Below are 542,512 nucleotides of genomic sequence, written 5' to 3'. Positions count from 1 at the left end.
AAGCAACACTTCAAACTGTGCGTAATTTAAAGGAAAGAAACTAGTTAGAACTGTCTGTTTAAGGCGTCTAGTGGCTTTATGGAAAGACAAGGAAGGAAGCCACGACACTGATTTTGTGGCTGAATGTGTCCGAGTTTGAAATCATGTGCAGATATGAATGAATATGTCTTGACTTCACAGCCCAGGACTGATAGCTTTCCCTTTGATGCCCTCCAGGAAAGTGAGAGATCTTGCTTTTTGCTTGATAGAATTAAAAAGCTATCTTTTCTGATTTCGGATGAGAATAGATGTTGTTGCATCTGCATACATATAAGGAGAGCCTGTCTTTTATCTCTCTGTCTTACATGTTTTCTTTGTATCATAGCAGAAGACAACATTTTTCCTTGTCAGTGGGTGCAGGACCAAACTGCTTCTTCCATGCTAAAATAATGAGATTGCACAGAAATTGCTTTCACAAAGTTGGCAGGGAAGTGAATTTGGCCCCGGGGCTGATGAAGCTTCTGCATGCCATTCACATCCACATCCCTTTCAATATGAGGATTGTGGTGTGTGCCTTTATTCAATTTAAATTACATTTTGTAAATCAGCATCCTAGTTCAATTCATTTTTATCATCTCTCCCCTACAATGTCCCCAAATATAGGCCCTCATTTGCATAATATTGGAAACCTTATTTTGCTTTTATGTTTCTTTAGATGGAAGACACTAACAAAGGCTTGCCTTACCTCACTCATCATACTGTATGTATCCCTTAAATAATGACATCAAAGTCTTTTTTTCTCTCAGCCACAAATATGCTTCTACTTGATGACAAGGATTTGTATCGGGGAAAACAACTTACTTGTTACTGAGATTCTCTTTTGCTTCATTGAGTAAAGATTATCCTCCTTACTTATGATACGCAGGAACGTCTAATCTCCCACTCTCAAATGTCCTTTTCTCAACTCATTGTAAACATGGCAGTTATCTGATACTCGTTATCTCCACTTTTGGCGTGGATTGCTTATCCCCACAGACCACATGCTGATGGCTCGTCTGAATGCTCCTTTTACAAACACAGCATGCTTTATATTGTTGCCCCATCGCACATTCAGGGTAACAAAAAGAGTAAAAGAAGCAAGGTTCCATGCACTGATCCTTGGGGGACACCTCAAGTACGCCTCTGTCTAGGATAACAAATGTGTTCAATGTGTTCTCTTGATTTTGCTATAATATTTCTTGAAGTCCTACAACCTGGATGGACCAGTAAGAGGTCCAGTATGCTTCAACGGAAGAATGTTAATGGTTGAACACCTTTTGCTTAAAACATGAACGATTTTTCAACATGCCCCTTTAAGGTGCAAGAAAAGGCGTGTGTTCATGTTTTTAAGTTAGATACGAAGGAGACCTTGTATCATATAGCAGACTTCTCTCCTGCTCAGTGCAATAGTGAGCTCTGCCTACAATAGAAAGCTGGCATTACTGCTTTGAGCTGGATTTGGTCAGCTGTAAATATATAATGTCACTATATTACATCAAGTTGATGCATTATGAAAGAATATTGTAAATGTTGTGCTTTACAGGGCAGATATGTTTGTTAGTTTGCAACTTACTTTCAGTTGGACTCGACTAGAATGTGCTATCCATGAACCGTGTCAACAGCAGTGCCGTTTCTTTTTGACATTGACTGTGTAACAGTGACAACAAGGACAGAGAGAAACAAAGAAGACAACTTCCTTCCCTTTTGAGGTCATCTGAACTTCTTTTAGCAAAAGACGTGAAAGTGAGGAAGGATATCGCCGAGGCAAATTGCACCACAAAGTGGGTCAACTCTCCTCTGCATGCTCAGAACGGATGATGCTGACACAACTGCCATTTGACAGCTACTGGGTTTGTAACTGCACAATTTGACACCCTGCAATATCCTGAAAGACACAAAGTCCAATTACCAGAATGAGTTTTTGTTACACAGGATACATACAAAACCAATGGCTGAATGAACACAGAAAGAAAATCCTCCTCTGTAAAGTAGGTTAATGCATATTGCTCACAGATGTGGAAATGCGTTGAGGTCAATCAAATTGGTTTGGGATCGAAAAGCATCACTGCAATTACTTTCCACAACACATGAAGTCAATGGCCTGGTTACTGTTTTTGTCAGACAGGCTTTTAGTGTGTTGTAATGTTTACACAAGTGGCTTTAACTCTATTTCTCAAACTTAGGAAGAAGATTGCTTAAAGAGGATGTTTTTTTAATGACAGGAAGCTGCGAAGTACTCAGATTTGCACGAATGCACAATATTCATGGTTATTAAAGTATATCACACACACACACACACACACACACACACACCACACACACACACACACACACACACACACACACACACACACACACACACACACACACACACACACACACACCTTCTTTGTCTGTGTTGCCACTCATCATGCAGACTGCAGTCATTAATAATACAAGGCGGGAGTCAGTGCGGACAAAAGAAAGGGTGGAGCTTTCACACAGTTTGGCAGATATGAGGGACTGGAACAAAGCCTCTTGAAAGCATGTGTCAAATCCAAGCCATTTATCATTGTCTGCAGTTCATCCACCATTTTGTATGCTCTTGAAAAGAAGGAAACATCTTATTATTATGGTTGGCGAAAGTAGCTTAGATTAACATCAGCATACCCTACTTTTACAGGAATGTGAAATGTTTGAATAAAATAAACAAATGTGTACCAAAAAAATCAGGATGTGCTTTTCTTAAGAGGGTTTGATTTTGTTGAAGCTGAAGCGCTGAGTGTGAAACTGATCGCACAGGAAGCGAGACTACCAGCAAAAACATCCCAGATTGTGTCAGATGTGTCTAATGAGAAAAGCCAGGCAGCAGAGACAAAAGGATCAAATGAAACTCAGAAGAGATACAGTATTTTTTCATGCTGACTGAACGATGTAGGTCTCCGGTAATACCACCCCTGGCTGCAGCAACGACATTGAGACTCTTACTGAATAGCAATTACATCCCACGGCTAATTTCACAGCCTTGGTCTTCCGATTGTTTTTAGTGTCTAAAATCGACAGTCAAATATGATCTGTCCTTGATCGTCGGAGTGCTACTGCCAGTAGTTTAAATTGAGTCCTAAGGATAATCTCATAATTAATTCATATTTCTAATTAAGTCAGTGTGCACTTTAAATAATGCAGGATCTATTTTTTTTAAGTTTCAGAGACTGCTGAATTATTAATGCAAGCAGCCATCATCAGGTTTCATAGAGTTCTGCTACCTCCGTAGATCCTGCTACAGCTGCTCCCTCCTCTCAGTCTTCATCTCTGCCCATCTGTCTTAACTCCATTTAATCACCATTTCTTACATTGCAACCCAATATGTCATGATCGTGCCTTTAGCTGTCCAAGAGGGTGTTCAGTGTTATTGTTATATGAGTGCTAGTGCTGAAACCTCACAGAAAGGACACAGTTTGAGAGAGAAGTCAGCTCTGCTCTCTGTTTTCTGCTACTTTACCCACTCAGTCATAGCAAAACTGTTTCTCAGACTGTCACTTCCATCACACAGAATAGGGACTGACATTGGGCAGATGGATAAAGTCATGTTGAACAATTACATACTTCACTACATGACAAATATTGACAGACTTGTTTTCTAGGTTTCTGTGGATGCAGGTTCACCAGAGTGCTCAATATTTACAGGAGGTAGTGTGAAAGTCGTATTTTCAGCTCTAAACAGAGTGGAAACTATCACTGTTAACATAAAGCAGCAGCATGGATAACACTCTTTCATCATTCATCATGTGGATAATGAGAACAATTGCTTTGCAAGGATAATGTTATGGTTGTCAAGGAAAACAACCTGGTAGTTAGTGCAGTGTTTTGTGGGCATGTGCTTTGTGCCTTAATCTCTGAGGACAATGAGAGCTGCAGTTACTGTATACATCTTCCCTGTTGTGGGAAGCTCACCATGTCTGATTTCAAGTTGTTTGGGCTTTTTGCCTGAGCAAATGTTGTTAAAAAGGAAATCAGCATGCCGTATTCTGAGCATTGACAGCTTCCAGTGATATAGACAAATGTGCATAAACGTCCTCGCAAAGCAAACTGAATTGTATGTTAAAAACACTCAAACAGACGATAACTCACAACTAAAGCTGTAATCTTGCTTATGTAATTGTAACTGTTGCCAAAAAAACTGCAGGAGGAGTGGGAAGAAAGTGGTTATTGGTTTAAATGTCAACAACCGAGTGCAGCAACTACACTTATCGACCCTGTTATTCCTGTTTGAAATCAATAGGAACTATTTCAGGAAGGAACTGTAAGGTTTCTCATCAGCTAGAAATTATTACCACTGTGCATAAAAGGACAAAACACACAGTGGTAGTGATGTCTTTTTTTAACGAGACAGACTCAGGAGCTTTTACTGTTGATGAGATTGGAAATCATGGATCGGCCCCATGAGCGTATGGCCAACAGCCAATAAATCACTGCACCGATCAATAAGCATGACAGGGGATGATCAGCTCATTGACCTGAGCAGTGCAAGTAATATCCCAGTGGAAAATGAGAAGAGGAAAACTAAATCAATTGTCTTTGTTGTATGTGACTCCAGTCGTGATATAGGCCTTCAAAGTGTTAGCTGGATGTTTATTTTACTCTCCCACATTTTACTGAGCAAACAACATCAGATCATAATGTATAATTCATCATTTCTAGTTCCAGCTATTAAAAAGTTATCATTATCTGTTGTGGCTAACCTGAAGGGAATATCTTTGCATCCGGTAAGAGTTTGAACATCTTTTCACTTGTCTTTGCAAGACAAGTGACAAATACATTTCTCATACAAAACTCACAATAATGAAGCATGAGGTTCTGTTCACAGAGAAAAAGCCACATTGTTCTCTTGGGTGAAAGCTCCCTCCATACAAACAGGCGATGTGTGGGATTTATGCATAAAGTTATCTTTGATAGACTTTGTACTAAAGATATTTACTGCATTGTATGTGCAAATCTAAAACCATGAATTCCCCTTTAGTTATGTTGTTGTTGTTGTTGTGTGTGCTATCTGTGCTGACAACACCCATATGTCAGATGTTGTCATTAAACAGAACCCCCAGAAGCACCATTTAACCGGGCAGGATCAGCAAATGAAAGAACATTTTGTCCCTTTTTCACTCCGCCGCCTACGTAACCCCACGAGAGAGCAGGGTTTAGACACAATGAGCCCATTATCATCTATTTACTTCAGTCTTCTGCATCTGACGGGCAGATACACCAGTGGTGGTCACACACAGGCCAACGCACAATGTGCACAATGGATTAAAGGCTGGCTGGTGATGCAGATGTATGAGGGTGGGCTGGCCTGGAGTTTTATCTCTTGCACCACATGACTGACTCCCCACACCCGACCGCTAACAATGCATGCGTGTGTGTATCCTTAAAAATACAAGAGTTGTTTTGCATCAATCTGCAGTACTCCTCAGCGCAGTTTAACTTCCATAAACCTGACAGTTTTAGGATTCTGTTGTTTGGCTGCTGTCCCATCCTGTCTGCCTGATTCAGCTTGAGTAATATCACTGATGCACACTGGTGATTTCAAGAGTCCCTCTAAGTTGGAGTGCTTTGCTGATGCAGACCAGAGTAATTGTAGGTGACAGTGCTACAGACCACAGACATCACAGACAGCAACCAACCCATGATGCTGATGCTGCTGAAATATGCAGAGTCATCTTCTGTTGTATCAGCAAACCATCACTTAAGGACAGATCAGCTTTAAGCTTGTAATGACCAAGTGGCTTATTCAGACTGCAAGGTTTGCTAGAATAGATTTAGTAGGCTTTGAATAACCACATAGATGAGATAAACCCATACAACTCTTTAATTTAAACGTATTATTGTTAGACCCATTCTCCAGAGAAAAAACTAGTGCCACCAGGGTGGGTGGAGGGGGTCTGGAGGACGGGCCGAGGGTGAGGACCGCGGCCACGAAAGTCAGGGGGCCGGGCTCGAGGGCGAAGAGCGCGGCTGGGGAACTCAGGGGGCCGGGCACAAGGACGGGCAGGAGCTGGTGGAACCCCTGGCGGGTCAGACGTAGACGAGACCCTGGACGGAACCTGAGCTGGTGTCCTGTCCCCGAAACAGGACAGGACACGGTGTTGGCAGGAAACCCGGCGGAGCAGGTGTCGGCGGGACCCCCAACGGGACAGGACATAGGGTTGGAGGACCCCCGTCAGAAGAGCAGTCGGCGGGACCCCCAACAGGACAGGACACAGGGTTGGCAGGACCCCCGGCAGGAGAGTAGTCAACGGCACAGGACATAGGGTTGGCAGGACCCCCGGCAGAAGAGTAGTTGGCGGGGCCTCCAACGGCACAGGACACAGGGTTGGCAGGACCCCCGGCAGAAGAGTAGTTGGCGGAACCTCCAACGGCACAGGACATAGGGTTGGCAGGACCCCCGGCAGAAGAGCAGTCGGCGGGACCCCCAACGGGACAGGACACAGGGTTGGCAGGACCCCCAGCGGAACCTCCAACGGCCCAGGACATAGGGTTGGCAGGACCCCCGGCAGGAGAGTAGTCGGCGGGACCCCCAACGGGACAGGACATAGGGTTGGCAGGACCCCCGGCGGAACCTCCGACTGCACAGGACATAGGGTTGGCAGGACCCCCGGCAGGAGAGTAGTCGGCGGGACCTCCAACGGCACAAGACACAGGGTTGGCAGGACTCCCGGCAGAAGAGCAGTCGGTGGGACCCCCAACGGTACAGGACACAGGGTTGGCAGGACCCCCGGCAGGAGAGTAGTCGGCGGGACCCCCAACGGTACAGGACACAGGGTTGGCAGGACCCCCGGCAGGAGAGTAGTCATCGGGACCCCCAACGGGACAGGACATGGAGTTGGCAGGACCCCCAGCGGAACCTCCAACAGCAGTTGAGTAGGGACTTGAGAAGGGACTGGAAAGGGGACTTGAGATGGAATTCGTGAGGGAACTCGAGAGGGAATGTCGACACGGGGAGCTGGCGTCGGCCGGTCCGCCGACAGGACACGGGGAGCTGGCGTTGGCCGGAGAGCCAGTACTGGAGCCGAAACCATGGCTGCTGGGGCCGGTTCTGGAGCCGAAACCATGGCTGTTGGGCACGGAACAGAAGCCTGGACCCTGGCTGTGTAAGCCAGGTAATGGAGCACGGAAACATGGCTGCTGGGGCCGGAACTGGGGGTGGAACCATGAATGTGCGGGCCAGTACTGGAGCAGGAACCATGGCTGCTGGGGCCTGTACTGGAGCCCAAAGCATGGCTTCTGGGGCTCGGGCTGCTAGCCTGGACTTGCGACTCCTTCTCTTAGAAGCCTTTTGGAGGCTCAGTGGACCTCCAAAAGCCAGACGAGAGAACGGCTCCTGGACAGGAGCAGGAAATGGGGAAGAAGCAGGGGTTGACTCCAGACGGAACACACCGAGACGTATGGTGTCAGGTTGGGAATTGGGAGGCAGGGAGCTAGCATGCCGGCTAGCAGGCCGGGAATCACATGTCTGGAGGAAATCCATAATCCAGCCAGGTAAAAACGTTACTAAACATGGTTTCTCTGTTGCCAACCGGTGCGCCTCTACCAGAGCGGCCCTCTTCTGCCGAACACTGGGCGCTCCCTTCCACCAATCAAAGCAGCAAGCCAAAAAAAGGTAAAATTAATTAATTCCACCTCAAATGGATCATCTGCTGGGTCCATTTCTAGTTGGTTCATTCTGTTAGGGTGACTGAAGCAGGCAGAACCCAAATGCAGAATAAACAGAGAAAATACCTTTATTTCAAGGATGTAAGGAACAAAACAGAACACTACCTCGTGAACACAGTCAACGACAAACAATGAACCAACAATGACAGACAGAAAAACCAGAACTTAAATACAGACAAGACTAATCACACAAACAAGACACAGGTGAGGACGGAGGAGAAAACACAGGGGCACCAGGTGAACACAATCGGGTAATCAGGTAGGAGGGACAACAGACAGAAAGCGACAGGCGGGTGAAGGGGGTGAAGACTTTTCAAAATAAAACATGAAACCGAAGACAGAAAAAGACAAGACAAAACACAACACAGACAGATCGTGACAACATGCCCTTTAAGGATATGTGTAATGCAGTTGCTTTAAGCCATTGATTCAACAGCCGGGACTGTCAGGGACACAACGATAAAACTGATTGAAGTGCAGTTTACACACAAGGAGATTTGCAGGAAACAGAATGGATGATCACCCCGATCTGACGCCGGAAATCCTGTGAGCAGCAGGGAAACACACAGCAGCTGAACATCTGGAGCTGGGTCTGAGAGGGGTGAAGCAGAAATCAGGATTAAAATCAGACTGCAGAACGAGCAACAAAAACCTCTCACTGTTAATACAATGTGAAAGTGGTGTGGTATAACAATGTTGCTCACAGTGAGTCAGGAACGGGTTGAGTTTCGGTGTTTATGTATTTACATTAAGTGACGTTCTCTCATCGCCGCTGGAATCATAGTCAGTGAATGCTTTGGATGCTATTACACACAAATACACAGATAATATAGACAGATAGCTACACTCAGCGCCATATGGCTACACTCATGATTTTGAGAATGTAAGGACTTCCAGAAGCAGACATACATGAATTGAATTTAACTGTAAGGGACAATAAAGAAAGAATAATGTACACATTGTTGGTTCAAGTCTTCTTCTGTATATTTTCCTGTATGAAAAGATCATCACATAAAATGATGATGTGACAGCACGTAATTTCACCATACAGACAAAACATTTTCCTCATAGGCTAATGGGATTAAACGGGGTCCAGCTGCACTCTAAACTAATCCTAAACCTACTGCTATCAATACAATTTCTGCCGCACATCAATTTACCTTACCACTCTCCATTGCTGAAATCCAGTCAGCTGAGAAAGCACACTGCAGTAACAATGGATTTGTATTGGTTCAACTGCATATAAACAGTAGTTGAGTTCTTTAGAAATGTAGTGGTGTAAAGAAACTAAGTACATTTACGCAAGTACAAGTATAATTTTTAGGTATTTGTTCTTTACTTGAGTATTTCAATGTTTTGCTACTTTGTACTTCTACCCAACTTCAATTCAAAGGTAAATCATGTGCTACATTTATTTAGTAGGCCTACCTTTAGTTGCTTTGCAGATTTGGATTAATGATGATGAAGAGGGCCGATCTGCATAATGAGGAGGCCTACTTTTACTTTTGGTACTTTAAGGATTTGTTGGATGCCAATACTAATATACCAATGCCAATACTTCTACTTGTACCTAAGTACAAGATCTGAGTAGTCCCACCTCTTGTTTAAAGTGGTGCATGGAAGCTGCTCCACGTGGTGGGAAAGTACTGACAAGGGGAAATGCTTGCATGCGCAAAACTGACCTGGCAACATCTGATTTGGACGAAAGCACCAAAACTCGTCCATTAACAGGGCCAAATATTTCATGTTTGCCCAGAGAAGCCGAGCGGCAGCCACACCGTGTCGCTGATGTGTCTCTGTGAGTACAGCAGGCAGTGCTGTTGCTCCGCGCGGTGCGGTGGAAGCGCGGTGCGCACGGTGCGGCGCTGCCTCCGCGTCACACAGCCTTCATATCGGCCAGGCAACAGAAAAGACAGGTCGACCCAGCGCCTGCATCACATCCACGCTTTGAACAGCTGACCGGAGCGAGTGAAGCCAAGAAGGGACTGTCTGGTTTGACCAGAGTCTGCCTTCAGGCCATTACTTCTGCCTTCTCCGAGTGAAAGCTAGAAGCGATTTATCTGCGGTAGCGTACAGTAGATTATTAACAGGACTGAGTGGCTATGCGAGCTAATGAGGGAAACTAACGTCGCTTTTCTGCGGATGGAATCACAGTAAAAACAGCTGATCAGAAAGCATATTTGGCGGATTGATCGTGGAGATGAAACATCATGTCAGAGCCTGAGATATCCTCAGCTGAGTTGCGTCAAGTGAACTGCATCAAACCATCAGCTGGAGCTTCCTCTTGACTCGTGTGTAAGGTAAGGTAAAGAAACTGCACATCCTGAATTAGATTTGATACAACACAGAAGAAAAGCATTCATTTAAGTTGACATAACATTAACATAATCCTGTAAAAGGTTCCCATATGTTGTTTTTATGTGTGGTGTTTCAGAACCAGAAGTATGCACTCAGTCTAGCTGCACCAGTATGAACACTGCTGGTTAACATCCTTGAGGCAGACCATAACCCACAACCCAGCATTTGTTATTGTGTTTTTACAGTTTATAATGATCACCGGATTCTGAAAGCAAAGCTGCAGTATACTAAGCTTTGTTTATTCTAAGGCCATATGCTTTGAGATTGAGCCTCAGGTGATACAAATACCTGAGGGAAGCAGAGGTAGCAGCCTGATCAGCCCTTTCTGTTTCTGTAGCAGTCGGCCTACAATTCTAATATATTATAAATTGTATGATTTGACTTGTTATGTTTGGGTATTACTAGCGACTGTAGGGTGTGTATGCTGCTGTGTGACCGACGTGAACATGTCCCTGCTCTCTATCATTGCACATTCATGTTCAGTGAGCAGTGAAATGCATTTGTCTCTAACCAGGTGCATGGTTTGTGGCACCACAGGTTGAACACTCATTATCCCCAAAGTGTGAAGTCGCTGACTTTCATTAGAGCACTGTTGCTAATTTTTAACCAGAGATGCAAACACAAACAGACAGAACCCACCGTGCATGTCCAACCTTCATTTGTTGGTTTAAGAAAGTCATTTGTAGATTATTTTGGATCTAATAACATTCTTGTTTTCGCAAGCAATTTATTTATCATGTTGCAACAGTTGTGTAACTCTGTCTGACAGACTGTTTATGTTTAGTTCTTTGTGAAGTAGGCTCTGTTGCAAGCCTTTCCGATGCAACCATCTACTCAATATTTTTTTGTATCATTTTAAATTTAATACCTCTGAGTTACTACTTTTTGTGGATTTGAACATGTCACTGTGTTCTCTGAGAAATTACCCTTTTGCTTTTTTATGACATATTTTAGACAGCAGATTATTGAATGAAAAATAACCATTAAACTGGGTAACTGCTAATGATTTTAAGAAACATATTCAGCCGCTCCCTTTCCCCGCCCATTGTTTTTGATGCTCTGTCATTTTATGGAAGCAACCACTGGATTGTGTCCAAAAGAAGAAGAACATAATGGTTGTTAGGATTGATCACATTGCTGCTGAAATCAGTTTACAAATGTCACTAATTGCACATGCTCCTGATATTTCAGCACCCGGCATGACACGACAGACCTCTTGTTATGGCGGCACTTAGTTAATAGCCTCTGGATCTAGAACAAGCAGAACAGATCAATATCATGAACGTCACTGTGAAATAGAAATCAAAGCTCCCCGTTCTCCTTATTTAATTTAAACTCTCTGGTAATGGGAGCGCCTATCACATCATATAGTAATGCGGTTTCAGCTGCACATGGCAGAAATCTGTGGGCGCTCATTAAAAAATAAAGTCACATAGATTATATTGTTGCTAACAGCCGTTGTGCTGCCCTGAGAGCCCAGTCCTTTCGGAGGCAGTAGTAAACAGTTGCAGGGGAATATGCCAACATCTGAGAGACATATTTGTACACTGGAGAATGAGAGTGCTTTCACCACTGCTGCTGCTGCCTCAGTGAACAACAAAGTCTCCACATCACCAAGAGAAGCCGCGTTGCAGTGGAGCACCATCAGATTGCACTCAAAATGTTGAATCCTAAAAGAAAGAAAGACATGTTTATTTTCACACACAAGCTGAGCTGTGGCTGCAGAGGAGAACTTGAAAGTGGCTCACAAATGAGGTCCCTTGTGTCGTGATGAGGTCGCCGGCAGCAGAGTGAGAAGGCCTTGAATTCCTCCAGAGCTTATCTCTCTGTCCCCTTGGCGAGCTCTCAGGGACGTGCCGCTGATAATGTCCAATGGCCTGCAGGCCTTCAAGATCGCCAGAGGAACTGACAGGAATTACGCTTTGCATGCTTGTGCTACCCATCGCACTGGAATAACAGTGGTGCAGTGTGAGCTGTGTCAGCTGTGTGTAGGCTGGGTGCTGTGCTCGCTCCTGATACATCACCATCAAATAAGGATGTCAAGATCCTCATTAGAGCTCCTTCAAAAATAGCTTGGCGTTAAATACTCCGACGTCTTTGCCAATGACCTGCTGAAAGTTTCAGCCTGTTTCGAGTGTCTAACGTTAAAGAGCAGAGTAGCAGCTTCACACTCAGTGGCTTCAAATTATATTTTGTGTGAATTGAAAACACAAAAGCTATGCCTTGATGTGTTTAGTTTAATGTGTGGTTTAAAACTGCTTATTTAGCTTTTCCTCAAAAGTAAATACATTTCTTGAAAGAGGATCATCTTGAAAACTGTGTTACAGTTACACAGATCAGAGTGGGTCAGCCTCGCTGCGCCTGCATGTGCATCTCAGCCAGATTGTCAGATTATAGGAGGATTATTGACAGCACCAGCCCGTCTCCGTACAACGTATCCAGATAATCATTGCCTAAACAGGTGGCAGGAAACACTGGGTGGTAGACATCAGAACAAAGCCTACACTTTAACAAAAGGGTTTTGTTGATTGTATGAACTACAGCTATTAAATTGTATGGCTTCAATTTACACTCAAACCTTGATATAAGAAAACACTGCTGCAACTACAGTTTATTGAAATACGTGAAATGTTATGTAAGGTTTTGTTATCCATCCAGACTTTTCTCTCAGACTGAGACAGGCCCCCTGCTGAGGACGTGATGGTTGTTTAATCCAAACAAAGATAATATGTGGCAAACAAAGCTGTTTTCAGGGAGCAAGTGTTCTGCTTCTATCTTGTGTACCTCCCAACATGTTTGGATGCAAGGCCAACCCAATGGTGTTTACATGGAGACATGTATCATTTCACATTTTAACTTTCTGTGATCCAATCACCACTCTCTATCCTCCTACTATACCTGATGCCCTCTAACCACACCGTCTCCAAACATAGCCATCTGTCCACATGCTGACACACAGAAATATAAACACTTGGTTTATTTTTCTAAACCTGCTCTGCGGTAGTTCCCGCTACGGTAGGAACATAATTATAGTGATCAAACAGCAGCATGTTTGTTTTTGAAGTTACATCATTTACAGTATAAGAATTTGCAGTAGAAAAACCTCTCTTCTACACTTCTACACTTTCCCCCAAAACGTGGATAATGAATTAATCATGAGGTTAGAGTAAACTCTGGCTCCTGTCAGTCTGAGCCACACTTTCTGTTTGCCTCTCTGCACCATCACACCTGAATCACAACCTTGTGAACATCCAACACTAACCACTCAGGAGAGGCAGAAGGCTTGAAGAGCAAAGAGAGTGTGAAAGCAATGGAGAAAATAAAAAAAGACAAGGAGAAAACACTGAATGTGAAAGCCACGTTCTCTGTGTTCCATGCGTGACCTTGAGATGCTGCCAGCCCCAGAGATCGGCACATCACCACTGTAATTGCTCACCTTGTGTAACAGACCCTTGTCCTTTCTTTAACCTGATCCCTGCCTCACAAAAAGGCCTTTGTTGGCGTTCAAGTGCTTGGCACAGTTGTCTGAACCTGCTGCTCCAACAGAGCTCCAACCTGGCAACAGCCGAGCTTTTAAAGAAGAAATGTTGTTTAATAACTTCACTTTTAGGTAACTGGAGGACGAAAGGGAGCGAGTGCTGCCTGTGTGTTCGTCTGAGAGGCTTCTTGTCTGGGTCATGCTGAACCTCAAACCAAAGCGCCATTTATAGTCCGAAATGAGACCCACATTAAAGGTATTTATTTCGTAATAAAAAACGGACTTTCATTTCAAGGAAATTGCTTCATAAATCCAATTTTTAATTACATGAATCATATAAAGAATTTTTAAAAGTTCTTTTAAGAAGGCATTATGAGCAGCGAGTAGCCTCTCTCTGCTTTGAGAACATCACCTTGAGCAGTCTTAGTTCAAATCTATCCACATCCATACTGCACTGTGAAGAATTAGACGGGCTTCTTGCTTAAAAGAGGATGTCAGGAGATTATGATAAACCCCGTCCTAACAATGCTGCAAAACAACAGCGTGAGCCCGTTATGATAACGAGTCAGAAGGGGTGGAGCCCCCTCTGGGTCTGGATCAGATATCTCTCCAGAGTGCAGGGCCCTAATTGAGCTCTCACACTTGCCAGATGAATTTGTCAGGTTTCTGTGAAATGAACTTGCCCAAATCAAGATGTGTGTGCCTCCACTGCTGTCATGGTTTAACAGAAAACTCTACCTTTTAAACAGATAAACTACTTTAGCCAGTTTCCTGTTGGGAATATGTCCTTGCAGTTTACTTTGTCATGATAGTTTTGTGCAGAGTAATTGCATCTTCTGGGATTTAATGTGTAAGATGTGCAAGCGTAACCAAACCCAGTCTATTTATACACTCTTTAAGTAAGGGCTTATTATTCTTACACTCAGCCTTACATGTTGTTCCATTAATTTCCAACAGCAAGCAGGATGAGCGCCTAAGTCTATCCCCTTATCAGCTACTTTTCTGAGTCTGGCAGTAAGCAGTGCACACACATGAGCTCCTCTGCTAATATTCTCCATCTGTCAGTGGCCGTGATGTTAGGAGCTATCACATGCAGTAAATGAAGCACGCCTGGTCAGCCGCGAGCACATTGCCACGCCTCGTCACCTCCCACCCCCGCTCTCTGTGACCGTGCAGATTTCTTTCCCAGGTTGCTTGAGGGTGCGATGACTCAGCTCGAGCTCCCACTCAGCGCCTCACTGACTCCCGCTTCAGATCAACCCTTAGACCGAGGACAAAACACAGGCTGCATTTGTTGTGTTACATCCTCGAATGTAGTGATTAACTTTTTTCTCTATGATAAGCATCTCTTTATTGTCCCTCTCCAGCAGGGAGGATGGCTTGATGGAGTCTTTAGGTAATCATTCACCACATAGAAAAACACAGACAGGCTGCTGTGGATCTTTAAAATATACATTATACAGGACCTGTTGATGATTAAGCTGTCATTCTTTATCATTTGTGTAAGTCTCTCTCATACACCGATCTGGTTTTGAGAAGCAGAAACTGGATCCAAACTATTTTTTTATTATCATGTTGGCAAGTATTAGCAGTGTGTGATGCTCAGGTGTTACAACAGACTGGTTGGATTGCCACTGTTAGCAGAGTAAGCTTTACGTTCATTGCTGTTTAGCATCCTAATAAGCGGAGGAAAAACGAAGTGGCATTTCATTCAACGGACACTCCCATTGGAGGCGTGGCTTTATTTATACCCATCATTGAACTTTAACCTGGTTCGCAAATCCCAAACACAAGTTGGTAACACATGTAGCTGAATGTTAACTGCCACGTTGGCCTTTTGATGTTGGAAATTCCTTGCAAATTGTAACAATAACTCGATTCAAATGTGTCATTGAAGCAAAACTGTGTATTTTCTCTGAATTATTTGCTAACTGAAGCTTACATTCTCAGTTTGGCCCCTTCCCGTTCCTGTGATCTATCCATGCAGAAAGTTCCAGTTTGTTTAAACTTCTGCCTCCTTTACACTTTGATTGGGGTGTAGGGAATTTTGGTTTGTGGTGATCACAGCATTAAAACATCTCTTTCCATAAATGTCTCAGTTGTGTAAAATCCACAAAACTCACTGAGGAATGTTTTCTTTGGATCTACTGAAGAAAGAGTCCCTTTTAAGTTTCTTTAGCAACATGTCAAAGCTTGGCCGCCGCTACAGGGAAGTGAGAACATATTTTTTGGGGATATGAGACCATAAGTAAATGCAACCACCTCAGTATTGGATTGAAGCGCAGATATATATATATATATATATATATATATATATATACAAAATAATTTAGTTATCTCTCTCTGTTCTTTTTTAGATTTTTTTTCTGTGTCTCCCACACAACAGCGTTCTTCCGTTGCTTCAGAGATGTTGTCCATGCTCCCTCAGAGCAACAGTGAAATACTGCTGCTTGCTCGTCATATTTTATTCATCTTATGAGACGCTGCAGCACCGAGGCTCGCTTCTTTCATGCGAGCCCAAAGCAGGCAGCTGCCAGAAAGCCTGAATACACACACACACACACACACACACACACACACACACACACACACACACACACACACACACACACACACACACACACACACACACACACACACACACACACACACACACACACACACACACACACACACACACACACACACACACACACACACACACAGATGTAATGGCATAGTATATGGCTCCCCTGTGACCTGTAAACACACAGACATGTAACCTTTCCATAATTGCAGAAGTCACCCTATCACAACTTCCTTTAGATTTTCTCTCTGATTCTGTCAAACAATACTATTACAGTCAAAATAACAAAATAGTTTCTCAGGAACCCTGCAGTGAGTACATTCTCAGGAACAGTATTCACAATATACTTTATTTTGTCCTTTACTGACACATTGTTTAATATTCGACTTTCTAACATGGCTTGAAAATAAACAAAACAATAAAAAACACATCAGTTAAAGTAGGAAACAAAAGTGAAATTTCAGATACTAGTGACTCAATTAACCATTTCTTAAATACACACTTACACTTTCATAAATCTTATTCGTATACTTCCATATTCCTCTGCTGCAAAAGTTGTACTCTTATTACAGATTTGGCTTGAACATACATGACTGAACTATTCTTAGTTCAAATACAAGTGAGTTTAACATGCTAATTTGCTCAGTCATTGAATTGTCATTCCATGTAGAGCTGATGGGATCAACCATGATGACATATTGACAGCTTGTCGTCAACAACAACAACAACAACAACAACAACAACAACAACAACAACAGTTGTACAAAACAGGCTGTTTGAGCAACAAGGACTATAATGATGTTCCCATGTAATTGGAAAGGATATGTTGACAGCCGGCCTCTGGTGCTGCTCGACCTTTACACGCTGATTTGCCTGATGCTGATGAGGCCCATGGTTCAGTACACATTTAGCAGGGCATTGCTGACAGAGCACCCTTCTACATGCACACGTCACGTAGCTCAGATGATTGCACCCAGACCACTGCACCCAGACCACTGCCCTGCGTGACTGTGCAAACTGGAGAGCTCATCAAAAACCGCTAAATGGCTTTGGTACATCAAGCTGACTGCTCTCATGCCCCCTTTATTCTCCTTTTATTGAAGAAGACAAAGTCAGTGCTGATGTTCAATGCCATTCAGTAACTCTTTTGCTATAAAGTTATCTCTGATGCTACGTCTTTCTCATCCTTCAGTTCACTTAGTGTTCATTTCCCAGAAAGACTTTGAACAGCATCAAATGCTTCCCATTCTGCTGTGGGTTTTTACGTGTAGGTGGTGAAAGCAATATACAGTAGACAGCATAGCAACAGCAGGAGTATGTTTGCTTTCAGTGGAAAAGATAAATTGTGTCAAAAATCAAAACGTGCTTCGACCGGATACACTCTGTTCCGTCGATGCTCCAGTCTTTGTGGGAACAAATTAACCCCATGCTGTTTGTTTTTTCCTCATATAACTGTCATTACAAAAACAGGCTTAAATGTTTGGTATTAAATATTGTTTGTTTTATAATTATTTCCAAACATAACCGAAAAAGAAGTAGATGCAATTCAGATGTGATGAGAGTTCCTAAAACATTTCCCTTTAAGAACTGCAGGTATGTACTATTTTGAGGTGCTTGTACTTTGAACGGTGGTAAATTACCTGAACATGAGCAGAATATGAGCCCTTTAACTGAGCGTTATGATGACAGAGCAAGGAGCAGTTTCTGCATCTTGAATTGTTTGAAGTTATCCCAGCATTAGTAGCCTCTCTGATCCTCTCTTTGCTGAGTTTTTAGCTCTTAAGGACATATGTTAAGCAACATCTTAAAAATATGACAAATGTTCTTGACAGTGAGCTAAATGAATCTTAGAAAGCAGGGGCAATGGTTTTTGTGTTTGAAAATGAATTCAGCTTTGTAACAATAGTCTGTGAAACCACACCGTTGTTTTCTAAAAGAAAAGAGAGGACTCTAGCAAAGTGGAAGTGAGATTTTGTCAATACTGATAACTTCAAACACAACCATCCTCCCCCCGGCGCAATCAAATTTCCCCCCACACACATTTACTTTACTTATTTAACAGTCGGTGCCATTGGCAGAGTAATTTCAGACTGAATCGTCATTCATCCTCATTCTTTCAAAGGCAAGGCAAGGCAAGGCAAGTTTATTTATATAGCACTTTTCAACGCAAGGCAATTCAAAGTGCTTTACAAAAAATGAAAGACATTAAGCATTAAAAAATAAAAGTTAATAAAATAAACATTAAAAGAAAAAATACATGGATAAAAGTTACAGTGCAGTCTAAGATATGAATAGTTCAATTAAAAGCAGCGACAAAAAGAAAAGTGTTCAGCCTGGATTTAAAAGTAGTCAGAGTTGCAGCGGACCTGCAGGTTTCTGGGAGTTTGTTCCAGATATCTGGAGCATAATAACTGAACGCTGCTTCTCCATGTTTAGTTCTGACTCTGGGGACAGAAAGCTGACCAGTCCCTGAAGACCTGAGAGATCTGGATGGTTCATAATTTAGCAGGAGGTCAGAAATGTATTTTGGGCCTAAATCATTCAGTGCTTTATAAACCAGCAGCAGTATTTTGAAATCTATTCTTTGACACACAGGAAGCCAGTGTAAAGACTTCAGAACAGGAGTGATGTGATCCACTTTCTTAGTGTTAGTGAGGACTCGAGCAGCGGCGTTCTGAATCAGCTGCAGCTTTCTAATAGATGTTTTAGTGAGACCTGTGAAGACACCTTTGCAGTAGTCGAGTCTACTGAAGATAAAGCATGGACAAGTTTTTCCAAATCCTGCTGTGACATTAGTCTTTTAATCCTAGATATATTCTTTAGGTGATAGTAGGCTGACTTAGTAACTGTTTTAATGTGACTGTTGAAACTCAGGTCAGAGTCCATGACTACACCTAGATTTCTGGCTTTCTGTTGTTTTGAACATTGCAGACTGAAGCTCAGCGCTAACTTTTAAACGTTCTGCCTTGGCTCCAAAAACCATTACCTCAGTTTTAAATCCAAAAGCTTTTCATTTCTCTCTCGGGGTAGAGGGTTAGGGGTTGTTGGAACAATAGTGCTGTGATTCAGCTCCTTGCTTAAAGGTGGGGTCGGTCATTTTGGAGAAACCAGCTCGAGTGCGCTAGAATTTGAAAGTACCCAACGGAACAAATCTGCCTCTTACTTCAGACTTCCTTACAGAGCCCCTCCTCCAACACACACGAACGCGCACATGACCAATCAGGGCACGAGATAAATGTGTGCCCTAATCTATGGCACAGATGGAAGGCTGATAGGCAGGTAGGCCATCCAGCCGGGCCAGCTGAAATGATTGCATGGTCGTGCTTTTTACAGTGCTACGGCTTCCACAGGTGACATTTTTGTATTTATTGTCAAAGAATTTAATATATTCATTGCTATCGGGATGTTAAGAGCATTCCATGGAATATAACAAAAAGTTTTTCTGAAATAAATGACATACCCCACCTTTAAGGACACTTCAGCAGAGTGGGTGCTCGTTCATGCAGGAGCTTGAATGTGAGGAGGGTCTGTCTCCCCTCTCACTGCCCCCCCTCCGAGCACTCGCCTGGTTTATTTTCTCACTCCGTCCAGCAGAGCAGAAGAAGACTAGTGATACCGAAAGATAGTTGTGTCAACTTCTTTCTCTGAAAAAAAGGAAACAAAAGATACTGCTGTGTTCATTTTGCTATCGTCCAAAAACTAGAGTCAAATCAGCAGGATTGAAATCTCTTTAATCAGTCTTTTATATCAACAATGGATCAAATGATAATGTGAAATGGGTTGCTGGTAGTTATGACGATAATGAATTGGAGACTAAAGGTGGTGAACATACAGTAATGGAGCATTTATCAACTATGATAGATATTTATTGTAGGAGTCGAGAACAAAACAAAGCTTCAACACATGGAATATTGGACTGTTCTTTAATTGCTGGATAGTTGAATAAGAAACTGTTTGCCATCATGTTGGCCGATTTGATTTGAAGGACCGTATGTGAAGAGTCAGTTTAGCTTAGCTTAGCTTAGCATAAAGACTAGAAGTATGGAGAAGCAGCTTGCTCGTCTCTCTCCAAAGTTCATAATATCACGTGCAAAAAACTCAAACATTTACTTACCATCAATATAACAGATTGCAGTTAGGTTTTTCTGGCCTCTTGTTTAACAGGACAGTGGTCCAAGCTCAAAAATAATAAATACTGAGTCACATTTATATTAAAATATTAGATAGCAAGTGGTTCCAAAAATAACTGAGCCAAACACCCACTCTTGGTGATGCTGAAGGCACATCTCCTTCGTAAGTGAAGGCTTTCTGGCTGTTCGGCATGGACAAAGAAAAGGCCTTGTTCTCACTTAATAAGTAACTGTATTTCTGAGCATGCATTGCCTGTGTGCTGCGTTTCATACTTTAACTTAATGATATGCTACTGAAGATTGCCTCAAGTAACGTTTAAAGGCATTTTTGTATTTCCCTCCCCCCCATCACTTTCTCCTTCTCACTGAACATTGGCTGAAACCCACTGCAATCCCCTCTTAAGTCTTTCCAAAGCAGAGAGTTCTGAGATTCGTAGCCGAACTGAGCCAGGAGAATTCACTTTTAATTAAAAAAGCAGAGAGATCTTCTGTGCTGGGTGGAGGTGGGAGAGGAAAGGGGGGGGGGGGGGGGGGGGGAACGCTCTTATCCTGAAGTAAACTGCAGATATGTAAGGCTCTGAATGAAGAGCTTTGTTAGAGGAAGACATCATTTGATCTCCCATTGACAGCGCCTTCCTGATGTAGAATAATTACTTCTTTTATGAAGCCGTTACAGAGGGCCGATTCAAGTGATTGTTTCTCAAAGGTCCATCCATGTGGCCAACTGGCAGATATTGAGGGTGGGTCTGAAACTCACACTGCAGGCGTCTGGGATTCTCTGTTTGGAGCTGTGACACATCATAAGTGGCAGGACTGTCTTTCCTGTTGCCATCAAACTATTTATTTTAACACGTCTCCCCCACAAATGGAAGGTTTTCTCTCCTTTTATTTATTTCTTTCACAAACAGGCTTTGCACGACCAAACAAGTCTACAAATAGAATAATTACTGCTAATCCAGATTTGTGGAGATGACTTTGTTTTGTTTTTGTCTTTCTGCTCATGCCTAATTGAACTCGGCTGCTTTGTGCCTTCAATCACAATAGAGCTTTTATTCCTTCAACCCCATGTCTTTGTGTCAGTTGCTTATCACGGGTAGAAATTCTGATCATCAGTCACTTGATTACAATGCTGCAACTTAACGCTTCTGTGCATCAGTCAGAGAAGAGGATTACATTATTTTTCAGACCCTTTAATTTACCTTTTCTCTTTCAGAATAAAAGGTCACTGCTGAGCTTAATGGACCATTGCGTATTATCAGGATTACAACGAGCCTTTTTCCTGCCGTTCTGGGCTTAATATTTAAGCTTCACAGGGTATACTTAAAAGCCTCAACTGTGATTGGTCTGTTCAACCTCTTTATTTCCAAATGTACTCGTATTTCTAATTATCTGAAAGCTTTAGGAGGCTGTAACCAACAGGGAAATATGAGCTCATGGCAGCAAATGATCTCTTTAGAGGGGCCCTGTTTCACATTTTCCAAAAAACTAATCAAGAGAACCAGACTCAGTCTACCACACAACCAAAGGGTTGAATCTCGATGTATATCCGTGTGTGTTGACCCCGTCTAAAACCAATATATTAAAAAACGACAAAAATATGTATAAAGTGCTGAAAACATTTGCTGCTTTGGGAATTTAAAACCCCTGATTTTACATTTCACGCTTCTACTGTCAGAGCATTGTGGGGGAAAAAGAGTTGTTGTTTTAGTTTTTACAGTAAGCTGTTCAGCCATTTTTCCACTTTGTTTTTTTCCAACCAGAGCTGCAGGATTTATACTCGTGTGTGGTGCAGTGGGTTGTGCGTTGGTGTTGGGATCAGGGGGTCACAGGTTCAAACCCCACTGCAGTCAGCATGTCGTTGTGTCCCTGAGACACTTCACCCCAAATTGCTCCTGTCAGGATTGCCCACAGTATTGAGTATGTAAGTCGCTTTAGATAAAAGCGTCGAACAAGTGTCATGTAATGTAATAATACTCAGGCAGGAGAAATAGAGCTTCACAGTACAGCTGCCACTTGCTAATGTTGTAAGTCAAGGTATCAAACATAATATTATAAGACCACCAAGGTCATACAACTCATGAAAAGTTAAATGTTTTCATTAACATTAACTTGTGTATTTAGCCTCTCATCAACCCCTCATTAATGAATTGGAGGACACGGGATGTCTCACTGATCTGCTGACTTTCGACACTCAATAAAGTACAGGTGTGTCCTCTTTAATCCCCTGGTTGTCCCACATGTTCAAGACAGAGGTTTTATAAACAGATAACCTTCTGATAAATAACAGCACTATTTTTGGACAGAGAAAGTCAACACTGAAGCAGTTGTCCTTTTTGTAGAAAATCTGTAGCAAAAAACATAGAGAAGCCTCAAACTGCTTTTCTAGCTTCATAAAATGTGTCCCAATGCAGCGACTCTCCCAAACATCTTCCTTTTGAGTGGCCAACAGTCATTACGTGTGTTGGGCATTAAGCCAATCACTAATGCAGTCACACACTGAGATCAGACACAAGTTTAATTATAATGGCTGACTTGAAAATGGGAAGCTAAAACTGTAGCTCATATCGTGGAAGAATTAGCACACAAAGCCAACAAGAAACTGCTTTGGCTGTGTGATCCTGTTGTTATGGAAAGCAGTCATGTTTTCAGGGGTCATGCTCTCCTCAAGAGTCGCCATCTGCGCTGAGCGAGTGCCTGAATCTCTTCTGCAAAGTTTGGAATCTACATCTCAGATGTGAACCGCAGCAGTCTTTCCTAGACTGCGAAGATCTTCCAACACGTCTTATTGTTTCACGTGCACCACTGTGTACGAAAACACAATACTTTTGCATTTAAGACCTTTTAATCTAATAAATCATCGTTAGGAAATCACCATCATTAGGGTGGTCTTGCGTTTTCTCTTATGTCCGTAATGAGGCAACAGGCTGCCTAAGTAGCATGGCTTTAAACTATGTGTCGAAACATGAACACAAGCATGGCCAGTGCTATCTCCCGGGGAGGAATGTGATCTTTAGTTTGATTTGACAAACACAGTTAATGCGCACTGGCAGGCCAAACACACCAGGAGAGCGGAAAGACCGGCCCCAGGGGGGGGGGTGGGGGTGTCAGGGCTGCTGCAGCCAACACTGTTAACCCTTCGGCTGCTGAACAACTAAGCACATCCGACATGTAACAAGTACAGTAGTCTTACAGGATGGGACTTAGCGTTGAGTGTGGTTGCTAATATAGAAACGGGGACAATGAGAGGAGCCTCAAGTGGTTTCCTTTTCCCACTAATGCTGATAACCTCTTCTTCCTGCCACGGTTTCTGTCATAATGTGGGTTTCCTCCCTCTCAAAGCCCACTGTTACACATGTGTTTGGTGCAATATATGTTTTGTTTATTAGTTAATTAGCTTTAACGTGGTAATAACATGGGTATGTGCTTTCTTAATAACACGTTGATATCTGTTTCTGAGTTGTTCTGTCTTCAGGGGCTGTTCACATGCATTTCCCCAGCCTCACCACATGTGTATATATAGCACAAATGCTCACAAGGGAACATTTATTTATGTGTCCGCCCTTTTATTCGGACCTGCTCCAAAATGTAACATGTTGTTCCTTGGCCCATGCTACACCTCACCCCAAGTTTCATGGAAATCAGTCAGTATTTCCATGACCCTGCAGACACACAAACAGAAAGACAATCCGAGATGAAAGTATAACCACAGGAGAATATCACAAGTAATACAAATCAGATGGTGTTATTTGCATTGGGGATATTAAAGTCTAACATTTGAACCCCCTCGCCCACGTTGGAGTGAGAGGAATGCTTTCCTGGCAATTGTGGGACATGGGGAATGGAAAGTGATCACATCTGCTGAATCAATTAAAAACAAAAGATTCTTTCGTCTGCTTCTATCATGAATAAATGTCAAACCTGTTATTATTCAACTTGTGTTACTAAGTCAGCACCCTTTGAGGATATAACAATGAGACAGAAACCTGCATCCAGTGTCTTTTTACTTCTTTTACTTTGTGTCTTTCCTTTGAAATACAAAACACTAATGAAAAATCACCCAGTTAGAGGCTTTTCATCGTCTCTGTTGTTCTCCCCCCTCCATGCTGGGCGGGCGGACACTTATGTGTTGTCTCTGAACTGGAGAGGTGTCGCAGAGCTAGCCCCAGCTCTGTGTTGCTCCACCCGGCCCCTGGTCAAGGAGTCCCAGGACAGATACAAAGAATATTTAGGGACTGACTTGTGGAGCCATTTGCCTGCAGCACGAACTAAGCTTGATGTCAGCCCGCTCACCACAGATTAACTTTGACGTTTCCCCCCCCTAAATCCGCTCTGATTAAATATTTGCTGGCTCATTTAATATGAATGTGAATTAATGGTCAGTCAGTGAGTTCATGTCTGCTCCACTTGAGTAATTGCCATGATTTAACAGAAAGACCTTTGCTGCACCTCTTATGTCTTGTCTGTTGCATTTCCTCCTTGTCTGCCTGTCTGTTCAAGAGTTCTGTCCAACACTTTGGAACATATATCAACAAACATATCAATAACTGTGGGGGAAACTTCTGTGCAGCAGCAATGCAGGAGGAGTCACCGACTCAAAGGAGACTCGGGGAGAGCTGGAGCTTTGATGTCAAACACTGATGGTTTATTTGGAGCTTCGGCTGGAGAATTCACAAAACAAGTCAAAGAGCCAGAGGTTCTGACTTCACGGTAGAGTTGCCACGTCAATTCTGAAGAACTCTACCCCAGACTAGGGCTGCACGATTTTGGGAAAAAAATCTAATTGCGATTTTTCTGACAAATATTGCGTTTGCGATTCGATTAGCGATATTTCTTTGTAAGCGACCCAACGGAAGTTTATTTTAAAATGTGGCCATATCTCCGGCTAGGAAGGTCGCATCAACATGCTCCTGTCTCTAGCACCCCCGCAGCCCGAGCTACGAGTGAAAGAACTAAACTTCCGTTGGGTTGCTTTAAAGTCAAGCTTCAGTTTAAGATGCACCCTGTCATAGATGTAAAACATGTGATGCAGCATCACTAACCTGACTCAGACGGTTTGTTTCACCAAACCATCTAGGAAAGCTCCATTGGAAGCCATTTGGAAAGGGCAGGCACTTTCAAAAATACTTGGCAGGTGATTGGATCAATCTGTCTATCACCTTCTATCATCGGCCACTTCTGATTGGTTAACAATGGCTGGTACATGTGGAGCACAGCACTTCTGATTGGTGTGGATGACTGACACACAAGAACAAAAAACTACCCCAGACCCATGTATTTAGCTAGTTCAGAGAGAATACTCAACATTGTGCATAACAAGATAAAATCATAACACCTCTATCAGCTGACGCCAGCAGGCAGGAACAGGGAGACAAAACACTGAGAGCACAGCAGCCAAGGTTACGAGTGCGTGTGCTCAGTCAGGGCGGTTTGAACTGATACACTGGGTCAAAGTTATGGGCCTTGGAAAATATTTCCCCAACAATAACTATACACCTCCCCCTACACACACACACACACACACACACACACACACACACACACACACACACACACACACACACACACACACACACACACACACACACACACACACACACACACACACACACACACACACACACACACACACACACACACACACACACACACACACTTTAGATTTTCCACCTGCACTCTGGAGAGAAACCAGAACCCCACATGACCACACTGAGGTTATGGTGAAATGAATGGTTCCTCAGTGTCTATTATGAGATGCTGTGGATATGAATACATAGCATTACACAGTAACTTAGTAGATTTATGTTTTGGTAATGCTGCCTTTACTTGGTCGCAAGTGAGGAGCTTTATTTATTTCAGTTGGCGGACTAGAAGGTATCTATGACAGCGTCTACAAAGTAGGTGTACTTAAACTACAATGTTGAAATCTGACTAAATCCTTTTATGCTTTTTCATACCTTTTGCAGCCCCTAATTTCAAACTACGACTTTACAATTGTTTTTACTCCTCTACATTTACGTGACAGATAGACTTTCTACCCGAGTTACTGAGAAGATTGAAGTTGAAAGTGCCAAAACTCATGATTAATATATAAAACGGCCCATTAGTATATCAAGTAGCTCAAAAATGTGTTCCAACTCAGTTTCAATATTAGAATCAGTGATGACAATCCAACTAAATATTATATATAGTATTCAGTGTGAGTGCTTCAAAGTATGTTTATCGTATACTTCACTACAAACAAATGAAGGACATTTAATTGTAACAGAGTTTTTTAACAAAAGTGAAAGGGTCTATTTTTTTAAACTGTTAACACTATTTTGTATTTCCTCATGGTGAGAGAAGTAGGTCTTGCGCTACATGATCTCCTAAATGTCCTCTTGCACCACCTTCCCATGACCTTCACATGTAGGTTCTCATGAAGTGTCAGTTTGCACATATATTATGTTCAGATATCCTCAGGATGAATTGTAATAATGTTTTTTTTTTTATCTTAACAAATCCAATACTTGGTTTTATGACCAAAAAATGCCAACCCCATCATCATCAGCTTTAGTGTATTAATGTTAGCATGTTTGCTTGAAGCACCACAGTGCCTGAAGAGTAACAGATCTGACATGACTCTGACATTTCACACTCTAGTTAGTGTCATCTCAACCTGCATATTACAGCCACAGGAGCCATTTCAATTTCGGATGAATATTTAACACCAAGCCTGAGTGCAGCCATGTTGAACGGGGAGGTGTCACATGTATCCTTATGTCATTTTCTCCATTTGCTCATGCTTATACACCTTTTTACTGCGTTTTAACAGAAGGACCTTGCTATATTTGACCTGTGCACACACAGCACATGCTCTCCTGTGTATCTTTGCCTTCAGGACACTCCAGAGTAAGAGACATATTGAAATCTGCCTTTTTGTTTTTCTATTTAGACCTTGCAACGCTGTAGGGAACCAAATCTAGACCAATCTCTCCAAGGCCAACTAAATATGGAGTTTAAAACAAAGCCTAACTTGTGTCAGAGTTACTGTGTTGTTGAAATATGAGTAATTTCTCCATCGACAAAATACAGGACTGAAACATTTTCATGGTTGCTGGGAGAGAGTGTAGAAGCCACTTTTCATCATGATTTTACACCTGTCAAAATAAATCAAATAATATATTATATTGTGTACATGCGTATGTGAACCCATGTGACGGCGAAGCTGTTCATTAACGCAAGTTCATTGATGTTTTAAACACAAATGTGTGAAAAACGAGTTTGGGAAATCTGCTTTCTTCTTCCTTCAGTTAAATATATAGCTTTAGCTGATTAGTTGAGCAGAGTATAGTCAGGGATATAACACTCCACAACCTGTCGTTTTTACATTCATGTTTTTGTATGTATTACACAAGATATCACATGTCACAGGTATTAGTTAAATCTAAAGGTAGCCGAAGTGTTCCCTTTAAGGTGTTTTGCTTTGTTTTACAGCCTTTGTGCTGAGCTAGCTAACCGGCTGCTGTCTCTGACTTCATATGTAGCACATAGACATGGAAGTGGTGTCAAACTTCTCATTTCAATCTCAGCAAAAAAGGGAACGATTACTTTTAAACAGGTGCAGATTTATTTAGGCATGTTTTGAAATGTATTATCTAACTCTATAACAGCATTCAGACACCTTAGCAGTTTATTTCTGTGTGGGGTTTTTTAAGCTGTGAAGCCGGTAAAATGTAATGTCTTTTATATCCTGATTGTGAACCTCGCTTAAATTACTTACTTTGTTGTTTGTTAGTATTGACCCATTGTGGGGGAAACTTCTGTGCAGCAATGCAATGTGAGTCACCGACTCAAAGGAGACACGGGGAGAGCTGGAGCTTTGATGTCAAACACTGATGGTTTATTTGGAGCTTCGGCTGGAGAATTCACAAAACAAGTCAAAGAGCCAGAGGTTCTGACTTCACGCTAGAGTTGCCACGTCAATTCTGAAGAACTCTACCCCAGACCCGTGTATTCAGCTAGTTCAGAGAGAATCATCAGCATGCTGCATAACAAGATAGAATCATAACACCTCTATCAGCTGACGCCAGCAGGCAGGAACAGGGAGACAAAACACTGAGAGCACAGCGGCCAAGGTTACAGGTGAGTGTGCTCAGTCAGGAGGACAGTATGAACTGATAAACTGGGTCAAAGTTATGGGCCTTGGAAAATATGTCACAGTGGCAAAGCTTAGAGAAGGAGGACAGGATGTGGATTGTCCTTGTGTCCGGATGCTGAGGCTTTGAGCACGCAGAATGTGATCCGTTTATCCTTGAGGGTCCCAAACTCTTCCCAGACTAATGGAGGGGTGGAAAGCCATGGGAGGTCTGCAGAGCCATTCAAGTCTCAGGTGACAAGTATTCTGCAGATTTGTCCCATGGTAGACAGAGAGCCACAAGGGCGAGCGTCCCCTTGAATGTTCTCGAAATGTCCCTCACCCTGAGGAGTGTAGCGTTACACCTTCCAATTGTAGCCTCCCGGGCTCGTCCCAGAACAGAGACTCCTTTGAGAGGCGCTGCTGAGAATTTGGGAAGTCGGCCAATTAAAAAAGAAAAGGTTATCGGGGTAAATCTGAAACAGAATTATGATGAGCAGCTCTTTAAACTTTGCATTCTTTGAAAATCATGTGAGCCTGGTTTCCTTTCACACATTTAGCATTGCGTAGTTCGTACAGACATCAGTGAACAATGCCACAGGGAAGAGCTTTGCTTTGTTTTCCCCCTTTAGGCTTAACCTCGTTTATTTAAGACAATGTTACACGAGTTCTTTGTAGTGAAGATGTACCGTCTGTTTTGTGCAACTAATATCAGAAATGTTTCCCAAATAATTGATTGCTTTGAACCTTATTTTCTTTGCAATTCCATATTGACTCCCTGTAACAGCAGTGGTATGAGGATGATGTATCTCCTTGCAAGGAATCCTCCTTTACACGCCTGCTGATTTTATCCCCCCTTTTCCATGATGAAGCTTTCTCAGGTGTGTACTCATTCTTCCTTTTTGTTGTGTGTGTCTTTATTGCAGATGGTGAGTCACGCCCTCTCTCTCAGTGAATAGCCGCCCGCACAAAGGCGATAGGATCTCAGCTCAGCCTTTAAATAAAACCCTCTTCCTTCTGCACAGCGTGGGAGAAAGGGCCACGGTGGTATCTCTGCAGGCTGATAGCTGGAGTGAGGCAGCGTTGAAGGATCATCTTTCACTCTGAGCCACTCACCTTTCATGCAGCGGACCCTGAGCCGGCTGTCGAGGCTGGACTGTCAGCACAGGGAGACTCACATCATCTCCTCTTCCTCATGAGAATGCAGAAGCACACATGAGGGAATAATCATGCTATTGTTGACATAATCTTCATACAGGATTAAGACACCTTACCTGATTCATTTTCACTTTTTTTGGGGCCCAGTGGGGCCGTGTGTTGGGAACAGAGACAGCTGGTGTTGACTCTTCTGCTTTATGAGTTTTCATCACTGGCAGGGGGAGCCAGCATGGCCAAGCCTCTGCTGAAAATACAGCGCTATTTCCGCAGGAAACCTGTCCGGTTCTTTTCCCTCATCCTCCTGTACCTGACTGCCGGGAGCCTCGTCTTCTTGCACTCTGGCTTCGTCGGGGAAAGCCGCTCCGGGGCCAGAGGAGGCCGAGACTCCTTGGTAGCTTCAGAGAAGGGAGGCCGGACTTCACTGTCGGACGCTCGGGGGCTTGGCATCATGAGTCGAGTGTTTAAGGAGACTCGCAGGTCCGGGCGGAGGTACGGCCCTCCGTGGATGAAGAAGCCGGGGCAGGAGGGCCAGGAGACGGTGCGCAGGGGGGGAGACTACACCAACAACTGGAACCGGGCCCTTAAAGCACGCAGCGCCAAAGATGTGGACGATGGAAGAGGTGGGTTACACAAACACTCCTTCTCTACACTGTTTCAGTGGGATTGTTTTCAGCCTGACAGATTTTCATGTTTGAAACTAGTTGCATTAGAAAATATGGTCCACATGTATCCCTGTTTTCTCCACTGTAAAATGACCTATCAAAACAAGTACGATAGTTCCATGTGTGCTCACTTAATCGGATCAGCAAAGCGTAACTAGAATGTACAGTTAAGTATAATAAAATACATTTTAAATTAGGGAATAATCACAACATGCACCAGCAATCTCAAATATAATAGCAGTGTTGCAAGATTAATGACTGCTCAGTGTTTACACCTGAAGTTTTATGTAAAATAATTGGAACAATAATAATTACCCATTGTCACTCATGAGAATATTGAAAAAATATAAGTAGGCTTATTTAAAAACATTTGAATACAGGATAATGTACAATGCATGTTCCCTGGCAACAGGCCGCACTTGTCCCTCCAACACTTCACGTTAATATGAAATTGATCCAAAGTAATCTGTAATTACAAACCGCACTTCTTAATGGCTGAGGATTTCTGGTTGTAATTGGTGGTGCAGAAGGTCTCTTGAGAGTGGAGTGAGATGATTATTATGATTAAGTCCTCCGTCTCGCCTCAGAGCGAATCCTTCGAGGGCCGAACCCGCAGAGCTTCATCTGCAACACAATCCCAACATCTAAATTGCGTCATGATCACGGGATTTACAGTTTTATCTCTCCTTTCGTTTCTGTGCTACAACAAAATCCTGACAGAAATGGTTTACATGTAAACTCCGACTGGCATGTGACATCTTACCGAGTAGCAAAACGTTCTCCGTCCTGAGTCGACCGCTCTGACCTTGGATGGCACGACTATCTGTCTTTTTCCTTAGCCAATGAAACGTGATCAAATGAGCTCTCGATCGGGCTCTCTTCCCCCTCTCGGCTTTTCTTACGCTGTCAAACACTCTGTTGGAGGAACTATAAAATATTAACAACTAGTCAAACAGTGTCTCCGACATCTACTCGAGAAGTAGCGCAAGACCTACTTCTCTCACCATGAGGAAATAAATAAAAAAATAGACCCTTTCACTTTTGTTAAAAAACTCTGTTACAATTAAATGTCCTTCATTTGTTTGTAGTGAAGTATACGATAAACATACTTTCAAGCACTCACACTGAATACTATATATAGTATTTAGTTGGATTATCATCACTGATTCTAATATTGCAACTGAGTTGGAACACATTTTTGAGCTACTTGATATACTAATGGGCCGTTTTATATATTAATCATGAGTTTTGGCACTTTCAACTTCAATCTTCTAAGTAACTCGGGTAGAAAGTCTATCTGTCACGTAAATGTAGTGGAGTAAAAAGAATTGTAAATTCGTAGTTTGAAATTAGGGGCTGCAAAAGGTATGAAAAAGCATAAAAAGGATTTAGTCAGATTTCAACATTGTAGTTCAAGTACATTACAGTACATATACCTACTTTGTAGACGCTGTCATAGATACCTTCTAGTCCGCCAACTGAAATAAATAAAGCTCCTCACTTGCGACCAAGTAAAGGCAGCATTACCAAAACATACATCTACTAAGTTACTGTGTAATGCTATGTATTCATATCCACAGCATCTCATAATAGACACTGAGGAACCATTCATTTCACCATAACCTCAGTGTGGTCATGTGGGGTTCTGGTTTCTCTCCAGAGTGCAGGTGGAAAATCTAAAGTGTGTGTGTGTGTGTGTGTGTGTGTGTGTGTGTGTGTGTGTGTGTGTGTGTGTGTGTGTGTGTGTGTGTGTGTGTGTGTGTGTGTGTGTGTGTGTGTGTGTGTGTGTGTGTGTGTGTGTGTGTGTGTGTGTGTGTGTGTGTGTGTGTGTGTGTGTGTGTGTGTGTGTGTGTGTGTGTGTGTGTGTGTGTGTGTGTGTGTGTGTGTGTGTGTGTGTGTGTGTGTGTGTGTGTGTGTGTGTGTGTGTGTGTGTGTGTGTGTGTGTGTGTGTGTGTGTGTGTGTGTGTGTGTGTGTGTGTGTGTGTGTGTGTGTGTGTGTGTGTGTGTGTGTGTGTGTGTGTGTGTGTGTGTGTGTGTCCTCTCTGAGCTTAAAGAGTAAGCAAAAAAACAAATCAGTGATTCAATTGTATGTCACTCCCCTGAGTCCCAGCACAGAGCCGTACCCCGCTGCACATCAGAGTGTCGAGTATTAAAGAACAATGTTTTTCTCGTGTACTGCTGCTGAGCTATTTTTTTTCCCCAATTCAGGGCAGGGAAAATAAACACGTTTACAATGTCTATTCAAGCTTTGGGTGGATGAAATGCAGGCCTCTCAGCCCCCCCCCCCCCCCCCTGAAGCCTCACAGGACTGCCGCTGAAAGTGATGATGGAGTAATTAGCAGCTTCAAAGCATTCGTTTGCTCTCATACATCCAGCACCTCATTACTTTTCTCTTATGTCCTCTTCTCTCACTGCAAATGCACTCTTTCCCACTGGCTAGGAATTTAAATTGAAGGGAATATTGCAGCATAACATGCCGACTGCGGCACATAAACACATTTCCACTGTGTGGTGCAGAGGCTCAGCAGCATATACTGAGGGGGAACAGGAGAGGACTGGGAATACAGCTGCACCACTGCTGACTCTTCATATGATCAACCAGATGCAGGGTGGTTATTATATTAAAGATATAAAACCGGGTGCATCTGTCGTCTATCCTTTTCCCTCATAGTATAAAGACCATATCAAATATTGTGTTTGTAAATCAGCGTTTCCCTCCATCATAAAGCAGATTATTTCCCAGACCACATGCTGCACAAATGTAAGCCTTTAGTCCACAACTATTAAGGTAATGCTATGTCCGGGGCTCAGGGGGTAATGGCACTACACAGATGGCGAGAGGTTTGTTTGTTATAGGTAGAGTAGAGCCAGCTAAAGTGACTGGTGTGTTTTAATGAGAGGGAGGAAGCTGTCTCGCTCTGCAGAGGTTCACTGGAGCCCAGCCCCCACACAGAGCGCAGTTACACTGACAGGCCACTAGAAGGGGATGTGTGTCTGCCCCAGTTTGGACTCCACATGTGCTCTACAAGTACATTTACTCAGGTACTAGTACAACTCTGAGGTTTTTCCTTTTTATGCTGCTTTAATTTCTACTCCACTACAATTTTTATATAATATATATAGCACCAAATTGCAACTAATCTATATCTACTGTCACTTTTCACATTGAACATGTGCTCTTTTATTAAATAAACTAAACGCCTTCATTTTAAGTTGTGAGTTTAAATTAAGAAACACTGATGCACTAATCAATAACAATAATCCACAGCTCCTCTCTCTGCTCCAGAGGATTTAAAAAATATATATCCCAATGAAGCCCCCCCCCCCCCCCTCCACGCTCAGGCAGCACCACCCCAAAGCAGTAATCCTAGCGGAAACACTGCTTAATATACATCAACTAATAAATGATGGTAATCTTTGATGAAGACACCCAGGAGGAGCGTACTAAGGAATATAAATAAGTTATGCCTTTACCAGCTGCAACATTATGATTATTAATAACACATAATGCATACAGAACTATTATTTAGTAATATAATAATATGCATAATGAGTACTTCCATCTTTTGTACTTTGATTTACTTGTTTGTTTTGAATGAAGGACTTTTACTTGCTGCAGTATTACTAGTTTCTCAACACTTGATGTTTCTGCACTGTGTCAACATGTGAGGAAGACACCGAATGTTTCGTCTGTTTGACACGTTATTTTGACCGTGTTGTACGGCAGCTGAAGGAAGTGTAATGTGTATATCTTTGTATTTTATTTCGAAAATATGTCTGTTTTTTTAAATACATGACTTTGTTCTCTTTTTCAGCAAAGTACATCGGCTGCCACATCGATGACACACAGAAGAGAGCGCTGAGAGGAGTTTCTTTTTTTGACTACAAAAAAATGACTGTATTCCGTTGCCAGGACAACTGTGCAGAAAGGTATGGCAGCAGCAAACAACAAGAAAACAAGCGTCCATTAAATATCCTCTCTTTTTTTATTTCTACTGTTACACTGATATAATAACGTAGAGCCATAGGCTGTATAGAGCAAAGTGTCATCAGTTTGTATCCTTGTTGAAACACTACGCTGAAGAATAACAGCACTGTGCTTTAATAACATGGACTATAGGACAACATGTGAATAGACTTGTATGGGGTTGTTATTCTTGGTTTGGGCTGTGCCCCTTTGTGAAATGAAGGAAAATCTTCATTATATTTTACACAAAGCTATCTGATATTATCTTAATAAGAAAAGCATTTTGAACTGAGGTTTACAATCAATCAATCAATCAATCAATCAATCAATCAATCAATCAATCAATGTTTATTTATATAGCCCAATATCACAAATGTCACATTTGTCTCAGTGGACTTCACAGTTTGTACAGAATATCAGTATGACAATATGACACCCTCTGTCCTTAGACCCTCACATCGTATAAGGAAAAACTTCCAAAAAAGGAAAAACCCCACAGGTTAAAGGGGAAAATGGGAGAAACCTCAGGGGGAGCAACAGAGGAGGGATCCCTCTCCCAGGACGGACAGACGTGCAATAGATGCCGTGTGTAAATCGAAGAGATAATACATTTTACAGCGTAGGTAGACCAAATGTTTGGAAATGCATGTGTCTGTAATAAGAAGATGAATCCACGAGGATGTCAACAATCCTGTGGGAGCATCAGGGAAGTAGTACGATGAGAGTCAGGCAGGACCACAGTGACCGGTTCAGCCACGACTCGAAGTCCAGGACTCAGATCAGGACTCAGGACTCAAGATCAGCCTCGACTCCGGATCCCGGCGTAGATAGACACCAAAAAGAAATTTGGGGTAGCTGGGTTATTCGGAACATGAGAGTACACAGGTACAGACAGACAGAAGGAAGAAGTAAGGCGTCCCCCGACAGTCTAAGCCTATAGCAGCAAAACTAGGGGCTGAATTATAATAATACAGAATTGAAGTAAGACACAGCAGAAGACATGCCATCATAAATCACAATATCTAAGAACAAAGGCAGATAATTAGAAAATATTGATAATATGACAAAAGTGAAGTGATTTAAATAAAAACAAAACCCTAAAATATGTAATAATTGTAGTAATGTAGTATGGATGGACTTTTTGATTGGTCATTAACCTAGCATTTAGACACTAACTGTGAATCACTGCAACCATGAGAGTTCATCTAGCATGCAGAGATAAATGGGCACAATACATCTTGGTTTTTTTTGGGCGGTGGTGGTGAAGTCGATCGGGACTTGGCTTGGCAACTGGAAGGTCACCAGTTCAAGTCCCGGCAAGACCGAGTGCTACCCAGGTGTCCCTGAGCAAGGCACCGTTCAAAATGGCAGCCCACTGCTCCTAACACTAGGATGGGTCAAATGCAGAGACACAATTTCCCCACGAGGGATTAATAAAAGTCCATCTTTTCCTGATGCAGGATGTGGAAAGACAGGCCCGAACACATGCTCCCTCTAGGGCCTGTTGTACTGTAGCTAAACATGGGAATATTGCCTGCCCACTGACCAATGCAATACGAATCTATGTATTCAGGTGACATGATAGTGACACTTCATCTGGTTTATTGCCCATTGAATCAATCAAGAATGTCCTTTTCTCTTTTTGTCCGTATGCATGTCATTTTTCTATCAAATGAATATGCTGATTTGAGCCCAACACTGGGACATTTTCTTTTGAAAGCCTGTATTCAGGAGTGCCAACCCTTTCACAAGTATTTCTGCCCTGTGGTAGCTGCCTGCTTTATTTAGTTAATAGTCCAGCGGTGCAGATTGAATAGAAAAGTCACCTGAGGGTCAGACCTCATGGACCAACATCAGCGCTCAGACTTAATCATGCTCTTAGGGCTGATTGGGAGCAAATACTTGCAGCCAGGCTCCAGAAATCGTGCAGACCTGTGAATAGTATTGGCCTCACCGGGTCTGTAGAAGAATCCCAGCTCCTATATCAGCTTATTATTACCCATGGTTTTAAAAAGACTTGTTTCACAGTCATATATTAGTGTAGTTTAAAGGTGGCCGCATGTATTTGACTATACAGAACAATTCATGCAATATTTGTAACTGCCTGCTGCAATTGTATTCAATCATTTTCATTGATGTATATGTTTATTTATTTTTATTATTTATTCTACTGTTTCACAATTAGACAAGAAAAGAAAAAGAGAGGGCATAGCTTATACAGGAGTAGCCCTCCCGTTAGTCATCCTGTTGCAGGATGAAGTAAAAAAAGATAATTCCGTTATTAAATACTCACACAGATAAACAAAATTCTATATATATACATACATACATACATACATACATTACATACATACATACATACATACATACATTACATACATACATACATTACATACATTACATACATACATACATACATTACATTACATACATACATACATTACATACATACATTACATACATACATACATACATTACATACATACATTACATAAACCCATTTATAGAATAAAACATCAGCATCAAATCAACGTTTTTTGTACGGGATACAAGTTTACGTTTGCTCCAGTTTTGAAAGCCTTCATGTCTCTGCACATCTCCTCATATTTCCCCACATCCTGTCTCCCCCTCTCTGCTACCTCACCCATCTTTCCTCCACCTTTAACCAGGGCTTTATCACATGCATTGAATTACACAGACTGCGTTTCAAAGAGCAGAAAATAGGAACGGAGGGAGACGCTTGTTTTCAGCTCCTTCCTCATATAGCTGCTTGCAACCTGCTCGCCTTCTCTCCTGCAGCGGGTTCATATAAACAGACAAATAAATGGCGGGCAATAGCAGGGCTCAGAGGATTGGGTTTGATTGACAGCCCAGGGGATTTGTGTGAGGGGTGTGTCAGGCGTTTAATTGCACCCCAAAGGCCTCTTGGGAGTAAAATCCTTCATGCAGCAGCAACGGAAAGGAGAGAAGACACCGTTGTCAAGTATATTTATAATTGCCTTACATCATCTTCACCACAGTTAGATGTTATTCCAGAGAAGATGTATTTTCATCTGCACGGCATCCTCCATGTGCACCGTTTGGTTGTATTGATCACTGCGTATCCAGTTGCTCTGAAGGATACTCTGTATTGTCAAGAGGAGGATTAAGACGCATCATCACGAGGCTCAGAACAATCACTTAAAGCTCTCTCTCCTTTGTTTACTAACCATGCCCATGCCTTTCCCCCTTTCTCTTTCCCTCCAGAGGGTACATGTACGCAGGCCTGGAGTTCGGAGCCGAGTGCTACTGCGGTCACAAGATCCAGGCTCCCAATGTGTCGGACAGTGAATGCAATATGGAGTGTAAAGGAGAGAAGGGCAACCTGTGCGGAGGAGCCAACCGACTGTCCATCTACCGGCTGGAGCTGAGCCAGGAGTCTGCGCGCCGCTGTGAGTGTGACTCTGCGACAACTGCACGCCCCTGAGTCTGTCAAATACGCAAAAGAGAGCAATGTCAAATGTGAAAATTAATACATTTGTTGACGACATTCTTAAATGTGATCATGAATAACATTTAAATCGATGCCCATGGGGTTAGAATGAGCCTTCCTGAGGTGACGACAGCGAGGCACAGAGAAGCTATTTTGAATTGGAAATACAAAAGCCCCGCTGTGTGTCTGGGACATATTTGTTTTATTTTGGGTTAAAGCCAGAGACGGGAGCCTGCTGCTCCGTTGTGTTTCCCCGGAGCACCGTGCTACCTACGTAACACAGCCAGTCCCGGTCCCATCCCAAACCCTGACTGCTGCTAGAGAACTGAAGGAAGCAGTGATACATTTAAAATCTGAGTTGAGGTAGATTGTTTTAAATTAAAAAAGAACGAATTCCCGTCCACAGTGTGAAGTCACTTTGGACACCCGTCCTCCATCTCTTTGCTCTTCCTTACCTTCTGCTTCTTAGAAATAATCCGGTAATGCAGCATACTGTACACATTTATGACTAATATTTAAACATCTAAATGCTCTGGCTCGTCCAGTTCAGTGCTGTTTGTTTGTTATTCTTTTCATTTCTGCTTTTTTTCCCTCTGGGTTTGCCTTCAGACTGCTGAGTAGGCTATTCGTGTTTTTGTTTCACCTCTGACCCGGAGTTCTGTCATGTGAACATCAGAGAGGAAATGCTGGCAATGTGTTGAGGTGGCTGTTTTGTGGTTTGTCCCCCTTAGGGGCCATAATGGTCACTTGGTTTATTGCTTTCAGCCAAATGTAATCCTACAAAGATAATATTATGCATTTGCTTCACTGTCACACAGCCCATCTGCAATTCATCATGGTTATGTCCTTCTACATTTCACTCAGCCACGTGTTTCCATCAAAGATCTAATTATGTTGCCCAAGACATGTTTGGAGGCTGCTTGTGTGTGAGGCTAGTCAGCAGAGCACAAAAAGCATCTCAAGAGGATTTAATAAGCTCCGCCATATGGCATACGAACAGAAAGAGGTTGCAGGGAAGGCATACTGCAGGGAAACAAAGGACATTAAAAATGCAACTTTCAGCCAGGGAAAAAGGTCACAAATAAATAAAACATTAGATAAGAACACATGGCTGGAGCTAATGTGTGAGGGGTGTTACCTTGTGTTAAAGCCTCTTAGCACAGATGGCTAATACTAGCAGTCTTGGGAAGGTGCAGGTTTTTGGTATACATTTAAGTAGCGAGAATTTCCGCCGACGCAAAGCTCCTTGTGCATATTTTTATTTAGCAAGCAGGCTGTCTTCGTCATGGTATGGCACGGCAAAAAGCTTTTAGTGTGTGGTTTCCCTCCTCTGTTATAAATGCACAAGTCTCTTGACAGCAGAGAAGCTTTATATGTACATCAGCACATAAGCCGCGTCGACAGGCTGAAATAAATGTGAAATGGATGTTGGATTTACTTCCGCATTGACAGCATTTTTCAACCTGTAATGAAAAGTTTTGCAGCTTTCTGTCACAGGCTGCAGATGATAAACGCTTCAAAGCTGATTCTACCGCTTGTTTTGTTGAGAATTTGTATTGAAAAATAGCAGAAAAACAACATTTTACTTCCAAACTACTTACTTCCTGCTAAAGAAGGCATGTCTTCTCTGCTGTTGTCTATCCATCATAGGAGAGTGAGTATCTGAGATTAAAGGTCATCAACACTGCTGGGATGTGAGCGCTGCTATTGGCGATGTGCTGGCAGGTCAGGGTCCCAGCAGAGTGGAGGGAGTCCCAGTGGATCCAAAAGAATTGTAAATTCGTAGTTTGAAATTAGGGGCTGCAAAAGGTATGAAAAAGCATAAAAGGATTTAGTCAGATTTCAACATTGTAGTTTAAGTACATTACAGTACATATACCTACTTTGTAGACGCTGTCATAGATACCTTCTAGTCCGCCAACTGAAATAAATAAAGCTCCTCACTTGCGACCAAGTAAAGGCAGCATTACCAAAACATAAATCTACTAAGTTACTGTGTAATGCTATGTATTCATATCCACAGCATCTCATAATAGACACTGAGGAACCATTCATTTCACCATAACCTCATTGTGGTCATGTGGGGTTCTGGTTTCTCTCCAGAGTGCAGGTGGAAAATCTAAAGTGTGTGTGTGTGTGTGTGTGTGTGTGTGTGTGGTGTGTGTGTGTGTGTGGGTGTGGTGTGTGTGTGTGGTGTGTGTGTGTTGTGTGTGTCGTGTGCTGTGTGTGTGGTGTGTGTGTGTGTGTGTGTGTGTGTGTGTGTGTGTAGTGTGGTGTGTGTGTGTGTGTGTGTGTGTGTGTGTGTGTGTGAGTGTTGTCTGTGTGTGTGTGTGTGGTGTGTGTGTGTGTGTGTGTGTGTGTGGGTGTGTGTGTGTGTGATGTGTGTGTGTGTGTGTGTGTGTTGTGTGTGTGTGTGTGTGTGTTGTGTGTGTTGTGTGTGTGTGTTGTGTGTGTTGTGTGTGTGTGTCCTCTCTGAGCTTAAAGAGTAAGCAAAAAAACAAATCAGTGATTCAATTGTATGTCACTCCCCTGAGTCCCAGCACAGAGCCGTACCCCGCTGCACATCAGAGTGTCGAGTATTAAGAACAATGTTTTTCTCGTGTACTGCTGCTGAGCTATTTTTTTTTCCCCAATTCAGGGCAGGGAAAATAAACACGTTTACAATGTCTATTCAAGCTTTGGGTGGATGAAATGCAGGCCTCTCAGCCCCCCCCCCCCCCCCCCTGAAGCCTCACAGGACTGCCGCTGAAAGTGATGATGGAGTAATTAGCAGCTTCAAAGCATTCGTTTGCTCTCATACATCCAGCACCTCATTACTTTTCTCTTATGTCCTCTTCTCTCACTGCAAATGCACTCTTTCCCACTGGCTAGGAATTAAATTGAAGGGAATATTGCAGCATAACATGCCGACTGCGGCACATAAACACATTTCCACTGTGTGGTGCAGAGGCCCTCAGCAGCATATACTGAGGGGGAACAGGAGAGGACTGGGAATACAGCTGCACCACTGCTGACTCTTCATATGATCAACCAGATGCAGGGTGGTTATTATATTAAAAGATATAAAACCGGGTGCATCTGTCGTCTATCCTTTTCCCTCATAGTATAAAGACCATATCAAATATTGTGTTTGTAAATCAGCGTTTCCCTCCATCATAAAGCAGATTATTTCCCAGACCACATGCTGCACAAATGTAAGCCTTTAGTCCACAACTATTAAGGTAATGCTATGTCCGGGGCTCAGGGGGGTAATGGCACTACACAGATGGCGAGAGGTTTGTTTGTTATAGGTAGAGTAGAGCCAGCTAAAGTGACTGGTGTGTTTTAATGAGAGGGAGGAAGCTGTCTCGCTCTGCAGAGGTTCACTGGAGCCCAGCCCCCACACAGAGCGCAGTTACACTGACAGGCCACTAGAAGGGGATGTGTGTCTGCCCCAGTTTGGACTCCACATGTGCTCTACAAGTACATTTACTCAGGTACTAGTACAACTCTGAGGTTTTTCCTTTTTATGCTGCTTTAATTTCTACTCCACTACAATTTTTATATAATATATATATAGCACCAAATTGCAACTAATCTATATCTACTGTCACTTTTCACATTGAACATGTGCTCTTTTATTAAATAAACTAAACGCCTTCATTTTAAGTTGTGAGTTTAAATTAAGAAACACTGATGCACTAATCAATAACAATAATCCACAGCTCCTCTCTCTGCTCCAGAGGATTTAAAAAATATATAATCCCAATGAAGCCCCCCCCCCCCCCCCCTCCACGCTCAGGCAGCACCACCCCAAAGCAGTAATCCTAGCGGAAACACTGCTTAATATACATCAACTAATAAATGATGGTAATCTTTGATGAAGACACCCAGGAGGAGCGTACTAAGGAATATAAATAAGTTATGCCTTTACCAGCTGCAACATTATGATTATTAATAACACATAATGCATACAGAACTATTATTTAGTAATATAATAATATGCATAATGAGTACTTCCATCTTTTGTACTTTGATTTACTTGTTTGTTTTGAATGAAGGACTTTTACTTGCTGCAGTATTACTAGTTTCTCAACACTTGATGTTTCTGCACTGTGTCAACATGTGAGGAAGACACCAAATGTTTCGTCTGTTTGACACGTTATTTTGACCGTGTTGTACGGCAGCTGAAGGAAGTGTAATGTGTATATCTTTGTATTTTATTTCGAAAATATGTCTGTTTTTTTAAATACATGACTTTGTTCTCTTTTTCAGCAAAGTACATCGGCTGCCACATCGATGACACACAGAAGAGAGCGCTGAGAGGAGTTTCTTTTTTTGACTACAAAAAAATGACTGTATTCCGTTGCCAGGACAACTGTGCAGAAAGGTATGGCAGCAGCAAACAACAAGAAAACAAGCGTCCATTAAATATCCTCTCTTTTTTTATTTCTACTGTTACACTGATATAATAACGTAGAGCCATAGGCTGTATAGAGCAAAGTGTCATCAGTTTGTATCCTTGTTGAAACACTACGCTGAAGAATAACAGCACTGTGCTTTAATAACATGGACTATAGGACAACATGTGAATAGACTTGTATGGGGTTGTTATTCTTGGTTTGGGCTGTGCCCCTTTGTGAAATGAAGGAAAATCTTCATTATATTTTACACAAAGCTATCTGATATTATCTTAATAAGAAAAGCATTTTGAACTGAGGTTTACAATCAATCAATCAATCAATCAATCAATCAATCAATGTTTATTTATATAGCCCAATATCACAAATGTCACATTTGTCTCAGTGGACTTCACAGTTTGTACAGAATATCAGTATGACAATACGACACCCTCTGTCCTTAGACCCTCACATCGTACAAGGAAAAACTTCCAAAAAAGGAAAAACCCCACAGGTTAAAGGGGAAAATGGGAGAAACCTCAGGGGGAGCAACAGAGGAGGGATCCCTCTCCCAGGACGGACAGACGTGCAATAGATGCCGTGTGTAAATCGAAGAGATAATACATTTTACAGCGTAGGTAGACCAAATGTTTGGAAATGCATGTGTCTGTAATAAGAAGATGAATCCACGAGGATGTCAACAATCCTGTGGGAGCATCAGGGAAGTAGTACGATGAGAGTCAGGCAGGACCACAGTGACAGGTTCAGCCACGACTCGAAGTCCAGGACTCAGATCAGGACTCAGGACTCAAGATCAGCCTCGACTCCGGATCCCGGCGTAGATAGACACCAAAAAGAAATTTGGGGTAGCTGGGTTATTCGGAACATGAGAGTACACAGGTACAGACAGACAGAAGGAAGAAGTAAGGCGTCCCCCGACAGTCTAAGCCTATAGCAGCAAAACTAGGGGCTGAATTATAATAATACAGAATTGAAGTAAGACACAGCAGAAGACATGCCATCATAAATCACAATATCTAAGAACAAAGGCAGATAATTAGAAAATATTGATAATATGACAAAAGTGAAGTGATTTAAATAAAAACAAAACCCTAAAATATGTAATAATTGTAGTAATGTAGTATGGATGGACTTTTTGATTGGTCATTAACCTAGCATTTAGACACTAACTGTGAATCACTGCAACCATGAGAGTTCATCTAGCATGCAGAGATAACTGGAAGGTCACCAGTTCAAGTCCCGGCAAGACCGAGTGCTACCCAGGTGTCCCTGAGCAAGGCACCGTTCAAAATGGCAGCCCACTGCTCCTAACACTAGGATGGGTCAAATGCAGAGACACAATTTCCCCACGAGGGATTAATAAAAGTCCATCTTTTCCTGATGCAGGATGTGGAAAGACAGGCCCGAACACATGCTCCCTCTAGGGCCTGTTGTACTGTAGCTAAACATGGGAATATTGCCTGCCCACTGACCAATGCAATACGAATCTATGTATTCAGGTGACATGATAGTGACACTTCATCTGGTTTATTGCCCATTGAATCAATCAAGAATGTCCTTTTCTCTTTTTGTCCGTATGCATGTCATTTTTCTATCAAATGAATATGCTGATTTGAGCCCAACACTGGGACATTTTCTTTTGAAAGCCTGTATTCAGGAGTGCCAACCCTTTCACAAGTATTTCTGCCCTGTGGTAGCTGCCTGCTTTATTTAGTTAATAGTCCAGCGGTGCAGATTGAATAGAAAAGTCACCTGAGGGTCAGACCTCATGGACCAACATCAGCGCTCAGACTTAATCATGCTCTTAGGGCTGATTGGGAGCAAATACTTGCAGCCAGGCTCCAGAAATCGTGCAGACCTGTGAATAGTATTGGCCTCACCGGGTCTGTAGAAGAATCCCAGCTCCTATATCAGCTTATTATTACCCATGGTTTTAAAAAGACTTGTTTCACAGTCATATATTAGTGTAGTTTAAAGGTGGCCGCATGTATTTGACTATACAGAACAATTCATGCAATATTTGTAACTGCCTGCTGCAATTGTATTCAATCATTTTCATTGATGTATATGTTTATTTATTTTTATTATTTATTCTACTGTTTCACAATTAGACAAGAAAAGAAAAAGAGAGGGCATAGCTTATACAGGAGTAGCCCTCCCGTTAGTCATCCTGTTGCAGGATGAAGTAAAAAAAGATAATTCCGTTATTAAATACTCACACAGATAAACAAAATTCTATATACATACATACATACATACATACATTACATACATACATACATACATACATACATTACATACATACATACATTACATTACATTACATTACATACATACATACATTACATTACATACATACATACATACATTACATTACATACATACATACATACATACATTACATACATACATTACATAAACCCATTTATAGAATAAAACATCAGCATCAAATCAACGTTTTTTGTACGGGATACAAGTTTACGTTTGCTCCAGTTTTGAAAGCCTTCATGTCTCTGCACATCTCCTCATATTTCCCCACATCCTGTCTCCCCCTCTCTGCTACCTCACCCATCTTTCCTCCACCTTTAACCAGGGCTTTATCACATGCATTGAATTACACAGACTGCGTTTCAAAGAGCAGAAAATAGGAACGGAGGGAGACGCTTGTTTTCAGCTCCTTCCTCATATAGCTGCTTGCAACCTGCTCGCCTTCTCTCCTGCAGCGGGTTCATATAAACAGACAAATAAATGGCGGGCAATAGCAGGGCTCAGAGGATTGGGTTTGATTGACAGCCCAGGGGATTTGTGTGAGGGGTGTGTCAGGCGTTTAATTGCACCCCAAAGGCCTCTTGGGAGTAAAATCCTTCATGCAGCAGCAACGGAAAGGAGAGAAGACACCGTTGTCAAGTATATTTATAATTGCCTTACATCATCTTCACCACAGTTAGATGTTATTCCAGAGAAGATGTATTTTCATCTGCACGGCATCCTCCATGTGCACCGTTTGGTTGTATTGATCACTGCGTATCCAGTTGCTCTGAAGGATACTCTGTATTGTCAAGAGGAGGATTAAGACGCATCATCACGAGGCTCAGAACAATCACTTAAAGCTCTCTCTCCTTTGTTTACTAACCATGCCCATGCCTTTCCCCCTTTCTCTTTCCCTCCAGAGGGTACATGTACGCAGGCCTGGAGTTCGGAGCCGAGTGCTACTGCGGTCACAAGATCCAGGCTCCCAATGTGTCGGACAGTGAATGCAATATGGAGTGTAAAGGAGAGAAGGGCAACCTGTGCGGAGGAGCCAACCGACTGTCCATCTACCGGCTGGAGCTGAGCCAGGAGTCTGCGCGCCGCTGTGAGTGTGACTCTGCGACAACTGCACGCCCCTGAGTCTGTCAAATACGCAAAAGAGAGCAATGTCAAATGTGAAAATTAATACATTTGTTGACGACATTCTTAAATGTGATCATGAATAACATTTAAATCGATGCCCATGGGGTTAGAATGAGCCTTCCTGAGGTGACGACAGCGAGGCACAGAGAAGCTATTTTGAATTGGAAATACAAAAGCCCCGCTGTGTGTCTGGGACATATTTGTTTTATTTTGGGTTAAAGCCAGAGACGGGAGCCTGCTGCTCCGTTGTGTTTCCCCGGAGCACCGTGCTACCTACGTAACACAGCCAGTCCCGGTCCCATCCCAAACCCTGACTGCTGCTAGAGAACTGAAGGAAGCAGTGATACATTTAAAATCTGAGTTGAGGTAGATTGTTTTAAATTAAAAACAAACGAATTCCCGTCCACAGTGTGAAGTCACTTTGGACACCCGTCCTCCATCTCTTTGCTCTTCCTTACCTTCTGCTTCTTAGAAATAATCCGGTAATGCAGCATACTGTACACATTTATGACTAATATTTAAACATCTAAATGCTCTGGCTCGTCCAGTTCAGTGCTGTTTGTTTGTTATTCTTTTCATTTCTGCTTTTTTCCCTCTGGGTTTGCCTTCAGACTGCTGAGTAGGCTATTCGTGTTTTTGTTTCACCTCTGACCCGGAGTTCTGTCATGTGAACATCAGAGAGGAAATGCTGGCAATGTGTTGAGGTGGCTGTTTTGTGGTTTGTCCCCCTTAGGGGCCATAATGGTCACTTGGTTTATTGCTTTCAGCCAAATGTAATCCTACAAAGATAATATTATGCATTTGCTTCACTGTCACACAGCCCATCTGCAATTCATCATGGTTATGTCCTTCTACATTTCACTCAGCCACGTGTTTCCATCAAAGATCTAATTATGTTGCCCAAGACATGTTTGGAGGCTGCTTGTGTGTGAGGCTAGTCAGCAGAGCACAAAAAAGCATCTCAAGAGGATTTAATAAGCTCCGCCATATGGCATACGAACAGAAAGAGGTTGCAGGGAAGGCATACTGCAGGGAAACAAAGGACATTAAAAATGCAACTTTCAGCCAGGGAAAAAGGTCACAAATAAATAAAACATTAGATAAGAACACATGGCTGGAGCTAATGTGTGAGGGGTGTTACCTTGTGTTAAAGCCTCTTAGCACAGATGGCTAATACTAGCAGTCTTGGGAAGGTGCAGGTTTTTGGTATACATTTAAGTAGCGAGAATTTCCGCCGACGCAAAGCTCCTTGTGCATATTTTTATTTAGCAAGCAGGCTGTCTTCGTCATGGTATGGCACGGCAAAAAGCTTTTAGTGTGTGGTTTCCCTCCTCTGTTATAAATGCACAAGTCTCTTGACAGCAGAGAAAGCTTTATATGTACATCAGCACATAAGCCGCGTCGACAGGCTGAAATAAATGTGAAATGGATGTTTGGATTTACTTCCGCATTGACAGCATTTTTCAACCTGTAATGAAAAAGTTTTGCAGCTTTCTGTCACAGGCTGCAGATGATAAACGCTTCAAAGCTGATTCTACCGCTTGTTTTGTTGAGAATTTGTATTGAAAAATAGCAGAAAAACAACATTTTACTTCCAAACTACTTACTTCCTGCTAAAGAAGGAAGCATGTCTTCTCTGCTGTTGTCTATCCATCATAGGAGAGTGAGTATCTGAGATTAAAGGTCATCAACACACTGCTGGGATGTGAGCGCTGCTATTGGCTGATGTGCTGGCAGGTCAGGGTCCCAGCAGAGTGGAGGGAGTCCCAGTGGGATCCCTCCATGTGGGGTCAGTGAATAGAGGCCAAGCTGCAGAAGCTGTGCTCAGTGACCATAGCACTGGAGTACTTTGAGTGTGTGCCCCTCCTATTGGTGTATGACATTTGTTTGTTCTGTGTGTTTCAGATGGCAGCTCCATTTTTAAGGGGTGTTTTCACAGGCCGGACAATGTCACTCTGGCACTTCCCATCAGCGCGGTCATCCAAAACATGTCTGTGGAAAAGTGTGTGGACATGTGCACGGAGAGGGTGAGGGAGTTTACGTGATGTGTGCATCCGTGCGTTGTCATTTACACATGAGTGTGTTTTCGGGGTTTTAATGGCAGCTGTATTTCAGGAGAAAACGCTGGCCGTCCTGGGGGGAGATCGATGTCACTGCGGCTTTCCGACCCCTCTCTTCTCGCTTCACGAGCCGGAGGACGAGAGTCTGTGTCTCCACCACTGCCTCGGGCAAGAATTTGAGACCTGCGGGAACGAAGAGTACTTTGTGGTGTACCAGACGCAGGTTCAAGGTAACACATGGTGGCTCAAAGGCCTATATAAAGGGCCCATAGGACAAAGAGACAAGTCAGGATGCATCATCAATTAATTATTTATCTGATATATCATATTCCAATTACTTGTACAGCATAGACTCTTATTCCTCTATTTCTATTCTATTTTATTCTATTTTATTTGTATTTACTTGCACTATTTTAGCTGTTTTTATTGTGTTGCACTGTTGGAAGATTTTCATCGATATAGCTACACTGTAGCTGTGTACGAATTACAATAAAAGCCTTGAATCTTGAATCAGCCACACCCTGGGTGCAGGAGATACAAACAACGACCCTAAAGTAATGTTAGACGTGTGAAAGTGCTGAGTTCTTAAAATCCAGCAAAACTCTGACCCTACCCATGTTTGCCCTTTTTTTTATTTGACCCCTGTGTACTATAGTCGGTATGCATCTATTATCAACTATATTATATTTGTAAGAAATGGACATACACATTTATGTCTTTTGGATATAGATTTGTAGTTTTTACTTTTGTTTTACTCATGTTTGAAATTATTTTGTTTCCAACAAAGTTTTTATTTTCCACAAGGCTTTTATTATAACAATACAAATATAAAATAAAACACAACTAACATGCTCCATCTGTATAATACAAGGTAATATTCTGAAAACATGCAGAAAAGAAAGGACACGCATGCATCTAGTAATCCTCTTGAACATTAGATACATTTAGATCTAATGATCGAGTGTTCTTTTCTCGAGGTACAGGGATGGGGAAGGTGTTTGACTGTGTATGTGTGAGTATGTAGGTGTGTATAAGTGCATATATGTGTGTATGTACATATGTGTATATGTGTATATGTCAATCAACAGGTAAAGCAGATTAATAATAATAATAACAATAATAATTAATAATAATTATTGCAGATTATAGATTATAAATAAATCATTTAGGGACAAGGGGGTGAGATGAAATAAATGATACTTCTTCTCGCTCCTTTTCGAACACTAGATGTGGGATTGCTTATGCTGCTAATGTTGTTGTAAATGTCATTTTTTGTTTTGATTTCTCTTACATGTTTTGTTTTGTAATTATTTATTTTACTGGTTCGAAATAAAATGTATCAATCAATCCTTAACATAATCAATGAAGGGCCTCTTTTCCAACAAACTTTAGTTTAAATTGATTGTTTTATAAAGGCTTTTCACCGTGTAAAGGTTTATCTAGTCCAGCTGTAAAATGTCCTGTCCCTAACGTACCTTAATCACATTGGTGTTCTTTGTATATCTAAGTAATCATATCATCATTGCATAACCATATCTTTGAAAAATGGATAACCATTTGTCTTCCTTTCCTAAATATTGTTATCAGCCCCAGGGGTTTAGTATCAGTCCTTCTCTGGCAGAAGCACTTGGGAAGATCGTGTTTCCTCATCGCAGCTGGAGCTCAGATCAGCAGAAAAACAGCACCCAGTAAACGAAAAAGGAGCTTTTATGCTGTGAACCAAAAAAACAAGAACATGCTGCAGCGGGAAGTGAACTTTATGTAAATAGTCTGGACAAGCTGCACTACCACATCTGCACATGTTGTGAATTTAACTAGAGTATCATCATCACACAATAATCAGTGACTGGGTTGTAGGCAATTTTTTATAAAGAGCAAACAGCCGAGCTATCCCACGCAAAACAAAACACCAGAATGAGGTCACGTGACTCTTTTTATTACCTTGTTCTCATGTGGTGTTCAATGTCCTCGCCACAAAACTCCAATGTTTCAACATGACTTATTTTGTCTTTACAACATATGTCAATAAACAGGAAGTGACTAACCTTCAGTATCCATATGAAGCTCGATTCTGTTCTCGTCAAATATTTAGCAGAATCATAGTTCACTGTCTTTCACCCCACGTCTAGACTCTGTCAAAGAGCATATCAAGTCGATCACTGAAGCGTCTTTCATTCTTTACATACATACATTAGACTACTCACTGTACCATCATCTGTTTCCCCTGAATGTCCTGTCCCCATCATTTGTGTCTCCTTTCATTTTTCCTCCATGTTTGCTTGATTGTGTTTTGATCACGTTTTGTTGCTTTTAACCTCTTATATATTTATTAAACTGTACAGTGTCCTACGGTGTCTTGAAAGGTGCCCTTAAAGGTCACCTATCATACAAAATCCACTTCTTCACGTCTCCTCTACATCAACATGTGTCCCCTCTTCTTCATGTCTCTTCTACATCAACATGTGTCCCCTCTGTGGAAAGAGACTCTGAACGTTTCAGGAACAAAGATTCTCTCACTTTTTGATCCATTTCTATAAAAACCTGTCTGAAAATGAGCTGATCAGATTTTGGCCACTTTATGATGTCATAACGATGTGTTGTCTTGTGTAGCCATTAGCCAATCACCAACCAGGTAACCCCCCCCCCCCCCCCACCTTAACACCTGAATCTCCTCCTAGAGCACCATTGTGTTCTTTGTAACCAAATCTCTCTCAGAGGGGCGTGGGGAGGGGCTCCTTATTTTCATCTAAAGTAACAGACAGAGAATCAGCACTTTGGAAACAGGGCTGAAACAGAGGGGATTATGGGTAATGCTGCAATGATCTGTTTGGTGTTTGGAGCCAAACACTTCAGAGACATGTTTTGTATATATCTGAGAGCTGTAATATATTGATGAAAAACAGTATAATAGGGGACCTTTAAATAAAATGTATTATTATTATCATTATCAAATCAATAACATAGCTTGTCTGTCTTTGTGTTTCATCAGATAACCGCTGCATGGACAGGCACTTCCTCCCCACTCGGGCCAAGCAGCTCGTGGCCCTCGCTAGTTTCCCCGGAGCCGGCAACACGTGGGCGCGTCACCTCATCGAGCTCGCCACCGGCTTCTACACCGGCAGCTACTACTTTGATGGCTCCCTTTACAACAAAGGTAGACATTTATCCAACGCAAACAATTCAATCAAAAAATAAACCTTTGTTGGTTCAATATATTTACTTTGGGGTTGCCATTCTTTCCCAGGATTCAAAGGGGAGCGGGACCACTGGCGGAGTGGGAGGACGATCTGCATTAAGACTCATGAGAGCGGCAAGAAGGAGATCGAGTCCTTTGACTCCAGCGTCGTCATGATCCGAAACCCCTACAAAGCCCTCATGGCTGAGTTCAACAGAAAGTATGGGGGCCACATTGGATTCGCTTCCCAGGCCCATTGGAAAGGGAAAGGTGAGCTGCTCGACCACAACTTTGTACAGTAGTTGTTCCAATACATCCTGAACACCTATGACACTAAAGAAGTTTCATTAACGACAGTACTTTGATGTTCAGGCTGACTTTAACATAAGACAAATCTTGTTGATGTTGATGCTGTTTTTAAGCATTTTCAATCTCAGTCACTCAGAAAATAAGAAAAGCTTCCTCAGACAGACTAGATCAAATAACATTTATAATAATGTGCTACCAATGTCTTCACTGGTAGTTTATTAAAAGAAAGAAGTGGGTGCATGGTCCATGCTGACGTAGATTGGTAAGGAAATAGAGGACGTGTTTTAGTGGTTTTGACCTTTTAAACCAACATGGTTGAGACATGAAGTCAAAACCATTTACAACATTATATCAAACACAATCTGTCGCTTTATAAAAAACAAGAAATGAAACCAACCAACCATAATATTAGTCACACTTATTAAATCATGAGCTACTTTATGTCACCAAGTCAACCAGCTTCTTCCTCAGACTCTCGTGCTACTTTAATTATGAAGTGTGATGAGACGTGGTGGGTAGAAAACACAGAAAACTGCCAGCCTGGTTTTGTCCAAAGGTACAAAATCATGATTTGAAAAACTCACAAATGAACACACAAACACAGCAAAATGGCAAATTGCTGTTGTTTTGCTCGTTTGTTGATCCTGTACAATCAAACAACAACAACAACCTTATTAATCCCGCATGGGGCAATTGGTTATGAGCAGCAGCTTATGTCATGGACACAGATTAATTGCATTAAATATATATGTTAAGTGGTGCTATGCTGTTTCAAGTATTTGAGAGGCTCTGCTGCCTGATTCATATTTAATAGACTGATGTGTAACTGGTAACTTCTTATTTATATAAAATATCTATATGTTTCCATTATTAAACAGAAGATGTTTTTAAGGCTTGTGCATTTATCTTTAATGTTACTGCATGTAAGGGTATCTTGATCTAATACTCCAGAAGTGTTGTTGTGTTTTTTTTATAGTTATTGATTTAAAATCATGTTGACATTAATATATTATATTAAGAAGATGCACTGTTACAGAATGAATTCACGTCCAGCATGTAACCCATCATTGTGCAACCACTTAATTACGTGTCAGCACAATCTAGTGAAGTTAAATTCCTCTTACTTGTTTTTTAATGGTATCATTAAGGAAATGAACCTCTTGGTTGAGTACATCTTATCCACAAAACATTATGTCCTTTTGCTAGAAGATGTATTTATATTTCATGCATAATGTGCGTTCCTCGCTCCTTTGCCAGCTTGAGTGGTGTCTCAGTAACCATGACAACGAGTTTTGTTTAGTCCGCTAACCGTCTCTCTGACGTTCTGCGAGGTTTTAATCGATTTTCTCGAGGCAGGAGATTTGCCGACCCGGCAGTTGTCTCTCTTTGTTGAAACATCAGCACATTTGGCCTGCCATTTCCAATGAGTGTTTATTCCTGCTGTTGGTGGGGAAACGATGCAGTGACATCATTAAAGAGAAAAGCTTCTTGACAGCTGCCACTTCCAATACAGAGCGAAGATCCCGTCTGAGAGTCAGCGTGACTTTGAGTCTGGGGCGTCACATCTGATGCGCTCACCTCTGCAAGGGGAGGCCGTGATGTTACCCCCTTACACACTGATGCCTCCTTCTCTTGCTCAATAAGTCCCCCTCAGGGGCGAGTGCAACTTGTTTTGGAGGGCATGTCATTTTACAAAGCACACTCTGTTATTTTCCAGTATGATCTGATGGCTTTACTTAAAGGCTCTTACATAAATCCCTTTATTTGGGGTTTAAAAGTCAAACCCCTGCTAATAAGAACATAAGTATCTTAACTTAATCTGATATTTTCAGTCAATCATTAGCAGAACAGGCTGTTCAGGGGGAAGTAAGGATGTTGGTTCCTTCTTATTTTAAGCCCCTGATGCTTTTACAAGACTGATAGAGAGGAGAACAAACTCATTGTGGTCAGAGACGCGGTTCCTCAGATTTTCTGCACAGCTACTTGTGTTTTTAGATGCATTTATAATATTCTGTCCACTCTCGTTGGTTCCTGACACACCACTGCCAACTCAGCAGGCTTTAAACTTTAACGCCAACCTCTCCCACGGTAAGATGTGTGCTAATGCAGCACAGCTCCTGCCAGCAGCCGGCTTTTTTTTATGGGCCAGTAGATTATCAATGACTAAAAGTTGCCAGCCAAGGGTTTCTGCTAAAGTACTGCTGCGGTTTGATTGACAATCAAGAATGTCCACTTCACTGTCCAAAGATTATAGAAATCACTTAATGTCGTCCGGCGAATTGGGCCAGACTTCCCAAGAAAAATTACTTCAGCTTTACGACTCTCACTTCCCCTTCATCCAGTACCCAATCTTTTTTCAACATGTTATCTTTGCATTTATTTGATTGCTCTGCTTTGAGATTGGAGCCTGTATTTATCAAACTGTTTCTGCTCTGAGCATGCATTTGATTGATTGTGTGTCCACTAAAGAGCTATTCTTTAACATTACTCATTGACTTCAATGTAATCAGGAGGAAGTTGATTCATGTGCTTCATTGTTACCAAAGACAGTTTGACTTGCTCTGTGTTTTTTCCTTCTTCAATACTTCTGTTCGCACTTTTGTCGTACATTGACAATCACGTTTTCTCTCGTTGATTAATTTCTGTCCTCTCATTTGTCCCGCAGAGTGGCCCGAGTTTGTGAAGAACTATTCCCCTTGGTGGGCGTCCCACACGTTGGACTGGCTCAACTACGGGAAGGTGGTCCACGTGGTCCACTTTGAGAACGTGAAGAGGGACCTGTTCTCCCATCTCAAAGGGATGGTCCAGTTTCTGGGTCTGAAGGTTTCCGAGGAGCGCCTTCTCTGCGTCGAGGGCCAGAAGGACGGGAACTTCAAGCGGTCCGGCCTGCGAAAGCTTGAGTATGACCCGTATACTCCTGAAATGCGAGCGAGCATCAATGAACTGGTCCGGAAAGTCGACGCTGCCTTGAGGAAGAGGAACATGCCCGGAGTTCCAGACGAATATATGCCAAGATGATATACGTGAACCCCTCATTTAATTTCCCGCTTCCTTTAATCGGACTGTTAATTGGACGATCTGCACCACATTTTTAGGATAACATGACTGAAATAGTTTGTTTCAATAATTTGTAAGGTAAACATAGGTCAAAGCTGTAGTCAGAAACAAGTCTCTTTACTCTTACTATTTTAATATTAAGGTTCTTTCATTTTCTGTTGAACCTCAGCAGCTTTATGCATTAATAGAAGAGGCAGTTTTCCCGGGGAAGCTTTGTTTTTCTCTTTGTCTGAATGAAAAGCACTTCCTATCCTGCTCTATGCACACGTGATGTGTAGGCATGTGCAAATGCCTTAACTCAAAGGAGGTACAATAGCTGTGACCACAGAGGCTCATCTGACGGCTGGCTGATTCGTTGCCAGTCAGAAAAAACATGTGACCTAATAATTATTATACAATACTGCAAAGTTTGATGCAGCTTATTTTGTGCTAAAGACAAATATGAGAATGGAAAACTTTAAATGTATGATTCTTGTGCTGCTATCAGTTACAGAAAAATACTATTTTATACATAAACTTTAAAATGTTCAGCCCTTTTGTCAGAGGGAGAAATGCAATATGCAGGTTATAACTACTTGATCATGATACTGTGTTTCCAAGTTTTTATTAAAAGAAATCAGGAGTAAGAGGAATCTGTATTTTCAATGAAGAGGTTAAGAACTCCTCCTATTCCAGAAGATGACTCATCCCTCTTGAAGGCACTGACTCGAGGAGAGGATTTACCTTGACAGCATTTATTTATCTGTGGTGTGCAGTGTCCACTCGGTTGTGAAATGTTTCCTTAACACTGGACTTGATGCAGAAATCCAAAAAGCACTTTTCTGTGCAACACTCGGCCCAAAGATCACTGAGGAACTAAGCATTACACGTATATTAGATCGGAGGTTTCCTTTAGCAGTAGTGATCTTTATTGATTTATTTTATGACAGTTAATCATACTGAATGTGAAAACAGTTTTTACTTTTTGTTTTATGTCTTTGTTGTATAGAAAGCTATAACATAGTCAAAGCTGATAATACATTTACTCCTCATAATTTAAAAAGAATATCCACAAATGTGTTAAAAATTCAGCTCACATTTTATAAGTGGCACGTCTGATACTGGTACTCAATGTGCTATGCGGTATGCTTTAAAATAAACAAATATATAAATAATTAGATACACAAATATATAAATAAATAAAACTGGTGATTGAGAACCAGGAAATATTAACTGACTTCCATTTTCAGAATGATATAGATATATTTTTATAGTGTTTGCTGACACTTTGACAAGATTTGTATTGCAACTAGCAAAACGGGAGAAGTTGTTTCTATTTTTAAAACATGCTTTAAACTTTATTGGCTCTCGCTTTCATTGACAAGCAGGCACACAGTGTCACATTTGAATGTATTTTTTATGGAATGAATGTTATGTGATAAGGCCCAATAAATGAGTAAATAAAATAGTGTGCTATAGTCCGCTGTCATTTCTGAACAACTGTTGGGAAAGGTCATTAAAATGTGTATTTGAAGATCAAAGGAATGTTTTTGTTATTGGATCTCACTAGTTTCTCCAGGCCCTTCCATAGATAAGCCAAACAATAAGAAAAGTACATTAGTACCAAAAATAAGCAAATAGTATTGCCCTCCACGTCCCCATAGATGTGTCAAGCTGAAAAATACGAATTTGTTGACACAAATGAGTTATAAATAAAAAAGCGAACAACAGGACAAACTGTAACACAACATCTATTGCAAACATGTTGGCATGCAGGTGCACACATACAGCAGATGTGATGCAAAATGATCATTTACTTGGAGTTTATCACAATGAACATAAGTCCAATATTTAATCTACTTTTAGATAGATACTAGATAGATAGATGATAGATAGATAGATAGATCAGTGTGAGAAAAAGTTTTTAGAGAGTACTTGTCCATGGACAAGTGAGTTTGGCAATGTACTTGTCCGAATACATTTTTCACTTGTCCAGAATGGACAAAAATTGGGGCCACTGGAATCTTCTTCTTCGTCATTGTATTTTACATTTTCGCGGCGAGATGCATTTCCTTAGGAATCGACAAGCAGAACCGAAACTACATTTCTAAACGAACAATGGTGGACACGTACAATTTGCGAATGAGTTCTGCCTTTTGTCAACTGAATTTATCAATAATTTGTCGATAAATCAGGGCGAAAAACGTCACTTGTCCGCCGGACAAGTCAATTGAAATATCTACTTGTCTGATATTGTAAATAACACGTCCCGGACGGTGGGACGTGTACTTTTTCGCACACTGTAGATGGATACTAGATAGATAGGTAGATAGATAGACAGATAGATACTAGATAGATAGATAGATAGACATATAGACAGATAGACATATAGATAGATAGATAGATAGATAGATAGATAGATAGACATATAGACAGATAGATAGATAGATAGATAGATAGATAGACATATAGACAGATAGATGGATAGATACTAGATAGATAGATAGACATATAGACATATAGATAGATAGATAGATAGATAGATAGATAGGTACTTTATTGATCCCAATTTGGGATTGTTATGCGTTGCAGCAGCATAAAAAACACAAGGCAATGTACATAAGAGAAACTAAGACAGAAGAAATAAACAGTCCAATATATTTCAGAAATAGAAATAAAATAGCATTTTAGCTCCATTTTGGTCTCCACCATAACACTATAATGGGTGCACTTGTTAAAGGTGGGGTAGGTAAGTTTTAGAAACCGGCTCGAGATACACTTTTTGTTCACTTTTTGTTAAGATCATTCCATGGAATGATCTTAACATCCCGATAGCAATGTGCTTTGACAAAAAATCCATAAAAAATGTCATCTGTAGAAGCCGTAATACTGTAAAAAGTACAACCAATCTGTTTAGCCGGACCGGCTAAACGGATTGGTTGGCCTACCTGCCTGTCAGCCTTCCATCGGGGAACAAACTTATCTCGTGCCCTCATTGGTCATGTGCTCGTTCGTGTGTGTTGGAGGAGGGGCTCTGCAAGGAAGTGGCAGATTTTCTCCGGTTGTGTATTTTCAAATTCTAGCGATCTCGAGCCGGTTTCTCAAACTTACCTACCCCACCTTTAATGAAAGCTTTAGCGCAAGTTCAATAAGGAAGACCTAACAATGATTCACTTACACGTCACTCTATGGCTCCCTTCCCCCTCATTAAACACGAGGGCGTCACCCTTCAGCAGCCAATTGCTGCACATGCTAAATTCCTTAAATGCCTGCTCTTCCTCCCTGTCAGTTGTCATTTCAGGTGACCACACGCAACCCGCCTCCCGTCTCCTTCAGGACAAAGCTAAACCTTCCTTCTTCAGACCGGTCCCACCTACTCATCACCACCACCAGTGTCTAGACCCCGGGGATTTCATCGGAGCGGTTCTTTCCCTCCTGAATGATTATCCTGCAAACCGGGGCCTAATCGCCAAACACCATTCCATTCTCCTTTTGTATTATCATGGCAATCATTTCATTCATATGACGTGTAAACAATAAATATGTATTCCTTACATCACGTCTCTCCGGTTTGAAATATAGAAGCTCAAAAGGTAAAACTCTGCCCAGGTTATATTGTGATTCACTGCCTGTCTCATGCACCTCTGCAGTCTGGGGCTTCCCCAATAGGTTCAAGGTTTTTTTTCTTTGTCATACGAACATAGCTAGAGTGTAGTTATGACGATGAAAATCTTAGGTCACAGGCTCACTCCAACAGTGCAACACAATAAAACAGATAAACAGAAAAATAAACAGAAAAATATTGTGCACGTAAATAGAAAATACAAAAAAAGTGTAATAAGAGTCTATATGCAATATATTAGATACATAATTTCTAAGTAGCAGCCAGATGAATGTTGTGGATGTTGTTTCAAAGTTCAGTTTCAACATTAAAATACACTCCAGGCACTCACTGTTGTTATTCATTTAATTGTGTTACTGAGAATAAAATGACATTACTTATATGCAAAGGTAAAAAAAAGCTCACAACACAAACACATTCATCGTGTCTTTTTGTGCTTCAGGTGAAAACACATGTTGACTCTGGAGGTGTTGCAATAGTTACATGTTTTGTCTTGAGCCTGATATAATCTTCCAGTCTTATTATTTCACAAGTGAACTTGATATCGACAATTGAGTAAATCAGAGAGCTGCATTTTGTTTTAGTAGCTTTATTTCAGAAAACAGAAACATTATCTACAAAGTGACTTTCGCTGTACAGCTCTGAAACATAAAAACACAGAAGTAGAGGTCCATTAAACATATTCTTTATGTCAACTGGTAATAGCAGCTGGGTGTGTGCTTTCTCTATGATTCATTGCACGTATCTCCGCAGCAGACCACTCCTCAGCACACACTGTTTGGGTCAGTCTGACACAACAACGTACTTAATGCTTCAATGCTAAATAGGTTTTGGTCGGTTGAGGTTGAATGTGCATTATAAAGAAATGTAAGTATTCAATGATTTGCTCTTCTCCTTCAGCAACAGTTCCTTTCTATCTTCAGTTTGTTTCCCGATGTGTGACCTGGTGCTTATTGGTTTAGTTCAAAGGTCAAATGATAACAACAATGTATTGCACAAACAGATGAGCAAAATACTCACATCCTGCAGGACCTCATGCCATTTACCCGTATCCTTCTCATTTTGATGTGTTTTCACTAATGAAAATAATGCCATACTTGCAATTCAGGCATGAGCATGGAAGAGAACATTGTTCATAAAAGGAGCCCCTCGAGTGTGAATTATACCACATTAAAACCATTTATTATCAGAAAGAAGAATCCCTCATATTTTACAATCCTTGTATTTTAGAAGAAAAAAATCTCTTTGCTGCAGGAATGACTGCTGGAGAACTTTCCACTACTGCTCCCACAACATTCTTTCTACTGCAAGAGATGTATGTCTACCTTTCAATTCCCAATGTTTAAGTATTGGCTCAAGCTTACATTCTTCAACTACATTATGTGTTTGTGAGCCTGAAGAACAACAGCTTTCTCCATGCTACCAACAGTAAAAAAGTACAACAAATAAGATCATTCGCGCCATGAAGCTACACATAATTAATTTCATGTGTCAATCAATTGCATATCTGAGGGAAACCAGAGAAATATCTTTAGATGTGAGTAGAAGCCCTCGCGTCCATGGAGCTGGACCTGGACAGGTATCGGCTGGTGGTGCGGCCCTCCTCTCCCATCGCGTTCTCCATCTTTGAGAGCACGGAACTCTTAAACGTCCTCTTGAAGTCGTTGCCCATAAACGCATACAACACCGGGTTGAGGAAGCTGTTTGCTGCCGCCATGGATGTGCCTACTTTGAGTCCGGAAATCAAAATGCTCTGTTCCAAGTGTTCATGGTTGATCTCAAGTAGGACGAACACGTGGTACGGCAGCCAGCAGACGAAGAAAGCAGCGACAAGCGCATGCATGATCTTTAAGGGTTTGTTGGATTTAGTCATCCTGTTGTTTCGAAGTTTGAGGATAATGATAGAGTAGCAGATGATGATGACAATAAACGGGACAACAAACCCTGCAAAGAAGCGGCTCACTGCAACTATCTTGTGAGTGTGTTGGTATGAGGTGTAATTATTGTAGCAAAGGGTCCTTCCCAAGTGAGTGTTAACATCCCGAAAGATGACAGAGGGAAGGCTCAGTGCGACAGCCAGAAGCCAGGAGATGCAAACAACACCGGTGGCTTTATTAGCAGTGCGATGGTTCTGGGCCCAGACTGGAAACACGACTGAGACGCAGCGGTCCACGCTGATGACCACCAGGAGGAAGATGCTGCTGAACATGTTGAGGAACATAATCGAGGAGGTGAATTTGCACATGTAGCGGCCGAAGACCCACTCCTCCATTGCCATGTTGGCGATGCTGAACGGGAGGAAGGCGCAGAAGACAAAGTCGGAGATGGCGAGGCTCAGGTACCAGGTGGTGTTGACCGTCTTCGTCATCTTGAAGCCAGAGATCCAGATCACCAGGGCGTTTCCGAAGAAGCCCAGCAGAACGATTACCACGGTGACCACGAGTAAAAACACACACAAAACTTCCTTTACACACGTTGATTTGTGCTGAAAAACCTGTTCGTCTTGTGAAGTGTAATTGTCGAGATCACTGTAGTTATAATCTTGATAATTATAATCTTCATAATTATCCATTTTGCCGTCTGGGGAGATTTCTGTAAAATAAAATAGGAACACATTTGAAATAAATAACATCTTATCAAATGGAACAACATTTTCCAACAAAGTGTTCAAATATAAAATACTATATTATCTCCTTTATGAAAACAACAGTGTTTACCTGCAGCAGCACTGACCTTCTGATGTGTCCAGTTGGGTGTCAACAGAGATGTGCTGTTTCCTTAAAACTTGTTGAAACATATACCCCTATCTGCCTCGCAATCAGCTGACCGGGTGTTTCTCAACACTTCCATCCCCTGAATACTTTCAGTACTGCATTTTGAGGTTTTAAAGGAATCTCACAAATTATATAACATTTAGAATGTGGCAGATAAAAAACTAAAGCTCTTAATATGAAATAAATGATATTTAACTCCTGATTAACAGAATAAAGATTGTGTTATTAAAGGAATTAAGTTCTAAGCTGTTTTTGGTTAAAATTGTTCTGTGAGTGCGAAAGATATATGCTATGCTATAAATAAACTTGCCTTGCCTAAAGAACATTATTTTATTGAACACACACACTTATACTCCCATTTTGTCTGAGTCTTGTGATATGGCATATCTCCTCTCTGCCAGATGCATGTTATTTGGCCATCTGTAACTGTTCAAAAAGCAATGTAAGGCCACAGTATTTATTAAACCATAAAACATTCTGAGGCAATAAACATGTTGATTTTAATGTAATGTTTCAGCCTCAGCTTTTGATGCAGATGTTTCTAGTAACACAGCTGTTTGACGGAGAACATGGCTGTGGTTTTCCTGCTTCACGGAGTCATGATCATCGAGGCAGATGCATCCAGCAGCGAGAAGAAGAACCGCAGATGGCAAAGTTACTCATTTTGAAATATGTTATAATAAGGGAGGAAGACAGCAACATTTTGTCAATAAAAACTTTACACTTGAGTCTTCAATTCATATATGCCACATTTTCCGGAAATGAAGAACTGATTTCAAACGTGTTGGTGAAACTGAAAAAAGCAACCTTAGGTGTTTTTGTTGTATTCACTTTCAATGTTTCTTCACTTTCTATTTCTTGGTATGATTTGAGGTGTTTGTTTTGATTTCAGTTATTCACTGGAGACTATACGGCATCACCATGAAAAAATACCTAAGACATTGAAAGAGATTGAAAACCCGGTTAATAAAGGAAAAGATAATACATTGGAGGACTATTCAGGGTATATTAAAGCTTAACAATGTCATTTATTTTTACAATTTACTTTAGTCGATTAATTGTCCCATCATCCCCCCCATTTCAGCTTGAGAGATGATAATATGAATGGGAAATCTTCAAAGCAACAGTCTTACACTGAACAAAAATATAAACGCAACACTTTTGTTTTTGCTCCCATTTTTCATGAGATGAACTCAAAGATCTAAAACATTTTCTATTTACACAAAATAACCATTTCTCTCAAATATTGTTCACAAATCTGAAAAGATCTGTGATAGTGAGCACTTCTCCTTTGCCGAGATAATCCATCCCACCTCACAGGTGTGGCATATCAAGATGCTGATTAGACAGCATGATTATTGCACAGGTGTGCCTTAGGCTGGCCACAATAAAAGGCCACTCTGAAACGTGCAGTTTTGCTTTATTGGGGGGGTCTGGGGGGGTCCGAAAACCAGTCAGTATCTGGTAGGGGTAGGGTTAGGGTTAGGGTAATGTTGTGAATCGAGTGGCCTGTGTTCGTCGTCCATAACATACGCCTGCCCATACCATAACCCCACCACCCCCCTGGTCTACTCGATAAGTGAATCACATTTTTTTCTGAAAATAAAAGCAATTCATTTTCCACACTTGAAAACAAGTCACGACATCAGTTTCATGCTTAGAGGGAAAAACGGAAAACATTTCTTTATGTTCTGTCAATTATTATAATAGTAACACAAATGTTGCTTATGAGTGTAAATCCTGAGCCGCACGCAGCTCTCTGGTAAATTAGGAAAGATACCATTTTCACATCATGTCCACCTGACCTATTTTAATGTGTTTCAGCTAAATCCCCTTCACTGCAGAGGGCAGGGACCTGCTGGTGCCCTGCAGATTAGACTTCCTAATGAATGCTTGGGTTATGAAGAAGAAAACCCCCACTAAAGAACCCCACACCTCTCTCTGGTATGCACTGCATGGCACACACCTTCATATTTCAAACGATGCTCCAAGCAAATTCAGGGTATTTTATTCCATACTTTCGATACAGTTGATTTAAGCATTTAAGGTATTAAAGGGGAATTTACAGCACTAAGTATAATGGTGCCTGTAAAATGTTTAAACGTCAGGTTCAGTGGAGGGAATAGCAATCCTTACTAACATTACTTAAATGTATCATTGGCCAATTCTGAATTATTACGTTCACACAGTTTTCTTTCCAGTGAATCTGAGCTAATCGCAGTGACATCTGAGGTTCAGACAGGTGGCAAAATAAAAAATAAAAGGAGGCCATCCTTCGACAGACAACTTCACTTTAGGCATCCTACACTTCTCTTCAGAGCACACAAGAGAGAATAGATAAATCTGCAGAGTGTAAAGTGGGGGAAAGCAAGATACAGGAATAAGGGTTTTAACAGTTTTTGGGTCAAACATGGGCCATTGCACTGTAATGTTCCGATACAGAAAAAATACTGTACGTACATTTGACATATTTTAGTAGAAGAATACTCAACCTTCTAAGCTGCTGATCTGTAGCCCTATCTGCTAAGGGTGTGAGCCGTTTTTGAACCGAATATAGGCAGCTGCGGCTCAGTGGGTAGTGTGCTGGACTTCGAATCAGGGGGATAGCAAGTTCGAGTCCCACTGCAGTCAGCATGTCGTTGTGTCCCTGAGACACTTCACCCCAAATTGCTCCTGTGGGGATTGTCCACAGTATTGAGTATGTAAGTCGCTATGTAAAGGTCAAATTATAAATCTTGACTAATACATTTTTAAGGTAATGAAAGCAACTATGTCTTTAACGTCTGACATCATGACCTGCCGTTTCCATGGTCCCTGTGGTAACACAATGACCACCACTTATCCATTTCCCCGGTCACATCGATGACTGTACACAGTTCACACCGAATTACTCATATACTGTATTTTCTGATTTTTAAATAATTTGTACTCAGACTCGGCTATGACCACTACAGTATAAAGACAGCACAGATGTGTCTCATTTATTTATAAATCGTTCCTGTGTGAAATACCTCTGGATAACAATCAGCCACTGTGCAAATCAAGCTTTAAAACCTTGCAGCCAGGAAACCCTTTTATTTATTTCCTGCAATCAGGACTGGTCTCCTCTGCTGCAGATGCTCGAGGGTCCTTTGCTGAACGGTAGGCCTATCAGCTTCCTGTCCTGCCAGTTGAATTGTATTTTGAAGTAACCTGAGTATTATCGCTACATTAGTCTTTTCTGCTTGAAAGCCATTATATAGATTAGAGTGTAGCAGAGATGCAGAGATTAATCTTTTTATGGAAAATCCAACTCCACAATGCAGATTAAAGTGGAGTCCTTGAGTCACAATATCAACAAAAAAAGTTTAATTGTGTTGAAATCATCCGTGGAGCAAATCACAGAAGCCTCAGGATGTAATGTAATGTTGTAACTTCATACATCTGACTCCAGTTATTATTAGAATCACTATGTTTTACAGTATATTCTTTTGTACGGTGAAGCTACAAAGTCCACGTTGAAATGTGTAAAGATCATCATGGCAGAGATTAAGACTCACAAGAAAGATTGTGCAAGTCTTTTGGGATGTTTGATGATGTCTGAATTTATGCAATGTAGAAAGTCTTTGACGAACTGCCTCAGTGAGTTATTAGGGCCTGTCATCAACTCAGCTGCAGGGAAAGGCTGTACAATTATTGATTGTCTTTTAATGTAAAGGGAGGCTGTCTGTGGCTCAGTGCGTTAGTGAGCTGATCTTCGAATCAGAGAATAGCAAGTTCGAGTCCCACTGCAGTCAGCATGCCGTTGTGTCCCTGGCAGGGGCGGATCTACCGGGGTGGCATGGGGTGGCAAACAATAGCCTTGTCACCCCAGCTGCCATCTTTGTTTTGAAAGTTGTGGCTCATCGGACATTTATGAGAGAAAATCTCTAATGTCCGAGTGCAAGTGAATGCAGCACAAGACGCGAGTCTTATGACTGGTGGTAGAGGTACGTTTTCGGTACAGCAGAGTACAGTACAGTACAGCAGTTCCCAAACCGGAGACTTCAATGATGCTGGAGGATTTTCGAGCTCAACTTTATCTGCGTTCGCCATTTCGACAGTTCCTCAAATTACTGACTAGATTTGAACGCATCCCTGTGACCAGCTCTCATAGTATGCCTCTCGTCCAATGAAATGACTTGGTCGCTCTATGTTATATACCTGAGATTACTTCCAGAAAGTTGTTCATGTTCTCAATTTTTTACATTTAACGCTATATTCGTTCGGTACACTTCGGTACACACGTGTACCGAACCGAAGGGCCCGTACCGAATAATTTCAGTACGGGTACGTGTACCGTTACACCCCTAATTGATTGATATGACTCCGATTTAAATCAGCATATACTTCTGCCAGGGGATGCCACCCGTCAAAATCTCCTGCCACCCTCTTGCCACCCCATGAATATTTGTCTAGATCCGCCCCTGGTCCCTGGGCAAGACACTTCACCCCAAATTGCTCCTGTGGGGATTGCCCACAGTACTGAATGTATGTCAGTCGCTTTGGATAAAAGCGTCTAACAAGTGAAATGTAATGTAATGAATGTGACATCTTTAAAAGAGCGCTAGTTTCACTTTACAACTTCACTTTGGTAACTTAAAAGGTTGTTGGAAATATGACTTGTTTTAGCCATGCTATGCTATGCTGCTTTTAAGCCATTCAGCCTTAGGGATGTCATTTATCTTAGCGCAATTAGCAATTGTTAGTAGCTTAAATGCTAAACTAAGATGGCGATAGTGCTAAAAGGTTCAGCCCGTGCAGGGTACATGAAGAAAATCGTGAGTGCGTTTTATTTTGGTCACTTAGCAGCTCACAGGTGGTGCAGTGATAAATAAGGTTACATGCATTAATTGAGGTACAACTATTTTTTAACCGATGCAAAGCCAATGTAATTAATCCAGAGGGATATTGTTCCCTAACTGCCCCCAGACACTGAAGGTAGACATTTAAAACATGTATCATTTACACATTAAAATGGTCCCCCCTCTGCAGCTCGGCCACCTTCAGGCCTCTTCTCTGCTGCAGCTGCTCATAATTATCTCCTTTCTTTTGTTACATTCAAAAGACTAAATGTGAAGTACTTGCATTATATGCATGAATTGAGCTATAAAAAAACACAAATCTTATTCTTCTTCTTGCGCAGTAGACTGTGTGAAAGAGTTTTAGAAAGAATAGGTTTAGTAATATTTGACTTCCTGTGTCACTTGAAGGTTTGTACAGTACATTGTTGTGTTATCTTTCACATAAGTGATGCGATGAATCCTGGTAAGTCCCGTGATTATTTGTTGATCTATTCTACACCAACCATAAAGGAGGACATTATATTCTTTCAGAAAATGTAACTGAGATTAAAAGAGGCTCCAGTCATGAAGGTTTATTTGTTTTGGGATTGCGTGTAGAGAGGGAGTAGAGGGGAAAAGAGGGACACAACAGGACACATACATGCATTGACATATGTGTTGATACACACACACACACACACACACACACACACACACACACACACACACACACACACACACACACACACACACACACACACACACACACACACACACACACACACACACACACACACACACACACACACACACACACACACACACACACACACACACACACACACACACACTCTGGAGGATTAGAGCAGGCTGTTTGCACAGATGGACAAACATGCCTCAATGTGAACTCTTTACATTAACAGGATTTAATCCCTCCAGACCACAGTGTGAGGAAAAGAGTTCATCTAAGATACATCGGACTCTCACTGCCCTGACGTTGTTTTCCCACAATGTGACAATAACACAATGTTCACCGCACATAAGCCAGCATTGCAGGTCATCTTAAATGAACCTCTGATCGCATGGTTCACTGACAGTGACCACTTTGCTTTAAAAGGAGAATACAACTCCGAAGCAGAGCTGATGCAAAACGACAGGTTAGTCGGACCACTGATGGACCTCAACGCAACTTGAGGAGAAGTAAAGTGCAAAATACAGATGTTTAATCTCCTTTATTCCTTTCTTTATCCGTCGTTTTACCTCTTTCTAGTTTCATATGTTCTCATTCATATCATCAGCAATACCAATACACAATATATCAGTGTTTGGAGATATTGGAGGTGGCATCTGGAAAACCTGCAGACACATGTGTTTGTAACTTCCTACCCCTGTAATATCTTATTGAGAACCCACATTCTACATTGAAGCATTGTTTAAGAACTTTTATTTTAGGGAAATTGAACTAATAGGACAAAGCTGACCTGTCATAAATCACGCTGCTATGATAATCCAATATGGCTCTGGATCTGTGGCGTTATGTGATCATCTGCTCTGCTTTAACCTTCTAAGTCCTGTTAGAATCTAAGATCCTGTGGCACTGAAAAAGTCAATTAACAACTCTAATCCTCAAAGTGACCCAGACTCATGATCATGGGATTTCTGCTTGTAATCACAGGGTCACAACAGTTGGTTGTACCCATGTTTATATATAGTGCCTCCAAACTGTTTATGGTTTACAACAATCTCTAAAGGCCCTGACACACCAAGCAGTCACCAGAGGACTAGCCGACGCTGAAGTCGGCTGTTGCCTGGCCGTGTTCTCCTGCGTTTTGGCCATGTGTCGCACGGGAACACACCGCACCGACTTCAGTGCGTGAGTGGCAATAACTCTCCTTACCAGCAGGCGGCGGTAGTGTGTATTCGTCATTCAAAAGAGGCAACAACCGGAAGACAGAGAAGAAGAAGAGTATATTTTCTCCGTAATATCATACAGAGCTGGCCTCTCCTGGATCAAGGTGATGAGCAGGTCTTCGTTTGCATCATTCCAGATCGCCATGATGAGATGAAAATGAATAGTGTGTGCCTTCTTAAATCGTTTGTTTACGTCCCTCACTTCCGCTTCGCTTCTCATGCACTGATTTGCTAGCTGAACAGCCAATCAGAGTGATTATTTGGTCCGACTGCCAGACCGAATCGGCCATGCATCGGGTCTGGCAGTCCAAATAAGGCGTGTCACGGTCGACGGTGCGGAACACACCAGGGCCTTAAAAAGCACAACTTAATGATTGATGTGTGACATTTAAGGCAGCAGGCATTTGATGCAGACATTGTGACAAATTATAATATGTTATCTCTGTCAGTTGGCTTCAGACAGCCACATCTACAAAGCCTTTCAAACAGGGGGTGTGTGATTCGTTTCCCCTGCAGCAAAATCATCAGCCTGCATTTGCAAAGGCTCCTAAACAAGTTACCAAACAGCCGAAGGCAACAATTTCAATGGAGCACACATTAGCAAACATTGCCATCCTGTTGTAGTGTGCTGTATTTAATCGTGTTATGAGGAGCTTTCTTTTTATTTTGTGCTGCCCCCCTGTAACTTAACCAACAAAAATAAAACAAAGTCACCAGCCGTCATCTCTGGGTGGGTGAAGGAAATAATGAGCCACCCACAGCTGCTGAGTCATCGCTGTGTGTTGTAAGAGATGCCTGTTAGTGCTGGATTTGGTGCATCTGACGAAGCTGGCGGCTTGCACACACTTCTCTGAACGGCACAGTGTGGAAGTTGGATAATAAGGGAAGCAGCAGGACTCGTCTGAGGGGGGTCCCTGGTAATCACTGCCCCTCAGAGGACACCTAATTATTTCTGTCTCCTGTCTTTCCGATGGATCGCTCTCTTATCTCTTGGCCTGCTGTGGCTCTCCAGAAACGGGCCAGCCTGACCGAGCATGTGAACCGGAGGGAGAGCGTCTTATCTGAAGATATGCTACAACTGACAAACAAGAACATGTCATCAAGACCAACGATGTGACAAAATGTGAAAACCTTGCCTGTCTACTAGCCCCAAACAAACACAATCCATTGTCAAAGGGTGTTGCCATGGGAAATGGCTCCTCTCAGGGCCGTGTGAAAATGAGAAAGAGGACAGACAGCTAGAAGCATGGATTCAATAAATCATGCGTAGTGTCTCCCGGCTTCAGGCAAGTCATGAGGAAAAAGCATCTACACTACCTTCTGCAAAGTCATTCAGTAAAAGTAATTATCCATGATCCTTCTGTCTTAGATCATGTATTGCGGAAATTCCAGGAAGCTTGTGGACATGACAGACTGTAGGACAGCTTCTTTAGGAAATCCCAGAAGAGACAAGGAGTGAAGCAGCAGGTGTTTTTATTGCAGCAGAGTTCACAAAGGAGCAGAAAAGTGAGCTGGAGGACTAACAGCTTATTGTGAAGGCTGTGTTGTATATAATGTCTGTTGTAGCCAGTAAAGGACTCTCGAGACCCACATGAGTAGTCCTCTTGCACTGCAATGTATCCGAGGATGTGTTACGAATCAAAGTTTAGGGACGGATGCAAATCAGAAACTCACAGATTTCAGAGTAGCCTCAAGCATTGTCCCGAGTGTTTGGGGTTGCGAAGGGTTTCAGTGGACAAAGACAAAGAACCCAACACACATATTTCAAAGGATTCTCAATAAATGAACAACAAAGGTTTAAATTTATAGTCAGTTAATTATTGTAATATTATTCAACTTGTTTGCACAGTAACAGTTTCATTTGCCATGTGAAGGCAATCATTGTATTTTATAATCTTGAGAACAGTAAAGCGGGGGGATACACATTCACAATGCACAATGAAACCTATCAACTGCTACGTTTTGAAAAGCTGCATCAGTTGTTCATGCACTTCACACAAAATGTTAGTGCCGTTGACAGTGGCCTTTCTCCCAGTGCAGGAAATCACCTGTTTGACACCTGGAGGCAGCTCTGATCTACTCTGAGGACAGCAGTCTGAGCATGCACTGTGGGAAAGAAGGCGATGGAGGAAAGATCAGAGTTTTGTGAAACAGGCTGCACACTTGTTATTGGTAAAGCGTGGGGTTTAATCTCTCTGATTTACAGGTTGAGCTCCGTGCGGTCCTCTGCTCCTGTCAGCAGTGAAAAAAGACGTCCCGACCTCCCAAAATGTCTTGAAGCAGCTCTTGTCAGTCTGCCATTGTGTGTGGATCTGTCACCTTAGAGCAAACCCTCCTTTTAGAGGCTGGCAGTGGAGGACAGTTGTTGCTCCCAGTGCAGCTTTCCTTCACTGTGTCATGCATTTTTACGGCCCCATCACTCCTTCTCCCTGAGCCATCCATACTCAGAAAGTGGAAAGAGAGCCACCATCCTTCTCCCTCTGACTGTCTAACGAGATGCTCTATCTCTGACACCCAGCTCTGTCGCCCGGAACAAAGCCTCTTCTCAGACAGGGAGGCGAGCAGGCTGATGGCTCCGAGAGGTTGGAGGGAAGAGCACTCGCTGGTAGGGGAGGAGGTGAGGAGCGAGTGCCAGAGGGATTTATTCCCTGCCCTGACAGGTCGCATTTTTCCAGGTGGGCAGATGGATTTTTTACGTCTTGAAGCACAGTTCTAGCAAGTAGTGAAAAGACAGCACGGTATTTTACAGTCTGCGGCAGGTCATCTCTGGAGTGTGCTTCAAGTGAATGTTGTTGTGATGCTCAAGTTGATGCATGAAGCAAATTATTCCTACTCATTTTGAAAAAGTCAGTTCCCCCACGCAGTAAAAGAAAGCATGTCATTTGTGTTGCATGCCTCACAGTCATTTAACTACACCGATATGTGGTAGATTAAAGCACGCTGTATGACTGCATTCATCACCTCGCTTTTCATGAGACCGTGCCATTCTGATAATAATCCAAAAGTGACATGAGGCGTTTCATGGCATAAACAAAGCAAGACCAAAGCATCAAAGATTTTAACTGCAGACTCGGATTTATCTGTTTCCACAGCTGAGGGGGTTTTAGCTCATGTGAGCATATGCCAGATGGGCATAGAATTAGTCCACAAAAGGACCTGAGGGCCGTTCATCAAGCCTTCATTTCATGCCTTCATGTCATGCCTTCATTTCTTCTTTATCAGCTGCCCATTCGACATTGCTTTTCAACTAAAGCCGAGTCTAGCATCCATTTATTCTGTTGACCCTTAATTTAAGGAAGAAATATCTTAATTAATTTCCTCCTCACTTATGTTGCGGGAAAGCCATACCAGGGGGGCTTTCACTTTGAAGAAGCTAGATCACGATTTCAAAGTCAGCTTCACAGAAATGATTATAAAGCTCATTGCCAATTAACTTTTCAAAACAACATGAGGCATTAAAACAATTCAAAGCAGCTAAAAGTCTGATTTGAAGATACATGAGTCACAAAAACTCTTTAAGAGCTAGATTAAAAATAAATGGTAAACACTGGATTCTTCTTCCCCATAATGCAACATCAGTTCCTCTTTGCCTGGTAAACTCATGTCTGTCAATCTCTCCAGTGCCAGATTGTGAGTCAATTTGAAGTGTTCAAACTGTAGATGAGATAACGCAGATTACATCATTACTCAGATTTGACTAAGATCCTCAAAGCCTCAGAAAGCATTAAGCGGCTGCATTCACAGGCTTTGAAGTGTGCCTCGCGGTGGGCAAACTGACAACTTGCAGGAATGATTGACCTCCTCAGAAGAGGATAGATAAATGATGTTGCTTGTCTCCAAATGAGAACACACAACATTGTGAAGAGGCACCTTCACAATGTGAAGCCCTGTGCTTTGTCGAGAGTGGGTCAGATGCTGGAGACATCTTTGACCTGATTTCTTGCTTCTTTGCAGATTCTGTTTTTGTGAAATACTTAAACAGAAGTCGACTGCTGCCAACATTTAAATTGTGTAGTGGAATTAAAATGATTCTGGCAGATCTGTTGATTGCTTCAGTATTTATATTCAGGGAATTCAGGGCGATTTAGTATACACATTTTCTGTCAGATTATACTGCACACACATAAACTGAACACCACATTGAAGCCAGAATCCTTGGAAAGACCCTTTTTCAGGTTCTCAGATCAAAGTTTAAAGTGGATAAGTCATATTCATGAGAAATGTAATCGTTGCTTCATGAATAATGTTCTCACTGGAGATACATCTGCAGGAGGACTGGATTAGTCTTTTTATATATTAATAACTAATACTATTATTCTGTGCAATGGTTCACTGCACACGTCCACCTCTTAGTCCACGTCTTAGTTTCTGTTCTGGTTTTATTTTTCATTAACAGTTTTAGATATATGAAACAATTGTTGTTACATTAACTCATATTGATGCCTGATCACCTTTTTATATGCATTTAAAGATTAATAATGTAAGGTTTTGATTTTCTTTTTTAGAGTTTAGAATAGATATATGAATCACCTATCGTCACATATATTCATATTGATGCTCTCTCACCTTGTTATATGCATTACAGATTTATAATATTTTACAAAGATGTATGGTTTTTAGAGACACATGGTTTCATTGTTCATTTATAAGGGAATCTTAAAAAGTGTAAGATATTTAAGACTTTCTGGTTTTCTGTTCATTTTTGTTCCAATATGAAAAAGAAAAGTGGAAAATGGTGATGTCATGCAGTTGGCCTGGTTTCATGCATTATTGAGTGAAAGCTGCTTTCGCGCCTAACACTAAAAGTGTCTTGGTGCAGTGGCAAAATTATACAGCACTGAGTGTGATGTGAGCCTCACACTAAATTCAGAGTCCGTATCCTACAGGCAACAGTAACTCCTTTCCCTCTACAGTTAATCATTGCAAGCATGTTGATGACATATTGCCCAGAGCTCTCTTTTTCCTTTCTGTAACTTACTCATGGCAACTAACTATTGATATGAGAGGTGTGCGATAGGGCACATGAATAAAAGTAAAGAAATAGCACATCTCAAGCATGGCTGCTCCATATATCCTCCAATGTGAGCGTGCTGTGGGTCAAAGCAGCACAGAGGGACTAGTGTGCGGCTCCACAGCTCACTGTGACTACAGTGTGCAACATGACTTGACACATTCAAACCCCTCGATTTCAGACGGACCCACCAAATCTCTAACTCAACATAAAATCATCTATATGGTTGTTCATTCATAACTCTCTGTGTGGCAGCATCCTGTTGCTACAGAGAGCAAGCTGTGAGAATATCAGCTATTTAGAGGCGATAGTTTGCCATCTGCTGAAGATACATCACAAGTGTTGGCGTTGGCACATCAATCCTCATCAGCACGGATGAAGCTTAAAAGTATAAAAGCTTCTAATATATAAGTATTAAAAGCTTCTAATAAAAAACATTTAACATAACAAACTGAATACTGATGGCATGAAGGACAAATATAAATAGAGTTGAAAGGTTATAGTATGCTAATAGACAAGTTGAGGCTGAGATATTAATCATCCAAAATATAGATTCAGTTTCATTGCATTAACAAATTGGAAAGCATAAGAAGACATCTTAGAGTGCTACTGCAGTCTCAATAGGATATGCTCAGACTGTGATGTTTGTATTACAGAGCAATGCTGCCCTCTTCTGTTTGTTAGTACATTTACATTAAAAGGAAATGCAGAGCATGAGTGATACATTGGGGGGTTTTGTGGTTGGAAAGGCAACATCATAAAAAAAGAAATTGGGGGGTTAAAGTACACACGTCAGAAGAGCTACACAGATGTGCCAAATTAAGTGTGCCTACTATTCGACCAACCAACATGGGGCCACCTATTCTGTAGTCATCAAACTCTATCTGTATTTATATGTATACTATTTGTACATATACATTTACATTTTTGTTTTTGCATGTACTTGTTTTGTAAAATATTCATCTAAAATAGACTTGGGGAATATTTTCCAAAGCCCATAACTTTGACCCAGTTTATGCACAGGCACCTGCGACCTTGGCTGCTGTGCTCTCAGTGTTTTGTCTCCCTGTTCCTGCCTGTTGGCGTCAGCTGATGGAAGTGTTATGGTTTTATCTTGTTATGCACAATGTTGATTCTTCTCTCCGAACCAGCTAAATACATGGTCTGACTCTGGGGTAGAGATCTCCAGAATGTGTTTGGCAACTCGAGTCGTGGCACGGCGGATGTTTTGTGAATTCTCCGGCCGAAGCTCCAAATAAACCATCAGTGTTCCTGCTCAACTCGTGTCTCTCTGAGTCCTGTCTCCGTTGCTTCAGAAGTTTCCATCACAATAAGCTTACTCAAAAAAAGATATATTGATAGAAAATAGAAAACAGAATATGTTTTAGTGAGTGACTTGGTCAAACACACACTTCAAAAAATAAATCTGAATGTTCAATAAGTCAACTCGTTAGGTGTATATATTACTAATTAATAATTGCATACAAACAGAAATAAATACGGTAAGCGAATTAACATAACAACGTTTAAATAGAAGTTTCACAATTGAATTGCAAACGTGAAACACAATAAATATCTATCTTGACTATTCCTGTTTTACCTTTTCAAAAGGAGGAATGTTTTGCATGCTTTTAATTTGCTGCTCTTGCACACTGCGTGGCAGAAAAAAAATGTAACCAATCAGAATCTGTTACGAACCGTTTGGTGTATTGCTGCGTTTCAGCCAATCAGCACCGTCCTTCAATAAACTTCTGGCCAATGATATTGCGGGATGTTAACAAGTTCGGAGCGAACCAGGAAGTCGATGATGTGTATTATTGGTATTTTGTGAACACAACTGTACAAACTGTACTGACGATAGGTTAATGGCCGTTTATTCGTGAATAAAGTCGTTGTTTTTAGTTTCAGCTTCGAGTTAAATAGTAGCGACAGAGAGCTAAGTTAACTTAACTAACGTTACCTTACTTTCAAGCTTTAAAAGTTTGGTAACAGTTTGGTATATCCTCTGTGTCGGTAGTTTCCAGCTGTCATGGGGACCGCTTTTACCTCCTGTCAGTCGGCTTTCTGCTATCCTAGCCGGGGTTGATCTTCATGGGGAACCGTATCACTGGAGGATGGAAGGTTTAACCGAGGACCATCATGGCTGCTGTGACGGTGTGTCGTTACACCGGCGGCCGGCTCCTTGGAGGATGGTGCCCGCTGCTGTGTGTGCTCCTCGGGTCTCTGGTGGTGGTCCTGATGCCCCTGGTGCGGGAGGAGGATCAGTGCTGCGCCGCGCTGAGGGGCCTCTCTCTGCTCCGCTGCCGGCTTGGGGGTGGCTCTCAGCGGCCTGCAGCGGTGCAGACCACCAGCCTCACGGTCCCCTTCACGGCCATGGACGTGCTGCCACTCAGGTCCAAGCCGAGCAATGGTACGAACAAGAACAGGTGTATTTATTAACTAAATGTATAGCTGTGGTGTAAAGTAACTACGTACATTTAGTACTGTACTTTTGTAAGTAAAACGTTGAGGTACTTGTACTTTACTTGAGTATTTCCATTTTATTATACTTTGTACTTCTACTCCTCTACAATTCAGAGGTAAATATTTTACTTTTACTCCAATACATTTATGTAGTACCTTTTAGTTACTTTGCAGATATAGATTAATGATAAACAATAGGATCAACGCTTTAAAAAAACTATACACTTGGATTCAATTCCCAATTATTTGAAATTAGCTCCACCTTTACCAGCTTGATACATATATCAATAATTATAACCTACACATATAATATATATATATATATATATGATTCTGAAATGGGCCAATGTGCATAATGATTACTTTTACTGTTGGTACTTGGTGAGTTTACTTTGGTGCTAATACTTTTGTACTTTTACTTTAGTAACATTTCTAAAACGGGAGTATTCCTACTTTCTGTTGCTTGTACTTTTATTAAGTACAGGATCTGAGTACTTCTTCCACCTCTGATGGACAGAGTATTATTATCTCCAACTGTTTCACATTTGCTGGAGTTGACCGTCTGTAATGTTGTGTTTGCAGAAATGAAGCTTGAGGCCAAGGCGGCACTGCAGCTGGCTCTGGAGATGAGAAAACTTGGGAAGCGTGAGAAGGCTCATAAACTGCTGGTGCATGCACTCAGCATGAATCCAGACTTTGTGGATGCCCTGACGGAGCTGGGGACCATCCTGGAAGAGAAGGATGTGGTCCAGGCAGACCATCTCTACACCAAGGCCTTGGCCATCTCCCCGTGTAATGAGAGAGCTTTAGTGAGCCGGGACCGGACTTCTCCCCTGGTGGAAGAGATTGACCAGCGTTACTTTGGCATCATTGACAGTAAAGTGCGCCGGCTTATGTCCATTCCTAAAGGCAACTCTGCCCTCCGCAGGGTGATGGAGGAGACCTACTACCACCACATTTACCACACGGTGGCCATTGAAGGCAGCACGCTCACTCTGTCTGAGATCCGTCACATCCTCGAGACGCGTTACGCCGTCGCTGGGAAGAGCTTACAGGAGCAGAACGAGGCCATCGGGGTGGACGCAGCCATGAAGTACATCAACACCTCGCTGCTGTCCAGAGCAGGAACCATGGACGTCAGTGACATCCTGGGGATCCACCGCCGGGTGCTGGGCTACGTGGACCCTGTGGAGGGAGGGAGGCTGCGCACCAACCAGGTGTTTGTGGGCCATCACATCCCCCCCCACCCTCGGGACCTGCAGAGACACATGCAGGAGCTGGTTCAGTGGCTCAACTCCGAGGACGCCCTGCAGATGCACCCTGTGGAGTACGCAGCTCTCGCCCACTACAAACTGGTCTATGTGCACCCATTTGTCGACGGCAACGGACGCACATCACGACTGCTCATGAACCTCGTGCTCATGCAAGCGCGATACCCACCAGTCACTATCCGCAAAGAACAAAGGGCAGAGTATTATGCAGCTCTCGACACAGCGAATGAGGGAGATGTACGACCCTTCATCCGCTTTATAGCCAAATGTACAGAGATGACATTGGACACATTGTTGATTTCTACCACGGAGCATGCTGTGGGGCTGCCGGGGGCCAGCGAGGACCAGGCCTGTCCCGACTGCCAACAGACCATTCCCATTCACAACTAGGTGCACAGGGAAGGGGAATCTAAAAGCTCTTTAATTACAACCCTACCATGTGTTCAATTGCCCTATGGCCATATTCTACTTTATCCTCTGTAATCAAGTTTAGGATTTAAGATAATGAATTAAATCACAGGGTGTTGAATTGAAAATGTGCCGTTATGGTTTGTGTTGTCATTGAAAATAAACCGTTTCCTCACTTTTTGTTAGTAACCATATTCCCTTAGTGTTAATGAATTTCAGAGATCTTTAAAATACAATCTACATTTGACCAGAGGTGATGCGACGACGAAAGAAACGTTTTCTTATCATGACATTTGACTTGGGATGCTTTAAGAGCAAACGTGTAGAGTGGGTGTGAACATTTGTTAATGATCTATCTCTCGGATAGAACATATGAAGTTTCATAACACTCTAAGCACTTGTGTTTCTGATTATTTATTTTAAAATAAACGTGTTCTATTCACTTGTATTGTGTCTCTAGGTTATGAATTGTTTTAGACTGAACAAAGCTGTGGCTGTCACACTGGGATCAAAGAGGATTGACATGACTTTATTAAAACCAGTTTTAAAACATGACTATTTTTCTTTTCTAACAGGACCCAAAAACACAAAGGGTAAAATGGTAAATAAATACTTTGAACACAAAAACCCCATCTATTCTTGACCTTTATAGCAAATTCAAAACATTTAGTATATAAATTATACAAAACAACACCGATGAATCTTTTAGTATTAGACAGAAAATAGGTGACGAGACGTATTTCTATTGTTTAGATTAGGCCACTGTGGTGAGAGCAATACATATAGCTTGTATTCCATTTGTTTTGAAAATGTATATTTATACTTTATAAACAAACTGGTTAACCTTTTTTAAATGATCATACAGAACATTATGAAATCAAACTTGAGTAATGGTCGGCTCGTAACCTCAGAACACAGAAGAGGAAGAACTGCATAGATTCTCCTTTCATTTTGAAGGAGCCGCGGACCTGGAGTGGTTAAAGACTTCAGTGATTACAAAGTAAACCAGGTCACATTAATACAACTGAACTTAGGTTTGACTTCCACATGTACTTTCTAGCATGTATGGTCATCTCCTAACACCCAAAATGAATTAATGTTTCTTAAATTATAAACCATTTCAGGTAACATATTTTGCATTAAATAGTCGATTAATTATTTTGTCTGCTTGAAAAAAAACTATGAAAAATGGCCATCAGTTAACGAGAGCCTAAAATGAAGTCATATTCCTGTCAATAGTCTAACGTCAAGATACAGTTTATTTATCTAAATGTAAGAAATAACTATTTGAACAGCTGAGATACTGAAAATAAACTACAAATCTACTTGACTTGAACAATCAATTTTTAAAATACAATATATGTAAATCCACTCATCTTTGCAAATAAAGACTGCAGCCATCGAAAGAGCCACGTAGAAATGTTTCTTATCTATCGCTCACATGCGAGTGTCACAAGGTGAGGGTATTATGGGTAGTTTCTAAAACATAGGTGATTTGATGATGGATGTTTTCACCCTGAACAGACAGGCGATATCAACAGTGATGTATAAAAGCAGAGAACGTGTACTTAGAGCAGTCCAGTCAATGGTTTGACGTGATGACAGGGACGTTTATTCTAATATGCCCCCAGGCTGATGTGAATCCAGATAACTAGTATTTTAATGACCCTGTAAACGCTATGGCATCATAATACTGATGGTAACTCACAGATGGTATTATGAAAATAAGCTGTACTATATAGTCATAAAAAGTCATTGCTAGCCTTGTTAACTTTGTCTTCAGAGAAAAATGAGTTCCCTGAAAACATCTGGAGGATATCTTTTCATTATTGTAGTGCATCCATCTTCTGTACACACACCCACACCCACACACACACACCACAGCTGAACTTTTGCATCTCACTTTTCTTTAAAACAACATCAACTAGTTTATCCGTTATGACTATTTAAAAAAAGAGACTCCGCTGTTTGCTTCTCTTAGTTCTGTTTCACAATTCACAACAAAAGAACACGAGGCGTACCATTTTAGATACAATATATTTACACACAAATATTATACACTTTCTTTTTATAAAATACCCAGCCATCCACCTTCAAACAAGCTAAATGAAAACAATCTGTCACACTGGTGAAGTCTTTCCGATGGAGGGCAGGAGGTTGGCCACCTGACAGGACTGAGGTTAAAGGGAAGCTGCTAACCAAATACAGAAAACTCTCCAAGACGCATTTGTAAGGACACAAGATGGCTTTCGGTCCGAAGGCAGTCATATTTCTCTCCTCCTCCTCCTCCTCCTCCTCCTCCTCCTCCTCTCACTTGCTGAGAAGCATCCTGGCAAAGTCTGAGTTTGACAAAGGTTTCGTCTCCCCGGCTGCGCTGCTTTCTCCCGCCGCGTCCACGGTTCCGTTCTTTACTTTGCTCACAGGCTCACTCTGCCGGTGCAGGGATCGAGGGATCAGCGACAGCTGCGTGCGCCCTCTGCCTCTCCTTTGGAAACATAAAAAACCGTGTGTTAGTACAGGTACGGATAATATAGGGGCAAGACTTTCAGAAAATATCCGTGAACTTACCCTCCAAAGACCTGCCGAGGCATTACGTCCGTTCTGTCGAAGCCAGGTTTATCCATCATATTTCTCCGCGGGGGGTTACTTATCGCAACACAGATTTTGTTTTCCCCGATGTCCATGCCGTCCATTTTCAGAACTGCCTGAGACGCCTGGGTGACGTCGGCAAACTCAACATACGCCAGACCCTGCAGCGACACACAGCAAGAGACAGTCAATACACCGACAGCAGCTGCCTCTGCTCCAAGACTCTGTTCAGCATGGTGTGGTCAGAGGCGCTAATCATTAGCTAAACCAGGAGGACTATTATTAAACGTCAGGACACGGTTCTCCCCTTTATGTCTCACCTTGGGTTTTCCAGAGCGATACGTGACCAGGCGAAGGTCTTTGACGGTGCCGTGACTTTTGCAGATTTCCTCCAGTTGCTCTTTAGTGCACGAGAACGGCAGCCCGGAGATGAAGAGTTTTTGCCTCTCCATGGTCGTGTTGTATTTAAAGATCTACGGGGACATTATTGTTGTCACTTGCACGCCGGCTCATTATAAGGGTTTCTACAGGGTTTACTGACAAAATACTTAAAAAAAACCATTTATTTCGATACCACAGAAATACATTTAAGATATGTATTTTTCTTCAAAAGTTTAGACTTTCAAGACCTGCAGAAAAAAACATGTTCATATTTACCTTAAAGTCGGGATTCTCTTTTTTGTCCACACAGGGAGACACAAACATGGGCCTGCCCTCCACTTCCCGTCGGTCCAGCTTCAGGGCTTCAGCGACAGACACTGCGGATTCAAACTGCACATAGCCGTAGCCTTTGAAGGTGCCTTTGGTCGCGAAGACGGGGCGAACCTGTGCGACTGGACCGCAGCTCTCAAACTGCGCCCGGAGCTTGGCTTCTGGCTCCTCCAGGGTGTACGCCAGGTTGCTGATGAAGACACTGCAGTCATCGTTACGCAGCTCTGGCTTCTCATCGTTCTGACTCTGGGCGGCGGACCCCTGCTGGGCTCTTTTGTTGCCGGGCTTATAGCCGGGTGGGGGGTTCCTCCCCGCCTCAGTCTCCATGTTCTCCTCTGTGGCGCCGTCCCTAGCTCCTCTACGTCTTTTAGGAGCTAGTTCCAAAGAGAAAGAACAATTAATAATAAACCTAGAGTTCCTTTATATTCCTAAACTTCAAATTGAAAGATGACCCATCCCAATTCCCTCAGAACAGCTCGAAAAAGATCAGGGTAATTACACTGAATTTCTTTTAAATGCGAACTAGCAGGATTTCTCTCTCGCTTGCACAAAATACATAAATATTTCACACATTTCAAGTCACTATGAATATTTTTAAGCATAGTTTACTATAAAATACAACGTTTTCAAGATCATTTGATTGACTTTATAAGATTATTTACCCGAGTCATTGTTCCAATCGTTATGGTGATCATCCTGCGTTGCTTTCCTCTTCAACACGGCTCCTGGTCCCTTCTGACCCTTCTTCTGACCCTTCTTGTCTGCTTTGTTCTTCTGCCGCTGGTCCCCTCGGTCCTCCTCTTGGCGGGCGTGGTTAGCTTCTTTCACAGCAGCCTAACAAGTGTGCAGAACGAGGTTACATTAGCTAAAGGCAGCTCAACATGTCACCTGATATGTGCAGTGCTGATGGGTGCTCTTACCTTCGCTCGTTGCTCATTGACTCGGTTCAGCCGGGTCTCGGTCTTCAGCACCGCCACGTCCCAGTCCTCCAGAGAACCTGTAGACGAGGTCGCAAAATACAGACATGCTGTAATCTATGAGAAACGTCTTTATTTTAATGTCGTGTTGGATTTTTACATCTGGACTCACCTTCCACCCTCTCGAATGTGAGCAGGACTTCGCAGACGTGCTCCGGGTAATCTGAGGTGCATTGAACTGCTCTGTGGAGAGCCTTCCGACAGTGAGCGTTGTCTCCATAAGACCTAAGGATAAAGAAGTGAAGAAATTAATACAAATTATATCAGGGACACCAAATACAAGTTGTGGCTCAAAACGCATCAGCACTTCATTTCCTTTTTGTCTTGTTTTACATACCTTTCAAGGTTATAGTACTCCAGCCACATGTTGGCATATTTTGCATTCCCTTTAGTCAAGATGCTGTCCCACAGCTCTCTGGCCTTTTGGATGTTTTTGCAGTGGAGGGCCTGGGAGGAGAAGAAAACAGGTGTTCATTTGTGCAGATAGTTTCCATATAACTCAAAATACATATAAATATGAGTGTGACTAATACTGTGGCGTTTTTAAAAAGTAAGTTGCTGTTTAAAATCAGATTTGATGGTAAATTAAGCACATCATCAGCTTTAGACACTTGAGCTATTACCGGGTTTAAAAATTAGACAGGCTCATTGTAACTATAGTAAATGGTTGTCATAGTAACACTTCTTACCTCTATCCTTGCCCAGATCTGCATTATGATACAAGAAGCATCTCCACTTTCACCAAATCCTACAGGGAAACAAGACAATGAATGATTTGAAAGCCAAAACTATAATACCAGAAGTAAACCTCAGTCCGGCGGAATTCCACCTACTTTCTTCAACATCTTGTTTCATGTATTCCAGAGACCGGGCGAAAGATCCTCGCAGCTCCTCCAACTCTTTACTTGATTCTGCAAAATCACAAGTAACACCGTTAGCAAGGAAACAAGAAGGAAACTCAATAGTTTCCGAGCACAAAGACACATTCAGTACCGCTCTCACCTTTGCTGAAATCAACACGTCTCCTCAGGTAGTCGAGGAATGCCTGCCAAATTTCCACATAATCCGTCGCTTGAATAAAACCTGCAATCAGCGCCTTTTCAAAAACATCTGTGGGGAAGATAAAGACATGGGCAGCAGGTTCAGCGTTACAGGAACAAAGGTCTGGGATTTTGGCCACGTATGAAACACAGCGGCATGAAAACAGCGATGCAGAAAGTGTTTACCTGAGACGGTGGCGTGGTCAGCGTCATACCGCTCCAGAGCCAGGAGGTAGCTCTTCCACAGACCCATCGTCCACGGGCAGTTCCTCACCGCTCGCTCGTGTGAGGAGAGAACCAGCTCTTTAAACTTCAGCTGACGGTCCTGAGGGAACAAATAACAAAATGGTTAAAATAATCGAAAACAAGCTAAAGATTTTATTTTAAAGAGTTGACTTTATTCGTAACCACATTTCTTCACAGAATGAATGAGTATATGTTCACAACTAAAAGGGGTGTATGAATAATCTTGTTATCAAAGCAATAGCCGCGTTCACACCGCAGTACTTTTCCCACTTTAGTTCCAAAATGTAGCGTTCAAACCAAAAGATCCAGAACAAAACTGAGTTCATGAGAACCTTTCCACCCCTTTTTCCGTCCCTGCTAGAGAGCAGGGACTTTCGTGGAGAAAAAGGTACCTATTTCTGATTGGCTGGGCGGATTGCAAACCACGCCCCGTAAAACTCCCAAAAAGATTTTTGAAGCCGCCATTTTATTATCCTCACATTAGCATTAGCCCAGCGCAAACTAACTTATGGCAACACAAAAGAAAACATGGGAGCGGTGGAGATGAGGAGGTTTCTGGCGATTTACTCAGAAGGCTTCAGTAGAAGCTGCTGGGAGTCCCTGCATGGGATATAACTGTTTTTAAATTCTCTGGAGCAGAGAAAGGAGCTGTGGATTATTGTTATTGATTGATGCATCAGTGTTTCTTAGGGTCAAAAACACTAAACTCACAACTTAAATTGAAAGCGTTTAGTTTATTTAATAAAAGAGCACATGTTCAATGTGACAGTAGATAGATTATTTGCAATTTGGTGCTATATATATATATAAATATTTAAAATAAAAATTATAATCTTTTTTTTTTTTTAAACACCTTGAATTTCAGGGGGACCGCGCCCCTCCAAGACAATGGTAGGGGAAACACTGAAGAGGAGTAAATTCAGACTGAAGCTAGTAAACAAATTAAATAATCCCCGCCTAAGAAAACCACATTATTTATAGGGAAAACCACCCTGGGAAGAGTAGCCCAGATACTTTAGGGATCCAAACCATAGCATATCGGTACCCTGCGTCAGACTCAGGATAGATGCTAATTAAGCGAAACTTTACATTTTTTTAGAGAGGTTTATCACAGGTCCATACGGACTCACCAAACGGTGCCATTTGACCTTTCTCAGGTAACAGACTGTAAAACTAAATTGTATTAATATATCACTATAGGTATTCATTCTATCCAAATACAACTGTTTTTGAAAATGCACCCAGACCTCTATACCTTTTCCCCATTCAACAAAAAAAACATACACAGGAAATGAAGTTTGACTCCAACTGGAGCAGATGTATTTATACACAATATACACAATATACAAAAAAAAAAACACATTCTAAAAAAATAATGATCTCTTTTTGTAAAAAAAAAAAAACACACTGCAAAAACTTTATGCATCCTGAATGTTAGAATAGTTGGTCGTGCCACTCCTGGTAACAGTTTCTTTTTGAAGTCAAGCACAGAGGGACCTGGCACTTAATGCAGAACACAGGTGTCTTCACCCTCAAGATGCCAGAATCATAGCACTTCCTGCAGTACTTCCTCGATTGGGTCCCATCCTCCCCATAATACATGGGCATGCACGCGAGTGGTGGGGGGGATGGTGTTGCTGCAGAGCCTTCAGCAAACTCCAACATTTCTGCAGCAAGCTGCTCCCTGAAAGACTTCTGGGTGTGTGGCTTCATGCTGCTGGGGTAATTCCTCATCTTGTACAGCTCCTTGTGGAGAACGAAGCTGTTCATCAATGAAATGTCCATAAAACGGTAAAAAAAAGCCTTGTACCATTTCATTTTTTTGTTGTGAACGTTGTAGTGCGCAATCAAAGCGTCGGACACATCCCTGACGCCCATGTTTTGATTGTGGTCCACTACAGCGTCAGGAATGGGAACAGTCTTAGCCTGCGACACACCAGCCTCTTTCACTTTCCGCTTGACAGTCTGTCCACTGAAGGCTTCATGCACTGTGGAGCACATGGACACTTCAAATCTGTCCATCCACTTCACGAACAGGAGTTTGCCTTTCCTTATCCACCGCAAATCTCCCCTTTCAGCCTTTTTCGGTAGGTCATTCAACTCATTCTGTGGAAAACCAATTTGATTTGTTCCAATGGTCCCACAACAGCCAATGTTTTGTGTGGACAAATCCTCAAAGAGGGCAGGGCTGGTGTAAAAGTTTTCCACAAAGAGTGCGTAGCCCCCACCGAGCAGAGGCAATGGCATGAGGTCCATCACGGAGGAGTAGCCGAGTCCCTGGCCTGTGGTGAGCATACTCTTCCGCATTTGCACAATGAAATTCCAGGTGTATGCCGTTGAGGAATCCAACAGCACACACAGTTTGTACCCCCACTTTCTGGGCTTGTAGTGTTTCGTGCTGAGGAGGGCCTTGGATGCCACCATCCTTTCGTCTATAGAAATGTTTTGAAAGGGCTGGAAATGTGTTTTGCATGCAGTGACTATATCAGTGTACAGGGGCTTGATCTTGAAAAGTCTGTCGTACTCGTCTGTGTTCTTTTTGCGCTCGTTTTCCTCGTCTTCTTCAGGGTTGCTCATGTGCAGCGACCACAAGATGGCTTCAAAGCGTTCCCGTGACATTTTGTCAGCTGGGAATGGGAAGTCATATGGACTTTTCTTCGACCAGTAGTCTGATCTGTGGGGAACGTGGACGAGGCCTGTGAAAATGACAACGGTCAGGAAAATATAAAAATCCCTCACAGTCAGCACTTTCCAAACATATTTATTTCCATCCTGGAATCTCTTCAGGGCGTTTGCATTCGTGTTTTCAATGAGCGTATGAACCACGGAAGCACTAAAAAAAAGTCTGAAAAGGGAAAGGGGAGACCACGCTGAGGTGGTGTCAAATGTTGGGCCTGGGACCCTGGCTGGCATGAACCTCAGCGGCTCTGGTCTTTGGTCTTTCTCCTCTCCGTTGTGCCACCCGGGTTCTTCCCCAGTCATTCCAGGAGAGGAAGACTCACCTCGGCCACGCTTCTGGGGTTTTGCCGATTTACATGATGCTTTGGTTTTTCTTTTGTTCTGCGTCTCTTTGGGTGATTTGGAAACAGATGAGGAAGATGATGGCTGAGGAGGGGGAACCGAAGCCCGTCGAGTGGAGTTGCGTAGACGGGGCTGAGGGGTACGTGTTGATGGCCGTATCTTACTGGAAGCAGCCTTTTTAGGCACATAATCTTCATCACTGTGGAAAAAAAAAAAGATTAATTCACTGGCTTATACTTTTGAAAATGTAACTCCAAACAGACAGTTAACACTATATGGATGTTGAGGTAAATAAACCCTGTTAGGGGAAACCAACACACCATCCAGGTTGAGTGTGTGAAGTTACTAAATTCATTGCAGAATAATGAGAATAGATGAATAATATTACACCAAATAAATAAGTAATCGATAAAAAAAGAGAGATTACATACCTTTCCGATGATGACATTTCATAATCTGAGTCACTACTGTCCGGGTCCATCCCTGGCTGCAGGTCCTCATCATCCGACGCAGAGTCAACAGGTAAAACACCTTCCCCGCTATCAGCAGCCAGAATGGTCAGTACCTTCTCCGCGGTATAACCCTTTTTCCTTAATTCCTAAATGCAAAGAAATCACTGTTCTTGTAATCTGCTGTGCGTTCCGCTGCGTCATGAGGAGCGAGCTGTAGTCAGACCTTATACTTTAAGCGGGACCTATCTCTGGAACCCATTGGTCAAATTCGGTGATTGACACCTCTTTGTAACCGTTAGAGCCAATAGAATCGAGGGGCTGTTCATAAATCCATGTAAACATTACCATTTGTCAGTTAAAATGCACAAACCTGCTCAACATTATACCCCGCTTATTACCATGTAAACAATGATGGATTATCAGTATTCATTTCAAAGTGACGCAGAGACATTGGATTAACCTTCAGCAGCGTTGTTATGCCCTTGAACACAATATTTGATCACAAAACAGCAAAGGTAAGACAGTTATGGCTCTGTAAAGTGAAGTTGTTTGTTGCTCTTTCCTGGCTGCTAGTTCAGTGCGTTTTACAGTGATGAGACTTATACCCATGGACTCTGTGGAATCTCAGCTTTCATATGACATGTCGTTTGTGCCATGACATGTCGTTTGTGCAGATAGCACGCTTGGTGTTGGAATTTAATTTTCGTTTAGGTAATAATGGTTATTATCGACTGTTAGCTGAGTTTCTTCCTGTTGAGTGGGTATGCCACATTAATAGGTTGTTAAATGTTAACAAGCCCTGGGATAGTGTATCTTACAAGATGCTGCGTCTGCCCCCGGTACCGGGTGCAATCGGGCTCAAGAGCTTAAGAAAGATGATTCAAATTATTATCAACCTGATGTTTCACTGGGTTTTTAACAAAAACGTTAACATGAATCTAGTCCAAGAGGAGCTGTTAGAGAAATCACTGTGTAGTTCATCAAGAGTAGGCCTGGGAGGTAATGCTATATGAACAAGTGCAAACTCTACACAGTAAGCAATACAGTCGGACTGGGAACCAATACTCACCAGATAGGTTGTGTATTTGGTCCACATGTCCGGTACCAGGCAGTTCTCAGCCAGGGCCCGCTCATAGATGATCTGGATCCGTGCCGGGTCGCCCTCCTTTAGTTCAAAGTCGATGAAGGCCTGATACTCTGCCATCTTAGGAGGTTCTGCTAATATCTGGGAAAAGACAACAGACGTTAGGCATTGCATCACAATATTCAAACACTTAATAAGGAGGATAACTGTAAGGGTCAAAATGTTCAATTCAAGTCAGTTACCAGTGCTTCTTCCAAAGGTTTGCACTTGGCCAACTGCTGCAAAGCCTTTCTGTACTGAATCATGACCGTCTCAGCCACCTCCTGTTCAGACCACTCCTCGTACTCGGCAAAGGTGGCTTCCATGTCTGCAAAGCAACACAATTGTTGCCAACATTTATAGACACTTTTTAACATTAACAACAATGATACATACACTACATACAGAATTAGCTAATCGTAAAAGGGTGACTGAGACGAATAACCTTTAGTGTGCAGCGGGAACGTGTCAATTTACAATTGCTTATATAAGACTACATAACAGCAGGGAGACATATGAGATGTTCAGACAAGAACGTTTAACATATTACAGGAAATGCATCTGATGTCTATTCGGCTGATACAGTAAATAAAAAACAATACTACTATCTTTGCCCACTCCTGAAACTAACTGACTCAACTAAGCATGTTTTTTCATAATGCGTACAGCATTTCAAAAAGACACATCACGACCGTGCCAGCCATAAATCATCATGCAACGGAATTTTGTCATTTCCACTCACTCAGCTTTTTGGACAAAACAGGCTTCATGCTTACCCATTAAAGGGACGGCCAGCTGGCGGCGAAACAGTGTGTGGATTCGCTCGAGCTGAACATTCAGACAACCTTGCTCCTCGCAGCTGGGAACCCTGCCAGGGGGAGGCTGGAGGAAAAAAGGAAGTCATTTCATCTAACCTGTATCAATTAAATTATTCGTATTTATTCTGAGTTAAGTGAAGGATTATAATTCAACAGTATGCTTCAACACAATAATAAACTGACCGATACGGATTGATAATGAAATACAGTGCGTTAAATCAAATCTGACGGACACTACACTAAAATGAGAGCGCTGTTGTTAAAAGACAGAGCGTTTCTGCGTGAATTCACAGACATGGGCGAAAAACCTTTCCCATCAATCTGCATAATACAAATGTTGAGCATCTTGAGCCAGGCTTAACGAGTATGATGCTTGATACAGACTGTAACAATATGCCCATGAATATAAGCTATTAAAGTATATTTCAACAGCAACCCATATTTACCAACAGTCCAGTTTGTGGATAATAAATAAATAAAACTCTCTAGCATGTGTATGTGTTCAAAAAGCAACAAAATCAAGGACATAGAATAAGACCATCTTAGTGGTGGAAACACAAACCTGTACTGTGGACAGGATGACGTTCTCAAACTCTCTGTACGCCTCCCACACCGCCTGTCCCTTCGTCATGTGAAGCCCCACCGCCATCACAGCTCTCTCAAAGATGGATCTCACCTTCTCCATCCCACCTGGCAAGCCCATGCCACCAATTGAATACTGAGCAAACTCGAGCCAGATATCTGGACCTGGGTATAATAAATACATGGGATTAAACATAAGATCATGAAATAACCGACTGTCAAATCAAAGGCTGTTACCAATGGTGGGGGTCACTCACAGATATAGTCTGTCACGGCTTTCTCAAAGAGTTCATATACTTTCTCCCGGTTTGGCTCTTCCTCAGTCAGGCGGATCTCATCCTTGAGCCACTCCAGCCAAATCTCTGCAGGTTTTAAGGAAATTTAGTTTCAGTTGCAAATAATGATTAGAGCGGCTGACAATTAATACTCCATGAGACAACATGCACCGACCTTCAGTGAGTGGGAAGAGCTCACTCATCTTCTGCCTTGCTTTTCGCAGACGGAGAAGTTCCCCCTCCTGCTTCAGTAGCTTGATGAGATCCACGTGGCAGTTGTAGTCGAAAGCGTTGATAGACAACTGAAGAATCAAACAAAGAAGAAATAAGTTAAAACCTTGAATAATGAAACGTATCATAGTCAACTTGTGCTTCTTTGTGATATAGCCCCAGCCAGAGAACATTCATATATTAATTACGGAGTAAATAATAATAAATAAATTCTAACTGATTTTAGAATTAAAATGTCATCATCATTAAGGCTGTATTTGCCAGTATGCTGGACACTGTCAGGTGCAGTATAGCACTATTCAATTCAGCCCCAAAATGAACATGAAGTTGACTCCTAAATACAATTATTACAAAAATAATATATATTATTGTTAGGAAAATATCACTCGTCACCAGCTTGAGCTTCAATATCGGGATACATACATGTATGTATTATCCTTGCAAGAATGGAAGTAGTCATCACATGGGACAACTAGTTCCTGAACAGTGTCCTTCACATGCTTATATACAAGAGAGGGAGTTACACAGTCACAAGATGGAGGAATACCGGTTCAGTTTAGTTTGGATTAGCTAAAACTCACGTCATATGCTTGTCATATGTCTATCTTCATAGAGGCTGAATTAGCATGTTAATCGTTGTAACATAGCTATCATATACCTAAAACAGTCCTGATGCTCTTCTAGGTAACCATACATCCGGTTACGTACACAGCTACGTAGGGCCTTTGTTATCATGTGCTACTCTGATATTAGAAGAGAACATTCAGTATTTTCCCAACAATTATAAAAACCTAATGGATGGGGATCTGTAGAATTACATTAACGTAGTAAAACAAATGTAAGCTGCATGTAAATCATTAACATGCATAATGCTGCAGTAACTTTATAAACCTGCTCTCTGCTGAAAAAAGTGCAAGAACAGGACCTACAAAGTTTACTGTGTCCTTGCACAATACACAATTATGAATTCTGTAAAAAGTTGCTATCGGTACATCAGATTATTTCTCTACGCGTCCCTCCCAGTAAAGTTAAAGTTTATATGTACTTTGTTTGTGTCGCTACTTTAGGATGTGCACCTGTACTTCCCCACTGAAATAAGACGTTAAAAAAGGCGCGTATAACACGTGACTATCAGCCATTAGCATCACAGATTAGCAGGTAAGCTAACTAATCACGACAGCTATTTGAATGACGACGTATCATAAATAACATTGAATTGTTTTGGATAACAGACACAGTTTACATTCTATTAAGCCAAAGCAGGTCATAGTTTTAAATCGGCTTGAGAGTTGACTGTGTTTACCATTCATTGTCATTAGCTCCTCTGTCCCTGAACGCATCTTATTGTTAATTACCTGCTCCTCCAAACGTTGGATCTCGGCTTCATTTTCTTTCTCGTCATCCGAAGAATCGTCCTCTTCCTCGTCTGAATTTTCTCCTCGCATGCGGTTTTCCTCGTCTGATTCCATCTCTCTCTCCTCCATCCCTTCTTCTTCTTCCTCCTCCATATCGTGCAACTGCGTTTGCTCTGCGCTGCTCGACGCTGCCATGTTGGAAAGTACTCTCTGCCTGGAAACAGAGAAGTATCGCGAGAGTTGGAGCTTGAACCAAAACCCCAGGAAGTGAGCCCGAGTGAGAGGCGAAGTCCCTCCCCTTCCGGTGGACCTCCATGGGACCTTATTTCCGAAAATGGTGAAAGAAAGATTATCTGTCGATCCCGTTTGAATTGTGCCACGAATTACACATATGATGTTTGTACATTTAAAAGATAATTTTGCAAGTCAAAAAAATGTAAATGTGTCGTAAAACTGTGAAGTAACACATTTTTTGTGTGAAACCGCTCAATGAACTACATCTCTGGTCCATAGTCTGTATATTACATTGCATTTAGCAGACGCTTTTATCCAAAGCGACTTACACCAGGAAGATACAACCTTGAAGAAAACAGAATCATATAAGTACAAACATTTCAAGTGCTACTCAACTGGTTACTCAACCACAATGAAACACGTCCAGAAGAATGTTGAATGTCAACCATTTGTGCAGATAGCATGAAGTAGAAAAGATCGCCGATGCTAATGTAGCGTTAGCATTTCTTTCTTCTTTTTTTACGACAAACTGTGACTTTTTTGACATGGAAATGATTTTTTGTGTAATTCATGGCACAATTCAAACGGGATCGAGAGATCATCTTTCTCTCTCCATTGACTTCAATACATAATTTTTCCGAAATAAGGTCCCATGGGTCGTAAATAGATGGGCGGGACTTCGCCTCTCTATTATACATCCATGGATGAAACCCATTTTCGTAAAGTGGTTGTGATCAAAAGGTGTTTTTATTCAAGAACATAAATAAACATCATATATTTTAAATACAAAAAAGTTCACATCAGGGGCAGAGCCATAGAGATACTAGGGCTCTCTAGGGCTCTGATCAGGGGTAGTCATATACAGTTATCAAAATAAAAAGAAAGTACAGTTTCATATTTCAGATTAAATATTTCTTAAATTAACAATTAGTTTCTATTAATAATGCTGTACTATATTATTTTTATTCTAGGTAAAACATGTATTAATGTCCTCTCTTTATATGAATAAAACATGTTCCTAAATATAGAACTAACTGTTAACTTGTAATATATACTCTACTCTATAGATATATATCCTTCATAATTGATATATATTCACTGTTTTGCGTATTTTGCTTCTACTGCTGTTATATATATCGTTATTGTTTTTATTTAATTGTATTTACCTCTAATTCATGTCCAATGTCTTATCCAAGCTGCTTTGACAAAAATAATTCCCAAATTGGGATCAATAAAATATATCTTATCTTATCTTGCCATTCTAGCACATTAAATGTAAATAGTATCCCACATTTAAATTGTGTTAGCTGTAATGCAGACTTTCAATAGGAGTTGTATTAATCAGATAGTTTAGATATGTTTTCTTCACAGTCAACTCTTATATATTTTCACTCTTTTAGTTTGTTTTGTTTGCTATTTTTTAGATGTTTATATTGTATAATTGTTTATTTTTCTACTCTTTTTCATTTCTAAGGATGTGCAATATTTGTTCAACATGCTGCTGCAACAAAAACATTTCCCAAATTGGGACTAATAAACTATATTTTATCTTATGTTACATGTGTCCCCTGTAGTGGCTGCTGTTCGCCTCTAGAGGACGCTCCTTTCTCGATGAGCCCTTCCAAACTTGTTTGTCAACAAAGGGTGCTCGTCTTCTTTCGTTCTCACTCGTTGGTTTCTGTTCATCGCCATCGTTATCTCAACATGGCGATTGTGTCTCTGCGAAACTCCGCGTCCTCGCTGTTGTTATTTAGCAGACGTGTATTCAGCCCGGAGCTCAAGGCACAGTGTTTATATCACATAAAGGTAACTCAAATGTGTTTTAAACTCGTAATGTCACATGTGTTATTGATGTCACACGTTTTACTGAAGGTAAACTACGTTATGTGTCGTGTGAATCTCACAGGGGGTCAAACCTGTGTCCACACGTCCACACGAGTTAAGACCCTGGGGTCTTTGTATAACTTAACTCATATTGTAAGAGATTGGCAATAGCTGTTTTCAACTTTTTCATCAATTTCAATGGGTATAACCAGTTATTACTGCCGATGTTTGATCCATATTTTATTCCTTCTTATTCCATTCCATTGCAATGTAAATACTGTTATATTTGACTATATTCTTTATTATTTCTTATATTTTTCTAGTTCTCTACCTGTGTTTTTAATTATAGTTTTACTTTTATGTATGCACCACGACACCAAGTCAAATTCCTCGTACGTGTAAACCTGTTTCTGATTATAACATGGTACATACTACATTTACTAAAGTACTTATGTACCATTTTGAAGTACATCCCTGAGTAGGCTCAGTTTATGCTACTTAATACTTGTACTTCACTACATGTTGTACAATATTGTACTTTTTACTCCACTACATTTATTTGACAGCTTTTAGTTACTATTTACTTTAAATATTTAGATTTTTACCGAATACAAATAATACATCAATAATTGAATACACTTTGACATATATTTATAGGTTAAGATATCCAACTGCAGTATATCAAGTTATTCAAATTATCTCTACATGGACCACCTGTGATTAAAACACATCAACAATCACCCAGTAACTCAATATAAGACTGGAAGGTCTTCTTAGTATGTCAAATATGTTAAGCTATGAAACATAAATACATACAGTAGGGTAGCTAACTTAAACCTATAGGTCCTATCTCTACTACACTCTAAAACAATTACATCTAATTTTCCGTGTGTCTCGCTCCTCAAGGTGGTGGACCATTATGAAAACCCAAGAAATGTAGGAACTCTAGACAAAAACTCCAAGAATGTGGGGACTGGTTTGGTGGGTGCACCGGCCTGTGGTGATGTAATGAAGCTTCAGGTAAGTTAGAGGTCAAATGCTACTGCTGTCATGACTGTCATTACTTTTGTACAACTAGGTGTATTCTATGTTGTCTTTAGATCGAGGTGGATGACCATGGCATGATTGTTGATGCAAAGTTTAAGACATTTGGCTGCGGATCAGCCATTGCCTCCAGTTCTCTAGCGACAGAGTGGGTGAAGGGGAAGTCGGTGAGTTTGTAAAACATGGATTGAAAGAAGAATAGTGGCATTATAAGGCCTGCTTTTTTTTTATCTAAGTCTGCTTTCATTCTGTAGGTGGAAGAAGCTCTGCAGATCAGGAACACAGACATCGCCAAAGAACTCTGCCTTCCACCAGTCAAGCTGCACTGCTCCAGTAAGTTCAAAGCAACACAATGACATACTGAAAGTAGCACTGTCATGTTCACAGTAAGGGTTATAAGAACACAACTGAACTCTCGTTACTGAAACCAAAAGTATATTCCATTATTTGGTTCTTCTCAGTTTTTGGGCTATATTTCTATAGTATTCTGAAACTACATATCATCTTTTGGATACTTTAATATGGCATACATGGTTTTTTTTCAGGGTTTCAGTGAAGTGATGTAATTGTCTGACTTTACAAGACTGTTAAAGCTGTTTGATTAATTGCATGAACAATAAGTCATTATATCCACTTTACTGATGGCTACTTAAACAAAATCTCAATGAGTTTTCTGAGTACGAATGGTCAACCGTTGACATTTCTCAACTCACTTCTTCAGGGTTTTCCTTTCAGTTGTTACTAGGCTGTGTAAACAATGGACGCTTATTTCATGCTCAAAGTGTTTGTTTAAACTCTTCCCTCCTTTCTTTCAGTGCTTGCAGAGGATGCCATTAAAGCAGCGCTGTCAGACTACAGAATAAAACAACAGGACAAGAAGGAGAAGCGTGTGCAAGCCACCGGTTAATGTGTGTTATTCACAATCCGTTGTGTCTCCAGCCCTGTAATGTTTCACTGCAGTGCTGTTTGAAAGGATGGATCACCATAATACTACACCAGGTCTTCAGGGAGTTATACACCATGACTCTCTTAAGAGAATGGCAGGGGTTATTGTTTATCTGCTTCTCATCTCATAAGCAGTCATTGGCTCTTTATTGAGGCTGATTTTGGAGTTGTAAGTTCATGGTAAACATTTTAATTCAAACTCAACATTGCTCCTCCTTTGCAGTGTTTACTACACAGAAACCAAATAAAGAAATCAGAAACTATAGGTCAAGATTTTTTTCAGCATTTGTTGGCCTTTCCTCTCCATCGTGAAGGATTCAGTATAAAAATGCAGTTAACAGCTGAAGAACGCATACAATATCATTATTCAGGGTATTCTGTGTGTGCCTATTGTGAATAAAGTTATTTAAAAAAATGTCCGTGCTTGTGTATCATTGTCATCCACCAGACCCTACATTAAGTGGCGCCACCTGCTGGTGCCGCAGGAGAACTTTTTTCAGTACAAGCAGCACCACCAGCATCAGGAGAGCTACTAACACACATAACACTGCCAGCAGAGAGACGACCAGCACAGAGTCGCGTTGTGTGAGCGGTCGAGGGTCCAGAGTGGGCCGGGGTGCATCTCTGTGAGTAGAGAGCAGAGATCGAGTCCCTTCAGCAGGGGTCGTGTTAACGTGAGGGGACCCACTTGTGATGTTGTCTCTGCTTTTCTGTTCCTCAGCAGGGACTGAAGTGGTTTTTAAATCAGGTGAGCTAGATGCTTGTGTTTTATTTAGGGACAAACACTCCTCGTAGGTGAGGGTCTCTAAAGAGTAGTGGTCCAGTGTCACACGAGTCTTATGAGCATCTTTGGAAAGAAGCCCATCAGTGGTTTCTTCTGATATCAGCTCTGACACTATTCCCAAATACTGCTTGGGTTCAGATGGGCTTGGTCCCATGGGCTTCACTGTCTCCAGGGCAGAACTCAGGTCCAGTTGTTGTGTCCTCTCGTTGGGCTTCACTGTCTGCAGGGCAGAACTCAGGTCCAGTTGTTGTGTCCTCTCGTTGGGCTTCACTGTCTCCAGGGCAGAACTCAGGTCCAGTTGGTGTGTCCTCTCGTTGGGCTTCACTGTCTCCAGGGCAGAACTCAGGTCCAGTTGGTGTGTCCTCTCGTTGGGCTTCACTGTCTCCAGGGCAGAACTCAGGTCCAGTTGCTGTGTCCTCTCGTTGGGCTTCACTGTCTCCAGGGCAGAACTCAGGTCCAGTTGCTGTGTCCTCTCGTTGGGCTTCACTGTCTCCAGGGCAGAACTCAGGTCCAGTTGCTGTGTCCTCTCGTTGGGCTTCACTGTCTGCAGGGCAGAACTCAGGTCCAGTTGCTGTGTCCTCTCGTTGGGCTTCACTGTCTGCAGGGCAGAACTCAGGTCCAGTTGCTGTGTCCTCTCGTTGGGCTTCACTGTCTCCAGGGCAGAACTCAGGTCCAGTTGTTGTGTCCTCTCGTTGGGCTTCACTGTCTCCAGGGCAGAACTCAGGTCCAGTTGCTGTGTCCTCTCGTTGGGCTTCACTGTCTCCAGGGCAGAACTCAGGTCCAGTTGCTGTGTCCTCTCGTTGGGCTTCACTGTCTCCAGGGCAGAACCCAGGTCCAGTTGTTGTGTCCTCTCGTTGGGCTTCACTGTCTGCAGGGCAGAACTCAGGTCCAGTTGCTGTGTCCTCTCGTTGGGCTTCACTGTCTCCAGGGCAGAACTCAGGTCCAGTTGTTGTGTCCTCTCGTTGGGCTTCACTGTCTCCAGGGCAGAACTCAGGTCCAGTTGCTGTGTCCTCTCGTTGGGCTTCACTGTCTCCAGGGAAGAACTCAGGTCCAGTTGTTGTGTCCTCTCGTTGGGCTTCACTGTCTGCAGGGCAGAACTCAGGTCCAGTTGTTGTGTCCTCTCGTTGGGCTTCACTGTCTGCAGGGCAGAACTCAGGTCCAGTTGTTGTGTCCTCTCGTTGGGCTTCACTGTCTGCAGGGCAGAACTCAGGTCCAGTTGTTGTGTCCTCTCGTTGGGCTTCACTGTCTCCAGGGCAGAACTCAGGTCCAGTTGGTGTGTCCTCTCGTTGGGCTTCACTGTCTCCAGGGCAGAACTCAGGTCCAGTTGGTGTGTCCTCTCGTTGGGCTTCACTGTCTCCAGGGCAGAACTCAGGTCCAGTTGCTGTGTCCTCTCGTTTGGCTTCAGGACACGAGGACAGATGGCCATGACGGACAGATCCAGAAGCAGGCGGTCAGCGAGATGGACGGGCTCGCTGCAAACCAGGTCCGTGGCCATCCTCACCCTGCCTCTCAGAAGCCAGCGGTACAGATACAAGATGTCACACTCACACACCCAGAGGTTGTTGGTCAGGTCCACAGATCTGAGGCGCGGCAGCCCGTCGAACGCGCTCTCTGGGACCGAGCGCAAGCAGTTACTGTTGATCTTCAGGACCTGCAGGTTGACCAGAGCAGACAGAGAGGGCAGGTCCAGGACCGAGATGCAGTTTGCTGAGATGTCCAAATGTGTCAGTGATGGAGGGAGATTTAGAGGGAGGCTTGTAAGCTTGTTCCCCTTCAGAATCAGGACCTGCAGCCTGGGGAGACCCAGAAAGGCCCCCGGTTGGATGGCACTGATGCGGTTGTCCTCCAGATCCAAACGAGTGAGGTTCCCCAGTTGTCGCAGGGCGCCTGAGGTTATAAACGTGATGCGGTTTTCTTGTAGCAGCAAGGACTCCAAGCTGGGGGGGAGGCCGCGGGGGAAGCGGGGCAGCAGGTTGTGACTGAGGCTCAGCTCCTGCAGGCCGGAGAAGGGCTGCAGCAGGTGGTCCACGTTACACAGCTGGTTCCTGGCCACAGAGAGAGCCGCGGTGCTGAGAGGGACAGAGCGAGGCAACGACCTGAGGCCCAGAGACTCGCACAGGACCAGGAACCCTGGGCAGCAGCAGCCGGGGGGACAGGGGGAGGGGAGGAGGCAGGCCAGGGGGCCGATGCAGAGAACCAGGAGGACATAAACCTTTCCACCACATCTGAAGCCAAGCATGACTCACTGCCAGGAATAATGAAAACGACCGCATTAAACACATTTCTTACTTGCTACAACTTAAAAACGGGTATTTCAAATTGCTAATAATGGTTTTATTAATGATAATTAGATATGTTAACAATGCTTTACGCATCAGACATTACTGAAGGCCTCATAAATATCCCAGATATCACTTGTTTTCTTTTTTCACCCCTTAAACCTCTTATCCCTGACCTTTGACCCTCTAAACAGGAACTACATGAGATGTGAAACAACATCCATGTAGTTATAAAGCCATTATTAGCAACATATAATCATTTAAACTCATAAACGATGACTTATAAGACTGAACATTCCCAACAATGAATTATGAAAGGCCCACACACACTTACCATTTCCTCTTCCTGTTGTATGTGCTCCTCAGCGGAGATGAGCAGGATTGTCCGCACGTGGCCCGTGTCTCTCTTCAGATCTAACCACCGATGAGAATTCCTGGCAGATGCTCATCAAAGTTTAACGTCAGCCTCAAGGTGCTGTGTTACCTATTCTGGATCCTCTTCACCTCTCAGAGTGATTGACAGGTCCGTGAGATGTCCTGTAAAGAGTTCACGGGTATCCCAGATATATCCTGATCTGACGTTACCAAGCTTCCTGTAAACAGTATGTAGACCTCGGACAGACAGGGTTGCTGGGTGGCCCTGCAGCTGTGTGTCTTCCCGTCACCGGGTGGGAAGAGTGAAAGTGAAGGGGTTGTACTTTCTCTAATTATTTAGCACCTCGTTGACAAAAGAGCGGGGAATCTGACCCCGGTGCCAGGCTCTGTCAGGGCTCACGTTTCAGCCCACACAGGATTACGCCTTAGAGCTGCTGTCGTCATGTTGGATGTTTGATCTGTGAAGAGTCGACACACTTTTGATCCAGAGCAAACTTTTTTTATTGATGGATATTGTGCTTTAGGAATAGGCTATGTGTGTGAATGCCCTTCTTTCTACACCATCTGCCACTTTTACATTGATACAGGTTCACACATATGCAAATCTATTGTTAAAATGTATCACGACATTATTAAAGTGTGATGATTACATTACATTACATTACATTACATTTAGCTGACGCTTTTATCCAAAGCGACTTACAATAAGTACATTCGACCAGGAAGACACAACCTTGAAGAAAACAGAATCATAAAGGACATCAGGTTTCATTGAGCCAAGCATTTCAAGTGCTACTCAACTGGCTTTAGATAAGCCAGCCCTTTATTAGTATATAAGTGCTCTGTTAGCAGTTCTTTGTTAGTAATTCTATCGCTCGAAGTGGAGTCGAAAGAGATGAGTTTTCAGTCTGCGCCGGAAGGTGTGTAAGCTTTCTGCGGTCCTGATGTCAATGGGGAGCTCATTCCACCATCTTGGAGCCAGGATAGCAAACCCACGTGTTTTTGCTGATGGGAACTTGGGTCCCCCTCGCAGCGAGGGTGCAGCGAGTCGTTTGGCTGATGCAGAGCGGAGTGCACGAGCTGGGGTGTACGGTTTAACCATGTCCTGGATGTAGGAAGGGCCAGATCCATTCGCAGCATGGTACGCAAGTACCAGTGTCTTGAAGTGGATTCTAGCAGTTACTGGAAGCCAGTGGAGGGAGCGGAGGAGCGGCGTGGTGTGGGAGAATGTAGGAAGGTTGAAGACCAGACGAGCCGCTGCATTCTGGATGAGCTCATTACATATTGCTAATAGGCCTACCTGATATCAATAATTGTACTCTTCACACAAGGGTACTTTTTCTTTGCCCTTTAAAAGTAAGAAACCCAAAAGTATTGTCTTTGAATACTGAAAGAAATCAGAGTCTTAAGATTCATACAGAGAATACGTGAGGATGAGGGCTTGTTTGGGATCAAAGGGCTCTGTATGGATCTGGTTCACTGCTGCTGAAATATTTAAGCAATCTTGTAGAGTTGCCAGTGAAGGACAACGGGGCCCTCGTCATCTCCAGGCTCCGATACCTTCTGCAGGCCGGGGTCTGGGTGTGATGGTGCCTCGCCACGGCCAAGCATAACAATATGTGTGTGTGTGAGTGTGAGAGAGAGAGTGTCTATGTGTGTGCACAGCTTGGCCTTGTTACATTGGAAGACAGCTCCTCCCACCAGAGAGCACATATACAAATCTGACATTTGGGCAATTACCTTAAAAAGAGTTACCCATGATTCTTCAGTGTATGCAGCTCTGAATTACAGTCCCGAGTGGAACATAATGTTCAAGTAGTCATCCTTTGTTTTTAACCCTGCCGCGCCTTTTCTAATCTTAGGTTTCTACGGAGCTGCATATGTCTTTCATCGTGAAACCCTTTCCACCATTTTCAATAATGACAGAAACGTTGTCAAGAACAATTTTATTCAACACAAGCAAAACAAAACTGTCACTTACAAAGGAAGCATCTGTTTGGAAACATCTGAGGAAAGCAATCTGAGGTTAAAAAGTAGGCATACAAACTCACACATTTAGAGTCGTTGACTTCAGTAAAGGGACAGTAAGATGGAGAGTTTACAAAAATCTTACATTTTAGTCAAACAAATCCATAGGAATATCAAAACAAATACAGCTAAATATAACAGCAACACAGGCCAACTATCTATCCCTGTACTCGAGCTTTTGACCCATTACTAATTATTACATTAAAGATAAACCCCATTATTTAAATTAAACATAAGTATTGCTTATTAAAATAAAATAAAAACCTGATTCACAAAGTTGTTGTACCCCCCCCAAAAAGCTGCTTCTTTTTTTTAAGGCAGATCAGAATTATCAACCAAAATAAATATGTATACAGATAGATAATATATATATATATGTACTTAATGTAACCGGTAACACAGTTGAAAATTGTGCTTTTGGTGTAAAGCTTTGTGAATTTGTGGTTTGTGAAGTAAAAAGCAATAGGATATGAAAATGAAATAACAAACGAAGATAAGTAAATATGAAGGTAAATAAAAAGAGATTGTTTTGTTAGAACAATCCGGCTTCTGGCTTCTCGCTTTGCTTTATTTACAGCAGCAGAGGTGAGCTCTAAAGAGGTCAGAGCTCCGAGCCGCAGGAGAGACGCCGAGGCGAACAGCAGGACGTACGAGGAGATCCCTCGTCAAGGCAGGCATGAGTCACACATCTCTGTGTCAACAACACACGGATACTGATCTGTCATTGCTTTTGGGGCGCCATGGAAACCAATGGCTGCCCATTTATCATCATTTTTATTTTTCTCTTTTAAAAACGATTGTATCCATAAAGAAAATGGTATTTCACGGTTTCAAGTGATGCTACCTTAATGGCACAGTAACATTAGATTAGTCACTTAAATACAAAAGATAAGACACAAAGATGCCTTGTGATGGATAAAAGATCCATGCATTATATCTGTCTCAAAATATTGACTTAGTATTGCTCTAATGATAATCTTTCTGAACACAATGACTTACTTATCTTCTAATAATTTAAAAAAACCTACTGGCCAACCACTGCAAGACTAAGGACCACTGAGCCTCTTTAAACCGAAAGGTTGTCAGCAGGTAAAAAGAAAAAGCCATTATCAATTATTGGCTTTTTAACCCTTTATATAAATCAAAAACTTTGAGATGCAACTTTTGTAGACAGGATGTATGCAGCTAAATTCAATAGTTTAACTTTTAATTTCATTTTTACATCAGATGAGTTATATTTTGGGCATGACCTTTACAAATACATTTCCTGCTGGCTGTTGTTATCCAAAGGTATTTCAGATTTCAATCCCAATGATTTCTTTCCAAATGTGTACAGTATAACCTGTCAGATCGTGTTGTTCTGTCGTGGTTGCCACCATCAGCCCCGACCCCTAGTGGTGACCCTTCTTCAGGTGGCAGGTGCAGGCGGTGCAGGCGGCGCTGGTGCTGGCGCTCTGCTGCACCTCCTCCCTGGGCTTCGGCTGCTCTTTCTGCTTGGGCTCCTCTTTGCGCCTTTCCACCTCCTCGACCTCCTGGACCTTCCTCACCTCCTGGCGAGGCGACAACCGGACGTCCCGCCCCCTCTCTCCCACCAGAGCCTTGGAGGGCTGGCGCATGGTCTTGGGGGAGGCCATGCTCTGAGTCTGGACCCTCTTGACGTGGTCCACAGCGTAGGGCCTCTCCACGGGCTCACTGGAGTTCTTGGGTGCGTTTGTTTTGCTTGCCGCAAGCTTCTTGTTTGAGTTAGGGAGGGGTTTGTAGGCTTCCAGCTTACGCTTCTGACTCATGGCAGAGGCACAGCAGATGATGAAGACCATGACGATGAGTAGAGAGGTCACAACGATGATGATGAGCAGATGCTCCTGCAGGAAGTCCACCACTCGGGTGAAGACAAAGTCCTTCAGGCGGATCATGGTGGTGGTGATGGTGTTGGTGATGGTGGCGGTGAGGCTGGGGGGTCCAGTCGCAGCGGAGATGAGAACGGGGGCTCGAGTGGTGAAGGAGATGGGAAGGAGCTCCAGCTCGGCTTCATCCCCACTGCCGTCCATGGAGATGTTGTAGAACAGCGGAGTAGCATGACACAGCGAGAGCAGGGTCACACAGGTGGCAAGGAAAAACGTGTGGGACTTCATCTTCTCCTCAGCGTCCTGCAACAACACCAACATCATGGATTTAGCATACAAATAGATGCATTTGTAATTCTTATCTTGAGGAGAAGCACTGACTTAGTGACTTGTGACCCTGGAGGTTGGTGAGCTTTGCAAAAGACAGAAAAATGTAGCCTGGCTCTGTCTTGAGGTTACAGAAGTCCTCTAGCAGCATGGTAAAGCTCAGGGATAAACATTGCATCCACTTTCTTTAATCCAAACACAATGTTCTTTTTAAGGGAGTTATAAAAGGTACAATAACTGTTTCTTGGCGAGCAAACGCCCGGTGCAGTGACTTCCTGGAGCCGGCTGGTGTTTATTTGAACTTTGGTTAACCACGCTCCCTGTGATTTGTCTTTATGCAAAGCTAAGCCTCCTGCCTTAGCTAAATATTTATTGTAAACATGAGAGTCAATCATCTTAATCTAACTCTTGGCAATAAACGTGAAACAATTTCTTTAAAGAAACGGACCAAGATAACAGACTAAGAAGACAGAAAATATAATGTAAAATATGAAGTTGTAATCTTGTGATCCCTATGGTTTGTCTTGGGACCCGTTTAGAAACTAAGCTCATCAGTGTCAAGCTGTCTTTAATGCAAAATATGCTAATGAGAGAATCATAATATTGTTTTAAGAGCTTTTTCCATCTGAAATGTACCTCCAGTACTCTTTGACTCAGGTTTTTCTGCCTTTCCTATCTTTCACCAGATCTATTTTAGTAGCCATTACTTATTTGGGGTGGAGACAGTGAGTTTTGGTGCTGAAGGCCTTATAATTTGTAAAGTAGAGGGAGGCCCATCTGCCACACCAAAGCCAAGAGGAAGCTATATTCCAGGGGAGCACAGAGGCGTGGGAGACCTGCGGCTGCGGCCTCTATATTTACACCGGGCAGCAGCTGCCGAGCACCAGCCGAGCCGCAGCAGCACAGACGGATGGAGAGATTCCTGCTTCCAGGAAAATGTACTGACAGAACATCCGACTGTATACACGTACTAACCCAATATTACCTTTCTTCCATTTCCATCTCAACGTCATGTTGAACTCTAACATAAGGTAGCTAGTGTTGCACAGAGACGGAAAAGCACACACAGCCTTAATCAAGTAGAAGTACAGATACTCGTGTTTAAAAATACTCTGGTAAAAGTAGAAGTACTGACTAAACTTCTTTACTCAAGTAAAAGTAAAGAAGTATGGGCTTTGAAATGTACTTAAGTATAAAGTGCCCATAACTAGCAGCTGTTTTAAAGAGTACCTGACCTCCCTTTATATTAATAGAACAATAATGTCATTGTTTGCTAATGAATGTTTCCATGGGAACAACGGCAACATGACAACGTTTTCATTGGTCCGTCTTCTTTAGAGAAGACCAGGAAATGATGGATACACGGATCGTGTTCAAATCAATAGGCACGCAATGACTCTAAATAATAATGATCACGCCACCAAACACACATTCAGACTAAAGTAACAAACCTGTTTTGTAAGAAGTAGAAAGTACAGGTATTTGTGTTTAAAATGTAAGAAGTAAAAGTAAAAAGTCGTTGTGGAGTAAAGTACTGATACCAGAAAAATGTACAGTAACAAAGTATTTGTACTCCACTACTTCCCACCTCTGGTGTCGCAGGGCTCAGCCTGTCACTATTTACAGGATATAATTACACGGTGCTCGGATGTAAAGACAAGCTTCTAATCAGCATCATGCTATAGAAACCTGATTTACACCACAGTGAGATCCCCCTCCCTGTGTGGTCGCTCCGCTCTGCTGGACCACAGAGGGCTGGGTCTTCACCCTCGGATGTACAGCTATAGTACAGCACTGCCCTCTGAATCTTATAATTACAGACATAATTACATTCCCACTATTTTTCTGGAGGGGCGACATTACCTTCAACTAAATACCTTCAGACATCACGGGCGATTCATCCCTTTCCTGACATTTGAGTGCTTAATCTCTCCAACTCTTAATTTTCTTTTAATTTACAGAAAGCATTTCAAACCGTATGTGTCCATATGTCTACGATGACATCTTAAGGGCTACATCTAAAAGGAATGAGCTCTATGTCTTATTTTGGACACATTAACACAAAATATAGTCTGGTATACGTGGACGTTTGGGAAAAATGCAGTTTAGACCAAAATAAAGTAAAGCATGCCCAGGAAATACACATTTGCAAAGATAGAGCCTCTGGAATAGTTTAAATAATCTCAAAGCAGTTTCTTACATACAACATGTTTGTTTATCTCAAGGTGTAGGCATTAAGTGTAAAGAAATACAGATTGCAAATTAGTCCCTCTGTATAAACATTAATTACATTTCTGATAATTTAAGTAAAGGTCAGTATTGTTTTTAGATGTTAGCAGCGTCAGAATAAGTCCATTTTATAAGAGGAAACTGCCAATACAACAAGGAAAACATATTATTACAAGTAAAAGCTCTGCTTTATGAAGGAAGGAATGAAGGAATACGACAAAAGTATTTTTAGCAATGCATACTTTTGGTGTCAAAAGCACAGTTATGCATGAAAAAAGATTGCTGTATAATTGTATTAATATAACAATAGAGTTAAAGATAATTAGACTTCTTTATAGGGTAAATTAGTTTATTCTGTACAAATGCACAATATTTTATAAACTGAAAATCTGTCTTGTTACCATATAAGCAAATGTAATTCTGCTTAACATAATGAAGTATACAATAGCATAAAAAAGCATACTAACATTGTAATACATGTATCTCCAACACATGTTGTATTAATATATTAACATAAAATATTACTCATCATATTGATCTCTAATGTAAATGATACACTCGTTATAACATCCACTTTAAATTGCAAATATAAACATATACTTACAGAATGTGTAATCCCGAGTTTATCTTGTTTTAGGAAAACAGAGAGGAAGAACAGGGGAGACAAAGTCCGGAGAGGAAAGTAAGAGTGAAGAGTTTCAGAGCATCCGCCCTCCCTGCTCAGTAATACTGACCGTTTTTTTACTCAGCCCTGAAAAGTCTGCTCACTGCGAAATGATGTCCATCCCTCTTTTTCTCCGACCTCCCTTAAGCACTCTTCGCACTCATGGGGCGTCCATTTGGGATTCAACCTTTTTACTGTACATTATGAATTATGACAGGGAGGGAGCAGCCATGCAGAGTGATTATGTACATACTTGTACACCATTATTCAAAAGAAATGCTGTTTTAGGAAGGGAATTCATTTTGTATTAAAGTGTATTTTACCACAATGTGTGCTGACTTAAGTTAATTTAACTTCAGCCTGAGCGTTGTGCTTGACTCTCCCTGCAGAGATGTTGCAGAGAGAACACGAGTCCCATATTTTAAGGAAATGTGTATTTCTGTCCTTGGCGGGGCGAGTCCCAAAACTCCTCTGCCGCCCACTGAGTCCTCTCTAATTAAGTGCCCGTAGATTACAGCCTGTGTACAAGAGCAGCGCAGAGAGAAAGCAACCCCTTTCATCCCAAACACATGTACAGGGCGAACATATAAACGGCACAGTCTTTTAGCAGCACTTATCTCTGGATACATCCCTAAATATGCAGGTCGACTATTTAAAGCTGCCGATGCGTTCTTTCTTATTTCATTCAGGTTATTTTGACAGATGGTGTGAGACGTTGATGTTACAGCTGGTCAGAGTGGGCTTTCGTTGAGAAGGTAGCAATTGTGCAGGTTCAGAGTGAAATTATCTTGTATACTATTACTGTGTCACACAATGTTGTAGTTTTGAGTTTGTAATGCATGATGTAACAGAGACTGCTTATGTGTGATAAGATATTATTAGTGGCTTAAACACAAGAGCTGTTCCATCACTAACCGTCTTTATTTAAAGCTACTGCACTTTCAGTTCACTATCCATTTGGGGCCATCTACTTCATAGTTTGTGTCCCAGTCAGTACAAGAGAATACGATTTAAAATAAAGGCATATTAAAACACCTGAACCAAATAATAATTGATCCCAAAACAAAGTTTGATACAGCTGGTATAACAGTCTAAAAAAACCAAACATTAAGATACAAAATGTTGCACTAGCCGACATGTTCCTGTGTTGCAATTAGCACTTTTATTTTATTTCGTCCGTCGCACATAGTATACCCTGCTGCAGTAAACACTCAATGTGAGACACACTCAACAGAGCACTAAATAAATATGTATAAATCTGGAGCAAAAAAGGTTCCCAATAAATGCAGTATTTTGTCGGTTTCCAAGTTTCTAAAAACGACAGTGCACAGCCGTTTACGAGAACAAAAACGACATTAAACAAGCCATACCATTTTTTTAAAGAATCAGGTATACCTATTGGACCGGCTGAGGAACACACATTGTTGGTCTTTCATTGTCATTACGTAGTACAGGTACTATGTAACAAACCGGTTTCTCTGCATTTGACCCTTCCTAGTGTTAGGAGCAGTGGGATGCCATTATGTACGGCGCCCGGGGAGCATTGGGGGGGGGGGGCTTCTCTTAAGAGTCTTCCTGTTGGTTTCAGATGTGTTGTACTAAAACTGTGGACTTATAACTGACAAAAAACAGTAATGATTGAATGCAAAAGATCAGGCCATTTTAAAAATTCTTTATTAATTTTTCTTATAATCAACGGAGGCTCTGCTTTTCTCATGGTGCATTATGGCAAGGTGCAGGGAACACAGACAAAGGGGAAACATTTAAAACCCACCTCCCACACAAATACCCTCTTCAGCACAACCACAAAAGAAATTAAAAAATACAGAGAATATGGTCATGTTATTTACAAAGCTTTCACTCAGTTTTTCTAGACCTAAATTACAAACATACATCTATCTTTCAACTGCACACTTCTCCAACCTACAGAGTCCCTTTGGATCGCTATTCACTACTACTTCTCATCTCCTCTCTGTGCCGACAGTGCTATAAAGAGTGGCGGTCTGATATACAAGATATGGCAGTATATCAGTTAGCACTCTCAGATGTCCTTATATTCTACGACGCGCTGCTCCTAGAAGCCACGATGACTCCAAAAGCTTCTCGGTTTGACATTACTAAGGTGTTTTGAATACCCGTATCCAGATGGAAAGTGTCAAAATGTCACCGTGCCTTCTGCCAAACCCCAAGCCTGGTGTATTGTGGGATGGATTGGCAAGAGTTCATGACAGTACTTTAGGAGCAGGGTCCTCTGAACATAGGTATAGCACCTCGAAGTGGTTTTAAAGCCGGCCACCTCTCAACTCTTCCATTTACTACACATATCTACTCTCACAACAGTCCCCTACAAACACTTCCATGGTTACCTCTATGGCACTTTCAGGTCTTTACAGTGGTAACAAATATTGAAGGCAAACAACAGACTGAACCATTACCCGTCTCAGCTTCCCACTGGGAAACTAAACTAAAACATCGAGAGGAGCTTTATCGTAGCCGTCTGATCAAACCAGCTCAGACTGGACAATACAATGGTTCTTTGATATTCGGATAACTATACTGAACAGGGGCATCTGAGAAATAAACCATTAAAAAAAGTGGAAGTACTAAGAGGGATATTAGCACAGCTGGAACAAGAAACAGGCTAAAATTAACAGTGAAGCAATATCCCAACGATTCAATTCATCCAAGATGGAGGCTAGTCTTGGAGTCCTTTTCATAACCCTCCCCCAAATAAGAAACAAAGCAGGAACATCCTAAGTGACAGGTACCCAAAAGACCAAAGACATGAGGCACATACTCACACACAACCTAGGCCTTTAAGGTCTATCATGAACAGTTTCTGTAGCGATCTCCAGTTTTACCACCAGAAGGTTTGAAATAGTCAACGTGCGATTACTTGTCGTCATGTCAATTCCTGTTTTGTTTGTTCAGAATGTACAGATCTGAGATGGCAATTCAAGCAAATGAACAGAGACAACAAATAATCCCACTACACTTGACTGCAGCTTCTAAACACTGAGGTGGATGTCTGTACCGGTCGCAGAGACAAAGCAGCGCTGAGGTTGAAAATCCACAAAGTTGGTGTTTTCAGTGGCCGCACATCGATGTCACAATAACAACCAACCAGTGCAACCGAGTCCACAGTACAGTGTTCACAGGCGGAGGAACGTCGCAGAAGTATTTTTCCAGACACAACAAAAACTGCCAATAAGATTTGTGGAATGTGTTTGTCATTTTTTTTTTTTTTTTTTTCAATAAGCACACGGTGCATGTTAATGAAGCTAAACAGAGAGGAATGCATGTTTACGTGGACTATTGTCACAGCCTGAATGACGGGAAGCGACGGGAATGAGGAGAAATGGCAGAAAGCAGGAGTCACTTTGTGCAGGTTCAACACCGACAGCGGGAATCATATGTAAAGTCTGGGTGCTTGGTGAAGACTGTGGCATCCTTCAACCTGAATTTATGTCCCCCTAATTACAGTTTGAGATCTTCCGAGCATAACCAAATTATTCAAATTATTTAATCTCGTAGTATCGATGACCCCCTTACATAACCTGGTCTTCTGCGCCGTTTGCATTTTGACTCCTCCCACACAGAGAGAAAGAAATACTTTTGGGGGTGTAAACAAAAATGTCAAATTTGGCAACATTATAATTTTGGGCGATGGTGATATATATACGGATACTTAAAAAATATCTGGGTATGCATTTTGGCAAATGGGGACTATTTCCTTGGTCATATTTCTAAAATGCAAAGGACTATGTTAGACCTTTTCTAGACAAAATAAAAAACAACTGCCACATGATTAAAGGAAAAGGGTCATGTGACACGTCCTTATTCCATCTGTGTTAAACTGAGGGTCGGGGGCTGGCTAAGAAAAAGTTCATCTGGAATGTTGCTAGGGATCGTTGCTAGGCAGGCCTCCAACGAAACACGGTCCCCCTGCCAATGGAACGTCCTGAATTGTAGCGGGTCGGGTAAAGGGTTCCTAAATGGCAATTTTGGACATTTGATCTTCAAGTTTGATGATTCTCTTCTCCTGACTGCTGACCAGGTCCTTGAGGGATTTGATTTCTTTCAAGATCTCCTCCAGCTTGGCTTCAGACTTCTGTGGGAGACACAAGAGATGAGAAGTTTGTACACAAGTCTTTATACACACACACAGAAAGCAGTGAGAATGTTGCATAATGCACATCCCCGACAACACACAAATACACCGTTTGTTTAGTCAAGACTGTTAAAACTTAAAAATGTAATTTACTTACAGACTTCATTAGTTGTGCATAAAGCAAACAACCGAATACTTCCAGAAAATATAAACAAATTCTACGTTTTCAATTCAGAGGATGAGCAGAAGGAAATGTTTTTTTAAGCAACAGTTTGCACGGACTACTTTAAAGCAGATGTGTATTTCTGTGGAATTCTTTACCAAATGATTTAAAGGGCTGTATGAACATCTTTAGGTTTAAGAAAATGTATACAGTAAGAATAATCGGACAGTATGAACATGTCGGGTAACATGTTTTGTGGATTTTGATTTCTTGTTACTGTAAGTATTGGTTGTAAGCAGCTTGGATCGAGAGGCCATCTATTTTTGAATAAGGGGCAGGTCAAAAAAGACTTTCTTCTCCGTGCTCCTTTCCATCATGGGCTACAAAAAACAAAACTGCTTACAGTGTACATGTCTTGTTTGATAGTAATTGCCATGAGTGGAATACAACTATAATAATAATAATAATAGTATTGAACCAATGTCACAATAGTGCAGGAGAGCCTTCCCAGTCTCAGAGTGTCGGAGGTTCAGGCCTCTGGCAGGGTCTGGCCCTCTGAGGGTTAACATGTTTGCTGGAGCTCAGTGGGCTGTGATTACAGAGCAGGCCTGCCTACAGACTCCTGGGCTGGGTCCCAGGCGGGCGGCTGTGTTGTGGGTGAGGTGCGGCAGGACGCCCAGCAACAGGCGCCCAGAGCAGAGCCAGACCCCTCAGTTTGTGGGTCAGAGAGTGGGCTGAACAACATCTACAAACCACCTCCTGAGGACAGCCAGCAATCTGCCCTCTGCCGACAGTCTTCTTAACACTGAGCGCCCTAGAGAGGCTACTAGAGAGGGAAGGGCATTCATACGCGAGTGATAAGGGTGGGGACTATATTATCACTGTAACTGTTCATCACCCTGATGGGAGTGAGTATTTGGTGGGGGTGACAAAGCTTGTACTTGTTCTTTGTCAGTTATCTTTTGATAAACATCTGAAATCACAGAGTGGTTAGTTTATAAAAAGGGATTTACTGCTTTTCTGTGTCTTATGGGACAGAAAACTGAACATCTTTCGACTGTTTGTACGTCAAAAGACACCGTATTAAAACGTCACCTTGAGCTTTGGGGAAATTGTAATAGTTCTCATTATTTTCATATTTACAAACGTGTCTTCTTTCCACTGTGCGCCCAGAGAGGTAAAGAGAGCAATTATAATTTAAAGAAAACTCTTTAAGATTATTATTATTACCAGGCATTTGATTGGTATCGCTTTCATGTTGTGTCATCATTGCATGTGTATATGTCTCTCTGTGTACATATGTTGTCACAGTGGTATCTTTACATCCAAGCAACCATGTAATCCTGAGACACGTTCATCAACCAGATGTTATCAAATGCAAAGACTCACAATCGATGGAGTTGGGGAGACAGACTTGTTGGCAGGGCTCGAGTTCTCTGTGTTCTTGGTCGCCTTGCCATCCAAAATGTTCTTTTTGACCACCTTGAATTCGCGATTCTTGCCCTGGACGTAGCCGTTCTTGAGGGAGATGAGGATGGGGTCTCCATTCTTGCCATCAAACCAATCCTCGGCCTCCAGGGCAGGATCAGGGCCACATGTGTCTGGGTACAAGTCGTCCTGGAACAGGTCCGACTGACGGAGAAAGATAACGTGACAAGCTGTGAGAAAAGCTACACATTTCAAGAGAAAGCCTCCCAGTGATTCAACAGCAGATAAAAGGTCTGTCCGTTTGCAAAGCGGCCAATCAGGATGAGGTCTCACCTTTCTCGGTACAGTCATCACGATGGGCTCACACTTCCTCTCGTGCAGTTTGAAGAACCTGCCAACAGACACATTTAAGAATTACCTCACAATCCAATGATTTATTGAACAACAACAAACAGTGTTTGAGGACAGATTACTGGAGACTTCCCGAGAGGGTTTAAATATTTTGTCATGATCACATTCTGCCACCTAGTGGAGCATCTCGGGGCTCTGAACAAATGCCTGTGTTCGAGATGATGTTTAAATAGGGATGGGTACCGAGCCCCGGCATTAAACGGCCCCGGGGCTGAATTATTAAAGACCGTGGTACCGTGAAGCTCCATTATCGGTACTGGAGACACCTACAATATATGTCATATGTATTATGCTACACAAACATTATATCGCAGTTTTAGTGTCGCCAACTAATACGCAAAAATAATGCAAAATGCGTCAGTATTATGTCAGTGTGCGTCAGTATTTTCGATCTTTCCAGTCCAGACGAGCGATCTCTCTCCCCCGTCTGTGTGCGAGGGGGCGGGGCCGTTTACACACACGCAGCTGCTACATGCAGCCACACACACACACACACACACACACACACACACACACACACACACACACACACACACACACAGCGAGGAGAACTAAGTGCTCCAAGGTGTGGTTAAACTTTACCCGTCTCGATGCTCGTTGCCAAAAGTGCAATAAGAGTTTAGCATGTAAGGGCGGTAACACGAGCAATTTGTCTAAACATGTAGCAAAAGTGCTCCACATCCAGACGGAGGAATGCACCGGGTTCCACTGTCTTTCTAGCAGCTCTGCAGCCCCGTCCACGAGGAACGTTTCCACGTCAGATGTTATGTATGCTAGCAGCGACACACCGAGTTAACTCAATGATACAAACATGGGTTAATGATTAGAGGAAACTGAGTTATTTATTTTGTTAAAGTTTCAGCTATTCTGTTCACAGTTCTGTCATCAGATTATTCAATACAATTTGTTAAAACATTGTTGTTTCTTTTGATGTGACATATTATGTATTTAATTTAAATAAAAAGCAATGTTAGTTTTGTTCACAATTTGTTTAGTTAACCTTATTTTCTTCTCCAAAAGAACCGATGAGAGTACCGTTAAAAGACCGGATCGATAAGCAGTATCGATAAAATAGTAGTACCGTTAAAACCTTAACGATAGCCCTATGTTTAAATATCCATCTTAGCTTACCTCGCAATTTCGCACTTATTGACATCAAGGCCCCTCTTGGGCATGTAGCCCATGCCTCTCTGGGGCTCCTTGGTGGTAAAGGTGCTGAGGAAGTGAACGTACGGAGCCTGTTCTGTGATCTCAAAGTAACGGATGCTGCTGTCACCCTGCAAAGAATGAAAGAAGTGTTTTATTTATGTATTTATCACAGTGAAAATGTGACTTTTGAGAACTTGAAGAAGGAGCTGACCTTCCCACAGAGGTAAACAACACCGGTGTCTGGGTCGTAGAAGGGCAGCAGCACTCCGTTGCTGGTGTCCATTTCAGTAACAGTCATGGGCTCCTCCATGTTATTCTGAGAAAACAGAAGCATGACAAATAATGATAAATGAGTTCTGTTGAGAGACTGAGAAACAGAACGGTCAGGAAACGTAATGGTTTTGAAACAGTAAGAGCAGGCGAAGGCATTCATGTCGCCCTTTCACAGCTGTGAATAATGTGGCCGTTGTCAAAGTAATAACGTTGGTGATATTGTGTTTATTTTTCACTTGTGTTTACCACTTCATTTAAACGGTTATTTGAAAGACCGTGATGGAATCCAGTACTGCAAGTTCTTGAGACAACTATAAGACCTATATAAATATGTATATTGGTTATATAATATAATTATACAACCTGAACAGTAGTAGTAGAATAGCAGCTTACCGCGTTCCAGAGGGAGAGCTGCCTCTCACTCATCCGGCTGAAACCTGTGGTGAGGATGTTGCCATCAGCCAGGAAGATGGCCCTCATGGGTCGAGCCCCATCATGGGCCTTCTCCCTCTCCTGTGAAGACAAGTTGACAGGTCAACACTTGCTCTGTGCTCAAGTCACTATTTCCTGAGCAGCTTGTCGTTATGTCCACTACAACTTGAGTCTCTTTTGTTTAACACAACACGACACAAAGCACAGCGCATTTCGATCTACAGAGGTTTCTCCTAAAGGTCACACTCAATAAGCAGTAATCCAGTGTCAGTGTCATACTTAAGAACAAGTTTAAGTAAATATGTTAGCTGAAAGCAGCCCATCTAGCTTAACAATTGTTGCTATTTTTAACCCTCTCACTGCAAGTGTAAATATTTAACCATCATATACAATGATATAAAAGAAGATGTGTCACAGCAACAAAGAAATGTCCGAACGATTCTTACGGCGATAACCGTCTCCTTGCGGGGATCGATGACACGGATGGCCTTGTCCTTGCAGGAGGTGCAGATCAGGCTCCCGTTGCGGTTCCAGGTCGCGCTGTAGATGACATCCGGGTGCATGTCGTCCAGGTTGATCATCGCCTCTCCTGTGCCCACGTTCCAGATGATGATCTGGTTGTCGCAGCCTGAAGAGTGAAGTAAAGGAGAACCGGATAGCAGCGCGTTTAGTAATAATAATATATTACTTTTGTTATTTAAGTACATTTTGATGCCATTAGTTTTGCACTTTTAGTTAAGTAAGATTTTGTGTGCAGGACTTCAAGATCCAAGGCTTTTATTGTCATTCGAACATAGCTACAGTGTAGTTGAGTTGATGAAAATCTTAGGTCACAGCCTCCTCCAACAGTGCAACGCAATAACACAGATAACAGATACAAAAGTGCAAGTAAGTTCAATAAAATAGAAGTAGTAGACTTTTACTTGTAACAGAGTATTTTTACACTATAGTACTTCTACTTACATAAAATATCCGAGTACTTCTTACACCTCTGGTTCAAATGCATTTCATACATTTAAGAGAGAACTTTACCGGCACTAAGAAGGACATTGCGCGCCGTCGGGTGCCACGTGATGATACCGACACGCTTGGAGTGGCCCTCCAGTATCACCACTGGTTCAGCCATGGAAGTGACGAGGCCATTCTCAGGAATCTGCCACACCTGGGGGGGACATGAAGGGGAACCAATCAGAATCCCTTTATTCTTACCACAGGGGGGGAAATGAACATTGTTACAGCTAGAGTAAAGCATGTAGAATGCAGTGTGGTAGACATAGAAGTGAAATGATATATTTCACAGATTTACCTACAGATTCTTGTTACCAGCCAGTAATAATAATAATTTCAACTAGGTAAATATTGCACACAAGTGTTAATGCTCAGGAGTGGTGTCGCAATCTTGGTGTTGGTTTTCTTTACATTATGTTTTTTATTATTTTACATAAGAGGTCAGCCACAACAAATACATGTAAGCCTGCTGGAGGGACACTCATTGTTAGCCCTAAATCTGACAACAGTATACATTCTAAAGTATTTCATTATGAAGCCATCAACCCCACCCTGCCCAATGTTACTGCGGTGAATGGTAGTTATCAAAAGGAACAGAAGGGGGCAGCAGCGGCTAAGAGTTCAGTCTGAGTTAGTGACAGATGGGATACAGAGTTAAGGTTTAATATTATCACTAAAAATAGTACAATGTTAGCCCGAAAAAACAAGATAAACGAAGATATTGTGTAGTTGTCATCTCAGTTGTTATCGGCATTATGTGTGTTTTTGTTCAACACGGACGCTGATGTTGATTGTGTCGGCTGGCCTTCAAAGAAAAACCTTTCTATTTTGTTTTCCGAGGCGTTTAAAAGGATGCCTGCATTACCGTCCCTGGCAACACTTTCGTTTCCAACCAAACCATGTCCAACATTTGACAAATTTATATGCTTATATTTTAGCACCGTTTTAAATGCAGTGAGTTGTGCTGATCTCATTTTGAGTTACATTCAACTTTATTTGAACTTCTGACAGTTTAAGCGCATTCCAAATTTAAAAAATAAAAAGAGTGAAGCCACGTCTAAATGTGAGAGCATATCTCTACCAGTCGACAAATATACTGCCCTCTGGCACTAATCTAAACCAAACATCACCAAGAGCCTGTTTGGGCTGTGAATGTTCCCTTTACACATCAAATACTACGAAGAGAGGAACCATTGATGGTCCATTACTTCTGCACACGTCAACTAAATATGGCATTGATTCAGAGTGGGTTTAACAGGAAGTCAGGACTTTCAGGTGAGGAAGTGGCAGCAGCAAACACAAACAGGCAGCACACTTATCTCAGCCCCTTCAAGGTCCAAATAAGGACATATGGAGGAACGTATAACTACAGTCTCAAAGAAGTCGGTGACCTCAGCTCAATAAACAGCTAAATCATTCCCCAGCTCTGATTCCTACAGCACATAGTTGAGTCTAATCTAATCCAGAGGGTGAGGTCTGAACCCATCTCGTAGTTACCACAGCCGGGCCTTTTGCAATAAAAGCATGTAGTCTCTTGTCACTTATCACCTCAAGAATGTGTGTTGCATTTTTTTCACAATTAAGAGGTCTGAGTTCAGGTGCGAAGGGCGCGGCAAAGCTCACCATCACTGTGCAGTCCTCCGAGCCGCTGGCGATGACATGATCATTGTGGGGGCACCAGTCGATGTCTAACACCGGGCCTGTGTGTCCACACACTGTGGGGTAGGATTTGTCAATGCGTCCTGTCTGTAGAGACAAAGATAAACAACAGAAGTTAATGAGATTAGTCTGAGTGTGCTGTTGCACAAAGAACATGGTCTATGTTGAAGGAGTGAGCATGTTTTGAAACGGGTCAATAACAGTATTGCTAATCTTAGCAACATAAATAAGCTCAAACAGGCTATAGCAAAGAAAGGTTGAATGAAACTGATCCAATTGTCAGGAGCAGCCTTCAGAGAATAAGAATTTACAAAATTGCAGACTTCACAGCATTTACATTGAAATATTTGAAGGCAGAACAAAAGTAGATTGGAAACGAGTTTTGGATTACACAACATGACATCATACATTTGTTCCACCATTTCCCCCCAGTCGGGTGGAAGCACTTGAGAAGTGGCTTCAGAAAGATAATCAGATGTGAGGGGAAGCCCCAGTCCCACAAAAACTACGTCCAAGATTTCAGATTTAGTCTTCCAACACGGCAAAACAAACGGCCTAAAACCAGCAATTCATCGCTCGGCAAAAGAGAAGCTAGGGTTTTATCAGTGGCAGAAGCAAAGCGAGATTAGATCTAGCCCGCGCATAGTAATTAAGAAAAGGTATTACTGGTGACGTCATTATACGGTAGACTAGACACATGCCAACAGATGCTTAGTTTTTCACAGCATGGCTTTACTTTAAAATGGTAACGCTGTATCCAACTCTAAACGGTTCCCTTTACATAACCTGCTTATATAACTAATGGACTGGACAGGCTACGAATGCATTTCTGATGCACACAAACAGAATCAGAATACTTAGTCCCACGGAGGGGAAATGTGCGTAGTTACAGCAGGAAAAAGAGCCACAGACAGCTTAATGATATATATGTTACATATGTGACAACCCCCAGTTATACTGCACATCGTCCTCCACCCTCCTATAGGCAGCATGACGCTGGATGTAAACTCTGGACCCTGTGAGCCAGGACACCAGGTGCTCTCTTCAGGCTGAGGTGACCCAACAAACCCGGGCTGTGGTGGACGGTGTCTGGGACACACCCTGCTCTGTGTTGACTTCAAGTACCACCGCAGGGCCGGAGGGATGAGGTCACCTAATGTGGAAAGAGTCCTGCTGCTGGAGCCCTATTTAAAGCACGATGGCTTCCTTAATACAAAAAACCCCACCACCCACCGCCCACAGCTATTCTGCCATTATACGGGGGATTGCAAACATCATGGCTTGAGAAGAACAGAAATCCCAAATGTGTAAACACAGAAATGAGAAAAGAGCTTCAACTAAAAGTGACTTTAACCTCAAGAAAACATAACTCAAAGTAAAGACTAACGTTTATCCAAACAGATGCAAGCATGATTTACAATGACTGTAAAACACACATTCAGTTGATGCAAGCAAAATGCATTAGACTTTTGCAATTTCACCAATCCAAATAAAAAAGTTATGTAATTGTTTGTGTTTCTTTTGGACACTTTTTTTTAGTCCATTTCCTGTTTTAAAAAAGAAAGCTTCTTCAGAGCCTTGTCTTCTCCCTTTACAACTTATAGCTTCTCCACCTGTTGTTGACATAAAACAAACCAGCACCAGTGAGCTTAACAATACCGTGCAGCACTTTATTCAACAGACGCTTAACAAGCAACATTTATTTCATGTAGTCAAACTAGCAACAACTGCTCACCTCTATAGTCGGGGAGCTCTGCCACAAGAGGCAGAGCTACTGGTGTGAGTAAAGAGACGGTCTCTCCCACTCCGAGACCACGCTGACCCCAAATTGTACATTTCACTTTAGCAGCCAAGTGATTACATGCATCTTTACGCTTTAAGAGTGTGAGATAAATACAGAAAGGAAGTGTAATTCACCGTCTGCAGCACATTGTGACATTTCAAAAGAGCAAGAAATAAAGAAAGGCATTTCTGAAGCAAATAAAACCATCAACTGTTTACTTGGATAACGGAGAATCCAAGATAATGCAGCTTTTATATCCAGAGGTTATTGTTAACGACAATGCTGTAAACTCGGAGGGCGATAAAGGTTACATTCATTCGTGCTAAACTTAATGCCAAAATATATACAAAACACTGTAAACTAGGTATTTGTGACGAGGCTTGACAACACTTTGACTGGATAGCTGTATAATACGGTCCATCAGTTGTGATACATCTCGGTCCTGCGGTGTAAAAATGGACTTTTGTTAGTTTCTAAGAAGAAACGCATCTTGAATCTCACATGAAACAATACCCCCCTGCCCGAGAACAAAACAGAGTAAGAAACAAAAGCCAGAGGCGAGCAGAGGCTGGTGATCTGGGCTCAGAGGGACAGTCGGGTCCCGGATACGAGTGTCATGTTGCTCAGGCGTTCCTGCCTCTGCTCCAGCAGATAAAGAGCACTTCAAGTCCGCTGCGGTCACGGTGCACATCCACAGTGGTGCGACTGCAACACCAGTAACATGATTCATCGCTCGGTGGTCCGTTCATATTCGTTGAGAACACATGTTCACAGTGCAGCCCGACAACGGCTGGACATCAGTACAAATCACAGGAAGCAACCGTCTGTCTGCGCTGTATGAAAATATTAGGCCCGTAACCATGCAGTCACCTGACTTGACAGAGTTGGGCTGTGACACATTCTCCAACTCTAGTGATCAAAGTCCAGTGTATGTGAGAAGGAACTCTGCGTGCGCGTACGTGTAGTATGTGAACATCACAAGATCTCGTCTAAACCTCACCCTCACGGCGGAACACACCCTGAAATATACCCCGTGTAAAAACAGTAGACTTTGACACTGCTGTCAATCGGGATTTATGAGCCACCATCCAGGATCAGATAACATTCCCATTAAATATGAGACCTCGCCTCGGCAGATGAATCAGTTTCTAAATGTTCCTTTAGTTGATCACAAATCACGACATATTTGCATTATGAGGCGGACATGGTATTGTCTGCCTCATAATGCAAATATAGTCAGCAGAGAGACGTGTATTACTACAGAGTTCAGCAGACTTTTTTTCTGTACGTGATTTCCTGAAGACAGTATAGGAACAGGATGTCATTAAAGCAGGAAGGACACACACTGATGACCAGGTGTGGCAACAGGAACCAGTCCGACAAAGAGAAAACTGATTGCTAAGATAACGCTAGCAAACTATTCAAAGTAAACGCTTTAGTTTCTTCATTAACAGTGCATTTATTACTTCCCATTGGAAAGATCCAAAGTGCTACAGGTCATGCTCAGTCGAGTTAAAACATGTGCACACCCACAAAAATGCATGTCACCCAGAGTGGTTTCAAACCAGTTCTGTCATGTCCATTCCATTTCAACATCAATTGGGGCTGTACCTTTTTGGTAGCTTCTACTCTATGATACATTACAATGGATGGGTGGTACACTATGAAACACTTCCAGATGTTTACTTGACTACTAACATGCAAACATAGCTTCTGGCTCATGTGTAAGAGAAGGAGGGAGGACACTGCGACCAGGCATCTCATATATTTTCACGGTTAACTACCAACGTCTTTATCTGAATCTTAGAAGTGACCTGTGTGAGAAGGCGTAGACTATTACAGACGAAGACTTCACTATTCTTGCCTATACAAGCAATTAGAAATATGTGAATAGAACATTTATGAGAAGCATATATTCATGTTTTGTACGCGTCCACGCAGAGGCTTGTGGGACAGAGCTCGCAAAGATTAAGATAATCTACGAGAGCCAAGCAATCGGCCTTTAAAACCCAACCCTTCAGAGATCTCACAGCACACCCCGCATCATACCTCTGGTTCAGGCACGCTGCAACTATTCCAACAAGCTCTTGCATTACTCAGTTTTCCATCAACACCATTTGAGCACCTGCACAAACGAAACAAATAATCTTGTGCTTAAAATCTAAATGGTAGCTTCTACAGTTGAATTGCAGCAACACACCATGAAGCCCCAGTACCTCTTTGGCTAAGCTCTTTGAGGCCGACCTCCTGGTCAACCCGGGCTCGGCAGAGGAGACGACCGTTTGACCAGAGAGCAAGGCGTTCTTCACATTCCTCACCTCGGCCCCAGGCAGCTCTGTTGGGGTATGACCAATGTGAGCGAGAGGGGCGCGAGGGTGTCAAATGTAGCACCCTTTGAGGTGTTAATGCCGCCCATGTCTGATGTACACAATTAGGAATTCAGAGTGTGTAAATTGCCTCGAGCCGGCATAAACATCTGATAACACACGACTGGAATGGAGTGTGCATAGAGGTCGATCCTTGTAGCTGCCAACACTGACAATAAAACAGGTTAACTGGAAACAACAACCACGAGGCGAAGGCAGTGGGATCACCAGGGTGGAGCCGTGCAGGACAGTTAACCTGTGGCAACTCGTTGCATTCTCCCGTCCGTCCCTCTCAAAAGAAGAGCTCGAGGCTCGTTCGCAAGTCTGCATTTGTCTGTAGATGAGGCAGAACGTCTTCCAGGATGTCGTGCACATACCTCCAACACAAAGAGATCAGCAGGGCCAGAGACACGGAGATACATGACGTGAATTCATCCTAACTTCACGAGGGCTCTAATTGTACTATGGACTCGAGACGTGGCAGGCAGGTGAACAGCTGTGTCCGTCAGTAACATTACACTTTCTCAAACAAATGGGCCCAAACAGACTAAACCAGCTAAGCAAGAAAATCATCTCCAAGGTAAAGGTATAGAAAGTGTGCCTAGCAACTGACAACGTGAAAATGATTGTCGAAAAAAATTAATTCTGCTGCACTAATGCAAGAAAAGAAAAGAAACCCCCCACAGCAACAGCAAGGGGCTAAACTCAGCCGTTGAATACCTAGCGTGTCCATAACTACACACTACAGACATTTGTATCCTTCGAGAGGAATGTCTGACGCCTAGAAAACAACCAGTTGCATAGCAACAAGCAAGACTGCACAAAATAAGTGAATCACACCGCAATAGATACAAAGCCGAAGACTGGAACAGAACAAAAATGGATGAGCGACATCCCTCAAGGCAGTAGAGGACATTCTTTTCATTCACACAAGAGGCCTGCACACTTCCTTTCCTTGCAGCTCAACATGTGATTCACACATGCACACCACTAAAAGGGTCTGCATGCTGTCCACTGCCGCTCAGAGCTCCATGGAAATGTCCATCTTTATACGTCTCCGTCTGTATGATAGAGGCAGGGACAATACAGCAAACCCTCAGCTATATATAGATAGAGTAGAGAAAACTATACGGAGATGTACTACAGAGGCACTCTAGCATTGCTGGTACATGGCTAGTGAAAATATGTGATAAGATTAATCCCAGAGAGCATCTAAAAACAAGTTGCTATTTACTACTACTTAACTGGTAGCTGGTCTGCTGCCAGTTTGGATCTGTGTTAAGTGTCCAAAGGCTCCTGCAGCACGAGCTATCTGCTCACAGAGACTGAACAGCCCTGGCTGGTTGTTGCTGATGACACGGGACCAGCAATGATTCGGTCCATGCGACAGAAGACAAGCAATCCTATGAATATCGGCAGGGCCTTTAACTTCCGTCATCTCTTAGTCAACACTGCACTGAGGAGATTGATACACAAACATTTATTTCCAGAGAGCACTTTGAACATATGAAAGGCAGCCTACTGAAAATGATTCAGTGTGTGGAACGTGTGCAACGGTGGTTCGTTTGTGGTTTAATTGCTCGTATCAAGCAGACTCTAAATGCATCAAAAGATTGAAAAGGCATTGCAGACACCACCTGCTGTTTTGGAGCAAAAAGAAAGTCGGATTTATTTAAAAAGGAACCATCAGTGCTCTCAGATCTGTATTCATGGATTATACATATTATTCAGTATACCAGCAGTCATGCAGACTATCACAGTAAAGTAATTATTCTGATATGGCACCTCATGCAGTGAGTGATTCTGTGACACAGACAACATCTGACTTCAACCCAGTTTTCTCATCGTGGCCACTCTTCAGATTTCAGCCTATCCCAGAATTCACATGTGTGCCGACACTGCATGAAGCAGCCAATAGCAAGGCAGGGAGGAAATGGTCTTGGAAGCCTGTCAGGCAGGGAGCAGTGAATGACCATATATGGTAAAATCTGCAGTCAGCAGGACTGAGCGGCAGAGGCGGCAAAGGCAGAGGCAGCCGAGCAGTATAGGTCTTGGAACACAAGCTGACCAAAGCATGGGGAAAGACCCTGGATACCATGCACAACCAGGGTCTTCTTGTGATTATAGACAGTTGGCAGCGTAACCGGGAGCCAGAACAGAATGATTGTGTCGACGTGCACACCCAGGGATTACTTACAGCAAAGGTTGAGCACTGGATGAATGGTGCTTTGAAGGATTGAATCCAAATCAAATACACACTCCACATCTGATCAACCTTTCAGTACAGAGGCAGCTTTTGAAAGTGGAACATGCCATCTACATGAAGTAATACGCTTTGCACTGTGTTATGGCTGTAGTCAAGGTCAACCTTAAAAAAAAGAATAGAGACTAAGAGGAAATGAAAGATGCTTACAATTGACAAAGTGAACCGTCTGCATGGAAAATAAAATGCTGATGGTTAAAAAGAGGAAAGAGAGCGTTGAGAAATAAACAACTGCATGCTTGGATACGTTCGAGTTAAGGGATTCAACATCACTAATGATTTACTGAGACGTCCATTCTCATGTGCCGAGCAGACAGAGAGGAATTATCAGGAATGTTTCACTGAACACTTGCTAGCTGCATTCACTCCCACCGCTTCCTTCATATGGAAATCAGGGAATAAATTAGCAGGCATCCTGCTAAGAAAGAGAAAGGAGGAGATTGAAAGCATGAGGCAAGGGGGTGACATGTGTTGAGCTGGACATCTGATGCCCTCTCTATAAATGCCTGTGTTCTGACAGGAGGAAGCAACAATAGCCATGGCTGTGCTGAGTCACAGCGGCCTGCCGCACGAACCTCACCCTCCTGAGTCACACAAAGCATCGGCTCTATTGCTTGACAACCTAAAATGAGGCTCAGACCTCAAGTCAAGTAACAGACCCATGACACCAACCTGTGAACTCCGAGAGGCTTTTCCAACCATTTACCATTTTTTGAAGTGTAATCATTTCAGCAATTCTTCCTCCTCCTGTTGTTGCATCACTTCAACAAAGCGATGCCCAGTTGCATATGGGTTCATTGTAAAAGGGGGAAGGAGCATCATCACACTTCTGCCTCCCCCAGCTGAAGTGTGGTTGTGACAAAGGGCTGCGCTGGGAGTAAGCACGGGACAAAGGGCCTGAGCAGCTGGCTGCCCACAGAGACTGGGAGCAGCACAGCCCGGGCAGATGGGTGAGCCGGACAGATGCACCCTCACATTAGGGATGGGAGGGTGGGGGGGGTTTAGGGGATGTGTGCCCTTGAAACAAAAAATGAAATGAGGACCAAGTGATTTTAACAAAGTGTTCTTCGATAAGGTTTAGAGCAGTATCTACAAAGCAAAGCTACTGTATGTCAGACAAAAGATAAAGTACAACACACCATGTGTACAGTCAGCCCAATAACAAATGCAAACGCATTATGATGCATATACAAATAATTGTATTATTTTTAATTTAAGAGGATACAATCCTTTTCATTCAGTGTATTAAAAATGCCCCTAAAGCATTTGGGTGTCGCTGATCCACTGCAGCGCGCTCTAGTCAGACCGGCTGCATGGGACAGGATCGCACCACTTTTAAGACTTGCATTGCAAGCTGAGGCTACACTGAGATCTCCAGATGGACCAACGGAATTCAATTGAGAATAGTGATTTTTTTTAATTCCCCTTGATTTAAGATCCAAATTGAATGTTGTTCCAATGTCCCAACAGCTAAACTTTTCTTCGTATGCTCGGCTGCTGAACTGGTTTGTTGGGAGTCCACACTGGCCACAGCATCGGGCTGCAACAGACGACTAATTTGATAATCGATTAATCTATTGATTAATTAAACGACTATTATGCCTTGCACAATTTCTCAAACGCTCTTATTTAGCCATCAACTTTTAGATGTAGCTTGAGGTTGTTTTAGGCATGTGGAAACTAACAATGAGGACAATAAAGATGAATACTTGATTCAAAAATACATATTATAAATTAAACAAATTGTGAACAAAATTAACATTGCTTTTTATTTAAATTAAATAAATAATATTTCACATCAAAAGAAACAACAATGTTTTAACAAATGGTATTAAATAATCTGATGACAGAACTGCAAACAGAATAGCTCAAACTTTTACTAAATAAATAACTCCGTCTAATCATTAACCCATGTTTGTATAATTGTGTTAACTCCGTGTGTTGCTGACGTGGAAACGTTCCTCGTGGACGGGCTACAGAGCTGCTAGAAAGACAGTCGAACCCGGTGCATTTCCCCGTCTGGATGTGGAGCACTTTTGCTAAATGTTTAGACAAATAGCTCGTGTTACCGCCCTTACATGCTAAACTCTTATTGCACTTGTTTGTCTTTTTGCATATTAGAAACGAGTTGGCGACACTAAGACTGCGATATAATGTTTATGTAGCAATAATACATGACATATCTTTTTTAAATGTCTCCAGTACCGATAAAAAGACCGATAACGTTGGAGCTTAACGGCGCGTAAAACACACGTGATGACATCACCAACGAATCGACGACTGAATTATTTGGCAACTAATTTGGTCATCGATTTTAATCGATTAAGTCGATTAGTTGTTGCACCCCTTGCATACATACACAATTAAAATACTATTAGTCTTAAACAACATGCATTCCCCTTTCAGCTCCAGTGTCTGAATGCATGGCCTGTTGAATGAGGGAAACACTCCATCTGAAGGATTCTTCTGTCTCGCCTGCAGTCTGGATATGATGAAGATCTAAAAAAGCTTTTTCAATCTCTCACTTGAGGAAATTGCCCGAGGTTTGCTCTGCACAGAAAGACCTCCGCCTCTTACTACTGTATATTTCAGTGGTGAAAAACAGACGTTCGGTAGACACACCAATGCTGTCCTGGGATAGGACGGCATGCAGAGCTCATCGAACAAACAGAGACAGGGGTGTGAAACTGGTGGAGCCTGCAGCCCACCACCACAAGCTCTGTGTGGAACGAGGTGCTGAGAGGTGTAAGCTGTGCGATGACAGGCCCAAGGATCCGGTCCCCTATGCCAGAGCCTTCTCAGATGACACGGGACCGGCTGCTGTGCATTAATTACAGGCCCAGGTTACAACTGTCAACAGTATTGCAGTACTTATGTCACTCCGTGTCAGGACCTGCCACTTGGCTATTGCAAAGAGCTGCCAAACAGAAACAGCTAGCAATTCACCACCATCAAGCATAATGGCACCCAAGGGCTCTCTTGGGGACCATAGCGCCCTGTGGGATACAGGGAGATCTCAAGTGCACCTTAATTAGCCCAATTATGACAGCAGGGGTAAAACAAAAGCGAGGAGCTAACTTGTTTCCAGTTGAACAGTTTTCAAATGCTGTCTTGCCAAACCAAAAGTCATTCTAGAGTGGAGTGATTTCTTATATGGAGGCAGGGATCAGGTTCGCTCCAGGGCTTTGGAGTAGTTTCTGTTGTACACATGAGGGTGTATAAAACAACTTAGGCAAACATTAAGCCTGAGGGACGCCGGCACCAAGCCAGCAGTTCGAGAGGCTACGTTTTCAATGCAAATTATTATTTAATGTGAACAAAACATGGAAAAAGGAAACTCTTGGTTGTTCACGTGATTGTTGTGCTTCAAAACATAGATGTTCATTACACACACACACACACACACACACACACACACACACACACACACACACACACACACACACACACACACACACACACACACACACACACACACACACACACACACACACACACACACACACACACACACACACACACACACACACACACACACACACACACACCACACACACACACACACACACACACACACACACACACACACACACACACACACACACACACACACACACACACACACACACACACACACACACACACACACACACACACACACACACACACACACACACACACACACACACACACACACACACAATATTGTCCTTCTTGTGATTATGAACCATCCAGATCTCTCAGGTCTTCAGGGACTGGTCAGCTTTCTGTCCCCAGAGTCAGAACTAAACATGGAGAACAAACTCTGGAACAAACTCCCAGAAACCTGCAGGTCCGCTGCAACTCTGACTACTTTTAAATCCAGGCTGAAGACTTTTCTTTTTGTCGCTGCTTTAAATTGAACTATTCATATCTTAAACTGCACTTTAACTTTTATCCATGTACTTTGTCTTTTAATGTTTATTTTATTATCTTTTATTTTTAATGACTGATTTTAAAATGTTTTAAATGTTCTTAATGTCTTTCATTTTTTGTAAAGCACTTTGAATTGCCTTGTGTTGAAAGGTGCTATATAAATAAACTTGCCTTGCCTTCTTATGAAGATCTCATTCATGTACAAAATGAACAACAAATCAAGACATAGTAGTGTAAACAGTAACGGAACGTCCACACTACAGCTTCGACAGCTTCAAAAACGGTTTCCAACGCGTCTGCCCATTCACTTTGAATGGGGTGACGTCACTTTTCGCCGTACTGCGTTGTGGGAAGCAGAGCGGAGCTTTCCTGGCGTTTCAGGCTGCAAAAGTTGAGCAATGTTCAACTTTTGAAGCTTCTGAAGCTTTCGGTGGAAGCGTCAGCCAATCAAATCATTTGCCAGTACAAGCTCTAGCCAATCAAACCGCTGCTTGTGTGTCAGGGGCGGGAGATTCATGTGATTGGTTGTTGGTCGAGCTTCAGACAAGCCCAGCTCCAAGCTTTTTTTGAAGCTGTAGTGTGGACGGGCTGTAAGAGTAATTAATACAAACTATACGGGTTAATCAAAGCATTGTTAGGCAGCATGTGCTACTGAAAAAACAAATGCAAACAAGCCTACACCTTTTGTTAATCTCACTGTCTTAGTGGCATTAACTACTAGGACATGATGCACTTTACACTTACCTTGTGAAGAGGGAGGACGAGGAAAGCTCCTCCACCGCTGGCTTCAATAATTAAGGCAACAAACTTGGGGTTGACTGCACAGAAGGAGCTGTCCCATGTGACCCTTGACACCCGGATATCATCGTAGCATTGGTCATTTTTCGCCGCCTGGCCAAACACATGACGGAATTTGCTCGTTCGTACAACTTGTCGACTCATATCTGTGCAAAGAGCAGAGGGGAAGATTTTGTGTTAGCAGTTTAAAAGCCGTACAATGGACCAACATATGGACAACTAGAGCTACTTGAAAGATTTGTGAACACAATACGGCAGCAAAGCTTTTAGAACACACGTAAGCATTTTTCCCACAACATATAATCAATGTCTTCACCCTCAGTGTGGCCATTACTGCTCCAGCCACACTAAGGGTGTCCCTGGAATTTCTGGGCAACAATTTCAGCGTCACTTTTGCCACACTGCCCTTCATTCCTCTGAGTGTAAGAATATAAAGCCATGTGGGGTTTTCCTCACCCCTGTGATCGCATATAGACTTCAAAACTGATCCCATAGAAAAAGTGGGTATGAGGCACCTGTTACTAAACCAAATATGTATGGGGTTTAAAATGTTCCTAATTCACAAAGATGCAGCATAACAATAATAAACAGCAAAACAAAGAGGGTGGATAATCTTCCCCTGCATTGTGCCGAATTATCAAACATCTGAAACACGCTTCTCATGGGTCACAGGTGGAAGGGGCCAGTTGCAAAGAAAATAGGATATACCCACTACAAACAGACTTTGTAGCTGGTTCAGCTAACACTTTCAACAGGACAAGAATATGCTGAAAACAAGCCCATTCAAAAGCTACCAGTCCAAATGCTTCACCTAAAATAACAGACCACTTTCAAAGTTGACCAAGGTCCAATCTGACCTACAACCCTCTCAAGGAGTCTTGGTTTTGTGAAACTCCTTCAATCTCTTGGTTTTCGACACAGCACATGGTAACAGTTTCCTAGTCTGAATCACCAACATGATAAAGGAGCAGCGCAGGATGTGGGATATGTTTTGGAGGTGGTTTCCATTGTGAATGTATGTGTGTGTATGCATGTCCGTGTGTGTGTGTAAAGAGAGAGAGTGTGATACGGAGCAAGAGAGAAAGGATTAGTGTAAGAGAGAAACTCTTGTATGGCATGTTTCCGACAGAACAAGGATCACAACACAAGCAGGAAGTTCTTCCTGCAGGGATATGGGCGTGTCCTAACAGCTCAAAGCTTTTGAAAAAACATGTCAGTCATACCAACTGTTTATTTGTGATGTCTCCAATAGCAGGAAGTGTGCTAAAGCAGTGGTTCTCAACTGGTGGGTCGCGGACCCGTTTCGAGTGTGGGGGGAAAAAGTCAAACTTTTATTTTGAAGGCCGGATTTTCTAACGCTGCGCATGCAGTAGGCGTTGGACTGAAAGTTCCGGAGACCATAAACGGTTTTGAAAACTTCTGTCACATAGTGATCATCTTCTCAATAAAATATCTTTGCTGATGTTTTTTCGAGTCTTCTGGCCAATCAGAATCAAGATTGTTGCCGGAAGTCCCCACGGAGAATAACTTTGCGGTAGAACTCTTTTTTCTACATCCATGGGTACAACTTCAGATAGAAATCAACACATAATGAAATATGACCCCCGGTCTGATGACTGACAGGTCACAGAACAATGGGAGCCATCTACCCCTACCCACAATTTAAAGTAAGTCACACAGACTATCTCCTCTTTACTCTTCTCGCAGCAAGATGTCAGAACAAAGTGATAAACAAACAATGGCATAAAATATTATTAATATGTCGGGTAGCTAGTAACAGATTTATTTATTTTCTTCTCAGAGTGTACCAGAATGCATAGTTTATGTTAGTATTTCTAAAAATCTCCTGGGGGAGAATCCCCCCAGACCCCCCTGCTGGGGTTGGGTTTTCAGCATGTGTGCCTTTTTATATAGTTCAGCTTTGATATCATCTCATTAAACCTTTTTTAAAAGCATACTTTAGTTCTGTGAAGGGATATAAGGGATATATGCACTGTACTTCACTTGTATTAATATTATATGCGGAAAAGCGTATATATATATTACAGCACGATCTTTTGTTGAATAGATTTGAGTGCTTAAAAATGTTGGGTCACGATGTATTGACCAAGTAAAAAGTGGGTCCCGAGGCCTGACCAGTTGAGAACCACTGTGCTAAAGGACACATTTGTTCACATTAGGAGTAAACAGTTAATGACACTTGAGTTGTAATCTTCCCTAAATTGAGGATTTGGCCGTTTTTACTGAGTTACATAGGATTTATTCAATCCTACTCTAAATTGTCCTGGATCAGAAGTGCATTTCATCTATGAAACTGACTTATTTATTTCGGAAAGGCTGACGCACACTAAGTGCAATGAACTGAAATCCAAGGCAGAACTCCCGTTGGATGAATGATTGTTAAAAAGTTCAGTAAAGACATTTTGAAGGCAACAAAAGGAATCACTCTTCCTTATAGTAATGTCATGACGATTTGAGCTGCGGTATATTTTTTATATTAAAAACAAAACACTAAAAAAGGTTACAAAATGACACTTTGAAGGTCTCCTTGGTTTCCATAAGATTGATGCCAAGTTCAAAGTAAAAGATGTGTTCAAACCAGAGGTCGCGTTAACCGAATATTTTCCGTCTGACGGATTTTTTTTAACAATGACGGACAAAATCTGAAAGCAGTTTCCCCGCAGCGAGGCTCCGGTGTTATGCATGCCCTCCAAAAAGGAAATTATACCGTTTCCAAACCTAACTGTGCCGTACAAATCATTGAAATGTCTGAACTGTCCCCCCCCCAGTTGACAGTTGACGAGCATGCTTCCCCCCCCCCCCGTCAGAGTTGTGTAAAGGCCGACGGGTAATTCTGGATTTTGACAGAAGTTTTACGATCCTGTCCGTCAAAAGGACGGGCAGGGAAAAAGTCTAGCGCAACCTCTGGTTCAAACTATTTAATAATGTTAAGTAACAGTTCTAGAATGTTGATTTAAATTCTAGAATGTTGAATTACAAGTTCTAGAATGTTGAATTTAAATTCTAGAATGGCAAGTTACAGTTCTAGAATGTTGAATTACAAGTTCTAGAATGTTAATTTAAATTCTAGAATGGCAAGTTACAGTTCTAGAATGTTGAATTACAAGTTCTAGAATGTTGAATTACAAGTTCTAGAATGTTGAATTACAAGTTCTAGAATGTTAATTTAAATTCTAGAATGTTGAATTTAAATTCTAGAATGTTGAATTTAAATTCTAGAATGGCAAGTTACAGTTCTAGAATGGCGAATTACAAGTTCTAGAATGTTGAATTTAAATTCTAGAATGGCAAATTACAAGTTCTAGAATGTTGAATTACAAGTTCTAGAATGTTGAATTACAAGTTCTAGAATGTTGAATTACAAGTTCTAGAATGTTGAATTACAAGTTCTAGAATGTTGAATTACAAGTTCTAGAATGTTGAATTTAAATTCTAGAATGTTGAATTACAAGTTCTAGAATGTTGAATTTAAATTCTAGAATGGCAAGTTACAGTTCTAGAATGTTGAATTACAAGTTCTAGAATGTTGAATTTAAATTCTAGAATGGCAAGTTACAGTTCTAGAATGTTGAATTACAAGTTCTAGAATGTTAATTTAAATTCTAGAATGTTGAATTACAAGTTCTAGAATGTTGAATTTAAATTCTAGATCAGGGCGATACTCAACAATGACCACTTTGTCATGAGGGAGGAGTGAGGCTTGTTTGCTTTCCTTCGGAGCAGCAGATTTGTTTCATAATGCTGCTGGAGTAGAAGCTACATGTGAAAGCACAACTAAATCAGAGACCTGTCTGGTGAGAGACGGAGTTACAGAGTTGTGTCAAAATCCAGCTCAAACTGATTCTTGGGCTGCGTTCTGATATTGTTATGACTATAAATGTTTATTTAAAAGATTAAAAAAAGGAATATTTACAATACAAACTACAAGTGAATCTTTCTATGATACGGTCCAGTTAACATACATGAGGCAGCGCTCCTCAGTGCTGATGTTGAATTATGTATCTGTAGAAAACACCAGCAATCCTAAATGAGGAGCCACATGGATTAGATGAGTTAGAGTTGATGAAGCCTCGGCCCTTCGGTAGAAACTCCCCTCTACACTAAATGCTGATGTGCATTAACTAACGCAGTGAAGAGCCCCTTCCACTGATTCTCCTGGTACATATAACTCCACTACACCTACTGAGACAGAGCCAATCAGGACATCAGTCAGCATCCTTGTTGTCAAATCAGGGATATAAATCAAGCACAGTTGGAAATATAACTTTAAAAGTGATTAAGCCACAAAGCCAATCATTATGTGCATTACGTTCTGTCTACATAAATTGGTCAAAGACTAACTGTACAATGAGGGATACTGTTCAGCTCAAATCCTTCATCCAACATGTCATGATTCAATCAAGCAAATATTAAATAAAAACCCTTTGAAATAAATTGGGTGAAAATAGGACATGGGCTAACATTTACAAAATGTGACAGTGACAAATACCATAGAATCAATCTGTTTTTCTTCCTGAAAATGACAGGGAATAACATATCCATGGTCAACTCAGTGGGAGGAGTGCTAGTGAACTTAAGCTCTGACCTGACCTGACGCGTTTAGTTTCCTAACAGAAAACTATGCAGATAGTAATGAAAGTGTATGACGTATTGCATTAGATTAATTTTGTTTTTTTCCCTGGTATTGAATTTGCTATTGAGAATCCTGAAAATGCAATGGTATTGGCATCGCATACTAGATTTTTTTTATTGTGATAGGAGGAGGCGTGTGGCGCAGTGGACTAGTGCAGTCCGAACAGTGGGAGACAAAATGACACTTTGAAGGTCTCCTTGGTTTCCATAAGATTGATGCCAAGTTCAAAGTAAAAGATGTGTTCAAACCAGAGGTCGCGTTAACCGAATATTTTCCGTCTGACGGATTTTTTTTAACAATGACGGACAAAATCTGAAAGCAGTTTCCCCGCAGCGAGGCTCCGGTGTTATGCATGCCCTCCAAAAAGGAAATTATACCGTTTCCAAACCTAACTGTGCCGTACAAATCATTGAAATGTCTGAACTGTCCCCCCCCCAGTTGACAGTTGACGAGCATGCTTCCCCCCCCCCCCGTCAGAGTTGTGTAAAGGCCGACGGGTAATTCTGGATTTTGACAGAAGTTTTACGATCCTGTCCGTCAAAAGGACGGGCAGGGAAAAAGTCTAGCGCAACCTCTGGTTCAAACTATTTAATAATGTTAAGTAACAGTTCTAGAATGTTGATTTAAATTCTAGAATGTTGAATTACAAGTTCTAGAATGTTGAATTTAAATTCTAGAATGGCAAGTTACAGTTCTAGAATGTTGAATTACAAGTTCTAGAATGTTAATTTAAATTCTAGAATGGCAAGTTACAGTTCTAGAATGTTGAATTACAAGTTCTAGAATGTTAATTTTAATTCTAGAATGGCAAGTTACAGTTCTAGAATATTGAATTACAAGTTCTAGAATGTTGAATTACAAGTTCTAGAATGTTGAATTACAAGTTCTAGAATGTTGAATTACAAGTTCTAGAATGTTAATTTAAATTCTAGAATGTTGAATTTAAGTTCTAGAATGTTGAATTTAAATTCTAGAATGTTGAATTTAAATTCTAGAATGTTGAATTTAAATTCTAGAATGTTGAATTTAAATTCTAGAATGTTGAATTTAAATTCTAGAATGTTGAATTTAAATTCTAGAATGTTGAATTTAAATTCTAGAATGTTGAATTTAAATTCTAGAATATTGAATTACAAGTTCTAGAATGTTGAATTTAAATTCTAGAATGGCAAGTTACAGTTCTAGAATGGCGAATTACAAGTTCTAGAATGTTGAATTTAAATTCTAGAATGGCAAATTACAAGTTCTAGAATGTTGAATTACAAGTTCTAGAATGTTGAATTACAAGTTCTAGAATGTTGAATTACAAGTTCTAGAATGTTGAATTACAAGTTCTAGAATGTTGAATTACAAGTTCTAGAATGTTGAATTACAAGTTCTAGAATGTTGAATTTAAGTTCTAGAATGTTGAATTTAAATTCTAGAATGGCAAGTTACAGTTCTAGAATGTTGAATTACAAGTTCTAGAATGTTGAATTTAAATTCTAGAATGGCAAGTTACAGTTCTAGAATGTTGAATTACAAGTTCTAGAATGTTAATTTAAATTCTAGAATGGCAAGTTACAGTTCTAGAATGTTGAATTACAAGTTCTAGAATGTTGAATTTAAATTCTAGATCAGGGCGATACTCAACAATGACCACTTTGTCATGAGGGAGGAGTGAGGCTTGTTTGCTTTCCTTCGGAGCAGCAGATTTGTTTCATAATGCTGCTGGAGTAGAAGCTACATGTGAAAGCACAACTAAATCAGAGACCTGTCTGGTGAGAGACGGAGTTACAGAGTTGTGTCAAAATCCAGCTCAAACTGATTCTTGGGCTGCGTTCTGATATTGTTATGACTATAAATGTTTATTTAAAAGATTAAAAAAAGGAATATTTACAATACAAACTACAAGTGAATCTTTCTATGATACGGTCCAGTTAACATACATGAGGCAGCGCTCCTCAGTGCTGATGTTGAATTATGTATCTGTAGAAAACACCAGCAATCCTAAATGAGGAGCCACATGGATTAGATGAGTTAGAGTTGATGAAGCCTCGGCCCTTCGGTAGAAACTCCCCTCTACACTAAATGCTGATGTGCATTAACTAACGCAGTGAAGAGCCCCTTCCACTGATTCTCCTGGTACATATAACTCCACTACACCTACTGAGACAGAGCCAATCAGGACATCAGTCAGCATCCTTGTTGTCAAATCAGGGATATAAATCAAGCACAGTTGGAAATATAACTTTAAAAGTGATTAAGCCACAAAGCCAATCATTATGTGCATTACGTTCTGTCTACATAAATTGGTCAAAGACTAACTGTACAATGAGGGATACTGTTCAGCTCAAATCCTTCATCCAACATGTCATGATTCAATCAAGCAAATATTAAATAAAAACCCTTTGAAATAAATTGGGTGAAAATAGGACATGGGCTAACATTTACAAAATGTGACAGTGACAAATACCATAGAATCAATCTGTTTTTCTTCCTGAAAATGACAGGGAATAACATATCCATGGTCAACTCAGTGGGAGGAGTGCTAGTGAACTTAAGCTCTGACCTGACCTGACGTGTTTAGTTTCCTAACAGAAAACTATGCAGATAGTAATGAAAGTGTATGACGTATTGCATTAGATTAATTTTGTTTTTTTCCCTGGTATTGAATTTGCTATTGAGAATCCTGAAAATGCAATGGTATTGGCATCGCATACTAGATTTTTTTTATTGTGATAGGAGGAGGCGTGTGGCGCAGTGGACTAGTGCAGTCCGAACAGTGGGAGACCGAGCCTTCTGCTCATTCGCCCCGCGCCTCTGGAACTCCCTCCCACATCAGCTGAGATCTGCCCCTTCCACTGAGGTCTTCAAAACCGGCCTTAAGACCCTCTTCTTTCAGCAGGCCTTCCAATACACTTTGAGCATGGTACACCTGGAGTACTGCCATTTTTATCGCTATCTCCGTCTTTTATTTAATTTATATTATTATTACTATTATTTGTTTAATCTCTCAAATTGTATCAGTGTTCTTTGTGGTGAAGCGCTTCGAGATTTGGCTTGGCAGATAAGCACGATATAAATTAAATGTATTATTATTATTATTATTATTAGTGCGTTGGTGTTCGGATTAGGGGAGCACAGGTCCAAACCCCACTGCATGTCGTTGTGTCCCTGGGAAAGACACTTCACCCCAAATTGCTCCTGTGGGGATTGCCCACAGTATTGAGTGTGTAAGTCGCTTTGGATAAAAGCGTCTAACAAGTAACATGTAATATCCATACTCAATTATTTTGTCGATACATTTAATTTGAGCTTACAAATCTGCCTTTGACTTCGAATAGAATGTACATACCTACTCAATGAGATGCTTTTTTTTTTAAATATATAAAAAGCAGTTCAAAAATTCCCTTTATCCCACGGGCATAGCATGGGTGTATGGTTAGCTGCGCTGTCTCAAAGACATGTTTAGCAACACAGACATGCTGCCTAGCAACATCAGGGAAATACCAACACAGGAGAGAAAAACATTACAACAGTAAGAAATACAAACTTATGTCTTAAAAAAGGTACTTAAGATGTCAAATGTGAACAACCGTTAAACTTACATTTGAAATGACACCTGGCCTTGCGAAACATGACCACATTAAAAAAGGTTTCTCTACATGATTTTAGTCGCTGAAACATCCATTGGCAATGCATAGTGCAGAGCAGCTGGAAGCCAGACCAATCCGCACACGAGATGAAGAGGTTGAGATGATGAGAGAACAAGCAGAGCTTTATTTTTAGTTGTAACAGAGCACATGGTGCCTCTCAACTATTGAACCTTGTGAAGAATGACTTAAGTGTTTCAGATATAAAAATCAAGCCTGACTGTATGGCCTATTTCTCACCTGAAATGTAACTCTTTTGCCACACTATAGGAATGGGGAAAGTGTCCTTTGCAAACAGCCACCTTGTCTTTGGTAAAAGCCAAGGGTAACCTATCAAGTCCAGTGTAGTACAGTTTTATGATGGCGTTACTAAGGAGAGCCCTTTTAAATCATCAGTTTGTTTTATAAGGCCTTATCACCTCCATAAATGTTTAATGACATTGATGACACACCTAAACCACGCAAATGCTTTGGAGCTTTTACCATTCTTAAAACAGAAAGATGAGTGAAACTGTCCTGCTGCTCTTGGCTCCGTTCATTTGCAGCAGAAAAGTACATGGTTTATGTAGAATGTAAAATGTGCGGTTTTATCACTACAATAGTGTTTCTGGCCTTGACGAAACAATCACTGCATTCTTGAGGTTAGTCTGGGCCTGCACAAAGATCCCTAGTCACTCAACCCTTTAGCTCTTACAGCAGGAAATGTTCAATATCATTACGAACTACTTTTAAGGCAACAAATCAGGACTAGTTCTGGACAAATATGCTTCGGATGATATCTTAATGTGACCTCTGTTACAGTCACAGATAAGAGGATGTCAATTACTCCTATGCGTTGTTGCTCAAAGCGAAAGATTGGATTAAAACCTCTATGACGAGAGGGTTGGGCTATATCGGTGTGCAGATGTAGGTCAGAGCAGCCTGGGTGGGGTTCAGCTGACTATGCAACACAGGGTCTTGGTGAGTGTGCCTTGTTGTGTGGTAGTGTTGTTTGCTGACGATCCTTTTCAGGAAGAAATCACCATTTCTTAGTCACTGGATGCTCACCGTTGTTAGCAGCCATTCCAACTGATACATGGGGTGAGACCATAGACTGGATATATAAATGGACGTAAGGTCCGTGACGTCCCCCATAGGATTCTGCAGAGTTGCCCACGAAGCCCTTAGTAGGCGGAGTCGGCCACTAACGGCTCAACAGTGACGTCAGAGTCTAACTCCCGCCTTCTCCCGCCTGATCCAAATAAGGGAGCCGAGGCGGGACTTGCTGCTGAAGCACGAGGCGGGGCTCCAAGCTCCCGATCTAGCTGAAGCTGCCAAGCTAGGCTAACATGCTCACTTAATAAGCCTTGTTCAACATAATTTCTTTAGCCAATACTACAGCGGGCTGCAGGCGAACCAAGTCCGCGTTTCGCTGCATTCCTTGATCTCCAGTTATAACGCCGGACTCCGCTGCCCACCACTGGGATAATTGGGTCCCCTTTTAACATTTGCTCCCGTTTAGCATTATGGGCGTCATAGCCTATTATATAAAAGTCTTACCCAAGGCTGAAACACACACACACACACACGGCTAACAAGCTAAGCTAACAAGCAGGGTCTAAGGACAGAGGGTGTCGTATTGTCATACTGATATATATTCTGTACACACTGAAGACCACTGAGACAAATTTAACATTTGTGATATTGGGCTATATAAATAAACATTGATTGATTGACAAGCACTGCCAACATGTATAATATTATCATTTTACTCAACGAAAAAAGCTGAGAGTAGACTTCTTGGAAGTTCTGTTAGTACATTGAACCGCACAGCACGACATTTTAATTGTCTGGTATTTGTAACAACATTCCCTAAAAGGCACAATCACCACAAACACAGCTAAAGGGTCAAGTACAGTAACTACAACGAGCTAACGTTGTAGCCTAGCAGAGTGGACACGTTGCTATTAGCCGACAGTGAGGTCACTTTGACTTGTCCATCAAAGTGACCACGCCCTAATTTATGCAAAAACGGCAAGACCTAATATAAATAAAAGGGTTGCGTTATAAAACAATTCACTCAACAATTAATAATCATTAAGGTGGAATCTAACTATATCCTGAATAATTTTTATTGCATCCATGGGTAGAAACATGTTTATTTCTGCTGTAAAGTTGGGCATTTTGACATGGGGGTCTATGGAAATTCATCCTTTCTGCAGTCAGCGCCTATCGGCCACTAGATGAACTGCAGTTTGTGGCACTTCCTTATTGGCGTCCCGGCTCTGCCACAGAGTTTGCCGCTTGCGTGAGATAGAAGGGAAAAAAAGTAACATCAGGACTAATTTCCGGAAGGCAATCATTTATGTTTTTTACAATTTGGGAGTTTCCTCTATGTCGATCACGCCTCCTGCGTCAGGAGTGTTGCACAGGCACATATACTTTTGACTCAACAGCTTAATTCCTGGACTCAAAATCAGAATAGCTGATAACGTCAGGCTCACCACAGACCTGGAATCAATGTTAACTCACAATCACCTCACACCTTAGAGCTACACAGGACAAGACTTTTCAGAAGCATCTCAGCTCCTCCAAAGAGAAAGACAGGTCTTAACCCCGCCATGAGCAAATGCTCAACCAAAAAAATTAAGTGTCCAGGGTAACTCTTATGTAAGAACATCATTATCCCACACCTGATGAACTGAGCTTGAAGCAAGTGAGCCTACAAAGAGACCTGGGACAGCAGAACATTGATGGATACTTGTATGGCCTGCGTACGGTGGTTTGGCACCAAATCCGAGTTGTTAATGTTGTCATTTCAGGGGCCAGTTAAGTGTAAACATGTGAATCAATATGTACACACTGACGAGCATAGCTGTCCTGAGTGACACCAATATTGACTTGATTTGAGTGAAGCAGCTGGACTAACCTGAAGTGTTGGACCTCTTTGTTGTGGGGTGAATTACCTCGGTGGAAGTGATGCGATTGTGCACCAATTATCGAAGCATCAAATATGTCATTTCATGTCTGCTTCATTGCATCTACAGGGGTTAGTGCAATTCTGTAAGGCAAGACAGATAAGCAAACGCAGTGCTGTACTTTTCTTATTTTGTGGCACTGTAATATTATGGTACCATTACGCTTCTTTTAATAGTGACCCAGGTATGGTTTATGTGGTACCAGGCAGGATTTAAAAGAGCAGCATACAGGAAGCAGGGGGGGGCAGGGTAATTCTGCTTGTCTAGCAAAGGCCTTATCCAGACAGCCAGCTTCCTGTTAGACTTCTGCTGCTAACAGAGAAAGACAGGAACTAATAGTGAACAGTCATTCTCAACACAAAGGAAATATATATCTATATTTAACAACCACTGGACGGCTGGTCTCGTCATCCACTGGAGCTTTTAAATACAAATAAAAAACCACTGAATGATGAAGTCACATCTGATGCTTCAATTGTACAAAATCAAAAAGCAACAGAGTCAACAGTGAATCCTCAAAAAATCAATTATTAACTATTCAGTGACCCATCCCCTTTCCCAAACAAGAACGCATAATGATCATGGGTTGACATTTGCATGAACAATGTCACCAGGGGCTTTCTTGAGGCAGTAAAAGGCTGGCACCAGTAGGACAGCGTCCGATGCAGCCAGAGAGAGAGAGACACACCTTGGGGGAGTGTTTGCAACTCAGTGACACTCTCCTGACTTACAGCTCACTGAGCCAGCCCTCTTTCAAGCAAAAAGACTCCAGAAATCTGTTTGGCAAATCAGACGAAAGGAGAGCCGAGTACCCTTTTGCCTTCTGAGCCCGCAGAGCTGACTCTGATGTGCAGAGACAAAAAGAGGACCCCACAGCCTGAGGAAATGACCAACAGGAAATGGGACATGTGTGACACACTTTTAAGCATCCCACTCTGCATTCCTCCACTCCAGTTACATCTGAGTATTCTGTTAAGGAAATGCTGGTCTTGTGAGAGCTATAGTGTACTTTCATTAGTTATTGTGACCATACTTTAAGACTAAAAACACAGATCATGTCACTTTTCCTAATTACCAATAAATGTCTTGATTTGTTTGTGACAAGAGCTTGGCAAAATGGCCAAAATCTTTTGTCCGTAGCAACTGTGTATAGATTTTGGAAGCGGTGCAACAACATGTAAGACTATGACACGTCTTTGGTGACAGGAGACCATTAACGCGGTCCATCGCTGCCATATTCAGTTATGTTCACACATTCCAATTAAAACACAGGCCACCCCATTCTGCCAACAGCTATTTGTACTCAAACTGGTTTCTCCGTGACAGGGCTCAAATACAATACAATTGATTACACACCATTGCCACACCCTGAAAACAAAGACAGAGCAGACTACCGAGAGGTCAACACGTGGGGCTCGGTTCCAAGAGAAATGCCTTACTAAACTGCTTAACTACAACAGCAGACAATAAAGACACTTGCTACAGCAGGGAACCTAACCAGGATTAAAACTCAAGGCTCTGTGAAACCCAAAGGGGATGGCACTTGGTGAGTCACATGTGACGTAACATGAAAATCCTAGCCACAAATCAGGCTGAGCCGATGTGGAAGAGGCCGGGCCTGCATAGCTCGAGCAGAATTATGACATCCCCTTACAGTCTGCACAACAACAGAGTTATTTATTTGAGGGAACTATGGTGTATTTCTGTATACTATACGTTGAATAAGGTATCCCTGTTGCCATGGCATTAGCTTCTAACCGCAAACATGCCAAGTTCAATATTTCTGAGAAGGAGTTATTGACTCATGTTGACATCAATTGGCCTTTTAAACAACATGTTGAGCTTGAATAGACAATAAAACATGCAATTAGCAAGTAAGACAAGGCTCCATCATATTTCTTAACAGGTCTAATCTGCTCTACGTTTAGCTTTACAATTTTGTTCGTGCTTTTCATCATTGTTGTTGTTCTGACTTCCCTGCTATGAGTCAACTTGATATCCAACATCCAGGTCACTGTAGGCCATGTATAGTAAAAAGGTACGTCCCTCGTAACAACTGTGGCTAGAGTGCCTACAATATAGAGCTGATGCAGCAAGGCAAAATGGAAAGACATTCTCCAGTGTTGTTTTTTTATTGTCAGAAAGTATTGTAACTTTACAGAGTCAGTAACGCTCCCAGACGTTTCTTTCCCACACTCTGCTACCCATGCCACCGCTACACACACACCAGTGATGTCGCCTCAGTGCTCCCCATACACTGCTGCCTTTTGCCTTTTGTCACCAAGACCGCATGAGACGCCACCTAAATCCCCTTCCTGTAACCAAGGCCACGGACCACCATTGTAATCAGATTCCAGCTGCATTCCAGTGCTTTTTGCAACAATGAGATAAGGTGCTGTTTTTTCACCTCTCTCCCGCCCCAAGTGACGACGCAGTCTGTGCGCTGGGCAATTTCAACTATTGGAACACAATACATTTCACACCAGTGTTTCAAGGAAAGCTATTGTATTCTTTTATACTTGGAAATGAGGTTTGCAACAGCAACGTGGCTGAAAGTCCAAATCAAAGCGAGGCAACGTATAGACAGAACCAATTATGGGATCCATTGAAATAGCTCTAACTAGGTAAAGTATGTACATGATAACATTGGCTGTAGAGTTTTCAGACATTAACAGATGAAAGGATTTCAACACCAGAAGTCAAATGCTGAGGTTTTGCCAATTTAAAAAAAAAAAAAAACTCCTGAGATTTCAAACATGGAAAACATGACTTTCAGAACATGTCTGTTTATTTAGTTTGATGCTGACCTTGCATAAAAAAAGAAATTCCACGACAGCCCAAATCCAATTCCCAACTGTCTATGAATTTGTGTGGCAAGGCGTAAAAGACTAAATCCTAAACTTCTAATCCTGCTTAAAAGTCGAGGTTTTAAAAAATGACCATATTAAAATCCTATAAAGCTTTAGCTAATACAAGGGTTTAGATGTAGGGTTACTTGACATTGAGTAACAAAACTTGAACCTCTGACTAAGTCTTTATTAGGCATTGACCATCAGGTGCTCAACACAACAGACACAACAAGAGGACAATTGGAAAAACCCTGCTTCGTGTTCATAAAAATAAAAATACACTAAAAAGTGTCCCTTCCTGTTCCTGATCGACTTCTTTCCCCTCCCCCAATGTACTCCATTTCAACAGATGTTGTCTGCTGTGGTGGGAAAGACCAATGGAAGAAATTGTATTCGTCTACGTGCATCTGTTGGAATTGCCAACTACCCAGAATTAAAAAATAGAACGAGGAGAGAAACTGAAAGAGCACATCTGAACTTCACTTTGATCGAGATTCCAAGCAAACATATTTCTAAAAAAGCCTGTAACATATATAAAGGTGGGAATCATAATAATACATTTATTTTGGGGGGCGCCTTTCATAACAAGGACACCTTACAGGGCATAGGGGCAATATTGGGAACAATTAAAAGAGTGGATTTAGTGAAGTATCGGCCGGGGTAAGACATAGTAGATAGATAGTACAACCTATATGTAACAGATCTAACACGCCGAATAAGGCCAATATTAAAATGTATATATTTTAAGCTCGGAATGTAACAATTAAAAGCCAGCAAAAATAAGCTCGTAAAATTGCCAATTGAGAAACCCTGCCTAATGTTGCCGTCTTTTCCAGTGAATGTAGAGAACACCACTAGCTCCAAAACTCACTAAATCCACTGAGAAACGTTCCAACTTGGCGACACCAATAGCCCATCCCCTTCAGGATTCCCCCCAAAGCCACTCCCCAATTATCATCATTATGAATCTAAGCATCAGAATGAATGTCAACAACTATTGTTCACAGCTCATTAACCGACTGCTGACGTGCAACGATAGCACGGGCAAAGTTCACACAAGTAGGAAGGGAGAATGACTGGTTGGCCGTTCAAGTTGCAAGGCTTTTATTGTCATTTGTACATAGCTACAGTGTAGAGATATGGCAATGGAAATCTTAATTATTTCATTCAGGTCAAAAATGGTATTGCACAAACTGGTTACAATCCTGCAAGAGCCACAGATGTTTATTTGTTTCCTTTTTATTGGTTAGAGCATTTGATTTATCGATTGCCATCGGGATGTTACACACACATTTCTAAAACACATTACCCACCCAAGCTTAAATTAACATACTTTGTTTTGGCTTGTTAAAAAAAAAAAAAGGGTATCGTAACGCCGTATATATTTGTAAACAATTCTAGTTAATATGAACATTTCCGTCGTCCTTTACTGTGCAAGTTATTAGAGGCACAGATTTAGACATGTGATCCTCTTCAGTCTCAGGCTGTCCAAACAAACAAACACACTAATATGCTAAGCAGGTAGTTAGATAATGAGATGTTTCTCTGCACCTGTCCTCAGAAATAACTGCTGGACATCTTGTCTTGGACAAAAACTATTTTCAAAACAGCGAACCTTAAAGGTGGGGTAGGTAAGTTTGAGAAACCGGCTCGAGATACACTTTGTTATATTCCATGGAATGCTCTTAACATCCCGATAGCAACGAATATCTGAAGTGCTTTGACAAAAAATCCATAAAAAAACCTCATCTGTGGAAGCCGTAGCGCTGTAAGAAGCACGACCAATCATCTGAGCCGGCCCGGCTAAAATAACTGGATGGCCTACCTGCCTGTCAGCCTTCCATCGGGGCACAAACTTATCTCGTGCCTTCATTGGTCATGTGCGCGTTTGAGTGTGTTGGAGGAGGGGCTCTGTGAGGAAGTGGCAGATTTTCAAATTCTAGCGCACTCAAGCTGGTTTCTCCAAAATGACCTACCACACCTTTAAGTGTAAAATCTAACACCTTTGAAGTATTTGAGTTTTGGAACGTCTTTCTGATAGCTTCTGGCAGATAGTTCTCTTGAAAATGTGGACTGAGATAACATCTTGCACAGACAGGACTGGACACAAACTGATGTATGTCAGACATGTTAAAGAATGCACTCTTTGAGTCCAACTGAGATGTAAATGCCAAACTGTTGAGCAACCATATAGCTTCTTACGACATGACTATTGATTTCCCCAACACACTGATATAACAAACTGTGATGTGAGAAATGTTGATATGCTGCTGTGCTACGAATGTACAATTCTATTAGTCCACAAAACAAACAGAAGACTGAACCACTTATTCTAAACTGTTTCAGTATAGTAATGAAGGATAACTTCAGATGGACTAAATCCGATCCCATGTCGGATATGGTTACACAACTTAATGATCTCCAAACAATTCAAAATGTTGCACTTGCGAGTTAACCACAGTCCACAGCAGCAGTCCATGCTGCAGTTGATAGGAACCAACCCTCCCTCACATCTTATGCTCATTTCCCTCTGCTTCCTGACCCACTTGGTTGGGCTGACCTTGTACAACCAGCAGAGTGTGATGCGTCCGGAATGGTTAACAAGCCCTAACACAGCTAGTACTGTCGACTGTTGACCCTGGGGTCGCTCCGACAGCCCTTCACCTGCTCTGCATCCCACAGCGTGTCTAGGCGAGAACACTCCTGCAACCCCAGAGCTGATTACACAATCAATATGGGGGCCTAATATGCAAATCATGTTGCCCTTTCGGCACACTAAACACAGCCATTACAAATCAAACTGCCCTTTAGTCATGATGAGCAAGTACATGAGCCGGTGGTGGTGCACAGACTGGGGTCACACAGAGGACTATTTGGGTCATCACACAGCCACTAGGGCACGACTGCAGCAGGGACTATTTATGACTGCCAAGTGAGAAGTATTGTGTATTGTGTTCCAGGATGGCACTGGTATTTGAAAATCACATAACTCCCAGCTTCAAGGCAGAGCCAAGTCAAATGTTAAGAGTGAAGCCAATGCATGATACTTGTGACCACCAGGGCTGAAACAGAACATTATCTGAAGAGCTCGGGGCAGAAGATTAGGTAGTTGATTATTTCAGTCAATGCCAAATACCAGTTACTCAAATACAACATATGTGGTCTAGGAAACTTTAAATACAACACCAATATCAGTCTCATCAGGAAAATACAAGCAAGACTAAATAATGTGCACTTTTTGTAGGTTCAAGTACTCGAAAAAAAGGCAGCTGTCAATATAATACAGTAGGGACTCAGCACTGCTCAGGTGAAGCAACACGATATTCCTGTCTGCCCTCATTGACTAGAACTAAATAAAGGTCGTTTTTGCACAGACTTGCATACCAACAATTCTGCACGTGTTATGGCCAAACAAGCATAGCTGGTGCAGGACACATTGTCAATGCATTCGGTTAACATTTGTAGTTGCTAGCATGGAGCCAGCCACATTTTCTATGCTGTGACACTTTCCCATTTGTCTCCCAAACCAGTGTGTTTTAGTGGGTCAAATCTGCACCTGGCATCTCGGTAAATATTGCGGATATTGGAATTAAATCAAAATAGATTGTTCAAAAATAGATATCCTCTGTAATAATGAAAGAGTATATTATTGGTATGTTTGGATCCCATTGTTTAGTATGAACATTAACAGGGTGCCAGGGGCCAGGGCGCGGTTGTGCTGCCTGCTGCACCTCCATGGCTGTGGATCTATCGTTCAGAGATAAGTTTTCCTGCCGCACTGTGGTTAGCTACCCCACCCCGCTCAATAACGTGCAACAGCACATTTCATGTCGTAAAATTATCCACCAAACCCACCCACAACACCAAGAGGAACAAAAACCCCACCATGAAACCAGCTACTGCTTTGATGATCGCTAAGAAACTTTTAGGTAATGCCAGATAATAGCCGTTGAAGGCTAGTGCTAGCTTTTTTTTAAAACAGACTATCCCCATACATTTTAGCTAGCGTGTGCACTTTCCTGTCTGTCTGGAAGGTGGACGAACGCTGAGTGTTTTTAAAAGAAAGGGGGGAGGTAAAACCAGTTCTAAACATTCAAAAATGAATCTGTAACCTACCTTCTGAGAGGAAAATTAAAGTATTCCCGAAATGCTATATCACAGCCCAACGCGTTCACCACTTGATTCCTCCCTCTGCCGGAGCCGCTGCTGCTGCTGACACCGCTCTGTGCTCTGTGCTCTTTCTCAACTCTGACGCTAGTCCCGCCCCCTGCCTTGGCTTGGCGAGCTCTGAGTGGATCAGCTGGTTTTGACGGACAGCTTCAACAGCCAATCGAAATGTCGTTTTGGATAACAAGGATCGGATCTCACGCCTCCTTTCTTCAGGTTCCCATTTACCGAAAATCACCATCAATTGTTTGTTCATGGTGGCATTTATGGCGTTTTAATCTCCTGTGTGGTGTCACCCCTATTATCTGTTTTTATATATTTACTATCCATCAATCACTATCTCTCTATTAACCTTATTATTAGAGAAGCATCATTGTGCGTGCACATATTATACAATGTATTTATGGTTCATTGTAAGGCGAGGCAATAATCATTTGGTAGACTGAGTGTTATCATGTGTTGACTTTACGTGCAACAGTGAATGAATGGGGATGTATATGGAAACCAAATATGATGATATAAAAAAAGTGTACGATTGAATAATTCTACGAGAGAAAGTAATGCCTTGATCCTCTTTTGTAACGGAGGTTTTAAATATCCATGAATGTAAACAAGACTCCAATATGTGATACGCATTGAACAGTGGAACATGCTTATACAATGTTATTATTCTACATATCATTTAATAAGGAAAAACAATCCCGATTCTCCTGAAGAACACAGTGTACCACATGTGTATCCCCGCACCACAAGATGGCGTTATTTGACACATCCATCCACCATTGACAGAAGACAACAGCTGTATTCCATCATGCAAACTGTATTTATTCACCCTTTCTCATTCTAGTGGATAATAATAATAAACTCCCTTTATATAGCAATGTTTCTTAACAAGGTTGCAAAGTGCTAGATGAGGGTTTGTGGTGAAACTGGTTGCCCAAATTATCACGGTTAATGGAACAACATTGGTTTATTGTTTTTATATATCAATTGACTCATTCATTAACAATGTACTTGACACCCTGTTAACCTGGTATATATATATAATAGGGTTAGGGTTATATAATTTGATACTATTCTTGCAATAGGACATATTTTAACCTTACCTTTTCTCATGGATGGCTTCCTCTGAATTGCCTTGTCAGGGGATTTCTGAGCAGAGTCGAAAGCCGCCTTCATCTGTGCCACCTTCACAGAATGGCCCTGCTCCTCACACTTGACTTCATCTGACTTTGGCCGGTCGTGGTGCTGCAGCTTTTCATGCAGTTGAATGGTCTCCATTATGAGTGCTGACACAGGCTTGGATTTAGGGCTGTCTTGGGATTTATCTCTCACTGAGACACCATCATTCCCCTCTTTGCCAGGTTGTTCATCAGGCTGTTGTGGCAATGTATTTGCTTTAAGTTTCATATTAAGATCCTCCTTCATGATCTGCTGGCTTTCCTCAGAGATAACTGTGCCAGCTGCAACCAAAACAGTGTCCTCGGTGGAGTTTTTCACCTTCCTTCCCGTCACAGGTTGGGCATCTGAGCATGCAGAGCCAGATAACTGCAGATCAGCTGGGCGCTCACGGTCACCCTTTACTTGTAGAGGTGGTCTTCTGGTGTCTGTCTTCTCAGAAATAAGTACAGTGCATGAATCTGCACTTTGTCCATCCCTTTTAGTGGAGGGAGACTTTGAATCAGACCTTGATAAAGGTGCAAATGCCTCAGAAATCACAATACTCACTTCGCATGACGTTCTCTCATGTGAGACGGTTGATTGTAAGTTGTCTGAAGACAGGTTTTCTTTTATCTCCATATCCTCATTGATTGAAGCCTCTGCTGAGTTGATATTATCCCCCGCAATCTGACAATCATCTTTGGGACAGAGGGATTTTATGAGTGAGTTCTCACACAATGTGTTACCAATCACTCCAGGCTGAGATTGAAGACAATCTGAGGTTGAAGTGTCATACATCTCCGTCTGCTTCATATCCACATGAGGGTCTTTGGTTGCATGTTTGTCTTCAGCCAGTTTTTCTTTCAACCCCTTCCTGTCACATGACGAAGATGTATTTACATCAGATTGCTGGATTTTATCGGTGGATAGCTCTGTTGTTTCCTTTCTATTTCTCCTTAGTAGCTTTATCAAAATAGAACTGGGTTCAACGGCTGGCAAATCTATGTTTTGGTTCGTGGTTGTTTCAGTTGTGTCCATTTGTCGATTGGGCCCTGCAGACTCCCTTTGATCATCAGTCTCAGTGACCTTTGGTTTTGTTGAAGAGTTGAGGTTCAAAACTGGCTTCACCTCACATGCTTCCTCTTTTGTATTATTCTCTGTTCTCTTCTTTGGAGGTCTACAGTGAATGGTATCTGTCTGGTCTAATAGAGACTCTTTCTGCAGCGTGTTTTTCAAAGGATGTTGGGGATGAGCTGTAGGCGGCTCCTTCCTCGCACTCAAGCGCTCCACTGTTCCTGTGCAGAGTGTAACATCTTCCACTTCAGCCATGATGGTGCCATGCTGATTTGGTTGAACAGACAGTAACGACTCACTTCCTGCAAGATCTCCACATCTGCTCATCTTCATCCTCACAGGGTCTTCTTCAGTGTTTTCAATTGCATCACCTGAGGTAGCAGCAGGCCCAGACTCTTCATCCAACTCTTCAGCTGAGAAGTCTTCTTCTTGGATCTCCTCAAGTGGGACACTCCCCTCGTTCTGGTGCTCCATCTTGATCTTTGATGATGTTTGAAGCTGCACCTCAGTCCTCTTCTCTCTCTTGGGTTGATTGAAAAGCCTCTGTGCTCCGGCTCTTTCCTCAATCCTCACACTACTCTTTAGGTCTGTCTCCAGTGGAGCCGTCCTGCCTCCTCCTCCTCCTGCAGCCCCTCCCTGTCTCACCTCCCTTGCAGCAGAAGGACTAACCCACACATTTATGTGCTTCTCACTAGAAGGTGTTGCTGGCTCCTGGCCGCGGCTCCCATCCAGGTCCTGAGCGTCTGGCTCCTCTAGATTTGTCCTGGAGTTACCAGCCTCCTCCTCCTCCTCTTCCTCCTCCTCCTCACAGGAGCTTCCTCCCTCCATGACATCCCCTGAATGACTACCTGCCGCTCCTGAGTCAGGGCCCGGTTTAGCGTCCTCCGATCCCTCACCCAGGGTTTGTTCTCCCCCTTCAAGTTTATCCTGGTTCTGCCCCATACTGGTCTGTGGAAGAAGACATGGTGTTAACCTCACAACAAAACACTGATCTTCCCAAATCATGCCACGTATTGGCAATGTTAGCCCAGAAGAATATATTTATTTTACCTGTAGATCCTCACATGGTTATCATGTTTGAATATTGTGCTGAAAAGTATAGGGTTGCGGAACAACAAGATTATTTTAAGTTTTTGAATCCATTCCCAACTTCCAAAAATGGATTTCAAACACATTTTGGCTACAACTCCTACAAGCAAAAAAGCAACATAAATTATTGTGGAGATAAAGATTTGATTTGTATTTGTTTACAGTCTTGAAATGTAAAAACTGTGATCAATGTTTTGGGAGCATCAACACTGCAGCAGATAACAGGACTCCAACCTATTGATTACTCTTTCAAAGCATTTCAAAGTCCTATGATGGAGGTCAGAAAATCGTTTCCATGCACTTTTCTTTCATACATGTAAGTTAGATTATTGTGTTAGAATGTTTTGCAGGTTAATTCAACCAGAAGTCCAGTTATGATTATCCTTTTTGTAACCCTGCCTCTTAGAGGAACCACACCCTTGTATTAGTAACAGCAGGAGGATGGGGGATTGAACATAGGGCAAACACCTGGCTAATCTTCTTGCAGAGTTCAACTTTTCCTTGAGATAGTCTTGTTTAAGAAGTAAAGACCCACTAGACTGCAGCAGTAAGCAGAGAAAATGGGGAGACACAATGAACAATGATGTGGACCATGAGTCTGTTGCCTGTCTATGGACTCATGCCTTTCTGTGTGATAACATATGACTGCTGTTGTCTTATCATCTGACAGCCCCCACTTCTCCCAGACACACAGCTGATGTTCTCACAATGAAGGCAGCGCTGTCTTAGTAAATACACACATATTGTTTTCATGCTGTGGTATTATGAGTGAGGGACAGAGCGAGTGTGTGTAAAAAAGACGACACGACAAAAAGATAGTGTGTGAGGGCATCAATAAAGCTACAGAACACTCTGTGTGGACTCATCAAGTTGGATCACCTGGTAGATATCATCATGAAAATATCACTATTATTTGTGTAATACTTGCTTATTTTAATACTTTACCAGAACAGAACATTGGATAAAGCCTGGTTCAAAATGATTGTTTCATATTGTAAACATTTTAGAGCCAATGATTTTCAAGGTTGATTTTTAGTATCTACTTCTATCCCTACATGCATCGGAAAATACTGTCAACAGACATAAAGATATATACAAATAATCAAATTTCATCGGCTTTTAGGGTATTGTTTTACATACATTTGGTTCCTGAACACACCTAAAAAACAAAGTAAGGAAGTTGATGTATTTAGAGAAGAGGAGATATGTGGCTCAGTGAATAATAAGAAAAACACATTTGAACAAAACAGCCTTTCGAGATATGTTTTGTAGACTGCAATACATTTTGCAAGGCATTACAGGGAAATAAGGTAGAAATGTGTTACTACTACACCCAGTACAACTTGATTAGTTATATTATCTGATTGTAAAATGTGGTGTATTTGGGAGAAATCTCCAAACACAAATATAGACAAAGTGGATTAAAACACCAAAATGGGTACTTTGGATGTTCTCTTTTCACTAGTCTGAAAGGAGACATGTTATGGAATCAAAATAGGCCTAACTCCTTCTCCATTGCACGAGAAAACAAATGTTTTTGCCCTCCCTTCAGGCCGTAAAACCCTGGTAACAACTGCTCTGTTATACCGTCTCTTCCCCCCCATGAACTCCCGAGGCGGATCACTTGATCAGCATGTGCTCTGCTCCACAGCCTCAACAAACTCGGACACACAGGAATTCAAAACCAATGAACCAGGAATCTATCACCAGTTGTCGCATTTGGAAAATAAACACTTTATAATTTTTTTCTGAACTGATTAATACAACACCAGCTGGGCACAGGCCTGGCAGATCACGGCTCGCTTCTTTTACAGGGAAGACTCAGATAATATTGATCTCCTATGTTTCGGCTGTCACTTACCAGTTAGACGTGTAGCCGAGTTGTCCGCTCTCCCTCAGGACCGACAGAGTGTTCTTTGTTGGTTTTTTGCTGATGTTTAGTCCTCCCTCAAATGCACAAGCAATGGGAGCCTTATATTACATCCATGTGATGTCACAGCTCATTTGACTAATACAATCAGGGGAAACTCACTGTTGCTATTTGCTGTTTTGAGAAATGATCGTAAATAACTTGTTGATTTGCTTGTGCTACCCCCGCGACCCGACCACGGATAAGCGGGAGAGGATGGATGGATGGGTGGATTTGCTTGATTCAGGTAGCCTACGTGGAAAATTTGTTTTTGTAAATGTTTGGAGCTGACATTTTAGAAACACAAGTGGTGACCTTTTAACCTTATATCAAAATAGGGAAATACAAGTGGATGATAGTGTTAAAGCAGACTCTAAAACAAGATTGAGTACAAGGAATGTCCCATTTCTATGTTTCCCCTTACCCAACATGTTTGCATGCTGATGTCACTGTCCTTACTGCTACAGTCCAGGAAGCTACATGGTAAAAGCACGCCTGTGTCTGGGATAAATGGTGAGTAATTCTAGCCAATCTGGGTACGTCCAGGAATGAAGGAAATTATCTGAAAAATAGCTCAGACCTTATCCTTTTGTTTTTCTTGGTCTCCATAGTGACGTCCAAAACAGGATACGATACGTCCTCAGATAATAAAACACAAGTGGAGGTACGTCAGCCAATAATTCTCCAGCAGAAGAAGGGGAAGAGGGGGTTAAGAAGGCTGCTGCGCTGACAGGCAGGCAGTCCTCACATTGAAAAGTGTTACATGTCCCTAGTCTTCAGGTTGTCTAGACAAAAAGGCAATCTGTTTCTAATTAAAGACAGACTCCACAAGCTCATTGGCAAACTAATGAAGCCTCTATTTTAGCCCTGCTGTCATTTAAATGTTTTACAAGTTTACAGTAAGTCAAAACTTAGCACATGATTTTTCATTTCACATTTCAGGTCTCAGGTTTCATGCAAAAAAAATGAAAAGCAGTTTCAACTCACACACAAAACATGAAAAACTGCCTCAATGCAACGCCAACACATGCTCTATTGTACACAGGGCTAGCATTCATGGTGCCGACACGCAGTCATATAAAACAGGAGGAACAAGAGTGTGTTGCTCAAGTAATTAACTGATGTCATGCAAACAGTGACGGGAAGCAAAACGTTATAACCTCGCTGGTAGAAAACCTCCACTGCCAAAACATACATGGGGGCACGATGATGTAATTTCAGAACACACACCATCAATGTTGACTTACTACTCAGATATGCTTTCCCTCTTCAGGAAGGCCTTAAACACAGCATCCATAACATTAAGGGTCATTAACTATCCCATTTTATTGTTTGTGTTTATCCAATACCAATAGTTTTGTTAAATTGTGTTCACAAGAAAAAAAAAACGGTATATTGGGACATAGTGTCGCTGTGCGTTGATCATCAGATCAAGGGTGGCGTTGGGGAACTCCAGTTCGAAACCCGCCACTGCGTCAGGCCGTTGTGTCCTTGGGCAAGACACTTCACCCGAATTTGCTCCTGTGGGTACTGTCCACAGTACATGACCGTTACATGTATGATATGTATGATATGTATGTAATGTGTACTTGAAAAGCGCCTTGATGACTTTGAGGTGTGAAGATGGGCGGAGTGTCGCAGTGGGCTGTGCGTTGATCATCAGATCAAGGGGGCGTTGGGGAACACCAGTTCGAAACCCGCCGCCGCTGCGTCTAGCCGTTGTGTCCTTGGGCAAGACACTTCACCTGAATTTGTGGGTATTGTCCACAGTACATGTATGGGATTAGTTTTGTATCATAAAGATAAAGCAACACTTTTTCAGAATAAAGCAAAACTATGAGTTTAAAAGAAGAAAAAACTGAGTCAAGCAAAATAAAATAAATTTCAAAAATAAAACTATAAGTTGCAAACAAATCATTTGTGTAATCATGTAAACTATAAGTCTTTTTTCTTTGTTTTAACATAGGTTTTTGTTTGCAGTTCTTGCTTTTGCTCTCGCTGCAGCTTTCTCTTTTGCGCTCCCTCATTTTTTGTTTGAGATTCTGACACAAACCTCCCATGTGGGCGGGACTTTCAGGGGTGCGTCCCCATTGGCTACTCAGTTTTTGAGTGACAGCCCAGTCCTCCAGCGATTGTACAGTGCAGGCAGCTGCGGTGCGGTAGCTAGCTGAGCGTGGACAGAAGACCCCCAGAAGAACCAGCATTTCAATTATTATAATACAAGTGAAAATATATGTAAGTATTGATCATTTGTGTTGTTTGTGCTATACGTTCTGTTTCTTTATTGTGTTAAGTGAGAAGTAAAGCTGTGCTATGAAAGTTAACTTTTGCTACCTTTAGATCCATAACAATGCAAGCTAAGTAGCCTAACAGTTAGCTACATAGCTAGCAGTGAGTGAGCGTTCAGACACCCGCGCACACACTCAAACCGACTCGTGTACCTGACTCTACCAACAGGTTTTCATGATTCTGTTTAGATATGCAAGTATAAGCCATGATAGCTTATTTTATTAACACGCTAATTTGATATGAAAATCAATGGAGGCTGAGTTAACTTTGTAGGAAAACCTACCGTTAATACTTAGTAAGGAGGTCATAATATTTTTGACTCATGGCTGAAGTTAAGTTTCTCCAGCTCTCCCCAGGTTGGTAAAAAAATGCATCTCAAAATGCATCAGATTGATGCTTTAAAATATGGAATATTCAAAATGTTCTTCCGGGGGAGCATGCCCCCGGACCCCCCTAGACCTAGAGGGATAATAATCTTCTCACCTTTTTCACCCCTGACCCGTTTTCATGCCTGGTCCATGAGCTGTGTTTTATTTGTTAACTTCGTATTTTTTCATTTCCTAAAACATTTATTTCCCTCTCATATTAACAGTGTGGATCATTGAGACAGCGTGGCGTCCAGAGTCTTATCCCGTTTTCCCACTTCCTCTGAGGGGACAGCACGGAGGGGGGGCATGAAGAAAGAACTGCACCAGCTTCATCCACGCTGGCGTTACTGTTATCACTGGCTCAGTGTCATTTCATTTGACCAAATGTCTTTACATATACATTTAATAGATTTTATTATTATCCACCTTTTTGTTTTATGTCCTTTTATTTAAAACATTCTTTGAGACTTCATCTTCTGGTTCAAATTTCAACCAGTGAGGGAGCGTAAACGAGAGAGCTGCAGCAAGAGCAAAAGTCTGATCATTGAGAAAGAAGAAACAAGAACTGCAAACAAAAACCTATGTTAAAACAAAGAAAAAATACTTATTGTTTACATGATTACACAAATGATTTGTTTGCAACTTATAGTTTTATTTTTGAAATTTATTTTATTTTGCTTGACTTAGTTTTTTTTCTTTTAAACTCATAGTTTTGCTTTATTCTGAGAAAGTGTTGCTTTATCTTTATGATACAAAACTAATCCCATATACATGACCGTTACATGTATGATATGTGTGTAATGTGTATTTGTAAAGCGCTTTGATCATCTGGAAAAGTGCTATAATGAATGTAAGGAATTATTAATATGTAAAGAAATGTTTATTTTCCATAATTAACACATACAGTACATTATTTTGACAAACATAAAAAGTGCAATATGCATTCGAACTACAGCAATGTACAGTACAAAAGTTACTGCATACTTAAATATAAAAAGAAAAAGGTTACAAAACTGTGAAGTAACCTATTGTGATCGAAGCTTTCAAACTCACTGACGATTTGAGCGTATGCTTAACAGCTATGAGCCTCGCGACTTCACTGAGCCTCTTTCATTTTTCCAAAAGGTGCAAAAAAGACGTGACAGCACTTAAATACGCACATGGTTGATTGACATTATGGTTCACCTATTTTTAACAGCTTAAATGGCGTTTTCAATTTGTGGAGTCGGTTAAAGAACTTTGGTCTTTCACATTTAAAAAAAAAAAAGCACAAATGAGTTTAAAATGTTGGCAACCCTCAAGGATGAGCTGATTTAAGGTAAAGAAGGTTTGGATGCTAATGTTTGTAATCATATCTTGTCAAAAGATAACTTTAGCTTCACATACATTTTATGATTTGACTGCCATCGATCCATATTTCCTGTGACATCAGAGATGTGTTTCTTGATTTGAAGCCATGCAACGTGACTCCTGACTGTGCTCTCTTAAGAACTGTAGGGAATGATGAGGTCAATAACATTACTCATGTTATTTTGGAAGAAAAGCTTGCTTGTGTACCGGTATTCACTCGATAAAAAAAGCAGTGCAAAGGAACAACAAACTCAGAAATGTTTCTGTTCCGTTTGTCGAAAACAGTGAGCATGCCTCTGGCAAAACAAAGTCACAACCTTCTCGCTCCGATCCCATTCATTCACGCAGACTCACACAGTCACACATTAAAATACACCTCAAAACTGATTTCCTCACTTTGAATCGACATCAGCAAAATAACTGAATTAAACTCTAGCCCGTTCATGAACGCAACATGAGGTAACCATTACATTTTACAACCCTCTACGACTAAAACATAAACTGTGCGGTAAACATTTATGAAACACGTTGCTTTTGTCAAGCTCCATTGAGGGGAGTTCAGCAATGCAGGCTACCACTTTGTACCAGACAGGTTAAAAAATAATCTAAGTGCCAATGGATACCACAATTTGGTACATATCAGGTGCTCACAGCTGTGAAGTTAAAGGTTATAGAGCGTCTCGTAGCGCCTCATCCTGCAGTCCAACACAGCTCTGTGCCTCTGGTCTCATACTGTAGGTAAGGCACTTGTTTGTCCATGAATCAAACTAAGAGGTGAACTGATGGCTTTACACACTTAGATACAGCAATATGACTTTCATCACTGAACAGCAGTTTGAGAAACAACGTGGCAAAGAGAGTGTCCACTCCTCACGACAACAGTTGGCATGTTTGTTTAGTTTCCATTCATTTCTTTTGACTCTCCAGCCCTTACAGATGAGGGGATGAGTGGAGTTGATATTCTCTGCATGATGTGTCAGCTTCGGGGCTCCACTGGTAGTGATCTCTCTGGAGTGTGCATGTCCTTGCGGGGCCGGGGCAGAGCGGGGGTGGAGGGGGGGTCCCACTGCAGGCCGGGGTCTGGCTCTGGGGACAGCGAGAGGAGCAGCAGTGTCCCTGCATCGGAGGAGCAGGCGGAACACAAGTCCTCCGAGGAGAAGTTGATGCTGCCCAACTTGGCCAGCGAGTTGGAGCGCTTCAGCCTGGAGGGCACGGTGAGGCCGGACAGACGCATGCGGGTCTCGATCTCCTGTGCCCGCTGCCGCACCAGCCCGGGCTTCCCCCTCACGCTGCGCAGGCTGTCGCTGCTGGAGCTGCGAGTCAGGGTGGAGCCGTGAGGCGAGGAGGTGGGTGTGAGCAGCCCGGACCCCACCACTCCCAACAAGGCTTCGTTGCTCAGCGGCACCACCAGTGGCTCTAACCGCATATGGCATGGCGTAGAAGATTTAGGAAAGCCAGAGAACTCTTCTTCCCCCTCAGTGTGAAAAGGGCTGCTTCCTGACATTTGGCATGTGTGCTTCAGAGAAAGCGAGCTCTCGTTGGACAGACCTGAAAGTCTCTCGAGTCTCTCAGCGTGGCGGCGGACCAGCCCGGACCTCTGCAGCTGCAGCAGGGTCTCCTGTTGGTGACCCACACAGAGAGCCACAGCAAGCTTCTCTTCCTCCAAATCCAGTGTCATCAGCTCAGGGACAGCCTCCGATGCAGCTGCATATATACCTTTCTGAGTCTCGTTCTTTACTTTTATTATATCACTATTGCCTTTCGGCTCCGCTAAGTGCCGCTCATCTCTGTGGAGGAGAGCTGCAGGCGGGGGGGCAGCACAGTTGGCACAGTCACACCGAGGGCCACAAGGGCGCAGCAGTCCAACTGAAGACTTCAGGGAAGGCTTCAGGTGGCCTTCAGAAGAGGTATGGGAAAGTGGGAATGAAGCACTTGGTACTTCAGGAGGACTGGGGTTAAGGCAAAGCTTAGAAACCAAGGGTGGAGAGTCTTCTTTCAGCTTGGACCTGGAGTCACTGCAGGAGAGAGTATGGTGGGAGGAAGCTTTTCCCTAAATGAAGAAAAGAAAGAAAAAAAATGTTGGAGGTAATTGGTCTTTTAAAAAAAACTTGATTTATGTAATTGGTAACCGCATTTTCATTCTAAAATGAAGCTGTATTAGTTACCACAAACTTACATTTACGGGACGTGAGGAGCTCAAATGGTTGTTATTGTTGGAGTTTTCATTTAGGGTTGCCAGATCCATCCCGTTCCCCTCTGTGTCCACATCTTGTGTTTCCTGTGTTTCTCCTCCTCCTCCTCCTCCTCCTCCTCCTCCTCCTCCTCCTCCTCCTCCTCCTCCTCCTCCTCCTCCTCCTCCTCCTCCTCCTCCTCCTCCTCCTCCTCCATCATCTGGTTGCATGAGCACCTCCATCTCTGCCTCCTCCTTTTGCACCTCCTCCTCATCCTCCTCCTCCACTGTGCTGAACTCCAGCCTCAGCCGCAGCTCTTCCAGGGCCTCGGGGCCCCGAGAGCTGGTCTGTGCAGCGGTCCCATCGGCTGTGGGCCCTACAGGAGGGAGCGGCAGGCCTTCACGACTGTCAAAGGCCTCATCATCGAGCAGAGCGTCCCTCTCCACATCGTCGATTTCTATAAAGACTTTCTCCATGCCGATAAGGGGGGGGGCCGCGCACAGGCGTGGACGGCTCGCTATCCAGCGCTGAGTCAGAGAGCCGGCGGAAATAGTAGTTGTTGTAGGCGGGGTCGACCTCCAGGGCAACAGCCCTGCGCGGAGACGGGCACGCAGCTCCCTTATCAGACAGCGCCTCCTCGCAGCACGGAGACATCCCCGGCTCTGGGGTCAGGTGGCCCCCCTCCCCCCGACAACACTGAGACAAGCCCTGCTGCCCCTCGGACATCTCACAGTCAGCGTTTGGATGCCACAGCTTGTTGTGACGCTGTTTACTGGAAATATACAAGGAGAGCATAAGTACAAAACAGGTCCACTGAGAGAACAAACTATATACACACACACACACACACACACACACACACACACACACACACACACACACACACACACACACACACACACACACACACACACACACACACACACACACACACACACACACACACACACACACACACACACACACACACACACACACACACACACACACACACACACACACACACACACACACACACACACACACACACACACACACACACACACACACACACACACACACACACACACACACACACACACACACACACACACACACACACACACGAGCTGTACCTAGCATCCAGGATGCCCTCGTACTCGGCCAGCTGCCTCATGAAGCCTGCGTTCGGTCGTGTGATGCTCCTCTTTTGCTTGACGAAGTTGTAGGCCTTCTCTAGCGACCAGCCGAACTCCTTCATGGCGTAGGCGATGACACTGGAGGCGGAGCGACTGACGCCCATCTTGCAGTGAACGAGACACTTCGAGTGGTTCTTTCTATGGGGGAGGATTTAGTTTGCCTAAATAAATATTCACCTTTAGGTCCACAACATATCTATTTCTAATACATTTAACCACATCTTATGATTTCTCAGTCGATTTAGCTTGTTCAGTTAAATTAGTGCTACTAGTGGCTGAAAACTCAAGACAAAACTCCTAAGTAAAAGTTTTCATGCTAAAGAAAACATATTACATTTGGTTTACCTTCACAATGAGCCACTTATTCAGATAAATGATCATAATACTTTGCAACAACAGGTTGAAAAGTAATCGGAAACTTTCTAAATCGTAAACTGAGATTTTAATAACTTGACAAATGAGGATAGCTGAGAGAAACATGAGATGCATGAGCAACACGTTTTCGTTCCCTCTAAGGACTCACTTTGCTTTCACAATGAAGTTGTACGTCTCGTTCCAGTGAGCCAGCAGGTCCGTGGCGTCCTCATCGTAGACGCGGATGTTGTGATAACTGAAAGTGCCTGGAAAGAAGTTGTCTATTTCTCTGGTAATGTTGAGGATGTAGCCGACCCTGGGGAGGAAAGATAATGTTAGCTCATCAACAACATTCTTTCTTGCTCGGATCATAACGACAATATGTTTTTAGCACGTTATCTTAGCCCCTTCATAATATTAAATAAATTACCCGGACTCTTGGAGCTCCTCCAAATTAGATGCGTTCCATTCAGATCCCTAGAATCAAATGAAGAAACATATTTCTTGGATTGAGTGTATTTTCATTTCTGTTGAAGATTGTTGTTTCTCCAAAGACGGGTCAGTTCACATGGAAGCATTCTTCCCTTTGAATCTCAGTTACTCATAGGGAACTACATGTAACAGATATGTTGGTGAATGTAAGAGACAGTATGTTTTGTTTTACCAGGTAGACATGGTCAAAGATGAGTGTGGGTTTGTCCATCTGGCCCAGGATCAGCAGCATCTCATTGTCGATGAACTCTTTGTACTCCTTCAGGTTACAGTTCATGTGTTGCTCCAACTCTGTACGGATCTGACGAGACAATTACACAGTATTTGTTTATTCTTGTGTAGCGTTTACTATTGTGTTGTTGTAGATGTGAATGTCTATTCATTCTGTTTAAATCCTGTAATTGTGCACAGTTGAAGAAAAAGCTTTATCAGTGTTTCCCAAAAATGTAAATAAAGAGATTTCAATTGTAATAGAAAATAATTTGAAGTCAAAAGCAATTGCAAAGGGTATTATCAGATTTGGTGTTTTAGTCTTTTTTGCTGAGCTAGAACAGAAAATATTTGGTGATGATGTTTGACCTCATCGTTTCCCCGAAGTAGCGCTGTTGTGATTTATAATAATAATAGAGCGCTGCACCAGACTGTTTGAAAAATAGCATCGATTTCATTCTGTTATTGTTACCAAATATTTTTTGGATGATAATGTCTATCAGTTAAACCTCAATAGATCTTCAAAAGTAAAAAAAGGCAGCCCTGTAAGAGAGCAAAAATGTAAGCACACCAGAAAATAAACGCAAAGCAGTGTTATTTGAATGTGTGTGTGTGTCTCTGTGTATGTGTACTAGTACTACTGTATATTTACCTCTTTGCAGGTGATGTTCTCAAGGTCTCTGCACATCATGATGCTTCTGAGTTTGGCTTTAATAAGGCACCCTGTCCTCTCTCTTTCCGAAGGCCTACCAAAGATGAAGTCTCGTTAAAATTCCACACAATTTCAGTTGCTCCTGAAATGCAAAGCTATCTAAACAGCCGTCGAAGTGTGATTACTTTAAGTGATCACATAAAGAATCATATTGAAGTTTGTGTTGACTGACTTTTCCACAAGCGTGGTGGGTGAGTCCGGCCTCGTGATCTCCAGGTCCTTCATGGCGTTCCACTCGTTGATGCAGCTCTGCTCTGAAGCAATGCAGCTCTCGTAGTAGCCCATCCAGGTGAGAGCCATGCCGCCAGGGAAGTAGTTATACCTGCGGGACACCTCGCAGGCCTTGTGCAGCACCTGCAGGGCGGACCTACAGTGCATTTGGAAAAGATAAAGGTCATGGTTGTAGTTGATAAAAGTCAGAGTCAAACTTTGTGAGGAATTTTTAAAAATGTATATCTGTGCTAGGGGCTCAATGCACTTCAGAATCAGAATACCTTTATTAGTCCCACAGAGGGGACATTTACATTGGTACAGCAGAAAAGAGCCAAAGACAGCTTATTGTTACTAAGAAACATGCATAAAAAAGTACTAAAGATACAAAAATTACAATAAAAAAAGTTACACAATTTACAAAATACACATCCTGTAACAGTTCTGAGGATTTAGCAGCCATGTATATATTGCACATATTGCACTTCTCTGCAGATGCATTTTCAAGTCAGCAGGTGGCAGGATGACTCAGCGTTGCCTCACACAGTTGCAAATGTGTTTATCAGAAGATTTATTGTGGTGTGTCATGAAGCTACATTTCTTCTGACAGCCACTGTGGCTCCAGAGGTTGCTTGTTACTCACCACATAGCCTGCACTGACACGGGTTTGAAGACATGAGTCCGAGTTGCCGTGTTCACAGTGAAACCCCTGAGGAGCAAAGAAAACAGATGGTCATTCCCCTGAGCACAGTGCAGCTCTGTGCGTCTCGTTTCATCTCGACAGGCAGGTGTAACTGCAGTGCTTGGTAAAAAAAAAAAGGCAATATCACTGCTGGGTTAAATGCTGCAGCGGGGCTCAGACTGACAGAGAGAACTCACCCATCTCCGTCCAGATGGATCTTTGTGTCACTCCACAGAGGCAGCGCCATGCCGATCGAACAGCTCTTACTGTCAGAGGAGAGAAAAATAAATAACAGGCGAACACAAGGACAAAATGCCATGTCATTTTCCACAGTGTTGAGGTAATTGCTATATTCTTAGATTACTTAATGAATATCAGTGACTCTAAAGTGATCCTCAGGGACACATGTAATGGCAAGATAACATTTTAATTGCTGCTATTTAACATACAGCATCCTGTCCTGAGCAGCCCTGCAGGGAACACATCAGGTGACATTTACTTTGGTTTTCTGTTGTGTGTCTACTGTCTAGGTAGCCGGTGCGTTCGTCTGGGTGGGCGGGGTTTCTTTACTTACATACCTATTTTTTTTCATTCTTTTCTGTCTTGTTTTTCGTCTACTTTGTTACATTTCAAATGGGGAAGGATGGTGTCTGTATACGCTTTGTGTATTCACTAATTACCTTCAAAATGTATTTGTATATTCACCAATAATTCTTATACTAGTATACCAGCCAATAAAATGTTCAAACAAAACCAAATACTTTCTTACATTCGTTGCCCCCTGTTAGCGATCAAACTAGGAATATTGATTTTTTTTGAACATGCTTAAGCAAGACCATTTCTAATTGTGTCTAGTTTATATTCTATGATGTTGATATTCTAATAATATATATTGTTATTAGCAAATGTCTTAACTACAGTAACGTTGTTTAGCGTATTTCCATGTAGGAGTGACATTAACTGCAATTTATCCAGAATCAAATTGTTGAACTGCATATATTTTCAGCAGATGTCATAATCATCCACCTGACTTAAAAACCGTTGTACTGTTGATTTCTACAATAAACACCATCATGTGGTGCGGATGGAGGAGATTCAATGTCATTTGCAGACTGGGGAAGACAAAAAATCAAACACTACTGTTACTTTTTCTGATTGTACAGTGCATGTTTAGGAGCTCCAGTCAACTAGAAACACAAAGCAAATTAAAATACTAATTAATTAATGAATAGACCATTAGTTTAATTTAACAGAATGGCAAACAGCGATCATAGAGCCCCCATACATATAGAGTTAACTTAAAGTCAACTTTATTGTCAATCTTTCAGTTTGTGTGTACGGACAGAGATCAAAATTCCGTTTTCCACAATCCCGAATACAAAAACAAATAAATATAAAAATATGTGTGCAAATATGTACAGTATATAGCTATATATACACAATCAAAGACACATGTATACATACAGTGGGGCAAAAAAGTATTTAGTCAGCCACCAATTGTGCAAGTTCTCCCACTTAAAAAGATGAGAAAGGCCTGTAATTTTCATCCTAGGTACACATCAACTATGAGACAAAATGAGAAAAAAAAAAATCCAGAAAATCACATTGTCTGATTTTTAAAGAATTTATTTTCAAATTATGGTGGAAAATAAGTATTTGGTCAATAACAAAAGTTCATCTCAATACTTTGTTATATACCCTTTGTTGGCAATGACAGAGGTCAAACGTTTTCTGTAAGTCTTCACAAGGTTTTCACACACTGTTGCTGGTATTTTGGCCCATTCCTCCATGCAGATCTCCTCTGGAGCAGTGATGTTTTGGGGCTGTCGCTGGGCAACACGGACTTTCAACTCCCTCCAAAGATTTTCTATGGAGTTGAGATCTGGAGACTGGCTAGGCCACTCCAGGACCTTGAAATGCTTCTTACGAAGCCATTCCTTCGTTGCCCGGGCGGTGTGTTTGGGATCATTGTCATGCTGAAAGACCCAGCCACGTTTCATCTTCAATGCCCTTGCTGATGGAAGGAGGTTGTCACTCAAAATTTCACGATACATGGCCCCATTCATTCTTTCCTTTACACGGATCAGTCGTCCTGGTCCCTTTGCAGAAAAACAGCCCCAAAGCACGATGTTTCCACCCCCATGTTTCACAGTAGGTATGGTGTTCTTTGGATGCAACTCAGCATTCTTTCTCCTCCAAACACGTCTAGTTGAGTTTTTACCAAAAAGTTCTATTTTGGTTTCATCTGACCATATGACATTCTCCCAATCCTCTTCTGGATCATCTAAATGCTCTCTAGCAAACTTCAGACGGGCCTGGACATGTACTGGCTTATGCAGGGGGACACGTCTGGCACTGCAGGATTTGAGTCCCTGGCGGCGTAGTGTGTTACTGATGGTAGCCTTTGTTACTTTGGTCCCAGCTCTCTGCAGGTCATTGACTAGGTCCCCCCAGTGTGGTTCTGGGATTTTTGCTCACCGTTCTTGTGATCATTTTGACCCCACGGGGTGAGATCTTGCGTGGAGCCCCAGATCGAGGGAGATTATCAGTGGTCTTGTATGTCTTCCATTTTCTAATAATTGCACCCACAGTTGATTTCTTCACACCAAGCTGCTTACCTATTGCAGATGCAGTCTTCCCAGCCTGGTGCAGGTCTACCATTTTGTTTCTGGTGTCCTTTGACAGCTCTTTGGTCTTGGCCATAGTGGAGTTTGGAGTGTGACTGTTTGAGGTTGTGGACAGGTGTCTTTTATACTGATAACGAGTTCAAACAGGTGCCATTAATACAGTTAACAAGTGGAGGACAGAGGAGGCTCTTAAAGAAGAAGTTACAGGTCTGTGAGAGCCAGACATCTTGTTTGTTTGTAGGTGACCAAATACTTATTTTACCGAGGAATTTACCAATTAATTCATTAAAAATCCTACAATGTGATTTCCTGGATTCTTTCCCCCCATTCTGTCTCTCATAGTTGAAGTGTACCTAGGATGAAAATTACAGGCCTCTCATCTTTTTAAGTGGGAGAACTTGCACAATTGGTGGCTGACTAAATACTTTTTTGCCCCACTGTATGCACACATTAAGACCTAAAGGCACAACAATCAATATATACAAAATAACAGTCACTTCACTCTGACCTGTCTTTGCTGGTGAAGTCGATCCCCAGCATGATGTTCTCCTCTGTGTCTTGTCGCCCACTGGTGTAGACCACCACCATGTAGCGCACCCGGTCAGACCACGATGTCTCCAGACGCACCGCCTGCATGAGAACACACTATTTAACTACAAATACAAAGCCAGACCTTTTCGGCTAAGAGTAAGAAATCCTGTTTCCTGTTGTTGCCTGAGAACAGCCACCAAAGAAAACGACATTCAATTACCGCAGTATTTATGGAAGAGGCCATAGGACTGTTAAACACCTGAACTTTTGAAAGAACATCCATAACATGGATTGGGGACTAAGGATTGCACCACTGCTTTTTGCAGATGATGTGGTTCTGATGGCTTCATCGGTCTGCGACCTTCAGCACTCACTGGATCGATTCGCAACCGAGTGTGAAGCGGCTGGGATGAGGATCAGCACCTCCAAATCTGAGGCCATGGTTCTCAGCAGGAAACCGATGGACTGTCCACTCCAAGTAGGGAATGAGTCCTTACCCCAAGTGAAGGAGTTCAAGTATCTCGGGGTCTTGTTCTCGAGTGAGGGATCAATGGAGCGTGAGATGGGCCGGAGAATCGGAGCAGCGGGAGCGGTACTGCAGTCGCTTTACCGCACCGTTGTGACGAAAAGGGAGCTGAGTCAGAAGGCAAAGCTCTCTGTCTACCGGGCCATTTTCGTTCCTACCCTCACCTATGGTCATGAAGGATGGGTCATGACCGAAAGAACGAGATCGCGGATACAAGCGGCCGAGATGGGTTTCCTCCGCCGGCTGGCTGGTGTCTCCCTTAGAGATAAGGTGAGAAGTTCGGTCATCAGGGAGGGACTCGGAGTTGAGCCGCTCCTCCTTCGCGTCGAAAGAAGCCAGTTGAGGTGGTTCGGCACCTAGTTAGGATGCCACCTGGGCGCCTCCCTAGGGAGGTGTTCCAGGCACGTCCAGCTGGGAAGAGACCAAGGGGTAGACCTAGGACCAGGTGGAGGGATTATATCTCTTCGCTGGCCTGGGAGCGCCTTGGGATCCCCCAGTCAGAGCTGGTTGATGTCGCCAGGGAAAAGAAAGTTTGGGGCTCTCTGCTGGAACTGCTACCCCCGCGACCCGACCACGGATAAGCGGGAGAAGATGGATGGATGGATGGATCCATAACATTCATCTGTTTGCAACTTATATCAATATTCCAATTACTTGTATATAGACTATTCTGCACTATTTTATCCGGTTGATTGTGTTGCACTGTGGGAGGAGCCTGTGACCTAAGATTTTCATTTTCATAACTAAACTGTAGCTATGTGCAAATGACAATAAAAGCATTGAATCTTGAAAAGAGTGTTTCTGAAAGGTAATTACTTTAGGTATAAACATGCATTCATTGTGTTGAATAAAACACCAGTCATTCAGTATCACACTTCACTTGGTGGGTTGAACAATACTTAATTTAAATAATGCAAGGTGAGGCAAGTGTGTGCTTTTCATTCCCAGTCAACATAAGAGTTTGAAAATCTGATTGTAAAAAACTGCAAATACCGTAGAGAAGCGAAAACCTTTAAAGCACCGACTCTGCTAAATCTGTGCCTAACAAAGTGTCAACAATTTTTTTGAAGTTATAAGGGAACCGAGTCCCCAGGATGTAAGAAAGAACAGAGCTGGTGAACATACCATGTAATAACTGAGCTTTACACACACACACACACACACACACACCATGGAAACATTTGGTAATGCTCTCCTGAGTGCGTTCAAACCTGCTCTCATGAGCTAATAATTACAGTGAACAAATGAGCACACAATAAAATGCATACTGGAGGGTTTGTAGTGCCAGGTTATTAGTCATAGGCCTGTGTGTGTGTGTGTGTGTGTGTGTGTGTGTGTGTGTGTGTGTGTGTGTGTGTGTGTGTGTGTGTGTGTGTGTGTGTGTGTGTGTGTGTGTGTGTGTGTGTGTGTGTGTGTGTGTGTGTGTGTGTGTGTGTGTGTGTGTTTTGATGTATGCATATACTTATGTTGTCTCTCACCAGTTTGATTCGGTCCTCCGAGCGAAGGATGTTTATCATCACCTGTAAGTGTTGAGGTAAGTCGCCTGTTGAGGAAGATAATAAAGAAATACATGTTCCATGACGATCACAAACGTACAAACTGACACTTTTTCACTTGAAAGACACATTTACTATATTTCCTCTTTACAACACTGATATTAATGAAAACATAATACATGCTGGGGCGACAATAAACTTGTATAATTAAAAGCATTGCTGTAGTGAAGTGCAGATAAGTGTTACAATGCACTCTTGTGTTTAACAATAAAACCATTTTCCTGGAGACATTACTTAAAACATGTTTTTATATCAGCGGGCATTTGTTGAGGCATTTTAGAAGTGACGATTGATAATAAAACAGGGCGTGGATGTGGACCCAGAACAATGCAGAATATCAGCTGATGGAGATCCAACTATGTTGAAATATGTCAACAGGTAGACGGATCACGTCACCCTGACTGTTTTTATAACAGCTGCTGACATGAAACAGAAAGTGCCCGCAGCAGCAGGTCATGACTCACAATACCGCTGCATGTATTCTCAGTAAAATCAAAGTTTAAACGTGTTTAATATTTCTCCAGAATGTCTTTCGTCATTTTCTCTTCTTTCTGGGTCCATGTCTTAACATAATGCATCTGTTTTTGCATTAAGGATTGAAAGTGTTTCAAAGTTCTTTATGTTTATGATAAAATCAGCCTAAGGACGATTGCTTTGATATAACTTAACAATGCCTGACTTTAGGTTACACACACAAAAACAGATGTTTGGCAAACTGATTAAAATGCATCTTTAAAGGAATGGTCCACTCATTAGATAATTAATCAAAACTTCAGTATTTAGTGAAACATTATGTTTAAACCATACCCTGAAGAAATCGGCGATATTCCCCGGTAAATAATGATTTTATAGCTCTTTTTTATCAAAACCTTTATATTCCGTCTGGCCGCCGCCATTTTTGCCATTTTCAGTAGTCACGTGATGGTCGTGACGTCATCCATGCGTTCACTTTGTCAACACACGGAAACATGGCTGAATATTTGAGTTCGGACTCGTCAGCAGAGGAAGAAGTTTTGATGTTTTATCAGTATGACAATACGACACCCTCTGTCCGTAGACCCTCACATCGTACAAGGAAAAACTTCCGAAGAAAACCCACAGTTTAAAGGGAACATAGGAGAAACCTCAGGGAGAGCAACAGAGGAGGGATCCCTCTCCCAGGACGGACAGATGTGCAATAGATGTCGTGTGTAAATTGAAGAGATAATACATTTGCAACATAGGTAGTCCAGATGTTTGGAAATGCATGTGTGTATAATAGGAAGATGATATAAGATACTATATGTATGCATGTAGTACCACCCTTGCTAGCGATTCCCTCTCTAGTTTAGCATACTCAGCTTCGTTGTCCCTGGCCATAGAATCACGATTTTAAGGGGCCGGAAAAAACTGGGGGAAAATACACACTAGTCGGTACTACGCTATATGGAAAGGCCACCAAAAACTGTCCTGGCCTGGACGCTAAAGGACGTTAAAACGGGACTAGCCGCTGCAATGGAAATGCGCTATAACATACCTTATTCTTACTCCGAGCACTACTTCTGCTCCTCCGTCGCTTCACACTTGCAGAGGGCGATTTCTCAACTGGCCGAACTGGTGTCCTGGTCGGTGATGACACCAGAAAGACCGATGGTACTGCATCTCCATTAAGTAATGGTTGTTCCATAAATCCCATGTTATGTTTTATCATACTCTCAGAGTAGTCGTCCGGAAATTTGAAATGTTCGCTGCATACATGAGCCTGTGAATCTTTCGGTTCAGGGCTGGAGTGACTTTCGCTGTTGGGACTCGGGTTTGAGTCCAGCATGAACTTTTTTGTTATTTTCATGTCGATGGACACTGAATATTATGTAGTTTGAATAGAAGATTCCTAATATTGTTTGCCGAGACCAAGATTAATGACCCATCAGCATTTTAAAGTCTAAATATCCCTGCACATGCAGCAATGACATTTCTGCTGCTATCTTTGCAAAACGAGTTAACAGTCACATTTGGTCTTCCTGCTTATCTTTCTTACAGTGCAGACGCTTTTCTGCTTGCTCCTGCCTCTGCTTACTTTTTATGCTGATTTTCCTATTCTTATTCTCTGAAAACTTCGAGCAGCGGCTCCTGGACATTAACCTATCACTGGGACAGTTCATCTTCGTAAATAGACGGAGGTTTTCAGCCATATTTCAACATTTTTACAGCGACCCCAGTCTTACAGTAGCGTGGCCTAGCAACAGCTAAAGCCTGGTAGGCTACTGCATGCTATTTAGCTTAAGCTAGTTGGTAGAAAAATGCCTCCGTTCTCTACAGATGACTTCCACAAACTTCTACAGAAGATGGCCGTGCTGGAAATGAAAATGCAACGGCTGGAAGTTAACGTGGAAGTGAATGGACTATGTCGTGGGAATGACACCACTTTACCAGTGTTGCAAAATAATGGAAAAGGGTATGCTAACTCACAGCTAGTTAGCAGCTACAAGGATTCCAAGGAACAGGAGGGCTGTGTACCGGGTCATAAACCTACAAGTGGTGGTCCTCCCTGGAACTCTCTGGGTGCAAAGCCTAAGAGTAAATCATTTTCATGGGATTTGGGAGGAAGGATAACGGGCAGAGCCCAACACTCTGAAATATGTGATGCGACCGGCTGGCCTGCATTGTTATCACCCAAGAGGAGCGCCTCTTCAACCCCTAAACAGCAATGGACAGCTGCTAAAGGGAGAATTACAAAAAATCCTCCTAAACCACCAAGTGTGCCAATCCAGAACAGATACGCTCCGCTGACCGAAAGCCGGAGATCTCTTTCTGATGACCTGGATAACCCGTCCTCTTCACACAGCAGGGTAAGGACCAATAGCTACTCCAAAAGTAAAAGGCTAGAGGGAAAGCTAACGACTGGGCCTGAAACTCTGATTGTGGGTGACTCTGCTGTAAGAGATGTAAAAGGTCTGTGTAGTAAGAACAACACCAAAGTACTCTGTTTTCCCAAGGATACAGTCTCTGACTTGGCTGAGAAGATCCTGCATATTGGGACTGAACATCCGACTGTGAAGAATGTGGTACTACATATTGGAACAAATGATGTTGTGAAACAAGAGTCAGAAGTGCTGAAAAAAGACTTTAAATGTCTGTTGGAAACTGCCAGCTCTCTAAATGCAGAGGTGTTCATCAATGGCCCTCTACCGCCAGTCAGAAGAGGAGTGGAGAGATTCAGCAGATTGTTTGCACTGAACACCTGGCTTTCAACTGTCTGTACTGACCATTCTGTGCATTTTATTGACAACTTTAACTTTTTCTGGAACCGCAGACATCTTTTTAAGGCAGATGGAATTTGCCTGAACAAGTCAGGAGTGAAATTGTTTATCTCTAACATATTCAACTGCCTGCGTCATCAATCTGTTCCCTCTGCCAAGGACAAGCGGCAAGAGGAATCAAAACAGGAGATAGACACAACACATCGCGCAGAAAACCCTGAAGAAGTATCACTGCACCCGCCTGAGGAATGTTCTGATTATGGGAGACCTATGAAACACACGGAGGAGTCCCCACCGCCCGTCACCCCCCCCCCTGTCAACGCCTTTGAGGATACTCCGTTCACCCTTTCGAAGGAGATACAGAGGGCTGGCACCGATTCCTTCCTGGATTTCAAAGACCAGACTAAGGCGATACGCAGGGCTGGCAGCATGTCCTTTACCCCCGCTCCTCAACGACGCCCACCAAAATCACCAAAGCAGAGACGCGCACCATCTCCCCCGTCTTCATCACCATGCCTACCACAATCATCCAAACCAAAACAATCTGCAAACTGATATCTGCTGGGTCCAGGCTCAAGGGCGTATGGCACTCTCAACTCTTTCCAGGACATGCCCGGGCCCTGCCTGCCAGTAGCTTTGCCGATATCTGTGTTGATAGGTAATAGATTAAGAGCGGTGAATGATCTTACATACAGGAAGCGCTCAAACGTTTGTGTGAGTTTATCTAATTTAGCAGTGATTCCATGTCAGCCACAGCTTGTTACAAAAAACATGACTGATAGTGTGTTTAACATTACATTACATTGCATTTAGCTGACGCTTTTATCCAAAGCGACTTACAATAAGTACATTCGACCAGGAAGACACAACCTTGAGGAAAACAGAATCATATAAGAACATCAGGTTTCAAAGAGCCAATCGTTTCAAGTGCTGCTCAACTGGCTAACGAACTTAAACTAGCTTTATTAAATGTCAGGTCTTTGGCAAAACATTTTTAATCAATGATTTTATCACTGAGCACAATCTTGATTTTATGTTTTTTTTGGATTGAACAAAATAACAGTGCAGCTGTTCTTATCGAATCAACCCCTCCCAACTTTAGTTTTATGAGTCAGGAAAGAATGCATAAGAAAGGGGGTGGAGTTGCTATTCTGTTCAATGATTCCCTTCAATGCAGGAAGACATCTTATGGGAACTTTGCTTCTTTTGAATATGTGGCCCTTCAGCTGAAATGCTCCTCTCGAGCTCTGTTCCTAAATATCTATAGGCCACCCAAATACTGTGCAAGCTTTTTTGATGACCTTACTGAACTGCTGTCTATAGTGTGTATTGACTTTGACCGTCTAGTCATTGTTGGTGATTTTAACATCCATGTTGACAACCCCCAGGACAGAGGGGCTAAAGAACTGTTTTGTGTTCTTGATAGCTATGGACTGACTCAGCATCTGACGGAGCCCACGCACAATAAGGGGCACACTCTGGACTTAATTATCTCAAAGGGTCTGAATATCTCTAAGGTTGTGGTGACTGATGTTGCACTGTCTGACCATTCCTGTGTTTTCTTTGAGAGCTCTATTTCTGTTCACACAAGTGTTCAAAAAGAGGTAACCACAAAGCGATGTTTAACTGAAAATACTAGGGAAATGTTTACTCAGAATTTTTCTTCCACACTTGCCCCTGCTAACACCTCAGTAAATGAGCTAGTAGATCATTTTAATTCAAAAATTAAAAATGTTATAGATGCCATTGCTCCAATTAAGGTAAAGGAAGTGACTGGGAAGAAAATATCTCCATGGAGAAAGGCCATGACCGTTAAAACAGAAAAAAGAGAATGTCGAAAAGCTGAACGCAGGTGGCGAAAAACTAATCTCCAGGTTCACTTTGAAATTTATAAAGAGAGACTTGGCCTTTATAATTTGGAATTGAAAAACGCACGACAATCATTCTTCTCTGACATCATTACCAAAAACAAAAACAACGCACGTGCCTTGTTTGCTACCGTCGACAGACTAACTAACCCCCCAGTGTCAGTAGCCTCTGAATTTCTATCCACCAGGGCGTGCAATGATTTTGCCTCCTTTTTCACTGACAAAATTCAGAAAATCAGACAAGCAGTCAGTGCCTCTGCATCAGGAACAGCAAATGTGTTGTCTCTGTGTCCACTTAACATCAATTCAGACATCATGACACAATTCCATCAGATTAATGATAAAAACCTGGAGGACATTATACAACTTCTGAAATCCTCCTCCTGCTGCCTTGATATTATTCCAACAGGATTTTTCAAAGATGTTTTGCCTTGCATGGCCTCAGAACTACTTCATATAGTAAACAAATCTCTTCACTCAGGTATTTTTCCACAGGCCCTGAAAACTGCAGTCATTAAACCGCTCTTAAAAAAGAATAATCTAGATGCTTCAGTAATGAACAATTACAGGCCCATATCAAACCTGCCATTTCTAGGTAAGATCATTGAAAAAGTTGTTTTTCAACAGTTGAGTAATTTCTTGCATTTAAATAACTGTTTCGATGTGTTCCAGTCAGGCTTTCGTCCAAACCACAGCACTGAGACTGCTCTTGTAAAGGTCTTTAACGACATCCACTTAAACACAGACAGTGGCAGAACTTCAGTGTTAGTATTATTAGATCTCAGTGCTGCGTTTGACACTGTTGACCACAACATATTACTGGACCGACTGGAAAACTGGGTGGGACTTTCGGAAACAGTTCTAAATTGGTTTAAATCCTACTTAAAGGACAGAAACAACTTTGTTTCTATCGGTAAATACACATCTGAGTTGACAAATATGACATGTGGGGTTCCTCAAGGCTCCATCTTGGGGCCTCTTCTCTTTAACATCTACATGCTACCACTGGCTCAGATAATGAAGAACAACAAAATAAGTTGCCATAGCTATGCAGATGACACACACATTTACGTAACAATTTCACCAGGAGACTATGCTCCAATTCAAACACTGAGTAAGTGCATTGAGCAAATCAATGACTGGATGTGTCAGAACTTTCTCCAATTAAACAAAGATAAAACTGAGGTAATGGTTTTTGGAGCCAAGGCAGAACGTTTAAAAGTTAGCGCTGAGCTTCAGTGTGCAATGTTCAAACCAACAGATAAAGCCAGAAATCTAGGTGTAGTCATGGACTCTGACCTGAGTTTCAACAGTCACATTAAAACAGTTACTAAATCAGCCTACTATCACCTAAAGAACATATCTAGGATTAAAGAACTAATGTCACAGCAGGATTTGGAAAAACTTGTCCATGCCTTTATCTTCAGTAGACTGGACTACTGCAATGGTGTCTTCACAGGTCTCACTAAAAAATCTATTAGAAAGCTGCAGCTGATTCAGAACGCCGCTGCTCGAGTCCTCACTGACACTAAGAAAGTGGATCACATCACTCCTGTTCTGAAGTCTTTACACTGGCTTCCTGTGTGTCAAAGAATATATTTCAAAATACTGCTGCTGGTTTATAAAGCACTGAATGGTTTAGGCCCAAAATACATTACTGACCTCCTGCTAAACTATGAACCATCCAGATCTCTCAGGTCTTCAGGGACTGGTCAGCTTTCTGTCCCCAGAGTCAGAACTAAACGGAGAAGCAGCGTTCAGTTATTATGCTCCAAACATCTGGAACGAACTCCCAGAAACCTGCAGGTCCGCTGCAACTCTGACTACTTTTAAATCCAGGCTGAAGACTTTTCTTTTTGTCGCTGCTTTTAATTGAACTATTCATATCTTAAACTGCACTGTAACTTTTATCCATGTACTTTTTCTTGTAATGTTTAATTGAACTATTTATATTTTAGACTGCACTGTAACTTTTATCCATGTATTTTTTTTATTTTTTGTAAAGCACTTTGAATTGCCTTGCGTTGAAAAGTGCTCTATAAATAAACTTAACTTGCCTTGCCTTGCCTTGCCTTGCCTTGGATGAGTGCTTCAGAATTCCGTTTTTATAAGGGATGTATGTGTGTGTCTTTCATATTAAACATGATCGCTGGTAGATAGCCACAGAAGATGTAACACAGTTTAATCTGGGCGGATCCCATTTTCCCTGGGCGAATCACAGTTTACCTGAGAGGATCACAGCTTAACACAGCTGAAAACTTCTCCACGCTGCTTTCAAACTCTGAGTAAACAACGTCCGCTTCACTGGGAGGCTGTCTGAAGGTGTACACATGTCTCAGATGGACTTGGTATCACATTAGGAACGATATTCAGTGATAATTCGGGCAACAATAGCTGGTTTTAAGGATTTATTCGAGCGGATCACAGTTTAACACAGCTGAAGACTTCTCCACGCTGCTTTCAAACTGTGAGTAAACAACGTGTGCTTCACTTGGAGGCTGTCTGAAGGTGTACACAGGTCTCAGATGGACTTGGTATCACATTAAGAACGATATTCAGTAATAAGTCTGCCAACAATAGCTGGTTTAAATGATTTATTGGAGCTTGCAATGTTTTGAACAGACATGCCCATGTCAACTCGTTTTTCTTTTTGTAGTCCTCGCTGTTCGCGTCCGGATATCGCCATCGTAACCACAACCTCACACACTGGTACTGAATGTGCATCAAAGTGTTCCTATCCAGCCAAATATACCAAAAGATTTATGTAAACAACAGAAGAAGCGATCGAAATGTGTATTTCAGTCGAAGGCCACGCCTCCACATCTGTCAACCAGTTGATCGGGGAACCAGTTAAACCGGAACACCGGCCACATTTCGCTAGCCACTGCCTCTGAATGTACTTCTTACGCTTACCTTTTGGCAACAGATGGAACTAAGCATTCCGTGGATTGTTCCTATCAGAATTGTGGCAATATTTCGCGATACAGTGAGGCATATTTGAATAGAGAAACTACAGTAAATAACATGGAGATCAACGTGTCCTCGAAAACCAAACGCATGGATTACGTCACGTCCGGAAAATGGCGGCGCCCACAGTGTTGATGTTATTTCTGTATATAATCAGTTTAAAATCACTGATAATGTCATCGGATAAAAAAAAAAAAAAGAAAGACTGGCAGAGACTGGTCTGTTTTATCGGATGATAATTATTTAAAAATGAGTGTCATGAGCATACCATTCCTTTAACTGGAGCACATGCATGTTGAAACTGTCACAAGTTGTTCTTTATATATTACATAAAAAATGCAATGCTAGGCAAAACACCTATTGTCAGGATAAGAAAAGCTTTTTGGAATATGTTAAAAACTATTTTGCCAATATTTGATGAATGCTGTTAAAGCTATAGCTTCATTTTCAATATCTGCTACCAAAAACACCTGGTTAAAAACATGTCATTGTGTTATGATCGTTTTGATGGATTCGAGCGGATTCAATTTCAAAAAGTCAAGTGATATTGTGGTCTTAGTTTTTCATCCTGGCTCTGTGGCAGCCAAGAGGGCATCTGCTCTGAATGATAATAGCTGCAACATTCAACAGCACGACACAGAAACATAAATATATCTGCAGACAATTCGCTATCAAGTGTCCATGTTGAGGCGAGAGGTTCAAACCAGTTCAACTCACTTCCCGCTACATCATAAACTACATCCATTTCCTAAAACATATTATCCTGTATGAGTGGATTACACTGATTCTCCCAAAGGGGAATAGCTCAATTATATGTCAAAGAAAACATCAATTAGGACACACCTAAATAGTCAATTTCCTCTTCATAACAAGTGATGAACACATTAGTGTGGCTTCAGAGAACCTCAGGTAAGTGTATCATATCTAAACGTATATAAGCTCTGGCGTGTCATGTTTATTTCCTCAAAACTGGCGGGTGAAGATACCGGATTCCTGTTTAAATGACTGATGTTAGGATACCAGTTTACAGAGCAGGAACACCTTTATCAAGCACTTGGCAAAAGTTAACCAACTGCCTACTTTTTTCCTCAGGCCCACAGTTGCTGGGCGATGATAAATCCATTTCCCCGGGCAAATGTTTTTGAAAACCGGCTAAAATAAGGGTTTGGTAGAGTGGATAAAGAAGGCCAGCACTGCCATAACAGACTTTGACCCAGTGTGTTGGATTGAGGGGGGCTTATTGAAAGAAACTGAATATAATATACATAGCTATGTTTTCATTTTCATATAATCATCTGAAACCAAAAATCGTGTTTTGTCAGTTTGTAATTACATAAGAAGCTGGAGACAGGATTTGAGGCGGGGTCAGCTCAAACTCAATGTGCTTTAAACAAAATGAAAGGCATAAAGGGTGCAGAGCAAAGTGTTGCACATTCACCCGATTTACCCTTTACTCAGGAAGGTTTGGTCAGTGAGTGAGGACACACAAGGTAATGCAAACAATCAGGGCCTCTTCTAATCGTCAACAGAGGTTTTGCTCACGGTGCTAGCATGAGCTGGATTTAAACTTTAATCTTCTCAAGCTATACGTCTAGAACAGTGGTTCCCAACCCGGGGGGCGCGCCCGCTTTGGGGGGGCGCCAAAGATCGCAGGGGGGGCGCCAGGCCTCAGATGATTTGAGGCCAAATATCATATTTAGACTTTAAAATATATGCATATAATTGTAAAGCAATACATGATTGTCACTAAAAGCCTTGTCTCTACATTACAATAAAATATACAAAATAATTGATTAATTAATTTGAATACAAATTGAAGTTAGCTATTAAAGGCATAAAAAGACAGAAATGTATAATTCTTTCTTTAATAGAAATGTTTCTTCTGCCCGTAAAGTGTCCAAACCGGGCTTTTCTGGATAAGCGCATTTTTTAAAACATAGTTCTTTGTTAGTAATTCTATCGCTCGAGGTGGAGTCGAAAGAGATGACTGAAAACTCATCTCTTTCGACTCCACCTCGAGCGATAGAATTACTAACAAAGAACTGCTAACAGAGCACTTATATACTAATAAAGGACTGGCTTATCTATAGCCAGTTGAGTAGCACTTGAAATGTTTGGCTCTATGAAACCTGATGTACTTTATGATTCTGTTTTCTTCAAGGTTGTGTCTTCCTGGTCGAATGCACTTATTGTAAGTCGCTTTGGATAAAAGCGTCAGCTAAATGCAATGTAATGTAATGTCATTGTCCATGCCGGTTTCAGTTGGATTATTTGTCATCGTTGCTCCGATCAGATCGGTCTCCTGCATTTTGTAGATTATTTACGACTTTTGAATCCACATCGGCAAAATACAGCTTACTTTGAGCATGTGTTTTAAACAGTTTAATCCCTTTGAGAATTGTTTCCACTTCCGCGCCGTCCTTTAATTTCTTCATACAATGAATTAATCCTGAGTCCAATAACCATCAAAGTCACTCCAATAGTGCTCCTTAATTACGCTTTCATCCTCCTTTAACACAATACTTCACATTCATCCAGTTTGTGACAGTAGTTGCCCCCCTTGTGTGTGTGTGTGGGGGGGCGCAACATCCAACAGGAGTCATTTGGGGGGGCTCTTGGGAAAAAGATGTGGATAACAGGTTGTGCTTTTGGGTTTCTTACCTGCATGTTTGTGGTGAGGATGTGCTTTCTGTCCCTCATTACTGCTCCCCTGCTGCAGAAAGAGAGCAGCGCCCTTCACCATAAAGTAGCTCTCACTCAGGCTGCAAAGCAAATGGGAAAGAGCAGTTACAAGCACTGATACACAGACGCTGTACATCAGACACCACGCCGCAGAGCAACTCAGCAAAACACCTGAGCCGGTTGGTTGGACTGTGAGGCTGAGAAATGGGACACAAGGCACATTCAACATTCAGATTCAACAGTTCAGTCGTCTTAGCCAGAGAGATGAGTCGGTGAATTACCTCAGCAGCTGAGTGGAAAAGCCCAGCTGCAACGTTACAGAGGCGGACCTCAGGTCTGCAGCGGCCGTGAATCAAGCTTTGATCCTGAATGCTTATCTGTCTTTTTTCTGCTGCGCTCAGATTTGACTTGTCAGTTCTCTGCTGGCTTGCTGTAATGCAACGCAGACTAAAATAATTGCCTTAACTGCAGTTGTTTGTGATAATTAGTCTCACAATTGCCGAAAAGCAGCAATTACCAGTTCACACCTGCCTGTAAAATCCCTTAGTTTTACAGGTTAGCCTTTGGAGCGGTCAACAGGTGGCATAAGTTGAGAAAAGCAATAAAAAACAAGCGAGGATTTTCCTTTGGGCTGAATTCAATCATTCCATTTGACTGAATAACAATGTGCACACATTCATAATAAAAGGGTGGAGCACCTGCACCTATTACACATATTCTGTGTGTGCAGTCTGGCAAACCAGGGCATCTTTAAGTAGGTACTAGCTAATGTCAGCTTTAAAGAGCAATACTAATAACGGCTTCATATTGCTTTGAACTGATGATACCTTAAGTCAGGAAAAAAGTCATAACCTGCATCCACAGTTGTCACTACTAGAAATATTTGTGACTTTCCTACGATCAACCCATGTTACTCAAACGTTGGCCGTTTAAACAGGTATCCATGAAAGTCTTTCATCACATTTTGTATTCAGCTTTGAAACTGTTCCCTCCTTCTGCTCTCTCTGATCCGACTTTCAAAACCTACGTACAGAGGAACAGGCCAGGGACAAACGGATGATTTTGTGGGAACAATGGATTTCGTTTTGTGCACCTCAGAATAAATTCCCTCGCCCCCGGAGCACAGGGAAAAGTTCCACATTGACAAAGCACGGGGGCGGACACTTCTCAACGAGCTTTTGTCTCACTTTGGTGGATTTCTGTGTCAGTCTCTGTTCTCTGTTTGAGATTCATGAGGCTGTCAGGAGGGTCCACTGTCAGGCAATGATGGATAATATGAGGGGAAAGTGGCAAGAGCACACTGCTCAGCACTGTGTACAACTCTCAGCTGCTTATTTTCCTATTTTAACTAAACTAACCTTTAGTCCTCAGATAAGCCTTGGGTAGATAATAACTTCCCAGGGGAAAAAACACATCAAACTTGCACTCTTCGTGAGTACATTTAGAGCTGTCCTATCGATTTACAGTCTTTGTTCAGACGTCATAATTAAACGGCCGCAGATCTTGACCTGCAGCACTATGCTGTCAACTTCTCCACAAACACAAGGGCTAAAAATACATCTGGTATCAAAGCAAACAACGACTATGACAGAAAAGATTTGCCAGATAGCTCAATGATTCCAAAATAGAACAATATAGCACATATACCTCTTTTCCAGACTACGATGCAAATCAACAGTCCTGAAATATCACTAATAGTCATGTGTGCACCACTGCATTTCAGCTATCATGGGAGGCACACTTATTTTGATTGAAGTCCACTATCTCATATCAGGTGGGCATGTTTGGAGATAATCTGCTAGCCTGAAATGACACCATAGCATCTGTTGCAAAATGACCCATCAACCATTCAAACATTTACAGTAGATCAATAATTACCAATAATAAAAATAATAATAATAATAATAATAATAATAATAATACATGGGACTTTTATAGCACTTTTCATGAAACTCAAAGACGCTTTGACAGAGAATTAAGAAGAGAAAAAAAGACAAGAGAAAAAAAACAAAAAAACAACAACAACAACAAAATATATAAACAGCAAGTTATTCAAACCTAATTCTAATCTGAAAAGCACAACCACCGAGCAGTAGGTCCAAACCTAGTGTTGGATCTCAAATCTCATCATAGACAGACCTTATTTCCTCAAGTTCAAACCCATTTCAGAAGAGAGAAAGTTTGACTCACATGCGGTTTATCTCACTCTGGGTCAGCACAGCGTTCTCCACAAAATACGGTAGCATCTTCATCACGGCCTCATGCACGTGTTCTACCTTCAGATGCATCCTGTTGACCGACACCAAGCGAAGGCCTCCCCGTCAGGAGCTACCTCCTTTTCATCTGCCTCCAGAAACAGTGAAGGGCCATAAGAAGACAAAAGGCGGCTTCGGGTCTTTCCCCGCCGCTTTTCAGTGACAGAGCGACTGACAGGCTGCACTCATTTGCGCTCCTCAGTGAAGAAGTGCCGTCTGTTCAAATGCCACTCCCTCTCTTTCCTACTCCTCCCTCATCTGAGCGTCTGTGTGTTTGAGTGCGAGTCACTGCTGCCTGGAGGGATGCACTGCAGCCTCCACCCGCTGCCTCGGGCACTCACAACCGTGCCTTCAGTCTGTTCTGTCTGTCTTACTCTTTTACGCTAGGTTAAACATTCACATCCGTAAAAAAAAAAAAAAGCAAGCGGGAATTCCACTGTCTTGTTTATGACAAACACTTTCCTCAAGAGACACAAAGTCAATCGTATCATTGCTTTGGCCCTTCAACAAGATTATGAGCAAAAAGCTTACAGGGAATAATGAATCTAGTAGATTTCAAGAGGTGGATTTCTCCTCCTTTTCAGCATGGACTCTGAGACTTACCTCATCTATCAGGTCTCACTCAGTACAAAGAGAACAACAGGTTTCCTCTTTAGCCAAACAGGTCCACAACGAGCATCTTGTGTTGCTGTCCAACCAGAAATGTGTCTGTCCAATGCCCACTGAGAGTGTAGTTTTCTTTCTCTGTCTTACGGGGAAAGAAGGGCTACTTTCTAATTTAAAAAAACAAAAACGGATGTTTTGGCTGAAACCTTTACAATGGTCATGGTGGTATGGCACCTCAGGGGTCAGAATCCAAGGTAGTGCCTCCACTGAGCTTAGCACATGGAAAGGGCAGTGAGAACTGGCATCTTTCATTGCTCTGAAATCTCATTATACCCAGGGTTAGAACAGAGGGATTAGCCTGTCTCTCTCCGTTAAGTGGAGCGCCGGCTGTCACTCACTCAGATGTAGCGCATAAGAAATACAAAGTTTTAGATAATTAAAGATTAGCAGGAAACATATTTTATGTCTAATGTACCAGCAACCACAGTGAACATTTCTCTGATACATAAGGAAAGAACTGAAAACAAATATAATCATGTTGTATTTGCTGTAAAGTGTCTCTACTGTAGGCTATTTTTATTATATGTACAGCACTTTGGCTCGACCAAACATCGTTTATAAATGTGCTATATAAATAAAATTTGATTTGATGCAATGTCAGCTAGAGAGTTGTTGACATTGAGCTGCAGATACATCCGTTTGTGGTTTTAAAGCTGATACCGTATGCACACACACACACACACACACACACACACACACACACACACACACACACACACACACACACACACACACACACACACACACACACACACACACACACACACACACACACACACACACACACACACACACACACACACACACACACACACACACACACACACACACACACACACACACACACACACACACACACACACACACACACACACACACACACACACACACACACACACACACACACACACACACACACACACGGGGTAGGTAATTTTGGAGAAACCAGCTCGAGTGCGCTAGAATTTGAAAATACACAGCCAGAAAAAAATCTGCCACTTCCTTACAGAGCCCCTCCTCCAACACACACGAACGCGCACATGACCAATGAGGGCACGAGATAAGTTTGTGCACAGAATGGAAGGCTGACAGGCAGGTAGGCCATCCAGTTACTTTAGCCGGGCCGGCTCAGATGATTGGTCGTGCTTTTTACAGTATTACGGCTTCTACAGATGACTTTTTTTTATGGATTTATTGTCAAAGCACTTCAGATATTCATTGCTATCGGGATGTTAAGAGCATTCCATGCAATATAACAAAAAGTGTTTCTGAAGTGAATTACCTACCCCACCTTTAACTATACTATGGCTTGAGCATATTTTTAATAAATTGCGCTATGTGCTTATGAACATCCCATCTCAAACACTAGATTTAGTAAAAATGTATCTACGTTTTTGGCATTGCAACTAACAATTTACCGTTTCAGCCTGCATCTGTTTGTTACATTTTAATATTAGACTCACACTTAAAACTAATTTGCATCCTGATCTTTTAAGACTGTGCTGATTCAGTATTTATTGATTTTAATGTTATTAACTTTGTTTTGTGTGATATATTTTATTATAATGTTGTCATGTTTTTTTTTTCATCTAACTTTTTTTGTGATTTTCCATCTTATTTTCCAAAAATGTGACATTGTAACCGCTTTTTATATATATTTGAATATATATGTTCACTCAATTTAAAGCACATTATCTAACCTTAACAGGAAGTCTCTACCGGAAGTCTCGCGAGAGTTCCTTCTCTGAGTAGTAACGTTCATCTCGCAGCACCTGCTCTATCAACGTTCAGATTGACAGATGGTGAGAAATCGCAGACACTTTAGAGGTTTCTCAATACTCTAATTTCCCCTCCTCGAGTCCTATCCTCGAGACTTAGTGCCGCCCACAGGAGATGCAAGCGGAGGATTGAGGATTAGTCGTGCTTTTTACAGCACTACGGCTTCCACAGATGACATTTTTGTATGGATTTTTTGTCAAAGCACTTAAGATATTCATTGCTATCGGGATGTTAAGAGCATTCCATGGAATATAACAAAAAGTGTATCTCGAGCCGGTTTCTCAAATTTACCTACCCCACCTTTAAGTGGTATGACTCTAATCTAATCTGGTAGGATTTGCTGACAGACGTTAACAAGATAGATCTACTTTTATTCTTGATTAGAGCTCTGTAAGGATGACATGTTTGTAATCCAACCAGAAAAACTAACATTGCCCTGGTTTCCTCGACAAACAGCAAATGCTTTTCCATTGGGTTTAAGACTATCTCCGAGAATAAGATCTGTGGCAAATTAAAGTTAAAAAACGTACAGGTTTTGTTGGTAGTAAGATAACTTCTACAAAGCAACACCAATGATGATTATTGAAATGTAAATGCAGATTTAAAAAGCTACCAATCAAAATTCACGAGTCGAGAAATTACTGATGTTTTATGTTGTACAACGTTAACATCATTTCAGCTTGTGTTAAACAAAAACCCTGTTTCAGGAATCTAACCAAACTTAACTTCAAGAAGCGGGAACAGAAAGTGGAAAAGGCTTACTAATTCATTATAGGACCAATCCTAAAACACTGATTACTATCAGACACTGTATTTCTCTACAAGCTTGCATTGGTTTAGCTATGCGTCAGATGGAGACTTGGACAGCTCAGTGTGTCAGGTGCAAGGAGAAGGCAACTTCCACCGTATGAGAGGTCAAGCTTTATACGAGCAGCAGGTAGGAATACTGGCATGTTAATGATGAGGTATAGCATGTTTCTGCTGCAGTAGCAAGATGAACGTGATGAAGTCCAAACAGGGCCAGATACCCTCAGGGTCACTGCTCTCAGCAGGTCATCATGGGTATCGGTATGTGAGAGTAGTACGCTGGATTACAAAGATTCACGGACTGTAAAAAGGCTCCACAGAGGCAGTAAGCAGGCTGGTTTGGGTCTCAGAGTGTTTTGCACACAGTGAGGATAAAAGGCCTCCCCTTGAGGCTGCCCGTTGCATAATGCTGCCATTCTCTCACTAACACTACTGACGGAGAGGGAGGAAGAAACCTCCTCAGATGTCAGTAGAGTCACGTAGGGCTTCAGCTGGAAACACATGACGTCATCATGTCACTAAGGAAACCTACGACAAAGACCCAGAGATTCAGCTGCAGTTTGCCAGTCTATGTTTCTAAGATCCACACATAGTTTACATATCTGAGGGAGTCAACCGCTGCACTTTTTCCATCTATATTATCACTGCAAGTCTTGACAAGTGTGCTATTTGAGTGGGAAAGTGTTGTGGTGAGTTTAAATTAATTATATATTTCTGTGGAGCTGCAGATTTTCCGTGTTAGCCTCCGTGCTGAACCCCATATCTCAACACAAACACACATAAACCCATATTCAGTTTCTTGCTCAACTGTGCTGTGCAAGGTGTTAGGATTAAATCATACCTTGGCGCAATGCCACCAACACAATGTTTATGTTGGCCTCCATCAACCCCTTTGGGCTTGTCATCATCAAGGTCAGTTGGGGAACAGCAAGCATCAATACTCCCACTTGGCAATCGTATGGCTGTCCTTCAACAGATGAAGCTATCTATTTAGTTTACTAGATCACTGCACCCTGATATTAAGATAAATATGTCTGTCAAATAAAGGACAACTCATATGCCATAATATTAGAAAACAGGAATTTACAAGTAATTTATTGCATTACATGGCCTACCAAGCAATCTTGTGGCAAGACAGGGCTTGCATCATGCACAGGACATTCTCACATACGGGACATTGCACAGGCTGTTGCATAACTGAAAAGACACGGAACTCTTAGAATGTTGCTTATTTTAGGATCACACGTCTTCTGCTTTTTCAAGAAAACATTTCAGTCCAGTTTTTAGGACAAAGGATATGAAAAATCACACTAAAGCAAATTAAAACATTATGATAAGACTTTTGAGTAATCGGTCATTATTTTCTTTCAACAGAGGTATCTTCAGTCCATTTCATATTTTGTATGACTTTCTTATGCCGAGAGATTTATTAACACATCTCTGATAAACACAAGATTTAAAGTGTATTTGCACGATTCTTGGCAGAGAAACTCTGTTTTACAATGTTCTTGATTATTGATAAAAAATACACAAGCAGCACTTGGATTCCTGTGGATGCTTTTCAGTTCAAGAGTTGTTGCATTTCAGTGGTAGTATTTTCATTATGGACGATAATTGCAAAATAACACCCAGAAGGAAACCTTTTAGTCAGCATAAAGCTACACAGTGAACATCACAGTACTGCCCAAAACAACATGTATATTGCTGGTGTTACATGAAGTCAGCTAGTAAAAGAACAAAGTCAAATTGTAAGTTCTTTCTACATGAAAACATCTTAAAAACATTGAAACTTCAGTGAAAACTGTGCAAAAGCTTTTTTCAGACCCTAGTCCATCGTAGGCCTGTAACTATTTCATTGACAGCCAGATTAAAGACTGCCGTGCCCTGACTGCATATTGATGGTACAACTTTAACACAATGATTTCTTTCTATTCACAAAATGTCTTCACCAGTGAAAGGAGAGCCGTCATAACTTGCAGGGTGAAAACCAAACATTTTGGTAAAAACATCAGTTTTACCAAAATTCCTAAAGTCTTAATCCACAAGACAGAGTGCAACTTTTCATCTTTTGTTGAGACAAATAATTATTTTTTCTTATTTTGACTGAAAGGGTAGAAAGTTTAGAAACAGTAACTGTTCACAAAACCATTTAGTGTTTACATGTATACCCAGTAAATGATTATAACACATAAGTTCCAAAATCATGATCGGCTTTCTATCAATTCAATGCAGTACATTCGCTCCACACAAAGAGCTACTGAAATGCCAAGTGACTCAACTCATAATGCAACGTTCAAATAAAAAAATGCAGACTTGTCTGACAACACACTACTGCGAATAACAGGGTTTGACAGTTGGAAGACAATTGGCAAGATGAGGAGATGCCAACAAGACAGACAGAAAGGTGTTTCATTACACTGACACGTAGTCACCCTGATTTGTTGATGCCAGTCTGTCGCCACTCCAGATTTCACCAAATGACTCAAAGTAGATTTCGTCAATCAGTCAACAGCACCTGTATATAAAGGTTGCGTTGCCAAGTACCATGCAGCAGAAAGGCAAAACTCAACTTGGAGTAAACTTACCTCTGATTTATTCGCCGTTCATCTTCACTCCCAAAATCCTGCAATACAGATAAGGGGAAGGATTAATAACACACCAATGCTGTTGCAACATTTTGGCAGCAATCATATGCATTGATAATTAAAGTTTACAAGATAACCCACAACTGAATCACTACACAACAAGTTCAAGTATGTTATACTTCTTGTGGCAGATACTACCTCGAGTGAAGTCACTACAAATACAAGTGTGTTACATGCGTTTAATAACATCCACACCATCAGGTGGAGCTTGAAAGAGGCAGAGGATGCAGACATGATTTAAAGCTCCTCAACGTAAGGTTTTACTAAAATAGCATAGAGGAAAGCACGATGTACAACAGATTACATAAAAAGCAGTTGCATGACAAGGGTATAATGGGGGCTGATAAGCATGGCAGTGTAAAGATCGTGACAAGTTCAGCTGACCAGCCTGCACACAATGCAGCACTTAAACCCAAAGGCATTTCTTTAGGTCGTCACAAACCCACCTTTTTTACAAAGGAAAACACCACACCTTTAGTATGATTTAGGGCAACACTTAGGGAGGATGAGGGAGTGACTATGGAGGATGCTGAGCATGTTAAGAGGTTTGCTTTGTCTGGTGGTTTGGCACTCGAATACAGCAGATACAGGTTTGAGAGACGCATACCCATAGATTAGGTATAACAATATATAACACAATACATAATGGTTAGTTCAAATCCCTAAGTGACTTTGACTAAAACAAGAATCAGCCATTTTAGGAATAGTAAACAGAAACCAGCCCCTGTCTGGGAAAAGCCTACAGCCGAGTCAAATATACTTTGCAGGAAAAGAAGAGAAATGTTACGGCATGCAGAAGATGAGTACAATTTGCTTGAAGAGATTCATTCTGCAAGACGAGCATGTTACACTGCATGACTAACTTTCCATTATTAGGTGATACGTCATGCCTTAACTGCTTCACACAGTAGTACTCCAGCAGCCCCCCCCACCCCCACCCCGCCGATGACATCATAGCTGCAGCAGCAGCCTTATCTGTCACACCTCACACACTGCTGGACTACACCAAACGCTCCAGAAAAAACACAGAGGCGCAGAGGCGAAACCAAGTCATATCAATAAAGCTAATGAAACTATTTTATTAGGAGCCATCCAATTAAAAATTAATAATAACTATGTATGGCATTTAATATGTTGCACAGTTTTGAACATGCTTTGAAAATGTAAGTGTTCATCTATTGATGGTTGTAAATAAACCCAGTAATATCATATCCGTTTCCTCTGATTTGGTCATGGAGAGCAGAACAAGGCGAGCTTTCCTGTGTAAAGCTGGTGGTTAGCGCCCTCATCTGGCAGTGAGGACCAGGAACATACTTGTACATGAAAGTAGCAGAGGAAGTTATCTTTAAATGGTTATGTTGAGGCAAGGACAATCACTTTTTCTAGCTGTGACTGCCCAGTAAACTAATAGATCAAACTGGGACTATTTACTGCTATAAAGAGGTATATGAAAAGCTTAAAGTTAGATATCTTTTCCCTTTTTGCTTTTTACATACTGGAAATCTCATACTTCCCCATACTTATTGGAGGCAGCCAATTAGAAATTGACAAAAACTGTGTGTAGTTGACTGACTGGCTCTGATGTGTTGTCTGCTAAAGAGAATACAGTTGAATCAAGCCACCATACTTTTACAGACAAATCTGAGATTTAATATTAGTAAATGGACATACATTTAGCAGTATTGAGACTGCAGTGACCACGTATAGTTCTGCTAATGGTGTGCCATACAGACGGTTGGATATAGCTATATTAATGTTGAGGAAAATAGGTTATTTCAATGTCAACCAGACATCAAATCCAGCTAACGTTAGCTTAAATCATTCATAAGGCACTTGACAAACTCGCCTAGTTTAAAAAAAAAATAACGCTACATTTAACAGGTGTAGGGATATTTTTTTAAGTAATGTTATTGCATTTAACAATGAGAACATCTACCCGCCGTATTGGCATAAATGGTGGCCAGCAGCTTCTGAGTATCATTAACGAAGACGTTTGCTTGCTAGCCACAGACCTAGCATCATGATACCTAACGGTGCTAATTTAGCCCCAATCAGCGGGCCCCTTCTCCGGCATCATCCCGCTCATCCTCCGCCAGTCCGCCTCCCCACGGTTCTGTTCACCCGGGATCAGACTCACCTCCCCCGCGGTGGTGGTCGCTGTGCTGGCGGTGGATGCGGCGCTGGGGGTCGGGGACCGCTGCAGAGTAACCAACGCCATGGCTGGAAGATGAGGAAGCACCGGCCGGCCGCTGGGCCTGGAGAGCTGCTAGCTGCGGAGCTAACGATACATCCAGCTGATGGAGGAGAGGAACTATCCTGCAGGCAGGGCTGTCTGTGCAGGAAGTGCTGCCTTCAAGGCCCCGGCCATCCTTATGGCACTGTGCACTGTATAGTATCAACACAACAAAAGTTATATGAAGTTCATTTGTATACCCAAGGTTATTCAAAGTGCTCCATATAAGGCTTACAATGCTATAAGACAAGGTATTAGAGACACACATGTAAGTAGTATTTCAAAAAATAAAGCAATATTATTAATACAACAATCATTATTATTATTATAGACTTTATTTTCTATCCCACATTGATCCCACCCATACAAAAGATGCAGCAAAAAGTGATTTACAATAAGGGTAAACAGTTATAACAGACATTTAAAAAAAGGATGGAATGCAAAATGTATGGAAAGATGCAAATGTAACACTCTTGTTTCACTCTAGGCTTGTAAACACATACATAATAAGATGAGGGGTATGTTTTTTACTTGTCTGACTAAGCAATATAATATGCATGAAAAACCATGGGAAATGCATGCCCTCCACTTGTTACTCAATAGTTACAATTTACAACTAAGGCATTCAAATAGTTTGAAACTTAATAATTAATATAATCCCTAACTCCGAGAACTCCCACATAGAAACGGAGAGGAAACAATGTCTTAATATGTGCATGTCCAAGGATTTATATTGTAAGGAAGAACTTAAACATCATGGTTCGATAGTTGAACTTTAAAGCAAACAGATATTGTTCTAAACTGTATTAAAGTAAACAGGTATTATCTTGAACTGTATTGAAGTGAACATGTATTATTTGGGACTGTTTTAAAGTAATCCTATATATATAAACCTTCTTACATACACTTTCTCAGACACCCTGACACACACACACACACACACACACACACACACACACACACACACACACACACACACACACACACACACACACACACACACACACACACACACACACACACACACACACACACACAATACACTCCCTGACCAAGATATCAACACACACACACATACACTTTCCCAGACACCCTGACACACACACACACACACACACACACACACACACACACACACACACACACACACACACACACACACACACACACACACACACACACACACACACACACACACACACACACACAATACACTCCCTGGCCAAGATATCAACACACACACACACACACACACACACACACACACACACATACACTTCCTCTTACCAAACACACACACATGTCCACATGTCCACAAGGTTCTTTTTGGGGCCAATATAATCTCAAATACTAATATATCTGTGTACAATGTTTGATTGTTTGAGAAAGAATAGTTTGTGTGAAACCTTCCCTGGGAAATTAAAGGAGTGAAGTCCGGTGGAAGATAAGCAGTGACTCTTTGCCCCAAAAATTTCCATATATACTGTTGTTTATTCATGCACGGCGCCCCCTGTTGCTGACTGGCCGGTCCCGATACCTGTATCGCACGGCAGTGGAGCGGGGAGCCCGGAGTGCTCTGTTACAGGGCACTCTGTATTTTCGTATTGTGTATTTTTACCATTAAAATCAGATTATTGTTATAACTTTTATGCCGGTGTTTTGAACTCCTTTTCTTATTAATCTGACCAGGCTCATCTAACGGACAGCGCGGAGCAGAGCTGGGCTTTAAGCCACCACAACTGTGTTTGCTCCTACAACTTCGAACCACAGACACATGTCTCCGCCCCTTTGCCATATGTGACAGCTGCAGGCTTGACTAGAGGGTGAGAGTTGAGGTTGTGAGAGTTGGGAAATACTTCAACAACTCCTGCAGTGAGAAAACAAATCTGAAGGTAAATCAACACTTTTCGGAAATCATATAAATGCAGTTGTTGTTGAATCGTGTATAATGTCTGTTCTGTTATGCAGCCAGTCTTCCGTTTTCCACCTCAGCGATGCTGCGTCGCTAAACTAAGATGTATTTATCCGACATGCTGCCTGCTATGTTGTTACATAATATACTACTCTCCTATTATTATCTGTTAAAGTTTAACTCAGAGTTAGCGCAGGATTCAACCAACCCTGTTGTAGTCTGATAGTTGTCTAATGGGTTTGCAAAGTGGGTAATGTGTATTATGTTGATTTGATCAAGTCTAACTTCTAATTTGGTAAACTCAATAGATCTATAATCCTACTAGCCTCCTACCAGATATCTATACATATTTTAAATAATGCATTGTTTAATGATATAGAAATACAACAATTGTATATCCATTGAAAACCAGTCTAGTGTGTTAAAGATATATGATTGTCTTCCAAGAAGATTACATTGCATTTAGCTGACGCTTTTATCCAAAGCGACGTACAATAAGTGCGTTCGACCAACAAAATACAAACTTGAAGAAAACAGAATCATATAAGTACATCAGGTTTCATAGAGCAAAAACATTTCAAGTGCTACTCAACTGGCTTTAGATAAGCCAGTCCTTTATTAGTATATAAGTGCTTTGTTAATAGTTCTATCGCTCGAAGTGGAGTCGAAAGAGATGAGTTTTCAGTCTGCGCCGGAAGGTGTGTAAGCTATCTGCTGTCCTGATGTCAATGGGGAGCTCATTCCACCATTTTGGAGCCAGGATAGCAAACCCACGTGTTTTTGCTGATGGGAACTTGGGTCCCTTTCGCAGCGAGGGTGCAGCGAGCCGTTTGGTTGATGCAGAGCGGAGTGCACGTGCTGGGGTGTACGGTTTAACCATGTCCTGGATGTAGGAAGGGCCAGATCCATTCGCAGCATGGTACGCAAGTACCATTGTCTTGAAGTGGATTCTAGCAGTTACCGGAAGCCAATGAAGGGAGCGGAGGAGCGGCGTGGTGTGGGAGAATTTAGGAAGGTTGAAGACCAGACGAGCCGCTGCATTCTGGATGAGCTGCAGAGGTCGGATGGCACATGCAGGTAGACCAGCCAGGAGGGAGTTCAATCAATGTTTATTTATATAGCCCAATATCACAAATGTTACATTTGTCTCAGTGGTCTTCACAGTGTGTACAGAATATCAGTATGACAATACGACACCCTCTGTCCTTAGACCCTCACATCGTACAAGGAAAAACTTCCAAAGAAAACCCAGTTTAAAGGGAAAAATGGGAGAAACCTCAGGGAGAGCAACAGAGGAGGGATCCCTCTCCCAGGACGGACAGACGTGCAATAGATGCCGTGTGTAAATTGAAAAGATAATACATTTGCAACATAGGTAGTCCAAATGTTTGGAAATGCATGTGTGTATAATAGGAAGATGAATCCACGAGGATATCCATCCAGGACCTATGATCCAGGACCACAGCCACGACTCAAGATCCAGCGCTCGCGATCCAGGACACAGGACCGCAGGATCATCCATGACTCCGGATCCCAGCGTATATAGACACCAAAAAGAAAGACATTTGGGGAAGCTGGGTTAATCGGAACATGAGTGTACACGGGTATAGACAGAGAGAAGGAAGAAGTAAGATGTCCCCCGACAAACTAAGCCTATATCAGCAAAACTAGGGGCTGAATCTAATCAGCCCTAACTATAAGCTTTATCAAAAAGGAAGGTCTTAAGCGCACTCTTAAAAACGGATAGGGTGTCTGCCGCCCGAACACAAACTGGAAGCTGATTCCACAAATGTGGAGCTTGATAAGAAAAGGCTCTGGCTCCCATTGTACTTTTAAAGATTCTAGGAACAACCAACAACCCTGCATTCTTGGAACGCAATGCCCTAGTAGGACAGTAGGGTATAATGAGTTCTTTAAGGTAAGATGGCGCCTGCCCATTAAGGGCTTTGTAGGCGAGAAGAAGAATTTTAAATTCTATCCTGTGTTCTATAGGGAGCCAGTGTAAGGCAGCCAGAACAGGAGTAATGTGGTCCCTTTTCCTAACTCTGGTTAGTACACGAGCCGCAGCATTTTGAATCAGCTGAAGCGACTTGATTGACTTCTTGGTACTCCCTGATAATAAAGAGTTACAATAATCCAGCCTAGAAGTAACAAATGCATGGACTAGTTTCTCTGCATCGTTTTGAGGCAAGATATGCCTGATTTTTGCAATGTTACGTAGATGGAAGTAGGCGGTCCTTGAAATTGATTTTATGTGGGCGTTAAAGGATAAATCCTGATCAAATATAACACCAAGATTCCTTACAGTCTCACTGGAGGCCAAATTAATGCCATCCATAGTTAGTATGTCTTTAGATAATTTGTTTCGTAGATTCTTCGGGCCAAGTACAATAACTTCAGTTTTGGTCGTGTTTAACATCAAAAAGTTTAAGGTCATCCACGTTTTTAAGTCCTTAAGGCAGTCTTGAATTTTATTTAGATGATTAATTTCATCAGGCTTGATTGATAAATATAGTTGAGTATCATCCGCATAACAATGAAAGTTTACAGAATGATTCCTTATAATATTGCCTAACGGAAGCATATATAATGTGAACAAAATAGGTCCGAGCACTGAGCCCTGTGGCACTCCATGGCTAACTTTGGTTTGCGTGGAAGATTCATCGTTAACACGTACAAACTGAGAGCGTTCAGATAGATAGGACCTAAACCAGCCTAAAGCAGTTCCCTGTATGCCAACTAAGTGCTCTAGTCTTTGCAATAGGATATCATGGTCGATAGTATCAAATGCAGCACTAAGATCGAGCAAAACAAGAATAGAGACAAGTCCCTTGTCTGAGGCTATTAGAATATCATTTGTGACTTTAACCAGAGCTGTCTCTGTGCTATGATGTGTTCTAAAGCCAGACTGAAAATCTTCAAATAAATCATTGTTTTTTAAGTAATCACACAACTGTTTTGCGACCGCTTTCTCAAGAATTTTTGAGAGGAACGGAAGATTAGAAATAGGTCTATAGTTGGCTAAAACCTCTGGATCGAGGTTGTGCTTTTTAAGAAGCGGTTTTATCACTGCTACTTTGAATGATTGTGGAACATAGAGTTGCAGTAGTCTAGGCGTGAGATGACGAGAGCCTGGACCAGAACCTGCGTCACTTTCTGGGTCAGCTGGGGACGTATCCTCCTGATGTTGTAAAGCGTGTATCTGCAGCAGCGGGTTGTAGCAGCGATGTTTGCAGTGAAGGACAGGTTGTTATCTAGGATCACACCCAGATTCCTTGCAGTCTGAGTCGGGGAAACAACAGAGGTGCCGATGTTGATTGTTAGGTCAAGAGTGGGACAATCTTTTCCCGGAAGGAAAAGCAGTTCAGTCTTGTCAAGGTTGAGCTTGAGGTGATGAGCAGACATCCACTGAGAGATGTCAGCTAGACAAGCAGAGATGCGTGCGACGACCTGGGTCTCTGAGCGGGGAAAGGACAGAATTAATTGGGTGTCGTCAGCGTAGCAGTGGTATGAAAAACCATGCGGGCTAATGACCGATCTGAGCGAGTTTGTGTACAGAGAGAAGAGGAGGGGACCGAGAACAGAGCCCTGCGGGACCCCTGTAGTTAATTGACAAGGGTCGGACTCCGACCCTCTCCAAGTAACCCTGTAGGTGCGGTCTTTGAGGTATAAGGTGATGAGGGAAAGTGCAGAGCCTGAAACTCCAAGTTCTTGGAGAGTGCGAAGGAGGATCTGATGATTCACCGTGTCAAATGCAGCAGACAGGTCCAAAAGGATGATGACAGAGGAGAGGGAGGCTGCTTTAGCAGTGTGCAGTTCTTCAGTGACAGCAATGAGGGCAGTTTCTGTGGAGTGACCTGTCTTGAAACCAGACTGGTGCGGATCCAGAAGGTTGTTCTGATGGAGATAACAGGAGAGTTGTTTAAAGACAGCGCGTTCAAGTGTTTTAGACATGAACGGGAGGAGAGAGACAGGCCTATAGTTTATAACATCAGACGGGTTGAGAGTGGGTTTCTTTAGGAGAGGGTTTACTCTTGCCTCCTTGAGACTGGAAAGTGACCAGAAGTTAGAGAAGTGTTGATGAAATGGGTGAGAAACGGTAGAATATCAAGAGCGATAGTCTGAAGGAGGTTTGAAGGGATAGGGTCCAGAGGACAGGTGGTAGATGTTGATGAAGATGTTGTCTTGTTTACATAAAGGAGGCCTTAGTGTGTGAGTAAGCTTCAGAGGTAACATTTTGTGTCTGATGTTCATCCAGACATGCGGGTGGCAGTGATTGGAGCTGGAGTCATCGGCCTGTCAGCGGCACAGAGCATCTATGAGCAGTTTCACTCCATCGTCAGTCCACTGAGCATCGAGGTGTATGCAGACTATTTCACTCCTCTGACCACGAGCGATGGAGCTGCTGGCTTGTGGCAGCCCTACCTGTACGATAAAGGCAATGTCCAGGAAACGTAAGTGTATTAACTCTCGTTTGATTCTCCATTGTATCTGCAGAAAATGGCCAATATTGTATACATACACTTTTTCCTCACATTTAGAAAATGGAATAAGGAAACATTTGACTACTTGCTGAGCTGTCTCAGATCGCCAGACTCCATTCAAATGGGTGTATTCCTTCAATCTGGCTACAACCTCTGCACTGAACCAGCCCCAGTGAGTAGTGCTTTGTTCTTTTAAAAAGCCTGTCAATCTGTCCTCAAAGATAAGATTTTACAACCAAGAGCAAAGGCAGTTGGATATATAGTTCAAATGTAACCTCATATAACTAGTTCATAAATGAATCACATGCCAGTGCTATAGCTACCATAAACACAGTAATTAGTATTCAGCCTCACTAACAGTAGAGCTTTGTTCAGCTGCTCTGCTTTTGTTTTCCACAAATAACAGAGAGGCCTCACCATGGGTCAAACTTAAACTCAGAGACAGGGCTAGATTGGGAGTTTGTATTGTGACAAAATGTAACACAGCCAGAACACAAGTGATGTGATCTGTACTGCTTTCTGATTGCAGGATCCCTCATTTAAAGATATCGTCCTAGGCTTCAGACAGCTCACAGAGCGAGAACTGCAGATGTTCCCCGGATACAAGTAGGTTTTGTTGCTGAAACAGACATAACAAGCAAAACACTGAAAGAACATAAAGCAGAGACGCAAAGAGATAGTTAGTTTGTTCCTTGCTATTACATGCAACTTAAATAGTTCATATTCCCAGGCGCATCATTGATGATCTATTTGCTTCGATCTTATATAACAATATATTGCATGGTTCCCTATGAAAGAAAAGCATATTTTTTACTATGTCTCTTCTAACATGTGCAGTCATGGGTGGTTCAACACTGCTGTCATGCTGGAAGGTAAAACATACTTACCTTGGCTGATGGATTGGTGAGTGATTTGTTTTTAATCTCTAGAAATAAGTTATTTTCCTTGTTGTATCAGTATTGTATTTGAACAGAACTTTACTTAAAGTCTTGAGTTGAAGTCAGTAAAGCACTTGCTTACAACTACATTTCTTACGTAATCAAAAAGAAGAAGAGAAGCGTCTTATAGCTTGTTACATATGTTATATTATGTTTAGTTTGTAACATCCCCCCATGGCTGAATCTAATCTTATCTACTCTTAAATGTTCAACACATGGTCTCAGTTTAGCTGTTCTGTCCTTTTCTTGGATTATTGTTTTCTAAATTCTGTGTTAATCATTTGTAGTGGTTAATTGTATATACTAAACAACAAATAATTACACAATGCAAAATAAAAAGTAGTGATCTGTCAGTGATCACTAACTAAAGGCAGATTCTATTATGCAGTGTGCTGGCTGGGAAATAAGGAAAGTGTACACAGCTGCTGAGTTTCAATGACATGGTCATTAAAAAAATATTTAAGACCTGACACTGAATTGTGCTCAACACACATTTACTTTTATACTGTGTAATGAATTGTAAATGAGTAATATCATTATCCAGGATAGCTGGTTCTAATCTTGATTATTTTCAGTTGATCAGGAGTCCAAAAGTATTTTCTTTCAGCTGTTCTTAATTAACATCTAGTTTCTGTTATTCTTAGGTTGCAAAAAAGGGGAGTGACATTTTACCAAAGAAAAATAGAGTCCTTTAAGGAGGTTAGTGGAAGCTTTCAATATTAATGATACATACATTTTCTGTTTGATTTTCTGTTTCATGTATAGTACTTTGTTATACTGAGTCTGTAATATTGTAACAGCCCGAATATTGTTTCACTTCTTACAGAAATACTGTGAGTATGTTAACACTTCTCTTTTTCATGCTTTATGCTCTGTTCTTTTCATTAAGCTGGCAGAGTCTGGGGCAGACGTGATAATAAACTGCAGTGGGATGAGATCAGGAGATCTCCAGCCGGACCCTGAGCTCAAACCCGGGCGGGGGCAGATCGTGAAGGTGAGGCCCGACGGGTTCAAATGTCTGTCTCTATAACCAGCTATAAAAGCAACATTGAAGTTGTGGTTGAACCTTGATATAATATCTTTGTTTTTCAGGTCGAAGCGCCGTGGCTGAAGCATTGGATTCTCACCCACAATTTAAAAAAAGGAATCTACAATTCACCATACATCATTCCAGGGTGACACAAAACACTCATTAGCACTGAACTGTATAGGAACAAGCCTCTCCACACTGAAAAAAAGGGGAAAGGGGTTGTTCAATTTGCAAATATGCATTTAATATATGAAACATAATTTATTCATGTTTCTCGTCGAAACATGAATCAATCATGTAGAACTATGTTAATCTTGAGGGGTGTACGTTCTATAAGTCTCAATCATGTTAAGAGATAAGAAAAAAGTTATGTTTGTCTCTAACTCCGCCCACTGAGCACATACGTCAAGCTTGCTCTGCAGCCGATTACTCAGCTTCTAATTATTATTTACAAATATTTTATTCACAAATTAATATGGTCGGACTCAAACCCGTACTTTAATAGTTTCGTAATTGAACCTGAACAATATGGCACTTTAATTGACAAGATGTAAAGCAGAAACAAATTACAAAATATATTTATTTTTAAAAATGTGAAGCTTTTTCTTTTTTAAACAAAGGAGGGGGGGGGGGGGGGTTCTACAATTTTTTTTCTTCCCGCATCGGAGGAGTAAGCTGGTTCTGTCCCGAGAACATCTCTACCAGGTAAAAGTTCATTAAAGTTATTTAATGTCATCAAATGTTCGTCATAGTTACAGGTTATCACAAGACGCATTGTTTGCAAAAAGCAGAGTTCACATTTGCCGTTACAACGAGCAACGTAAATACAGCTGTCAATTTGTAAACATTGTCATTCACTGGTGTTAGCTAAAGCCATGAAAATCATAAGGTGAGTTTATATTGATTGACTTGTGTTTAGCGTGTTTTTTTATACTGTGAGTATTTGTAGAGCGTAAGTCCGCCAGTTGCTTGATTTACAATAATTAAAACTATGAACCTTGCCCAAAGTTATGCACATTAAACCGAGCTCAGTGGGGAGGGGGGAGTCATAGATGATGGATGAGTTTGCGGCATGTTTACATCTATACGTCTTGTTTTAAATGATTGTTTCATGTCTGCTGTCAGGCGGTGTAGAACTTTATCAATCAATCAATCAATGTTTATTTATATAGCCCAATATCACAAATGTTACATTTGTCTCAGTGGTCTTCACAGTGTGTACAGAATATCAGTATGACAATACGACCCTTTACTGCGTCGGTCCGGCTCTGCATGTCTACTCTTGTGCCGACTTTTAAGTGCGCTGATGCAGGTTGTAGGCCTACCTTACGTTAAGCGACCAGCTTTACCCATTTAAGGTGTTGATTGTTAAAGATACAATATTGTCTGTGGGACCGCAGTGTTTCCCCTAAAAAATGTGTTTATGTCTCTGCTGTGATCTGCTCTGTGTTCATGTAAATACCGTAAATACACACAGATCAAAACAGAGACACAATATTGTGTGTGGGTGTGTCCCGGAAAGCGACACTTGATACTGGAAAGTGGAGGATATTAATGATTGTGTTACATTTTAGCAGCGGTGCACATACCATGAATATGGGGACATGCCGGACAGATCTATTAGAACATGAAATAAATAATCTTATGTACCCCTTGAGCACTAGGTAGATTAAACAGAAAACTATAGCATGTAGTTTAAACAAAACATTCATGTGGCTCTGTACAGAAATATACTAAATATAGTATATTAAAAGCCTAAAATGAACACAAAAAGTCATGTTGGTTAAACATAGGGTAAATGAATATAACTAATATTAAAGGAAATGTTCACATTAACATAACAATTTCATGTTTCTTTGACATAACATAGTTGTGTGTCTTTAACATAATGGAATAGTTTTGAGTACACATGTTTTTAATGTGTGCAACCGGTTTCCATATTAAAATCATGTTAATCCAACAGCCTTTTTTTTCCAGTGCATTAGTGTTTGAGTGATAGTAATGTGGAACTACAGTTTCATACAGAAAATGCATGCAGCAGGCAAACGTTTGCAGGGCTTATCCTGTGTTGTGTACTTGCTGTTTTAATCAGATCATAAAAGATTACAGTGTTTTTGTATATTAAAGACAGTTGCATCTCTGTGTCCGCAGGAGTCGACTCGTGACAGTCGGTGGGATTCTCCAGTTAGGGAACTGGAGTGAAAAGAACAATTCTACGGACCATAAGTACATCTGGGAAAGCGCTTGTCAGCTCGAGCCAAGTCTCAAGGTAAGGTGATGTCAAAATGTTGTTTGTCTAAAGCCCATAAAAAGGCTTTCTGTGTCAACTGTAATAAATGATTAACAGTAAGTCTTCAGTAGTGGTAAAGTATTTAACATTTGATATATTTAGAACACTTGATAGTGACAATGGACAATTCGTTTTTTGAGATTATGTGTTGTTGTTGTTACTTACCTCAGCATGCCAGGATAGTGCAGGACTGGGCCGGCCTCAGGCCTGTTCGCAGCAAAGTCCGATTGGAGAGGGAGACCATACAGTCCGGTGCAGCTGCAATAGAGGTAAACAGCTCAGTTGTATTTTGAAAAGTTTTACATTACTTTTAATATTAATTTTTGTTCATCCAACTTCTAAAATATCGTGCCTCTCTTTCAGGTGATACACAACTACGGACATGGTGGTTTTGGACTCACCATTCACCGGGGCTGCGCCCAAGAGGCAGCGCGGCTCTTCGGTCAGATTGTGGAACAAAAAGGGAAAGGTCCAAAAGCTCGCTTGTAAATGTCTGTGCAGGTGCACCGTGCTTGATTCATTGATTCATTGATTGATTGAGGTGCACTTCCAATTTTAATGTCAGTTCCTTGTGCCTCATAATCCAAAAACTGTTATTTTCTATAACCAGCATTTTAGCAAACAGATTTTCAATTTCCATACCTTTGGGGTACTTACATGACATAAATACAACTCATTTGTGTAACTTGTATGTAACTCTAAAGAGTAGACACCAATTAAATGATTCACATCTAATCATAGATAAATCCATAGGATATGTTCATTTAAAGAAGTATATTGTGTAAAAATAAATTCTATGTTCTCATTAAATGTAATGTAGAAAAATGTCTAACTGATAAAATCACTTTTTATTAATAAATAACAACATGAATACACTGCTCTTTTTGAAAGATTATTTACTATAGTATCATACACATTTACATCCAGTGCATCGACAAGAATCTGTGCACACAGACATTTAATACAGCACTATATCTCCAACAGGTAAAGAGTCAGCTGGCCGGGCCTGTACTAGTTCCTGCAACCTTTTTTTACACAAATCTTTGCACAGTGTGTCACTCTGACAAGTCAGTCTCCACATCACCTTTGTTACAAACAAAAGCAAAGACAACAACTAAAACAGGTATTGATACATTATTTACAGAAAGACAGAATGTAACATCCTGTTAATACATACATACATACATACATACATACACACATACATACATGCATGCATACATACATACATACATACATACATACATACATACATACATGTGTAGGTCTATGTGTGCAAAGCCTCGAGTAGAGCAAGAGACGCTGCATGTATAGATCAGGACACCATATATTCATGTTCATGGCATTTTTTTGATTGAGCGATGAAAATACTTTTTAGATTTACTTCAACATTAACTTACAATTGTCTTCAGATGCAGGCCAGGATCTGTGGACTTGTTCCAGTTGTGTTATATTTATGAAATATCGTTCACTGTATGATGTAAATATGCTATGGTGAAGGCTTTGGCAGATTTATTAGGTTGTTGATTCTAATATGGCCTCATAATGACACTTGTTTCTTCAGCTAACAACAAACATCATCCATGTTAAAATGTGAAATAATACTGACGCAAAATAAAGAACATATTTAGCACAAGGTTTAACACAGTGACTTACTGTGTGTCCTTTCACTGCCTTTACACAATTTATTTTTGAATTAAGGTTCCCCAGACCTTATCGTATTGTCTGTTGACTTAATGATGTAGGAGTGTACCACACTTCAGTAATGTACATTTTATAAAGCTTGTGTTTTTTAACAGACAATTTTGTTCACAATATGTTGGTCTCTTTTATCTATGCACCTGTGCCTGGTATGCTAAAATAAGGTTAAGAGAAGGTCTCTCAAACTCAAATAGATATTCTTCAAGGCTCTTTCAAAAGAAGATGGTTGATGGAAGCTATCACTTTTTTTTCCTTTATTCACCTGAATTAGAAAACCAATACTTTATGTAAAGTATTTGAATTCTCTCTTGAATTGTTCACATGTTGTCCACCTTTTATTTTTCTCAATCTTGCCCTGGTGTAGGTCATTTGTTCCATCCAGTAGCCCCTTGTGCGGTTATTCAGTGGCAACATTGAGACAGCAATGGTAAGTGAAGACTATATAATAAAACATATTTCCTTGTGCTGCCTGGCCCTTTGAAGCCACCGTAGTGCCTAAACTGAAGAGTCATAACATGGGACTGGAGATGGACACCGAAAGCTGCTTGAGCTTTTTGGCCTCTCCTCGCCTCTTTTCCTGACTGTGCTTGCCTCTCCCAGTTGTGCTCCAGCAAACAAGTCCTCATCCTTGGGAGCCTGAGCTTGAAGGAGGGTGTTCCCCTGAGCTTTGGGAGGGGGCCCGGCCGACCATATCCCGGCCCACCATCTCCTGGTCCACCATCTCCTGGCCCACCATCTCCTGGCCCCACTCGCGGTGAGTGGACTCCTGTAAGCCGCGGCCTGTGGTCTCTATTGGCAGTGCACAGGAGGCGATGGCGGCGAGCAGGCAGCAGCAGCAGTACACGGACAGAGCCAGGTGCACTGAAGACTCCAACATTACCTGAAGGATGAAGCCCAGGGACATGAGCAACTTTCATGTGTTGTGATGTGTTTAAATAAGTTCAGAAAATACTGGTACCTGTGCAACAAAAGGTGTAATGAGGGCACCGACTCTGGCCATCCCACTGCTCATTCCCAGACCTAAAGCCCTGGTCGCTGTTGGGTACACCTGCAGAGTTTCAGAAAAGACTAATTAGGCTGCCCTGATGCTCCATCGACCCCGTTATTGATTTGATCTGAGCTCCATTAGTAAATGTTTTCATTTTGCACAATGCAAGCTAAAGAAACTGCACTCTGGTGAGATATCTTACCTCTGGAGTGTACACATACGCAGCTTGAAATCCTCCTGCGATGAAAGCTCTGGCGATGAATATCAAAACTGTCATGGATGTTCTGCAACACAGGAACCAGTAATGCTGAATACATGGTGGATCCACAATGTTTTCGTTTAACATTCTCCTCAGTATCTCGCTTACCTTCCAACACAGCCATAGAGTGGAATGATGCACATAGAGAAGACGAAGAAACACAACGCCATGGTCTTCCTCCTTCCTAATCGATCGATAGCCCACAGTGTCACTAGAAGTCCTGTGGGACATTGCAAGATGTCAGGTGTGAAAAATATAATATGCTGTGCAGTAATTACAGCGATTATGCTGTTACCCATTACTATGACATGTTGAAATGTCATTGCAGGAGTAACAGAGGAGAAACTTAAAATGTTATTGAGTGCTCCTTTTGATCTAGATAAGTCAGTAGTTTTGTCAGGGAGCTTCCAGGGCCTCTGGCAAACCTACATTATTAACACCTTGCAAAAGTGTCCTCTTTAAAATAAGCTCTATTAACATTATTTTGATATGATCATTTACTAAGTCCCTGAAATCCCCTGAAGTCATTTAGTTACAGGTGTAATAACTACATTAAAATGATGATCTTTATAATAGCAAGATGTCATGTAACTATAGGTGCAGCAACTACATCATTTACTAGATAATCATCCAGTATACATACAATACACTGTATAGTTATTTGTGTAGATGATATTTATGATTATTTAATAGATTTAAATCCAAAACATGCCACCATGATTAACAACAAATATTTTGACAATATAGAAATGATAATGAACTTTGTGAAGACACGAATAATAAACTGATGTTTACCTGGGAATTCAGATAAGGTCGTCCACAGCAGGTCTTTGTAGTCGTCAGAGTTCAGATATTTACACTCCAAGTTGCATCCGAGCTCCCTCTTGTTACGTTTGGTCACTAGGTGGAGGTAAACAACAGAAAATAATATAGTACACCCCCAGCACTGTCTCAATCTGTGACTTTTCAAAAAGAACATACTGTATGTGTAGACTTTCACTATGGCAGACATTTTGGAATATTAGTAAAGCACCATTGTAACTACTAAAATCAACAATGGTTCTGTTCCATTTCGTGTCAGCCATCTTTAATGTTATCCGTTACACCTGAGCCAACAATAAAAAAACATAATATTAGAGAAACATAGTTAATGAAACGCACTAAAGTCAAATGAATAATAAAGAATGAATTAATAATGATAATAATAATAATAATAATTTACAATTCATATATAATTAAAGAGTTTAAATTATTTTTGTATCATATTGTTGTAAATATTACATTCTTTCTCATTACATTGTTTATTACATTTTCACAAATTATTTTAGAAATATTTATATAATTATCTACTTGTTTATGCCAGACATGAAGTATTGTTTAATTTATGTTAATACAAACGTATACATTTATCTCCTGGGGGAAGATGTTCAACACAAGTCACTGAATTGCTAAGTCTCTATGATCAAGGTAGCAAATTAAAATATATGTGTGTGTTCTTGTGTGTGTGTGTGTGTGTGTGTGTGTGTGTGTGTGTGTGTGTGTGTGTGTGTGTGTGTGTGTGTGTGTGTGTGTGTGTGTGTGTGTGTGTGTGTGTGTGTGTGTGTGTGTGTGTGTGTGTGTGTGTGTGTGTGTGTGTGTGTGAGAGCGTGTGTTGAAGCAATGACTCACTTCCGCATACACCTCCCTCCTGAAACAGCTCTGTAGTGAGCAGCACCAGCCCGTAGTAAGAAAAGGCATTCGCAAACCTAAGGAGACAGAGCCACAGGATGAAGGTGGTTTATATGTCACACTAATATATCTGTGCAATTGGAGAACATTAAGGTTTCGCAGAGGAAGAAAGGAAAGAAAATCTTTGAGTAATGACTTATGAGTGGGTGGCATCTTCATTCACTCTATTTACCAAATGAACCACAGCAGAATTGTGGTCCAGCGAAAGTGTGGTGAAAAAAGGTCTTGAATCTTTCCACGTTCCTCCTAATTAAAAGAACAGAATATAATAGTAAGCATACATGAATATTGTCCAGATAAATGTTCTGCAGAAACCAGCTTTCACCTGTCTTGCAGCGATGAGTTTCCCCAGGGGCATCGGTACTCCGTTCTCGGCAGCGATGCGCTTCAATGTGGACAGAGCTTTTTCATGATTCCCCGTCAACATGTCGTATCGAGCACTCTCAGGTAGCCACTGATCACACAACACCGATAAGCAGACATGTCAGTTAATAAGGCTCTAGCTTGTTCATTGCAGAATGTCTCAGGACAAGATAACAGCATACTCACACAACACAAGATGGAAAAGAGGAAGAGAGGAAGGGTCGAAAGTCCGAGCAGCCAACGCCAGCCCAGAGTGGGCATCACCAGGATGGCTAAGAGCACCTCAAACACAGTGCCCAGGGCCCAAAATATCTGCAAGGCACAGTCAGAATGATATAAAACCCCTCCAGTGCTGTGAAGTAATGGTTGAACATTTTGTCCTTTATGTACCATTAACATATGGCTAGTCGGATGATGGATAGATAGATACATAGATACAGATAGATACATAGATAGATAGATCCATATAGCTACATAGACTGGATTCCTTAACAGACAGTTGCTTAATTGGGAGCCAGAGCCTTTTCTTATCAAGCTCCACATTTGTGGAATCGGCTTCCAGTTTGTGTTCGGGCGGCAGACACCCTATCCGTTTTTAAGAGTGCGCTTAAGACCTTCCTTTTTGATAAAGCTTATAGTTAGGGCTGATTAGATTCAGCCCCTAGTTTTGCTGATATAGGCTTAGTTTGTCGGGGACATCTTACTTCTTCCTTCTCTCTGTCTGTACCTGTGTACTCTCATGTTCCGATTAACCCAGCTTCCCCAAATGTCTTTCTTTTGGTGTCTATATACGCTGGGATCCGGAGTCATGGATGATCCTGCGGTCCTGTGTCCTGGATCTTGAGTCGTGGCTGTGGTCCTGGATCATAAGTCCTGGATGGATATCCATCATCTTTCTATTATACACATGCATTTCCAAACATTTGGACTACCTATGTTGCAAATGTATTATCTTTTCGATTTACACACGGCATCTATTGCACGTCTGTCCGTCCTGGGAGAGGGATCCCTCCTCTGTTTCTCTCCCTGAGGTTTCTCCCATTTTTCCCTTTAAACTGTGGGTTTTCTCTGGAAGTTTTTCCTTGTACGATGTGAGGGTCTAAGGACAGAGGGTGTCGTATTGTCATACTGATATTCTGTACACACTGTGAAGACCACTGAGACAAATGTAACATTTGTGATATTGGGCTATATAAATAAACATTGATTGATTGATTAATTAAGTTTAGTCCTCAATAGTCCTCTTACCTCAATCAGCAAGATGCATGTGGCTCTGGACCTCATTGGCAGAAACTCAGCATACAGTGTCACCCTTATAAGGAGGGAGATTTCCCAGTCAACCTAAACTCACATCATTTATAATTCAGCGATATGTTTAGGGAGATGTATGAGGGTTACTAACGACTGTGGGGCTCCTCCGATGCCAAAGCCCACGAGTGCACGGAGGACGAGGATCCAGCCATAGACCGGTGCAAATGCACTCAGTACGCCATAGAACATGGTCCACAGCACACTCAGCGTCAGACCCTGTGAGTGCATACAATCAAAACATAACAAGCTGCTGAATAGATTCGGCAGTCAGTGTGTATGATCACTCTCTTTGATTCAGAGAACCCAAATGATAAACTTCCTATGAACTAAATGAAGTTTGTCTCACAGGAATCTCCGTCAAAGATGCAATGAGAACTTACCGTTTTTCTGCCGTATTTGTCAGATATGTTTCCCCAAAGAGAGGAGCTGAGCATCATCCCAATAAACACTGCCTGCATCAGGGTGAAAGAGGATAAGGTTAATGGGACTGCGGTTTCATAAACGTGCATTGACTATAATTCCACTACACATAGTTGATATAATGCACATCCTGTCGGGCAGTACTGTAGCTTTTGATGTTCTGGTGTGAGCAACAACAAGTCATTTCATGTGTTTCTTGCTCGATTATCTTATGAAAGTTGTATAATACATCTCAATTGATGAGGTGATTTCAAAATGTGCACCATTAAAGGATTATTTATGCAATACCCTTAGTAAAAATCTACTGTAACTTCCCTGTTCGCTCAATGTAATACTTAGAAAAGTGAATATGCTTTTGATGGTCATTCAAATCATAATTGTGCATGTCATCTAATGACATCACACTTCCTACTTTTTCACAAGGTTGTCACTGTTCAATACAAGCACTTAAGCAATCCCTAAGCACTTAGCCAATAACTATCAGGACACTCATAGCATCGCAAGCAAGAGCACTTTACAAACATTAGAGCCATTACCGATGTAAGAAGTGCCACCTGGAGGCTGGACAGCTTCCATTCACAGTGGAGCTGAGGGGCTAAGATGCAGAGGATCATCATCTCCATGGCATCGGCCATCTGAGCAAACAGCAGACAACACATGACACATAAGATGTATTAACATACACACACAGCAAGTGACCGTGTATGTTCAAAGAGCGGCTCTTACCCAGGCCAGACCAGTGAGGATGGAGAGCTTCCATTGAAAGGTCCCAAAGCCGATGGCCTCTACGGCATCCTCCACCATGAATGTGTCTGGAGGAATGGAGAAGTATTTAAAGCGGTATTCAAGAAATCAGCATAAACGTTTTCCTGTGTAAGAACCTGAAGCTGTACACCTGAGTGTGAGCGCATTGGACGATGATATGTAATAATGTGGTATCTTGGAAACATCGTTAGGTCTGTGACATCACACGATGGTGTTCATGTAACATTGGAAACAGATCTGAAAAGTAATTTCTTGTCTTAAATCACGTTCCTTTGGGAAGGTGAGTGTGAGTTTGTACAGGCAAGAAAAAGGACATCTGATCCGACCGACATCCTCCATCCAGACTTCCAGCTCTTACCTTATGGTAGGAAATGTATGGTTCCTACAAGAAGGCTAAACCTATACAAACAGTCATTCCTACCCATTTCCATTCAGCTTTTCAACAAACAATTGTAATGTATAGTTTAAATGTCGGCCATGGGGTTTGTGCAAAAGGGCGTCAGTGTCAGTATGTTGCTGTGTATGTATGTGCAAACTTGTATCGTATATTGAAGTCATACTGTACCATCAGTCGGATTGGCAAACTCCCGAGGAACCGGAGCTCCGTCTGTAAGAGCCACAGACTCCAGATCAATCTGCTCGGCGATCCTGATAACCTGTTCTCTGTTCTCTCCATCATCCTCTGAGCGTATGCTCTCACCTGTACGACGGAAGCGGACAACACTACAAAAAGAAAGTAAAAGCGTAGGATATTTAACATCTCTACAATACAGTATGCCTGATCAGGGGAGTTTCAGAAGTCGAGTGCCAGGGCAAAGCTGAGTGCAGATGAGGCTGTTGCCTAGGTGATATGAGGTTTTTCTGGCTGTGATTTTGTGAATGGGTGGTAATACCATCCTATTGGGGAACCATGGCAGGCCAACTGAGAGCTCTGTGCACTTTTCTGCTCAGCACTGAGATGTGCATGCTGTTTACAGCTATAATCTTCTTCAGCATGCAGATAATGATGGTACATTAAGGATGAAACACTATACTAGAACTGTGATAGTGGCAGTGAGGTCCTAATCACTGTAATTACATGACATAGACTACTGGAAATGCGGAGTCACTGATGCAGATGAGTTTGTGAGATGTCCAGAAATGTGTGTCTTGTACTGTAAAACACTATACTTTTCATTTTCAAGTTCTTTATGATGAAATACAAGTGATATCCAACTCCCTGGAAATATATATTTTCTTTCTTTTGTTGTGCGTATTCCAAATCCATAATTGTAACTGTTTGATTAACAAACAAGTACATTAAACAATTCGTATTTTAATTATGTTGTGTTATTTTTGTGGAAAGACATCGTTATTTGCACCTGACGTTAAGACTGCACGTCTAGTGAAATGTCCCTCATGACGGCCAGCCTTTAGCTAAATGTAAAAGGCTCCAGCAGAGAAATAAATGGCATAAGGCACTGAGTCATGACAGTAAACACAATTACTTAATTAATTAAGTTCACAGCAAAAACTCAGCTTAGAAATCACAGAAAAACTGCTTAGTATTAATAAACAAAAACAAAATAGTCTTCTTAAGCGAAATGCGAAACAAACTGCTAGCTGCATGTGAACATGTTAAGTTGTTTTAATTTATTTGTTATGAATTTGTATTACAACTGCACAAATACTGTAAATGAATGACTGCTGCTTTTAAGGAATGTGAGGCTATTTGTGGTCCAGAGAGCTAATCAGACGACGGGAGGCTGTCAGAGGGCGACGCGTCCGCTAAACATGCTGTCACGGTGGGAAATGGAGTGAATAAAAAACAAACAAAGGCACCAATGTTTTTCAGATGGAAGTATTACTCACGGCAGCTGTCTCAGTTGGAACAGATCATCGTCCATTTTGATGTTTACTGGCTGACGGGCTCATCGCCGTTTACATTATCACGACGAGCTGCGAATGATTTCAGCACCGAGGAGAGCTACCTGCTCCGCGAGCCCGCCTCAGCCAATGGGAGGCCGCCTTGCGCGACTCACCGCGAGACACAGGAAGGGGGGAGTGGATAGGATGATGAGCCCAGGGGGATCTGACACTTTCTTATGTATTTATTCAAGAACATATATTAACATCATATATTTTTTATATAAAGAAGTACACATCAGGGGTAGACGTATAAAGTAGCGTCATACAAAAAATACATAAAGTAAATAAATAAAAAGCCATAATAAAATGTGCCTAAAATGTCAGAATCAGAATCACATTTTTTGCCAGTTCACAAATACAAGGACTTTGCTTTGGTTTTTGGTGGTGCAAATATAAACGACATAAGAAAATACGGTTTAAAAGGTCAAAAATATAACGATTATAACAAGTAAATATATTTAAAAAAAACACCGTAACATTACAAATGAATAAAGACAAATATTTACACCAAATTTAAATCTAAAAAATAATCTAAAAACACAAATAAAATTCCTTGTATATGTAAACGTACCTGGCAAACTTGATTCTGACTCCTACTTTTTGTCATAGCCTTATTTTATTATGGCTATAAATACATGTATTGTTTACTTTTCCACATCTACCATTCATATATTGCTCCTCCTGTTCTGGACCTTGTACTTTCCCATTATTTATTGTTTAGTATGTCTATTGTATGTTTCTTGTAATGTAAAACCTACTCGGTACTATAGACAATAACTGAAGTGTATAGGCCTTGTACATGTTTTGTTTTTCGGAAAGTGCATTAAAACAAAGATAATTCATAGTGCTTGATACACGCATTTTAATTGCATTAAAACAATTGGAACACAAATTGCAATAAAATAAAATAAAAAATGAAGTAGATGAAAGTAAAGATCCCAGAGATAGAGCAAATGATACAGAGGAGAAAACAATAAAATACCAACAAGCTAGACAAAAAAGCAAAGAAACATTAATGTGAAGTCAGAATGTGGATTTATGGTGGTATCTAAGCAACCGTGATTTAAAAAAAAAAAATTATTACAGCAGTCATTTAAAAATAAGTATATTCCCCGGATGTTGTTATGAACTTCTGTTGTTGTTTATTTTCAAACATTTCGAACAATATTAAGACCATATACAGTCTATGATTAAGACTCATAACAACTTCATACATATATTGCCAGCACTTCCTTGAGAGAGAGAGTACATCTAAAGAATATAACGTGTCATGAAACAATCCACCTCAGCATCTCGGTACGCTTCTTCAGGGGTGAGTTACTCTAATGATTCCGTTAATGTGCGCACCACGCATTTTGCTGGTCGGACTGTTAACTGTGAACACATCGGTGCTCTCTCCCATTATTTCCGTCCTGAAACCAGACATGGCCCCACAAACTGGAGTTCCGCCATGAAAGCAGCAGGATGTTGTGGTGCAGACCTGAAAGCTCTGATAAGCTTGTGAAGGAGTTTCTTGGCTCTGGACAAATCGTCAGGTAAAAGCTCTCCTCTGGCAGAAACATCACATACAGATTATTTATAGTGCAAGGGGTCAGGAGTTGAGCAGGTCATGACGCGTTCGACCTAAAGTGAAACATGCGCACCCACTGAGTCCGGGTTAAGTTGCTAAACCTGCTAACGATAAACACAACAATGAGAAGTGTCACTTATATTTCTATATAGTAGCTTTGGGTCTGTATCAAAGGAGGCAACAGAGCAGCCGAGGGCACACTATTAACCTCGATGTTGTCGGTAAGTTAGCCTAAAGCTAGCTCTGCTGCTGTTGCATGCTAATGGTGGTGTTAGCTGCTTCGTAGTGGTAGTTATACACGCAGAGGTGTAAAGTAAACAATACATTTACTCAAGTACTCTACTTAGAGGTGTGAAGAAACTGAAGTGGAAGACGTACTCGGATATTGTACTTGAGTAAAAGTAGAAGTACCAGAGTGTAGGCAATTAATACTCTGTTGAAAGTAAAAGTCCTGTATTCAACATTTGACTCAAATAAAAGTACACAACTATTGTCATCAACATGTTGTAGTACTTATGACTTATTATGCTAATTGGTCCATTTCAGAATGATATATATGATATTTTTTTATTATTACATTACATTGCTGACGCTGACGCTTTTATCCAAAGCGACTTACAATAAGTGCGTTCGACCAACACGTATTATAAATATTGATGCATTAAATTGTTATCAAAGCTGGTAAAGGTGCAGCTAGTTTTAATTCAGGTGAAACTAAAGTCTTATTTAAGTGTTGATTATATTTCAAATTATTTATCCAAACCTGCAAAGTAACTAAAGGTATTAGTTAGGTATCTGTTTGCTCTCCCTGAGGTTTCTCCCATTTTTTCCCCCTTAAACTGTGGGGTTTTCTCCGGAAGTTTTTCCTTGTACGATGTGAGGGTCTAAGGACAGAGGGTGTCGTTTTTCTCATACTGATATTCTGAACAATCTGTGCTGTTGTATTTGCTGTAAAGTGTCTCTACTGTAGGCTATTTGTATTATATGTACAGCATTTTGGCTCGACCAAAAATCGTTTATAAATGTGCTATATAAATAAAACTTGATTTGATTTGATTAAATAAATGTAGTGGAGTACAAGTACACTTTACTTTGCTACTTTTATTTAACAGTTTTTAGCTACCTTTAACAAAATGCACCTCAAATTAAACTAGGGGGCGGGGCTACCTCTTATATCACAAAAGAGTAAAATATATTACAAAAAGTCAGAACTTTGTTTGTCTACAACAGTAAAATGCTACTTGATGCAACAATATTATCTAGCAATGTCATATATATGAATCTAATTGTATACACACGTTAAGGCAATTTCTCTGCACAACGAGGACGTTTACTCTTTATACTTTAAGTACATTTAGCTGACAATACCTTTGTGCTTTTACTTAAATAAGATTTATTTGACTTTGTTTTAATCTTTATTCGCTCCATGTTTGTTTTTGTTTTATTGGTTTTTTTTACCCAGAAACAGTCAAAGGTTAACGTTTATGGATAAGATTACATCACACATATAATTTGTTTGTTTGTTTATTTGTTTATTTTATTTAAAGGACAGTGCACATTAATTCACATTGCTGTAAATGAGCCAGTATTAGCCAGCAGGCTAATTTTCAACTGTTGTCCTTGGCAAGATGTTAACTGACCACAACAAGACTAGAAAATAAAAACATAATTAAATAGAGTACAGCAGACAACATCAGTACACCAATAAATAAATAGCAGTACAACAATAAATAAATAGCAGTACAACAATAAATAGGAACAGTAGTACAACAATAGAGAGGAATAAACAAACATGCAAACAGATGAAATATCATCATACCTTGATTCAGTTAAAAGTGTTCACATTTTTGATTGTTTAAAAGCCAGTTCTTATGATTGTGGTTAAATATATGATAAGAGGTGTTATTCCTGATCTGTATTGGTATTGTGTTCCAGAGTGTAGGTGCCCTCACAGAGAAACAGTGTTTGCCAAAGGAACTGGACCTAAGAGGGACTACACAGTCCCCTCTTAGGGCAGACCTTGTGGTTCTGCTGTTTGAATTTTTCTGTTGTATAAAAGTGCAGAGTGGTGGGGGTGCCTTGCCGTTTAGAATTTTAAAAATGAGACATGCATCAGTGTGTTTTAATATATTTTCCCAGCTGAGCAGGTTATGTTTGTCCAGGATTTTGCAATGGTGGTATAGCTTTGGTTTTTTGTCAAAAACTTTGAGAGCTTGCTTGTAAAGTGACAGGATAGGCCTTAATGTTGTGCTATTCGCCTGGGTCCAGCTGGTCATACAGTATGTTAGGTGGGGAAGGATCATGGCAGTCATATAGAGTTTTGCAACAGGTGTTGTCAAACAGTTCCTTATATATCTAAAATTTGCTAGATTGTATTTAGTTATTTGCGTTACCTTTCTCACTTGTTTTTTGAAGGATAAAGTAGTGTCAAGGATAATGCCTAGATATTTGAAATGTGTAACTGTTTGAATGACCTCCCCAGACACATAGATTCCTCAGGGGTGGTGATGTCTCGCCACTTACCCTTACACACTGAACTCTGTCTGACAGATAGGAGCTCATCCAGTCTATTGCACTGGGGGAGAAATTAAAATAGGACATTTTGTGAATGAGTACTTGATGATTGACTGTATCAAAAGCTTTCTTAAGATCTAAGAAGATTGCTCCAACAATGCCTCCTTTGTCCATTTTTGATTTAATATTTTCCACAAGGAAACAATTTGTGGTCTCAGTTGAATGATTGGCTCGGAAGCCGAATTGCATGGGGTGTAGTGTGAAAGGACTACTGTTAAGATGTCCAGTCAATTGCTCAGCTACACATTTCTCAGAGATCTTAGACATGACAGGTAAAATACTAATGGGCCTATAGTTGTTTGCATCAGTTGTGTCCCCGGATTTGTGGACTGGCACAACAATGGCTAACTTCCAGTCTTTTGGTAATGTTCCCTCCCTAAAAGAGGTGTTAATTATTTTGGTAATTGTCCCTGTGAGGGTAGTAGCATGTTTCTTTAGAAACAGAGAATCCAGTCCTTGCTTTGTGCTCTCTATTCGGCAGTGCCAGACAGCTTATCAGGGTGTTTTATTATCTTAACTTTTTAGTGAACTGAACTATTTAATCAACACACATGTTCTGATTTGTTAGGTATACCCGGCTGTATCTAAAACAGTTTAATGAATAAGTCCTGAAACAAATTCTGATCAAATGTGAATTTTTTTGTGGATACAGTTTTAGACAGTTGACATAAATGTATGATCTTTTTGGAGATGCAGGTGTTGGGCACTGGAAAAACACATCAGTGTCATTATTGCATTGTAATCGACAACAGTGAAGTATGAAAGTGTATATTTACCTGCCACCATCACGCCTTACTTATTGTTATCACCTGTTGTGTATATCCCCTTCATTAAAATCATCCATTGTGTGTCATTAACATAATGTTTTCTTTTCAGAAACAAAATGATAAAGAACTGGGGTATCATCGGGGGGGTAGCTGCTGCGGTTGCAGCTGGAGTCTATGTGTTGTGGGGCCCAATTACAGATAGAAGGAAGAGAAAGAGAGGTAAGAGTCAGAGGGAACGTGTCATACACAGATTATATCCAGAGAACCGGTTGAAGATCAGGAACTTACAACAACCTGTGTTTTCCCTCAGGTATGGTTCCTGGTTTGTTGAACTTAGGCAACACCTGCTTCCTGAACTCTTTGCTTCAGGGTTTGGCAGCATGTCCGTCTTTCATCCGGTGGCTGGAGACGGTAATAGGATTGCCTCCAACCCAGTCCTGCAAAGACAATCAGCTGTCCACGACACTGCTCCAGCTACTCAATGGTATGTAAAACCATCCTATGGTTTAACAAGTGTGGTATTATCCAATGTGGACAAAGAATCCAACCATTCAGCTGTCTTTGTCATATTTTATATGACAGTTCAGTCAGAAAGCAAACTGTCTGCCGAGTGAAAGACGCAGAATAGAGTTTGCGTTTAAACACAGAGAAAGAAGAAAGGGGGGGTCAAGTGGCTCATTGAAAACCAACAGTGTCAGCACTGATGTGTGGGTGTAGATGTGTGTATGAGTGCGTATTGTAAATGTTTTATTTATTATCATGACTTGCTCTTATCTGTATTCAGTGATGTCATCTATTGTAAATATGTACAATGGTATAACAATGTTGTGGTATTTGTATTATTGCTTTTAGGATGTCTATCACCATCTGGCAAAGGGACTATCGATGAAAACTAGCCTTTTGGCTAATTCGAGTACTTTTACATGTTTTTAATATATTGATTAATGTACACTGTCCCTTGTTTTAAATCAATCAATTCAATTCAAAGCTTGGTGATAATGAAAGGAGAATGCTAGCAGTAAGGGAGGCAGTATCAAGAAGCTATAGGTCAAACTATTACATAGAGTGTAACAAATAACATTGTAAGAATCTTCTTTAAAAAGGACAATTCTCTAGCTAAGCAAAGACATTCAAGCCAGTAAAGAGATAAACATTAGCAAGTAAGAATCATAATATTAAAGTCATTGTATAGTTTGTTCTGTTAGACAAGTCACCAGAGTAGTGAACATGCGGTATTCATTCATATTTCTAATGAGGATGGTGATGGTGACTGCTCCGACAGGTCTGTCCAGAGACGAGCCGGGGGAGGAAGATATTCTCGATGCCGGGTGCCTCCTGGATGTTCTCCGACTGTACCGCTGGCACATCAGTTCCTTTGAAGAGCAGGTTAGTCAATAATGTTTTTAGGTGGTGTTTCCTTTGATATTTTCATACATGATGTTTGGGGCATTGTTTCATGTATTAACCGTTTTCTGTCTTTTTGTTTGTCCCCTCTCAGGATGCACATGAGCTCTTTCATGTTCTTACGTCTTCTCTGGATGAGGAGCGGGATCGGCAGCCGAAAATCGTTCCCTTGTTTGACATGCAGTCCCTCGAGGCAGGTTTTCATGTCCACACTCTCATTATATTAAAACAGCACTCGCATGCTCTGCAGAAGCTGTTCTGAACCAATTATACTGTATAACCATAGACTGATATAAACAGTCTATGCTCTCAGCCAGTGGGCCTCAGAGCGCCATCTAGTGGCCGTGGAGGTTATGATAAATTGGAACGTCGTTGAATTAAAAAATCTATTTTTAATGTCCCGAAGAGAACACAAATAAATAAAAAAACATGAAATAAAGTCACCATGCCAAAGCTAACACATTATCAGTTCAAGGCAATCGATCAGTTTTATGAAACAAAAAATGGATTTTGTAGACCAGACAGCGCCAGTAAAACTCCAAAGGAAATGTGGGTCACATTTCCTTTGGAGTTTTAAGACAGTTTTAATACATTACATTTGGATTCCTAATGGCTGCCAGTAATGGGTGAGAGTTAGCAGAATATTGATTTTGGTCATTAACGCTGATGGTGGCAAAAGGCCTATTTACAGCCCAGTTTATTTGATCTCCTTTTTTGTTTAATTACTTATTTTCTCAATTGTTTAGGAAGGTATATGTTTTGGAACATCGGTTGTATGGAGGGAAGCACCATTTCAAACCAAATTCTGCCTCCTACACCCTTATAAAAGTGAAATGTTAGTATGTGAACTGCAGCAGTGTTTAAGAGTGTCACAAATAACAATCTGGTTAATCAGTGTATGTGTTTGTTTAATACCAGAGCATTCCTGATCAAGATGAGAAAACTATGACCTGCAGAAGTCGAGGTAAAGAAACATGAAATGATGTAAATGTGAATATCAAACTGGAACTTATTTCATCTGTATTCCTTTTTCAGGCCCTCTGCATCCGATACCAAGTCCTTGGAAGTCTCAGAATCCTTTTCATGGTTGTTTAACAAGCAATATGTCATGCAAGCGCTGCGAACAACAAGTAGGTGTTCAGTTTTTTCGGACAGGAAAGGGTTGTTGTAGTTTTTTGTTGTTGATGTATTCCTCTCCTTTGCTTTTGGTTAGAGTCCGGTGCGGTACGACTCATTTGAGAGCCTTTCCCTGTCCATCCCTTTACCTCAGTGGGTAAGAAGATTTTTAGGAACACGTTAATACTAAAAGTTATAATGGTATCACAACTCAATACAGATTTTTGGTGTTCTGTTTGTCATCATTTGATCCGTCTGTGTCCTCAGGGTCGACCTGTCTCTCTAGATCAGTGTCTTCAACATTTTATTTCTTCGGAAACCATCAAAGAAGTGGATTGTGAAAACTGCACCAAGGTATACGGAAGTATCTGTCTTGCCTACTTCTGGTAGTCAACTTAAGAAAGAAGAATAGAATCAAAGCGAGGCAACTCTTGTGAAAAACCTACAAATGTTTTTATTGGTTTTATTGTGTCTCATTTCCCCTCAGCTTCAACAAGGGACCTCAGTAAATGGCGAAGTTCTTGGAAGCCAGAGGACAACATTTGTTAAACAGCTTAAACTGGGAAAGGTGACATTTTTATTAATATCACTATGCAATTACCTGATTAATAATACACTGCGAAAGCTTGTTTGTGCCCAATTTAGTAGATCAAAACTTCCCTTTATTTCTTAGTGAAAGATGTTTGAAGATGTATTGTTTTTTCCCTTCTTCCTCCCTCTGCTAGCTCCCCCAATGCCTCTGCATCCATTTACAAAGGCTGACGTGGTCCAACGAAGGCTCCCCCATCAAGAGACCGGAGCATGTGCAGTTTACAGAGTATCTCTCGATGGGCCGCTACAAACACAACGCTCACACACACAGAAGTCAGCGGATCAAATGTGCTCTGAATCCCAAAAAGGCAGAAGGTTCAGATGATTCCACGGAAAAGCTCTCCGCTAACGGCACTGGTGTGTTTTCTGAACTCTTTGATATCATTTGCTTCAGAATCCCTTTTTTTGTCTTCATGCATTTTGTTTCTCTTTTGTCTTCCAGGAGCAGAGCATCCGGACAACAATAACAAACCTTTTTCCAACGGAACATTTTCCTCTGTGTTTCTTCAGTCTCCTGGCTTGAACCCACAGCACGGCTTCACAAATGACTTCAGGTAACCTCAATGTCAAGATGCAACCTTACAATGAATACAATGCATATCAAGCTATTCTGAGCTGTGGTGCTAATCAAAGCCCATCAGCCCAACATAATGTTTTTTATTTAAAACTAAACACAGGGAAGAAGTGTCACTTTTTATGCTTTATATATCTGAAACAAACTCTAAGAAAACTGCAGGCCTGCTGCAACCCTTACTAACTTTAAGTCAAAAGTGAATACTTTTCTGTATCTGTACCTATTCTATTCTCTTGCTATTTTAACAACTGTGTTTAAATGTAACCTTATATTGTGCTTACTCTACACTAGGTCTTAATGCTTTAAATTGCCTTGTTGTTGAAATAGGCTTTCGAAATAAGGCGTTCAAGGCTTTTATTAGTCATACGTCCGTGCATAGCTACAGTTTAGTTATGACGATGAAAATCTTAGGTCACAGGCTCCTCCAACAGTGCAACACAATAAAACAGAAAAAAATAGTGCAAGTAAATACAAAAAAGCAAATAGTAAAATAGTGCAATAAGAGTCTTTATAAAACGGACAAGTCAAATCAAGCAATCTGATTGGTTCTTAGCCGTGATATACTGAGCGTATACCACGGGTAGAATTGTAAGTTACTTTTCACAACAAGTCAGTATCCCTCCGCGTCTGAGAAAAACAGTATACCGTTGGGTTGAAAAGCAAACTGCCTGCAGTTTGCTTTTCATACTGGAACAAGAAAGCAGGAGAGAAGTAACGGGGCAGAAACCCTCCTTTTTACGCAGCGGTCCAGACATACACATCAAACGGCAAAACATATTCAGTGTGCAGTTCCTTTGGCATTAGGGCAGGGATATCTAGATACTTTCCAAGGTTTGACATCATGAATTGAGCTACTTTTAAAGCAATCAACGATGTTTTCAAATCTGTAATCAAAGAGGTCCGCAAAAATACTATCGGCCAATCAGATTGCTTGATTTGACTTGTCAGTTTTATAAATATATTTACATTTCTTCTGTTACGAAACAAACTTACAAAGCATAAGATGGAAACATTTAAGATTAACTTCGACCTCCGGGGGGTCTTACTATGGAGGAGTGGATTGAGGAGTGCCTATCTCCAGAAAAAGAAGCACCTAAACGACGACATGCAGAGCTACGTGAAGAGCAGGTAGACCAACTGGAGAAGTACCACCATTCAAAAGCTTTCTGATGCGGGTCTTGAAACAAAGCAGAGAAAGTATGACCGTTAGTGGCCATAGGTGCGAAAGCTCTCTCTAGAGCTGCTGGAAGCCAAATCTCGGGGACCGGAGAAAGTGGAGCAATATTCTCACCACGCCGAGCAACAGCCTAGAACAACCTCAACAAGTAACCACGTAAGCCATGCTACTGATGCTGGACAGGTTTTCAGTGGGTGCAACATACAAATGAATGTAAATAAATAGCCAAATAATGAATCAACGCTCTCTGTCTAATATGTTCGCTAGCTGTTAGTGTTGTTGCATAGCAACCACCTCGCACTATGTTTCGCGCAGAAGGCAACGGAGGGACTATTTTATTTGGAACATCATTATTTACTAATAAAAACTATTTAAATTAGAGTGTGTATTTTTTTTTCATATTGTCACACTTGGTAACCGTTTTATAAAAGCAATAGCTCACTTCAGGCCGTGATATATGCTCATTATATCACAGCAAAGGGGGTTGTCGACCCTCCGCTTCGCGTCGGGCCGAACCACGCCCCTTAGCTGTGATATAATGAGCATATACCACGGCCTGTCGTGAGCTATTGCTTAAATATACAAGCTTTGCCTGTATAATGCATCGTTCTATATATCTCAAAGGTTCAAAGGGCTTTATTGTCATTTGCACAGTAACTACAGTGTAGATATGCAATGAAAAACTACACAGGCTCCTAAAACAATGCAACATAAATATGAATAAAACAAATAAAAACACGATAAAAATAGTGCATGTGCAGCATTGGAGAGGAGCTCGAGACACGGCAGCCCTCCACAGCGCAGCATCATAATATCTCTTCTGATTGTAGCGTCTCTCTTCCCAGTTCTACAGAGTACCTTTTCCAGCTCACGGCCGTGCTGGTGCACCACGGCGACATGCACTCGGGACACTTCGTGACGTACCGCCGCAGCCCCTGCTCGGCCCGCCCCTCCTCACCCTTCAGCTCCCAGTGGCTCTGGGTGTCCGACGACTCGGTTCGAAAAGCCAGCCTACAGGAGGTGCTGTCGTCCAACGCCTACATGCTCTTCTACGAGAGAGTCCGGAGGCTGAACCTCGCTCCGCGCTCGGAGGAGTAACACCGACTGCTGCCCGTCCATCAAACTGTCCCGGCTGTGTGTGGCCGTCAGGAGGGTTATGACTTTGTGACAATGAGACCAGGGAGGAACGCCATCCTGGGGTCACCGCGGTGTTTCTCTTACATCATGGATCACAGCATGTTGGACATCGTTGAATGGTGTCTTCTGAATCAGCGTTAGAAGGGCTGGGGAATATTAAAATCTGCAGATTGAAAAAAAAAAAAAAAAAAATCTTTCTTCATCCAACATCATGACAGTTTGAAACTTCATGTGAAAAATAATAAAGCAAATGCTACAATAATGATTTTATTTCACAAGGTAAATATTTAAACTCACCAAAGGAAAAAACTGACATTAACTTTTTTTTTTCTCATAAGGGTGAATGTTCAAACTCTACCAGCCATTCAATAGATTACCATTTCTACCAGATCTAGCAGCCACTGACTAACCATCAACCCCGGTTTGATATTAAATCCACGAGTGGACACTTTGCCTCCTCCAAAGCGGGATGCTCTCAATCCCAAAGATTATGGACCTGCATGATTTTTTTGTCAAGTATCTTTGATCGTGCCTCACTGCAATACTTTGACATGTGTAACGGTTTCTGTCATGCAGCATTTTGGCTTCAGTGGGACAAAAAACGGGAACATTTGACAATATAGTGCACTCTAAAGTGACAGCCCTGCTAATCATTGTTCATGTGTAAAGCTTACTGAACTCTGGCATTTCTATGATGCTGTGTAATGTTCCTGTTATGGTGTAACCACTGCCTGTCAACACTGAAGTAGCTAAAGCTATTTAGAATTTGTTGCACATTATGATGTCAATTAGGTATAACTTTTCCCAACTGTGGTTCTCATAAAAACGAATCAGCCTAATCATTGCTAACGGTGTATGTCAAACTATTGGAATTAATGTTTCTATGGACTTTTTTCACAAGAGGTTGAATTTGGTATTTTTCTATTTATCCAAGAGTCCTCACATTGTCATGTTTTGCAGAGTTGAGGTCAAAGTGCCATGTTGTCTTTAATGGTCAATATGTTTATTGTTTAACGCATTAAGCCATGTGTGCTAAATATGATGTTAACACAATATAATGCATCACAGCCATCTTGCTTGGTGTTGATGCTAACAAAGTGTATTAATCAGGTCTTTGGGTTAGTTATCCTGAATATAAATAATGATGTGAAGCTGCCGATTTGCTCCTACCAAACCAGTCAAATGGAGAAATGGCCTGGTTCAGAACCTCTTGTTAATGTTTGCAATTTGCACTGATGTATATTAACGTGAGTGTGTGTTTGCGTCCAATCTGTAAAGGTGATTGTTTTCAGGTATTAAAAAAAAAGACATATTCAGAGAATTATTAATATCATTGTCAGAGATTGTGTGTCAGCAGAGATGCTGAAGATCAGCCCACACTTACTGACCTGTCCTTGACCCAAACACTACAAGACTTTCAAGTGTTACCAAATGTTTCAAACTAATTATTTTCTCTGTAGAGATGTACATTTCTCAAAAAGAAATACAATGCATCATTTCAAGTGTTTTTTAGTGCCAAATGCTGACTGACAAAATAATCTTCTGATTCATCATTTACAGATAACTGCCAACATCTGCCAGGGATGGATCAGAAGCCACTTTAAAAACATTTTAAACCCATCCAAATCTGAGTCCGAACAAAGTCATTCTCAGACAACACATTGACCATAATAAAAAAAAACAAATGTGGGCATCTTCTTTGGAACAGCACACAACAAACCTTTCATTTTTTTTTTTTTTGTAATAAGGAAAGTGTTCCATCGCTCCTTTCTTTGGAGACATAGCCAGCTGCTTCACCATACAACTGGAGAACAAGATACTGAAATGATAGTTTGAAATCAAGTCAGTCAGACGTTTGGGTCATTTTTAACACATAAATTCACTGTAAAAAATATTCTGATTCTTAAGAGTCCAAGTAAACAGTCCTGACTTGTGCGGTCATCATAGTCTCTCAGATTCAGCTAAAAACCTATATTAGCTTAGTGTTATTTGTCCATGTGACCAAGAACAGCATGTGACTTGTCCGTTCAGCCTTAATTGTCCCTTAGTCAGAGGGTTCTTGGACCAATGGCCAGGTTGTTAATCCCCCTGCTGGTCATTTCTTTCTGTCAACTACGATGCGTCTAAATGTCAGGTTGATGCGAGGCAGGGAACTCTTCTTGCGGACAGGCAGGCTGTGGTACCAGAAAGTGTTGGTCGGGGAGTTCATGAGGAGTAGGCTCCCGTGAGCGAGCTCCAGCTTCACGGGTTCAATCTGCCTGAGGCTTCGTTTCCCCCGAGCATCTCTGTGCCGGAAGATAAAGTCTCGTGGCGCTCCCAGAGAGACGGAGGCGATGGGACAGAGGGGGTCCAGCTCCTTCTCATCATCACGATGCTCGCCCATGTGATCCTGGCCATCTTTGTACCTGGAGGCGAGAAGAAAATGTTTCAAGATTCAAAGGCTTTATTGTCATATGCACAGTAGCTACAGTGTAAATATGGTAATGAAAATATTATGTCCCAGGCTCCTCCAACAATGCAACATATAAGACATAAACAATAAAACTGATTTTAAAAACCATATAATAGTGCAAGATTATAATTTTAAATTGATTGAGATTTTAGCAGGGAGACAAATGTAAAACTTGTCTCTTTCCAGCTTTTATTCAGAAATGTCTCACCTGTTGACCAAGACGAAATTGAACGCTTGTCCAGTTGTTTTAGTGACAGCATCCCGTATATATTTCAAGGTTGGAGTCCAAGAGTTGGCTAAACGTGTAACTCTTGAATAAGTGTAGGTGAGACCTGCATCTCCATAGGTGGCTTGCTTTCTTGGTATATCGTACACCTTTCCAAACACCTGGACCTTAGCTTCTTCCCCTGGAACAAAAACAGCCACAATCGTTCAACTGTACACTACAACTTGTCCTAATGTTACAGAAAAAGGTTTGATATTGTACCTGTTGAGTACACCACCTCCTCCTCCAGCTGTTTAAAGAGGTTGTCTGCTTCTTCTTTGGAGAACAGCAGAGCATAATCACAGTCTAGTCCTTCCGCCTCTATGTTCTGCCAGGGAACAGGATGAGAAAACTCCTCATCTTCCTCATCCTGCTCCACCCCCTCATCACTCTCCAGTTTGATCTTCTTCTGTGGACTTCTGGCTTCACTAATGAAGGAGCGTTTTTTCACAAACGTTTCCATTGCAGTCACCTGTTGTCTGGGCGGGGTTCTCTGTTTAAGGATTGTTAAGGACCTGGATGACGAAAGAAAATAAAAACATTGTCAATTGTGAGATTTATATAAAGAACTGTGAAACAAATCTTCAGAGTGGGTCTGCATCAAGTTTACTTCTCACCAATATTATGTTTGTTATTTTTTTGTTGTATTCAGTGCTTTATTATTTATTATTATTATAAGTATAATAACGCAACTCACAATTATTTTTTAAATTAAATAACCTGTTAGCTACTAATTCATATTAATGACTAGTTATGTCTAAAATGATGTGCGATAATAGTGAAAACTGTCCCTGAGCCCAAGGTTAAAACTGTTCAAATAATAAACACATGTAATTTACTATGATAAAAGACACTGAAGAAGCAGTAAATCCTCACATTTCTGAACATGGAACCACATTCATTTTGGCATTTTTCTTGAAAATGACTCTTTTTCAAAATAGACGATTCATTTATTTGTAATGTGGCCCATTAATGATCCCAACATGCCTTTATGCACAACGTAAAACAAAACCAACAGCCATAATAACCAATACAACTTGACGCAGAATAGATTTCACGGTAAACTTTACACAGAATTGATGAAAACCATAGATTGTTCTCGAAGCAATGCTCGACCCTTTACTTTGGTTATGGCTAGAAAGGATCCATCTGGTGTACAACTCTCGCAAGAGTTTGCAAGTCACGTGGCTGAATGTTTACGTGTGTCACTGTCAGGCAGCCTTTCAGTTACGATCGTTAACATCAGTGCGCCACAGCAAATGATGGTGAGAAGCTAAACTATCTATTAATGATGTCAATGACAGGGACTGTGATTGTTGAAATAGGGTGTTAGCGGTCTTGCTGTTCAAAGAAGAATGACAACACTGTAGATCACCAACACTATGGTTTATTTTTTATTCACAGGCAAGTCAACGTTGTCGCAGTAAAAGTCCCAAGATAGCTCCTGGTGCAATCAAAGGTTCCCTTTCAGTGTTTTACTATAATGTCTGATGTTTCTCTATTAATATTGCTGCTGCTGTGTATGTTGCATGTGTTTCCGAGCCGCTCCGATTACAACGAGAGTTATATTTCGTATATGGCTTCGCCCTCTGGCTATCGCTATTGGGCAGGGCCGGACTGGGACAATAAATCAGGCCGGGAATTATACACCCAGCCAGGCCACTACCAGTTTACTTTTGTGCTATTTTCCTGGATTTATTTGTCAATATTTACAGCGTTGCTACCCATAGTGATAGCCCTAGACTTTAAATCTACTACGCACTACCCCAGAATAGACATATGGACACGACGCTGAAGTTGGCTTCCGATTCGGCAGTTAAGGGGAAAGTTAAGGGACATTTAATTTACAGCGCTGAGCGAACAATCCTCCGTGTTTGAACCTCTTAAATCGCTGCATAGCCGATTTATTTGGACTGGATTATCCCAGAGAGTCTAAAGATTCTTTATAACCCAGTTTGAGATTTGTGAAACCTTTATTCTATTTGTGAAAATACAAAAAAGGAGATTGCACTGCTTTTTTCGCATCCTGACCACATTAGACCAGGTCCTGATCTGAAACCACTAGACCTACACTCATCAAATCTGGACTGGATTATCCCACGGAGGCTAAAGATTCTTTATAACACAGTTTCAGATTTGTGAAACCTTAATTCTATTTGTGAAAATACAAACAAGGGAGATTTCAGTGCTTTTTTTTTTAAATCTAGACCACATTAGACCAGGTGTTTTATCGTTAATGTCAGATATGTACTAAGTAAATACATTTGTTCCTGCTCAAGATTAGATTCAACTTGATTGTTATTGCACATATTACAGGTACTGAGACAACAACATGCAGTTTAGCTTCCAACCAGGAGTGCAACAAGCAGTAAAGTGAAAAGTAATGTACACAATCTACAGAATAAAATATAGAATGAATTGAATGATGAATAAACAGTGAGGGGTATGAATACGCTAGATATACACAGCAGCCTGTGAGCAGTGAACAGTAGGCGTGTTTGAGACGCGTTGCGGCTCGCCTCGAAAGTAGACGAGAATAGCCGATCGCAGCCGGGGGAGGTCTCAAAAAGCTCGCCTGAAGTCGGACAGCTCGGAGTCGGCTTCTTCTTCTTCGTCTTCTTCTTCTTCTTCTTCTTCTTCTTCTTCTTCTTCTTCTTCTTCTTCTTCTTCTTCTTCTTCTTCTTCTTCTTCTTTTTGGCGGATTGCAAACAACTTTAAGGTGCATACCGCCACCTCCGGAGTCGGCTTGACTCGGTTTGCATTTATAAAGAATGCACACATGTGTTTAATCGTTAATGTCAGGTACTAAGTAAATACATTTGTTCCTGCTCAAGATTAGATTCAACTTTATTGTTATTGCACATATTACAGGTACTGAGACAACGAAATGCAGTTTAGCTTCTTACCAGGTGCAACAAGCAGTGAAGTGAAAAGTAATGTACACAATAGACAGAATAAAATATAGAATGAATTGAATGATGAATAAACAGTGAGAGATATGAATACACTAGATATCAGCCTGTGAGCAGTATGAACAGTGTGTATGAATGTGCTAAGATATATAAAGCATGAAAACGGTAAGCAGTATAGTATAAAATATATAGATATTAATTTCATGATGATAAACATTGTGGAACAATGATGAAAAATGGGAATGGATGTGGCGACGTAAAACTGACACAAAACAACAACAAACTTTTGCCGAGCCAATTGGAGAGTTTCATCAGCAGCACGTGGTAAAAACCACCAATGAGCGCTCAGCTCGATACCAGCGAGCCGTTTCCCATCAAGCATTTCGCTTCCGCAGCCCGTGGAGAGGAACTGCGCCGCCTCGCCGCGCCTCGCTCAAGGCTGCGAGCGTCTTTGTCCCGCGAGATTTCAACGTCTCATGTAGGCGAGCCTACATGAGTTCTTATTATACATCCATGGAGCCTCCAGAGCAAGTCGGACACAATTTCATTTAATTTCAAACCTTTATTTAACCAGATTGGTCCCATTGAGATCATAGATATCTTTTTCAAGGGAGACCTGCAGCATATAGTTTCCACATGAAACATAAAACAATAAAGGACATTATACATTATATTTACAGGATACATAGTTATAGACATTTACAAGTGCCCATTGTATCAGCAAGCATTTCATTTAGCCCAGCTTTAAAAACATGCAGAGGAATGAGATTGCTCAGTTTCAATTCTTGCTGAAGATTGTTGCAAGTAAGTGGAGCTGCGCACATAAAAGCTGTCTTACCTAAGACAGTCCTTGCTCTTGGCACATCTAACAAGACTACATCATGTGACCACAGACAATAGCTGCTTGCAACTCTCTGTGTTATCAGAGAGCAGATATAATACGGGAGTTTACCCAACAAAGCTTTATAAATAAACGTGTACCAATGACTGAGCCTCCGTACAGAGAGTGATGGTAAACCTGCCTTGGTATACAGGGTACAGTGATGTGTAAGTGCTTTACAATTTGTGACAAATCTCAGAGCACTGTGATATGCAGCATCCAATTCGCTCAGTTAATTGGCAGGTGCATTCATATACAACACATCACCATAGTCCAGCACAGGTAAAAAGGTCACAGTGACTAGCCTTTTCCTGGCCTCAAGCGAGAAACAGGACTTGTTTCTGAAAAAGAACCCTAGCCTAACCCTCAGTTTTTTAAGCAGGTTATTGACATGAAGTTTAAAAGAGAGACAATCATCAAGCCAGATACCAAGGTATTTGTAACAGGCAACAACTTCAAGTTTTGTTCCTTGCGTAGTTACAATATCTAAAACAGGCTCTGGTGTCTTTTTTGCTTTTGAAAAGAGCATTACCTTGGTTTTATCAACATTCAAAAGAAGCTTTAGTTCAGAGAGCTGAGTCTGAATAATGTTAAAAACAGCCTGTAATTTAACAACAGCCTCTTTAATGGAGGGACCTGCACAATACATTACAGTATCATCCACATAAAAATGTAAAGTAGCTTCATCCACATTATCACCTACGCTGTTAATATATATGGAGAATAAAAGTGGTCCTAAAACAGAACCTTGTGGTACACCATTAGAAATGTTTAACCACTCAGAAGACAGTCCATCAAAATGAACACCTTTCAGAGAGGTAGTTCACAAACCACCCCACTGCATGGCTGGACATGCCAATACTGAGTAGCCTCTGCTTTAAAATGCGATGATCAACGGTGTCAAACGCTTTGGAAAGGTCAATAAACAGAGCTGCACAACTCTGCTTATTATCTAAAATACTAGTAATGTCATTTACCACTTTCATTGTCGCAGTGATGGTGCTGTGTTTCTTTCTGAATCCTGACTGATGTTTAGACAGGATATCATTTATACATAAAAACTCCTTTCTCCAAGACGGATCCTTTCTAGCCATAACCCTTTACTTTACCTGCTACAAACTGTGGAAAACCCCAAACAGCAGTGTGTGTCTTGAACAGATCTCAGCTCATTGACGTAACCCCGGTTCGTCACTTCGTGATGGCGCGAACACTTCAGTCCCAGAGAGAGGGTGCTGGTTTTAGTTATCCGTTTAGCCCACATCCGTTTCGCTCTTACCTTAGCTTACCGTCCAGGTGTTTCAGCAAAAATGATTGGACAAAAAACGATTAACTCATTTTTCTCTCCAGTCTCAAAAAAGAGGATTTCTAAGGACGTAAATGAATCCGAGAAGGATGCAAAACACCCGGTGAGCACAATTTATATTATTTGTCATTTACCATTAGCCTCATGTAACGTGTGTAATGCTAAAAGATGCATATTAAAACATCACTTACATTGATTGTACTTGCATTAGTATTTAAAACAGGGAAGGGATTCGTAGTTTCCCGCGACACGTGCAGTGTAACCCAAGCTGCGTTCACAAGCACTGCTGTGTTATTGATTGTTGATAAACGTGGTGCAATAGTCCGCCCCCTACGATATGTTTGTACTACATTGTCGAAGGTTTTTAAAGCCTCAAGGTGCACCTTTCTCTCAAGTTTTGTATTTTGCTCAATACACCAAAATTGTGCAGAAGAAGCCAAAGTCCTCGGCGGCGGAGTCGGAGGTTTCCAGCCCGTCTCCTGCTCCTCTGTCCCCGGATCAGCTGGAGAGGATCGCCCGCAACAAGAGAGCCGCAATAGAGGAAAGGACTTCCGCAGAAACACCTCCAGGGTTTGGGGAAAGCTGGAGAGAGGGACTGTCAGTAGAGTTTGAAAAGCCTTATTTTAAAAACGTAAGAGAAAAACTAATAAAACTGCTCGTATAGTAAGCCTCGTGTTTCGAACAGTTTGAATAACTTTATATCTGTGCCACAGTTGATGGATTTTGTTTCTCAAGAGAGGAAGAGCTGCACTGTGTACCCTCCTGCTGAAGAAGTCTTCACCTGGACCCAGATGTGTGACATCCGAGATGTGAGTTTATCTGTCTGTACCCTTTAAACCCCCTTCATTTTTTATTGATATATGATAAGAAAAAAAAACAATGGCTTATTTACATAAAAAGCTTGAAATACACCCTTCCTATTTCTCCTTATTATAATCAATCTGAGGCTTCTGTTTTGAGGGATGAGCCGCCAACACTCACAAGCATAATTTACCTACATTTGATTGATTTTGCTAACTTATAAGTAGGGATGCACGATATTGGTTTTTTGAAACCGATAACGATAACTTCCTGCTTCTCAAGACCGATACCGATAACCGATAATAATATAATATATATATATTAAATGTACCTGTAGTTTTTGCACACCTGGTGGTAAAAAAAAGACTAGTAGTGAGCAAATGACATGAGCATTACTACTATGAACAAAACCAAGAACAGTTTTGACTCTTCAAAGTGACCATATTTATTTTTCAAAAGAAAGTTCTTGCCTTTTTCAAAAGCCTCGTCGATAGGGAAAAGCCCCGGTGCCTTTGCAGCTGGCTTTGGATTCGCCGCTAGTTTAGCAGCGCAGGCGTCTTCGTACACTTGTAACACACTATCGTAGCCATGGCGATGTTTCAGGTGACTAATCAGGTTGGAAGTATATAGCTCGTTGCCTTTTTCCCTCCTCGTGGTTCGTACGGTCATTGAAAACCTGGAAAAGTCATGGAAATTCAAAATGCAAATTCCAGGCCCTGGAAAAGTTATGGAAAACAATTTTTCCCAAAGTTTTGGAAATGTAACTAAAGTTGCGTAAAATATAATTTACATTTTATCTAATCGCCGAAATAATCTGCGGTCGCGAGCTGTTATGTGCACATCATGACGCGCATGGTGTTATTTTTTAATATATGAAGCGTGAGCTGTGTGCTCGAGTCTTCCTGCCTGTCGGCTGAACTCTGCTGCTCCGGTATGAGGGTCAGCTACATTAGCTGTGTCAGCTACGTTAACTGTGCGGAGTCACTGTGGCACAGACTGAGCCGCTGGTGAACAGCTGTTGGAACGGGCCGTTCAGGTGTTCAGAGCAGAGCTCCCTGTCGGAGCGGCAGAGCGTGATGTGCACTGAAACGTTTTCTGTCACAATATCATTTAAGGAATCGTTGAGCTAGCTAGATAGCATACATTGTCACTATCTGCTAATGTTAGCTTTAGCCTTCGTTTTCTAATAGTTTTTTTCATAGGCTATAAACGGAGGTGGTATAAGTATAGATATTGTGCTAGAGTAAAAGTAGAAGTACTCAGATATTGTACTTGATTAAAAGTAGAAGTACTCAGATCTTGTACTTGAGTAAAAGTAGAAGTACTCAGGTCTTTTACTTGAGTAAAAGTAGAAGTACTCAGGTCTTGTACTTGAGTAAAAGTAGAAGTACTCAGATCTTGTACTTGAGTTAAAGTAGAAGTACTCGGATAAGTAAAAGTAGAAGTACTCAGATCTTGTACTCGAGTAGAAGTACTCAGATATTGTACTTTAGTAGAAGTACTCAGATCTTGTACTTTAGTAGAAGTGGAAGTACTCAGATCTTGTACTTAATAAAAGTATAGTACTCAGATGTTGTACTTGAGTAAAAGTAGAAGTACTCAGATGTTGTACTTGAGTAAAAGTAGAAGTACTCAGATCTTGTACTTGAGTAAAAGTAGAAGTACCAGAGTGTAGGAATACTCTGTTACAGTAAAAGTCCTGCATTCAAAAGGTTACTCAAGTAAAAGTACAAAAGTATTATCATCAAAATATAGTGAAAGTAGCGACAGTAAAAGTAGTCTTTGTGCAGATTGGTCCATTTCAGAATAATATATATGATATGTTTTATAATGATTGATTATGAAAGTGTTCTCAAAGCAGGTGAAGGTGCAGCTAGTTTGAATGACTTTGTATTCTGCAGGGTAGCTTGTGGATTTACTCCAGGTGGAACTAAAGTCTGATTTAACACTTAGTACAAGTATCTCAAAATTGTACCCACGTATAGTACTTGTTGAGTTTATGAACTTAGTTACTTTACACCAGTGGCTATAAAGATAGAAAGACTAAGCCTTGCACAGAGGCATGACAATACATTTTCAAAATGCTTAACAGTGCTGCCAAAATTATAAACTGACTGCTACACAATTAAAATAAATGCTTTTATATATTTCTATTAGATGTGACTCTTTGGCGTTTCTGTTATTATTGACACTGCTGCTTTCAGGGGGTCAGGGGTCGGGTCCTTGTCACCTTTTTCATACCTGATGACTTTGCCTCCCTGACTACAGTTGCTTTAGCGTGTAGAAGCTAGTAAGCCTACTATTTGATTTGTTTTAGATAGGCACTACATGTTTCATATGCAGACCTTATTTTCCTGTTCCATGTTAAAATAAACTATTTTCAGGTCATGGAAAATTAGGTAAAGGTCATTGAGAAGTCATGGAAAAGTCATTGAAAATCATTGGTGAGAAAGTGTATGAACCCTGAATCAGGTTTGAAGTATTATAGCTCGTTGCCTTTTTCCCTCCTCGTGGAACTTCTGCATTGCATTTGTTAATACAAATATCAAGCGAACTATCTAACTCTGAAACTTTGAAATAGTCCCATACTACCGACGACATGTTTGTTTACTGTCCTGGTTTCACGGCCGCAGTGCACACCATTTACGTCACAGCCAGGCATGAGTTAGGGAGCGCTGGATTTGTGAAAAACTCCCCTCTTCCTAAACCACTAATACCACAGTACTGGCAAAACGGGAGGAGCCGAGTGAAAAACAAGCGCCCCTCATCCCAATCCACCCACATCGCAGTATTTTTTCTTTTTTTTTTACCCAAAAAATATATTGTATATTATCGGGGCTATTAATACTTTTATCGGGTTTATCGGGATGACGTCATAATTCCTAATATCGGACCGATAATTATCGTGCACCACTACTTATAAGTTATAACTGAACTTATGAGGCAGTATACCTCTAAGTAAGTGGCCCTGCCCTTCATATATTTTTCTGTATGTGGCCCTCGGTGAAAAAAGTTTGGACACCCCTGCTCTAGATAAACATCTTTTACTGTTGATATGTACACATGTAGGCTACTGTTCTGTTTGGTTTATTTTCAATTTTTTTGTACTGCTTATGTATACATTGGCTGTTTATATCTATTTTCCTTAACTTTTCATTCATGTAATGCGTCTACATGCTGCTGTGACAAAATAATTTCCCTAACTGGGATCAATAAAAGTATATCTTATCTTAACAAACATACCCCCAAACAATAAACTTAAACCGTTTTATTTATTTATTGTGAGACATCCTCCCTCTCACTACGCTCATGCAGTATTACATTGCATTCATAGCTTTTGGGACATAAATTGACAAGCATATCTTAGCACCTCCCATGCTCTAATCCATAAAAAGCCGCCTACACAATGCAGCAGGCACTGAGGACAACACATGGATAATTAAAGTGCAACGAAAAATGGAAAATCCGAGTTAGTGGCAACTTATTTTGTGTTGCTGAAGACCTGTCTCTATTTCTAGGTCAAAGTGGTGATTCTTGGCCAGGATCCATACCATGGTCCTAACCAAGCCCATGGATTGTGCTTCAGTGTAAAAAAGCCAGAGCGTCCTCCACCCAGGTTAAAACATGTTCATTATCTCATTATCTTCTTCTTCTCTAAAATCACACAATGCAGTCATGTGCAATGCTTTGACATATTTAACACACATTTTGATGTTTTTTATTTGTAGTTTGGAGAACATGTACAAAGAACTGGTGACGGACATTGAAGGCTTTCAGCACCCTCGACACGGAGATCTGACTGGATGGTCCGAACAAGGTTATTTAAAAAAAAAAAAAAAAAAGCAGTTTGTTGAATGTTTACGCAAAGATGATGGCAATTATCTGACTGCCGTCTTCTCCATCTGTGTCCTGGCTCAATCAGGTGTGTTGTTGCTCAATGCTGTGTTGACCGTCCGAGCGAGCAACGCCAACTCCCACAAAGGCAGAGGCTGGGAGACGTTCACTGACGCCGTCGTGAAGTGGCTCAGCAACAACCAGCAAGGCCTGGTGTTCATGCTTTGGGGAGCGTATGCTCAGAAGAAAGGAGCTGCCATTGATGGGGTTAGTCTGCAGCACTGTGGTTTTAAAAGAAAGCGTATTTCTAATGTTCATGCATCTAAGTTTATGTTTTCTGTGTCTGCAGAAACGCCACCTCGTCCTGCAGGAGGTGCATCCTTCCCCCCTGTCCGCTCGTAGAGGATTCTTCGGGTGCAAACATTTCTCCAAGGCCAACGAGTACCTGGTGCAATCGGGAAAGTCTCCCATAAACTGGAAGTCTCTTTGAACTGTTTTTCATGGTTCTCAACATGAATGTTAGTTAACTACAGATCAAAACCCACCCATAAGCTTCCTGTTTTATCAATATAATGTGCAGATATTTCTTTATGAGAGTCAAGAGTTCATGTCAGTAGTTGAAAATATTAAGTGTTTAACACTGAATATTCTTAAATATATCTTTCTCAATATGTTTTTCCAACATTGTAAATATGTCTGTGTTTTCTGTTCACTTTTTGTTATTGCAATGTTGGTTCTATTAAAGAGGTTCTAAATAGTGGATATTGTTTCTTAATGTGATCACTCAGCCAGCTACCTCAGATACACATACCAAGTGGAGCAGTTCACGTCCCACTGCATTTCAGAATCACTTCACATTAGTGGTTTCTTTTTGTTTTAGTAAAATAACGTGTGGATCATGCACAAGGCTAAATAATAAGGCCACTGCTTTTCCTGCAAGTAAACATGTCTGCCATGATGATGGTCAGTCATTTCACCAGCTGTCACTTTACTTAAACTAACACAAGTTGCTTGAGTTTAATTAACATGCAGTCAAGTTAAGTCAAATTAACCAGTGGTGTAAAGTAACTAAGTACATTTACTCAAACTCAAGTACAACTTTGGAGAGACTTGTACTTGAGAATTTCCTTTTTTTCCCCCTTATACCCCAATACAGGTAAAGGTAAAAGGTGCACTTTTACTCCACTACATTTATGTAATACCTTTACTGCAGTTACTTAGCATTTTTTAAATGTAAAATATAATCAACATTTAAATAAGACTTGCGTTACACATGGAGTAAAATTAATATGCTACCCTTCAGTGTACAAAGTCATTAAAACTATTCCACTTTTACCAGCTTTGATAACACTTTAATGCATCAATAATTATAATACAAACATATGTTATTCTTAAATGGGCGAATCTGAACTTTTACTTTTGGTACTTTTAGTATATTTTGATGCTAATACTTTTGTACTTTTACTTGAGTAACAGTTGTAATGCAGGACTTGTAACAGAGTAGGCCTATCCTAAACTCTGGTACTTCTACTTCTGGTACAAGATCTCAGTTCTTCCATAACTTCTCCCACTTCTGAAATCAATTTATATAAAACATAATGCAGGGAAGTTGCCTTGTTTAAAACTAGAAAAATAAACACTGTCCTTTTAATAAATTGACCTTTACAACAGCACCCTCATGTGCAGAATCATAGACATATAAAGAGTAGACGCCGCATCGACCGCTGCTGCCTATTGGCGCTGACGAGCCGTGGGGCCGCCATCTTGGACCGGTCACCCGCTCCACTCAGTGTAATCTGTCTGGCAGGCGCAATGAAGTGTCAGCGCATTTTATCAATCATAACTCGCTGAATACAAAACTGATTTTCACGGGGGGGGGGGGGTTATATGCAAACGTCATATATGTAGGCATGATACCGGACACATGATTCGGCGTATTTTAATATTCATAGTAGGCTTAACAGCAATAGAATATTCTGGTATTTGATAGCCTATGTTATGTATGATAGGTATTTTGCAAAAGACACACGATATATAATATATACACACACACACATAAAAAAACACTAATGGTCTATATATGATAGAGAAGCATATTGTGTAGGCCTATACTCAGCTATTTTAATAAGTTGAAAAATGAAGAAACAATAATACATTATACATAGACAGAAGTTATATATCAGTAAAAATGAATATCTATGTCATAAAAAATGAAAATGTACTTCTACATCTATATAAAAAATGTAAATGTTCAAGTTAAACACACGAACATGACACCACCCCGCCCAAACCATATTTACACAAAGTTGCTCATGACAACCGAATGCCCCGTGCATGCGGCTCCTCCAAAGCATGACTGAGAACCTCTTTCTCATATCTTTGTCTTTGGGAAACCATCAAAATAAAAACGGGAGATTTGAGAGTCAACACAAAAACATTTTAAGAAGGAGGTCAAGCTTATTTTCTTCCTTCTTCTTCCTAGATAGATTAGATTTTAGATTTAGATTAGGACCCCTTGTGTTTCAGGTGACAAAGACTTCGTCAGGTAATATGCAATGGGAGCCTTCCAATGTCCGTGTAGGCCAACCACCATGAACACAAGAGCCTCAGTAGCAGTATCGGTCTCATTGTTTCCATCACCCATGTCTACAAAAGCAGACATTGACTGGTTATGTGGATTATATTGCACATGTTTTCTGATGGCCATGTCATCCAACATGAGTGAAACACATCCATATTTAGCCTGGTCGTCCTGGCATCTTCTCTCCAGCATATCCAGCATCATCTTGTTCAGGCCAGGCTTGCCATCCACCGAACACAGCCACCTGTAAAAAAATTGAGAAGTAGCTATTTAACGTACTTGCAACCGTAATTTCCAAAAATGAAATTGAACAACATTAAGACTACCTTTTTGTTGTAGTCTCTCTGAGGTATTTGTATGCCTTTGGACCATGTAGATGGAGTGTGAGGGCACATTCTCTGTGGTCCTTGGAGTACTCATGGCCCTGCTTTGCCTTCAAGTCTATTTGAAGATCTGAAATTGTATGAGAAAAAATTAATAAGTCCCCTTCATATAATAACAAAGGAGTTTAATAAAGAGTGTAAGAGTAAGATGTACATGAATCTCAAAGTGCTACTTTCATCTTCCCTGAGTAGAAATCAAGCCTCTCTTTGAGTTCTTCATTAATGAGGTTCTTTTCCCTCAAATCCCCCAAAAGAGTCCTCACTGTGGTCTCTGCCCTCTTTTCTCTAGCCATGGCATTCTTCCTCTCTCGCTCGAGACTCTCCACTCTTGCTAAAGCTTCATTGAGTCTGGCCTTAAGAGCAGTAGGAGAAGCAGGCGAGACATCGCTATGATCCCAGTAGAAAGAGGGATGAACATGGTTTGAGTGATGTTTCACTTCACACACAACACTTTGACACAACTAGAGTATGGCCCACATTCTTTCTTATAGTCATCACCTGTCAAAGCCACTGCCAGCATCATGCGTGTGTGTGTGTGTGTGTGTGTGTGTGTGTGTGTGTGTGTGTGTGTGTGTGTGTGTGTGTGTGTGTGTGTGTGTGTGTGTGTGTGTGTGTGTGTGTGTGCCAGGAATGCATGTTCAACATGTCTTCAATTGTGTGTGTATGTGTTTATTTGTGAGTGTGTTTAATATGAGTGGCAGCAAACAAGAGAGATGAGATTTGACTTTGTCTAGGACCATTATGATATGATGTTGAAAATAGAAATACTCACATCATTAGGCTGAGGTTGTGAGTGTGAGGTTGAAGCTTCTGGGTCATCCTGAGGGGCCACAGACAGGCTCTCTTCAGCTTTTCTGGAAGTAGACGTAGTCCTGCCCTTTTCTGGCTAAAATGAAAAAGCAGAATATCTCACACACACACACACACACACACACACACACACACACACACACACACACACACACACACACACACACACACACACACACACACACACACACACACACACACACACACACACACACACACACACACACACACACACACACACACACACACACACACACACACACACACACACCACACACACACACACACACACACACACACACACACACACACACACACAGCCCTGTTATTGATAATAGAATATTTACATTTATGAATGCTAATAACCGTATGATGATACACCTACTCTTTGGAGGTGAACCGGGAAGCTGAAGATGGAGGGAATAACACCATCTCTGAGTCGGACAATCTGTCCTGTCCTGTCAAACTCGTCCTGCTTACAATGCTCACTGCAAATCACGGATAACTCGCTTGCAGTGAACCCTTCCCTCCTCAAAGCAACTTCCCACTTCTTTCTCATATCTTTGTCTTTGGGAAACCTTCAAAATAAAAACGGGAGATTTGAGAGTCAACACAAAAACATTTTAAGAAGGAGGTCAAGCTTATTTTCTTCCTTCTTCTTCCTAGATAGATTAGATTAGATTTTACTGTATTCATCCCACAACGGGGACATTCACTTGTTACAGCAGCGATTTATAAAGTCTCAGTTGGCCATGAACATAATGTTTGCTGGCTACGATTTCGCTGGCGGACATCAATACAGTACAATAATATTCTATTTACAAAATACAACCAATTATAATGTTGAATCTTACTTGTGAAAAGTAATCCCCCGACCCCTGTTCGCAATCGTCCGCCGATTTGCACAGCAATATGCTGCACAGTGCTCTGGCATCTTGAAACCTCTGCTGTCTATGGGTAGAATGTCTGTAGGATGACCGGTCCAAGATGGCGGCCGTATTTCTTGCGCCCCAGCAGCCAATGCGGCGTCTACTCTTTATATGTCTATGTGCAGAATCCTTTGGGGGTAAACAAACAGGAAGTAATTCGCCTTCTTGTCGATTTAAAGGCGCGGCTCTGCCAGTGACGTAATGACGTAAACAGGAAGATATTGGAAAGCTCCTTTTAAACTTCGCCCCTATCAGTCTGTTAATGTTTGTGCAGTTAAACTACTGACAATGCCTGTGCAGAGCCTGCCAGTCAGGGATGCGTCCATACATTTCCGTTTACTGCAGCAGTATCTGGTTCTTCTGAAGAATTACCCCATCCTTACTAAATCTGTGACGAGGTCTGTAGCTCTGATTATTCCCTGACTGTCACTGTTCGTGCTTGTTTCAAGTTGTTTGCACAGTTTGACATTCAGAACAAATCAACGTTTTTTTGTATAGTTTACTGTTTGCTACATTGTAATATGTCGCAATCTGCAGAGGTACGGAGAAGTACTCAGATTAAATAAAAGTAGAAGTATCTGAGTGTAGGAATACTCTGTTACCAGTAATGGTACTCCATTTACAATATTACTCGAGTTAAAGTACAAAAGCATTAGCATGAAAATATACTTAAAGTAGAAAAGTACTCATTATGCGGGTTGGTCCATTTCAGAATAAAATAAAGGTGCAGCCTATTTATTTAATATATTTGAATACTTAACTTTGAACTTTATTAGGGTAGAAGTACAAAGTACCAAATACCTTTACTGTAGATTATTATATTTTATTGATGCATTAAAGTGTTATCAAAGCTGATGAAGGTGCAGCTAGTTGAATTGACTTTGTATTCTGAAGGGTAGTGTGTGAATATACTCCAGGTGTAACTAAAGTCTTTTTTAAGTGTTGATTTATATTTCACATTATTATTCCAAATCTGTAAAGTAACTATCAGAATCAGAAATCCTTTATTAGTCCCACAAAAGTAAAATATAAATGTAGTGGAGTAAAAGTACACTATTTACCTTTGAATTGTAGTGGAATTGAAGTATAAAGTAGCATACATTGTACTTAAGTGCGGTACTTGAGTAAATGTACTTCGTTACATCCCACCTCTGCAAATTTGTTAGCAGTTTTCAATGTGGTTGTTGACTTCAAAGTGTATCTCCTTTGTTTGCACTGACCACCGACTGCCCTCTGGTGTCATCACTCTGTAGCCAATCAGCTTCTGTCCTGAAAACCTCCCCTAGTTTTTGACACTGGTTTTATTGGATAATAATACTATGATAACTGTATCTGCTGCATATTAAAAGAGTTCTCTTGTGTGTTTTGATATTTTTAGTGGCATCCTCTCAGCTTTAGGAAATGTTCTGTCTCAGATTTTGGAGGCAAGAAAAAAGATCAAGAGTGGAGCCCCGGTCGGTGAGATCGACCCGGCTGCAGCTGCACGATATGCAACCTTTGGGTGAGACCTTATATGGAAACAAAATTGAGGGTTGATGTGCTAAATAACAGGAAAATACATGTAAGGGTTTGTGATTGTGAGCTAAAATGCATCACCAATTGTGGGGAAATTACCTGTCCTCTATGTTCTCGTGTATTTCAGGTTTTGTATCACAGGTCCGGTGAGCCATATCTTCTACCAGCTGATGGAGGTGTGGATGCCCGCAACAGACCCACTCTGCATAGTCAAACGTCTGCTACTGGATCGGCTTATTTTTGCCCCTGGCTTTCTGCTGATTTTCTACTTTGTTATGAACATCCTGGAGGTAGGTCATCTCAGAAACTGTCCCCCTTAACATCAGATTAAAGGAGCTCTGTAGTGATTTGAGATGCTCAGGCATTAAGTTGTGGGAACTACACAATTGCAGCAGAATAGGGAGCAATTTGTTTAGCCCTGAGTCTGGTTGAAGGAGAAAAAGGAAACACCTCCTGTCATGCTAAGCACATTTTCAATAACCCAGTTGGTCAAAACAGTTTTTTTGTTCAGATTTGTTTGCATTTTACAGATTCAATGGAACTTCCTATTAAAGGTCTTTACAGTTTTAAAAATCAGAGATTTAAAAAGCCCCTGAAATGACCTTCCTAGATCCGGATCAAACCCGTCTTTTATTGAAAACCTGCAGAACTGATGTTGAACCCAACTGTTCTTCTCCTGCTAAATTTGATAAAACATGGCCAAACAGATCATTATTTCAAATCAAATAGTATTTATATTTGAACAGATTTGTGAATACTTGGTTCTGATTGTGAACTGCATTCTTCGGTCTGTTATTTCTATACAGCAGACCTCTGCTGCAAAAAAGATAATTGCTATGCTCGCAGTTCTTTTTCTCATTACTAATCTGATGTGTTCAAATGGAAAACTGCTCCTTTTAATATATGATTAAAACACTCATGCAATGCTTAAACCTACATTTTGACCACAGTATTTGGTCCAGTGTCTTCATGTTAATTATAGTTAACACATGCTATATAGTTTTCATATAGACAAATGCAAAATAAATTAAATGACCATCCCATCTTTTCTACCAGGCAAAAGGATGGAGAGACTTTGAAAGCAAGATGAGAGGAAGTTACTGGACTGCCTTGAAAATGAACTGGAAAGTGTGGACTCCCTTTCAGTTCGTCAATATCAACTTTGTGCCTGTCGAGGTATGCCCTTCATTCATTGGCATCCTGTCATCAAACAAAAGATGAATCTCTTGTAATGGTTTCCCCTTCCCTTCCTGTCTCTGTCTCTGCTTTCAGTTCCGAGTGCTGTTTGCCAACATGGTCGCCTTATTTTGGTACGCCTACCTTGCATCTGTGAGGAAATAAAGCTTCCCGACCTAACCTCATTGAACCGGAAGCTGTGGCTTTAACATCGGGCTGTTTCCTCTCCTACCTTTTGACCTGTTTCTAAGATGGACACTAATTCTCACATACAGTTATTTGGATACACCTAAGAAACCTGTATAATGAGTTTAACCCTTTATAACATACGGCTTTGGTATTTTAGTACATTTGTAATGACAACATACTACATGTAAGTGTTTTTTTTACAGAGCACTGCTTACAGAAATGTGATACTGTAGTGAACATTGATTATGATTTTGATCATAATGTCAATTTTAATCCAATGCTAAAGTGTGTCTTTCTGGTTACTTCTGGTTGTGGTCTGTACAGAGTGCAGCTCAACCCTGAGCTGAAGATTCAGTAAAGAACAGGAAATGAGAACAGACATGCAAGATTAATATCTTTATTATTTTAAACAGTGTACAGATTTGAAGTGTCATAATAAAATTATAACATAAAGATGTCTTTATAACATATTTGTAAAGCCAAAACAAAGAAAGTTTTATTTTTGGAATGATTTCTAATCGAGGAATGTATTAATGAGTGCAATTTAAATTTAAATAAATAAAATACAAGCTAAATGATCTTCATTTTTAGATAAAATAAAGGAATGTCCAGAAATGTCTTTTAACTGAAGTGTCCTCAGCCTCCTCTCAGCCGCAGGTTCAGGAAGATGGTGCTATTTGCTCGGACGTTGTAGTCAGAGAGTTTCCCCTCGTTCATCTCTCTGCTCTCGTGGAGGAGCCTCTGCTGGCTCACCGGGACCCGCTCTCTCTCCTCCACCCTGCTCCTGAAGTGGCTCACCGTCTCATCCGGTTTGATGTCATTTCTCATACTGATGTTCTGAACAATCTGTGCTGTTGTATTTGCTGTAAAGTGTCTCTACTGTAGGCTAATTTTATTATATGTACAGCACTTTGGCTCGACCAAAAATCGTTTATAAATGTGCAATATAAATAAAACTTGATTTGATTTGATAACACAGTCGTATTCAAGTGTTAATAAGACCACTTTTCAAATAAATTCAGTCAATTAAAGTTGGAAACATTTTCTAGCATATCTTATTTGATAAGAAAAAAGCCCTATGACTTATTTGATTGATTTAGCTAACTTTTAACTGAATTTATGAGGCAATATACCTCTAGTGAGGGGCCCAGGTCTTTGTATATTTTTCTGTATGTGGCCCTCGGTGAAAACAGTTTGGAGAACCCTGGTTTAAACCATAACAATAACAGTACTGAACTAAGACTAGACTGTGTTGAGATATAACACACAGACATGTATAGTGTATGACTCCATGTATTACTGTGTACCATATATTGTTTATGTAAGTAGCTGCGACTACTAACTATGTTCATTGGTTAGTGCTGTATCACATGATTGATGATGTCACTACCTGGGGGTATAAGACTGTTGGAAGTCACGCCTCTTCTCTCTGTCCTCAAGCCTCTTGAGATGTGTGCCAATAATAAATAACGCCTGGCCGTGATGAATGGCTAAACTTGAACTGCTGAGATTATTCACCTTTCTGCTGCAGGAGACAAAAGGTATAAGTCTAAATCTGCTCACAGACTGTACAGTTAAACCAAAAAGTGAACGCGATAACTGTAGGAAGTTTGTCTAAGATAAATTTCATGAAATTTAACGCAGATTATTTTGTGTAGTTATTGCATCAGAGATGTATTTTTGGAAACTGTTGATAACATTTTTCTTTCTGTATGGTGTATTCGTTTTAACAATTGGAAATAATAAATAGTCTCTTCTCTTTTGCTACACATTCAGGGTTTCCTTCTCCCTTACGCTTTAACATTGCTCTGTTATCTCTTTGGTTTTTCTAACTTTATACTTTACTAATGCAGGACGACTGTTCAGCATAGAGGGAAAGCTCTGTTCATTAGGTCTTTACTTGGCCCTCCTCCTGTGATAATTAGTTTGTATCTTAAATAATAATACAGACTAAAACGTTTTTTTACAACACTTAAAATGAAGGCCTCACAACCTCCCTGTAAAGCTCAGGTGATCAGAGCCTTAAGGCACATGATTCACAGATTAGATCATGTGTTGACAGGTCTGTCTAGTTTTTAAAAAGAAAGGGAAAATCCTTTCATCAGATAAAATCTAAATAACACGTCAGAGTCTAATTTTAGCCACACACAGTAAACCTAAAACAAACAAAACGAAAAGATAGAACATATTTTTTATTACCAAAGTTAAACAACACTTGAATAAAAACAGGACATCTGACAATGACTGTCACAATGTAAGTCACAAGCCCTGTACAACATTCCTTATCAATGTCCTCATAACACAGGTTGTCCAAACACAGAAAAGACCTGTCTGTGCTGCCCCAGAACGCCTCGTTGGAGATTTCTCTTTTTCTTCCTGGGTACAGTGACGTGACCATACCCAAATGGACCAATCCGTGGAGGTCCTCACACACACACTCTCTCAGCGGCGAAACTGTGAGGGGGGGGGGGTTGCAGATGGGGTGCTGCAGCCCCCTCAGCACCCCCACCTCCCGCGTCCATTTGCGATGTCTCGCTGTCTCGCAGATCCGCATGCAGCAAGCAGGAAACGAACCCAGCTCACACTGTCCGCTCCTCGCAGCAGCGAGCCGCGCAACGTCCCGCCAACACGGCACCCAGACCCCACGCAGCATTCTCATCTGTTTGTCATTACTGGTGTCATTTCCTGGTTGCTAATAGTAACACATAATAGTAACACATAATCACCGATGTTCCGCTGTAATGGTGGTAGACTCATCAGAACAGAGTGGGCAACAGAGGCGGATTTAGTATTGTAGGAGATCCGGGGCTTAGCCCAGGAGTTGTTGGGGGGGGGGGGGGGGGGTGCAGGGGTAAAGTGCTATTTTTTGTACAAGTGGGGGGTGGACCAAACATCCTTTAGGGGGGTCGTCGCCTCCTCTAGGGGGGTCCGGGGGGAGCATGCTCCCCCGGGAAGATTCTTTTTTAAATATTGAAGTTAAAAGCATCAATCTGGTGCACTTTGAGAGCAACATTAACCCTACCTTAATAATACCTTAAAGGGGACATATCATGCTATATTTGAACAATATATTGTAGGGCCATACCTATATAAAGTATATAAATAGTTTTTCTTTCAAAATACCAAACAGATCCTGCATTTTGCCTTCTGATGTGATTTAGCATGTTTGGCGTGTGTTCCCATTAGCATACCGCACCGCAGGGTTTCCGCTAGGATTTTTTCTCGCCGGTCAAATGTCCGGGCAGAATTTATTTTACCGGACTAATTTGAAACTTACCGGTCATATTTCAATAATAATAATAGTTGTGTAGCAGAGTTTCCGTTAGCAGGTAATTACCGGACTATGAGCAGATATGCTTCAGTTTAAAACTCAGTTCACGGGCTCATTTTTATATTGCTTCAGTTTATAATCGTAACAGATCGAACAATTCAGATTCATTTTTCAATAAATGATTCCACAAACAACAAACAACATAATTATTACATTCAAACAAACTACTTGTAGTAGATAACGTACATTATTCAGAAGTTTACATCAACTTTGAATAATAACACGGGAGAAACGGATCCTCTCCCTCCCTCTCTCTCTCCTGACAGCACGTCAGTTTCTCATGCAGCTCGCTAAACAGAGGGCGGGGCTTCAGGTGATCCTGCAGAGCTGCGTGTCTCGGTCAGACTCAGCAGCTGATCTGATCTCTCTCTCTCCGGTTACACTTCACTCGCGTTCATGTCCATATCGCTCAGATCCAGCTCTCCTGATCGGCCTTTATAGAGAGCACCGATCAAACTATTAAGAGTGAATATCGGCCGATAATGACCGGCGGCCGATCGATCGGAGCCTCCCTAATTATTACCAGACATTTTGACCGTCAGGTTTTGAATTTACCGGTTTTTTATAAATGTTACCAGCTAAAAACCGGTAATTACCGGCTAACGGAAACCCTGCCGCACCGCTATCGAACAAAGCCGACACACCGTCCTCTTCCGATCCACTGCGCATTGCTTATCGTTTTATAGATCTATTCTCATCCACCATCTTTGTTTGTGACGTAAAGAGTGTAAGAGTCACGTTTCTGAATCGGGCACTCTGAGTGGATGCAGTCACAGCCAATCGGATTCAGAGTGTTGCCTGTCAGTTCCGTTGCCTGTCAGTTCCGTTGCTATGGTTCCGTTGTTATGTGTACTGAAACGAGAGCCGGTATAATTCCACGCGGGAAAACAAAATAAAAATTGGAATACGTTATTTTAGTGTCTTAAAAGTAGACTGAGGTATGAAGGGTTAACGTTACATCTTAGAATAATTTGTAGTCATGTTCTGTATACATACTAACATATAAGGGTATTGACTTAGTGTGGTTTATCTTTTTGTCGCTGCTTTTAATTTAAACTGAGCTGTTGTGTTCATCAGTAAAGTGGAACTTCTGTGTGAACTATTCATATCTTAAACTGCACTGTAACTTTTTATTCATGTATTTTCTCTTTTAATGTTTCTTTTATTATCTTTTACTGTTTTTAAATGCCTTTGTCTGAATGTCTTTCATTTTTGTAAAGCACCTTGAATTGCCTTGTGTTGAAAGGTGCTATATAAATAAACTTGCCTTGCCTTGGTTACTCCATGTTTACTAGCTATAAGATTAACGTTACAGTACATCACTCTTTTTCACTTCTTACTCAGTCAGCCAGAGTGCAGATATCACCATTAGATTCACACACCTGAAACATCATCCATTTCTTCACTGCTGGTGATGACATTGTTGTCAGTTGCTGATACTGCTGCTGCTGCTGCTGCAGCTTGTGGCGCCTGCTTCGATGAAAATAACTTTCTAATATCCATAACTTAGGCTATTAGCTTAAAACTCGTCAGGCACTAGGAAGGATCACTTCTTCCTCATGGCAGGGAAGGCTACGCAGTACGCAGGCTAATGTCCCGTAGCGGCTGCCTCTCTGGTGGACTCCGGTACTGCACATTACTCCCGAGACATTTAAAAAAAAAAAAAAAAAAAATCAAATTCTTTTTAATTTTTTTTTTTCTTTTTAAGTGAAACATCCGGGGCTTTTCAGAAAACATCCGGGGCTTGAGCCCAAGTAGCCACCCCCTAGCGCCGCCTCTGGTGGGCAAGCTGACCAATCAGAGCACAGTGGGCTCACAGGGAGGGAGGGGGGGGCAGGAGCTCCAACAAGCCGTTTAGGACAGAGAGTGAATACACATACTATACAGAGAGAGATGCTGTATGAGAAACCAATGTGAGTTTGGAAAATTGCACAACATAAATCTATTCTAATATACGTCAACAATGGAATTATGATAAATGGCCATGACATGGGACCTTTAAGTCTTTAGAATCTGGTTTGTGAATCACAACACTGCCTGATAGAAAATGGTATCTTTACACACCTTTAACCTTATAAAATATTGTGTCTTTTGAGATTTGGATATTGCACCAGTCCATATTAATATATTCTTTAAACTCTGATTAGTTATTCAACCATAGAGAAGCCAGTAGTACAAATGTATGGGAAGAGCATATAGTGCAGGCAAGTGTAGAGAGCCAGAAGTACATCAGCAACCAATGAGGCCTTGTTCAATTTCATTCCCATATACTCTTAATTATTTAAAACCAATGATACAATCCGCTCTACTGTTTAAAAATACATGTATTCAGGTTTATTCTCACCTGGTGGTGCCACAAAATATTCTTCAACAGTGTGTTTGGAGAGCTGAAGCAGTTCTTCAGCACAGTCCCCTTCTGTCACTGCATCCTCCCTAAGGTTTAATGACCTGAATGGATGAAACAATATTTATGCAATAGGCTCAGTTTAAAACTGTGCTGCAGTTGGGGCTCATTTGATATAGCTGGGATGAGGAGGCCAACATACAAATACACTGTTTTCATAACTGGTTGAACCTTACCTGTCCTCCAGAACTGAATCCATTGGTTCCACCCCTGAAGTGTCAACAGCATGAAGCTGATCTGCAAATCTGATGGCTTCCTCCAAACAGGCCAGTCTCTGTTTGGAGCGGAAATCCACCAGCGCCAGTCGCTCCAGTTGGCCCACCAGGTCGGCAGGGATATGCACAGGCTGTCAATTAAAAGTGTGTTGCGTAAGAAATGTATGCATGACACATTCTTTCCCCAACATTTTAAGAATGTCTTTAACTGTTAGTAACCATTGAATAAAGTAATTGCCTCCATGAATCATTTCTAATCAGCACACACTGCCATGACTCATGCCCAATAACTCCACCTCTGGTAATCTCTGAAGTTTTGTAATGCTGACAATATTGTGAGATTTTGTCCCTCAGAACTAAAGCCACACCTAAATATTATTTTCATAATCAATAAATCCACTGATTATCTTGTAGATTTATTATGTTCTCTGTAAAATGTCAGAGCTCATCTTCAGGACATCTTCTGTCTCAGATTTTGGAGGCAAGAAAAAAGATCAAGAGAGGAGCCCCGGTCGGTGAGATCGACCCGGCTGCACGATATGCAACCTTTGGGTGAGACCTTATATGGAAACAAAATGTAGGGTTGATGTGCTAAATAACAGGAAAATACATGTAAGGGTTTGTGATTGTGAGCTAAAATGCATCACCAATTGTGGGGAAATTACCTGTCCTCTATGTTCTCGTGTATTTCAGGTTTTTTATCACAGGTCCAGTGAGCCATATCTTCTACCAGCTGATGGAGGTGTGGATGCCCGCAACAGACCCACTCTGCATAGTGTAGTGGCAATTTCTTATGTTACCTTATATATGGTAAAACCAAATGCTTCTACACACTACTGTACCATTTCTTGATATGTGCTGTTTTCTCTGCATGCCCTTATGAGGGTTATTATTCTCAAGCGCTTCAATGCCACAGAGCTGATTTGGCAGACTATGTTGAAACTACTCCCCTTCACACAAAGTTTGAACTTCCATTGAATGTTTTCTGTTACACTCAAACAGCTCAAAGACACATGTGTCTCATAGCGATACGAGACATCTGTGTGAGAGCAGATTTCTGAGGCATTCCGCCTAGCTACACAAAACTCTGTCTGCCCGCCCTATCCTCTATAAGCTTTGCCATTCTGTGACTATTGTGCACACTCCTGCAGACTACTCTGTATTCTGTGAGACATGTACCTTTGAAGCGCTTCAAATAAAGAACCAACGAAAGACAACTCTGATTTGCTGAAAGACCATTTATCGATCATTACTAGTACATCTCCAGATTATTGATAGATAAAGAAGTTTTCCACAACAATAGTCAAACGTCTGCTACTGGATCGGCTTATTTTTGCCCCTGGCTTTCTGCTGATGTTCTACTTTGTTATGAACATCATGGAGGTAGGTCATCTCAGAAACTGTCCCCCTTACCATCAGATTAAAGGAGCTCGGTAGTGATTTGAGATGCTCCGGCATTAAATTGTGGGAATACACAATTGCAGCAGCAGAGGGAGCAATTGGTTTTAGTATAAGGAGAAACATTTCAGGATACACTTCCTGTCATGCAACATGAAAGCATATTTTCAATAACCCAGTTAGTCACAACAGTTTTTCTTTTCAAATTTGTTTGCATTATACAGGTTTAATAGAACTTCCTGTTAAAGGTCTTTACAGTTTTAAAAATCAGAGATTTAAAAAGCCCCTGAAATGACCTTCCTAGATCCGGATCAAACCCGTCTTTTATTGAAACCCTGTGCTCCAGACTCATGCAGAACTGACATTGAACCCACCTGTTCTTCTCTTGCTAAATTTCATAAAACATGGCCAAAACGATCATTATCTCAGACAAAATTATATTTATTAGTGAACAGATTTGTGAATACTTGGTTCTGATTGTCAACTGCATTCTTCGGTCTGTCTATAGAGCAGACCTCTGCTATGCAAAAAATATCATTGCTATGCTCGCAGTTCTTTTTCTCATTACTAATCTGATGTGTTCAAATGGCAAACTGCCCCTTTTAATATATGATTAAAACACTCATGCAATGCTTCAACCTTCATTTTGACCACAGTATTTGGTCCAGTGTCTTCATGTTAATTGTATAGTTAACACATGCTATATAGTTTTCATATAGACAAATGAAAAATAAATTAAATGACCATCCCATCTTTTCTACCAGGCAAAAGGATGGAGAGACTTTGAAAGCAAGATGAGAGGAAGTTACTGGACTGCCTTGAAAATGAACTGGAAAGTGTGGACTCCCTTTCAGTTTGTCAATATCAACTTTGTGCCTGTCGAGGTATGCCCTTCATTCATTGGCATCCTGTCATCAAACAAAAGATGAATCTCTTGTAATGGTTTCCCCCTTCCCTTCCTGTGTCTGTTTTTGCTTTCAGTTCCGAGTGCTGTTTGCCAACATGGTCGCCTTATTTTGGTACGCCTACCTTGCATCTGTGAGGAAATAAAGCTTCCCGACCTAACCTCACTGAACCGGAAGCTGTGGCTTTAACATCGGGCTGTTTCCTCTACTACCTTTTGACCTGTTTCTAAGATGGACACTAATTCTCACATACAGTTATTTGGATACACCTAAGAAACCTGTATAATGAGTTTAACCCTTTATAACATACTGCTTTGGTATTTTAGTATATTTGTAATGACAACATAATACATGTAAGTGTTTTTTTACAGAGCACTGCTTACAGAAATGTGATACTGTAGTGAACATTGATTATGATTTTGATTATAATGTCAATTTTAATCCAATGCTAAAGTGTGTCTTTCTGGTTACTTCTGGTTGTGGTCTGTACAGAGTGCAGCTCAACCCTGAGCTGAAGATTCAGTAAAGAACAGGAAATGAGAACAGACATGCAAGATTAATATCTTTATTACAGTGTAACACTAACAGTGTACATTTGATGTAGTCAGATTTTGAAGTGTCATTCATTCATTTAAACCTTTATTTAACCAGGTGGTCCCATTGAGATCATCGATCTCTTTTTCAAGGGAGACCTGCCCAACATGGCAGCAAGTATGTTACAACATGAAACATAAAACAACAGAAAACAATAAAGGACACCATATTTACAGGTCTACATTTACACACCTAGCGACATTGACAAGTACCAACAGTATCAAGTATGATTGCACATATCCTTGCTTTAAAAACATGCAGTGGAACCAATTTGCTCATAATTAAAGTTATAACATGAAGATGTGTTCATAACATATTTGTAAAGCCAAAACAAAGAAAGTTTTCTTTTTGGAATGATTTCTAATCGAGGAATGTATTAATGAGTGCAATTTAAATTTAAATAAATAAAATACAAGCTAAATGATCTTCATTTTTAGATAAAATAAAGGAATGTCCAGAAATGTCTTTTAACTGAAGTGTCCTCAGCCTCCTCTCAGCCGCAGGTTCAGGAAGATGGTGCTATTTGCTCGGACGTTGTAGTCGGAGAGTTTCCCCTCGTTCATCTCTCTGCTCTCGTGGAGGAGCCTCTGCTGGCTCACCGGGACCCGCTCTCTCTCCTCCACCCTGCTCCTGAAGTGGCTCACCGTCTCATCCGGTTTGATGTCATACGTGCTGCTCACCCCCTTCTCGTTTTTGAGGAACACCTGGATTATAGCCAGTGTGGTCACCAGCAGGTTCACCCTGGCCCCGGAGTGCAGGCCGTAGGACTCGAGGGTCGCAGAGTCGTTGTTGAGAGTTGTGCTAGAGCCGTTCACAAAGACCAGCTTCTGGGACTCACATGCAATCCCTAGTTTCTGCTGGATGAGTATTTTCAGAGAGCCCACTGTGTCATGCGGGCACACCCTCAGGGTATGGGAGCTCCCATTCATCAGACTGATGGTTAGATCCATGATGAACGTGGCCTGAAAGATAGGTAAATACATTCAGAGGTGTACTCAATTTAAATTAGAAGTACTAGAGTGTAGGAATTCTCTTTTACAGGTAAAAGTCCTGCTATTAAAATGCATAGAAGTAAGTACCAAAGGTAAAAGTACATATTATGCAGATTGGCCTATTTCAGAATAATACAAGTTACATGTTTTGATTATATTTTATTGATACAGTAAAGTGTTATCAAGCTGGTAAAGGTGCAGCCTATTAAATAAAAGTGAATGCTTTAGAGTAGCTTGTGAATTTAATCCAGGTGTAACTAAAGTCTTATAAAGTCTTATATTTCACACCATTAATGCAAATCTGCGAGGTAACTAAATGTAATAAATAAATGCAGTGGAGTAAAAGTATTAACTATTAACCTTTGAACTTTATTAGGGTAGAAGTACAAAGTAGCACAAGTCCCTCATTACAAAAAAAAAAGTCTGAATAGCTGAATACATAACTGAATACATTGATACAAATAATTCCACTAGAAAAACATGTTTTCGTACCTTGAGATAAGTTTAGAAAAATTCTCCAGAAATCGTCGCTCTTCTTTAGACTGTGACAGGAATCGATGCTCGGAGCAGCTGATGCAGGCTTCTTCTCTCCTCTGTTTATATACAGTCTGCCCAGCTGATCGAGCCCGCCCCCTGGTTTAAGATTCGTTTTCCCTTCCATGCCTTCATCATTTTCGGTTTCTATTCTCCAAAAAAGACCTGCAGTGTTTTGGACATTGTAAAGTGCACGAGGGCGTAGTCCCGGACTTTTTCCTTGACGTGAAGTTTTTTCTGTAATTGAATAAACTCAAAAAACTCAAAGTGACTCTTTCATATTGTTATTTCGTAGGTTTAAACCAGGGGTGTCCAAACTACGGCCCGCGGACCATTTTGAATCGGCCTTCAGAAAATTAAAAAAGTATAATGGAACATGGACGCGTGGTCTTATTAACACAGTAGCCTAGTATTCGTGTGTTAATAAGACCACTTTTCAAATAAATTCAGTCAATTAAAGTTGGAAACAATTTTCTAACATATCTTATTTGATAAGAAAAAAGCCCAATGACTTATTTTACATAACAAGCTTGAAATACACCCTTCATATTTCTCCTTATTATAATCAATCTGAGGCTTCTGTTTGAAGGGATGAGCTGCTAACACTCACAAGCATAATTTACCTACATTTGATTGATTTTGCTGACTTATAACTGAACTAATGAGACAATATACTAAATATACGAAGGTTTGGGCCACTCACTAGACTCTAGTGAGTGGCCCAGACCTTCGTATATTTTTCTGTATGTGGCCCTCGGTGAAAAAAGTTTGGAGACCCCTGGTTTAAACCATAACAATAACAGTACTGAACTAAGACTAGACTGTACAGTGAACCCAAAAAGTGAACGCCATAACTGTAGGAAGTTTGTCTAAGATAAATTGCATGAAATTAAAGCAGATTATTTTGTGTAATTATTGCATCAGAGATGTATTTTTGGAAACTGTTAACATTTCTTTCTGTATGGTGTATTTGTTTTAACAATTGGAAATAATAGTCTCTTCTCTTTTACTACACATTCAGGGTTTCCTTCTCCCTTACGCTTTAACATTGTTCTGTTATCTCTTTGGTTTTTCTAACTTTATACTTTACTAATGCAGGAGGACTGTTCAGCATAGAGGGAGAGCTCTGTTCATTAGGTCTTTACTTGGCCCTCCTCCTGTGATAATTAGTTTGTATCTTAAATAATAATACAGACCAAAAAGTTGTTTAACACCACTTAAAATGAAGGCCGCACAACCTCCCAAAGCTCAGGTGATCAGAGCCTTAAGGCACATGATTCACAGATTAGATCATGTGTTGACAGGTCTGCATAGTTTTTAAAAGGAAAGGGAAAATCCTTTCATCAGATAAAATGTAAATAACACGTCAGAGTCTATTTTTAGCCACACACAGTAAACCTAAAACAAACAAAACAAAAAGATAGAACATATTTTTTTATTACCAAAGTTAAACAACACTTGAATAAAAGCAGGATATCTGACAATCACCAGCCCTGTACAACATTCCTTATCAATGTCCTCATAACACAGGTTGTCCAAACACTGCTGACTCACCATGTTGCTGACATGAAACCGAAACTAAGAAGAGAAGTAACCTGCAGGTGTAAATGAAACCGAACAATAACAATAACACAATCTTAATGCAGGACCTTAAGGTTTTTATTTAACTTCCAAAATATACTATTTGTAATGAATATCACAAATGAGTGTTACGGTGAGTGAAGCAAGCAGGACCCAAATGCAGATAACACTGATATCACCTTTATTTCAACGATAATAATATAACTCGGACTAACAGAACACTCCCCGGTGAACTCAGTCACCAACAAAAGGCGAACCAACACTGAACACAGGAAGAGACAAGACTAAATACAGGGAGGGGTAATCACGAGACGAGAAACAGCCGGGCAGGGGAGGAGAAACAGAAGGGCAACAGGTGAACACAATCAGACAATTAGACACACCAGGGAAACTAACGACAGGGGGGGAAAACACAGAGAGAGGGACCAGACAATACACAAGGAGGAAAACATGACAGGGAGAACCGAACAGCAAAATAAACCCAAACATACAAAACTAAAAACGTGACATAACACAAGAATCGTGACAGAACCCCCCCCTCAAGGGACGTATTCCAGACGTCCCTAAAAAACAAACACAAAAGTCCAAAACCTCTAGCAGGGTGGGTGGAGGGGGTCTGGAGGACGGGTTTTGGGCTGACAGCCCAGGAGCACAGCGGAGGGCCCGGAAGGGATCTCGGGCGGACGGCCCGGGGGCAAGGCAGAGTCCATGGAGGGGCGAAGGCCACAGCGGGCGAACTCAGGGGGCCGAGCAAGAGGGCGAAGGCCGCGGCTCTCAGGGGGCCGGGCTCGAGAGCGAAGCAGGCGGCGACGGAACAACTCTGGAGGACGGGCAGGAAGGCGCTGACGGGACAGCTCCGGAGGCCGGGCAGGAACCAGAGCCGGTGGGACAGGCTTCGGCAGGATCCCCCACGGAAGAGGACCAGGAGTTGGCAGGACTCCCGGCGAGACAGGTGGCGGCGGGACCTCCAACGGAACAAGACATGGGATTGGCAGGACTCTCAGCGGGACCTCCAACGGAACAAGACATAGGGTTGGCAGGACCCCTGGCAGAAGAGTAGTTGGCGGGACCCCCAACGGGACAGGACATAGGGTTGGCAGGACCCCCGGCAGAAGAGTAGTCGGCGGGACCCCCAACGGGACAGGACATGGAGTTGGCGGGACCCCCAGCGGAACCTCCAACGGCACTTGAGAGGGGACTCGAGAGGGGACTCGAGAGGAAACTGGAGGAGGGACTAGAGGAGGGACTAGAGGAGGGACTGGAGAAGGGACTAGAGAAGGGACTATAAGGGACCATGGCCGCTTGGGCCAGAACTGGGCTGGAACCATGGCTGCTGGAGCCAGAACTGGGGCTAAACTAAAAACGTGACATAACACAAGAATCATAACTCTGAGTGTTTCAGTATGGTGGCCCTTTCCTCCCTCGTCGGTAGAGGAATATTTCCTGTGGTGAAATAAATAAATGTCAGTTAAGGATATTTACAGTTACAATGAAACAGGAGGAAAACGATACATCATCCTTTAGTTTAAATTATTATACAGAGCATAGAGAGAATAACTAAACGGATTGATTACAAAACGCTCAGGGTATGATGCCTAGTATTAACAGTATGAACAGTGTGAAATGAATAAGATACAGGATAACAAAAGAGAGACAGTTGGCAACATACAAACTGTAGATAAAATCACAGATATAGACGTTAAGATGTGAATACACAGGGAGATTTATACACTGAGGGCGAGAGCAGAACAATATAGAAAAAAGTTGAAATGCGTTTGATTTGACTTTCATTGCAATTGTGATATATCTCATATGTTGGAGGGAATGGTGATTATTTCATCATTAATCTTATTGTCATTGAATAATATATGAAATTTATCATGCTGATTGTTTTTGCGAGGATCTGTACCTAACTAAGATTTCTTAAAGGTCCCCTATTATATGGTTTTTCATCAATATATTATAGTTCTCAGATACAAAACATGTCTCTGAAGTGTTTGGCTGGAAATACAAAACAGATAATTGCAGCATCCCATAATCCCCTCTGTTTCAGCCCTGTTTCAAACGTGCTGATTCTGTGTCTGTTACTTTAGATATTTGGTTAAAAAGAACACAATGGTGCTCTAGGAGGAGATTCAGGTGATAAGGTGGTGGGGGGGGGATGTATGCATGACACATTCTTCCCACAATCTTTTTACGATGTCTTTAACTGTTAGTAACCATTGAATAAAGTAATTGCCTCCATGAATCATTTCTAATCAGCACACACTGCCATGACTCATGCCCAATAACTCCACCTCTGGTAATCTCTGAAGTTTTGTAATGCTGAAAATATTGTGAGATTTTGTCCCTCAGAACTAAAGCCATACCTAAATATTATTTTCATAATCAATAAATCCACTGATTATCTTGTAGATTTATTATGTTCTCTGTAAAATGTCAGAGCTCATCTTCAGGACATCTTCTGTCTCAGATTTTGGAGGCAAGAAAAAAGATCAAGAGTGGAGCCCCGGTCGGTGAGATCGACCCGGCTGCAGCTGCTCGATATGCAACCTTTGGGTGAGACCTTATATGGAAACAAAATTTAGGGTTGATGTGCTAAATAACAGGAAGATACATGTAAGGGTTTGTGATTGTGTGCTAAAATGCATCACCAATTGTGGGGAAATTACCTGTCCTCTATGTTCTCGTGTATTTCAGGTTTTGTATCACAGGTCCGGTGAGCCATATCTTCTACCAGCTGATGGAGGTGTGGATGCCCGCAACAGACCCGCTCTGCATAGTCAAACGTCTGCTACTGGATCGGCTTATTTTTGCCCCTGGCTTTCTGCTGATGTTCTACTTTGTTATGAACATCCTGGAGGTAGGTCATCTCAGAAACTGTCCCCCTTACCATCAGATTAAAGGAGCTCGGTAGTGATTTGATGCTCAGGCATTAAGTTGTGGGAATACACAATTGCAGCAGCAGAGGGAGCAATTGGTTTTAGTATAAGGAGAAACATTTCAGGATACACTTCCTGTCATGCAACAGTTTGTCTTTTAAAATTTGTTTGCATTTTACAGATTCAATGGAACTTCCTGTTAAAGGTCTTTACAGTTTTAAAAATCAGAGATTTAAAAAGCCCCTGAAATGACCTTCCTAGATCCGGATCAAACCCGTCTTTTATTGAAAACCTGCAGAACTGACATTGAACCCAACTGTTCTTCTCCTGCTAAATTTGATAAAACATGGCCAAACAGATCATTATTTCAGATCAAATAGTATTTATTAGTGAACAGATTTGTCAATACTTGGTTCTGATTGTCAACTGCATTCTTCGGTCTGTTATTTCTATATAGCAGACCTCTGCTTTGCAAAAAATATCATTGCTATGCTCGCAGTTCTTTTTCTCATTACTAATCTGATGTGTTCAAATGGCAAACTGCTCCTTTTAATATATGATTAAAACACTCATGCAATGCTTCAACCTACATTTTGACCACAGTATTTGGTCCAGTGTCTTCATGTTAATTGTATAGTTAACACATGCTATATAGTTTTCATAAAGACAAATGAAAAATAAATTAAATGACCATCCCATCTTTTCTACCAGGCAAAAGGATGGAGAGACTTTGAAAGCAAGATGAGAGGAAGTTACTGGACTGCCTTGAAAATGAACTGGAAAGTGTGGACTCCCTTTCAGTTTGTCAATATCAACTTTGTGCCTGTCGAGGTATGCCCTTCATTCATTGGCATCCTGTCATCAAACAAAAGATGAATCTCTTGTAATGGTTTCCCCCTTCCCTTCCTGTGTCTGTTTTTGCTTTCAGTTCCGAGTGCTGTTTGCCAACATGGTCGCCTTATTTTGGTACGCCTACCTTGCATCTGTGAGGAAATAAAGCTTCCCGACCTAACCTCACTGAACCGGAAGCTGTGGCTTTAACATCGGGCTGTTTCCTCTACTACCTTTTGACCTGTTTCTAAGATGGACACTAATTCTCACATACAGTTATTTGGATACACCTAAGAAACCTGTATAATGAGTTTAACCCTTTATAACATACTGCTTTGGTATTTTAGTACATTTGTAATGACAACATAATACATGTAAGTGTTTTTTTACAGAGCACTGCTTACAGAAATGTGATACTGTAGTGAACATTGATTATGATTTTGATTATAATGTCAATTTTAATCCAATGCTAAAGTGTGTCTTTCTGGTTACTTCTGGTTGTGGTCTGTACAGAGTGCAGCTCAACCCTGAGCTGAAGATTCAGTAAAGAACAGGAAATGAGAACAGACATGCAAGATTACAATCTTTATTATTTTTTAACAGTCTACATTTGATGTAGTCAGAATGTGAAGTGTCATAATAAAGTTGTAACATGAAGATGTGTTCATAACATATTTGTTAAGCCAAAACAAAGAAAGTTTTATTTTTGGAATGATTTCTAATCGAGGAATGTATTAATGAGTGCAATTTAAATTTAAATAAATAAAATACAAGCTAAATGATCTTCATTTTTAGATATAATAAAGGAATGTCCAGAAATGTCTTTTAACTGAAAGTGTCCTCAGCCTCCTCTCAGCCGCAGGTTCAGGAAGATGGTGCTATTTGCTCGGACGTTGTAGTCGGAGAGTTTCCCCTCGTTCATCTCTCTGCTCTCGTGGAGGAGCCTCTGCTGGCTCACCGGGACCCGCTCTCTCTCCTCCACCCTGCTCCTGAAGTGGCTCACTTTCTCATCCGGTTTGATGTCATACGTGCTGCTCACCCCCTTCTCGTTTTTGAGGAACACCTGGATTATGGCCGGTGTGGTCACCAGCAGGTTCACCCTGGCCCCGGAGTGCAGGCCGTAGGACTCGAGGGTCGCAGAGTCGTTGTTGAGAGTTGTGCTGCAGCCGTTCTCAAAGACCAGCTTCTGGGACTCACATGCAATCCCTAGTTTCTGCTGGATGAGTATTTTCAGAGAGTCCACTGTGTCATGCGGGCACACCCTCAGGGTATGGGAGCTCCCATTCATCAGACTGATGGTTAGATCCATGATGAACGTGGCCTGAAAGATAGGTAAATACATTTAGAGGTGGAAGAAAAACTAAGAGTCTGTACTTAATTAAAAGAGTGTAGGAATACTATTTTACAAGTAAAAGTTGTGCATTAAAAATGTTACTCAAGTAAAAGTACAACAGTATTAGCATATAAATATACTTAAAGTACCAAAGGTAAAAGTACTCATTATGCAGATTGGCCTATTTCAGAATAATACAAGTTACATGTTTTGATTATATGTTATTGATACATTAAAGTGTTATCAAAGCTGGTAAAGGTACAGCCTATACAAAAAAGTGAAATGGGTAACCATTTCACAACATTAATGCAAATCTTCAAGGTAACTAAATGTAATAAATAAATGCAGTCGAGTAAAAGTACACTATTTACCTTTGAACTTTATTAGTAGGCCTACAAAGTACCAAAACATCCCCAACAAGTCCCTCATTTAAAAAAAAAGTACAGTGAATATATTCTATACTTTACATCACTGAATACATTAATACAAATAAGTCCACTAGAAAAACCCTTTTTTCCCCAGAGAATAAAGTATCACGGTACATTTCATGACAGTGCTGATAAAGAAAACTTCGTACCTTGAGATAAGTTTAGAAAAATCCTCCAGAAATCGTCGCTCTTCTTTAAACTGACAGGAATCGTTTCTCCGGAGCAGCTGATGCAGGCTTCTTCTCTCCTCTGTTTATATACAGTCTGCCCAGCTGATCGAGCCCGCCCCCTGGTTTAAGATTCGTTTTCCCTTCCATGCCTTCATCATTTTCGGTTTCTATTCTCCAAAAATGACCTGCAGTTTTTGGACATTGTAAAGTGCACGAGGGCGTAGTCCCGGTCTTTTTCCTTGACGTGTAGTTTTTCATGTAATTGAATAAACTGATTAACTCAAAGTGACTCTTTAGTATTGTTATTTCATAGGTTTAAACCAGGGGTGTCCAAACTACGGGCCGCGGACCATTTTGAATCGGCCCTCAGCAAATAAAAAAAGTATAATTTAACATTGACAAGAGATTTCTCTTTTTCTTCCTGGGTACAGTGCCGTGACCATACCCTAATGGACCAATCCGTGGAGCTCCTCACACACACACATTCTCTCAGAGGCGAAACTGTGAGGGGGGGTTGCTGCAGATGGGGGTGCTGCAGCACCCTCCCACGCCCATTTGCGATGTCTCGCTGTCGCGCAGATCCGCATGCAGCAAGCAGGAAACAAACCCAGCTCACACTGTCCGCTCCTCGCCGCAGCGAGTCGCGCATTGTCCCGTGCAACGTCGCGCCAACACGGCACCCAGACCCCACGCAGCATTCTCATCTGTTTGTCCTTACTGGTGTCATTTTCTGGTTGCTAACGCCATAGTAACACATAATCACTGATGTTCCGCTGTAATGGTGGTAGACTCGTCAGAACAGAGTGGGCTCACAGGGTGGGAGGGTGGTGGGGGGCTCCAACAAGCCGTTTAGGACAGAGAGTGAATACACCTACTATACAGAGATGCATGAGAAACCAATGTGAGTTTGGAAAATTGCACAACTATTCTAATATACCTCAACAATGGAATTATGATCAGTATAAATGGCCATGATGGGACCTTTAAAGAGCATCTTGCAGGTTTTTTTTTTCTACATTTATGCTTAAACTTGCTTGAAAATTCCAATTAAAGAAGTGAATGTAGGATTTGATATGTTTTACGAGACATAAGGGCAGGAATTCAGAGAGAAATGAGCAATTTTGAGCTCTGCTCTTAAAAACGGCTTTTTTTTAAGGTCATACGTCAAACGCGTCATATTACATCACATGGGCGCTCTCTGGCCGCGGGTGTAGTTAGTAGTTGCGTTGAGTTGAGCGGTTGTGTTTTAGTGAGCTGGTATTTTCCGGTAGTTTTACATTGTATTTCACCATTTGTAATCATGGTGCAGTATTGTGTTTGTGCAGGTTGCACAAATACCAGCCTGTCAGGACATCGAGTCCACAGTTTCCCTAACAGGAAAAGAAAGCTAGCTAACTTTCGGTCCTGGGTTCGTTTTGTGCAGACAAAGAGAGTGAACTTCAATGCTGCGTCTGTGACGAAAAACGCGGTCGTTTGTGGCGCTCATTTTCGACCGGAGGATTATGAGTCAAGTGATGTGAGGGAGTGCAGTATGGGATATCGAAGCCAGGGCCGTGTGAGGTTGATAGCTAGTGCGGTTCCGTCAATACACACAGCTCCGGCAGCAGCAGCAGCAGCAGCCGCCGGTAGCGGCGGGAGTGAGAGCGCGGGAGCGTCGGTCAGAGATTCAGCAAAACGAAAACGTGAACTGTGCACCGTAAGTATTGTTTTTCTAACGTTTGCTAACTTCCAAATTAGTCAGTATAATGATTTAAATAATGACAAGCAACGTGTGTTTAGTATGTATTGCTGTAAGTTAATGTTGCTAGCTTGTTAAACCCACTTGCTAAGTCATAACGGATAATGTTAGCTAGAATTGGCGTGGGGACTTTATTTGCATAGCTAATGACGCAGTTGCTATTTATTTTGATGTGTAATCATGTGTTTCATGTGTGTGTTTTCAAGACTTTGGGAGACAACAGTACTGCAGATTCACCTACAGCCAGTGATGCTGGGCTTATAGACCCAGAGCAAGAGGTCATCTCTCCACTGGTTCCTCAGCCAACATCTGTGCTTCAATGCAGCTCACAGTGTAACCTCAGACCTTTCCATCGTTCATCAGGTAAATGTAACACAGAAGTAGCGCGCCCATTTTACATCAAAACGCGGTAAAGACTCGGCACATGTTAAAAACATATTAGAAAAACATCTCAGTATGATGCAGGCTGTTACAACTCCAAGACTTGCTATGACCTCAATAATTAACATATAAATGAATTAAAACATCTCAGCACGAATGTCAACAAAACCTGAACATAAGGGTCATTCCAGAATTGGAGGACATTTCATGTCCCCCATATAAAAATCTAATAATCCATGCTAGGGGTGTAACGGTATCCGTATTCGTCCCGTAGGCCTACCGTCACGGTTCGGCACATGCAGTCACATGGCGAATGCGCCTTTTTTTACGAGTGGGAAAAAAGTCTGTCACTCAGGGCAGTATTACACTATATATAATCCAGGGGGCGGTATTGCGCCTAAAAGCCAGCCGTCCGTAAATAACAAATGAAGAATAGGGCTGAGGTCGAATAGTCCATTTAGCTTATAGGAACCTTCCTAAAGGAGTGAAATGACCCGGAAGTCCCTCAGTGGCAGCCATGATAAGTGCCGTTCGAATTCTCTAGAATGATGAGAATGATAGGAAAGGAGGTTTCAAACTTCCTTTATAACCTCCTTTAGCTTAGGAACCACTGGACCTCCCTAACCGACAGGAGAAGCGAAAATGCTGCCCCACAATGCCTTGCAGCCGCAGCATTTGCCGTCACTCAACAGTCGGCCGTTCACGGAAACAACCGATTACGACCGAGAAATGATATCATGAAAGTTACGGTGCGTATTAAGCATTTTAAAACGTAGGTGGTAAGTTGCCAAAGTGCTTTGTTTTGAACGTTCATCAGTATTATAATCAAAAAGAGAAATATGAACGTTAGTTTTCACTGAAGTTATCAAATAAAGTCAACATTTCAGTCTTTACTGAGCTGTGTGGGGTTTGTTCAACTTTTAAAAGATGTTTGAATGGTGATATACACAGTGATAGATGTTAAGGACTAACGTTTATAATAAATACATCTGTATTGATTTTAAGATCTTTAGTTCATACAATCATATGTATTGGGATCATTCGTATTAATGTGGACCGGAGGGAGAGGGGGACGAGCAGAAGTTTCACTTTCCTTTTGTATTTCAATTCCAACTTTGGTCATGAAGAATATGTTTCTCTGTTGTCCCCGTTCATAAAGCAAAGCAGCAGCTTCAGAGCACGGTGCAGAGTCTCTAGATGAGTTTACAGTAGTCCCTCGTTCTTATTAAACATCCATGTTGTAGTCCGCTGTATAGAAAACTGTGCATTCGGATTTTCTAAAGTACCGCAGTCTCTTCTCCTAAGTCCTTTTGAATTCTCCTATCCACTATCCCTTAACTCCGTGACGTTTCACTCAGAGGTCAAGGAATAGACGATAGGGTTAGAATTTAGGAGCTGATTTTTAAACTATCCGACTGCAGCCCAAGAACAAAACGAACACAATACATGAAGAAGAAAAGTTAGCAGCTATGGCGAGTTCACACAACACACAGGAGCTACAGGAGGATCTGTTTTTCCTGAATACATAAAAATTTTTATAAAATAAAAGGTTTATTTTTTACAAAAATGTTGGTGTCTAGATTGTCCTCCAATTCTGGAATGACCCATAAGCTTTGTAAAGGTAGATTGTATGGCAGGGCTGTTGTTTATGGCAGGCAGAATTATATAATATATATCTTTTTATCCTAGCTGTCCAGGTACAGCCCAGGATGGTCAGTGTGGGGTGTCAGACAGAATCTCCACTGCCCAGTCCTGCACACAGTGATGATGAGTCATCTTCTGTAACCATGGACCACCCTGGGGATATGCCATGGAGCCCAGAGGAGGAAATGATGAGCGAGTCGTCTGACGAGGAACCATCAAAAGAGCCACTGCAGCAAACTAATGTTGATCTCAAGTATCATGGCTTCTTTTAATTTGAGATGATGTGTATTACCAAATTGTGTCAGTCAGAAATAACAAGTGTTTTTTTTTTTCAGTGCTGCTGACAAGTTCATTGTGTGCTAAACCCAGCTGATGTCCTTGTTCACCATTTGCCCTTCCTGTTGTGGGGAAACCCGGGGTAATGTGGAGCAGCAAGAGGGAACATATATAAAGATAAAACAAGTAAGAGGATATGTGTGAATTCCACTGATGTAAAAATAAAGGTTGTATCATAACCTGTATGTAAATGTTTGTTTTATTTAATTTTTATGTTTTATCAATTCACTGTGTCTATACTTCATTAGTTTTATGGTATAATTGATTTTTGACTGACTAAGAGTTGTACTGGCAATGTTCTGCTTGTCACATCTCTTAGGTATGTGCAGCATGTGGGTATGAGCGTTTTTGGCAGAACCAGCCAATGCTGTACAGAAACATGCCAGCCTGCAACCTGTTACTGAGTGGGGCCATCCACTTCTCAGGTTGCATGGCTACCGTTGCATGGCTACCCAGACAATACGGATGTTGAAACTGTTAGGGCTTCAGTGCATCAGTGTCGGCACCTTCTTCCGCCATCAACGCCTGTACACAATCCCTACTATCGTGCAGGCCTGGCAAAATGAGCAGGCTGGGATAATCCGAGAACTGAAGGAGATGGGGGGTGGGCTAATCCTCTCTGGTGACTGCAGGTAGAACACTTCAGCTTGTATTATTGATATCAAAAAGAGGTCAAAACAATATTTAAATTACATTCATTTAGCTTTATCCAAAGCAACTTACAATAACTGCATGGCATTGTTTTTTTGGGCTTTAACATCTGAATTAAACTGTTTTTGACACTCATAGGTCAGACTCTCCTGGCCATTGTGCCAAATATGGCACCTACTCCTTGATCGAGGACAGAATAAACAAGGTTTTGGATCCTCAACTTGTCCAGGTAAGTTAACGTTATCAGTCACACAAATCAGATGTGCTTTCGTCTGATGTGACACGGTTAGTGATATGACTGCATAATGTTGTTTTACAGAGCTCAGAGGTTCCAAGCAGCACCTGGTGTGAACTAGAGGGTCTGAAACGCAGCATTGACTTCCTTAAGGAGCAACACATGCAAGTTTCAGCCCTTATTACGGACCGAAATCGCCAGGTAAAGACACACAAGAACGAACAGACATATGTACACACAAAGATTCTTGGCGCACCATATTAACAGCAAAAACTACATTTTCTTACTAGTTAATAAGTAATGAGTTGTGTTTCACTCTTTAGGCTGCCAAGTGGGTGCGGGAGGAGTTGTATCCAGGAGGAACGAGTCATTTCTTTGATATCTGGCATATTGGTAAAAGTATGTATCTTGATGTTGGTAGGTTTGATTAGGCTGAAATGTGTTTATAATTACATTTTCTTTTTTAACATTTTGTTTCTGTTGTGAAGCAGGTCTAGGGAAAGCTTTGGATGCTGCTGCAAAGGAGAGGGAGTGTGAGGACCTGAAGCTGTGGAGGCCAGCCATCATCAATCACCTGTACTGGACTGCAGCTTCCACTCCTGATGGAGATCCAGATGTGATGGAAGCCAAGTGGCAAAGTATGGTGAATCATGTTCAGGACATCCATGAACACGGCATTCCTGCATTTCCCTGCTGTGCACATCCACCTCTGGAGGGAGAAGCAAGGGACAAGAAGTGGCTGGAACCAGGTAACGTACTCTGTACACGGTGTTGCTGAAACATCTTAGTTGTCCAAGTGCTTGTTGGTGCTTCGTTTATTTTGGTTCCAGAGCCCTCCATCAATATATAACCCGTGCTAACACATTAACAAGACGTTATATAAATAGCACCTGATAGTATCACACAATCGTGCTTTATCGGTGTAGGTAATACATGCATATGTAGACAATTCTAGTAACATCAGAACAAAATATGTGTTTGTACAGGAACAACTGCAGCCATTAAACTGGAGAGGGTGACTTTGAGAACAGCATTGGTGAAGGATGTCCGGAAGTTGTCTCCACAGCATCAGACCTATTCCCTGGAGGCATTTCACTCCCTCATCCTCCACTTTGCAACAAAGCACACTGGGTTCTCCTTCCTTGGGATGTACAGCAGGTAAATATGATGTGATGGTGAAAGAATGTGTACGGCTTAGGGATGTTAATAATTGACCATTTAACCGTTAACGGACAATACGAAGTTTAACCGACTAATGCTATCAGTTAAACAGTTTATTCACATATGTACAAACAACTTGTGAACTGCATAATCTGCTGTCTCTACAGGCTTCTCATGGAAGCTCTTCGCAGCAGAGAGGTTGCTCGAACCAGTGATGGTGAGGTGCGTTATGCAGTTCGCTACCCAAGGTTCTGCAAAGGTGGCTGGGTAGTTCGCCCTATCAAGGAGAAGCCATCATACGGTTAGCTGTTTTACTCGGTCCCTAAATATTATTCATTGTGTGATGCATCTATAATATCACTGAATGTGATCACTTGTTTCCTTCCTTCAGCATACGCTGCAGCCCTGAGTGAGGGCTACTCCAGGTCACCAGAGACTCTACGAGAGAGCAGTGCAGTCTTGTCCTCCACTGCCCCTGCTCCCCTTTCCACTTCCTGCCAGGAGATCGCCAAGGATGAGGCAGTTGGCCTTTATCTGTCACGGCATTCCCGGTTTAACACAGGAAATTAGTGTGAAACCAGCAGATTCTAAAGGAAAACATTGTCTGGCTTCTGATTGTCCACACTTCCTTGTGGCTGGATGCCGGTCTTAGTGCCACACACACACACACACACACACACACACACACACACACACACACACACACACACACACACACACACACACACACACACACACACACACACACACACACACACACACACACACACACACACACACACACACACACTCCCTTGTGGTTGGACGCTGGTCTTAGTGCCCCACACACACACACACAAATAGTGAGAACAAATCATATTGAAGGTAAGGCTTCAGATTATCAACAAATATTTTTTAACCAACCTTTGAGAAGAAATCCATGCCTACACACAGCAATTTCAACACCTTCTTCATCCAACTTGTTGGCTCGCTTAGAGGTCTCCCTTGCTGCTGTCCAGTGAGATTCCCCACACATGAACATATTAATATATAAACATATTCTATTTATATTTAAAATGTGTGCATTTTATTATAAAGTTGTGTATATTTACAGACTGTTGCAAAAACTAAGAAGTAGTAAAATGTTCTTGGCTGTGGACTTGTACTCTACATAAATATGTTGAGGTCATGGTAATCTAATTCAATAAACAATAACTGCAATGAACAGATAGCATTTTCTGACTCGTAAAATGATTGGATATGGTGTAATTTGGTAAATTATTCTGTGTTGAAAAATGTATATCTTTAAAAACTGCATTGGTGTATTAGGGCGTGCCATACTATTTTTTTTTGTAAATCGATCGAGAGGAGTGTTCAAATAACGTACTTTAGTTATAGCCTGATATATGATAGCTAACTTTACAATGTTGTGATGTGACGTTAGCTAACATTCTGTAGCTAACGCCGGACACTAGGGGTGTAACGGTATCCGTATTCGTACCGTCACGGTTCGGACGTCACGGTTCGGCACATGCAGTCACACGGCGAATACGCCTTTTTTTTACGAGTGGGAAAAAAGTCTGTCCTTCAGGGCAGCATCCACTACACTATTTATAATCCAGGGGGCGGTATTGCGCCTAAAAGCTGTTTGCCAGCCGCCCTTAAACAACAAATGAAGAACAAGAAGAAACACAACAACAAAACGAACAAAATACAAGAAGAAGAAAAGTTAGTATGGCGAGTTCAGATAACACACAGGAGCTAGAACCCACCTGCTTCTTTTAAATCAGCTGTGTGGGAACATTTCGGGTTCCCTGTGGACTACAATAACGATGAGGTGTGCGAGTGGTGGATCGGACGAGGACGGTGTGTCGGCGTTGTTTGATAGCGGTGTGGTATGCTAATGGAAACACACGCCAAAAATGCTAAATCATATCAGAAGGCATCACCCAGATTTGCCAATCACCGGAGCCCGGCAAAAGACAACAGCAGTTCAACAGCTGATCCCCGCTGTTTTTAAGAAGCCAATAGACATGAAAGCCGAGAGACCAAAATAAATAACGGAAGCTTTTGGCATATGTTTTTCAACGACTTTGCGCTCTGGAAACACTTTCTTATTATTTATGATGTTAGACATTCTTTTTAGTTTTACAGCTTGATGAAACCTTTTTGTTTGACATCAGCCATTATAGATACTATGGCCATCTGAGTGTGTGTGGTTTGTTTTTAACAGTTAATTATTCAAAATGTCAGAGTTCCTTATTTTTAAACTGAAACTTGCACTACTGTTCAAAAATAAATAACAAACCTGGAATTATGCATTTGGGACTTTTTTTTACGATTTCTTGTTGTACCGAACCGTGACCCCCAAACCGAGGTACGAACCGAACCGTGACTTCTGTGAACCGTTACAATCTTACCGGACACTCACCAAGATAGCTGCCCCTTCCCTGCTCTCCCCTCCGGTACAGCTCCGAAGGTAGTGTGGAGTTGCATTAGGTAACGCGAGATACGGCTGATACTTGAGCATTAGTTTCTGTTATGGATCAGTATCAACAGTCCTGCCAGCAACGTTACTATAGTATCAATGCTACTTTAGTTATAGCCTGATATATGATAGCTAACTTCACAATGTTGTGATGTGACGTTAGCTAACATTCTGTAGCTAACGCCGGTCACTCACCAAGGTAGCTGCCCAGTTCTCCACTGGTTCTCCTCACACCACAGCTCAATTTCTCTCCGATGGCCATTATTTCTTCTAATCCTTGGATGCTCCTGGTCTCTTGGATGTCTAGCAGGCTCATAATTATAAGGTTGTGGTCCGTCATATTGTTGGAGTCTACCGGACCAGGTCCGTCCTCCGCGCAGATCGTTTGGATATGGCCAGAGCGGGGTCGCCGTCCGGATCTGCCGATGACCTTTCTTAGTTCTGAGGGAAAAGGAATTGTGTCCTAGACACTATTCTCTGTTAGCTGTACAAAACTAGACTTTGCACCCCAATGGATTGTTTCTTCAAATAAGCACTTTATTACACAGTTCAACAAAGATATATCAATCCGTACTATACCACAAAACGCCAGCGCCTTGGACTCCTTCTTGAGTTCCCACCGTGACAAGCTCGTCAGTGTGAGATCCCAGTTGAAGTGAGTCTCGAATTCTGAATATATCTTGTTCTTTATAGTATTTGCTGTGAAGCCCCCACCTTTGGTGCTCTCTGTGCTGCAATCTGCCTTTTCTGCCCAGCCACACACAGTTTTAGCTAAGGTCACGGCCAGGGCCCTACTCCCTTTTTCCTAATTTCGGTGTGTCTTTGTTACCTGTTTTAACTGGTTTTCTCACAAGACGGTTGCGCCTTTTGAAGGTCAGGGCCCCACATACCGTACCATGGTGTTCTCGTCCTTGAAGATAACAGGATGTAGCCGGCCAGCAGTAAACTTTAACACGTTATTTTTCCACTCAGACAGCTCAATGTTTTTAGCGTTTCCTATAACAGGATTTACTATATCTTATATTCACAGTTACTTTTTGCCTTATCTTTATCCTTCAATATGCATTCGAATATTCATGTTCAACTTCTTCTGTGTCGAAACTAGCATTGGAATCCATGTTTATTAATATGTTACACTGGCCGCTCTCCCCCTTGTTTACCCTGTGTTACGTCACACGCGGGAGGTCACGTGCCGAGGCTTTTTTATGCGGAAGTGAACATTTCTTACAAAAACGACGCCAGATGTAGTGTATATTTCTGTATTTTTTTTTGAAAATCTAGTGTATTCATCATTTTCCTACACATTTATTCACAGGTGTCTTTAACCTGGAAGTTGCTCTTTAAGTCTTTAGAATCTGGTTTGTGAATCACAACACTGCCTGATAGAAAATGGTATCTTTACACACCTTTAACCTTATAAAATATTGTGTCTTGAGATTTGGATATTGCACCAGTCCATATTAATATATTCTTTAAACTCTGATTAGTTATTCAACCATAGAGAAGCCAGTAGTACAAATGTATGGGAAGAGCATATAGTGCAGGCAAGTGTAGAGAGGCAGAAGTACATCAGCAACCAATGAGGCCTTGTTCAATTTCATTCCTATATACTCTTAATTATTTAAAACCAATGATACAATCCGCTCTAATGTTTAAAAATACATGTATTCAGGGTTTTTTCTCACCTGGTGGTGCCACAAAAATATTATTCAATGGTGTGTTTGGAGAGCAACCTCTTAAGCCCGAAGGTCCCCCCAGTGGACCCCTCCCACCGTTTTTTTTACGAGACTATGTCTCAGGGCTTCTTAACATTTATGAAACTATTAATGTTTCATACCCTTTTAAAGGTAAGAAACTCCGCTAACTGACAATAAGAACAATTGTTAGCTAAAAAAAACACAAGAGTAATACCAAGCCTTTGAATTAGCATTGAGCGAAAAAATGCTAACTAATGCTAACGCTTTTTTACACAGAACTCACGGTAGAAATGCCCTTATTACTATCTTAACTGCACAAACAAGATATACGATTTAAAGCTGAGACTCCACAGATTCCACACATGTAATGTCATCACTGTACGACCTCGAATTCCTGGAGCTATCAGCCAGAAAAGAGAAAGTAAACAACATCCGGTTTCAAAAATATTACAATAATTACGTCTTACCTTTTTTGATTTGTGATCAAAAGTTGTGTTCAACGGAATAAAAACGACGCTCAAGGTTAATCCAATGTCTTTGTGTCACGTAGAAATTTGTACTGATAATCCATCATCATATTTATGGCAATATACTGGGTATAAAGTTTTGCCGTCCAGGCTTGTACTTTCAGATATGTTTCGTTTGCTTCTCTATTACTTCCGCAATGGTAATGTTTATGTGGATTTGGGAACTACTCATCGATTCTATTGGATGCAATGGTTAAGAAGAAGGTGTAAATCACCCAAATCGACCAATGGGTTCCAGAGATATGGTCCTGCGTAAAGTATAAAGAATGCCAGCCAGTTTAAGTACATTACGCAGCCGACTTTACTTATTGTTTACTACGTAAGGCAGCAGGAATTGCAGGACCCAGAGCGCATGGAGCACAGAGCGGACAGCAGATAACGGAATTGCAGTTTTATTGCTTATAGATTATCAGAACATTTCAAAGGGGACACAGCCACATTGGATATTAACCTATGGATTAACATCATCGTTTTTATCGTTTTAATGCCATTGAAGACCAGTTTAGACCAGACAAAGAGGAAAGTGAGCCATGTTAGCCTAGCGCATTAGCGCTAGCGCCACTTGTTTTGATGTACGTTTTTGTTGATAACGTCGCAAGTTTGTATCTTTCGGTGTTGAGGTGGGCACCGTTAGATTCTGTGTCTTTACGATCATAAACAATGTGTTGGATGTGCAGCTAGGATAAGTAATAAGGGAGCTAGGAGTGATTTTCGGTGCAGTAATAGGTTAGCATTTTTCGCTCGGGGCTAATTCAGAGGCTCACTGTAAGAGGATAACAGAGTAGGCCTATGCAGGGTGGGAATTTCACGACGGCCACGACGGTCATGGCCGTTTACCCTTACTGTCTCCTGACTGACTTATGTGGTTTATGGCTGAACTTAACGTATACGTTTAAGAAACACTATTGCTATTCAGCCGTTTGTAAAACGACTGGTGTTGACGTTAGTGCTACACTTTTCAGTCATGTTGATTGACCAGCGTAATTTAACCAAATAGCCTTTGTGCCCTGTCATGTGGCCTTTGTGCCCTGTCATGTGGCCTTTGTGCCCTTAAAAAAAATTTGAACGGGAAGGCCAAATGGCCTTGCCCCTAAAATGACGAAATTTCAAGCCTGGGCCTATGTTTTATTTATTTTTACATTTTTTTTCACAACAGTTGTATTTGGATGGAATGAATACCTATAGTGATAATTCAAAGTAATAAAATGATTTTTACAGTGAAAAAGTTCAAATGGAACTGATGGTTCCCAAATGACCCAGAGGTGAGTCCGCTTGGACTTTATATTTCTAAACCTCTCTCAAAAGGTCAAATTTCACTTGTTTTGCATCAATCTTGATACAGGTACTTATTGTATGTTATAGTTTGGATTCCTAAAGCTTTTAGTCTACTAGCCCATCATTCAAGGGTGGTTTTCACTATAAGTAATGGGTTTTCTTTAGGCGGACATTAGAATTTACATGTTTTTACCAACACATCCTCACTCCCAGGTCGGCCTATGTTGACGTTATGTCAAGTCCCCTGCCGGCTTTTTCCAACGCAAGGGGGGGGGGCCTTAGAGTCAATTTTCAGCTTTCCGGGATGTCCACATGCTTCTATGGACGCTCATGGAAGCACGGCATTCGTTTGTGTCGACTGCCCTTAAAGGCAATGAGAGCGTCCATTCTCATTGGATAACGGAGAATTGTACACCCGGAAGTAAGTATTCCCCTTACTGACGATTGATTTTACAGTGATATCTGCACTACTCATCGACTAAAAAACACCAGATTATCCTTGTTAATTACACAACATTGATTGGTTTAAATTGTGTGCAATGCTTTTGTATTTTTCCCCTTCGATTCGGAGAAACAAATCTTTTTTCGGAGTAAAGGATGGCAGAAGACACTACACTACACAGAATCCCCAGCTATCGTTTGGACTACACCATGTGCTCTCAGTCGACACAAACGAATGCCGTGCTTCCATGAGCGTCCATAGAAGCATATGAACATCCCGGAAAGCTGAAAATGGACGCGAAGGCCCCCCCCCCTTGCGTTGAAAATGGACTCTAAGGCCCCCCCCCTTGCGTTGGAAAAAGCCGGCAGGGGACTTGACATAACGTCAACATAGGCCGACCTGGGAGTGAGGATGTGTTGGTTTTTACTGTGTTCCATCTGAATTTACTTTAAAATAAAAACATCTATATTGATTCTGACACTTCTACATCCAATCAAAGATGTAACCTTGCTTTGAGAGAAAAGATTATTAATTTACCCCTTGTGAAGTGAAGTGAAGATATAGTCTTTGTTGTGTTAGTGGCATTTTCGAGCCTGAAACCTGAAAAACAGGCTCAGGGCTTAAGAGGTTAAGCAGTTCTTCAGCACAGTCCCCTTCCATCACTGCATCCTCCCTAAGGTTTAATGACCTGAATGGATGAAACAATATTTATGCAATAGGCTCAGTTTAAAACTGTGCTGCAGTTGGGGCTCATTTGATATAGCTGGGATGAGGAGGCCAACATACAAATACACTGTTTTCATAACTGGTTGAACCTTACCTGTCCTCCAGAACTGAATCCATTGGTTCCACCCCTGAAGTGTCAACAGTATGAAGCTGATCTGCAAATCTGATGGCTTCCTCCAAACAGGTCCCTGTTTGGTGTGGAAATCCACCAGCGCCAGTCGCTCCAGTTGGTTTACCAGGTCGGCAGGGATATGCATAGTGTGAAGAAGAAGCCTTCATCACAGTTGGCATAGGGGCATGGTAAAAGGCACACTGAGGGAAACACATTAATAACTTACCTGGACATTGATAAAATAAAACCCAAGTCATTGTTTGTTCAAAACCGATTTATTGGAAGTCTTTTTACAAGTAACCTGCTTACCCTCTCCTTCAAGGTTGTGAAGGCCAAACAGAGCAACAGAAAGAAGAAGCCTTAAGTAGAGGCTCAATCAGTGGGAACACCTGTGCTCAATTGGAGCATACCAGAGTGCACGGCCCGGGTGGCACTTTTCTAGTGAGTGTAAAAATGTTATTGTTTGGGGCTTCTGTGGTCAGAAAGATATAATATGTTGACCTATTTTGATTTGCTATGTTTGGGTAATTTGTCTTGCATTGTGAATGTGTTTGTAGATTAGAATGACATTGGTTAGGGGTATAAATAGTGGATTGTCCTATAGGGGCTTAACATGTATAAAACCCTGGCCACAAGTGTTTTGGTTTTGGAGTGTCTGACTGTGGCTGTAGAGCAGAGAGGTACCAGTTATATGTCCTCGACCTGTATGTATATATGAGGTTTTTGTTTTCTTCCTGTAAAATCCTTGTTACTTTGTGTTTTTTCAGCATGTTGGCTGTCAATAAAAGCACATAAGGATACATTGTTGGTGACTCTAGCCATCTTATTTAATTCCTAGTTTTTTCATCAAACCTTTTTGTAACACATAGGCTGTCAATTGTGCAAGTGTGTTGCGTAAGAAATGTATGCATGACACATTCTTTCCACAATCTTTTAAGAATGTCTTTAACTGTTAGTAACCATTGAATAAAGTAATTGCCTCCATGAATCTTTTCTAATCAGCACACACTGCCATGACTCAAGCCCAATAACTCCACCTCTGGTAATCTCTGAAGTTTTGTAATGCTGACAATATTGTGAGATTTTGTCCCTCAGAACTAAAGCCACACCTAAATATTATTTTCATAATCAATAAATCCACTGATTATCTTGTAGATTTATTATGTTCTCTGTAAAATGTCAGAGCTCATCTTCAGGACATCTTCTGTCTCAGATTTTGGAGGCAAGAAAAGAGATCAAGAGTGGAGCCCCGGTCGGTGAGATCGACCCGGCTGCTCGATATGCAACCTTTGGGTGAGACCTTATATGGAAACAAAATTGAGGGTTGATGTGCTAAATAACAGGAAAATACATGTAAGGGTTTGTGATTGTGAGCTAAAATGCATCACCAATTGTGGGGAAATTACCTGTCCTCTATGTTCTCGTGTATTTCAGGTTTCTTATCACAGGTCCGGTGAGCCATATCTTCTACCAGCTGATGGAGGTGTGGATGCCCGCAACAGACCCGCTCTGCATAGTCAAACGTCTGCTACTGGATCGGCTTATTTTTTGCCCCTGGCTTTCTGCTGATGTTCTACTTTGTTATGAACATCCTGGAGGTAGGTCATCTCAGAAACTGTCCCCCTTACCATCAGATTAAAGGAGCTCTGTAGTGATTTGAGATGCTCCGGCATTAAGTTGTGGGAACTACACAATTGCAGCAGCAGAGGGAGCAATTGGTTTTAGTATAAGGAGAAACATTTCAGGATACACTTCCTGCCATGCAACATGAAAGCATATTTTCAAGAACAGTTTTTCTTTTCAAATTTGTTTTACAGATTCAATGGAACTTCCTGTTAAAGGTCTTTACAGTTTTAAAAATCAGAGATTTAAAAAGACCCTGAAATGACCTTCCTAGATCCGGATCAAACCCGTCTTTTATTGAAAACCTGTGCTCCAGACTCATGCAGAACTGACATTGAACCCACCTGTTCTTCTCTTGCTAAATTTGATAAAACATGGCCAAAACGATCATTATCTCAGACAAAATTATATTTATTAGTGAACAGATTTGTGAATACTTGGTTCTGATTGTCAACTGCATTCTTCGGTCTGTTATTTCTATATAGCAGACCTCTGCTTTGCAAAAAATATCATTGCTATGCTCGCAGTTCTTTTTCTCATTACTAATCTGATGTGTTCAAATGGAAAACGGCTCCTTTTAACATATGATTAAAACACTCATGCAATGCTTCAATCTACATTTTGACCACAGTATTTGGTCCAGTGTCTTCATGTTAATTGTATAGTTAACACATGCTATATAGTTTTCATATAGACAAATGAAAAATAAATTAAATTACCGTCCCATATTTTTCGCAGGCAAAAGGATGGAGAGACTTTGAAAGCAAGATGAGAGGAAGTTACTGGACTGCCTTGAAAATGAACTGGAAAGTGTGGACTCCCTTTCAGTTCGTCAATATCAACTTTGTGCCTGTCGAGGTATGCCCTTCATTCATTGGCATCCTGTCATCAAACAAAAGATGAATCTCTTGTAATGGTTTCCCCTTCCCTTCCTGTGTCTGTTTTTGCTTTCAGTTCCGAGTGCTGTTTGCCAACATGGTCGCCTTATTTTGGTACGCCTACCTTGCACCTGTGAGGAAATAAAGCTTCCCGACCTAACCTCACTGAACCGGAAGCTGTGGCTTTAACATCGGGCTGTTTCTTCTACTACCTTTTGACCTGTTTCTAAGATGGACACTAATTCTCACATACAGTTATTTGGATACACCTAAGAAACCTGTATAATGAGTTTAACCCTTTATAACATACGGCTTTGGTATTTTAGTATATTTGTAATGACAACATAATACATGTAAGTGTTTTTTTACAGAGCACTGCTTACAGAAATGTGATACTGTAGTGAACATTGATTATGATTTTGATTATAATGTCAATTTTAATCCAATGCTAAAGTGTGTCTTTCTGGTTACTTCTGGTTGTGGTCTGTACAGAGTGCAGCTCAACCCTGAGCTGAAGATTCAGTAAAGAACAGGAAATGAGAACAGACATGCAAGATTACAATCTTTATTATTTTTTAACAGTCTACATTTGATGTAGTCAGAATGTGAAGTGTCATAATAAAGTTATAACATGAAGATGTGTTCATAACATATTTGTTAAGCCAAAACAAAGAAAGTTTTATTTTTGGAATGATTTCTAATCGAGGAATGTATTAATGAGTGCAATTTAAATTTAAATAAAATACAAGCTAAATGATCTTCATTTTTAGATAAAATAAAGGAATGTCCAGAAATGTCTTTTAACTGAAGTGTCCTCAGCCTCCTCTCAGCCGCAGGTTCAGGAAGATGGTGCTATTTGCTCGGACGTTGTAGTCGGAGAGTTTCCCCCCGTTCATCTCTCTGCTCTCGTGGAGGAGCCTCTGCTGGCTCACCGGGACCCGCTCTCTCTCCTCCACCCTGCTCCTGAAGTGGCTCACCGTCTCATCCGGTTTGATGTCATACGTGCTGCTCACCCCCTTCTCGTTTTTGAGGAACACCTGGATTATGGCCGGTGTGGTCACCAGCAGGTTCACCCTGGCCCCGGAGTGCAGGCCGTAGGACTCGAGGGTCGCAGAGTCGTTGTTGAGAGTTGTGCTGCAGCCGTTCTCAAAGACCAGCTTCTGGGACTCACATGCAATCCCTAGTTTCTGCTGGATGAGTATTTTCAGAGAGTCCACTGTGTCATGCGGGCACACCCTCAGGGTATGGGAGCTCCCATTCATCAGACTGATGGTTAGATCCATGATGAACGTGGCCTGAAAGAGAGGTAAATACATTTAGAGGTGGAAGAAAAACTAAGACTCTGTACTTAATTAAAAGTAGTACCAGTGTAGGAATACTCTTTTACAAGTAAAAGTTGTGCATTCAAAATGTTACTCAAGTAAAAGTACAAAAGTATTAGCATACAAATATACTTAAAGTACTAAAGGTAAAAGTATGCAGATTGGCCTATTTCAGAATAATATAAGTTACATGTTTTCATTATTATTTTATTGATACATTAAAGTGTTATCAAAGCTGGTAAAGGTGCAGCCTATTACTGTAAATAAATGTGAATACTGTAGGGTAACCATTTCACACCATTTAAATCTGCAAGGTAACTAAATGTAATAAATAAATGCAGTGGAGTAAAAGTACACTATTTACCTTGGAACTTCATAAATACAAAGTAGCAAAACGTTTAAATAAATAACTACAAGTCCCTCATTAAAAAAAAATACAGTGAATATATTCTATACTTTACATCACTGAATACATTAATACAAATAAGTCCACTGGGAAAAAAACACGTTTTCCCCCAGAGAATAAAGTGTCGCGGTACATTTCATGACAGATCTGATAAAGAAAACTTCGTACCTTGAGATGAGTTTTTAAAAATTCTCCAGAAATCGTCGCTCTTCTTTAGACTGTGACAGTAATCGTTTCTCCAGAGCAGCTGACGCAGGCTTCTTCTCTCCTCTGTTTATATACAGTCTGCCCAGCTGATCGAGCCCGCCCCCTGGTTTAAGATTCGTTTTCCCTTCCATGCCTTCATCATTTTCGGTTTCTAATCTCCAAAAATGACCTGCAGTGTTTTGGACATTGTAAAGTGCACGAGGGCGTAGTCCCGGACTTTCCCCATGACGTAACGTTTTTTCTTTAATTGAATAAACTGACGACTCATGATAAACTCAAAGTGACTCTTTAGTATTGTTATTTCATAGGTTTAAACCAGGGGTGTCCAAACTACGGCCCGCGGACCATTTTGAATCGGCCCTCAGCAAATTAAAAAAGTATAATGGAACATGGACAAGTGGACTTATTAACACAGTAGCCTAGTATTCGTGTGTTAATAAGACCACTTTTCAAATAAATTCAGTCAATTAAAGTTGGAAACATTTTCTAACATATCTTATTTGATAAGAAAAAAGCCCAATGACTTATTTTACATAACAAGCTTGAAAAAGACCATTATCTCTCCTTATTATAATCAATTTGAGCTTCTGTTTTATATATATAATATACCTCTAGTGAGTGGCCCAGCCCTTCGTATATTTTTCTGTATTTGGTCCTCGGTGAAAAAAGTTTGGACACCCCTGGTTTAAAGTTAACCATAACAATAACAGTACTGAACTAAGACTAGACTGTACAGTTAACCCAAAACGTGAACGTGATAACTGTAGGAAGTTTGTCTAAGATAAATTGCATGAAATTATTTTTGTGTAATTATTGCATCAGATGAGTTTTGCTGGTATTTTTGGAAACTGTTGATAACATTTTTCTTTCTGTATGGTGCATTTGTTTTAACATTAGAAATAATAGTCTCTTCTCTTTTACTACACATTCAGGGTTTCCTTCTCCCTTACGCTTTGACATTGCACTGTTATCTCTTTGGTTTTTCTAACTATACTTTACTAATGCAGGACGACTGTTCAACATAGAGGGAAAGCTCTGTTCATTAGGTCTTTACTTGGCCCTCCTCCTGTGATAATTAGTTTATATCTTAAATAATAATACAGACTAAAACGTTTTTTTACACCATAAATGAAGGCCTCACAACCCCCCTGTAAAGCTCAGGTGACCCCCACCTGGGGATCGAGGTTCAAGGCATACATTTGTCATACGTACATAGCTACAGTGTAGTTATATTGATGGAAATCTTAGGTCACAGGCTCCTCCAACAGTGCAACACAATACAACTGAAAACACAGAAAAAGTAGTGCAAGTAATACAAAAAAGAATATAGGGAAATAGTGCAATAAGAATCTATATACAACAAGTGATTGGATCAGAGCCTTAAGGCACATGATGATTCACAGATTATATCATGCACTGACAGGTCTAGTTTTTAAAAGGAAAGGGAAAATCATTTCATCAGATAAAATCGAAATAACACATCAGAGTCTATTATTAGCCACACACAGTAAACCTAAAACAAACAAAACAAAAAGATAGAAAATGTTTTATTACAAAAGTTAAACAACACTTGAATAAAAGCAGGACATCTGACAATAACTGTCACAATGTAAATCACAAGCCCTGTGCAACATTCCTTATCAATGTCCTCATAACACAGGTTGTCCAAACACTGCTGACTCACCATGTTGCTGACATGAAACCGAAACTAAGAAGAGAAGTAACCAAACTGCAGCAGGTGTAAATGAAACTGAACAATAACAATAACACAATCTTTCAGGTTTTTATTTAACTTCCAAAATGTACTATTTGTAATACATATCATAACTCTGAGTGTTTCAGTATGGTGGCCCTTTCCTCCCTCGTTGGTAGAGGAATATTTCCTGTGGTGAAAAAATTAAATGTCAGTGAAGGATATTTACAGTTATAATGAAACAGGAGGAAAACGATACATCATCCTTTAGTTTAAATTAATGTACAGAGCATAGAGAGAATAACTAAACGGATTGATTACAAAATGCTCAGGGTATGATGCCTACAGTATTAACAGTATGAACAGTGTGAAATGAATAAGATATATACAGGATAACAAAAGAGAGACAGTTGCCAACATACAAACTGTAGATAAAATCACAGATATAGACGTTAAGATGTGAATACACAGGGAGATTTATACACTGAGGGCGAGAGCAGAACAATATAGAAAAAAATGTCATCACGTTTAATTTGACTTTCATTGCAATTGTGACATATCTCACTATGTTAGAGGGAATGGGGATTATTGCATCATTAATCTTATTTTTATTGAATAATATATGAAATTGATCATGCGGATTTCTTCTGCGAGGATCTGTACCTAACTAAGATTTCTTAAGTCTTTAGAATCTGGTTTGTGAATCACAACACTGCTTAATAGAAAATGGTATCTTTACACTTATTTAACCTCATCAAATATTGTGCCTTGTGCGATTTGGATATTGCACCAGTCCATATTAATATTTGGAAAAAACTCTGAATTGCTATTCAACCATAGAGAAGCCAGTAGTACAAATGTATGGGAAGAGCATATAGTGCAGGCAAGTGTAGAGAGGCAGAAGTACATCAGCAACCAATGAGGCCTTGTTCAATTTCATTCCCATATACTCTTAATTATTTAAAACCAATGATACAATCCGCTCTACTGTTTAAAAATACATGTATTCAGGTTTATTCTCACCTGGTGGGGCCACAAAATATTCTTCAATGGTGTGTTTGGAGAGCTGAAGCAGTTCTTCAGCACAGTCCCCTTCCGACACTGCATCCTCCCTAAGGTTTAATGACCTGAATGGATGAAACAATATGCATGCATCGGCTCAGTTTAAAACTGTGCTGCAGTTGGGGCTCATTTGATATAGCTGGGATGAGGAGGCCAACATACAAATACACTGTTTTCATAACTGGTTGAACCTTACCTGTCCTCCAGAACTGAATCCATTGGTTCCACCCCTGAAGTGTCAACAGCATGAAGCTGATCTGCAAATCTGATGGCTTCCTCCAAACAGGCCAGTCCCTGTTTGGTGCGGAAATCCACCAGCGCCAGTCGCTCCAGTTGGTCCACCAGGTCGGCAGGGATATGCACAGGCTGTCAATTAAAAGTGTGTTGCGTAAGAAATATATACATGACACATTCTTTCCCCAACATTTTAAGAATGTCTTTAACTGTTAGTAACCATTGAATAAAGTAATTGCCTCCATTAATAATTTCTAATCAGCACACACTGCCATGACTCATGCCCAATAACTCCACCTCTGGTAATCTCTGAAGTTTTGTAATTTTGACAATATTGTGAGATGTTGTCCCTCAAAACTAAAGCCACACCTACATTTTATTTCATAATCAATTAATCTACTTATTATCTTATCTCTGTAAAATGTCAGATAATAAGAAAATATGTCTATCCCAGTTTTTTAAAGCCTAAATTGGTGTCTTTAAATGTCTGGTTTTGTCAGTCCCAAAACAAAAGATGTGCAGTTTAATATTAACATATTTTATTATTTAATATCAAACAGATAAAAGTAGGCAATCTACATAATTCAGAGGCTTAAAAAACAGCATTTTATATCCGTTTGTCTGCTACAGAAAATACTTTAAAGTAGTAGATTATTATTTGTTGTCAATTTACCCATTATTGAAGCTCTACTCAAAATAACCCACCTCCCTAAAAAAAAGGAAATTACATTCTTTATCAAAAGATAATAACAGATACACTCATGATAATAACAGATACACCTTTTTACCCTGTTGTCTGAAACAAGAACTGGGGATTTAGTCCCTCATCGAATATATTTGAGAATAACAATTGTTTAAGACAAGGCTTTTAACTAAATACCTACAATCTAACATGAATTTCAGAGCATTAGTTCACACAGCATGTCTTTATGCTAGTAATGTATCTTTTTCAACTAGACATGAGGACCCTACCGGGGGAAGTTGGTCCAATGGTACTGGTTCCCATGTTGCAGCCTCTGGTACCTAGAAGAGACACCCAGGTTACAGTTTCAAGTCTTTTATTGTCATGTGTGCATTGCTACAGTGTAGTCATGAGTAGGTCACAGGCTCCTCCAACAGTGCAACACAATAAAACAGATACAATATTACAATAAAAAGATAAAATAGTACTTTTAAAGCTGCAAAGTCTTTGTTTTGCATTGGGTGCTGATTGCATAGACTTCACGTTGAATCAAAAATCATTGACATTTTATTTTACCTTGGAGTTAAGTGGTCGAGAGCTCAACAGTCGCGTTAAATGTGTGTTGTGGCTCTGAAGGAAGATGTTCCTTCTTCTGTGGAAGATCTCCTCGTTTGTTATTGAGTATCCATCGTTAGCTAACAGGTTACATGATTTAAGTGACACGCCACGACAGGAGCGTTTCACAGCGAGACTTACCACCGACATGTTCCGAATAATAAGGTAGTGAGATATGCCCGAGAAGTATGTAAAAGTTGTCACATTGTTTGAGTAATAAATAACTAAACAGGAAGGTCAGTACTGAGGTCTAAACTAGCACATGTAGCTAACGACCTGCTGTGGCTAACGTTAGCTCATGGGATGTTGTGGGACTAGAGGAAGCGAGAGGGTACTTCCACTTCCACAGACTGCAATAAAGTGCCGGCGTCCTAATTGTTAAATAATGTTGTTATATTCATTTCACCTTTAACAGTGACTCGTGTAAAGTAAAACACATCAGAAATATACTGATAGATTTATAAACCGACGCTTCATAGCCAGATATGAGTCGTCGTTGTTGATACATCAGTACTATTGTAAAAACGTCATATTAATAATTGACATTACAGTTTATCATTTGAAATGTTAAGTAATAATTAAATGGAGATATAACTGATGACAGACAACACTTAGCGACAATATTTGTATATTAACACATTTATATAGGAGTTTGTCATCTCTAAGCTTCTGAGAGCCCGGATAGCTCAGTCGGTAGAGCATCAGACTTTTAATCTGAGGGTCTAGGGTTCAAGTCCCTATTCGGGCGGAAGATTTTTAATTTCTGATCCACAGCACACAGGCATACTTCGAATCATTTCCAGCCCGGTCATTATTTAAGCAGCAGGGTTCCCCTCAGCAACTCCACCTCCCCGGTCATTATTTAAGCAGCAGGGTTCCCCTCAGCAAGTATTATAATAACTGATAATAGATGATGCGCCTATTGATGCAACTCCACCTCCCCGGTTTATGATGTTTAATCGTTTCAACTGAGCCAAAGTGTATATTATATTTAATGTATTTAAGAAAAAATATATAACAGCAATAACAAACTTTACATACTGTATTAACATGTATGTATATTCTTTTGCTTTGTTTTTCTGTGGTATACATTTGTTTAGGAGAATTTAGGTGAGATAAAGTGGGGAATAGGTTGTATATTTTGTAATGAATTAGTTATATATGAGTACTGCAGGGGACTACTTTTGACTTGTTGCTATCATATAAATTAACAAAGAAACACATTAAACTAGACCCGGTGAGAGTGCATAGCCGCGTTCACACTGCGGTACTTTTCCCACAAAGGTTCATGCGAACTTAGTTCATGATCGCGTTCACACCAAAAAGAGCAGGTACTAAAAGTAGTTAATGCGAACCTTTTTACCCCCTCGAAAGTCCCTGCGAGAGAGCAGGGACTTTCGAACGGCTCTTTTGTGAGAAAAGAGCTATATTTCTGATTGGCTGGGCGGATTGCAAACCACGTCCCGTAAAACTCCCAAAAAGTGTTGTGAAGCCGCCATTTTATTATCCTCGCATTAGCATTATTAGCATTAGCATTATTAGCATTAGCCCAGCGCAGAAACGCAGAGAGACTAACTTATGGCAACACAAAATAAAACATGGGAGCGGTGGAGATGAGGAGGTGTCGGCGTTCTGGAGATTTACTCGGAAGGCTTCAGTAGAAGCTGCTGGGAGTCCCAGCAGTCCCCAACTCCGGGGGCTTCCGCCCGGGGACTTTGGGTGGCAGTATACGCCGTGAAGTGGTTTGCGGCCTGCCAGTAAACCCAATGCAGAAGAAGAAGAAGTGACGTCAGCGGCTTCATTTGCCTAATCCACCCCCAGGGACTTTTTCCGGTGTGAACGCGATCTGTACTTAGTTCATGCGAACTCTTTAGTTCGCATGAACTAAGTTCGCATGAACCTTTGTGGGAAAAGTACCGCAGTGTGAACGCGGCTTATGTTTCTTATACTGTATATTTTTGATCTGAGGGTCCAGCCAATGTCTGTTTTGATTTTTTTTAGCCATGACAGCTGCCTTAAAGAGCCTGTGACAGCATCCAAACAACTGTTGTGCAATGAAATATTGGGCTACTAGTAATCTCGAACCGTCAGTTTGAAAAAGAAAAAGCAATACCGTTCCGTTAAATATCAATAATTTCGAACATCGCGGGGAAATTTCTTCGACTCATTTTGAAGTTTTGGGGGAAGCCGGAAGTGACGTCAATGCGGGAACGCTTCGAGAGCCAAACACGGACAAAGTGTGTTGTCATGCGTAGAAATGGTGAATTACTGAGATTAGGCACGTTAATAACGTTTTAATGAAGTTGACTACAGTATATTCATATTTGTCAGTACTTTCATGTCAATTCGGCGACATAAACATAAATGATCGTGGTGAAGATGATGATTACATTAGGATTAAAAATCGGGAGTGAGAGCTGCTGAATTTCCTCCCGTCGGATGTGATATAAAAACAAATCGATTATTTTTGTAGTTGTAAACTCAAGTGGATGAAACTACATTTATTAGTGCTTTCATGTCAATTCGGCGAACATATGATACATTAAATGATCGTGAAGATCATCATTTCCTGATGAGAAAACAAACCGATGCTTTTTGTAGTTGTAGTACACCAACAACATGGATTAAACGTGTGTTTTTTTTACCACAATGTTGGGGAAATTAATGGATAAAATGCACGGATTATTATTATTATTCCCACTCCGATCGGGACACTAGGTCCACCGTTTCCCCGCAGCGAGGCTCCCCCCGTTGACAGTTTACGTGGGCTGGGTGCAGTGGCGGACTGGCCATCGGGACGAATCCCGATGAGCCGGTACCGAAGTGGGCCGGTCGGATAAGTCACTAGCACATCCCCCATAGGCGGCGCGTGAGGCTCAGGTTTGAGAAGGCTAAATAACTTATTTTACCTGACGCTGCCCGCCTCCGGCGTCTATAGAAAAGAGATCAACTCAGTGTGCGGAGTTTAAATGTCTCAAGTCATATTACAGGATAAAGAAAATACAGTTTAAACTGCCGTATGCAGAGAAGACGCCGACGTGTCGCACTTAACATTCATATTACATCATCAATCAGATCATCGATCATATAATATCATAATATATCATATATTTCCTTATCTGAGTCAGCTTCTCCAGCCTCATCTGGCCGTGCAACACTCACAGTGTTACATACTGGATGCAGAAGTATTATTTTAAGCAACACATTATGTTGACGAAACACTCGAGTCAAATGTAATTAAAGTCAGATCCACTCGTGTCTTAGACGTGAACGCGCTCTCAGCTGGAGAGAGAACCCCTGGCTTGATTTACCGAGTTGTTAACCAGCGTCGTAGGACCGCTTAGCGAGATCTCGTTTGTTAGTTTGTTGTTGATAGTTTGTTTGTTACTCAAACATATCCAGGGGCTGTTGAACTGGCTTCGTAGTACAGGGCACAGGTGGCTAGCAGCGCTAATGTCAAAGACACAGACATTATACATTATATTTGTATTTTACCAGGATGCACTGACACAAATATTTACATATTTACATTTACTATCTACAGCAGGGGTGGGGAACCTTTTTCCTCTCAAGGGCCATTTCAATGTTTACAATATCCTCAGAGGGCCGTACAAATTTGACCTCTGCTTAAAAATACTAAAATCACAGCCCATTCATTTCATGCTGTGCAAAGAAAAAGCAACCTCTTAACCCAGATATCTCACCATGACCCGCGTATGGATGCACGTGCACGGTGTGGCGTGACCACCAAAACAGAAAGATATGGACACAAGATGTGTGCAAATGTATTTAGTTTCCTATCCATGTGAACATGATTTAAGTGGGGGGGGACCTAACCTCCTCTAGGGGGGTCCGGGGGCATGCTCTCCTGGGAAGATTGTTTTTTAAATGTTGAAGGCAAGGCAAGGCAAGTTTATTTATATAGCACTTTTCAACGCAAGGCAATTCAAAGTGCTTTACAAAAAAAAAATGAAAGACATTAAGCATTAAAAAAGAAAAGCTAATAAAATAAACATTAAGGAAAAATACATGGATAAAAGTTACAGTGCAGTCTAAAATATGAATAGTTCAATTAAACATTACAATAAAAAGTACATGGATAAAAGTTACAGTGCAGTTTAAGATATGAATAGTTCAATTAAAAGCAGCGACAAAAAGATAAGTCTTCAGCCTGGATTTAAAAGTAGTAAGAGTTGCAGCGGACTTGCAGGTTTCTGGGAGTTTGTTCCAGATATTTGGAGCATAATAACTGAACGCTCCTTTACCATGTTTAGTTCTGACTCTGGGGACAGAAAGCTGACCAGTCCCTGAAGACCTGAGAGATCTGGATGGTTCATAGTTTAGCAGGAGGTCAGTAATGTATTTTGGGCCTAAACCATTCAGTGCTTTATAAACCAGCAGCAATATTTTGAAATCTATTCTTTGACACACAGGAAGCCAGTGTAAAGACTTCAGAACAGGAGTGATGTGATCCACTTTCTTAGTGTTAGTGAGGACTCGAGCAGCGGCGTTCTGAATCAGCTGCAGCTTTCTAATAGATTTTTTAGTGAGACCTGTGAAGACACCATTGCAGTAGTCGAGTCTACTGAAGATAAAAGCATGGACAAGTTTTTCCAAATCCTGCTGTGACATTAGTTCTTTAATCCTAGATATATTCTTTAGGTGATAGTAGGCTGATTTAGTAACTGTTGTAATGTGACTGTTGAAACTCAGGTCAGAGTCCATGACTACACCTAGATTTCTGGCTTTATCTGTTGGTTTGAACATTGCAGACTGAAGCTCAGCGCTAACTTTTAAACGTTCTGCCTTGGCTCCAAAAACCATTACCTCAGTTTTATCTTTGTTTACTTGGAGAAAGTTCTGACACATCCAGTCATTAATTTGTTCAATGCACTTACTCAGTGTTTGAATTGGAGCATAGTCTCCTGGTGAAATTGTTACGTAAATTTGTGTGTCATCATAGCTATGGTAACTTATTTTGTTGTTCTTCATTATCTGAGCCAGTGGTAGCATGTAGATGTTAAAGAGAAGAGGCCCCAAGATGGAGCCTTGAGGAACCCCACATGTCATATGTGTCAACTCAGATGTGTATTTACCTATAGAAACAAAGTTGTTTCTATCCTTTAAGTAGGATTTAAACCAATTTAGAACTGTTTCCGAAAGTCCCACCCAGTTAAAAGCATCAATCTGGTGCACTTTGAGAGCAACATTAAGAGATCTATGGATACATCTCTCAACACCCATATGAAACAGAACTGGAAGCAGATTGCTTTGTCTTTATGGATATTCTACAAATCACTCTCCTTTCAAAATGTATTCTTGTTTATTAATAACAACTGTTATTTACTGTCATATAGTATTTTATACCCGTTTACTTTATTCTCTTGTTTTTTTCTAACTATAATGATCATATAAAGATGTGCCTTTACCTCACTGGTTGGAGAAAAAGCTTCTTATATTCGTTAGCATAGCTAGCTAACCAGATGCTAATAACAACAAAGTTATTAACTGTATGATCAGTATGACAGATGAACAGATCGCCACTGGGCTTTCAACTAAGACACAGACACGCAGAAACTGCGGCATGTGTACGGCTCCTTATGGGTACTGTAATTTCTGAAGTGGCGGAGCGGCATTCTGGTGCTCTCCGTCAGAACTGCCCCTCTCAGTCGAGACATATACCACGTGATGACACGTTAGGCTCGTGTTGTGTTCAAGGACCCTGACCTTGGCCAGGAAAAACAGGCATGATTTTTAGTCCCATTCCACCACTGGCTACATGACCTATGATCGCCCATATTGACGCACCTCATTCCTAAACTTCTAACAGATACAACATAAACCGATCTTTCAGCCTCATATGAGCTCTCAGACACGTTCAAAATTAAACTGTCATCGCTGTCTGAGCTTGCTGCTGTGTGCGCCATCGTGCGTTTACATGCAGATGCTGGGATCCTGGACAGTGCAGCTGGAGCGCTGTGCCCGCAATGACGTCACCCATCATTTGGCGGGACTTGGAGAATCCGCTAGAAGATCCAGAAAATGGTCAACATTGAAGGCAGATTAATGGTTATCAAAGTACAAATATCCAAAATCAGTTCAGTAACGGTTTTCAAGGGGACAATATTTACTCAAATTGATGGGTTTGGATGATGGGGGGAAAACCGTGTCACAGGCTCTTTAAGCACTTCAGCAAATGTTCCCCTATAGGTCGAATAAAACACACTGCAAGATGTTTTGGAAAAATAGTTATGATTCCATTTTTATTGTTTTATTATAAGAACATATACCATTTAATATATATATATATAGGAACCCTTAGTATAGAATTTGATTGTTTTTCAATACACATTTAGAACTGGCCACAAAATAAAAAAATAAGCTTTAACAACAAAGCAGCATCTGAATGAGAAAACAAATAAATAAATGATTTACTTAATCAATGTTACAATAAAGGTTTTCTGACAGCAGTTAGCGTTCACAAACACCTATTTTAAAAGCAGTTCATCTCACCATATTCATGAAACAACACCCGAAGAGCAACAGAGTGATGTTCTAGGCAATGAATGTTGGTATTTGAGACCAATATTAGTATTAATTTCTGAGGTAAAAGCATATATATGTTGTCTTCACAAGACTCAAATCTGCCAAAACATCAACACCGTTTCACGCAACTTAATCTGTACTTTAAAAGTTAATCTCTGTCTAATCTGTCTCACACTAAATCATCTGATTAACGTTGCACAGCAAAACTTTTCATTTGGTAACTGTGACTAAATATTTAATCATCTCATCATATCGTCCCAATTCTTGATCATATTAAAGCTGAGGCTAACATTCAAAGAACAGGTGACAACACAAGACAAAAATCAAGGTGAGTAAACGGCACAATTTACAAAATAAAAACTGGTTCACTGGATAATAAAAAATAAGTAAGAGGCTAACAAATCAGGCTTGTTGCTTTATATAAATCTCTGCCCAGACATCCATAGGTCACTTAAATATTAGGTTATGCTTTGACATAATATAATCCTCATAATTAAAAACACACTTTTCTCTCATTACAGTACAATTCACACTTAACAAATAAAGACAATATTTGGCAGACGAGGCAGTTCAACGAAAACATTAAAAATACTGTTGGAAGCTAACTCACTGACATGGTGCTAAAAGATAAATTAAATTATACATAATAAGTAACATGCTGGACTAAAAGCCAGTCATTTACTTTTGGGTTGTTGATTTAAATAAAATTAAAAGTCTGCTGACATTCTTCATTCATTAAGGGACAGGTATATGGAGGTTACTTACCGATAGGCTTGATTTAGTAGACTATTAAAATATCTATCATAATCTGTTATAAGAATGCTTTAATCTCACAAATATACTCTCTGGTGGAATTCAGCTGTGTTTTTGGTTTGAAAGGTGGAACTTAAACCATAATTATCTCAAAATATTAAGTGCACTCTGATTAAGATTTACACTTCCGGTATTTCTCACAAAAATATTTTTAAATGAAAAAAATGCTTTTTCAAATACATCTGTTTTCACTTGAACATACTGACAAATATGTAGCATCATTTACAGATACAGCTGTTAACAACACAAACAACATTGTGGATACAGTCAAAAAGGCTCATAGCAGCAGACCGTGATTGTAAAGGCTTAGTGTGTGTGTGTGTGTGTGTGTGTGTGTGTGTGTGTGTGTGTGTGTGTGTGTGTGTCTGTGTGTGTCTGTGTGTGTCTGTGTGTGTCTGTGTGTGTCTGTGTGTGTCTGTGTGTGTTCTCAGATGTGTTTTCTTCTTGTGCTGCTACAGCCGTTCACACTTTACTTGGAAGGAAAAAGAAGACAGAGAACCCAATCACTTGTTCTCTATCAGAATCTGCACCTTGCACACCAGGTCTCTGGCCATGGTCAAAATCTGCTTCGTGTTGTGGTGCTCAGCCATTTCTGAAAGACAAAGAAACACGATTCATGTATTGTTTGAAAACCAGAAGAAGGATACTTATGGAAATGCATTTTCTTAAATATCTGGGGAACAACAGATGTGTCACGGCATCCTAGTTTAATTTACATTTTTTATTTAGCAACCAGTGACATAGGCTCAACAGTGAAGCATCAGTTTCCAGTGGATTACAATTAAATGATTATTCTAGTTATTTAGTATTGCTATTTTATTAAGTTTAAGCCTGGTTCCAGACCTATACATTGCTGTTGAATTCACCCGTTTCCCTGGTGGTAAAAACAACCAACCTATCAGAGCTCTTTATTTGACAAATCTTAATCAGGACTCAGGTCCAGTGTCAGGTTTATAATACTGGGGACTTGCAGAGAAGATATTTTAAAAGAATGGACAACATTCGTGCAGCAGATGGCAACATTGAGTATTCAGACTTTAGGTCCCTATTGTGAGTCAAGCTCTCACAATGATGGTTCCTACAATTCCCATAATGCAACTAAAATATATTAGTTGCACAAGTGCCAAAATGGTAAATAATCATTTTCAAATTCCCTGCTACAAGGTTCCATTGGAGGATTTACTATACCCATTTTGCATTTACAACCTCAATGACATCTCTTAGGTTATTAACTAAGCCTTCACAGAGCTGCTTCAAAGCAAAGGACCAAATTATAAAACTGTTTTGGAAGTGATTGTTTGTCAACCATGTCAGCTGTAAAGAGCCATATTTTACCATTGAAGAACTTAATGATTTCAGTGAAGTCCATGTTGTTCTCCAGGATGATGTCCCTGTAGATCTCCACCAGCGCCAGGGCAATGAAAAGCACAAAGTGGCTAGAAGAGGCATACTTGGCGGCCCAGATAGTTTCCCACACTGCAAACACGTCATCGTACACCAGCTCTGGAAGACAAATCACAAAAAGAGACAGGAGTCGGACCACATTTTGTATTTGAAGGCTCCGATGGGAGTTTGCAGGAAGTGGCGTTATCAGTGGAGAAAGATAGGAGTGGAAGCAGGTGTGAGAGGAAAGGTTTACTCGGATACCCAGATGACAAAAAGGCCTTTGTTTTATAAAGCCTGCAGCTGCAACACACAGCAATTATTTCATAAGCAACTCCCAGGAACAGCTTCCCAAACATATACTGTAGCTGAAAATACTTTCCAAGGCTAGATAACTAAATGTCTTGTTAGCAAGCTGCAGAGGTGTTTGGCCTTTTATCCAGCAACAGGGCTTAAAGAGGAGGGCATTTCTCTCTCCTCTAATTGGCTCAAACCCTTCACACCACTTTACCTCGCTTGAAGTCTAGGAGAAACCAGCGGTAGCAGAAGTAGAAGTGGGTATAGTCTCCGTTCTGGTGCATTAGCTCAAACATCTCAGAATCCAGGATCTACGCAGAGAGGGGATCAGAAAATGCAAAGGAAAGGTGTGAAAAAGTGTGACGTTTGTTGGTATTTATTTATCAATACCTGTTTGCTACAATGTGTGAAGATTTGAAAGGTCACCTGAATAAGAGAGCGCATGTTGGCAAAGTGGGTATCCATAGCTCCTCCGTGGGGGAAGTTTTGATTCATTCTCTTCATGAGCTCAGTGAAACAGCTGAAGGCCATGGCCTCTGATAGCAGGACACAGAGAGAGGAAGCAGGAGTGAGAACGTGTGTGGGCAAACTCTCCTCTGTTGTTCCATCAATAATTGTAAAAATACACCAAATGTCAGAGAAGAGGTGATTCAGTGTTGACTCACCGTCATCCAGGATGACAAGAAGTGGAGCCAGCAGATCACACATGCCCTGCACGTAGCCGATGTCCAGGTGCCTCCAGATATAGCTGTTAATATACAATCGAGAGAAGTGAACGCTTTTTATCTGCCACTGATCCGCTGAGTCACCTTCTAATCAGGATTGAGAGGTATTCACACATTTTCCAACTCAATGGACGTTTTTAAAACGACAGCTGAAGACTTTTTAGGTATGCTTTTTGTTAGCGACAACCCCCTTTCAATCTTTATAATTAGTATTATTTATTTGTATATTGTTTTATTGATGTATTTATTTTATAGGTCTTAATTTATGTTTATTTATTTTATAGTTTTATTAGCAGTCTTTTCATCTTTATTATTCGTTTTTATTTATTTTTTATTATTATTTATTTCAATAAGTTTACATATTGTATTGTATTCAATCATGTTGCGTTCATTCTGCCTTTATTTAACAGAGGGATCATCATCTATTTGATTGTATTTCCTTTGACTTATCACACCTTTTACCTCCTTGTGTTCCTAGCACTGTTATATCATCTTGTTATGCTGCATGTGTGCGTGCGTAAAGGTTTAGACGTTTGACCTGAAGTTTTAATTTGTGATGTGTTGGGAAAAGTGCTGTGTCTGCCTCTCTCTGTTTACCTGTGTCTGTGTCTCTCTCCCTCTCTCTCTCCGTGTCAATTCTATATGCCAACTTTTCTTGTTTCTGCCGCTGCGTAGCATGTTGTAACAACGTGGAATTAGCAGAATAGGTTATTGTATTGTTTATCTCACACCTGTTGCTCTCGATGTAATTTAGCTGATAAAAGGAGACTAATAAAAGCTAATAAAAGCCTCACGCTTGGCGTTTCACTGTCAAGGAGGCGATATAGCGTGTATGTAATTATATTACAAATACTGACTTGAGCCCCACCACTGTATGGGTTAGCCCTACCATAGATTACCCAACAAAAATACTCTGGCGCCGCCTCTGCCGCCAGCCTTAAAATGTAGATAAGCCATTTTCAGTAGATATTAAGAAGGATGAAATCAGCATGTTTGTATTCTTTAACATCCTGATGCTGTGAGTGTTTTACCTGCACATGATGTTGCGCAGTTTCTCCAGGTTGGCGGGAGTGAAGTACCAATAGTTTCGGTCACAGCGCTGGACATCCTTTTCAATCCGGTGCAGATTTAATGTATACAAGTCCAAAAGCTCTTGCTGAAACAAACAACACAATAAATAGATTAAATAAGCTCAACAACAACAACAATAGAAAGGGTTTTTTTTACATTTTAAAATCTGATTCATACAGTGAAGGGACTCGCTGACTCTTGGGAGGGCGCTTCATTCTTAGGGTCTCCAGGTCCAGGCGGAGAGACAAAGTTAGGGTACAGGTTCACCCCCTCTGGCTCCTCTGCAGTGGGCTTTCCCTGCTCGTCCTCCTGGCCGGGCTCCAGGTGGGGGGCTGCTTCACAACGCCCCTTCCTGCTCCAAGGCACCATGGAAACGTTGGCTTTAGGGATCTCCTCCATCTCTATGGCGGAGGGCGACTCGTCAGAATCAGTCATGACCCGAGCCTCGTCTTTCTGAGAGGAAAAGTAGGATTCTCTGGCTGTCGAGTCTGCTGGGAAAATCAGGTTCTTCTCAACCACGGGATCCACTGGATGAACAGATACATTTTCTTTCTTTTCTTCCAACAAAAACTCTTGTGGTTTACTCGTCTTTGATTCATCCATTTCCACATCTGTTTCTGCTATATTCTTAATCTCTGTCTCTCCCTCAGCATTTAATTCTGCTTCTTCAGTCAGACTTTGCTCAACAAGTTCTCCTTTAGATTCGATGGCAGCAGCTGGTGATACCATCGTATCGGGCCCTTCTTTCTCCGTTTCCCCTTCAATTCCTTTAAGCGCATCTTTATCTTCACTTTCTGGCATCTCTGTTTTAACTTCTCCAGACTCATCAACGGTCTCTTGGGTTTTGGCTTGCAGACTTGTCTCTTCCTTGGCATTCGACAGCTCCTCAGTCTTGATGTTTTCTTCAGTTCTGGTCACATGTCCTCTCTCCTTCTCCTCTTCCTCCTGGTTGCTCTTCACACGACCTTTCTCCTCTGTGAGACCTTCACTGTCTGCAGGTTTGACTGGGCTCTGTGGCGCCTGAGGGACAGCGGCAGGTTTTGGGGTAGTATCAGGTGCAGCGCTGTCCTCTGTAAGGGAGCCATCCGACAGGCCGGAGGTGACGGAGAAGTTGCGGGAAGAAGGATGTCCGGAGTCAGGAGAGTTCGTCCCGTTCTGCAGAGCCCCGTTGGGTATCTTTGGCACCTGTTTGGCCTCTTCGCTCTTGGGCTCCATCTCGATCGGGTCAACCTCCTCCACGGACTCAAACACCTGAAAGAACAAGCCAAAGGGAAGCAGGCTACTCCAGGGGAAGGGGTGGGAGGGTGTGAAGAACTAGCAAGGGGAAAATGCAGGGATGTTGAAAAGGGTTGAGATCACATGCATTACTTTAGGATCCGGATACAAGAAGTCTAAACACCATTTCAGTCTTTGAAAGACCCTTTTTAGAAGACCATCTACACAGGCTGCCATCTGGTGAGTGTGTCATACCTGTGTGCTGCTGCTGGAGTCACTCTGCAGGCGAGCCAGACTCTGCCTGTCTGAGCTCTGGGAGGACTGGGACTGGGTAGAAAGATACCGGCCAAGATATTATTATATAAACTTTTTTAACTGAAACGCATCTCTGTTATTACATTGGCTCATGTGCTGAGCTTACATTAAAGGTCCCATATTATAATGTTTTCCATCAATATATTACAGCTCTCAGATATATACGAAACATGTCTCTGAAGTGTTTGGCTCGAAACACCAAACAGATCATTGCAGCATTACCCATAATCCCCTCTGTTTCAGCCCTGTTTCCAAAGTGCTGATTCTCTGTCTGTTACTTTAGATGAAAATATGGAGCCCCTCCCCACGCCCCTCTGAGAGACATTTGGTTAAAAAGAACTCAATGGTGCTCTAGAGGAGATTCAGGTGATAAGGTGGGGGGGGGGTTACCTGGTTGGTGATTGGCTAATGGCTACACAAGACAACACATCGTTATGACATCATAAAGTGGCCAAAATCTGATCAGCTCATTTTCAGACAGGTTTTTATAGAAATGGATCAGGACAAAAAGAGAGAGAATCTTTGTTCCTGAAACTTTCAGAGTCTCTTTACACAGAGGGGACACATGTTGATGAAGAAGAGACATGAAGAAGAGGATGTTGTATGATAGGTGACCTTTAAAGGGATACTCACTTACAATTGTGTGACGTTGCAGGATAAAGAACATTTGAAACAGACAGCTACAGAAGAGTTATACAACTGATTCAACAAGCTGAGAAGTACCGCCTGTAACGAGTAAACAGACTTGTACTCGTCACATTTAGTTTATAACTCTGAAAATAAGTGTGCTCCACCTCATTGCTGACGGAGGAGTTGTGGTGGCTCATCATCTTCTGACTGGGACTGTCCATGCTCGCTGCGGAGGAACACTTTGCTATGGCCACCGCATGCTGCTCCTTCTCCCGCTGCCGGACGATCTCCTCACAGCCGAGCCACTCACTCATGGTCTGCTGGTAGCACACTCGCACCTGCTCGTCCACCTGGGGGGAGGAGGAGGGTACCATCCAGGGTCAGTGGTTCAGGGGGAAAAAAGAGATATAGTTGTGGAAACTACAAACCTCCTTCCTCTCAGCTTCTGACATTCCAAACTGGTAATGACCCAGCAGGAAAGGCCACACCTCCTTACGCAGCGAGGCCTCCACCCCGCCGTAGTACACCAGGCGGAGCAGGTCCTTCTCCTCGTATGCCTGGAGACACAAGGCACAAGTACTTTCTTTTATCTTTTTGATTTCCCCTAAAATATGTGTAATGTGTGTATCTGTAAAGCGCTTTGAGCACTGGAAAAGCGCTATAATAAATGCAAGGAATTATTATTATTATTAATTATTAAAAGACCATTTCAAATCATTGCACAGCATTAACAACACAGAGAGCTGTATACTTTGTGGTTAATAATTAATAATAGAGTAATTTATTTCATTTCAGTATTGCCAGTTCTGCATATCTGAAATCTCTGAATATGTTGCACATTTGTAGATAAGCTACCTCTCATAATATCTGCTCAGCTTTGCACTTTTCATAACAATACTGCACATATTTAATTGTATTGTTCTGAGTATTTTATCAGAGTTAATGTTTTTTTCAAATGTTGTACTGGTTTTTCCTACAATTGATCTTCTTTCACTTTGTTTATGTATGCACGATATACACCAAGGCAAATTCCTCGTATGTGTAAACCTACTTGGCAACACAAGTATTATTCACAAAAAATAAACCAGTTTTCATTCAAATATTAGCTCGTAAAGCATGTACATTTATGTTGAGGTCAAACTTATAACGGCTTCAGATAAACGTTGCTAATGTCTAAATTAACGCTAGATGTGGACTTTAAGACTTACAGGGTCATTAGTCATGCTTCATGCACTCTGTTGTGAGACTAATGGTGCGAGTCACATGATTAACAGAGGAGGAATATGGATGAGACACAAGATGGAGGGAGGGAGAAAGCCTGAGAGTGGACATGCGTGCGTGTGTGTGTGTGTGTGTGTGCGTGCGTGCGTGTGTGTGTGTGCGTGTGTGTGTGTGCAGCATAATGTCAGCAGCAGTGTGATGTTTGTGTTGCAGTGCTGTGACACCAGCGATGCTTACTGTGCAGTCCTGGAGGAACGTCTGCCAAACGTCCGTGGTGAGCCCTTTGTAGGCGTCGCACGGCACGTCGGGCGCCACGATGGTGTGATTGACGAGCGCAGAGAGGTGTGTGCGCACGGTGGACAGGTGACGGCAGTACGCCAACCCTGCAGGACAATACAGTTCATTACTTAGTGGCTCTGCAGATGTTAGTGATCATTCAAAAAGGAGAATGTCACGCACTTCTTCCAACAAATGTTTCACACTGACTGTAAATACTTGTGTCAAATGCTTTTCAGTGTAAACAATAAGCGATCACATACAGCCATAAAACGCCCGAGAGATGATCTGATTCTTCATGTTGTCGCACAGCATCTTCAGAGGAGCCCTGCAGGAAGCACATTCACATGTACAGTGTGTCACCTATGTAAGGGGAAAACATTTCTCTTCTCTCTCCTTAAACTAATTACCCAATTACAAACTGCATCTCATGTCGAGTTTATTACAGGGTTAGGTCTAACCTTTTATCGTGCTAATTACTGTCGTGCTGCCATATAGAACAAAGTGGCTCTGAGGACGGCCTTTTTTTCATAAACTTTAACCTTTTTATCTGCCTCGCTCATCACCTCATTTTACAAACACGTGTCAGTGAGGTAAATGTCACATAATTGTCTCCTAGGTAATTGCCTGGTTGTTGTTTTTTTGCTGCTTTCTCTGTTTCCTCTGTATTGTGTGTGCGCTCTAAAGGACTTATATACCTATGCGTTTGTGCACGATCATAGAAAGGGTGTGTATGTTAAAAAACATATTATAGGTAGACATACTGAATTAATATTCTTTATGATTTATATTCTGACTACCTAAATTATCCTTTATTTTAAATAATAATTTTTTTAATGCAGTAGGTGGACACCTGATATATATATAAATATAATGTAAAAAATACAGTCTATGCTTTTGATGAAGGTATTAGGTTAAACAGCATTTGTAAACTATTACTGTTACTACTCTTTGGTATGGACATCTTGTTTTTCTCTTTGCTAAGGTTACATTGTTACATACACTTAAATAAAAACATCTTATTGATATATATTTCTCTTGTTTTTATTTGCATTGCATTTTATTTTGAGGTAATCCAAAAGAAACAAAGTAATCAGAATACATTACTTTTATATTGTGATACTGATTTTATTTTTTTCAGGTAACTATTAATTGTAACGGATTACATTTTTAGAGTAACCCCTCCGAACCCTGAACACAACACAGTCCAGTGTAAAGCGTGCTTATTCCTCACCTCTCATGATTGCACCCCTTAGGCGTGGCTCCGTCAGAGAAGCTGCCATGAGAACAAGAGGAACACGAGGACTTCCTGAGGGTGGGATGCCACATTGTAGCTCCCTGGTCCAAGTCTGGAGGAGTCACTGCCACACACACACACACACACACACACACACACACACACACACACACACACACACACACACACACACACACACACACACACACACACACACACACACACACACACACACACACACACACACACACACACACACACACACACACACACACCACACACACACACACACACACACACACACACACACACACACACACACACACACACACACACACACACACACACACACACACACACACACACACACACACACACACACACACACACACACACACACACACACACACACACACACACACACACACACACACACACACACACACACACACACACACACACACACACACACACACACACACACACACACACACACACACAGTCATTTTAAAAGCATTACGCGATACAGGCTTTCAACATTAAATTACATTGATTCAAACACAGCTGGAAAGACTTGCAGAATTATGCTCATCGACTGTGATCCGCTAAAAGCACCTGAGAGTACAATTTTGTGTTTGATTCCTGTTAAAGCATATACAAAAAGAGTACATTTGCATTCTTGAACTGGTGCAGAATGTGAAAGCATGAAGCCGGCCAATTCAATTCAATTATTATAAAGGCAAATAGATCAATCAGTTATCCACACAGCGGCTGTTGAAAGGTTACTGCGCAGTAATGCAGTAAGAAGGGCGGCAGGGAGTGGGAGGGGCTTTAATCGCAGCACACATCGATAAACATCGCCAGAAGCTCAGGACAGGTCAGGAGGAGATTAGATCAGGAAGTTAAAGCAAGCTGACAGACAGAGCAGAGGTGTGACTGTGTTACAGCTGCTTCCTGTGAGAGTGGGGGGGTCTTCAGGGCAGCTGCAGGACCTCTTTGGGACAACCAGGATGCCTGTTTTGAAGGGGGACGGCCCACTCAGTGGAAGCGAGAGGGAGGGAGTCAGATGGGGAGCATGGGTTACAGTCACTGTAACAAACAACGTGTGACAACAAATGAAAATGCAACATTCTGGAAAGGCCCGCGGGCGCCGCTCACATTCATCTGCCTGGTGTAAAGTTACTAAATACATTTACTCAAGTATTTATTGATGATAAACAATACGATCAACACTTAAAAAAGAACAAGATCTGAGTACTTCTTCCCCCTCTGTCTGCTTCTCAGGAGGGAATCTCACCAAACTCTGAGTGGCTGTTTGGAAAGAGGATGCGGAAGACATAGTCGGTGGCCTCGTCCTCCTCCTTATCTGAGACCGAGTCTGAGGATCCAGATCCCTGAGGAACCCTGTTCCGCAGCTTCGGAAACACCTTCCCCTGTGTCGAGAATATAAACAATATTTAACTAATGCCAACAACTAAATCATTCTAACCCATGAGAGCCCAGTTTAGTCATCCATGTGAATTAAAGAGGATGAGTGTCATGCTTAATAATAGTGCCTGAACCTGCATGGGCGGTTTTCATTACACTGTTTAGCTGCAGATAAAATGCTACTCACAGTCCATCAAAGAAATCCATTCATTAAAGAAGCCACTTTCTGTGTTGTGGTGCAGAGAGAACATTACGCCACACATTCATCACTATCACTCCGACTAATATTACAACCATGCAATGCGTTTCAAAACGTCGTTTTTATTGATTTATTGATCAGGCTGATTCTGCATTTGAGTGCCCTTTTATGTGTAATTTGTTTACTGTATGTGAGGCTAGGGACCCTAAAGAAAGACTTCCTGTGCTGACCTTTCCCCTCTGGGACCACAGCGGGGGGTCCAGCTGTCCGTGGGGAAGCAGGCCGTTCTCCAGGCAGGAGAGGAACTGGAGTAAGTGGCCTCCTCTTGGGAAGCGAAGTGGAGGTCTCTGGATCCCATCCTGACTGACCAGCACCACCGTCCCCCCACTGTCGACTGCAGGAGATATACCAGAGGACTTTATGTTAAAGTATTCATGATGCCATTTCATGCCACAGCAGTGTTTATTTAGACCAGGGGTGGGGAACCTCCCGCCTCCGGGCCATATACGGCCCGCGAGACCATTTGGTACGGCCCTCGAGGTAAATTATAAACACACGCAAAAAAGAAAAAAATTAAAGAAATCTAGATCGCAAACGAATTAAACAAGCGAGTGCCTGTTTTCCTGGCCACGGTCAGGGTCCTTTACACAACACGAGCCTAACGTGTCATCACGTGGTTTTGACTGGGAGCACCAGAACGCCGCTCAGGTACTTGCAGTAGGCTACCCATAAGGAGCCGTACACATGGCACAGTTTTTGCGTGGCTGTGTCTTTAGTTGAAAGCCCAGTGGCGATCTGTTCATCTGTCATGCTGATCATACAGTCCATACCTTTGTTGTTATTAGCATCTGGTTAGCTAGCTATGCTAACGAATATAAGAAGCTTTTTCTACAACCAGTGAGTTAAAGGCACATCTTTATATGATCATAGTTATACAAAAATAAGAGAATAAAGTAAACGGGTATAAAATACTATATGACAGTAAAAAAAAAGTGTTAACCTAACAGTTTGAAAGGGGAGTGCTTTGTAAAATATCCATAAAGAAAAATAAAATCTGCTTAGGCCTACAGTTCTGTTTCATGGATGTTGAGAGATGTATCCATAGATCTCCTTAAATCATGTTCACATGGATAGGAAACTAAATATATTTGCACACATCTTGTGTCCATATTATTCTGTTGTGGTGGTCATGCCGCAACCGTGCGTGCATGCATGCGCGAGTCATGGTAAGATATCTGGATCAAGAGGTTGCTTTTTCTTTGCACAGCATGAAAGAAAGGCAGTGATTTTAGTATTTTTAAGCAGAGGTCAATAATTTGTATGGCCCTCGGAGGATGTTGAAAAAATTGAAATGGCCTTTGAGAGGAAAAAGGTTCCCCACCCCCGATTTAGACAATGATAACAAATAAAAAAGGCAAATTGTGCTATAAAGGTCTGCGAGCGCTTACCTTGTTGATGACAGTGCAAGTAAACTATCTCCCCGAGAGGGATGGTCATTGCATAGTCCCAGTATACACTAGAAAACATTAATAGAAAAAACAATGAAGAAAATAACCTGGTTACTAGCTTTAGCACACCAGGTAAATCATCATTTCACAGTGAAAAGTAAATCCATAAGGGGTATCCCTGCGATTCGAAATCTCAAGCGTCATTTATTTTTATGGCTAATAAAGAGAGTAGTTGCGCACAGACAAGCATGAGCTGAGTTGGCAAATGCAATAATCAATTGTTTTGGTGAGAGGAACAATGCACAGGCACAGGGACATAACACGGTTTGTCGGTTTGAAAGATGTCTGACAGTGTCAATAAACCATCTGCTGAAAATAAGCCTCATCAGATCAGCAGCATTGACTCTCCATACTGAGCCAGTGAGCCACACACAAACACACGCTGCATTGTTCAGAAACACCTGAGTGTTACACAAACAGCAGACAAAAAGAAATAAATATATGGCAGAATCGGTCTTTTTATGTGAGATGGATTACACACATTACACATTACACAACAGGCCGAGTACAACCACTGATGATACATTTACAGCTGGATCATTTTGCACCTGCATTCGTAGTCCAGGTCTCCAACAGAGCCGTTCATCAGCTGGTTGGGGGTCCACTTCAGGGTCATGTGGTCAGCATTCTGGTGCATAGAGAGGTAACCTGGGATAGCCTCCATGTCATCCCTCTGAAACAACCATGGATGTTAGGGTTAGGGTTAGCATACATTACAGTTAAGGAAGTGTACTGAATTATCCGGTTTAGAAATATTGTAAAAGACACCAGAGCCTGTTTTAGATATTGTAACTGCGCAAGGAATAAAACTTGAAGTGGTTACCTGTTACAAATACCTTGGTATCTGGCTTGATGATTGTCTCTCTTTTAAACTTCATGTCAATAACCCGCTTAAAAAGCTGAGGGCTAGGCTAGGTTTCTTCTACAGGAACAAGTCCTGTTTCTCGCTTGAGGCCAGGAAAAGGCTAGTGACCTTTTTACCTGTGCTGGACTATGGTGATCTGATGTATATGAATGCACCTGCCCATTGCCTGGTCAAGTTAGATGCTGCGTATCACAGCGCACTGAGATTTGTGACAAACTGTAAAGCATTAACCCATCACTGTACCCTGTATGCAAGGGCTGGTTTGCTTTCACTAACTGTACGGAGGCTCAGTCACTGGTACATTTTTATATACAAAGCCATGTTAGGGAAACTTCCATCTTATATCTGCTCCCTGATCTCACGGAGAATTGTAAGTGGCTACTGCCTGAGATCGAATGCTGTGGTTTTATTAAATGTGCCAACTGCTAGAACTGTCTTAGGGAAGACAGCTTTTAGATGCGCAGCTCCTCTGTCTTGGAATAGTCTGCAAATTAAATGGAAACTGAACAATCTGGTGCCACTAAATGTTTTTAAAGCTCGGTTGGATGCTACTCAATCGGAAGCTATTGGTACCTGTTTATGTGGATAGTTATTTAAATTGTAATCCCTGTAATGATGATGTAAAATGTCCTTTTTGTTGTTCTATTTATGTTTTTATGTTTCATGTGGAACTACTTGAGCAGGTCTCCCTTGGAAAAGAGATCAATGATCTCAATGGGATACACCTGGGTAAATAAAGGTTTGAAAGCGTGTTATAGTGTTCTGACAATACAATTTAATGTGTAGCTTCCTTAAGCCTGTCAGTTGTCAATTGAGATATTATTTCTAGGGAGAGTCATAGTTATATATCCACTGAGTCATTCAGAGGGATCGGACAGTTACCGGTTGTACGAGCACATTGTTTTTGCCAAACAGTAGGGTCACCCTGCTGTTTTGATGCAGCGACTCCACATATTCACGAGCTGACGGCGAGGGGGAAGGGCGTTCGTCCATGCTGCTGCTGGAGTGCCGCTTCTGGATCTGCACCACACAGAGACACAATCACATCAGATAACAATCATCGTAAACCAGAGGTAAAACTATGAATGTCTCAGAGCAGAATAAATTACAGATGGCCAGTCACAGTGCAGTCAGCTTTCATGAACAAGACCCTCTGGTGCACATGAATCAAGAGAGAAGGAGAAGATTGATTCATGTGCACCAATGCATCCGCCCATGTTTCTGATAACAGTCTGTTTCTGCTTGGAAAACACACACAAGTACACAGCACCACGCAACTGCTTGGAGCACTGAGGCGCCGTAAAAAAGGCCAAGTTGCCCTGGGTGGTGAATGAAGACTGAACAGGTGTGAAGTTCTCCGACACACTCTGTTCTTTCTCCGGGGACACGCTGTGCAGTAATCTTAGCGAGTCTGCTTTGATCAGACAGGCAGCATCGCAGAAGGGATCAGACACACCTCGAGAACTCATAAATAAACAAGAAAGGAGCCTGGCACTGATTATGCATGTTCATCTACTGCATTGCTAGTTTGATACTCACACACAGTGCGGGCCTCTTAGTGGGAGAATCCTGTCGGCAGTGGCCCCCGTGGATACGATGCCTTTGCACCAGCTCGTCAGCAGAGGGGTCGGTCCAGAAGTGGTCGGCTGTCTTCATCTTGCTGTACTCCAAAGCACAAGGTCCGACTGTCACAGTAAAAGGTGAACAGTTAATGGTGCAGGCACTCACTTATCCAATCCAACTTTATTTATATAGCACTTTAAAAACCTTCAGACCAAAGTGCTGTACAGAGAGATAAGCTCACACAACATAATATAAATACAAGATACAAACACAAAACAAACCAAAATAAACGTAATAATTAAAAAATAAATAACAGCCATATAATAAAAACAATAGACCACTGAAAGCAAATAAAAGCAACAATCTACTTGTTTCTGAATGCCAAGGAGAAGAGGTGGGTTTTAAGACGGGATTTAAAAGCAGTCAGTGTGGGAGCCTGTCTGATGAGCAAGGGCAGGTCGTTCACTGTTTTTAACAACTGTTGTTAATAACACTTAACACTTTATAAAACCAGTGAACATTGCAGGATCATCTTAAACATTATTTGGCACACTCAAAAATAGAGAAATAGAAGGATACAAATTGTAGAACTAAAAGAGTCGATGTTCAGAGATGTACCAGAACAGACTTCTTCTTTGACTACAAAAGCTACAAACCGTTTCTATAACAGTTGAGAATGGTAGATGCAAATATCTTAGGCTTGTATCCTCTAAAATAAGTGTCGTCTACTTTTGCTCTGTTGGTACATGCTGTATACATTCAGGTGGTTCAAATAAAAACATGTTGATATTAAAATGTTTTTTTCATGGACTTTTTTCATGGACTGGAGGTTGCAAGAATATCCAATGATTCACAAGCCAAAGGCAAAGCTTAGAAAAAACAAACAAAATACAACTGAATTGTGTGCGGCTGGAATATGTTTTTGATCTGCCTTTGTGTCTTCGTAATCAACTTACCTTCCCATCTGATTCATCTTGTGTCTATCTTGTTTTGATATCTCTGCTTGAAGGTAAAACATATACCAAGACAGTCTAAAGAAATACAAGTACTGGCACACTTATTAAATCCTCTGCTGAGAACCAAATGTGGCTCCCAGCAGCAGTGCCGCCTTCGTCTCGGATGAAACCTCAGTGTTCACAGATGGGAAGCTGGCGAGGAATCATGTCTCAGCAGGACGAGCTCCTACTGGTTAGCCTGTCAGGACCATTTGCTTTAGTCTAAACCTCCAGTGGTCAAGAGTAGAAATTAGCCAATCAAAGGCTGCAATGAAGGATTGGCTATTAGTATAAATAGGGAGAAAACATGGCTACCATAACGTCCTTGTGAAGCATACTGGTTCACTAACAAGCTTATACAATTCTGCTGAATGTGTTCCGAATACTCCCATGATTACACACGTCTATTCGAACATGAGCAGAACCCATAGTGTAAGACATGATGCTAGATGATCACAATAAAAGACACATATAATTACCTAACAAAGAGGCAAGGATAGGTCCGTCCACATTGTCCATTAGAACAGCCTCTTTCTCATAATATTTACTGGAAGACAAATATGGAAGGGGGATTTTTAAAAGGGCAGAGGGAGTTCGTGGACCAGTAAAAAAGTGGTATTATTGACTATTCTCAATGTACCTGCTGTTCTCCACCAGGTAGAGGACAATTTTGTCCAGCACTTTCTCAAATAAGGCCGTCCGGATCCACAGGTTCTTGACTCCCTGCGGGCTGAGGCTGGGCAGTCGAGGCATCTTGCGTAAACCGTCTTGACTTTGCATGCTTTGACTTCGTCTGCAGGAGGAGAGAGTCACAAAATCAACAAGTATAATATGGTTTAAAATTGCATTCAGTGAAAACCGCATTTGCATGACTCAATGGCATCAGCTATTCATGATTCATAAAAGCTGGAAACATGAATTATTTAGAAGCTTTTCAATCCAAAAAAAGAATACTTCAAGTGAGCAGACAGCCATTTATTTTTCAGGGCTTTCGCTTGCGCAGGGCTTTGATGTAAGCTTCCAAGTCTGCTGGGATGTGTGAGATGTTGGTCTCTCACTTTGTCTCCATGACCTGCTCCAGCTCCTGGGCCTTTCTGCACAGATCCTCCGCCGGGACGAAGCTCTTCCCCACCTTCATGAAGAGTGCCGCTATTTTGTTGCTACGCAGGAAGCCTGCTGCTCTCCGTTTCAGCCCGTGGAGGACGCATGCCTCCACTGCAGCTGTGGGACACACACAGGGTTAGACAAGTGTTAGGGGGCACGTTAGTATGCACATAAAACAGAAGAGTATATCATTAAAAGACACCAGACCTTAGTCCAATATTCCCTCTCCTTTTAGCTTTGTATTGGTCTCTACCAACTGCTGGGAAGATATCTGAATCCTAACACAATAAATAAAACCATAACACCAAAACAATGAGCTGAAAGATGCCAAAGCATTACATAAGAAATTACAAATAGGGATTTAGTTTTGACTAACTTGAAATTGTCACAAATTAATCGTACTCATCTATACTTATATAGGTTTTTTGTTTTTGTTTTGAAGCACAAAACCGTTTCTTTAGATGTTAGCATGTCGAACCTCCACGTCATAATACACTTGATGTTGATAATGATTTCCAGATATTCATGCGCACTATAATAAATAAACAAAGCAGCAATGCATTTATGCACATGTCAGACGTCAAGTGAGTTTCATCACCCCCGCAATTCTGCACAGTGCGTTTCTATTGTATGTTTTTATTGAAGTGTTGATGCATAGTAGTAATGCGTTTACACATTAAATGAACACAGTATAAAGTGGTGCCCTATTCAATTCTTAACTTAACCTTCTGACACACCTTCTGTCTGTATGTATTTTCTGTTAAGTTCAAGACTGCATAAAAAAAACAATTTTTTTCTTTTTTAAATGAAGATTTACGTGATCATCTTTACGTTCAAAAAGTGACCCATCGAGCTGTAGCGGACACACAAGTCGATGACACACACAACTGCTCAATTGTGCAGAAGTCAGACACCCTCTCCTCTCTCAGGCCTACGTGGCAGCGCCTGGAGCTGTGTTGACATTTGAGTTTTCTTTCAGGACTAATCCTGTGGCTCTGTTCACATGGGGTCAGGGGGAAGGCTGGTGTCACCATGGTTACCCCTGTTGATGGAGCTCTGGGAGACGAGCAGCGGAGGGAGGGAGGGGTGGCAGCATCTCATCAGCATCACATCCCTCCATCTCTCTCTCCATCACCCTCACCCCTTCAAACACAGCTTCTATCCTGCCTCCATGCTATCAGTACATCCGTCACTTTCTCTGTTGCTAACGGCGTTTATCTCCTACCTAGGAAATAAAAGTGTCAGCGATGACATCAGCTTGAGTTCAAACACAGCTTCTATCCTGCCTCCATGCTATCAGTACATCCGTCACTTTCTCTGTCGCTGCTGCTAACGGCGTTTATCTCCTACCTAGGAAACAAAAGTGTCAGCGATGACATCAGCTTGAGTTTTATTTCTAATACAACCATGTCATCTTTGCTGATCTTTTCCTCTCCATCTCTTCCTCCATTTTGCTCCCCTTCCTCCCTCCGCTGCTTACCTCCACATCATTATGAGAGCACGAAGCCAAATGTCAGAGCAAAGCGTAACATGACAAGGTCTCCTCGTATAGTTCATCCTGCTTCCTCTCATCGTGTCTGCTAACTAGGCTCAGGTGGTAAAGATGCAAAAGAAAGCAACTCCCAAACATGACCCTGCTCTAGAGGGACTGTGTATTCCAAGCCAGCGAGAACATTCCCAGTGTGTCTTAGTCTCCGCAGTTCCAAACTCTAAAATGAACAACGGCATCAGGGGCAATGTTACAAACAATACCTTGGGAAATGTGTTCACTGTATGGCACGCATGCATACAGGTTTCCGTTTGAGACAGAAAGAAGGGGGAATGGAAGGAAAATGTAGTCTTGATCTGTACAACTAAAATCTTATTTTACCATTTTACCAGATGAATAATTAAAAACAGAAGTGACAAGAAAATGAGCATCATGTCAGTGGGATCACTTATTGGTGCAGTGTCTCCTGGTAAAAACAGCTAACACAGTAAATTGCCTCTAATCACCCTGTATCTGTGGCAACTGAGTGCATTAAGAGACTCGTGGACAGTGACCAACACTTTCCCCACCGCAGACAAAGAGCCTACCGTGGACAGCGCTGAAATGATTAGACACTAAGTCATAGAGTGCATCCACAGAATATTATCTAATGATGTTTCTAATCAATGTATCGTGTGTGTGTGTGTGTGTGTGTGTGTGTGTGTGTGTGTGTGTGTTATATATGCTATGATACAAATACACACTTGATGATTTCAGCCTGTTGTTCGCTTCACTTTTGTGGATTTGGTATTTAATGGACAGAATGATTAAGTATTGGTGATTAATCTCAACATTCATCTCAACATTCATCGCCATAATGACCACACATTACATAACAACCACCATTGGTCTAAATCAAGTTATGCTCTGGTTCATTTTAAGCAATTTGGCTGCTTTTGCTACCTTTGTCTAGATTTGATCTCATCTTCAGCCTATTTAAATATTCACATCTTTGGGAAAAATGATGTACTTTTTCTTTTAATGTTTATTTTATTATCTTTTACTGTTTTTAAATACCTTTGTCTGAATGTCTTTCATTTTTGTAAAGCACCTTGAATTGCCTTGTGTTGAAAGGTGCTATATGCCTTGCCTTGCCTTGCCTTGCCTTGCCTTGCCTTGCCTTGCCTTGCCTTGCCTTGCCTTGCCTTGCCTTGCCTTGCCTTGCCTTGCCTTGCCTTGCCTTGCCTTGCCTTGCCTTGCCTTGCCTTGCCTTGCCTTGCCTTGCCTTGCCTTGCCTTGCCTTGCCTTGCCTTGCCTTGCCTTGCCTTGCCTTGCCTTGCCTTGCCTTGCCTTGCCTTGCCTTGCCTTGCCTTGCCTTGCCTTGCCTTGCCTTGCCTTGCCTTGCCTTGCCTTGCCTTGCCTTGCCTTGCCAGCACAATAGTGAGTTGATTGTTCAAGCCAATTAGCTGTGACATGCAAACTATTTTGGTAGCTACGACAGAAAAAGCCATCAGTCAGAAGTGCCGGTCACATTTTGATTCAACGGTTACTGCATTTATAAAAGGTGAAACCAAATGAAGTGGCTTTAATATCTTCACTGTTCAACAGAAATCAACCAGGGTGCCATTAAAATAATTGTTTTGATCCGTCATGACAGATGTAAGAAGCGAGGACTTCAACACAAAGCATCAAGAATGAATTAAATAAAAAGCAATGTGTCAGAAATTACAAACTGATTTGATAAAACTACAATTGATTGAACCTTTTCTTTGTATCTCTTACTACTCAATGCTTCATAACTCGAGTCAAGGACGGCTTTCTATCTCTTCAGAGCGTCTATACTTCAGACTCTACCGGGGTATCTCATCAAAGTAGCCGTGATGGTGGAGGCTAATTGCTCCCCGGGGAGCTGGCCGAGCTTCCCGCCCATCCTCCACTCGCTCTTATTATTACAGACCAGCTGAAAGAGTACTTGGAGTAATAAGAGCCACTTTGAGGATCACAGGAGGAGGACGCTGGCTGACAACAACACAAAGATGAGAGGGTCATCCTGAGCTACTACATGACCACTGAGATAACGTGATAGTAGTAGAGGAAAGATCCCCTCAGACTGACGAGCATCTATGTTGATCCAATACTGTCTACAGCGAAGGCCAACAATACTGCTGACAGGCATGAATGAAAACACAAACAATGCACAGGACACTGGTACAAAAACATCACATTGCATTCAATTCTGTGGAAGGTAATACATCATTTAAAGAAAAAACATTAAAAGATATTTGGGGCAAGCTGACTGGTTGGGGGGGATGTCTATTATTATTTGGTTTAATACATTTTCAAGCTCTGCAGTAAATTCCTTTCACAGCTATACAGTCAGATACTCTTGGATATCATATGGTAGGGATGTTATCTCCATGGACACTCAAGCACACGTTATTGATTGTATATTTTTATAACCTGAGAGGCGTTATGTCTGGTAGTGTAGGCACAGTAGCTTCGGTCTGACGCACATGACAGGAGATTGAATTCAGTTTTTAAAAAGTTAGTGAAACTGTCTTACAGTAAAGCAGATTTTCTCTTTTTGAAGAGTCTGTGTAAAGGGAAGGTCTCATAACTGTTCATTTGATTATCCCATAAACACATGTTCCTACATTTCAATAGCTTGCCAAGACTGTCATGTTATGAGTGAAGAGCAGTCTTTGTCTGCGAGGATTGGCTCCTGGCTAGTATAAATATCACATTTCCTGCACGCTGAGAGTCGATGTATTCCCACTGAAATCCCCAAATACACGTTGTTACTGATTACGGCTCTGAACTGAGGCAGACATCTGACCGGTGTGAGCGCCTGCATGTGGGCAGTGTGTTTCTCACAGTGATCGTGCTGCGCTCTGTTGGCTATTTGGAGACAAGAACAATAACATTTGGTGAAATATTGAACTTTAAAATGTCCTTTATTTTGCTTGTGTAGAAGCTAAGCTGATGATGGGGATCTTCACGTCACTGAACTGGCTGTCTGTTTTTAATGTGGCAACTATAATCCCAACTTCCTTTTAAAGACTTGTATTCATTTGGCAAAAACACTTGTTGTTGGAGAAATATCTCTATTATAGGAATATAAAAGTAATAATAAGGAACATCAGCTATCCTCTCTGATGGACTAATAATAATAATTCCTTACATTTATTATTGCGCTTTTCCAGATGCTCAAAGCGCTTTACAAATACACATTACTAGGGTTGGGTATCGTTTGAATTTCCACGATTCCGATTCTACTTTTCGATTCCGGTTCTTAACGGTTCTCGATTCCGATTCTTTGAGGGGCAGGGTAAAAAAATGATGCATGCTTCTTCCACCGAAAAAATTACATTTATTCGAGAAACTTTTACACAGGTTAGTTTAAAGTAATATTCACATTAATCAGTCTGTTTATATTCACTGCTATGTAACTTTAACCTGAGAACCCCTGAAGCTACAACAGTCCAACTTTTAAAAACAGTTCTTGTTGAGAAAAACAAGCATATCTGCCTCTCAGGCATACCGGGAAGAAATGTTTGAACATTTTGAAGTAAAATGCTTCAATCTGGTGCACACGCAGAATTACTAGAGACTAGATCTAGGGGGTACAACTCCAAACACCCATATGAAAAAGATCGGTTTACATTTGAATAATTAAATAACAAATAGCCTACATGTAATGCATTTTATTTTTGTTGTTCATTCATATCTTATTTTACTATTTTATTTATGCATATTTTTTTATCTCTCCAGTTTAAAACGATATGTCTGGTTTACTGTCCTATAGTTTACATTGGAATGATTTCAAACCTGTTTTATCCCAATAATTATAAAGGAGTGCCTTGGAAATATGTGTTTACATAAATTGTGATCAAAACGTTTGAGACCCACTGAGATAACTTAGACTAAAGTGAACTATCTAAACACTGAGAGTCCTTTACCTCACTGAGCTGAAGTTATCAGCCTCTCAGTCTGACTGGAGAGGACTCTCCCTCCACATCATTGTAAACATCTTCTTCTTCTTCCGTTAGAGCAGCTAGCACCAGATGCTAATAACAACAGCGCCGGTTCCAGTGCACCCTCGTGAGCTGCGGTTGCCAGATAAGCCAACATCCCCCATTTTCATCACTTGCAGCGCCCATCGTACAGGGCAAATGAAAAGTGTAACCGGGATGAAAAGGGTGTTACATTTACTTAATTATGAATGTTGTTACATCAAGGTCGAAAATTAGGATGAGCACCAACGGTCAAAACATTTATTTTTTCTCCCAGAGCTGTCAGCGCAGCGCCTCCACAGATCTGGCGCCCTAGGCGAACATTTATAATGCCAGTGCGACGGGCCGGCCCTGGTCTCAGGTTACACTGTAGGAAGTGTAGGTACAACGCTACATTTCCCGCCCCGCTGCAGTCATGCAGTAGGCTACGGAGAGCGGCGAGAAACATTTCCTCAGGAATCGAAAAGCGGAACCGAAATTCACATTTCTAAATGATACCGTTGGAATCGAAATGTTGGAACCGGTTCCGAACCGGAACCGGTTCTCGGTACCCAACCCTACACATTACACACATGTAACGGTCATGTACTGTCTTGCCCAAGGACACAACGGCTTTACAGACGCAGCGGGTTTCGAACTGGTGTTCCCCAACGCCCCCTTGATCAACGCACAGCCCACTGCGCCACTCAGCCCATCTTCACACCTCAAAGTCATCAAGGTGCTTTACAAGTACACATTACACACATATCATACACTGTAGACAGTACCCACAGGAGCAAATTCGGGTGAAGTGTCTTGCCCAAGGGCACAACGGCCTGACGCAGTGGCAGCGGGTTTCGAACTGGAGTTTCCCAACGCACGGTCAACGCACAGCTCACTGCGCCACTCCTTCCCACTAAGATTAAGATTGGTGTTGCCAGAACATGTGTGTATGCATTTATTGTTGGTAGTGGTGAATAACTCTAAACATTGACCATGTTGCTTATATTCATTTGGATCTATGACACTAAGTCTTTTGCTTTCACCATGGAAACGTAAAGGATCATTGCTATGTTCTTGGAGAACGGTAAAGTTAAGTTAAACCTCTTACTTTCCTTTAACATTGTATTTGTGAGTTAGTTTTCATTATCAAAATGGCTACACAGTGGAATTATCAGACAGGGAATTTTGTCGAAATGCTAGTATATATAATGCCCATACTTTGTTTCATCATGTTCTAAAATGTGCCCTGTGTACAATTAAGTGTTGTGTAGAGTTGTTTTGTGACATTGTCATTGTCACCACAGCTAAAAATATAAATGATAGAAGATAAACATGAAAAAAGATCAGTAGAATCTCTCTTGTAACGGTAAAGGAAGCAATACATACAGATAATGGAAATCCCCAGCTTAAAATTAATCCAAAGACAGTCAATGAAATTTACAAACAGTGGGATATTGTAAGGCAACAGATTCTAGACTGCATTATAAATGAGACACAAGTAACTTCGATCAGGAATGATTTAAATACAATTGCGTTCTCAGTATTTCAGAATGGTTCCAGCTGAAGAGGTTACAAAGAAGCCAAAGCGGTGTGACTCATTTTTATGTTTGGTTACTCACCACAGAAGGACACAATATGGCTGCTGTCTTCGTGAACAAATTTCCTTGTTACAGCTTCCTCCATAATCTGCTTCACCTGTCAACGACATGAAGATGCCGGATGAGTCATTCATTAACAACTGGCACACACACAGGCTGCTTATTGGAGTGCTTACTGCACATATAACAGAATATAATCACGAGGGCATGAAACACACATGTATGATAGCAAGGATTAAACGATTACAAATCAATCAATCAATGTTTATTTATATAGCCCAATATCACAAATGTTACATTTGTCTCAGTGGACTTCACAGTTTGTACAGAATATCAGTATGACAATACGACACCCTCTGTCCTTAGACCCTCACATCGTACAAGGAAAAACTTCCGGAGAAAACGGAAAAAAAAGAAAGCGCGGGGTGAAAGGGGGTTACAAAGTGAAGAGGAAGCGAACCACGCTTGGTTGGAAGAGTGCATGTTAAGTTGGTGGATGAGTCACCAGCTCTCATCCCGAAGACCTCTCATGGGATTTGGAGGTGGTACATTTGGGGGTGGGGGAATAATAAAGGAAGGGAGGGTTTATCCACCACATCACAGACCCCTTTTATCAAGAAGTTTGTAATCCTCAGTGGGAGCAATTGATGCTGTTGCGTCAAACTCTGACGTTATCGTAGTCATGCAAATCCAACTTCTTTTTAAAAAAGAGGGAGAAGATCACACATGCTCACAAGGTAACGCTCATTAGTTAGCTTTTGTTGTCACGGCGATGTCCCCCTCTCCCCGCTGGCCTGACAACAGCGACAGACCAATAGTTTAGATGTCTGATGAATCAATCCCTCCCTCCCGTGGCTATGGAGACGTCCCCCTCGTTGGGCACCGCTATGCAATCTGCACGGGGCATATCATGAGTCCGTCTACAACGACCGTATGACACTGCCAAGTACACACACACACACACACACACACACACACACACACACACACACACACACACACACACACACACACACACACACACACACACACACACACACACACACACACACACACACACACACACACACACACACACACACACACACACACACACACACACACACACACACACACACACACACACACACACACACACACACACACACACACACACACACACACACACACACACACACACACACACACACACACACACACACACACACACACACACACACACCTCTGTGGAGAAACCAGCCGTCCTATAATATCAGTTTTCATGGTTTCATATTTACAGCTGGATCATAAAAGTTTCTCGGAGATGAATTTCGGTCTTTTTATGGACCAATAATAAAGTAATATCCCTTCAATCTTACTTGCTGTTCACAAATGATTAAAATACCTTTAACTTTCAGTGGTGGAAAATTAACTGTGTGTCTATATATTGCTCAAATCTATTTGTAAGTCTTACACTGAGATACTACCCACATATGTAAATGTATTCACATCCACATCTCTATCTAGAGAGAACAACAAAGCCAGAGACTTCAGATTTAACTGTGAAAAACCGAACAACTTGTTTTTCAATGATGGTGCTGGGAATATCTGCCCACTTAGCACTGATTGCCACCTCGCTGTTCCTTAAACCGAACAATCTCTTACTTGTGAAAAAGTATTGCGTCTTGAACCCTTCCCCATGAAAACAATTAGAATAAAAATACCATTCACTAATTAGACAGCAGTCATCACACAAACTTGGCCTGTTTGCATCAGTGTCAGTCATCTCCAGCATCAACAGAAATGATTCATACTGCCAAAACAACAGAGACAGTGCCAGTCTGATGTGATGCACACCCGCTCCAGACACACACACACACACACACACACACACACACACACACACACACACACACACACACACACACACACACACACACACACACACACACACACACACACACACACACACACACACACACACACACACACACACACACACACACACACACACACACACACACACACACACACACACACACACACACACACACACACACACACACACACACACACACACACACACACACACACACACACACACACACACACACACACACACACACACACACACACACACACACACACCAATTTTCTCGGTGAGTGAAGATCCGGCCTCAGAGGAATTCAACTGGTGAAGTGTCTAAGCTCAGACAACCTGCAGGTTTCTATGGAGACGGCACGTGTCTTACATTGGATCACTTCCGCCTAGGAAGATGCGTCAACCACAGCCATTCATCACTGAAATAAACAAAACTACTGTAACAACAACATCTAGATGCACTGTGCCATCATGACTTCACATCCACCCTCCTAGAGTCCTAGTGTGCATCGATAAAGCACACATCTAAACAAAGTGGACCACCCGGATGAGCCCATTCCACTAAAACGCCACAACAAAATATACCTTCACTATAATGAACAGATAAAACAATGTGCACGACGTGACAGCCAACATGAAACGTCTCTTTTACAGCAGCAACGTCTGTTGAATCTGAACTAAGCACTGTAGCCTGAAGGTATGAGACAGAGTGATAAAAGATCTTCAGAGTATTCCAATTAACTCCTGCAACAGCAGAGCCAAAAGATATGAGCCGGAGAGAAAGCCCCATCCATTAAACATCCAGCCTTCATAACTCATTATCTCTGTGGCCAACAAAGGAATGTAAGGCGGAGGAGGGAAATCATCATTGATTATGCATCTTCGCATTCAGTTAACTTCTTATTATGCGACCTGCACCTGAATTAGGTGTCTACTATTTGTATAATAACTTAACAACGAATAAGCAGACTGATCAACTATTCTGATTCCACTACAAAGTTAATGATCCAATCAGTAGCTTTCCTGGAGCATCACATGCTCTTCTTCAACGGATCAGGAGTCATGGAACTGTAGATGCTCAATTTACAAAACATTTCGTTAACATTTTAAGACTTCTTGCCTGAACCTCGTGGTGAGATTGTTCTGCAAACTTCCCCGTTCAGAGTGAGAGCTTCGACTTCAACCCCTTTCAAAGTGACATCACCATGTATCAAGGTCGGGGTGGACTTTAAAGCTGCTGCATACGGTCGTGCCAACAGTACCTTGTAGTTCTGTTTGATTTTAAATGGTGAACAAACTTGCCATCTCATACCAAAACCAGATTATGAATAGAATAATCTAGATCTAGAAAGGTCAACAACTGTATTATAGTCTCAGTGTAATAATATCTATCAGTATCTATGACAACAATAATATGTGATGATTTCCCCGCTGCTTGTTCCTGCAATATAAATCAAGCCTGTATTGTTTCACATCAACGTGATACCAGGAACTGCTGGATTCATTTACACTCAAATGCTTGAAACTTTATCCCAAGCATACAGCAGAGGTTCAGATGCATGTTCTTCTAGTCAGTCTCTCTCCCCCTGTCTCTCCATCTCTATCCTTTAGCAAACACAGGTGTGTGTTTCCACGCACGTGTGATATACAAAGACAGAGGGAGGAGCACAATTCGAGGCACGCCGGAGCCAGCCAGACAGACGGAGGCAGACTGAGAGTGGTTCTGTATCAAAGCTAAAGCAAATAAGAGATGTTTTCAAACCAATTTGAACCAGAAGGTAATTCTGTTGCACTCTCTGGATAATGGCCCACATCCAGGTATATCTGAGCAGACTGGTGGCAAATAACCAGCTGGGCGAGCGGAGCTTGAGAACACACAGCATAGAGACACCATATGGTGAAGCCCACACAGAGTAATACTAGCTATAAACTGAAACGGGAAACAGAACAACAACAACACATACCTTTCCTTCAAGAGGAGTTGTCTGTACGGCTTTAAAGGTGGGGTATGTCATTTATTTCAGAAACACTTTTAGTTATATCCCATGGAATGCTCTTAACATCCAGATAGCAATGAACATATTAAATGCTTTGACAATAAAGACATACAAAAATGTCTTCTGTGGAAGCCGTGGTGCTTTAAAAAGCACGACCAATCATCATCTGAGCCAGCCCGGCTGAAATAACAGGATGACCTACCTGCCTGTCAACCTTATCTCCTGCCCTCATTGGTCATGTGCACGTTCGTTGGAGGAGGGGCTCTGTAAGGAAGTCTGAAGGAAGACGCAGATTTTTTTCGGCTGCGTAATTTCACATTCTAGCGCACTCGAGCTGGTTTCTCCAAAATGACATACCCCACCTTTAAGAGTAACATTAAAGCCCTTTCAATGTACCAGAGCAACATTATTCAGACTCAAAGAGCCTTTATCTTTACATTTAGTTGTAATACTACTAAATGAAATTGCTCTGCATGTGTTATGAGATGCCAGGAGACCTATAGCCTACACAACAAGCATAAGGAATGATAAAAGATTTTCGGGGGAAAATCAAAACATTTGCAAGCGATATATTTCAATTCAAGTATATTTTTAAACCTAAAACATATTTTCCGACTGTTCAAGACTTCGAAATCGAACACGATATATGAGTCTTATTAACTAACTCATCCTGATTAATGCCGAGTGCCATCTGTTAATAAAGTGAGCTATCGTGTTTTTCTATCCACAGACTCCATCAGGCTGCACTTAAGGTATAGTAAAATCCCACTGAGGCCGTATCAGCGCACAGGAGGCAGGTTCAATCATGGGGAAGGGCCTGGTTTCCACTGATAAGACTGCAAACAGGACTCGGAGGAAAACAAATCAGACCAAAGTCTAGCTGTTCATCTTTTCACAAGATCCAGGATGGGATTTGTATCTTCGTTTGTTTGGTAGAAATACAGTCTTGTAATTTACGAGGCAATCTAATATGAAACTAATTAAATAAATCCATCAATAATGAACAGAAGTGCTCTGAACTGGGATACATGAGAAACAGTCATTATTCCCTTAAAACGTATTTTAATCTTCCCCTGTTTCAGTATTTTAGACCAAAATAAACGATATATAAAAGTTGTAGGTTGGTGATGTTGTAAAGCTTCAGGTGTTTGACTATAATGTGTAAATATCAGGTGTTCGTGATTTTAAGGAAACCGTCCCTGAACAGAGGCATACACACACACACACACACACACACACACACACACACACACACACACACACACACACACACACACACACACACACACACACACACACACACACACACACACACACACACACACACACACACACACACACACACACACACACACACACACACACACACACACACACACACACACACACACACACACACACACACACACACACACACACACACACACACACACACACACACACACACACACACACACACACACACACACACACACACACACACACACCAAATGGCTGGGCAGAAGGCTGATGGTTTGCTCTGCCATAAACACCACAGACACTGAACACATACAATCTGTTTCTCCATGTGAATAATTACTGAGCTGCAGCACGAACAACACTTCAAACCCGTAATGGTATTAATATACATAATATTTTTGGCTTGTTTAGTCTTTTTAAAAAAAAAAAGACATTTCTTTTTTAGAGCATCAAAACCAATGTATCTCAGGTGTCATCAGGAAAAGATGGGGCGTTCAGTGCAAGTGTCAACACATGTTTGCTATGTTTCACCTATCTAAGCACAGGGGGAAATTGGGCTGAACAGATTCATAAAAACCAACGTGTTTGTTTTTCCGAGGCGATAAGTGCAGAGCTGAAAACACCCACCTCCTTCTTGACGGTGCGCAGCAGCCTCTGGCGAGTCTCTGCCTCTGAAACACAGCACACACACAAAGGACATTATCACAATCTGTCTAAAAATACAATTTGAATTTAGAAATATAGTTATCCTCTTGTTTTGTGTTGCTCCCACCTGCCATGATTGTTGCCATGGATCCTGTCTCCTGTCTACGAGCGGCACTACTCCCATCCGCTGAGAGCTGCCTCACACCGAGGATCAAGCTCCGCCCCTTAAAGACACACACAGGGCAGCCATTGGGTGGCCCGAGTGTCAAAGAACACACTGATATTTACAGATTTCTGGCATTACAATCTGAATATAATCTCCATTAGATATATAGTTGCCTACAGAATAGATATCCGTTTATTTGAAATAAAAAGGTTAATATCACTGAATGAGATGCAATGTAAATAGATAAATATAATTGGGAGGAGTACTCAGATCTTGTACTTGAGTAAAAGTACAACAACCAGAGTGTAGATACAGTATACTCTGTTACAAGTATCATTCAAAATGTTACTCAAGTGAAAATACAAAAGTATTAGCATCAAAATATACTTAAAGTACCAAAAGAAAAGATACTCATTACAAATTGGCCCATTTTAGAATAATATATTATGTGTTTCGATTATAATTATTGATGCATTAAAGTGTTATTAAAGCTGGTACTGTGCAGCTAGTTTGAATAACTTTGTACACAGCAGGGTAGCTTGTGAATGTTACTCCAGGTGTAACTAAAGTCTGATTGAAGAGTTGATTATAATTCACATCATTAATCAAAATCTGCAAAGTAACTACAGGGATATATACAATTGTATTTATACTATTTTAATATAAGTATAATATTGTATTTAATATGTCAAGTTACTTTACAGATTTGGATTAATAATGTGAAATGTAATCAAACACTTAAATAAGAATGTAGTTACTCCTGGAATAAATTCACAAGCTACCCTGCAGTATACAAAGTCATTCAAACTAGCTGCACCTTTAACACATTAATGATCAAAACATACAATATTCTGAAATGGACCATTTTGCATAATGACTACTTTTACTTTTGGTACTTTAAGTATATTTAGATGCTAATACTTTTGCACTTTTACTAGAGTAACATTTTGAATGCAGGTATTTTACTTGTAACAGAGTACTACACTCTGGTACTTCTACTTTTACTTCAGTACAATAACTGTACCTCTCCCACCTACAGAGTAGTTGCCCGCTTATTTCAAATACAAATGTCAACATCACTGAATGAGACTTAAAGCAGTGATCTCATTGCGGTAATGTTTTCTGTCAAATAGATGCCATGCAAATGGATATAGATATATGCATATCCCCAAACTGAAACAAAGCATAATACATGATGGATGGGAGTTGTGTGCTTGTAATGTTCCCAACATGGAAACATTTCGTCTTCACGCCATCTGGTGGCAACATAAGGAACAGCTGGGAAACTAAATCCTGTGATTTACCAGTGATTTATCTCAAATCACATCTGATCGTTACAGATTTGCCATTCAGCAATGTTCGGGCTTGGTATGCATCACTGACATTGTAATTCAGAATGTTTGATCAGAAATGTGGATATACAGCATTTTAAGACTATTCTCCACCTGTTGCTCGATACACTCAGGATACATGCCTGGAGTTCAAAAGCTGGAGCATATCAGGACAAATCTCTGGGTAAACAACAATAGTGAGGATAAACAAAACTATGTAAATATAAGTTTGAATTCAGACACAATTCTACATACAAATTGAAAAATATTGATGTTGATAGACTTTTGGTTATGTTTACTCAAACACTTTTGTGAGAGAAAAAGGTATAATTGTGCAAAAATAATTCTACAAATAAATGTATTCCCTTCAATGAGATATCTAATTGTATTTATTCATAAATAATTGTCCAGAAGATAGCGACTGTGTCTCTTTCGAAGCGTACGACCCCCAAGAAAGAACAAATAATGAAATAAAACATACAATTCCCAGCTTGAATCTTATTGAAAATGCTATCTTCAATTATAGCAACACATTTCCCACTTCAGTGTTTTTGGTGTGAGTGAGAACTTGTTCAGCAAAACCACCGTCTGTGTCACAGTGAGGAGTGGGTGTAGCATTTAGTGCAGCGAAGTGTGGAGTTTCAGTTCTGCCTGCAGGACTGAGCTGTCATGCAGATCAGGTGGTGAACACATTGAGGCATAACACAGGATGACAGATCCACGTGTTCCTTCTGTGGATAAACATGTCCAAATGTGATTCCTTGTATAATCTTAAATCCTGACATCACCTGTTCGGACCTGCAGTTTTACAGTTTTTTTTCAATGTGAATACCAGCCCGAATAATAAAACAACTTGAATATTCGAACCATCATGTGTTATTTGGGGATACTAACCATTTAAAAATACATAGCAGCAGTTTATGTGTCCTTGGCTGAGAGACAGGGGCTTTATTCCTGCTTCATGTGAGGACTCTATTTCTCTCACAAGCCCCCTCTCTAAACCAGGATTCCCCTCGTTGACATGACTCACTGGCAGCAGCTTTAGATAATGTGAGGTAATAGCATGTCTTGTCAAAAGCCACACCAGGACTTCTGCTCGAGTAAGCAGCACACCAGAGCTGTCTACACAGTTAGCCTTTACATTCTCACATTGGTAAATATACAGAGTAATTGAAAACAGGCACATTTATTTAAGCCAAACAGGTCATCTGCAGAATCATAGACATGACTCTGAGCACTTATGTTGTTTCAGACGATCAGAATGTCCAGCGAAGAGGAAAGTTCACTGTATGTGCTCAGGGAACACTGGAGATGAGGATGGTTTACTATCTGGACAGCAGAAAACAGAGAAACACAGATTAAAATCCTGCATTTTCTGAAACAACAGTGCTGTGTCTTGTCCATGTCTGTTTGTCCGTCAGCAGAGAGGGCCAACATGCACATGTGTGATTAGACTCGACGTGCGATAGAGACTCCTGTCAGTCTGATGTTCTTCTGCCCATGTGTGCCAGTGCACATTGACAGGATGTGTATGTTGGCGAAGGCCAGTGCTATATGGTTTGTTGTTATGTTGTTATGCTTTGACCCTCAGGGGCCACCACACCTCGGCTGAGCAACCACAGCATTTCCCCCTCAGCTGATTGTTTATTCCTCCCGTCTTAGCTTTGGCAGCGAAAAGACATTTTGAATGTGGAGGAATCTGAGCTGTGGAAAATAAGTATATCTATCTATCTCTCTATCTATCTATGCTTTTTGACGCATATTTTAGCAAGAAATGACTGAATTCATTGTTTTTAAACAAGAATATGCATCTGACCATATCCAAGCTTCAGGTTACACATCCAGATAATGATTCATGTAACACCATTGTATGATGCCTTGTTATGAACCGAGATACAGGATGCAGGACCCAAAAGCAGGATTCGGAGACAGATGTCCAAAAATAGAATGTTCTTTAATCACAAACTAAATCGTACTTTCACAAAAAATAGAAAGTAGATAAAAAGCCAAAACAAAGTTGTACAGCAACACAAAAACTCACTTGACAAAAGGTCTAAATCTCAAGGTAGGTATCAGGAGTCAAAAGGCCTGGGCGCTCACGACATGAAACATAACGAACTGACAAAGGAACAAAGAAACACCAGGGCTATATATAGGTGAGGGGGATGGGCACAGGTGAAAACAATCAGGGCAGGGCCAAGCAATCTCACGGGCGGGAAACACACAAAGGCAGGAACTGTGGGATCTGAAATGACAGGAAAGATTACTTTCAAAATAAAAACATAACTAAACCTAACTAACTAAACATATCTGTCGAGTCACAACATGCCTTTGGATGTCTCTTGTCCCGTGTCTGTGTCATATCTATTTGCCAAAAGGGACTTCATTTAATGCACTCTCTGTTGTGTGACTGCTGCTCTCTGAATGTCCTGTTAGCAGCCTTTTCAAAGTGCTCGGTGCTAAAAGTGGTAGATTTGATTAGAAGTACTTTTATTAGGTTATTATATTTTTAAGGAGTGAAGTTAAGCTGCAATGATTTTCTTCAGCTGTCTTCAACAAACTATATTACTGAATTGACGATCCAGCTAAGATGGCTTAAGGTGCTTTTTGTAGCTCTCTGTGTTAAACTTTAAAACTAGGACTACTTTGATTGTGTGAATATAGAGATCTATATATTACAACATACATCAATCTTAATAACTACTGTAACATCAGTACTTTGCTGGGCAACCTGTTGCTTAAATAGAACATAAAGGAGTTTTATCATACAACTAACAATTCTTCTGTGAAATTCAAGCTGAACATTTAGAGCGTTGATAAATGTTCTTCATATATTGTTGTAATTTCAGAACCATTTATTCAAAATATCAGATTTAACATGGAAAAGGACCTTAAACCACATGGAAATGGTGCATGCTGGGATTGTGCAAATGTGATTTGTAACAATAAAGTTGACTTGAGCAAAAGGCGACCATGTTGAGCTCTGCAGGTCACATCATTATCATTAAAGGATGATAACCCTGTTAGCCATCGACATGAGCATTACCTTGATTGACAACATGTTGCTGTTAAATTGGAATTAATTGGGAATTTGGGAGGCTGTGGCTAATTGGGATCAAGTTTGAGTCCCACTGCAGTCTGCATGTTATTGTGTCCCTGGAAGACACTTCCCCCGAATTGCTCCTGTGGGGACTGCCCACGGTATTGAATGTATGTAAGTCACTTTGGATAAAAGTGTCTAACAAGTGACATCTGACATGTAATGTAATGTAATGCCCAAAGCACAAGCAATATATTAATGAATTAAGTGGAGAGAAAAAACTAAAAGTTGCATATCAATATGCATTTGATATTGAGATAATCCAAAAGTTACGAAACGTTATCAGATTACATTGTGCAGATTTCGGAAATATATATCATGTGTTTTGATTGTATATTGATGCATTAAACTTTAAGTGTTATCATAGATGGTAAATATGCTAAGTTATTGATAATATTTTACATTATTAAAAGTACAAAATTGACCTCTGAATTGTAGAATTGTAGCGAAGTAGCAGGAAAGTAAAGTAAAAGTAACTCAGCATTTTACTTAAGTACCATAGTAGATGTACTTCGTTACTTTCCACCATGCACGCTCTCTGTGATCTTTCTCCACCAACAGGTATCCCCAAGTTTCTGCTCAGCTCCTCCCACTGCTGCCTGCCACCACCACAGAGAAACATCCTCTGCGGAGCTGCTCCTCTGACTGACTTTTTCACAGTCCGATGCCTCAGCAGGACCCAGCAGCCATGGCCGGCACTCTGACCCACCCAGGCTCCCCTAACCCCGGCTACACCTCCAACAACGCCGCGGCCCCCGTCCCGCTGCCGGCCATCACACAGACGGACTCCAGGGACAAATGGAGCAAAAAAATGGATTTTCTCCTGTCTGTCATTGGCTTTGCGGTGGACCTGGGAAATGTTTGGAGATTTCCGTATGTATGTTATCAAAACGGTGGCGGTAAGTGGTTTAGTTATTTTTAAACCAGACCTTTCATTTCACAAGTTAATAGCAACTTCACAAACACTTCTCTATGTTCTTCAAACCGATTCAAACTCAGAATTGGTGCTCAAAATGGCTTTGAATTATTCAGAATTCCGGCTGAAGCTGCGCATTTGTCAGGAGAAACTGTCCGTGGTGCTGAAGGGCACAGCCTTCACATCACTAAAAAGTTTTAACGCGTTTACCACGAAAAGCATGTTAAACTTTCTTTAGTGACCTTATATCAATCGTATTTACTCCGCAAAAGCCTCTCAAAGTTCAGCTTTTTTGACAAAAAAACGAAAGAAAAATGTGATTCTTTTAAAACTAACCTCTACACAGATTTATTTTCAATCCTGAAATGTGTTTGGAAAGTTGTGTGCTTAACTCTAACATCACCAACAAAGGGTCGATAATATTGGCAACACATGTTCATTAAATAATACCTTTAACAAAGTGATGCAATGAGACATAAAAAGGCATTGCGAATATAAATAAAAGACAATTAAAACACATACAAACAGGATTGAAAAAGCATAAATAAATGATAAATGCCATTTTGAAACTGAATAATCAAGATTATGTAGACATTATTTGTTATAATTTTGCAGTTCGGTGTTTTAAAATAGCGTTGATGATAGTTCTTAACCCAAAGCTTTGTTTAAAAATGATTTGTCTTTGTTAATCCCCATAAACTGAAGGTTGCTGTATACCACCATTATACAGTCTATGTTTCATTAACATTACATGTTTAAGTTCAGCCTTGTTTAGTCCTCACTCTGAAGTTTTTCTTTAATGTCCCCACTTTATTCCACATGAGACTTACATTGATTATTACCTTCATGTGTTTCTGTGCAGGTGCTTTCCTTATTCCCTACGTATTGATGGCCATCTTTGGCGGTGTGCCGCTCTTCTACATGGAGCTGGCACTGGGCCAGTTCCACAGAACCGGAGCCATATCCATATGGAAACACATCTGTCCCATTTTCAAAGGTAAGGCCTCACACTGCGCTGCTCAACATCAGATAATCAGATAGTTACCTTTCTGAGACTTCGTGATAGACAGAGGTGGAAGAAGTACTCACATCTTGTACTTCAGTAAAAATAGAAGTATAGGAATACTCTGTTACAAGTAAAATTCATGTATTCAAAATAAAAGTACTAAAGTATTGATTGACATCTAAATATACCTAAAGTTCCAAAAGTAAAAGTACTGGCTATGCAGATTGGTCCATTGTAATCATTGATGTATTAATTTATCAAGCTTGTAAATGTAACTAAAGGTACTATGTAAATGTAGTGGAGTAAAAGTACAATATTTACCTCTGAATTGAATATTCTATCTTGATGTTATGTAACATCAAAGGGACTCAGTGAGTGATTCTGTTTCAGGTATAGGATATGCCATTTGTGTCATCGCCCTTTACGTGTCCTTCTACTACAACACCATCATCGCCTGGGCCCTCTTCTACTTCTACCACTCTTTTTCCACCGTCTTGCCTTGGACAAACTGCGACAACGTGTGGAACACCCCCGACTGCACCAACTACTTTGGCACGGACAACGTCACCTGGACGAATTCCTCCAGGTCTCCCGCAGAGGAATTTTACACGTAAGTTCATGTAAGTGTGAGTTACAGAAACCACATATAAAAATAGCTTTACAGTAATACTCTAAAAATAATACAAATAGAGCCGGCTTGTGATGTGGTACGGGAAATGTTGTCTGGCATGCTGAAGCTGTGATGATTCATGTGTTTCATCGTGACAGGAGGAATGTTCTTGAGATCCACAAGTCTTCGGGGCTGAGAGACGTCGGGGGGGTTCGCTGGCAGTTGATGCTCTGCCTTTTTCTCATTTTCACCATCGTATACTTCAGCCTCTGGAAGGGCGTAAAGACTTCAGGGAAGGTAACACATTGTATGCTTTATTACCACAACAACAGAGAAGTGAATATGTATCGTCTCTACTCACATGTATAGGGTCTCCTGATTGATCTCTTTCTTCCTCACCAGGTAGTGTGGGTGACGGCCACCTTGCCCTACATTGTGCTCTTCATCCTGCTTATTCGAGGCGCCACTCTGCCAGGAGCCTGGAGAGGTGTGGTGTTCTACCTGAAACCTCAGTGGGGGAAGTTGCTGGAGACCCGTGTGAGTTATACAGAAAGTCGGTCAGTCAGAAAAGGATGCATTTCAATCGTCTTCAACGAGAAAAAGAGGGCATACCTCATGTATTTGGTTCCTTGAGAATCGTATTTATATTACTTCGAAAGATCCAGTGCCTGATAAAAACAAAAAATAAAGAAGACGAAGGAGAAGAAATAGACGTAAAAACATAAATGCATGCAGAGAGCAACATAAAATAAGAAATCAACACTTTTAGTTTGCCAATGAAATGTTACCTCTTAGATTGTATGTTTTCTTTTTTGATGTCTTACTTTTAAAAAGCAGTCAGTGTTAATATAATTACTCAAATATCTTGCCTTTTTCCAACATTTTTTCAGAGAATGTACAAATGTATGGTTATTGAAAGACAAAAGATAAATAATATTTTCATTTTTATCTCCCAAAAGGAGCTTATTCTGGGTACTAAGATATATTTCTCCACGGTCCTGCGAACATGAGGGCGTTCTTTAAAAGCCTCAACTTGCTGTAATAGTGTAGTAAAAAAACAAACATCTGGATTATCCAAGCATAGGACGCAGTAGTTTAAAAATATAACTACACCAATTTCTACCCATTATTCCCTTAAGAATTTAGTATATTTTCTATTTTAGATCAATGAGATGTCCTCTGTTTCCTCTCCAGCTCTCAGCGGTTGTTTGCTAAACATGTGTGAGTGCTTTGGATGGGAGGGAATATGGATGAGACTTAATGAGATGCATAAATAAGCCACAGAACAGGATAATAAGATGCATAATTGGTTTAGATTTTCTGCCCATTAACAAAGGCCTCCCTTTCTGTCTCACTCACCGATATACAACACTGCTCTCTTCTTTTTAATGCCGAATGCGTGCTGCTCTTCAGATCTCCCTGCATACAGCTGTGTGGCAACTAGATTTATATACTACTGAAACAACACCTCTTCTGCCTGGTGAATTATACGGAGGGATTAAAACACAGAAATACAATTTGGGGGATGATAATAAAACACAGAGTAATGACCTGGCCGAAAGTGGTTCTAATCTTTACAAATTATAGTATGTTTAAGCTTTTATAGGCCTACAACTTGTATTCTTAGATGGTGTAATGTCTATTTCTGTCTCTTCCAGGTATGGGTGGATGCGGCGGCTCAGATTTTCTTCTCCCTGGGGCCCGGGTTCGGCGTGCTCCTGGCTCTCTCCAGCTACAACCCTTTCACAAACAACTGCTATCGGTAAGCGCTGAGCTTCATTGTAGACCTGCGACACACTGAGTCGTGCGAACCTACATTGGTGGCTTTAACACCTCCTGTTAGATTTGAGGATTGAGTTGAATGACTTCAGCGCACAATACGCAGTCAGATGTCCAAGAGGAGCTGTGGGGTTTATTGCTCACGCATTAAATACGATGATGTGGTCCAGACGGTGTTATAGAGCCTGGAGTGATGAATACTACATGTTAGCTACACATGCCAAGATGTACAGGAGAAGACATAAGCTGTACTGTATGACTAATAGTGTGTGTGGCTGATGTGATTAGTGGAGCAATGGGGCATGTGTGGAAACAAAATGTGTGTTTTATTGTGTAGGTATGAATGAAACTGGATGCTCCGATTACCAACATATAATGTGTCAAACCTCAGTGTGATAATGACTTATTCTGAGTTCATTTTATTTTTGTATGTTTAACTAATATATTATGAAAGTGTCTTCTCTATGATATTAGAAAAGTAGATATAAATTGCAACGTAACAAACGTCCAACTCTGACTCAAAACATTGTATTTCTTATCTTACATGAATTTGTTTGAAGGCATTAGTTTTGAAAAAGGATGTCTTTTTATTTATCAAATACACTCCATGACTTGTTCTGTGGAGGCTGCCTGAAGATGAAAGATGTTCATTTTCTAAAAGCATCGACTGATCTTCTCTTGTTTTACATCCCTAATGAACATTCAGCACACATTCCTCATTAGTTTTGTTGTGAGATGTTTATGGTTGCTAGGAGTATCTTCATATGTCGGACATACGCTGAATAGAAAAAGCAATCCATTAATCAAAGGCAAAGCTTTGAACAGCTCTCCCATCAGACACTGATACTTTGGAGCAATGCCTCGGATAGAAATGAAAAATGAGAATTTCAGAAATGAATCATTAAGCTGCGTGCTCTTGAAGAAAATGTCATGTCTCCCTCCACAGAGATGCCATAGTGACCAGTTTGGTGAACTGTTTGACGAGCTTCGTGTCGGGGTTTGTGATCTTCACGGTGCTCGGATACATGGCAGAGATGAGGCAGGTGGAGGTGGAGGATGTAGCCAGGGATAAAGGTCAGGGAATCAGTTCATTTATTCAAATCCTGTGAAGATACAACTCAATTATTAATCAACTGCTGACCCTACTCTATTCAATACTGTGTGTCCATGCTTTCAGGTCCAAGTTTGCTCTTCATCACGTACCCAGAGGCCATTGCAAACATGATGGGCTCGACCTTTTTTGCCATCATCTTTTTTGTGATGATGATCACGTTGGGACTGGACAGCACGGTACGAACCTTTGAACAGGGGACATAGATGGTTCTTTTATGTATAACAGAACAATATTTGAAGCCGTAGTGATGTTTATTATACTGAAATATTATTCCTTACCTGATATTAAGCATCCAATACATTGAATGGCTTATGCAGATTGAAATATCTACAAGCTACACTGAAAACAATGAACCGTTGACTTTAATTAAATGTACTATGTCAACAAATTCCATATAACTGTATGAGGTTAGTTGAAAGCAATAATATTACGTTTGAATAAGAAATAGGTTTAACTTAGCATTATTGCTTTCCACTGACATTGTACAGTTATATGACATTTGTTGACATATTACATTTAATTATAGTCAATTTCCCGTTTTTTTCAGTGTACAATAAAGTACTATGTCAAACGTTCTAACAACAACAAGTGACTGTGTGTTTCAGTTCGGGGGGCTGGAGGCGATCATCACTGCTGTGTTGGATGAATACCCGGATCGTTTCTCACACAGGCGGGAACTTTTAGTTCTGGGCTTGGTAGTCGTCTGCTTTTTGGGCTCTCTCAGCACCCTTACATATGTACGTTTTTCTTTTTTACTTTAAAGCTTGGGCTGTTGCTTGGATATATTGTTGTGTATGAAAAACGTCTGCAGTCTGGTGATGGATTTGGATTAGTAATTGTATAATGATTTCGACAGGGTGGGGCCTATGTGGTGAAGCTGCTGGAGGAATTCGGAGTGGGATGCTCCATTATAGCTGTGGGTTTCCTCGAGGCCATCGCAGTTTCCTGGTTCTACGGTAAACACAATGTGATATCAACTGATCTGTGTTCAGTTTCTTTTATCTGCTATGTACATGGAGGATGACCCTTGATATTGAAATACATTTTTAGCATATGAAAAACAAAAGGCTCCGTCTTTTTTGTTGCTTTCAGGTATCACAAGATTTAGCAATGATGTTAAGGCCATGCTGGGCAAAGCTCCAGGATTGTTCTGGAAGGTGTGCTGGGTGGCCATCAGTCCAGCATTTCTAGCGGTAAGATATGAGATTCTGTGAACTGGAGCTTTCAAATCAAATCAAGTTTTATTTATATAGCACATTTTTAAAACGATTTTTGTCCGAGCCAAAGTGCTGTCCATGCAATAACAACACTTTACTGCGATAGCAAACAGAAGACAATAAATTACAACAGCAAATATAAAAATCAAACGCAGGGAAATGTCAGGAGTTGTGCTCCGCTCTGACTAGAAGGCCAGGAGAAGAAGTGAGTTTTTAGTGTCGATTTAAAAAACCCTCACATGGAGGGGCAGAGTGTTCCAGAGCTTTATCTTTACAATGCTAACATTTACTTGTTTTATATAAAACACCAGATAAGTAATATTCAACATGTAGTCATTTTAAAAATATCATCCAATTGGCAGAAGTGGATCAGCACACATATATAGTTCAACAAAACAGGTAAGAAGTAAGAAGATCTCAAAGACGTACGTTATCTGGATGACTAAATATCAGAATGAATATTTGAACATGTTTCTGTGTTCTATATTTTATTTGGTTTCAGGCTTTGTGTGGCAAAACATTCTCAGATAACTCAATTAACCTGCTTCGTAAAACAGGCCCCAAATGACTTCTTATTTTTGTACATGTTCAAACTGTGAAAAGGATCATCTTACACATTGAACAATGTTAAGCCAGTGCCAACATGTTTTATTCCATACATAAAGCTGTGTGTAAGATCAAAGGACTACTCCATCAACAGCTGATCCCCCTTGTGTACATTAAGCCCTCCTCTATATGAAATATCTTCTTCAACACTTTTTCAAAAACATGTTTATTGCATAAATGTCAGGCAAATGTCAACGTCCCTCCCCTATAGTTTAATATCTTGCTCTCTTATTTGCATCAATCTTTCTTCCTGTTGACATTTTGCATTATTACACTATGACTTCCTCTGTAGCATACATGTCTATTTTATGAATAAAAGTGTGTCAGATATATTACCCTTTCTCTAAATATTCTCCCATGTAAGAATACAAAGTTACATTTCCATATAGAGATGCTAAATATGGAAATGGTATGGGTCCCTACTCTTCTCAGTATATTATAGTGAGCTCCCTGCTGAAAGTGCCGCACCTGACGCTGTTCGACTACACATACCCAGACTGGAGCATCACAGTGGGATACATGATGGGCCTCTCCTCCTTCATGTGGATCCCCATCTACATGGTCTACAAGCTGGTGTGGACCCCTGGATCTCTCAAACAGGTCAGTGGAGGACAGAGGAAGGAATACAAACAAAAAGCAGAAAACATAAGTTGTTATGTGCAGAAAACACATTTCCTTAAAGGTCACCGATTATGCAAAATCCACGTTTTGATGTCTCTTCTACATCAACATGTGTCCCCTCTTCTTCATGTCTCTTCTACATCAACATGTGTCCCCTCTTCTCCATGTCTCTTCTACATCAACATGTGTCCCCTCTTCTTCATGTCTCTTCTACATCAACATGTGTCCCCTCTTCTTCATGTCTCTTCTACATCAACATGTGTCCCCTCTTCTTCATGTCTCTTCTACATCAACATGTGTCCCCTCTTCTTCATGTCTCTTCTACATCAACATGTGTCCCCTCTTCTTCATGTCTCTTCTACATCAACATGTGTCCCCTCTTCTTCATGTCTCTTCTACATCAACATGTGTCCCCTCTTCTTCATGTCTCTTCTACATCAACATGTGTCCCCTCTTCTCCATGTCTCTTCTACATCAACATGTGTCCCCTCTTCTCCATGTCTCTTCTACATCAACATGTGTCCCCTCTTCTTCATGTCTCTTCTACATCAACATGTGTCCCCTCTTCTCCATGTCTCTTCTACATCAACATGTGTCCCCTCTTCTTCATGTCTCTTCTACATCAACATGTGTCCCCTCTTCTTCATGTCTCTTCTACATCAACATGTGTCCCCTCTTCTTCATGTCTCTTCTACATCAACATGTGTCCCCTCTTCTTCATGTCTCTTCTACATCAACATGTGTCCCCTCTTCTCCATGTCTCTTCTACATCAACATGTGTCCCCTCTTCTCCATGTCTCTTCTACATCAACATGTGTCCCCTCTTCTTCATGTCTCTTCTACATCAACATGTGTCCCCTCTTCTCCATGTCTCTTCTACATCAACATGTGTCCCCTCTTCTTCATGTCTCTTCTACATCAACATGTGTCCCCTCTTCTCCATGTCTCTTCTACATCAACATGTGTCCCCTCTTCTTCATGTCTCTTCTACATCAACATGTGTCCCCTCTTCTTCATGTCTCTTCTACATCAACATGTGTCCCCTCTTCTTCATGTCTCTTCTACATCAACATGTGTCCCCTCTTCTTCATGTCTCTTCTACATCAACATGTGTCCCCTCTTCTTCATGTCTCTTCTACATCAACATGTGTCCCCTCTTCTTCATGTCTCTTCTACATCAACATGTGTCCCCTCTTCTTCATGTCTCTTCTACATCAACATGTGTCCCCTCTTCTCCATGTCTCTTCTACATCAACATGTGTCCCCTCTTCTCCATGTCTCTTCTACATCAACATGTGTCCCCTCTTCTTCATGTCTCTTCTACATCAACATGTGTCCCCTCTTCTCCATGTCTCTTCTACATCAACATGTGTCCCCTCTTCTTCATGTCTCTTCTACATCAACATGTGTCCCCTCTTCTTCATGTCTCTTCTACATCAACATGTGTCCCCTCTGTGGAAAGAGACTCTGAAAGTTTCAGGAAAAAAGATTCTCTCTCTTTTTCTCCTGATCCATTTCTATAAAAACCTGTCTGAAAATGAGCTGATCAGATGTTGGCCACTTTATGATGTCATAACGATTTGTTGGCTTGGTAACCATTAGCCAATCACCAACCAACGTAACCCCCCCCCCCTTATCACCTGCATCTCCTCCTAGAGCACCATTGGGTTCTTTCTGACCAAATATCTCTCAGAGGGGCGTGGGGAGGGGCTCCTTGTTTTCATCTAAAGTAACAGACAGAGAATCAGCACTTTGGAAACAGGGCTGAAACAGAGGGGATTATGGGTAATGCTGCAATGATCTGTTTGGTGTTTGGAGCCAAACACTTCAGAGACATGTTTTGTATATATCTGAGAGCTGTAATAGATTGATGAAAAACAGTATAATAGGAGACCTTTAACATTTAACCTCTACCTGTCTGGTTTCCCACAGAGGTTGGCGGTGTGTCTCAGACCGGAGAGGACCCTACCTGACATCCACGCTGACAGCCTCAACATGGCCACTGTGCCGTAGAAAGAAAAATATCCCTTGCTTGTAGTTTCTATTAAAAAACCACAGTTCTAAGTTATTATCCATGACTGGACCTGAAGGTTATCAGTCACCTGCCGATGATATCCAACATGACGACTGTCACTGCACATAAACACTCTGTAAAATGGTAAATGTTGCTAAATGTGTTATTCCAGGAGGAACTGAGATAGCAATACTCAATCAGATCTACAGCTTCACATGTTACCATTTACAAGTGTTGCATTTGTGCTATGTGGGAGTTGGTAGTGAATACTTAAACGTAATGGTTTCCCCTTAATCTGCTGTCTTTATCACACAAGAACTATATGCCAAGGAAAATAAAAACAAGTATTGCTATATGTTACATTCAGCCAACTATTACTATTGCATGAGGTTGTTTTCTCCTTTTAAATTCTAAATGTCCTGTATGTAAAAAGCAAGATTAAACAATCATAACCTCACTGTTGCACTAAGAGCAAGGTTTATATTGTTCCACTAGAATAATCATGGCGGCAGAGTTTTGCATTTCTCACGTAATTATTCACTTTATTTATAGGGCTTATTATTCGCTAATGGACAACAAATCAGCTGATGTTTTTCAAACCAGGTTAACCCAAACCAAAAGCAGTTCAGCAGTAAACCTCAGACCTTCCTTTAGTTTCGCCTGTTTTTCATATTCATGAAGTAGATCTGTAATACCGTGCTGGTATAGTGTTTTGGAATGGAGATGTGAGAGGCATTCAGACAAAGCTCATCAGTTCCTTTTCAGAATTATTTTCTTCTTAAATCTTAGATTTTTAGTGTATTATTTTGGCATTTTAGAAAGTAGAAGTCCTGCCCGTAGTTACAGTACATTATGATAATACAATATGTCCAACTGTAAGTTTGTTGGTTCTTTATATTCAAAATGAACTTTCTGATCTCCATCTGATGCCTGTATTTAACTCCAGATAGCCTGTTTTGCCTTAATCTGCCTAAATATTACACTGTATGTACAAAACTTGTAAAGGTTGTATTGATATTGTGCCTCTCCAATGTTTTCAATGTAATTTGAGACTGTTCAAATGTTTTTTGTAGACACATAGCGTAATATCACTTGTGTCTTTTCCATTTATTAATCTAAAGTGCTTTATACTGTATTTTTATTTATAGAATAATGTGATGAGCAAGGTGATGATTGTTGTGTGATTTCAGTTCTTTTTGAACCTGGTTTATGTACTAGTAAGATGTGTATACATTTATGATGGTAAATTACATATTTTATCTGTGTGCTTCTTGTCGTTCCTGGAGGTTAAACATGAATATAGCCAAACAAACTCAACATCATATATATTGCGTTAAATTCCACTATCTGTATTACAACAGGTATTTTCTTTCTCGAGTGTTACACATGCAGCAGACCACATCGGAAGCTTTTCTTTTGTACATCTCCATATGGTGATCTACATGTCTTTGTGACGGCTGTTGCTGCTCACCGCTATTAGATATTCTAATTAACAAGCTAATTTGCAATATCCAGAATCCATCAACATACAGGGGAATAGAGCAGCCTCCACACACACACACACACACACACACACACACACACACACACACACACACACACACACACACACACACACACACACACACACACACACACACACACACACACACACACACACACACACACACACACACACACACACACACACACACACGCACACACACACACATTAACATAATCAACTTCTTAGATTTAAAAAAAAGTGCAATCTCCTGAAGGATGACAGGTATGAACATAAACGAGAGGACGAGAGGACGAGAGGAGAAAGTGGTTTGAAACATATGATCCCCATTGAGCTGCTGGTTGACGGACGTGCAGATCAAAGCCCTTTTGTGTCACTGACTGCCATTGAAGTAGAGAGCAGGAGGAACATAAAAGAGACACTGCTAAATAGACGGTATCTTCTCTACCTGACATGAACAGCTCGACAAACAGTATATTAAAGGACAACATGACTGATACGTGTTGCAGTGAGTGCGGCCATTAATCGCACTAATACTACCTCTGGGTGTATTAGCTCGCAGGAGTGATATGGAAATATTGGATCTTCAAATAATGTGTGCAAAAATGTTTCTTAAGAATCACCCTCCCTCCAAGAATGCTACGTAAAAAAAGAAAGAAAATTATGAAAGAAAAATAATGAGTGAGAATCTTAAAATAAAAAGTCCAAGTTAAAATAAGGGACAGAATATAACATTAAAAAAAATATAAAGTATATGAGACAGTGTATACAATTGAATAACCTGAATGCAAATATAAGTGAAATGCTCTTGTGAATGTATATGAGATGTAAAGTTGTTAAACACTAAGTGAGAGTATTTAAAAGGTAAAGTGATAATGTGATGTTGTCGGGTGGTGAGCGTCCTACAGTATATGCTTGGAGTTTTCTGTCCTCATTCAATTATAACCATGTAACTATTGTTAATAAATGAGTTAATAGCGCAGATTTAACAATGTTAAACAGGTGTTATGATGTAATAAATAAACGCATCGAGTATACTGTGATGATGTTATGCTCATATACATGTGCTGTCATGTTCAAATCCACTGGTGAATCAACAGGAACATACGAATAGAAGATGACACAGAGTCACGCTTATAATAAGTTTAAAGGTGCTTTTCCTTATTAAAAACATGAAACCTATCAGTGTCCATTCTTGATTTATGTAAGCATAAAGCCAGTTTAATCCAGTTTAAATTTCTTCGTTCTCTGAGTTCATGCTGTAATGAAATGTTTTTTTGTTTTGATTAATTTTTCCAGCAAGCCTCCAGTTTTAATTGCAGGCCGGCGTGAGTGACATTTCCTAAGATTCATTAAGCTTCTCTGCATGTAGTTAAGAACCATAAGTGTTTGTAATGGTGTGCACTCTTAAATTCTATAGAGGATGAAGGTAAAGGCCATATACATCACTCATGCAGATTAATTACATAAGGATATAACCGCAAGGAGCTTGACCTTTTTATCTTTTCTTCATTGCTCTTTGACATTTCAGATATGGGGAAATGTGACGAAGCCCTCCCACTTGTTTGATGGTTAGCAGTAAGAGAAAAAGATTGTATACGCTCTGAATTTACACAGTCAAGCTATCTCAAAACACCTGAAGCTTTCAGGAACAGTCAGGGCTGCAGAAAGGCCTGAACAATTCCTTTAACACTGGCAGAGTAAAAAATAACATGCTAGAGCTGAACAAATTAACCAATCAGAATAGTTTTAATAAACATTGAACATTAAAAAGATCAGGCAGTTCAGGGAGAATCGAAGGCAGGCAGCATGACATTCTTCTGGACGTGTTTCATTGTGGTGATGAGGGTAGTGAGGGTAGTCAATCCCTTGTTTGGCAAGACAGTAGTGACGGCCATCTGGGTGACGTGTGTTTTAGGACAAGACAATTTTTTTTTACTTGCAAAATTATCTTTTAAATTGACAAACCTCATGTGTAATTCATGGCACAATTCAAACGGGATCGAAAGATACGTTTTCTCTCGCCATTGACTTCAATACATGATTTTTCCTTAATAAGGTCCCATGGAGGTCCACCGGAAAGGGAGGGACTTCGCCTCTCTATTTTCACCCTATAGGGCTATAAAATGAGTAACACTAATGACAGACTTGAAAGACGCACATAAAATTCAAAGATCCAATGACATCTTTAACAAATAAAGTAAGAAGTATCTGACTTATGTCTTTGTCCACTGCACTGCCTCAAATGATCTCTTGTTACAGGAAGCTCTTCAGAGACAGTACATTATTTCAAAAATAAAAGCGTTTTGTGTAGCAGTAACACCAATGACGTAATTTTATTTGATATTATTAATAATAATTTTTTTTACCATTTCAGTGTTATATTTATCCATTCGTCCATCCATCCATCCATCCATCTTCTCCCGCTTATCTGTGGTCGGGTCGCGGGGGTAGCAGTTCCAGCAGAGAGCCCCAAACGTTCCTCTCCCTGGCCACATCAACCAGCTCTGACTGGGGGGTCCCAAGGCGCTCCCAGGCCAGCGAAGAGATATAATCCCTCCACCTGGTCCTAGGTCTACCCCTTGGTCTCTTCCCAGCTGGACGTGCCTGGAACACCTCCCTAGGGAGGCGCCCAGGTGGCATCCTAACTAGGTGCCTGAACCACCTCAACTGGCTCCTTTCGACGCGAAGGAGGAGCGGCTCAACTCCGAGTCCCTCCCTGATGACCGAACTTCTCACCTTATCCCTAAGGGAGACACCAGCCACCCTGCGGAGAAAACCCATCTCGGCCGCTTGTATCCGCGATCTCGTTCTTTCGGTCATGAAGAACAAGACCCCGAGATACTTGAACTCCTTCACTTTGGGTAAGGACTCATTCCCTACTCGGAGTGGACAGTCCATCGGTTTCCTTCTGAGAAACATGGCCTCATATTTGGAGGTGCTGATCCTCATCCCAGCCGCTTCACACTCGGTTGCGAACCGATCCAGTGAGTGCTGAAGGTCGCAGACCGATGAAGCCATTAGAACCACATCATCTGCAAAAAGCAGTGGTGCAATCCTTAGTCCACCGAACTGCAGACCCCTCCCGCACGACTACGCCTCGAAATCCGATCCATGTATATTACAAACAGGATTGGTGACAAAGCGCAGCCCTGGCGGAGGCCAACCCTCACCGGAAATGGGTCCGACTTACTGCAGAGGACCCGGACACAGCTCTCGCTTTGGGAGTACAGAGATTGGATGGCCCTGAGTAGAGACCCCCTCACCCCATACTCCCGCAGCACCTCCCACAGTAACTCCCTGGGAACTCGGTCATACGCCTTCTCCAAGTCTACAAAACACATGTAGACCGGATAAGCATACTCCCAGGCCCCCTCCAGGATCCTTGCGAGAGTAAAAAGCTGATCCGTCTTTCCACGACCAGGACGGAATCCGCATTGTTCCTCCTCAATCTGAGGTTCGACAATCGGCCTGACCCTCCTTTCGAGTACCTTGGAGTAAACTTTCCCGGGGAGGCTGAGTAGTGTGATGCCTCTGTAATTGGCACACACCCTCTGATCCCCCTTTTTAAAAAGGGGGACCACCACCCCGGTCTGCCACTCCTTCGGTACTGTTTCCGACTTCCACGCAACGTTGATGAGACGTGTCAACCATGACAGTCCCTCAACACCCAGAGCCTTCAGCATTTCCGGGCGGATCTCATCCACCCCCGGGGCTTTGCCACTGTGGAGTTGTTTGACGACCTCAGTGACCTCCCCCCGGGAGATTGGCGTTGATCCCCCGTCATACTCCAGCTCTGCCTCTAACATAGAGGGCGGAGTTGTCGGGTTCAGGAGTTCCTCAAAGTGTTCCTTCCAACGCCCTAACACTCCATCAGTTGAGGTCAACAACGTCCCATCCTTACTGTTATATTTAATGTTATGTAAATGTAAATGAGATTTATTTATTGAAGAATAAATATTTTAAATGAAAACTAGGCTCCACTTCCATGTATGAGCAAAGTGACGAGGCAGTTCCTTGAACTTGGCATTTTAAATAAATTGCAATTTATTAATAAATCTATGTATTCAACATATATAATGAATGTGAGTATTAGGTCAACGTCATGTATTTTGTTGTCTGCAAAAGTAAGTGACAGTTCTTCCACCATTTTTGTAGAATGAGAGATCCAGTCTCAGAGCCGTAACCGTATAGCAGATCCAGAGATCCAGTTGATTGTTGATGGGGCTTGAAAAAGAAATCTCATATTGAATTATGGTTGTATTGCTTTAAATAATGAATTTGTTGTGTATGGTTTCAGGATGACATAAAGACGACTGTGTAAATAGAACTTGAAGAAAACCTGAGTCGTGAACTTGATAATGTCAGGAAACCCATGAAAGAGACCCTTACGGCTTTTGAAAAATGCCTCAGTGAGGGGGTTGAAAAATCAAAAGGTCTTAAAGTCGGTCCTATATTCTGTAAGTATTTAAATTATAATTAAATCACAACAACTGATTTTGCACTAAATATGAATATGTCTCTTACAAAATTCAGTTTTGTTTCAGAAAAAGAAAGGTAGTGCATTTCACAGGTCATTGAAGAGTGTAGTTCAGAAGGGTGGCATCCACAAAACAACAAAAGGCAAATTAATAAACATCAATATGAAATTAACTTCATGTCAAATTTAAGAAGACCTTCCCGTAAGAAATGACTTAATAAACACATAAAACCCTGTGTTGGGAAATTGGTGTTGTACAATACATTTATATACATTATTGAAATACAAACTTGTTAAGGCCTTTTAAAGTTACGCATTTCTTCTTGCTAATATGTTTTAGAAATGAAAGAAGCAGTGGACCATTCAACGGGGTCATCAATACGTTTTCACTTGGCACAGAGAAGCTGATGAATAAAAAGGAGTGCGAAAATGTCAAACTGCAGCTGACATTTCTCAAGACAGAGGTAGAAGATCCTATTCATTAGTCCATTATCAGATATGTTTGTCCAGGCAAGGGAGACTGTAGTGGAAGGGTTAGCAATATAATTAAATATAATACATATTGATCAGTCAACATATTCATATACATTGTACTGGAATAACTCATGAACTGGAGATGGCTTTGAAAAATTAACTGCAGCTGTAAATCTGACCCTTCCCCAAGTCACGAAGACACACTCAAGATTACAATAGCATATTCTGATTTTGGGCAAAGTGCACCCCCAGCTGGTGAACAGGTCCTATCAGTTTGAATAATGCACTGCTTTTCCAGGTAAAATCTGGAACAAATACTAAAGGGAAAGATGCCTTGTTTGTAACTTATTGATTTTTAAATATATTAATATCTGCTTCACATTCTCTCTCTAAGGAAGAACAAATGAAAACAAATCTCAACAAACTCCTCCGTGAGCGTAAGAAAACGATCTACAGCAGCTTGACAACAACAATCGAGGAGACCATGAAACCATGCTATGACAGGAAGATAGAAGATCCCTACAGACATAGAAATACATTTTGATGTCAACATCTTTCTGTTTTATGTACTGTAGGAGCAAAACTATTTATATATTTTTTTATCTCTCTTTACTTTGAGTGTTTTTTAGTGTTAGCATAAGGGGCTGCCCTAATTTATGTCATTTTAAAATCCTATTTAAAAAAGCAGTTTGATGATAACCTTATGTTGTACAGTCTATTAAGATATATCTCCATGTCAATAGCGACCCCCACATCCACCCCACCCATGCTTTCGTTTGCATCAGCATTTTAGCTTTCATAAATGTACTTTTTAATCCAGTTTTCAGCACACTTTTACTAAACACTTTAAATCTTGGTCCTTTTTAGCCAACAGGCTTTTCCCCTAGCTCAGGGAACAGGAGTTCTAGGCAGATCTATGTCCGATTCTAGGACGACAATCAGAGGTTAACACCTTGGTTTGTACCAATGTTTGGCAATGTAAGAGGACTTAAAGATCAACTATGAAACTTTGAACCTCCAGAACTGTTTGCAGAGAAGCTAAGGTAACTTTGCATTAGCTTGTAGCCTCTCTGGCTTTTGTCCATCAAGGAAACACCTACTTTAAAAGTAAACTGCTTTATTCAGTGCTGAACCAGCTTTACTCTCTGGGTCAGTTTGTGCTGGAGAGGAGGAGACCTCTGGGCACTTGGCCATAATGGCAGTGAGTTGCTATGCTGTCTTTGATTTGTTTTGAATGAGATCCCCCAGTGAAAAGGTCCTCACTATGCCCATGTATCGGAGAATAGATATTGGATCTCAGCCACTGCTGTTTCATTTCATTTCATTTCAAACCTTTATTATTATTAAGGGAGACCTGCTGTGATGTCACAGAGAAGTTTTGCTTTTAATAATTTAACAGTTGATTTGTCTTTTTCATGTATTTCCTTTTTTGAATCTGTTTATATTCTGTTTAGCATTGTTTGATAAGTTTAGGCTGAAATTTCAATGAATTAATTAAATCCTCAACATTGATCACAGCACTACTGTAGGGTGAGACTAGGCTTCTCAAAGAATGATTTTGATCTGTTTTCTCTTATTTTAAAGGACAAAACTCACTGCAAATCAATGTTTTTTGGTGTTTTTTCATTCATATATGAAATCTAGAGAGATCTAGATGATGGCTTATCTGGTTTCTTGTTATTTACTCTTTTTTCCACACAATATTCGTATTGCATACATGTATTTGATGTGGTATACACTCCAATAAACACATACAATTCACTTGTATTGCTCATGTTCTTGTTAAAAGATCTATCTGCTCTAGGTTTTTAATAACATACATTTCTATTGTTAGATAAACAAATAATGTTCCACTCGCTCTTCCTGCCACACAGGTTCAGTAGGGTGCAGCTTTTTTATTTATGATGAGTAGTAATGGAGTCAAGGTTCAAGGCTTTTTTTTATCATACGAACATAGCTTCAGTGTAGTGCTTTTTAATGTCACCAACATGCTACTTACTGATTGGTCCCAAAGTGTACCACCCTTATAGAGACCTCATGTCATGTTTCAGAATTGAGTTGTTTCACATTCTAAACTTCTTAATTCTATCTTAAAAGGGAAGAACTATACAAACACTTGACATAAAAATACCCACATGATAAGAGAAAAGGACAACGTTAACAGGGAATAGGATAATGGCAAATGTAGTTCGAATTGCATAAAAAAAATAAGCATTACATAAATAAACTAGAAAATGCATTTCCTGCAAAAAATGCGTGCGAATGCTGAACTGTGAACATTTGTTGCTGAATTGAGCTGAAAATTCAGAAAAAGCTGAATATGTTATTAGTTGAATGGTCTAGCTGCTTTTAGCTACAACGACCAAGTAAGTGTGTTGCTGAACTTAGCGGAGAAATGCAGAAAAGTGAAATGATTTGAATCAAATACAGCTCAAATGCATTGCAATGACTTTGTTGGAAACTTGAAAATGAAACTGGAAGAGTAGGACAAATAGTGAAGAAGCTTAATATTTAAAAGAAAACATGATCGGTTTGGTATTTTAAAAAGAAAACAAATAAATATACCTTGTATGGCCCTAAAATATATTATTCAAATATAGCATGAGGTCTCCTTTAAGTAAAAGCGCAAAAGTATTAGCAACAAGATCTACTTAAAGTACACAAAGTAAAAGCAGAATGGAACTTTTCACAGTATCATGGTTATTATTATATCCTGTTTTTATTCATGAATAAGTATTTTATTGTTGTGGTTGATCAATGTAGAACAAATGTAGATACTTGAAATAGGCATACCTGTTAAAATAAATGTAGTGGAGTAAAAGGCGCCTCTGAAATGTAGTATAGCTTAAAATAAAAATACTCAAAGTACAAATATGTTTTCAAAAAGTAGGGGAGACCAGGGACAGTTGCAACAGTTTTGGGGTTTTCCCCCAATAAGTAAAAAAACATTTACAATAGGATAGCTATTTTGCTATATTATACATTATCAATATGTCAGCTACTGAAACAATGTATTTAAGATGTGTTTATGAAATAAGTACAGGTTGGAAAATGTATATATTTTTTTAAAACTCAACTGTTACAACTGTCCTTGTGTACAGGGACAGTTGTAACACATGCCAGGCACGGTTGTAACATGTTAATAACGGTTACCTTTTTTCACACTACATGACAACAAATAGGGAAAGCTGTCAAATTCTAAGGCAACAAGATTTGAATGGGATTTCACACATCCTCCAACAAACAATGAACAGGATCACAGATAACACACACAACATCATCCTCTGTGAAGGATTAAACTGTTCTCTGAGAGGTGCTTCTACCTTAATGATGTAGACCTACCTCCTTTGAGCTGAGACCATCATATAAATCAGCTGCCTCCATCAGGTAGTCTCTCAAAAGCATCTCCTGCTCTGTTGAGAACACCTTCTTTGGTGTCGAGTAGCCTACTCTTGGGGGTGTTTGTGATCCCTGACTCTCCAACCTCAGCCTCTTTGTATGGAACCGGTACAGGGTGACATGGCATAGACCAGGGACTTTGAAACGTCCCTGAATGATTTGCACTTCTCAACTTCATTTGAGGCCCTCTGCAGCAGAGCAAGTGGCACTCCCCTGTCTGTCTTCCTCTTTCTGACATTTGGCATACTGTAAACACACGCACACACTTTAGGCCTACTGTACAGTATTTTATTCTGTTTATTTTTACAGGGACAATGCACACCAACCAACAATACAACTGTATGCTTGAAAGAACAATTGATCATTCAAGCAAATGAGCCATCATTGTAAATGTGCCATGTTACAACCGTCCCAGGACCACCAGTCTTGCTTCCACCCCCTGTGAACCTGCCTGGTTGCTAGCTTGACCCATATTTAGCTAGTTATATTTGTAGCTTACAAAACAGTGATTCTAATTACTAGTTTGGATTCCTAGACATTTGAACTCAAGACAGTATCCAACAAATACATCATATAATTTTTGTTAATATTTTACCTCAGAAACACACTTGTACTGATATCTTACGCGAGAAATTAAAACATGGCTCCTTTTTTTCTCAGTGATCTTACCATCTAACTGCGCATGTGCAGAGTGAGTTTCATCACTAGCTTGTTTGTGAGTGCAGCACCATCTCCATCCTCCTCATCCTCCTCCTGCTGCCCCGCTATGATGCTGCACCTCATCCGTCAGGCTCTCATCGTGAGCTTCAGTGTGTTAGTTAACGCACAATCCGAGGACTCTAAACTCACCGAGAGAGCTTATGTTGTTTTGCAGAAGCAGGATTTAGGTGAGAGTTAGCATAAAACTGCGAAACTGATGTAAGGCCTACCGGACAGTGGTGTTTACATACTGGCTCTGTTGTGGCGTGTGTGCACTTTATAGTCGTGTTTTGTCTCTATACTAGTTTGACAACTTCTTATAATGAAGCAGAACACTTGATACCAGTGAAACCAGTAAATACTTCACCTTACGGCCTGGTTATCTGTTGTTATTGTCGGTTATTGTGTTCTTGTCCTCAGTCATGTGTGGGAGTGTCCTCGCAGTGCTGCTGGTGCTGATGATCATCATGGCTGTCTGTGTCTACAAACCGATCTCTCGCCGGTGAAACTAGCGCAGAACCTGGAGGAGATAAAGACCGAGAGACAGACTCTGTGTTCTCGGTGCACCGACCAGCTGAGCCCCGGTGCCCCGAGCGGCTGAGCCCCGGGACGGGAGCAGACCTGAGGGGGAAGCCGAGCTCTGCAGCCACCGCTACCAGGAGACCCCCAGTGTGCACAATTATATCATTACTGGGGTTTCATTCGTCATGAAATCACGTTATTTTGGAGTAACTTCAGGGGTGTAAAGTAACTAAGTACATTTACTTAAGTACTGAACTTAAGTACCATTTTGAGGTATTTGTACCTTACTTCAATTGGTTTGCTACTTTGTACTTCTACCCCACTACAATACAGAGGTTAATTGTGTAATTTTACTCCACTGCATTTACTTAATACCTTCAATTACTTTGCAGATTTTGATTAATGACACTTAAATAAGACTTTAGTTACACCTGGAGTAAATTCACAGGTTTACTTTGTATTACCTATACAAAGTAATTAAAACTAGCTGCACCTTTACCAGCTTTAATAATACTTTAATGCATCAATATTTATAATCAAAACACATATTATTCTGACATTGCATAATGAGTACTTGAAAAACTATACTTTGATGCTAATACTTTTTAAGTAAGATTTTGAATGCAGGACTTTTACTTGTAACAGACTATTCCTAAACTCTGGTACTTGTACTTTTACTTAAGTACAAGATCTGAGTACTACTCCCATCTCTGAGTTACTGTTTGTTTGGATGCCTCATCTATCACATTTGCCTAATTTGATATGCCTGAATATTCTTTATTTAATTTGAAAGACAGAGGAAAATTGTATTGAGATATTTGGCGACTTCAATTTCCAATAATCTGGCTGTTTCACACTGTATATTATATGCATCACATTTAATTTATTCTAATGTATAAATGTTGATACATTTTAAATAAAATGCTGTACTAATACTGTAGTGTGTTTGCTTATGTGTTTGAACCATAGGTTTGAACATACATCTGGTCAGTAAACCTCGAGAACTTGGACCATTCATAACATTTAAGTGGGACTATAATGTGAGATGTTGATATTGCCTAAATTTGCAGAAAATTAATTGTTTTAATTATGTGACACGTAAAAATAAAAAAATGTGTTTGATTTTGTGATAAAGGATCTCTACAATTTAGATACCAACAGAGAAACATATTGATCGAAAAAACACATAATGAATTTAGATCGAAATTAAAATAGTTATTTTCTATTTTCTAAAATAGCCTCTTGGCTAACTGGCACATTTACAGAAATGTTCATTAATCAACTCTCCACCAATCAGGGGAATGTCAGAGGTTGCCGTGGCATGGTAACAGCATGGTAACTACATGACGCTCGTATCTAGGCCCCTCCTTTTACAGGGGGGCGTGGTCAGCTGCAGCGCATGCAAAGACAGGGGTGGAGATCGAGGCAAACATTTAGAAATCTTGTCTTCAAAACTTACTCGCAATAAAAATATCACTGATGATTTTTATTATTGTGATAATAATATACTGCATAATATATGTGTGTCCCGTAAACAGTATGTGCTTGATGCTGAGTTGATTTAAACTCAACATTAAATATACTGTATGTACATACCTCTACCTAGTGCATTCAGTATATGGATGGAAAAATATAAGGTTGTAGTGTCAGCAGTGTTTTTGATAATCAAACACATGAACAAGGTCAATTTAATCCTTATGGAAATAAAGTGCTTTTTATTTTAGAAACATTTTTAAATCGAGACAATGTCTTAACATTTTAAACATATTAAAAAAAGAAATTGCAGCTGAAACGGTGCATTACAAAGACCTGCAGTAAATGAACAAAAGCTAGCCTTTTTAAAGTCGACTGTTCAGCAGTTTGGAAACTTGTTTGTTACATAAGTCGTTTTTCAGCTGCAGCCCCTGAACGTGAGATGCAGCTTCACAGAGAGAGCGCTGATAAGTGGTTGGCTGTCAGTGGAAACAACTATAGTGGTTAATGCATGTTACTCAGCATCACCCTGGTACAACGGAAAACTCTTAATCTGGTTTTAAAAAAGGTACAAAAAATGAAATATAACTGTTCAAAAGTTTAGTCTAAGTGGCACCAAATACATTTTCACCACCTCTTTCCCCCACCAAGCGTTGTCATAACAAAGCAGTCCCTTGGCACATGCTGAAGAAACGTATCCTGCACATGGCGGGCATCTCAAGCGTCCGTGCTGTCTCTTCTTTGGCTCAGAGGTCAAGAGTTGTTCGTGGCTAAGAAAGGCTAACGGCATGCCTTGAGGAATCGGAATAATCTCTGCAGCATTGGTTTTGTGACTGCTTTTTAACTGCATGACGGCTATTGAGGTTTTAAACTGAGGTGCTTGAAGCTGCTCAGTGAGTTAACAAAAATATTTCCATTCTCACCATGAAATCTGGGAACAAATTCAATAAAAACCAGGCCGGGAAAGTTAAACCCCCATTCTTTTTGCAGCAGAGATGTTACATTACCATGTAGCTGATTTGACGTTTCTTATAGAAACCCATCTGCAGAGTGTGAATTAACAGAGTACAAGACAATGCATTTACTTAAAAGCCTCCATGAACCCAACCTCTATGTTTATAATGATATGGCAGATATGCATGAGCTTTTTGATTTCGCACCAAAGACAGATTTACCAAGCGGCAACTTCCAATAGATATACAAACTAACTCCAGAGTGAAGGGAACATGTGTAAAACTGGAATCCTGAGATTTCCGTTCTTCAGTGAGCTCACGGTCCTCTTCAAAGGGACTCTGTAGGAAGGCTTCACAGCGAGGACACTCAAATCTGTCCCGTTAGGTCCAGAGTAGTAGACGCTTTCTACTGTGTTAGACTGATTTCATTCTAGCCATTTAAAAACCAGGGACTGAGGCAACATGTACACAGAGCTCTGGATCTGAGTGCCAGCACAACATGAAGACAACTTAGGTAGTCACTTTGTTCACTGGACCTTAATTACACTGATTTGACCCCCCTCGGAGAACAATGTGATCTACACACGCACGTTGCTGCGGTTACTCTGATTTAGATAGAAAATAAATTAGAAGAACCAACCCAAAATGATCTGAAAGAGTCCATGAATTAACCTTGAGGATGAAGATGCTGAGATAGAAATATATAAAAGATTATGTTCTTACCAAAAATACCTTTTGGAAAATATTAGATAGCGAGAGTCTGACATTGCCTGTGCAAGAACGATCAGCTACAGAAAGGAACCTGCACTTGCATAGATGACTACAGTGGTTAGGGAGGAATTCTGAGGTGTGGTAGTTGCTTCAGGATCTGGAAAAGTTGTGTTATTATTATTATTATTATTCCCTCTTTTTTCCTTTTACTTTTCAGTAAGTGATAGCTGCAAGATCATGGCCAGCTCCTCTTCCTCCTGCTTCCTGAGCCGCTCCTCTTCCTCCTGGGCCCGTGCAGAGAGCTCCATGGCCAGGCGGAGCTCTGAGTCAGCGCTGGAGGCCGAGGGCGAGCTGACGGGGCTCGGGGTGTCTCCAAACTCCACTAGCACCCCCTCTGGGATACTCCTAGAACAGCAGGAGAAAGTCAGATCCAGATATGCTATGTGGCTTTCACTGGGAAATAGAAGCGGTGGATAGATATGTGTCGTCTAAATCCCTGTACGACAAACAACTATCAAGCACTGTTCCTTTTACCACGTGTAATTAAGTCATTGCAATGTTACCCTGTGTTCCTACCTGTCACTCTGGCTACTGGGCATGACGTCAGTAAATTCCGCATCAGCATCCTCCGAGTTTCCATCCTTCAAAGACACACACATCATGATCATTAAAAGGATGCAGAGAGATGCAAGTAGAACATAGGATCTGTGTTTTCTAGGTTTCGGCCAGAGGGTCGAGTGAAGACTGTTCTGACCTCGCCAGGAACCATGCGAGACTCCAGGAGACTCTGATGGATGGCGTACTGCAACAGCTCCTCGTCGTTGTTGGACACGGGTGCGTGTCGAGTTCCTCCTCTGCGGTGGTAGGTGGCGGGAACGTCAAACACTGAAGGACACACCTGAAAGGGAGGCATTGCTGCACGGATAACGACAAAAAGAAAAGCAGTTTAGGAATCCTAGACGTGAGGTTATTTAAAAAACATGTTCACATTAAGTAGTTCAACCTTCTAGATTCCTACCTGCAGCTTCTTCCTCTTCTCCTGAGGATGTTGGCGTGGCTGCTGGTGTAGCGATGGCCTCCTCTTCAGTACTGCATTTATTCACGTTACCAAATGTAATCCTGGCATTCAGCACATGAAACAAGGGAATCTCTGCGGCAGAGGAAGACACAACAAATCACGTTACAACAGACTTAAGAGAGGCAACGAGACTACAAACAAGAGCTTTGGTTGAAAAGGAAACACAAGTCGCATTTCTTTGACTGACCATCTTAACCTCGAAGAAACAGGTTGTGGAGATGTATTTTTATAACACAGAAAATGAGTACAGTAACACATTACATGCTGTACAATAGAAGAAAGGATTCCTGTCAGAAACTGATGGCCAAACGGTGCGTTACTTTAAATGTTGCTGCCTTAGGCGTGAAATTGACTTGGATAATTCCTCAAGAACTTATCACGGTTGCCACTTAGACATTTAGACTTACTGAGCAAAAAAGACAATTTGACCACTGACTTGCTCTATGTACTAGTAAACTTCATTAGGGCGGTCACATACCTATTTTAACAGGAAATCCAGGAGGAAAATTCAGGGTGACAAAGTCTCGCAGACGTGCAAAATGGGAACTGGTCCGAGCCATTAGGTCGATAATGGGGGTCACCTGCTCCACCAGGGACAGGGGATGTTCCTCGCTCATCCATAATGTACCTTTGAACCTGCGTGAGACAACACACAAAGAAAGATTAATGTGCCGAATGTTCAATGTGCACACAACTTGAGACTTGATGTGTGTCGCCATGAGGCAGTGTTTCTTACTTCTGTGTTCGAATGCTCAGCTCAATGGGTCGGCCGATGTCTCTGTTCCCAAGGTCAAAGTCAGGGTCAAAGTATTCCTCTGGAGTGATGGCAGTGGGATTGGTGGCAGTTGCATACTCAAGCGTCAGGTCCTATAAAGTGGAGCATTCGTATTCTATCAGCGAACAGGTGGGAGAACACATCGCCTTTATGTAATTACTGAATACACGGCTTACCCCTTGTGCACTTATGTGCTGCTCCACAGTCCCAAGCAGAGACTCCAGTATGTTCCTTTCACCTTCAAACAGAAAACGATGACTTTAGTACTCTCCTTCACGCTCCGTAGATATAGCTTTGTTATTCTTATGGACAAAAGTCTAACTTTAACATCTTAATATAGAAGCATATTTTCCACCTACTTTTTATCCTGGCCTTCTCCTCGTCTGTGAGATGCTCCGTCCGGGTCCGGATTACCACGTTTACATTGTTCACACTGAAAACCTGAGAAAACAACCAGAATATAAAGTAATACATCACAAATAGCTACACAGTTTAACGTGGCATTAATCTTTAGTTGTAATGAAAATAAAAAGTATAAAACTTCTGTGAACCTTTGAATCAAATCCATTGACCATTTCAGTTTTGTCAGCTCTCCAGCCCCACATTCCAGACTTGTTCCTGTGAAAGCAAAAGCATTACGACAGGTCAAACACACCATCCTTCAGTTAGGAGGAATCACTTCCACGACAAAGAGAATGCAAATAAAGATTTGGGAATTTGAAGTAGCCTGTTAATGGATTAAAATGTGGCATTCAAAAAGGCGTTTGCACCAATCTGTGATAGTTCTCTTATCTTAGTCTTTAGCTGTGTTGCATTGTTAAGTTTTGTTTTAAGTGAGATATGTTCCTCCTAGCCTCAATAAACTACTATCAGCTTCAATAAGAAAGAAGTTATCTTATCAGCAATGTAAAAAGGTCAACATGTGGAGCAGTTTAAGCACAGCTGTAGTTATTAACAATGGCATCCAATAAGTGGCTGAGACACCTTTTGAATATCAAGGCTGTGGCACGTCATGTCTTAAGTTCAGGGTTCACGAATGCCCAACTTACACCTCTGTTGAAGGTCAATTGTCCACTTCAAGAAAGGCCTATGAAACGTAACTAACATTATTTGCTCACATTCATAATATATATTTGTTTAAGTTGTTATTTTGTAGGGTTACCTCACTTGCGTAAGTGAAGTCAGACAAGATACAAAAGATTCATGTCGGATAAGATTTGATCAGATAAGTGTGAATGATGCGTGTCAGACGATTAGATGCAAGCTCGATACTGGACAGTCAAATGGTAACACTGCTTGCACAGTAACAACACACGTGACATGGCAACGCTTATGAGTGGAGTTTGTTCTTGCTGATCAAAGGAAGTATGATGTCTGCATGTTATGAGAAAAATGACAACATAAAAGATGTGACTCTTGCCTCTCAAAAGCCATTTCCTTGGTGTCCAAGTAGGTGTTGACAATAGGAGTGGTCAGCCTTTTGGCAACTTCCTGTTCAGCTGGCTGCATTGACTCTAGTGTGACTTCCTCGATTTCTTGAGATATGTTGAAGCGTTCAGTGTCCACAACCTCATCGTCGTGGTTCACCTCCATCAACTCTGCATATGAATCTGTAAAGAAGCATTCAGGGATAAATGAAATAGCACAAATCATAAGAACTCTTCTTTTAGTGCAGGCGACTTAAAGCACACACCATCTCCTCTGAAGATGTAGCTCCTGCGCCCTCTGATCCAAGTCATGTTTTCAAAGCCCAGAAGAGTGGCATCCACTCGCAGGCTGGCGCCACTTTTCCAAATGCGACAAACATCACTTGGACAAACCCGGGACAGAAGAGGGACTGTGAAGCAACAGCAAATGAATGTCTCACACATGGAAAACTTTATCAATCATTAATAAACCAAAACAAATGCTACCCTGACAAATGCGCAGATATGTGGTATTTCCTGTATGACCTGATATAACCTCTGCACAGTAGAGATACTTTCCTCTCTTGAATAGTTGATTGATGATAACTAGCATGTACTGCAGGAAAATACTACTCTGTACACACAGTATACACTTTAATTATATATAGCCACACATAGACATAAAATAACTTACTCCAACTGTTGAACTCCCACTTCATTTCCATATAGAAGTCTGGAGACTGTAGATGAAAATAACGACAGTGAAATGAGTTCATGCAGTAGGAAATGTTTCCAGGCACACTTCGAGAAAGCTGACAAGACAACTGTAAAAATGAAGTAAGACCTCTCTGATCTTCGCCAGCAGCTCGGGCACTCCTCCCAGAGCAGTGGAGGCTTTGAGGTAGTCTCTGCGTTGCAGCACTAACTGAACCATCTCTGGGTCTCCGGTGCTGACTGCCTCCTGCAGAGCTACACAGAGACAGAAAATTATAAACAAACCACTAAACCTTTTAAGAGAACAGCATCTGTTCCCTGGGAGCAACACATACCATTAGAAAACCTCAGCCACAATGACAGTAATAGCAAGGGAACGCGAAACTGTTTCACTGCAGTTAGAGGAGTGGATATGGATTTGGACAAGAAACCCCATTAGCAGCAGATGCTTTGTAGGTTAATGTGATGAGGGCTTTAAGTGATCAAACAAGCCGTAAATCCCCCAAAAAGCATTTCTCCAAGACAAGTGAAACGAAACATGCACGGCCTCACATCACGCTTTCATGCTACACTCTTACTGTATAATCTATTATGCTGCCAGTTCAGTTGTGGGACTAACCTGTCCAATTCATGCTGTTTTCTTTAGTCACTTCAGCACCGTGTCTCAGAAGGACTCTCACTGACTCCAGGTGCCCGAGCGACACAGCCAGGTGGAGAGGGGTCCGACCTCTGGGATCCACAGCCTCAATGTCATTCTGAGAAAAATCAAAAAGAGACAAACATTTTAGCTTGTTCTATATCCATATTTGTGTAATAAACTCTAAACCTGGTTCAACAATCCAGCAGCATTAACACATGCTGATAAGACTGCATATTGAGTCATGAGATAAATGTGTAATTGATTAGCATTGTTGGGTATTAAAAGTTATACGGATTGGATCATAATAATGATATTGCACCAATATACAATACTAAACCGAGACGAGATTAGAGATCATTTTTATTAAAATATTAATACCTAGGGGTAACTATATATTAGATGTTTGACAAGAATTAAACTGAGAAGGTGGCAAGACATAATACACAACAACAAAGCTATATGTTATCATATCTAACGTTAACACAAAATATGAATTATGTAAGGAACTGAGTACAGTAAAATATAACAAAATAGGACAAATACTATATTTAAAGTTGAGAACTGTGCAGATTTAAATAGAGATAGTGCGGAGCAGAAATGTGCAATATGTTCAAAGGGTTGTTCATGATTTACACTTTTAATACTGTACATTTTAAAGTTTTAAAAAGAACAATATACACCCCGGGAAACAGGCTTTTTAATGTGTAAGATAAGATAAGATAAGATGGACCTTTATTGATACCCAATAGCCATAGGGAAATTCTGGTGTCATAGCAACAACAGAACAAGATAGAAACACAGATAATACACATAGGATAATACGAATAAAATAATAAAAAACATGTAATAATAGTATGAATAGAAATAACAGACATGACATTAGTTAAAGTCTAAACAGGTCTAGTACATACAGATAGGTTAAATGTATATACATCTAAATGTGTGTAGTGGAATATATATATATTTGAAAGTAAACTTTGTTGATCTGTAAATAGAAATGTCATCATAGACATTTCAAGCGCTATATGTGTGGCACATTAGATCATCCGTCAACACGACTGGCCTACTTTGACTGAAAGGCTACGGATGTGTTAACAGCTAACTCCTGGCCTTTTCTAGCTAGAATGCATTTGTGTTAAGCTTTGAAACATACTCCGTGTTTTAACCAACCTGTGGTAAAGTAATGTGTTCCTCCAGTGTCCTGTAGTCATTCTCCCACACGGCTGAGTGCAGGGGGAACCTCTCTCGGATCTCTTCGTTAGCCGTGGACATCTTTCTCTTTATGGAGCCGCTCAGTGCAACGCTAGCCCGCTTCTAACAATCACAGCCATGGGAAAACCGCGATAGCTACACGCTAGTCATGCCAACAAGTACAATTAATATGATCCATGCCCTCAATATTTGACGTCAAAATATCTAAACCGGTGTCCAACTTTTCACCAAGCCTTGCCCTAAAATAAAACTTTTGAACAAGGAAGTGCCATGAGCTGTTCCCAATAATGACAGGGGTGTCCTACAAAGAAATAGACTCACAAGCTAAACAATACAATCCAATTAAGGCCGCTGTCCTTACCCTTAACAATGGAAATTAATGCATATGTAATAGCAATTATTTCTTTGGTAAACACACGAGAGAAATAAGGTTTGTAAATAAAACCATCGCCTTGAGGAAAAAAAGAAAAATAGTCAGTCCCACTTGGACGAAACCATTAAGGGTCTCTGAATGGGGGATACCATCGGACTAACTAAACGTACTAATCCTATAAACGTCCCGTGTCAAACTTTAAGGCCTTCAAGATGCTAAATATTTGAATTTCAAAGCATTTCTACTTGAAAAGATTAACAAAATAAACATTGCTAAAGCTGTTTCCAGGCAATAGCTTGACTGAGTTCACCTATTATTTAGAAATGAGATCGGTGCTTTTACGTGTCGGGGAGGTTGAAAACACTTCACCGCCAGCGTATCACGGTGTGATGGATGTGCATATCGGCCCTTTGAGGTTTTACACTATATTAACCACAGGTTATTCATAAAACCGGATGCAGTTGCTCTATTAACGTATGCATATTAAGTAGTTATTAAACTTGTCTGCGGATACATATTTTTTAACACAACCACACAATTGTGATCCGTCCTGGCTGAACTCAGTTGTGAAATGCTGTAATTTTTTTAGAAATAAAGTTATTATTAAGTAAAATAAATATGGTGATATATTATGCGAATTGTGCTGCAAAATATGACCTCCAGTAAATATATATCCAATAGGAGTCACCCTATTTTATGTTTTTAAAATTACTCTTTTTGTACCGTGTCACGAAGGTGCTTAGATCAAACTCACCTACTCTGACTTGTGTTTTTGCCCTCAGTTATTTCTATCAGGTTGTGTACCGAGCGGTACCGCCCAAAGCCACTGCAAACTCATCCAAGCATTATGATTTGTATTTATGTATCATTATTAACGGTATTTCTAAAGAAATCAGGTCCACAATTATGATATACTTTTCCAGGCAGAATAGTCCAGGAGGCGTTATTTCCGGGAAGAAGTTTGTTTCCTGAGAGACCGAACTCTGGGCATAATGTCATACAACATTAGCAGCTGCCACTGGGAACGCTAGAGATCTGTAGTCCTTCATCTGTAGTCCTTCATTTGTAGTCCTGCTGTCTACCAGAGACCGACTGAAGAGTAAACTACCAAACGGGGACAGGCGAGTTAGCTAATCAGGTGCTAAGTCAGCCTACTTTGCAAACAAGTAATAGTGTACCTTATTCTCGATAGGTAACGTTATAATGGTTGTAACTCAGACGCTGGACAAAGCGAAACGGTTAGCAACAGTTAAATGAAGTAGCAGGTCGTTGTTTTGGGTTGTTTTTAATTAGCTAGCTAACACGGAAGGCATCCCCCCAAGAGTGATCAATGGTTAGTCAAACGCATCGGACATAATACTCTGTTTCAAAGGAGGTTTGTTGCTGAGCAAAGGATGTCTAAACGCATACGAAACACTGAGCTCTGCGCTGATTGCAGTGTTCCAGGTAAGACAATTCACACCATCCCTGAAGCTGTTACCCGTTCTGTATTAACTACCAAGTAACCTTAAGCCAGAGCCTTGCACTGCACTCTTTACATCAGATTATAACTACCGGTACATGCTACTTTCCAACATATGCAGTGTTTTGAGGGGACAAGTTCTTAGTGCTGTTGACAGGTCCCTGGCTGGGGATGCAATTAGACCTGAAGCAGCTGTCTGTTTTAACTGTTCCATCCGGTGTTACTTGCTTTCAATAATCAGGCTGACATTGTTGATGCATGTCAATGTAATTGCACAGTTGTTTCGTCAAAGGAAAATTATTAAATAATGTCTGTGGCATGCAAAAGTCTCCATCTAATTGAAAATGTAATCATCCATTATAACATCTGATCCTACATAAGGCAAGCAGGAAACTGCTCTGTATCTATCACTAGGATGATTGCAATAATTGAAAGTCAATGGGTACAGTGCTCTCCTTTCAGGGTGAGTTTTGTGCAAAAGAGACCCCAGTCCCATGTTGAGAGTGTCACTGAACATATTCTGAATGGCATGACTTTTCCTCCTCTGAATCTAACTGTGTAAAGTCTTTCGTAAAACATTTTTTGTGAAAATATATGGCCCCCCCTAAAAGCCTCTCCCAAAAAAAAAAATCCTTATTCCACCTCAAACATGTTTGTCACATTGAAACAATCACTGCACTCTGGTATCTGTAGTTATTGTCAGGGGATTCATTATTTAAGATGAAGAGAGCTTCCTGTGTTTGTGACATTATGGCAATAGTATTAGCCATTGGAGACATTTGAATCAAGCCCTGACAGTCAAACATACTGTTTGTAAGCTGAACAAGTTATAGTTGCATTGTGTGTGAGGAACCTTCAGGAGTCCCAGCTATAACAAAATGACGTGATGTTTTCGGCAGGCACAGGAAGCAAAACAGGATGCTGAGTGAATTGACTGCGTGCTTTCGATGCAGACGATTTTTTTCTATTGTCTAACCACAATACATTCCAATTAGGATTTACAGTAACCGTAGGCTGAGAATTAGTTTTAGAACTTTTATGTTGGGTGCTTTCATATTTCACAAGAAAAACAACAAATGTGCTTAAAATGTAGCAATACTCAAGTTCCAGTACCTTGTCCATCATCATGTCACTCAGACTAGTTAAACCCAGCAGGTCTTCACAGCAGCTGGCCTGGATTGCCCCTCCATACGGCTGCTACCAGTTGTTGGCTGAGAATATTTTTAGAGCTTCAAGATGTGGTATTAAATTTAGCAGCACAGAGGAAAGGGTAAAAGAGGCACGTCAGCACCAACTCCCAGGTCTTGGTCTGAGAGTAAGGAGGAGGATAGTCTGAACACTGGGGACCAGGTGCCAGTTTCTGACCAAAACCCCTGCAGCTGTTCCTCCTACACCTCAGCTGCTGCTGCTCACACACTCACATACTTCACTGTCTTGTCCCAGTGCCAGCCACTCAATCGGCGTACCAGTTTATCGGCTGTCGGAGTATCGTATGAATTTACAGTATTTTTGGTCTTCAGATGTTCGCTGTCAGAGGAGTGTCCGTATAAATTGCAGACGGCACAACTATGTGGCATTTGTGAAGTATAATAAATAGGTCAAGGTTAAGTAAACATATTTATTTCAGTCACACAGTACACTGTATCTTGTATATACTATGTCTATATTTCTCTAACTATTCATTTACATAATTTACAGCACCAAAAGTATTGATATTATTTGTGTGTTTTTGTTTTAAAGGAGGAAGCTGCTCTCTTGCTTAACATGTAGGTCGAGGTGCTTCAACCTACAACTGCTAGTCACTTCCTCGTTACACAATGCATGGCTTCACCTAAGGCTGAGGTTTAGCAGGCTTTAATTAAATGCTGGGGGTTGCACTCTTATTCTTGTAGTTATTAGAATGTGTTTGCGTCTACATGTTAAAACCTTCTCAAGTCAAAGTGTTACCATGTTCTAGCCACTGTTTGACTGTCTGTAATATTAGTGCCCTATGTAGTGTTAACTGTTCTTCTTATATATTAGTAGAAATTAGCAATATAGTATTCTAAACTGGGAAGTCAAAACCAGATGCAAAAAATTGGCTCTCTAATAATATTATAATATAATAAATAATATAGAAAATACATTTTCCTGGATTATTTTCATCCATAAAATATAACAGTTTTGTTGACATCCTGACTATTTCAAGCAACTTTACCCAAAAGTATCTATTGATAGTACACCTAGTACACAAGTGTGGGTCGCACAATAAGTTGTCTCAGGCTTTGGCTACACGGACAATACCTGTTAGAAGGATCTTTTCCGTTTTGGATTTGGTCTTTTTTTCCTAGCTTTATCCTTTATACATGTGTCTCTCATTGTTTTGACACTATAAGTTTCTCTGAGTGCAGTCAGTGAGGAACAGAAAAGGGGAAGTGCTACAACCTAGCATGTCGGTTACTTGAATAACGGTACTGAATGTGAAGAGAGGGCATTTCCTATGACACATTTATAACTCATCTAAGACTAGTACCTACAATTAAAGCTAGATCAGATCAAAGCTGTTGGAACTGAAGGATCCCATATTGTCTCCTTTAATTAGAAAACAATTAGATTTCAGAAAGTGTGATTTCCCCTGTTGTCTCTTCCCTGTCAGAGCCTCGCTGGGCCTCGGTGAACAGAGGGGTGTTCATTTGTGACGAGTGCTGCAGCGTTCATCGGAGTCTCGGAAGACACAGCTCGCAAGTCCGCCACCTGATACACACACCATGGCCTTCTACACAGCTACAGGTAATTATTTAATTCAGGAGACATTGATATTAATATTCACCTGTGCGAACCTACATATCTTTAGGACTTTCACAGTGTGCTCATGAGTGCTTTGAGGCCGATACCCCTCCCCTACCATGCCTTGAGATCCTGTTATCCTTGCACACAATCTGATTCAGTGTCATTTAAAATTCATCAGACCTCTATCTTTGCTCACAATCTGTTGACAACAGTTGTACATCAGATCCCACTGGGGTTTATTGATTGTGTCCAAATATAGAAAGGGTTTGTTCGGGAAGTGAACTGTTAAAGGCCAGTCAGCCTTCTGCAGTATAAATCATTGGGATATATTATACAGGTTCCTTCTACATTTCATCCTAGATGGTTCAGACATTATACGGCAATGGTGCCAATTCAATATGGGAGCACTCTCTTCTGGACCCGGCCTCTGTGATGAGTGGAAAACGCAAGGCCAGCCCTCAGGACAAACTGCAGTGAGTTTTTATTGTTGTGAAATGTTCATGTAGATGTTAATGAAATAACCCAAATAAATGATTGTTGAACTTCCATCTTTAGTCTGTTCCACTGGCTCACTAACGGCCTCGTTCTTTCTGTTTGAATATGTTTCATGTTGTCCTAAAGCCCAAACAAATCCGAGTTTATAAGAGCCAAATATCAAATGCTGGCATTTGTTCATCGCATGCCTTGCCGGGAGGACGACAGCTCCACAGCCAAGGATTTAAGCAAGGTGAGGAGAAGTGGGTCCCCATGAGTTGAGCAGAAAACTGATATTTAGCACAATGTTTTATTATTACGCTTCATTCATTCATATTAATAGTTGTTTTGTTTTTTTCAGCAACTTCACTCAAGTGTACGCACCGGGAATCTGGAGACTTGTTTGCGGTTGCTATCCCTGGGAGCACAAGCTAACTTCTTTCACCCGGTAAGATTCATCTGCTGCATTTAAAACCATAAATACACGAGGGCGACACTGTGCATATCATCAGGGCAGAATGTGCTCCTGACACATGCCCTGAAGCACTAACTGCCACAGAGGCCGTGTTGACTAGTGTCTTCTTCAAAATGATGAACTACTACGAAACTGGATTTGTTTCAAGAAATAGAGGCCACACTCTTTACGCCTCTGGCCAGATTTGCCATCACAAAACATACCAGGTGTGTAGTTGAAATCAGATTGAAGGTTTTGAGATGGGTGTGGTCTGAGCAAGGGAGCCAAGAGGAGGGAGGGAGAAAGCTGGGATTCAAGATTCAACGGTTTGATTGTCATGTGCACAAAGCTCTAGTGTAGCAATGGCAATGCAATTCTGCTGACCTGAGCTCCTCCAACAATGCAACATATATAATCAAATACAAAATAAAAAGTAGTGCAAAAAGTGTAGCTACATGTCAATAGAATATGGGATATGTACAAGAACAGAATATGAAATTTAAAGAATGTAAATTAGGAAAAAAATGAAATACGGTTTATTGTGGTGATAACTATTTATATAAATTAGTATATTGCAAGATGACAACAGGAATGTTTATCGGGGCACTAACAGAGCTCAGGTGTTTAGCAGTCTTTTGGTCGGTGTTGGCGCAGTGGTTAGAGCGTTGGTCATCAGATCAAGTGGCGTTGGTGAACTCCAGTTCGAATCCCGCCTCGGCCGCCACTGCGTCAGGCCGTTGTGTCCTTGGGCAAGACACTTTACCCGCATTTGCTCCTGTGGGTAAAGTCCGCAGTAATGACTCTTACATGTCTAATATGTAAAGCGCTTTGAGCACCTGTAAAAGCGCTCTAATAAAAAATGTAATGCATTATTATTATTATTATTATTATTATTATTAAAGTTAAAACTGTCCCTGAGTCTGGTGGTTTTTGTGCGGATGGGGGTTGTTGGCCCCCCGACTTAAGGTCCCTGACCAGATTTGTCTTTGCATGTCAGAGTGATCCCAGAGCAAGATGGTCTCTAATTGTAATCTTTGCAATAACGTTTCTATTACATCTAAATCACAATGGTGTTTCCTCCTCTCCTCCAGGAGAAAGGGAACACTCCCTTGCATGTCGCTGCAAAAGCAGGACAAGTATCTCAGGCTGAACTGTTAACTGTTTACGGAGCAGACCCCGGAGCCCCCGACAGCAATGGCAAAACTCCCATTGACTATGCAAGGTTAGCTATTTTCAATTATCCTTAATAACTCAAACTCAATTTATTATCAGTGGTATATCATGTTTTTTATGTGCCTTTTGTAGGGAAGCTGGCCACCATGAGCTGGCAGACAGACTGGTGGAGATTCAGTATGAACTAACTGATCGGCTGGCCTTCTACCTGTGTGGGAGAAAGCCAGGTACGCAGTGAGAGAGAGATTTGATATTGAAATACCTTAAAAGATACGGATCAAAGAATTTGTGCAGAGGTGTTGGTTGGAGCTAAAGAAAATATTGACTTGGCAAATACGCCACAACAATGAGTAAGTTAGTGTTTAAGCTAGGTAGAGACGCAGATAAGAACTAGTGTTTATAATTTCCCCCGTGAAACAAAGTATGTACTATATTTAAAACACACTTCATCTAGAACGTTTACATTTCCGATAAGTATTGATTATGTTGTTGGCAATCCTACAGAGCACTTTTGTTGTTGCTTTCAGATCATAAAAACAGCCAGCACTTCATTGTTCCACAAATGGCTGACAGGTAAGAAAGCACACTGTAAGTCAACATGATGCGTGTCAATATGTAGCGATTGATCTCTTAATGACCCTACATCTAAGTGAATGGGCTTGACTTGAATCCAGCCAACAAAGAGAGCACTGAGAGGCAGCTTTTGAGGGTTGTCTTTTGGCTCCGAGGCCTGTCCTAACACGCTGCTGAGAAAGCTGCAGCATCTACTCTCTGTGTTTAAGGAAATGGAAGTCTCTGACTTACCAACCACTATTGCTGCAAGTAAATCAAAACGTTTCTCCAAGCAAGTGTAAGTCATCACAGGCAGAACAATCTTTTCAATTTAATAACGCATTTAATCTCCTTTTTAATTGCCCTCTTTTGATGGATAAGGAACATGTAAGTATTGCTCAGAATGAAAGAGGCATTATGTATACCTCTCATTTCACCAGCATGTTTTGAAAGCTATGCTCTGTGTGTAGCAGTTTAGATTTGTCAGAGCTGGCCAAGGCGGCAAAGAAGAAACTGCAGTCTGTAAGTATTTTAGCAACATTTCCCTGAAATTAGCTATATGTTCTTCCCTTACTTAAGTCTTAAGTGTCATTCTCTCATTTCCAGCTGAGTAATCATTTATTTGAAGAGCTGGCCATGGATGTTTACGATGAGGTGGACAGACGAGAGACCGACGCAGGTACGGGAGAATGATCCAGTACAAGATTTGTTGTCGTTCATCCGGGGAATACATTTCTTGGAGTCCCCCTCTTGTGTAATATGTGCTCATCCTTTTTATTTGGTAGTGTGGTTAGCAACACAGAACCACAGCACTCTGGTGACAGAGACGACTGTGGTGCCTTTTCTTCCTGTGAATCCAGAGTATTCATCAACACGAAATCAGGCAAGCTCCATGTACATGTTTACCATCACCCCTTCGCACACTTATCCTGTGAAGCAACATCGCATACTTCTGGGCTGACGTGTCTTTGTTTTTCTTATTTAGGGACGACAAAAGCTTGCCAGATTCAATGCACATGAATTTGCAACTCTTGTCATTGACATATTAAGTGATGCCAAGCGCAGACAACAAGGGAGTTCGATAGCTAGCCCCAAAGGTCAGCCTCTTATTGTGTCTTCATTCCAACATGTATCTGATACTGAAACGCAGATATCACTTTTCCACCTTGCGCCCCTTCATTCCAGATAATGTTGAATTCATCCTGAAGAACGTGGCAGTCAGGCACTGCAGTGACAGCCAGGACAACGACCAGCCTGACTACGACAGCGTGGCGTCGGACGAGGACACAGACCAGGATTCCCCCACCAACAAAGGAGATAGGACCAAGGTACCAAGGCATCACTTTCACAAATGAAACCGTGACACCCGTTCTGTGTGTAACCCCTCTCTCTCCCACAGAGCCTGGACTCTGACCTCTCCGACAGCCCCATCACTGTGCACGAGTACATGGAGGTGAAACACGCGCTCTCTGCCTCTGAGGCCAAGATCCAGAACCTCATGAAAGCCAACAACAACCTGAGCGATGAGCTGAGGCTGATGCAGAAAAAGGTATCCCCCGCGCTCCACCAATAAAATCACTAACACCGGGGGCCGCACTGAGGGGGGGCCACAGCGGTCAGGAGGCCGATGTCTGAACAGGAATGCTGAGTTGCACGATAAGGCTGCTGTGACGCCCTGCTGGTCCACCCTCTGTTTTGGCCGGCATGTTCGATTTCATTTCAAAGCTTCGATTCAAACCGGAGATTCTCTTTGTTTTCCATTTGTTTTCTGGATTTGAGAAGAAAAAAAAAAAATCCTACTTTCTCCAGTTAATAACAGAAACATTTTACCAGTAGGTTTCTCTTTTTGGTTCAAACCCATTCTGTCTAATGTGACTAACAAGCATGTTTTAAGAAAAAGCATGAAGTAATCAACAGTGTTTTTTAATCCCTTCATAGTGACTTACCATTGTATGTGTGTGCATTGCTTCATCACATAGACTGTTTTTACTGCATAGAATGTTTTTGGATAATTGACTGCTCTTGTTTTGGGTAAAAGCCTTTTATTATGTATGGTTTTATTGTTTGACGTGTTTTCTAAGTGGTCCCATTTCATAGATATTTAAAAGCTGATACAAACCTGGAACTCTGATACTGTTACATCGACTATGTTAACTTTGAGATTCTGCACATTTGTATGCACTGTGCTTCAGTTATCACTCCGTGTCCTGCTAAATCCTGAACATTGTAATTGTTGGCAACCTATGCATGTTACATCTTTTTATTTTGTTAAAAGAAAACCTGTCATTGAGGTTATATTCCTGTTAAAATGGCTTAATCTGGCAGTGTTGAAGGAAAATGCAGATCATTTGTCTCTTAACTTTGACGTACCGCACTGTAGAGTACGGCATTGCTTTTGAAGATGTGACCTGGCTTCGTGTTGGCTCGTGGGCGAACAGATTCCCCAAATAAAGATGAGTAAATAGATAAAGAAAAGGATTGGCAGAGGTTGGACGCTAAACCATAATACCCCCATTTCAGACCAGTACCCTCAATTTACTTTGTATATAAATACAAGTAGTTGCAATAATTAGCCAGTATTTCTTCCTCTAAAAATCATCATGACATTGTTTTTTTAATGGCTCTTATCTTCCTATATTCCTCCATACTGCACCTCTGTTGCTAACCTACAAAACAATCTGTTGCTTGCTTGTTACTTGCTTTGCCTTTTTTTTTCTTGCTTTTTTTGTTGACAAAATGTATGTTATTCCTCTGATCTTCAGGAGGTAACAGTAAATCTTGAAATTATATTTATGGGAAAAGATTCTTGTTTCTAACCTGAAAGCTATACGTTTCCATGACATTATCATTGAATCAGCTCAAAGTCATATATATATATAATATTACATGTTATTTATATAGCGCTTTTCCAGGTGCTCAAAACGCTTAAATAGATTGATAATCAAATATTTACTGTTAACTTTCTGTCATTGGAACAACAAGAACAAATGAAGACCTTTGCACAATGAAATGCCAGTAGCTGCTGACCGTAGCAGTCTGTCGAATCACAATATCATATGTTAGGGAAACATTGGAATCAAATGTAATGCTGTAGAGTGGATCAGAACAGGAACCACAGCTTGCTTTGCCGACAGCACCTCTTAGTTTATTGCTAAACGTCTCTTCCAGCTGCAATCTCTGCAAAGCGAGAACATCTCTCTCAGGCGGCACGGCCCAGCCAATATCTATCAGACCCCCAGCGCCTCCCCCAGCCCCTCCAGCCCCTCGGCCCTGAAGCGCCGACAGTCTGCGCGGGCCAGCCGCCCCATGTCTATGTATGAGACCGGCTCAGGCCCGAAGCCCTATCTCCCTAAAGGAGAGAGCCACTACCCAGAGGAGTGTGTCCCCACCCTGCAACCCTTCCCACGTCATGTAAGTAAGACCCTGCTCTCCTTTGCCCTTTCCTCTCCTGCCCTGTTTCCCTCATGTTTCCACCCTGTCTGAAAAACCTTTATCTCTACCTTCTTTTATTTGTTATGGCTTTCCTTAATCATTTGCCACTGGGGAGTTTTTTTTTTGCAGCATGAAAGAGTCCTCAAAAGCACAATGACATGTATTTAGACGCAGCCAGTCTCATCTTGTCCAGATCCATTTTCAAAACCACTATCTGCAAAAAAAGCTGCTTGTTTGTCGGACACGCTGTTACTAAAAGAAGATGCTGTTATTATGATATCTTTTCAAGGTTTGTACTGTGTTTATGTTGATGAAGCATTAAAACTACCATACAAATACTCTGTGTTTTTGTAATGCATGATCATTTCATAAACTCACTTTATCTTCTCATCTGTTTTGATTCTCTCTTTTGTTTCAGTAATTTGCATTTACATTTGAGCATGTGAATCATAGTTTCCTGCTAATGTTCTCTTGATGGATGAACTCCTTTTGCTCTTTATATTTTTTCAGCACAAATTCAGAAAGAAATGTAGGAGCATAATCCGAACAACAAAGCTCCTTTAAAACTGTCTACGTAGCATTTTCTTAATCTCACCCCTCACTTTTTCTCCTCCTGATTTTAAGGGTTACAGTCTCCCATCAATTCCATTTTCAGTATACAGTATCCGACCGAGACGCATCTGGCTTGAAGAGGCTTCTGGGACATGGTCTTATTCACGTTTGTTTCTTAATTTAAGACATTTGTGTCCTTAAAATGTGATTTGAACCCTGTCTTTAGACGGAAAGGGGCGCTTTTGTGACCACCTCTTCATCCCTCCCCTCATTTCCATCCACCCTGTCTTGGTCGAAGGACGAGAGTGCTCAAAAGGTTAAGTACATCCACACTCGCTCCACATCTCGTGGGACGCAACCAATCCACTTGGAGCCATTCTTGTCTCCCCCCCTCGCCTCCCTCTGTCCTCCATATGCTGCTCCATCTCTGCTGCATGAGCCTCCACCAGCTGCCCCCACCTTCACATCCTCAGCATCATCCTCACAGCTAAACAATTGGATTTGTGTGGTTGTGTGCAGGCAAAACCTCTGAGCGCTGAACGAGGAGCAAAAAGTCGCAATTGTGATGCAAACACCGGCTCATTTAATGCTTCCTGTCTTTGCTCCAGAAACCTGTTTAGCAGATGATGTTGAAAACAATTGTTTGTGCAAAGTCTGTTTTTACTGATTGTCATTTTTTTTTTTTTTAAACAACCACCAGTCTATAAAACGAAAGGGGAACAAATTGATTAAAGCTGATATTTAAATGTATATTTTATACTTCAGTTGAAAAAAAAGAGAAGTCCTTTTTTTCACCGTCTCTAACAACTGCCTGGCTCTTTGGCACAGTGAGCTTCCAACAGCATGCGCTCACTTCCTCCAGTAACACAAGCAATGTTGTGTTTCAGGATTAGTTTACAGTCTAAACAGATTTTCTGTTCAGTCAGAACTCGGATATATCTAGACATGTACGGGCTAATTGCATTTGCTGAAGCTAGCTTACTGTATGTGTCCTGCATTGCATTTTGTACTGCATACAAATAGAAGATTTAGTTTAGATTCTATCGGACGTGGATTGAGAATGAACGTGTTGTACAATCGGTGCGGATCGATTGTACCCGTTTGTCTCGGCTTCCTGTTTATACATTTAGATTTGAGTTTGATAGTCTTCAAGTATAGTAAAAATATCAGATCACAGTTAACATGTCAGGAAGATAAGGCATTCCTATGTTCTGCAATTCACCTAATAGTTGTGTTGCATTTGATTTAGTTTAAAATATGAACTCATCTGAAACTTGACTTCCTGTTATCAACAATGATGTCTCCTTCCCTTTAGTTCCGGGTTCGGTTTCTGTTCTGATTTCAAGTCTCTAGCATAGCACATTTCCCAATGATTACAATTGGCTTTCTGTTCATTATCATCCATGTATTTATCGCTTTTTCAACATTATCCATTTGATGATGATCCTAGTCAGTCGAATGACCGAATTCTATTTGTGCTTGGAAAAGACCACGGCCATTATCACTCAGCAGTCGTAATATGTCACAGTGACATGAGTGGACTCTGCATTATCTGTTTCACTACTGTTTGACTGCTTTAAATGAATGATGTGCTCTTGCTTCACAGATCTTTTGGCTTGTTTCAGTCAGACCTCCTGCATCGCTTTCACTTCTCTATATTCCAATTTGACATACAACAAACACAGGGATACAGTTATTGATTTCACAGCTGTTGTGTTTTTAGTATCAACGACATGGGAGTCTTGCAAGGTATTGCAATCCATGAAGCATCTTTTTTTGTCTCCTCTGTTTCTTCTAGGCCTCGCATTTAGAGAAGCAAATCAGCATGCCGGAAAGTGACTATGACAACACATTCAATGACTCTGAGATGGATGATTCGGGGTAAGAGCCCACAATGATGGTTTGTACAAAGTGATGAGTGAGAAAGAATATTATGAGTTTTACACAACAAACTATTTGAAGGGTTTCCAAACGTGATGAGTTGTTTTGTCTTTAGATTAAAAACAACACGCAGGCATTTTGGCTGTAGACATGATCTCTTCTGAACTCCCCTGTGCAGGTACTGCAGGAGAGGCAGGCTGAGGAGCTGGCTGGGGGAGGGCAGCTCCATCCCTGAGCTGGACGATGTGATGATGGAGGCAGACCCCACGCTGCCCAGCACTGAGGACGTCATCCGCAAAACAGAGCAGATCACCAAGAACATCCAAGAGCTGCTGAGAGCTGCTCAGGAAAACAAACACGACAGGTCAGAATCTGAAGAGGAAATACATTTATCACTTTAGGATTAATTTTTTAGCTCTCATTATCTTGCTTCATTTTAGTTCCTCTTCGTTATTGTTTCTGTTATTTTTAGTTGCGTTTATGTCCTATCATTTCCCTTTTTTGTTTGTTATCTTCACTGTTCCCCTTCATTCAACTTCCACTCTGCCCCGCTGTTATGATGTTGCTTTGGTGTCGCGGTGCCCCGCCCCTCACCCTGAGAGCAGACCCTCTGAGCGGGAAGGTGTGCGTCGGCTCAGGCACAGCCTGGGATGTTTCAGCACTCTGGTGCCCTGGGCCGAGAAGGCCCCGCCCCCCCTTCAGCCGCTCAGCCTGCGGTCCCCTGACCCCTCATCCTGGTACTCTTGCCTCTGTCCCTGCCTCCCAGGCACACTTTCATTTTCCTCTCCCGCACAGTTTCTGCCTCACCCTTTACCTTCGGCCTCACCTGCTAACAAAACTTTTCTTTGTTTTGCTGATTTTGAATTTGCTTTATGTTATTTAGGAGAAATATGCATTGTTTGGTTCATGTGTCAAGCAACATTTATTTGGAATAAAACTGCCTTTTACTTACAATGCTAAAAAAAAGTCTGCAATTAATGGAAAGACGGTTAAATAGCATGATCTGAAAATATTAACCTAATGTTAGATATCATAATGCACGGTGTGGTGTGAATTATATATTGTGGTTTATGAAATTATATAATATGACATCAATATGTTGAACTCAACCACAACTCTCTTCTCTTCACAGCTTCATACCCTGTTCAGAAAGAATACATGTGGCTGTGAAAGAAATGGCTGCCCTCTTCCCAAAGGTATGCAGATTGTTGTGTTTGCTTTGAGAGCACGGATCAATCTGGCATTTCCTCTTATATGTTATTCTGGAGGTATCATAAGGCACAACTACCAGATTCAAGGTCCAACTACAGCACTATTTCAAGTTGTGCCAATTCCTGATGTATTATTTCACTTGATTCTTTACTGAAATGCTATAGTTTATATTCCTGTGTATTAATTATATGTAGTCTTAACATTTGATTAAAAAAAGACAGTTTGCAAAGTTTATTTCACCACCTCTCTTTGCACAAATCTGCTTTTCAACAATCTCAGTCCATCAGTATTAATCCATGTAATCCTTCCTCTGCAGAAGCCGCGCTCGGAGACCGTGCGAGGCTCTCTGCGCTTGTTGACCTCCAGTGCGTTCCGGCTTCAGGGCGAGTGCAGGAAGGCGCTGCCGTCGGAGGGCTGCGCGGCGCCGGACATGCAGCTGGTCACCCAGCAGGTCATCCAATGTGCTTATGACATTGCCAAGGCCGCCAAGCAGCTTGTGACCATCACCACAAAGGAGAATACCAACTAGCAAGCATCTCAGTTTCCTCGTTTTTTTTTAATGATTCTTTTGGTTTTTTGTATTTGTGGTATATGCATGCATTGTTTTTTTAATTTATGAATACATATTTAAAGCAAACTATGAACAAAATCTGAGTGTAAAAGGGAGAACAACTTTATTTAGGCATCCTCGGCTGTTATAATAGCACAATTTATCTTGAGGTGAAACAACAACTTCCACAAATCATGTTAAATCAAGCAGCAGCTAGCAGGTCTGGGACTGTTATGGTTTAAAGATTGCAATTTGAGTAAACTCGCCCATACTTACAAGTAACCTTAAATTAGCTTTTTGATTGAGAGAACAAATGAAGCACATCACAGCATAGTAGATCCGGATTTTGACATTGGTTCATGTTAACAGCCCAGAGCAAGACACGCTGTCGTTGAATGCTATTGCTAACACCCTGTAGCTAAAGGAGCGTCAGTCACTAACTGCAATGTGCAAGCATCATCATACTGTCTAATCTCCTAAAACAAATGGACCATTACACGTTGGAAACTTCATTAAAGCACACGTTGGGGCTCTGCAATGCTCTTGTGTGTTGCAATGAAAAAGCTTTTTATGTTGTTTGTGCCCTTTCCAAGAAAAATCCAGTCTGCAGTGCACTTACATTTATCCGTGCCCATTTGTCTAATCAGTAAATGCAGAAAAAGCGCTTGTTCAGGGGCTAAGCTGTATGCTTCACCAGCACGCTGATGTTGATGTATTTTGTTCAAACTATCCGGTGTCTTCACGCTGCACTGTATTGTGCGATCTTGTGTGCCATTGCAGTGTTGGTGATGTGACAATATATTTAGAGCTAATACTGTATGTATGTCCATGTGTTTGGTGCTCTGTTACCATGCTGCTTGTTTTGTATTTAATGTGCGTCATATGGGATAGAAGTCTAGACGTCTCCTGTATAATTGTGCAACCTCACATTCATCCTCAAAGTGTTTCAGAGTTCATCGTGGTTTGGAAATCTGACCAAGTAATGTCTCTCTCTGTACCTCACCAGAGTGCAGGGATGATGTGATGCAGCTGTTAAGTTGCACTTGGGAAAAATAATTATTTTCTAAATAAACTTAATTTATAAATATATCAAATGTGTGTTTCATGTATGCATCGCCTTCATTCAGAGTGCTTACATTATTTGGTGGCAAAATGTTTATTATAAAAAATCTACAAGTTCAGGATAGAAAAAATACAGCTCTAAAAGTGCAAAAACTCAATAATGTTCTACATATACAAACAACACGAATTAAATAATTAACATCAAGATGGCACAATATTTGACCTCATAACTTACACAAATGCTTCATTCTATAAATAGGCATTAAAGGATCACATTTTCACAATGTCTCAAAACAAGAGCTATTGATTTGCTTAACAGTTCATCCTCCTTAGATTTCAATGTACAGGGTGGGATGACAACATTCACAGTCCTTGATCTGAAGAAAAAAGGCATGTTAAAGTAAACCAAAGATCATTTTAAGCTTCAGGGTTAGTGACACAAGGAATAAATCACCACCACTGAATGGAGCGAAAAGATAATAAGCACAAAAAGAAACAATCCTTACTGATTGGATAAAGTTTGAAATGCTTAAATTGAATAAGGACTGGATTGTGTCCCCCATCACATCTCCTCATGGCCATTAGGAACAGAAGGAACCATTACAGTGCCCGCTAACTATTTAGATTCACATATAGTCACGGGAGCATTGTTTCAAGACACACTTGAAGAAAGAAAAATATACATCATCACAATATTTGTTTGACTTCAGTCTTGTCGGTGGCTCATGTCCACGCTGATCGAGGTCTGCTTCGAGTCTGAAAGGCACAAGCATATTTGAATATTAACAGCATTTTGAAACTTGAAATAGGAACATTCAGCAGGACTTTCATCTTTTCTCCTGCCTTCTGGGAGGAGATACAGCAGTCACGGACAAACAGACGAGAAAACAGTTTCTACCCCTGGGCCGTCAAATACAAAAATTATACAAATTATAAACTATTTTTATATCAACATTTGTAACTATTTATCCCCCCGTATGATTGCTTATTTTGTCTGTCCTACTGCCGTGTTTTTAATGTTATGTATGTCTAGTTGTTGCACACTGGGACAGGGTTGCACTCTGAATCTCATTGTACTTTTTGTATGATGACAATACAAAAATAAAAAAGGCTTTATCTTTTACCTTTTCCTGGTACCCTTTATCGGCCATCCTCTGTATCTCTAGCCTCAGCTCCTCCTCCTGGATTTGAAGAGCCTCCTTGTCCTCCTCCTCTTCCTCCTCCAATCTGCACCGCTCCTCCCACTGCTGTTGGTGCCGCTGCTCCACCTAGAGTATAAACACAGAAACAACTTCATATCTGTTTTTATGATAAAAAAAAACCCACATCCAATCCTGTGTTGTTGGCTGGTTGAATGGTAATATATATTTATTTTTGATTTTTTCTTCATGTTGAAAAACCAGTGCTATGAAATCCCAAACCACTGTGCCCACCTGAGCATTTATCTCTTCCATCCGTGCCGTCTTATGCCCCTCCTCCTGCTCCTTCTCCTGCTGCCTGGTCTCCTTCTCCAGCTCCAGATCCTGGATCAGCTGTTCTCGTCTCTTTAGGGACTCCTCCTGGGCTTCTCTGTTCTTCTGCAACTTAAGCTCAAGCTGCTGCTGTCTCCCAGCAAGTACCTTTACAAGAAAAAGAACAGGAAGGAAAGTTTAGCAGTCATACCATTTGAAAAGCATTAAAATAAGGATTCATTTAAAAAACAATTCACCTCTAGCATGAGTCGTTCTCTGGCTTTCCTCTCCTTCTCCCACTGTGCTTCTCGCTTCTCCCACATACGCTGAGCCTCTTCTCTAAAATGGACGAGATACATAGGTTGGTGTTGGAGGAGAAGTCCTTTCCTGCAGAGTCAGAGCTTATTGAATCCTGGTGCTCACCTGCGTAGGATGTCAAACTCAGCCTCCCTCTCCCGCTCCAACTCAAGCTGCTCTTCAATCACGTGTTTCATCCAGGCAGCATCAGCGATGGCCCTTTCCCTCCGCGTGGTCTCTGTCCTCGTGTCCTCCTGCTGTCCTTCCAGCAAGGCTGCCAGGATCTTACGGTCGGCCTCCTGGTGGGCACAGGGGGATTTGAAGAAGGTGTGAACACCAGGGCAAGTTGGATTATGGAGAACTATATTGTATCAAAAGAGGGTGGAGTTGACCAACCAGTTCCTCCTGCACTTGCTGGGCTCTCCTCTTGAGCTGAGCACGATACTGACGGATCAAGAATTGCCTGGCGGAACACACATCCAATGAACCCCATGCCTCACCAGAATAAGGCATCATATAACGTGTGACTCGTTAGCAGCAGGAAGAGATCCCCTTACCCCATCTCACACTTCTTTCTCTTTTGCTCAACCGTCTTCCTTTCCCCCTCGGCCTTCTCCAGCTCCCATTGTTTGACCAGCAGAGCCGCTTGCTCCTTCTTCAGGCGAGTTGCCTTACAGAAAAAACAAGTTTAGCTTTCACATCTGCAATGTTTACCCGGCAGAAACACGTTGCCCAAGTTCTGATTACCTCCTCTTCCCTCAGCTTCAGTTCTTCCATTTGTTTGCGAAGTTCCTCTGCCCTCTTCCGCTCCTCCGCGTTCCTTTTCTCCTCGGCTTGCTTCATCCTCTCCAGAGCCTCTTTTCTGGTCCTCTCGTACTCATTTTCAAAGCGTTTTTTCTCCTTCTTCTCGGCCACTTCTTCCTACGTGTTTGAAGAGATGGGTCACTTACAGTAGGTGTTTACACTTTCTTAAGTATCTACCATTCTCAGGGGATCAATATAAGTAGATTTCAGACGTGATACTGTGTTCACAGATGAGCCCAGTTTAATTAAATATTGATTTGTAACATAAATAATTAGTCACGTAAAAGGATAACGGCAGCGTTTAACGCCTTGTGGGTCCGATGTGTCATCACTGACTTAAGGGAGGGGATGCTTAGAAGTGGTAAACAGCCATTTTTACACAATTTGGTCTAGGTAAAATTCAGTTATCACGAATAAGTGTTTTTGACCTGTAGGTGATTTGGAGATTACTGTATGTCCAACAAGGACTTACAGTTATTTTACAGAGACAGTTATAAAAACATTATTGTGATAAATGTCTCACCTGTTTCCTCTCAGTTATCTGCTCCTGCCATTGGCCGACAACATGATCTTTATGTAATGCTGACTCGACCTGTGGACAGATTAAAGGTAAGGACATACACGAGACAGGGATACTGATTAACTTGACACTTAGCGGAAGGGATACCAGAACATTTTATTCCCTGGAGTCTTCACTGGACTCGGGTTAACAGAAAGTCATGGAATATCTGCATCACAAGGCCTATTCGTTTCCAGATCAAGTGAACATCCAGACAAAAAGTGTCTGTTTTCTCCTCTCGCAGAGCTCTTCCGACGCACAGAACGGTTACTAGAGTCCTGAGGCCATTTATCACTTCATCCACAGTGAGACTTAAACTTAGCTACCTCTCGCAACTCTGTGTTGTTTGTCTTCCAGTGCTCCCTTAGCAGCTCTTGTGCAAGCTAGGGATACAACAGAAAGGAAAGAACAGGATTTATACACGTATGGCAGAGTACTACCATGATCAGCACTGACAAATAAGTTTTGTTTAAATGCAACTACCTTTTTTCTCCTTTCCTCTCTTGCTGTACGGAGTTCCTCAGTCTTTTGCACCAGCTGACCTGCCGCTGAGCTCCTGTCAGGAACGACACCTCGGAGCTCCGCCTCCAGACGCTCTCGCTCCTCTTGAAGCATGGTCCTCAGTCGGTTCCTGCGCTGCTCCAGGCAGGCCATCTTTTCCTCTTTTAACCTTTGTCTATGGTATGCTGACATACTGACAAAACAGAGGAAGAAAGAAATAAGTTGTTTTTCACTGGCTTCTCTTTCTGTCATTTTCCTGTGGAAAACACAAGGGTTTCTGGGTCGTACTCGAAGAGATAATACCACATTTATTTACGCCCTTTATGTTCACACATGTTGTACACACATTATATATCACAGCACAGGGTACATAGATGTAAGGGTAAACACATTGATATTTAGTTGTTGAGACGAAAACATGGACTGCAGGTCAAAAAAAGGTTAAAAAACAAAACACTGAAAAAGAAGTATTGACTTCCATACTATTGCTCTCAAATATTGTTAAATGTATTTAGACATTTGTAGATGAAACACATTAGGTATCTCTCATAGAAAAATATAGACAAACTGATTTGTGTTGTGCCAAACTAACAGCTAATGTGTTTCCCAAATAAGTAAAAGTTCACTGGGAGCAATAGTTTGTAGAATACTGTCTCTTTTGATATATTGGTATCATAAAAACACCTATATTTTACAAAGGTTATTTACTTACAGAGCCATCTAAGTGAGGACAGGGAAAGAGAAATGGTGTAAAACAGGTCAAATAGCTTGCAATCCTTTTAATAATGAACATTAACATGGAATCACAGGTGAAGTTCGTACTTGGCTAAATCTACTTAAGGAAAATTAGAATGAAATAACAGTATTTTATTGTTACAAGGAAGAGACCTGAAATCAAGTGGACCTATCATGCTATATTTGAAACATATATTGTAGGGTCATACCTATATAAAACATGTCTGTGAAGTTTTTTCTTCAAGATACCAAACAGATCATGCATTTTAGCCATGCCTCATTTCGCTCTATAGAGAGGCGAAGTCCCGCCCTTCTACTTCCGACCCATGGGACCTTATTTCGGAAACATTATGTATTGAAGTCAATGAGGAAAGAAAGATTATCTTTCGATCCCGTTTGAATTGTGCCATGAATTACACATATGATGTTTGTCAATTTAAAAATTAATTTCCACGTCAAAAAAGTCAGTTTGTCGTAAAACTGTTGAAATATAAGACTATGAAAAATACGCAACTAGAAAGACTACACATCCCAGAATCCCGGTCCCGCATGCTGGCTCTTGCGGAACCGACTAACTCCCCTTGTATGTATATTGTGGAAATTGATGTGAGATATTGTACCGAAGAAGGGTGTTACATTTAAAATGGCAGAAAGTCTTGTTGCAATTTCCAGATATTAAAAGAGGTCCCTTTGAGTTTCTCTGGTAATTATCAATAGTAGCAGTTAAGTGAATACTGTTCAAACAATACCTGTGTTTGTGTTTTATAGTGATTTCTCTGTTTTATCCTTTCATAAATGTGAGGACTAAAATGGCGATAGACAAAGGGCTGTTAAGAGTAAACTGGGTTTTATTGCTATGTGGGGGAGGTGAAGGTATGCAGGACAGGGTGCTTGGTGGGGGAAGAGTATATTCTGTTTAAGATCTCAAGCATTTTCATGTTTCAGGGAAGTCTACATATCTTGAATAGTATATGTGTGGGTTTATACATTCCTGTGTGTTAATAGTTGAAGGAACAAAAAGTACATTTTTCCTCTACCATATAGAGAGGTTTTTTATAGATTCCTGAAACAATGTTCCCTTTTTCTTAAAAGTAGATTAGCGCAATAGTCTTTTTGTTTGACTTTTTACCTGTTTATCAAAAGAGTGTTTTAAGCTATTTGTGAAGAAGGAAGATGCAGAATTAATGGTGATTTCTGTTTTGAGTGTAAAGATTATCCCTGAGAATGTTTTTCTGGGTTAAACCATCGATAGGCTTTGCAAATTGGGAGGGACATTTCCCCTGATTTTAATGATGTGCATCCTGCAGGCCTTCCCAACACCTGTGGCTTTCATAGCTGCCCGCGCTAATTCCCTGTGAGATAGCGTTTTGGTATCTCCCAAATGAAACTCCACCCCTTTCTGTTGGTTTTGGGACGTGCAACTTGTTGCTTCGTCCTCTCTTCACGCGCGGCTCGGACCGGGAGGTCAGGGCAGCCCGTGAACAAGGCCAGGAGTAGGCATACTCCTGACATTACGCATATTATATGGATTTGTATGGTAATGTATTATATGGTATTGCATTATTACCGTTTATGATTAAAACAGATTTTTGTTTAACCCTCGTCCTGGTTGTTTTGAGTGTTCCTTCTTTTAAAGCAAGCTCATTAAGAACGGCGCGGAGAAAAGTAGTCCCAACTCCTTCAATGTACAGCTCTCAACGTGCCCAGACTTGTAGTGATTTTCACCTCTTTTAATACTTTCCGCCTCATACTGAAAGAAAGAGGTGAAATGTGCCAACGTGACGGCCGTCTTGGCGTGTGGTGCGAGATGGGAGATGCAGTTCATTGAGCGGTTACACAAAAAAAGTGTTACTTCACAGTTTTACGACACATTTTGATTTTTTTGACTGGCAAAATCATCTTTTAAATTGACAAACATCATATGTGTAATTCGTGGCACAATTCAAACGGGATCGAAAGATAATCTTTCTCTCTCCATTGACTTCAATACATACTTTTTCCGAAATAAGGTCCCATGAAGCTCCCCCGGAAAGGGAGGGACTTCGCCTCTCTATTTGCTCTTTTCCAGCCCTGTTTTTGCAAGGGCTGATTCTGCTTTTGTGGCAGACTACAGCGCCACCTACACGCCTGGCATATGTACTACAGGGTCTCCAGCGCTTTCGAGCGGTCTCCCATTCCCCTGATAGGTGGAGAGTTGCCCACATAGGCGGAGCACCCCTTTTCTGACATCAGACACATTCAAATAATAATCAGCTCCGTTGCAGCCCCGTTTTTAGAGATTTGGGTATGGAGGAAAAGAGAGGGTTGTGTTTTCTGACACTTGGTGAGTTCCCTGACACACCGGGGACACATATTCATGTATAAAAGACGTACAAAAGTGCATTTTGCATGATAGGTCCCCTTTAAAATTACAAGCGATGTCTTTAATTAAATGATGAGAGTGAGCATTACTTGTTAACTGATGTGGATCCAAGAGTGATGTGAAGTAACTATGTACATTTACTGTACGATAGTAAAACAAGTATTGTACTTGAGTAAATGTACTTAGTACTACACTTTTGGGTTACTTGTACTTTTTAAAAGTTGTGCTACTTTGTACTTCTACCCCCCTACAAATCAGAGGTCAATTTAATATCTATACTTACTTTGCAGATTTGGATTATTGACACAAATAATAATCAACACTTAAATAAGACTTAAGAGAGTAATCCTACACTCTAGTACTTCTACTTTTACTCAAGTAGAAGATTTGTTTATAGATCCAGCTGTGGTGCAGGAAGTGACCCACCTCTGCTGGTAGGAGTTTCTGGAGCTCCAGGCCTCCTGCTTCTGGCTGCGGACCCCCTGCTCTCTGTAGTACCGGGCGTGCAGCTCCCACTGCTGCCGCTGCCGGGCCTCCTGCTCCCGCTGCCGGGCCATCTGACCGGCCAGCCTCGGCAACGCCATAGACCTGAATCATAATGAACACACAACATAAGAAGAAATCACTTTAAAGGTATCCTCGCTTACATTAACTTTGGGTGATGTATTGTTTACTAGTGAGCTAACGTCAGTTTGTCCTGGCCAATCTAAAAGCTCTCACTACCAAGCAACAAATGCGCACTTATGACCATTTCAGCTCGATAACTAATACCTACTCACCCTTCCGGTAGCACACTGAATTGCTTTCTATTGATGTTTGTTAAAACCAGTCCAGGCTTTGTATTTTGTAGACAAATCCTTATTCAAACCATGGATCCGCCAGTTTTCCTTAGTTACCGCGTCACACTTTCTGGTTACTCACGCTACGGGGTGTAGTAAAGTTCAAAATTGTCTACTGGAGCAAATTGCGAAACGCACATTCGTAAAAAATATATGTGGCAATATTGTTTATTAAATATAATAATTCATACAAAGTGTATAGTTCTGTTTATTTATGTATTTCTACTATGATCTAGAACAATCACGAATATTGCATTAAACCGCTGTTTTGGTATTGTTATTATTATTGTTATTATAAAATACAATATTTTGTGTCTTATTATTTAAAAATAAAACGTTATAATTTTGTAATTGTCTGAATTGTGTGAAAGCAACTGTTTTTATAGTCAAATTGCATATGATACAAATAAAACAAGAAAAGGCCATGCACTGACTTGCACTACAGTTTCTACTGTTACCTTTTAAGCTTCTGTGTTGTTCAATAATTATTGTTCCGTAGATATACTGAATTAATGTAACGAGTGTAACGAAATGGCAAATGCAGATACTTTAAGATATTCCACAAAGCCCCATTCGTTGGCAGTAAAGCACCACATGCGATTAAAAGCAGAGGAAGAATAGTGTTGGGTCAGCTGATCAAACACATCATTTGACTTTATTGTGCACTAAACGCTAGACACGGAGCGATGACCCAGTTAGCAAGTTGACCACTGGAGGAGCCTGTATAAGACACAACCTGGGTTCAGTGTGTGTGTGTGTGTGTGTGTGTGTGTGTGTGTGTGTGTGTGTGTGTGTGTGTGTGTGTGTGTGTGTGTGTGTGTGTGTGTGTGTGTGTGTGTGTGTGTGTGTGTGTGTGTGTGTGTGTGTGTGTGTGTGTGTGTGTGTGTGTGTGTGTGTGTGTGTGTGTGTGTGTGTGTGTGTGTGTGTGTGTGTGTGTGTGTGTGTGTGTGTGTGTGTGTGTGTCAGGCTGGGGGTATGGCACACAGCTTCTTCTGGTGTCACTGTTTTGCTCCGCAGGGGAGGGAGGGTTGACAGCCTGTTGCTATATATCATCATTTCAGAGGTTAGATTGTGTCCAGACTGAAGAGATGGCTCTGCTAATGGAGCACCAGTTCAGACAGATGCCTGTTGACAGACAGGTGGAAACAAGACCGTTTCTGGAGGCTGTGTCATACCTTCCACCATTCTTCGGTAAGTGAAATTTGTGACACAGTTAGAGGCCATATACGCACAACTGTACAGGATATACTGTTGGGTGCAGCGAGTAGAGGCATTTAATACACTAATGATTGAGTTGTTAGAGTTATTTAGTGATTGTACAGTTTAGGAAAGATTGATGTAGGGTTGCAACGAATGCTTATTTTCATTATGGTAATCTGCAAATCAATTTCTAGGTTTTTTTCATTGAATCATTTGGTCTATAAGAGGTCAGGAAATAGAGAAATGTCCAAGGCAATGTCTTTAATTATCTTTTTTTGACAATCCAAAACCCACATTTATTAAGTTAAATATGATTTTAAAAAAGAAAGCAGTAAATCTCCACATTTTGGCCTTTTTTGGTTGGAAGAAATCCATAAATGATTGATCTATTTTGAAAATAATAAACTATTAATTGATTATTGTTCCATCTACCGACTTAGCATTGCAGTTGTAGATTGGTGACACAGTCTAAGTGTTCTAAGCATATTTCAATCATGTAGATTCATAGTGCTGTATGATTTGAGCTGAATGTTGTTAACTTGTCTAAACATGCACACAAATGCAGGATTTTATCCGACAGAAGTCCCTACAATGAACTTGTTATCAGACGTCATGCATCATTCATGTGGGATTTGTTCAACATTGATTAATAAACCCATCAATTGTTGTGAGGGCAATCTGTCACAACACTTCCATCAAACCCAATAAAACGATCTTGCTGTTTCCAAATGATAATCTTTTTTTAGTATCGTATTTCTCACCATCAAGCTGTCCACAATCCTTTATCATGCATAATTTAACCCACTGGCCTGGATTTTGAGTTGTGAAAATGGATTAGTACGGTGTTGAGTTCCCCTCGCCCATTCACCGGCGGCATGGTGCACCGGAGCATCTTTGTGCTGCTTCATTCTGTATTAATATGCCAACGGTATTCTATTGAATTTGCCATGTGAAACCCTAGAGAGGAACCAAGTCTGATGTCCATATTAAACTCTTTCCTCCTTGTCGCCATTGTTTTTTCCTGACCTATAAATTGCTCAGCCAACTTTCCGACAAGCCATTAAAGTCCTGCACACTGGCATAGTTCATTCACACAGGTGTTTTAAATTAGTCTGCCTAATTAGACCTCTTATTTGAGGCTGCATGGACAGTGGATCCCCTGTTAGTTTTGCACCTGTTTTAAATGCTGGACAATTCATGTTTTTATGATTCTTATTGACCTTAGTAAACTACTTGCATGGGTCTGTCAAGCTACCTGTGTTGCAATGCAGGATCTATAACAAGTGGAGAACTGAATGGTGTTTGTTAACAGAAACATATTTATTTAAATTCTATTTTTTCTAATTACATTTTACTGATGTTTAATTGTACGTTTTTTTAAGATGCACTGTGTCTATGTAACAAAAAGAGAGTGGAACATATTGAGAGAGCCTTACAAGTTAAGGACATCCAAGAAACAAGATATGTTCAGTGTTGTGGATAGCATCGGCACAAAAGAGCAGACTTTTTCACGAGTAGTTTCGACTAACTAGCTCAGGAGATAAAAGCTGTCTGTTGTGTCAGCGGGTTGTCCAGGAGCCGCGTGGGGTCGGGACTCTATGTCATTGTTCACCATCCTGTCACCAAATACTCCTGTAGCCTAATTAAAGGACATCTAATGATAACACTGTAATGATGTGTCTGTTGAAACGGCAGACTATGAAAGCCTAATCCAGTACTGTGGAGCTATTGTAGGCCACATGAGTGCTTTAAAAATTTGAATATTTCCCCAGTATTTCACTTAAAGGTCACCTATTATGCAAAATCCTCTTCTTCATGTCTCTTCTACATCAACATGTGTCCTCTCTTCTTCATGTATGTTATACATCAACATGTGTCCCCTCTGTGTAAAGAGATTCTGAAAGTTTCTCTTTTTGTCCTGATCCATTTATATAAAAACCTGTCTGAAAATGAGCTGATCAGATTTTGGCCACTTTATGATGTCATAACGATGTGTTGGCTTGTGTAACCATTAGCCAATCACCAACCAGGTAACCCCCCCCCCCCCACCTTATCACCTGAATCTCCTCCTAGAGCACCATTGTGTTCTTTTTAACCAAATATCTCTCAGAGGGGCGTGGGGAGGGGCTCCTTGTTTTCATCCAAAGTAACAGACAGAGAATCAGCACTTTTGAAGCAGGGCTGAAACAGAGGGGATTATGGGTAATGCTGCAATGATCTGTTTGGTGTTTCAGACACACACTTCAGAGAGATGTCTTGCATATATCTGAGACCTATAATATATTGATGAAAAACAGTATAATAGGGGACCTTTAAAGAGTAACTCCTCCTGATCATGTTTCCACCCAGATTCAGTAGTTTAGTTTCTCACCTCACTGCCATGACGTACAGGTGTACTCCAGCATCCTGTCACATTACTGCTGGGTGTTACAGGTGCAACAGAGCACACTTCCCATTACAGGCAGCAAAACACAATTGTAAGCCTGGTGTTAAGTGTTTTACTTTAGGTCTGCTTGATTTACAACTTAACAAAAGCTACACGGGTACACCATGGAAATCAGTTAAAATAACCACATCTGGTGTTGAAATTGAATATCTGTACAGGTTTCACAATTTGAATAATTCCAAATGTCTTGTGCGTATTTTTTATACATAGTATTCCTTTAAAGGGGACCTATCATGCAAAATGCACTTTGTGATGTCTTTTATACATAAATATGTGTCCCCGGTGCGTCGGGGAACTCACGCAGCGTCAGAAAATAAAACCCTCTCTATTTTCCTCCGTACCCAAATCTTTTAAAAACGGGTGTACAACAAGCAGATACAGATTCCATCCGAACTGACGTCAACCCGGAATAATTGGTGGCGGACCCACAGAAAGTTGCTATCAGAAACAATGCCTGACGTGTTTTGGACGTAATCTCATTTTTGTTTACATTAGCAAGCCTCGCTAACACTCAGAGCTAACCTGTACTGTAGAGCACATGTGTTTAAAAAGCAGGAAATAAAAAAAGAACTCACCTTGTGATAAACCTGCAAGAGGAAAAGCATTTGAGCTCCATACTATTTCAGAAATAATCCTTGACGTGGTTTAAACAGGATGGCGTTTTATCACAGCAGAATGTAACTTTATCTCCGGTAGAATTCTGATCAGGCATTAGCTCCGCCTCCTCTTCTTTCTTTTTTTCAAGCTAAGGACCCAAAATCTGCCTTTTTCTAACAGGGCTTAAAAACAGGGGTTTGAGCAGTATGAGGGATCTGTTTGGTATTTTGAAAAAAAAACTTCACAGACATGTTTTGTATAGGTATGGCCCTACAATATATTTGTCAAATATAGCATGATAGGTCCACTTTAATTAAGCCTGATATGAGATTTCTTCTGGTGCAACAGGAGTTTTAAAGACAGAGCCACCAAAGAGTCTGTGTGGTTAAAAGGTCAAAGGTCAGGTTTTGTGTCACAGTTTTAATGTATAGTAGTATTTACTAACATCAATATATTATTGGAAGTGTATTTTCTTTTTAAATGATGTTGTTTCCATGTGACTTGTGTAACTATGTGAATTAGAACTATAGCCACTTAACTTGATATGCATGTCAGTGGTGCTTTAAACTATTTGCACGTGCCATTTAAAAGTTTGAATATTAAGTATTGTTCATGATTGCGAATGAAACAAAAAAGCCATGCATACAGACCTACATTACAGTTATTACAGTAACCCTTTTAGCTTCTGTAATGATAGAGGTTGGTGGTCTCCATGGGAGGGAGAATAATGCTGGTATTCTTATATAGGCTAAATACTTTTTTTTGTTTACGTTTTAACTCACAAGATTCTCAGTCACTCTCTGTGTAAACATTCCTCCACAGACTGCCTTGGTTCTGCTATCTTTGCACCATTAAAGGTGGACTTAGCTAGTAACATCACAGTAAGTATGTTTATTCTTTCATGTCACCTGAGTTTAGGCTTTATTTATCAATTTTTCAGATTTGTTATAGAATAATACATGTTCTGTTTTACCTAATAGAAAATCAAGGCAGTTTACGAAACCAACCCGGTGCGATTCAAGACACTGCAGCAGATTCTTGAGGCAGAGAAGGAAATACACGGCGCAGCATGGCCCAAAACTGGAGCTACATTGGCACTTCTGTGGCTGAAAAGGTTTGAGAAACTTTACATTTCAGGTTTTGTAGATTATTGAATTGCACGTGTTCATTTACTTTTGGGCAAAGTCAAATCAAGGCAGGTTTACTTTATTTAGTCCAATCTGACAAATCATGAATATGGACTTTTCTCTATGTGCAACATATGACAGCATACTGTATGTCCTTTCTGACCCACAGGCATATAGGAGATGTTGTGTGACAGTATAGGCCAGCAAGATACAATTACAATATATACATCCTTATGACAAAATGATATAACAAATGTGAACAGCATCTTACAGGTGACCCAAACATCCACACAACCTCCTCTCCACCATGTAACCTTTTAGTCTGCACCCAATCACTGTGCGTGTCTTTTTTATCGACAGGGGTCTACGATTTATTCAAGTCTTCCTACAGAGCCTGGTGGATGGTGAAAAGGATGATAGCAACCCAAACCTCATTCGAGTCAATGTTGCCAAGGCCTATGAAATAGCCCTGAAAAGATACCATGGCTGGTTTGTGCAGCAGCTCTTCAAGGTGAGTCTTTTATGAGGCGTTCATGCTTAAGAGAGCTGATGTTTGACCTTGCCTGTTTTAATTGTGTAACATTAGCATACAAAATGCACGGAGTTGTGTATGTGACATTTTTATATTTGCTCTTCCAGGCAGTTCTTTTTGGTTCTCCATATAAAACAGATTTTATGAAGGCCCTTTCCAAGGGTCGGGATATCAAGGAAGAGGAATGCTTGGAAAAAATCAGAAAGTTCCTCGTCAACTTCACTGCCACTGTTGATGCTATTTATGATATATACACTAAGCTGAACGCTGAACTTGACTACACAGTGTGACCGCAGGACGTCCCTCCACTGGTCTTAGTTTACAAAGCCTTTCGCAGTCTGCAGCCTGTAGTCTAAATCTTGACTTCATGTCTCCCTTCAGCTCCTCTGGAGTGTATGAATAATACTCAAACACATCAAATATCTGTGCACTTTTAAGCATCTGTGTTCCTGTTCTGATTCTCTCTTTATGAATTATTCATTGTTGTTTGGCTCTGTCTCCATAAGCAGCTGCAGATTATTATTACAACATGTCCACATTATCTTTTAATCAACAAATGTAATGTTATATTGTCCAAAGTTATTTGTTTTTTCCAGGCACCTATTCTGAAAAGATAACTTTTTTACAAGATGCTGCACGAATACTGTTATAAACAGTTTCTTTCAAACATGCTTGTGCCTTGTAGCCACAGAGCACTTTAGTGACCTTTTCTGCCTTAAGAAAAGTATGTGTATCACTTTGTGTAAAGCAGGCACCAGATGTTAATTATTACTGCCTCTTTCTTCCATGCTATGCAGGATGTACTTATGTATTCTAACTATAAAGCAATACTCTGTCCCCTCTTCTCTCAGGTTCTCACATTACACTGAATGTGTATTTTCTTTAAACTTCTTCGGTCAATGTGATGTAAAGTGTTGCATTAAAACTGTGTTACCTTCAACACAGTGATTAGACAGAATTGAAATGCTTGATGAAGCACATTACATTTCAAATGGGACAAATTGAGAGCAATCCAACCTCAAATTAAGGGTTTGTCGGTGTCCTTTCGTTAGTCAGTGTTCTTTTAAGTTGATGTGCTGAAATGCTCAGCTAATGTCTCTTGTGGCTGAGATTATCTTGCAGTGCAAATATATAATGCAAAAAAACAAACCTTTTATTTTCAATGTATGTAAACTATAATTTACAATAAAAAATATTTAATAATTTATGTAATTTTCTTAATTTTTTGGTGAAGCTATACAATTTTCCACAATCTTTTTAACTGATTAACTCTGCTCACATCTTCAATGGCGGAAAGTAAATACGTATGTTTATTCTAATTCCTATTCTGATAACGTACGTTCTAATTCTAATGCATTTTATTGGATTGCATTGCTAATAATGATCCAGTAATACAATATTACAATTTATGTTTATATAAAATCATGAACGCTGGATTTTTACTCATAATAATGTTTATTACTAGTATATTACGTTATAATAACATATGTTTTGCATTTACTCATGTAATGGACCTTTGTCTTGCAGTACAAATAATAATTTCTCACAACCATGTAGAAAGAAGTTAATATTTGACCATACAAAAGCTTTAAAAGTTATGAAAGCTGAAAACAAAAGGTCTTGACATGACATGACTGATGACGATGTAAATGTATAAACTTTCCAGGATGACGAGAGAGGCTCAGAGTTACCTTTAGTGTTTTGTTTGAGTAAGCGCCTAGCGGCCGTCTCTGGTACTGCAGCGGTCACTTGTCCCACCCAAAACCTGTGAAAGCATCCGTTGTTCTGGCGGACTTTACCGGCACTCCGACGCTCGAGTCAGAGGGATAATAACTGTGATTTAGTTGGAGTCAAAGCGTTTTGTGTCACATTAAACTCGCAAGGACAACAAAGGAGCCTCTTCCACGAGACTGAGAGGGAGAAATACAGTTTCAAACTTTTGGAAAAAGCTTCGGACTAGTTTACCAAATAAAACCAAGAGATAAGATCAAGGTAAGTAACACTCCTGATCCCTTTGGTTAATTAAATGCCTTCAGAAAAGTACGATTGAGGTCGTATTAGTGTATGAGTTATAAAGACGTTTCTATTATTTAACACAGTGTTCATACTCAGTTCTAGAAATGTCTTTTAAGTTTATATTTTTGCCCAGTTAATCCATATGATTTTTTATAAATCGTGAGATCTTTCAAATCTAATAGCGCTGTATGAATGAGCTGTTGTTGTTGTTACTGTTATTCCCAGTAGCCATATATATATATATATATATATATTATATATATATATATTAGACTCCAGGCAGAGCGTCCAGCCTCTCTGGCTCTGGATAGTGTCACATCAGCAGCAGTGACTTTGGGCAGGAAGTCTTATATCTGTGAGGTTACATCACCCACATTTAGTTACAAGAGGATGTACACTCTTCTGACCCAATACGTGGATAAGATCTGAGCTTTGGGTCCTCTTTCTTTTTGTATTTTATGATCCTATTTTATCACTGTGACAGGTTTAATACTCAGCGGGTCCTCTCTGCCTGACATCTTCCCCTAATAACTCTCTGTGTTCCTCTGTATTTTTACCATCAAATGCCCATTGAGGTGTAAAGGCATGATAATCCCTGTGTGTCAGGAAGGCTTGTGAGTCATTCCTCCCCCTTAGTGGGACCCCTGCGCCCTGTTTGTGTTGCTCCCTTTATATATACAGTCTATGGTTGCTCCTCTGCAGCAAAGTCTGGCTTAGATAACTTGTCAATGTCATGAACAAACCCAGGAAGGCATATGATTTGTAAGGAAGCTTCAGGGGAACTTGTGACTACATAGGATAATGTAGCAGTAACCTGTGTGTTCGTGAGTGCAGAAAAGCAGTCGTATTGAGGTGTTAAACATACAGGTGGTGCGATTCTGCCTGCAAGAGGAAACAGTAACTTCTGACCAATGAGAGGCCGGAGTCAGAGACATGTTATTAGTGTTGGCATCAGACCTGTCCTTTTCCTTATATCCCAACCCCAAACGTCAGAGCTCCTTTATTTCACCCAGGACCTACATTTTATATTTCTCTCTCGTGTGTCAGTTGATGGTCACTCTTTTTGTTTCTACAGGACGCCCACATGCTTCAGCATCCTTTCCAGTTTCCCCTGAAGAGGAATTTGGCACACCATTGTGATAAAAGGGATGAATGAGGTACGGTGGGGTTGAAAGCCATTGTCTAGTCTACCTTAAATTGTAAACTTCCGGGGATTTGAGGGGGTTCATTTGATAATTGTAGACTCAATGCAATTTTAATGTTAGTTAAATCAAATGTGTTGGCCCATTTTTCTCTCTTTAAAGTGGCTTGTGTTTTGTGGATTGTTTATTTGGTTCTCCTTATGTTTATCTTTTGTATCTCACAAGGTAAGTGACTTGATATACAATTATTTTGCAAAATGATGTGCTGTAACTTGCCACAAAGGCAGGGAAGAAGAAGAAAGGAATGTAAGATATTGACTACTCATATACGACTAAGTAATCTCCAACCTAAGAAATGAGATACAAATCAGAAAACATGGGTGAGTCCCAGAAATGAATGGGTACCAAAAAAGTGGAATAACAACTAGTTGGTTTATTGAATCCTGCATGAGTCCAAATGCTGTAGCCTTGGTAACACTGAATGAATAGGCTACATCACTTTTGTGTGTTAACAAGGAAACTCCAACGGCACCTTTAAGACTTATTTTTCCATGTGTACAAGACTTTCTTGACTACCTTAAGGCGGTGCAGCTCACCCAGAACATTTTGTGTATTCCAGGGCCGCTCTGCTCTCTTTAGAAGGTGCCACCCTGTCCTGTCCAAGGCCGACACCCTCTCATCAGCTGCCCTCTCTGTGGACACAGGCGATGGCGGGGCCGCTAAGCCTGAGAGCGATGCAGCGCTCGCCCTGTCTGAGTTCTCCCACCTGTTTGAGAACGGGGACGGTTCTCCGTCAACTCAGGACACGAGTCAGGACACGAGTCAGGACTCGGCCCTGGAGCTGGTTCAGCCCGGCCAGCCCGCAGAAAGCAGGCAGAACCTGCGGATGAAGTTCCAGGGTGCTTTCAAAAAGGGCATTTCCACCCATATGGACCTATTGGAATCCACCATATACGATTCAAATGTGGTGCAAGGCCCCAAGAAAGCACCAATGGACTCGCTCTTTGACTACGGGACATACAGGAACACCAGCAACCAGAAGAGACGCAGGAAGAAACTCCCAAGAGGGTGTGTTTCCCGAATCTCATAATGTGTGTCTTTTTAGAATTGATAGTTTAGGGGTTCCTGACTTAGTGAAACTAGACTGAAGAGAGCTGGTTGGAAAAATGGTATCATAAAAAAGGAAAAAACTACCAATTCCACTCTGTAAACAGAGGTGTGCCACATAAGAAAGTACACACACACACACACACACACACACACACACACACACACACACACACACACACACACACACACACACACACACACACACACACACACACACACACACACACACACACACACACACACACACACACACACACACACACACACACACACACACACACACACACACACACACACACACACACACACACACACACACACACACACACACACACACAGGCAGACAAACACATCCTCACACACACACACATTCAGGCCATTCACTGGTCGAACAGAGAGCATGTTGTTGGTCTCTCTGCAGCCATTGAGGTAATATTTAGGCTGCTCTACCTGTCCCATAAACAAAGAGCTCTTTCTTCTGGAACACTCAAGGGTGTGGATTTTTGCTTAATAGATGGTTTGTTGTTCATTACATCCATTCAAGTCTAAATGTTATGTCAGAATCCATGGATTCAAATGAAAAACACGACAAGTAACGATTTTGTTTTAATAACTTATATGCATTTGACCATGAATGTATGAATACATGTCTTGTTTTTGTGTCTCCTCAGTAAATCTGAGACAACCTGTGATGATGTTCAAAGCTCTGACCCACCGAGAGTCATGAAAATATTCAACCGCTCGCTCCTGTTCGACTGCGTGTCACGCGCAGACGCAGAGGCCCTGGAAGGCCTCTTGGAGTACCTGCAAAGTCAGGAAAAGAGGTTAACGGATGAAGAGTTTAAAGGTGAGTCTAAAATGTGTAGGTTGGCACTTGCATCACATAATCAACAAAGTTGTGTTTGGATAGGAATGCAGTTTTTTTCACACAGATTCATTTGACACAGTCTCTGTCCAAATGCCCTGTCTTGAATGTTTATTCTGCCTTTGCTCGGCAACAGAAACTCAGTTTATCTGGGGCCGACTTCTACCTTTGGCCTTTTTTCTTCCCCTGCTCCCCTCTTTGCTTGTTTTGGCTCAAAGGATATGAGAGGGAAAAGCTGGAGTTGTGTTTGTGTCCTGCTAGAGGCAGGCCTATAGGAAGGCTTCCTGTGTGTCGAAGCACTTTTTACAGGCTTATAACAAGCAGCAGAGAGAAATCACAGCAAACTGCCATCTCCTTCATGGAGTTAAACAAGCTACACTGTTTCTTCTTTTGAAACTAAGAAACTAAAAATAGAGAAGGGCTTTCTTGACCTCTGTCATTGAGAGTTTGATCTATTTCATTATTTGCGTGCGACATTTCCCAAAATTATAATTCACTACTACTATATTCCCAGCAGGAACACACACGAGTACTGCTGTCATTTCCAGGGGAACAGAGGAAAGATTGTGGAATAGTGGAATTTCAGTCGGACAACTCACGTGTTCCTTTAACATGTTTATTAGAAGCAGCATATAGTTAAGTTTGGCGAATAGGCTCGGCATCATCACTCCATAGATATACATAGCAGGATGAGTGATGATTAAATAACTAACCCTGAGCCTACAGGTGGAAGCTGAGGTGGTGGTGGTGCAGCAAGCAGCAGCGACGTAGAGGTAGCTGCAGCAATAGCAGCAGCAAGCAATGCATGGAGAGAGATCTGGCAGGTTCAATAGAGCGGCATATTAAGGAGACTCTGTTTGGTTGGTTGTAGAGCGGCAAGGGGCGTTATGTATGAATGCAGCATAAGTGCTCGAGTTGACTGCCTGAACTAGCTCGCAGGCTTCGCCCCATTAGTTAAAAAATGGCAATGATTATATTATTAAGAGCTTATATTCAGCCAGCTTAAATACCTGAATATAAGTGTTGTAAAGATTGTGTAAACATTAATTAAAAAAGCTTTAAACGCAAAGGAATAAATAATCTGCTTTTTTTAGTTACATGTAATTCATAAACAATTGAAATAATAGATACAAGTAAAGAAAAATTGATTGAAATGTGCTGTTTTTGCAATTAGTAGAACATATGTAAACTTAACCAAACCAACCTGAAACAGCAAACGACACTGACATTCATATGACTGATTTGAAACTATATACATTCTAATAAAACATTATTGGTAGTGTTGATGAAGTTATACTTAAATTAAAAGGTGCACTTAAACTAAAACTGTTGTTGTTTCTAATTTCATTTTCCCATCAGAGCCGTCCACAGGTAAGACATGTCTGCCCAAAGCCCTGCTGAACCTTTACGACGGGCAGAACGTCACCATCCCTCTGCTGGTGGACATCGCAGAGAAGACCGGAAACCTCCGAGAGTTCATCAACACGCCCTTCAGGGACGTCTACTACAGAGGTATGGACACAACCCAATAATGACTATACTATACTATACTATGTTTTATACAAGATGGTCCCATCATCTTCCACTGAGCTGAAGCTGGCACAGACGGTGTCTTGTTGAGAGTTATTGAAGCTTGTCTGGCTGGAGGTTGAGGCCCTGGGGAAAGATAAGGACTGTGTTTACGTTATGTATGTGTATGTACAGCTACTATTACAGCTCTGTATGATAATGAGAAGATCCAGGCCTCGTTTGTTAAATCCCTTACATTATTTTTGACCAAACAGTGAAGGAATACTTTTCACCTTTAAAAAAATAGGTTTTAAAAACAGCTTTTTCACACATGTTATGGTGTCTCTCTTTCCCCTGATTTAGGTTAGCCCTAAATTCTATAATTTTCATTCGATTTTTATGATAGCATACGTAATACGTTCTACATAAGTATGACTGCTCATAAATAGCTCTCACCTCTCATGGCTCTTAGCGAGTTTCTTTAATGACCTCAACGCTCAAGCCTATGATTGGTCATCAGAGGCCCCCCTTTCTCTTTTATAACTGTGCCATTATTGCTTACAGAATGACTTTCAACATTTTCTTAACTACTTCTGCGAAACGCATTATTTTCACTGATATGTATTCTATTGAAAACAATCACTTTGGAAAACTAATGATATTTAAAGTGTTTCTTTATAATTGTATTTTTCAGGTCAGACAGCGCTCCACATCGCTATAGAGCGGCGCTCTAAGCAGTATGTGGAGCTGCTGGTGGAGCAGGACGCTGATGTCCATGCCCAGGCGAGGGGACGCTTTTTCCAGCCCAGAGACGAGGGGGGCTACTTCTACTTCGGTAACGACCTTTGCAGCTCATAAATCTAATGTGGAAACTAAAGAGTTCATTCAGCTTCTGTTATTCCACTTTCCGCAGACCTTTTACTCCATCTTTATGTGACAAAACACTATAGGCAGACGTTTATCGGGAGACAACTAGAAAACTGTTTATCTGTTTTCTGCCTTTTCTTTTCATACGGTAGTAATGATGTTGTGTGGATGTGGTTTCTATGACTTCACTTGTCACTCTTTTAGTTTCCTTCCTGGCTCTGAGTTCCCGCTTCACTCACAAGTGGTATTCTGTCTTCTAAGATACAGAGTTGCCTCATAGCAGCTGCCAAGAGGAAAATAGTTGGTACACGTTCCTGGTAAAGAAAACTAGCCAAATGAGGTGACATGATACCCCACCCTTTTTCCTTTAACGTGGCAGAAAGTTGGCCGAGCAAACACAGTCAGGATACTGCTGTGGTCCAGAGGTGAAGGCCAAATGTTTTCTGAAGTATCGTACGAGAAACTGTCATCATAGGCGCTCCAAATACACATGAAAAGACAAGCATTATGTCATAGGAGATTGTCCATTGAAAGGTGTCAAGTGTGCTGCCATGAGGAAAAGTAAACAGTGCTGCTGACCCTCCTCTGGCTCTAAGAGAGGAAAATACATCCCAGGGGGGACAGGGGGGGAAAAGTGGCCTGGGGATTAATTGACAGACAGGCCCACTTAATGCGCGGCATGTATCGGCCGGCCGGCGACGAAAGTATGTTACTTAACAAAAAACCCTATGCATTTTATGTTATTTTGGACCATTATTCATATATTAATCACATTACCTGAGCAGCCCTTGAGTTGCCTAGAGCAAAATAGTTACGGCATATATTTAGTGATTTTAATGTTAACAGATCATTGATGCAATAACATTTGGACCCAATTTGCCTGACTTGACGCATGGAATAAAACATGGGCGTAGGAAGCATCCTCCATGTGGGTGAGACAATTTAACAGGGGGTGTGGGCAGGTGGTGGACCTCACCTCCTCTAGGGGGGTCCGGGGGCATGCTCCCCCGGGAAGATTTTTTTTTTTAAATGTTGACGTTAAATGCATCAATCTGATCCATTTTGAGAGCAAATTAGGGACTAAATCTATGGCAGTCAGTAGGGGCTTGGACTGTGAGCCGTAGGGTCGCCGGTTCAAGTCCCCGACCAGACCTACATTTGGAGTGCATGTGGACTTCTACTTGGAGAGTTCCCAGTTCACCTCCTACCGTGGTGCCCTTGAGCAAGGCACCAGACATCCCCCTTCCCCCCTCACTCCCATTGCTCCGCGGGCGCTGTACAATAGCTGCCCACTGCTCCTAGTATAGACTCCTGGTACTAGGATGGGTTAAAAGCAGAGAACACATTTCACTGTGTGTGCTGTGTGCTCTGCATGTGTGACCATTAAAGAGGGTTACATCCCTCCCTCTTCTTCTTCTTCTTCTTCTTCTTCTTCTTCTTCTTCTTCTTCTTCTTCTTCTTCTTCTTCTTCTTCTTCTTCTTCTTCTTCTTCTTCTTCTTCTTCTTCTTCTTCTTCTTCTTCTTCTTCTTCTTCTTCTTCAACACCCATATAAAACAGCAAGTGGAGGCAAAAGTGACTGCACCCAAAACAATAAACCTGCTAGCTAACTAGCCTAAACTCAGTAACAGAATGTGGGCAACACGTTCTTCTCCACAGCCGCGCGACCTCTGAGTCAGACATCACTTCCCCCTTTTCTATCCTATGGGTACAGCCGTACAGCCACTCCCCCTGAACCCCGTTGTAACAACATAATAAACTTTTTGGGGATGCAGCTTGGGATGTGAGGACATGGCTTAGAAAGGGCGTGTCGCCTTCTGTCCTGCCAGTGTTGGCAGGACATTAATTAAAATGTCGAACTCGGACTTCATTTTAAGGACATTTCGGCCAGGGGTGTAGAGCTATATTTGTTTAAGCACCGGATTGACAAAACAGGAGAGGAGAGTGTGTGCACCAGTCTGCCTTGATCTATGTATTCATGTCCGTGACACTCACAGTATCTGCTGCCCGCAGCTGTTTTATAGAAGGAAAACTTCCTTCACTTCATGAAATCTCTGCGGCACCAGGAGGCAGCGGGATGGTTAACTCAGCCTCTGAGAAGAGGAGCGCGCACCGCCTTTCACGCACCGCCTTTCACGCACCGCCTTTCACGCACCGCCTTTCACGCACCGCCTTTCACGCACCGCCTTCACTGTGTTTACCTTCAGAATCATTAGAAAGGCTAAAGAGCGGTGTGGCTGATGTGTTTTAACCACACACACACACACACACACACACACACACACACACACACACACACACACACACACACACGATTTAAACGCAGACTTTTGTTCCTCCATGTTACGTTGTTATTGTTTCACTGAGCGGACCTGCACATTTTTTTCAAACGCTCCCCTTTTTGGTCCATCTGCGCGGTTTTGTGCGCTGTGATGATTCGGCTGTACCTTTAGTAATGAATATTAAATGTTGAGAGGAAATCTTTCCACCAATAATTCCAATAAGTATTCCAAAATTTATTCACTTCAGGTTTACGAAAGTAACTGTAATCAGATTACTCATGTTTCAAATGTAACGCCAGCTGAATACAGTTACTTGATTTTTGTATTCTTTTTTTATTTATTTTTTTACTATTGTTTATTTGTATTTTTCAGTTATAAAATAAACAGACATTGCTCCAGATAACAGAACATACAACAACACATGTAACAACAAACAACTAAACAAAACGTAACGGGGGGATGCAAGGATGACTTCCTAAGACAGCTGATTGTGACATACATAGGACATTTCATACACAATACATTATACATTACATTATACATTATACATTACACAGGAGATGCTATATTGATAGGGTCAGATAGGAAGGCTGCGGACAGTGAACCGCAATCCTCCTGTCTCCCCTCAAAATCCCCCAGCAGAGAAGCTGCACGCTCCATGTTCAGTAGGTCCAGATACTCCCTCAGCCATGAGTCCCTAGTAAAGCAGGCTGGTTTGCGTTCCTTCCAGTTTAGTAAGATGAGTCTTTTTCTGGCTAAACAGCCCAATGTCCAGAGCCGATCGGCAGTCCTTGCAATATTGCCATTGATTTTTTTATTCTGATTACGTAACGCCGTTACATGTATTCCGTTACAACCCAACCCTGGCCACACCCCACTGGGCTGGGCCGGAACACTTACAAATGCAGCACCGGCCCACTGGGGAAACTCCCGGTATTCCCAATGGCCAGTCCGCCACTAAAGTCAACACTGCCCTCTGTGGTGTCTGTTAGGGCACAACTTACTACATAACTATGTGTTATATAATAACACTATTTCCTTTAAAGCCTTCTGAAGATAAGAAGATGTCTTCAACATCACTGAAAGAAAGGTAGCTTGTATTTGTACCTAACCCCATTTTAAAAAATTGTTTATTTGATTACATTCATGTATTATATTTCTCAATCATCACAGAGGAGATGATTTCTATTTGCACTTAGCACGGTTGTCATTCCCAAATCCCAGCGTGTCCGGGCGCAGTGTGAGTAATTTGCTGCGGAGCTTTGCACTGAGGTGAACAGGAACCTGGCAGTGCTGATGGCTAATGGGATTTAGACTCACGCTAACACTCTGCATGCACCCGTGCAAATCCATGAAGAGGAGCGTTTCTATGTGAGGTGACAAAGTAATCTGTCACCCATGGCAACGGCTCATTTTCAGCAGCTGCTTTTGGCACTCTGGCCCCATTGAGCCCCTCCCTCAAACAACTGCTAATTGTGCTGTTTTCATAGCGGGGATTTAAATCAAATCTTTGATCCAAGTTTAGTAAGCTTTGCAAAAACATGCAGAGGCCAGCTACAGTTCTCAATTAAACCTCCTGTTGATTTGCCTTTTTTAAATCTGAAATACAATTCATTTACTCTCCTGTAAATTCAGTATGAAGTTCTATCTCTGTGTCTGTTTTCAGGTGAGCTGCCTCTCTCACTGGCTGCATGCACTAACCAGCCTGACATAGTGCACTACCTGACTGAGAATCCACACAAAAAGGCCGACCTGCGGCGCCAGGACTCACGTGGAAACACAGTGCTGCACGCCCTAGTGCACATTGCGGACAACACCAAGGACAACACACGTTTCCTCACAAAGATGTATGACCTGCTGCTAATCAAGAGCGCCAAACTCTACCCAGACTGCAGCCTGGAGACGGTGTTTAACAACGATGGCATGTCACCCCTCATGATGGCCGCCAAGCTGGGCAAGATCGGGGTAGGGATAATGATACAGCAGTGTGGGAAGCAGCATCATTATAATAAGAGAAATGTGGAGCACAGCACCACAGGTCATAACGTTGTTAGGTGAAAGCTCAGTAGGTACTTTTCTCCATATTCCTCCAGGTTTTTCAGCACATTATCAGACGGGAAATCAAAGATGAGGAAGTTCGTCATCTGTCACGGAAGTTTAAGGACTGGGCCTATGGACCGGTGTACTCCTCCCTCTATGATCTGTCTTCACTGGACACATGTGGAGAGGAACCGTCTGTGCTGGAAATCCTGGTCTACAACAGCCGCAATGAGGTGAATACGACGTTTATTAATTCAATCAAACTATGAAAAGAAACAGCACAGTGTCTCTCAAGATCATAGCATTAAGAGCAACAACACACCTAGCATGACACATGTATTTAACATAAAACTGCTGTGCGATAAAAGATTGTGTTTTATTATTTTATTTCCAGTACATTATATCAATGTTTATTTCTGGTCTTGTTGTCAGAACCGCCATGAGATGCTGGCAGTGGAGCCCATCAACGAGCTGCTGAGGGCCAAATGGCAGAAGTTCGGTGCCGTCACCTTTTACATCAGCGTGGTTTCCTACCTCATCACCATGATCATCTTCACCGTCGTGGCTTATTACCAACCTTCACAGGGAGAGGTGGGTGTGAACATGTGTCCACGTCAGATCTCATAGCAGCAGATTGATCTGAAATTTAAATATGACCATGCAGTATCGAATTGTCAGGATGCCACGTGAACACATTTTATTTGACCATAAATGCTATTTCTTTCTCATTTAGTAAATATGTATATACAGTAGCCTGTACTGTATGTATGATGTATCTGAAGACCACATTTGTTGTAGGCTACATCTGATAGCTTCAAAGTGTTTTTCTAAATGAAGTGTTTATGTAACAGAGCAGAACACATGCATTCTCAATGTTAACAATTTTGTATTGAATGAATGTTTCAATGTTTTGAGTTACTTCCATCTGCTTTCCTGCCCGAAAGTAAATAGAAGATTGATACCGCTTGCATATCTATACATACATGTATCTACAGCCCTCAGCTGCCTATCTGAGCTTAAAACAGCTCGCATTGTTCTGTCGAGGTTTCTCTTGTTAACATATTATATCTTATTTGTTTAACCTTTTCTTTACACATATGCACACGTGATCATCCTATGCATGGTTCTTAATTCACATAGCCCTTATTGACAATCTTTTCATCCAAGTCTCGGCAAGACAGTAAATAGGTGTCGTCCCCAAAATGTTGAACTCATTCTTGAACTCACCATTATAAACTGATATGGTGTACTTTAATATGTTTAACGCTATAATGTTTATATTGAGTATATCTAAATGTCTGCTCCTCCTTTCCTTCCAGCCTCCATACCCTTACACAAAATCCTCTGACTACCTGCGCATGGCGGGGGAGATCATCACCTTGGCGTCAGGAATATTCTTCTTCCTCACCAACGTGAGTCCATTTGCTCTGATGCCTCTGGTTTGATCATGTGTTGCTCATGATGTCTCCAAGTCTCTTGCGTCAAACTCAAACCTGTAAAAGATGTCGGTGTCATTATGGAAATGTCTCTCCTGCTCTTTGCAGATTAAGGACCTCTTTTTGAAGAAGTGCCCTGGGGTGAAGTCTTTATTTATGGATGGGTCTTTTCAACTGCTGTAGTAAGTCTCCATCCTCTGTCCTTGCTCCTTCTCTTCTTCCCCTCGAGCGCAGATTTTGCTGACTTGTACTCAAGGCACATTTTGCAATCTCTAAATCGAGTAAGGAATTAATTTCTTAACCTCGTAACCTGGCACAGTTTACATATTTAATGATCCAAACAAAGAGGAGAGAGTATTGAGCCCCTCTATGAACTGTGTTGATGTACATTAATAGCATATTCCCGTGTTCAGTAATTCATTCAGTATCACAGATTTCCCCATTGGAGTTGGTTCAAGACAAACTCTTCCTCTGTCCCCTCTAGCTTCATCTACTCGGTGCTGATTGTAGTCACAGCTGCTCTCTACCTGTCTGGCATTAAGGCCTATGTGGCTGTGATGGTGTTTGCACTTGTCCTCGGCTGGATGAACACGCTTTACTTCACCAGAGGCCTGAAGCTCACTGGCACCTACAGCATCATGATCCAGAAGGTTAGATCAAGGAAAAAGTTAGCCAATGAAAATGAATTAACCTTAGATTTCACCATGGCTGTGGAAATTCAGCAATACTTGAGTGACAACGTTCCGTCTGTTCTCTTGATAATCATAATTTCCATGTGTCTTAATGCTGATTTTATTTTTGGTTCACAGATTCTTTTCAAAGACCTTTTCAGATTCCTGCTGGTATACGTGCTCTTCATGATTGGTTATGCATCAGGTAGGAACGGTCACCTAACTTTAGAGATCAGCATTGCTGAAAGGGATAGTTTAATATTCTGGGAAAGGAGAGATAGCACTAATACTCTAATTTATGTCCACTAACTTTATAAATATAAAGCTACAGCCAGGAGCCATTGAGCTTAGCTTAGAGCATACAGCCAGCATGGTGTTTGCAGTTTAGCTAAGCTAATGTCTCCTGGATGTAGCATCATATTACACAGAAAGAAAAGAGTGCTATCTCCTCAAATGTACTTGTATTTATATTGCATACATCTGTATTTGGTCTATGTGAAAGGCATTATAAAATATTTGTAATGTTTGTTGATTATGCAAATCAACAAACATTACAAATATTTCATGTCCAGGGACTGCAGACGGAAATGAGCTGTTAGCTATAATCTGGCATATAGCATCTCCATCTATATAGTATCTTTATGCACGGTCCTTGTTCATAATAATAATGTGTGTCTCTCCCAAAATGTTGGACAGACACATAACCCAGCTCCTCTGTTCCCTCAGCCCTGGTGGCCCTGCTGACGGTGTGTCCTCCCCCGGGGACAGAGTGTGAGGGGGGCTGCCCCACCTACCCCGACTGCAGGGACCAAGACACCTTCAGCGCTTTCCTGCTGGACCTCTTTAAGCTGACCATTGGGATGGGAGAACTGGACATGATTCACAGTGCGCAGTATCCTGCAGTCTTTCTCATCCTGTTGGTTACCTACATCATCCTCACGTTTGTCCTGCTGCTTAACATGTTGATCGCTTTGATGGGGGAGACCGTGTCACAGGTGTCCAAGCAGAGCAAGAAGATCTGGAAGCTTCAGGTGAGCTCCAAGTACATATTTGTTTTAGGCATTCATTAAAGAGTCAGTTTCACGAAAACATGTACATCTTTTTAACTCTCCATGCTAAAGTGTTGGTTTATTTTTGGAGGGTTGTAAAGTATTTATCTCTGAGAATTCTGCGTCCACTCCAACACATTATTACCATCCGTGCTGCTCCGTGAGGCTGAACTGTAACACCAGTATGTTTACAGGTTTGAGATGTACCATTTCTTTTCACTTTCCCAGTTTTTCAGTGAAGGCAGAAATAACCCTAACCCTAAAAGACAATATATCACAATTGATAATACAAAATTCAAAATCCACCTGCATTACTAGTTACCAGGAGTTGAGTAATAAAACATATTTTAGATGTTTGAGTGTCTTCGATACCCTTACTAATCATGACCCATACTCACAGTGGGCAACAACCATATTGGACATCGAGCGCTCTTTCCCAGTCTGCCTTCGCAAGTCTTTCCGAGCCGGGGAGATGGTGACTGTTGGGAAAAACTGGGACGGCACACCTGATCGACGCTGGTGCTTCAGGTATAATGCATGACTCATATCACACTCACTCAGCAGCGCCTATAGCACATTAAAGGAAACTGTACATCCGAATGTTGTCTTGTTTTCATCAGGGTGGATGAGGTGAATTGGTGCCACTGGAATCAGAACCTGGCAATAATCAACGAGGATCCAGGCAAGAATGAGACCTGCCAAGCCAATGGGTTGCAGCAGAGCGTCAAAGCCTTGCGGAGAGGTGAGATTTTCACTGTGCTCTCATGAATAAATGCATTGACAAATAAGTATATATTCATGTGGAGCGCACACTAACTTATTCATACAGATCAAACCAAAATCCTTCTTCTTATCCCCCTCTAGACCGCTGGTCCACAGTGGTTCCGCGGGCGGTGGAGTTTAGTAAGGCTCCACGGCCTCGTGATCTGGTGGTGGAAATGGAGCCGCTGACGCCCAGATACTGAGGCCTGCAGGAGGCTGACAGCAGAGAGCCATCAGCACCAGTGAGAGGGGACCATGTGCTCAATAGGTGGTGGACTCATTAGCCAGATGTCATGTGCCTTTTGTTGAAAAGAAAGTATTACAAATATATGAATGTAATCAGTGTGATAGGACTGATCACACAAAGACACTGGATGTGTAATGGCTTAGAGAATCACTGATCTGTAAAACACCAAATACAGGTAAAAACACCAACGCTGAGATAAAAGAATGAGGAATATTTAGCATTAAGGACACAGAGAGCTATATCCTGCTTTTTATTTATCATAAAAGATAGAAAAACATGTTGTAAAAATGTACTTTACCTCTGTAGTTCAGTGGCTGATCACTCAGGGATTCAAGAGAATCAAACATATTTCCAGTAGTAATATAATGTCACAGAATATAGAAAGATGGGTTTGATGATTTAACAGAAGCATAACCTCTGCATTATTCTCTCAGAAGTGTAAACAAAGGATTTGATAGAAATGTCATCTACTGATAAAATCCCAATGAGAGATATTTCTGCCTGAAAAATGCTTAAAGACTTATAGACAGATTCTGCTTGCTATATATTTAAGAGGTCCTTGTATGATGTATCATAAAGATTATATTGTATATGTTAATTTGTATTGTTCAGGCTATGGTAGTTAAGTGCATAGAAACAGTATATATGTTTTATACAAAGTGTATTTTCTCCCCAATTTGTATACCCTATTAATCAAATAGTTACAAAGTCTCAGGCTCGGGCAGTGCAGCTTTCATTTGAACTGAGACAATGCACAATGCCAATTTCTAATGTGTGCATTATGATATGAACACAAAGACATTGTTCTGAACAAGATGGGCATGATGAGCAGGTTATAGTTGTCAAGCACATATGCAAATGCGAGACAATAGCCTCCCGTGTTATGGGTTGTCTTTGAATATCCAGAGTTATTGTTCCTTTGCAGCTGGGGTATTTGCATAATCAACTCTCAGGCCTTACCATTATGTGCTTCCCTCTATTTGCTGCAGTGTTTTCATTGCGATTGGCTCCTTGCCTTATAGAGCATCTTGTTTATGCGCAACTAATGCTTGTATACACATATTTGTGTTATTGTTCTTCATGACAGGGTTTGATTAAGAGCAGATTCACCATACCATACATTTTCACTAATGCATTACTGTTGAGGGTCACAGGTCATTGTTCACTATGTTTACATTGTTTTTTGAAAGAGACATGTCTACGCATTTTTTGTATGTATTGCTGCACAGAACAATAAACACTGAATTTATTTTATGAACCACACAGTAGTCCGTCTTCCCATTCTTGTATAAAACTATGACTTTTTTTTCCTACATTTTTTTTGCAATCCCTACCCACGATACATGATTGATTTGATTTATCCTAGTATAATTGCTACTAACCAGCACCAGTAATATATATATATGATCCAATTAACTGTATGAAATTGTGAGGAAAGATTAAATACATTCGGGAAAAGACTAATAACAATAGCCACAAAAAGAAAGCAAGAAAGGAATATTTTTTCATTTGCGTTTTTGTAATGTGTTTGCATTTGTATTTTTACCAAGAAAAACTATTTTTTTTTTTATTCACAAACCTTTAAATATATACATTTAGGTTTATATCAATGTTGACACAAAATTGTTCTAATTGTTGCTTAAAAAATTAAATGTACTGTATTTTCAAATTGTTGTGACCACACATGTATATAATCTTTCTCAGAAATGTGTGTTCGTCTATAATATGTGTTATTGATTTTTATTATATTTTTTACAAAATGCACATTACACTTTATTCTCAAACAGTCACTACAGGATTTTGAGTCCTGTAGTAATAATTACTTGCAGTACCTCCTCTGGCCTGCTGATGGCTGCAGAGGGCTAAACTCCTGTCTGTGCTGCATGTGGAGATCCCTGTTAGCTGAGTCTACTCCTGCAGAAACTGTCGGGCACATATATTCTGTAATTATAGCTGTAAATATTATATTGTCAGTGCAAACTGTTATTAGCACTATAACCTTTAATAGGCTATAGTTTGTGGAATGCACTGAAGAAATGCCTTTTCGCAGTGTATCAGGTCTCATTGACCTCGCTGTTACACCTGGCCAGTAATTATGGGCTTTTTCCTTCCTAATGAAACCACAAGCTGGCAACAATTTATGAACTGTTTCACTGCTTCTCACCTTTCATCATTACCCCTCACCTTTATTTTCCCTTTTAAAACGCTCCAGTGGTGATTCTCACTGATAACCAGGCTCTCACCTCTCCTCCTCCTCCTCCTCCTCCTCCTCCTCCTCCTCCTCCTCCTCCTCCTCCTCCTCCTCCTCCTCCTCCTCCTCCTCCTCCTCCTCCTCCGTCTGAGGCCAGCAGTGCTGAAGGACACAGGGAATCTCTCACCACCTCAGAGAAGAGGCTAATCCTCTTTGCCCCAACTTTAACTGGGCCACTAATCCTCCAGGTTTATCTAAGCAGTGAGCACCTAGCGCTGCTGACAACTTGGCCTGCCCTCCTCCCCGCAGCCTGCTAAGTAGGGCAGGGCTCGGTCCTGCAAGTGTCACTGTCAGCAACTCTGGAACCGCACACTTGAACAGGAAGTGTGATCTGTTAACAAAATGGCTCACTTGCTTGCGTGTGTGTGCTCGCTGCCACAAATGTGTCTCAAGAAACCAAAGTGACAGCCAAGCAGGATCATGTTGTAACTAACGGCCCTCTGTTAGCAACCACACATGGGGGGAAAGTTGACAGACTCAGCCAAAGGTCCTTAGTAAACTAACTAGCTTAGATATTGGCAGTACAAATTGCTCAGCTATTGTCCAGCCGGGTAAGCTTTACGGTGTTAAGGCTGATGAGTCTCAAGCAGATACCAGACTGGACTTCGGCCAACTCGTTCTTCATTCACTAACTAACGCCTCAGACTGTCTGATGGATTCAATGTGTAGTCTGAGGTCCAGCAGCTGGACACAGAGGGAAACATCCTATATATTGGTCACACTCTTAAATATTTCACTAATATCCAAAAAAGATGGACGGATAACAACTGAAAAACAGGGTTAATAACTAAAAGCAGGTTCCACATAGATTCAATGGGTGCTAATTTCCTTTCTTATAATAATTCCCTCTATAATATCCAGTGAAATATCTCAGCAAGGCGTGGGAGATGAGGAGACGGACATATTTGTTAGGTAGCGTGTGAGGTGACCTTTCAGTTCATCTCAGATGAAACGAGGCTGCTGAACCTGAAATGATTCAGAGTGTCTAAACTGACAGGCGAGGGCACGGCCACGGCTCAGCATCAGCCCGCTGCCCGGCCTCCATCGGCATCTCTCGTGATTTATTGTGAAATTGCCAGGGACTCAATGTGGCGTGCAGGTGAATGAGTTTCGCTAATAAGAGAAGCATTTCTGCTCCACAGAGCTCTTTTTCTGTCTGAGCGAGCGTGTATGAAATCAGTGTGCAGTCTCCCACTACCACACGCTCCGGTGGAGGCGACCGGCTCATCAGTCTGCAGCTTATCTGATGTTTCAGGTGGGTGGAGAGGTTGGGAGTAAGGAGAGAAAGGAGGGAAAAGCATCACTTTTCAGCTCTTGAAGCTACTTGTGTGGCTAAATATCAGAATGAAACACTACATGGTGTTCCATATCTTCTGGAAGTACATTTGTAGAAAAAAAAAGAAAAAAAGCACAAAGCATTTCTAATAGCTTGACATTGAAATATAGACTGCTCATGATCACATTTAAATGAAATGCGGAAAGAAATCACAGGTAACTTTCGGAGTGTAACACATATCAGTGGCTGTCCTTTTCTTTGGTCACAAAATAGGTTTAGATAAACGTTTTTTGAGACAGCTAATATTCCCTTATTTTATCACTCAATTGTCCAGGCCTCAGAAAAGGACATCTTGTCTTGGTCACTAAATTGCATTAGATACTTAGCTAGCCTTTGCCTCTGCTTAAGAGCAGTTTCTCCAAATCCTCATCCAGGAAAAATGTCAATCATCCGTGCAGTGTGCTGTCTATACTGTGGGTTGTTTTCCAGCATACTTAGTGATGCCACAATACTCTGCTGTAAAGGTGGAAAAGGTCAAGTGAACAACAGGATTGGAGAGCCCGGCATATGGCGGTGCATGGGCGAAGTGAATCCTAAGACTTATATGCTTACCTGCATTACTGGTAGTCTTAAAAATTGTTACGAAGATGTTTACGGCACGAGAGAGACGAAGTAAAGACAATGGATGGTTATAGCAACAAGACAGGCGTAGAAGTCATCTGCTTTATTTACTTATGTCAAACAATAATACATAAGAGAGGAGAGGTCAAATGAAAAACAACCATCTACATTGAAATAAAGAAATTTCCGTCCTGAGATTGACAAAAAGCAGGGAACAGCAAAAATATCTACCGTGGTTGTTGGGAGGGAGGGAGGGAGGGAGGGAGGGAGGGAGGGAGGGAGGGGAGACAGTGGCAGTTTGAGCAAATTGAAGATGATGGTTGTGGGGAGATTAGGGGGAGATTGCAGAACTGGAGAGAGGGTAAGGTAAGCAATCACTGGGATGCTTGGCTGTAGGCACATTCAAAAGTTGAAAACCCCACAACGAAAGGATTTTACAGCTTTTTTAATATTCAGACTTCTTCTTTCGAAATCTAAGACTTATCATTCTCCAAAAGAAAGCAAGGTATTCTTTACATTTTTTCATCCTGAGGAGACAAAATCATTTTTTTAAACAGAAATACAACACTGCAGGGAGAACAATAACATTTCCCATTTCCATATATATTATTTTCTCAAGGTTGCGGCACCCTCAGACTTTGGCAGCGTTGGTGCATTTGAGATCATTTGGGGGAAACAGCCCTGTTTGTCCACAGGAACATTCGCAGAGCCACACAAACAGTAAAAGGAAACAGGAAGAAAAAAAGCAAAATCCCCAGACTTTTGTGTTTGGATTGGATACAGCAATATACCCAGCACATAAACTAGATGACTATGGAGGCCATAAGCTTTTCCAGCTGAACATACATAGCTGTGACGCTGAAGAAATAAAACGCTGTAAACTCCTGGAATTACAACCTGCTGCATCGCCTTTTAGAAAACGGCTGTGGGTCTGTGCCTTTGAAGAAATATCCTGATTTATTTTGTGACCTGTGCTGAATGTTTACCTTTTTAAAACATTAATTTGTTTACTCACACACATCCCGTTCAGTTTGATTCACTAGCACAAAAAGAGATGGCAATGTGCTGTAAATCTGCACAAACACATCTTTTGATATTGTGCAACACAGCGATAAGGCTGGTGAGTCAACTAGACAAGCCTCTTCAGGACTGTCTCTACAGTATTGATTAAAGTATTTTCTTGCTAGGTAGGAGCCAATGACTTTATCTTCTGCAGACGCTAGGGAGGGATGCTGGGAAGGACTGTGAGATGAGAGCCCCAGGGGCCCAAGGGCAGCCAGGGGACACGACTGAGGATGACCAAAGCGGTGCGGTGGGGACATCAACCCCCCCCCCCTCTGTCATCTGTAGGTTAGAGAAGCAGCGCCAAGACTCTACGGAGCGAGCAGCTGCCTTTATTTTCTATATCCCTCCCCACCCTCCCGTCCCGTCTGTTGTGAGACTGAAAGAGCTGACCCTGCTCTGAACGCTGTCTCTCCTGCTCAGCAGTATTTAAGGTGCATAATATGCGACTAGACCTTTGCACTGGGTAAAGGTCTTCATGGACTTATTGGGATTTACTAAGGGGTTTTTACAACCAGCATAAGTCAATTCCCCTCCACTTTGCCTCAGGCCTTTCGCGCCCTTGAAAGCGTGTTAACAGTCGATAGTCTGTAGCCACACAGATAAGTTATAGATCTAAATGTCCTCACCAGATGATGTCTGATTTGAGTAATCTATCATTTCCTGGGCAGCGTAACTCTACATTTTTTATTGCAAGCATTAAAAACTGAATTACAAATAAAAATGTAGGCACAATAAGTCTTACAGGGAGGCATGTGATTCCTCAGAGGTTGAATCTGAATATGAGGCCGCAGAGCTGAGGAGGGGCGGCTGAAACCGGCACCAGGAACATGGCAATTATCCTGATTACTGATGCTTCGAGGCTCCTCTGACCCCAAATCCCTCCCTGTATCTCTCTCCCTCTTTCTTTCATTTTCTGAGATCTGTCACATCGCACGGGGCCCCTCAGCCAGGCAGGGAGCAACCATGTATAATCCAACAGAAAACAAATCCCCTCGATCAAACACAGCCCAGCTTTTTCAAGCAGGCCTCTGAGCACAGGCGCCATGGTGCGGCGCTGAGGCCCTCCGAGACGCTGCGGAGGCTGTGATTTAGCCCCCCCACCCGCCCTTAAAACCCTGCTGTCCTCCCCTTCAACGTCAGCCAGCCAGTCCTAACCTTCAGTTTGTTTAAGCACTGCTGAACCCTGTTGGCCCCGGACAGGGGGAGGGTGGGCTTAGATAATGACATGCCATATGCCACTCTGCCTCTGCAGCTGAGTGAGCCGTGCATGGATCAGCTCAGGCAAAAATCTATTTGAAATGTAATTCTATTATCCTAATATGGGCTAAGCGTCCATTGTCCAAATCAGGAATTGTGGAATGGAGCACAGTTGCAGGGCTAAGATGCGTCCCATCAATAGGAGCTCATTAATGTGTGTAAAGGACCAGGGGGACAGACAGTTTGGAGCCAGCACAGTAAAACATGTTGCCACAAAGCAAAGATGGTTCAAGTATTTAAATGGCAGCCCTATATGTTATACGTGCAAATTGACTATTATGTTTCTGCTGAAATTGAATTGGTTTCTGAGGAGTCGTCTTTTTTCTGTTGCATTCTAATGGGCTTAAAATGGCCAGATTCCTTGCAGTGCCTAATAGGAAATCCCTTGTTATTTGAAAAGGGTTTTATTTCAACCCTTTGAGTGAATGAATACTCTATCGGCAGTGTCCAGCAGCCAGGCGTCACCCAATATTCCCATTAGCAGAGGGGCCTGGTGCCTCAGACCTCCACTGGTGGGAAAGGCCAGACACCAGAAGCTCCACTGCCTCAAGTGTCTCCTCTCCACTTCCACATCATGTGACAGGGTTTAATGCATGGATGCAGGAGCCAAACGGAGGGGATTTAGGAACGGGATGTATCTGTAAATCTGTCACAATATTTCTACAAGACAGAAAGTATGCTAGAATCACAGTGTGGCGGGTATTAAGCTGTTGAAACAACATGAAACATTTTCACTGGAATGTTAAGGAGGCTTACTGTGCACATTGAAGCCAAGGGGCTTGGTATTATTTCCACTAAAATCTTTGTCAGCTTTCAAAGACAGTGGCGTGTCTACAAACACAATTGGATCAACATTTAAGGCTCATAGTTAGGATTAAGCGAGAGTTATTTTAAGGGAAAAACAGGTCTGTTTATAAATGTTAAGAAACACTATTTTGATGCTTCGAGTTAATATTTATGTGTAAATCCATTATTTGTCTGTCCTTTTCCTTGGATGACCAAAGTGTAAACATTTAAAATATGAATAATTAAATATAGTTTGTAATGACAGAGGTTTAATCGCTACAGCACATTAAAGGATCTACATCACACACCACGTCTGCTCTGGATCTCAGAGAGCTGCTGCTGACACAAGGGCCCAATTTCACACTGACGTCTGGAGGACATACATTACAAAATGACAGACTTCAATGCCAGGATGTGGCTTCTGAATATATTCTTAAAGAAATTTATTTTACACCTCAAAACAGAAAAAAGGATAGGGATTAGGGATGTGGTACATTGGGAATGTATTGACAACTGTAGTTTACATTTTTTGGTGTAAGCTCAGAGAAAAATGTTAATACAGTCATAATAATTGCACTTCATAAATCTAGACTGATGCCAGTATTTTCCTCACAACAAAGCTCCGGCTCCCTCTCTCCAGTTACTAAATTCAATTTACCATTGAAATATGATGGACAAAAGAAATGCTAATTTAAGACCAGAGGACTGCTGCACTGATCCAATTTTTCTCTTTCGCTTGAGTCCCACAAGGCAATAAAACATCGCAGTAATTTAAGTGCAGTACATTCAAGGGAATCTCACAGTCATAATAAATATTTCACTGCTCTGAATCATCAAGTTAAGACTGGCCCTGGCTAAATGTATCACAACCAGGGTCTAAGAAGGACAAGGGGAAGCAGTGAGCCTCTTCTCATTCCCGTGATGCCAGAGAGCATGATTGTTTCCATTTTGTTTTTGTTTGTAGGTTCAGGGGTGAATATTACCCCCAACATAGGACTTCCATTTGTTCCCACCTCTTTCTGTCATTTCTGATAACATTTGACAGAAGTATTTAGCACAGTAACTCCTATTAGGAGTTATGTGAGAACTTGATCTCCACTCTAACTCCGGAGAATACCTAAAGCCTTCGATAAAAGACAGCGAGATCTGCTAAATATTTCCTGTACATTACTCAGATATGATGTTTATGGGAATCAGTTTTTCAGTCTTGGTGGTAGAAATCTTATAAGAACACAATAAAAATAAACAAAGTCTGAGGATTTTGAAGAACACAAACTAAAATGCACACACGCGCATGCACTCAGCAACATACACGCATAAACATACACATAAGGTTATGTCAATAACCTCCCAATCACATTCTTCATGGTAACATTTCTTTTTCATGTTTTTTGCGACATTTTCTTTTTTAAATAAATGTTTCAAGATTTTTTGTAGATTCCAGTGTTGGTTAGGAAAAAGAGCTCTCCAGGTTCGACCAGGTCCTTAAAGAACCAACGCAGCGGCTTTGCCTTTCACCAGGACATAAGAGACTGCACATCAGCTTGTGGAGGAATTATCATCAAATCAAAAGTGGAAAAAAAAAGAAGAAAAAAAGCATTTGAGACACTTTCCCCATAGCAGCCAATGCATATAATATACCTACAAATATATAAAACAACAAAAAATAGGTTCAAGTTTTCAAGTTTCTTAAATATATCATAACCAAACTACCGAATTTCAAACTTCAAAGTCAATAAGATTCAAGCAGTGCAATTTATGAATCAATTATAACAGCAATAATAACTAATATTGTACTATCCTTTTAATTCAACCTTATGATCCTTTTACATACACACCCGAGTATAATTTGAGACCCCTCACTTATCAGTACGTTGTGTTTATGTGTGTGTGTATCTGTGTGTACCGTTACAGAGTTTTGGATTCTGAAAGCAGCCCTAAACGTTGGTCCTTAAGACCCTTTCAGTGACAACCTACACAGTAGCTTCATCCTTAGTATTTGGAAGGGGGATACAAGTGACGTAAGCACTTCATGTCAAGCTATGATTCTCATCAAAAAGTTCAGGCAAGAAAAACAACATCAAAAAAACGGAATACAAATAATATAATAAATCAACCCAAAATTCCTATTGGCAAACCACACAATGGAACATCTGGAGAATCTTGAAATCCCTTTTTCTCTCCCAAATCACCTCCAACTTTCATATTTGGGACCCCCACAGCCTGCCTGTAAACCACCACACCGAATGGCCGCACAGCACAACCACTGCTCTTCTCTAAGCTCCCACACTAGTTAAAGCAGTGCCACTCTTAATAATCTCTACCCAGAAAACAAAACATATTCTTTAACTTTGATTTTCTTCACAAGTTCACAATTCTTGATTCTCTTCCTCCTCTTCGTCGTGCCCCTCTATCTGTAAACAGGGAGGCGGATGTGTGCATGCTGGTGGTCTAACAGACGTGGCACTGACACAGTCTCATAGCCTTTGCCAAGCATCTGCTCCTTGATGCAGGGTGGGTGGATGTCGTTGATCAGGTACTCCAGAGACTGCAAGCTGCTGCTCAGCACCGATGTGTTGCACATGCTCTTGCTGGGCAGGCTGCAGCACATACCTCCCCCGCTGTCTATAGCAGGGTGGTGAGGGTGATGGTAGTGGTGATGGTGGTGGGGGTAGCCCATCTCTCTATGCCCCGTGACCGGCCCTCCTGCAGAGTTAGCCAAAAGCTCCTGGGGGTTATAGCAGTCACTGTCAGGTGTCACCAGCACACTGTTCCACGGCGGAGCAAAGTATTGACCCACTGAGAAATTCCCATGCATACCCACGCAGTTCAAAGGGGAGGAGCTAACTTTGTCCATCCCGCCTCCGCCGCTGGCTGTCAGGTGGTAAGGTCTGGAGGAAGAGGAGGACATTTGCGGCCCCATAATCCCTCCCCCCGGAACACAAGTTTCGGGGGACTTGCTGATGGCGCCCCCTCCACCACTGCCTCCGCTGTACATACGGAGCACAGCCTGTTGATGCTGATGATGTTGATGTTGTTGTTGTTGTTGTTGTTGGTGTTGTTGTTGTTGCTGCTGTTGCTGATGCTTCTGCCAGAGGATGTAGTCCATACCATCTGCGTACATGCCCGTCTTCATCGCCTCTGCATTCTGAGCAGGCAGCCCGGGCCCTGTGTACAGCATGTTAGACTGGGGACCCATTCCCACCACGTAGCTTCCACCTGAGGAGCCTGAAGAGACCCCCATGACAGTTGTGCCGTGCTTGGAGGGGCTAGAGTTAGACGGTGCGGCTGCGGCGGCCCCCTGGCACACCTGCTGCAGAGCCTGGGCCTGGCAATGCTGGTTAATCTGGTAGATGATGCTCTGGATGGAGGGGAGGTTGGACTGTGCAGGCAGGGGCGGGCCTCGGCCCCCTGTTACAGGAATCACTGAGCCAGCTACAGTGACATTTGGGGGAACCGACAGCACGGGGCCTTCGGGAGGCTTCGAGGGCCCCGTGTGGTATACCATCTGGCCGTGGCCACTGGCTAAAGTGCTACTACTAGGGGGCGGGTATGGGGCAACTGCTATGTGGGCTGGAGAGAGCTTAGTCCGCCTGCCTTCGGAGTTCTTCAGAACACCTTTTGCAGGAAAGAAGGTGCCCGTTGATGACGATGAAGAGGCCTTGAGGACGGCGAGCAGCCCCCCGGCGCAGATAAAGGGACCATAGCGTGTCCCGGTGGTGTCATATCCATTCACAGTCCGATTAAGGTGTTTGTGCTGAGGAACCCTGATGTTGGTGGGGAAGATCTTGATAGACAGAGGGCTGTTGGCCGTCTTCTGAGCGAAGGCATCAAGTTCTGCCGCAGTGGGGTAGCGTGGGGAATGTGTGGGTACCGCCAGCTCACCTGCAAGATAAAGAGAGAAAAGGGTATGAGTGGAAAACATAGACTGGTGCATGTGTTGCAGATTCGCACACCTGAGTTTAATTACCAGGGATATTGAAGGAGCCAAGAGCAATGGCAGCCTCAACGTCAGATCAATCAATTAATTGCAATAACCACTTCTCTGCTGTAACAGTATAACCCGGCAGCAGTACAGTGACTACATCTAAAGCACGCTGAGTAATGTGAGTGTTCGACAAGAGCAGGTGAATAAAACCAGATGCAGACAGAGGACCCAGTGCCTAACGACCCGAACAGAGTTTGAACATTACATTAGACGCTTTTATCCAAAGCGACTTACATACATTCAGTACTGTGGGCAATCCCCACAGGAGAAATGTGTGTCTTGCCCAGGGACACAACGGCATGCTGACTGCAGTAGGATTCGAACTTGGTACCCCTTGAATCCAAGTCTAGCACACTTTCCACTGAGCCACAGCCTCCCACTAAATGACAGTAAATCTGAACTGACATTCATTTATGTTCCATCACTTCCCTCCTCCAATTGAGTTTTCCTTTCATCTCATTGTCAAACCCTCCTGTGGAATTCATCCCTAGACAAATGGATCTTTTTAAAAAACTAATTCCGTCAAAGCCTGGTTCCTTAGGCGCTGTTAAATCAGTGCATTGTGAAATTAATGCGGACCCTCTTTAGCATTGAATTGGGTTAGCCCTGGATATCAGGCAAGCAGGGACGACGGGATGGGATAAGAGCTTGTTTAATTGCAATTGCACAGTTGAGATTCATAAGTGGTTTCACTTACTGGGTCTTACCCTTGGCCACATCATTTCCACATGTATTCAATCCAGGAGAACGTGGAGAGGCCTCACCAAAAGCACTATAACACATCTATTGGGAATCCGACCCGGGTTAAGATGATCTACAGCAAACCGAAGCCTCGTCAAGACTGCTACAGTGCTGCTATCTTTAAATGTTTTCAAAGATAAAACTAATAATTGGTTTGAAATTGAAAACACACTACCAAGACACATCATTGTTGAGGTAAAATCAAACAAAAGACATGCTAATGGTTTGTGTGACCATGAAATATCTCAATTATGTCACAGAGTAGCACAAATAAATGTTGTTTTGCGTTTGTATAATAAAGAGTATAATCACATGTATTTATTTTATATTTTCAGGTGACGGTTGAAGGACAAAAAACAGGTACATAGACATTGCTACGAATGCACTATACATGTAAATGCTGTGTACGGTTTGCCATGTAAAAACCACTCCGAACCCAAAATTAAATTGAGAAGTGAACAGTGAGAGTAGCAATGGCCCCCGCTCAATGAGCCAAGGCTTGCCCATTGTGAACTGAGGTGGCAAACAGGAAAATGGCAATTTCTAAAAACCCCACCATGTGTCATTGTTCGGGAGCTGGGCATGGAGGTGAGAGGCCGCGGTGAGATTGGATTTAAACGACATTATTCAGGCAATTTCATGGCTACTTAGCTCAGTGTAACAAAAAGGGTGGAGGGCTGGGGAAATAACTCAATTTACAAGCAATATATCATCTGCCACAAACGACTTGCAACCCCTTCAAAAATGACACTTTCATGCAAAAGCTAACAAAACGTAAAAAAATTAACTGCCATAACTGTGCTGTCAGCAAATGTCCTCGCGACCGGAGGAGTCTGCAGGGTGCAGCCGGTGACTACGACTCACTCCATTTCCTCTCCGATTGCAAATTCATTATGAAGAGACTCCACAGCCAAGTAGTCACAATTCTCATTTCGTTGGTCCCATTACAGAGAGCATGGGGAGTTCATTTCAACAACCCTTTGGGTCTCCAACTGTGAAAATGATTACATCTTCAAGATCCATATCATAAAAGGAATACATTGGGAATTTAACAGCAGAGGGGAGAGCCTGTGAATATCCCAAGCCAAATTAAGTACAAGACGTATTTCTGACTACCGACAACATGATCTCTAAATCAGAGACACTGTACTTCAAATTATATTTTAAATGTGTAGAAATAGAGTTGATTTAATAACGTAAATCAGAATGATATCCTGGTGCCATCCTAATGGGCACGGCTGAGTGTGCCGGTCCAGCCTATCAAAGATCTAGCCAACCTTTCTGAGGGAGAGCTCTGCCCCCCCGGTGACGGCACTGCCATCTGCTTTGATGTCTGACTTGCATTCGAAAACTGACAGAAGACTTATTTAATTTGCTCAGAAGATAAAAACATGCTCATTTCAAAGCACACTGCGGGTCCACATGCAAATGGGATGGCAGCATATTTTCTGATCTTCTTTACATGAGGGCATCTTTGATCATCACATGGTCTAAGTGAGGAAAGATACTTGGCTTCCAGGCATATCAAGGCCCTGTGCCCTGCTGCCCCTACAAGCCCCCAGCTGCAATATGCCCCTCATTCCACCTGATTGCTGCCACGTGAGGAAAACAACTATAAAAACAGCCAGGAAATTCATTTAAGGGTGGCTAATTCTATTCCTTCTCACTGACTGAGTCCATATTCTCCATGCCTGAGCCTGCATTTCTTTTGAGAGAGACGAGAAAGCCCTCTCCCTCCGTCTTTTCCCAGCTTGGCCCTTGTTTGTCAATAGGCAGAGCCTTTGGCACACCAACCTGGCATCAAAGGGTTTCACACTTCATAGGCCACAGGGATTAGAGGCCTTTCAGGCCTACAAAACCCATCTCAGCTCCACAAAGGCTTCCGGTTATTAGAACCCACAGGCATAAAGGAAGAAGAGGAGGAGGAGGAGGAGGAGGAGGAGGCAAATGAGCATCTGGATGCTTCTGATTCCAGCCCACTCAATAAAAAGTTCCATGGTATAAATGTTATAGCAAAGTTGATTACAGTAAGTATGCCCACAAACCGGGGCGTAATTGCACTCCCATACATTCAGTGGAACACTGTGTGTTTGATGTGCAGGGTCTCCACCTCTCTCCTCCAGAGCAGTGAGTAGATAAGTGAGGACATGGAGGTTAAAGGAGAGACTCTCATTGTAGGCTGGCACTCGGTGACTTATTGGTTTAGGCTGCAGTAGATCATCGCTATGAGCAGCAGCATACAGATGGTGCTGGCTGATAAACAGCCTCTGAGGCAGCCAGTTCTGCCTCCTTTGTGTGAGCCCTCACCTCCTCATCAGGTAGGGGGTTTCCTGCACCTGTGCACACTCTCCAGCCTCGCCGTGCATGCTAACGCATTGCAGGGAAACAGAAAAAGGCTAAAATACACAAACTGCATCTGCAGTTGTGCGTCTCATTTGCCATCAGTGGAGCATGTTGTTATCCCCTGCTCAGCTCTCATGAAATGTAGGGCAGGGACAACAACAGGTGCCTGTGCGGGCGACAGCCTGCAATGCCTCCTGGGCTAAATGCTTCACACTCGCTTCATTTCGACATGCGACAGCCTTGTAAGGATTAATTATTTCCCTGGGGATGCAAGAATATGCTTTTTCCTGAGTCTATGTGCGCTCACAAGCACATGAAACATCTTTTTGCAAAGGAACAGAGAACCTGGCCTAGCACTGCTTTAACAATAAGCAGGGAAACAGTTGCACATGAAAGGAATGTAAACAAACCAAGCATATGATTGAACTGCATTGGAGATGAGATAAAAGCTCAGGCAAACACATGCATTAGTTCTGAGAGATCACGCGCCAGGGAGCGGAGATGGCAGGGAGGCAATTAATGGGCTGACCTTCGTCCTTAATCACCCAGTGCCTGGCACACAATGCCCATGTGTCAGAGCAGCACATCTCTAAATGCCACCCCTCATTAGCACGATGCACGTATTGAGAGAGGCTATCTGTGCAGTGTTACACTCTCCAGCGGTCAGACAGAGATAGCAAGGCTGGGAGGATAACATGGCAGCACAGAGCCGGGCTGAGCCGCAGTAGGCCATGATTTGATCTAGAAATCCCATTTCACTTGGAGGATGGGCTCTCTCCTTTCTCTCCATTTCTGATTGGCATGCAACTCCCCAAGCGCAACGTCCTTGGTGTACCCAGTGCCGTTACTGTGATTGCATGTGCTGTGTGTGTGTGTGTGTGTGTGTGTGTGTGTGTGTGTGTGTGTGTGTGTGTGTGTGTGTGTGTGTGTGTGTGTGTGTGTGTGTGTGTGTGTGTGTGTGTGTGTGTGTGTGTGTGTGTGTGTGTGTGTGTGTGTGTGTGTGTGTGTGTGTGTGTGTATGTGTGTGTGTGTGTGTGTGTGTGTGTGTGTGTGTGTGTGTGTGTGTGTGTGTGTGTGTGTGTGTGCGTCTGGTGAAAGGGGTACCCAATTCTGAACACTCAATTAACACTCCTTTAATTAGCCGGCAGTACAGTTTGAATTCTGATGAACTAATTTTCTTGGTGTGAGGGTGGAGGAGGTGGAGGAGGGCTGGTAAAGGTCCACTGGGTACAAAACAGCTATAAAGAGGGAACTGGTAGATTAGACTGTAAAAAATCCATTAAATTCTGTGCACTTCTTCCAAGTGAGAGGTCAAATTGTGTTGATCACAAGAAGCAAAGGCAGACAGAGAGAATATGAGAGCAGGGAGTTAGGTGAGGTGGAAAGAGGAGGGTGGGGGTTAGCAGGGGAGTGGAGGAAAAGGGAGAGGAGATAGGGAGTCAGAGGCGGGGCAAGAGTGCAGCACCGAATCCAGAGGACCATGAGAATGCTTTGCATTTTAATTAGAGGTTTAAATGAATAAGCAGAGGGGAAAGTCTGAAGAGCTGCCCTCGCTCCCATGTGTTCGTGCTCCAAGTGTTCTAACGTGATGAGCAGGTTGGAGAAGTGTCTTCTATGGATGAAACGCTGCCACACATCAAACACCCCTCGCTGTGCCCTCACTCACTGCCCGCCTGTATGCCTACTCACCACATGTTTTGATGCCCCCTGACCGTGTATATCGGTGAATGGTGGGAATAAAGTGCTTGTTTAAATGAAGGGAGAGGACTGTTTGGTTGAACTGCAATTACGTTTTCAGGGAACCACTGGTGCGTAGCGCGTTTAACGTTGGCCAAACAAACAGAGCCGTCTGAGCTGAGGGCAAACAACAGGAGGAGAGCCGGGGTCAGCTTCAGTCCAACAGCAGCCACGCTCACTGGGAACTATTCCCCCCGAGGAGAGCGAAGTGAAATGTGTTTGAGCTAAGAGGAAACGTTAGCTGCTCGACTCATCATGCATCCTTTCAACCGGCATACAGCTATTCATGCTATTTTTATTTTTCAAAGGCTTACTGCAGTTCACCGGCGACATGACGCACCCACTTCACTACAACACATTCCCTTGATACATGTTGTGTCGTTACATACTTTTAATATTTTAACACAAATGATGATGTTTTTTACCAAACCTTATCATTTAGTGTCGGTGCCTAAACCTATAGTAAGGGTGTATGTCCCGCAGATAGACCAAGTCATTCTTTGGGCAGAGAATTGTTTGCAACAAAGGATCCTCACAGGTTTGAAATTGACAATTGTTAAATGATATGCCGTGTGTTTTTGACCAACAGATTGCCTCTATTATCCACACGTACCATATTCCACTACTTTGCTCTAAAGTTCATTGTAATGAAGTTACTCATATTAATAATGCATGGCTAAAACAGTCTCCGATCCCCCCGCTCAGAAAATGTCTGACCTGTCAAATGTGTAGCAGCCTGCTGTAGAAAGAGCAGATTCAACAGCATTGTTGCACGGAGGGACCCTTGACCTGTGGCTATTGTTAAGCTCTTAGCTGATAGGATCAGGGTGTATGACGTCCTGTCCCCAGCTCTGCTCGCCTGCTGTAAAAGGAACGGGAAGGCGGGGGGAAGCCAGAGGCAGCTTCGCGTCCTGAACAATACCTGCCTTGTGCTAATGGAGGTGTCATCTGGCACAGGGCTGATTAGTCAGCGATTACAGCCAGGCCTCAATTGCCGTGACAACTGCTGCAAACACAATGGGCCCTGATAGAGCCAGCTGTTTGGTCCTCTGCAATTAACCCTGCATCCCACTCGTCTCCGGCAGTGCGCTGCCTCTAATTGACTATCGGGCACACAAAGCAGAGGCTGTGGGGCAGACCCCCTGGACATAGCCCCCCACCCCTCTGCCGAGGTAGAGATGATAATAATAGAGGCGTCCTGTGGACTCAGCCGCCAGTCAATCAAAGCCCCAGCGCCCCACAGGAGCTTCCTGAGGAGCGATGGAGCAGAGGAAGCACATGTATGAGCCAGTGATCAACAGGGTACAGCAGCCTCGCAGGGGGGCAGACATGTTGAATATGCCCTCAGCCAGAGTACTAATCAATTCAAGTGTACAGGAGGGGAAAGGGAACCTTGCTGCTTGCTTGATATCAGAAAAGCCATTTTTAGGAACACTCATCTCCCTCTGTTCATTTCAAGGTTGATTTTTTTGTGCAACAACACAGCGAGAAAAAAATCAAGGCAATTATTTGTCAGGCCTCTGCTATCTATAATTGCAAAGATAAAAATCAAACTGCAATGATTTCTCAAAGGATAGAGCTGTCTGAATCCACGGCTGCTTGTGTCATCATAATCATCAAATACATGCATATTGTAAGACAGTGGAAAAAATGCAGTGAACTCATCTATACATTTTTACATTAACTTTCAGAAGGGGTTGACCGATCTAATGCCATTTTTAATGTAACTTTCTAAATCAAAAACCTGTATTCTGTGAAGGAAACAAGCTGTATATTTCACAGTCACATATTGTTACGAATCAGACTCTAAATAACTCGAATGAATCACTATGTTAATAAAATCCGTAGCTGGACAACATTTTCCTCAGGGGGTGCCTGCTGTAATCACATATTGGGCTTTTAACCTGCCAACATGTTTCACAAATAGCAAAAAGGATAATGAGAACGTTAAAGCAATCTGCACACTGATCCTTCAGAGGCACGCAGACATGGCACAATGTCAAAAATGGATTTAATCATTAAGAGAGATTTAAAAAAAGTTGGATAAAACTCCCAAATCTTTTATTTCATTAAAACCAATCTCATTTCAGATTTAATCTATCTATTTTCTGCACAAGCAGATGGAAGAAATACTAAATTGAGTGCCTAATTTGGGCTTCCTCCTCACAGACTGCAGCATGAGGTCATTTAGTTATCCTGCAGAGAGGCGTGTGCCGTTAATATAGTGCAGCGAGACAGAGATAAGGTCTACAGGTACAGATAACACGAGGAAGGACAGAGGCAAAACAAGATCCATGCTCACCTCCTGCACAATGTCTATCAATATTATAATAATTGTACTGATTAACATATTATATATAATACATTGTGGACAATGTGTCAAATCAAAACAGCTAATTAGGGTTCAATTTTTAAGATTTCCTCCCAAGAAAGGTGAAATATTATACCACCAGGACACTGTCATGTTTACATTTTCTCATTAGAATTTATCTGTAAAGCCAGATGTTCCTGAATCAGCCATGAAAATTAATTAGCTGGTTTGATGTGGCAACCTCATGCTCCTTCCAGACAGACCTGGCTTTTATGAGCTGGAGGGGAAATTACCGAGAATTGATTGATCCTGAAGGACTCTTCTGTACACAGACAGACACACACACACACACACACACACACACACACACACACACACACACGCACGCACACACACACACACACACACACACACACACACACACACACACACACCATCAATAACCATTAATTGTCAAAGTCTATTAATCTAAAGAAGCTCCATACATGTTCTTTCATTTTTAAAAATCAGGTGGATACACAATTAAAACCAGGATGCATTTCATCCCCTTTTCTTGCTGCTTTCCCTTTTCCTTAACATCTCTACCTCCTCTCTTTATTTTCTATGTCTCTTCTCTTGCTTCAGCCCCCCTTCTCGGTCTCTTCATCCCCCACTCAGTGTCTACAGTCTCCCTCTCTGAGTAAGTGAGTTTCATCTGGGGTGCTTGCCGGGCGAAATCACCTCAGGGCGAACACTTTATTATCTGTAGTCAAAGCGTCACCACAAATACCATTCTACACACACAAGTGTCACTTTCCATTTGTCTGCACTCTGGCTGCATTAGCGCAGCCTAGCCGGCACAGAGCCTTGACTCAAACGCGCCCGGCAGAAGAGAACTAACAGCGTGGGAAAGCACTCGTCCTGCATTCCTGCCCCATTAACACCACTAGCATCACCAGAGGAGACCTACTGCCTCTCCCTGGAATTAAAAACCTTATCAGCACTAACCTTTGTGAAGATAGCATTTAAGAAGATACTAATGCTACGATATGTAGGCAGACATCCTCGTCTTTGCCTCTCGTGTCATGTTTAATGCAAATCAAAGCATGAGTGAAAGAAATAAACATAGGATCCCCTCTTATTCAAAGCGGATGACTGGAAGTGTTCATTACTGATGATCTCGCTGACTGTCCAGCGAAACAACACCAGTGGGGTAGTTGATGTCCTCTTTGAGCCACAGAGGAATGCGGGCCAGTGTCGGGCCTTTTGTGGGACAGCCGTGCCCCAAACAAACAGAATCTGGGGCAACATGTTTACCTCGTATTACACACTGCACTCCATAAACAAAACGGACAAACAAGAAACAACGGGCTCCATGTTTGTTCCCATGACCGCCTGAAAAAAGGCATTTCAATAGAAAAATATCAACCCTGAATATTTCACGCCGTCAACACAGCCGCGACCTCATTTCAAGCATTGGCCTGGATGGAAAACATTATAGATTATAAATGAGAAGAAAATAACTATATTCATCACAAAACTGCTCTCTGTTTAATAATGAAGTTTGGCCAAAGGGCTTAGTGGAGAGCACAGTTCTGTATAGATAGGGGGACCCCGGCCCCCGATGAGCCTACCCTCAGGCCTGCCTGGGCCACCCTCATTGTGCATACAGCATGGTCTAGAAAGCAGAGCTATATCAGCAAATACCCCAAGTCAGCACAAGCAGCGGGGTGGTTATGCGTTGCGACTGGCACACCAGCCGATATTGTCATGTGCAATTAGGCCTGTGCTCACGGGCCTGTGAACTCATTCCTGTGGCATCAAAGTCACCCCCCCCCCCCCCGACTGTCCTCCAGTTACATCCCTGCCTCTTATATCCCTGCCTCTCTGCTGCCCTCTCCTACATTTAGAGGCTTTTTTCATTTCACATTCAGCCCTGCCACTCCATGATGCTCCCTCACTGAACCTTGTGAAAAGCTGTGCTCCAGTGCAAACACAAACAGAGTTGAAATACAACAACAGGTTAGGCTGGTTTGATTTTCAAAACAAATCTCCGCAGCCTAATTAACTAAGTCGACAAGGGTCACCCACAAGTTAGAGCTAGCCGGTGCATCAAGAAGCAGCTGCTGCCGGTTGTTTTGTCTCGGTACACTAATCCAGATGACAAGGCTGATTGAGAGGAACAAAGGCCAGTTCACAGAAGAAAGAAAGACCAACAGTGACGCAACTTATGTGGAAACATCGGGAAGAAGAAGAAGAAGCAGAGATTAAACTATTGATGAGGAGAGCACACGGTACGCTGAGCCAAGAAAGAAATCCAACAAGCTACAATCCTAACCAGACAGATTCATGTCGAGCCCTCCCTGTCCTGTTTTAAGAGAATATGCCACGCTGTGACATTATTTTCTCAAAGGGCTACATGTACAGCCGAGAGCAAGCAACTCAAATGGACACAGTAACAACACAAGCACACACAGGTTTGAGTAAGGGACCCCAGAGGTAGATATTGTAAACGCACACAGAGATAAGAAAAGGAACCAGTGAAGAGAGTAGAGAAGGAAGAAAAAAGGAGAGTGGGAGTGGGAGAGAGAGAGAGGGGGGAGGCTGGAGGCGCCTGGGCAGGCCTGTCAGACCGGAGGAAGTGCTGGAGCGTAGGCCTGCAGGTAAATGGAAGAAGAAAGGCGCCCGCAGGCTGCCTGAGGCAAGCCTGGGCCCTTCTGTTCTATCATTTAGGAGACAAGTCCTCCACTGATTCCCAATTAATATTTAACACTGCGCAGACAACAAGGCACTCGGCTGCAGTACACATGCCAACGAGAGGAGAGGAGGAGATAAGAGAGGGGGAGAGAGAAGGAGACAGGAGAAGAGTGGATAAGAGAACGAAGAATGATAAAGGAGAGGAGATACAGTATATTTTAAGCAAGAGGAACAATGATTTTTTTAAGATTCCATGTCGATGGAGTTATTGAGGCAGGGATTTAACAAAAGCAGGGTGTTTAATTATAATTATTGCTTCAAGCGTAAATCTGTTTCTAATGAATACATTAGATGTTTTATCCGTGTATTGGACTGTGGACGAAGATAAAAACAGACAAACTTAGTAATACGTTTGCTTCCATTTTCAGTGCCTATAGCAACGTCAGAAAGTAAAAAACAACTTTACAAATGAGAAACTTGCAGCTCCGTGATGGAACTGCCAGACGCCGGCCTCCAGGGTTAGGTTAGTGAAAAGTGGTTTTCTGAAAGAGCTGGCAGCCAGAGGTCAGCATAATAACATGCCCTACCTCCGAACCTAAAGCCAAGCAAATGTGATTCAGTATTTCTCAAGACTTAAAGTGGCGACGGGACCAACGCATGTGAAGATGGCCTTCATGGGAAGGGGCTTGACGAGCAAACCACATACACTGTAGTAAAATGTCCCACAGGAGCGCTGATTTCAACATTGTGCTGTGGTCAGTTTACACTCCCATACCGTCTCAGCAAAACACTCTACCGTATTAGAGTGGACTGAAAACCACAGCTAGGGTTGGTATTACAGTTTGGTGAAGTTCTTAAGTGGTTTGGAAGAAAACAGCAAACTCAAGTGCTGTGGGTATTTGTATGTTCTTAGTTAATGTTCCTAGGGCACTATTGAAAGGAGACTCCCAGCTACAACATGCTGATCAATATTCACCTGCTATGCATTTCAATCAAGGCCTAGAGGTGAGAATGTATGGGACACTAAATAGAAAATGAACAGATATAACTATCGTAGCTGTTTCTTATTAAACAATAAACGGGCAAGGGTGGAACCTAGTGTTACCACAAAGTGGCTGAATGTAAAATATATTTATTTCTCTAACAAAAGAACGTTAAACAATTTAAATGTTGCAGTTATAAAACAGATATGTAATTCATCGAGTAAAATGTGTACTTTCTTCACAATTTGACGGACTGACTAAACACAAATAGAGTAATTGCTGGGAATCTAGTTAAAAGGGGAATTAAACGTCACACTTTTTATGTCCGAAATCTACGTTTTTATTTAGAGTGTTGTTATCGTAGAGACGTCTAAAACTCTAGGAACGTGCCAGGAGAGTGCAGCCCCTCCTGAACGCCTCACATGGTCAGTCTGTGGTGGGCTCAGCGCTGAGATAGCCCAGGCTGTGTGTCATTTCCTGTGGGACAGCAAGGGACTGCGGACACTCTGTACTCGCTCACACCGCCTCCCCCACCCCCAGGCTCTGGCAGGCGAAGACAGAGGGTGTCGATACCGTGCACCTGGGACGCCCAAATGCCAGCTTGGAGACTTTGGAACCAGTTTTTCAACCCAAGTCCCGCTGTGACCAAAACTAAAGCGAGGCGCTTCTTCCTCGAGCGCACCTCCAAAGGCAATAAGATTGCTTCGCCCCCCGTGTTCACAGCAGAAGGCAGAGGGCAGAGGGAAGGCAGGGCTCTGTGGGACTCCACCAGCCGGAAATGATCCTCTGTGTGCCAGCATTGAGATGCCAACATGACAGGAGAGCCAGTAGTATGCAGGAGGTAAGACTATGACATTAAATATCAAAGGACTGCCCCTCTGAAGTAAAGCAAACCTCCATTAAATATCCTGTATCTGCAGTATATAAATGTGATGAAGGCTATTGTCATGTGACCATGCCCAAAAGGAGATTGCATAAGCAGGCACCCAGGAGAAGGCAGGCCATGGATAGCTGTCAATCACCTTTCACTGTGAAAAATACCTCATGACCTCTGCTTCCCTGCTGCAGACTGTGGAATAATGACGGTCTCTGTGGGCACTCTGTGGAATTCCAAATGGGAGTTAGGAAGGAGGTAGTTCAATCAGTGGGAAAAGGTCAAGTGCATGCAGAGTCTCTCCCTCCCTCGCTCCATTCCCTTTCCCCCAGTCCTACTTTATGCCCTCCACCTCCAGGGTACTGAGGCAATCAGGGGAAGGGTTGTTATTCCTGCTGCTGCTCGTGGCCACATTTAAATATTCAACTGAAAACCCTCCCCACGTGTTTTTTTCCATGCCGCCTAGCAGCCGTGCCTGCTGCAATTTGATATGGCCAGCTAATTCCCCTGTTATGTCTCGCGCCGCCTCAGACAACAGAGCAGGAGAGGTGGAAGAGGTCATTACCTGAGCATATTCCCTCTAAGTGGGCTGGTGAAATGAAGAAACGCTGCTAAAAGCAAAGCAACCTAATGGCTCCGGCAGCTCCGCCGGCAGAGGCACAGGGCTATTAGGAAAACTACAATCCCCAGGTGAACCCCCGTGTCATGTCCCGAGGCGGCGTGTGACATGCCCAGGTTGTCTCTGTCGATCAAGACTGAAGAGGGCTAAACCTGCCCCGCACCACATGAACCTGGGACATCAGGCCTTCTGGGAGCTCCTCGTCTACACCTGGCTGATTGGCACCTCGGGCCTCCTGGGTGGTGTCACGGGGGGGTATGGCTGCAGGTGTGCTTGTGTGTTTGTGTGTTTGTACATGTGAGCAGGTCATGTATGTAAGGAGACATTCAACTGGGGACAACAGTTGCTTTCAATATGATGCAATTGTGTGCGTGTGTGTGCGTGCGTGTGTGTGTTTATGAGTTGCAGCCTGGCCCTGCTGGTGTTAGAGACACAGGGGAACACCCGGGTTTAGCCCAAAGTCTGATCCACTCATAGGACAAATACGGGAGGGGCAGCAAGCTGTGCGGTTACAACAGAGGGTCTGAATAAAAAAGGACAAACATGGACAGCCAGTGTGACAACGACATTCTCGTCAAATGTCATGCATGGCTGAAATGAAACCACTCAGTTCTGATTAAACAAATGAAAACCTGCTGAAATCTGAAAGACATCATTTTGGAAGATAGCCAGGAAGAAACATCCCCATGAGCCAGTCGATTGAGGGATTGTGGACCTGTTATTCTTGAGCTGACATGTGGCAGAGTAATTGCTGTCTGGGCCAGGGAGGAAGCAGGGTGTTGGGGGGGGGGGGGGGGGCTGCTGGGCCTCCTGTCCAGCCATCTCAGTGTTACTCATCACTGGACCAATGCACCTCCTGCTCCACTCACCCCTGCTCCCCGGACCTTCAGACCCACAGTGGAGGACGACAATCAAGGAGAGCGATGATGGGGAGCGAGGGAGGGTGCCGCTGGCTGTGGGGGGCCGGGGTCAGTGGCATCTATTCACCCCTCTACCCTCGCAGGGCCTTTCCTTCTCATCTGTCTGGATGGGTGCCCTCTCTCTGGGGCACAACACGATGAGAGGCCCGCTGCCGTCTCTGCCTTTCATGTCTCCATCTAGGGCAGTGGTAGAGAGCGGAGGACGGAGGAGGGGGCAAGCTACAAATGTCACCCATAAGGGGGGATTTAATTAAAAATGACAGGGGCTGGCGCTGGAGAGTGCAGCCACATATGCGTGGAATTTGGACCTAGTGAAAGCAAGTGCCTATGATTTATAATTCAAGTAATGTGCTGCACTCCTTTTAATTCTACATCCAAAGAAAAATATATCTGTGAGGCTAATCCAATATGATATTTTTAAGGGCAGGCGGTCAACGTTTTTTTTTTTTTTTTTTTAAAAGCCAGCTTCTCCGTCTCCCTTTCGGCTCCTATCTCTCTCTTCCACTTGTCTGTCTTTCCCCATCTCCCTCTGGCACTCGCTCCTTTCTCTACCCTGCACTCCCCGCTCGACAGTACCTCACCCAGCCCCCCCGAGTCCAGACACAGAGCGGGCTGTGATAATGGAAACATCCCGCTCTCCGCCTCCCGTTTCTCCCGCTAAGCTCTGTGCGCTTGGGGGAAATTGATTGTCTGGCGAGCAGATCTGAACGCTTCCAGCTGATGGTAGAGCCAGTTAAGTCCTTTTTTATTGAGGGTATGAGGGATTTTTTAATGGGAGTCACATCAATGATCTGTGCAGCCACTCGGCATCTGCATGCGGGGACTTTTGCTAAAACCCTCCTCGCCCTGTCATCCCAACTGCTCCGCCCCCCCAGTCGTCACACACACACACACACACACACACACACACACACACACACACACACACACACACACACACACACACACACACACACACACACACACACACACACACACACACACACACACACACACACACACACCCACACACACACACACACACACTCTTTGTGTGTAAAGGACAGCAGATGCAGACGACAAAGCTCACCTCTGCCTTGCTGCCAGGTAACCCCCCTCCTGTGCTCTCGCCCACTCTCTCTCTCTTTGAGGGTGTACTCTGGTATTCAGCCGCCTGTTGAGAGCTCAGGTCACCTTACCCACAACCGCCATTCCACGTTGGCACAAACTTGGACATGAACAATCAATCATGGGGACCCGCTCAGCACGGTGACCTGAGTGTGCCCACTTGTGCAGCCAGACCCACTGTCTGCCTTTCTGCACCCCTGCTGGGCCTGGATGAACAATTGCCGTATTGAGGCCAGGGGCAGCACAGTGGTGGAAATCCAACACTTGCTCCCCCCTCCTCCACCAAGGACAGAAAGGAGGCTATTAGGTTCAAACATCCTCATTATGAACCTCAGTCACTGTGGTAGTCTTTCAATCAAAGGTTTTAAACAGGTGGAGAAGGAGAGAGAGAGGGAAAGGGAGAGTAACAGAGAGAGGGTCAGTAAGAGGGAAAGGGAAAACTGGAGACTGTTCTTTTCTCTATTGATTTAAGTCCTGACTCCTCAATAAAGAGGAAGTGGGCTAATCCTGCAAAATTGGAAGAAGGGAATCGATTAAGACAACTGTTGAGGACTCCCTCTATTTGCCCCCCTTCATTTCCATCTTCTCTAACTCTATTTTGTACAGTTTCTCTTTGTCCTTCCTTTCACTTCACCTCTCTAAACCTCATTAGTGGGCCCAGTTGAACCCCACTCAGCTGAAGAGCTCCCCTTCCAAATGCACTCAGCTCTGTTCATGTCTCTTGTTCCCTCTCTGTCTCACACACGCACCTATACAGCTCCATATGAAACATCCATACAGACCTGCAAGATCTGAGCACAGGGGTGGCTCACAGTCACCTTGTTTTTGTGACTTCCGTCTCCTCCAGGAGGCGATTGGAGTGTGATGCTGAGCTGAGAAGTAGCTAATTGGCCAGTGAGAAGCTGGGATGGTTACAGGCCTGATATCATTCCCACCACGAAGAAGCACAGAACCTGCTATTCCCGCTAAGCCTCTCTAAGCTGAGGTGAAAACTGGGTGGTTAGTGCTCTCCACCCGCCAGTCCTTTTAATCGGCTTGAGGTAGCTCGTAGGCCGGCCGTGTAAACAAAAGCAACTAAAGACTCTAGAAGCATTCAATAAGGAGGAAGGGTCTTTCTTCCCCTCATTAAAAAGCGTATCCAAAAGCTTTAACAAAATCAGGGGGACATTCACCTTCCAGATGCCTGACTGCTGCAGCCCTCTAATCCAAAACTGGTTGAAACTAGTTTTGCCAGCTCTATAACAGTTTTCAGCCCTGGCTCATCTCTGTCCCTTTACAGCATTTTGTGAGTGGACAGAGGGTGGTACTGGGGGAGCAAACAGAGCAGCTGTCATGCTTTACAGGCGGCCGGCACAGCCAGGGCCAGACACTGTAAATGTTTACAGACCCTCAGGGTCACCCGGGGCCAGTGAGGCACGTTAAACACTGTCTGTTCTGCCCTGTTGCCACGACTGCACAATCAGCACAGCTAAACAGCCCCCCTCACAATGAGTAGCCAAACAACATGGCAATCCAAGGTCTAAGTGCAGAGCGAATGAAACTGCTTAGAATTCCTCAGAGTAAGGAACCAAGTGACAAACAACAGGAACCGGAAAGTCTATTTTCCTTCACTTATTCACAGTCGGGGTTAACAACCCGTTTTCCATCATTCACACAAGCCTCTCTCATTCCTTAGCTTTGGGTGAGCTGAACTTCTGACCTGCGTCGCTCACTGTCACTTTTTACACTTACATTTCCGTCCAAGGGCTTGCGGGGGCTCCAGGGTTTTGCTGGCACACACCGGGTGCTGGGGTGGAGGGTTTTGCCTCCTCTGCAGACAGGCCAGCATGGCGAGGTGGGCACAGTTCTACAGCCGTGGGGAGTTCTGCGGCCAACCTGCAGCAGGAAAAGAGAAAGAGAAAGAGAGTGAGTTAAGCAGGATGATTCCAGGTCAAAGCTCCATGCCGCGTCTGGTAAAAGCGCCAGGATCTGGCTGAGGGCTAGATGGACTAGGTTTCTCACCCGGGATTTAATTGGGAGAGCATGCCCACAGCTGCCTGCCTCTCAGCCGTGTGTGCTGAATGATAAACACACACCTGCACTGGGACAGCACGGTTGAGACGGTTTCAGAGCACAGTCCAGGCCAGTCACTCTGCGGCTGCAAACAGCACAAGCACACGGCCATTCAACCGCATCTCCCGTCTTAGAAACCATCCTCAAAACAAACACACGGGCACACACAGAAAGTAGCAACACTCAGACACATTCCTTCCAGGGCAGTGTGTATGTGGTGATTGATGGCGTTATCTATGGACGGCAAAAAAAAATGGTAATGCTGAGAAAACGGCAGTCTGTCTGCTACAACTTAACATGCACCAGCTCTGGGGGACTGTCAGGGAAGGCCTGGGGGACTGAGCGGTGTCGGGATGTGTGTGTAGCTGTGTGTTGAACCGTATGGTTGCATGTGTGTGTGTTTGTGGGAAATGCGATGGGTTGGGAAGGGGAGACTGCCAACCGTACATCACGGCTCGTGACGGCACTAATCAATCTCCCTCTAGGACATAAATCTCCAGCTCTGCACTCCCCCTTTTCCCCACAGCCACCTTCACTCAGGAACACGGAGGCAGTTGTTGCTAGTTTCCTCTCAAAAAGCCCATCACAGCCCCAGTGGAAACAAAGATATATATATTTATATGTAAGGAAACCCACAGCTCCCTCACAGAGAACCCTCAACAATCGAGTAGCATGGTCGGTATCATTCATCAGCGACATGCCAGTGTCACATTGCACAATGATGACTGATTACTAAATCTTCTACTTGGATTATGTGCCAGATGAGAAGAGCCGAAGCAAACCATTTGGGTCCAGAGAGTGTTTTTATATGATAAGCATCGAGATTCCCTCTATAGTTCACTTAGCGCATATTGTTAGGTTTCCAGGAAGACACCGTGCTCTTCCTGTGCTGAAGACAACGCAGCAGTCTCACCTATAAGCATGGCTGTCTTTGTTTAAAACTCTGTGGCTTTAATCTTAGCTCTGCTTGTGTTTGAGTCTCTTGTCCGAAATGCATCGATATGAAACACAATCGTTTCCATCTAGGCCGGTCTCCTCACATATTAAAACAAAGGAGGCGAATATTTCATCCGTGCTGTCAGTGCTCGCGTCTCCAGCCGTGATGCTTGTCAGATTATTGAAAAATGATTTCTCATGCGCCTGTCACGGGCTTGTCCCCTGTTATTTATTTTCTCGGTGAATCACTAAATGAACATTTAGCCACCTGCCATCAGTCCATTACTTAGTTTTATAGATTATCATTTAAAGAAAGCAATTATAATGATTACGAGATAAATTAATGGCAGTCCATAAAGCCCCAGCTCCTGTTCTTTCTAATTTAGGAATATAGCAAATTATGGATCACAAGTGAAAACATCAAATGTATTAAACCCTTAATAGAAGCGTTCAATCAAACTAACCTTTGCACAAACCGTACTCCTGAAATAACGGATCTAGTCGGAAAACCATAATGAAAAAAAAGTATTGACATTTATAGGATATGTGTATGTGCAGTTTAATATAATGTTAGTGCACAGAACCAAACAATTCATATCTATTCAAGGTGTGTTTTTTTTATTATAAATGATTGCTTTTCACTAGTCAGAATTCAGCACCCACTGAATGTGGATATACAGATAATACAATTTCAAATATAATTTATATCTGAATTGTCTAAATGTAACAGCCCTCCCTGCACAGATGCTGTGTAAAGTAAAGTGCGAGAGTATGGATTGAGAAATGGAGGAAGGAAGCACGATAAACTACCACGACACAGTTTACTGCCTATAATTAAGGTTGAATGACTTTCCCGTTCTGAACAGTTAGAGATTAGAAGCAGGTGTTACAGAAAAAAACAGCACCCGTTCAAAGAAGTAAGACTTTCACTCATACAAATATTTTTTAACAAAACATTTCATTTGACCTCAGACCCTGATGCTTGTATAACACACTTTACACTCTCATTCAAAAATATGTATTTTTAAAACATCTTAGAAGCAACTAAATACAACACTTTTTAGCACAAACATCCGACATGGTGAAAATGCTGCTTCTCCATGATAAATGTAGGTACATTAAATCTTTAGACTCAGAATGTCTTGTTAATTAAATAGTTCACTCTTCCTCAAAACACACACACACACACACACACACACACACACACACACACACACACACACACACACACACACACACACACACACACACACACACACACACACACACACACACACACACACACACACACACACACACACACACACACACACACACACACACACACACACACACACACACACACACACACACACACACACACACACACACACACACACACACACTGCAGATGGAAGAGAGAGGCCACTCTATTTCTCGCCAGGTGCTTGAGCAAAAAAGGTCGCTTGCAGTGCCATTTCCTCTCACACACAGGCAGGCCTGGCCCAAACACACTGGCACTTTGAGCTCATTACTGGCTATTCACATAATCCTTTCTCTGTGTCCTCTCTGCGAGGATACTAATTTCACAACGACCCCATCCTCAAAGCCCATTTGTGAAAAGATAGTGGTTGAGAGGGAGTAAAAGGACACGTGGTGTAGATTGAGACTAAAAGCTAGTCTTAACGGGGGGATACCTCCACAGTTTTCCCCTCAGTGAAATGAAAGACAATCGTGTAACTACCCTCCATTTGCTGTTCACCAAATGTATTCGGAGGCATTAGAGTTCGCTGAAAGAGACCCACTTTTTTTCAATTCAATTTCAAGAACCAATTTTCTCCCATTATAGACTTTAAGAGCACGGCAAAAGGAGCAAGTATTTGGCTTGTTTGTCATGTCCCCCTTTCCCCTCATCTCCTCCTATTAGGTTATTCTACTACTTAGTAGAGGCAGGAAATTATCTAAACCAAAAACCCTATGACCGATCGTCCAGCTGCCGCAAAAAAGCTTGTTATGCCCGGGTCAATCCCTGTAAGGCGCTGGTGTGAGAACACACACTCACACTGCCATACACAGACTTGAAAAAACCACCTGCACCTCACTCACTCATCAAATCCACTCACAGGTCTCCTATTACACGAGTGCGGGGATATCTCAAAAGCCAGGATGTCTATTGGCTCTTTCCCGTTCTGCTAACGCTGCTGCAGGGTTTGCAATGGGGGTGGAGGATCAGTCCCATGAGATGAGGGAATAAGCCGGAATCAAGAGGCGGTGGGCTTGGCAGAGGGCGATTTCTAAGTTAAAAGGTTCTTAAACTGCAGAGGAGATCACAGGAGATGGCTCCCCGCGCCCAAAGCTGTCTGCCCAGATAAGCATCCTGCCAAGTGCGGGGTGTTTCAGGGTGGTCATGGGTGAGTAAACGGAGTGAGTGTTTGTGTGTGTTTTAAACGACATGTTTCAGGTAAAAGAAAGAATAAAGCAGCAGATACTGAAACATCAGAATATATGCACTCATTTTAGCTATGGGTTAAGTGTTTGGTCAGATTCATAGTTTTGCTTATTCTTTGATCAGATTGTTCGTGTATGCAAAGCTCTGCAAAGGCTATTTGTGTTTAAAAAGCATAAGAAATGTGTGAACTTTGGCTTCTTTTGTTAAATTAAATAAGGTTTTGTAGGAAAGTGAACCCAGGAGTTTTGCTCATAGACATATTCACACCACAGGATCTGTGTCCTAATTATGTAGGAGGTTGGACTTCACATTTTGTTGCAACAAATGTTTTGCATGAACTTCCCTAACCCTAGCCATTCTCCACCGAGGTTTATTTACAATGACGTCGATAATCTCTACATCTTTTTATCATACAGTTGCCTTCCACATTCCACATTCAAATCATAGGCATAAGAAATAAAAAAAATAGGAACCATGTAATGGTGCAAAGCTGGAAAAGTTAATAATTTGTCATTGACATAGAAAGTCTTTCATCAGCACACTGTAGCAAAAACATCTCGTCCTCGCTAATATTATCCCGTAGTTATTTTTATATAAAACCAATTGCCAAGCTCCTATGGAGGCTTGACTGTCTCAGTTAAAGGGTCTCCAGTGAAGCCCCCCTCCCAGTGGAGGAGCAGCCGAGGTCCTGGCAGACAGCCTACACAATGAGGGGAGGAGGCGGGGCTTCGACCTAATTGAATGGTGACCCTGCCGTCTCACTGTAGGACGCCCCATGCAGTGCTTTTAACAAGCGGCTGTGTCTCCGCTCTTAATAAGCCCAAACAAGTTAATCCAATCGACACACTCAAACCCATTCTTTTTCTTTAACAAGGCACTGCCTCTACCCCCTTAATCCCCGGCGCCCCCTTCTCCGTCACCATATCGTCACATGAATGGAGGGATAGTGAAAGGCTCCATTAGGAAAGACTGGCAGTAAACCCCTTCAGCTCGGCACTTTCCACACATCGGCACTACATCATTTTCACTCATACAGTATATTCAAAACACACACACACACACACACTAATGCTCACATGTGCCTGATTTAAAACTGGTCTACTTGGACGTGGCAAACAATGAGAGGGTTATGTTCGCCGTCCCTGAACCACACACACACAACAAAACAACACACAAACAAAAATTCTGAGGGGACGTTTGCCGACAGGCACGCACTCTGGGACATAAAAAAGGCATTGTTAACAGACCCTCCCAGCTCCACAAACAAGAGCCACTGATTCCCTAACAATACAAGCCCCTGGATGCACTCACCCACCAGCTCTGCACAACCTCACACCAGCACAATAAATAACCTGCACAACAAAAGGCCATTGTGTGTAAAAGCCTACAGTTTAGGCATTATTGCCATGATATACGGCGCTGGAATAACATACTGGCAGCCGATTCTTATATATACGATGCAGCATGTCACTGTTATTGGGGCTTATACAGCCTTGTATGCCATGTTGTCGTATTTATAAGAGGTTTCTCTGCAGATGACGGGCGCCTTGGCAAAACAACACTGAGCTGTTAGCTTTATATATTTCAGTCAGCTTCAATAGCTCACCCATGGGAAGAAGCGTGAGGAATGTCTGGCAGTCCAATAGCGGCGAGTTGTCTGTCATCTCTAATCAAAACATGCCTGCCTAAACTAATGTCAACACTGCTATAGCAATGAGGACTAATTGACTTTACATCTGAATGCTGCGTCTTTGTGCTGGGCGAGGATTCGTTTATGCTAAATAACAGGCTCAGAAGGCGGCATGCATTCATGAATTTCAAAATGTAGAAAATGCAGAGAACTGAAGTAAAGAATGTAGAGATTAATGGAATTTTGATTTCTACAAAGACTATTTCCCGCCACATGAATAACATACTCTGCTACCTTGTTTAGTTAGAAAACTACTCATTTCCTTTTTTTAAACATAGTATCGGGCGTGTTCCTCTTCCACAGTGGATACCAAAGCCTGTGAGGAAAACACTGAATCTTAAGAAACAACTAGATACGGCAATTCTCTGAAGTAATTTGTGTCGGCTTCAGCAGAGAATCAGTTGAATCACATGATTTGATCACATGTGAAATGTGCCCTGAGCATATATGGGCAATGTATAAATAAACAATATGTGTTGTTGTTGGAAGGCCATGCCATCATAACACTAGATGGAGATGTTTACCAGTCTGAGATGTGAGGGATATCCATAACAACGGTAACATTTTAACACAGAGCAAAGAGATGTTAAACACCACTACGGGCAACATGATAGGTGCAGGACTAAGGCATGATAGGGGCCTTATTCCTGCACCTATCATGTTGCCTGATTCCTGTGCACAATTCACATTGGGTTTGAAACTCAACACATGCCTTTAATGTCGCACTGGGAGAGTCCCCTCAGTCAAATCTGTTGGTTTCTAGCACAGTACATCCTCTGTGCTCTTCCAACACGACGGAGCCTCTGTGATTCTGCCGATGCCAGCGAGGGACTTTGAGCAATGAGAGTGTGGCTTAAGATTGTCAGACAAACCACAGGGGAAACAGATCCTCTTCTCCGCTTATTGCCTCAGCCTGTGTTGCATTGTGTTGCGAGGCAGCAGCATCAGTTGTCATCTAATACCACTTTCACACAGAAGCCCTGCGAATGTTGTGACATATTGAACAGATGTGTAGGGTAGCTGTGGAGTCTTTACTGAACTGTGGATCGCAGACACACCAGAGGACTGCTGTTGAGAAATACTCTGTTACAAGGACAATTTAAATTAAATGAACACCAATCTGGCTGCATTAAAAAAACAGATGTCAAGCCTAAAAACATATTTCTGTTGCAGAGGCAACCTCACAAGTGGAACTTTGGAACATAAATCACAAACCCCTCCAAATTAACTTCCACCAAATGTGAAAAATGAGCTGAGCGTTCTTGGTGTTCACTCGCAGGAATCATATGTTCCAAGTAAACCTTATTACACACCATTTGTAAAGCATTGTTGATATTGCAAAATGTCTTGTCCCGATGTGACACAATCCTTTATTGTCTCAGACAGGTCCATTCATGGCTTAACAAACCAACAATAAAACAAGGGCTCTTGTTCCCCCTGTACCCATCCTATGGAGGCTCACTTGAATATTCTAACAGTGTTCATTGTCTTTGTGTGTTGTGTTCATTGTTTGTTGTGCTGTCATTTCTCAGCCTGGCTCCTGAACTTCAAAGAAAGGCTTATGTCAATGTATGATGAAATGGAGTGAGCAGGCGAGAGAAACGAGAGAGAGAGAAAACCTTGATGCAAAATGGCCCTGCCTCAAAATGTATGCTTATTAATGGGTGTTCAATAAATCAATGGAATATAATTAAATTCAAACAATGTGATTTCTTCTCTGAGTTGCCGAAGCCTGACTCCAGACATCGCTCTCTGCAGGGCGACCCCAATCCCCATGGTCCAAAGACGACTTCGCCTTCTTCCACTGGAGGGTGTCATGGATCCAATAGTCAGTCATGCATAACATTAGTTTGTTGTGAAGCCCACGAGGCAATCAAATAGTGCACTGTTGAAATGTTGACACTGATCTCATTTAATATATCTCAAGTGTAACAAAGCCATTTTTGCTCTGCTGGATTTTACCGACTATAAAAGAGAGGATGACACAAGTTCTCACAGCTAAGCTGCAAAAGAGAAGCAGGCATTCTTCTCCACACATTTCCCCCTCATTGCAGATTCTGTCACCGAGACTCAGCGAGCCTTTTTCCCTTTGCTCTGTAATGTGTGCTATCCAGCTGTTGTCATCCTGCTTCCTCTCAAAGCTGACCATGCCAGCAGAGGAATCTATTGGACAGAGTGGCAGTGGAGTCTGCGGTTGGTAATCACCTGCTGGCTCGAGGCACAGATGGCACAAGCATCAGCAAGATGTTGTCGTGCAGCAGCAATCCAAGAAGTCCTCCTGACAGACACAACCCGAGAAGCCCACCGCAGGCCGAGGAGTCGCAGCATGCAGATTTGAAACCCGGCCGCCTGAAGTGCAAAGAGTTAAAGCATCGATTTCCAAGGCAAGGTCTTGGTGTCACTGCTCAATGATTGGGAAAGTGAAAAAGTAGCCACGTTGGAATGATTTAAAAATGGTAGATGCTTTCCATGACAAAAGCACCCCGATAAGGGATCCTGTTATCAGCGAGTTTGACCAGCCACGGAGAGAAATGAGAAGCGAGGTCATCGCATAGATAACAGTTTATGTGAAGACTGATTATCGTGTGTCCTCTCAAGGATATTTGATACATTTGGTTGCTTCCATGATTTATTTGTTAGACCAAAGACTCTCAGAACTACACTTTAAAAGAGAACATGGCCGGTCTCCACCTGGTAAGATTTACTCTTGAGCTGCCGTGACTTTAAATCTTCTGACACACAGTCCATTTGAGGATTAACAGAAGATACATGCCGATATATTTAACCACACCAGTTCGAGCAAGCGTACGCGAGCAAGTGTAACCGTCACTAAAATAAGGTGCAGACCTTTTGAGCTTTTCTCTCTCAGCAAGAAAAAAGGAAGTTTGACAAAGTCCTTTAGTCTGTTGATGTTGCTCGCAGAAATTGTTTATGGTAGTCAAGACTCCCAACACATCAAACACATGAGACTCAAAAGGCCCTGGAGACATGCCTCCTCCTGAAGCCTCCCCAGCAGATGAGATCCTTCTGCTCCGTGTGTTGCTGTGCCGTGGTTTGTCCTTCACAAGAGACAGGTAACACTGCCAAGACCCAGTAATTAGTGCAGATGGAGACTGTACTGCTCTCATCCCCTCCGTGCTGAAACGCCAAGGGAGGCAATCTATAAATTCCTGCATATTAATGAAATTTAAAACCACTCCAGACACCTTGCTGGAGGCAGGTGATAAAAAGGTGAAAGGCAGACTACCTGGCACACAGCTGCTGATATGTCAGTGACATCAGTCCTGTCTCAGCAACTTCCTGCCCCGACACCCCCCAACACACACACCGAAATAACTTGATAATCCATCTCCTTTGCAGAAAATGCTCTCCAAACCCTGACCTTAGGCCTAACAACTGGGTCTCTATCAATAATTAAATGGTAATCTAAAAACCCATTTTAGTTGGGTCATCTTTCTGCGCCATTGTCCCTGCTTCTTTTCTTTCCGCCGTCTATTTTCTCCTCTTTCTGTAAGATCTAGTTAGAGATTCCATTAGCATGAGCGAGCAGGCTGGTAATTGTCTTCACCCTACTGAGTGATCCCTGGATAGAGGATTAGGCGGAGAGAAAGCCCTATTTCAACTCGGAGCACAGATGCTGCCCAAAGCCACCCACTCCAGATTAGATTAGACTGCAGAGGGATGAAACCGACGGTAACTTCAAGCAACATTACACAGGAAGCATGGGCAGGAGGTTAAAACCAATACACGTGTGTTCACCTTTCACCACCAGCTGTGAACCCCTCCCCCCTTCATTTGATTTTTCTCTCTACTTTTTTTTTTAAATGTTCTTTTTAATCTACTAATATGCTTTTCCGTTGAAAATAGAGATTGTGGGAAAGCAGCTTATAATGTTTCTCTTTCCCTCTGATATACACAGAGTATTTAGAGCTGAATCTCCCTGAATCATCCCCCTGGGCCACCCTGTCCGTCACTAATCTGCCTGCCGCCGCCTACTCATAAGGAGGTGTCACATTGCTGGCACTCCTCCATGGGATAAGCACTTCAAACACCACAGCTTCTCCTCTTGACCTTTCCACGGAGATGATCGATTAAGCCTGTGGGATTTATTCCATAAACAGGCAACCATGACATCAAAAAGGCAAGGAATTTACCTCAGAGGCAGAACTTAGCTTCCAATTTATATTGGCTTTTTCAAAACACATCTCACAGGACATTGAGCACAGAGCCTTTAGTTCAGTAGCTGTGTGGCTACTTGAATCTCTGCAGTTCCTACCTGTAATTATTGAAGCGAATCGCAATAACAAAGTGAAATGCACCTGCTATTTGTTCTCCATTAAACCTACGATGCAGTGTGGGGGAAAAGCGGAGAATTCAATTAATGAAAAGTAAAACAGTGAAAATATGTGTGCTTTGTTAAAACCAGTCCCAGTCCTGTGGAAAGACGTCACACTGGTTTGTTTTCACCTGTCCAGGAAGCTCTGTGCGGTAAACCAAGGAACACGGAGGCCAGTAAAGGATCTGCTGCTGCTTGCCTGCTGCATGAGCCATTAAGTTACAACACTGCAGGTTTCCTGTTGTCATGCTTGAACACTTTCTGCATGCTCTCAGCAAGGACAAGACCAAACAATCTTGAGTGAAACACCAGGGAGGAGTAGCCAGAAGTCAAAGAGTAGTTCGACGTCAGAATGCTTTAAACCACAACAAATCACGTGTCACTTTGAATCCCATTTTCAAAAGTTGAAACAGGAAGTGTAGGTTCATTTCACCAGGAGAGGGGAGGGTCCTACCTGACTCGTGGCCGGCGAGCTCTCCCTCGGCTGTGAGGGACTCCTGCTCTATGGTAATCAGATCCTTTTTTAATAATGAGGCAATGCCGCCCATTCCCCTTGCATCCTTGACTGGAGACTTTGATAGACACTAACTCTAGCTCCATCTATAAAGCTCCTCTCATGCATTTTTAATAGAATCTATTACTTTAGGATTAAATTATAAAAGACTGTCCTCCTTACATTTTTAATAGTTTGCATAATTGGTATCAGGGCCTGAATGCGAACCATAAAACCCAGTGTGTACTGGACTGCGCTGTGGAACGAGACAGACAACCCCACACATAAGAGGACACACGTGGAATGACACCATCACACACAAGCACATAACACACAAGCTTCTGCGCACACTCAAGTCAGGGCATTATTGCTTTGGATTCGTTGCCGTGGAGAATAAGGGTATGAGCTCAGGGCTGTGAATAAAGGGGACAATAAGGTCAGGGACCATGAGCGCCTGAGGCAGGAGGAGTCACCTGATGGAAACAGGAGACATACTGTAGACCAGGTGTCCGTAGACACCTGCTGCCACTGATGTGTCCACAACCCTCGCCAGGGCAAACAGCAAAAACTACTTAGCAACTTTACAGCCTGCCTTTGTCCCCACAGCCACTGATAAGTGTGTTCAGTCAGCCCAATGGAAATGTATTTCCCTTCACTGTTCCCGGTTCCAGGCAGATCAGCCATGAGTTAAATGTCATCTGCACTCTCACTCTGCATCTCCAGCTCAGCTCTAACAACAGGAGAGCAAATGTGTCTGAGCCGTCTCTTTAAAACTATAGCCCCCTTAGAAATCTATGCATGTCACCATCCCCCAAATTAGCACCGCAGGGACACCCCCTCGCCACCCCCCTCGCCGCCCCCGCCTGCTGGCGGCAGCTCTTTGGCATATCTGTACCGGGGAAAATATTTCACACTGTATGAATTATTAAGTGCGGGGCCAGTGCTAAGCAGTGTGGAGATAGACCAGTTATTCACAGCTCTATTGGGACGGATGCGTCGGAAACCCGGGCCGCTCGCCTATCAGATCGTTTGTCACGAGCGATAGACAATTTACAATGAGAGAATTCTTCAATTTATTCATTCTGCTGTCACTGCAGTTTTCTACCTCCACTCATTTAATTCAATAGCCCCCTCCTCCTTTAACTCTGTCTCGTCTGGTGAGGGGGCTTCAGGCCTGCTTTCTGCCCCGTTCTGCTGCTCACTTCGCTGAGAAGAAAGGTGGAGGTGAAACACATGTGCCAAAGACATGAGGAGAGCAGATCCTGCTACTTTAATCATCTTAGCTGAGGTAATGGTGTGTTAGGGACATCCTGTCACAGCTAAGAGCTCTGGGCCCCAGTGGTGGAGCTGTGGCTGACTGTGGCTCTGTGATAAAGGGAAAGAACAGGAAACAGAGCAGACAAGGGTGCTTGTAAGACCCCCCTTGATATACAACCAAAAGAAAGTGAGCTCAATTAAACTGCAGTTGACTTATTTGAACTGTCAAAAGCATGAAGCAGAGAAACAGTTTCATAAAAGGGCAGGACATAAGTAAACATACAACTATTTGAATCTGCATTGCGTTAAAACAATATGTTCATCCCAAGCACAGGTTGTCATTTTAGTTGATGAACATTTTAATCAGGAGAAAGAAAAGGATCCCAGAGGGCAGTATCCTGCTCAGTTTCACTTAGGAGAAAATGGCAAATAACAACTCCTACGCATATAGACAGAGGACCTCAGCACAAACGGTTGGCAGAATGCAATTTCAACACTAATTACTGAAGGTGAACCAGCAGTCAAAACAGATTTAGTTTTTGTTCACAAACACTAAAGCGTGGACCCAAAAAGACCATCTTTAAAAAGCAGCACTTTCTCACTATTTCAGGATATGAAACTCAAATTCAGGAGAGACAAAAAACAATGTTTCCAAAAAGTTTTTTTCTTTCTAAGCGGAATTGACAAGAGACACAGGAAATCACATTAGCCGCTTTGTTGGTCCAAATGCTCAGTGAGCGCAGTTTGACCTAAAGCGGCACAGAGTGGTCCTCTATCTGTGATGCCCTTTGAAAGCCTGACGCAGACGGCTTCCACTGAATAGGCCTTGATGTGAAAGGCAGAGATGTTAGATAAATGTCCTTGCAGCTAAGGCCTCTGCCCTCTTCCTGATGATGCATTCTTATACTCAAAAACCCACTCCCCCCTGCACGCACACACACACACACACACACACACACACACACACACACACACACACACACACACACACACACACACACACACACACACACACACACACACACACACACACACACACACACACACACACACACACACACACACACACACACACACACACACACACACACACACACACACACACACACACACACACACACACACACACACACACACACACACACACACACGAAGAAACACAGACACGCAGTGCCAACAATCCCACTGAGGGCGGCATTTGTTAGGGGACAAGGTGACCCTGTTGCCTAGGGGCCTGTGAACAGGCACAATGAAGGCCTCTCATCCTGCACACACCCAGCCGGCTGTGTGGGGCTGATGGCGGGTGGGGGGACAGGGTGCGAGGGGCATCACAACACCCTGCGACTGCGGTTTTAAAGCCCCTATTCAGGAAGCCCCCTGAGATAGCTCCTTTCACACCCTGCACAGACGGAGCAAAATCCCCGCTTGTAACCCAGAGTCACGCAGTCAACAGATGGAGCGGCTATTGAGTGAAGGATCGCGCCGGCAGAGGCGGCTCCCCATCCATCCCCGCTGGAAACAATGGGGCAGCAGGTCAAGAGTGCCGTCTCCAGAAGGAGGGGTCAGGGAAGGGGGGCGTGCTTCGACACAGTCGAGTTATGTGGGCTCTTTGAATCTGGAGGAACTGAGCGGATCTTTTTTTTGGATGACGGGCGGAGGCTCGTGGCCGGCTGCCGAGGACCAGAAACTGGCTTGTGTGTGAAACCGGGACAGAAGTGTTTGTGTTTAACCTGCAAACAACAACAACAACAACAACAAGACATCCCTGCGCGCACACATTTGCATGTTCAGAGGAAACATAGTCCTCGCAGTTTAATGCACATTTCAAGGACCAACTGTGACAGACACTTGTCTTTGTGAAGAGAGAACTTCATTGTTGTTAAAGCTGGCACTGCACAGAGGCTTTATCCACAGAGAGTAACACCTTTGCTGTTGACACAAACTGTGGCAGCAGCCTGAGGACATGTTTAGGACAAGTGGATACACCTATTACTGTTGTTGGGTATTACATAATCAGGCCACAATTATTTCCCTTTGTTAAAGCATCATCGAAAAAAATGAATGCTTCACCTGACTGTTTCCTTTTGTTCAAATGTTCAATATTTTTCAAGCAGCAGAAGCAAATGCCAGAATGAAGTCTATACAAATAGATGCGTTATAACCTTCTGAAGTTGTGATTAAAGGAATACATTTGCCGTGTTTGTAAAGTAGAGGAGTAGCTGTGGGACAAAGAGCCGAACAGCTATGAATAGCAACATGCTGAAATGCTCATGCAGTTGCATGCACGGGTACGTGACCACACAGATGATCACAAAGCGGTCAGAGCTCCCTGTAGGGGAAAGTATATCCATTTCCATTGACCAGCTATCATATGGCTCTGTCCTGGCAGTCAATTAGTCATCCAGGTTGCCCTGCCTCGCTGGGTTTCCATGTCCAAAAACCAGACAAAGACACAGGGAAGGTATAGAAAGATCCTATAACTTCAGTATCTTTATATTCCGTTAACATCCTAACTACTAAGCTGACAAATACTGCCACCACATGTTCCTCATGCTTGAAAGGTTTGGTTTATGGGGCTATTTTGCACAGGAAGGCTCTCATTACGAGGCAGAAGGTGTCGGGAGCATTGCCGCAATACTCCCATTAACAACCGCTTGACAAGAAATTACAGGGACTCAAATAAGACTTCGTACCACATGGGAAATGTTCACAAATCACACCTAATTAAACACAAAGCCTTGAAATCAGAGTGCAGACATATTTTTCCAGACAGAGGCGTGAGGGGGGGTTTCTGGGTCGTAAGAACCATACATTTGGCGAGGACACCGTAATTAAATGCATGTTTGTTTACTTCAAAGAAATTGCCAAGTACAGAGGGACAAAGGATAGGGCCGTGATTCTTCCTTCCCTAGGTCAGACAACAAAACATAAATGCTGTGCCATTTCAGAATATGCCGCTGTTATGCTTTTGAGCCCAGAATTGAAAAAAAGATAAAGCCTCTTCTAACCGCGCTGAAAGGGATCAATAAGTGCAAAGAAGGAGAAAATGGCCCTAAACACACAGAGGCTTTTATTCAGAGTGCCACGATGCAGATGAAAGCACAGAATGCACCTGGAGAGCAAAGCTGAGAGCGCAGGAAGACAAGAGAGCTCAGAGTTATCAGGCGGGGCCAGAGAGCGCCGGCTGCATTCAGACCTCGGCACCATCTATCTCCACAGCAGCCATTAGATTTCTAATATTGTTGCTTTTAAGGAGGCTTGGCTTTCCTGCCACAATGCGGTGGCTTCAGCCCCAGTTGCCCCCTTTTCCCTTTCAGTGTGGTCTCACAAGGTCCTCTTGGCTTTCTGCAAACAATACTGCTGGGCTGAGGCCCTTATTTAAAAAGATGAATAGGATGCTGTCTTGGCAGAGAAACAATCAGTGAGGTTTCTGTGACAGCAGAAAAAGTGTGAAAACAAGGCAAAGAGGAGAGACCATTGTCACGGTTACCAACTGGCTGCCGCAGCTCAATTGAGGTAGCTGTGGCTTTCAAGCCCAGCTGTCAATCACAGCAGCCAGCATCAATGGGGTACATTTGAATGATAAAACGATAAGTCATGAGCAGGCGATTTCCCTGTCATCGGGACTGGGGCTGTTTGAGTGTAACTCACTATGGGTGGAGAGATTTCACTGCAGCCATACGGAATTTGGTTTTGCCTCGAGTTTCTGGCTTCACCCCTCAATCATGACAGAATGTATAATCACCAAATGTCTTCCTCTCAATCCCTGGTACAATTGGCAGCACAGTGCTGTCACTGGAGATGGGGGAACAAAATGGAAAGCTGACTAAAAGACAAGCTTTAAGTGACACTTAATTTGAGATACCCAGGCATTCTCTCAGCTCCAGTAAACAGGATCCATCAGACTTCGCCCAAAGCCTGTATGAGTCTGCAGCTGTCTGTGGGGAGAGGCAGTGTGCCTGAGAGGCCCTCAGTTATCAAGTGCACTGATGAAGAAATCAAGTACTTTAACAGTTCCTAAAAACAGGAGAGGCAGAGGAATGATAATGGCAAAGAGCACATTTCCATCTCAACCATGTCTACAGCACTCGAAGCGTTTTCTTCAAACCCACCGAAGAAAGAAGCATGACAGAAGCTAATGATAGCCTCGGAGAAAAAGAAAGAGAGAGTAAAAAAAAAACAGAAAGCTGGTGAAGAAGTGAGAGAAAAACACTGAACAGCTGCTTTCTCCCTTCTTCCCTTTGCTCATCCCAAGAGAGTCCCATGCGATCTCCCTGATCCTAGTTTGTGGCTGACAGAGGGACCGCGGCTCTGCTTCTCTCCCCACTCCCATGGCTCTGTGCCCCCCCCCCTGCCAGGAGGAAGAGATGGTGGGGAGGGGGAGCGGGGGCTACATCAAGGAAAGACTCTCCCAGTGGGCTCTCGTCAGTTCCGGGCCATTGCCCCTTGCTCGATGGGATTTTGTTTACACACTCACACGCGTGCACACAAACACACACATACCCATGCAGTAGCAGACGACTATTAATGGGTACGATAATGTGGTTTGAGTGTTCGGCTCTACGGTCACATTTAAAGAAGTGTTGTTATCATCCGACTAAAGATCACTAAAAGTTAGTGACGAAATAAAGGTTTGAAGCCCCGCAGAGTCTATTTAAGTGGCACAGGGGCAGATTACGTTCAATCAAAACCCAGCGATACGGTTGATCTGGTCAGTGGCAATGTGCAGCCAAAAGGCCTGACACACTTTCGTGCTCTTTTGGGACGAGCAGGGGATGGCAGGCTGCCCTTGCGCGTTCAGTCTCTACAGATGTTGCCTCGGAGAGCGTCTGACTGGCTGGCTGCGGTGACAGCTGGACAGCTGTTCCTATAGACGCAGCCACAGAAGCATGCCACGGGGATGGGGGTGGGGACAGCGCTGTATGTTTAGTGTGTCTGTATGAAGTTCCCAGGACGTGCAAAGCTGTCACTCTTAGCAATGGTGCATGAGCCTGGATAAGGAAAGATGGCACCAAGCGCGATATGGAGAGAGAGCACAGATGGGAACATATCAGACACGGCTGACATTATTTGAAGAAGCTCCATTAACAAAACTCGCTTTTTGGAGTCATTTGTTTCTCCAAATACGAACAGTCACCAACTGGCTACACTGGCATACGTCAAAACATTTGATTTGATCCACGCGGGCTGTTGTTTTTTTATCATCATAAACAAGTCAAAGTTGAATATGAACTTCACAGGGAATTTCAAATTCATTTTTTACTTCTTCATAAAAGAGGAGAAGAATTTTTTTGATTTTCAACAGCAGAGAGGATAATTGGCTGAGCATTAAAACGACTCTGGACTTTGTGCCAAGATCAGTGGCTGCTGGTGATGAAAGACAGTTTAAATTGGGGTCATGTTCAGATATTATACCTTTATCCTGCCACTTAAAAACACAGTTACCTAAAAGAATGGAGACCTGCTGCAGAGCCGTGCAGGCTAAAGACAGCCTGTAGATTAGCATCCTGACTGGGGAGTAAGAAATGAGAAAAACAGTTGAAAAGAATTGAGACGTTGGAAAACACTCAGCAGTATTAAATGTTGTCACCTGCTGAATAAACATACTGCACATCTTGAGACAAACAGCTTGGATTAACGCCAGTCACTTCTGCCAAAACGCTCTTTTCCTAAGCAGGCCGGGCCATTAATTATGCTATAAGGTCAGCCATTTGTTCAACTCAATAAAAATGTTAATAAAACTAAGAGCTCACAAGAAGAAGCACTTCTAGCTTCTGGTCGGCCGTTAAAAACAGAAGTATGTGATTGTGTGTGCAGATGCATCCGTTTAAATGCAGCGCTGCCACTGCAGCATTACACAGGTCAAAGGTTGGAGCAGCAGCTATCTAGCAGAAATATATCTTTGGCCTTGTTGTAATCCCGGTCAAACTCCACCAACAGCTCAACGCAAAGTGATACACACACATGCTGACAAACACAAATCTACAGTAACCAGGAGATGATAAGCCCCTCACACACACACACACACACAACATTTCAAATTTCAGCTCGAACCTTCGACCCACTCTGCTAAATAAATTAAAAGACCCATTAGGCAGATTTCAAAGGCCGGCAGTGGGCTAGTAATTATATATGAAATCTTTTGGAGGAAAAAAGTGATTACTCTGGATGCAAGTCTGGAAGTGGGTGGGGGTGGGTTATTGCTAAGCAACCAGTCATTATCCTCCAGAGTGGAGCGAGGTGACCGGCCATCCGTCTAACTCCGGTGGCTCGCCTGGCTCCTGTGCAAACCCCCCCACCCCTTTCTCCTTTCTCCCCCGCCACTCCCGCTCCCTCTTCCTCGCTCTCCCTCTCTCTCTCTGCCGTCTCCTCGTCCGAATACAAACAGAGATAAAGAACGCTGCAATCGCTCTTGACACACAAATAGGTTAACACAATAAAGCCGGCTTTGCCTGGCTCACTCGAGGGGGGAAAGCAATTCCAGCAGCAGGCAGGAGGTAATAAAACAGGGCTGGGAGTGTGTGTGTGTGTGTGTGTGTGTGTGTGTGTGTGTGTGTGTGTGTGTGTGTGTGTGTGTGTGTGTGTGTGTGTGTGTGTGTGTGTGTGTGTGTGTGTGTGTGTGTGTGTGTGTGTGTGTGTGTGTGTGTGTGTGTGTGTGTGTGTGTGCGTGTGTGTGTGTGTGTGTGTCCAACCTAGTCCTCATGTCAATATGCCTATGTTTCTGTATGTGAGTGGAGGCAGGCACACAGAAGCCCTTTGGCCTCAGGGCCTAATATCCCACGGATTTTCAACCCTTTCTTGACACAAATAATAACACGGGAGAAAATGACGGAAGTTCCAGGCTACTCCTCCATTTAGATTAAGGAAATGGCTGCTTCATATTAACAATATAGCTGACCTGCTGCAGCCCTATACCAACACATACACGTTTCCCTATGGCTTATATGCCAGCTCTCTTGTAAATGCTCTGCGGCTTGGTTAAAATTCAACAAGTAAATTGAATGAGTTTTATCTGTGCACGCCTCAGCCTGCTCGCCCTGATGCGGCTGCCAGGCCTGGCAATAAATGATAAAAATCTCCAGAGTGTTATTAAATCGTGTTGCATTCACGCTGAACTCAGGAAAATGGTGAGGTGGCTTCTGCAATTACAATCCAGGACCAGACAACATTGTTTTCTCCAGTCGGTGGAAATGTCATTACCTTACAGCAACCGCCTTAGAATTGGGTAATAGTCTCTTCTTGTCAGAGACACAAACCGTCTGTGGGAGGTGTGACACTCCATACGTGTTATCCATTTGCAACAATAAGCATCTAGCCAGTCACAGTCCAGACGCTGGTCAGCATAATGCACCGTTATGCAGTGATATGGAGGAAGTGAGCGGTGGAAATAGCAGTCAATAGCTAATTCCTGGATTGGCTGTCGTGTAATCAGACGCATTGAACCTTCATACATCCATACAGCTGACTGTATCTCTCCTGCAGGCTATTACAGACGGATTACATGGGTCACAAAAGGCCTCATCTGTAGCATGTCGATAAATACATTTTCTGTTTCTGCGGAATGAACTGTGAAGAAACCTCTATTAAAGCTTGTTGAAAAGTTTCAGTGTTTGAGTCTATACGGCATGTGTAAGTTAATATCAATCAATTCTCCTTGCTTTTTTACCCACCGTTACTTCAACCAAGTATTCAACCATCTGAGATGTAAAGTGACCATTGTCAACAGGGAATATATTACCACAGCATGACCAGAACATACCTTATCTGTCTGATGTGTTTCCTGCTTCCTGCCCGAGGGAGAGCAGTCAAGCAAAATGCAGGGGGGTGGAGATTAGGATGATGTGCAGTTCCTTGTTCCATTAAAGTTTGATCTTCCTCAATAGCCGAGGAGAATCAGATATCTTCCATTCAAGATTAAAGTACACCAGCATAGAGGGGGATATTAATCAGAGGCCTGCATGAGATAAAAAACAGCCTTGCTTCTGGCATGGAAAACAGTGGCAATAAAGAGTTCAGCTGATAATGTGAAACATGGCGAGGCACAATAGCAAATCAAAGCGCATGCACAGGCCTCCAAAACAAATCAAAGCGCCGACGAGGCTGCAATACAGAGGCTGAAGAAGTACAGCGGGGCTGATCAGATAGTAACCAAGGCCTTCGTTTTATTACTGTTTAAGGCTGAAGAGGGCGCACTGAGGATTTTCCCATGTTGCTCACTGTCGCCAGGCTCTCATTCCCTCTCCTCCTCTTCCACTTGAGATCAATGGCGCTGGGGTGATTTCACAGCAGCCTGCACTGTCACCCAGAACAAATCAATGTGACCATGAGGAAGGCAAGAGCGGCATTGTTTTTAAGGAGAGCAAATTCGCCGTTGGAGAGCTTGTCAGATTTGCTTTATTCTCTTTCTTGCACCAAGAACACTTTGGAAGGAGCATGCCTCCCCACACGTCTCTGGCTGGGTTATGGAGTAAACTATAAAATGCACGGCACTCAGCCTTTCTATACTACTGTACTCATTAACCACATATAAACTCCACAGTCCCTATAATTCACACGCACAAAGGCATTGTCAGGCGTAAAAAAATGGACTGACCGCCCTAACCTTTCCAAATTAAAGGCTATACATTAACCTCGGGGGCCCTGGGAGACGTGACTTCCACTCCGTCTGACAGGGTGAGAGGGGAGGAGGGCGGGGGATCGCCGCTGTCCGTCACGCGCTAAGTGGCTGCAGATAACCCTGATGAAGAGTTGCCAACGTCTACCATCACAGCAGATCACTTGAGCAGGGCTGTGGTCAGGTGAACCTTTTCCTACAGCCTGAACAACAGGAAGTCCTCGGCGGCGTACCGAGCAGAGAACCACACAGCGTCTCACTGCCATGACGCTCTCGTCAGAAACACTGGTGCGGGGGTGCAATCACAGGCTTTATTTCTGTAGCTCAGGGGTGTCAAACTCAATTTCATCGCGGGCCACATTAGCATTATGGTTGCACTCAAAGGGCCGGTTGTAACTATATAAATATACATATATATAATATACATAAAATAATGTATTATATTACATTATTGCCTCTGAATTGGATTATTATCGGGGTAATAACTAACTACGTCTGAAAGCAGAAGTCCAGGGCAAATAATTGCAAGTCTCTTCGGTGCTCATGTCACAAAACAAGATGCATTGTGGGACATGTAGTTTATGGGCAACCAGCTTCTGTAAAGTGGCATGTAACCGTATAATAAACGTATTATATTCTTTGCAAGCTCTTGCGGGCCACATAAAATGAAGTCGCGGGCCGGATTTGGCCCCCGGGCCTTGAGTTTGAGACCCCTGCTGTAGCTACTCCACATCGAACATGCTTGAATTGAAATGCATAGTTGTTTATGAAAACAAGATGCCTGAAAGTTGTAGAATGACACGCAAGTCAATTTACTGAAGATGTGTATTATTTTCTGTTACATGATGCTAATTACACTAGGGTCAATCAGTGGTGTGCAGTTTGATTTGCTGCAGCAGCTAACTACTTTGAGCATAAAGAACTTGTACTGCTACCTTCGAACAAATGTTTTCCAGCAAATCCTGCCTCCACATGTCAAATCCAATCAACACTCTCATCTTTGCTGGAAACTGAACTCAGCTTTCACCTCGATTCATTCACACTGACTGGCTGAAGGGTGTGTGTGTTTATTCACAATTACTTCTGCGTAATACCTTTGTTTTATTTCACTCTTTCCCCCTCCACATCCTGAGTACTGATGTGCAAGACAAACCTCGCTGCCGGGACATCAGAGTTTATATTAAATCATGTAATATTGTAAGGTACAAGGAAGGGCACGTCTCTTTTGTTTGCCTGCACATGAAAAGTGTTCAAACAAGGACTATTGTAGACTTTGCCTGAAATGATACACTTTGATCAGGCGTCTAATGAGCTGCTGGCTACATGGCTTTGAGAGAAAACGCTTGTGTTCTTTAAAGTGTCCGATGATATTAGGAAGTAAGAAGCTTTGTGCTTTTCCATGATATCAAATACTCTAAGAACGCCTGTCTTGTCTCTGACAGGGGAAGGAAATGTTGTTCATTATTATTTACATCTCCAGTATATTTTCTCTAGAAATTGAGTTAGCGGATCGTACATCGGTTATAAAAAGTGGTTATTTTATTTGTGTGGGTAAAAATAAGTGCTTTTATTACTAGAGTCCACACAAGAACGGACATGCAGACACTTCAGGGGTGGGAAGATCGTTAGTAACACACTCTCTCTCCCACACACACACGCGCACACACACACATAATCTATTATTTGAGTCATCTTGAGTGCCAAAATGAGTTTTGCTGCCTCTGGGTAGGTGCTGAGACAATCAAACCATGCAGGGATTAAAGAAGATTAATACACAGCGCAGGAAATTAAACTTCAGCGACTTTAGCGGTATTCATGAGTGAGGCTCACTTATTCACTCCAGGCTGGCGCTTTAATAAGCGAAGAATACAGTAAGGAACCCAAACGCTATCAATCAATCAAGCTGATATGGAATTGGAGCTAAACATGCATAGCTTCTCTTGGTGTTGGCTTTTACTTTCATCCATATGAGGCTAGAATGCTCTCCACCTCACAGCTGCATGCTGCTGGTATAAATGACTATATTAGATCTTACTTTAGTCATGCTTTCTCTCACAAGTAAAGCAGAAAGTGCTGATGTGATCAGGATTGATGCAACACAAAATACTTTTGCAAGAGTACATTGGTGGACTTGTGCCTTTGTTGGACAGATGATAGCATAGAGCAATAGGACACATGGTAAAAGCAAGAGGAAGATGAAATGTGAGTAAAGTCTTGCAGCAGGACACTTGAAAGTCCAATGTTACTACACAGGACTTAACAGCAAGCTAGAAAATAAAAAGGCAAACCAAGAGCTACAAACTCCTAAAGGTGATTCAGTGACCCAGATATTATAGCTTTCTCACCATTCTGTTCTCCTCTGCCGTGTCCAACCTTCATGTTGAGTTAAGGGAAGCATTATGCTGGGAAGACTATTTGTTTAGGTGAGGAGCAGCCGCAGAGCTAATATGAGTACAATTTGCTCAGCAGGTCATAGGCGCAGAGTGTAGGAAGTAAATGAGGCAGTTCTGCCCCCTCGGGTGCAGCCCCTGCCTCATACATCACTGGATGTTTTATTCAATACAGCCAGGATGGCAGGTGCCCTGACTGTGGGGGCGCCTGCCCTGCTGTAGGGGCCATATTACATTCAGAGAGCTGCCTGTCTGCGGGGCGGCTGGAGAGAGAGTGACTGGAGCCAGGGAGGAAGATCCATTTTGAGGATGCTTGTAGTCTAATGATAAAACATACTGTGTGCAGCTCTTTCCCTGCACAGTCAGCATAATGTGCAGGCTCATTTATGTGCAGTGTGAGCGATGAAGCTAAATATTGCAGAGCAACCTCAGCAACCCATGAGGCTCAAAGTTCACAAGAGTGGAAACAGCCCTAAACTTTATCAACCAGTATATTCAAATAAACATGGACTAAAATAACCAGACTTTCCCATTTGCATTCAAGACCCAGGCTGCAGAAGACATATTTGCTAAAGAATTCACAGGACGATGACAAAGTGCCTTCCAGACCTCAATGCCGCACAGAGAATCATCCATGTCGCCGAGCACCAAGTGACAAGTTGTACAGCATTTAGCACACATCTGCAGGAATTCTGTAAGTTCCTAGATTAAAGCCTGTCACAATATACAGGCCCGCTATAAAAAGGGATGGTATATCATTAACACTCCAGGGTGAAAACTCACTAATTGCAGCAGTCACTATAGCCACCCTCCCCACACGCAGTGACGCGTGCAGATGATAAATTCGCACCTTTTGCTCTGAGCAGCAACTCTTCCAGTGGCACACACTCCTGCCTGTGGTGCCTGCGGTGCGATACCCTCGACAATACACTTAATTGCTACCCATACTTGAAAAGACCAATATTACACATCAAAGCAGTTCCTGAAGCCATTCGGGAGCGGCTCTCTAACAAGTCGATTTTACAACACTTCCTTTACTGTAGGTCACGCATGGAAACAAAGGCTTTACATCTGAGACATCGTTATGTGGGCATTATCCTGGGAAAAGGGAACATTTACAAACACTCATTATTTTCTGTTGTTCTTCTCGTTACCATCCCAAAAGGATTCAGCGCGTCTCTGCCTACGTTAATGGATACAAAAACTGACCCAAACCATTCTGAATCTGCAAGACTTAAATGAGAAAAATAAATGGCCGTAAAATATATTTACCATAAATTGCTCCGTAGTGCAGACTAGAACTCCATGCAGATTGTAGCATTCACTGAGCAATCTGCCTCATACTTCTGTGGTCCAAATTAAAAAGGATTCATTCTGTTCTCCAACATCCAGCAGCCGCTTTGTCGATGTCAAATGTTGATTAAGTTTATCCTCCTCTTCCGATGTTATGCAAATACACCGGTAACCCCGTGAATTAGATTCCACACTCTAGCCTCTAGCATGCAAAGTTAATAAGCTTTGCCCTTTTTCTCGACTCGGCTGCCAATTTGTGTCGAGGGCAAAAGCGCAGGTCGGCAATTTCAGGAGCGTCCTCGGAAGGATTGCGCACCGAGAGCGCTTCGGGTTTTCAACGTTTAGCCTCCGGAACAAAGTAAAAGGTCCTGGTTGCTCTTCTTTGCGCTTGTAGATACCTCCAGATAAGAGAACAGATTATCTGAAGACTGTCTGGTTGAACGGCTACGCAGTATTCCCAAATCCACCGCTGTTACGCATGGGTTTAAAGTGGTCCGCCTGTTCAATATGCAACCTTAGTTCAACATGTTCAAGCGACTGCTAGTAATATTCTCTATGGAATAGCAGGTGCCCTGAAAGAAATCAAGGCTGGGCGGGCCACTGGAGCTGGCTGAAATATCCTAAACTGAAGCGATATAAAAATCCCGGTGCTCAGGCTCTGCTCCGTCCGTCACTTTCTCCGTGGTGGCGGAAGAAACGAGATATCTTGCCTCCCGTTTCAGACTCAGATTTCCAGCTCAGACTGTGGAGTAACCTCGATAGCAATGGTCCGAGATACTCTCTTTGGTGTATGAACCAAATAAGAAATGGTTACGTCTGATTCTAGAGCTAGCAGAGCAGGCGGCTCGGGATGCGGTCCTGCCCTTGTGCCGAGCTGCCGAGACTGACAATAACCCGGAACGCTGCAGACAGTCAGGCTGCGCAGACCGCCCACCGACCAATCACTGCACTCAGGGAATAGAAACATTCCCTCGGGTTGGCCAATCATCAGTAATTGAGGACTGTTACCATAGAGATGCTCGGCGTCCAAGCGTCTGAAACCACGTTGTTTATTCGCGGAAAAAGAAAAAAAAACGTTCTGATATAAATTGCCGTGGCAGGATGCAGATTAAGATCTTTAATCACGCTTTCATCCTTATCAGCAGCCTAGTTAAAGGTTAAAGGCAGCATCCCTTCACGGGGAGACTCAAACCTGCAGGCTCTGCAGACGTGCCCTTGAGCAGGAGACTGAATTACATCCAGCCGCAGGAAAGCTGCTCTGTAGCTGGTCTACAGGGAGAACTAAAGTATTATCATGCAACAGGAATACAATTAAAAGTGATAAGCATGCAGAATTAATCTGCTGTTCAGGAATTGGTGACTGCAAAATGCGTTTGAAACTCCTAAAGGAGAAATAATATAAATAATAAGCCTGGCAAAAATCAGTTTATGCTATCAAAAGATTGCCTGATGTGTGATCAGAGTTTATTGTCCTATGAGCTCATATATCTAATATGGGAAATCATGCACATCTCTTCAAACTCCTGCACATTGATAATGTCTTTCAACAACACACCTAAATATATTTCAGCCAGACAATCTTTTACTTAGCACAATGTCTTTACTGACACTTCCAGCTACAGGGAACCTTGCAAAACACCTACTTTTGCAAAATGTCATTCAAACCGAGAGGAAATGGAGGTTTTTCTTTGACAGAGGCCCTAAGCTGTCCTCTTCCTCTTCTTGCTAAGTGTGTCCGGTGCATCACACAGACCCCGGGACACACAAAGGTAGTACAACACATCATGGACTCTCATAATAAGCTGACGCTGGGAAGTGGGTGATGCAGCACTCAGCTTATGCCAGTGCTGATAAGAGCCTGAAAGTATTACCTCGGTCTGGCAGCCCGCTCCAAGAAATTCATCCTGAGCCAGGTCATCAATTCTGCCCTATCTGATTGCTCACCGATCCCTGGCAGCTCCATGTCGCTGTCCTGCTACTGCCTTTGAAATTCTCTCTATGACTTGCACTTTCATGCTAGTTCTTTGACAGAAAAATAGGTACATATGGGGTCTTTTGTGTGGTCCTACACCTACAGGACAACAATAAAACTGACTATCAGGGGAGCTGAAATGATGATGCCTGACTTAGTCAATCCCTTAAATGTATTCACTGCAATCACATCTCGCTCAGTGCTGCAGTGGACCTATAGAGCATACATTAGAGCTCAATCATATCACCTAGGCCGTGCAGCTGCATAGTCAATCATACATGATGAACAATTAATTGAAAAATACTCAACCAGAGCTGTGTTTTGCTCCAGTGAGGCAGGCAGGCAGGAAAATAAGCCATTTGATTATCTGATAAGCAGATGACTCAACAAACATTCAAGGCATGTTTACTGTGGTTTGATTAGAGTACGCCCAATACGCAGAAGATTGGACACAAATACGTTGTGAAAACACTCAGCTGTTCCAATCCCCAAGGCAGCATGAGGGCACATAAAAACAATGAATTATTTATGGAGGAGACTAGCGAAATATCACGGGGGATAATTTTCTGTCGGCTTTATTAAATGTAGTTTTCTGAATAATATGTCTGAGTCTGTGCATTCCCCAGAAATCACTCCCAATGACAGGATCTAGAGCCTGGAGATTGGATAGGAAATCACATTAGATATTTCCCTGCCAAGAAACCTAGGAACCATTTACAAAAACACCAAAGCAAGGGTTATTCACATGCTAATTGGGCCTCCTTCTTTCTTAAATATGATCAAAGGATATTTGCTTTGTCTCCGTTCAGCTATCAGCTCTGCATGAAAATGAAAGACCTCACTATTAAGCAAAGCCTTTGGCATGCTTCATCTGAAAGAGGGTTTACAAAACCAATAAATCCAGGTTCAGCTTCAGTAAAAACCACATGCTTCTGTTTGAATGGGGCATCTCATAAATAAAGCTCTAGTATGCCCCCATCCAGAGCCAACATTAGTGTCTGTGTCTGAACTGAAAGCCTTACACTGTTACAATTTGTTCCTGAAAGTGAACTCAGTTTAATTGAGCAAAGTTCAAGTCTCCACAAACAGCAAAGTAACAGGAAAAGAAATCGATGGCAGCAGAGGCATGGAAAAAAGAGATAGCATTGATTTATCTGCCATTGATTCCCAGGGATCGCTGAATTGTGCCCTCTGGGCGAAATGCACGCTGTCTGCCAACTGGTGGGGATGAATCTGAAAAGGTGTCAAGTGGTTGGAGGACGCAGAGGTGGCGGATAAGATCGGGAGCAGCCAGAGGTGGCATGGGAGGAAGAGTAGACTGGAGAGGGAGCAAGGGCATGAAATATCAACCGGAAAGAAGGAGTGGAAGAAAGGATTGATGAGAGGGGATGATGTTGCGAGGATGGCAAAGTCTCTAAAGTGTTGCGTTAAATGTCTCAGACAGAAGCGAGAAGCGATCAACATGGAAGCAGAACGCTGAGCAAAAGGCCTGAAGCCAAAGCCATCAACCAAGACACCAGTTGAATTCAAGACTTCCCTGTCCTCTTGAAAGTATCATCATCTTAAATGAATATAACCTGGACATGTACGCGCAACTTTAGTGTATTCATTGTGGTGTCAAAGGCTGTTGGCTACAATGATACTGCGAGTAAGCATTTATCAAATCCTGCTGTTGCAAGGGCTTGACAAGAAACACGTCTTTTGCAATATTTTAACTTTCAGCAATTGGCAAATAGATGTTTCCCCAGAGACTTTCTACTGACAGCCAAATGTTGTTGAGAAGAGGGGAAGCCAGGACAAAGGTCAGAGGGCAGAGCAGTCACGCAGACCCAGGCGAAGAAGTGTTACTCCTGAACTTTGGTATCTTTACCACATCTCTCTCGCTCCTCAGTGGGCTGTTTGCAATCTCACGTCCACACTGAAACTGAAGGAGAAGTGTGTGTTTGCTATCGTGGCCCCCTGCTTCCGTAGCAACCTTCATAAAAAGGTTGGTATTTCATATTTTAGAAAACCAAGACGACACATTTTTTCCTATGGCCTCGCTCAGTCGGTGATATTTCTACCATTTTATCCAAGTATGCTATGTTTTATGTTATGGTTCCTATTGTATTAGTTACTTCTTTTTTTAAATCTCTGCACCAGTGTTTTGTGTTAAATGTGTTATACGGATTTAGTTAAGTAAACAGGAAGTCTGTTATATTTAAAAAAAGACAAGGTGTTCCTGAACAGCTTGGTTGAGAGTGATTTCCTGTGAAGTGCTTTGTAACCTTGTTTTCTATTCGAGGTGCAGTTTAAGTGAACCTCAGTTGACTTGACACAAAGACTGTCACTTGTTTATGTCTCAGAAAGCTGTTTTCTTAAACAGTGTTCTGGTTCAACCCTTGAGAGCATCTGGTTTCCTGTGTGTGACCAGTCAAGAGAAGTCTCTAAGAGACACCACCCGGAGCCTCGTCATACACACAGGAAGCTGTTGCAGACAGGCTGAGTTGGGTTACGTTGTGGCTTTCATGTTTGGGATCAGTGTGTTTTTAGGTGGGGACCCTTCCTCAGGCCTACATTTAGTTAAACAAACAGCATAATCAAATACTGTAACTGCATTAAGTGTGATAAGGAAGGCCAATAATGTATTTGTGCATTTCTAGTATCATCTTTACTTGAGACAAAACATTAACAGAGATGAAATGTCAGGTTTTTATGTGTCGTCATTAAATCGAGTGGTGGGAGGTCAGATAGTTTGACCTCTGTCACACAGGCCTTTTTAATCTCATGGCAGCTCTTCCTCCTCATAACAAAACTAAGGAGGCAAACTAAGAAGACACCCAAACTATTTGTATTTGTTAGGAAGTCATGTTCCAGTATTTGGAAAGCCTTTAAGCAGAAGGTCTTTCACCCAGCTGCCACTACCTTGTTAGAAAAAAAGCACTTTTTTAACACCTTTGTCAGCACCTTAATGTTAGCCGCAGCTCCCAGCATTATATTAAAAAAAGAAATGTTTCTGTTATTTATCAAGTAATGAAATTGTGCTGAATAAAATACTATGTCACACCAAATTAAAGTGTTTCATCATAATATGAAACGTCAACATTTTACAACAACCAGAAGTTACACACAAACACACACAGACAGACACACACATACGCACACAATATTTAGGCTGTAGTCTTGAACTCCTTACAGCAGCTGGTTGAGGCAGTTCTGTTGTTTGGGAGCTTCACTTGTTGTATACAATACAAGACAGAATCAGATTAGCACTGGTGTCTGTGACAAGTAAGAGGCCGCTGAATACACTTTGTTTAGGTTAAGAGCACCTTAATAACAGATGCCCTCAGGAAACAGCTATAACAAAAGCACACATATAATCAATATGTGTTTAAAACCCAAGCACAACATGAAGGAAAGTTCATTTGAATCAGAGATTTCCACCCATGCTGCAGTGAAAAAAGATTGTGATGATCTCTGCACTAATTAGATATCTTAATCTTGTGAACAATGTGACTGTAATTTAAAGAGAGTCCCAGTTCCCGATACATTATTCTAACTGGGTGTCAAGTATGTCATGTGTTTATCCTGAAAAAGTGTCACAATTAAGTCAAATCTAAAAATACTAAATGACTTGATTGTCGAGTGTGGAGTTGAAGGATGATATTGTCCCACAATGCAATGCAAAACAAGTCTTGAGGAGCTGCTTACAGAAGAAAACAAATAAAACAAATGTGAATGGCTTCAAGAGCAGTTTAGTAACTGCTGTGATTTCTTTAGAACGTCTATTCTTGACCTTGGAAATAGTAGTTTTACAAAGCAATCAAAGCCGACTTATAAGCTTTTCCAGGGTCATTTTCGGAATAGTTAGCCTCCTCTTTGTTAAGTTCTACATGTGAAATGGAAGCAGCTTTTAAATATATAATTCGTATATTATACCAGTTAGTATTTCCCTATATTTTATACCCACTGCAGAACAAGTAGATTGTATACTTCGGTACACTCTATATATTGTTTAAAAAAAAAAATGTAATCATAAAAAAAAATCTTACTTAATCCCCATTTACAATTTTTTGATATTAATATATATGGGCTGTTGTGTATTCCAGTGTTTTCAGGATTTATGCTAAGCTAAGCTAACCATCTCATGGCTCAGTATCTACTTATTTACTCTACAGATAAAAGACTGGTGTTGAATTTCTCATCTAACTCTCAACAAAAAAGTGAGTACGCGTATGTCAATAGCAGAATGTAACTTAGCTGCAGTCACTCCTTTGCATTTTGTATAAAAACATATTAGAAAATTCAGAGGATTTTGTGACCCCTGATGCCGGTTACTGTATTCTGAATTCCCTGTGCTGTATTTTAAATTGCTTAGGCTTGTTCATTTCAAGTTGTGAGGCAGCTGGTTGAACACTTTCCATGTCTCTCCATCTCAGTCAGTCAGGCTCCAGTGGACAGAGGGACCATCATCCTCTGCTGTGCACAGTGCTCAGCTTGGCCCAATTTTGCACCTCCGCTCACAAGTGATAGAGCACTATCAGTTCTGACAGCTCCCCAGAGCCACTGGGATTTGAGTGCTCCCTCCTTTCACCCACCCTGCACCCCCAAAACACACATACACACATATAGAAAATCACTCACACCCGCACACACCTCTTCTCTACTGTCTATCTCTTGAAGGACAAGGGCTGGAAATGAAAGGCAGAACAAAAGCTGTCAAGGCAAAGAAAGAAGCAGAGAAGTGAGGATATCTGTAGGGATGCTTAGGACAATGGATACTTTGTCCCTAGTTTCATTATTGGCTTGTGTTTAATTTGAAACAGACAGCTAATCACATTAGAGACAACCTCTCCACAACACTAAAGCACAACTGTCTCCTGGAAGCAATCATCATGCTGAAACTCTCTCATTGGATTCTCGGTCCAATTGCTTAACTGTGTTGTCCTCGGTGAGACTGAATTGTGAAATTATTGCAGACATTTAAACCATAAATTCAGAAGTTTTAACCACAGGATGTGCATTTAAATCCCTCTCTTTCTCAACATGCTTCATTTGGAGAGTAGAAAATACACTGCAGGAAAATGTAAATCGAAGAAGCATTTTCCAAAAAGTGTTGACTCTTAGATGAGGCTTTCGAAAAGATGGTGTTCAATTATAGCATCATTTGAAAAAGTGATTTGGAACAGATTCAGCAAAAAAACAATGTCGCATGTAAAGCTTGTGACGTCAACCGAATGGTATAATGGTTTAACGATTTGACAAATGGTGCCAGTCTATTGCTAATCTCGATGAACCAACTACTCAAAACTACACGGTACTGGACGGAAACAAGCGTTTATTTTCTCGGTTAAAATGTGCGCTAAATACCTGGCTACTTATAATTATTATTATAATATATTATTAATATTATAATAATGAAAAGTAGGACCATAATAATGTGAAGCTTTCCTAGCTTGCTTTCTTTACCCTTCATGTACTGTATAGCTTGTTTTTAACGCTTTTTGTAGGATTTATTTTTGCCCTGACACTTTAATGTAAAGGAAAATATATATAAATCTACTTTAAGAAGAAATATAATGGTCTTACTGTAAAATAAATGCTGTTTGTAAGCATTTAAACACAGTTAGCTTATTACATTTCACTCAGGAATTTGCCGCTTTATCTTTTGCTGCTAACTTTTTCTGGCTTGACCAGTCGAGGATATTGTTATCGAATACAAACAAAGTTAAGATAACATGTGTTACCTGTGGCCACAGTGTTTGCTGTACGGCTAAAGATACAAGTTCTGACTTGTTGGGGAAATGAAAACACAACATTAGCTTGAAATGTGATATGGCTAACTTGTTACCAGACACTTGGTTTATTTGAACATGTCCTGCAGGTAAAACATGAGCATTGATATAGAGTTCACACACCAGCTAGTAAAAAACAGCTCCAAAAACAATGCAATGAGAACAGTGAGAGTAAACAGTTCAGTCGTGGTCCAAATCAAGACGATGAGCTGAGAGCTGCTAAACAGGCTCCAGACAGCTGGGCGAACTGCAGAGTCAGTCATAATTATCTGTGGGTTCATCACTACAAGCCTCCCCTTTGATGGATAAGCAGCATGTAACAGCACCTCTGTCATAATTGTTGCTTTTGAAAAAGGCCTGAGGGCCGAAACGTCACCTGAATAAAGAGAATTGCATATGAAGCCAGACTGAGCAACACTTTCAATATCACACTGTGAGTCCAAAAATCAGCAGACAGAGAAGACCCGGTTGAAATAATGGATTTGGACATGAGAGAGCAGGTTAAAAGTCTGTCTTGGAAGCTGCTTAACAAACCCAGCAGGACATCTTAGCTCAAAGCACAAAGTACGAATGAGATCAGAGAAAGATCTGAAAGCGAGGTGCTGGGGGCAGAGAGCCAGAGCAGGATAGAAACATCACATGGGAAGAGAAACTAGCCGGAATAAGCAGCACGCAATTAGCCAGAGTTAGAGGTCGCTTTGTAAAAATTAAATAGTCCATTTCCCATTTCCCCATGACATAAGTGACTTGAAGTGATTTGTATTTTTTCAGCATAATTACTCCAAAAGAAGCTCGGAGAAAAGGTGTTCATTCATTTACATGTCTGTCTGCCGTTCCCATGTCTGCATGTCAGCCGCTGGTTGAAAGGTGCACCGAGGTAGATAGTGGATGCTGGATGTGAATGATAAAAGCACCTTGACCTTCGTCCAACACGACATTCTCTTCTTTCTTCAACTGCTCCGTCTCTACTATATGCTTCACAGATTTTCCTTCTACACCCACATGACTCATTTCAATCTTTTCTCCAAAGCTGCTTCTGACCTTCGACTCCTCCTACCACTCGTAATCCTTTTTTTGTTTCAGGGAAGGATCTTGACTACATTATTCAATATTCATATTTCCATCTTCATAATTCCTTTTCACTCAACTCTGACCTCAGAAAAAGCTGCCTTTCTTGTGCTTGGTGAATTATTATCCCATCTTCTGTGAGACCTTGCCAATCTATTAATCTAACTTGCCATTTACTGTCTTTTCTCTCCAGCTCAGTTAAAGGTTGGCTGCCTCTCCTCTCACTCTATCTGTCAGTCAGTCTTTGTGTGCAAATCCCACGTCTTTCTCCCCCAGACTGAATTATTCAATTTCGATGCCATTTGTTTCACAGTTTGCAACAGGGACCGTGCACACTCTCCTCTATCCAAACTGTGGTGCTAATCGCCAAATGCATGCACCCCTTCGCCCCTCCACTGTTAATACCCCCCCCCCTGCAACACAACCACATTTTCTATTTCATATTCATTTTATGTTCTTTCCTCCAAATGGACAGCATATGAGTGTGAAGAGGGTTTTAGGGGCTGTTGTCTCCGGGGACGGTTCTCTGTTTCACACGTTGAAATCAATTTGTCAAGACAAGCTTTTCACAGAAAGGTGCCATTAGGATATCAGCGGGGAAGGGGTGGAGAGGTCCGGATCTAAGACCTTGCTTCTTTTAAATTGGTTTTCCACCAAAGGGACCTCACCTTGCTGACTACAAAACAAGTTGTCCTGATTATGTACAGAATGATTTTCAAAAAATAGTTGTTTTGCTTTAATTGGCTGGGAAACAAAATAATGGAGGGTAACAGAAATGGAAAAGAATATATTGCTGAAAGGCCTTGTATAGCCCTCTAAGTGTTTTATAGCTCTCCTTTGTCCTCAACAGGAATTCACAAGAGAGCTTGGCCTTAACCTGCCATAAAAGTCCTACGACAATAAACCCAACAATTAGACTTGGCCATTCATTATTTAAAAGCTGTTTTTGGTTCGTTTTTTACTTTGAATTCTGCATCATATAGAACTATTTCTATTTAATGCAAGAAAATATAGATTCTTCAGAAATAATCTGCTACATCCCATAGTGTTATGCTGTTCAAAGTGTAAGGCGTTGACACATCCTGCTCATATTTAAATGCCAGTGCTGATCCCTGCCAGCTAAGGGTTAACAGTTGACCTTAATGAAGCAGAAATACTTCAAAGATTCTCTCCTCCGACGCTATATTTAAAATGTGAATCGATAAAAGTGGCTCTTTCTGGTGCCAGTAATGCACTTTGCAACCTTCGCTCTGACAATGTTCTTCTAATCTAATCTCTGATGCTATGGTTTCCAACTCCTCTAGTAACACCTGCTCCAACTGCAAATGGAGGCAATCCGTTTCCCGGGCAACAAACTCCTGGCTTCCGTCATGCAAATCCCTCCGAAGAAAGGGCAACAAAGTTAAGGAAGCCGATTGGGCCACTTTGCAGAGTGGTATGACGGAGGCAGGATTGACTGAAGGTGGAGGGACTCCGGTTTCAAAAGAGCTGCAGGGTTTGTCTCGCTTTCATTTTCATTCTCCCTTCTCCAATGTTCTTACCCCCCTTTGGAAAGACGGTCAATATGGCGTGGAGATATTACAGTGGGAATCGCTTATTGGCTCACGCAGACACATGAATCAAAAAGCTACTTCTGTCAGGTACATTCTCAATTTCCCAATATCAAAAAGCATTGTTCTTTCATTTTCATGTTACAAAGAGGACCAAGGTAATAACATTCAAAGCTCTAATAACACAGAGAGGAAACGAGAAGGGCTAGTGTGGAAAATTAAATCTACGAGAGCCTCTGTGTACCAGAGACCCTCACAGGGGCATTTTCTACTCGGTGGCCTTAGAGCACCCTTCCTCCTAATGGAAGGGAAGCAGAACAGATGGGACACAAATTGCACTTTCATACACCTCAAGGTTCAAGGCAATTTCCCCTCTGCGCCTGTGAAGTTCTCGGATTGCCTCTCCATCCTTTGAGCCTTTCACTCTTCAAAGGGGTTTGGGTTTGTTCAGTGCCCTGACTCATACACACACCCACACACACTAAAACATACTCCAACACCAATATGTGAACGCACTCACACACGGTAAACCTAAAAGAAGTGTTCACAATGGTAACCCTATATGTTTTCATCATTACTTGTCTCATGACTCATTTGACTCCAAAACCTAAGTAGGTTGAAAGATTACTGATTTAATAAAACAGTGTTTTGGTTCAAATGGCAAAGGTGATATCCTCTATATTGTAACTAGCTTTTTGCTCCATGGCACTACATGAAGGATTTCTGTAGGCATAAACGGCTTCAGTGGTGTTATATGCACTACAAAATGTTCACGTTAGGTTGCGATCAGTCTCTGTTCCCCCATATCACTAACCATGAGAGAAAAATAATGTATCAGAGCGACGAGATTTCCCGTCTTTCTTTTGATGTTGGGTGTACAGTTTGCTTTTGAATGGCCCAGGTGCGAGCAGAGCTGCTGAGGAGGTAATAAAAGACTTCCAGCAGTATTGTTTACTGCTCCATTAACAAACAACATTAGGGCCCATTTGACTAAATACTGCTGACAGAGAATATGGTGATCAATCACCATGGCAACCTTCCCCATTAATTAATATTGCACTAGGAGATTTAGGAATGCAAGGATGATGAGGGCCGAGTGTGCACAGATTTTTTTGTCTTTTGGAGGGGGGGGTTGTTGGATTTTGTCGGTGGAGTTCCCATTGCTCCATCTTTTATTTCTGGCCTTTGTCCCACGCCGGCAGACGTAGCCTCGCTCTCCAAACCAACCGATGGGTTAACTGTGTCCCCAAAGCAATTACAGCCAATTGTGGAGCTAGTTAGCAATTAGTGGATTAAATGTAATGAGTCTGCTGTTGCCATGGAGACAGACTTTTATCAATAATACTTGTCAAAATGAAGAGCCCTTTAAAAAAGGCCAGTGGTTTTAACAGATGGAGGCAGATAGGGCCAGTCCATTTAGCACGATCGTCAATTTGCTCTGTTATTGAATGTAATTGTTGTTTTCATGTGAACCTTGAAATAAAAACATTTATTTACCTGCAAAATCAATGTAACCAATGAGCAGGTCAGGCATAAGATGAACCCTCATGTGTGGATAAGAGCACCTGGTGTGGGCGGTTTCAAAACAAACACAATGTTTTGCTCTATTGTATAGTATACAAAATGTGTGGTAATCAGGCCAATTTGAATGTATAAAAGTAATACTGAGGCAGGCTTGTATTTTTGAACAACTTGTGTACACTTAGCTTGTATTTTGTTCACTCAGCTGTCAACCATAGTTATTAGCCTGTTCAGTCATATGCATATTGCACATACAGTACCATCTGTGCTGTTGTCCCTTCAGGGCCAGAGCTGACATATCACAGAGAGAAGACTCTTAGTAGTATAATGGATTCCAAACTACAGCATTTCATATCCCGTGTAATTTGATCGCTATTTAGTCCGGATATCTGATGCCCATTCCTCTCCCTTTATGAAACCGTCTGTGCACACAGGGCCAGAATCCAAAAATGATTTATGACAGATTCATGAAGAGAGGCCAAGGGGAGAGAAACAGATTAGGTAGAAATCTGGAGAGATAAAGATGAGACGTCTGTCTGCTGCTGAGGGCAGCGAGACAAGCCCTGTCTGTATCAAGCTCAGGGAAATGTGCTCAAGGCCCTGACAGACAGCATCGAACCATCTCAGAGCTGACACAGACATCATCTTTCTTTTCTTTTCCTAGGGCAAGGGGAGAACTGTGACATTCCCAATTAAAGTATCCTTAGGGGTCGATTTTGTACTTTATTTAGCTCTGGTACGTACACAACCCTGATGAAGGCTCTAGTAGACATTCCTTCTCAATAATCGTGCTGTGATGTTTCCAACTGCGGATTGTCACAAGAGAATGGGAAGTGTGAACGCCCAGAAGTGTTTGCGGTTTAAGCATCTGATAGTAGCTGGAAAAGCAGAGGTCTGATCCTGTCAGCTGAGCACATGAGGAATGGACAAATGAAGATTAGCGCAAGTTCAGGCAGGAAGACCTATCACTCCGTATTGCTCGTCATGGCAATACTCGCTCCCTTCACTAGATGACAGGGAGCGCCACTCCTTAGCTAACCTATCACTTCCCTCCATTCACAAGCCTAATTATCGCACCTGTTAATCCCTCTATATATGCTCTCCCCTTTTCTATCAGCTGTCTTCCAGGTGTCAACGCGCAACCCTCCTCCACCCCTTCGCCTCCTGCTTCCAACTCCGGGCCAAGCTTAACCTCCTCCCTTCCAACCGGACCTAACCACTTATCACCACCACCAGTGTCTAGACCCGGGGGGGTTCATCGGAAACGGTTCTTTCCCTTCCCGAATGATATCCTACAAAACCTGGGCCTAATCGCCAAACACCATTTCATTCACTTGTTATAAACTGTCATCATTATGTTTCATTTATATAATGTGACCGATAATAAACGTATTCCATACATCACGTCTCTCCTGATTGAACATGATGTATCCCGTGCTCCTCTGCTGTACTCAGCTGCTGACGCTGTGGCAGCAACTGGAATCAACAGCAGCAGCAGCAGCGTTCAGATAGCATACTGATGTCCCTGTTAAAACAGCAAACAGCCACTGCCTGGCATTTAGAAACCCTTATCATTCAGGGTCTGTCTGTTTAAGTCCTATCACCGTTACATCACCCAGGGAACAGGGCCGGGCGGACTATGACATTCGATCACACTGAAAGCGTTGATGTTTTCTTACTGTGTAAACCGGTATTTGTGCTGACAAATCAACAGTAAAAACGGGCTGATTCAGCCCATTTCTCCAGTTTTCAGCTTCCATCTCCTTTTCATTTCTCCCCTGCTCTCAGGTAAGATGACTGTCAGACATAATGCTGGTCAGCGTGAGCCCGGCTGCAGTTGAGCAGAGTGCTGGAAGGCCTGTGCGATTACCCCTGCCCCCCTGCCGTGAGCACTGCAGCAGTGGAAGGACTGAGAGGGAGAGTGGTGAGCTTTTAATACCACGCACAATAGGGCACCTCAACCCCAGACAGCCACCTTATTTACATTGAGCTAAGGCTCTCCCTGAGCCTTATGACGGAGCAGGCGGAATGATCACCCCTCGCCTTGCAGCCAGGGATCCATAATTCATGAGGAGAGGTGGTTGGGGTGCAAACAGGGCATGCTTACAGAGGGGGGGCCGCCGCCTGAGGAGTGTGTCCTGAGCCCTGTGTGTCTAAGTAATTAAATGGGATTAGGTATGCGCTGAACCCGTTTTCAGAGAGATTGGCTGGCAATGCCATTATTATTGGAAAGGATCAGAGGGGCTTATAGGCATTGGGGAGGAAAGTAACTGAAGAGAGAGGTTTGAGGAGATTTATTAAAAGAAGAAACTACTCTCTCAAATGTGGGTGGCAAGTCAGAGACAATCATCTTTTACGTCCCCCTTTCCCTCTTGAAGGGAGAAAGAGGAGAGAGAGTTTTGAGCCCCCTGTGGAGGTGTGACGAGAGACCAACACGTCAAAGAAACCGGGCCTAACTATGTCCACAGAGGTTGCACCTCGGCTCTGCCCAAAACATCCGTTTCTAATTTGTGTGACAATGCCACTGCGGATGGCACCTGATTTGCAAGAGGGTGCCCGGAGCAAAAGCCATTTGAATAAGCACACATCCGAGTTATCAGGGATCAGGAGGAAGAGCTCTCAGACAGACACCTCTTTCCTCAGTAGCTCAACACCTCGCCACACTCAGCTAACAATGTCTGTGTGCACCTGGACTATAATCCTAACATTGCAGCTAACAAAAAGATCCATAAACAATCGTGTATTGTCACCAAAACATCTTCTTCCTAATCTGAATGCATGGTAAATCCCAGTTTGTGTGCCCTACTGAGGGATGATTTCCTTTTGCCAGAGGAGCTGAAGCAACTTCTTGTTTGTGCCTTCTCTTTCCCTCACAGAGAGAACCTTGTGGCGACAGCAACCCTGGGAGAGATGCAGAAAGCACGTCCCCTGGGGAGAAAAGCTGCCTCAGGCTTCAGAAAGCCTATTTGCAACAAGCTGTGCTTGTTACTTTCATCAAAATAGAGCACTGAGCTTTTCTCCTGCCTTGTTTTTGTGTGCTTTTGGCAGGAGGTTGTTATTGTAAAGCACTGACTCCATTGTGCTCAGCGGTGCGGTGAAAGTCTAGCTGTCCACTGCCATGGAGAAGACAAGAGAGGAGAGACAGTCGGACGGACGGAGGACACTCCCCGGCCTGTTTTATAGACTTTGAAGGAGTGTCTTTGGGAGGAGTAGTGAAACCTGCTATGTCACCGAATTTTCCCAACCTTTGATCTTCAACCGTACTCCATCAAGTTCAATTAGAGGAGCGCTGGTCTCTGGCGGGCACGTTTGTCATAATCTATTGGGTATGGCGCATTCCAGATGTGGAAAGAGACGACAGAAAATCAATAAACTGGACTGTGCTGCCGGGCCCAGGGGGAGGTCTCCTTACCCCGGTTTGAGTCTCCCCTCCATCAAGCCTCTCCTCTTTCTGCTGTTTGGGATCACATTGAATTTCATCAACAAATATCAACACAAAAGGAAAGATGTCGCATGAAGCTTTTGTATTCCACAAACTCCCACTTTGCCCTGCAGACGAATATATAATCACATTATAGTCGATGTTCAGGAAGGGATGCTGTTTGTTAAAATTGAACACTTTAGTAGTTATACCCGCAGTTGAAGACCCTCACATTTGTTTGTCATCATCAAACCCAGATACACATTGCATGGTCTGGGTAAGACATGAAATATTTGTGTTACATATTAAATGTGTAGTGAGACAAAGGTGTGGATCTGACAGATCTTTGATGCTGCGTGTTTGCTCTTATCAACCCCGAGCCGAGGGAACAGAAAGCAACTCTGGAAGGAAACAAGGTCAGAGACTCCTTGACAACCGTTCCGTCTGCGAGGTATTATCATTTCATTACCTGCCCACTTCAATAGCTGCTGATGTTCTTCTTTTCCGTGACTCTATTTCCGTAGTAATTAGTGATTGTTTGTAAGGGGCCAATCATTCTTGGACAATTGCCTCTTAATGGTGCAATATCAGTCGACATGTTCAGCTGTCTGCAAACGGTGAGCGTGTGAGGAGGGCAAAGCTAAGAGATACACACCGTCCATTGTTCCTGAGAGGTAATAATCATTGAGACGCTGCTCCGTTCACCCACAGGGCGGAGATTTGCATATCCACGACTGACTGTGCAGCTGATCTGGTTATTGCCACTGTCACCATCAACCCCTGAGCTGGCTCCGCCCTTTCTCTTTTTTAACTTAAGTATGTAGAACAAAAGAGAAAAGAAATATCACCCAAAGGAGGTGGTCCACCTACAAAATCTATAAAGTCCTCCATCAAAATCAGTTCCCTCACTTTATGAGGACATTAATCTGCTGCTGCAGTGCTCTGCTCTTCAAAGCACCTTGACAGTGTGATTGTCCTTTTTTTTTCCTTGTGGCTGCCGTTTCGTGTGTGCTTTGTTATACAAAATCTCAAAAGTTTATCAAACGGGGGGAGGCTGTAAGGAAGAGACAGCGCCTCAGAGAGGTATAAAGGATGAAGATGAAGAGGGGACAGAGATAGATAGAGAGGAAGAGAGGAGGGAGGAAAGAGCAGTGCTTTTGAGTAACAGCCCTGCCAAAATAAATCCTCTACGGGAAAAACAAAGCATCCTGTGAAATAAAACTCTGGCATCCCCTTCTAAAAACGCTACAACCTTCATCTATTACTCTCAAGTGTCAGATAAATGTCTGAAAGAGATGGAGAAGTCGTCCTTGCAGTTGTGCTTTCTCTGCCTAAACTCTGCGTGTGCCCGCTCCCCTACCAACACTGCGCCCACACAGCGGACATGCATATGTACTCAGTCGAGTGAAAGCATTTGGGTGGATTGTGTTTAATTGGCTGCCTGTAGGTGGGGCATGAGTGATATCTGTCAAACTAGTGAGCAGAGGAGACAAAGTTAAAGATCCATCAGTCTCGCTGGATTCCCTTGTCTTCACATTGGTCATGATGAATGCAGCTCACGACAGCTCCCCATCCGCTATTATAATCAGATTTATCTCGGGCTGCGCTCAGCGGCCCCAGTAAAGTCTGCCATGGAGGTTATTTACGACACACAAGGAAAACTCTGCTCGGTTCTTTAACAGCCGCGCCGGCGTGGAGAGCGTTACCGGGAACATGTGCGATGCTGAGCCAAAGGCACTGCTCTCTTTAGTAAATAAATTAAGTGGGTAAAGGGTGGCAAGTGTGGGACCCCACTTTTGTTAATTACCATCTTGGCGGTAGATCTGGGAATCCTTAACTAACAGGTAGGGTCTGGGATAGTGACGCTTTCAGGTGGGATTGCCAAACGTCTGTCTGAGGGAAAGAGTGCTGGGGAAGAATGATCTCAGACACTTTACAGTATGCTGTCGTTGGAGAGAAGGCAAATAAAATGCCTGCAGAATAATCTTTACTAAGGAGGCTTCTCTCCAGTCGTTTCATTTAATAGCCTGTCCTTTTTTTTTAGATTCACTTCGTAATCACAGATGAGAGATGTGCACATCAAACAAGACGAGCGACTTTGGTCTACACAGCTGCCTTATAAAAAGCAAACAAGCTATAAATAAAAGGGAATTTTATAGAGGGGCGTCTGTCGGGCATGTGGGGTTGGAACAGGAAGAGAGAAGTAGAAAGGAAAGGATCTGCGAGACATCAGAGACCGCAGTGCATGACATTACCTATTACAAATACAATGTGAAGCTATTTAAATGTGATGGTAGGAACAGGTTGGCTAAGGGTGGGGCTGGTGTCACAGCTTGTAATGAGATCCTTTGATGTGGCAGATAAGGGGGAACCGAGTAAGGGAGAGGACCCTCTGGGGAGGAGAGGTGAGAGGACACCCGGCCACAGACACCACAGCAAAGGAGAGGAAAAATAAAAGAGGGGGAAAGTGTGGGTGGATGCAGGAAGCAGCTTCACAACCAGACAGGGCATTAAGTGTTCTTCTCAGGCTTCATTTTTACTGCATTGTGGCGGCACAGCATGAGCCAACACAACTCAGCTGAATGCAATGCAATGTAACTCTCTTGGAAAATGTTCTTTTTTTGTTTGCTATTGGAAAGTTTGGCTTTGTTTTACTTACAATGCTGGAAGGTGGTGGTAAAACACTGCAAACCATTGATTCACAGACACAAACATCACTAGTGTATCAAAGGACATCCTGCACCAAAGCTATCAAAGCCATCAATTGTGAAAACATGTTATTCTCTTGAGGCAGGTTTTTAAAGATGGCCCCCGCATGGTCATTTAACTTGGATAACCTGGCTGTGGCTGCTTAAGTGTAAATATCCCCAAGTCCCATAAAAAGAAGGACAGTCGGCATCATTAGGCCACCAGGGTATTGTGGAGGGGGCTTTTTTCTAAGTGATGCTAGCCAATAAATGTAATAACCTAATGAAGAGGTCTTGTAATAATATCCTCTATCATCACTGTACTAGTCAGCTCGTTAGCAGGACATGCTGACCTTTGCAAACAAACACAATCGTCCATAATTGACTATTTATATTGTTGTTTTATTATTTCCTGTTCAGTAAATGCAATGTCTTGTCATGTAACTCTACACACACACACACACACACACACACACACACACACACACACACACACACACACACACACACACACACACACACACACACACACACACCTTTCCCTGACCTTAAGAGCACTCTACTCACTCCAGGTGCCTCAGTGGAGTCTGGCTGAGCTGCTCTGCCATTAACAGAAATCTCCACCTGCTGTCTCCGTGCGGCCTCGGCTTGCTGTATTTTTGACAGAAATCAATCGTACCGTCACAAGCCATCATCAGCCTGTGTTTGAGCGCACACCCACTGTGCACATAAAATGCGCCCCTCACACAATCACATGTACAAACAAAAACAGAAGTCTGAAAACAACATGCGGGCCCCCTGCTTGATATTTTTTGATGGCAAACAAAGTGCGAAGATAGAGAGAAATAATTTGACAGACAGAGAGAAAGTGACAGTGTGAATTCGGAGGCCTTGTACTTTTGACACCTGCGACTGAGGCAGTGTTATTGAAGCTTACTTTGAAGGCAAGGGCAGAGCAACAATCAAGCCCTGTTTTTCAAAAACACAGAGGAATCTCAGAATAAGATGTTCTCTCTGATTGAAAACAAATTGGCTTTCTCAGAAATGTCACAGCACATGATCTTCCATACCAAGAGGCATAGGTGGTCTTTGATTTTTTTTGGGTATGCAATAACACAGAATGTTTTCATATCTAAGAAGTTTGTTTTCTCCAACTATTCCTCAGATGATTTAAAGCTGGGGTATCTTGAGGTTCCCTTTCTTTCTATCTCACCATCAGGCCAGGTGTGGGATTATCGTGAAGCCGGTCGCCAAACAGACCCTGTAATCTACTGGGCTGCTGCAGACGAAGCTCAAATATCATAATCAATTATCAGCTGCCTCCAAAACAATCAGAGACAATCTCCTCCCATTGTTCGACGCAGACAGTCCAGAACACACACAACAAAGGATAATAATCCACTGTGCTGCTGCTTTGTACTACAACAAATCAGCAAAGTTCAGCACAGACATAGCACATAAGGGGAAATCACATGAAAGGGTGTGAAGAGAAAGTCAAACCCCTACCTGTGTGGTGTAGACAACAGTCGGATATTTACAGTCAACGTCTGGGACAAGGAGTTGTGTTTCACCTGGAGACCCATAAGCTCACAGGATCATCAAAGCAGCGACTGCCACAACCTGGCGTGTGTGGGCCCGTGTGTCACACCTCATTTCCCCCGAGTCTTCATGTCTGTTGGCAGGCAAATGACTCGAGGCAAACATTCACATTTACACACCAGAGGTTACGTGACTTTCCTTTACTTCACATCAGGGGCGCCCCGTATGGAAATGTGACTCTATGCTGGTACTTAAAGCAACGTCAGCCCTGATTTACAATCTGTGTTGGTGATATCATTACAATGAACATGAATAATTCAAACGTGTTTTCTTTTTTACTATGGAATGGTTATCAAATTTAACCAGCTAGGTTTTCAAATCAGTTTTGATACTTTCGTTTATATTATTTTGATTCATTATTAATACTCAACTCAATATTGTTTTTCTATATTGAGTTAACAGTAAAGGTGATTCTTATTAAATTCTGTGTATTGGTTGACAAATGTATAGCGCTATTAGCTTTTCTATCTTTCCACAATATTTCTGTATACCGGTTTATAAATATGTACAGTAGGTATTTCCTTATGTTTATACAGAAAAGGACACATGCTAGTGTCTTGCTTGTTAAAGGAAATCATTTTAAGGAACAAGCTATGAGTGAGATGAAAACTGTGATATCCACCTCATGTCTGCACCTTAAAGCAGACATAATAATATATTGAATAATGTATCAATCGACAATGTGAAAACAATGACAATTTGAAAGATGTAATTTACTCATAATGATAAACCTACATCTAATTATTATGCAAATTAGCAGCTCTCCTCTGCTTTGATGAATATTCATTGATAGTTTACCAATGAAGCGTTACCTTACTGTTTTAGTTCACTCTCACTACAGAGATGTTTCCAGTCACCAAAAATGCTCTAAAACCTACTGTACACGGCATCAAACAGCAGACCGTTAAAGACTAGTTAGCTTGCTGTGGGAAACCGCCATCCAAAGGATAGAAAAACACAAAAATAGCACCTCTTTAACTCACTATCTAATTTGTGTATCATATTGTAACAACAATGAAGAATAAATCAGAAACTTAAAAATACACAATTTGTACTCTTAGAGGTGCCGTATAGGCTTTAGTTTTCATAGCCTAACACCTTATGACTGCAGGTCCATAATTCCTTTCAGACATTTGATGAATACCTTCTCATCTATTTCTTTACCTTAGCAGGATGTTCCCAGTTTGTCAGACATAATGTTTACATCATGGTTACTATAAAAACACTCACTAAGAGGTGCAGAACTTGCACTTTCTGTTTTTTATGTCAATACTTTCTGCTCATGCAAGTCTTTCCTGTGTGTTATTACTGGGCTGTAAACACTGCAGCAGGACTCTGTGGGTCACGGCAGGGGGGGGGGACGAGGGGGGCCTTCAGCTGTGATGCTTTGGTACAAGTTTCACTTACTGCCCTCCATCCTGACAGCAGGAGAAAATCTCTAAGTCTTCCCTTCAACAAAGCCTCTCCTCTCAGGCCCAGGTCTCCACCCGGCCTGCCCTGACATCCCCCGCATGCTGCAGCTGTGACCTCGGAGCTCTCTCTGCTCCGCATGGTGGGTGGAGATTACACCGAGTGGAGAGCGTGGCATGCCGACTTGCTCTCTTTAATTCAGGCTATTTCTGTTCACTCTCTTGCTCTTAGATCCAGTATTTGTTCACAAATGTCACTGATATGTTTTTCGAATGTTACTGAAACATTATAAAGTTGAAATTGTGGGACTTGTCGAGTTATTTGGAACGTTAATTAAAGTAAATCTACTCCCATGTGCATGACCAGAAAACAATGTTAGGATTTCAGTTCCTTAAAAAATATATATTTAGTTTTTACCAATATTAAAGTGGTTACCAACATACTGCTATGTATCATATATGCAGGTGTGTTTCCAATGTCTGCTAACTTTCCCTCTTCCTTTTTTAAATCTTTACCCACTTTAAATATGTGTGTATATACTGTACATTATACGGTGTATTCTTCTCTCCCGTCTATGATAACACACAATATAACCTGTGTTTTTGTATCCATTGTGCCTGCCCTCTAAGCGGGTAACATGATTAATCAAAAGGGTTTCAGAACTGCTGATCCCACTGAGGATCAGCACCCAACTCTGCAGCTTTCAGCTACTTTTACCTTATTGTTCTGTTTTAAACAAATCATTATCGTTGACTCAAGTGGTTCTCTTCATCTGTTTTGTTTTCACAAAACTGGAGCTGAAGCTTTTCTGAATCAGCTTTCATCAAAATGGTGTGTTATATTTAATCATACAGAAAGTAGAAATCTACCACAAGTGGTCCAGAGTTAATATTATTAATAATTGCTTCTTATTAAGAAATGCTTACATATCCAGAAATGCTCTATAATCAATCTCTAAACCAACGTTTTAAGAGAGTGCAGTTGTCTATAGTTCAGTGGGCCAGCAGCAGAAACCTGTCAGCCCGTTTTCGTGAGAGTGCCTCTTGAGTTGATGACCTCTGCTGCTAGATTTACTGTGGTGAGTTGAAAACAAGCTCCTCCAATTCCCACTGATCACCAGAGGGCAGAGCACACTCCTCTCTGGTGGGTGGGGTCATAACCTATGCATTTTTAAGGTTCATACATGAAAGGGCACCGGAAAAAAATAGATAATTCATCAAAAGGATTGTTTTGCGAGGAGAACAAAGGGCTCTGTAAATCATTACTAATCAGACGCCAGAAAGCAAATTAAATCGGCGGAGGAATCAATAGCCTTGGATCGATAGGTGTAAAGGACAGCTGATTTGGCTCCAGAGAGCTGTGGAATCCAGAGGCCATAGAGAAGGCTTCAGATCTGTTTCCACTTTATAGCCACAGCTGTCAGAGCACATTCCCGTCAAGATGGACCACCGTTTCTGAAGGTAGCTCAGCTGGGCTTAACTAAAACAAAACCTCAGAGGGCAAAGCAATATGGGGCAGAAACCAGTCTGATGGAATCTGACTGGATAGACATAAGATTAAGGTGAGATTCCCCTCTGTCTCCCTCTCCACTCTTCCTCTGGAAGTAGACCTGCAGATGTGCAACAGATGGCTTCAAGTTCAACGATGGCTCATTTCCACATCTTTAAGGTCAAAGACAACGGCTTTTCCAACAGCAACTGCAAACATTTATCAACATGAATGGTTCCATAATGGTAGTAAAACATCATTTATATTGATTGCTATGAAATTGTAGCCGGACTAAGGATAACAATATAATTAAATGAATGGTTCATCTCTCTTCTCATCCATCCATCTTCCCATCTGTTTTAGATAAAAAATGTTAGCCATGCTAGCGGTGCGGCTCTATGGAGATGACAGTTGGTCCACAGCTTGACTCAAATAGAAATAATATAGAAAAACAGAAAAACGATTGGATAGTAAGCATGACATTTTATAAAGACATTGTTTGTTCTCCGGGTGATGAAAACTTTGGGGATCCTTTGAATTTGTATAGATAGTTTAAATGAACTGGATGAATTGCCATGTAATGTTGTGCAGATCTGTTTTCTTTTGGGCAACTATTGGATCAAACTATCCGAAGAACTTGGCTATGTGACAAATTGGCTATGTGACAAAAATAACTAATGACACACCCCCCAGCCTAAGCTCTACTTTTTTAGCAAATGTTAGTATGCTTAAACAATCAAATTAGACTGTGATATATCATTATAGATTCTAAAACATTCAGAAAGTTAGCATTGTCATTGCGAGTATGATAGCATGCTGATGTTAAAAACTCAGCTCAGCTTTGTTTAGATAATAAAAGCCAAACTTATTTTCGGCAAAAAGTTTAAATATATATATGTTAAAAATACACGTGTAAACTATATGTTAGGTATATGATATATATTTACTTTACAACATTAGCTTAATATAAGATCTAATTTTATGAGAAATAACAATAATAACTAGGAAGTATACACAATAAATGTTGTCTTCGGGTCAAATCTGACCGATTTGCTACTTTCATCAATCATAACTTTTTTGTTTTACATTCGATTGCATTAAAGCTTTATGATATCCTTCACAGTAGACATTTGAACATATACAATTGATAATCACTACTTTCATTGCATTTTGGATGATTTAGTCAACTTGGTTCCCGGTCAAAAATGACCGCCATAAAGAAAACGAATTAGTAATCATCCGGATCAGATAAAACACACACACACACACACACACACACACACACACACACACACACACACACACACACACACACACACACACACACACACACACACACACACACACACACACACACACCATGTATACATCATTTCAGGGGACATTACATTGACTTACATGCATTTCCTGGAGACTTATCCTAACCTTAACCATAGCCAACACATGCCTAACCCTAACCCTAAACCTAACCAAGTCTTCACCCTAAAATTAATGATTCCCCTTATGGGGACCTCCATTTTGTCCCCATAAGGGAGGCGAGTCCCCACACGTGACTGTGTAAACAGATTTAGGTCCCCACAAGTATAGTAATGCTAGGCCACACACACACACACACACACACACACACACACACGCACGCACGCACGTGTGTTAAATGACATTTGGTGATGATTAATGGTTTTTGTGTTAATGTAATAGCAGTTAAAACAGGACCAGTCAAATTTCACCACGAACACCAAAGGGGGGGAAACTAAGACAATAGGAGGGTTACATTACATATCCTGTTATGTGGGCTTCATCGTTAACCACAGAACATGCATGTTAACTCCCATGCCCTCTCTATGGATTTTTCATGAAAATATAGTTGTGAATTCCACCAATGTTTCACCTTGTTAGGAGTTTACAATTATAGCACAGACCCCTGAGGCAAACCTAATCTCACAGTGAAGGGAAATCTTCCATCATATCAAGTGAAATTACTGCAAGCTTTTCTCAGCCTATTCCGATAAGATACCGATCAGCCAAATAGATTGGCTTTTCCATTATCTGTCGAGAGATCTTGGAAGGCATTGGCTAGATAATTTGCTAATGTTTCCTGTGACCTCCCCAGATTTAAATTATGTCTTTGGCTACATGTCAACTCAATCCTTCTGTTTACCAGGGTGCAAGCACTCAAAGAGCCATTAATATTCACTGCAACATAACTGTCTTTTCACATATTTCTCTGCAGCATTTACGGACTCAAAGGATAGTGGTCTCCATGCTACTTGAAGGGTATGGATTGAGCTGGCTGAGTGCTTTACAGACCTTGTGGGTGTTCAGAAAATAAATGACAGAGCCAGAGAAAAGAAGGAAAATAGGAACAGTATAGAAGATGGGACAGGGGAATAGTAATATAATTTAGAAAGTGGGAAAATCACCTTTTGCTGCCTCTGATGGAGCCGAAAACTAGGCTACTGAAATCCAATCCATATTTCACTGAACAGCAGAAAGCTACTCTCTTGTTCCTGCATTTTGAAGTGAGGTTTAATTATTCTAGGTTTAATTAGGTTTAATGAACAAAATGTAATGAGCTGCTTTGATGTGGGAGTTTACAGAAATGAAAGCGGTAAAATAATTGTAATAATAACGTAACATTGTCTCTTCAGATTAAAGCAGTTGCTTAATTCCACGTGTTTTTATCATAAATACACAGCAGCGCTCCATAACAAGAGAAGGTAGCTAATTAAATGTTGCCTCAAAAGCCATTAATTTAATTAAAATATGCAAAAGGCTAGAGTTCAGATGTTTTGTCATGCTCAATTGCTGCACTCCCCTCAACATTTAATATTAAACTCACACCATAGAGACATTTTAGAGACATCAGATCATTATTGTTAGAAGAGAAGTATGACCGCGTTGATGTGAGTTGTAAAAAGTGTTGCTCAGCTCAGCCGTACTGGCACTGGAAACTAATACATGTTCTCTGCTCCTTTACTGCCACGTGCTCTACTTTTAAACAAATCAACCTTGATTAAACAAGGCGAGAACTTGTCAAAAATGTCAGCATGTCATTCTGATCTTAAAAAGATAACTTGAATTCCCATTGGGCCCACCTGGAAAAGAAAAAGCAAGTAGCGTACTCTGGGCACATACAATGCTGCATTGTTAAAAGCCTTATTAAAACTGGCATGACAATGACTGAATGACGGCTCAAACTCAGCCGACTTGTATTACACAGCACGGTAAAGGAAAGAGAAATGAGGGGGGCTGCCATTACATCCTGCAATCATATATTTTAAAACCTTGCACATATTTTCATTTAGCCCAGCTCCACCCCCTCCTTCTGGACTTATTAAATCAGCAGTACTAGAACGCCTTCCCCCCTCCTATTACCAGGTGCAGCCCTGTGATTTAAAGCTTTGATTCTGTTCAAATGACAACAAAGGTGAGCCCAGAGCTGACGTTCATAATTCATCATTCCCTGCTTGATAAGAGCGGGATTAATGCTTTTAATGCGACGGTCGCAGGCAATCATCCATTTTAAAGCTGGCTCCTAAGAGGATGCAGCTGAAAAGGGAAAACACCTGAAACACAGGGCAGGGAGAGGGCACGTCACAGGGATATGCTGAGCTCTACAGGGCCTCTTTCGATAGCCTGGTGCCTGCTTACTTCTCAAAGCTGCCCTGTGGCCTTGGCCTGCATCCCAGGAGCAGATGGTTTCAAGACCCGGGGTTAAGTTTGACCTAAATGCTAAAATTCAAAATTCAAAAGGCATCACAATCGTCCTCCTCAAAACCCATCCTCCCCATATCCTCTCCCCTGCCAGGAACACCGCAGGGGGTGAGGCTTTGAGACCTTTTGGGATCTGTGTGCAAAATCCCCCTTGTTTTTAGTACATGTTTTCCTACCTTAATAGCTTATTATGTATTCACTCCATGCTTAATTTAACATCTGTTGACTCCCCCACCCTTGCTCTCTAGGCCTAACTTGCACATGGGAATTGGAATGAAAATGATCCATTATCCACATGTGTCTGGGCAGAGCAAGCTGCTTCTTTCTGTATCTGCAATCCCTTCTTTAATACGAGCTGAACTGCCTCCAGACCAAACCACTCATAATGAGAAATGACTGTTGATCTGGACAGAAATAGACAAGGTGAAACATGGCAACGTCTCTCACCTGCAATCTCCTTTCCTTCTCTTTACCCATGTGAATAAATGATACAGAAGAGATTGTCGGGGAACAAATGGAAAACAACGTCCACATTTAGACGTGATAGTAAGGGAAGACGGTGCTTATGAATATTAGCTTTCACCTTGAACCAAATGCATATTTCTTCTACATTTCCTTTTATGCTCTATATGAAAAGGCATTACCACAAGTGACAATGTATTGTTTTGTGGTTTATCCTTTGGAGAATAAAGAAAAGGAATCGAAAAGTACAGATCAGCGTTTGATCCTGATGAATATGGAAAGTAAGGATTTCTTCTCTCAGGAAGCAGCCACACATTTCCACTGAGGATGAATATATTTGAATAAACGTATTGAATAAATTGTGAGTGGATTCAAAACGTGGGATTGTAATATGTGTTCAAGTCAACTAAAATTAAATGATGCTTTTAGTTCAATTAAATCAATCAAATGATGATACACTACAGACAACAGGTAGGACTCCTATCTACTACCCTAACATGTACTGTGTAAGCACATTTAAAAAAGTGTTCTTGTTATTTCAGGAACAAAATAATCAGTGTAAGTCTATTCATCCAAACTAAGGATAATGTGATGAATTAATTGAGTTGCTTTGGTGGATGATGGTGCAAACATAAACAACTTATTTTCTTATTTTCTTATGTTTGCTCCATCATACACCAAAGCCAATTCATTGTATGTGTGAATGTACCTGGCAACAAACTCGATTCTGATTTAAATAAAACCTTAGTACTCCCACATGATGAGCACATCTTGAAGGTCCTGATAAAACGAAAAAACATAACAATCCCAATTACACATTCACGCATGGTTCACCTCAAGTGTCTGATGGCTGTTACATTCGTTACAGTAACATTTCAAAGGAGGACCCGCAGGTGATGTGACCCGCAGTAACCTTCAGAGAAGACAGGCGAGCACAGGTGTTCGGTTCAGCTCACACCTCAGCTCAGAGTCTGGACACTGTGTGTGAGTCAGTCATCCATTGTATTCCACGCAGTATCAAAGACACACTTTGTTGAACCCACTGACATGTTTGAGGATGCAAGCGGTGGCCTGTTGGGCTAGTCTTAAAGGAAGATAAGAAGAGTCAGGCCGTGAGGATGAGTCGCACATCTTACACAGATTTGTGAGTAATTGGCCGGTGAGGAAATAGACCTTAGATAACCGAGATAGTAAACGTATTTACTAATCCTCCTTACATCCGCTGTAATTAGAGGGGGGCCAGACAGTCTGTACTTTTGCCTGATATCTGATCAAAAATGTGACACATATCAAAGCAGCCTGTGATGATCTCACACGTACAAATCAGCTGTGTGTTAGAGTGTGTTTTTAGGTATGGAGTCGAGGAACAAACCTACATACTGAATGTCCTCCTAATCAGGGCTTGAGGCCAGAGTAAGGGGCTGCAGGCCCGAACTCTATGAGCTGTGATGTTTCATTATCATCCCCCTTTAGCTACATCGACAGCACAGTAGGATGCTTTAATTACTCTCCATCAGTAGGGAAGTCAAAGCCACTTCAGAGACACAGTCTAATCCCCCTCCGTTCTTTTTCTCTGCAGGGCACTCATTGTCTCCTAAATATCATTTCCCTGAGCTCTATGCACACTATTGGATTAGAATGTGGAAGATGTGCTGAAGGGGGTGAGGGGGTTTGGGGGGGGGGGGGTTGGCATTTGGGTATTCGAGCTTAGCCCGAGGACCATGCCGTCTTTCATAGCAGCATTTCAGTTGCATCTGCTCTGCAGCCCACAGAGGAGACGCTGACTCGTGTCGCTGCTCCTCAGTTAGCCCACAGACACAGATGATAGCGCTTTGTGCACACACAATCAATACTATTAAGCCATTTGCTTTTAAACAGCAATTTCCTTTTTGAGCACTATATTACACCCAACATAGATCAATACAAATATATTGAGATGTGTTTGTTTTGATTTATTGAATTTGGGGAATGAAGGTTGGTGAAGTCGGGCAGGTATACTGTAAATAGAAATGCGAAATAGAAACGTTTTTTAATGTCAGTATCGACCCAACTTCCTTCCACTGTCACCTGAGTCCACACAGAGCTCTACGGGTCACTGAATGGATGTATTGTGTAAATGTGAATCTAAAGCTGAGCTCAAACCAACTGAACATATGGTGCTTTTCAACAGATGTTTAAAAGTGTTGCTCTCCTCATCAAAGCACCAAAAGAAGGAATACCTGTTGTATTGTAGCTCCAGGGACGACATTAGACTTGTCAGTGGTACAGCTGTCGTGACGGATTCTCCCTGAAGTTAGCAGGACTGAAACAAGTACCCACTCGTGCCATTGTAAGCTAGAAGATAGATATTTGAGCGTTGACAAACCAGTTCAGAGGGGACAGCTCGTATTGTCTTCTTTTACTGCCCGTGATAAAGCCGTATTATAATTCCTATTTCCTGCGCCTGTATGCATGCCAAGGCTCTTTGTTAGCCTGAATGCAGAGCCTATTCATCTCAGAGCGCACAACAGAACACAGTAATAACATAGTCATGACTTTTGACTGATGTCAGTGAGGCGCGGGCTGCTTCTGTAAGCAGGAACCAGATCTGGTAGAGAGGCCCCTCTTACCTTCTCATTGCTCAGTTGACCACCGAGGCCCGCTGACCCCTGCGTGGCCCCACTCCAACTCTAACGCTGCTGTGTCTTTTACAGACCAAACAATAACAGCCGGGCTGCTTAATGCCAAATCCAAGTTAACCTCCCGGCCCCACTTGGCCCCTTGCCTTCTGCGGCCAAAAGAAGACTGGGTTGGTGTTTCTGGGAGCCATTTGTTCACAGCTAATGACGTGGAAGGATATTGGCATTACTAGTCGCGTGGAGCATCGGCAAATTCATTTTTTCTCGGCAGTGGTAATTGCCACATAGAAAGAAATTACAGCTGCCACATTATTCTACTAATATACTCGATGCTGCGATGTGTTTAGTTGCATACATATGACGGTATGGCACTGTGGTAGCAGATGTTTTGAGCTTCAAACAATAAAGAATGGGTTAGGAGCTGTCATTACATGGGAACTAGGTCACCATTCAAGCCGACTCGCTGGCATTGACTGTTTCGGGTGACTATTGATTTTCTGACTAAAGCAATGACTTCATTAATATCACCATTAGTCTGCCATCTGACACAAATGGGTAGCTTGGCTGCTGGGCCAGACAATAATTCAAGTGGATATGATTGGATGAATTAAACATACAGCATATTTCACAGCAAATGTGCCGTACACCTTGTAACATTGGAAATGGTTGTAGAGCTCCTTCACTCAACCGTGTCGAAAATAAAATCGAGAGAAAAAACCAAAGTCAACGTTACCTCTGCCTTAGCACGCACAAAGACAAACAGGCATTACAGGCAAATTCTCCTTTCAGCGTTCAATTTAAACTTAATCTGCGAAAGATGAGAGACAAATCAACAGATCGCTTTTCAGCAGGTTTTTCAAAACAAAAACAACAATGAAAGAAGGATTATTTTCATTTTAATCCGGGGGCACCAGCTTAGCTAAAACAAAAGCACGGCCATGGGAACGCATGGAGGAATGAGAAGGCTCGCTATACCCACCGAACCCAGCTCTCCAGCAAACCACAAAAGAAGAACAATGAGTGTGTGTGTGTGTGTGTGTGTGTGTGTGTGTGTGTGTGTGTGTGTGTGTGTGTGTGTGTGTGTGTGTGTGTGTGTGTGTGTGTGTGTGTGTGTGTGTGTGTGTGTGTGTGTGTGTGTGTGTGTGTGTGTGTGTGTGTGTGTGTGTGTGTGTGTGTGTGTGTGTGTGTGTGTGTGTGTGTGTGTGTGTGTGTGTGTGTGTGTGTGTGTGTATATACAAGTGGAAGAGAGAAAGGGGAAACAGGATCTGAGATCTATATTAAAACGGCAAATAGCTTTTAAAGATTAGCGACGGGTAGAAGGAGGTGACAGCAATTGGATATGTGAAAAGTGGATTGCCCCTCCCCACTGTGACTATTTTGATAGCAGTAGCGTTGACTAGCATCGACTTGATTGTGAGAAGGCAATGTGCGCTGAAAAGCCTTGACAAGTTTCTTTGAGGCATGTAGAGATCTTTTGGTGACTGAGAGGAACACAAATCAGGATTATGTATTACATAGCCACATTCAAACAGCTGGCATTAGGACCTCTGAAGTGTCTCGCACGATACTGTTGTTCATGGATGTCCCTCCCTCTCTCCCTCTGTGTGTGTGGATACGGGATTTAAGAAAAAAAAAATCTTATGAAGGAATGCAACTATTGCCACAATACTCATATTCTTCACACACTTAAATGTTTTACTAACCATTTAGTTCGCAAAAAATGTGACTTTGTAAAATATTTTGTAGCCATTTTTTACACTGTTGGTAAAGCTATCCAAATTGTTGTGACAGCACATGCAGCTTTAAACGTTATGAGCGCCTGAGATGCTGTCCTGCACCCTGTGCTTATTTAAACCGATCACCATGGTCATCACAGGCTGTGTGCAGCAGTTGCTCTGTTGTCAGAGATGTGTCTCACTCCGCGGCATGTGTCAGGATTAGACAGGAGTAATCCCTAACCAAACTCCAGAGGATGTAATTTGGAGATATGTGCTGGAACTGAAACTGTGTCGGCTTACTCCCACAAACCCCATCTTCCACCCCATCTGAGCCATCCAACTGTTTTTTGCCAGCCCTCAGACATGTCAAATATTTTGAAACGGTAAAATATGGACCAAAAAATTAAATGTCGAAAAAAAGAAGTGGAGCTGCCAAGTGCCCTTCAACTCATTTCTCACTCCTGAACAAACCCTCCTCCAGGCAGGTGGGGTGCTCATGATGTCAGGCCCCATTGCTGATATCCCTCAACACTTGGCTGTCGCATCACCACCCACCATTAAGTCACCGCTTGTGTCCGACACAGGGGCCGCACTGTGTGCTCTGGCCCACACCCAGCCCTGTGCCTTTATCACACCCCAACCTCTCCGTGACAGACAGGACTGATCTCCCCTGCAGCAAACCTCCATTCTGCCAGTAAAAGGACAGCAGTGGAAAAAGCCCCCAAGGGCCCACTGAGGATGGACTCATGAATCAAACATGCGCCCCAAGCTTCCCTCTTATCACTGAGGTCAGCCCAGGCATTAATACGCCATGGCCTGAGGGAGCTACCTACTGTGACCTCCCTCAGTTTCCCTGAACAGAAGGGCACAGTCCTCAGGAGCCGGTCTAGGAAGAGAGGGCCTCGCTGCAACACAGTCACTTCACATTACGTCCACACACTGAAAGAGAGAGGGGGAGAAACACAGAGATGAGAGAGAACAAAAAGAGGTGCAGAAATGAGGGATGGAGATCAAATAGACAGAGAAGGGAAGGAAACGAAAAACAATATGTGTTGGTGAAATGCTTGGCAGGGAGTAACACGTGGGTAGAATCTACTGTGTACACAGACCCTTTCAAACACCACCAATCTTCATTGGCCAGACGGGGTGTGATATATGTGACTGTCTGCCAGCGTAAATTAGGCAGTCCAGCCCGCTGTGTGGTAAAGCATGACGGGGCCGGACAGTGCACTAACTCAGGCGGCCTGGTGCCATGCACACCAGCTTCTCCCTGCTTTGCCGTGCCATAAATCACCAGCTGGGGGAAATGAATCGCTGTCCGTCCGAGCTGGATGCACCAGCTGGCACCGCCATCACCTGACCAGCAGGAGCCCATGCCGACACTGGAGTGGCTGAAATCAAGAAAAATGAGGCATGGAGGCAGACGGAACCATACGACGGCACTCTCTCATTAGTCTCCTCTGGGCTTCCTCCACACTGAGCTCGTCTGAAGTGAAAGGGCACACACAATATATTTCAGAGTGTCACCTGAGGGGAGAAAAAAAAGGGGGAAGAAATGATCACCCCTGGTGTCCTCACACATCTACGTAGAATTGAACTGGCAGACAGTATTAGTGTTTCTGAAGCCAGAGCTCTGGGAGACAGCAGGAGGGTCTGCAGCTCGGGGACATCGTTGTGTTCGCTCCTGTTTAATGGAGTTATTTCACTGAAAGTAATGACTCAACCCTATTGGGGATTACACTCTGCATTCAGAGGTAGTTAACGGAAAAACATGTTGATGAATAGATTTTCACTTTTCAATATTGCTGAGTTGCTGGTGGAGGGCCCACTTATATGCTGACCGCTGCAATTATGAGAAGCTGTGTGGGCGTCAGAACTGAGGCACTCATCAGCAAAATAGGTTGAAATTACATCAATACAGCCACATAGAGATGGAGAGACCTAAAATAATATATACTTGATCCTCTACTATGGACACAGGGCTGGTGTTTACTTCCGATGTCCCGAATTGTGGATTCAAAACATTTCTCTCTCTATTAATCTCCACGTCACGTTAAAGCAGCAACTTCTCAGTGAGAGGGCAATCAAAGTCGGAGATGGATACATTTGCATTATGAAAATAGGCCAGTGTGAATGAACAGATGCAGGCTAGATTGACATTACATTTCAGGCGTGTGGTACAACACTGGGTTGCTGCGTATGATTGACAAAGCCAATTTCCTGTGAACCCCCACAGCAGTTTTAGCCTAATTTCATTGGTCCTGTGGAGCAGCGAGTCTATCACCGTCTCAGATATAGAGGATTAGCTTCTCTTTCCTGCTCAGATGAATTTGCCTGTCACGGTGTGGTGATGAATGGCAGGAAGGCTGAGGAGATGTACTGTGGGCTCATTGGAAGTGGCAAGGTGAAGTCTGGCCTGGCAGCCTGCCCCGGGCTCGCCTCTCACCGCGGTTGTGACCCCCCACAGATGTCCAGGTGTACGTTCACATATCGGCAGCCGGCTCATCAGTCGGCTGGTCAGTATAATAGACCGCAGCATCAGTTTGACATCTGTTTTGACAAGAAGTCCGATTCCATCAGCGTGTCTCAAGGTCCCGGGATACAGCAGATCGTGTCCACTTCTCCATTCATATGAAAGGGTATGTTTAAAGGTCAGGCATACTTTTAAGCACCTGCTGCTGCCTCCGGTTCAAAGCCGAACAGTTAATCTTGTGCTGGATAACCATCTATGAGAATTAGGCTTCGATGAACTCAATCTTTATTAAAACCGAGTTTTAATAAGGAGAAAAAGGTCTTTCCATAAAATGTTATGGAAATGTAATTAAATCAAGTACAGTTTTATTATACGCTGGTGCGGAGGCATCAGTTATTTTTAATCAAAACACTCCCATCATGCCTCTGTGGATGTGGCTCAACGGCAACAAAAACAACCGCTCTCCATTTCCTCTCCTCTCCTCTGCAGCTGGTACTGTCGCCACCTTCCACCCCCAGCGAGACCCTCACCACACCTCCTCCATTTTCAGCTGTAATCGTGTCACCATGCAAATGCTGTGCACTGAGAGGTTCATGTTGCCCTCTCGGGGACATCATTTCCAGCTGCCTGAGCCCTTGAGTTGACCACCCAGGGGAGGAAGGAGAGGAAGTCATTACTGCTATCACAGTCAGGCACAGTCCCTGTACTCCAAGACAGCCCCTCCAACTCATAAAGTCCTTGACGACTTCACTAAAACATCCAATTTCCGTCGGACCCCATTTAAAATGACGAACAGAAATCAATCACTCCAACCACTGCACACTCCTCCAGAATCTGGCTGCCCAAAATGGCATGGAAAAAGAGGAATCTTTCCCCCCCTAATGCTGGTGTCCTATCCACATCTCCGGGATATTCATAATTCATCATCTTCGATTCCTGACATCTGCCACTGATTGTGCCGTCGGGTTGGCCGGAATTAGCCACTCCTGGGAGCGGCGTTAATGTGCTCGTGGGCCAGCACATGGGGGGGTGGGGGGTTGGGAGGAGGATCGAGGCCGAAGCAGCAGGAGCCTTTCACACTCCTAATGTGTAATTAGGAGCCATTTTGGAGTGTTGCCTTCCTGCACTGAAATTAGCTGCCTTTTATTAATCAGGCAGACTAGATCAATGGCACGAAGGGTCCCCCTATAATCTAACACAAGATGTTGTACTTAATTACAGAGGGGGGGGACAGGGCTGCAGATCCATCTCTTAACTGCAGAACATAGACGAAATGCACATCATTGGCCGTACACAGAAAAATAAAGGTCAATCTTTTGTGTCCCTTGCAACTTGAGCATTACAGCCTACATTTGGCATGCTTTACATAATGGGTATATACATTATACCGAGTATGCAGAGAGCCAAACTCTCACAGCTCCATGAAAGCATTTACAGGATGTCAGCTCCACTTGAATGAGAGATCATACATATTATGTGATTACAAGTATTGGTCCTCCTTTGGAGAGTTAAGTGCTCTGACCCTGACCAGGCTCATCAGTGCTGATGCCCTCATGACTACAGATGAGGACTAAATACTTCAGCATTCATCCTCGGTGGTTATGGTCAGATCACAAGTACATGAAAAGCAGTGCAGGCAGAGAAGAGTACTCACTAGATTCCTGAGATGTAATACATGATTGCTAAAGAAAGGCATTATTACATCTGTTCTTGTGTTGGATGGGTTTCGGTTTATTTCTGCTCATTAGCACTTCCGTGTATGGAAGTGAAGGATACAAAATAAAGAAGAATCATCAAATGACATTTTGAATATAGTCGCATTTGTAGTTGCTCCCGTTAGTGAATGCAATCACGCAAAATGGCCACTTTTGTGTTTATAGTGTTTTACAATGGCCAATGCATATTTATGAATATTGTTGCAGTGACAGCTACCCCTATAACCTCTGTGGAAATGCATTAAGGAAAACATTACAAAATCCCTTAAATGGCTAGTTCTTCAACGAGCAAGGACCCTTCAAGCTGATTAAAAAACAATAATCACAAACCTAATGTTCAGCGGATGATGGAAACCCCTTCTTATCTCCTGATGGCGCTACAGCAGCACTGAGGTAATCTCTCGCTGCAAGGCCGAATCTACTTGAGCATTCGACAGGGCGGCTGTATGAGGAGATAGCCTGCTACTCAAGCCTTATTGATGGAATCCAGAACAAAAAAAAATCTGATGTGGGGTCAATGAGTGAAGGTCCTGGCCTATCTCTGCTCAGCTTGAAACTGCGTCCAGCGTAACAGCAGCTGTCACAAAGTGCTCACACAGACATGGACAGCGGCGCTGAGAAATGGGAAAATGTCAACACAATTTATAGATATGCAAGGACTGAAGGACGAATGGGGACTGAATTATACACTGCTTCTCAACATATGTAACCACACAGGTAGCCAGAGGTATTATCAATACAAACGTCATTATAAATATTTTAATTTATGCTGTAGTAAATGTATCATGTCAAATTTAGCAACAAGATATTGTGAGAAATATTCAATTTCAGAAGAAGAAAAAAACTCAAGTTACCAATTTTAACTTCTCACTTAAAAGTAAAGTTGTCGTCCTATAAGTCGGCCTTTAGTGTAGCAGAAAATGGAAAGTAAAGTTAAGTAATTGGTTAAAGCAAAATATACATAACTACCTACCACCATGATTACATGTGACTAGAAACTTTATCAGTCATTTAAACTACAGATATTTCTAAAATGTAACCATTATATGCTGAGACTGCACTCCCATAGAGCTCTAGATGAGACATTCATCTTACAGAAAAAAGCATCAGAAGTACCGGTAGTGCTAATCAAGGCAGCTGCACTGTAGCCGTGTAAGTGTTATGATCAGCATTCAGAGTGAAAGCAAGATCACGTGACCGTTGGCAGAGTTTCTAAGTTCTGGCCCGATGGACAGAGAGTGAACTCCACAGGGAATTCCCCGGGGAGCGAGACATGCCGGGTTTGAGAGGGGTTATTGGACTGTGCCGTCTCTCTGACTGTGAGCCACTGGGGACCAGAGCAGAGGTGCACTGAAGCCTGAGTGTGACACCTGGGCTGTCTGTCACGGCCACAAACACAGACAATGTGACACTTGACAGGATAGGAGTTGAGGCCGCAACACCAGAAGTCAAGACCCGGCTGACAGTACGCATGAGAGGCGCGCAGTTCAACTCAATAATTTCCCGACACACTTAAATCCAAGCCGGTTTGTCTCCTTCCTTCTTTTTCTTTCCTCTAATTTCTTCCGTTTTTCATGGCCCTTTAAACAAATCAGGTTCCTGAGGAGATTGAACTAATTAATTAGAGTTGTCTGGTTGGACTGTGTGTGTATTAATCAACAGTGTGAGGCGTGTGACAGTCGGAAAAGAGACAGGAAGAAGGGCTGCAGTGCCAGAGCGCTTTAAGAGAAGTTCTGACAAACAGGCTCTAAAGAGGAATTTCCCAGTCTGCATCGCTAAACTAAACTGATATCCAATTATGTTCCCAACATCGACAAGCTAACGTAGCAGCTGTGAGCAGCGCAGTCTCGCAGTGTCAGAATTGGCCAGGCGCGAGGCAGAGAAGCCCAGGACCTTGAAGGAGATGTCACAAGGAGGCTGGAGTCAGCCGCTTGAGTGAGCGATGGTCCACACGCTTGCCTGAAAGCATGACATTGCCGAAGGGGGAAAAACACCATTTTATCATTCAGTGCGATTCGCACCCTCTCTCCCTGTCAAACATGCCATATGTCCCCGTCACAGGTCGTCTTGCTGGCTTATCGAGTGTGACAGGGCTATTCACACACTGCTCCCAATCAGACACCATCTCCTCCAGAAAAAAATCCCCACCCTAGCAGTGACAGGCTGTCAGGCAGAGGGCACCAACCTCCACAGGGCCTTGGCTGAGAGTCTGCCCATGCGGGGGAGGAGGGCAAAGGCCAGGGGTTACGATAGGAGACACAACGCAGGCATCCACATGTCCGCACACCTCAAGCACACTCGTATTGCTTGACACTTTTCCTGCGTTATTCAATCAACAACAAGGCAGAGATAAAATCCAAGTCTGCACACATCAAAGCATCAAACAGAAAGCTTAATTAAAAGTTCTAATAAAGCCCTCATGTGAAGTTTAACTCTGTGTCTACACGCTGCTCTCAGCAACTTTGAAATGCTTTCAAATGCTTAAACTGTTTACAACTCTCTTTACTTGCACATAAACATAATTGACTTGAATTTGACTGGACGTTGTGTACCATTTGAAACAGGTTATTTGCCTGGCAGGAAGCAAAAGTGGTATGTAAAACTCACCGGGGGCTTCACCCTGTACCTGGTCACCAGACGATTTTCATAACCACTAGACCACACGTGTCAAACTCAAGGCCCGGGGGCAAAATCAGGCCCTTGGTGGATTTAATTTCGGCCCGCAGGATCATTTCTAATTACTATTAGATCTGGCCCGCAGGTATATTGCACGCACACCTTCACTCAACCCTGAGGGTTTCCTCAGCTCAGAGCCTGACCCGAGATGAGATGCCAAGTATCTGCTTGAACTAGCATCACAGAGCAGCACACTGAGTTTAATGGATGTTTCCTTCTGCACTTTCTTTCTTGAGACAACAGGGCATGTTTGGTTTTTTCTTTGAGGGAAATAGTTTTTTTTTTAAGCTGTTGTTGGCCTGTGGAAAAATGTAATCATAAGAAATGAAGCTGCAGATAGAGCCATAAGAAATGAATGCAACCGATTATTTAATGTTGTTTTTATAGGCAATAATGTAAGCTTTGTTAGTTCCAGGTTTAATATGTGCAGTAAGTTCATTTCAATTAGTTTTTCAATAAACATTGAACCAGTCCGGCCCTCGATTACGACTAGTACCCATTTTTCTATTGTGGCCCACTGTGTATCTGAGTTTGACGCCCCTGCACTCGACCACATGAGCTCCTTACATGCTATGACGATCTAAAACTACAAGTGAGGGCGACCAGAGGTCACTGAAAACCAGGAGCAGGGGGCACGATTTTAGAGCTTTGAAGAAGATTTGCTTCTCTCGTTGCACTTCTGGAGCCTACAAATGTTTACTTTGATGCAAAAGAATTTCAGGGGTACTTAGCCACTTTGCTCCAAACACAATAACACTGCAGATTCTGAATATATTCACTAAGTGAGCAATCAGTGGCAAAGTGGGCTGAAAATTACACTTGTCCCCCACCCCATGATGATGATATGCATAGAGAAATAAATCAGAGAGCAAGAGAAGAAGCAGAGGGGCAAGGGGGAGAAGTGGCATCACCTGGTCGGTCTTATCTTAAAAAGCGGCGGGATGTGTCACCTCAACTCTTCAGAAAAAGAGATAGAACCCTCTGGCACATCTTTATATGAAAGATTTCTGTGAAATGATTGCTAATCTATGCAAAAAAGCAATCAGTGACTCATTCATAATGCATGAGCAACGAGACACCAATTCTGCAAAGCTTTCGGATTATTAGATGTTATCGTGAATGCAAGCAGACGAAATATGAACACTCCTACCTGTCCTATTGTAATTACATGACTGCAGTGGTCGAGATATCCACTGAGAGCAGAACATGTGCAGAAAGAAGCAAGCGGGGAGACAGACAGACAAGCAGAACATCCATTACTATCTGACTGCAGATCGCTGTAGATGGGAATATTTGTTTCTAAAAGCTTTATGTATCCATTTGTGCAGTCATTTATCAACCTAAAAGCTGTGGTTTTAAGTACATCTGGCTGACACTGTAATGGTCCATCAATCACTGGGTGTCATGCGATAACATTTTGAGATCATCCTCCTCCCTGAGAGAAAAAAAATGAATCTAATATATTGGCTGCAATCCCAGGGAAATTATGAGAACCTATTTCTAATTCAAAGCAAATTCAGAGTACGAATGTAAAATAAGCTGCTTCTCAAATTAATTCAAATTTCATTTAGGATGTTTTTGTTCTATATAGACCCCAAATGCACTGAATATATGTATGTGCCAGTTTCTAAACTGCAGTTAAAGCCCGGCAAAGAAAATTACAATCCTGTTTGGATTACGGGCGTCAGATTAATAACTGCAATGTATTATCAAATGATAATGTATTTCCTTTAAAGGAGCCATACATTCATGCACATCAAAGAATTAAATTAATTAAATGGATTTAACATGTATCTATTAATTATAAAAATGCTGCTTTGCATCTGATTTATACTTAAATAAAAGAAGACGTAACTTTTTCGCATTATTTTAACAATTAAAACCGGCAGAGACGGACGTGTCCTTCCCATCCCATAGGAGATAGAGACGGGCACAATGTAACGCCATCTCTCTTTTCCTTATCCTGTTCAAAAAGAAATGTAAAAGCACAGAACCATGACTTTTTTTACGTCGGTGTTAACATATATAGATTGCACCTGGAAAGCTTGTAAAAAGCGCTGACAGGTTTCATACTTTTACATTCTGGGCAACTTCGGGATTTGCTCTTAAAACGGAGCACAGCAAGGATGAAGGGAGGTATAAAAATCAATGAGGCTTTTCAAAGGCAACAAGAAAAAACAGCGCCTTAGCCTGCAATTAAACAAGAGCTCTCCTGGCACTGAGGGATGACAGAATATGTTGCAGGTGCCCTCGACTTCACAGAATCAATTCCAGGATCAATACAATGACATGATACAATTCCATAATGGAAAACGGGACGTGGGCTGGGATTCATGTGTTTCAGATGTTTATAATAACACAGCTCAAGCAGCTCTAAACACGGTGGGCCCATTAAGTAAACATGAGTGAAGACGAGCTCGAGACAACACACTGACTCCAGGTGGAGACCTCACATATCTGGGGGTCAGGGCCCCACAAAGGGATGCAACATAAAACTGAAAGGTCACAAGACGACTAAAAGAACAGTAAATAAAAACAAAAAGAATAATTCTGTCGCATTAAATCCGCTTAATTGTTTCAAGACCTTCCTTTGGTGGATAACGGTACCATTCTGTTCATCCATGATCCTCAGAGGAGGGATCGGCATTACTTTGGTGAAACATGTTCAAAGAAAAAGGAAGGATTCAATGTTCCTCCTTAAAAACTAAACCTTTGACAGCACAGTTGTACCCTGCTGTCTTAAAAGGACCCCTGCTACTAACACTGCCCGCCACCCTCCACTTACCTAAAGGGCAAACTCCCCCAGTAGGATCCTACAGCCCATCATGACTGAGCGCACGGTGTTGATGCTGCCGATATGAATGCTCGGAGACGATGATCCCACACATCTTCCCTGCTGAGGCCAATTCAACATCCCCCTTTTGAAACAAAATATCATGACATAAATTACAATATAGACACGAACAATTAATTTCCAACATAATAACCGGCAACACACTGTGATCCAGAGGCCTCTTTATGCTAATGAGAATCCTCACTATCGGAAGTCACACACAGGGTCCCTTTTAGTCAAACCAGTGGCCGACAGCAACATGATATCTTGTCAGTCAGGTCTAATTCTGCGCTCAAACTTAATGGCTCCAGACAAGCATCTCACCAGTCCACTGAGACCAGAGGGAATATGCCACAGTGAGCATGACCACTCAGCAAATTCACATTTAACATTTCATTCCTCCTGCTTGGACAAAATGAATTATACATCCTTGATTCGCCCACATTGATCCATCCAGACAAAACTCCCTAAATGTTAAATGATTTGTACGTCTACTTCCGCGCTGCTGGGACGGCGTCTCTATCATTCTGACATTCTCCCTCTATCCTTGACCCCCTTTCCTCAGTCCCTCTGTTATCTGAAATAATCTCAGGGCCTCTTTAGATTCTATTCATCAGAGCAGAAAGAAGCAGGCGCTGACATTGATAAAAAAAAAATACCATCTGTGCCTCGCAGGGGTAAAAGGAGTGAGAGAGAATGAGACGGAAAAGAAAGGAGAGGGGCTTCAAATGAAACAGGCTCTGTTGTCTCCCTCTTGTCCCCCCTCGTCAATGCCATTTCAATTGAAAAGCGCAGTGGTAATTAAATTCCAGCAGGGGTTAGGGGCAACTGTGTGGCGCACTGACGGGGGGCTGCCCTGACATAAAGATGACACAATTCAAGAGGACAGAGGGGGCGCCAGGCGGGAAAGGAGGGAGGGTGACAAATGTTGTGTATTCACGTACACTGCCAGAATCGTACTACTCAATCTTCCTGACATTTAAAAAATAGAAAATGAAATGGATATTCAAACTCAACTGAATCCCTCCATGACCTTTCCTTCAATTCAGGGATATTCCGAACAGATCCTTCGTCTGTGGCATCTGCAGAATACTTCTTAATGCTTAGGAGGCAGAGCAATTAAGTGAGGGGGACATTTGGAGAAGCGTGTGTGTGTGTGTGTGTGTGTGTGTCAGCACTAATGTGTGACTCACAGAAGGACGCTGGTTGTTGTTGATTCACATTATAGTGGTGCTAATCCAGAGGCTCCAGAGAGGCCACACACTCCTGCTGTTCCCCTCTCCCCATCCTCTATTAGCAGAATGAAACTGCTAGCTGGTTTCTAACTGCAGACACAAACAGCATATGGCATGCCTTATTTTGAGATTTGAAAAAAACACCAATCTCTCACAAATATTTCTCTTTCTTCAGATTTAATATGAATACATCACAAAGGCAAGTTAAGTGTAGATATTCAAATAATTTATGTTAAAAATAAAGCATGTTAAAAACGTGTTGATTTATAGCAGCATGCATCTGTCTTAATAATAATGTATGACTTCGAAAGCTTTATTATATTATAAGTACTCCTTAGAGTAGGGGTGTCAAACTCAATTTCATCACGGCCACATTCGCATTATGGCTGCACTCAAAGGGCCGGTTGTAACTTTAAGACTATATAAAAATGTAATATATATAAAATAATGTATTTATATTACATTATTGCCTCTGCATTGGATTATTATCGGATAGGGTAATAACTTCATAATTAACTCGGTCTGAAAGCAGAAGTCTAGGGCAAATAATTGCAAGTCTCTTCAGTGAGAATGTCACAAAATGATTTAAAAAGAAAATGAAAATAAAAAAAGGTGACATTTTGAAAGAAAAGTCAATTCTGAGAAAAAAGTCAAATTTGAGATGCATTGCGCTCCATGTATGGGCAACGTGCTTCTGTAAATCGCCATGTAACATATTATATTCTTTGCAAGCTCTTGTGGGGACACATCAAATGAAGTTGCGGGCCGGATTTGGCCCCCGGGCCTTGAGTTTGACACCCCTGCCTTAGAGTATAGTTAGGATATTAGTATTTCCTGGTCTCACCATCATTGTTTATAATCCAGAGAAATATCAAAGCCTGTTGAGAAACCTCTCAAAAACCTGAATAATAATCATTGAGTTTTGTTGAATAATCAAAAATCTATTTATCAAACTTCATCATAATTTCTGTAAAGTGACTACTTTCATTCTAGCTGTTATCCAACAACAGTGCATGGTACAATGCAAACATCGAGCAATTAATGACAATCATCTTATCCATTAAAGTATGTTGGCCGTACTTTGTTGAACATTTTTGATTAAAATATAAATGAATCCTGCCAGCGCTTCACTTAGACATGAATCAATGTGTCAGGATCCATTACCATAACTCCGGTTGCATAGAAAAAGCATCGGTGCAACTCCGATGCCATCTTGTGGACAAAGCGCTCAATACATTGTACCATTTAGTCATGTTCACAGTTTAACATTAATATCAGTAATTCGTTAGAGACACAGTAGCTTTTGCTGTTAGTTTCAAAACAATTAGTCTTCCAACAAGAACATGTAGGACGCTCTTTCCGTCTCCTTCAGTGTGAAATGTTCCTTGGTCCATTGGGCTCAGTTCATGAGTTGAGCATACCTCAGTTCTTTAGGTAAACACCGTAAAAGACAAACTGTCCTCTTGTTAAGCCCCCGTCTCAGTAACGGTTTAAAATCTCCAGAACTTCCTCCTTAACAGAGAGCGGAGAGTGCTGCTGGACCCCCGGCCCGCCAATACTCGTCTCCCAGCAGTCAAAGCCGCAGTCTTTCAAGTCCTGCACTGTAGTCTGGACAACGGAGGAGTCCGTCTCTACAAAACAAACAAGTCATAATAAAGTCAGAAAAGTATGTCAGAGTGGGCTATGGTTAAAACATTCAAATAAAAAGGGTTTACAAGCTAGAGATGTGTTGTTGTTTCAATGTACAGGAATACAACGGACACAGTGGTGCTTTCAGGGATACACGACGTGCAAAGTCTTTGCCACTGAAAGCAAAAGTCAAGGACCTCAAAGATGAAGGATAATAAGCACTCTCCTGCTGAGTGTTGGATGGAAAGGGTCCAAAGTGTACTTCATGCTAACCACGGGCTTAACTGAGAGCCTCAGATGCAGGAGCAGCTAAAACATGAGGACAAAATGACTTGACTTGGTGCCCTTTCCTGAAAGATTTAATATAAACACTCTCAGAGAACATTAGAGAAGACAGAAACCAGGCAATCTATTTCAAAATTGCAGCAATTCACACTGATTGCTAAGAAAACAAATAATGAGTATTTGGAAAACTATTTAGAGGAGTTGGAACATTTATTCTGCTCCAGGCTGCAGGCATAAACAAAGAGTGAACTCACAGGTTCGGTTTGTTTTGTCAAAGAGAGGATGATACAAAGTGTCCTTATAGCTTATTCCACAGTAGGTCCCACAGAACAAAGAAGCCTCAAATGAAGCCTTCTCATTTCCTTCCACCCAGTTTGGTGTTTCAGAGAGGAGGAATGAGGCAGCGTTCAAGGAATAGTTGTCGTCATCAGCAGTCTGACAGTCTGGCTTGTCAAACTGCCTTCATTAGATTCATTTAATTAAAGGTCAAATTAAATCGAGGATGTAGAAAATAGGTGACGTAAACTGAGTAAGTTAAGGCAGTCAGTGTAAGAGTAACAGTCCTTTCTCCACTTCTTTTGAAAAACGTATAACATCTTTTAAATTACCTTTTTCTGCTTTAGAAGACCCAAAAATGTGTCTGTTTATATAACTTCTTTAAGGTCAAGGTTCTTTATTTGTCATACGAACATAGCTACAGAGTAGTTATGTCGATGAAAATCTTAGGTCACAGGCTTCTCCAACAGTGCAACACAATAATGATTTAGTGATTGGACTGCATTTTTATCATGTCTTTCTAATCTGTGCGACCTCTTAACGTGCACACAGTTGTGACATACACAGTGAAGCCGTATGTGTACAGTACCTGGTCTCAGAAGGGTGATGCCGCAGCCCCCTCCACCCGCGCCGGTGAGCTTGCTGTGGAGCCCTTTGGTCAATGTGACCTGGCACAGTGTGTCCAGGGAGGGGTGTCCCACGCCCATCACATTCAGATGGTGCTGGTTAATGTCAATGAGCTCCTATAGATGATAGGACACAGCTGTTGTCAAAACCTGTTGCTGTCAACGGAGGATTAGTCATGTGGGTGTGGATATAGGCTCTCTGGATTAAATACAGAACATGATATTCTATTTGAAATCCTATGTTAGGTCTGAATGACTTGTTTATGATGCAAGACGCTTTCCACAATGTATTCATATGTTCTACCTCTAGAATATTATAGTGCTCTCCAGTGATGGGCTCGCAGGTCATCTCCGAGAGGATTTTCTCACAAGTGCAGGAAATGGCATCAACCGAGTCAAGCACCGGGGTCATGATGGAGGGAAACTAGGAGGAGGAAAACAGAAATACAGCCGATCAACATCACCAGTGTCTTTGTTCACATGATTCTAATTGGTTCTAAACAACAGAAAGGGAAATAACAGTGTTGATTGTGGTTTTGCTCCGGCATGATCACAACACTGCCACAACACCAACCAGGCCAATCTATGTCGGAGGCAGATATCGGCACACCTGCTGCTGTCACCAAGGCAACAGCACACAGGGGCGCTGGCTAAGAGTTTAATTTCAATATTTTATGAAGGCACTCAACGCCAGGCTCCGGAGTATCTGCTATGCAAAAGCACCGCCTATTATATTAATTACAGTGTCGGCAAGTAACACGCGGGGGAGGAAGAAACCATTTAGTACCTTGTTAATCTTGTCCTTCACCCCGGCAACAAGTACCTTGGTGCTACGTGGTACGTTGGTGTTAGTGAGCAGGATTCTTAACAACGGCACCCTGGAAGCAAAGCAGACAGATCAGAAAGGTCAAACACACGTATTATTCTGGTGAACTAATTCTACCCGGACAATATTTGTGTTTTCACACTATGCTTGTTATTAACTCACTGTGTACTCACTGTGTACTGTACACTGTGTACTCTCTTTTAAATGAAATCAAATTAAAAAGTGTTAATCAGTGTCATTACCTGCTCAGTGGTATTATCTTCCCGGCCAAGAATCTCAGCATGCCACCTACATTCAGGGAAATCAAATTCATTAAAAAGATAATCATCAAATGATAATAACCAGCGGTGGTCCCATTAAAGACAAAGGGAGGTATAGCTCCATATGTACTACGCCAGATAATTGAATGCCTCACCCCAGGTTCCTACAGCGTTGTCTACTCCTGAAGGATTACCATGAATGATCATTTCCCCCTGGAAAGCCCAGCTGTTGATCTGCTCCAGGTCCTCCTGACACCACCTGTAATTAGTTGTAAATTAAAAGAAAAAGCTTTGCATACTAACAGACCCTCAAAGACCAAATCTTTAACTACCTCCTTATCTCAGAGCCATACACGGGTAAATACTCTAGGTATGGGTGTGTAGTGGATGAGTTAAACAGATGCTGTTTGTGATGAATCTATTTAAAATGTTATATTTTACTAAATGGTATTGACACCTTACAACATAATACAATACAAAAACAATGGAGACACAATCAGAATAAAGTTGACATACTATATCTCTCGTTTGTTTTAACAGTTCATACAGATCTTAGTTAAAAAGGCTTTCATGCGGGCAGCTCTGAGAAAAAGAAAGCAGGTCCTAAAAACTTAATTCAAGTTACTAATGGTGACACTGTTTGGGATTGCAATACACTAAACAGGCATTCATGCTGTTGTGTTTACTCCAAAACCATGAAGTAGTTTTGCTTTTAAAGAAATATAACGTTGTCATTCAAGGTCTTTCCTTCTCTGTAAGCTTCAAACCACATTACTTAGGTTTTTAGATCCTATTGATCCTATACAAAAACTGCATACGCAGCTTATCATAGAGACATTCCTTTAATATAGCGTTGTTACCGTGCACTTTGATCCGACTCTTTGAGGGGAGCAGGGATGGCTCCACTTGCACAGAGCAGAGCTGAAGCCAAACACACCGAGTAGGCAGCACTGGACCCCAGGCCCGCTCCGGTGGGCAGCTCCGACCACACGGACACCGTCAGGCTGGGCAGCTCACTGAGGAAATAACATGAATAATGAGCCTCCGTTTGTAAGATGCTGACGGCTATACTGCTCAAAGCTTCAGAACCCTGGTATACAAACAAATGGGTCATTTCACAGTGACTTTATCTGCTTTTTATATAAAGTCCAGTGTTTCCCATACATTGATTTATTTGTGGCGGGCCGCCACAATTAAATATGGTCCGCCACGGATCTCGTAAAAAAGGTATTTATTATTATTCTTTTTTTTTGTGGTCTAATGGATAGTGAGGTGGGCTGATGATTGGAAGGTTGCGAGTTCAAATCCTGCCTGGAACACCACTTGCCCTTGAGTAAGGAACTTAGCCCTCGGTTACTTCCGGGAGAATGTCCCTGTAATTGGTCGTTGTAAGTCGCTTTGGAATAAGGCGTCTGCTAAATGCCTAAATTGTAAATTATATTTTTGGGAGAACAAACAGATCCTCAACCCTGGTGTGTCTCACTCATTAACAACGCAACACAGAGCAACACAGAGCAACAAGAACGTTGTCGACAGAAGCCATGAACTCGCATGTATTATCTTATTTGAGGGGGGGTGGATGCGTGGACCACCCGAATAGGTTAAGGGGCCTTTGGCTTTTCTTTTTTTGTGCGGTCCACAAATAGAATCAAATTCTGTGGGAAACACTGCAGTCTATTGGTTTTCTTCCAGAGTTTTCATTCCAGAGTGACTACATCTATTGTTTTATATAAAGCCTATTGGTTTTCTATAATGTGCAGAATATGTGAAATGGGTAATTGGATCTTTGTGGCCATCTTAGCCAACCAGATGCAATAACAAAAGGAACAAGTGCTGAGAAGAACTATCTCACCTTGATCTGAACAGTGAGATGTAGATGTAGAGGAAGGATAGGGTGGCCATGTTGCAAGTGTCCAAGTTTCCATTGGTGACACCGATAAATTCACGCAGTTTCCTCACAAGTTCAGCATCCAGAGGTTTCCCCTCCTCACGCTTACCTGTTAACATGATGTATAAAACAGAGCAATCGTCAAAATCACTAGAATGTAATGTGAAAGGATGATACACATCTGGTCAATAGTAAGTTGATATTGATTTTAAGTTGTGGCATCTACTCTTATAATGATATGTGTTGGAGTTCATTGTATATTAGTACAAACTTGACTAGTTTTAGACATTGTGAAAAGTCTGAAATCACACCAAACTGTGCCTGCACAACAATGTGTGTAGGTGTTAATGGTCCCCAGTGCTGCACCATCCCTTACCGCAGGAAACAGGAATAAGCTGCTTCAGCTCAGAAAGGTCATAGCAGAGGAAAGTGTCGATATTTGGGAGGTTGATGCAAACGCTGCCAGTCGTGGTGCCTTTCAACCGTAAATATGTCCTCAGGTTCAAACTCACAGCAAGAGCCACCTATAATAGAGCAGAGATATACAGGGTTAATAAATGACATTTACACAATTACGTGCACATTATTTTAAGTAATGTTCCAGGAAATTGGTGCTAATTGGATGATTGTTGTTATCTTTCGTGCAAAGATGGGTTGATATTTGTTGTACAGTATAGTTTACAGAGATTTCGTTTAATAACATAAGATAAGAAGATTGTTGATCACAGAAACATGTTAAAACAAGGCATTGCACATCATTGGAAAAATAAAAAAATAGACATCAAATGAACAAACAAATAAAAGAAGTGAAAGCTTCTGGAAGATAGCAACATTGCATTTAAACTGAGATCCTTCAACTGTTATTGCATTAGACTGCCCATATACAGAAGGTGTTGGTCCTGTGCAGGGCATCATTGCTCTGACTAACCCAGATGTATCTCATACATTGTCGAATTTCATCTCTTTCAGCAGTACTTTACCTTTCCGTGCACCACCGCATGCTCTCCGTGGAGGATCGCCTTCCCTGGAGCAGACACGAATACGTCTTTGACTGTCATTTCTGTAACAGCTTGCAGAGTGAAGAAATGCGTCCAGAACTGGGCAGCTTTAAGCCCAACTTGTCACCGACAGTGTTATTATTAGCTAGCTCAGACACCTAGCTAATGTTAATCCTCTGAAGCAACAGCACGCAGATGACAACTCTGCCCCTCATGAAGTCTCAACGAATACAGAGAGTTTAAGTAAGCTGTCTTTAGTCTAAATGCAGCAAAGTGCTTTGCTTCATAGCAGCGTGGATAAAACATGTTAAAAGCACAGCCGATTCAGAGAAGGAGGGAATAACATGGGTTCGCCTCCCAGTATCCAATCAGCGCCGCAACTTGCCGCACATATATTATGTTGTCCAATCAGCGTTCAAACCACACGGTGAGTTGACCAATCATACGATGAAAACGAAACGCCCATAAACTACGGACACCACAGAGGGACAAAACGCGTTTCCCACTACCGTTCACCTTTAGCAGTTAGCTTCTGGCATTAACATGGCATCGTTTATCATAAAACCTGCTCACCTCCGTTGTGTTGTAAGGACATGTAGGTTCTTACGCGAGCCTCAGACAAGAAACACATTGTGTTCAAGCAGAAGGTAGTACATTCCTGTTCTTTGTCAAAGTAGTGGTGCAAAGTATTCATCTACTCATGTTGTACTGTGTAACATTGAGTCCTATTAGGCAGCTACTACACAGGGATACTTATCAAAGAAAGGCAATGTATCAAAGTGTATCTACATGGAGTCTTGTTTGAAACTGAGACTTGAGAAACCTGGGGACACAACAAAATACGTTGTTATGAAACAAAAGGGGTAGCCTACATGCATTTCGCCATGTTACATGTTTCACTGTAAAGTGTTTTTCAAATTATTTATATACATATGTTCTTTTCTCCCTACAGTTATGCCACTGAAGAAGACAACAGGGGACCCAAAATATACACCAAAACTGGAGACAAAGGTTGTTTTTTTAACTAGGAATCAAAACATGTTACACCACTTTGATAATACGTTTTTGGTTTTTTTAAACGAATCCATTCCTTCTTTTACTCTTTCTTTGCCCCCTAAAAGGTTTCTCCAGCACATTTACAGGAGAAAGGAGGCCAAAGGAAGATCATATTTTTGAAGCCTTGGGAAATACAGATGAGCTGTCATCAGCTATAGGGTAAAGTTTCTACTATTCACCAGTCAAATTTAACTTGTTCTATAATCTGCCTCACTGAGTCAACATGTTATGTTAATTTTACATTACAGCTTGGCTAGAGAATTTTGCCTTGACAAAGGTCACACCTTCACATATCAGCTGGACAAGGTTTGATTAGCATATTGCATTCAATAACCTTTTTTTCATTGCAGACATGCAACTGTGTATAAGATTTTCTGAGAGTAATATTCCATTAATTGCAGATACAGTGCATTTTACAAGACGTGGGCTCCAATATCGCCACTCCTCAATCATCTGCCAGAGAAAGCCACATAAGTATGTATTTACAACTGTTACATATGCACTCGCTTTTCTAATACTTTAAAATGTGTCTAATGTGATTGAAGATTTAATTGATTTATGTCTGTTCTGTTTTTGTAAGGTAGAACAAAATTTGCAGCTCAGCCAATTTCAGACCTGGAGACCTGGATTGATAAGTTTACTGAAGAACTGCCACCACTGACCAACTTCATTTTACCTGTAAGCCCACCTGAGCCTCTGTAAGACACTGAGTTCTCATGAGAGTAAATGTTTTCCTGTTGCACTGATACCTGAGCTTTTTGTGTCACAGTCCGGAGGGAAGGGCAGCGCAGCACTGCACTTGGCTCGGACAGTGTGTCGGAGAGCCGAACGCAGGTTGGTTGCAGCATATTCCTTGCCCTGTTTGTCGCAAAATGTCCCCCTATATCTTGCTTTTCTGGCACAGAAGGTTCTCACAGATCTTTGTTTCTTGTTATAGTGTTGCTCCAATTGTGCGATCAGGCGAGGCAGATCCAGATGTGGCCAAGTTTTTGAACAGGTCAGTCCAGTGCTTTAAAATGAATATGAGAAAAGGATGTCTGTATTTCACATCCAATAGAAATCGCATCTTTTTCCCTCAGATTGAGCGACTACCTGTTCACAGCGGCCAGATATGCAGCCATGAAAGAAGGCAGTGTGGAGACTATCTACACAAGACCTGAATGACCAGGTTCTCACATGAGGAATAGACGTAGATCTATTTTGTTATTGTGGATGGTTGGTGTTGCAGAGATTTCACAGTTTATTAATTAATTGTTTGTTATCCTGATGCAACTTTCTTCTTATTATAATGTGGGAACATGAGCAGTAATAAACTTCACAGTGGCTTCAACTTTCCGAAAACATTTTTTATTTTCCAAACATTTTGTTGGTGTACAGTTACTCAAGCAGACCACCTTTAAATACTGGCCAGTATCTTGTGTTGGTTTTAAAACTATGTTTAGCCAGATATTGAACAACTATTATGTAGATTGCTCTTTTCTCTGTAAGATATAGCTTTACCCCAGCACATTCTCAGCCATTTGTAATACTAATACTACTATTAATACTAATATAACAATACATTTGCATGTCAGAGCAGTTCAGCACTTGGGGAGTGAGTGGCCTTCTTCCAACATGGCTCTGTTATTATCATCCTCCCACTTATGCCCCTTTCACACCAGCGCCTTTTCAGCTCCGGCTCGGAGCAAGAGCCTGAAAAGCGCCGGGTTTTCCAGTTCACACCGCAGCGGCGCCGGCTCTTAGCTCCGGAATCCGCTTCATTTCCAGCTCCAAAAAATTGTCGGTCCAGAGGCAAGAGCTTTGGAGCTAAGAGGCGACGTCGAGGCGTGCAGGAAACTAAACCCACCTCCCATGAACATGGGTCGACTGTTATGCCTGCCGACAAGCAGTAGTGCCTATAAACACACTTTATAAAGTCAGGCAACACTAACCAGGCTTCGTGTGGTTCTGTTTATTTGTGCCTTACTTTGACCATCCGTTCACTGTTATCGATCATTGTGGAGAGAGGCAGACGTGTTGTTTTGTATTATTGCAGCTATCGGATGCAAGTAGTCAGTTTAGCTTCGGTTGCTATGCTAACATCACCCGTTTTATACCAGAGAAACTTTCATAACAGCGTTGTGATACCAAACAGTGTCAATTCAGACTGACACACATTCACCTAGGCTAAGGGGAACTGGGGATATGCATCAGCTGCTTGTGTGAGTCGGACAGTGAATACTTTAGAGCGGCCGCTGCAGTGTGAGCTAACGGGAGAATAAACTCCTGTGGAAGAGCAGCCAGCACTGCAGCGGTCGGTAAATTCTGCAGAAACACATTAATAAACAATGAACCACGGCACTCTGGAGAAAAGTATAAGGTTGGAGAAGTCGTTATTCAATTTACTCTGGCTTCGTGTGATTAAAAGCAACACGATCATCGACCCGACGCTGTTGTTGTTGTTGTGAGCGCCGTAATGGCTGCCGTTAGGGAGCAAATCAGCGATGTAAACGGTGACGTCATGACGCAGCAGGGGCAGCTCTGGGGCGCCAGTGGGCGGTGTGCACAGAGCGGGAGCTGAAAAGGGAAACCGGAGCTGAACCAGAAAAGCTCCCGCTCGGAGCTAGAAACTAAAACGCACTGGTGTGAAAGCCGCAACAATCACAGGATGTGGCACCATCCCTGGCTCTTCTGGGACAGGGTGCTGGCCCATGTCATGAGAGACAGATTGCGATCCTCATAGGGCGGATAACGCAGATAGGTTACACACTCAAACCGTGTGCTTCTTAGCAGGCATGATTTCCTGTGAGAGAAGGTATCAAAGCTGTAGCGGCCATGGTAGGAACCCATTCCACTGGCACCTGTCAAAAAAAAGATTGAGAGTTGATTTAACAGGAAATATTATTCCATGTTTGCCATTATTTATACTATGCTGTCATTGACTTACCAACTCCACCGAAAGGCAGAGCCACCATCAGACTCTGAAGGATGCTGTCGTTTGAGCAAAAGCTACCACTAGAAGTCTCACTCATTAGTCTTGTGATGACCTGCATTATCAGAAAGTCCAACACATGATCAGAATACTCACACCGCAATATTACAGTCAATAGAGTGTCTTAACTTGAATCATACCTTGCTGTTGCTCGAATATGCGTACACGCAGAGGGGTTTCTCTTGCTTATTTATGAAGGCAATTGCTTCATCTACATTGTTCACAGTCAGAACAGGAAGAACTGGGCCAAAAATTTCCTGTTGCATGATGGGATCTGATTCCGTTACTTCTGTCAAAACTGTTGGGGCTTCAGAAAGAATTAAGAGAAGTTAAGATCATTAAAGAAATGCTTTGTTTTGAAGAATTCCACACGGATAATTCTTACCAATATATTTTTCTGCTTCTATCACTTGCCCGCCGACCGCCACCTTGCCAGATCTCCACAGCATGTTCTTCGTACGGTTGAATATATCTAGATTGACCATGCGGCCGTAACTGCTTGACTCTCTGGGATCAGACCCGTAGAACTGCGTGAGGCAACACTTCAGGGCCTGCACCAGTCGTGCTGTGACTGTCGTGTGGCACAGGATGTAGAAAGGAGCCACCAAGCTCTGCCCCGCATTGTGAAAACGTGCCCAGGCGATGCGCTGTGCCGTGGTGGCAATGTCACAGTCTTGGTCTACGTAACACGGGTTCTTTCCACCCAAAATCAGGGTGACAGGCGTGAGTGTGCGAGCTGCAGCCTGAGCAATTCTGGTTCCTTCCGACCTGTTTCCTAGGGATTGACCAGCATACACATTTAATGTAAAAAAATCATCAAATAAATACTCTCAAAAGCATTTTATATTGAAGTTTCACCTGTAAAGAAGACATGGTCAAATTTCAGTTCCACAACTTCAGGAAAGTCACGTGGGCCTGCAAGAATCACATGGAAGCATTCCTTGAGAAAAAAAGATTTTGAAATCAGATTAAATGTTATATTGTAGGTCCTTAATTTGAATCAATAAATGGTAAAACTGCAGATTCAGTGGATGAGTGAATTATTTAATTCTCTTTGGAATCAGACCAAAAACTGTCCTACTTGGTGCAATCATACAAATAAGTCAATATGCTCAAACAAGTTCAAGAAAATACACAACCTATTTTACCAAAGTACCTATAAGCATTTACTAGAATATTTGAGAAACAAAAGAAAAAAAGTCTGCTGTCCTTCTAGGCCATTACTCACATTGTCCAAGTAGAAGGGGATAAGGCGATGCAGGAGCTCTGCAGTGTGGGCGGTGCACTCAGAGGGGCTGATGATTGCACAGTTTCCTACACAAATTTGAATTATGAAATCATTAGGTCTGTGTGTAAGACTGAAAACTCATCTCTTTCGACTCCACTTCGAGCAATACAATTACTAACAAAGCACTTATATACTAATAAAGGACTGGCTTATCTAAAGCCAGTTGAGTAGCACTTGAAATGTTTTGGCTCTATGAAACCTGATGTACTTGTATGATTCTGTTTTCTTCAAGTTTGTATCTTTTTGGTCGAATGCACTTATTGTAAGTCGCTTTGGATAAAAGCGTCAGCTAAATGCAATGTGTAAAATGATACGCCATTTAAACTGATTAACTGAGTGTCTTGAGTCTCTACCTGCTGCGATGGCCCCTACCAGAGGCACCAGACACGTTTCCACAGGGCTGCACCAGGTCCCCACGATAAACACAACCCCCAGCGGCTCACTGACCATCAGACACTCGTCTAACGTCGTGGACTACACCAATCAGAGGAGCTCAAAATTAGGTTACAGGTGAAACCGAACTCTTGTGAAAAAGACATTAGCCCACTTAACTCTTGTGAAAATGTCAAGGCAGCTTAAGTTTTAATCTGCTTTGGCGGCCACCGAAGAACAGAACAATCATTTCTTTGTAGAAGTGAGACAAAATGTTCTCTCCAAAAAGGTTGTGTAAATCATTCATAATCCCAATATTTGGAAGACATATTGGGAAAAAAGAGGGCAATAGTCTCACCAGGTTTCTTTCCACATGCTGCGGCTGCATCCACTTCTTAAGGTTGTTGATGGCATACAGGGCCTCATTCTTGACGAGAATAAGTTCTGACACAACTGCCTCAAACCTTGGCTGGTTGAAAAATAAAGTAATCATTAATTGGACCGTTGTCAATTTGCATCGTCATAGTCTGATGTTTTAAGAAAGCATATTCACTTTAGTTGACTTATTCACCCCTCACCTTATGAAGGTCTTTTCCAAGAGCATCCACAAAGTCACTCTCGTGTTCCTCCAGCATCTGCACCACGGCCTCCAGCTGTGCCACTCTGGAGCTCTCTTTGAGGGTGTGTCCAGCTTGAAAGGTGACTCTCGCCCTTCTCAGGAGACCCTCACACTCCAGAGGGTATGTCTTCAAACAGGGCTCCCCCAGCCTGGTCCTGAAACAGCAGCCAAGCAACTCATTTGTATCACCACAGGGCAATAAAATACATCTTCAATCCATTATTACCCTACCTCCTGCATGTTAACCGGCCATTCCTTTGACACGAATAGCACACCCTTGTTTTTCCACTCATGTTTATTCCAATCAGGAGTTCTCCACTGCTGGACCTTTGTTCTGAATAGAGTTAGTGTGCAGTTAAGCCAATGCACATGTTATGTAAACGCCCCAGTGGTAGGGAGAAATCGTGGAAATCCTAACAAGTTCAATCTGGTACCACAGTATATAACACCCAGCCCTCTCTCTTAACTACAGGGATTTACTTGGGGACCATGAACAATTAAAATTGTAATGCCACAAAACCAATGTGTTTGCCAATTTGAAAATACTGGTGAAAATGCTTCTTAAAACATTTTAATGAATCTCTCTTATGAGGCACACCTTCTTTTTATTGCTGTAGTGTTTTTGTGTGTGTATTGATCTGACATATATATTTTATCATTTCAGTTTTAGTAATTGTATTTTGTATCTTCTATTTTATTTATATTTGTTGCTGTTTTTTATTGAAAGGTCTTTGTGCTAGTTTCCATGTCATGTTACAGTGACTAAGCAGATGACACATCTGTTTGATTTGTCACGAAGAATAATTGAATATAATAATTGAATATATATTTGTTATTATTAATATTATAATTTAATAATAATTTGTTTTAGCATTATATGGGGAATTTAGTCATTCAAATAGTATTTATTAATGGTCCCTTAGTAAAGTCCTGTGGTTAAGAGAGATGATAAGTAAGTTAAGCATCCGAGTGAGTGTTTGCTAATTTCCAACCTGAAACTAACTTCACCCTCAATCAGGTGATGCACAAAGCCCAGAGTGGGCAGAGAGGCTCTGCGGACTGCTCATGACTTCCCTGCAGGTTCAGGTGGAGCTTAGAGGAAATACTTCTAACAGCAGCAGTATGAGTCAGACATGCGCATAACTCGCCATGTATCCTATTATAGAAAACAAGAACATTTTGTCTTTGGGAAACGCTCAACCATACAGCCTCCTGTCAATCACCAGCATGTCAACAACGGCTTCTGTGCCGTGCGCAGATTGTCCCGCCCTCAGCAGGTGTTTCCAATTAACTAATTAATGACATGTAAACTTTGTCAGCCAATGCTTCGATGGGGAAAAGACACTCATTGTATTGTAAGGATTTTAAAGAGAATGATTTATATAATAGCAGTGTACAATATGTAACATTACAGGGAAATAATGTATATAACAAATGGACATTTTACATGGGAATCTCCGTTTTTAAACACACTCAATACTGTACTGGAGCCAGTCTTAAAAACACTTTAAGAAGAGATGAACACTTTCACAGGGAGGGCGGGGACTTTTCAAGGATCATTTTATTATTTTAGTAAAAGAGCAGATAGTCAAAGGTCAGCATCAGCAGTCCACTGGTACATTTAAAGTATAACCTACTCTTGACATCATTTTAAAACAGATGAGCGACCTCATCACGAGACAGACAAGCTTTTGAGGTATCTTTCATCTCTCCTGCACACGCTCAAGTTTAGCATGTTGTGTGAATCCATTTGCAGTGTTTCCACTTATCGCCAGAAGAGATTAAAAGGAGAAAAGCTGGAGCAAGAACCTCCTGACTGATTTGCCAGATCTACAATAGTAAATCTCATTAGACTGCAGGTAAGTTCAGTACAACCAGTGTTATATATAATTATTTGTATCACTTCTTTTTTAATTTCCACACAAGGTTGGCCATGATAGTTAGAAACATGACCTATACAAGTATCAATACTCCTTCAGGACACATAACATCTTTTGCATAATAAAGAACTTGGTTAAGATTAGATTTATTTTCTTCTTTTTTTTCACACTTTCTTCTTTTTTTCTGGTAAATTACTAATGATCTATTTGAACCCTGTGTTAAGTCATATTTAGGCTGATAAGGTCCCAGGTGTACAACAATCCGAGGGAACATCAAATCGAGCAGTCACATTTTGGTTATCAAACCGGTCCATGACATCATGTTGAGAGGTTTTTACACCCCCGACTCTTTTTCCACATGGCTCAAGAAGAGCAGAGGACATCGCAGTGAAACCATCCTTGGTTGTTGTTGTTGTTGTTGTTGTTGCAGTGGTTGTAGAATAGTTTTAGCTTTTTTGTTAGTAGTAGCAGAGAATAAGTCCAGGTATATAGCCCCCATTTTTGTATGGCTTGTTTCCGATATATGTGGTAATTGGTTAAAATAAGAGAGCAATGGGGATGATGTTATATGAGGCACTCAGCGTTCCTAAAAGGTGTAGTGAGATTTCACTAAATGTTACTATTACTAAGTATGAAGACTTACATGACTAACTTTACTCCTCATTCTTCAGGAGTAGAGGTCATACAGATGTGTGACAATGAACAGTGGTGTCTGCTTTACCAGGCAGATATAAATAGTGCCCAAACATTTCCAGTTTCTTTTTTTACTCAAAAGTAAAAAGCTACAGCAAGGACATCTTTTCTAAATCAGACAACAGGAATCCGATTTTTTTTTTTGCGTAAATTCTGCTGCTTCACCAGAACAGAGACTGCTGTTAGATAACCAGATGAGATCATAAAAACCAGAGGGCCAATGTCTATCTCAGATGGCTGTGGCGTCTTTAAGTGGGGAGAAATGGAGTGAGGTCAAAATGATTTTCCTCGTAAATGGGACATAATGTAATCAACACAGGATTACAGCTGTGAGCCACTCCTCCTTTGTTGAGGTCGAACACAAGACCCTGATTCGTCTTCCATTTATAAAAGATGCATTATGTTCAGCATGTTTAAGACTCATCCAATATCAGCTAAAAGTTGCTTTGATACTGGAGTCCAAGCTTGTAAGTATATTAACAATGCATTGCTTGCTTTCACTCGGGTGAGTCCACCACGTGTATAATGGCTTGCATTGAGTCTGTATTGCTTTCCAGTTCGCCTAAAAGGGAGTGTTAGATCCAAATGTGATTCTGTTAAGCCTGAGAAACAGAGATCCAGCCACTGTATGTCTGTATTTCATCAAGTTAAGTACACAAGATATTGATTTTTGGGAGTAGAAAAGAGGGATGCTAACAATTAGATTGTGTTGCAGGAACAGCATCCTCTTCGATGTGAGGGAGTGGGCTGAAGTAGAGCAGAGCTTCTCCAGTTATCAATAGAGAACAAAGGAGAGGTCTAGATTCTCCATGATTCCCCTTTTGTGTAGTTGATCCCCTCTGACTGGTCAGAATCCAGTCCAGGTTGGCTGCGCCTCGTACTCGGCCCAGGCTGCTGAACACAGCTCTCCTGTGAAGATTGTCTTGATGCAAATGAGTTAGGAGAGCTCAAAGCCGGTGTTCATACTGATAGCGTAGCGCAGTTTGTCGCGCAAGATGCTCTTCTTGCTGTAGTTGGGCAACTTGAGCAGGTTGAAGCATGTTGATGACGTGGGAAGTCGACCACCAGGCTCCTTCTTGCGGATTGTAAAAAAGCCCCTAAGAACACTTCCAAGTGTGTCTCCGGTGTCCTAGACACATGAAATGCTCCGTTAGTACAAATGTCCCACACGAATGCGTAACACATTTCAAGCTCCATCTATTTTCTTCTTCTTTACGCCTACCTGATCGTCTGAAACTTCCACACAGCGGATGGAGAAAGGTGGTTTGAGGTAGGCAAAACCTAGAAGTGGTGGCCTGGAGCAGCTGGTAACAAACTGTAAAAACATACACCAAAATGAATGATACAATCTTAATCCACTGGTAAAAATAAAACCGCTTTTGATTGTGACAGTTACAAACAATTTACTTTAAGGAACATAGCCCTCTCTTCAGAGGTGAAGTCACTGGACAGGATGTCCCACAGCCAGATGATGACCCGGTGGCTGCTGTGAAAACCTCCATAGTAGACGGTGTGTTTCCTGAGAAAGAGAGGTGAAGACAACGAGGATTACCATCTGTGTCTCCAGAAGCATAGATGAAGGCAACACTGTACTGGACAGCCAACAAAGTGATTTAGGAGACTTCTGAATTAAGGGGAAATTCCTTCTAGATTTGCGACACATTTACTGAGAAAATATAAATAAAATGTCAATTACATTGAGTATACGGTTGAAGAAGTAATGAACGAAGAATCATTTAAAAGTCCCTTACTTGAGGTCATCAAGATCAATCTCAGCATTGTCTCCAGCGACAAGACGCTGAACCTCAGGCGTGGAAAACATGTGCAGCCACTCTGGGTTAATGATGCTGCGGAAACCCCGAATGAAAGCTGCCGTTTGCTCCTTAATCTGCGTGTGCATCCTGAAGTGAGCCATGAGGTGAATGTAGCTGATCCTGCAGGAAGTGGTAGAGCTTAGATCAGAGGTAGTAGACACTGATTTGTGATGACTTCTCAACAATCAGAAAGATTCAAAACCGGTTGGTACCCCAGTCGTTTTTTCAATTGTGTTTTTGGATTATGTATTGCATATGCATACTTGTTTTCGTTGGACACGGTCATGGTTTTCCCCCCGGGTATCAATTCATGACAGACAAGCTGTAAGGGAATATAAAAAGGAGCTTTTAACTGATTAATTTCTTAATAGAAATCCACATAAATCCACATATTATGTTCTTACCTGGCCCATTACATCCTCATCATAAGATAACGTCAGTCCAAGATCGCCTATATCTCCATCGTAGCGCTGAAAAACAAATAAAGTAAAAGTTATGACATGAAAAGGGGATTAGTAAAAAACTAAATGTCCAAGTGTAATTCTAGCCGACCTTGATGGAAGTGAGGTTTTTGTAAAACTCAGAGTCCAGGGAGGGCAGCTCGTCGATGGAGCTGTAGAAAGTGGTGTGGTGGTGACCCATGACCTGACTGAGGAAGAAGGAGGCAAAGGGGACGTCCACAACGAGACCCTGAGGATACAGAAGTCACAGTTCCACATTCACCCAAGATGTTCATGGAGAGATGACCAAATGAGGATGTTTTTCAGAACGCACAAATATACCTCATATACGGCTTTCCCGAGCATCTTCCCCACAAACTCAAACAGCTGCAAATGGTTCTCATGGATGTAGGATGTGGGTGAAGGATACAGCCTTTCGTTCCCACTCGTAGTCTATGGAAAAAAATATTGATGTCGTACAAAACAGTGAAAATCAATGTCAGCAGCAGGAGAGTGATGATGCAAAGGGCCTTCTATTTGCCTGACTTACTTTAAACAGGTTGAGGGCAGGATTGAACACTTTTTTAATGATCTCCTCGAGAAACTCTTTGAACACACCATCCTGATCGATACCAGCCTCGTCTACTCCCAGGTCGTTGACAAACTTCACACGAATGACGCCTTTTATGGAATTTGGTGGCAATCTGCGGAGCTGGTCATATCCATCCTTAGGACAGGGAAACACCGAGTGTTATTCTGGAGCCCACTTTCTTGCTCTCTTTCAAAAAATAAATCTGTTGACTCCATACCTCTAACATCCGTGAGCGACGAATGGTAATATGCGTGACATGTGGTGAAGCAGAGTTTGTTTCGACCAATCCTAAACTTTCCTTTTCCTTGGTGACGATGTTCCTGAACAGCAGCACTCTCTAGAATCAAGAGGGAAAGTTATTAAACAACTGAACATGATAATGACTGTTGGAGCTATACATCTCTTTATATTATTTAATAGTTTAACATTTATTTTCTTGCTGTTTTATAGTGTTTATTGTAAATGTATTCTTAGTTAGTCTCATAAGTAGTTTCTATGCTTTTATTTGAAGGCATGTTTTGGGCACTGGGTGATTAGAGCACCTGGTGTAATTGTATATATTTGAGACAGGTGGGTGGTGGGAGCCAGAGCACTAGTAGGCAAACGGTTTTTTACCAGGGTGTTTCAAGCTACACAAGGGAAAGCCATAGGAAAGGCTTAAGGAACGAGATATAGGAAACCTGTTCATTGTATTTTGTTAAAGGAATAAAATGCACAACGGAGAATCATTGCCCTGCCCTCAGCGGCTGTTAAATTATCTGTTTTAGTTCTATAAGATTTTGGCCGCTACAATGACACTCTTCAAAGAAAGGATCCCTCTTTTACTCACGTTTTTATGTGGAATGACATGTGGGATGTACTGCAGTAAAAGCTGGGCTCTTCTCTTGCCTTTCTCGAGCTCTTGAAACAAGAGGCTAGGCTTCAGGTCCCTGAATGCAACACAGGAGAAAGATTTAAAGGTGAGTTTCTAGATTTAATCACAAAGCTCAAGGTTCTTTATTGTCAAACTAACATAGCTACAGAGTAATTATGTCGTTGAAAACCTTAGGTCACAGGCTTCTCCAACAATGCAACAAATAGGAGGCCGGACATTAACATCTATTGAATGTGTACTTACTTGCGTAGCCAGTGGTCATCGGGGGTGAATCGTCGCCTGCAGTCCCGCTCATAGAGAACCATCAACCAGCCATGAACACTGTGGAACAACTCCAGTTTCTCTCCCTTAGCATTTTCTGTTCAAAACAAAACGGGTTTTTTTAGAGATTAGCTTTTCAATCAAGCACTATAATATATTTTTAAAAATCTGTAAGATTGCACACTCACCTAAGATGCCATCCCATACCATCTTGTACACAAATGTGTTCAGAAATGAAGAGATGGTGAGGAGTTCCTCGATCTTGAAAGATGTTTGTTCTTCATAAACTTCAATGTCATCCAGAATTCTGTGACACATTAACAGGGTGTCATTAAATGATTTCGCTACATTAAAGGTGGGGTAGGTAAGTTTGAGAAACCGGCTCGAGATGCACTTTTTGTTATATTCCATGGAATGCTCTTAACATCCCGATAGCAATGAATATCTTAAAATCCATAAAAAAAAGTCATCTGTGGAAGCCGTAGTGCTGTAGAAAGCACGACCAATCACCTGAGCCGGCCCGGCTAAAGTAACTGGATGGCCTACCTGCCTGTCAGCCTTCCATCTGGGCACAAACTTATCTCGTGCCCTCATTGGTCATGTGCGCGTGCGTGTGTGTTGGGGGAGGGGCTCTGTAAGGAAGTGGCAGATTTTCTCCGGTTGTGTATTTTCAAATTCTAGCGCACTCGAGCTGGTTTCTCCAAAATGACCTACCCCACCTTTAAGCATCTTATAAATAGTACAAATATAATATAGTTAATAATCAGTCAAATTACGTGATCAGGTGCCGGGAGCAGTCACAGAAGAGCATGAGCATAGCCAGGAGCTGCTTGGACTCCTCGGTGTCGTTGTTCAGACACTCCATGAAGAGTTTGAGGCCTCCCTGAGGACCGAGCTCACAAATGAAGGCCCAAAGCTTGGGCAAAAGTTCATCAAGATGTGTCAGACCTGCAGAGAATGCACAGTTAAACTCCATGATGAACTCAACAGGATATTTCCAAAACACTTGTGTGGTGTTAACATGTTGGTACTGACCGGTGAGTATCTGGAGTCGTATTTGCGTTAGAGTGGACAGAGCGGTCTGGTAGAGCACACAGATGCTGCACACCTTCTGAACTTCAGCTGAGTCCACTCGCTTTCCTCCCACTGGTTTCAGGATGTTTCGAACAGAAGCAGACTTCTGAAATGCTCGCTTGAAGAGGTCTGTGACACAACAAAGAACATTTGAGAAGCTCTTCAAACCTTTTTTAAACTCAACAGATTGTGATTAACCATAGTATGTAGGAATATGTTTGACTTTATGACTCACTTTTCACTGGTAGATTGTTTTGCGATGTGCTAGGCTGCGGGGGTGGAGGAGTGGGCTCCTGACTCTCCAGCTTTTTAGAGAGGACATCGCTGAAGAGGGTCCGAATAATAGCAACACCCCACAGGTACTGAAGCTGTTTAGTCACCAGCGGCATTGACTCATTCAGACTACAGGGGGCGGGGAACAAGGAGGCGAGGGAGACAAAGTCAAGTATGCAATCTGTTGTTTGCAGAAAGTATACAATAACTATACTTAAAGCAAATATATAGTATTTCACTCACCCGTAGTCTACGGTTTGGGAGAACCAGCCCAGGACAGGGTGCCAGTGGGTGAGGTTGGACTTCTTTTGGGATACATATCTCTGACAGTAGGACAGCATGTCCGTCAGGTCCTTCACAAAATGGTTGGCCTCCTCTTCCAGGACTTTCTCACTAAAGAAACCCAAGTGAATCAGGTTGCCTATCAAATAGTAGAAGATGCAGTCAGCAATGATACAAGTAACAGTTCACAGGACGTTCTATAATTTAGCTGCAACTAGATCACATCAGTGATGCACATATTCATCTAAAAAACTTTACCAAGTAGGCAGAGTGTGTGGCTCCCCTCCAGACACACACAGATGTCCAAACACTGTTCCTCCCGGCTCAGAAAAAGGATGAACTTCCGCAGCAGGTCATGCGTGTGCATGGACGCCATACACTGTTGAGACAGAGCACATATTATAACCTGCTCTTTAACAGTTCAAAGTAGGATAAGAACATGGAATATGTGACAAAACGTTTACCTCTGGAGTAAGCACACTGAGGTGAGATACGACTGCAGGAACTGACATGATGTGAAGGAGGAATGATCTTAGCAGGTTATCGGAGAAGTGAGCTGCAATGACCGGCCTGGGAAAGAATAGGTTTAGTTAAAAGAACAGCCTGAAATATAAAAACAAAAACCACAAGAAAACTGAAAATAGCAGAATTGGATATAACAAGTCTGCTCCGTTTCATGTATAGAATTTCTTGTCTTTATGTCAATGGTGCTCGAACATAGTCAAGGTTGATGGACAGTGTTTCCTTGATGATGAATGTCAAATGTTATGCCAGAAATATTATCTGCCCGGAGACTTTTTGTCTCGTTTACATTCCTTGTGATGCAAAATAAAATAAAAGGTACTACAGGAATGTACCAAGCCCACAGTTTTTATTTTGCTAAAAATATTTTTGGACTAAAACTGCATTTCTGTGCAACAGTGTCGCAGAATGATAATAAATGATCCTATTTTTTCATAATCTTCTTTTCGAAAAGCAGTTAGAACTATCAATGTACCAACGCGCAGCTCACCTTAATGACAAAGAGAAGATAGCTGTGAGGGTGCCTTTGGAGAGGGATGGTTTACTTCGAGCCAAGCCATTTGTCAACAAGATCTAAACAAGAAATGTTAGGATGACAAACAATGAGCATTTTTATTAAAATGACTGCTGGGACTAAATAATAACATCGATGTCCAAACGGCTTCATTGAATCTTTGAAAAGAAGTACGAGCTGTAATACTGAACCTGCAGTATGGAGTAGAATCCCTTTTGATTGAGATGGCCCATGATATTTTCACAAATCCTCGACAAAGCGGGTCTGAGAGCTTCTCCTAAAACAATAAGTGGGAACGAATTGTGTTTCATCTTTGCAGGAAACATGTCCTGCAATAACAACAGATTATGTTTAGGACCACATCAGATGATTTGAGACTTACCCTTCCCTCTGACTATCCGCCAGGTTGAAGTGTCTGTGAAAGTCACCAGCATGCTGAGGTACAGCGTTATCATTTTGTTGTCCTGAAGTATGTCAGGCTGCATGTGAAAAAATAGAAAGAAATATGTCAAATAAAGCCATAAAATGAAAATGCATTTAACTGTGTAAAGTTGAGACTTACCTTTAATTTTTTCAGTAGCTGACAGCAGATCCACAGCACATCTTTTATCTGTTTGAGCCAGGGAATGGTGAGGTCTTTGGAGAGAGCCAAGGAAACATACCAGACCTGAGGGGCCAAGGTGAGAGAACAGCCACTGAGACTAGAATCACATTTAAAGGATTGTTAATGTATGGATGGTATAAAACATGTTTCACTCACTTTGGGTTCATTTTCAACCTCCATGCTGGCAAGGATTGTACGGCAGAGCTTCTCAAACATCTGTAGAATCTAGAGAATTAGGGTCATTTGAGTCACACAGCCAAGACAAGTGTATACACTAATACTGTGTTTTGTCCTTAAAAGTGTTCACCAAGGTAAGCCTTACCATTTCTTAAAATAAGCAATATTATGCAAATGTTTTTCCTGTGTATTAAAGATTGTTATAAACTCACCATCTTATCCTCTGGGCGATATACAAATAGTAATTTCCGAGCGATTTTGAAAGTTGAAAGTGCATTTCTTTTTGATGTCCCAGTTTCAGAAGCTTGAAAATAGTCATCGACCTCTTGCCTGATGAGAAACAGAGAGGAAATATTGAGATGGTGATTACAAGAGAAATACATATTTTACAATTTAGTCATGCAGTCAGTGCTAGGCAATATGATGAATTGTCATGTTCCAATTGCATCAAACAGTGATGACATTCATACATGATACACATGGTTCCATTATACGGTATGTGATATGATCTTAATTGATAGTAACAAGCATGTAATAACTCCAACTTCTCAAAAAATATAATGTGAAATATTTTAACTTATGTAGTTTTTGCGCTAGTGCTTGATTTAATGAGGGAAAGTATATAATACAACAACATTAGGCTTTACGATGTGGTCATTTCATATAATACTTATTTATTGAATTACTAGAAAACGTACTGTGGTACACATTCTTGTTAAGATATAAAATAAACTATATGGAAATAGTAGATTTTGGCCATATCAACCATCCATATGTTCCTACATGCATACACAATTCAAAGACCTTTAAATCACAGATAAATAGTTATGTCATCTTGAATCAATAAGGTCAGAGTGTACCGTATTTGCTTCTGGAGTCTGCAGCGACAGAGGAATCTCCGGACCAGGGCTTGCATGAGGATTGCTGATTTCTCCTTGTCCTTGTGTCCCCTTCTTTCCTCCCTGGCCTGCCTGGCTTTGTCCAGGAACTCAGACTTGGAGCTTTGAGTTAAACTAAACATTGTGCACCCTGGAGAAGAAGAATTAACAATTCACTGATCATCCGTAGGCTTGCATTGCTTATATGTTGACAGTGGTATCAGAGCACATGTATGCGCTTTATGAACATCGTGATTATACAGCAGCCCTACAACACCAGCAGATCCTCACAGTGTTTTGATTGAACTAACCCTGCGATGTTCTTCAGTTGAAGATTGTATCCGACCTTTAGGCTCCCCTGTCGCTATACCTCCTCAGTCATTTGGTTGTCCCTGGGATCCGAGCGCAGGTAAGCCAAAAATAAAGATGAAGACTAACTTCCCATCTCTGGAGCAAAGGGAAACACGGGAAAGATGGAGCTGGGATAGTTAGCACACAGGGCTAGTTCTCTTATAGCCGACGTGTTACTGTCTCACGGATAACCTTTTCACGATCATTCAGTATTAGTTGTCATCGTTGCGGGGTTAGAGTTGATCCTGTATCAATGACAGCCTGAAAAACACAGGGGACATACCGTTTTGAAATGTAAACAATGAGAGGAGATCTATACGTTGACTGCAGCCATTAATCCCCTGTGTCGCACTAAAATTAGTCCGGGTAGTGTTTGTCTATGTATGAATCGTTATATAAAAAGTATTTTTCAATAAAATATTTCAGAGATGGCAAACATTATTTGTTGTCCATTTTATTACAACAATAAAGTCAAAATAAAAATAAACAATCACATAAACAGCAATGAAGCGTTTGTCCAGAGCGTTGGGTGGGTGGTGGGGGGACTGTTATCACTGTTACACTCTCGTTAGCGGAAATGTGGAGGCTAAGGCTAATGTTATTAAAGTTATACTCTTCGGTGTGTGAATACAAAGTATAAGGGAGGAAAGTAGTGTCTATAGACAAGCTGAATTTGTACTAATGGCACATTTTATCCCGGCTCAATGTTACTCCGGTAACAATGAGCCGTTTTGCAAATACGGTCCCTTTAAACAGAGCAGATGACGTCAGATTTATAACTGCGCAGCGGCATACCGGAAGGAAGTGGGTGTTAGCTGACTGACGTTAGCAAGCTACAGTTATAAAGTCTGCTGCGGCTTCTATGGTAAATATACTTCTGTTTTATCTAAAGACAATTACAAACAGACCCAGACCGTTGTGTAGATACAGTTGTTTACAATTGTCTCCGTAGCAATATGTATATCTCTGCCATATCAATAACTTTAGTTGATGCTAACTAGCTAGCTAGCTCAAAAGCGGTGCTGGCTAAAATCAAATTACTATTTACTGGATTACAGGATGATTAAAGGTTCAGTGTTTGATCCTACAACGAGAGACTACGTCGTACACAGTCGTACACATGTAATAACGCTTTTTCTTGCGTTTTTTTAAAAGGATAGCGCATAGTAAAAGTCTGTTCCGATGTCTTTTAATTTCCATTGCCCTATTCCAGTTTAACATGACAAAACGTTGAATACTAAAGAAAAGGGAATTATCTTCGGAAGTCAGAGGTGGAAGAAGTACCTGAGTGTAGGAATACACAAAGTCCTGCATGCAAAGGGTTACTCAAGTAAAAGTACTAAACTATAAGCATTCAAATAAACATAAAGTACTAAAAGTAAAAGTACTCATTATGCATATTCGCCTAAATTCAGAATAATATATATTTTATGTTTTATAATTATTGATGCATTAATGTGTTTTTCAAAGCTGGTAAAGGTGCAGCTAGTTGTAATGACTTGTTATGCTGCAGGGTAGCTTCTGGATTTACTTTAAATGTTGATTATATTTCACATTAGTCATCCTCCATATCTGCAAAGTCATTAAATAAATATAGTGGAGTAAAAATACACAATTAACCTCTAAATTGTAGTGGGGTAGAAGTACAAAGTATCAACAAATTGAAATACTCTAGTAAATTACAAGTACCTCAAAATTATTTTATATATTTATTGTGTATTGTAAAAGTGTTGCTAAAGTTCTTAGCTGTCAAAGCTTTGTCCGAAGTACAGAGGCTCAAATAAAATACTTGGGTCACCACATTTATTCTAGTCATGTTGCAGATTCAAAGACTGAAATGGTGATGTATAATATATATACTTTTTCAGGTTGTCAACAAATCTCATAACAATACCATCAATGAATTGATCTGACTTACTCCGTGGCAAAAACGTGATATGGCTTATTCCCCAGGGCCTCAAAAAAAACTTGAAACATTTAAAGATGTATAAATGAGATGCAAAATGTTCCTTCATAACAATCGAGATTGACACATTTATTCTGAGTCAATATAATAACACTGTCCTGCAGCCATAAACGCTTGTGCCTATTTAAAATGTATCCCTATACTTGTGGCTAAGATATAGTAAAATCACATCTTTAGCAACGACAAATGGTTTGTCCTTTTTAATGGTTTAAAAGTCACCAAATATTAGGAGACGGACTAGTGCATTGGTGTATTTGGTAAAAACAAAACATGTCAGCCCATTCCTTAAAAAATAGCTACCTCACATTAACATAGACCTTTGTAGTAATCATATTACTACTACACTCTGTTCAGTTAACAAGCTAATCCAGCGACACACTAGATCCAGGTGTCACTCTGTGTTTGACCTTGTTCTGTCCCAGGAAGAGATGTCAGGAGAGAGTGCGGTGAGCACGGCAGTGCCGGCAGCTTCAAACCGGACTACATCCTTCAAAGGCTCCAGCCCGAGCTCGAAATATGTGAAGCTAAATGTGGGTGGAGCACTGTACTACACTACAATGCAGACACTAACCAAACAGGACACCATGCTCAAAGCCATGTTCAGCGGCAGGATGGAGGTCCTCACAGACAGCGAAGGTGAGCTTTTGGTGAAAATCATATTAGCACAGCTTATGTTAGCCTTGATCTATTACTAACTTATGTTTAATTGTTTCATATCCACAGGTTGGATCTTGATTGATCGCTGCGGGAAACATTTTGGAACAATCCTTAACTACCTTAGAGACGGGGCCGTGCCTCTCCCAGACAGCCGGCGGGAGACCGAGGAGCTGCTCGCTGAGGCCAAGTATTACCTCGTACAGGGCTTGGCTGATGAATGCACCGCGGCCTTGCAGGTACTTAATGATAAACGCATATTGTGTCCATTGTGATATCTTCAGAACTGTTATTAAATGAGCTCCACAGAACCATTAACAAGTCCTACATTTGTTTGTATATTCCTGAAATTCCTTAGCGCACTAACTGAAAGATAGTACGTTATGAAACAATTAGAAACGTATCTGCTTAAAAGGTTAAAAGAATGTAGTCTTATTTATTGCCTGGGGGGTTTCATGTCCTCTTTGCTACTCGGTTCCACCAGATGGCATCCTTCAATTTATAATATACTGTGTGCCAGCTTTGAGGTGGATCTTTTATAATGGAAAAATAAAATGTGATTCTTTTTTTCCTACAGAACAAAGAAAGTTATGAACCCCTTTGTAAAGTGCCTCTAATGACATCATCTAAGGAGGAGCAGAAGCTTATTGCAACCTCGAATAAGGTACGTTCTGTTTTCTAAATAATGTACTCGATTTCCAATTGAAAACATAGAGGGAATTTTTTCCCGCTTATTTAAACAAAAAAAAAACTTTGTTTCCACAGCCTACTGTCAAACTGCTGTATAACCGAAGCAACAACAAATATTCATATACCAGGTGAGTCCTCCTTCACTGATGTATGGAGCTAACATGTTAAAGAAAGAACGTCATTTACTAGGGATGTAACGATATACCGAATATCGCGGTAAATAAACGTGCCAATACCGTCGTGAGACTGACAAAATCTACCGCGATTTTTTTTTTTTATTATTCATTTAATTTTTTTTTTTTAACACTTTTTTTAACCAGGTGGTCCCATAGAGACCATCGATCTCTTTTTCAAGAGAGACCTTCCAACATGGCAGCAAGTAGGTTACAACATGAACATAAAACAACAGAACACAAAAGGACATCGTATTTACACACCTAGAGACATTGACAAGTACCAACAGTATGTTTATATCTCTGTCAATAAGCCTCACCTTCTTGGCAAAAACTGTATTGTTTTTGAAGTGGTGGAGAGACAATGCACAGTTTGACCCACTGCTGTCACCCATGGCCAAAGCATATCTCTCCGTCCCACTGAGGTGGCGTTAGACTTTTTCACTGTCCGTCATTTTGACAGACAGGATCGTAAAATGTCCGTCATAATCCCTTATTACCCATCCATCCATCCATCCATCTTCTCCCGCTTATCCGTGGTCGGGTCGCGGGGGTAGCAGTTCCAGCAGAGAGCCCCAAACTTTCTTTTCCCTGGTGACATCAACCAGCTCTGACTGGGGGATCCCAAGGTCGGGTCCATCTCACGCTCCATTGTTCCCTCACTCGAGAACAAGACCCCGAGATACTTGAACTCCTTCACTTGGGGTAAGGACTCATTCCCTACTTGGAGTGGACAGTCCATCGGTTTCCTGCTGAGAACCATGGCCTCAGATTTGGAGGTGCTGATCCTCATCCCAGCCGCTTCACACTCGGTTGCGAACCGATCCAGTGAGTGCTGAAGGTCGCAGACCGATGAAGCCATCAGAACCACATCATCTGCAAAAAGCAGTGGTGCAATCCTTACTCCACCGAACTGCAGACCCCCCCCCCCACGACTACGCCTCGAAATCCGATCCATGTATATTACAAACAGGATTGGTGACAAAGCGCAGCCCTGGCGGAGGCCAACCCTCACCGGAAATGGGTCCGACTTACTGCCGAGGACCCGGACACAGCTCTCGCTTTGGGAGGACAGAGATTGGATGGCCCTGAGTAGAGACCCCCTCACCCCATACTCCCGCAGCACCTCCCACAGTAACTCCCTGGGAACCCGGTCATACGCCTTCTCCAAGTCTACAAAACACATGTAGACCGGATAAGCGTACTCCCAGGCCCCCTCCAGGATCCTTGCGAGAGTAAAAAGCTGATCCGTCGTTCCACGACCAGGACGGAATCCGCATTGTTCCTCCTCAATCTGAGGTTCGACAATCGGCCTGACCCTCCTTTCGAGTACCTTGGAGTAAACTTTCCCGGGGAGGCTGAGTAGTGTGATGCCTCTGTAATTGGCACACACCCTCTGATCCCCCTTTTTGAAAAGGGGAACCACCACCCCGGTCTGCCACTCCTTCGGTACTGTTTCCGACTTCCACGCAACGTTGATGAGACGTGTCAACCATGACAGTCCCTCAACACCCAGAGCCTTCAGCATTTCCGGGCGGATCTCATCCACCCCCGGGGCTTTGCCACTGTGGAGTTGTTTAACGACCTCAGTGACCTCCCACCGGGAGATTGGTGTTGATCCCCCGTCATACTCCAGCTCTGCCTCTAACATAGAGGGCGGAGTTGTCGGGTTCAGGAGTTCCTCAAAGTGTTCCTTCCAACGCCCCAACACTCCATCAGTTGAGGTCAACAACGTCCCATCCTTACTGTACACAGCTTGGATGGTTCCCTGCTTCCCCCTCCTGAGGTGTCGGACAGTTTTCCAGAACAACTTTGGTGCCGCCCGAAAGTCCTTCTCCATGTCTTCTCCGAACTTCTCCCACACCCGCTGCTTTGCCTCGGCCACGGATGAGGCTGCTGCCCTTCGGGCCTGTCGGTACCTTGCAACTGCCTCGGGAGTCCCCCGGGATAACAAATCCCTGAAGGCCTCCTTCTTCAGTCGGACGGCTTCCCTGACCACCGGTGTCCACCAGGAGGTTCGAGGGTTACCGCCCCTTGAGGCACCTAGGACCTTGAGACCACAGCTCCCCGCCGCGGCTTCGGCAATAGAGGCTTTGAACACCGACCACTCTGGTTCAATGTCCCCAACCTCCACAGGAATGCCCGAAAAGCTCCGCCGGAGGTGTGAGTTGAAGGCCTCCTGAACTTGGGCCTCCTCCAGACGTTCCCAGTTCACCCGAACTACACGTTTGGGCTTACCAGGTCTATCCAGAGGCTTCCCCCGCCACTCGACCCAACTCACCACCAGATGGTGATCAGTTGACAACTCCGCCCCTCTCTTTACCCGAGTGTCCAAAACATACGGCCTCAGGTCCGATGATACGATAACGAAATCGATCATGGACCTTCTGCCTAGGGTGCTCTGGTACCACGTACACTCATGAGCATCCTTATGTTCGAACATGGTGTTTGTTATGGCCAATCCATGACTAGCACAGAAGTCCAGTAACAAACCACCACTCCGGTTCAGATCAGGGGGGCCGTTCCTCCCAATCAAGTGTCTCCATCATTGCCCACATGTGTGTTGAAGTCTCCCAGCAAGACTAAGGAGTCCCCTTCAGGAGCCCCATACAGGACTCTTTCCAGGGTCTCCAAGAAGGCCGAATACTCTGAACTGCTGTTGGGTGCATAAGCACACACAACAGTCAGAGTTTTCCCCCCCATAACCCGCAGGCGTAGGGAGGCGACCCTCTCGTCCACTGGGGTAAACTCCAACAACGAAGCACCTAACCGGGGACTTGTGAGTATCCCCACACCCGCCCGGCGCCTCACACCTTGAGCAACTCCGGAGAAGAATAGAGTCCAACCCCTATCTAGAAGTAAGGTTCCAGAGCCGACGCTGTGCGTAGAGGTGAGCCCAACCAGATCCAACTGGTACCGCTCCACCTCCCGCACAAGCTCCGGCTCCTTCCCCCCCAGAGAGGTGACGTTCCACGTCCCCAAAGCCAGCTTCTGCCGCCCGGGTCTGGTCCGTCGAGACCCTCCGCTTTCACTGCCACCCTTCTGGCAGCGCACCCGACCCCATCGATGTTTCCCGTAGGTGGTGGGCCCGCGGGACGGAGAAGCGGAGGTGTTGCCCACGTTGCCTTTTCGGGCTGGGCCCGGCCGGGCTCCGTGGCAAGCCCGGCCACCAGACGCTCGCCGACGAGTCCTCCTTCTGGGCCTGGCTCCAGAAGGGGACCCCGGGCTTCCTCCGGGCCGGGTATCCTCACTTCCTGTGTCGTCTTTCATGAGGTCTTTTGAACCAATCTTAGTCTGGCCCCTTGCCTGAGACCAATTTGCCATGGGAGACCCTACCAGGAACACAAGGATCCAGACAACACAGCCCCCAGGTTCATCAGGGCACACAAACCTCTCTACCACGGTAAGGTGCTGGTTCTTCAGAGAGGCTGTTTTACCCGTCGGGTCTAAACAGTTCACAAGAGAGCACGCTCGTGAACTGTCAACGGGGGGGCGGTGTTATGCCGTGTGTGCATGCACCTCGCGGGAGCGCACACAGCGTAAAGCAACACCTAAACTAAAGCAACACGGCATAACACCAGAGCCTCGCTGCGGGGAAACGTTGGCGCTGTTCCGAGTTTGTTCTAATCTGTCAAAATGACAGACTGCTTTCAGATTTTTCCGTCATTGATAAATAAAATATTCGGTTAACGCGACCACTGCTGTCCCAGCAACATCAGTACCAAGCGAGAGAGTTTTTTCCAGAGCAGGGGATATTGTAAATGCCCAAACATCCCAGCTTATAAATACCTGGAAATGTGGACATTCTCATATTCCTAAAAACCTATCTGATGATGCTGAGTGAGTGACTAGTGAGTTTGAGTTGAGTTACTTGAAAAACTAAAGTGAAACTTGATTTATTTTATTGTAGGGTCTGATTATTAAATGTCCTTGTTTATTTGTGAGATGCAGTGGCACAAAGAAAATGCCTACTTTGTTTGGTAGTAGGCTACTATAGGAACAAAAACACTGTTCTGTTCTTGTTCCAGTCTGTTACTGTCACTTTGTTTTTGACACTTTAAAATACTGCTATCCTACTAAAATGCTGTACAAATCAGATGTATTATGTACGGTGGCCTTGAAGTGCAAGACACTACAGCATTTCACAAAACGCCACAGCATTTCACATTGGACGGAAAGGGTATTCCTTTAGTGATGTTTGTGATTGGACAGAGCCAGCCAGAGAAGCACTGCTGTGATTGGTTGTTTTTGCTGCCAGTCAAGAAATGACGCTTCGTGATTGGTCAACACCCGACAGCAAAATATGTCCTAACACATCAGCCGTTAGCACACACTCAGAGCTCACAGCTCCTCATCTGTTCAGAAACTGGACACAAGTTAAACATGTACAAACCACAGACTGTCTGTGTCATGGCGAATACAGTCACTGCTTTATTTATGGCTATATGACGTTGTTGTGAGTGTGGACGGAGCAGCTACAGGTTAGTTTAGCCTGATGGATCCGATTCCATTCAGAAAACACGCATTTTAAAAGCTTTTCGCCTGCCGTCTTGTCTGCAGACTTGTCAAAGCGTTAATTCATGGTTTTTACTAAACGTTATCAGTATGTAGTTACTTCGGCATCACTTTGAAACGTGTATTACAATTAAATCACGGTAAAATATGTTCATTTAGTTGTAGTTGGTATCTCCCATTGGATTTACATGGAGATACGCCCCGCTCCCTCTCCAGTGCCTCTTGTTTGAATGACAGGAGCAAACACAGCTGACAGCCGCGGTGAAACTCGAGCGATTAGAGCGATGCGAATATTGGGTGGTCTACCATAGTATTTACATGGAGATAAGCCCCATAAAAACCATGAATTAATAAAGCATTAATTCTGTGTTTACTCCTGTCATTCAAAAAAGATGCTGGAGAGGGGGCGGGCCGTATCTCCATGTAAATCGGAATCGGATCCATCAGGCTAAACTAACCTGTAGCTGCTCCGTCCACGCTCACAACAACGTCATACAGACATAAATAAAGCAGCGACTGTATTCACCATGACATAGACAGTCTGTGTTTTGTATATGTTGAACTTTTGTCCAGTTTCTGAACAGATATGAGGAGCTGTGAGCTCTGAGTGTGTGCTAACAGCTAACGGCTGATGTGTTGGGCCAATCACGAAGCGTAATTTCTTGACTGGCAGCAAAAACAACCAATCACAGCAGTGCTTCTCTGGCTGGCTCTGTCCAATCACAAACAAGAAGTGTTCTCCCTAAGGAATACCCTTTCCGTCCAATGTGAAATGCTGTGGCGTTTTGTGAAATGCTGTAGTGTTTTCTGAAATGCTGCGGCGTTTTGTGAAATGCTGTGGTGTCTTGCACTTCAGGGCCACCGTAATTATGTAATAAAGAAACATTTTCCGAGTAAAAAAAAAATGTATATTGGAAAAAAAAAAAAAAATCTTTATTATTCAATATCGCGATAAATACCGTACCGTGGACTTGTTATCGCGATATTATGGTACCGTGAGTTTTTGGTATCGTTACATCCCTATCATTTACCGAATTCCTATAAGTTGTCTAAACAATTAACCCTATTGTATTTCCTTTCTGTTCCTCCAGCAATTCTGATGACAACATGCTGAAAAATATTGAGCTGTTTGACAAGCTGTCTCTGCGGTTCAACGGCCGGGTGCTCTTCATCAAAGATGTGATTGGGGATGAGATCTGTTGTTGGTCCTTTTATGGTCAGGGGCGTAAGATCGCTGAAGTGTGCTGTACCTCCATTGTTTATGCCACAGAAAAAAAGCAGACAAAGGTAAAAATAAATATATAGATTCTATGTACTGTATATGCATGTTGTAGGCTCTCCTTAGAGTTTGCTGCACTTTTGTCATGCATACTACAGTTTGTTATCTCACTAATCTCTGGTGTACCACTCTCCTTCAGGTGGAGTTCCCTGAAGCACGAATCTATGAGGAGACCCTCAACATCCTCCTGTATGAGTCCCATGATGGGAGGGGTCCAGACAATGCCCTGCTGGAGGCCACAGGGGGCGCTGCAGGGCGATCTCATCATCTGGATGAGGACGATGAGCGAGATCGAATCGAGCGAGTTCGTAGGATTCATATCAAACGACCGGACGACCGCACACACCACCACCAGTGACCTTCCTCCTTCCACCCGTCAGCCGTGTCTCTGACTTGGACAGCCTTTGCACCACGCTTGTGCCTTACATCACCCAGCGCCCTTTCTGTATCACTTCCACTCTTCTCTTATTTTAGCAGCTTTTACTCCAGGAGACTCCTTTGAGATGCGTGTTATACAACCATGTGTGCTGATGAAATGATTTTGTATTTGTTTGTGTGTCATCTTCATTGTCTGACCGGCTGTATGAAGTGTTTTGTTCTCTGTTCGTTAGTCATGATAACTTTTCTCACGGTTTTATTTGAGTTTGCAGAACCCATTACACATGGGTATTTGCATCAGGTATCCAGTTTTAAATGATAGTGGAAACAAGAGATATTGTTTGTATACATCTGTTATTGGAGGTCTTCACCACATTAGATCCAAAAGAACAAGAATGATATTATGTAAGCAACTAAAGATAAATGTACTTGTACCATGGTTCTGACGGGTCCACTGTAAGATCACCAGTGGATTTACCCGGTGGTGTTCACATTGTAGCCACATGGTGGCAATATTTTACTCTTGAAAACTTCTAAAAATGTTACCAAGGCTAGTATGTAGCCTGCAGATAATGGCGATTACATTTTAAAATTGTAATGTTTTGATAAATGTAAGATATCACAGGTGGATGCAACATTTCACTGTATTGCTTCTGTCACATTTAGTATTAACATGTATGCATCTTCCCTTCACTCCACTAGATGATGATTATGTTCAGTGGAGGAACCTGAGCTGTGACCTTAGGTGTTAAATGTACTGGGGTGAATGATGGATGCTGAGGTTGAGGTGAATGCCTGTAATCGGAGATCTCCCTGGCAGGAAGGGAATCCTGTCTACACGCTTTTAACAGGGAGCGAAATTAGACCTGTCCTTCATCGCCGCATTCATCAGAGAATGCACTGTTTCCACACAATCAGTTTTAGTTTAAATATATCTAGCCATCACAGAACTCGTAGGTCTGTTGTACAGAAGTGAACATATATGTATGTTTTATATTTATACATACTTTATCACAAATAAATTTCTACAAACATTTATTTGTTGTTTCTACTTTGCGAGCATACAAAATGATCATACAAATGGCTTCATTTTGAGGGTCAAAATTGCAAAAAGCAGTATATGAATCGCTATTTTGCATTCAAATAGTTTTGTAGATTGAAATGTTTGATTTGCTTTTAACTGCAATGATCAAAAGAGCAGACAAGCCCTGTCTTTACAGAGAATGATGTTACACTTTAACATTGGAAGAATGAGATTGTAGTGGAAAAATGCATGTGTCCTTTACTTATGTGACAGATGAGAAACAAAGCTGTACAACAAAGCAAGTTCTTCCTTGGTTTCTTTAGTGCTTCTGGCCAGGTGTGTTTTCTGTAGACATGTTGATCTCCCCTCAGGGGTCTCCTGATGAAATATGCAGGGGCTTCTTGTGTGTCGCCTCAACCCCACACATGCTACCGTGTCCTAGCCCGAGTGGCAACCTGCAGTGAAAAAAACACTTTATATTACATTTCATACTTTAGTGTGTAGCTTAATCTGAGAGCAGAGCATCATATAACACACGGTGCACTCTTCATCATCATATAACACACGGTGCACTCTTCATCATCATATAACACACGGTGCACTCTTCATCATCATATAACACAAGGTGCACTCTTCATCATCAGCACTGGTCTCACCACCATGAGGTGTCCGTTCTTAGCCTTGAACACCATGGGTTCCTGTCCGAGGCTGAAGTCCACCGCACTCTCTTTCCCTGCCTGGATTTCAATCTTGATGCTGAACATCGATACACAAATTATTTTAGATTGAAGCACATCTCAAATCCAACCTCTTTGAATACTTCTTAATGCAAAACACTAAGGGCATAACCATTTGTTTGCACATTTAAACATACATTCAGACAACGTGTACTACAGAAAACATTTGTCTTGGTGTAGGTGATCAAGTCAGGAAGTTTCAAAGTGAGTATATTTGTTAAAAGTCACCCATTGCTCTGACATTTTTAAATTAATATTATCTTTAAAGGCCGTTCTCTCCAAATGCATTTTTTTAAATCTCATTCTGAGCCAATAAGCTACACTAAAGTAGACATGACATACAACAACCTTTTCCATGTAATTTATTTCTCTATTACAAAGCATTTACCGAAAAAAATGTTTGTATGTCATTAGTCAGATTTATAAAACATCTATGAACATTTTATACAAAATTCTTCCTCAAACATTGTAAAAATGTGTCTTTTTAAAAGGCTGTTGGCAGCATTATTAATATTTGTGGAATGACAAAGAGATATCCAAAATCCACCCTGTCGAAACGTTTGTCTCTAATGAGTTATGAAATGAAACAATACTTAAACCTGGCGTTATGCAGTGTTTGGATTTCTGTTCAATAAAATAATGCAAATAAGCATATATTCAAGACATCCCTTTTTACAAAGAATATTATCTGTTTGTAAGCAATTGATTTTATAAGATGTTTTTTTATGTGTTATAACTTTAACCCCCCTCTCAGCAGTGTCTCCGCACAGACTCACCTGCCCTGAACCACTTTGACTGAATTCTGTTTGTTAGCAATGAAACAGAGTTTGGTCAAAAACTCAAACAAATGGTCGCACTGCATCAGAAGGTCCCCCTGAAACAATTACACAAGTGTACTCTGTTAGATACATTGAACAAACACATACTTCACATAACCAGTGATCTGTAAGTGAATATTGCTAATGCTCCAGTGATGGCTGTCAGACTCCACCTTATGTGATCATTTCCAGTCATACCATAATAAAGCTTTCAGTCGAAGTGAAAAACAGGGACATTCTGATGAATATCTCCTGCATGCATACCTTCTGTTTCGGGTCCTCACATGTGATGTGCAGCACAATGATGGCGTCTGTCAAGTTACTGACCGAAATACCTGAAAAACAGTCAAATAAAGACACGTATATTTGACACGTATATTTCCCTAAAGGCGAAACATATATTATTTCATTGTCCTCACCTTTGAGAGAGGTGTACAGCACTCTCTGTTTGATCTTGGCCTCCTCTATCACGTAGGCAGCCGTCTGTGTGAGGACGAGCTGTCGCGGCCTTGGTTTGAAACCATTCCTGTCATATTTAATCACCGGGACACCGTACTACAGAAACACAGAACATCACAGTTAGTTACGTTTCATGTGAGACGGTTTCTTCTGGGTGTATAAGGATGTGTATCACCTTAATGTGCTCGTTGCGAATCGTCTGCAGAACCCTCATGTGTATCTCTTGTTCACCTGGAGGTCATACATTTAGTTAAATTGATGAATAAAAAGTGAAATGTGCGAATGTGGCACTACTTACTGATTCTGGTGTCCACAAAAGGCTGAGCGATACTCTGTGGATAGCTCTCCTTTTTCCCCTTGAAGATGGAGCTGGTGAGAAGCTTCAGTTGGAACTAAAAGAAACATATAAGGTTTTAACTTCAAGATAATATGACGTGTTTTATAATGTATTTACATGTGTGTTACCTGAGCTTTCTTCTGGGGTGTGATTCCTCGCACATACTTCCGCACCATTAGACGGTAGTGAAGCATACGCAGTATCTCAGATGTCTGACAAAAACAAAACAAAAGAGCACAAAGTTAAAATAGAAGCTAATCTGGTTCACAATGAAGTAAGTTCATCGTGTTACCTCTGCCAGGACTGCTGGTGGAGTTTGCCAGGTGGTTTTATCCAGGACCGTCTTTGGCAGGTTGCCTTTGAGCCGGTTTAAGTAATTTTGTCTCACAAAGGCCAGGTACTCCGAGTTATCCGTGTTTTTTAACTGCCCCCTGGTTATGTAACCTTTGATGAATCTAAAAATGATTGAAAATGCTGTTATAATGAATGTGACAGAAAGCCTGAGGAGTCGTGTCATGACTTACTTCTTGATGACTTTCACAGCCCAGGCTCTCTTATCTCGCTCCTTCCTAGCCTGCACTCCTCTCCAGCAGGTTTCAATCTTGGTGGCTAAGGATATACACATTTGTATTTGTATAGTGTGTAATTTCCCTTTATTTATATAGTAATAGCATGCACTGTGGAGTTTACCTGCTTCTTTCTGTTTTTTAAATTCTCCCTTTGCTTTGTATCCTTTGTATTTGGCCTGGAGCCTCGTTGCTGCAAATTCAAAGAACAATAATTAAATTAGTCATTTCTTGACATTTGTTTTCGACTAGAAGTGACTGGAAATTAAATACATTATATTTGCACCTACCCAGTTCATGTTTACATCTCTCATAAGCATCCTCTGTGGCATAAAGTGTCCTCGGATGGCGGATGAATATTTTGGTACTATAACAAAGGAACACGTGAATGTTTTCATTACTTCGTATGTATGTTTTTGTTCTGTTGTAATTAGGAAGTGCTCTCCTCACCGTCCCATCTTGTACTCATTTGGCATGTAGCCGAGATGTTGAACCAGCACTTCCACTCCATCAGCAGGCACTCCTCTCCAGTGAGGCCAGGTGGCTGGGCACAGGGGTTTATATCTGCAAGATGCACCAAACAACCCTCTCAGTAAGTTATAACTGCACTGGAAAGAAACTACTCAACCTGAGGGTTTCCATTTAAAGTACAAGGTCAAAGCTCGGTGGTCCTTCATACCGCTTTAAGAAGACTTCATATTTGCGTCTGTACGCAAAACCAGCTCTTCTGACCCTGAGGTGCTCCATCAAGCCCAGGTACTTCACCTGGTGCCTGATCAGCACTTCGTCAAATTGACCTGCATGAGAGAGGAGAGGCTCAGATTTAAACATCTCCATCCTGTTCACAAAATGGCTTCATGTGCTTTCTATTAACTCCAAGTACCCGGCTGCTTGGACTCGTTGGATTTCAGACAGCGTATGTACCAGGCCTCTTTAGCCATGAGGATCTCTGTCAGCTTCAGCAGGCTGCTCTTAAACTGGGTCGCCACCTTCAGACACAGCAAGAGGGTCGTTATCCCCAACACTTCATCTGTCACGTGCATATGGCTTAATGAGGACACAGTCAGGCTGAAAGAACGACCTGCCTTTGTGTCAGTGGGCACTCTATCCCGACCACTTACTGATGTGTTTCTCCTCAACTTTAATCTACATTGCATGTTTTTTGTCTTTAAATCAAATTTAAATGTGTATTATCCTATAAACTGTTATTGGGCTACATTCCTCTCACATTATTTGTAAATGATATGGAACTTGGATAGTTATTTGATCTCCTTGTTGTTGTTTTACAAGTCATTCTTTTCTAAATGCATTTTGTAGGTCAACAAATATGTTTGGTACATGCAATTTTTTTAAAGAATCTCCTTTTCCACTTTAGATAATGCCATGAAAAGGAACGTTTATATATGGCTTGAAACTCTGAGCCACAGCATAGTACTGATGATAATATATAACATCATCTTCATCATTAATACAGATGAAGGATGTGGAGAGCACTTACTGTTTCAGGTCTTCGTCTGCTGTCTGGATCCGCTGAGGAGAAGCACTCTTTGACTATGGCATTTTTAGACTGACCAATCAGCTGCAAGAAGACAGGAGAACACACACAGATTATAACACACCAATTCACCATTATGTGTGACACTTAAACATTGTTTGTAAACCTTTAGTGTTATTTTATAGCAGTAACTCCAGTTGAATAGACTTTTTCACATTTGTCAAACACATAATAATAATAATAATAATAATAATTTCAATTTATATAGCGCCTTTCACGAAACCCAAGGACGCTTTACAATGGGAAGTAACATGTGTAGTTAATATCAATATGAATTGCTGCATTGCATTAATAGTGTTACGGTTTGGAGTCATATAAGTGGCATAAAGAATGGAAATATAAAAAGCTGTAAGTAAACAATAAGCAGCTTTTTAATGTTCTTTAACACATGTATTGTTTTACGTATGTGGAGCCATCATAAAAGTAACCTATGCCCTTGGTCTATGAATATTAAACAATAAATAAATAAGCGTTCTATCAACAGAAAAAGACACTGTAGACCAAGTATTGAAACCTTAGGTCTAAATAACTGATAACAATCAATATACTAATTAAAAGAGTTTCCATTGAGCCACTCTTTACTTCACATTATAAAACATAACATGTGGAGACTCACATCCTTTATGTTCCTATACAATAGGTCATTGTTTTTGTCCAAGAATCCTATAATGTCACCGAAGAAGAGGAATAAAAGGCTGTTAGTCCGTTAAAAATCAATAAAAGTTGTAGATGTTTGAGTAACAGGGCCTGACACTGATGTTTCCTTTACCCACAACGCAGTAGGTGACCTCCCCGGCATAATGCAAGAGACGGAAATCTCCCCTCTCCAGAGTCTTACGTGTCATTTTGTCCGCCAGTTTGTGCCTGCAGTCAAAGAGGTGGGGAGAGACAGAGGGATGAAGAGCAGAGGCTATACAGACCGTCCTAATCCTCCGTCTCTATCGGCTCACTGTCGGCTCACGAGGGACCAGTCAGCACACATTTGATGAAACACTTCAGCGGTGAGGACAAGCTTTGAATTACACATTTAGATGGAGTTCATACTTAATTAAAAGTGCATCTCAAAAGCACTGATCACGTGAACCTCCATATGTGGCAAATCTATTTCTACGATGTGTCTGCCACTACGTTTTTTGTAATGTCAGTTTTTTACATTAATTATTTGTCCCTCTCTGTTTGTTGTTTAATCTGCTTTTTGTTTACTGCCTGTTAGTGTACAGTTTTATTATTGTTACTATTATTATTATTTATTGTATCTTTTGTAACTGGCAGAATAATGTCCTTCTACAGCAGGGGTGCCCAACCAGTCGATGATATAGGATAAGATAAGACTGTAGAATCTACAGTCTTATCTTATCCTATATCATTTGAGGATTGTGTGATATTTTAAGATGAGCTTTTTTAATTACGTGACAAAGTGAGGGTGATTTCCCATCTTTTCTTCCAGTCTTTCCAGGAAGGTGAGATCTGAGGCGTCTCCTGGCCTGAGACACTCCTCGTCCTGGAGGATTATCATCAACACATGGAAACAAGTCAGCTTCAGTGCTTCCCTTTCAACGAACTGTTCTATTACCGTAAATACACACCAGTATTGTTATTATCCCTCTGGATTTATCCTCAACCAGGTCACAGATGATCTTATTGTTGAAGAATTGAACTGGTTCCCACTAGAGGACAAATCAGTCAGTGTTAACATACTCAATCATTCATTATTCAACACTGCTTTTGATTCAGCTTTACCTCAATATCTTCTGCTTCATATTCTTCCTGCTCAGCTTTCAGCGTCAGTTGAATGAAAAGCTGCTGCAGCTTCTCGTTGCAGTAGTTTATACAGAACTGCTCAAAACTGAGGGCCATGACACAAGAGGATTATGGATCAATTTGTAAGCTATAAAAACCTTCATCAGGATATCCAACGTAATCAAATCAGTGCCACAAAGGGAATTTCTGCTTACCTGTTTACATAGAAAACCTCAAACCCATATATGTCCAAAAGCCCTATTACAGTCTTCCTCGAGTTGTCCTGGGAATAAAAGTCAGTATATACATATATATATATATATGTACTCATCCTCGGTGTATTGGAAGTGTCACACACACCACTCTCCTCACCTTGTTCTCCATGGACTCGTTGATCTTGTTCACCAGCCAGGTGAAGGTCTGCCCGTAGATGGCTTTGGCCAGGGCATCTCTAGCATAGATGGCATGATCAGTTGTGAATGGGCTGAGGACCTTCGCAGTGAGACAAAGTCATAGCTACATTTCAACCACTACAGAGGAGGTTAAAGTAGAAACAAACATTATCATAAATGTAAGTCAAGGACATTTTAACATGCGTGCACCTGCTCATTTTTGGCTTCAATCTTCCTGTATGTGAGTCCCTCTTGGAGACTGTGAGCATCGACTCCTAGCAGCTGCAGGGACATTAAGTCAGTTTATCCTTTGACTTTTTTAATCATCCCTGGATATCCAAATTCTTTCCATTATCATTGTCTTACATTTGAAACCCAGCGCAGCTCTGCGTTGTTGTTGTTCAGCAGGGCATGGCCTTTACTGTCCGAGTCAAACTGCACATTCCCCAAGTGGAGAACGCTAGCAACGGTCCCAAACAAGTGCTGCAAAGAAGGAACATGTTGTAAGGCAAAGTAAAACAAGAAGGGAATAATGAGTGATTTAGATCCGCATGTAACTTACATTAGTGTTAATCTCATCGATGTTGATGATTTGTAGTGCATTCTTCACTGTTTTCCAGTCATTTCTGTCATTAATGGATGACACAATGGCACACTCTCCCTGTGAGAAACAGCAATAATAGCAACACATTGTCAAAGTTTACTCAGGTTGTTTGAATCTTTTCTTTATTAAAACTCTGAGTCATACATACTTGGGTTAGATAGTTGTAATGCTGGCAGTCTCTCTCCAGGCCCATCTGGTGCAGCAGGTCGTCCTCCCCTCCCTCCACCAGCTGGTAGAAGATGTGGAAGTTTCTCTCCCCGTGATTCTGATGCACCACCCTCGACTTCTCCAGCAGGTAGTTCAGGATATGTCCTCCGACAGCATCCCCCTATGGGCATCAGGATCCTAAAGACAGCAGCTCTACAACTTGCAGAAAAAACATAGCCTATGGTCCAGTGGACAGATTTTAAAAAATCCTCTTAGGATAAATTGAGAGAGAATATTAACGTTCTCCTTATTTTTAAATGAACAATCATAGTTCTTAAGTTTGCCCTTCATTCCTTTTAAGTCTGTAAGTGTATTTTTATACTCATTTTATAATTATACTGAGCTTTCAAAGGAAACATTATATGTTGATTATAATGTATTCTCGAAAGCCCCTTCTGTCAATCTGTCCCTTGAATCTTACCTGGCTGTCAAAACTGAATGTCCATATACTTCCCAAACCGACTTGAGTTATCATTTTTCAGTGTTTTGGCATTGCCGAAAGCCTGTCAGGAAACACCATAGCACAGGGAATAATTAATGTTAGCATGGCCCTGCTGTTTGGTATGTCATTACAAGGATATAACGTAAGTAACCATCACACCTCGAGGGACAGGGTTGGACATGAGCATTTTGGTCCCTGACAGTGTTGAGCAGAGTGGTGCGCGACAGCTGACAGCGTAATACTGCAGGATCTTTTTAGAGGCCTCCGTCTTCCCGGCTCCACTCTCTCCAGAGATGAGGATGAAGTGATTGTTAAACTCTGTCAGCATGGTTTGGTAGGCGCTGTCTGCCAAGGCGTAGCTGTGGGGATGCAAGGCAGTCAAAATCTTCCACAGAGAACCTATTAACAATTGAACCATGAACACATATTTCTAGTTTTTACACATACTCACATGTGTGGTGGAAGCTCAAAAAAGTTCACTACCCATGTAGATTTCCATCGTTTCTTATTGTAGATGTCCAGCTCTTTGTAGGGATTCACAGACACTAGCAATGTGCCAATGTAGGTCTGAAATAGGTTAAGACATTGATAATTGTAAAGATATACAAGCTGTTAACCCTCCTGTCATGTTCTCCCCCCATTACTTAGGTGTTACCCGTCAAATGCATCAGTTCTGTTTTACTGCCCTGACATTAACACAAAAAAAACATTAAGCAACATTATCGGAAAATGTATTGTAAAATTAAGATATTGTCCATTTGTTGGTGTGCACTATCTGATGGATTAACATAATCTAAGGTTACCCATTCATCTCCTATGGTGGTCATTGTTGACCCGTCACACCATAGGTGTAACAAAGTGACTAAACCACTACAATTCAGTGAAAGTACCTAAATCGGTAAGATTTGACCCGAACATGGCAGGAAGGTGGAAAAGTCAAACGACTCACATAGATGAGATCTTTGCTGAAGCGTTTCTTGAGGTTACTGAGGAAGGCGGTCTCTGTGGTTTCATCCAGGAGGACAAAATCCTGGATCCCAACCCGGTCCCTGGCGGTCAGGGCGCCCTCCATGTCCAGCTGACCCTGTGCAACAAGTGGTATCAACCATTAGGCAGCCAAGTGCACAATTTAAGAGCAGTGGAAATGTCTTTTTCAAATTCCTGGTGTTTGGCATCATAATCTAATGATTTCTGTTTCTAAAACACATTACACATTCAATACCTCAAAGTACTTCATTAAAAACTTTATGAATTTGTAACAACAAGTGAAACACATTTTAAATGTATATATTTTTCCGACAATGGGGTTGGATGAATGAGTGTTTGCATAAACGGCTCAATGGGGGACGTCGGAGCTAAAAGAGAAAGCCCCAGAAAAAGCACAAACATGGTCCCTGTGAGTTCTATTGAAATACGAGGTCTCGAGGTCCTATGTGTCTTTGGTGCAAAGCTCTGTGATTGTGCAGACAAACAGACAGAAGCTAATGATCGCTACACAGCACAGAGGGACCTTGGCTGGCAGCCCGTAGTTCACTAGAGCTGACACACCAACCCCAACACAACACACTGTGCAAATGGTCTTGGGGGGAGCCCAAAACAGCGGCACATTTAAGAGGCATAGTGGGAAAAATTCCACCAATCTGTTTTGCATTCTCAGCACCAACACTTAGACAAAGGTTTTCACAGCTTTTGTTTGGTTTTGTATTTTCTCTCTCTCTCCTTTGGAAGCAGAAGTCCTTTGATTCTCAACTCTCTCTGTAAAAACATTAAAAAAGATAATCCATTGGATCTAATTGACACAAAGCCCTCCGCCCCCCCTCCGCCTACTCCCCCTGCCTCTATCCTCCGCCTATGGCCCTCATTTCTTCTGAGAAAGGCCAAAGTGTTTTGTCCTGTAAATACCACGGAGCAGAGACAAAAAAGACGTCTTTAAAATGCAGTCTACAATCCATTACACATATTCCCCCTGCATATCCATTCAGTAATTATTCTTAGAAAACATTTAACGTCACAGTGAATTTCACACTAGGCAGTCGAAACACAATGGAGGAGATTTGGCCTATTTTGGGTGGTGAGGAAGTTGGGGAGGGGTGGCTGTACAGAGGAAGGGTGAGGGCGAAGGAGGGGGGAGAGGAGGGGGAGCTGTATTTGTCTGATCTGAGAACCTCTGAATCGGGGCCGTCTTGAGACAACGGGACAGACTAAATAGTGCAGTAACGGTCTGTGCCCCGCTGCTTGCTGTGACACTCATTTAGTTTGCCCCGGGGCGAACAATAGAGGCTTGTTCGTAGCAATCCTGTTCTGTAATTTGGACTTCATTACTCTGCTCACACGGGGCCCCATGGAAGGATAGAGGAGGCTAGTCAGATGAGAGGGTTTTTCTCCACCTGTCAGCCCCTCACCCCCCAATGCTCTCACCCCTCTCCTCAACAATACCCCTCACCCTGTGTCCCCACCAATAACCCCCACCCGATCCCCTTCCCATAGCCTCCCCCTCCCAGCCACCCACTTTAAGCCAATGAGACAGGTGAACAATATCATAGAAGGAAGCCTTTTTTGGACGTCAGAATCAATCTGGCAATGTGATGGTAGTGGTGCTGGTGTGGGGTATCTGTGACACCCCCTTTCTTCATGGGAACAAGCTTCTCTCAGGGCAGCACAAGCAGACAATATGCTGGGACAGCGTGACTTAGGGATCTGCCATACAGTATTACAAGTAATAACATGAACAGATAAGCTCCTGTCAAGAGGAGGATTAAAGAGTTCGGGGTGGATGATAATGCTAATGTTTTAGGTCATTCCTCGCACTGACAACATCTAAAGGTTTGTGGTTCCCATTCAAGTTTCCTTTGGTGTCCTGCAGGTATTTCTTTTTAAGAAAGCTGTCTGCAGCGTGCACAAGTGTTTCTAATGACACTGTGCTAGAAAGGCTGAACATTGAATGGGCGTTCTCAGTCCAGCAGGACAAGAAAGAAAGAGTCGAAGAAAGCCCCCGGCTATATAGAAAAAAGTTGTCCTTGTGCATGTGTGTTTTTTTTGTGTGGCTTTAAATAATACAAACCAAGTGAACTTGGTTGTAATTCTAGATATAATTAAACAATCGACAGCCCAATCACATGCACAGCGGAAAGAATGGTTATGTAAGGAATCCACTAAGCCATTGTCAGATCAGGTGAATTGCCTTGCTACCTCAGAGCACAACCAATTGTATTTTAATGAAGAGATGGTCCCTCGTCTTGGTCTAGAGTGTCAGTGTTGCCTGAGACAGAGTGACCTCATCCGTGTGAGAAGCCGAGGTATCTCTAGACAAAGGCGGGGGGGGGGGGGGGGGTGCTTCTGTAGCAAATTAGCACAAAGTAAGTGGTAAAGTTTATCCCCCTCTTAAAGAGGATTTTGTCTGATTGTCTCATGTATTGGTAATATCTCCGCCTAGGAGAAAGAGATTAACACTGTTTTGTTCCGCTCAGGTGGTACCAACCAAGGTCATGTAACTCAATATCAATGTATAGCGTTAGTTTAACATTTTTGGGAAATCTGCTTAGTTAGTTACTATTTAGAAGAGAAGGTGAAAAACACACTTGAGCATGACGGTAAGATGAATCTCCTCATTAGACTCTCATAAAAAGTGACTTGCAACAGCACTCGGATCTATTATTCTTGAAATGCCTTTGGTCAATGGATCACTACAGTTTTTAAAACTCTTGGACATCATCTATGGTATGATAAGTCAACTTCAGCAAACACTATACAATGATCAAACCTGGTGACAAAATGAACACATTACAAAAGTTTACGACACAAAAGAAAACCCAAACCTGCATTTCTGAAGCTCTGTTACTACTCTGCTGTCAGATGCAGACTTTCGATGAGGATTCAAACTGTGAAAAAAAAACCTCTCCAGACAAGTTAGACGAGAGTAGCTTGTCCTCCTGTGTCTGCTTGCATGAAGACAAGCAGTGAACCTGTAAACACAGGATGGTTGACAGTTAATTTGCAAGAGTCCAGCTCGTATAATACTAATAAAAAACACAATAACTGTCGTCTACTCTGGTTTGGCTGGCAGCTCATTCATCCAGTGTGCCGTAGTAGTAGTAGTGATGATGTGTGGAGGCCTGGGTGCACATATGCAAAGGCCCAAGGCACTGTGGGTCAGGTGCTTAATCATTCATGTCGTGGGAGGTGGAGGGACAGGGAGATCTTACTCAGTGCTTACCTGGGTATCTACTGCTCTACTGAGTGTAACATAACGATACAGAAACCAGATCCAAACCATACCAATCCAACCATCTCCCTTTCCCTCTCTCCTTCTTCTCCGTGTCTAAGTTCCATTACATCACTACCAACAGCTTAAAAGCCCCCGGTCTCCTTCTTCTCTCCTGCTGGCACAGTCAAGGTCTGGTTACTGATCTTTGATTAGATGGATACATTACAGACTAATCACCAACTGCTTTATTACATAGTATAACAATGCTGGTGAGGGGAGAACTATTATTTTGAGTGGCCGTCGGAGCTGCCAATGCTTAGTGCCTCTGCACAATGCTACTGGGTTGATGCCCAAATGCAATTACCTCGTTTTTTGCTTGGATGGAAGCTATTACCAGAAACTTTGATTCCAGTCAATCTAATAGAATTTGAAGGTCTTTGAGATCTTAACTAAACCCCCTTAATGACATTTAAGTGAAGGAAATTAAAGGAAATGGAGATTTGAAAGGTCCTTGGCCAGATGTGAACCAGTGACATGGCAATATTCGGTCATCAACTTAAACATAGCATGCCCTTACATGCAAACTTCAACAAAAACATGTAATCAAATATTTAAAACATACAATAGTAATGATGTAAAACACAAAACCTTGTAATCCTCAAGGCTAGGCAGACAGCATTGCCCAGAAAATAACATGCTAGCTTGAAATCTGTTAGAACTAATAAAGATTCAAAGATTCCAAATGCACACTAGCTCCAGTGCAGAAAATGTAATGAAAATCTTAAAGGTAGGGTAGGTAAGAATGGCGAAACCAGCTCGAGTGCGCTAGTATTTGAAAGTACGCAGAAAGGAAAAAAATGCCCCTTCCTTCAGACTTCCTTACAGAGCCCCTCCTCCAACACACACGAATGCTCACATGACCAATGAGGGCACGAGATAAGTTTGTGCACAGAATGGAAGGCTGACAGGCAGGTAGACCATCCAGTTATTTTAGCCCGTGCTTTTTACAGCGCAACGGCTTCCACAGATGACTTTTTTTTATGGATTTATTGTCAAAGCATTTCATATATTCATTGCTATCGGGATGTTAAGAGCATTCCATGGAATATAACAAAGTGTTTCTGAAGTGAATTACCTACCCCACCTTTAAATTAAAGAGAGCTCCGCCAACAATGCAACATAGTCATACACAGTGGCGACTGGTCATTAGGGGCAGGTGGGGCACAGCCCCACCTAGTGTCAGCAGAAAGTATTAAAATATATGATTACAACAAAATGCAAAAAATAAATTAAAAAATATATTAAATATATTTTAAGATCATGTTTAATCATCTGATTCGTCTCATTGCTGTTTTAGTATGTGTTCTTCTAATTAGTGTCTACAGTGTGTGCCTATTGAGCTGTTTAGAGTCATGTGGGACAAAACCTGATCCTGCCCCTCCCTCTGACTGTCTAAGTGAACGGTGACTGCAAAAACTACACTGCGCATGCTCAGAGTATTTTCCTATTTAATGTGTGTGGCAAAAAATAATGACCAGAGGGGCAAAGTGCTGCCATCCCCACCATACGTCATCTCACATAATTCAGAGCTGATTGGCTGTAAGTACGTGTGCCGCGAAAAGTGTGGTGTGTGAAGAGGAGGAGAGAGAGCTGCAGTGACGCCTCCTAAAACCAGGAAGTAAGCTGCGCATGGCTTCCCTCCACAAAAAAGCAACGAGATTTCTCCATAGGATTTTAGAAAATAGCTCAAAATAAGATCTGTGGGAAACGTAGCTGTTAGATAAATGTACGTTTTGTTCAGCCGGATAATATCCACATGTCTACCCTACTTTTATAATTTTCGAATCAAAAATCTATTGATTAGATTACATTTATGATAGACTTTTGAAACTACAAGAAGATAAGGAGGACTTTTACAAAAAAGTAATAGAGATGTTTGTCCAGAAGGATAGGCAAATGGACTTCATCTTCAAGTCAAAGTAAGACTGCAATTTTATTGAAAATGGGATCTTACAATTCAATATTTAAATGATAAAATTACATTTTTTTGGGTATCCTTCTCTTGAACTGTCTGTTTAAAAGTAATTGAAGCATCAGACAAAAAAAGCTTTTGAAAATAATATTATATTTTGATTTAATATATTTGTAAACCTGAAGAGTCAGTGCCAGTGCCTCACCAGCCATGAAACTCTCTGCAGAAGCTTATATATAGACATCTGAGTTTGTTGTGCCCCACCACTTTTGTACATATAGAAACGCCACTGGTCATACAAAACATAAAAAAGGTTTGCAAGAAGAGACTGAGTAGAATAAAATAAAGCAGATTATTTTTCTGACAAATGTGCAAGTAAAGCAGATGAAGATGAAATTAAACTATAGGCCTATACATGTCAGGCAAATAAATACATACCATATTTGTTAACGTTAATTTTCTTACTGGGTAATAAGGGATGATGTAGGCTCTTTGGATACGGTTTGTGATGACAACGACACTCCTTTCCTCTTCACAACACTTTCACGTGGAGTCATCCTACCGCATGTGGTGTCTTTTTCAAAAGTGGTTGTAGGTTTCTCCAAAGTACCTCCGCTTGAATTACTCTCAGAAGTTTACAAATGATGACAGACAAATATGCACAAAAAACGGTGTTAGAAAGGCCACTCAATTGACAGGATTAACAACACAAAAAGAGTGCACAACTATGCTAGCAGCTGAACTGCACTTTGAACGTAATGCTAATGTGTGCATTGCTAAATTCATGACAATGCTAGTAAGCTAATGTTGCTAGCTGAACGAGTTGAGCCTATAGGCTACTTTGTTTTCCTGCATTTATGATGTATCTATCTATACGATACAAAGGGATACTTTACCACTATTACATTAAAGGTTTTGATACGGGAATTGTAGTTTATTGTGAGGCTAATTGTGTGGAAGAAATGACAATGCCTTAATGTAGCTTTGCAAAGAGTAAAACTGTGTTTACTTTAGTTTCCTGGTTACCTCAATAATAACAAACTCCCCCAAAGGTAACACAGGTGTCCATTGTCTCGGCCCTGGTGACCTAATTGTAACAAAAGAAACCATTTATGAAACAATTAATGGATTGATTGGAAAGCTTAGACTCAAGTGTCTATAAAGGATGAGCATTCAACACATTTGAATTATTCACCCTCCTCCACTTCAGAAAAGTTGTCAGGGTTACCTCTGTCGATGCCCCACCTCTTCTCCTCGCCCAGCGGCCCGGCAATGCTTGTCCAATCTTAACAAGCTTTGTGCTACCCACTGGGCTCTGATTCAGCACGAGACCCGGCAAATCCAATTACACAGGAGTCAGAGAGGTTGATTTTCCCATTATAGAATCCATGCTGAGAATGAGAGCTGATGATAACACTCACATCAAACCACTACTGCCCCCTCTCTTTTCTCTCCTTCTCATTTTGTCTCCATTTCACTGTTTCCCTCTCTTTATTTCTCCCTCTCTTCCTATCTAATTCCCTTTTTCCCAAAGACTTTCTTTCTTCCCCTGTCCCTTTCTTTGGACCTCTCCGTCTTTCATAGTCCATTATTCTAATTTGTCAGAGCAGCGTAACGAAGCCTGGGCCCCGTCATCATTTTAGTCCCAAAATGCCGGTGTCAGAAAGGTTACTTCATACTTCACATTGGACTTTTATTTAAAACTTTTATCATTTCTGTCCTGCTCAAGAGACCAAAAGGATGTACAACATCATTTAGTGCCTCTTGTGATTGTGCTTTCTTACTCTGTCCTATGTTTATGCACTTAACTTTTAAATATTGCATTGTATCCAGCTTGATTTGACCATTTTCTTCTCCAAATACCCGCTCACACACACTAGGAATGAAATGCCAGCTTTGATGACTTCTGCAAGGTCACTGCAAAAACTAAATGCACATTTATTCAGACAACTTGACTGAGGGGTGTCTGAGTGACACCCTTAGGGGACATCATGTGCCTGCTGTGACACATATAAAAGTTAGAGAGCTCTTTTGGAAATGAGGCTTTTTGCACTCAATCGGATGTGAAAAAAGAAGAGGACTTTTGCTCCATCTTTACCCTTTGGGGCACTGAGCAGGACTGACCTCGCCTCAGACCAGAGGCTTTGGTGTTGACACAGGTCACTCAGAGGTCAACCCAATTGACCTTTCTAAACCTTTAAAATAAATGTTTCTGTGATCCTGCAGGACAATGGGATGGTGATATTGAGCAGTCTGCCCAGAGAAGTCCTCTGCTGTCAGAAGCAGAAACATGTGGTCAGCAGGGGCATTTTGCTTGACCAATATTAAAACATATGCTAAAAAACGTGAAAAAAAAAAAAAGAAAACGTTAAGAAAACATGGATTTTAATTAATGAATATAGAAATGTTTAGATCTCTTAAATAAAATATGAAATAGACACAGTGAAAATACATTTTCATAAGTAAGAAAAGTATGCACTAACATTATTATGTACCTACAGTAATCATGTTAGGGCGGCGGAATAAAAAGTACATTATCTTTGGAGTTGCAGTACAACATTATGAAGTATAATTTATAAGATTACACCTAATTAAAGTAGAAGTATGAATTATAACAATTGAGTAAATGAAGCAGCAGCAGGTTGAGGTCATTTTGGTTAAAGATTCAGTTTACCTAATTAAAGAAACATTACAATGTCTGATTTCCCATTGATTTCCTATGGTTCACAGTCCTGCTATTGCTAATGCTGGCCAACTGTCATGGCTTAGTGGGACACTTTAACAGATCAGAGCCAACCAAATCAGGGCTTTTCCTACTATGACAAGTCAAAATGTCGGCTGTGTAAAGGGCTTATTTTAATATGAAATATTGCTTATAGCTGTTGTTAAGGTGCACTGTTTTATTTTGGCCTCCCTCTGTGAAGCTGTAAGTATACTGAAACCTGTTCTGCTTTATCTCTGATTGGCTGACATTTAACAAGGCAACCTGAACCTGGCAATCTGCTCCATCCAGGTTGAAGCTTCACTGAGAAAAGAGTATTTGGCAGGACACTGTTGCTGCTCCTTGGCTAAGCACGGCTGACAGCAGCTTCCTCTGTGTGGCCGGAGGGTCACTCTGGGTGACACGATGTTCTGGGGGGACACTGTGTCTGATTAGAGAGGGCGAGCTGACCTCGTTCTCAGAGGGGCTGAGGTGTTTTCAGTAAACACTTGGTGCAAGACAAAAACACAGGCTAAAAACAGAGGTCAGCCCTCAGGCGGTGATCCCATTGTTTCCATATTACTCCTGATCAGCCATGAGCGAGCAGGGCCGTCACTGTGTGTTCCTGCCCTTTCCTGAATGCATCACACGGCCATGAAAAGCTCATTGCCATTCACCTGATTGTCATACAAACACTTAAAATACTTGATAAGAAATCTGTTCATTCTCATCAGTGCACAATTCTTATAATAAATAGATAGATAATATATAAGATACAATTTGAAGAGCTGGGGAAATATAATTAAACATGCAAATGCTTGCCTTCTGTACAAGATCATCCACGGCCCCTCCTCACCTCCTCTCAGACTGTTTATCAACATAAGGACAAATGCAAATAGGAGATGCATTATTCAAATCAGGAAATGTTCTTTTAGTCAATCTACATTTTCTGTTAAAGCTGCACAATAATGGGACTCAATCCCAGCAACAATACGAGAACAAAACACATTCAGTTTATAAAATTGAATCTCATTTGAAAACATGGTGAGGAATCAGCTCTGTCATCACTAAAATAATCTGTTGCACTTCACAGCCCTCTGTCTGTCTGTGCCTTAACCTGTTGCTGTCCTTTTGCTATGTATTATGCATGCTTTGTTTTATTGTTTTATATGAGCATTTCCAGTATTGTAAGCCTCTATTTTGCTTTTACTGATGGTATTTACTTGTTATTTTAAATGAAATTCGTTTTTAGGGTTATTAACAAGACCTGTCCAGGGCGGTGGTGGCGAAGTCCATAGGGACTTGGCTTGGCAACTAGAAGGTCACCAGTTCAAGTCCCGGCAAGACCAAGTGCTACCGAGGTGTCCCTGAGCAAGGCACCGTTCCCTACACTGCTCCCCGGGCGCCATTCAAAATGGCAGCACACTGCTCCTAACACTAGGATGGGTGAAATGCAGAGAAAAAATTTCCCCACGGGGATTATAAAGTATATTAAAATCAAAAATCAAATCAAACTACAGATGAAAGATAACCTTCCGGCTAACATTTACAGACATTTGTATTAATGTACACTGTCTCGGTTAAATAAATAAAAAATACACGTCACTATGAGTAAATACAGTATTTAACCACACATATGGTAAAGGTGTAGCTCATGAGGGGAACAGGCTGTCCTCTAATCACAGCGTTGGGGGTTTAATGGCCAGCTCCTCCCGTCCAGATGTTCGACACTGAGCCTGAAATGACTCCTGATGCTCAGGCCGGCAGCTTTCTGTGAGATCGCTTTAGATTATTTTGCTTTTTTCGCTGCCTACTTTTTAGCAATGATGGAATATAATTAAGTGCATTTACCAAAGTGTCGTACAATTTTAAGGTACTTTCTATTCTCTGCAATTTTATACATCTGCTCAATTAAATTTTGTAGGTAAATATTGTAATTAGACATATAAAATATATATAAATGTATAAATATATTAAGCTACCCAGCTGTATATGAACTAATTAAAATGAGCTCCACCTTTTGGTGTTGTAATCAGTCATTTTAATCCAACTGAAAATGAACATGATCCTGAAATACCGGATAAATTCTAAAACTTTTGTACTTTTACTTTAGCAACACTTTTAATGTATGAGTTTAACTTTTGACAGAATGTTTTTACACTGTAGTAATGTTACTTTAACCACAAGTAGAATACTTCTTCACTCTTTGCTTTTTAATATCACCATATGCTGATATTTGCTAAAGGCATGCAAACTTAAATAATTAAATAATTCATAGTTTTCAGAAGCTCATAATATTTCTTTGCTGATAACAAATAATGTAATGCAGTAAGGAGAAAACACAACAGACATATCTGAAATAGCAGCTGCCAAAGTAACCACATACGTGCCCTTTGCTGAATCTTGTTATTGTGACAGAATGAAATGACTGAAGTGTGACCAATTTGAAATACAAAGTGTAGATCATAAGAGCACCAGCCAATAACACAGCTACAAAACATCTGTGCCTGGGTCACACCGTCAGCAGAACATTTGCTTCCATCGCTTCCTGTCCTCTGCATTTGGGCTATAAAAAGGTTTTAAAAAGATCCATTACAAGTTTCCAAAGCCTGAGTTGATTTAATCAAATTGAGTTGTTTTTTTAGGCCAACATTATATGAATGTACCGTTACGTAAAACACCAGCCAATCCTCTCAACATGATTTGACCATGGGGAATATGTTGACTCTTTACTTAAACATTAACTGGAGTTATTATTCAGATTAGCCCATCATTATTTTCAACAGACTAATTATGTTTGTAAATTGTGTGTACTTATTGTCAGACCCCTGCAGCTGGCAAATAAACTCAATAATTGATGAAGAAATGTACAAAGAGGCTTTGCCTGTTTTGCACCTGTGGAGTTTCTATTCAAGGATTCAAAGGCTTTATTGTCACAGTCGCTACAATGTAGAATGAACATCTTAAGTCCCAGGCTCCTCCAACAATGCAACATGATTATATTGGGACATAAAACAATAAAACAAAATGCAAAAAACAATAAAATAGTGGAAGAACGAGGAGTTACAGATGAAGTAAACCATATGCATGTAAAAAATGTTTACTGTAAACTAAATGTTGTTGAGAATATTGTAAGTAAATGCAGAGGTCACCCTGATGACACCAACTACTCTTGACCTGCAGAATCTCACGCAGAGCCCCCCCCCCCCTCTTTACTTTGCCCCTCCAGATCAAACCCTGCAGGCTTTAGGACCTTCAGGATCTCTGAGGACGGTGACGGTCTTGTTTTTGTCCGTTACGTTCATGCATGTAATCATTGATTGTGCCTATTGTGACAGGCCGATTTACCATCTGTAGGGTCCCAAGGGGCTGATACTGCTGTCACTGCAGCCTCCCCACAGACCTTAAGGAATTCCCCTTTAATTTCCGGCAGAACATTTTAATCTCCAACAGGTTTTACATTTAAGTCTGCTAAAACGTATACTGTTATCTCATTAACTGCATCAGATATTTATTTTTAGAAGATTTCTGTCATTCTTTATGTCTTTTATGAATTATAAAACTGTTTAAAGGGATATATTTAATTTGAAAGGCAGCCCATTAAAGTTCTAATCACACAATGGAAAATGTAACTTCTCCTTTGGTGGGGACCCCCTGGAGTCTCCCCAAGGACCCCTGGGGTCTGTGCATGTATTTTTCTCAGAAAGTATGGTAAAAGTAAACAAACAAACAAAAGCTATTTTTCAACTCTAATCATTTTCATACGGATGAATTTTTCTAGATGTTTTACACATGGGGAAAAAGCCAAATACTTTTCCTAAAATCACACCTAAACCCAAAAGGCTTAAGATATTTGTGTTTTTCTTCTAAAATGAAAAGGTTATTTTTCATTCACAGAAATGCAAATTGAAAATCTGAAGTTGGGAGTGTTTTGTTAGTTTTTCACACTTAGCTTATACTATACAATACACCTTTATTTGTAAAGCACTTTAAACCCGCCAGACCAAAGTGCTACAGAGAAATAAATAGACAAATGAAGTGAAGAAGAAATCCCACAGCTCAGTTCACAAAACCGAAAATACAGTTAGGTTAACTTAGAAATGAGGAAGTGGTGCATTTCTTATTCCCTTGATTATAGTGAAATGTGTTAGCAATCTGAGACAGTTTCATGCGACTTTTTTCTCTGAGTGGACCTGCAGAGTGAGTGTTTGCCGCCTCCTGAGCAGCCCCCGGCCCCCTCCGCGCCTCCCCGGCTGCTTTTCCCACTGCTGAGAGGAGCAGGACGCGGCCACAGCGGCGGGAAGCAAATTATCTGCAAGCACTCCCTTAAAAAAAAAAGTTCACACTCACACAGCCTACACAGATGCCAACACAAGTAGCGACTCAAATCGTCTTAGACCTGATCGAGAGAGCTTACTGGGAATAACCTGACAGGAAGAGATAGCGGAGCAAAATGGATATTTAATTTTTATGCATTTTTTGTTTAACTTTTCTAACCCTATTACGCTTAATCTGATTTTTGGTTTTGTTCCAAATACTCTAAATAGCCTCAACAGGATTTAGGCCTTAACTCGTGTAGGCTATTTGGTGTTTTGATAAGACGCACCTGTGTGCCACGACCACTGGAGGGACACGCACGGAAAGAAAGACCGTGGGCATATTTTCTCTAAAAATCCAATAATCTTATATTTCTAATAACGATCTAATAGGCGGACTACATTTGGGGGAAGTGGGACCTGACTTTTAATACAAGGACTTGTTTGGGTGCAGTTGAGGAGCGCACCACTACCGCACTGTGGCACAAAGTCCCCCAAAAACTGAGAGAAAAATAAAACCTCGACATCTCTACTCCTGCCGTGTGAAGTGTGGACGTTGTAGGGACTGTTAACAGGCACTGCATTAATAGCAGCTGTCAAACTCATGGTATCCTCCTGCCCCCCGGGCGCCTGGGAGCTCTGCTGAAGTCTCCACTGCGCATGTGCGAGCGCTGGACAGCTCCAGAGAGGGAAATTTAAAAACGGTTTTTGGAGAATCAAGTGCAACACAGTGAAATA

General features: G+C 41.8%; 36 protein-coding genes, 1 long non-coding RNA gene, 1 other non-coding gene and 1 pseudogene across 55 annotated transcripts in view; 18 read left to right on the top strand and 21 right to left on the bottom strand.

Moving 5' to 3' along the window:
- Positions 1-9,504: 9,504 nt before the first annotated feature.
- wscd2 (WSC domain containing 2) lies at positions 9,505-55,447 on the top strand. Of its 2 annotated transcripts, XM_034090261.2 has the most exons (9): positions 9,505-10,004; positions 29,276-30,127; positions 33,985-34,099; positions 37,383-37,567; positions 47,307-47,428; positions 47,517-47,691; positions 50,451-50,615; positions 50,706-50,906; positions 53,611-55,447. In XM_034090261.2, exons 2-9 carry the CDS (start codon positions 29,737-29,739, stop codon positions 53,961-53,963), a joined length of 1,707 nt encoding a protein of 568 aa, XP_033946152.1. In that variant the 5' UTR covers positions 9,505-10,004; positions 29,276-29,736; the 3' UTR covers positions 53,964-55,447. The 2 variants fall into 2 exon arrangements, with proteins under 2 accessions (XP_033946152.1, XP_071060509.1); XM_071204408.1 differs by lacking the exons at positions 9,505-10,004; positions 29,276-30,127; positions 33,985-34,099; positions 37,383-37,567 and adding exons at positions 41,845-41,977; positions 45,179-45,363.
- Positions 55,448-58,176: 2,729 nt separating this feature from the next.
- Positions 58,177-60,368, bottom strand: cmklr1 (chemokine-like receptor 1). Of its 2 annotated transcripts, none has more exons than XM_034091670.1 (2): positions 60,321-60,368; positions 58,177-60,195 (listed from the first exon to the last, which is right to left on the bottom strand). In XM_034091670.1, the coding sequence occupies exon 2, from the start codon at positions 60,173-60,175 to the stop codon at positions 59,135-59,137; it is 1,041 nt and encodes a 346-aa protein (XP_033947561.1). In that variant the 5' UTR covers positions 60,176-60,195; positions 60,321-60,368; the 3' UTR covers positions 58,177-59,134. The 2 variants fall into 2 exon arrangements, with proteins under 2 accessions (XP_033947561.1, XP_033947562.1); XM_034091671.1 differs by having other exon boundaries at positions 60,337-60,357.
- Positions 60,369-73,853: 13,485 nt separating this feature from the next.
- Positions 73,854-76,691, top strand: ficd (FIC domain protein adenylyltransferase). Its single transcript, XM_034090442.2, has 2 exons — positions 73,854-74,511; positions 75,147-76,691. Exons 1-2 carry the CDS (start codon positions 74,241-74,243, stop codon positions 76,223-76,225), a joined length of 1,350 nt encoding a protein of 449 aa, XP_033946333.1. The 5' UTR covers positions 73,854-74,240; the 3' UTR covers positions 76,226-76,691.
- A 65-nt stretch (positions 76,692-76,756) lies between these two features.
- On the bottom strand, positions 76,757-89,883 carry sart3 (spliceosome associated factor 3, U4/U6 recycling protein). Of its 2 annotated transcripts, XM_034090441.2 has the most exons (19): positions 89,664-89,883; positions 88,253-88,379; positions 88,060-88,164; positions 87,783-87,967; positions 87,179-87,284; positions 86,606-86,730; positions 86,349-86,504; positions 81,747-81,885; positions 81,523-81,630; positions 81,354-81,431; positions 81,210-81,268; positions 80,858-80,967; positions 80,633-80,745; positions 80,464-80,540; positions 80,206-80,377; positions 79,490-79,917; positions 79,153-79,305; positions 78,812-78,993; positions 76,757-78,728 (listed from the first exon to the last, which is right to left on the bottom strand). In XM_034090441.2, the coding sequence occupies exons 1-19, from the start codon at positions 89,856-89,858 to the stop codon at positions 78,554-78,556; spliced, it is 2,793 nt and encodes a 930-aa protein (XP_033946332.1). In that variant the 5' UTR covers positions 89,859-89,883; the 3' UTR covers positions 76,757-78,553. The 2 variants fall into 2 exon arrangements, with proteins under 2 accessions (XP_033946332.1, XP_033946331.1); XM_034090440.2 differs by lacking the exons at positions 76,757-78,728; positions 78,812-78,993; positions 79,153-79,305; ... (7 more) ...; positions 81,523-81,630; positions 81,747-81,885 and adding exons at positions 83,131-85,026; positions 85,259-85,425.
- A 1,679-nt stretch (positions 89,884-91,562) lies between these two features.
- On the top strand, positions 91,563-94,119 carry iscua (iron-sulfur cluster assembly enzyme a). Its single transcript, XM_034091145.2, has 5 exons — positions 91,563-91,703; positions 92,628-92,741; positions 92,822-92,932; positions 93,020-93,098; positions 93,581-94,119. Exons 1-5 carry the CDS (start codon positions 91,602-91,604, stop codon positions 93,670-93,672), a joined length of 498 nt encoding a protein of 165 aa, XP_033947036.1. The 5' UTR covers positions 91,563-91,601; the 3' UTR covers positions 93,673-94,119.
- A 5,677-nt stretch (positions 94,120-99,796) lies between these two features.
- Positions 99,797-104,282, bottom strand: tmem119a (transmembrane protein 119a). Its single transcript, XM_034091925.1, has 2 exons — positions 104,181-104,282; positions 99,797-101,323 (listed from the first exon to the last, which is right to left on the bottom strand). Exon 2 carries the CDS (start codon positions 101,306-101,308, stop codon positions 100,568-100,570), a length of 741 nt encoding a protein of 246 aa, XP_033947816.1. The 5' UTR covers positions 101,309-101,323; positions 104,181-104,282; the 3' UTR covers positions 99,797-100,567.
- A 1,615-nt stretch (positions 104,283-105,897) lies between these two features.
- On the bottom strand, positions 105,898-144,324 carry coro1ca (coronin, actin binding protein, 1Ca). The gene is made up of 11 exons (XM_034090522.1): positions 144,211-144,324; positions 125,946-126,145; positions 114,839-114,961; positions 113,240-113,369; positions 112,654-112,835; positions 112,169-112,288; positions 111,714-111,818; positions 111,485-111,630; positions 110,276-110,333; positions 109,904-110,146; positions 105,898-108,351 (listed from the first exon to the last, which is right to left on the bottom strand). Exons 2-11 carry the CDS (start codon positions 126,141-126,143, stop codon positions 108,232-108,234), a joined length of 1,425 nt encoding a protein of 474 aa, XP_033946413.1. The 5' UTR covers positions 126,144-126,145; positions 144,211-144,324; the 3' UTR covers positions 105,898-108,231.
- Positions 144,325-152,872: 8,548 nt separating this feature from the next.
- ssh1a (slingshot protein phosphatase 1a) lies at positions 152,873-185,978 on the bottom strand. The gene is given in 17 exon segments (XM_034091645.2): positions 152,873-155,551; positions 155,678-155,781; positions 155,860-156,163; positions 156,165-156,444; positions 156,788-156,988; positions 157,374-157,520; positions 157,635-157,681; positions 157,869-157,997; positions 158,559-158,652; positions 158,791-158,985; positions 159,472-159,537; positions 159,708-159,776; positions 162,646-162,767; positions 164,673-164,737; positions 175,486-175,586; positions 183,599-183,636; positions 185,796-185,978. Coding segments are annotated over 17 exon segments (3,117 nt in total). The 5' UTR covers positions 185,877-185,978; the 3' UTR covers positions 152,873-154,477.
- A 1,463-nt stretch (positions 185,979-187,441) lies between these two features.
- On the top strand, positions 187,442-197,420 carry LOC117452809 (D-amino-acid oxidase-like). Its single transcript, XM_034091580.2, has 11 exons — positions 187,442-187,783; positions 192,062-192,257; positions 192,345-192,459; positions 192,817-192,893; positions 193,125-193,190; positions 193,870-193,924; positions 194,115-194,219; positions 194,318-194,400; positions 196,407-196,524; positions 196,716-196,814; positions 196,909-197,420. The coding sequence occupies exons 2-11, from the start codon at positions 192,064-192,066 to the stop codon at positions 197,032-197,034; spliced, it is 1,038 nt and encodes a 345-aa protein (XP_033947471.1). The 5' UTR covers positions 187,442-187,783; positions 192,062-192,063; the 3' UTR covers positions 197,035-197,420.
- Positions 197,421-197,509: 89 nt separating this feature from the next.
- Positions 197,510-206,058, bottom strand: svopa (SV2 related protein a). The gene is made up of 16 exons (XM_034091579.2): positions 205,932-206,058; positions 204,646-204,803; positions 204,042-204,127; positions 203,852-203,950; positions 203,276-203,347; positions 202,987-203,111; positions 202,833-202,896; positions 201,771-201,896; positions 201,547-201,675; positions 201,394-201,467; positions 201,162-201,238; positions 200,289-200,393; positions 199,602-199,713; positions 199,437-199,518; positions 199,205-199,294; positions 197,510-199,126 (listed from the first exon to the last, which is right to left on the bottom strand). The coding sequence occupies exons 1-16, from the start codon at positions 205,964-205,966 to the stop codon at positions 198,869-198,871; spliced, it is 1,692 nt and encodes a 563-aa protein (XP_033947470.1). The 5' UTR covers positions 205,967-206,058; the 3' UTR covers positions 197,510-198,868.
- Positions 206,059-207,126: 1,068 nt separating this feature from the next.
- Positions 207,127-218,552, top strand: usp30 (ubiquitin specific peptidase 30). 3 transcript variants are annotated; one of them, XM_071204407.1, is made up of 14 exons: positions 207,127-207,300; positions 207,411-207,523; positions 211,009-211,118; positions 211,210-211,383; positions 212,182-212,285; positions 212,398-212,496; positions 213,222-213,267; positions 213,339-213,433; positions 213,517-213,576; positions 213,687-213,773; positions 213,907-213,987; positions 214,145-214,367; positions 214,453-214,564; positions 218,459-218,552. In XM_071204407.1, the coding sequence occupies exons 1-14, from the start codon at positions 207,259-207,261 to the stop codon at positions 218,460-218,462; spliced, it is 1,350 nt and encodes a 449-aa protein (XP_071060508.1). In that variant the 5' UTR covers positions 207,127-207,258; the 3' UTR covers positions 218,463-218,552. The 3 variants fall into 3 exon arrangements, with proteins under 3 accessions (XP_071060508.1, XP_033946596.1, XP_033946597.1); XM_034090705.2 differs by lacking the exon at positions 218,459-218,552 and adding an exon at positions 216,607-218,219 and having other exon boundaries at positions 207,128-207,300; XM_034090706.2 differs by lacking the exons at positions 207,127-207,300; positions 207,411-207,523; positions 218,459-218,552 and adding exons at positions 207,624-207,779; positions 216,607-218,219.
- Positions 218,392-220,744, bottom strand: alkbh2 (alkB homolog 2, alpha-ketoglutarate dependent dioxygenase). The gene is made up of 4 exons (XM_034090708.1): positions 220,686-220,744; positions 219,838-220,130; positions 219,559-219,757; positions 218,392-219,303 (listed from the first exon to the last, which is right to left on the bottom strand). Exons 1-4 carry the CDS (start codon positions 220,703-220,705, stop codon positions 218,994-218,996), a joined length of 822 nt encoding a protein of 273 aa, XP_033946599.1. The 5' UTR covers positions 220,706-220,744; the 3' UTR covers positions 218,392-218,993.
- Positions 220,745-220,792: 48 nt separating this feature from the next.
- unga (uracil DNA glycosylase a) lies at positions 220,793-230,105 on the top strand. Its single transcript, XM_034090707.1, has 9 exons — positions 220,793-220,880; positions 221,020-221,074; positions 224,755-224,813; positions 225,141-225,341; positions 225,424-225,519; positions 229,030-229,127; positions 229,240-229,328; positions 229,434-229,612; positions 229,695-230,105. The coding sequence occupies exons 1-9, from the start codon at positions 220,875-220,877 to the stop codon at positions 229,833-229,835; spliced, it is 924 nt and encodes a 307-aa protein (XP_033946598.1). The 5' UTR covers positions 220,793-220,874; the 3' UTR covers positions 229,836-230,105.
- Positions 230,106-231,351: 1,246 nt separating this feature from the next.
- LOC139434498 (uncharacterized) lies at positions 231,352-235,420 on the bottom strand. Its single transcript, XR_011643859.1, has 6 exons — positions 235,110-235,420; positions 233,974-234,177; positions 233,505-233,697; positions 233,082-233,195; positions 232,253-232,379; positions 231,352-232,170 (listed from the first exon to the last, which is right to left on the bottom strand). It is a non-coding gene; the product is annotated as an uncharacterized lncRNA (long non-coding RNA).
- LOC117452794 (peroxisomal membrane protein 2-like) lies at positions 234,245-237,381 on the top strand. Its single transcript, XM_034091561.2, has 5 exons — positions 234,245-234,446; positions 235,427-235,549; positions 235,691-235,853; positions 236,620-236,739; positions 236,836-237,381. Exons 1-5 carry the CDS (start codon positions 234,337-234,339, stop codon positions 236,902-236,904), a joined length of 585 nt encoding a protein of 194 aa, XP_033947452.1. The 5' UTR covers positions 234,245-234,336; the 3' UTR covers positions 236,905-237,381.
- Positions 237,382-237,564: 183 nt separating this feature from the next.
- Positions 237,565-243,122, bottom strand: LOC139434463 (glutamyl-tRNA(Gln) amidotransferase subunit C, mitochondrial-like). The gene is made up of 4 exons (XM_071204302.1): positions 243,117-243,122; positions 242,840-243,009; positions 242,604-242,707; positions 237,565-237,779 (listed from the first exon to the last, which is right to left on the bottom strand). The coding sequence occupies exons 1-4, from the start codon at positions 243,120-243,122 to the stop codon at positions 237,565-237,567; spliced, it is 495 nt and encodes a 164-aa protein (XP_071060403.1).
- A 2,610-nt stretch (positions 243,123-245,732) lies between these two features.
- Positions 245,733-247,367, bottom strand: LOC117452798 (polyubiquitin-like). The gene is made up of 2 exons (XM_034091567.2): positions 247,260-247,367; positions 245,733-246,737 (listed from the first exon to the last, which is right to left on the bottom strand). The coding sequence occupies exon 2, from the start codon at positions 246,723-246,725 to the stop codon at positions 246,258-246,260; it is 468 nt and encodes a 155-aa protein (XP_033947458.1). The 5' UTR covers positions 246,726-246,737; positions 247,260-247,367; the 3' UTR covers positions 245,733-246,257.
- A 1,636-nt stretch (positions 247,368-249,003) lies between these two features.
- On the top strand, positions 249,004-253,078 carry LOC117452625 (peroxisomal membrane protein 2-like). Its single transcript, XM_071204300.1, has 5 exons — positions 249,004-249,015; positions 251,356-251,441; positions 251,583-251,745; positions 252,476-252,595; positions 252,693-253,078. The coding sequence occupies exons 1-5, from the start codon at positions 249,004-249,006 to the stop codon at positions 252,759-252,761; spliced, it is 450 nt and encodes a 149-aa protein (XP_071060401.1). The 3' UTR covers positions 252,762-253,078.
- Positions 253,079-253,165: 87 nt separating this feature from the next.
- Positions 253,166-254,615, bottom strand: LOC117452796 (polyubiquitin-like). The gene is made up of 2 exons (XM_034091564.2): positions 254,506-254,615; positions 253,166-253,916 (listed from the first exon to the last, which is right to left on the bottom strand). Exon 2 carries the CDS (start codon positions 253,902-253,904, stop codon positions 253,437-253,439), a length of 468 nt encoding a protein of 155 aa, XP_033947455.1. The 5' UTR covers positions 253,905-253,916; positions 254,506-254,615; the 3' UTR covers positions 253,166-253,436.
- A 1,553-nt stretch (positions 254,616-256,168) lies between these two features.
- On the top strand, positions 256,169-261,312 carry LOC117452793 (uncharacterized). Its single transcript, XM_034091560.1, has 11 exons — positions 256,169-256,222; positions 256,471-256,627; positions 258,335-258,751; positions 258,945-259,257; positions 259,415-259,505; positions 259,596-259,712; positions 259,835-259,910; positions 260,003-260,260; positions 260,498-260,669; positions 260,840-260,973; positions 261,064-261,312. Exons 4-11 carry the CDS (start codon positions 259,070-259,072, stop codon positions 261,240-261,242), a joined length of 1,215 nt encoding a protein of 404 aa, XP_033947451.1. The 5' UTR covers positions 256,169-256,222; positions 256,471-256,627; positions 258,335-258,751; positions 258,945-259,069; the 3' UTR covers positions 261,243-261,312.
- A 7,219-nt stretch (positions 261,313-268,531) lies between these two features.
- Positions 268,532-270,879, top strand: LOC117452624 (peroxisomal membrane protein 2-like; annotated as a pseudogene).
- An 89-nt stretch (positions 270,880-270,968) lies between these two features.
- On the bottom strand, positions 270,969-272,424 carry isg15 (ISG15 ubiquitin like modifier). Its single transcript, XM_034091565.2, has 2 exons — positions 272,316-272,424; positions 270,969-271,714 (listed from the first exon to the last, which is right to left on the bottom strand). The coding sequence occupies exon 2, from the start codon at positions 271,700-271,702 to the stop codon at positions 271,235-271,237; it is 468 nt and encodes a 155-aa protein (XP_033947456.1). The 5' UTR covers positions 271,703-271,714; positions 272,316-272,424; the 3' UTR covers positions 270,969-271,234.
- A 1,699-nt stretch (positions 272,425-274,123) lies between these two features.
- Positions 274,124-276,975, bottom strand: gatc (glutamyl-tRNA amidotransferase subunit C). The gene is made up of 5 exons (XM_034091493.2): positions 276,602-276,975; positions 276,316-276,366; positions 275,306-275,475; positions 275,071-275,174; positions 274,124-274,237 (listed from the first exon to the last, which is right to left on the bottom strand). The coding sequence occupies exons 1-5, from the start codon at positions 276,788-276,790 to the stop codon at positions 274,176-274,178; spliced, it is 576 nt and encodes a 191-aa protein (XP_033947384.1). The 5' UTR covers positions 276,791-276,975; the 3' UTR covers positions 274,124-274,175.
- Positions 276,976-277,315: 340 nt separating this feature from the next.
- trnak-uuu (transfer RNA lysine (anticodon UUU)) lies at positions 277,316-277,388 on the top strand. The gene has a single exon. It is a non-coding gene; the product is annotated as a tRNA-Lys (tRNA).
- Positions 277,389-282,937: 5,549 nt separating this feature from the next.
- sgsm1a (small G protein signaling modulator 1a) lies at positions 282,938-313,044 on the bottom strand. 4 transcript variants are annotated; one of them, XM_034091231.2, is made up of 26 exons: positions 312,962-313,044; positions 312,817-312,860; positions 307,114-307,189; positions 299,986-300,148; positions 299,568-299,720; positions 299,407-299,474; positions 297,909-298,054; positions 297,252-297,389; positions 296,053-296,177; positions 295,445-295,512; positions 294,227-294,390; positions 293,667-293,802; positions 293,315-293,458; positions 292,367-292,493; positions 291,396-291,460; positions 291,094-291,239; positions 290,064-290,192; positions 289,800-289,985; positions 288,946-289,017; positions 287,653-288,789; positions 287,436-287,560; positions 286,345-286,427; positions 286,106-286,215; positions 285,894-285,990; positions 285,335-285,502; positions 282,938-284,591 (listed from the first exon to the last, which is right to left on the bottom strand). In XM_034091231.2, exons 1-26 carry the CDS (start codon positions 312,978-312,980, stop codon positions 284,503-284,505), a joined length of 3,978 nt encoding a protein of 1,325 aa, XP_033947122.1. In that variant the 5' UTR covers positions 312,981-313,044; the 3' UTR covers positions 282,938-284,502. The 4 variants fall into 4 exon arrangements, with proteins under 4 accessions (XP_033947122.1, XP_033947123.1, XP_033947125.1 ...); XM_034091232.2 differs by having other exon boundaries at positions 287,653-288,726; positions 312,962-313,043; XM_034091234.2 differs by lacking the exon at positions 293,315-293,458 and having other exon boundaries at positions 312,962-313,043.
- Positions 313,045-318,119: 5,075 nt separating this feature from the next.
- On the top strand, positions 318,120-327,441 carry slc6a4b (solute carrier family 6 member 4b). The gene is made up of 13 exons (XM_034091236.1): positions 318,120-318,330; positions 319,210-319,344; positions 319,744-319,963; positions 320,122-320,260; positions 320,366-320,500; positions 321,622-321,725; positions 322,689-322,816; positions 322,920-323,032; positions 323,462-323,593; positions 323,713-323,812; positions 323,949-324,049; positions 325,112-325,279; positions 327,233-327,441. Exons 1-13 carry the CDS (start codon positions 318,120-318,122, stop codon positions 327,311-327,313), a joined length of 1,767 nt encoding a protein of 588 aa, XP_033947127.1. The 3' UTR covers positions 327,314-327,441.
- Positions 327,442-340,075: 12,634 nt separating this feature from the next.
- ankrd13a (ankyrin repeat domain 13A) lies at positions 340,076-347,837 on the bottom strand. Its single transcript, XM_034090998.2, has 15 exons — positions 347,313-347,837; positions 346,122-346,257; positions 345,633-345,757; positions 345,483-345,528; positions 345,076-345,219; positions 344,803-344,992; positions 343,934-344,000; positions 343,742-343,823; positions 343,559-343,620; positions 343,344-343,474; positions 343,086-343,243; positions 342,548-342,679; positions 342,284-342,444; positions 342,106-342,170; positions 340,076-341,934 (listed from the first exon to the last, which is right to left on the bottom strand). Exons 1-15 carry the CDS (start codon positions 347,412-347,414, stop codon positions 341,736-341,738), a joined length of 1,800 nt encoding a protein of 599 aa, XP_033946889.1. The 5' UTR covers positions 347,415-347,837; the 3' UTR covers positions 340,076-341,735.
- A 936-nt stretch (positions 347,838-348,773) lies between these two features.
- Positions 348,774-362,662, top strand: git2a (G protein-coupled receptor kinase interacting ArfGAP 2a). Of its 6 annotated transcripts, XM_034091912.2 has the most exons (21): positions 348,774-349,173; positions 351,825-351,958; positions 352,319-352,431; positions 352,580-352,685; positions 352,794-352,880; positions 353,978-354,108; positions 354,192-354,286; positions 354,587-354,632; positions 355,082-355,133; positions 355,218-355,290; positions 355,397-355,494; positions 355,597-355,708; positions 355,797-355,939; positions 356,011-356,160; positions 357,780-358,022; positions 358,822-358,911; positions 360,394-360,476; positions 360,655-360,840; positions 361,082-361,213; positions 361,609-361,672; positions 362,005-362,662. In XM_034091912.2, exons 1-21 carry the CDS (start codon positions 349,122-349,124, stop codon positions 362,215-362,217), a joined length of 2,403 nt encoding a protein of 800 aa, XP_033947803.1. In that variant the 5' UTR covers positions 348,774-349,121; the 3' UTR covers positions 362,218-362,662. The 6 variants fall into 6 exon arrangements, with proteins under 6 accessions (XP_033947803.1, XP_071060506.1, XP_033947798.1 ...); XM_071204405.1 differs by lacking the exon at positions 361,082-361,213 and having other exon boundaries at positions 355,085-355,133; XM_034091907.2 differs by lacking the exon at positions 357,780-358,022.
- Positions 362,663-362,761: 99 nt separating this feature from the next.
- tchp (trichoplein, keratin filament binding) lies at positions 362,762-375,145 on the bottom strand. Of its 2 annotated transcripts, none has more exons than XM_071204406.1 (13): positions 375,070-375,145; positions 370,436-370,597; positions 366,895-367,105; positions 366,738-366,794; positions 366,376-366,444; positions 365,796-365,969; positions 365,606-365,718; positions 365,445-365,511; positions 365,175-365,347; positions 365,009-365,090; positions 364,734-364,919; positions 364,425-364,568; positions 362,762-364,056 (listed from the first exon to the last, which is right to left on the bottom strand). In XM_071204406.1, the coding sequence occupies exons 1-13, from the start codon at positions 375,108-375,110 to the stop codon at positions 364,024-364,026; spliced, it is 1,512 nt and encodes a 503-aa protein (XP_071060507.1). In that variant the 5' UTR covers positions 375,111-375,145; the 3' UTR covers positions 362,762-364,023. The 2 variants fall into 2 exon arrangements, with proteins under 2 accessions (XP_071060507.1, XP_033947804.1); XM_034091913.1 differs by lacking the exon at positions 375,070-375,145 and adding an exon at positions 370,789-370,913.
- gltpa (glycolipid transfer protein a) lies at positions 371,937-377,040 on the top strand. The gene is made up of 5 exons (XM_034090258.1): positions 371,937-372,039; positions 375,914-375,972; positions 376,072-376,205; positions 376,579-376,729; positions 376,858-377,040. The coding sequence occupies exons 1-5, from the start codon at positions 371,937-371,939 to the stop codon at positions 377,038-377,040; spliced, it is 630 nt and encodes a 209-aa protein (XP_033946149.1).
- A 1,504-nt stretch (positions 377,041-378,544) lies between these two features.
- On the top strand, positions 378,545-394,005 carry trpv4 (transient receptor potential cation channel, subfamily V, member 4). Its single transcript, XM_034090266.1, has 17 exons — positions 378,545-378,742; positions 379,842-379,923; positions 380,528-380,976; positions 381,690-381,865; positions 383,243-383,395; positions 384,087-384,227; positions 388,206-388,504; positions 388,633-388,812; positions 389,012-389,170; positions 389,899-389,991; positions 390,124-390,197; positions 390,500-390,665; positions 390,825-390,891; positions 391,413-391,717; positions 392,136-392,263; positions 392,356-392,477; positions 392,600-394,005. Exons 2-17 carry the CDS (start codon positions 379,915-379,917, stop codon positions 392,698-392,700), a joined length of 2,622 nt encoding a protein of 873 aa, XP_033946157.1. The 5' UTR covers positions 378,545-378,742; positions 379,842-379,914; the 3' UTR covers positions 392,701-394,005.
- Positions 394,006-400,426: 6,421 nt separating this feature from the next.
- Positions 400,427-444,656, bottom strand: fam222aa (family with sequence similarity 222 member Aa). Of its 3 annotated transcripts, none has more exons than XM_034091619.1 (3): positions 443,768-444,656; positions 420,031-420,174; positions 400,427-403,885 (listed from the first exon to the last, which is right to left on the bottom strand). In XM_034091619.1, the coding sequence occupies exons 2-3, from the start codon at positions 420,125-420,127 to the stop codon at positions 402,411-402,413; spliced, it is 1,572 nt and encodes a 523-aa protein (XP_033947510.1). In that variant the 5' UTR covers positions 420,128-420,174; positions 443,768-444,656; the 3' UTR covers positions 400,427-402,410. The 3 variants fall into 3 exon arrangements, with proteins under 3 accessions (XP_033947510.1, XP_033947511.1, XP_033947512.1); XM_034091620.1 differs by lacking the exon at positions 443,768-444,656 and adding an exon at positions 420,375-420,459; XM_034091621.1 differs by lacking the exon at positions 443,768-444,656 and adding an exon at positions 420,301-420,350.
- A 41,235-nt stretch (positions 444,657-485,891) lies between these two features.
- On the bottom strand, positions 485,892-492,828 carry mvk (mevalonate kinase). Its single transcript, XM_034091222.2, has 10 exons — positions 492,493-492,828; positions 491,889-492,036; positions 491,477-491,621; positions 490,485-490,640; positions 489,780-489,883; positions 489,607-489,652; positions 489,326-489,416; positions 488,843-488,962; positions 488,502-488,655; positions 485,892-487,353 (listed from the first exon to the last, which is right to left on the bottom strand). Exons 1-10 carry the CDS (start codon positions 492,568-492,570, stop codon positions 487,202-487,204), a joined length of 1,194 nt encoding a protein of 397 aa, XP_033947113.1. The 5' UTR covers positions 492,571-492,828; the 3' UTR covers positions 485,892-487,201.
- Positions 492,829-493,002: 174 nt separating this feature from the next.
- Positions 493,003-494,896, top strand: mmab (metabolism of cobalamin associated B). The gene is made up of 9 exons (XM_034091616.1): positions 493,003-493,157; positions 493,463-493,521; positions 493,632-493,725; positions 493,815-493,872; positions 493,968-494,040; positions 494,147-494,244; positions 494,336-494,400; positions 494,504-494,563; positions 494,646-494,896. The coding sequence occupies exons 1-9, from the start codon at positions 493,054-493,056 to the stop codon at positions 494,728-494,730; spliced, it is 696 nt and encodes a 231-aa protein (XP_033947507.1). The 5' UTR covers positions 493,003-493,053; the 3' UTR covers positions 494,731-494,896.
- Positions 494,897-494,952: 56 nt separating this feature from the next.
- On the bottom strand, positions 494,953-498,847 carry aldh3b4 (aldehyde dehydrogenase 3 family, member B4). Its single transcript, XM_034091333.2, has 9 exons — positions 498,776-498,847; positions 498,556-498,666; positions 498,179-498,299; positions 497,766-497,851; positions 497,396-497,477; positions 496,923-497,312; positions 496,678-496,844; positions 496,493-496,592; positions 494,953-496,406 (listed from the first exon to the last, which is right to left on the bottom strand). The coding sequence occupies exons 1-9, from the start codon at positions 498,830-498,832 to the stop codon at positions 496,207-496,209; spliced, it is 1,314 nt and encodes a 437-aa protein (XP_033947224.2). The 5' UTR covers positions 498,833-498,847; the 3' UTR covers positions 494,953-496,206.
- A 1,329-nt stretch (positions 498,848-500,176) lies between these two features.
- On the bottom strand, positions 500,177-510,381 carry ube3b (ubiquitin protein ligase E3B). Of its 2 annotated transcripts, none has more exons than XM_034091149.2 (27): positions 509,986-510,381; positions 509,677-509,845; positions 509,029-509,146; positions 508,796-508,864; positions 508,598-508,702; positions 508,418-508,514; positions 508,227-508,312; positions 508,012-508,094; positions 507,464-507,569; positions 507,258-507,378; positions 506,961-507,138; positions 506,680-506,846; positions 506,406-506,573; positions 506,147-506,318; positions 505,559-505,677; positions 505,353-505,467; positions 505,065-505,164; positions 504,453-504,572; positions 504,194-504,370; positions 503,986-504,096; positions 503,756-503,893; positions 503,608-503,673; positions 503,467-503,525; positions 503,141-503,323; positions 502,797-502,908; positions 502,612-502,704; positions 500,177-502,518 (listed from the first exon to the last, which is right to left on the bottom strand). In XM_034091149.2, the coding sequence occupies exons 2-27, from the start codon at positions 509,835-509,837 to the stop codon at positions 502,327-502,329; spliced, it is 3,216 nt and encodes a 1,071-aa protein (XP_033947040.1). In that variant the 5' UTR covers positions 509,838-509,845; positions 509,986-510,381; the 3' UTR covers positions 500,177-502,326. The 2 variants fall into 2 exon arrangements, with proteins under 2 accessions (XP_033947040.1, XP_033947039.1); XM_034091148.2 differs by having other exon boundaries at positions 510,006-510,381.
- Positions 510,382-510,825: 444 nt separating this feature from the next.
- kctd10 (potassium channel tetramerization domain containing 10) lies at positions 510,826-520,738 on the top strand. Its single transcript, XM_034091005.1, has 7 exons — positions 510,826-510,910; positions 512,434-512,647; positions 512,735-512,904; positions 513,243-513,329; positions 513,431-513,483; positions 519,135-519,330; positions 519,462-520,738. The coding sequence occupies exons 1-7, from the start codon at positions 510,908-510,910 to the stop codon at positions 519,678-519,680; spliced, it is 942 nt and encodes a 313-aa protein (XP_033946896.1). The 5' UTR covers positions 510,826-510,907; the 3' UTR covers positions 519,681-520,738.
- myo1ha (myosin IHa) lies at positions 520,719-529,659 on the bottom strand. The gene is given in 31 exon segments (XM_034091003.1): positions 520,719-521,179; positions 521,381-521,480; positions 522,238-522,335; positions 522,544-522,614; positions 522,699-522,834; positions 522,914-522,969; positions 523,037-523,130; positions 523,204-523,287; positions 523,368-523,530; positions 523,600-523,684; positions 523,766-523,834; positions 523,932-524,008; positions 524,092-524,205; positions 524,321-524,438; positions 524,525-524,630; positions 525,140-525,220; positions 525,813-525,859; positions 525,966-526,060; positions 526,606-526,697; positions 526,783-526,863; positions 526,937-527,042; positions 527,152-527,219; positions 527,309-527,428; positions 527,539-527,610; positions 527,695-527,811; positions 527,891-527,989; positions 528,081-528,262; positions 528,564-528,642; positions 528,733-528,940; positions 529,033-529,148; positions 529,531-529,659. Coding segments are annotated over 31 exon segments (3,084 nt in total). The 5' UTR covers positions 529,654-529,659; the 3' UTR covers positions 520,719-521,152.
- Positions 529,660-542,189: 12,530 nt separating this feature from the next.
- The window catches only part of foxn4 (forkhead box N4), a 7,796-nt gene continuing 7,473 nt past the window's right edge, over positions 542,190-542,512 (top strand). The window contains exon 1 of the mRNA XM_034091433.1: positions 542,190-542,512. This exon is cut by the window's right edge and continues 52 nt beyond it. The gene's annotated coding sequence lies outside the window, so the exon portion shown is untranslated.

This window comes from Pseudochaenichthys georgianus, chromosome 9, assembly GCF_902827115.2.
Source record: "Pseudochaenichthys georgianus chromosome 9, fPseGeo1.2, whole genome shotgun sequence".
NCBI lineage: Eukaryota > Metazoa > Chordata > Actinopteri > Perciformes > Channichthyidae > Pseudochaenichthys > Pseudochaenichthys georgianus.
This window is presented reverse-complemented; position numbering and strand designations above follow the sequence as displayed.

Excerpts from the sequence above, each read along its gene's own strand:
- wscd2 (XM_034090261.2), top strand. The coding sequence starts at position 29,737 with ATGGCCAAGCCTCTGCTGAAAATACAGCGCTATTTCCGCAGGAAACCT. Across the intron at positions 34,100-37,382 it reads CAGGACAACTGTGCAGAAAG|AGGGTACATGTACGCAGGCC; the intron begins GTATGGCAGCAG and ends CTTTCCCTCCAG. Across the intron at positions 37,568-47,306 it reads CCAGGAGTCTGCGCGCCGCT|ATGGCAGCTCCATTTTTAAG; the intron begins GTGAGTGTGACT and ends TGTGTGTTTCAG.
- cmklr1 (XM_034091670.1), bottom strand. The coding sequence starts at position 60,175 with ATGGATAATTATGAAGATTATAATTATCAAGATTATAACTACAGTGAT.
- ficd (XM_034090442.2), top strand. The coding sequence starts at position 74,241 with ATGGCTGCTGTGACGGTGTGTCGTTACACCGGCGGCCGGCTCCTTGGA. Across the intron at positions 74,512-75,146 it reads CAGGTCCAAGCCGAGCAATG|AAATGAAGCTTGAGGCCAAG; the intron begins GTACGAACAAGA and ends TTGTGTTTGCAG.
- sart3 (XM_034090440.2), bottom strand. The coding sequence starts at position 89,858 with ATGGCAGCGTCGAGCAGCGCAGAGCAAACGCAGTTGCACGATATGGAG. Across the intron at positions 87,968-88,059 it reads AGCCGTGACAGACTATATCT|GTCCAGATATCTGGCTCGAG; the intron begins GTGAGTGACCCC and ends TATTATACCCAG. Across the intron at positions 86,731-87,178 it reads GCTGGCCGTCCCTTTAATGG|ACATGGAAGCCACCTTTGCC; the intron begins GTAAGCATGAAG and ends GTTGCTTTGCAG.
- iscua (XM_034091145.2), top strand. The coding sequence starts at position 91,602 with ATGGCGATTGTGTCTCTGCGAAACTCCGCGTCCTCGCTGTTGTTATTT. Across the intron at positions 92,742-92,821 it reads GTGATGTAATGAAGCTTCAG|ATCGAGGTGGATGACCATGG; the intron begins GTAAGTTAGAGG and ends TGTTGTCTTTAG. Across the intron at positions 93,099-93,580 it reads AGTCAAGCTGCACTGCTCCA|TGCTTGCAGAGGATGCCATT; the intron begins GTAAGTTCAAAG and ends CCTTTCTTTCAG.
- tmem119a (XM_034091925.1), bottom strand. The coding sequence starts at position 101,308 with ATGAAGTCCCACACGTTTTTCCTTGCCACCTGTGTGACCCTGCTCTCG.
- coro1ca (XM_034090522.1), bottom strand. The coding sequence starts at position 126,143 with ATGAGTCGACAAGTTGTACGAACGAGCAAATTCCGTCATGTGTTTGGC. Across the intron at positions 112,289-112,653 it reads GCAAGGAGACGGTTATCGCC|GAGAGGGAGAAGGCCCATGA; the intron begins GTAAGAATCGTT and ends TTGTCTTCACAG. Across the intron at positions 108,352-109,903 it reads TCTCCCCAACTCCATCGATT|AAGTCTGAAGCCAAGCTGGA; the intron begins GTGAGTCTTTGC and ends TGTCTCCCACAG.
- LOC117452809 (XM_034091580.2), top strand. The coding sequence starts at position 192,064 with ATGCGGGTGGCAGTGATTGGAGCTGGAGTCATCGGCCTGTCAGCGGCA. Across the intron at positions 192,894-193,124 it reads CAGATGTTCCCCGGATACAA|TCATGGGTGGTTCAACACTG; the intron begins GTAGGTTTTGTT and ends TAACATGTGCAG. Across the intron at positions 194,401-196,406 it reads TCACCATACATCATTCCAGG|GAGTCGACTCGTGACAGTCG; the intron begins GTGACACAAAAC and ends CTGTGTCCGCAG.
- svopa (XM_034091579.2), bottom strand. The coding sequence starts at position 205,966 with ATGGACGATGATCTGTTCCAACTGAGACAGCTGCC. Across the intron at positions 203,112-203,275 it reads ACAAATACGGCAGAAAAACG|GGTCTGACGCTGAGTGTGCT; the intron begins GTAAGTTCTCAT and ends ATGCACTCACAG. Across the intron at positions 200,394-201,161 it reads GGAGGGAGGTGTATGCGGAA|TGACCAAACGTAACAAGAGG; the intron begins GTGAGTCATTGC and ends ACCTCCACCTAG.
- usp30 (XM_034090705.2), top strand. The coding sequence starts at position 207,259 with ATGAAACAATCCACCTCAGCATCTCGGTACGCTTCTTCAGGG. Across the intron at positions 211,384-212,181 it reads ACTGCTCCAGCTACTCAATG|GTCTGTCCAGAGACGAGCCG; the intron begins GTATGTAAAACC and ends CTGCTCCGACAG. Across the intron at positions 213,434-213,516 it reads GCAAGCGCTGCGAACAACAA|AGTCCGGTGCGGTACGACTC; the intron begins GTAGGTGTTCAG and ends GCTTTTGGTTAG.
- alkbh2 (XM_034090708.1), bottom strand. The coding sequence starts at position 220,705 with ATGGTTTTCATCAATTCTGT. Across the intron at positions 220,131-220,685 it reads ATGGTTTTCATCAATTCTGT|GTCCTTAACAATCCTTAAAC; the intron begins GTAAAGTTTACC and ends TTCGTCATCCAG. Across the intron at positions 219,758-219,837 it reads GGAGGTGGTGTACTCAACAG|GGGAAGAAGCTAAGGTCCAG; the intron begins GTACAATATCAA and ends TTTTTGTTCCAG.
- unga (XM_034090707.1), top strand. Across the intron at positions 225,520-229,029 it reads AGATGTGTGACATCCGAGAT|GTCAAAGTGGTGATTCTTGG; the intron begins GTGAGTTTATCT and ends CTCTATTTCTAG. Across the intron at positions 229,128-229,239 it reads CCAGAGCGTCCTCCACCCAG|TTTGGAGAACATGTACAAAG; the intron begins GTTAAAACATGT and ends TTTTATTTGTAG.
- LOC117452794 (XM_034091561.2), top strand. The coding sequence starts at position 234,337 with ATGCCTGTGCAGAGCCTGCCAGTCAGGGATGCGTCCATACATTTCCGT. Across the intron at positions 234,447-235,426 it reads CTTACTAAATCTGTGACGAG|TGGCATCCTCTCAGCTTTAG; the intron begins GTCTGTAGCTCT and ends TGATATTTTTAG. Across the intron at positions 235,550-235,690 it reads GCACGATATGCAACCTTTGG|GTTTTGTATCACAGGTCCGG; the intron begins GTGAGACCTTAT and ends CGTGTATTTCAG.
- LOC139434463 (XM_071204302.1), bottom strand. Across the intron at positions 242,708-242,839 it reads GATTCAGTTCTGGAGGACAG|GTCATTAAACCTTAGGGAGG; the intron begins GTAAGGTTCAAC and ends TCATCCATTCAG. Across the intron at positions 237,780-242,603 it reads ATATTTTGTGGCACCACCAG|CACAGATTGTTCAGAACATC; the intron begins GTGAGAATAAAC and ends CAAATACAACAG.
- LOC117452798 (XM_034091567.2), bottom strand. The coding sequence starts at position 246,725 with ATGGATCTAACCATCAGTCTGATGAATGGGAGCTCCCATACCCTGAGG.
- LOC117452625 (XM_071204300.1), top strand. Across the intron at positions 251,746-252,475 it reads TTGTTATGAACATCCTGGAG|GCAAAAGGATGGAGAGACTT; the intron begins GTAGGTCATCTC and ends CTTTTCTACCAG. Across the intron at positions 252,596-252,692 it reads TCAACTTTGTGCCTGTCGAG|TTCCGAGTGCTGTTTGCCAA; the intron begins GTATGCCCTTCA and ends TTTTGCTTTCAG.
- LOC117452796 (XM_034091564.2), bottom strand. The coding sequence starts at position 253,904 with ATGGATCTAACCATCAGTCTGATGAATGGGAGCTCCCATACCCTGAGG.
- LOC117452793 (XM_034091560.1), top strand. The coding sequence starts at position 259,070 with ATGGCTACCCAGACAATACGGATGTTGAAACTGTTAGGGCTTCAGTGC. Across the intron at positions 260,670-260,839 it reads TTCCTTGGGATGTACAGCAG|GCTTCTCATGGAAGCTCTTC; the intron begins GTAAATATGATG and ends CTGTCTCTACAG. Across the intron at positions 260,974-261,063 it reads CAAGGAGAAGCCATCATACG|CATACGCTGCAGCCCTGAGT; the intron begins GTTAGCTGTTTT and ends TCCTTCCTTCAG.
- isg15 (XM_034091565.2), bottom strand. The coding sequence starts at position 271,702 with ATGGATCTAACCATCAGTCTGATGAATGGGAGCTCCCATACCCTGAGG.
- gatc (XM_034091493.2), bottom strand. The coding sequence starts at position 276,790 with ATGTCGGTGGTAAGTCTCGCTGTGAAACGCTCCTGTCGTGGCGTGTCA. Across the intron at positions 275,175-275,305 it reads GATTCAGTTCTGGAGGACAG|GTCATTAAACCTTAGGGAGG; the intron begins GTAAGGTTCAAC and ends TCATCCATTCAG. Across the intron at positions 274,238-275,070 it reads ATATTTTGTGGCCCCACCAG|GAAATATTCCTCTACCAACG; the intron begins GTGAGAATAAAC and ends TTTTCACCACAG.
- sgsm1a (XM_034091231.2), bottom strand. Across the intron at positions 299,475-299,567 it reads TACCTGGTGGAGAACAGCAG|TAAATATTATGAGAAAGAGG; the intron begins GTACATTGAGAA and ends TTTGTCTTCCAG. Across the intron at positions 289,018-289,799 it reads ACTCCTCCGTCAGCAATGAG|TCCCAGTCCTCCCAGAGCTC; the intron begins GTGGAGCACACT and ends CTTTCTACCCAG.
- slc6a4b (XM_034091236.1), top strand. The coding sequence starts at position 318,120 with ATGGCCGGCACTCTGACCCACCCAGGCTCCCCTAACCCCGGCTACACC. Across the intron at positions 322,817-322,919 it reads GGATGTAGCCAGGGATAAAG|GTCCAAGTTTGCTCTTCATC; the intron begins GTCAGGGAATCA and ends CCATGCTTTCAG. Across the intron at positions 325,280-327,232 it reads CCCCTGGATCTCTCAAACAG|AGGTTGGCGGTGTGTCTCAG; the intron begins GTCAGTGGAGGA and ends GGTTTCCCACAG.
- ankrd13a (XM_034090998.2), bottom strand. The coding sequence starts at position 347,414 with ATGTCCACGGCTAACGAAGAGATCCGAGAGAGGTTCCCCCTGCACTCA. Across the intron at positions 345,220-345,482 it reads GTGGGAGTTCAACAGTTGGA|TCCCTCTTCTGTCCCGGGTT; the intron begins GTAAGTTATTTT and ends GTTGCTTCACAG. Across the intron at positions 343,824-343,933 it reads TCAATGGATTTGATTCAAAG|GTTTTCAGTGTGAACAATGT; the intron begins GTTCACAGAAGT and ends TTGTTTTCTCAG.
- git2a (XM_034091912.2), top strand. The coding sequence starts at position 349,122 with ATGTCTAAACGCATACGAAACACTGAGCTCTGCGCTGATTGCAGTGTT. Across the intron at positions 352,881-353,977 it reads AAGCTAACTTCTTTCACCCG|GAGAAAGGGAACACTCCCTT; the intron begins GTAAGATTCATC and ends CCTCTCCTCCAG. Across the intron at positions 354,109-354,191 it reads ACTCCCATTGACTATGCAAG|GGAAGCTGGCCACCATGAGC; the intron begins GTTAGCTATTTT and ends TGCCTTTTGTAG.
- gltpa (XM_034090258.1), top strand. The coding sequence starts at position 371,937 with ATGGCTCTGCTAATGGAGCACCAGTTCAGACAGATGCCTGTTGACAGA. Across the intron at positions 372,040-375,913 it reads ATACCTTCCACCATTCTTCG|ACTGCCTTGGTTCTGCTATC; the intron begins GTAAGTGAAATT and ends ATTCCTCCACAG. Across the intron at positions 376,206-376,578 it reads GCACTTCTGTGGCTGAAAAG|GGGTCTACGATTTATTCAAG; the intron begins GTTTGAGAAACT and ends TTTTATCGACAG.
- tchp (XM_071204406.1), bottom strand. The coding sequence starts at position 375,110 with ATGGAGCTCAAATGCTTTTCCTCTTGCAGGTTTATCACAAG. Across the intron at positions 366,795-366,894 it reads GAGAGGAAAGGAGAAAAAAG|CTTGCACAAGAGCTGCTAAG; the intron begins GTAGTTGCATTT and ends TTGTATCCCTAG. Across the intron at positions 366,445-366,737 it reads ACAACACAGAGTTGCGAGAG|GTCGAGTCAGCATTACATAA; the intron begins GTAGCTAAGTTT and ends ATCTGTCCACAG.
- trpv4 (XM_034090266.1), top strand. Across the intron at positions 391,718-392,135 it reads AGAAGATCTGGAAGCTTCAG|TGGGCAACAACCATATTGGA; the intron begins GTGAGCTCCAAG and ends CCATACTCACAG. Across the intron at positions 392,478-392,599 it reads CGTCAAAGCCTTGCGGAGAG|ACCGCTGGTCCACAGTGGTT; the intron begins GTGAGATTTTCA and ends ATCCCCCTCTAG.
- fam222aa (XM_034091619.1), bottom strand. The coding sequence starts at position 420,127 with ATGCTGGCCTGTCTGCAGAGGAGGCAAAACCCTCCACCCCAGCACCCG. Across the intron at positions 403,886-420,030 it reads GCAAGCCCTTGGACGGAAAT|GTGAGCTGGCGGTACCCACA; the intron begins GTAAGTGTAAAA and ends TTTATCTTGCAG.
- mvk (XM_034091222.2), bottom strand. The coding sequence starts at position 492,570 with ATGACAGTCAAAGACGTATTCGTGTCTGCTCCAGGGAAGGCGATCCTC. Across the intron at positions 491,622-491,888 it reads GCTTATTCCTGTTTCCTGCG|GTAAGCGTGAGGAGGGGAAA; the intron begins GTAAGGGATGGT and ends TCATGTTAACAG. Across the intron at positions 489,417-489,606 it reads AAGATAATACCACTGAGCAG|GGTGCCGTTGTTAAGAATCC; the intron begins GTAATGACACTG and ends CTTTGCTTCCAG.
- mmab (XM_034091616.1), top strand. The coding sequence starts at position 493,054 with ATGGCATCGTTTATCATAAAACCTGCTCACCTCCGTTGTGTTGTAAGG. Across the intron at positions 493,522-493,631 it reads CACCAAAACTGGAGACAAAG|GTTTCTCCAGCACATTTACA; the intron begins GTTGTTTTTTTA and ends GCCCCCTAAAAG. Across the intron at positions 494,041-494,146 it reads TGCCAGAGAAAGCCACATAA|GTAGAACAAAATTTGCAGCT; the intron begins GTATGTATTTAC and ends TGTTTTTGTAAG.
- aldh3b4 (XM_034091333.2), bottom strand. The coding sequence starts at position 498,832 with ATGCTGGAGGAACACGAGAGTGACTTTGTGGATGCTCTTGGAAAAGAC. Across the intron at positions 498,667-498,775 it reads TTGGAAAAGACCTTCATAAG|CCAAGGTTTGAGGCAGTTGT; the intron begins GTGAGGGGTGAA and ends TTTTTCAACCAG. Across the intron at positions 497,852-498,178 it reads GGTAGGGGCCATCGCAGCAG|GAAACTGTGCAATCATCAGC; the intron begins GTAGAGACTCAA and ends AAATTTGTGTAG.
- ube3b (XM_034091149.2), bottom strand. The coding sequence starts at position 509,837 with ATGTTTAGTTTAACTCAAAGCTCCAAGTCTGAGTTCCTGGACAAAGCC. Across the intron at positions 509,147-509,676 it reads AGACTCCAGAAGCAAATACG|GCAAGAGGTCGATGACTATT; the intron begins GTACACTCTGAC and ends GTTTCTCATCAG. Across the intron at positions 505,165-505,352 it reads GATGACCACTGGCTACGCAA|GGACCTGAAGCCTAGCCTCT; the intron begins GTAAGTACACAT and ends TGTTGCATTCAG.
- kctd10 (XM_034091005.1), top strand. Across the intron at positions 513,330-513,430 it reads TTATTGCAACCTCGAATAAG|CCTACTGTCAAACTGCTGTA; the intron begins GTACGTTCTGTT and ends TTGTTTCCACAG. Across the intron at positions 519,331-519,461 it reads CAGAAAAAAAGCAGACAAAG|GTGGAGTTCCCTGAAGCACG; the intron begins GTAAAAATAAAT and ends ACTCTCCTTCAG.